The following is a 576,716-nucleotide window of genomic DNA, read 5'->3' as shown; positions in this document are numbered from 1 at the left end:
GAGTGACAGGGCCCGGGCATGGGCAGCAGCTTCACTTGTGCTTCACTCTCCCTTTGGGCATGTGCAGAGCGCACGCCTGTGCCTGCGAGTGTGTGTGAACGTGTGTGTGCGTGTGAGAGACAGTCTGCGTTGCACATGCTCTCTGGACAGCGCGGAGTGCTGTTGCACCTGCAGTCATGTGTCACAGCCAGCGGGACAGGCGTGGATGGAGGGATGCTGAAAACCCTCCGCGTCCCCGGCACTGCTCACCCTCGCCGCTCCTGGTCTGACGGGGCGAAGACCCTCCCGCTGCCTCTCAGCCCGCTGCCCCATCCCCCGAGACCGTGCACCCACCGCAGCCAGGGCTGCCGGCTGGTACGCCCCTTCGCCCCTCACCTCGCCAGGCTCGCCTCCTCTCCACGGCTCCCCTCGCTCTGCTTTCACCACACTCCTCACCTCCCACTCCCCACGGCTGTCCTCGCTCTCTCCGCAGCACTCTGCCCTCACCTGCTCCCGCTCCTCTCCCCTCCTCACCCCACCTCGCCTGCTCCCCCTCACCTCTCCCCTCACGGCCCCCCACGGCTCCCCTCCCCGCCGCGCTCGCTCGCGCGCGCGCGCACGAGTGACATCACCCCTGTCCAATCAGCCGCCGCCGCTCCCCGCGCCCCGCTCGGCCTCGGCGGCCCCGCGCGCGGCGAAGTAGGGGGGGGGCGGGGGGGCAGCGCGCGGGCGGCTGTCAGGCGGGCGCGAGGGCGGCGGGCTGTGCCGTGCCGTGCCAGGTGTGCGCAGCTGAGGCGGGACGCCGCGGGGTGACAGCCCGGCTGTGCGGCAGCACTGCACAGGTAGGGCACGGCTCGCTTCGTAGCGGGTGCGGCGGTGTGCCCCCCGCCCTCTTTGCGCAGCGGGGTCCCGGTTTAGAGACGCGAGCGAGAGCCGCCGCCGCCGCCGCGGCGCTGCCTCCTGTGAGGGGAGAGGGCAGCCCCCGGCAGCGGGTGGTCCCGGGGAGGGGGCGCCGCCGCGGGTGAGTTTGCGCGGGCGGGGGCCCTGCCGCGGCGGGGAGTCAACTTTCCCGGTGCGGCCGGCGGGGCGCGGGAGCTGGGGCAGGTGTGGGGTGGCGGGCGGCCGCGGCCCCTCGCCCCGGGGCTGGGTGGCGAGAGAGCCCCGAGCTCCCCCACGGCGCGCGGACAGTACCGGAGCCCGGGCCTGGGCGGCGGGGCCCGCTGCTGTGAGGCGGCCGGGGGCGGCGGCCGTTACACGGCGGGGGAAGGGGGGGGGGCGAGCCGCCCCCTCCCAGGGCACCTAGATGCTGGGGACGGGATTACTCGGACCCCCGGGCTGCCGAAAGTGGGACGGCTTCCCTGGGTAATCCTCTCGCGAATGCTGTCCCCCCGCGATCGCGGGCTTCGCGGGGGGAGACGCGAGCTGCCATGCATCCGTGCTGCGCCTGCCGCACGGCTCGCTGGAGGGGCCGGGGGAGGGTGCCGCAGGGAAAACCTAATTCTCGGTTTTGTGTCTGGTTCTTACTGGCGCACGTATGGATTTTGGCAGCGTCTGGAAAAATGTATCCGTACAGTTAGCGCATCATTTCAGCACCGCTGTTGCTGCGCGGTTTGTCTTTCGGAGCAGCCTGCACGCCCAGAGGCAGCCTTGCTCCGTCTCGTTTACTTGTTTGTGTTTTGGGTATATTTAATGGTGATCAGCTAAAAAGGGATTTTTTTCATTGCACCTTCTTGCAAAAAAAAGAATAGTGTTTCACTTTGTTTTCCCCTTGTAAAATGCTAATTATGCTTCTTTTCTGTATCACTTTTCCGTAAATGGCTGTAATTCAGACTGACTGTAGTAACACCTGCTGGTGAGAACAGAAATACCACTTGCGGACATTGCCATTGCTGAGCTCTGCTAAAAGTCACCTGAAGGGGCTGAGCGTGCCCGTGATGCTGGGCCTGAGCTGCAGACTGAGTGAGGGGCTCTTTAGGAATTCCATCTGCTCTGTGAAGCACTGTTTAATTCTGCTTATAAAACCTACCAGAGATTATCTATGCAGTTAATCAACTATACTCCATTTAGTAATGAAAGTAAACTATGACCTGTGAGCTAAGAATGTTTTCAATGTTTACTATATTAAAGCCCATTAAAAAAAACATTTAAAGGGTTCTTTAAGGTTTTAAAAAATAAACCATTATGTAATTACTGGTGTGTACAACTTAGGCAAAAAATTGCCTAAAAATGCAGCTACCTGTGCAGAGGTGGCTGTATCAAAGGAGGTGTTAACAAATATACTTTACTTAGTCTTTTGTATAAAGTTAGTTGTAAACCAGTAAAAACAATGAACACAGGACTTGAAATTACATAAGAGCTGGGGAAAGCTTTCTGAAATAACCTGAAGTTATAAAAATTCTCCATTTTTTTCTCTTCCACCATTAGTAACTTTTAAATGTCTTTCTTGCAGTAATATTGTACAGATCCCTGTGTAACAATGATCTTTGGCTCATGTTGTATAAATAACAATAGTTGACCAAAATTTCTTTAATAAGATCTTTCCTTAATGCTGCAGGAGCCTGTTGGTGGTATGGAGCTTTTGTTTGCTTACCTCTGAGTGTGTATTATCAGCATCAGTTGCTTAGTTTTTGTATTTGTGTTTAGTGATAGTTGACATTGCATCAAAGTATACCTTATTCATCCCTAAATTTTGCAAAAAGTAAAAATAAGAAGCTAAGCAAAACACTTCTGTCCTTGTCCATGCTTGTATTATCTACAATGTTGTTCTAAACCAAGAAGAGAGATTTCCAGTTTTACTTCTGACAGACACCAAAAAGTAATGTAACCTCAACACAGCTGCATGATAATGCAAGAACTTACTTGATTTCATAGAATCTTAAATCAAGTATCTTAAACACCTTCTGTAAAAGAAATCCCACAGTATTAAGGTTATGGAACAAAGAGGTTGTAAATGCCTTTTTGAGCATGTCTTTCTGATACAGTCTTAACTACATGATCACATACTATTTTTTTTCTACAGGAACCCTGTTTCATTCAGTGCACAGGATGGATGGAGCTCACTTATTCAGTATTTTGCTTTTGTTTATCATTCTCATTGATCACTGTTTGAGCCCATGACTTATTTACTCCACATTACTCAACTCTGCTTTGAAGACAGAACTGATAACATCTGTATGGGCTTTGCTAAAGTGCTTATCATTACGTGATCAGAATGCCTCACAAATAATTATTAGTTTATCAAACACTATCTAAGACGAGACAAGACTTTTTCAGATGGTGAACAGAGGCACAAAGAGGGTTAGGTGAAAAGTATTCACTCATTTTTGGTGTCCAGTTTGAAATTTCTACAATTTTTGTAAATATGTTTGCTCAAGTTACAACTGCCATGGCTTTTAATAACAGTCCTGAGTGCCTGTGAATGTATCTGCAGAGTGGATGGGAAAAAGAGGAATTCACAGTTAATTACAGACTATGGAAATTTTGGGTGAAATGGTGTGCATGACAGTAAGAGAAATGAGAGAAAGTACAGAAGGGAGGACTTTAATCGTTAAAGCCTTTGTGGCATATTACAGAGCCCCTGTCCCTTTTTCTTTCTGCAAGCCCTGCCTCATTCACTACACATATTACTGTTCTTCAGTAGGTAAGACAAGAGTCTTACCTGCATTAGGTTCTGTATCATTTTCTGTGCGTGTTCATCTTGTGCACTGAATGAGGCAAGATAACTTTGAAGAAGCAGTAAATGTTTATTTAAATATTGCATAAAAATGTACACACTCAAGGGAAGTGAATTATGGTTGCACAGACAACAGTGTTTGTCATAACTTTTGAGTGGTTGATTTAGTAACCTTAATAATATTCTTTCATGTTGTTTGTGGGGTTAAAAGTACATACATGTCCTATGTGCTTTCTTAAAACCTAGGAAATTAAACTTAGAGGAATTAAAAGAAAAGCCCAAGAAAACGCAGAAAATTTTCAACTCTCAAAGTAAATTTCTTGTGTTACTGTATTGGACCCACAACGGTTATCAACAGGATTGGAAAAGTTGAATCCTTTACAAAAGCTCTTGAACTTTCAGCATTATGAGTGATAGCATTATGAGAGTGTAGTCCCTTTTATATACACCAGTGATAAAGCAAAATGGCATAGTTTGTAGTACATTAGCACAGGTATTTCTAATAGTGGAAACGTGGTGAAAGACTGGAGTCTTTTCTATTCTAGGCTTTAGAGAGAATGTATCATGGTGGATGAGGGCTCTTTTGCCAGTCCTCTGCAAGCGCAGTCCTTTTCACCTGTCTCCTAATGACAGTCTCTTTATCCTGCTGTAGCCAGTCTCAGTCTTCATTTTTTAGGTACTCCTGGTCTTGACCATTCAGAATTTGTCTTCAGTTTCTTTTCTCAGCCAGTCCTGTCTCTCCTTGCTTTTTGCCTGTCAGCATTCCTTCAATTTACTTTTCTTTATTCCCCAGACCTTCGTTTTCTTGATTTGCTACACGAGTCCAGTCTAGTCTCCTTCCCTTCTCAGTCTCCAGTCACTTTTTCTGTGCTTTTACCAGACATTGGTCGCCTCTTCATAGACCATAAGGTGGCTTTTGTTGTTCTGCACTGAAACAACACAGTACTTTCTTCTTAGAAATTGGTTAGGTTTTGGTACATTTTTAGAGATACAGGAAAGAGTGTAGCATTAACTCAAACCTTGCTTGTGTTGATGGCTTCAAAACATAGTCACTAACATTTTTCGAAGTAAAAGACACTGTTGCTGAAAGAAAGAAGAAAAAAAATTGATGATGTGTTTTTTCTCCATTGTTCCTTTTAAAAATTGAACTCCTGAACAAATTTTTCAATGAGGTATGGGAGTATGTGTTTCTGTATACGCAAGAAAGCAAGGACAGACAGGACGCTTACTTTGCCAAAGTTGTAAGTAATAGTAAACATTAGAAATGCTAAACAAATAGTCCTAATTATGAAGAGACATCAGCAATTCTGACTGGAGCATATACTGTATTTTTGCTTAACCCTGCTAAGTTTTGGGGCTTCCTGGGCTGGCAAATAAAATAACTGATGATTTGGGGTCGGTTTGTGTTTATACTTGTTTTTTTCATTTTATGTTAAGATTTTGTTACAGCTACTTTATCTAAATATTTACAAAAAGGTGATGTAAGCCTCTCACTGAATTGAGATCTGAATAAAACTGACTGGTGGAGTTACCACTGCACCATAGTATTTTGTTTACATAAGGTAGTCCTTTTGATGTGATAAAAATACTATTTGCAATAACTTTGTAGCTCTCATGTCTGAAATGGGGGGCATGGATGAGTTATAGTTTGCACCACAGAATGAATATTATAATTAATGTGAAACAATATGTAAAAACATTTTTGTATCTGTGGAACCTTCTTAAGAGCTCATACGAGCAGTGCAGTGTTGAAATGAAGAAATCTAAATATACGTATTTGACAAGTTCTTTGATTGTATTTATGTAATGCTTTTATAATTGACACATAGCAGTCAGAGTATGTGTTGTTCCCATGCAAAGGAGTTAACTTGTAGCATAGAGATCATGATTTAGTCATGAGATGGGTGTTCTTTTTATAGCTTTATTGGAAACATTCTGCTTTACTATAGACAATTCAATTTTCTCCAGTTTAGCAAAATACTTGAACACAAGCGTAACTGTAATTTGCTGTTGATTACTGTTCAAGCCAGTACTCAAAGTTGTTAGGCATGTACTTGAATTTACTGCTATATTAGTTTCTGCATTAAATGGTTTTCTTATCCATAAAATTTGAGTAATGCACTTCAGCTTAACAACTGCTAAATTTAATTTGTTTGTAAAAATCAAGGAAAGGTGTTGGTATATTAAGTCAAGCATTGGAACAAATTACTCAGGTTGTACAGTTTCCCTCCTTCGATGTTTTCAAGGCTCAGATGGATAAAGCCACCAGCAACTTGATCTGATGTCTTAGCTGACCCTGCTTTGAGCAGGAGGTTGGGCTAGAAACGTCCTGACATCCTTAGAACATGAATTATCCTATGATGTTATCCAGTCTTTCTCTGTAAGGGGGAAACATCAATATACAGTCTGAACAGTACTTTCTGAAAGGGAAAGGATAGCTCTTCCAACAGGCAAAATGTTTAATGTCTGAATGAAATATTTAATGTTACAGACTGAATCCCCTGTTTAGTTTTCATTGATAATTGTATTTAAATGCACTGCTAGATTTGCTGTGTGCATTAGGTAGGCTTGATGTTATATTATAGGTCTGTTTTATGGGAGAGAGTAACAGGATTCAGTAGCTTGGTCAGTTAACATTGGTGCGTTGTAACAAGTTGTAGTACTTAAGTAATGATACCTCTTCAGTTTCATCGGTAGGAAGGATCTCTTATTAATATAGCTGTTTTATGTTATGAAACTTTTACTTTTCAAACAAAATAACACACACTTAGTCCGAAAGCAAATATTTAAAACAAACACCGGGTGTTGATAAGTGGAACAGGCCGTTAATGTTGTCTTGATGTTGTATCTAGTTAAGGTGCGAATCTTTCTGGGAGTGATCAATGCTTGCTGAATGAGGGAGATAGCTTGGTGCCCTGTCTCAAGCAGAGGGATAGGATGACAAAAGAGCGATTAGTTCTAACACATCAGCTGCAGTGAGATGGGGAATTTAGGTTTTACCACAACTGGGAAAGAAGTCCATGTAGTTTTAAACTTCTGTGTTCTGTAAACCCACTGACTTTTTTGGAGTGCCTGCTTATAATTCAAGTAATATGTGATGCAGTGATGAATTAATCTTTTTTTTTTTTTTTTTGGAAAGCTATCTTGATTTTATGAATATCATAAATTCACCTTTCATGTATAGTTTTGTTTTTCACTATGTCTGTTTTTCAGGCTTTTCATGTTCAAGTCTAATCATAGCTTAGGAGAAATAAAATAATTTATTTTGTTTCTTGCATGAGAAAAGAGAAGTAGCCTTATACCCTAAATATTTCTTAATGAAGACTTCCTTCTAGATAATTGGATTTCCAACTAGTATGCTTTCTTTGAAACTTGAAATAAAGCTGACTTTGTTTTGATAGAGGCATTCAGTTGTCTTGCCAACTACTCACCTAAAATAAAGTTGAAAAGAAATTAAATGTCTTACTACGTTGAAGATCAAACCTGTATTTTCCTTTACCAACCGTTATTAGTGAACTTCTAAAAGTACCTAGTAGGATAACTTATCTATTGATAAAGCTTGCTGTTTCTAGAAGTTAGAAGACTCACTGCTGTTGCTAGTAGTACTTTTAGCTAAAGTATTGCATTTTTTCACTATGAACTTTGAGCAAAGCAAAAAGAAAATAATAAGGATTAAGATAAATGAGAGAGAGCAGCTAGAAATATACATTTTTTTGTTTTTTGTATTTCTTCTTGTGAAGAATAAGGCCATCGCTCTCTTGTACTATTGCCAGAAGCCCAGCTCCCCTTTCATCAGCTGTCTACAGGTCTTTTTATAAAAATGAGCTTTGGAATATTGAACAGTTTCCACTTCAGATTTTCATTATAAAGGAGCTCCAAGGGACACCAGCTGCTGTTGAAATAGATATTGGGAAGCCAGGCATTCTGAAATGCTGCTTTTTCCCCTTCTCTTGTCACTTCCTGAACTCTCTTCGCTCTTGATTTTTGTTATACCTTTTCCCTCTGACTTTTCCTGGCCCTGTAACTTTTCAAAGTTTTTTAACATTAATGTTTTGAAAAAGTATCCAGTTCTGCCACTTAGACTAGGTGTGGCAATTATATCCCTGGAAAAGGCATAATCAGGCCATCACAATTGCAAAATTAGTCTACAGCTTGACCGTAATAGGTTGTTTTTGAAAGTCACAAACTAAAGACTGATTAATGTGAAAGTTCAGCATTATCTGAGCTTAAAAAATTATGTATGAATTTCTTTTTGATTGCTTTCATGTCTTTCTTGACTTTATATAACACAAGAACTGTGCCAGCTGTTGCAAAAAAACCTCACTAAAGAATAACTAGTGGAAGAGTGCCAATGCTGACTTCTATTCTAAACAGCTGGGGTGATAGCTCATTTATACTTTGTTGTTTAAACATCTTCCATTTCAGTTTTGCATTAGGTCTTGTCAGATGGATACTTTGGTTTTTTATTTGTGTTTTGTTGTTGGGGGTTTTTGGGGGTTTTTTGTTTGTTTTTTTTTTTTTTTTTTTTTAAGTCAGTGTAGGAGAAAAGGCTTATCCTCAGAGTTAGGAAGGAAATGCTGAATAGGATCCTCAGTTCTTTGGCTCATCATCATAGTTCATTGCCCCTTTCATTTCTTGATGTTGATCTGCCCCATCGAAAAGTAGATTTTTGCAAAATTTACTGATGCATTAACTGAAAAATTACAGTATATGGTGAATAATTCCTATCACAACCAATTTATTTCAAAATTCTTGTCTTTTTATAAACGTTTTATTTGTGTAAGCATAGTATTAGCAGTTTAGATGAAGAGTTAATTTCCTTTTAAGTAGCTGGTATTTACAAAGTAAGAATCTGGAAAGCATCAGCAAAACCTAATTAAAACTATTAAAAAAATTGCATAATGGAAAAAATATATAACTGTCTCATCTGACACATTGATCTGGCCTCATCCAGTCACCATTACATTAACATACATTTGTATACATACACAAACATATCTATATGCATAGTTGGGTTTTTTTCCCCCCAATGCACTTCTATTTGTCTGAAGATAGTGGACTGAAGAAGTAAGTTATCTTTAATAAATACCCCAAAATAACGAAAGGAAAGAGAAGCAGATAATCTCAAGTAGGATGATTTTTAAGAAATGAGTTTAGAAGTTACTAATGGCATTATTAAAATGTCAGTGTAAACACTACTTTGAGGTACTTGCATTGTATTAATTAAAGTATACTTACGTGGTAATGGTTGCTTTTTATTCTTCTGGGGACCTTCTGCCAATATGTGCAAAAAGTGAGACATTATTTGAGGAATTTTCTTGAACTGAAGTATTTCTCTCTGTTTCTTCTTGGAAAAATCATATTGAATATGAATCAGGAGCAAAACCAGTGTAAACTCTCCCTCTGGGATAGTGGAGTGGATAATTGTTTTAAAAATGTTAAATAGCTTTTTGTTTTTAATGTGATGGTGATCTGCGTTTTATTAGCTAAGAATACTTGAGATGACTAAAGGGTTTTGGATGAAAAAGACTTGATTGCATTTTCATTACCAGCAATTTGTTGGTTCATTTATTATTAGGCTGTGTGATTACAAAATGTGATTTTGGGGCATGGAGGAAAGTGGTATGTCTGAGAAGAAAGATTAATTTACACTTAGTTGTAAAGGTGAGATACAGAAAAAGATAAATCTGACTAAACCAAGTATTTTGTTATTGTGGAAATGAGAGTTTTGAATCTGATGCTCAGAATGGCAGAGTGTCCTACAGAAACTTAAAGGCATAAAGAAAGTTTTGTAGTTAAAACAGCCCCAGGTTTGTAATAAAGCACAGCTGTTCCCATTTCCGCTCACATTCTTTTATTGTAATATGTTCTGTGGGTTCTGTACAGACCAGCTGACCCAGTCTTAAATGTGGCTGAACCATAAAACTTGTTTTGTCTCATTTCCATGAGATCTTATTTGAAGCATTCAAAAGATATAAAGACTTTTTTTCTTCAGAGTGATTAACTCCACTCCAATGTGACGTTTGTATCTGAAGTTACAGCAGCTTCATATAATTCAGACCTTGCCTATGCATATACGAGAAGGAAGCACAGAGGTTTAGGATTTTTTTTTTTTAACTAGGACAACTCTGAAAGAGCCATACTTTATTACCATATACTTTTGTTTACATGCATATAGAAAGCTTTTGTGTCTACTGAATATTTTTTAGCCAACCTTATCCTTGGCAATGTTGCTAACTGACAGTGATTAGATAAAGCCTGAAAATAGTCACTAAGGTTTCCCATGTGTGTGGTTTTTTTTGTTTTTTTGTTTCTTTTTTTTTTTCTTTAAAAAACCCAAAACATCGAACACCAAGCACTCTTTTTCCGCATCTGTGCTAATGTTTACTGGTACTGATGTGACAAGAGAAGAAAGGAAAATGTGGAAGGAATATATGTGCATTTTTGGCCACTGTCAAAACTCTAATATATCACATAAACCAATGAGAACAGGTCACAATTTACTGCTGTGTTATTGTTTAATACTATCAAAGCACCTACAGTATTTTATGTTACAGAACTAATCAGCTTTCAGACATTCTTTGCAGACCAGCTTGAAGAAAAACTGGTGGATTAATATAAGTACAGTGAAGGATGTGGAGCACCCTGAAATGTAATTTTTATTTCAGCAGTTTAGCACCTGTCTCTAGATGGCCCCTAGCTCAGGTCAGCACACTTCTAGGTAGAACTATTTTGATACTTGTTTGTGACTGTCTAAACTAAAGCACTCCAAACATTTAGGATATTCTGGGCCTATTTTTCAAGGATTTTCATGGTTAATGAGGTATTAATCTTCTTTTATAGATACCAGATTTCTTTTTAGAAAAGGAGAAAACACTTATTGTGTGGGTACTAGCTAGATACTATACTATTTAATGGGGCATGCAAGCAGCCAAAGAGCAGTTACTTGGCGGTTTGACTTGGAGACATTGTAATCTAAGATAACCATATTTCCCTTTGAATTATTTTGTTATCTGTATAGCTAATAAACTAAATTTTGGAAATTTTGGTTTACCAGCAGGGTAATTCCAGTTCAGTTTCATAAAACACAGGTCATGATTCCAGAGAGTTCAGGGGCTAATTCTTGCCTATTCTGGGATAATCAGTTGTTAAATACAAGTTCCCAATAATTTTTTGCTTGTCACTTTGTCTTATTAATCTGAAAGTTTTGTCAGAACACAAAATTCAGTAAGGGCTTTTGAGAGTTAAATATAGGTAGATTTAAATGAGAGGACTTTTTATTAGCTGTTCGCATTAGGCCTTTAACCATTATCATCCAGGTGCAAGTTTTGGGCTGGACTGAGCACTCTCTGGCTGAAGATGTTTACCACAGCATAGAATAACAGTATTTAGGTGTTTGGAGTAACCTCACAGAACATAGACACTTGTGCTTCTTCTAAACAGTCCTTCAGGATGTTGCTAAGCACTTATATAAAAAGTGTATTTATGTTTGTGGCTTTATGTCTGTTAATCTACGGGGGTTTTTTTATTCTCACTTCATTATTCCCATTCTATGGGATCTTTACATGGGAATCTGTCTAGTACATGTGAAAAAAATGCCAATGTGTGCATTTGGGTAATATTTTAAAATGTTATTTAATCTTCCTGGAAAATAGCAAAATTTTCTGTTGATGGATATAATAGTATTGTTTGTGGTCATGCTTGTCTCTGAATTCATGGCCCATTAAAACTTGTAAACCTGGCTTTCATCCTGGGTGGTTCTCTCATCTTCCCTGGAAGTTCTTTTGATGGCCTGGAGAACCTCTTGGGTAAAGTTGATCTCACTCCTAGGGGCAGGGAGTGATGAGAAGCTGGGTCAGAGGAGGTAATAGATAACAAGTGCTGACACACATTTTTTAATTTGCCTGGCCTGTTCTCTACTTCAGTCTAAAGTTGTCTGCATGAGCATAAATTCACATCAATGATTTAAAATAAATAGTCTGATTTTGCCCAAGTCTGGATGAGGACCACTCATAAGTTTACTGACACTGTCTCAAAAACAGTAATCTGAGACAGATTTCAACAAGTAGTAGGAGTGCAGCCAATTCTTATGTTCCTGCAGTTGTCATGTTAGGCCCTTCAAGATTCTTCCAATTTGGAACATAATTACCTGTGAAATTACCTGTCTGCTTAGAGGTAGTTGTCTTTCAGACTTTGTTCTTGTGAAAGGCACCCAAGAATTGGAGCTCCTGACTTGATCTGTGGACGTGTTTGCTGTTAATTGAATGATAACTTCAGAACAGCAACATCTCAGAAGGCTTGCCAGGCCAAGATTATGGGCTTCAACTGATCCCAGGACGTAATATAGAAACCTGATACCTAATTCTTAATTTGAACTGTAAGCCTGCCGTCTCTCAAAATACCTAAAAAAAATCAAGAAAGATGAAGAAGACTGTGATACCAGATAAGGACAGATTTTCCTGTATTAAGTACAGGAGCATGTAAGATGCAAATTAATATAGCAGGATTATTATTTTTAGTCATTATGTGAAGATTTAATAGAAAACAATCTGAAACTTTAATTCAAGCCAAGCAATTCAAGAAACTGCTTGATGATTGAATATACTGAAACTATGGATTATGTTTTTTGTTAAAACCTTTCACTTTTGCATGCACAAAATGCCATGTTTTCTAAATATTTGTAGTTCAGTTGTTGCTGTTATATTTTAAACAATTTTTCTGCTCTTCCTATACTTCTACAATATAAATGTTTCCAAATAAAGCTAATCTTTCTTATTTGGCATACTACACACGTTTTTGCATGCATTTGTGACTTACTGTATGTAATTGGACCACTTCTGAGGGAGGAATCGTAGTCTGCCAATTAGTTTATATTTCAGTTAGTTTGTAGGAAGATAGGGACACTTACAAGGATGAGCTTTTTAGTTGCAAAGTTTTGCATTATTGCATGTAGATAAGTAGAAACATCTGTGTTCTTTTTTTTCACTTAGTCAAACCTAGAAGGCTGCCTTAGAAGACAGCTGAAAGCAATGAAGGAATCCTTTATAGATGAGTTTCTTAAATTGCTCATCCAGAGCTTTGGGTTTAAATGTTTTTTCAGTTCAATGTGATATAAAAGCAGAAATATTTATTGCAGACTTCTAGAAATACTCTCTTATGGTTTTACAGACAGTTGCAAATAGTGGGGGTTTTTTGTTAATTCTGACTGCAGAAGTGTATATAAACATTACTGTGTCTCTTTTTTCTCTGTTGGTTTAGTGACAGTTGGCAGGTGTTAGCTTCCAATAAGTGAGAGTTGTAAGCTGCACAGCTTGGTAATTGGCATAGAAGTTGGGTAAGGAAATTGCCTCCTTCTCTTATGCTATAATACAGTCTTTTTAAGACAAGTTCTTTTTCTTTTCCAGAGAAAATCAGTCGTTATTCAATTTTCTCAAAGAAAGAGTGCATACATGTAGGCAGTATGAGGAAGAAGTAATTGTCCTCAGAATGGCTTGTGTTTTGCTGAACCAACTAAGAGTCGACAGCTCAGTCCCACCAATATTTTTGAAAACCAGTCTAAGAATGTTTGAAAGTTAAAGTGGATGCCAGTTGGGAAAAACTTTAGGGGTACCTGTGTGAAATAAGTGGCAAAAGATAATTTTGTACAAGGAAAAAAAAAAGTTGTTAGTTTGCAGTTATACAGAAAATGGCTCCTTTTTTTCCTCCATTAAAAATTACATTTCTATACCATGCATCTGAAAATGATTCTTTGTTCCTTCTTTTTTCTTCCTGCTTACTGGAAAATGAGGAAGAAAAGTTCTCTTTCTACAAATTAGAGGAGAAAATATTATTCTGAGATTCTATTGCAAGTTATTTCTACCGTTAAGGTGATTCATTAGGAGTATGCTTATAAATGAATCTTCATTGAAGCAGCACTTCTGTGTGTCACTCAGAATCAGGCTGCTGTACAAACATACTTTGTATGAATAGCAATAATAAGGTCCATTAAGTAGGTATAGAAACCTGATGAAAGACTGGAAAGTGAAAATGATACAGTTAAAAACATTAAGGCATGTGTGGAAAGCATAGGAATATCTTGGTGTCTTCCTCATTGAACACCCCAGCTCCTCCTTTAAAGTCATGGTACAAGGAATTTTCTTTCAAGAAATACATGATTCTTAGGACAGATGAATAACTGTTCTTTATATAATACTTATATTTGAAACCGTTTAGGAATTTCTAATAAAATACAATTCTGTCTTTACTTTTTGTTTAAACCAATGTAATTATGTGTGTTGCTGACTGTAAAGGAGTCATTTTGAAAATGGTATCAGCAAATGCTAGATTCTCTTTGTAATGCTCTCTGACTTGACATGCGTCTTATGTTCTAACTTTATACACCTTTGGTGTCAATACTTTATTCCCTCCTCTTAAGCCTATATTACTCTTGTTACTTTGAGTCAGAGAATCATAGTCTTACTCATCTGAAAGAAGAACCCCCCCACACCTTTTAGCAATGAAACATTGATACAGCAATTATGTAACTTATTTTGTTTATATTTTATATAGCTAGGTATGTAAATATACTTGTATAGTACAGTAGTATTTTAATATCACTTGAAGCTTGTTAATTACAGAAGAATTGTATTTGTCAATACAATACTTTTTTAGGAGTGTTGCCAATTCAGACTTCACAGATGATTTAGCAATGGGGCTTATGTAATATGAGTTACATTTGTTTGGGGTTTTTTGTTTGCTTGTTTTGTTTTATTTTTTTAAATGGAGCAACAGTGGAGTTAACGGTGAATTGTTTTGCAGGATATTACTGCTGGAAGACATTTCAAAGTGTATTTTGCTTCTGGCAGTTATTGAAGATTTTGGCAGTGTGTATGGGTACAAATTGCAGTGCACTTCAAGTCAGAATTACAAAATTCACAGAAATCTGGCATTCTGTGAGCCTAGGGGAGTCCCTTCATGCATCACATACAAGATCTGAGCTGATAATGTCTTGGAGTTTGTAGTACCTTTTCTTCTCAATAAAAGTCTTAATAAAACATTTCTTTGAGTATATTTTCAGAGACAACTTTAATTGTATGAGGAACAAAACCACATGTTGAAAAAAATACATTATTCTGCAGGTATTGTAATGCATGTCAGAGTGCGTAGGAGATTGGGTCCTGATCTCATTTAGAGCCTCCAAACATGCTTGTAAATTCTCCATTCCCTGATAGGGCAGTGAGTCAGGGAGAGACAGATCCCAATGAAAATTTATTAGAACAACTTTTATTAATTAAGCTTTTATTATGAATAGAATCAAGCTATTATTAAAAGCAGATAATTATTTGCATGGTACCTTTGCTTATTCCCTCCCACTGTTCTCACACCCACAGGTACACAGTATTACACAGACATTGCCACGCAGGCAGGCAGTCACAGTCACCCGGGTGGAGGCCAGCCCAGCTGGTTACTCACAGGGGAGAGCTGCACTGGTGTGACCGTGGCTTCTAGGCAGGTGTGCAGAGAGTCCCTCATGGGGTCCCTGGTTTCCTCAGCAGCACCTGCAGTCCTGGTGCCTCTGACGGTGCACAGCTGCCACTGCCACCTTGGATGTGGTCTGAGTTGCACAGCCCTTCGTTGGTGCTAGCGTGGCCTGGTGGCCTTACGCATGCTCAGCAGACTCTGGGTCTTCTTTCATGTCTTGAAAATGCAACAGGAAGACAAATCTCTAGAGCTTGTTAGCGTTTGGTAGACTTTTATTCCCTTCTTCTCGGCACGAACATTTGCTCTTTCTAGCCTGCTGTTTTCTGGTGACGATTACTCTTCCGCACCTGTAGAGTGCATTTACAGAAACTCTCAGCGACAGGGGTTTTTATGACAACACAACACTTGGACAACTGGTACTTCAGTGTGAAACTGCAATGGGAAGTCATTGACCTGTGAAACATTTATCAACTTTCTTTCGATCTTAGTTTTACATTTGGAATTGAACTGTAATCAGTTTGAATTTTGAATTTTCTTTTTGTATTCTAATGTACTTCTATGGAGGTTTTGTTATTTGTCCACTGGGACCAAGTTCAATCCCATTTTCCAATTCTTATAAAAATAGTAATGAAAAATGTGTTACATCAAATGCATTTCATGACAATTTTCTCTAACTTCTTTTATGCAATTCCAATGGCAAATGTATTTATTATAACTGAGTGAACTATTTCTGCAGAAGTAGTAATCTTTATTTCAAGACTATCCTTCCCCTTTCTCAATCACAAATACTAATAACTTTTGTTCCACTTTACCAAACTTTTATAATTCAAAATTCTGCTGTTGAAGCTTGTGTTACTGTGAAACTTTCCAGTTGATGCTGAAAATGGAAAGAAGTTAGATGTAGTGGTTTACCATAACTTTAAGGTACATTGCACCCTCTACAGATCTTGTAATTCCTAGAAAGAAATAGGAGAAAGCGTTATGGATTTCCACTGTGATTAGCTGGTTATTAGGTCTGACATTAATCACACATGTGGAAGTATTCATTGGGAGTAATTTAGCTGACGTCAAGGGAGTGGCACTGACATAAAACTGATTTTAATGAGCTTTATCTGCAGACAACTTTGAAGATGAGAAGTAATTTACATAACATCTTATTTTGTCCACAAAAGAGTAGACTAATTCAGCTTTTCAGCTGCTATTAATTGGACAGCTCTCAAAGTACTATTTGTTCACTGCAAGTAAGATGAAAAGATCTGACCTGGAAATGTAAGAGCACTACAATTACTGTTCTGTGAATGCTATTCAATATTGTTCTATCAACTACTTTTACTGCATAAAATTCTTTTCATATATTATATTTGTACATGCCTGAACAATATCTGAACTCTCTCCTAAGAGGATCCCCTTATAATCTACTGTCTTAGCTGCTTGAAGGTCACTCTAGGTACCTATATAGATTTTTAGGCAATGTTGGCATTAGATTATACAGAACTTGTAATGGCCATGTCCCATCAGATGATCTCTGAATTTTCTCATGTAGTACCCTATTGTTTTCCATGGATAGATATGCAGAACAAGGATGAAATGAAGTTTATCACTTTGCAAAAGCCATTTCACTAGCTCTGTTTCATATGTTGATTTGGCTGCAAATGTGTCCTGGTGTCAGCTAGGAGAGAGTTAATTCTCTTCCTAGTAGCTGGTATAGTGCTGTGTTTTGGATTTAGTAGGAAAATAATGTTGATAACACACTGATGTTTTCAGTTGTTGCTAAGTAGTGCTTATACTAAAAGTCAAGGATTTTTCAGCTTCTCATGCCCAGCCAGCAAGAAGGCTGGAGGGGCACAAGAAGGTGGGAGGGGACACCACCAGGACAGCTGACCCAAACTGGCCAAAGAGCTATTCCATACCATATGACATCATGCCCAGTATATAAACTGGGGGGAGTTGGCTGGGAGGTGTGGATCGCGGCTTGGGAACTAACCGGGCATCAGTCAACGAGTGGTGAGCAATTGCATTGTGCACCGCTTGCTTTGTATAGTTTAATTCTTTTAGTATTACTATTGTCATTATTATCATTATCATTGTTTTTCGTTCCTTTCTGTCTTATTAAACTGTCTTTATCTCAACTCACGAGTTTTTTTTTCCTGATTCTCTCCCCCATCCCAGGGGTGGGGGGGGAGTGAGCGAGTGGCTGTGTGGTGCTTAGTTGCCAGCTGGGGTTAAACCACGACAAAATGAAATAACTGTATTGGAGGAATGCTGCTTCTGATCTAATACATTTAATTTCTGATGCTTGCTAAAGGCATCTTGAATGCTTCAGAATGTGGATAAATTTAGGTTGTGCTTTTCACCTCTGAAAAAAATTGAATCTTTTGTGAGTGTTGGCATTAGACATCAAACTAGTTGGATTTACCATTGTGTAAGTCAGGAAGGTTATTTCTCTGCTTTTGGTGTCTGTGGCTGCTTAGCATTTCATATATCCTTTAGATATAGATTGCAGTATAAAGCGATGTTTTAATTTCATTTCAAGACTCTTAATTACGTGAACATTTCATTTGGCTGTGATATGTACCTTCGAGCATATTGGCTGCAGAGTGTTCACTTGATGGTTTCACTATATGGGGTTGTCAATTTTATGTGATGAATAGCTCAGTAATTATGGAGGCATTCCATACTTTGTAACTCTACAGTGAATTGTGAATTCCATTCATTCTTAAAAAAATCTAATTCAGGTTCTTTAGGAATCACTAAACTGTGTTTTTAAATAGCATATTTATAACTCTGAGTCTTGAGATAATTTTCTAAGAACCTGCAAGTAAATTAGACAGTTAGTTTTAATTAAAATTAACTAAAACCTGTATTCTTGCAGGAAATTAATCTCTGTCTATCTTCGTTTCCATTTTTGTTCTGAATGATTATGGTAATGTAACTAAACAATTTGAATTTGTCACCACTGTTAATATTGACATGTTATGTATACATATTTGAATACTGCAGTTTGTAAATATTTGAATATTTCAGTTTGTAGTAAGTAAAAATTAAGTTTATTATTTTATAGGCTACTATAAGCATGTAAACAATGCTTAACTAAGGCTACTGTGATATTAATTAAAAAAAAAGGCTATTGTTATTTTGTGATAGCTACTTCATATGTAACAGTTCTTGGCTCCCTAAATAGTTAAAATTAACATCGACTTAAAATAGAGTGAGTAAAGACCAAGCTTTGAAGTACTTAAACCATTTTTATATTGTTATTGCTTAATGACACTCAAGGAAAAAAATGGTGGCTGTCAGATACTAGATAGTACCTGTGTTCCCCTAAACTTTATTGATTGATATGTAAACATAGCGCTGAGTATTTGGGAGCGGGGAGGGAATAGGATTCTTGGTAGCATTTCATTTTTGAATAGTTTTGCAGTGGTTTTTGAGCTTCAGTTGCTGATAATGCAATTCCTCTTTTTAGTGTAGTCATACTGCTTTCTTCTAACTCTTTTCAAATGAGTTATTAATCCTAAAGATTTTTCTTCTGATTTTTGCTATCATAAAGATGCAGAAATTGAATTTATGAAGAGATATAGTGCTGTATTTTCAAATTGTGTACTCAGATTATTTGTTCATTTGGAATAGAATTGAATATATTGTTTAGAAATGAGTAAAGTTTGGGGTGGAAAAAGTAAAGCATTTTCAACATAGGTTTGAATACCTATTTCATGGCTTTTGGAGGTAGTTTGAATACTGAAATATATTAATAGATCAAGGAAATGAATGATATCCCAGATGATTTCATCTGTTGCTTGCCACAGAGGCAATATATTCATTTTGAGAAAAAGCAGAGAGTAATTATATATTTTTTAGTAGATGAGCTCCTGAAAAATTTAAAAGTTGTTGTCTCCTACTTAAAAAGTAAAAATAATCACCTAACAATATCTTGGTTTTCTTAAATAGCAGTGGGTTAGGACAGCATTTCTAAAACTCTTGTAGTGATCAGTTATTCAATGTAATACTTCATATAAGGAGCAGTAGACGAAGAGGAAGGTGACAAAAAATAGCTTTTAAATGTCACCCTGCAAGGGGCTATTTTTTCCCTGCTTTTGAGTGTATAGTTTTGTTTTTTTTTTTTAATGTGAACAGACTCAACCATGCCAACCTCTTTTTCTCAAAATGCCAACCTCCTTGCAGTTTAATGTTTTTTCCATATTTTAATGGAAGTACCTGATTGAACCGTTTAATTTGGAAGAACTCTGAGTCCTTGGCTGGAAAAAAGAAAACACTTTCAGGAGAACCGGGAAGAACACCCTGACCCCACAACTACTGTCTGAACAGTGCAAATCTCAATGGTCCTTTAAAAGCAAGTTCCCTTAAACTATTTGCCAGTGTCATTTATCTCCTTTCAGCTGCCTCTGTAGCTTAGTTTAGCTCACAGACATGCACAGAGTCTCACCAGATAATCCCCAAAAGACAGTGCTTGTATTTGTTATCTTTCTGGGCACAGTGTTTTATCTCCTGTGAACCCATTTGATACGGGTTTCTGGTCCTTGTATGAGTGATACACCAAGTAATGCCCTTAGATGTTTGGATGGAGGATTGTGAGCATGCTATTTTTGTTGAGGTACTGTATTTTAGTCCTAATTTTTTCCTTTTTTCCAGTACTTAAGCTATTGAAAGATGTAAGCACAGTCAAAAAATAGAGCAAAATTTGAATAATTATCATAGATGCAAAGGAGGAAGAACTCTACTGAATTTCATTGATGACATTGATTTCATGATGACAAGAAGATCTGTTTCAGTTTAAATTAATAAGTAATGCTGGTTGGGTTTTTTTGCATAATGCAATAGGTTGGTAGTTTTAGAATACTCATTATGTTTAATTTCGAGTAAGTTTTTTGTTCTGTTTCAGGATTTTGGTATCTGTTCAAACAAGAGCATTCTCTGTCGACACATTCGGACAGATGGTTGTCCTGTACAATATGTGCAAGGATGTTCTTTTCTCAGGGACTGAATTTCAGCTTTGACTGTTGGGAGTTGGGGATTATGTTCATTTTCCCTCTCTGATTCAGACACTGATGTGGCCCATGGAGAGTAGTCTTCTGGTTATCACTAGAGGCAGTAAATGAAAACTGTATGGTTTGTCATGTTTTATGTTCTGGTTTTGAGTTTATCGCTAAATGGAGTAATAGAAAAGTCAATGCATATTGAAACCTCAAGGCATCATTTGCTGGTGCTGATACTGTCATGAGGTGGAATTTGACAGGTCCCTGATTAAATATTTGCATGATTGGATTTCATGAGAAAAGAGGTGATGATGATGTTTCAATTTGAATTTGTGTATGATTCTAGTCATACAGAAGTGGGGTTTGCCCTTGACTTTTTTTTCTGTGTAGATGTGGAATTGATTTTTGTGTATTTCTCTCTGAAGAATTTACTTTTTAAGAGAGATCACCTTTTTAATGACTTGGTAAATTCTAGGAAGAATGCATTAGAAATCACTTTAAAAAGCTGTCACTTATTACATCTTTTAATCAAAAGCATCTTTTTGCTTCTCAGCTAGATATCTCTTACAACAAACAACAAACTGCTCCCGGAATGCTTAAATTATTTTTGTTGATGCAAATAAATTTCAGTGAGCCATCTGAACAACCAAGAATCTACAAGTCCTGAGGCACGGAACATCTCCCATTGAATCAAAATGGATGCATAATAGGGTTATTAAAATATTTTACTTCAAATTTTACATTCCTTTTAAGTATTTGCGTGGAAGATTTGGGAATTTATTCAACCTGTGTTTTTTAATAAAAGGGAAGGCAATAGGTTTGACGTTATTTCAGCTCCTTAGAAATATATTTCTGTCCTGCTGAGCTCTGAGAAATTAAATTCTGTTTATAGACATTGTTCGTGGGTTCCTGTGGGATTTAGCAAGAAGTACCATAAAATTATCAAATAAAACATTCATAAAAATTAGTTGACTGAAAAAATAATGAATTATTCCCATCTTTGTCATAGTGATAGTTTAATGTTTCACTTTCATTTGGTAAGACAAAGGTGTAGGGAGAAGATGAGTAGAAGAATATTGGACAAATAAGTTTTCACATACTTAATTTGTAGGTGAACAAAAGATACTAATCATACATCTGCTCATTTTAGATAAATGTGAATATATATTATTAAAGATTATAAATTTTCAGTCATTCCAGTTTTTATAATTGAGAACTTCCAAGTATTTTGATTTGACATTCTCCATCTGCTGATGCAGGTAGCAGTCATGTCAAATAAACAGAAGTATTTTCACCAAAGTGTATTGTCACCTAGCAACGAGAGAATTTACTAAACACGCAGTCATATCAGCTAATTTTCTATCTGATCATCCAAAGTGATCTTAGAATCAAAAAGACAGTAATGGAAGCTTGTTTGAGTAGGAAAAAAAAAAAACGAATTTGAAGATTTAAAAAAAAAAGAAAAAGACTTCTGCATACTGCTAATCCTGTATTCCAGCATGGAGAGCAAACAAGCACAGATAACTTAGTTTACCTGTTCTAAACCAATCTAAGGCAATGAGGAAGCAATGTTGTTTTGTGTTCTTGTAGTTGGTTTTCTTTATTTGTTTACATTTTTTGGGATTTGTTTGGAATTTTTTTTTTTTTTTTTACTGCTGTGGATGCAACTGCCAGAGATGCTCACCTTCACAACCAGGTGAACTGCGTGACAAGAGATTTCTGGGAATTGCATTATTTGGTAGATAAGTACCTATAATAAGTAGCGCTAGTATTTATTGACTGCCACTACGATGTTTAAATGTAAGTTTGTGTATGTGGGTTATCACTTTATGCTTGTTATAAAATTATTATTTTGTCATAGTGTTAAGCTAGAAGTTATATCAGTTGCTAGAAGTCACATATTGCAGTAGTAGTGTACTGGTTACAGCACACTAACGGACAGAAATTTGGTATTTTTTACCACACATAAATGGTAAAAGATTAAAATACAGATGCTTCCTAATGAAACTGAGCATGTCAGCATGATAGCATGCCTTGCTTTGAGCTGTCCTGCTGTTTTGAATAGTTGTGGAAAATGGTTCCTTAATAATATCATTTGCTTTCTTTTTTAATAGAATAATAGGATTATGGGTTAAAAGCTCATATTACTGATGTGTTCGTTTCCTCTTCAGTCTTGGAATAGTTACAATTTGTAGTTATGATTTGTGTTTTGTAATGAAAGCTGCTGATCTGCCTCAAAAAATGGAAGAGTGCAGACTCTGCAGTGGTTTGTTAAATACTGCTCTGCCACATGCAAATTTCACAGTTGGCTTTAATAAGTAACCCTGTCTGCTGGCCTTTCTTGTACAGTATCTGATGAACCATTTTTTTTCATATTTTCTTTGGGAAATGTTTAACCTGAGATCAACAAAACAGAATAGTTACCTGTCTTGTGTGATCTGCTGGCAGGCATCAGCAGACAGCTCGGACCTACCTCTTGCCCCGCTGGTAGTTCAGGCTATGAGAGGCTATGGGAAAGCTTTCGAGAGATTGGATGAAATCTGGGAGGTGTTTCAGGAGAAGGGGCACCGAGGGGGTTGTCCTTAAGGAAGATGCCTGTGGGGTCTACGTTTTGCTATAGTAGAGCATAGGGCATATTCCTGGGAAAATTCCTAGGAACAGCTTGTCTACTTTAAAATAATCTTATATTAAATGACAGTTTTTCATCCTGGAAGTACAGTTCTTTAATATTTGTGTAAGACTCAACTCCTTCAAATGCACCAAAAGCATATACTTACAAAAACAGTTGTGGGTTGTTTTTTTTTTTAACACCCTATGTGTGAATAGTATGCTGTTTGAGTCATTCCCAAGTAGTGCCAAGTAAACTTTATGCCTTATAAATTTTCTGTTTCATAAGCTGTCTTATTTTTGTCAGCTCCTGTATGTAGTGATTACTAAAAAAAAAAAAAAAAAACCAACAAAAAACAAAAAAACCCAAAAAAAGATGGCCTGCTGTATTTCATCATATCATAAATATAGTTTTGGGACACATAATCTTTTTGGAATTATTACATGCTTTGGTATGCGTGGTTTCAATCTTCTCTCCCAAATTAGTGGGAGTTTTTTGCTCTGTATTTCAGTTGAAGTAGATTAGGTCGCTAAACTAGGCTTTTATTATGCAGAAATAATGGAGCTAATAAAGTGTTGATGAATAATGTGAGGAAGGGAGAATGAAAATTCCCCTAGGTGGAGCGAATGATGTTACTTGTGAGGGTAACATTGGCTCCCTCAGGCTGTTCAGTCCGTAGGCTGACTGCCCGGACTGCAAGTTGGGTGGCACCTGACTTCCCCGAGCAGCCCGAGCACCAGTGCGATGGTCAGGAACTCCCCGTGGGGCTGGGCAGCTGCAGGCCGCCTGCAGCAGCACTCTCCTCTCGGGGGTCCAACACAAACTGGCTCTGACTGAGGGGCTGTGGTCTCCTGCGAGGTGATACCAGGTATTTCTTACATGGAATCTCTTCCATTTTTTCAAGTTGTTGCCTCTTCATTATGATAGTCTTATTCATGTGAAATGAATCTAAGTTGTGTGGACCTATTTCCACTTGGGGGTTTTTTGGGGGGAAGGGAAGTGAAAGGGGGTGTGGGGTTAGATACTCCAGGCTATGCGGATCTGCCTAACTTTCCCCTCTGGTCTTGGTGGGCTCGGCCTCTCTTGAGGTTAGAGTGTTGTTATATATACCTGTCCTTGGATTTCCTGTGCTCTGGGCAGCAAATAACCAATGCTGTTCCAATGGCAGCTTTCCAGGAATAACTGTGAAAGAAAAATTCCTTCAGGGTGAAAACTCTTCTCTAATGGTTGCCATGGAAATGGAGAACTGAGTGATTATATAGATTAATATCTCAGTTACACGTAAATGTTCTGCAACCTTTTCTGCCTTATCATTTAGGAGAAACATTGATTCTGTAACCACTGGGCCATTAGTGCTTTCAGCTCCGTTATAGCTAAGATTTGGGCCAAACCTTTAATGCAGAAAAATAGCTGTCTGTTTAAATATGTGATTTGGTTTCATAGAGTTCTGCTGGCTGTTCAAGGTTTTAGCAGGCAAGGCTGTTTTTCTGTTGTTGTTGCATAAGGTGCATTTTGTAGTTTAATTTCATATAATCAATGCTTCAAATACTGGACCAATATCCAGGGAATATTACTACTTTTTCCCCTCTCATTGCCCCTGTGACATTTCTAGTAAAAAAGACTCCTCAAGAAGAACATTCCAGAGGAGCTGTAAGACAGGAGATACAGCTAAATTGATCATAATTGCCTCAATATGCTGCTTGTTATAAACAGAGGCAAATTATTCTAGTGCATTCTGGTCAGGTAGATGAGTCACAGTGCAGTGTTGGAATGTCATATTCCTCCATCCAAGAGAGAATTAAACTTTTTTTGGAAAAATGCAGTGTTAAACTTGACTTACTGTCAACTGGTTTATCTTCAATAAAAGCAAGTATTGTACTAAATTTAATTATTTTTTTTAACGTGGTGTAACCTTGTGACACTGGCATCATAATACTGATCTTTTGAATGTCTTTCCCCATTTCTGTGGAGTAACTAACATGAAATGTTACCTGCTAAAGATACTTTTAGTTTGATTAATTTCTATGTAGAACAAGGTTCTAATAGCATGTTTTTATTTCATTCTGACACGGGGCTTTTCACTTTGTTCAAGAGCAGTGTAAATGTACTCTTACACTAAAAGAAAAAAATACAGAAAAAGCCCAAACTTACTCTATTCTTATTTGTCATATCTAAGTTTTGTTTTATAGTTGGATTTATTTATTTAAGTGCTGTTTGAATTTACATTGAAGATTGCAGTGTTTCGTTGGACATGCCAGCTCTTATTAGCCTGTGCACTCCTCTCCAACAAGAGTGTAGCGAGTGAGTCTTCATGGTTTGGTGCATAAGTCAGGTTAAAGTTGAAGGAACGCACTTCAAGAATTATCTCAAAATGTTAGTTTATTTTGCTTTGCTGGTAACTGAAAGCATAGCTTGATTCTTATACTTCTCAGTGATTCTCCTTTCTAACATCCATACTATTTTTGGGATTTGCCTTGGAAAGACCAAAAGGGCATTGTGTTTGAAGTGACATTTCATAGGTAAAAATTTATTCTCTTGTAAAGATGTGACTGTGGATGGAAGTTAATGTCAACAGAGAAGGTAGTCTGGAACCAGAGAATGACTTCTATTGTACCTTGAGAACAATACATATGAGAATGGAGTGTACACAGAGCACAGTGACTTTAGTGTGGCCGTCCAGATGTATAGTTCTTAGTTGATAATGTTCTTTATTTGTAAAGCCATTGCAGTTAGTAATTCAAATGTTAGCTTCTTTTTCATATGAGCTAAGAATTCATATTGCCATTGTATGCTTGTCGTATGAAAATTGCATGCTTATTCTTTCCAGCAGCTTATAGCTTTAAGGCAATCTCAGCACTGTCAGCAAGAGTATCTCCCTTTTCAAGTGTATTGACTGTACTGAGGCAAGGTGGATATCATACAAACTCAGTTAGCATTTATATGCTGAGATCACATTGGGGAGATAATGTTCAAAATCATAATGGGCTTTATAGGTCAAGAGGAGCATCTTGAATTCTGTATGGTTACACTTGCTGTGAATCTGAAATTGTGTGCGCAGTTCCTCTGATGAACACAGCGAGATGAGCATTTGAGTATTACCAATGAGATTAGACAAAGGTCTGAGTAACCAAAGAAAAAGATGTGGTTTTAAATGGAAAACCACCTGTCATTTTCACAAATAGCATCTAGATATTTAAACTCTAGGTTCTACCAATGCTCAGTTGGAATCAGAAGCTATTAATTGCATGATTTTTGAAATACTGGTTCTGCCCAGTGTGTAAGTGTGTAGGAGTAATATTCAGTCTTCATACCTCTTGCTGGAGCTGATCTTAGGGACACTTGCATTGTATCTATAATATGCTAATCAAAGAGTGACAGGGAATATTCTTGTGCACGGGAACTCACTTGCCTATCCTGCTAACTTGTTAGAAGGGTTTTCTGCTGGGACATGCAGAAACAGTCATGAGCATATTTCGGGAGTTGATATGGTCCTGAACCATTTCCCAGGAGAGAGTTTGTGGCTGCTTGGCTCTGCTGTATAAAGGATTGCAGTAGGGTGGATATGGGCTATTCAATAGCAGTTGACCTCTGTGTCAGGTACTATGGTTCAGGCCATCTTTAATTTCCTAGTGTAGACATAGCCATAATAATGTAGAGTAACTTGAAGGACATACCAAGGTTAAAAAGCTGCTGAGTATTGTATTGATTAGCCAGAGATTTAGGAAAAGTGACACGTGTTTGAAGATCTGGAAAATCTTATTTTATCAATGTTCCTTTACCATCCCTCTGAACAATATGTTAGTGTTTCTTGTCTTTTACTCTGGAAAACTTCTGTCAGTAACTGGGCGCTATATTATTCTACAGAAGGCATTCATTTGGGTTCATTGGCTTATAAACCCATATAGAATATATTGGGCAACCTGTGATTGCTCCAAGTTAAGGGTTGAGGCAGAGCATTATTTTCTCTGATTCTAGACAAAATGCTTGAGCCCAGGTGTGTGTGGATTCATCTGTGTCAACAACCTTCTAATCACGTTTCTCTTTGGGACTTTGTCCTGAAGCTGAAGAAGGTTGTAGCGACTCACTGTGGATTGACTCTACGCTAGCAGTTCATCTTTTCCAAGGCAGATCCTCCTGTGAATAGCAGAACTCTGTTTCTGATTCAAGAGGAAGAAGGTTTTTGAGTTGTACCTGTGCTTCTGACCTAACCACCTTTTTAATTACTCAGTGGCACTGCCAAACTGATTTACAGAGCAATGACACATAATGAAGTGTGGTATCAAAGCATGCAGCAAAGTCAAAATCCAGGTCACACAAACGGTCATGTTGAGAAATCGAGATGAGTGGTAGAGTTACAATACCTGGGGAACTGCAGTATGTACAACAAGGGAACACTTCAAGAGCAATCCTTTATAAGAAAAAGGTTTGATAGCTGATTTAAGAGACTGTATTCAGGGGCAAACAGGGGAGCATAATATATATGGGTAGATATAACTATACTGATCATGTTACTTTTAGTGTTTAGATTCAGTGAGATTGATGGCCAAGCATACACTTTGCGTTTGTTATGAAGGCAAAATGGCACATCCCAAGCTATGAGGAAAAAGGAATGGCCACCCTCTGATCTGTATGGACCACATCTCTTTTCTCAGCATAGTCCTAGACTGCATCAAGCATCCTTAATATTCTCCAACTCAAAAGGTCTGTAACTCATTGCCCACATGCTGGTCATAAGATTTATGCGTATATTTGTGGATAAAATAGGGTTGCACTTGGTCATTTAATTCCACTTCAGTTTCTTGTTCTCTTCTCTCCCCCCCCGCCCCCATTCTCTAATTCAGTAATTTATTTCAAAGTCAGTCATGCATTGTCTAGGGCTTACTATCCTGGGAATGTATAGCTCCTAGAGAGCTACAGGTGGCGATCCTGTTGATTTAGGAAGTTGTCATCCTAGTTTTGGGAAAAAATTTCAAAGCAAAATGAATTCCACTGAAACTCCGGACAATATAGGTGCATAACAGCAGGTGCCTGTTCCACCATCAGAAACATTATTATTAGCACTTGTAAACATGCATGAGCTAACTTTAAACTCACTTAATTGGGTTAATTGCTAAGAAGGCAGTCTAGGAGAATGGGGCTCAACAATAGCTGCAAAGTGTGCCTGGGCTTCTGGGCAAATTCTTGAGCAATTAACCAACAGTTTCTCCCATGCTGCCACACTGATGTAACTGTCAACACTGCACCTAGATAGTGTAAATATGCTGCAATTATAATTTTGCATAAATCACATAAATAGTTTTAGAAGTGGTACCATAAAATCAAAGCATTGGTTTGTTATGAAAGGATGTCTTTCAGCCAAAGCAGATTGGTGTTGTTTTTGCCATAAACCAGTGCTTTTGTTTTGTCTTCATCTTCAGTTCAGGATAAGAACTGTAGTAACCTGGGCAGGGACACATAGGGATCTTGGTGGCATACGCTAATGTTAAGGAGGAGGCAAATCCTGTTAGTCTGCAGAATTATGCCTAAGAAAAATTATGAAGAAGCTACAAGTGAACATTTTGGAATAACAGGGTTCCAGGCTTTTGTCATTAGTTCATGCATGCCTCACCTCCCTTAACCAGTAACACACACCTCTCCTTCGTGTATCTGTGGAGTGTGGGGTGGGTCCGTCCGTGTCCCCCCCCCCCCCCCCCCCATTCAGTTCAGGGTAAATAATTCCCATATCCCATTAAATAGTTCAGCTGTGTCATTAATCTTATGAATTAGATGTTCATTTGAAAGCGGTGTCAGTATACAGGTATTATAAAGTAGGTCACACTAACTTTTCCACTTTCTTAGGGTAAAAAGATTTTCTAAAGCAATGACCTTGAAGCGCATGTTTGAACAAAGACTACTCAGGAAGGCCTAATGTAACCGGTACTAAAGAAAAAAATGCTGTTTGGTCCTGGGGAAATTCTTCCAGAATGTAACATTTATTCTAAGTGAAAGCACTAGCATTTAAAACAGGTAAAACATCAGGTGTGCTCATGGAGAATCCCTGATGACCCCTAAATAAGACATTTGCTCACAACAGATATTGGAAGAAGAATGAAAAAGGATGGGAGAGATAAAGAGGATAAGAAACGACACAGGCAGCAATGATGGACGTTTTTAGTGTATTAGTTCCCGTTAATTTCATCACCAGTTGTATTAGATGCCCTGGTTTATTGTTGGAGTGTCAATATTTGATTATTTTGTGAACTGGTTGATGTTTACTGTGTCTTTCAAATTGAGAAGTGTCATAAAATACTATAGCCTTGCTATGCATTTAATTTGTGTACCATTTATTGGTGTCTCTGCAGAGCTAAATGTCAGTAAAGTGGAACATTAGATTACCTAATTAAGTATTTCAGAGGGATATGTGCTAAAAATACAACTGGTAAGTGGTAGCAATTCACTGTTCTTAGTAGTTATAAATGTGTAAAATACAGAACACAACTTCAGGCCTATACTTGAATAGGATTTATTTTAAGAGCTTTATTTACAGCCTGCATCATCAGGGGGAGTCTTTCAGTGGTTTCTTTCAGCCTTGGATCAAGTCCAGTAACGACTGAACCACTTACAATCTCCCAACACTTTAATTGCCAATTATCTCATTTTTTATGTGGCCTTCAGTCTTTAGTAGGATACTTTATAGAATGACAGGCATGGGAGTAGTAGTTAACCCTTTTAGAAATATGATTTGCCACTGTGTTGCATGCAACAGTCATGGCACAGCATGACTCGGAGGACTCTGTGACATTTGTTTGCCTGCAGTGATAATACTGTCCATTGTAGTTTTGCTGACAATCAGCAAAGCAATTATGAACTTTTCTGGTACTGTGGAATTGTGTGGCACATTGACAGCTGCAAAAAATGATTTAATTTTGGCTTCATACAAGCATACAGCTAAGTGCTTATTAATAAAGCAACATTTATAAAGTAAATATGATGACTTAATGTGCCTACAAAAGTGTAATTCATGTTTCTTTTGGAAATGAATGGTGAATTAGGAATTTCATCACATGACAAAAAACATTAGAAAAGAATAAGATATAGGTAGATGAACATGACTAATGCTTTTGTTGATTTAATACAATTTAAAGTTTGCTAATCCTGTGGAAATGTGATTCTTTTTTTTCAACTAAAGAGAGCTCCATTAGTGGCATTTAATACTCCATAAATCTGTTAAATGAAAGAGCCTTAGGATTTCCTTGACAGAGAAGAAATACGATGTGTTGTGTGTTGAAATGTAATTATTACTTAAATAGCAGCAATCCTAAAGTTATTATGAAAGTTAAATCATTTAATGGGCACTGTTAAACTGGAAGAGTGTGTGTGCATGTGTGGGAGTATATATTCAGGTGATGTTAATCAAAATGTCACCGAGTTTGTCTGACATTTTTTGGATTAAGTGTAAGTACTAGGTGTTGAAGGTTAAGCCCAAGAAAATCAGAGGGACAATGTGATATTTGTTGTCAAAAATAATAAAATAATTTGATTTAAAAACACAGATTTTCTGTGTGTGTAAAATGACTTATTCGGTGTAACTTTAATCCAAATATGTTTTTTACAAAAGATTTAGTCATGAAAGCAGAGTAACCTGTAAGGCTTCAAGTTGAGTTTTGCAAATTGGAAAGGAGGGAGACCTTATTGTGCTCTACAGCTACCTGAAAGGAGGTTGTAGCGAGGTGGGCATCAGTCTCTTTTCCCAAGTAACAAGCGATAGGACAAGAGGAAAGGGCCTCAAGTTGCGCCAGGGGAGGTTTAGGTTGGATATTAGGAAAAATTTCTTCACCAAAAGGGTTGTCAAGCATTGGAACAGGCTGCCCAGGAAAGTGGTTGAATCACCATCCCTGGAGGTATTTAAAAGACATGTAGACATGGCACTTAGGGACATGGTTTAGTGGTGGACTTAACAGTGTCAGGTTTACAGTTGGACTCGATGATCTTAAGGGTCTTTTCCAACCTAAATGATTCTATGATTCTAGATTTTCCTACTTTGATTCTGTGTATACAAGCTCATGAAAGAGACTGTGAGCAGTCCCTTGATATTCTCCTTGCACCTTGGTTATATTCTCTTTTGACCAGAACTTGGATAAATAATTCACAGTATATTTTACAAATAGGGGAAAAAAGATGGAAGTTGGCTGAGGCACTTAATTCCCACGAGCAGAGAAGAATTTTCACAGGTTGGTGGTTGCTTTTTGAAATCATCAGGCTACCTATAATACTGATGGGGTTTAGAGAGTTACATGCTTGTTAGTCAATTATTTCACCTTAACAAGAAAATTTTGATGATCTAGTTAAGCAGATAGATGCCTGGAACGTATATCCTCTCATTGGTAAGTATAATTCATAGACTCATACTACTGTTTGAGCTCCTTTGATCAGTAATTTCAAAAGGTATTCCATCAGTGTTCTTTTTCAAGTTTAATTAAAGTATGCAGACCATTCCTTTGGAAGTTTTAACACTATTTAAAGCTATCCTACAATTATTTGTTATGCAGTGGAGGTGAAGTTTGTTCAGTGTTTAGAACAAAGAACAGGGAGAAGACAGTTTAAGTGAAAATATTTAGACTGAAGCTGGAAGTTTCTTGAATGACTATTCCATGCATATCCTGCCCCTTTGACAAGAATCGCATAGCTCCACTTAATGCAGATGGCTGGATTTCCACTTGGTTGTTTAATGAGCTGACAGCAGACTGTTATTAACATGAGATTTGCAGGTCAGTAGAAGCAGTGAGACATTCTGGATTGGAAGAACTCCCTCTTTATTTCCATTGCTCTCTGTCTAGTTTAGTTATATAGGAATTAGCCTCTCAAACAAATGTGCTAATCTTGATATCAATACCACCCAGATGGGTGAAGAAAAAACCCACGATGCACACCTGAGTAATTTTTTTTTCTTGTTACTGGGATTGATTCCTGCTGCTAGTGACTGGATAATCCTGTCTCACCCAAATCAGAGATGTGTTTTGCATCTCAGCAGTTTTATTTTTTTCTCAGAGTCAAGAGTTGTTTGGGTTGGTGTTAGCAACAGTAATGGCAAAAATTACCAAGAAGCAGAACATGAAGTGTGTTGGTATTTGTTTCTATGTAGTGATTCATTTTAGTATATGTTAGAAAAAATTGCCAACAGAAGTAATAGCCATAATTATTGCTAAAGTCCTGCAACCATCAGGAAGCTTTTTTTAATATAAAATAATGTTTGGGGGGAAAAAAAAAGGCAAATAGAAGTCCCACCTTTTGCTTAACATCTCTTGGGTTGGTTTGTTTGTTTTTTTAATTTATTTTAAAATGATGTCCCTGTGTATTCTGAGTGAATATTTACTAAGATGAAAATCTTTAATCTCCTTAAATATGAATGTCCTTTGATCAGCTGGCAAGTGTCTCTTCTATTTTGACAGATTATTTTGTTTCTAATTAATTTTTCACATAGGCACTTGTTGAAGTTACAGCTTGTCTAAATATTTACTGATTGTGGGTTAGTTAATGCTTCACTTTCTACATCATGGGTGTTATACTTGTAAGTACTGTAAATTTTGCTTGTGTTTTTTGGTAGTCTCTTGGGTTGAGTTTTGCTTTAAAACATAATGGGGAATTCTGAAATACTACGTATTGTGTCTGTGTCCAACTCCTGACTAATTTCAGAAATTAAAGAATTAGAAAGTTCATTCAGAAATGAACGAATATAAAAGGTACTGGAAGGAGATAGACGTAATTGCACTGTGGTTTTCCAAGCCCTTAAATAAGCATGAGAGTTGCAAAATTTGTTTTGGAGTATCTTGTAGACAGGAGCAGTTACTATAGAGGTGATAGATTTTTCTGTGATAACATGAATAGTATATATTGGCTGATGTGCTACTTCTGTAACATATACCCATATGAGAAGTCTATGAATTCATTTATCTATCATATGAAATAATAAATGTTAATTTTATTAGAAAATAATGCAGGTATTTTGTTTTAGTTCTTTCACATATATTCAAAGGAAAAAGAAATGGAGTTTGGAACTATAGCCTTTTTGGTCACAGAATCTTTTTCAAGTGCATGTCCTAGCTGTACTGTCATTGCTTTGTTTTGCTATTTCAGGAAGCTAAAAGTACAATTTGTGGTTTATTGTCCTTAAGAGTTAACTACATTCTGTATCACCAAAAATCTCTCTCTCTGGCCCTGGCATATGTGGCTTCCCGTAATGTATTATGGGAGCATATTGGCAGAGAAAATGAAAGTAGTAGCATGTTGTGTAGTAGCTGAGACATACAGACAAAAAAACTAAACTTAGAATAGTAGTAGTGTTAGTCCAAATAGAAAATCAGGTTTGGAAAACTTTTAATTTCTCAGAAGCATAAAACTATATATAAAAGAATTAATGTAATCTATACTATATGGAAAAAAAACCCTAACACCAAACAACCTAGATTTTTTTTTTTGACTGGAGTATTTTTAAATCCATTATAATGTTGTCTTAGTTTACGACATTTCCATTGTTTGTTTATCATAGAGCGATATGGTTGTTTTCTTTCCTTACAAGAATGCCATGAAGTGTAATAAATATTGGTAAAAATCTCTGAGATCCTTAGATGTGAGAGACTACAGAAGTATGCAGATGAAGTGTTAGATAGAGGTGCTGCTCAAGAGTCATATGGAAAGAGAATTTTCCTCCAAGATTGTTCAGAAAGCCACTTCATTAAAACAATTTCCCATTTTTCTTTCTATTGGCAATTTTCCAGTAGTTAAACAAACAGTGACAGTATGCAACATCCTCAGCATAGTACAATTAGTGTGACACAGCAAATACCAGAATAATAGTAGATCATTTTACAGTAGCTAGGCAAAGCTGCTAACCCATGTTTTTTAAAGTGTTGTTCTTGGCATGATGTTACAGTTAACAATTAGTTGTAGCAGCTCTTGAGAAGTTTTCAAAATAGAATCAGGTGAATTCATAAATTTCACCTGAGTTCTTGGAGGAACATTAGACTCCTTTAGAGTTGAAGTACCTAATTCAGTAATCTAATGAGCAAGGAAAAGCATTTGTGCTGTAAAAATTACTAAATAAGCTACATGAATCCCAGTCAAGTTACTCTTATGTTGCACTGTTATGATTTCACTTGACTGAATAAAAATGCCTTCTCCAGTGTTCATTGACCTCCAGCCTTCCATGCCTATTAAATCTGTTCATATGCTTGATTGCTGGAGAGCTGCACTGTCAAGTACCTTCAGAATGTATAGAAGAGCTTGCTTGCTTTCCTTTTATCTGTATTCCCTTTCCTTTTAGACATAGCCTTGCTCATTAAATGTAATCTCTTGAGAATAATATTCTGTAAACAGTTTGGAAACAAATTGTGTTAATTCCTTGGAAATGTTGTGAAGTATTTTTACTGTGTCTAACTGGGAAAGTGAGAAAAGGTTACTTCAATAATTACACCGTGATTCCTTTCCATAATTAGTTCACTTAGCTGATTTCATTGTCCTCTTAACAGACAAAAGAGTTGCATCAGCTGAATCTCAAATGCGAAGGATTTTCTTTTTGGTAGGAGCTGAGAAAATCTGGACAGTGTCCACAGTACGGAGCCATTGCTGCTAGCTTTCCCTTGCTCGTGGCAGCCCTGTTCCTCTGCAGTTCCATGCTCAGGCCTTGGGAAGTGCGGGGAAGGCTGGGACGTTTTCATGATCCCTCAGAATGCTTTCTTAAATATTTTGCTGACATTCATCTAACCCAATTTAGGCATCTAAAAGGTAGATATTTGTGTCTGAGTTAATCACTCAGGAGGAGAAGTAGACATATTTACATAGTGATTCATTTAACCTAGTTCTCTCTGAACATGAAGTGAATGTAAGTGCCTGAGTCAGACCCAGGTGTTTAAAAAAATAAACATCAAAGACTAGGTCAGGGAAATTCAAACCCTTTTTTTTTTACCCTTATGTTTTGATATCATCTCTCTCGAACTACACAAAGTGGAGATGTGTGATAACAATATTCACATCACCCCAGTTTAGCCTGGGTTTGCCATAAAAATTAGCTGGGTGATACTCTTCACTCCCCACTGTTGTCAAAAGAGAGACCAGGACTATGCCAGTGTGTCATTTAGAACAAGAAACGGAACTGGAAACAGCCTTTCTCCAAAAGAGGGGTGCTTAAGGAAATAAGTTGGTGATAGTAGGTGATAAATGTGCTTAAATATTCCAACATATTACTTAATCTGTTTAGCTTATTCGGACTTTTTGTTAGGCTGAAAGTATGCAGAAAGGCCTTTGGAGTGACAGTTGTGCAGTGTTAAGTACTGCACGCAGCAGGGAAGGTACGCTCGGAAAGCTGAAAATATGCTTTTGTTGATGTGTGGGTATGTCTGTACATATTTGCAAGATCATTCCAAAATTGTTCCTGTCTGGAAGCAACTTTTAGATGGATTTGGTTGTGCTCTTAACTTTGTAGTGAAATGTAGTAGATTTTCACTTGCAGAAGTACAGCTATGTTTGTTCCTAAATTCCTCCCTGGCCCATTAAAAAAAAATTTTTTTTTTTTTTAAATGCCTCCTGCAGCACAATGAAATTCACAATTGTAAGTACAGAAAAATAAATGTGTTTAATTTACTTTGAACATTCAGGAACCATTCAATATGGATGTATCAAATGAAAACCAAATATTAATACTGTGGCCATTTGAAAAAGTGTTTCTGCAATGGTATGCTGAAAATAAATGCAAATAGAGTATAGATTCTTGCATACTGATGTTGCAAACCAGATTTATTTCAGCATTAAAACCTTAATATAGTCTATCTTCTTTTTTTTCCCATCAAAACTATGTTAATTCTGTTGAAAATAATAAAATTCAATTCCTAGGGTGCAAACAGGATGCAAAATGTTCTGTAGGTAGAACACCGCTCCAAGCATTACATGCACACTTTTCACTTTAGGTTTAAAAATGTACATCTTTTTATATTCAGAATAATGAATCTGAAGCTAATTTTATAACCATGAGGCATAAACACCAAAGACCATATCCTCAAATGTCTTCAGTTTGTATTTGACACAAAACAATATGTTGGCAGAAATATTTTTAAAAATTGCTGGGAGCGTAAGGGAGGGAAAAAGATCTCTGCATAGATTACACTTCCCACTCTATTTTGTGTCATTATTATTCATCCTCTTTTAGGGCAGTGTACTTATTTGGTAAGCATTCCAGAATACATGCCGATTTGTATAACCTGATACTACCTTCTGATAAACTCTAATGCTTTTAATCAAGTTCAGCAGGTGGGCAGCAAACCTGGGTTCACTTTTCATCATGCACAAGAATGACTGTAGCAAGTCAACTGTAGAGCTCTTTTGGTAGGCGAGGGGTGTAACTATCCGATGTTCCGTGTTCCTGGGGGTTGGCGGAGGAGAGTGCAGTTCATTGGGCTGGTCTCTTCTGCTTATGGATGTGTGAAGAACAGCTTTTACTAGACCACTGAAGTATTCTTCCTTCTGAAATAAAGAGCTGAGCTACAGATGGGTTATGTTTTCTTTCTAAATGAGTCTTAGAGATCAGTGAAGCAGGGGAGTGATGTAATATTTTGGTATGGTGATGTCACAAATCAGCTTCTGCTGATTTTTTCATTTCAAATTTTAAACTTATTTCCCAGATAAACACCAATGTTTAAGTTCTCTTCCTGAAATGGTTAACATCATAACAGTGTAAGTGTGCAGTCACGCTTTTCCTATTTCCTAAATTGATATTATTATAACAGTCAAATAAATATGTATTTCCATTTTATGCCTTTCAAAGCAAGTTCACTACTGTTCCAGGAATTTAGAGCACTGAAGCAGTTTGAACTTTATGCTTTTTGATACTGATACAAAGGCCCTAAATGAGAAACTCCAGCCTTTGAAGCCTCTGTTCAGCTAAACCCCATGAAGAGTTTTCTATGTGCACATGCTTTTATGTCAATTTTCCATGTTGAATCTTCTTTGATAACTGCTTCAGAATGAGAACAAAGATATTACTATGTTCATGTTAGTCACATGGTTGTAAATGATGAGCTGCTGGTGCCAGCGATGGCTTTGTTTTATGTTGATTAGTCCATGCTGTCATCCTGGGTAGCTTGTCCTGAACTTACTCCACTGATTCAGAGCAACACTGTGTAAAGGAGAGACTTCTGCTCACACAGCGTACCTCATGGATGGGAGCTGCTTTTGGCCCGCTTTGCAGAGAGCTCAGCAGGAAAATGCAAATTTTGATTTTTAAGCCTGAGCATGGTAAATGTTTGATTTTTGTCCTGCTTTGCATGGTGTTTCCAATCGCCTTGCCTTGCTATTTCAGGAGTATTCCCTGACTTGGTTTGGGAGGTCTGGGCGTTGTCAGACTGGCACATTCTTTCACTACAATCCACAGCTTTGTTGCTCTCCTTCTCTTCTCACTGGCTTTCCTTCTCTGTTTTTTGGACTGAAGGTTTCAGGTAATGCAAAATGACGTATGACTAGTGGTGTTAGCAGTAAGAAATACTCGTGCTTTGCCAATGATCTTTGCTCGCTGGCTTTCTTTACTTTGTGTGGTTAATGAGGTTTAAAATGTGATTTGACAAAAAAAGATGATCAGAATTTTTTCTGTGTGACCTGTTAAAACACTTCCTCACCACTTTTCTGTGTGTATATGAGGCTGCCAATACTTGTACTTAAGGTACAAGTTTCGATGTAGCTGATACTTTTTTTTATTTTAAATATAAGGTGAACAGAGATCTACATGGTAAAATTCTTCTAGTCATTTCTTCACATGGCAAAACTTTGCTAGTTTTCATGCGAGAGTTTTTAAACTATTTCTGGAGTGCTTTGAAATCATATTGAAAATGCAGTAATGTGGTGCTACAATTTGTAATATGTAAGTATGCTTATCTACTTACAAGAAATTCAGTATGCGTAAAAATATAGTGTTTTATTAGAAATACTTTGTCAGTAAATTAATTGGCATTTTAAAGGAAAAACTAAGAAGAATTAGATATTAAACACTGAGTCTTTTCAGAGTTCTTAAACTCTGTTTGCTTTTTATCTGTTCTTTTTATGTGATTTTATTAGCATGTAAATTCTAGTTCTTTGTCTTAGCACATTGATGATCCAGAGTTTCAGGCCACTGAAGAACCACTTTTAAAATAAATTCAGATAATTCAGAGAATTTAATTAAAAGTTCTTTGAGATTTGATTTACGTTTTTAATTATATAGAGTAGTGTTTTACTGTGAAAAGAGTAAAGTTAAAATGTTATTTTTGCAATAGTCTTCTCTCTTCTAAAATTTTTTTCTTAGTGTGCTTTTTGGAATTCTCCATTTGAAATCTGAAATAAATTAGGTCAAATAGCAAGGATTGAGGGTTTGTTTGGCTAAGAATGTAAGTATTAGACTGTGTGCTATCTGGTAAAGCTGTTCAAGAGGAGGAATTTTTTAAAAATAATAAATGGGCAATGCTGTTAGAAGTTGCTTATAACAGAATAATACATTTGTCCTCATCATCAGCGTCTTGTGTCAAATGAACAAAAGGCACCCACCTAACCAAGGTAAATATCAGATGTTTCAGATTAAATATTATGTACAAACGTACATAAAAAACACATAAAAAACCCTGTACAAGTGTGTTTACATTTTTGTTTACTAACAGAAGCTAAAATACAGTGCTAACATAAATATAGCATCTATTTTTTGTTCTTTTGTTTAATGTGAGCTGCTATCATCTATTTTTGCTGATATAATAAAAAAGAAGTTAATGGTAGAATAACATTCTCTCTGAGATGTGTTCTCTCTGCTCAAAGAAATTATTAGATGGCTGTGCTAATCTTCACAATTCAATTTGTGATCTGAAGTGGTAATGTCATTACTTTATGTTCAATAAGGCTGCTAGGTTTTATTTAGAACTAATTACTGCCTAAAACCAGCCTAGTAGAATTTTAAGTTATGACTTTACTAAATATGAAGTCATAACCAATTGAAAAATAAATGGGTTTTAAAACAAAATAATTTTTTAACCCTTTTTATTTTTGGTGTGTGACTCAGAGCTTGGTAAGGGATATGAAAAGGGTAGAGACTTTCCCAAACTGCATTCACTTTTATTTTAGTAGCATGCACAGGACTGGAAAAATCATATGTATCTTATCTCCTGTGGAAGTAAATGCTAAAATTAGGTAACTTACCATTTAACTAATTAAACTTCCAGCTCAGCACCACTCAGCTAGTGGTGAGGGAAATGTACTCCATTGCTATTTTTTAAGTACAGCAGATGCTGTGGAGATTGTATACTCAATCACAGTAGAGATTTTTATAATTAATCAATTGTTGTGAAAATAATGCTTTTTCATGTATTATTAATTGAATGCATTTGCAGTATTACCAAATGAAGCAAACAAAGTATGTTTTTTTAGTGGTATAAGGGCTTGGTGTAATGACCTTCCTCCCCAGCAAATAGATTATATGGAACCAGATTCTTTGCTACTCTACATTTTCCCACTCACATGGTGGCATGAAAAATAGCAGAGTCTGTGAATTTGAGGAAACCATTAATTAAGGGGAGCTTCAGAATGAAATTGAGAAAGTTAAATTCCCTGGTGGGGATAAAAAGTAGCATCTTCTCTGCAGGATGATCATCCCTGATGTATGGTTGCTTGCTAAGACAGGAGATACGGGTGTGATGTCTCTCTGCTCCCGGGCACTCTTGATTTCCCTTTGGCACTTTGGAGTAGGGTGAATATATTCTTTAATTTGTTGATGCAGGAAGGTAATAAATCCTTTTTTTGAGCTGAATAGATAAGCCCAGGCTCTAATGATGGAAGGTGGCATGGGGTTTTTAGGGGCAGGGCTGACACGTGACTTTTTGGGTCACTGAGGATAAGGTTGGTAGTTGTGTTTCTGTATGAAAGGAACCGAGGGCTGTGGAGGGGAGGCTACGCTCCTGGGAAGAGGGGAGTTCCTTTCCTCAGCTTTCTTGCCTGGGAAGCTTTTGAATCAAGTAGAGATCAGAACAGGTAGAGAATTGAGTGCCATAACTGAGAAACTGGAGGTTTAGGCCAGTGGCAGCGCCTATACGTGTTTTATTGAGCTTTCTTATTATGCTGAGGAAACTACCCTGTGTTTATTGCTTGCTGTTTCTTGCTGAAGATAGCGAGGTCAGGATACTGAGGCTAGAGTATCTTGTTTTGGATCTTCTTTGGAGAGACCAATTCCTCGAAGAAATTGTCGTCTTGTGCGGAGTATTACGTAGGTTACCATTCCCACAATGCTGCTTGTTCCGTAGGATCTCAGTATTTTAAAATGTGAACCAGGTGTAACTGATGCCATCATGCTTGCTAAACATCTGAAACTAGATGTGCAAAGCTGCCTCAGCAGCCTTTCTGGGGATGTTGACTCCATTGCTGGCTTTGTTATCCTTTTTCTCTGTTTTTCTGCTTCTCAAAGTGTAAAGAAAGGAAAGTGTTCACTGTGCAGATCCAGCAAAGTCGTCATCATCTCTCCCCTCATTTTACTGCTTAGAGTATGTGGACTTTGGAGGAAGCCATGTTTCCCCAGATTTTAAAGACTAACAACAGAGTCTGCCTGAATTGATAGGTTCAGAGGGAGTCAGCTGTATCTACCATCTACAGTTTGGCATCTAGTTTTGGCACTGGCTGTTGGTGGAGATGAGCTTGTTTGCAGCGTTTAGAGTACTGTTGTCCTGGCTGTGTGTTCCAGAGCCTTTCTTTCCAGCTGGCCCTGCTGTCCTGCTGGCAGCTGCAGGCCATGCCGGGGCCATGCTCCACTGCTGGTGCTCTGGTATGCTGTGCCCTGACTAGCTGCAGTCAGCCGGTCCACGCTTTTTTTGCGGTCCCCTGTCTTCCTGGGACTAGGCTTGTTCAGTTTTGGCCAGAAATGTGACTGGGTTTGTCACAGGATTTGGCACAAAAGCTTCTTTATCTGGGACAAGTTGATAGCTTAACACTATGTCCCCACAGCTGAAGAGCAGCTTGGTGGGGCCTAGCTGTCTAGCGGCCTACATCTGAACTATGTTTCTCCTTTATGTACATTTGGATCAGTTCTTTATATGCTATGTCATGCACCACCTGCCAGTTGGTGTCTTGGGTACTGTGCTTTTTCAACTGGTTTATTAGTTTTCCCATAAAGTAAGTATATAGATGTAAGCAACTGTTTTCAGTTGAGGATGTCTATCTTTAAGTGGTACATTTGGGCAGTAACACCAATGTCTTTTATAGAATTCTTAGTCTTTGCCTTGAAGACATCCTGTTTACTAGTCAAGTACATAATATTTATCAGTTAAGCTTGTAATGGCAGTTGCACAGCTCTCTTTTCAAGCCTTCATAGCACTGCTTGACCTGTTGCCAGCTTCCCCTACCACCTCTCCTTTCTCCTCAGCCCATGAGGCATCAACATTTGGGATGCTGGTAGAAGCCCTGTCTCAGAGCAGGGACAGGGATTGCACTTCAAGCCGTTTAATACACGTGTGGGATGTTGCCAGTTCCTGTTCAGCTGCAGTTTGTGAGTAATCTTACTGTTGCCACCTTTTGCCTCTGTTGGGTTAGTATTAGTCCTGTGCCAGGTGTTGTTTGGACCACTAGTTATAGTGTTGCTATTCAGGAGCGTTTGAGATTTCATAATTTCTTTAGCATATCATTAAATATTTCAAATCATACATTGCTTTTTATTTCTGAAATTACAGAGAAACAGCCTTGAAGAATTTCATTGTACCTGTTGTAGCTGATAGACTGTAACTGTATAAGGCTGTGTATTCATTGGGGCTATTTCTTCAGTGTCCCGAACTCCCTTACGTTCTTCAGTGTCATTTTAATAGATTTGTCTGCTTAAAGCTCCAAAAACTATGTTTCCATGTCTGATACTGGTGATTCCTATATCTGATATTGGTGATTTCTAGAACTGCAAAGTTTGTTTTCTACAACTGTAAAGTTAAGATAACGACTTCTTTTTGCCTGGAAAGTAGTACTGTCATAGAGAGTGTAAGTATTTATAGATCACTGATCACAATCAAGTAAAATAATGGGAGTTGGCTGAGTATAATTTTGGCATGAAATACTCTTTCATAATGTTAGTTAATTAGCTAAAATGAACATCAGAAAAGTTAACGACTAGAAATCACTCTAAGAAGGAGAATTTTTTACTTCTAAGTGGAAACACTACTCCGTGGATTCTCTGCTTGCACAGACAAAAAGGATTTCTGCTCCAAAAACGCACTGAGAGAATAATGGCATCCTTTGTACTAAGAGGCAATTTTCTTTATTCTGCTATAAATCTGCTCTGCTATCAAAAGAGAAGGTCTGGCATCCTCCTTGCTCTGAGCTGGGTCTTCTTGTCCTCTGGCTCATGTTGGTATCAGCATTTGGAAGCCTTCACGATGATCTGGATCATTGAACTGATGCAGTTAAAACGAAAAACAGATCAGAAAAAGCCCAAGATGCTGGTGGCAACCAGTGACTCATCTAGACGTCTAAGCTAGTCTTAGTGATCTAAAGGTGTGTGTCCAGTGAAACTACTGATCTGTGCTTTCTCTGTAGTCAGCAGTGAGAAGGAGGCTCCCCGAAAGGCGAACCATTCCTCCAAATTTTCAGCAGTGCAGATGACTAACTTGGATGACTAACCTGACATCTGGCTTTTTTAGGCAGCAACATTTCAATGAGAGCCATGTTGTGTCTCACCCTTTCAGTCCTGATCTTTGCATAGTTTTAATACTTGACTTTCATGAGGTATTCTAATTTTTACTTCATAAATCTATAACTCATTCAACTGATCAGCAAGTGATAGAAAAAGGAAATTTGTTAACAACCTCTCAGAGAAACAGTTTAGAGGAGAAGATAAGTTCTGCTTATTGAGCTATCGTTCTCTTCTAGAGATAATTTTGTAAAAACAGTGCTGTTTTCTTGCACTGAATATAACTATGACCTAGCTGAGCTAATTAAAATTAATATTTTGATTAGTGACTACCTAGATATCAGTACTAGGTACTTATATGTCAGATTTTGAGAAAAAAATAATGAACTGATGTGGAGTATGCATTCTGCTGTTTCAGTCCACAAGTATGCAATCAGATTGATTTATGAACTGGAAAAAAAAGGATTAATAATTCATGCATAGGAGCTATTAGTGGATTCCTGCTCTGGAATCTTTGAGCCGGTCATCATTTGTCAGTGTTGCATATATTGTTCAGTGTAGAGGAAGTTATTATTTATAGTTGAATAAGAGCATATTTTGCTACGATTTTTTAATATGTAATAGCATGTCTAAAGAAAGTTGGCGTAGGACAATTCAAGGAAGATGCAGGTAGCCAGAAAACAATTATTTTATTATTTGAAATCCTACCTGATATGTTGTTAAAGTTTTACTGACTCTTACAATTATACTCTGAAACACTGTGATTCCACCTTAATGGCTTTTGACCATAAGTTATTAGTGCATTTTGTACCTATCATTATTCATAACTCCTAAAGAACAATTTAAAATGGGTGGCTGCATTTTGCAACTGTTTTTGTGGAACAGTAAATATTAATTTAGCAGTAAAGAGACATGATATAGAGCAGGCAGAATAAGATGTTTCAGTTTTGATATTTGTTCTCAAAACTTTAAAGGCTTAGCACAGTGGAGGAGTTAATAGAGAGCCCAAGCACAGGGTACTTACTACATGTTTATCTGCAAATCCAGGCAATAAACTGGTTAATTTTAATGTTATTTTATTTCTTATTCTTTTAAATTGCCTTAAGAAATAGGCAAAAGAACAGATCCAAATGAGGGCTTTGCCTAAAATAGGACTTGGGCTAACCTTAGGTACCCGGGTCCAAATCCCCAGAAAACCTGTGGCAATGACCACTTTTATTGGAGGTTTCTAATACAGTGGGCATTTTCTCTGTTTGACTAATAATTCCCTGGGTTCCTACACTGATTTTGTTCCATCTTCAAACGTTCCTATTCTTAGCAGCCAGATATGTACCTAACATGTGAATCACAGCCTGAAGGTGCCTGTCTCTCCACTCTTTACGTAATGAGCCTGCATGATGTGGTGGTTCTTGTAACTTGGACCTCTCTGTGAAGTGCTATAATTAGATGGGATGAATCTTGGTTTAAGTATTGCTTCACCTAAATCCTCTGAAGAGTTCAGTCTCCTGCATGTGTTCAGAGAATGAACGTCTCATACGTCTGTGTAAGAGCAGACCTGTGGCAAAATGGTCTCAGCTGTTGTTTCTTTTTAAGATACAGTCAGAGGATGGAGTACCTGTCTTTTTCGGTAGAGCACTCACCCAAGAAGTGGAAGACCTGACTTTCAGCCCAATGGAGTTGAGTTTTTTCTGCCTCTCAGAGGAGTACATGCCATGGTGTAAGCTAAATTGTGGGAGTCTGTGTGTGGGGGGTGACTCCCAGTTTTGAAGACATGTCGTTGTGTCAGAAGTAGTCCTTTTAAAAGAATATGTGAGGCTCTGCTGTGTCTTCTCAGACGATGAGTGTATGCATTTCTCGTATGGGTATATGTAGAGCTGCAACATGGCAATGCAAATGAATTTCTAGGTAATACCATGAAGTTCCCATAGCAAATTTCACACTGAAACAGGATGGAGTATGAAGTGTGAAAAATCTGACTGTTAAGCAAGTGAATTCTGTCTTGAGAACAGGTTCAGATCTGTAACCTAAATTGTAGAGATGACAGGGTGACTGACTTTTGAACATTTAATCCTGGTTTTATTTCTTACCTCTTTCTTACAATCACAGTCTGTTTTAATAGAAATAGCCCTTGCTCTCAGCCAGGAGTCAAGAAGTCAGTCAGTAATTCATGCTTTGTGACAGGCTTTCAGAATAGTACAAACCCTGTATTACACAGAAAGAAAGAGGAAACTTGTATGAAGTTGCCATCATCTTCACAGGCTTGCCAGGAACACAGGGAACACTCCTGAGCGCTTTTGATGCCAGTGAAATGCCCTTAACTCTTGTTTTCTATAGAATCAAATTTGTGCACAGAGTGAATTACAAGCATGCGCAACAGCAGAGCGCCAGATGGAAAGCAACACAGAGAGAGCTGGATCACCGATTTTCTGTGTTGCTGTTTGGTATGGTGGAGCTGCTTCATCTACTACAGCACAAATGGAAGTTGTAGCCTAATGAAGACACTTAGATGTCTACATTTAGGCATTTAGATCAAAAGTTTAAATGTCATCAGTTGGATAATGTAGATCCTAGGGAATCATGTGGCCTCATTCATATTTAAGTGTTGGGGGGATAACAGATAATGTGCTAATTACTGGTGAAGGCTAATGTACACCATGGAAAAGATCTGCATGTGTAATTAGCATACTGATACTGTGGGTATGATAACTGATGGGATTGCTTTTCAGTCAGATACTGCAAATAATACAGGCAATAATAAAGACAACAAGATGTCAGTACATTGCTGCTTTTGAGTGTTTCTAGTGAGACTGAGCACTCCCCTGTGGTCCCTTTGGGCCCCATGCCAGCCCTGCCCAAAGCAACTTTGGACTTACTGGCTGTCTCATGCCACCTCCTACACTTCCTCTCCCACTGCATCAAGTGAATGTTACCTCCCTCTTCAAAATATGCTGGCTGTTTTTTGTTCTCTCCTGCCTAATTATCCAAGTGTCCATTAGAAAGTAAAGCTATTGCTTTTGCCTCACCTCTGCTTACCATGATCAGTCTTATTTACTGTTTCTTAAAACTAGGTCCAAGTCATTTTGGTCTGTTTCTGTACCCCATACTAAATTTCCTTGCTGCCTCATGCAGAAAAAATGTCTTCTCGGGAGCACAGGGACAGCAGTACTATCCTGTTATGTGTTTGAAGGTGCTTGTTCACAGCAGAGTCAAGGTCTTTATGAATGAGAAGAGAAACAGGTGAGTTTTCCAGTCACTGAAAGTGTCAGAGAGGAAGGGACCTCCCCATGACATAGTGGTGTTGTAGCATTTTCTTGTATAAAATATGTGAGTAAGGAGGAATTACTGTCCATTTTACTGTGGCTTAAGACAAGCAATGAGCGACTTCTGGTCCTAAAGAGCTGAGAAAGTAAGTGAAGAGGAAACCGGGTGGGATGGGCCCTTTTAGACTAATTACTTTTGTTAATTATTTCTGAAAGGTATAGATGGTTGCAAGTGGAGGGATTATTTACATGACCTGTGTTCCAGTGTGTCTTGTGAATGAACTGGGGTGACGTTTTAGGATCTTTTTCAAGTGATGAAATCTAGTTCTGCTGACACGAAAAGGCCAAAGGGCATTTTCCTCAAGGTGCCTTTGTGTTGCTTTACCAGTAACTGAAAACAGGCTTCCCTGCCCCACTGCATCTGCTCTTTCTGTTACTGTAAAATTGGCCAACCTATAGCTTTTCAGCCACATGCAGCTCGTGGGATGGTTCAGCTGTCCCTCCAGTGCTGTGTCTGTCATGGGTAACACCAAAACTGCTATGGGGGGAAGCAAGCCAGCAGAGTTCTGGGGGCAGCGTTCCACATCATCCTAGAAACATGTTATACATCCAGCTCGGCGCATCCAAAATGTAAGTCTTCTACCTAGAAAACAGTTTTCACCTTCCCACTATGCTGTCTGTCTTGTAGCTTTCAGTTTTTCATATAGGTGCAGGAAGGTTTGCTAGCTCTCTATTGATGCTTTGACAATTACCCATGAATACTGTAAAAAGAACATTTAGCAGATATCAAAGCACTTGGTTCAATACCTCTTCAGACTATTTAGGCAAGACAGAGATGATATAATGCTAATGTAAAGCTATGAAGGTAACAAGTGGCAATAGAACGGGTAGTGCTTTTACCTCTTGCTTCTCCTAACTATTCCATCTATTAGAATAATAGAAGTTATAGTCCTGTGACTATTCCTTCTATTAAAAGGATCAAACTAAAAATGATGATTAAAAATTATCACCTTTGAAACTGGTGCACAATAAACTGGCGGAACTAAGTGACACAAATACCACTGAGGGAAAAAATAATGAGGGATAAATAATGACTAGCAATGCTGTCTGACATTTATGATTGTGAGGCTGAAGATACAGAGCACGAAATTGTTAGCTAATAATGGTCTTGGATTGGAAAGTAGTTCCTGGGAATGCATCGGTAAACAGTTGTCCACTTACGGGGTTTTGAAGGCTTTATCTACTTCTCATTGTAATACAGAATGTGCAATCAGAACTTGGACCACAGCCCCATCACATATGGTTGTCATTTTTAGGATGACAGAGCACAGGAATGGTCTGGAGAAATAAACTCCAGAAATGTACAGAAGCAGACATGTACCGTATGACATGGCAGGATGCCTCGAGGCAGGGCATCTATCCTGAGGAACCACAGGTGAAGCATTGTGCCCTTTCTCTCTGTCAGAGGAGCATTTTGGGGGACAGTTAACAGCAGTTGCTGGATTAATTGTTTCAGCCTTTTTCTAATACCCATAGCAGCACCAAGAATTTTGTGCCCTGAGGAAAGGACGTTTAATACCACTGAGCTATGGAGTTCACCAACTGTATCTGGCTGATGAGAGAGGTTGGCAATCTCCTAAACCATTTGATACACCTTGTTTCTGAGACTGTAAGAAGAACTGTGTAGTTTCTGGAGTTAGATTTAATACATTTAAGAGTGAGATGGACTATGCAGGTTTTCTAAGTCCTTTGTTATAGGTAGTAAGACTTCATTAAAATTTTTTTGGGGACTGCTGTGTCTGCACAATCCATAAATGTTTTTAGTGCTGCCCTTGAAATGTGTCCTGTGCAATGCTGGCAATGTGTTTTTTTTTCCTGTCAGATATGTAAATGACTTCTGCAATTTTAGACATCTAAAAACCTATTCTTTCTAGTAGGATTGTCACAGAAGTGTCCTGCTTTAAGATTCAGTTCTCAGAAGGGGCAGACACTGGCTCAAATTTGCAGCGCCAGCAATGGATCTGTAATGCCTGTTCGATGAAAAGGATTTAGCAAACCTGGTCACTGTAGTCTACAGAGAAAAGTACAGCTAGGTGGTCTTCCTGCTTTGTTATAGTGAGCTAAAAATTACACATGAAGTTTCTCAAATATGGACAAGGGACCAAAAGATGTAAGCTGTTTAAATAGAACAAATTACTTGTGGGGGAAAACTTCCAGCATTAACTACATGTTGGAAACCTCTGTGTGGCATGTCTCCAAATTCTGCAGTCTCCATTTTCACAGCAGTTCGTATGAAACAGTCCAAATCTGATGACCTTCAGGAGACCTTTCCAGATCCATCTTGTTGGGGTAGTGATACTGAAGGAAGGTGACATGTTGCTTTCTATTCTGCTCCACCATTCCTTGGTGCTTCTTTCCATAAACAGATTGTCTTTTTAGAATTCCTTGTGTGTGGATGTCTTTTCCTTTAGTCAAAATGAAATTTTAAGCATTGCTCATTAATAAATCACATTTGAAAGGGTTTGGCTTTTGTTAATTTACAGATCACCCATCAGATGAAGCTCTATATCTGGTTTTCTTTCTTCTCCTATCTCCTTTCCAGACTGTGTCTTTCAGTTTGAGATTTTTTTTTTTTTCTTAAGGACACTGCAGTGCACCTGTCAGAAAATACATATGTGTGTGTGTGTGTATAAATAAAAAAATTCCAGCATACTGTACTGAAAAATAATATGATTTCCCCAAGAAATTATTTGAGTTGACCTAACTTCTTAGTTGCATCATGTGTATTGCTGCTTTCCCCAGCATTGGCAACAACAATATTTACGAAGTGGAATGAACTGCTGAAGCCCTCCAGAAGTTCTCCAAGGCCCCTTGTGATGGGGCGATGGTTACTGCATGACAACTGTGTCAGAGCCAACCAGCACTGAAAAAGTTATGCCGCATGAAAGGCCAGTGGCACATAAGTTGCCATTTTATTAATCATTGTCCAGATACTCCAAATAGTCTGAACGCTGTTCACAGCAATAGCATCTTCTGACTGCTGCCGTATAGATCTACCTTTATGTTACAATGACGGCTACTCTTTGCTGTCACTGTCTTGAATTACAAAGGTATACCCTTCATGGGTGTGATTTCTCTTGAACACACTACGTGATTGTGTACAAAGCCTTTAAAATCTTTTCTGTTTCTATAAGACGTGCCTGTTTTTATTTTTTAACTAAAATACGAAAGATATGAGAGAAGTTGAAATAAAATGAAAAAAAAAAAATCACTTGAATGGCTTCTGAACCCCATGCAGAAAAATAAGTACCTTTGCCAGCGTGATCAGTGGCAGTCCTGTTCCATGTCGTGACAAAATTGGGACCTTTTCTCACTGTGATTCACAGCCCCATATTACTATGCTGAAAGTAGTGCATCACAATTTTACTACTCCAAATAACATCACTTCTAGAGATAAAATTAAAAAATCTCACTAGAAACCTAATCTGCCCATGTTTCTAGGTGCACAACACATTTCTGTGCAGTAGGACCCCACAAGAGAGTTCAGCGTAATGGTAGCAATTTTCATAATTTTGAGTATGGTTTAATTTATCATGACCAACCAAAGAAATGCAAGTATAATTTAAAAAATCCTATTTCCAGATGCTGATGCATGTTTAGATTTGCCATTAGATTGCCTATGCTGTTAGATACTTAAAATCTTGGTTTTTGAATTAGTTTTGTCTTTTTGTTTTCTAATGAGAGATCAAATGCTTATAAAATTTGATGAACAATTGCCTATAACTACAGAAAATTTTCAGTGTGTGGAGATGGCATTCATCCTTTCTTGATGTTTAACCCTGTCAGATCATTTTTGTGTCTGACTTCCCAATATGTAAAATGGAAATACTGATGCTTCTCTTTTTCTAAAGTGCTTTGATATTGCTGATAGAAAGCACTATATGAAAGCTTAATATTAATATCATTATGTACTCATAAGTCATGGAAGGCACTGCCAGGTTTGATTATTACTGGGTGATATTCTGCTTCACTCAGAGTACAGGATTTTATTTATAAATATTTCTACAGCAGATAACATCAACCTGCTTTCATTAAGACCTTTTTTAAATTTAATTAGACTGAGACTTCTCTATGTAACTAATTACTGTAAGTTTAAAATACGTTAGGACTGCGGTTCATGAGCAAAAGTTAGGATTTGTTAATGAGTTAGATGCGTTCATGGTGGTGTAGGTTACTTCCTGTGCCTCACTTTGGTGCTTTGTTTTTCTGCAAGTGAAAGTTCAGAAATCTTAACTCATTTCTCCAGTGGTACATTTTGTCATCTTAACAAGGTTTTCGTTATGCTTAGTCTTTTGATTCATTTGCTGACTTTGGTCCATTCACACATCTTTGATAGATTGGGGCTGAGCCACATTTTTTCATCTGAGTTACCCTCATGCTTTTGGGATATTTGATACCTGAATTCTGTAAATCACTCCACTCACTTTAGAAGGACAGTAAGTTTAGAGTTTCAGTGTGTGTAGTTTTCGTATGTGAAATTGTAGTTTAAATCTTGTTTCCCAGATTTCTCAGGCATTTGCTAGGTTTCAGTAACAGGTTTTTTGTTTTTTTTTTTTTTTTTTTTAACATCAGGTCCCTATTGCTTATTTTATTCCTCGTTTTGCCTCATATAGATAAATTATACTGATTTAATAATTCCAAAAAACAGTAACAAACCTATCAATTAAAGTTATTGAATAAGCACTAAATAAAGTCACTTTGTTTATTGCTAATAGTAAACATTCAGGGCATGACTGACTGCTTTTTTTAGTTCACCTTTTTGTTAAAACAGATAAAGGTTATTTTCATCTCTAGCATTTGCTGGCTGATCACTGTGTTCCATGTCAGAGAGAGGCTTGAATAATCTCTTTGAAGGCAGTATTGAGGCAGAGAATTAGCATTCTCTCCAGCTGGACTCCACTGCACACAGGTTGGTTTCTCATTTGTCATGGCCGTGTTTTCATTAGGTTGGCTGAAAAACTGCCTTTCTCTCCTTCAGAATGCAAAATGAGCAGGGACTAGAGGGAAATGAAATTATAGAAATAAATGTTAGATAATGTGTGTCAATTAACCATGAAAGCATTGACATTTAATCTTATACAAGTTTTAATAATTTGCATGTGCATACATGAAAACATTTCAGGCACGTTGAGCTTTCTTACATTTAAGTGAGGACAGTGTGTGGCTCACCAGTTTGACATAAGACTGCTCTCACTGAACCAAATGTAAGCTTTACTTCTAAACGTGTGGAATCAAAATGCAGATGGTTGAGTTCAGAGATTCTAAACATGATTTTGCAAACATACTTACCAATGGAGATGCTCCCTCTTATTTTGTAAATTGTATGCTGTAGTTAATTTTTTGTTGTGTCTTCCGAGCCTAGACTTGTTACCTTTGGGATTTGTATTACAGTTTATCAAAGTTTCTTTAGTTTTGAAAGAGTGTCTTAAGAAGTGTTTCCCACTAAAATAGTAGAACTGCTGGTCCCAAATACTGTATCAGTATCTCTAAATGGTTTGAGAGTTGAGATTGCATTATTTAAGATGCCGATGCTTTCAACAGTTACTGCTCATCACCTTCAGAAGTGCAGGAAAGTACACTGTGTATGTGCATATATATATATATATATATATATATATATGCACGCATCTCTCTCTCTCTCTCTCTCCTTTGGAGATGCATCTTTTAACCTAGCTTCTTGAAGCCAGACAGGAAAACTCACATATAGTTAAGAATTAAAATTGACTTTGGACAGTAAGCAAAACCACAAATGTTTTGTGTTGGATTTACAGTTTACCCTCTTTTCATGAACTGTAGAAAGTAAGGATGAGTTCTCTATATGCAGTGAGATTAGACAGCAAACTAGATGAGGAAATGAGAAGATTTACCACCTCTCTTGATTCTCTCCATCCCTCCAAAGTTGCTAGAGATATGGTCAGATTTGGAAACAGGGAGGTTTGACAGAAATTTTCATAGGATCATACAGAAAAGTAAATAATAAAGCTGTAGTATTTCCTGGCACAACAGTAGCTTAAACTTTCATTGCAAAATACGAACCTCAGTCTTCTGTTTTATATAAAATAGCAACACCGCAATTCTGTTGGTTTGGTTTTTTTTTTAATAAAAAATGACTAAAATATGGAGAAGGTTGCAAAAATGTGTCCCTGGTATGAAAATGGTATGAAATATGAATATGAAACTGGTAATATCCTTACTTAGCCAATCTACCCTTAAAAAGTTCAGTTAGAATATGCTGTTTCATTAATTTTGTTGGAGTGTTTTGGTTTGAAAATAAATACTGTACATGCAGAAAAAAATACACAGAAGCATAATAAGAATGACAGATGACTAAGGAAGATCAGATAAAATAAGAAATTTACAGTGTGTTTAAATTTATTTGGAAAGACTTCTCTTAAAATTTATTTGTCTCACTATCAAACTGTTACTTCCAGTGCTTCCTGAGTTGTTATTTTCAGTAAAACAATTACTTGCTACAAATTCAATAAAGTAATATTTTTCCATTGGCGTTAGAAAAAAAAAAAATACATCTTGGTCTAGCCTATGTCTTGGACCTGTTCAAACAAAGCCAGATCTCTACCACATGCTGGATTTTAATAGGATAAATATGTCAGACTTCTAAATTACATAAATAGTGCAGGCAGTTGTCAGCCTTGGCAATAACTGTTACACACAGCTGGTGGATATGAAGAAGTTGTTTATTTTGGGTGATACAATTCCCATAATGGAGAAGAAATTACTGTTTTGCTGTTCTATTTTTATGTTGCTGATCAATTCTCTTTGCACAGTAAAAATATGGTTCAGTTTCAGATTTACTATAGGTTTTGATCAGTCTCTTCAAGACAAGGGGAAGAGTTCTCTGACATCACTATTTCATTCTTGGAAGTCAGCTACGTGGTTTAATATTTCTACCTTTTATTTAGCCAGTTTTTGGTTTGGGATCATAACAAAACAGATGCCCCAAAAGTGTAAGATTCAGTGTTTGAGAGTGAAAGTACTCCTGGCTGCGCAACACTTGGGCTTCGCCGCCAGCTAGTTCTTCCCCAGCTGGGACAGCAGCACTGGAAATGGGGACCAAGAGCTGCCATGGAAAACTTCACAAGACCCTGTGTTCTTTCCTTCCTCATAAGAGAAACAACACTGACAGAGATAATCCACTTTTATTTAGAAAAAGCTGCCTTAGATATCTTAAAATCTGCTGTTCTGATGTTGCTCTGGAGTGAAACTCAAGCATGCTCTGCTGTCCTTGGTAAGGCTTTATGTGTGCTTAGGTCTAAGTATTTGTTTGCCTTATCTATGCCGTCTGAGGAAGTAATCTGTCTCCTGTGTACAAATATGTGAAGAATTCATAATTTTACAATAATGAAATATGTCGGATCATATGTTTTAAATATGCTGCTCATAAGATACCAGAGGCTTTGCATTTAATAACAGTCTATTCTAAAGCCTGCTGGCTTCCCCAAGTCATTTCTCAGGTGAGAAGCGCCAGCTCTGGCCATGGGGGAAGCAGACTCCAGGGCCTGCTATCAGCGCCCATGTTTGACTGTCTGCTAAGTAAAATCTGGTAATTCTGGCATTGATTGAATGCCATTCAGTTCTTTATCACTAAAGAAATGACTGCACCAGCAGTTAGAAAGGAAAACCTACTGAATGAAAGGCTTTGCTATCTAGAAAAAGAAAAGTTGCTGGTCATTGTATCTTTTCATCATAAATTACCATTTACACTTCCCTGAGGTCTCCAAAGTACAGGTTATTGTAAAGACCTTTTGGACCATATTAAAATGAAAGAGGATTTTTTTTTTTTTTTTTGAGCCAACTAAGTCCTTGGGCTTTACGTTTACAGGTGTCAAAGAGTATGTTTGGCTGCAAGTCATGTTCCAGACTGTGGCTTTTGTGAATGCTAAGACTAGTAAATAATCAAATACTCCAGCCACATAGAGAAGATTGAAACAGGACTGAAAAGAAGGTCTGAGACGTGAATTCCCAAAGAGCTTAAGGAATGCTTCAGCTAAGGTTCACTGAATTTTCTTTTGGCAGGCAATAACCAAATATGACTTTTAAAACCTTATATGAAAAGAAAAAGCACATTAGAAACACAGAAATGGCTTTGATTTTATGCAGGTGTGTGTGTGTCTATGTATTTTCATGTTTAGCATGCTTAGTGATGACTGATCATAACACAGTTTGTAGGGGGTTTCTTTCCTTTTGAAAACACAGCCTTCAGTGTGTTTTGTAGACTGTAGAAATATCATGTGAATGCTGCGTAAAATTCAAATAGTGCAGCACTACAGTCACAAGATTCATACAGCTGAACAGTGCTGGGCTGCTGTGTATAATTTGACTGATTTTTTTCTTCTCATTTTTCTTCTCATATTTCTCTTTTCATTTTGGTTTGACATGTTAAAGCCATGCGAGATAGCATGGTGTCATTTATATTTGCAGGCTGCATAGTCCAAGTATTTCTTGCTTATTTTGAATCTTTCAGTGTGTGTGTGTTAGCCTTGTTCAAGGACCTGACATCTAGTTGCTTTTCAAGGAATAGGATGGTTTACAGAAATGCACACCAACATGTTTGTGTGCTTTTTTTTGGTTGCTCATGCTTCTGACCCTTTCTTCAGTGCACTCAGGAAGAAGAGTGAAACACCAAACATAGGCCAAACTCTCTAGATGGAAAATATAGCCTGTCATGCAGTGAGAGAGAAATTGTCCATTTAAAGGCATAACAGGAATAAATGGTATTCTGAAAACCATGACATGTATGGTATTTTAAATGAGCTGTTTTTTCTAAAATGCAATGGAAATTACCAAAAACAAAGCAAATGATAGATAATACTAAATAATAAAAACTTCATAGCAATGTCGTATGAGAAGGTAGGAGAATGGAAGCAGTCGCAATCCTGAAAGGTTTAACTTGATACGAATAACCTTTCTCACTAAGAGAGATTCTTCACTTTTAAGCATGGCATCATTTACATATTTTTCCTGCTGTTTTATATGGTTTTCTTCTTTCTCTCTTTTTTTTTTTTTTTAATAAAACCAAAATCAAGAATATTTTAGTATCATTCTTGTAATACAACTGGTGCACCTTAGGGCATTGCTAGTCACTGTGTGACAGAAGTGTCATCATAAGAGTTATCTGGTGAGGAGGGCAGTAGGCTGCAAATGCAGAGATGGTGCTATTTCCCTCCTGCACTGCAGTCTTGATATGTTAACTTCAGGCATGTTATTTTAGTTTAGTTCAGTTCCTATGTATAAATATGTCATTTCCAATGTATATAAATGAGGATAATAATGGTTTAAGACACATAATGGACGAGGTATGTACTGATTATTCCTTACTTGAAGATAGTTAGGATTTAAGACAATGATTGTATAGTACGTTGTATATTTGTAATCCATGTATACTGACTAGATGCCCATCAGGATGAGGGTGAAAACTACTGTTCAATGGAACACTGTGATATACTTATATACAGCTATACTGTCCAAGTAAATCAATCCCTTTGAGAAACAGTGTACATAGGTTAGCTTGGCATGGTCCCATGCCAAGCCAGCTATACCGAGTCTGCAATTTGAGCTATTGTATCAGTGCCACTGAGATAGGCACTTGCAGAGCTGTAGTAGCCTATGGAGAGCTAGCAGGACCGGTGTGGACAACGTGCTGCATCCTGACATTTTAATTTACTCTTGAGACACTGCTGGATCCTGGTTCATATATAAAGAAACGGTTGAGTTAGGCTGCCTACGTTAGGCAGTCCATTTAGCGTACGTACCCAATCTGGATGGCATGACTATGCTTTTCTGTTACAGGATGATAAAGGAGCTCGGATGCTGTGCTGTCTAAATGATTTATCAGTCATCTGAACTACATGTTGTAGTAGACTCTGCTGTAGGCACTATGGCAAGAGATGTGAAAATGATCCCTGCCCTGCTGGTCTTACGGTGCAACAGAGTGGTAGCAACAGATGTAGAAGGGGCTGTGGTGTGGAAGCAGGGTGTGAGTTGGCAAATGTGATGCCAGGTCTTCCTGTAGACTATCTGAGTGTCCGAAGGAGATTAGATACTTGCACCATAAAAGTATAAAAAGAAAGGGAGGGAAAATAAATTTGTGGGGAAGGGAATTAAACTGGACACTGGAGGACCAAGGAATATGTAGAAAATGGTGCTTGTAGCAGAGAAGGAATAGTTGTAAAAGCAGTCTTGATTTATGCTGCCTATCTTTTTTCTGCTACTTTATTTTGTTCAATACAGTACAAAATTAATCACATACAGATCAACATTTTACTTGTCCTTAAAGCTTGCACTCTGTAGAATGAATTAAAAAAACACAGATTTTTAAAAAGCGTGCACTAATATCAATATGCAGTTATTACCGCCTCTGATGAAGGCCAGAATCACTTATTTCTAGAGATACATTTTTAATAAACGCAGCTGATAATATAGGAGATAAGTACAAAAATCAGAATAAGTCTGTAAGTAGGTAGGAGATGGTTATATTTCAAAAGTCTGTCTAGAAGATATAAAATAGAGACACTTTCAACTGCATTATGTACCTGTGGTAATGTCAAATAGCTCAGCAATGTCCTTTTAAAAAGACCATTTCTACACTGCTAAGTTCAAGAAGATGTAAGTATTTTCCATGAGTCAGAATGCTGACAACTCTGTCAGAAACATGTATCCTAAAAATGACTGAGTTTATTAGGCACAATACATTAGAAATATATATATTCTTGTGTAAACAAATGTTTGTTACCACATGCAGTGGTCTGCAGCAATCTTTGTCTGGAATGAAATCACATAACCAATTTTACCCTGCAATTGCACTGCAGCTTGTTCTGGCCACGGTGAAGACAAGAAGCACCAGCTATGATTTCCATCCTGTCTTCACAGTCCTGGCAGATGGACTTTAATGCTGAGCAGGCCTGGAAACAAAATATTTCTTGTTAAATTGGGCAAACCAGACATTTTCCCATGGTTTTTCAGAATCCACAAATTCAGTTGGCAGTGGCTACTCACTCCTCAATGCTGACGATGCTTAGAGTATCTTGTACGCCTTACAACATACAAAGTACACACTGTGCCCCCTTTCAATGCTCTGGCCTCAGTAGACTCCACCAGATGTGTATAGTTGTATATAGCTAGTGCAGGTAATGTGTAACAGCAGCATTCTTGGAGGCATCTTGGTTTGAGTGGGAGCTACTACATTGCCTGAGCTGTCTACCTCTTACAAGTAGCATGCTGTTCTCTGGACACAGTGACACAAGATACTGGAGCCTTGTAGAAAACTAGATGGTTATAACAGATATTTTTTAGAGTTTGCATTAATTAAAAAAGATTCTGCTTCAGTGGGAGTGCAACAAAAATTAAGTTTCTCCTTGTCAGATTTTCCTTCAGTTAGTCTTCACATAAATTCAGTTCACTGTCCTTTTTTTTTCTTTAAAAAATCCTTTTATAACCAAACTGACAGGTAGTATTTTTAGACTATGTTGTTGGAATGTAAAGTATAATATTTAATTTGATGAACAATCAGAAGTAAAAGCATATTAATAAATAACAAGTGATGCAGGTCTGATGTGTTCCCCCCCCGTCCCCCTCCACTAGAGTATTTTTGGCAGAAATGTCTGATAACTGTCACATTGTTATGTAGAATCTCATTACAGGAAAGTACATCTTTAGATAAACTGTACATTGGAGATTTAAATGAAAAGATATGGAAAAAAATGACAGACGTTAAAACGTATCTTAGCTTTTTAAAGCTATGTAGGCTTCCTCTACCTTAGTAGAGGAAAATAAAAACAAAAATAGTGGAAATAAATTTTCCTCCATTTCAAGATGAAAGTACGTACACAGGCCAATTGCTTAAGTTGTTTTTGCTGTTAAAGAGCATATGAAGGTTAATCCTGGAGCCATGAGCAGCCTGTGGATTCCAGCAGGTCGTTTAGGTCACTGTAGGTGAGAAACTGATGGTGTAAAGTGCAACAAGCTGATGATTCTTTCTTTCCTCCTTGCCTTTCTCAAACTTGCTGATGTGCTTCGAAAAGATGACAGCGTGGTCCAGTGGATTTCATTTTTACGTGTGCATTCGTCTGCAGTGACAGCAAGGAGCCAAGCATCATTTTCACCATGTAATTTCGAAGTATTTAATATCAATGGAGAAAAAGTAAATCTTCTCTTGCTCACATTTTCATTCCTGTAGGCTCTGGTGTAGTTGTACTGTAATAAAACTGTCATACAACTGCCAGAACCAGCCCTGCAATTCAGCCTATTCATGTGCATAATGTATATTTTGTCAGGGCTAGTTTGGGCAATGTTATCAAATGTCCTGCTATAAAAAAGCTTGTCGTTGTGGAAGCACAAGATAACTGTAGGAGTGCTGGAATAGCACTTGCTACTCTAGAAAGCAATCAAAAATAGTTCAGACGCCAAAGAGTTTGGCCTCGCTTTGATGTGAAAGGAGAGTGGTAGAAGAAGGACCTTAATCCCTCAAGTGTGATTCAGCATCACTGTGTCTATGTTTAGCATGATTTGGGACTCGGGTGTCATGTGTGTGTGTGTGTCTCTCTGTTAATAGGGCTGGCTGGCTGGCAGTGCCTGCAAAAGTCAGTGTAATTCTTCCTCTAGGGAGGTTCCTGCGCTGCCTCTCTCCAGTGCACAGTGTCCCGTACAGCTTCTGCTGCGCTTCCGTGCAAATGGTGTCATGGGCCCTTCTTCCTCTCCACGTGCTAGATAGGATTTAGAAATGTGGTAACTGCCCTGAGGTCTTTATAAGCTGTTCTTGCCATGTTTTAAGTTCATTCATATTAGTTAATTTACTGCACACTCAAGTTGTTATTGAATTATTGAGCTTCTAGGTAAATAAAAGTCTTTATGTGAAGGGAGATATTATGCTGTCAATGTCTACTGCAAGCTGGGCTCTGTGATTTATGCCGGAGTCCTGGGAGTACTTCAACTGGGGAGGGTTTGGAAAAGCAGCTGTTGAACAAGAAACTAAATGAAACTTGAGCATTTTTTCTCTACATCAGAAATACACAGTTTTTAACTTTTGTCTATCAAAATTCAGAGATAGTGCATTCTTATTTAGAATATTGGCAGTTCCTTTTAACAATATTGTGCTATGCTGGCTGTGTTCTCGTTACTATTTATTCCCAGCATTCGTGGGGTTTTTTTGCAAGGTAATGTGTGGTCTAAAATAGGAAGCTTTTCTTCAGCAATCTACAAACTGATGGAGCAGTCAAAGAAGATGTAGAACAATCATTCCTGTAGAAAATACTGAGGGCAAATTGCATTCTCAGTCTCTAGTAACAAGTAAGCATCTGCTTTTTCCTTTACATTAAGAGGTGACAGGAGACATTACTGGTCCTTTAATAAAAATGCTGTTGAAAAGTACCCTTGAGCTTCCTCCTAGATTCTGCTTCCTCCACTTGGCATTCAGTGATGCAGCATGAACTAATTTATTTCAAAGGCCTGCACAAACACAAGCAAAACATACAGCGAAACATACCACAAAGTGATATGAAAGTAAGTGAGGATCCATAACGTAGAAGTTACAGTTACAAGTATTTTTTTTGAATTTATATTGGCATTGTCTCTTCTTTTACTCAGGAAAGAAATAGCTTCTCTTTGTATCTCTGGAAAATATTCAGAGAAAGTCCCATGATTAGTAACTGAGAAAAATGGCACAATAGTTTCCTGTCCGAAGTAAATAGTAGCAAAAGTAAAACAAACAACAAATCACTGAAAGGGATGTTTTTCCAATATGTTTTTCAGGATGAAAAAAGAAAATAAATACTGAAATATTTCTAACCAAGACTCATCTGCCTTATCTTCTGATTCTCTTTTCACTGAGGAAGAGTAGATTTTATTTTTTATTTAATTCAAATTCTAAGGTTCTGTTGTGGTTTAACCCCAGCCAGTAACTAAGCACCACGCAGCCGCTCACTCACTCCCCCCACCCAGTGGGATGGGGGAGAGAATAAAAAAAAAAAACAAACATCCTCATGGCTTGAGATAAAGACAGTTTAATAGGACAGAAAGGAAGGAAAAATAATAATAATATGACAATAATAATACTAAAAGTATTAGACTATACAAAACAAGTGATGCACAATGCAATTGCTCACCACTCGCCAACTGATGCCCTGTTAGTTCCCGAGCAGTGATCTGCGCCTCCCAGCCAACTCCCCCCAGTTTATAGACTGGGCATGACATCATATGGTATGGAATATCCTTTGGCCAGTTTGGGTCAGCTGTCCTGGCTGTGTCCCCTCCCAGCTTCTTGTGCCCCTCCAGCCTTCTTGCTGGCTGGGCATGAGAAGCTGAAAAATCTTTGACTTAGTATAAGCACTACATAGCAACAACTAAAACATCAGTGTGTTATCAACATTATTCTCATACTAAATCCAAAACACTGCACTATACTAGCTACTAGGAAGAAAATTAACTCTATCCTAGCCAAAACCAGGACAGGTTCCAAATTAAAAGTCTTTGAGCTGAAAGAGTTCTATTTTTATATACTTAAACGTGGGGAGGAGTTAAAATGCAGACTGTTATGCATCTCTTGGATGGCCAAAAGATCACAATTAAAAGGTGTGAGAAGTAATTTAGCATGTATTGGGGAAGTCTGTAAGAGCAATTTCTATAAATTTCTATTGAAACACAAACAAATACAATTTTTTGAAGTTTCAAACTGGCAGCTAAGCTAGTGAAACACTGCAGTTAGAGCATCCAAGAAGACACTGCTACAAAGCTTTGTATTATTCCTCAGTGTTTATGGATGCTTTCAAATGTTTAGCTAGATCTGTCAAGAATGCAGTACAGTTTAACTCCCATCTACAACTCTGATCTCTCAAGGGGGATTTTCAAGACAGACTTTGGTATAAGCAGTGTTTGAGGTGAGGAAAAAAAAGAGAGATTTTCTGAGAGTAAAGTGACTTTGGAAAAGTCTTTAGATATTTTCCTTTATCAATTCCGCATCAGTCATGATGAGCATAAGAAATTCCGATTTGGGGCAGAATGAATTTTGGGTTAGAAAGCCGAAGAGGAAGATGATGGCTTTAAAATAGCAGCTAGCTTTGATGTGCTCAGGGGTCAATTAGCACCTTAGCCAGTTGCTCAGGCCAAATAATATGGCATTGTAGGCAACCGATTGTTTTCTAGGGGAGCGGAAAAGGAAATATCCATGTAATGGAGACCCTAATAATTTTTAAATGAATGGGCAGGCTGGAGTGTAACTGTCAAAGGCAGCTGTGGCGTTTGAGGACTAATTGGCTTTGAGGCACCACTGACCCTGCTAGACTAATAAGGCTAACTCTGGCAGAACCGCTTAGATGTCTCTGTACAGTTCAGAGGAAGCACATGCTGATTTGCTGGTAGGACACACATCTTGACTTTTTAGGAAATCAGCATGTACTTGGCCTGTTTCATTTCCTGATATTCCTTCCAGCTTCCCTTTTCCTAGGACAATGCAAAACGTTGAGTAGGACTATGCAAAAGCAGCTGTGCTTTTGCAGCTCTGTTTTACAGCTTTAGGCAGTGGACTAACTGGAATACTGGACCTTGTCTGCTACTTGAGCTCGTCTAAAGCATCAAACAGAGCTAAGATATCTAACTTTAGAATATCAGTTTCCTATCCAGGTAACAGGCTGCTTAGTGGATTTCCTAATCTGAAAGTAAAAGCATAATTTTGAAATAGCTTTGATTTTGAAAGATGAAACTTCTTTTGGAATCAAAGCAATAATAATGTTGATTATAGTACGACACAGAAGATCAGTAGTTTAGGATTTCCATCTTAAGGATGCAGAAGCAGCAGAGCCAACCACAACAGGATTCTAACCTTAAAAGAATGAGAATTCATGAAATAATGACATTGCGTATATAGAACTGAGCTCCAGATTTTGTGATGTGTCAGTTAAAACTGAATGTAGCATTTTAGTGTCTTGCTGTATTTTTGCTGGTTCCCAGCTGTCCTAGAGTTTCACTTATTTGAATAGACTTAACTGTGGAAAAAAATCTATTAAAAGCATTCCCAGTTTGAATATGCCCTACTTTTAGCAATGAATCTGTCACCATGTCCATCTGAATTGCTGCAAGTTTTTTCTCCTGTTTGTTTTCTGCTAAGTGTAGCTTTCTTGGCAATTATCTAATTATGTGAATTTCAGAAATGTAGTTTGCTTGCTAGGGAACACCGTGGTCTAGTGAAATGAGTTTCTGGTCAGGATTCTCTTAAAACCATACTGGATAGTCATGGGAGTTCGGGAGTTATTTCCCTCCCTAATTTTCGAAGCTTTGAAAAAGAAAAAGCACAGCAGAAATGCGATTTGAGAAAAACATGGCCTGCTGGGTTTGATTGTTGAGGTTTCCTTAATAAAAAAGTAAATAAAAAATAAAAGAACAAGCAGACTGGACCACTCAGGCAAATGGAAACCAGCCTTTTTGGGGAGTTGACCAGCCTTCTCTGTAATCTTTGTTAATGAGTGGAAATATAAACCCTTAAAAAATATACTCAGCCTCTTTTTTTCATCAAAAAACACATAGTTACAGGAAGCAGACCAGGAAAGAAAACCCCAAAAAATTTCTTAACCACCCTAAAAATAAGTAAGCAAAGACACATTAACAGTCTGTACAAATCTTGCTGTGTCGATCCTGTAGCAGGCACTTTCTTAATGTTTTGTAAACCATTTTGATCTTCTAGAAATTCTCATCCACGTAAAATCCTCATCATCTTCATTAGTGGTTTATTCCCCCCCTTCCCCCCCCCACTGCAAATGGTTACATTTTTGTTACAGTAAATTACTTCTATAGGGTACTCCATAGAGTAGTTGATACAGTGAATGTGTAGCATACAGGATAAATTCCCTTCATAAAGCTTTAATTTACTGGCTGTCAAAAAGTTGTTACATCTCGAAACTCATTCTCCAAGTGGAAAAGTTATATTTTTGCAATGTGTTTGGTGCTAAATTTCATTGTAACTCATAGGCAAGTGCTGACTTGTTAAGGGCAATGAAACAAAACATTGCAAAATTTGTGCCATTTTGTTTTTTCATCACCTGATTTATTTTGGAGAATTACCATGTAAACAAAAAATGTAAGAAATTGATTTCTAGCCTAGTAACAAGGGATCTGGAATAGAATGGAGGAAACAGTTCTCATTTGCAGTAAAATTGATATCCTGGCTGTGGAGAAGATTTCTTCCAGCATATCAGTTGCGCAAAGGGGCTTCAGTGTGAATAATGTTTAGTGACGCTTTAAACATTGAAGCAATTCACTTAATTTTTGCGAAATATAAGCATGTATCAAAGTCCATCAATCTCTAGCACATGGGCTGTTTATCATTTTCTTTAATAAGGCTGGTTTTGGCTGTTAGCCTACTAACTTGGGCAATATAGCCAGATTTCATAAGCCATCCACTTAGGGCAGGCCAAAGCTTACAGGAGGCACGAAAGTTTACCAGGCGTGGTTCAGCCAGCTGTGAGGCACAACTCAGACTTCATGCAAACAGAATTGGAGTTTGACAATGGTGTAAAGGGAGATATGTTGTCTTTCGGTGGTGTTAAAAGTGAAATGGTAGCTTTCCATTAAAGTCATTGTGTCTTATGTAACCTTTGGTTTTGAAGCTTAGTCTTAATATGTAACCATGTGGCTGATGTATGTGTGCTCCTGAGAGGACAAAAGCAAATGATAAATCAAATCTAGATGTTGCACATCATATAATCCATCAGCTTTGCAATGCAAAACAAACATACGCTCCCTGCTTTCAAGGGACCGTGCTGGGGAGGGCAAGGTTCAAAGCACCATGCTTGGGAGAGCAAGAGTTTCCTAAGCAGCGTGCATCTGTTCTTGTAGTACTTTTGTGATATGGAAAGAGGAATGACCTTCTGAGTTCATAAAATAAGGGGAAACATAGGAGGACATGGTCACTGTTGAGGTCAGAGGTCGGAAGTACAGTTAGTACAGGATGCTGTTTCCAGTTTGATTGGTGGAAATTTTAACAGTGACTTCAGTCAGAGCAGAATTTGGCTATTATTTTGCAAGCTCTTATCAGAGCCCAGATGGAAGTGATTTCTTTATTGGCACAAGCTTTCTAGAAATAACTAAACAGGTAAGAGAGAACCTTGTAACTTGTAAATAGCATCACATAATGAAACCAACATTTATTTTTCCTAATTCCTATTTTTGATGAGATTTAAGCACCAGAAGACTCTTTGACTTGTTAGAGCCGAAGAAAGGCACTTAAATATCTGTAACAAAGACTGGAATAGGGGCCAGGAATTTCATTTTCTCCCTGTCAGAGAGAATAAGTAAGATCTGACCTCCTCAGAGGTAGGAGGGAATTGGTGCAGTAAAAGAGACTGCCTCAACAATCTTCTCTGCAGAAGAGGAGATGCATTTACTGAGTCCGATGGTCTCCTAAGGTGCAGGTGAAGGAAGGTCCTTGGCCCAGGAGGAGTCTGTCCTACAGGAGCTGCTGATCTGAGCCAGCCAGACCAAGGTACGGCGCTCTCTCTGGGAGAGCTCCTTTCTTGGCAGGTGTTGCAGAAGCCATGCAATCCACAGCGGTAGTGACTAGGACGGTTCTGAGGATGCTCCACAGCAGCAAACGTGTCCTCTAGTAAATGGGGGGCCACAATCTGCTGTAGACTTGTCAGTCTTCCCTCCTTTCTTCTGACTTAAGGGTAAGTTTTCCTGGGATGCAGGTCTTCTTTTATCAGAAAATAAAATGAATATTCAGTAGTAATTTATTGCTTGTTCCTTCTCATTTTGTATTCCCTTATCCTTTCTAAGAGGATAAAGGATGGAAAGCAAAGCAAAGGTAAATACTGTTTTCTTAACCTGGTAGATGGTCAGGGAGTTCTCTGGGGTTTAAACTGGCTTTCTTCCCTCATGCAGGCACCCATGGTGCTGTCAGCAAACTAATGGCTGTCAATGTCTGTCAACAAAGTAAAACAGATGAGACAGAGGACAAAAACAGATTGGTAATTAATTGTGGTTAGTTGGTATAATTCATAAACTTGCTTCTGAAAGCAGTCAGAAGATATCTCCCTTGTGAGGGATGAGAGTGAGCTAGAAGCCAGCTATTCTCTCATTTGCTTTCTAAGAATTTTCTTAATGTTTTGTGATTCATAGGCTAGAAAATACTCATTTATTGTTATCAGAATAACAGGCACTTTATATGTTGTATGCACACAAACAAGCTACTGCGCTACTCTGCGCCTTCATTCCTTCCCACCTATCGTTTGCCTGTCTTGGTTTCATCTGACTATGAAATGTGGGAGGACTGAACCCTGCGCTTTGAAATGGCTCAGGCTGTGCTGGATCCAAGTTTCGTGACTCGCTGGCAGCTGCAGCGGTGGAGTTGTACTAGTCCACGTCTGGACAGGAGGAAACAGCTCACCTCCTGTCATGCACTGGCAGAGTGAGCAGCAGCCGCGCAGTGTGGGACCGTTTGCAAGCACAAGAGGAGCATCGGACTGTTTGAGCTGTGTTGGCCGTTCAAACAGCTGCTCCGCATCTTCTGGATCAGGAAAAGAAAAGCCATAGGCTGGGTGGAAGCGTCCCACAAGCTGAGCCGTGATGTGCTGTGTGACATGATACAGGTAGCTTAATGGAGGGCTGGTCTCCCCGGGCTCTCTGTGATTTGACATAATATACATAATGTTAATCAGGAGGGCTCTCATAGTGTTTTCCTAACAATCCTAATCTCATTTTCTATGACATGGGCCCATTTATATCCCTCAGACATTATCTTGCTTTTCTTCCCTGTCAGTTGAGGTCATCCAAAATCCTAAAATTCAGTGCTTTATTTTTGCTGATGGAGAAGTCTGTTTATTATGAGTCGTAGAAATGTGAAACAGATGATCAGAACTTCAGCACAGTTAGCCTCCCACATTTACAGGGCTATAGTTAAGTTAATAATGCTTGCATTGTCATCCTTCTCACTCCCCTCCAGTTTGGGGAAATTGTAACAGTGGCTGTGAGCACTGCAGAAAAAGAAAAGTTGCCTTCCATCTACCTTGGACTTTTCATTTCTGTTTGTACCCACTAAAACATCATCTTCCTTTGAGGTAGGCAGGTCTAAAGGTGTATAGTGCTATCTAGTTTATCCTGGGGCGCAGGTCAGTCTCTTCAGCAGAGAATTATTCTAGATCTCACATTTTTATTATGAAGCTAATCATAAGTTCACATCTATATACCATAACATTAAGATACATATTTTGATGCTTTTACTGTTTTGCTTCAGAAGGGAGATGACTCCCTGGTAGTATAACACACCTTCTAATGGATCCAAGAAGTCAGAGTACTGTGTAGGTCTGATCTGACTGCATGCCTAATATATGGATAGGTTTCTTATAACTTTCAGGTTTTAAGCCCAGGAGGGCAACTTAATAGAAAAATGAGGAGATGGACTGTTAGGGATGCTGTGGTAAAACAGTGTTAACATTTTCTGGGTCTAGAATGCCGATTCTGCCAAACCATGTGAAATGATACGTACTGGTTTTACAGAGGAGACTTTGGTTCACTACTGTCGTGGTTTAACCCCAGTCAGCAACTCAGCACCACGCAGCCGTTTCCCCCTCCCCCTCCCAGTGGGGTGAGGAGGAGGAAAGGAAAGAAAAAAAAAGTAAAACTCATGGGTTGAGATAAGAACAGTTTAATAACTAAAGTGAAATATAATACTAACAATAGTAATAATGAAATATAATAATAATAGTAATGAAAAGGAATACAACAAAAAAAGGAAGGGGGGGGGGGGAGAAAAAAAAACAGTGATGAACAATGCAATTGCTCACCACCTGCTGACCAATGCCCAGTTAGTTCCCGAGCCACGATCCGCCCCTCCTGGCCAACTCCCCCCTGCTTATATACTGGGCATGATGTTCCATGGTATGGAATACCCCTTTGGCTAGTTCAGGTCAGCTGCCCCGGCTCTGCTCCCTCCCAGCTTCTTGCACACCTGCTTGCTGGCAGAGCATGGGAAACTGGAAAGTCCTTGGCTTAAGATAAGCGCTACTTAGCAACAACTAAAACATCAGAGTGTTATCAACATCATTCTCACACTAAATCCAAAACCCAGCACTGTACCAGCTACTAAGAAGAGAGTTAACTCTGTCCCAGCCGAAACCAGGACAACTAGGCACCAAGATAAAATCATTAAATCATTCAACATGGAATATGAGCGGGTATCTCAGAAATTGGGCAGTAAGGAAAGAAAGGATGTGTTTATTATTTATGACATTTTAAACTTAAAGGAAATATTCTTTGGTTTGTGTTTCGTTTTAACATCAAAAATTGCCTCTGTGGAAGGGCAGTGTGATTAGGGAGCATGTAATGGAACAGAAATGGTTTTAATTTTAATTCAGATTTAATCCAACCCAAGTGATCGTGTCTTACCAGGATGAATATCTGACATTTAGAGAAGGTCGTTCATGTGACAGGAATTGATGATTTAGTTCAGTTCTCAATGGACTAATTTTACAAAAAATAATATTTTCACTAATTGATTCATTTCAGAGAAGTGAAAAAACAATGGTAAATTTGCCTTATTAACTCAAGAGAAGCTGATTTACCCTGGCTATATATAAATGTTAGCTTTACATTAGTAGCATGGCAAAGAAAGCCCATGACATGCTAAGGGTTTAATCAGTATCTAGTTTTCCAGACAAATATTGAATGAAAAAAAAAAAATCCTGCATATTGTTTAGTCTGTTTTTAAGGAAATGAGACTTAGGCCATTGTACTGTGAGCTCACTGGTGTTTCTCTGGTAACTTTTGAACCTATTGTGCAATTTCTAATTCAGACTTGATGAAGGGCTGGAATTTTCCAAAATGACTGCAACTGGCCACAGTAAGGAGGAGGATTACCTCGGTGGTTACCTGTCCTACGGGGAGCACACACACCTGCAGACCTGGCTGCACCTTGTCGAGATCTTAAGCAAGATATATGGCAGGTTATGGGGACAGTCTAAGTAGAGGGTGATTTACAGAATGTGGAGATCAGTTGTAGGTGCCATGGGACGGTGTACGATCCTGCAGGGCAGGGGAAGGAGCTGGACTTCTTACTGAGGCAGCGCAGGCAGGTGAAGTTGTAGGACACACGTATGTAAGGCTTCTTCAGTCGTCTACTCATGCAGCGAGTTATGTTGCTCTGCAGGCATTTAAAAAAATGCAAGGAAAAATTTGCCAAGTATTTTCTGTTTTACTCTGCACAGTTGAATTGTTAAGCAATGTGGAAACACAAGTCAGATATAAAAAAGGGTTTTTCCTTGCTAGTACAGCTAGAAGTATACATTTTTCCTGTCCTTTTTTTACAGGTACTTTTTCTTAATAAAGATGATAAATGTCTTAATAGTATTTCACAAATAAGAATGAAGTGCCTTTAATGTATCATGCTTTTAGAGGTTCTGTTCAGTGCCATGCACAATAAATAAAGACTAATACCCAAATACTTTCTTTTCTTTTTTAAGTTATTTTATTGTATACCATTTAAACAGTAGTACGTTTACTCCTGAGGCTTGATACTTATGGTAGTGGTATTTTGAATATCCCATCTGATTTTGTCAGAGAAACAAATTAGTACCTTGAGAATTGCAGAATTATTAATGATTTTTCTTTCTGTCTTCCAGTTTGAGTTCTCAGACTGAATAAGTTATTTATCATCCTGCTACCTGGCAGAAAGTTTAAGGCAATCCTACTCCATTTATATCCAAGGCATGGCTGAAAATTGTTTGGTTGTTCCCAAGGAGCAGATACAATGTGTTTTCTCATTTCGTAAGTAAAGCTAAATCCAGATCTCTTTTTAGTTCTTGGGCATGCACTGACTAGCTGAAAATCCTGTAATGAAGAATCGCATCATTCATTTAATTGGTGTTCTGCATGATAGAAACAAGGGCAGATGCAACTCCTTGCTCTCGCCAGTAAATCCAGGCCTGTGGAACATACTTTGAAGTGGTGACAGTTTTATGTTCTCTGGAGTAGAAATGAATTACTCTTTCTAGACCAGATGAATTAGAGTTTAGAAGGTGATTCAGGCTGCCTCTGAAGCCCAGAAGTCAGCAATCAGAAAACTTAAATGATGTAGAACTCATAATTTTCTGCAATCTTTCTTTCTATTGATTCCAGTGATAATTAAGTCTGAACCTTTTGGCAGTTCTCGGAACATTTTTATCAAATTCTACAGTGACAGATTGAAGGTCTCCATGTCCAGAGGTGAACGGGGTTTTTATCATAACTCTGCCTGAGTGAGTTGAATACGCTTTGCTAACATTATTCTCGAGGGTAAAAGATGATTTCTTTCTTTTACTAACAGAAATATTTTACAGGTCTTTGACAAACCTAAACTTGGAGGCCCTTCATAAATTGCGTGAGCTTGGTCCACTCTGGCAAACCTTTTTGATTTGATGCTTTTTGTTTTGGCAAATGGTTCTATTGCAGCCGTTTTTTCAAACTGAAATTATCTTTCTGAGCAAATATAGTAGTGCTACAACACATGAGAATGAGGGAGTCAGTAAAAATTTGATTTTTTTTCCACTTCCTGGCGTGTTTTGTCTGAAATAGGAAAGCACTTCTCATATCTAGCCTTAACTGAGCTAGAAATCGCTCTGGTCAATGGTGAAGAACATCCTTTGTGATGAATACTAGAAATGCCACCCTGAGCTGCAATACTGGTATCTCACTGAAATACCACCTAATTCTTTATTGATGTACATTTATAATAACCTAGTATACAAGGTGTTCTCACTTCTCTGGCTGTTACTGCTTATGTGAATGAAATCCATTCGTTCACACAAGTCTGAGTCATTTGGGGTGGGGACTAAACCCAGATACAGCTAGAACAGGGACACCCCACAAAGTCTGCTGCATCTAATGCTCAAAGTATAATGTATAGGCAAAATCTATGTGCTGTCCAAACATGCTCCCTGGATCACTGAAATCCGGTAACTGATGATCTAGTTTTGTCCTTCAGTGAACAGGCAGTTTAAAGATGCACAAATGTCAGTAAAGTCAGAGCTTGAAAAAAGTACTTAGCAATGAATGGCACAGAGGGAGCTTCTTGATGTTGAGTGTGGAATAAAATTTACTAATTCCTTCAAAATATTGGTTGCCATTTAAATATCCCCATCTTTTTAGAGAAGCTTATTGCCCAACTGTCAATAAATGGTATGCGGGTGGTGAGGGTAGCTATGAAATAGATTATTTTCTTGGTTTTCTGATGTTTGATCAGCATTAAAGTAAGGTAGAAATGAGGGGGCTTACAGTTTAGAGTGCTGCTAACCTGTTCCCTGCTAAGACATTTGCTGGAATACTACATCTCACACACACAGGCAGTTACAAAGAGAGTTTGTGTTTTCTAGTGCTATAGTGAGTGGTAGGAGGGTGATTTACATAGCTAAAGTTTATGTTATCACATGATTTCTGGAACAACACTAACAAAACGAACTTGAAGATTCTCTAGAACAAAGGGTGGTTTAATCAAAAAGAAACTTTTTCTTTGTGTCTTTGTCAAATAGCAAGCATCTTTGTTTTTCCTTTTTTTAACCTTTTTTTATATTTATAGCAACAGAAGTTCATATGTATACTTAGCTTGCCACAGGCAGATCTTTTTGGCCTTGCCAGAATTTATTTCTCTCTCGCATAAAGAATGGTTTATGGAGGAGGTTTTGAACAGAATTTCATACTCTCCGCTGTGTAACATCATTGCCTGATAGTGGTAAGTTAGAGATTTCCTAATACATGGAGAGGATCTCCTGCTGTATTTTTTGGACTAGACAATATGCTGTTCAAATGCAAATTGTGTATATTATTTTAATAATTATAATATTTTAATATATTGGAAATCCTCTTAGCAACACTACAGCTAAATTAGTGGTAGAACAATGATATAAAATGAATGACTTGCTATTGGAAGTGGAGGCATTATCTATGTGCTGTTTGTACAGGCTCAATTTCTGAAGAAAGATTAAATAAGATCCCAGTCCTGCAGGATTACTTGTGTGAATAGAGTGCCTTATATGTAAATCTTTTCAGGATAAGAGCCTTTGTAATTTCTAGGGCAGGAGCCATATCTGTCTCTCTGCTTTGTGATGCACCTCCAGTATGAATGCATAACTAATAATCCTCAGTTTTAATTCCTTGTGAAAGCAGTGACTCCAGCTCTGGCCATGAGTTAAATCCAGAATAAATGGGGAGGAAGCATTGTGGAGGCTCTTAGCACATTGATAGCATTCTCATTTGCACTGTGAAGTTGCCTTGCTTACAGCCTGGGTTCGCAATGGACTCGCCTGTAGAAAGGCAAGAGCTTGGATCTCCACTGCTCACAGGTCTAGTTCCCCCTGTTTGCAGACCTCAATATCTAATGAAACAGCCTGTAGCTAGTAGAAGATGATGAGGTGTTGATGTGATCAACCAAAGCAATTTCAAAAATTGCTTAACCTCATACCTCAGTGGTGGCAGCTGGAAGTGTAGTTTTTTCTGTCTGTTGCAGTAGCTTTGATCAATGCAGGGCTCTGGTGTGCAGCCTGGGGCTGCAGGTGTTGTGCTCCTGTTACAGGGGGAGAGGGAGTAGTGAGTGATATGTGGAGCTAAGAGTTTATTTTTAGCCTAACTAAAGTCTTAACTTTCTAATCAAAATACAACTGTTACGTTAGTCCAGCTCCATCGTTATAGTTAATAATACAGTTAAAACACAGCCTTTCTAGTACCTGTTCCCTTCTCTGGTGTTACACTCGCCCTTTCAGCATCCTCTGGGTCTGCAGGCTGGTGGTGTCGATACTGCTCAAGGAGAATGGAAGGGCAGACGAGTGAGGTTACGATGAGTCATTAGCACACTGGCGCTAGGACGAGTTTCATGCTAATGATGGGGGTCCCTTACTGCCTCCTCATAAATCCACTTGGAGATACTTTTACAAGTTTTCTAGCACAGTTAGCTTACTTGCACTTTCTTCATTGATTCTCAGTTCCACATTTACTTTTTTTTCTGTTTGCTACTGCTAAAACTGGTTTTACCTGACTCACTCCTTTACACTGTGATTTGTATTTGCAGGCTGATGCCTCTGGTATTTTCCTGTGCCTGTGCTGCATTACACTTTGGTTTTATTCTAGGATTGCAGATAGTTTTGTGATTTTTCTGTGATTCTACAGTTAATAATAGTTTATGCAAAAGTTCAGGGTTTTTTTCATAATCCTTGGAAATGGGAAGGGAATTTGGAATGAAAGAGCTTTCTGAATATTGAGCTTGCATCTCATTAATTGAAATTTTTTATACCAGTGCAGACTTCCGTGTGAACACACCTGTTTTTTAAATGAATCTAAGCCTGGTTTCCAGCAATTGAGCTTAGTTAGGTTAACATCACAGCTTAAGGAAAGCTGGTGTGACTTTTACAATAGGCCCAGCCTGAACGAGACTTGATGGTGAGGTCTTCTGCCCAGCAGGCATACTAAAATAATTTTTGTAAGAGGATTTTGAACAAACTCCCATCTGCTCCATGCAGCTGTGACAGACTGCAGAGCCAGGAAAGGCAGATGCACCAAACGAGTTTCAGGAGTCCCTCCTGGTGATGGCCTGCGTTTTACGTTAGCTGACAGGGAGCCAGTACCCAGTGCTCTCTGTCGTCTTAAGGATCCATCCACACTAGGGTAAATAGATTCAGATCAAATGGGTGCTTTGAGAGTGACACAGGTTGCCTGGGGGAAGGTGAGGTGGGCACCCTCGGCTCTGTGTCTGCATCACAAACCTTGGGTGGAAGAAATTAAGCTTACATCCGGGTTTTTCTTGTTGGTTTGTGATGCTGATGTAAAGCTCTTTCTGGAGTAAAGAGTAACAGTGTCCCCCTGGTTTCCAGAGTTGAAAGATGACAACTTAGATGTCACCTTAAATGTCACGTTTGTTCACTTTTACAGCTGATCATTTTAATCAAAATATCCATTGTGCGGTTCTTGCTTGTTAGAGATGGATACTATATGGATAGTGGCTAGAAAATGCTTACCGAGGCGAGCAGTCTATTCCCTTGCTCATGCAAATTTTCCCCAGTCAGATAATAAAGTATACATTAAAACTTCAGTGATTACCCTTCTAAAAATGTCTTTGTTAAAATAAGCTCTCTGATGATTTACATGAACAGTAGGTTTAATAAATCATATTTTGTGTGTCAGGTTATTGTCGTGGTTTAACACCAGTCAGCAGCCAAGCACTACACAGCCGCTCCCTCACTCCCCTTCCCCCCCGCCCCGCTCCCGGTGGGATGGGGAGGAGAATCAGGAAAGAAGGCAGAACTCGTGTGTTCAGATAAGAACAGTTTAATAACTACAGTAAAATATAATACTAACAATAATAATGATGAAATATAGTAATAATAATAGTAATGAAAATAATATAACAAAAAAAAGGGGGGGGGGGGGAAGGAAGAAAACCCAGTGATGCACAATGCAGTTGCTCACCACCCGCTGACCAATGCCAGAGCTGCAATCCGCCCCTCCCGGCCAACTCCCCCCTGCTTATATACTGGGCATGATGTTCCATGGTATGGAAGACCCCTTTGGCTAGTTCAGGTCAGCTGCTCCCTCCCAGCTTCTTGCACACCTGCTTGCTGGCAGAGCATGGGAAACTGGAAAGTCCTTGACTTAGGATAAGCGCTACTTAGCAACAACTAAAACATCACCGTGTTATCAACATCATTCTCACACTAAATCCAAAACCCAGCACTGTACCAGCTACTAAGAAGAGAGTTAACTCTGTCCCAGCCGAAACTAGGACAGTTATATTTCTAGATTTGGTAAGCTCATCCTTCCAGTATTTGCGTGTTTTTCTTTTTAAAAAAAATTTTTTTTTTTTTTTTTACTTTCTGGGTGCTGATTCCTAAAGTTTCTCTCTTTAATAGTAATTGCTCAAAAATTTAAAATTATACCCATTAAAAGAAGGTAAGTTGGGTCAGCATACTTCACCAAACAATACTTATAGCTCTACTTAAAGTTTCTTAAAGAAATACTGTTTTTGAAATGATGATTGGTGAAATGGAAATAATTTCAATATTCTCAGAATTATATATACCAGTTGACCAACTGGTTTCTTTTTCTTGGTGTGCATTGTTTTTCTTCATAAAAATTTTGCATCTCTTGGACCTCCTGTCCATTTTCAGAGTAAAGAAACCCTGACTGCACTGTGGCTATGTCAGGAAAAATATGTATGTATGGGAATGGCATGTTAGGCGTATATGTATGTCTTCTAGGCATATATGTATAACTTCTAGCAGCTTCAAGATTTCTGATTTGAAATAATACACCCTTTAATCAAGCACATAGATTATGCCATAGCCTCTTAAACAACTGTTAACTTTGAGGAACTGATTTTTGAAACTTTCAGGAAAAATCTTCTGAATTAAAGAAGTACTTCCTTTTTCTGTCTTTTTTTTAACTGATGACAATAGTCAGTTTACAAGCGTACATTTATTGTAAATGAATGGGGGATTCAGTACAAGGGATTGCATAAGTTGGACTTGTGTGCATATTAAATAGATTATCAAAATGCTATTTCAGACATTTTAGAAGATCATGTGGGTATTCAAAGATTGAAGAGAAGATTTTCTAAGAAACAGAAGTTTCTAGAACTTCCTGGAAAAGCTGAATGAGGTCTTTGGAAGCCGACTTGGTTAAATTTCCAACTTTGCTGACCTCTCTGACTTGCCTGTTTTTCTGGAAGAGTCACCGCTTGCTTGTTCCAAACAAAACCTCTGTACAAGAAATCCTGCCATCAGTGAAATCATTTGCAGGCTGATTTCCTTTGGCAGGGCCAAGAAACTCTTTTCATGTTACTGTTTCTGTTGTTCCTCAGCAAATTCTGAAATTACCCTTTAAGACATGCAGCCTCCATGGAGCAGTACTGCAAACGGTTGTTTTAACTTTTTATGACAGGTTGGGTGTATTACCATTATAAATTCACTAGCCTTCAGTAAAAAACTAAATTCAGATAGGAAAAATCAACATGTGAGAAATTACTTGTGCAGAAATACTATGTTAGAAGAAGGTAGTTTAGGCAGCAGCAGAAAGCACTTCAGAGCTAGAAACCGTCCGTTGCAGTTGCCCATGCAGTGACAGCGAGTAGATAGAAATGTTGTTCTCCGAGGGGCCAGGGCTCTGCTGCCTGCAGTGCAGGAGCTGTGCCTCCTCCCCCTGGAAAGTCGGAGAAGCTCCCGCAGAGGAGGGTAGGGTGAGGAAGGAGGAGAGAGGAGGTGGCCCAGTGCTTGGGGTGATGGTTTAGGCAAGGTGTGCCTCATTGGGTCGTTCCATCTCCTGCCCCAGGACTTCGAGACTGCTGCCTCTCTGTCCTGCTTCTGGAGCTGGGATTGGACTGGGAGAGTGCACTTGATGGGTTTGCAGGCTCTCGGTCTGATGGGGAAACCTACTTTGGGTTTTCCAGTGCTCCCTCTGTAGCATTCCCAGAAGGATCTCGGACAGTAGGAATCTGTGTGTTCTATATTTTGTAATTTTTTTTCTTTTATATGAGGAAAGCATTTGCTAAAGCAGCTTCCTGACATCCAAATTAAAAAAAAAAAAGAAAAAGAAAAAGAAGGAAAAAGGAATAAGCTCTGAGCTTGCATTACAAATTGCTTAAAGGATGGGAACTAAAGTTAGACAGCTGACGTAAAATTCAATTAGCGTCTAAACCAACCATTTAATTTATAATTTTCCAACAATGTGAGATGAATTTATGCATGCTTTTGACTGGTGTCTTTCTCCTGTGGCACCTACGATTTTTCAGGTATATCTTTGACATTACTACCCAAACTGTAACTTAAGAGGACAAAAAAGGAAGATTTCATAAATACTGCTCCGGTTCTGATTTCAAGCCACAAAGCTGAATCTCTTACCTAGTGTTTTGTACCATTTTTGTGTTGGTCATATCTCTGTATTGTAGTGGAGCTATATTCTTGCTGACACTGTGAAACTATGTTCTTGCTCATTGTTTGTGTAGGTCAAGGAATACTCATTCTGGCTTCTGTTCCTTAGTAATGACTACACAGGGCAAGAATTTGCTTTACCTTCTTTTGAAAGATATGAAAGAACTTTCATACATTTTTGAATACAGCTTCTCATTCACTGTAATTTTTGAGCTTTTTGTTAGCTTCATTTTCTATCATAAGTGGTAAGAGCTAGTTGAACTTTCTAGCTATTATGAAAACAGACTACAGAAAGAGCTAAGCTACATAATCTTTTTTGCAGTTTTCAAGCGAGTTTTTTTTGTGAAGGACTTGTGGGAAAGGCCGTATGTGTTGGAACATGAAAACAGATACTTAAAAGGATTAGGTGAAAATGCAGAGGAAGGCTTTATGGAAAGGAGGCAAATTATCACTAACATCTTTGACAAAAGCTACTAGAAAAATGTCAGAAGTCCTTACCGTTCTGAGTCAGAGCTTAAATCTGAATGCAATTCATGCCTTTAGAAATGCTTCGTCTAACGGTTGGTACTAAGGTCATTTTTTTAGTGTGACAAACTAGCGTATTGATTTTCAATTGAACCTAGATAGATAACAGCTTTGTATCTCTTTGGAGCTTAGAAAATCTAAGCTCCTTGACTTGCACAAAAAGCATTGCATTTTGCATTTATGCAGGACTCTGCATACTGTATTCTCATCCAGAAGCTATTCTTAAGTAGATAATAGATATACAAGTATCTTTCTGATATAAACAAATTAATCATCTTTCAGTTTGGTAAAGTTCTCATTTTCCCCATGTTTCTTTTCTGTAGGTGATGTTTTAGATGACATACTCCTCCTATAGCGTCCTCTGCAATGGATTCATATATATAATAAGTATTACAAAAAAGCTTTTCTCTGAGTGGAGGTTAATTTATAATGACCCTTTTTTTGCCGTTGCTGTGCACGTCCAGTGCCTGGTGCTGAACTGATAGGTCCTTCTGATTAGCAAAGACTGAAAGTGGCTTTTTCAAGAGCTACTCATGATGGCTTAGGCATTATTGAGTTCAGCAGTAATCTTTCTCCATCACAGCTCTCTGTCTTGCCTCACGCTGTGATTGAGGCTGAAGAAGTGAATTTAGATCTGCGAAGATGATCTAAAATTCCGTGTGGTTTTCTATAAATTTTCATGTATGGAGATTCAAGCAAATTACTTCATTATCTTTTACAGCCCACTGTGAATGGGAAAAGTGGGATAAAATTGAAAAAAATATTCTGCCTGTCTTCATTATGTTACAAGCTGAAATAATCAAATCACGTTTTCGTAACACGTGATGCAATATTGTCTGTCCTCGTAAAATGAAAAAATCAGGTGGAAGTACCACCGCTTTCCCAGCTAACTCAATGGCTCAATTCAGGTACCAACAGATACAAATGATGACACTTCCAGTGTCATTGCTTAAATATGAAAGAGGAGTATACTGTGAAGGTTCCCAGAGTCATCTGTGGAAGACGGCTTTTTTTGTCACCAGGACTGAATCCTGCTGGAGCATCTCCCTCCATCCACTGTGCCTGTGGCAAGCAGGGAGGTGCTGAGCGGTGAGTCGTCTGAGCAGCGTGACCTACCACCCAGGAGCAAGAAAGGACATCCCCTGGGACGTCACTGAACTCCAGGCCTGGGTATTGCCTGGGCACATTCAAGCTGCCAGTACTTGTCTGGTTTGTTGAGAGGGTTTTTTTAATAGGTGTCAACAAATTCTTTCTAGAGGATAAAAGAGAGAAAAATACTCTGTTTATACGCCTGTCTCTCTTTTATTTGTGGGCTACAGGCCTACAGAGCTCTTTCACTTTTAGACCTCTCTGAATCTGCGTTTGGTTTTACTGGTGTGTTTTTTTCTTTCTCGTTTAAGTCCGAGATGTAGAGTACAGCAGAGCAAGAGTCCTTCTTCCCATTTCCTATATGCTCTCCAGAAGCATCCAGTGCTCACCATTGTCCAGGTCAATATACCGAGCGAGGAGGACCCTCTTCTCACCCTATGTCTATGTGTACCGTATTCTTCAGCAGATTAGTTTAAAAATTATGATGGTCCTACGCTAACTATATAAGCAAGAAAGATTTATATTCTGTTTTAAACTTGCAAGGATAAACATATTTAATTTGCAGTTTCCCAGACTATTCTTGGGTATTTCATATTTTCCCCTGATAACAGCACCGTTCTAGATGCTCTGTGTTTTGTTTTAAATCAAAATGACACAGTTCTATGCCCTGTAGTTTTTCTGTAGTCCCCATGCATTTCACGCTTGGAAAATGCATTTCTAGTTCCTTAATGTCCATAGTCTGTCTTTTTATTTTAGCAACTGTCTTGGTTTGACAGGCTTTTCCATAATACATAGGTTACTAAAGGTAAAGTTAAAACTTCCAGAAGTTAAATACTCACAAATGATGGACTAATATCCAGAGTTGCCAATGAAGGGGAAGGAAGGTGTTAACAGCTACCACAGTTTACCTCTAACAAAGTGTTGCCCTATTGAGGACAAAATTAATGTCTGTTGATTTCTTTAACCTTTTTTAGCTTCCTACATTGCACAGCAGTCATAAGCTTCAGTTGAAAGAAATTAATGTAAAGCTATTAACAAGTGCAGAGTTTGGTGTAACACAAATGGATCTTGGAAAATAATATATAGAAAGTTATAGAAAGACTATTGTATAGTACTGTTAGGCTGTTTCACTGAATATGGTAGGGAATAGTTCTCAAGCCTTTACTTCAGAAAAATACATAGTTAACTGAGGGAACTTCAGTGAGAAATTGGCATTTAAATGCTTGCCGCTTCAGAATACCATTCAGAACCTTGAGGTTGTTTTTTCTGTGTTCTAGTTTATTTTCCACCCCAGCTAATAAATTACAAAGCAAAGATGTAAAACTTCACATTAAGTGTTGGAAAAATGACAATATATTGCATTATCCTGATGATGTACTCAATAACTTGATACTGCAAGAACTTCCTACTTGAGATAAATGTGTTGCTTGAAAACCAGTTTTCAGAGTTACTAAGACTTATGACCATGCAAATATGTACTCAGCAAGGGAGTGAATGGAGACTAAAATTTAGGCATGACAAAGTGAGTCCTTTTGTGTATGTGGTTCTGTAAGATTAGTTCAAACTCGTTTTGTCCACAGACTCTTGGGAGTAGTTTACAAGGAGGTAGAAATAACAGAAATGTTCTTTATAGATGGGGAATATTCTGATATTCTGTCCAGGTCAGCAGCAGCAGCAGGATTTAACCTCAATGTCTTAACACGTACACTTAGTTACTTTATAAGAGGGAGAAGGGATTTGCCTGGAAGTACAGTCACCATCTTTCTTCTCCTCTCAGCACAGTGAAAAGACTGTGACATTAAACTTCTGGAGATAAGGTGCCACAAGAACATTGCGTGTCTTTACATAGACATGCTGTGTGTGGAAAGAAGAATTGCACAACTTAATGAAGCCTTATGAGAAATTATTACATTTCCAATCTTGTAAACAGTCATCGAATCACTGAAGGGCAGATCTGATTTTGCATTGCAGTAAATCAGAGTACAAGAGAAACAGTAGCGAACACACCTTGACTAAGCTACCTACAAAGTAGTATAGCTTTGGAGCCTGAGTGCTTGGGTCTTTTATGTCACCCATGGAATTAGCAATTGGACCTTATATATCTAAAAAATTCCTTACCTCACGTTCACATACTTAATTCATTGTCCATTTGGCTATTAACACAACTTAAAAATCCTTTATATAATAGGGATGAACTACAGTTACAAAAGGAAATACAGGCATGGGAGTGAGCTGGGAATCTGTTAGTTTATGTAGCCAACTTCTGAAGTGAGTACTCCATTATATGATGTGTTTGAGTTGCACTAGATCTTGGAAGTGTTTGAAAAAATTGCAAGTAGTGCCAGTGTAGTGTAGTTCCTACCTTGGATCCACTGATCCAGATGTATAGTGGATATTACACCCAAACTGCTAATAGAGGAAATGGAGATTTGGAGGTAGTGTGACAGTATCTACAGCTGTGAAATGGAGAAGGTTTGGGAAGAAGAAATCAAAGCCGAAGTTGAGTAAAGATTTTTGAATCTTTCTGGAAGGGCATGCCAAAATTTGCTGCGTGGAGACAAATATAAGGAGGGATCAGAAGAGACACTATAAAGGGAAGAACGAAATGTGTTAGAGAAAGCAGGAGTTTGATGATGGTATACCAGCATGTATCTGAGCAGGCATCTCAGTGTAATTTACTGCAGGAGCTCTAGGATCAAGTTTTTCCAATAAGGTATTAATGACTTTAAAAATAGCTAGATGTGCACCCAAGCTTATTTTTAAAGGCAGTCTATAATAGCTTGCATATCAAGTAATCAGGAAAAATAAAACCACACAAGCTCACTCTGCTTTTAAAGTTTAATTTTGGTAGGATTTTATTAATATGTCTTATCTTTATGCAAGAAAGTGTCTAACTGGAAACCCACATGTTTATGAATTGCAGGAAACATCTGGGAAAAGCTGATTGTAAGAGAATGTTATGAAAGTAAGCATAACAAAGTCTAACAGAACTGGTAATTGAAAAATTGAGAGTTGAGCAAACAACTGAACCTTGTCTTTATTCAATTCTAGATACTGCCTCCGGATCTGCATTGAAACAGAGTCGACCTTATTAGAGGTTGGTGACTTTTCTTTTTTCAGTTCTTATATCCAGTTTTAAAATAATTATTTATTACCATGTTTAAGTAATGAAGTGAAAGATATGAGCTTCTTAGTAGCAAATCATTAGTCCCAGTGCAATGGAAAAAGTCATTAAAACATTGTTAATTCAGAAATTTATGCTGAACTAATGCACAGAAGCAGTGTTGTGCTTTTGACCTCATCAACGTGATTAGTTTTTAAATGTTAGCTATATTGAAATATAACATTTTAGCATTAGGTCTACTGGCAAGGTTTTTTGATTCAAATACTTCTCTGGTTTGAATTTATATTTGATGTGTGTATCTGTCAGTTCCTATTTGAAGGTTGGAGTAGTCTGTACTTCTGAGACTGTATCTGCCATGAAAGCCGCACCAAATAAGCTTTTTGTATATATAATATAGAAGCGTAGGACCTGATCTATATTTTCGCTGACTATTCAGAAATTACCTGTTGGGTTCTACAATGTATATATGTTTGAAACATGGAAGGTGGTACCCGGTAATAAGGTTAGAGCAGGCTAAAGCCCTTCCTGACTTGGCTCTGTATATACATATTGCTGGGCAATGGGAAGCCCATAGCTCAGTGATGACTCTATTCACTATATGAAGGTGGACTAACTTTGGGCTACCTGTAAAGTCATGTTACACTGCAATAAGCAACATTACATACCTCTGATGAAGCTGGTCTGGTGGGATGGACAGTTGAAATAACAGTGGCATCTCAGCTGGGCATAGTGATTTCTAATCCATCTAGCTGCCTGTAGGAGTATGCTTAGATTTTCATTAGGGGTATGCAAGCATGATTTTTTCCCCCTGAAGATCACTTAAAGATTGCACTAAGTTAGTGTATATTCCTAAGACTGTCATTCAAGTAAGAACATAAACAAGAGACATTTTAATACAATTTTTGAAACAGTTTTCAGTATGTGTTTTTAAATGCTTGAAGTGAAATCCACTATTCTGTTGTAGAACAGCACCAGAGGAAGTCACAGCTCCTAACGGCAAAACATGGTTCCTTGGCTTAAAGTTATTTAGTATTGACACGTTTAACTTCTGTGTCTTTTACCTTCTATAACTTCATTAATTTTCTGCAGCTGGACAAGGAAGGCACCAGCTCAGAGTAGTGCTATAGTGAATCCTGTAGGTACCTACCTCTAGCCCAAATCCTTCTGGGAGTCTGAACCTTGGTGTTTTTGACTGATACATTGACAAACTGTTTTGTTGAGTATTTGTGTAGTACTGAACCCCAGGGATCTGTGCAATATAAGCAAATAACAGTAATTCTTCTTATGCATTGTTGGGGTTTTTTTTGTGAAATACCTCCTTGCATTTCTATTTTACATACTGCTTCAGTTAATTTAATGAACAAATTAATGTAGGTCAGGCTTAATTTTGTAGTCTTTGTTAGCTAACCTGTCTGAAAAATGGCCCAAGATCTCCATTTTTACTGTTTAATTCATTCTTATAGAGTCAAATATTTATCTGGCTGTTTTGTCTGTTTCCAAATTACAATGACATGACTTTTTGTATACTATATTGTTCAATGCTAGTGAAATGGCACACGTTGTAGGCATGATTTCAGTCTTTGGACCTTGATTTATCACATAATCTCTGGAGAAAGCTAACTCTTCTGTTCAGCTGGTTTATTTATATTCTAAAAAGCTGATTTCTACATTAACAAAGACATAAGTGTAGCTTATTAATAGTTTTTTGTTATTAACTGTTATTCTAGTTGCCTGATCAGAGTTCCTGGAAGTTGGTGGGTGTCTTTCCATTGGGATGACGAGTATGGGATAAAGCTCACTGACACCTTACTGAGTACGGGATACTATTGCACTGTGCTTAGCATCATACCAGACTGTAATAGTTGTGGTCCTTACAGAAACTGTGCTTAGGCTCTTATTTTGATTTACAGGTGTAAGTGCAGCTTCTTGTCAACCAGATCTGATAGAGCTAGTAACTGATCTTGTGTGGTGATGCGAGAGGAGAGTGTGCTTCTCAAACCTGTAGCAATGCACGCTGCTGCAAGCAGACTTTCATAGTGGTTCTGTCCTCTGCACTTATAAATGCACCTTATATCTTTTTTTTCTGTAGGACAAGTGTTCATGAGACACATCTTTCATTTCTGAAACCTGTTTTGTATCTGAGATGAGGTCCATCAAATTGCTCTCATGCACCTTTTCTGTTTGAGAAAGATTTTTTTTTTTCCACCTTTGTTGCACTGTTCCTCACACTCAATTTTCCATGTACCTGTCATCATACTTTCCTTACCAATAAGCCCATAATTGGCATGGCACATGCTGTTACTCTCTTATTAAAGAACGACCATTCCCCTGCTTATTGTTCTGTACGAATGAGCTTGTGATCCCAGGAGCAGCTGGAAATACCTGATGCTTTTTGTCTTCATTCAAAATGGCCACAATCTCCTGCTGTTTCTAATTTATAACTGCCATCAGTAAAGATGAATATTACTTTTATTCTTTGGCTGAAACAAAGGCAAAATGAAGGACAAAGGTCCTCACGGAGGAGTTGGGAGGTGGAAGTGCAGGAGTCTGCACTTCCCTGCAGTGGCAGATAGCATTGCTTATTCACCTGCTGGGACAGGGCACCTGCCTGCGAGCCCATCAGGTAGTGCTGTGGGTCTGTGCAGCGGCAGCAAGCCCGCAGGTCAGATGTAATGTCTTATGTGCAATTCCCCATCCAGTAGTTTTCCCCGGGAAGGAATCAGCTGGGAGTAAGCTGCCTGTCTCCTGCATGGCTCTCTTCTGAGCTCCTGGGATGCAGAGAGGGAGCAGGCCACATGCTAAGTGTATAGCTCTGATCACCATCTTTCGACAGTGCCTGTCATGTAAAATGACAGAGAGGCTCGGGGGAGGGCAGCGCAGCTGTAATGCAACATTGCAGCCTCCCTTTTACTCTGACCTTATGGGATTAGACAGCCTTGTGTAGGATCTGCCAGTTGTTCGTGTCTCGTTCAGGACTGGGAGAGATGCTGAGCCGTGCTGAGCTGCAGCAGAGGAGTGCTCTCTGGTAGGACTCAGCACTTAAGAAGGACACCATTTGGCTGCAGGCAAGCGGCACAAGGTGCCCGTTGTGTGCCTCTCCCACAGTCTGACTCGGAGACATGATTCTGTGATACGACCAAGCATGATGACTCTCATAATTCAGTGGGTATTCAGCAGGAGTAATGGTGTTGTGTTGTGTTAATTATTGCATAAACTGTAGCATCTCATCTAACAAAGCACTTTGAAGCATGCTAACGCTTCAAGTATATAAGTATATAAGTAATGCTTTCTGTATACAGTTGTATTTCTGTGATGCAATGCAGTCTGTTCCCATTAAAATTAAGCATTGCAATGCCCCGAAGTACGAGAGACTTAGATCTGTGTTTGGATGTAACTGTTGCTTCAGACTAAATACTTCTCAACAATCTTGCAGAATTCAATTTGAATATGTTTGAATGGGCAGGAACAGTTTAAATCAACATTTTCCTGGAAAGACCTTCATAGGATACATTCTGCTTATTATACATTAATTTCTGTAACTATGCAGCTGCCTTTTATATTGAAGGCATTATTTTCAAATTACTGAAGTATTTTAAGAGTGATGCTCTTGCTAAAGGCATAAACAAAGTACAAAGGCCGGTCTGTTTCCCACATAGTAGATTGTTGTTGAAGAGTTTGTGCCAGCCAGTACAGAGAGTGCAATCGTGTCTTATTCCTCTCAAGAGAGATGAATTACTCAACTGCCTTGGCTCCTGCTGCTCCACATTCTTATCCTTGAGCTGTATTGTTGGAGCGGTCTGCTCCTCTTCACGGAGCGGCCAGTATAACTGGCAGAAATGTAAATGTATAGCATTGTCTTCTTCATGAAAGGTCTTCACCTGTGAGCTGTTTTGGATATGCACCAGCTTTCCCAACAGTGTAGTTAATTGTGCTTTTGAGATTTTTGTTTTTAAAAGAAAACCAACAGACTTTTTTCAAACAATAGCACTATGCACAGCAGTATCTATTAAAACTGCTGCAAATTTGCAGAGACGGCGTTATTGATTGATACACTGATACATTGCGACAGCCCAGGTAATTTATCTTGCCATTTTTCTGTTCAGAAAATTTTGTTCAAGGTTGTAATTTCCTCTGGTGGTTGACACAACAGGGACTGTGAAAAGACAAGGTATGTCCAACTAAGATTGCCTGATTCAAGGGTATTTCTGTCTTCAGCTCATTTTACTGTGAAGTAGGTAGCACTGTGTGCCTTCAACAATTAATCTTTTTTTTTAAAGTTTGTGTTTGCAGCTACATAGATGTTCTAATGCGGTTACCACTGCAGTTTCTTAACATGCCTTAGTATTATTACGCCCCCCTTGGGGTTACAATGTGACTGGCATGGTACTGAAAGGCACCTCCTGAGTGCTACTGCCACTGGCTATAAAACCCTTTGACTTTGCTAGGGACAATATTGAAGCATATATGTAGCTACTGCGAAGCATCAAATAGAATCATTATCAAATCAGCAGCAAATACTGAGGGTCAAGCATAGACATTTCCGAAGTAGGGGTGTGCAGAGAAGTCTTTGCTAGACTGCATCACGAAAGCCAGTAGCCTCGGAGGAAAGAGAGTAACTGAAGTGACAGAGACTGTGTGTACAAGTCCCCAAAATAACCCATAGCCCTTCATTTGCGAAGGGCAATTAAGCTGTTATTTTGCTCAGAAGAAGTACTTGTTGCATAAACAACATAATTTATTGTAGATTAGGAGTGGAATCCTTGCAGATGCTCAGAACGTTTCCCTTGTTCACGTGTCAGCACTCTGCACTCCCTAGGCAGGGCCAGTGGGAGGAAGATTATCTGGATATTTGTTTAGCCAACTGCTGGTATTGATGCTGGGGCTGAGTCATGGATATCACCTCTTTTTCTTGAGGAAGGAAGGGTCTGTGTCAGGCACTTACATTGCAAGTGTGTTGAAAGCTATTTGAATCAAGGCAAGATATTAAGGCACTTATTTTTATGTGTTGCTGGCTTTCACAAGTAAATATGAAGAGATTCATGTGGATGAAAACAGAGTGTACCAAATGGCCTTGCAGGACTCTGACATCTTGGATATGTGACTTTTCACCTTGCATCAAGAACAGTGTAAGTTTTTCATTAACAAGAGACTAACTCTGCAAAAAATTGCTTAATGGAGCTTCCAAGAATTATGCAAAGCAGTAGTTATTCATAGATTTTAAGACACAAAAGCAATCCTTAGACAATGTGTACCACAGAACCTTTCCCCAATACAGACGTTAATTTGAACTGCATGGGTTTTTGTTTAAAGACATCTCGGTAAGATGCTCCAGTTGTTGATACCAGCACTATTAGAAATGCTCACTAACTATGAAGGGACTCCAGATGAAGAGATCAGAGATCAACGTTTACACTACAGACTTTTTTCATGACAGGCTGGATGAATCCCACCCTGTGTTAAAATACATTTAAAATTAAAATAAATTAAACATTAAAACATTATAGATACTATGAAATCTGTTATTGTCTGCTGGTATTTGTGGAATGTGCTATTTCATTTTAGCTTTCTTTTGGATAAACCAGATAGGCTGAAGTTCTTTAGGTCTTGTCTGAGGCAAGTTTCACAAATGTGACTATATAACTCTAGAAATTTTTCTTTAAACATCCTTTTGAGCTGTTGATTCAAGGACTAAATGCAGAATACTAGTAATGACTTCACTAACATCATGTACTGGTCCTAATTATACCAAATACAAAAGCATAACTTACATATTAATTCTAAGGATAATTATGTATTAGTATATAATTCTCCTGCTTATCTCTTCAGGGATGGCTAAAACTTCACACTAGAAGTGCACGTTCAGCTGGTTTCTTGGGCCTTGCTGAGTTTGCTTCAGAGCTTTTTGGGATACAGCTCTCCATTTTATAATAAGATTTCATGATAATTCTTTAAAATAATACCATTCTAAAATTGAAAAAGGATAGCAGAAACATCTTACTTTGTAACTGAGGGCTGGATAAAAATTTGATCCAAATAGGAATTATAAATTATTCACTAGTGTCTCCCTGATTTTGCAGATGTGGTGTAACAGATTGCTGAGTTATATGTTCTCTGCTAATCCTGAATCACTGTAATTTGAACAGCAGTGTTGCTAACTGTTCCTTATCTCTTTTTTCTGTCACCTGCATACATCTACATGTCTATACACACATATATTCATGCATATACATGAGCAAGGTATATTTTAATTGTATTGGTCTCTTCTGGATGACACCCATTTTAGTTACTCTAGTGGATACAGTAGGTTTGGTGATTTTATTTTCTTCTGTCCAGAATAAGCTTCAGAGATTCTCAATAATCTCCTGTAAAGTATTTGGCTAATATGCAGTGTATGTTGGCTACTCTTCTAACCTTTGACAGTTTCTCAAAAACTTATTAGCATCTCCCCTTTAAGTGCAGAGCACTGCAAATGCCGAAACAACATTAAGATTTCAGTGATTACTTCTGCAAATTAGGTTAGGCATCACTGTGCTGCTGCTGAAGTAACGTAGAAAAATCTAATATTGGTTTGAATAATGGTGTTAGGAGTTCAGCTTCTGGATGTGCATCAGGTGTGGACAGGAGAGAGGCCATCTGCTGTCTACTCTGCGCTGTTCTCCTGGTGAGGAGAACTGTGTTGGCAGCTGATGGGAAAGCAGCGAGTCTGTTTTGGCAGCAGGCAGGTTGGCTGTTTGCTCTCCCAGGAGATCGGCTATGGGGTAGCTAGTGGATCAGAAAGGTGGCTTCCACAGCTGTAGGTGAGACTTGTGTTAGCTGGATCATCTGATGTTCTTGATAGATTTGAGTCTGCCATCACCAGAGATGCAGAGCATTTCTGGAGAGCTGGACACATTTTTCATCTGAGTCGTGGCAAAGGAAATCTGCTTGGCCAAAGAAATGTTGTTAGAAGTGTTCTTTTCTCTGCAGAAGCATGAGGGGCAGTGGCCTGCAGGGACAGCTTGTTTTTACTAGAGATAGCTTCATTTTGTAACTTAAATTTATTTTTAGAGCTCTGTCGAAAATAGATATTCAAATTGTGCAAGATGATGTATGTATAATGCTGTGGGATACAAACTGATCTAGGTGGTACAAGTGTTTCCCATCTCTATTTTTCTGTTGGGATTTTCTGTTTCATTCGCCTCCTTTCCATATTACCCCATTTTTGTTAGCTCATTTTTCTCTCTCTCACTGTTTTCTTCCTTCTGGAGTAATTGCTTCCACTGAAATCCAATGCTCATTAACCTGACATTAGAAACAGGATTTTAGGCAGGATCTTTCTTGTCCCTCCCGTCAGCAGTTATTCTCTTCTCTTAGGCTTGCCTAAAGAAGGCAAAGAAGACTGAAGGTATGAGCTCTTTCACCACATCTGCCCCTTACAGTTCTTATGGGTTCTTACCAGCCTGTTCATAACCCTAGCAAAAAAATGCCTAATGCAGTAATACTATAAGCAGTGAGTAATTTTCCTGTGTAAAAAATCATGGGCGTGAAGCACTGATGGTGACAAGCCCACCAGCTACTCTATCTCTCTACCAGGTCAGCACAGGGAAAAGAGAAAATGGCAGCAGATGCCAGCACATTGCTTTATGGCCACAGACCAGATTGCATCTTGAAAATGTTCCTTCTTCTGTTTCATGACAGAGCTTGAAGATGAAAATATTCTTCTAAATGAAAATACTCTTATATAGCCACAACACACATTGGAGTTAATAAAGAATTTAATCTTAAATTAAAAAGTAATAGAAAACCAGAACAATGGTGTGTGTTTCATTTTATGGTGATTAAGGAGATTCAGCTTTATTTGTCTTCCCTCCTGATAACCAATTCTCAGAAAAATTATTTTGAGGATCATATTTAAGGTGTGGGATGCAACCTGTGTATTTCTGAGCTCTCTTCCCCTTGTTTTATAGAACAACGGAAAACCATACTTTTCAAAGTGAGTGATGTTTGTGCCGGCTGGGAATATGTCTGTGTCGGTTCTGTGAGCAGCATCTTTATCACAACCTGTTTTGACAGGAGGCTTTCATTTAGCTTTGTATATTCATTTCATAAGAGGCATTTGCATGTAATAGCCAAACTGCACCTGGGAGATTGTGACAGGAGCAATCACACTGTGGATGACTTTACGGGTAAAACACGCAGCTCGTCTCTGAACGACGCCTCTCAGAGGGGGGCTGGGAAGGGGAATGTGGAAATTCCCCATGAGGAGCGCAGAGACCAGAAGGGTGTCAGAGGGCTTTTCAGAGGTTTTTCCTGACTGGAAGCCAACTGAAGCAAACAAGGAGAGTTGTCCAAAGTGCTCAAACCAAACCCTGGATTAGTTATTCCTCAGGGGTATAACTAAGAAAGGAATAAAGAGTCATGTGGGTTTTAGGAAGAAAATGTTTAAGCATCTCTGGGTCTTAAAGAGCAGGATTTCAGAGACTTGCGATTCAAGTCAAAGCCAGTCCACCCTTGGGGAAGGCATGGAAGAGACAGCAGTAGGGTGGGTGAGACCCAAATCTGTTTGGCCTTTGCTTTCAATACGGAGTAAAACTAAAGCTTGTTTATATTCATGATAAAATCTAAGAAAGAAGTAAAACCTGTGAAGAGACTCATTACCGAGTAGCTAATAGAATGGCTCTTGCAGCTGGCTTGTGAACCACTCCAGCTCCTTGCTATGCCTGGTTTAGGCAGAGTCCTGGGGCTGTCTTCAGATGTAGCTGTGGTAGCAACTGCTGTCAGGTCGTACTCAAACTGCCAAGCTTTGGAAGTGTGCGAGGATCAGAAGTATCTCATCACCCGTTTAGGTTGGTTTCTACTTTGATGAGGCCTACAGTTAAAAAAAAAAAATCATCAATACAATTCAAAGACTTGGGGTTGGGGTTTTATTTCACGCTTTATATATAGTTACATAAACATATACACATTATATATAAAAACTATAGTGTGGGGGGTAGGTATGAAATTCAAAATTTAAATTTAAAAATATACTTTTAATGTATATTTAACTCTATTGTGCCAGTCATTTATGTTACCTACCTCAATAAATTTAATTTTCATTAATGCTGCTGAAATTTTCGTAGAGCTTGTGTTGCTAGCACCACTAATGTAATGGAGCTTTAGTTTGGTGTAATATTTTACTGTTTCCTAAGGAAACAAGGATTGTGCAATCACTTTCGGTCTGTCAGTCCTCTGCATCAGGTTTTGAACTGCTGATCTAGCTCCCGCAACATGGGAAGGAAGTCTTCTGTGAGTCTTGAAGATAATTAAGTTCTTACAAGTTTCACGATGGCCATGGCTCAGTAAAGAGGAAAAACCCAAGTCAGCGCCCTACTGAGTGGAAAGCTGTTATATATTCTCCTCGGCAGCCATCAACATATACATACGTCCAGGCTAAGCACAGCAGGTCCTGTCTCCCGCCCAGATGAGATGTCAGGAAGTACATGTGGTGGGAGAGAAGCTGAAATTAGTTTGGTTAAGGGGTGTGAGAGAAGTAGGACTCAAGTCTGTAGGAAACCATGTTTCATTACATCTGTTGGTCACAGAACAACTCATTACATATTTTTTTTTTCATTTCACCATTCATATTTCAGTTTTCAAGTAATGTAATTACTGAATTCACCAAATATGCAGTGTTAGAGATAAGATGCCTCTGAGATGAGAATGAGTGGGAAATTGAGAGTCTTTGCACATTATGCTTAATGCAGCTAAAGCTATTTTGCTTCATACTTTATCTTTAGAATTATTAGCTATGAACCATTTTTTGGTGTTGTTCTCTGACACTAGTCTGACTTGCAGCTTCAGAAATCTTTTTCTCTGGTCTTTGAACAGATTAGCAGTAGTGCTCACGGAAATATGGTAAGCATGTCACTCCAGAAGACCATTTAAAAAAAATTAGATTTCAGTATGGAGTCACAGTGAATTTAAATACTTAGCTATTGGTATTATTCTGAGAGCTAGTAATTTGTGTTCTTATTTTCGTTAATATCAATATATTTACTTACTGTATTGTGACAAAAGGATTTGAGTACTATAAATAATTTCTAAAAACAAAGCATAAAATCAGTTCAGAAGTCTTGCTTTTATAAAACCTTAAATGGCCTTGGGCATCAAACTAACCAGAACAAAGAGAAGTGGAAAACAAAAATCAAATAATGCACCTTCTGCAGGCTGAGTGAACAAAACAGCCTTTCAGAGTGCTGTAAAGTTTGTTAAATTTGGCTTCTGACAGGCAGTCAGAGATGCAGGTTCCCAATGTTGGGGAGACTTGACTGCCACTGGCCTGCTCTTGTCCTCTTCGAGTCACCGGTGTGCCAGACGGCTTAGGAGATGGCTTGTGGTAAGGTGCAGGGGACAGAAAAACTGATATTACACCTAAACAGGAATTAGCTTTAATAAAAATAGGAATACTTTGAATGAAATGTGAAGAAACAGAGCGAAGATGATGACCTAGGAGCAAAACCAAAGGTAAATGATTTGGCAGCATAAAGGCAGTCAAATTTGAGCATTATCAAGTGGAAGGAAAGATACACTGGGAAGATTAATTTGAATAGTAGTGTGTGTTGCTTTCTTTCAGTAGCAGTCATTGCAGAGAGCTAGAGATCATGTTAGACTACTCAGGAAAAACATTTGTTCAATATACAATAAAAAATAAACATTTGAGTCGTATAAAGTAAGGAACAGGTTAGACAATATCTTCGAAAATATGAATAGGTAGACATTTTAGAGAAATGTTTTGACACACAGGCTAATTATTTTACGAAGTAATTAGTTGATTAGGACAGTTCATTTTGCAGATGAAATACCTCCAAGGAAGGTATAACTGGAGAACTACAATATGGTCAACAGAAGTTGACCAACTGTGTATAAAGTTCCACTTAATCTTTCAAATAATAGTAAAAAAGAAGTGACATAGTAATAGAATTATTTTAAAAGTAATTTAAAATTAATAAAAGGAAACATATTTTACTTAATAAATAATTCATTGAAGTCATCACCACAGTATATTTTATCTAAAGAGGTTAATAAAATTCCAAAGAACAGTCAATGATTATTCCCTGAGAGAGGATAAGAGGGATACATTTCTTTGTGTTTAAGGGCATAAGCTTAGAAAAGGTTGAGGACAAAGGTGTTCACTAAGGAAATCCAAACATTTTTCTTTTTAGTCTCCTACTTGCTGCTCTTAAACAGGATGTTGGAGTAGATGAAGCTAAGCTCTGGATCCCCGCAGTATGCATGCCATCTGCAGTACACCCCAAAATCCTGATCTTGGGATGCATGCACACTCCAACAGTCCTCACCTGCTAACCTTAGATGTTAGAGGATCTCCTTAAATACAACACAGCTTCTTTCCAGCCTTCATTTGAAAGGAAACTGGTGCACCTCGAGAGGAGAGGGTAAGAAGTAAAGAGGAGTTATCATTCAGGTCTCATCTCAAATCAGGACATAGCTGGAGTGTGGCATACAATGTCAACATAGTCATGAAATATGGAAAATCCTACGTCTGATCTAATTGCTGCAACACTTGTCTTTCATAACATCCATTCCATGCTCAGTTCTTGCTATCCCTCTCTGTTTAGTTATAGTTTGTATTGTACGAGCCAGCCTATGCAATGCCATGGCATGTTAGAGATGTCCGATGTTTGTGCCACCAGCGCAGATGTGGGAAGGACTGTTACGTATAATTGTGGCGCAGTGACCACATCAGGTGCTGCTCTCTCCCAGCAGGCTGGGCGCAGCTCTACCTCTACTGCTGCTGCTTCCAGAGCTAGCTGAGTATCTCTGCACAATCCTGCACCGCATGGCATATAGATAAACTTTATAATCCAGACTGTCACCCTATTTTTCTTTGTAAAGTGTTTGCCTCAAGTTTGGGGGCTATGTAGAAATGCATATAATTAATGAAATGTTCTTCAGTGGTGTTGTGGGGATTTTTTGCTTTTTATTCCATTTGGTTTCTGAAACCTCTAGGATTAACCTTCAACCTGAATGAGTCAGGCAATCCATTTATGTTCCACCAGCAGTGTACTGTCTTTTCAGTAACTCAAATATAATCTGTTTTAATACAGTTTATGATATTTGCAATCCTATTTTCTGGTGCTGAGCTATATTTAATAGAGTTGAAACATCATGCAACATGTAAACAATAAAATGGCCTTTACATCTTTTCCTAGTTTCTTGACTCCTGAATATGATGTCCTTTTGTTCTGGTTGTTTTGCATGCTCCATGTAGGCAGAGGGAGGTGGCATGATTTGAGATTAAAGGTTGTAAGTATGTAATGTTGAAACCCATTGACATTACTTTAGGAACACTAATAATCTAAGCATAAAGGTAGTTGTGAAGGCTAATTAAAAATGTGTGTTATATAAATGGGCAGTGGATGGAGAGATGGGAAATGGGTATCTGTCTGAATATTGTGTGCACTGGAGTAGAACCTACTGTTCACTGGCTGCTCGGGGAGAAGAGAAGAGAGGTAGGAACCCACACTGAGAATTTGGTAGGTTACATTATAAAAGTGTCTGGAATATGGACAGAGCATTTGAAATGTGATTTTATGTGAAACTCCTCCTCTTACGTTTCATTCCTCATTGTGCTGGATTCATTTAGGAGAAATCTCTGTCTAGCACAGGGCAAGTGACAGCCAAGAGGCGTAGGCAGAGGTTTTATTATCAGATACTGGTGAGGAATTTATTGGACTCTATACATAAAATGAAATACTTTGAATATTTATACAGAGAATAATATTGGTCTGAAATAAGAGCAAAAATAAAAAAGTAAAAGGAGAGCATGATCAGATGTAGAATAAAAAGACAGCAAATTATTCATGTTGTTCTCAAAAAACTACTGAAGATCAGTTTATTTGGGTTCTTCAGAATTCATTCTGCTGCAGCTAAATCCAGTTTAAATTATATTACAGAAATTCAAAGACACTCTTCCTTGACCACTATTGTTTTCATGGTTGGTGGAGAAAAAAAGGAAGATACATGTTTCCAAAAAGCCTTGTCTACATTTCAAGCTGAATACCATGATCATTTTTTTAAATTTTCAGTGTACTGAAGAAAGTCTTTGGTCAAAAGAGAACAAATTTCCATAAGGGACTCTGAAGAGGTGCACTGCTTCTTTTAAGCAGATGGGTAGATAGCTTTTGGGAGTCTTGACAAGCTGTGACAAGCTCACAGCCTTAGAGGCAGCCTCTCTCCATCAGGTAAGATAAAAGAATGCAAGCAGGATCCCTTCCGGAAAGATTACAGAAGCTTAGCAGTTTGTTTGTCCATTAACTACTGTGATCAGCTCCTACCCACTCCAAACGCAAACATCACCAGGATGTTTAATAAAATGTGTTCCTGTGTTTCTTCCTTTTCTTCTACAAATTGCAACTGAACACCCAGATACCTAGCCCAAGTCTTTGTCTCTGAAGGAGCTTATGCAACTGCTTGTTGGAGAATGTGAGTAAAGAAGAAAATGCGTTTCAAAATCTGATGTGGAAGACCTGGTTCAGGGTTTGGGTTCAGGTCAGACACTTGAATCTTGGCCTTACATACCAGATACGGATTTTGTGATCATCTAGCTATTTGTTATATATTGGTTTTAAGTGTGCCTGGGTCCACAATGGATTTTTATATGGGAAATTAGTTCCCATAAAAGTTCTTAATTTTACTTGGTAGGCTCCCAGAAGAAAGTAGCTCCTTGGAGAATGTATGATAATGGTGTAATATTGAGGCAAAGTTCTGGCAGGATTTCATGGATTATTTTTATAATGCTTCTACTTGATTTTCCCATTATAGGCTTAACAAAGCCAAGATTATCTTAATCTAAGCGTGTCAGTCCTGTTCAAATCCAGTTGGTTATTTTCATGATGGAAATTAACATTTTTAAGTGCTTTGCTGGATCAGGGCCCAGATGATTGTTACCTCTTTCAAATGAGTGTTTTAAAGCTTCCTTGATCATCATAATAAGGGAATTATACCAATAATTATTAATGAATAGTATTACTCTGTAAATTCCCCTGTGAATCTCACTGCATACAGGAATTAGAGCCTCAGTTCCAGTATTTCATAAATGTGCCTTAGCAATCTTAATGCAATTTATTTACTTTCTTGCCTACTGATAATACATTTATTACTATTTCTGGTAAAGAGACATCCTTTGTGATTTGGAGGTGGACTGTTTTGATCACATGGGATTAGATGATGAATCTTCAAAACTGCCCCTGTTGAGGAAAACAAGACAGTCTGAGTTGATTTTTTAAAATTATCCTTTAAAAGGTAAAATCTCTTGGCTTTCAAATCTAGGAAGAAAAGTAGCAGAGACGGAGAAGTTAGGAACCTAACTAAGGATCTTGGATCCAGGTCTTTGTGTCAGTAAAAAGAGAATTTGAGAATAAGAATGACTTCAGTAAGTGACAAAACCAAGGCAGGGTCATTTTGACAAGCTTTTCCTACTTTTCTGCAAGCATTTCTACAGCTGTTAGATGTGAATGTTGAAGAGAAATTGTAGCACTAAGCCCCTTGATCATTCCTGGTGACTTAATGCGTCATTGATTCTTGCATCTCAATTTATGGGTGTCCATTGCTGTCAGTGGCAATTTTGAATGCTGAAGCAGTCCAGGACAGGTCTCATTCTGTTTATATGAAATGCTACTTGGTAGTCTTTTTTAAATTTTATCTTAATAAGCTCAGGAGAATTGCAGTGAAACTTCTGGATGTCGGCACCCAGGACACGACAACTCATTTCTCTTCCTCATCCAGTTGTGTGACATGGAGCTGAAGCCCCTTCTCCTAGCAGCAGCTTCTGATAAATCCCAAGGCTTGGGTGCCTGCCTTGGGTGCCACAGGTCTGATCACAAGCCCTACCCCTTAGCTTCCTGTACCAGCACTGCTCCCAGTGCAGAGTTGATTGGTGTCCAAGAGGAAAAGCTTGATGCTGTGGCTGAAGGGAAGCTGGAAAGGACATGGAGAATGTGACTGGAGTCACATGTAAAGTAAATGGCGTGTGTTGTAGTACCACGCATAGACCAAAGTGGGCAATGAATAGAGAACCACGAAAGCTGGAGATGCAACAAGATTTTATTTTTTTATTTTTTTGCCTAAGTATGGTAGGAGTCTGAATTTTTAAAGGAAAACCCAGGAAAGTGACCTGGTTTGGTTGAAGGGCAAAGGCCACCACAGAGCAATGTTCCAACTATTTGTACTACTATATGTCTAGACAGGTTTTTAAAGTATTCTTTTAAAATGAACAGTGTAGGTACTTTCCAGACACCTTGTAGCACTACAGAGAGAGTCATAGAAGCCATATATTTTCTCCAGTTTGTCTCTGGTGGTTTTGTTCTCTGGTCTTCCTGTCATGACAAATAAAATGTTGTTCTGTGCCATCTTTCTGACAAGTCCAACACCTCAGAGCACTTGATACTGTTTATTGGTTTCCTCTAATACCAGTTTCATGCTTCTTTTCTTGGATGAGACTATATATTAAACTAAACACGCCATCAAGCGTACTTACATCTTGAGAAGCATTCTTGGTAACAAAAAGATGGACTGAGAAGTCAGAGGCTTTTTTTGTAATCCATGTATGTGACAAGCTTGTGTTTGTTTGGAGAACAGAGGTAACAGAGGTTTATCTTTTTCCCATCTGACAACCTACTCAAATACACTAAACGGGATTTATGAGATAGGTTTCATTAGGACACAAACTAATAAACTGGAACGAGTATCTCATTAAGTAGAAAAAACTGTAGGTAAAACACATTAAAATAAAAAGCTTTGAAAACCAGTCACTCCTTCTCTGTCCTTGCAGAGCTGGCTTTTTCCTCCGGTACGGTGAAGCAAACAGTATGCAGTCCCCTCCAGTTGCCCCTGTTTTTGTAACCACTGAGGGTTGGCTGCAAATCTGCTCCTTACCACAGGGAAGTCCCTTATCCTCTCAGGGGTTTCCTACTTGCATTGAGCTACAGGGTCCCAGCTTGCTGTGCCCCACCCCAGCAACTAACCCCACACTGCATGGCAGGCCACTGCTGGGTGAATGACATCCTGGGAGAGAGACTCCCCTGGGAAGACAGAGGGCACCGTATGAGCTTGCTCAGCTTAGGGAGGAAAACCTGTGGAGAAGTCGCACTCTTTCCCTCCCTCTGGAGGTTTTCAGTCCCAGACTCCACGTGCCAGGGCACGACAGGCAACTGACCCAACTCCCTCCTGCCCTCCTGTAGAAAATATACCATGCACATTGTTTTAGCTGAAAACATACAAATTAAAATGTTATACTGTCCTTCAAGTTACACATACATCATTGAGGAACTAGAGGTGGAGGTAGAGGAGATGGTGAAACCTCAGTCGTCAGAGAGTTATATAGGGTTTGTGTGTGACAGACTGTGTTTGTCCTTCATGCAGGGTGTCCCTTGCACAGATTTTTGTCAGAACAGCATAGTCACTGCCCATGATGCAGTACAGTATTTACTGCTTGCTGGTGCACACCCACCGTCTCCATCCAGCCTTAGATAGGTGTCAGTGACAAGTATTTTTGTGTCCCATTTGGTAGCCACAATTAAAGTCATACTGTTTCTTTTAAAGCAACAGTGGCGTTTATTGATATCTCAGCTTGTTCTTATGGAGACAGCAGATGTCTTTGTATGTCTTTGTGATAAACGTAACTAATTACTAAGAAACAAACATTTCCCACACTTGAACAACCTTGCGGTCCTGCTGAAGTTGATAGAAACTGCTTGTAGCTTTACGGCAGAATTGGAGCCTGTAGGTTAAAAGAATTATTTTTCAAACCCTGACCGTGGTTTATAAGCTTGCATGGGTCATTTAAATGTCACTAATTTGTGCTCCATATTTTGTGCAGCACAGCAGCAATTTTGTTTTATATTGGGAAATGAGAGGAAGACTCTGGTAAGAGACAGCTAGCAAATTCAGTGCTCCTATTGCAAAAGATTGCCAGCTTTTTAAGAGGTGATAACATATCAGTAGTCTGGAAATACCCTGGTAAGATCATAACTGAATTGTCCAGAAGATTTCTCTCCTTTGTTGTCAGGTTATCTTAAGACATTACTCAATCTGATAGGGACAAAACCTTTTACATGCTTTTTGGCAGAACGTACATGAAAACAGGGTGAAGAGACGGAATATGGCCAATTCCACTCTTAAGTTCACGATTAACTTACTTAATTCTTTCCTCTTTAGAGAGCACTGAATACATTTATGTTTCATTCTGTAATGGATAAATTCTGTTCTTTATTTTTAAAGTTGTATGCCCACAGTTCTCTTATTTTAGATCATCCTCATGCTTGAACAGATAAATACTTTCTATGTGAAATTTGGTGAAACTTCTATATAATGAAACTGCTACAGAACAGGTGGGCTGTATCATCACTTTTAGTCAAATCTTAAGTGACAGATGGTATATTTGCAATTGTATTTCAGGATCTGACCGCAGATTCATTATTTGTCAGTACCCTTAGCTGGTACTGCTCTTGCAAGTAAAAGCTCTGTGTACAGAACAGAGTCCATTACTTTTTGTAAACCCTAAAAATTATAGCCCCTAAGCGTACAATTAAGCTAACGTGTAATATCTTCTCATATTCCTCAGAAGTTAAAATCTTCACCTGGGATAACTAGGAGGCTTGGATATTTGGTATTTGGGTACAGATTATGCTTTTTATTAATGTTGCTGCTTACCTTCACAGACATGTTATGGTGGGTTACTGTAGATGTCCATTAAGCTATTCACTGCAGCTTCCTTTCCTTTGAAACACATTTTGTGTTTTTCTGTCAAAGAACTAGTCTCTGTTGCCTGTTAATACTTCAACAGTAAAATAAATAAATAAAGGTTAACTTTTACAAACCCAAAGGCCCAAACAGTTAATTTTCAATTATTTACCTGACTAGTTAGATGGAGAGCTATCAAAAGGCAGTATTGCAACTGGTACTTTTTGCTGTCTTTTAGCTGATGTATCCCATAAGGCACAGTATTTTGTCTTATAGTTTATATGGAATATATTTCCCATATTTGTCAAGAAGCTACTGTTAGTTTTTGCAGACCTCAGTAATTCAAAGAAGAGCTTTCTGGAAGTTTTCTTTAATTACTCTTCATAGGACCATCTGCACTGCAGCGAAGCAGCATGTCTCTACAAGCAGTGGGAGAACGTTGCAGTCCTTCAGCCATCCCATCATCTGCCTAAAAAAAAAAGTTTGGTCTTGGAACTATGGCAGAAAAAGGAATTAGCCAATGACTAGAAATACTTAATCTATATTAAATTGCTTAGGGTTGGGGGTTTTTATATATATATCTGTGAAATTGTTAGCTTAATTTTTGTGTATTAAAAAAATCGGTGAACATTTACATCTGTGTACATAAGATGTATGTATGATACTTTCATCTGATTTAGATTTATTCTTCTGTTTGTTTTTTTTTGTTTTGATTTCTACTACTAAAACCAAGTAAACTGTGCAACATTAGTAATTTGACCAAAAAGTATTTTTCTTTCAGAAATAGATGACACCCATTCAAATGTTTCCTTCATTTGTTATTTACATACTTAGTATTTACTCATTCCGAGACAATATTCCCGCAGTGTGTCCCTTACATGACAACATTTCACTTTGAGACTTGAAATTGAGCTCCTACTTCCTCAAAGACAATTATTTTTTGTCCCAGTTAGGAATTTGGTTTTAGTAACATTGTTTTTATTTCTTTGAAAACAAGTAAAACAGCTTGCATACCCTGTGTAATGTTTGCAACCCTTCATGTTTTGTAGTTCGTGTCATATGTTGCATTTCTCATGAAGTGCTGCCTACTATTCCTTTATCTGTTCAGAGAAAGTTTCAGACATTAGTCTGTTCATTCAGGTTCCAGCATCACTCAATGGAAATATCTTGGTCTCTACATGTTGGTGAAATCTGCCTTTTGCTGAAAAAAAGATCACATGAAAAACCAAAAAGTTTATGCAGATTACAGTTTGGGGAGGAGGGAGTAATCCTTAAAGCCGTGCAAACTGATTGCATTGGTATAGGTTAGAAAATAAGAGTTAGAGGAAAGAGTGCTTCTCATTTTAAATTTGAAGGGACTAACAGTCCTGGTTTGGATTTTCCCCCGAAGTGGTGGAACTTACAGATTTGAGTTCCCACTAAATTCTCACTAACAACTCAGAGTTTTCTACTTCCATTAATTGCTAGGCTCTTCCCCCTGCAATCTATGATGCATATTTAGCGCTGCTCATCTTATATGATCTGTGTGTTTGCAGTTACTAATTTCTCACAGAGAATTTCCAAGGAGAGAGCGGAGGATTAAAAACATGATCGCTCTTGGACTTGGGAATAGATATTACTGCAGGGGAAGATCCTTCCTGGGAGAACCTGAATGTCTGATTCGTTTTTTATTTGGAGGAATACAGTTGTTCACAAGCTAAAAAGAACCGCTTTTGCAATTTGTATTTGTATGTTTGTTTTCCCTCTGGTCAGATAGGACTAATGGTGTGTGTTGTGCAGTGAAGCATCTGTTGATTCAAAGAACTGTGAACAAATGGAGATAACAAAGTCAAAAGCCATGCTCTGGCACAGAGGAGAGAGGGCTGTGTGCCGGTGGTAAGTAGCAGAGGATGATTGTCACTGACAATGCAGGCTCTTGGTGGCAGGGAAGTAGGAGGCTTTCTGTTTATTTTATGTCACTTTTGCTTCTTTACTGGCAAGCTACTGATCTAAGTTGACCTGCATTTGAAAACACTGGGTGGTACTGACTGGCAAGTATGTTTGACATGAGGATGAAGATTAAATACTGGCCTCCCACTTCATTTTTCCTGTGATTTGCATGCAGCCAAATGCTATCCCATGCTGCGTATCAGGGAACACACTGACATTTTCTTCATGCAAAAGTGTAGTGTGACGTGCAGAGCTAGCAGGGAATGGAGTAAAATCAAGCAAGCAAATCATGTATTTCTTCTAGCGTTCAGTGGGTTGTTATGGGAGAAGGCACCCTCGTTTTCTCCATCAGTGCGATGGGAAGGACAGCAGTCCAATCTGAAAAGTAGCTATGCAATATGCCCTCTCTGAGTAGCTTGCAGATTGAGTAGAAAACAGGTCAAAATCCAAATGTGCATATTACAGAGTGAGCGGGAGAAAAACCCTTCTGAGTATTGTGTACTTTGTTATGAGTATTAATGTGCTGCAGGCAATGTAAGTTGGTATCTTCATGGTTTGGCATCTAAAACACTTTTTCAGGGCGGCAGGTTATTACCTGTGGCCATAAGATCTTGCTGAATCGGGACCAGGCTGTTCCCCAGGTTTCTGGAGTTGGCTGGCTACACTTCAGCAGAGCAGCCTGCTGCAGCGGGCACAGGGGCAGAGTGGGCACACCAGCACCGTCCGTGATTTTAGTCTCTCCCTTCTGACATGTGCTATGCTCTGGGGACGTCAAGAGCATTTTACAGATAGAAAAAATCACCACCACGATCACCTGAAAACAGGAGGCAAAAGAAAATAAACTGTGTGATGGTCAGTGCTGCTGCCTCAAATTCTTCTTGCTCCTTGCTTTAGCCTTGACCACCCTGTTGGCTCTCAGTCCATTGAGCTACATGCAGGCTGCCATTGAGTCTCTCCCGTTGTTCACCTCCACCCAGTTTTATCACACCTGCCTCCCCATGTTTGCGCTCCCCAGCTTGTCCTTGCCTGCACGGTGGCCTTCGTCTCACCGTTCTGCTGATGTCATTGACATTTTTGGTTGGCTTTTCAATTTCACACTCTTTCCATAGCTTCTGTTCCCATAGCTTTAGACCAAACCTCACATCTCTTTTGCATACTTCTTTTTATTGCTCCCCCCTAACCTTGCCAGTCTTCCTGGAAAATCTCATCATTTTTCATTCCTGCTCGTAGCAGATGTCAGGATCCTGAGAGCACCAGTAAGCTGTGTAGCTCCTTCCTCCTCCAAGGAGTTAGCTCCCAGTGTTCAGCCCAACTCTGGGCTGGAGTGGAGCTGTGTAGCCTGGGATCAGATTTGTAGGAGAGCTATGAGAAGCCTTCTACCCCTTTCCTCTACGAGCCGCTTTTAGGGCTGGCCTTGCCTGACCTGTGTCTCAGCTGCGCTTGTGTCTGGCCAGGCACCTTGCTACCCCTGCCCCCTGCCCCTGCCCCTGCCCTGCCACCTTCCCATCTTGGCAGGACCTCAGACCTGCCCCGTCGCAATGACCATGCCTGGTGATCCCAATCCACGGCTGCCCTGGTTGCAGTCAGCCCAGCCCCACGCTGCTTGTTCAGGGGCCACGGGCTTGTGCCCGGGGGGTGAGGGGCTGCCTGTGGCTCCCGGCTGCCCACACCCCTGCCCTCATGCGGCAGCCCCCTCCCGCCCAACCCTTTTCAGAGCAACGCCAGCAAGATCTTTGGATGCAGCAGTTTGTCTCTTGTTTGTATGGTAAACGGCTTGTAGTTAAAGCGTTTCAGTCAACTGGAAACATTCATTGGCTTGAAGTGCACACTTAAAGAGCTGGCAGCCCTGAACTTGTTGCTATGCTCTGCACGGACAGTGGCCTTGAATTTCTGCTCACGGTAATGGATATTCGGCTTTTTCCACTTTTCACCAAAACACATAATTCAGTTGATTCCTGTGGTGTGCCCTGAATTTTTGTGGGCCTTCGGATGAGGATATTGGAAGGGTCTGGCTTTAAAGCCAGGCAACCCAACAGGGAATTGCTACTGGGTCAAGTATAAGAGCTTGCTTTGTTTGTCCAGTGATGTAAGTTGTTAGCATGATGAATGAGGACCAATAAACCAAATGAGGAGAGTTCTTCACTAATGATGGATAGAAAAATCAATCCAGAGGTCAGAAACATCATAGAGGAAGCACGCACAGTAGAGTGGAAAACCCACAGTAATGAGATTATAGGAAAAGATCGTATCAGACAGATTTTTTGCTAAGCACAAGCACTCAAAATGTATGCAGAGTTTCTCCTTGGTATGCTGTCAGCCTGAGGAGAATGCTGGGACCAGAAAACCAGGTGAAGAAAAGACCTGAAGAACAGAATTTTCCCATCAGTATTACAGACAGTCTGTAGAGGGATATACTGCAGCAAGTCATACTGCACTTCATGCTAGTTTTGGAGCAGCAGCGATTTGAAGTAAATCACTCTGTAAGTGTGGGAAAGCATTTGGAGGGAAGTTTTGTGTGTTATCTTGGATACAGCCTTTGTTGCTGTTTGAAAGCAAAGGCCTAGGAGAACATGAAAGTAGTACTCTCTCCAGCTCTGTATATATGGCTAGCTCTTGAAAGTCCAATGACTTTTTGAGTAACAACTGCCTCATATTGAGGACCTTCTCCACAGAAGGAGAAGAAAGGCTTAGACTTCATATAGAACATGTGAACATACGGAGGGGCATTTTTCTCAGTATATATGGAATCTCTTTTACACCTGAAATATGGCAGATATATGTATAGTAGTCTGTAGTCTATTGTAATAATAACTATAGTTATTATTTTATTTTATATTATAACTATATAATACATAGTATGGTATTTTAAACCTGTGCTATATAATAGAATACCATATAATACATGTAGTAGGGACAATGATATTGGTATACAATTTATATAATTGTATTAAATATTTTTATTGTTTCAAAACAATGATTAAAGAAAGCATTTTCATATAATTAATTAGTATCTTTGGTATCTCAGAACACTGACTTAAACAGTAAAGCAGAACAAGCAGTTGTTTTGTTGGGGAACATGTTTAAGTATTGGTAGCGAAGTGGTCCATAGAGGAACAAAATCACGTTTTCAGCTTAAATGACTGAACTGGCACCCTTGATTTCGTTCAGCCTTGTACGACTCCTCCGTAGGAACTGTGGGCCGGCTCAAATTCTACTCCTGACTCCCCAGGTTCTATTAGATAACCCCTGTTAGATTCCCAATCTCCTATGCGCTCCGGTACTGTTGATTACTGTAGTACTGAAAAGCCAGAGTCATCAACCAGAGACCCCTTTGAACAAACAAAATAAGAAGTCTGTCCCTCTCCCTGTGAGAATTACTCATAAGTAATTATGAGTGGAAGTATAACATAAAAGGCAAAGACAGATGGGGAATTGCAAAGAAACAGTGAAAGAAAATCAGCCATGAGGGTAGATAGTAGTCCCAGCTTTCCTGAGCAGCTTAAATGCTGTAAATTTTTTTGTAATTATCATAGCAAACAACATTTAAGAGAGGATTTGAAGGAGGGCAATGCAGTGACTTTGCAGGTGTTGCAGAGAGTTCTTCCAAAGCAAGAAGTGTAATGGGAGGAAGCACAGAAGTGCTTGACTGAAACTTTAACAAGGGGCTAATGAAAAATAACTTACAGAGTAATTGTAAGTTGGCTGTTCAGTACCAAGTGAGAATAATAATGAGAGCGGTCCATGGAAGGGAACATGAAGTTGCTTGTATTTGAGATCCCAAAGAAGGGAGTGGAGGGATGCAAGGAGAGAGGTCACACAGTCAGAATGATGCACCAGAAGAATGGTCTTTGCAGCAGCACTCTGATTAGGTGCTGTGTTTGTCCAGGCCAGAGGACAAGATTTTGTATTAATCTAGTCCTGAGATGATGAGGATCTGGACAAGGGTATTAATTAAGTGCATATTAAAAGATTGTATATGAGCAATATTGTGCAGAAAGATTCTGCATGACTTGGTGTGGATTTGACGACCTAAGGATGATCTGCGTTGGAGATAACATTCAGACAGGTGTCTTAGATGGTGGGCTAGATGGTGCCAGTGTACGCAGTGATTCAGGAAGGATCTGGCAGGATGAGTTTGTGGGGGCGGGTAGTAAAAGCCCTAATTTGGCTGTGTTGAGCTTAAGCTGATGCCTGAATATACAGTATCAGAAATATTGGCTGAGATACCAATTTGAAGAGTGTGGTAGTATTGGAGTAGAGGTGTACCATCCAAAGAGGAGATGGTAGCTGACACTATGTTTATAGATGAGATTGTACCAGGGTAAAGTTTTAAGAGGAAAGAAGACCAAATAATTCTCCACAGAGCATAGAAGAAAGCATGAAGTTGTTCCTTTGAATGACATCCAGAGCAACAGTTAGAGAGGTCAGGATAAGACTGTGTCAAGGAAACCAAAACTTCAGAAGTAAAAACTCCTAACCATGAAAAACTGTTGGCATGTCAGGAAGAATGAAAAATGAGCCCAGTTCCTGAGGTCTGGATAACTGCAAATGCTAGAGATTTCAAGAGCTGCTGCGTTTGAGTGCAAAAGGTAAAAGCCAGCAGGAAAGAAAGAGAGGAACTTCATGCAGTAGTTTTAAAGCTATACAGAGTTGAATGAAAGCAGGAAGATGTAATGTTGGCTGCAGAAGCAAATGAGGCTAAGGGAAACACTAGGGAGTTTTTTTCTTTGTGAAAGGAAAAAACAGTGAGAATGGGAAGAGAATGAAAGCAGGCAGGGATGGGGAAATGAGAGTTTCTGAAGAAAATCATGAAACTATGTGAGATGGCTGTGGCTCTAAGGAGGGTGGAACATATAGCAGGACAGAGCACAAGCATTTTCTGTGCTTCAAGGATGAGGTAGGGAAAGGAAGGGAAAGCGAAGGAAGAAAAAATCAAGTTGCTGTTTTGTCAGATTTATGTTGGAGAAATAGGCATGTGGAAAGAGAAGTTGAGACAGGAAGATTTGCGAACTGGAGTCAAGGAGGTGACAGTCATTGTGGATGTGATAAATAGTAGAATAAGAATTTTCTACCTAGAAAACATGAAGGAGAACAGAATTAATTTGCTGTGGAAGAACAGAGCTTTTGCTCAGTGTAAGAAGAGGAGCAGAAGAGGAAGATGTTGATGATGAGAGGTGGCACTTAGGGACATGGTTTAGTGGTGGACTTGGTAGTGTTAGGTTAACAGTTGGACTCGATGATCTTAAGGGTCTTTTCCAACTTAAATAATTCTGTGATTCTATGATTCTATGAACCAAGGCTGGGGTTAGACTACAGTGAGGTAGAATAACAAAATAATAGAAAGAGGTGCATGAAACAGTGGGATTTGAACAACTAGTTACTGAAATAAAATGAAGATTTGTAAAATGTCTACAAGAAATGGCTACATTAAATGGCATTGTGCTCTCAATATACTCTGCTAGAAATGGGATCCTGTGATTGAGAGTACCTGACAGTCCACTGTGTAGTATACCTTAAAACCTTCCAGACCCATGAGCACTTTCCCATTTCAAATTGAGTAGAAGGTTCCCAAGTGTGGAGTTTCTGCTTCAAAAGGGTAATGTGCGAGGAGGGCTGGGAGGCTATGTGTATTGTACTGAAACTGGTGTTCATGATGAAGGATAAATCTTTGTGTTTATGCCTGTGAGCTTCTGATTTCTACCTAGATGTAGTAAGAATGTGAATGCTTGATATGATCATTTATATTAGAAGTGTGGAACCAGAGTAATAAAGCAAGGAGAGCAGGGCATTTTCATTACATGTTTTTCATCACTGGCAAATCAGGGAATGCTAAAAAATACAAATAAATGCACAGAGAAGGCTAATGTTCTATCAGCACAGATTGTCAGATTTCTTTGGGATATGTGTCTAACGCAGTGAAATACATAGGCAGTACTTCAATGTAATGAAATGCACCTATAACAAACACTCGTATTTGTCTTGCTGACACCAGTAACTTCAACAAAACACTGATTTGCCCAGTTTCTAGACCTTGCCCATCTGAATAGTAAAACCCTTCTTATCTTTGTGATCTTCCAAAGAAAGTGGCACCAGTTTCTCTTTTTATTGTCTGTGCTTCTTATGAAGTTCTTTCATGGAGGGAAGACTTACTTTATTCCCCAAAGTTTCTAGTCTTCCTTTGAGGAACCCATCAGATTACATACAAATTCCAAAATACCAGGCAAAGATTGCAGAAATTCTAAGAATGTTTTTTTCTACATAAAATATTTATTTAACTGATGTATTACAATACCAATGAAATTCACATGGAGATGTTTTCCATTTCAAATAGGAGTATCAACTCTGAATTCAATGTGTAATTTACCTTTAGCTCTTCATAAAATGTAGAAAGTTAGTTTCTTTCTGAGTCAATGATCAAAATTCATATTCTGGACAGAACTGTCCAAAATGGCACTGGTGTCATGGCATTTACATATGAAATCAGTTTTAAGCAATTGCTCAAAGGCTTTATGGAATCCCAAACGTAGCTTGGATAGGGAGAATAGGAGATGTCAAAGTGTACCTGTGCCCAAAATTACCATGTCTCCTGCCGTGTGCCAGGTAAATATTCTGATAAACCACATGCAGGATGGATACAGTGACAGACTGAGATGTCTAAATTGAGTGGTCTGCGTGTTGGTATCTACATGTGATTCACATGTCTGCAGACTGATCATAATTGGCAGAAACCTAGTCGATACAGTCAATGGAGATGGGAATGATTCAACTCACCCTTAAACAGACTGCAAGAACGGGACAGCCAAACAGCTTCTAACAGTCTTCTGACAGAGGATGGGCATCTTCCTCGTGTGTAGGCATGCACTGCTAGCTCTCCAAATTTAGCCATCTTTATCTGGAGCACAGTCCAAACATAGCAAGAAGTGGCAGATGTCCACTGTAATGGTAAGCGTAGGATGAGCTAGTCTGCAGTGCCTACATGAGCATTTTTTTCCCAGTAAACTTCCCACTTATAACTGATTAGAGTAAGATCAGAGCGAGCTCGTGGGGATTGCATGACCTGGGGCATGAATCTCATCTCTGTGAGGTTTCTTCCTATCCTAATCTGATTAATTGAGCAGTCAGGTTCACAACATCACGTTTTCTAATGTGGCTTGTAACTTCTAGTTTAATGCTTGTCAGAGGTGATTGTGACCCAGCACTCAGGGTATAGTAATGGGTGAAGAATTTGACAACCTAAACTGTTGTTTTTGATGTATCAGAAAGCAGAGATTAACTGCTGTTACATTAGAGCCCTGGTAGCTGTTGAGAAAGGACATACCAGAGAGGCATATGGTAAGTTCTTGGTGACACCTTTGCCAGCTCACTGAAATGTATGGGCGTGCCTTAGCATAAGGGAAAACAGCAGATACTGAATATACTGAAAGGTGATTCCTTTGGTGAGAGGCAAACCAAGCAAAACTTCTTCCCGATTTTCCTCTGAAAAAGTCTCTCTTCATTCTAGTTACCAGACCGTATGCTAAATCCTGCTTGCTCCAGACAATTTTCCATTAACTTACTTGGGAGGACTCTGAATGTGTATAATTGCAGGAGAGTCGATAGTTTACCCCAGATTCAGGTTGTGGAGTGTCTCCGTTCATGCTGCAGTCCCATCAAGATTTTTTGTTTTGCCAATAGCACCTTCTTCAATCCCAGGAAGAAATAATTATTATAGGTCTTACTAGCTTCTTGAATTTCTTTTCAAATAAACCTCAATAACAGTTCTTTATTTTAGTGATGACGATGTATTTTAGTGATAAAAGATCAGACCCAAACTCCATAAAAAGTAAGGAATAATTCCATGGATTTCAGGAAACTACAGGTCTGTGTGGTTCACACTCCAGTGACTGTGCTGGTTGTCAACACCAGGGTAACCAAAGATTCTTGTTATTTTATTTTTAAATATTGCTTTGGAGTTTCACCTCAGTCACGGCTCTAGTGTTTTCCTTTTGTCTGTCTTCCCTGTCTCATCTTTTTCTCCTGAAATGCTGGCAGTCGTGGTTTTCCTGTGTATGGAGGGAGAAGCACATGGCAGTCAAAGGGTGGGGTTGCCCAGAGGCTGCTGGAGATAGGGGCTGAAGACAGGGTCAGTAAACTGTTGATAAGGGTTGTTTAAATGTGAGGTGCGAGAAAAGGGAGTGCTGAAAAGGCTGGAAGAGGTTCAGATCTGCGGGAAGAAGTAGAAACTTTGGGACTTGTTTTAATTGATCTGGCAGATACAAATTATGTGAGTTTTGCTAGACAAAAATGATGCATATGTGCATCTCTATTCAGATAGAATATAATATATGCATTGTAATAAAAGGATTCAAGTGAGAGTCGTCTCCTGGTACAAACAAGGTGCAGGTGCATATGGGGCAAAGAATGTGTTGTGGGGTAGAAAGCTCTTATATCTGCTCTTTGCTTTTGGAGATTCACTGTGCTTTGAACGTAGGGTTAGGAAAGCATACTTGCTTCTCATGCTGCATAGAGTTAAAAGGAGAAACAGCCTGCAGGGAATACAGACTTCAAATAAAAGGCTCAGATAATGCAGCATTTTTCGAAGGTCAAAGAAATGCAGAGTCCAGATTAAACACTCTGCAATATGTAAATGCCACGCCATGTATGTTGGAGTTACGCTTGAGTGCTGCAGGGGGGAAGCCTGTGTCTGCATCCCATTTTGGATGGAATATTGTTTGTTGCAGCAAAGCAATTGCCCAGCCCCGATTGTTTTAGTGATGAGCTGATCAATATCCCATTACTGGATGTAACAGTTGCTGCAGGAAGTGCACAGAAGATTTTAATGCATGAATTATGCATGCTGTGCTCATTCTTTAGTCTCAGAGCAGAGTGACAGAGATTGTAAAGATGACTGGGGTAGTAGTTTCTTGCATAAAGTGACTGCAGTGAAATGCTTCATATTTTCATGCACACAAGCAGCATTGAGTGGGACGGCCTATTTAAGAAGATATAAATCCCTGAGCTTACAGCACAGAATGCTTGATTTGAAAGCGTTGCAGCCATGTACAGAGCCAGTTTTCCTGCTGTCTAACCTGCTTTCTACTGAAGGTTGGCTGAGGGATGCTAACGGCTGTGCTTTGCTCTGAGGTCACAGTTTGAAGTCTTTTTTTTTTTTTTTTTTTTAATTTGCTTTCTGCCGCAGGAGAGGATCTGTGAAGTTTATCGGTGCAACCATCCTTGTATTTTTCAAAGATACAAACTTGGAATAGTTAGTATGAACAAAAGGACAAGCAGGAATTCACCATCTAAGGTAAAAAAGGGGTATTTTTTATTTGTGGATTTGAGTGCAGAAGAGGGAGTATGCTGAGGCAGGATTATGATGATGCAGTGTGGTTACATTGACTCAGATGTCTGCGCTGGAATGCAGAGTCAGGATTCTCAGGTGGATATGGCTGCATGGATCCTACTAGTCTGATTGTTTTTAAATGGTTATTTAAATATTGTTGAGAGTAAATACTGTTATACTTTTTGAATCCTGCAGTTTGTTCAAGAGTGTGCATTTCTGATCAATTTTTATCTGCTACAGATGACTGCATTGTGGGGAGGGGCAGGACAGTCACCGAGATGATCAATATAATAACATGATCTATTTCATTAGAGGTCCTAACTGAATAATGACAATGAAATTTCATTGACTTTTTTTAACTCTATCTGTACATTTTCTGTAACATTTGCAAGCTACAGTAAAATGTGTGTCAGGAAAACAAGTCCCAGACTCTATTGCTTGGCTGTCCTGTAAATAACTAAGCTGATCAAACTGTTACATTTTGGATAAAAGTCTGGGCTGTCATTCAGCAAACAGACAAGCCTGTCCTCATTGTCATTCAGAAAACTATGTACTGTCAGAGATTTTACATACAAAGACAGCTATTTCTAATTATGTAATTTACTGGAAATTAAAAAAAAAAAAGATTTTAAAAGCATTCTACATTATCTTCATTTGCACATTTGACAACTTAGGATATATTCAAGAAAATTGTCCAGCCAATGTAGATGTACAGTAAAGATACCACCTTTTAAAAGAAGATAAGTAAATTACATTATCTTGCCTATTAAATGATTTACCACAATAAATGCTTAAAAATTTCTATATCATTAATATTTTGTGCATTTGTAGATTTTCATATTTTGGAAAACACAGTACAAATGCTTTAGTTTCTGTGTTCAGTAACTTGAAGATGTACCCACACTTTCAAAGAGACATATTGTCACAGAACATTGAGAAATAGCTGGTTTAATAAGCCTGAAAGCTGTTTGCTGTGCGATCTGAAGGAGCAAGGTATTGCCAGTAAGCATTACAGGCAGTCACAACAGGATGCTATCATTCCTTGGGTAAATACTTTTTTATTTTGAGTTTACATTGTTATTTTACATTTACATCTAATAACACCTGATGGGCCAGTTTTGGGGACCCCTGCCTCAGTGAACAGTGTGTGTTTGGTTGTTAATTACCTAATAATCAGCTGGAAAAATGCTGTACCAGAGATCAGGCATTAATATTGCTCGACTAAAAATGTGTCAAGCAATCATCAGGCTGAAGTGGCATTTTTGAACCCACCGTTTTGCATAGGAGTGCATGCCTTGTTGTACAGCCCCGCAGGTTAGCCGATGCCCTGCTGCCTTGGCAAGCTGCACCCCGCCTGCTCTTGCCCAGGGGTACGTCCTTTCATCACCCTTCCTTCCCGCACTGGGGAAAGCTGGCTGTCTCCGGGATAAGGAATATATTCAGCCGGTGGGGAGAGATGGTGCTGGTTTCTGGGATCCTGAAGGCCTGCTGGATGCTGAGTCACGGAGCAGGTCTGGGAGGTGCTCGCTGGCCCCCTGGCTGTAGCCACATCAGCTCTTGCAGCGAGATGAAGCCTGGGGAAGAAAAATACACGTATAGGGAAGAGGAGCATCTAGAGGGAAGAGAAAGGGGGGGGGTGTGTTTAAAAATCCTCCCTGGCAAACACTGCATCTCGCATGTGGTGAGTGCAAAGACACTTCTGGGCGCGTGAACTCCAGGCTGGGAACCCGGGGGGGGATGGCAGTGACATCAGTGAAGAGCTCACACAGTAGTAACAAGAAAGATGTATACGATAGCTGGCCGCTTGCAAATGTGCTAGTCATTCTTCATTTGCCATGGAGGATTGGTTGTATTTTCTCTGCTTCTGCCATGAAATATCACCTGAAATGCATAATTTGCAGATTGAGCAGGCTTTCAACCATGAAAACAGATACAAAAAAAGAGAATAACTAACAGCAGAAAAAAACTTCCTTAACTCCTCTCATTTGCTTAATTAGGGAATACCTAACTTCGTCTATTACAGGAACTAAGTAAAATAATGGAAATCTATTTCTGTGAGAGAGAATGACACATGTATACACTTAAGGGTTGCACATTCAGATACTGAATTCAGAGCATATATGGTTTACTGAAATATGGCTCAGCTGTTTCAGTGCTTTGCTACTATTTCCAGATGTATCAGTGAATAAACATTATTTAGGTTCTTCAACTATCATAAATAAAAAGCATCACAGCTACACTCACAGTGATATGGATGAATGTTAATCTTATAACAACATCCTTGTTTTTTCCCCCCTTGAAACTGAGGTACTTAAATTACCTATGTTTAATGAGGAAACAGATATACTAATAAACGGTAAAGAAGTGGAAAAACTAATCTTCTCTAAGAAATAACGGTTAGGATTTTCGAAGGCATTTGAGAGAGGTATCCAGGGTCCATTAAAATTCACTAGGGACCGTGATCTTTAGTCTCTTTGGCTGAGATTTTCAGAGGAGCATATATAAATATTTTAGTCACTACAGAGAAAACAGCTTGAATAAAAAGCAAGGAAAACAAAGGCAGCCCAGCAACTATTTGCTGTTAATATGGGTAATTAGAGGAAGAGCAGAATTTTTTGTTGTTGTTGTTATCTCTAATCTCCTCAGATAACTGGGTAATTATATAATTTAAAATATGAAGAAATAATCCAGGGTACTATACAGAGAAAAGGGTTCAGAAGGGAAGAGCTTGCAAGGATCTTATTAGTAAGGGATATTGTTAGAAAAAAAGCAGCTTAATGTGGACAGAAGTCTCCATTAATAACCTGTTGGAATTTTCTCTTTCTTGTTCTCATTATAATGTCAAAGATTCAATTACAGTACTTGGTTTTCTCAAATCACGACTTTGCAAATTTTAACCAACTTGGACTTAATTCTGGAAAACTGTTTTGTAATAAATACATTTGCAATCAGAGAATAGATGCCTGCTACCAGATCTTACTGATTTTGTTCTTGTTCTGGGCTGCAGAACAGACCCATTCAGTACAGTTAATAACTGAAGGGGTAACTACTTAGGAAAATCAGAAGCTTCAAGAGCTGATGCTTAGGCATCGCGTGAACTCGAATGAACACTAATCGGTTCTCACTCCCTGTTGCAGTAAAGTGGCAGTGTCATACTTTTGAGTTATGCCTCTACGATAAATAAAAGGAAAGGTTTGTTCTTCTGGTCTATATTGGCTTTCATTTGTTACTGGAAAGAGAAAGCAGAATTAATGCATATTAATAAGAGGAATTAATAACAGGAATTAATGCATATTAAATGATCATGCAGTTGGAATTGTTCCAAAAGTGGCAAAACAGTAGATTAGCAATAAAGAAATACTTTGGTGTATATATTTGCTAACAGGAGCATGCTTCTAAGTTATTAATAACACGATAAAAAGTGTTTTTTCCTGTAACTCACTGTGTTATACACTGTTACTAGTCATTTATTTATTTTTGCATTTCCTACTATGGTGGTGAAGAGATCACTGAGAATAATCAGATTGCTTATGACTGATTGAATACATCTTCAGACAGTCAAAAATTGGTAATTGCATAGAATCATTTTAAGCAAGTAACCTATGGATACTTCATCAGTGCTTCTTAACAGAAAAATATGTCAATATGGGTGTGTCTGTATGTAATACCTGCTTACTCAACAGATCTGTTCCCTGAGCTCTAGTTTTTCAGCAGTAACTGAGAATAGCCACGTTTTCCTTCTGTTAGCATTTCTCTGTAAATAACACTGAAGGGATCATGGAGGTGAGTTCTGTTAAACATCACTCACTGATAGCACCAAAAACTCATTTGACTTATCTGAGCAGCAAGAGAACTGAAACTCCTTTATCCCATTTGCTGAAGACATTATTCACAGTACAGAAATAATGCAGTATGTTGGAAACAATGTCTTTAATCTCTTAGGAGAAGCTGGTAAGAGGAGCCAGTGTCTTAGGATTTCTACTGGTAGCATTTTTACTAAAAAAAGGACTGGCACACTAAAGATTACTTGATAAAAATAATTATTCACCTGCCTTTTGAGCTGGAAGCTATAAATTCATTGATTAATGTAGGTCAGTGAAACTATTTAGAGTTTTTCAGCCGAGCTTTTTGAACTACATCTCATTCCTTATTTTAAAAATGGGTTTAGTGTCTTAAAGCACGGATCCGGTACAGGTATTCCTTCTGTCTCCTACAGCACCAATGCACAAGGGGCACGTTAACTGGTGGAACAGAGTGGCAGAAAATAAAACAGTCATAGACAGCAAAATCTGTTCCTCAAGGTTTAGTGTTTGAAGCAGATGATAGACTACATTAAGATAATGGCACAGAAATCTGCAAACCTTTCAGGATGGGGAGTTCAAACGCAGGCTTTTCCTCTGGGTGCTGGAATCCAACCTGACCACAGTGTTCGTCCTTCTTCAGCCCAGCAACCAATCTCCCGTCCTGAATCCTTCTTCAAAGGGGATGGGAACGATGATCTTATTCATTAGACACAAGGCTGCTCCTGTTGCACCCTGTTATGGGATGAAATTATCCTCGGGCTGTTTGTTTGTTTCCGTGTGGAGAAGCCCAGCAGACTCCGAAAGTCTCACTGGTGCTCTTGACATCAGATGAAAGCCAGCAGTTTGACATTTTTGTGTCACAAGGCTTCATACTGGTTTTTACTAACCGGAAAATGGTGTTAGAAACGAAATACAAAATTTGATTGGATTAACCGATAGAAATGAAGAACTGTATTAATAAGTGTACATATCTGGCTATGGTAATAGATGATCACTTTGATATCCCAGCAATCACTTTGGGAAAGCATAGGCTGTATTTCCTTATAGGAAAACACTGACATCTGGATAAATCGAATCTTTTTAACTCATTAGACCAGCAAAATAATGAGTTATTTTGAGTAAATGAGTGAATGTACATGTTAGAGACCGTCATCACAAAGTGCTTTACAAATTTCAGTAACTTGTATCCAGCCCATGCCAAATTCTTGATACGCTCTGTGAGGGAGGTTCAACTGTTTTTAGGGATGAAAGTACGTAGCCTTTCGTGGTAGAGCCGGAACCGGACTCTTCCTAAACATGCTCTTTATTTAAGTTTCTAGGTCTGGAAGACTGGGCCCTTTTGAAAATGTTCTTAGTGGGGGATGAGCAGGATTTCATAGTTGCAGGGAACGACTGCAGAGCGGTCAGAAATTTGGCCAGTCTTTGTCCTCCTCCTGAGGCAGAGCACGCTGTTCCCTTGCGCTCTTTGATGGGAAAACTTCAGAGACAGCCCTGGGGAGAAGTCTCAGCCGGGAAACAGCCAAGGGCTGTGAGCTGGGAACTGGCAGACTGCTTCCTCCTGCCAAATGGGACAGAGGTATCAGTAGTATTTTTACTTTTTTTACTTCTTTTAGGAAATCTGTTTCTTAGAGTGACTCGAGTCCTTTCTGCTACATTGACACATAGTTTAATGGGAATGAAACCAGTAGAAACTTCCACTGACATTGTTTCTGCAGTGACTTGCAGTGGGATGCAGGAGGAAGAGGGTTTGGGACGGAGAAGAACCCTTGAGAAGAAAAGCAAGAGCTTCTCCAGACTCCCTCGCATCTAACCAGGGGGTGGTCTGTTTGGAGTGTCTGGAGGATTATTTAGGTTGACATAGGATTTGAAGCTCTCATAAGGAGTCTTTTTGTCATGCAATATCTGGATATAGTGAGGCCCGTTTAGTCACAGCATTGCCAACTTTTCATAGTGATTTAAGATCACAAATGGGGAGTACATGGGTTTACTGATAGTATTGATTGGGATTCGATGCTGCTGATCAGATATTTGGTTATGCAGAATCCCATTTATATAAATTGTGATTTCACTGGGCAACCCAATCAATCATATCTTACATGATTATTACATCTCACATGAATTAGACACTGCAAAATGAAGTTCAATATGAAGAGAAACCATAGAATAGAAATGTAAACTCCTCCGCTTCCCTGCACTAGGATTCATGGAGTTGAGTATAAACTGGCAATGGCAGCCTCAGCAACCAAGGATGTTGGTTGTTTCCTCCCACAGCTAAGGTTTCAGATAACCCAGCAACCACATTGTCCATAGAGGCCATAAGCCATGCATAGGAGCTGTACCTGAACTGCTTGTGAATTACAGTCCACATCTTCACATTGGCTACTACTGCCAACACAATAGCTGCTAATTTCTTTTCTTGCCTGCAGTAATACCATATTTGGGGAGTTTTTTCATGGAAAGCAAGAGAATTTCTGATGTTAACTTGCATACATAAATGCTTTTTATATCTTAGGACCTAAAGAAATCCCCAACTGGCTTTTTAAGACATCTTTTTTTCTCTCCTGAACCACTTCATGGCAAAAAAAGGGAGAAGGACAAATGATCTGAACTTATGAGTCATTATTATATTCATAACAAATATACTTCAGTTTTTATCTTTCTGCCGTTTCTGCATTTGTTTGCAGTGTCACAGAGTTGTGTCCACATAGAAGTAGTTCCAAATTTGTGTTTCAGGTTCCTGAATATTTTTTCACAATATAAGAGCTTAGGAATTCCTATTACTAAATTTGTGATGGTAATGTATCATTATATTAATTATAGCTACAATAAATTGTAGAATTACTTCTGTACTTTGTTTCATTACTGGTTTCATATTCGGCTTGAAGCAGTTATGTAGTTCCACTACTGTTCCAGAAGAAAATAATACTTTTGCTGATTGGGTTCAAATGCTTTGTCTTTTACCAGAAATGTGTGGTGCAATGGAAGTAGGAGTGCTCTACTATTTACCTTTTAAAACTCCGAACCTGTTTTTTCTTTTCTTTCCTTGCTGTTCCCATACCTAATTTGAGGCCTGCAGTTGAAGAGTATCTGAAGAAGGAAAAGAGGACATGCGTGCTGGTAGTGTTAGAGAAATACTTGCTAGTTACTACTCATCTTTGTGGCTAAATATGTGCATTGCCAGAGCACCTTGGAACAAGGTGTTTATGCAAGTAAGAGGTGTGTGACTCCTGTTTTTTTCCCCCATTTTACATCACCTTTACTAGCTGAGCACTCAGTGCTTTCCAGCAGGGCATGCATGCGTTGATTCCATTTCACCTGCTGGGACAGCCTGCTGTGGGCATGGAAATATGCTCCAGCAGAGCTAAGTCACCAAGAAAAAGCGGCATGTCAGTTCCTGCTGAGTTTCTCTCTCCTCCTTCCTTCCTCCTCCTCTCTCAAGTCCTAGTCCTAGAGCTTGCTTGCTCTCCCTGCTCTGTCTCCTCTGCTTCCCTGTTCCAGGGGTCATGTAGTGATACCTAACCTCAGCCCCCAAAGCACCCCAAGCATCAGTGCTGGGGCTGCAGCACTTCATCCCCACTTTCCCTGGGAAATTTCAACCCTTGAGCTTGAGTACTTTATCCTCTTACTAGGCAGCTTCAACACACTCGGTAAGAGTGTTACCCCCTCCTCTCCTCCTTTCCTCCTAGCCTGCAGAGCTGCTCTGAAACCTACTGGGAGCTTTCCCATTGGAAAAGTTAGACTTAGCTAATTAATAATTTGACACCAATGATGTATGACACTCTCCTGTGTATTTTCTCATCATGATTTTAGTGGTAAGAAGCATGGAAAAATCCAGAAAGAGAAATCTATCATTCAGTCTATTTTTGGCCTCCCAAGGGTTTCACATGTACTATATGAAATTGTAGTTTATTTGTTAATTCACTAAATACAGGAGAAGAGAACAGGTTCTCATCCTGATGGGAAGGAGCTGAAAGGATACTGTTGCATATCATTGTCACTAAAGGCAGGACTGCAGCACTTCAGAGCAAACTCTTCTAAAATGCGTGTGTCTTCAGCCTGATGGCAATGGCACAAGTGGCTGCAACTCATAACACAGCTTCAAAATGGAGACCGGTTAATTTATGAGGAAATCCATGTAAAGAAAGTTTTTCTAGGGAGGCTCACATGTCCTCTCATGATCCTAGGAAAACAAGAGAACACAACAATCTTCTGCACTGGGAATACTGCATGACTAGACATTTCTGCCTGCCAAGAGAAGGATACTTTTCCTTCCATGCCTGGGACTTACCCTAGTTCTGTGAGCAGGGTGTCAACTGTACCTGCAGAGGTAGGGCAGGATCTGCCTCAAAAATAGCAGCTCACTGCTGAATGCAAGGCACTGAATTCAGCCTTTTCCAGCCGTACTTTGGTTAAGTCCTGCAAATTTGTTCGGTTCCCCAACTTGGACTAACACTGATAGCAGCAGAGCATGTGTATATGTACATTTTACAAAAAGAAATATAATTTTAGTAGACTTTTGGTGTACTTGAGTAGGTGCGTTGTCTGGGTGAATAAGTTTCTGGTTCTTGTGCACAGTAGCACTTTCCTCCTGAATTTTACCCATATAGAGCAAATAATTTTCATTTTACTTTTAGAATATTTGAGTGTCCATCTGCTTACTTACAGCAAGCACCAAAAAGAAATGTGTGCTTGATTCATTGTGTATCATTTTCTGTATTCCAGTTGTTGATATCTAGTCTGATTAGTTCTTTGGTATTGCTGAGAAGAGACAGCCTGACGTGACATTACAAGAAATAAGAAACAGGAAGAATTTTATTGTGCAGTGTAATATCCAGACTCTTCAAAACATATGAAATAGTATAGGTGTAAAGTAAGTGTCTTTAGCCTTGGAAAGAGATGTCTGAGCAGAGTGAGGAGAGCTCTATAATATTATGAAGGGTGTGCAGAAGGTGAATAGGAATCACTGTCACTGTTTCTTGTAATGATTTCATTCAAATCTCCCTTGTTCTGTAGTGAGAAAAGGTTCAGAATAAACAAAAGAATGTATTTTTCATGTAAGGAATGGTTAAACTGTTGGTGTTGTTGCTACAGGACGTATAGGTGCAAAATGTTCTCACATGGGCTGAGCAATGAGACAAATTTGCAGAAGAGCAATCCAGCAAAGGCTATTAGGCAGAAAGGTGCCACCTCCGATGCGGGAAGTCCCCAGATCCCAAAGTTCTGGAAGAAGAGGGTGTTTTGGGGAAGTAGCAGGGTTACAGCGTCCCGGACAGATTCTCTGGGGCACTGTCAGGGGCATGTCAGATGCACCATGGTCTTAACCTGAGTGGTTGTTCTCAGATTTTAAGGTGGCGGTTGTGCCAGCAGTGTGGCTGGCAGCTGAAGAAGCTGCCGTGTACGGTGCTTTGGAGGCTCTGGGCAGTATAGCTGTCCATATGCAGGTGATCACAGGCCGCTGGGATGCAGCCAGACCCCTCAGGACTTTCTGGGTTATGCCACGAGCCAAGACTACAGCCCAAAATCAGGAGGTTACTATCCTGGCATTGGTGGTAGTTTCTTCAGAGGATTTGTACCTTCTGTCACTTATTAGTAGAATCGCAATGCAGGTTCATCTTCATAATTTTGGGGTTTGCCTTTTGGGGATTTTTTTGGTTTGGTTTTTTAATGCTCAGTTTGCTATAACCTTATAGAATAAGTGATGAAAAATCCTTTTAGACATTGTATGTTCTATAAAATAAATGGACATGTGTTCACACATGGAGTCAGATAAAATAAACCACTACAAATTGGAACAGACACACACACACACTTGTGCATGGAAGTATAATACATATACTAGAGGAGCTATAATGAAGCTATAGCTAGCATCACATACTAAGAAGATGGAAACACCCTTCTCCCCTCCCCCTCAACATCTGCTCCTCTGAATCTCCATTTGGGACACATTTAAAAATAAAACAGACTACATTAATTTTCACCTGAAATGCAATCAGTAATGAGCTAACACATTAAAGAAGGAGATACCAGACAGTTGAGTACCATCTGGCGTAAAATATAACCCCCCTTTACCTGTTATTTGTGTTAGAAAGATCTGCCTGGGCTACAGCAACCAGAAGTCCATTGGTGGCCTGGTAACCATCCAGACCATGAAGATTTTTTTTAATGGGCTTTTGTTGAGAAAAAAGAGAACCGTAATTTTCCAGAGGCTGGTAAAGAACCTTTTCCAAGGACTGGGTCCAAGTAAGCATTTAGCAGTATTCAGACAACTGGTAACATTGGGTTACTTTGCTGTCATGCTTCCTACAGAGCATCCATACCTTTATGAGAGGCCCGCGACTGGCCCATCACACGTGATCGTTTGGGTGAAAGTGGATACAGTGCAGAGTTGTTAGGTGACATAATGCAAGGCCATAAGGAAGGCCATACTGGACCAGACCTAGTCCAGCATCCTACCTTGAATGGTCACGAACAACAAATGCTTCCCCTGCTCTACCTCCCCAGCTTCCAGCCTTCAGCTGCTCAGAGAATCCCTGATCTGGAGCCAGCTGGTGGGTGTTTAAGAGTCGCTGATTAACCTGTCCACCAGGAATTTATTTAATCTCTTTTTGAACTGGTTTGTCTCTTCAAATGCTCATAAAAGTGTTTTCATGACACTCCTCTCTGTGCTTATAATATGTTCTCGTTTTCAGCCTGATGGGATTTTAGACAATCATGTCAAAACTTCCTCAAACAGGGAAAGTATGAGGATAAAAGAATTTAAAAATGGAAATATGTGCTTTCACAGAGAAACTTCATTCTCTTAACTACCACAGTGTGTCTTGGATGCTGTAATGTGCTTCCTCTTTGTTCCCCACGGTGAAGATGAATGCTGTGCCTCAGTACTTTTCAAGGTGACTCTTTTAAGAGTTTTTCTCTTTTATTGTATCTCTGCTGTGACTGCAGAGGCTTTGCAGGTGACTTTGTTTTCCTGGTTCTGGTGTGCATCTTGTCATGAATAACAGGCTTCCTTATACTGCCAGCTGTTTATAATAGAGTCCAGAGAAAAAGAAAGAGAGAAGTAAATGTGTGTTGTGCATTTTTATACTTGCCATGTTTATTTTCTTTCTTAACCTGATAGAAGTATGCACAATTGAGTCCTATATAAATGTTACTATTTTGCACTAATTATTCATGTATTAAATTCTGTTAAAATGTGAAAGATAAGACAGGAGTTAGAAAAAACAGTAGAGATTTTTTTTTCAGGCGTGAAAGGAAAAATGAAATGCAGTAGTTTCCATTTGTAGTTCCGTTTTATCCTTAACTTGATTTTTGTGCACATCCAAAACCTTTCACTTACATTAAGTGAAATTTCAGCCAAAACTTCTGAGGGAGCAGATACCTTGAGTAGTTAACAGCAGTGGTGCTTGAACTACTGGCAAAATGAGACGGCAACAGGTTATCAGTTGTGGAACTAGACCCATTGCCTGCCCAGTGGCCTGATGCTGTGAATCAAGTAACTTGATGTAGGTGCCATGTGGCTGTCCAGCGCGATGGCTCTTTCTTGAGTGAGGCTTTATCATGGGGAGTAAATACAAGGAATTGGCTCTGCTGTCGGTTGCAATGAAGGACAAATCAAAAAGGCTAAGCATCTTGTTCCACCTGAGTTCATCATGTTTAATGTGGGAATAGCAATGCTTCCTTCTTCCCATGTTTATTCATCTTGTTTATTTGGAATAAAAATGCTTGGGGAACTTGATTGTATTTTTGTTGTACCTAGAACAGCAGCTTTTGAGCCTTTGTTGGGAATCTTAAGACTTTCCTGTAGCACAGATCATAACCGTATCCTTGATTTTAATGACTTTTTCCAGCACTGGAAGATGTCAGGAGTCTTTCTGTGAATATTCTGTATATCTTTGTCAGTATTTCTTGCTGCGTGGAGTTCAGCTGGCAACAGCTGCATATAACCCACTCACTGTACCTAATTATTCAGAGAGATTTCTGCAGTAGAGTCTGTGCTGGAACGTACCTGATGGAGTATATAAACCACAGCCTAAGGTGCAGTTGTTCATGGAAGCCAGAAGAACAAGGAATAAGTAAATAACTTATTTGCTTATTTATAATAACTTATAAATAACTAATAAGTAAAATAAGAGGGAAAGAGGTGATGTCTTTGGGGCAGCAGACTGAGACGAGGGATTTTGAAGCTGAATTGAAAGCTTGAAAGTGAAGGTTAAATTTCAGGGTGTGGACATTTTTGCTGATTTGATCCAATTTCTGTCCTCTCATAAATGAATAGTGAGTAGTTGATTTTGAAAGAAATTCTACCGAGTCACTTCATTTTCATCGAGCAGCCACAGGCCAGTTTTGCAGGTTGCAAACTCAGTTCGATGTGCAGTGGGGTCTCAGCTGGCAGACAGCTGTGCCCAGCGGTGCGCTCCATCACTGGAGCGAGGGACTCTGGGGATGCCACCAGGGTCTGGAACGGCCAGAGGATCTGAAGGGCGACAGGATTAATGTCCTCTTCATTATCAAACCATATAACACACTTGTGTATGACTTTTGAGTGAACAAAAACACAATTCATCTTCAAGTTGTGTTTGTTTGATCTATGTTCCCTTGAAAACGTAACTAGAAATTCTCAATAGTTGAGAGTTGAGAGTGGTGTGGTGTAGAGTCCCTACCATTTTTTAAAATAAGTATCTTATAGGCAAACTCTGTAGGAAAATATGAGGCAAACTGGTTCATCTAAGACCTTCCCCTGTGTTCCAGTCAGATTTTCTTATTGGTTCATATGTGTTTATGATGGGTAAAAACAGCCTAAAAAATAGAAATGTATGAATGTTTTTTCTTTGACAATTCCAAAATGGTTCAAGTTAGGTGATAATTGGTTAATTTTAAAATATAAACTTTGATAGTTTGGTGTAAATTCAGTTTAAAACTTTAAGAGTAGTTTTAAGGTTTTCCCTGCTAATTTCTGTAGAAATATTCTTACTATATGCAGCATCCATACAATGTTGATCAGTCTACTTAAAAATAATATAGTCTGTTGTTTTTTATAAGTTATTTATGATGAGGCTGAGAACAAAATGCTGAACATCTTTAAGGCTTTGTACCATGAGAATCACAATTGTGCTCTGTTAATTTCTTTTGATATATAGTTAATAGAACTTGGGCTGATTTCATATTCAGCAAGCAATTCTCTTCCTTCTCTCCCAAAAAAGAGAGAAGGATGGGATTTATGCACTATGCTTAGACATTCTCTTCTCCAGCACTTAATTTTAAAATTATATTTAGATTGTAAATTTAGCTGTTTTTAATTAAAAAAAAAGTTAAGATCTGGAAATTAAAATGAAATCTTTTGTCTAAGGGGTCCAGAAAAAAAAACACTAAAAAATTTCTTTTGTTGTTTTGTCTGAGAAGTGGTTAACTACAAATATTGTTATTTTCTCAGCTCTAAATATACTTTCTGGAAGAGGAATAGCTGTAGAGCAATTAATTAACAAGTCCTGCTCATGAACCATCACTTAACTACTTTGCAGTGGCCTAGTATGTCACCTAGATAAATTTTCTGACGTTATGTTAGGTTGTCCTCCGCGCTTGCTATAATTACGATAGATTAGTTCCTTAGAAGGTGTTCCAACAGATTGGCTGTATTCCGAGATAATATTTCTTTATGTCTGCACCTTCTTAAGGTATGCCAAAAGTGTGTCCTGTGGCTGCATGTGGGCTGTGCAGCCAGGATGGAGAAGCAGGAGACCAGCCATGGGAAGGACTTAAAGCAGAAATCCATGTTGATGCGTAGCTCTGAAATGTAGAAGAGCATTTCTGTATCCATTTTGTTGCTTCCTGGGCTGATCCTCCCACACCGCGATTCTCTACAAAAAGACCCAGAGGTGAACCTTGCAGACTTGCCTGTGTCCTCTGTTCCTCACCTGCCAGTTTTACTGCGGGAAGGCACAGTCAGATTCTCATGGTTAATCTTTCATTATGATTATTTGAAGAATGATGGCATTACATTTCATTATGACATGAATAATTTCCTTAGGCCTCTCAAACCTTTGATGCATGACAAGCTGATCTTAATCTAAAGTTGAACACCTCCATGTAATTACTCGAATAGCAGGTAAGGATGGTGTTTGATGCAGTGATCTGGAAAACAGCAGGTGCCTGTGTAAGGGCTTAGGGTAATCAAAGCCCAGAAACATAAAACGCTGCTGTATTCAATTTATTACTTGTTTACTTTTGAATTCATTTTTTTGAACATGGTATTTTCTAGTGCTTTATTAGTAATAGATATATTTAAAAATAGAGGACTGTAGAATAAGGAAAGGCCTCCTGCTGTCAGAAAGCATTGTGTTCTTTAACTTCTTTCAAAAAGGTCTCCATTTTTAAGAATAGTTGTTGGCTCCCACTCCTTCTTTGGAAGGTTGTTCCAGAATCCTCCTCCCTTCATGCCTATAAATTTCATTCTAGGCAAAGCCTATTTATTTTTCTAAAACTAACCCCTGAATCAAATACTTTTCTGAACAGTTATCTGTGAAGTCTGGTTTCTAGCAACCATCCTTGTTCTCATCAGGTGCTTGTGCACATTTCATTGCCTTTTATCATATGCCCAGGAGTGGAAATTTTGCTGCTCTTCAATTTTTTTACTACCACTATACATTAAATCAGAGACATGAAAAGGCAGCATACCCAGGCATCAAACCAGGTCTTTCCTTCTGCCTTGGCTCTTGGACATAGCATCATTGTCCTCAGGCTCTTCTTCGGCTTCGCCGTATGCACGTGCAGTACCCGCACAGTTTGAATGTGCTCTTATAGATGATTGTTTTTAGTGCAGTTTAGTGCAGCATGGCAAGTTTGGCAACTGAGACTTTCTTTAAGTCCTTTCATTGCCCTTCTATCCCTGCCCCTCTACAGGCGCATGGGAGCCTACAGGGGAATTTATTAGGGATAGAACATCTTTAAAGACTTCAGTTAAGAGAAGTCGTAAGTAACCTTTCTGTCCCACCTTTGTTTGTCCAGACCAGAAGTAACTCTGCTGAAGTCCTTAGCGTTGTATCAGTATAAAACTAGCACCTCTTCTTGCCCTTGCATTTCATTCTCACAGCTCTCAGGCCTCGTGGAGTCATTTATTCTAAAGCACAAGCAGGGACCAGTCTGGCAAAAATGTCCTCAAGATGGTGACGTCAGCTAGGGTATTTGTCAGGTTTAATCTGAGTAAAAGTCAGTAAACCATCTCATAGGATAGTTTTTGTCAAGGCTTTTCTGTTGAGGTTTGCCTGACTGGTGACGTTAGGCACGTATCAATGAAGAGGCTTGTGTGAACCTACCCGGTGTATCATGGCTCTGAAAGCTCATCAAGCATGTTTAGTGACAAATGGGCAAAAACCTCATCTGGTGGAGCCCTCTCTGTGGTATTTTGCTTTGTCACCGTTCTGGAGTCCAGAACAGATGGCACCGGAAAGTGCCCTCTGGCCTCTGAAGAATTAAAATCCTGTGGGCTAGAGATTCCTCTAAGTCTAGGACAGTCTTAAAGTCACTCTTGTTTCATTCCTTCAGAACTGAGCAAGTTAGGCCATCTTGTTTGTACTGAAGCGGCACAGTACTGGCTTTTTTTTCCATTTCAATTTGCTAGCCTCAACCTTCTGAAGATTTCTGTCCAACGTGAATACAAAGGTGTCCTTTCCTGGTGCCTGGCTTATTCAAACACCACCGTAGTTCAGTCATTAAACTCAAGGAAGTCATCCTTTGATTGAACTGTTTGTTTGGTGAGGCTAATCAGTTTCTTCTAAAAATCCAGATTTTGCTGCTCAACCTTCTTCAGAAAAAAAACAGTTCCAGATTTATATAGAGTTAACTCAGGTCTAGTGGCCTCCTTAGCTGGGCAGGCATAAAATGAGAGCGGGGCAAGAAACCTGACAGCAGGAGACCTCTTGCTTGTTTTTCTGTGGGATGCAGAATCTGCTCGTCATCTGAGATGGGCATGACCTTTCAATAAGATTTCTCAGGTTATTGGGACTGCTGGTGTAACCAAGCACAGCAGTAAAGCACTGTGTCGTCGCTGAAGTGGCAAACATCATATTTGGTACAAGCAGATGAAGCCTGTAAAAAGCTAATGAGAAAGAAATGGAATTGCTTTTCAGCTTTGAGCTACTTGTTGTTAGCATTTACTTAGAATAAGAGATTAGGAATATGAGGAGGAGGTTCTTCATTTTTTCTTGAATCAGAGAAAGAAACACCTGGACTGGGAGGACTCGAAGGGGTTGTAAGGGACATTAGGGAGTAAATCACAGCATATAGATGGAACTTACTCTGCATTTCAGTTTTTAAAAAAACACAGGAAAAAAGTTGAAAATTAACTTCAATACTTTTTGTGGCATGCATTTATCTTTAAAACATTTCCTTTTTGATGCTAGTTCTAGCAAGCCTAAATTGCAGTGGTCAGAAAGGCTTTTTTGTGATAACATTTATGCCTAATTAAACAACAGAAATATTCATTTATCATAGTGAATCAAACTAATATACTTATCAGACTTCAAATAATGAATAAGCAATGAATCAGAATTGGAGAATAGGTGAAGCACTCTATTTTTATATTCATCATCTAGATTTATGGTACTGAAGTGTATATGTGTGTATACATACATACACACACACACACATACATGAGTTATTTAGGGACTTTGCCTTCATTTTGTATCTTACTTTTTAATGAAGTGTTCTCAGATTGATTAGGCTTTTTTAAAGAAGTTCCAAGAGCTATAAAATTCTCTTGAGATGTAGGAATACAATAATGAGGGGTTGAATTATTCTGTTACACAAATGGAAGCAGTTTACAGAAGTGTTTTTAACTGCATCAGCTAAACTCAGTTTAGTTAAAACAAAAAAACCTCCTTTGTTATATTTTAAATTATGGGTAAAAAACAAAGACCTTTAAGAGGATTTCTGTAGCAAGCCCTGGTATAGAACAAGGTGACAGAGATTAATCTAGCATTGAAAGTGCTGCTTAAAAAAATCTCCCTGGACTCATTGGTAAATATTGTGACAGGCTAAATGCAGGTTGCCTTACTCAAGCAGATTTATTGGTGAGGACTCATTGATACAACAGACACTACACACGTGCAGAGTCACAAGCAGAATATGAAAAAAGAAATGGGTAGGGCAGGAGCAAAGAGAAGTTTAATTCAAAACAAATGAAAACATCAAAGTACAGATGCCTAATACTCCATGCAGGAGCAGGATGAGGCCAAAAAAGAGTTTCAGGCATTTGGAACCTCCTCCAACCCATCTGTTTTCTACAAATATTAGTTGGTGCTTAGACATGAAGTATTTAGGGCATGTCTACACCACACATCACAAAATGGCACAGCAGTATACCCAAGTAAGCTGGCGATGCGGTGTGGACAAACCCTGTGCCTGTCTTGGTGCATACAGCACGCTTCAGGCTCTCGCCGCTCTTCCACGCTCTAGCCTGCGTAAGTTCCCTAGGCTTGAGTCCAGCAGTGCCACGTCCCAAAACTGCAGAGCCTCAAATGATTGTATGCAAATAGATGTTCAGATGAGGGCGTTTTCCCCTCTGATCTCAAGTTATATAGCGCATCAGTATATTATTCCCAAAATTGCAGCCTGGATGGGTTATAAATTGCTCTAAGAGTAATCTGTGCAGATTCTTGATACTAAAACTTTGGGGAATTAAAAAATGTAACAGAACTTAAATAAATTATCCCTATTGAAAATTGTAAGTTAAAGATTCATTTTCTGTTACACACAAATGTAACAACATTGCCAAAGCCACACAGTAAAGTATGAGACTAGTAATTAGAAAATTGATAGACTAGAAGTGTTAAATGTAAAATGGAAGCCTTGCAATGATGGGTGTCTCTGAGATAAATGTCAACAGATTTGCTGTGTCACCTTTAGACCTTTAGAGGTTGGAGCAGTGTCCCCGAGATCATATTTATATCATTTGCAACTAAAAGAAGCAAGAAACTTTTCTGGGCCTCTAAAGTTAGCCTCTGAACTCCCTAAGTTAAATAAATGTGATCAAGCTTTCAAAAATGCTGACAAGCTAGTTCCGATCAACTCCAAATGGATATGTAGATGCATGACATGTTTAAATGCAAGCCATTTTTATTTAAAAGACCGTATGTGAATTTTAAACCTACCTTTAAGAACCCAGGTTTACAAAAACACGAGCTACAAGTTATACCTGACACTGGATCACATATGAGCTCTCCTGTTAGGGCAGTGCAGGCATTCCCGCTTTGCCAGCCCCTGATGTTTCCTTTCCTTAATTATTCTCTTAAATGATTCCTTCTTAACACAAATGTTTTTACCTCTGGTCTTCATTCAGAGCTGAAATAAGTTTGTCATTCTTTGATAATCATGAGACTGAAAAATCATATTTTTTCTTCTTACAAAAATCTGAGTGGTAAAACAACTGACTGTAGGTGGAACAATAGATTTTAAATTCTGAAGGAGTGGGCTCTTAGCTGAGGAAATAAATTTCAGCGTGCTGGTAAAAAAAGTTTCATTTGATTGACTTACTGGCTTTGAAATTACCTGAGTGAACAGCATTCTTTTTTTTTCCCTCCTCCAACAGACAAAATACAAGTCTTAGAAAGATATTGTCCATAGAGGGCTAATTTCATTGTAAAATGTGTACCGAAGGCATGCCCATCCTCAAGGGCATATGTGTACCTTCAAATAAACCTCATGCAGCCAAAGAATAATTACAGTGGCTTTACAGTACATGGCACTATTTGAGACACTGTATGCAGCCATCCTTATTCCTATGTTAATGCAGAAGTGCTCAGAGTTCCCGGGTGGAGCAGTGGCCCTGTTGTTCCCAGCTTGATTCTCCCTTTACCAGAGGACCCGTGTAATCACGGGTATTTTAACAGGACTGAGCTCTCTAGAGCTGACAGTATGCTGCACAGCCGATGTTTTGTCATGATGCTAGAAGTTTAAGCCTATGGTAAATACACAAGTGTGGATTCAGCTAAAATCTGTGGATTTTAGCACAGAGTGACCGGGGGAGAGTATGAAAATATTCTGTATTGAAAGCAGATTGTCTCTGGAAGACAGTCTTTGATTTGGCAGGAAGGAGAAACGTATTCCAGTGTGATTGTGGCTAAACCAAGAGACCTGGTTATCCTGACTTTACCTGACACTGACGTTTGAGTGTTTTACTGTGTATAAACAGGTTTTTTATAGCATATATATAAGAGTACCTAACTTTTATGCAGTACTTGAGCAAAGTCATCTGTCTGGCTAAGGTGGCAGTGTGACATGACAAGCAAAGTAAAATCAAAGAAGCCGCCTCCAAAAAGGCTCGTATTTTGTAATAGGAAGATGAAAGAAGAGGGTAACAAAAAGCTACTGCTTATTTCTTTTGTATGCAAAGGGGCATGCATATAAGATTTACTGGTTTGTGAATACTGAAAATACACGTAAGCAAAATTCTGTGTGCAAACAGAAATTACATAAAATTTTAAAAGTGGTCCATCTGGCCTAGTATGTTCTTTCCAGGAGTTTCAAATAACATATAGTGAGGAAAGAGCATAAAAAGAGGGAAAAGATTGCGTAATATACTCCTACAATATTCTGTCTGTCCCCAGCAATTTGTTACTTGGGAGTTCCCAAATCACAACTGCCATCTTTGGGTTTAATCGTATTTTAGAGATTTCTGTATTGCATGGTTGTGTAATTGCTTTTGAATTCATTCAAAAAAATTTGACATCCTTACATAATTAGCGGTGAGATCCACGGTACACATGGTGCTACCATGGCGTGAGCTTTTGATGCCGATTGCCAAATTTTCCTCTTTACTGTAGAGCTACAGGCAGCACACAAACTTAATTTCTTCTGATTAAACTAAAGTGGAACTTGTGCTCCACATGTGTCTTTATTTTAAATGAAGCCTCTCTCTGGGATACATTGCATGAGCAGCCTGTTCCTCAAGAGACTCAGTAAGCAGGATATACACAGCTTAGGAATACGAAGTGTAATTTATTGCTTAATATATTCAATAGATAGGACTAAAAAGCTACCAGCTACCACTCTCAAAAAGATGTTCCACGTGTCCTGCTGTTCCACAGCGGGCATCAGCCACGTGAGTCTCCAGTGTGCCTTGCATCATCTTCTGTGTTGCTGAGTTGCCATCTCCCGATTCCTGTTTCTTTTTCTTGGGATTTTAAACCTTGGGGTTTTAAACCTATAAAACCTAATGGTTTTAAACCATTACTTTTCCTCTCGAACCACTGAGCTGCTGTCTTTTACCTTCTCAACAATTATACTGCTGTCTGTGCTTTTCCTTCTCTTGTCTCGCATAATTTTAGGTCACGTAGTGTTTCACACTTTCCTAACACTTTTCATGAATAAACCTGAGCGGAGGTCACGCAGCTGGGCTGTGCTAAGCTGGGTCTTGCCCCACAGACAGCTGAGTCCCTGGGCTGAGGGGGGCACTGCCAGCAATGAGGGTTCAGTCCTGGCACCATGCTAGAGCTAGGCAGAAGCGAAACACCCAAAGTGCACGTCATGTGGGTGTTAGGTCCTCTGTGCCGGTTCCTCCTCACTGCTTCTGGTGTCAATGCAGCGTCCGTCACCGGTACCCTTCCACTTACAGCTTTTTGGGGAGGAGGAGATGAAAAGACCGGAATGATTTGCAGTGCCTAAGCTGGGGACATCAGGGGTCTATAGAATGGCATCGTGACATTTTCTGGTCTGTTTTGTGTTTCTTTCCTGGTAACACTTAGCACATTTTTTTTTCACTGTTAATGAGCAAAGAGTTGACTTTCTTGTTGGCTCCCTCAAAGAACTCCAGCAGAGCTGGGAGGCATGGTTTCCTACTAAAAAGCCCAACTAATCTTCACTGGTATATCACACTTAACAAATTACAAGAATATATATGCAGTTTTGAGTTACCATTCCATAGAAGATTTCATTTTTAAAAGAATAATTACTGCTTTTTCTCATAACATACATAAATACCTTAATTTCCTTAGCATTTTTAACAAAAAAGGATACTATTACATACTGTGTTCAATTCCTAATAATTAATTTACTGTTACTAAACATGTAGCATCAATGACTGCAAATGAATATAGAATACATAAGGAGAATAAAAATGCTGCAGTTTTTAGTCTGTGCACAAAGAAATGTTACAGAGAGATATCTTACTAAGTCTCAGCTGTGCCTTGACTACTAAACATATTACGGTATAAAAGAATATATTTTAATGCATTTGTATTAATTTGTCATGGTAAATTTAGTAGACATAATACATATAAATGAACTATGATGTATCCAATCAATTAATATTCTTAATCGTGAGTCTCAAGTTATTTATTCTGAGCCCACAAGCAACGCAGTAGGTTTTGAGGAGTTTTTACAATGCTACAGTGTTTTGTGGCCTAAGTTTACAAAATACTAGAGAAAACTATTTAAAAAAAATAAAAATATCTTTTAAATTATTAATTGTAATATTATTGTAATTAAGAGCATAAAACTTCAGTGAAAAGCAATAAAAACAAATTATTATCATTTATTTTTCTTCCCCTTCTTCCTTCTGGGGGCATCAGAGCAGCTGTAATTACTGTATGCAAGCATTTACGCTTGCCAGGGAAAAGCTAAATACATGTAATTGATAGCAACAGCTCAGTTTCTCAAGTGAGGAGAATGAGTGCTTGTGCTTACATCCAGTAATTGCAGCCAGTTTTCCCTTCCCAATCTGCAGCAAGTGACCTTGCCGTGGCTGCAATGAAAGATAGCTGTTCCCTTCTTGGGAGAGTAGAAAACGGATAAATCCAAAAGAATATGGAGCTTACAGAAACTGGACTGACCATTTTCTAACTTAGGAAGCAGAAACTTATGTCACTCTAGTCTCAATAATCTCTCTCTATCTGTGCATGCTGCCTTTGCCTTAGATTGTAGCCTGTTGTCCATCTGAAAGATGGACACCCGGAAGAGTGTGAACTAGATGTAGGGAGAGGATGCCTGGATTTGTTATATGGCACATTCTTTCCAGTTTCTGGGAATAGCAAGATGCTAGTATATGTCCTCTTTAAAATCTCTTTTTCAGATTGCAGACTAGCAAGAACACAGATCCTGGTTTAGCTCCACTGGTTTGAGAAGGGAAGTTAGGGCAAGAGAGCCAGAAACAGAGTGCATACCCAGCATGGATCCTCCCTGCGCGTCTTTCCGCAAGCAACAGTTTTAAGGCATTGTGAGCCAGAGGTCGCATATGAACCATCATTTTCCATAACCACCAAAAGTCTAAATGTCTATTTATACTTTTGGTTTCTTCAACATTCAGTGACAGCAAGTTCCCTAATTATCTATTTCTTTAAAATCCAGTGCCTGATGATATCACTGGTTATATTGCAAGATACAGTGAATAATCACTCTCTTCATCTTCTCTACCTCATTCACAAGGTTATAGACCTCCTAATGCTATCAGTCACCACTTCTATGAAACAAGGAGTACAGGTTTATGCAGTTCTTGTGTGGAAGATGTTCCGTACGCCTAGTCCTCTTTCTTCTCCATCTCTGTAATTTCTCAAATTCTCCTTTTTTCCTTTTGAGTGTGAGTGGCCACAATGGCAGCTGGATAAAAAAGGTGGGCACAGCACAGACTTACAGAGCAGCATAATGATTTTTTCTGTTCTCCTGAATTAGAAACATCAGTCTTAGAGGCTAAATGCAAGCTGAGAGCAGTTATTTTGAGTTCAACTTCAGTGTTTAAATGAGTTAGACTAGCTGTGAGAACAAAAGTTTGTAACCTGTGGTGCAAGGTGGGAGTACTTACAGAAAAGGGATGACATCACTAGTTGTTATGAGAAAGAGAAACAATTTATTGCCTCAAGAAAGTGGCAGCGTTCACTAGAAGCTAGCTGGGAATTTAATATAGCCCAAAAAACTAATAACCCTATTGAGTCCAAGATATTTAGTATATGAGCTTTTGTTCTGAGGCTTATCTTTAAAAGGCGTTGGGTAGATCTCCTCAGGTCATCAACACTGAGACGTCAGAGAAGAAGCTATTGTTTTGTAAGATATGTTTTCCCACTGATGATGGGGCGTTTCTGTCCTTCATCACGGGTAGAGTTTGTTCTGGTGCAAAATGGTTGTTTAGTGTTAACCACACAGGTGCATGCGATAAGGTCGTCTGGTACATTGCATCAAATGTATCGCCAGCCATGCAGATACAGGAATTTGGATGGTTCTTGTAGGAGCGACGCTTTTGTTTGCTGGTTGTAGGGAGATGGTCACCAAGCCTTACGTTTGCTGCCCTGGCGTGAGCTGGTTCCAGTGGCAGCGTATGTTTGTGTGAGGAGAGTCTGCTCCTAACAAGGAGCTTAACAAAGCTGAGGGATTGCTTGAGCAGTAGGAGTAGATGTTCTGGAAAAAAATACATGAGGTAGGATCATTTTTCCATGTGGGTTATCATTCTTAAATGATTTTTCTGTATAGCTTCCCTGCGAAGGCTGTATGTGGCATCTGTGGATGTATGACAGTGTGAGGCTTCTTTCTCCATCAAAAAGCAGGTTCTCACATGGCATTTGGAAAGCTCATTTAAAGCTGCCCGTTAAAGTTAGCATGCTTAACACCCCCGATCTGCTCAACATGGTGTAACTGCATGACATAGTTAGGTTGAACTCAAAATTATTGTTCTCAGCTTGTAGTAAGCTTTGAAGGCTGCTGCTACTGCTAAGAGCCAAAGAAGAGCTGGAAAGTCTGAACGCTTTTTAGTTTTTTCCACCCATATGAGATACCACTGGTTATGAAACTGCCATTGCCTTTATCTAGAAGTCATCACAGCTACAACATGACCAGTAGTATTCCCAAGTCTAGTTCCCTTTTTGACCACTGCTGAGAACTGGATTGATATTTTTAGAGACCTTATTCGTGCTAAAATGTGGGGGGGTTGAGTGGTAATGACTGATTTAGACTCTATTTTTCTGTATTTATAGTTATTTTTCCCAATGTTCATCTCTTTCCTTTATCAGAACTGAATTTCATCTGTTATTTTACCATTGTACCTTCAGTTACTTGGTATCATGATCTCCTGTAGTTCTTCATAGATAGCTTAGATCTTACTCCTTTGAAAAGTGTTGTATCTTCAGCAGTCTTCATCATCTCAGTGTTCTGCCCCTTTCCCTCTCCTTTATGGATCTGTTGAACAGCAAAATATCTGAGAGATCCCTCTGGTAGCCTTGTTCCATTGTCAAAACCAACCCATTATGCCTACACTTTGTTTCCCTTCTTTTAATGCTTATTAATCTACAAAAAGAGATTCTGGGAGGAGAGAATATTTGCCAGGGAACTGCTCTGTGAGCTGTGGGTAGAGGCTGCATGCAGGTCTCTCGTATCCATTGCTTTGCTAGTTTCTGGGTTTTCACAGAGCCTGAGTCAGCAGAGGAGGATGCTTCAATACAATGCTTATATGACTAGGCTGGTTTTTTCCTTCTTTCTAGATGCCACTGGACTAAAATAAATACTCTGAAGAGTATAAAGATACCATTTTCATTATAGCTATAGCCTATGTAGGTGAAAGTAAGGTTGTATCATGACTGAATTCTGAAGCAAGATAACAGTAGATGCATGAATTTTGATGGTTTCCAGCTTTAGCTGTTGGGACACATCTATTGCAAAAACTTGGTACTTAGATTTGTGGTAAGCGTGTATCCCATTTTACCCAGCCAGTAAAATTCATGGTGTGGTAAAACATGAAGGTGCTAGCATACAATAAGGAAATTTTCAAGTCTGTGTTGAGTAGACACAAGAGTAAATACAACAGATGATATTCCAGGAGGCCGGGTATACCTAATTTAAAGGAAAACAAAACGTGATGTTAGGATTAGGATAAATGGCAGTGGTGTGGTTGCAGCTGTGAAATTGTATTTTCTTCCTTCACTTCTTTAAGTGTTATTGAGGCTTACTGAACAATTTCAACTTCTGAAGTAAGTTGGAGAGATGGTAAAAGTGAAAAGCAAGCTAAAGAAAAGGGTTAGCATATGAGTATTTCTAACTCCCAGCGCTGCCATTTCCAAGCTGTGCAGCCTGATAAATGCATATCCAGTGGCTTTTCTTTGAAGCACCAGGGACATCCAGCGGTAGCATCCAGTTAGACAACCCCCAATCTGTCAACTCGTAGATTATCCAGAGATCTTTAATACTCAGCCATTCAAAGTTGGCAGCTCGGGATTGTTTTACTTCCTGACCCAATTCAGCTTATCTTTGTTTTATTGTTTTCATTTTGGTAGAAAAGGATTTCTTTTATTGCTGCATTGACAATGAAGTTCAATGAATGCCTCCAGCTGGCGTTGCCTTTTTTGTTGCTCTGCGTGATATGCTAATTGACGTAGTATTCTGGAATCTGCTTGAGATTATGAACTGTATGCTTTAGCAAAAGACTCTAGGATCATTAAGATTGCATAGTTGACTTCCTGCAGTGCTTATTAGGGATGAATTCATGTTTATTTGTAGTGTTGACAACAGAAGCTGAAACCACGTATCCTTCTACTTCACATAATAGAAATCTTAAATCTCAGCTGGTTACAAACTGTTATTCCTATATTAAATTTCTCTTCGGGTTTGTAACGGGTTGTGCTCAATTTTGTCTCTTGGTACTCAGCGTTAGCACAAGACAAATGCAGTTAGGATGTTAATTGTCACACTTACTAGAAGATAATTTCATGGCAATAACACCTGTCTGGCATTCAGCTGCCCTCTAAATGTATTACATCAATTAGAAGGACTGACTTGTTTTTAAATGCATACATTTTCAAAAACAGTTTTAGCAGTTTGTGAGGTTGCTCTTTCCTGTTGGAGATGTAAATGAGAGCAGTATCTGTTTCAGTTAAATGCTAGATTCTTCTCTCAGTAGTTTAGTGTTGTTGGGTCTGTGTACTTTCAGCAGAACTGAGAATATTGGTTTTTAGTAGGGCTTTTCATATAAAAAAACCTGAAAGTAGCAGCTCAAACAGAAATTATGGGGTTTTATTTGACTTTTCCCCTGAGATACAATCTGAGATATTCATGAAGAGGCCAGTTCTACAAAGTGAGAAGTCATGTCTTTATTCCCATTTTTCAGCATCGTTTTGTTGCATGCCGTCTTCTTTTCTGAGGGGGACCATAACTGAGACTGTCTAGAGAGGTGCTAAGTATCATAGAAGATGAAACTGAAAACCAGACCCTGTCACTAAATCAGAAGTAGTTTGAGAACTATGCTTTTTATAAGCTCTTTGTCTTACTCTGTGCAGGTTTGCTCCTAAAAGGAGTAGAAGATACAGATCCTATCATTTGTGATACGGCAAAATGTTAAGAGCTAGGGACGAGGCTCGTCACGTCTGACTTTATACGTCTGAGGTGCATGAGCTAGGTGTGTAGTCTGCTTTGCCCCTCTAGGAGGGGGCAAGTGAAAGAAGACAGTCAGGTACCTACTAAGAGGTTTAGATCTTAGGTAGGCTGACCTATTGTCTAGATGGGCAGATCTCTGTCTTCCAATTACAGATGGTGTCTTGAACGACTCTGCTCTTAAGTTTGTCATATCAGGGCTTCAGGATGTGCTTCAGAGTATTGGCCTTTGCTTCTAGATTACGCAACCATAAAAAATACGGTATTTGAAAAATAACTCATTAAAATGTGATTTCCCAAGCATTAACTTGATTAGTTTGTAAAAAAAAAAAGCATGTTTAAAACCATTAGCTGTTTTTAATTACGTTTTCAAACCATGAATGCTTTTTTTGAATAAATACTTTAACATAGCGCAGCATTTGTTTTTCTTTTCCACTGGGTCCATAGAGCACGTAAATAGCTACTATAAACTATAGGACATAGCTTCTCTAGCAAATGTTGGGGTTTGTGCAGATTGTTTATAGCACAATTAACCAGTGGCCTATATATTTTATAATGAAGCAGAACAAACACTCCCTGACTAAGCGAACGTTAGGTCTAAACCCCACAAATTAGGACCCTTTAGAAATGTAGGTAGGTTTCTAAATTATTTGTCAAACTCTTAGTGTTGTTATCTCTGTTAGTTCTGTTAGATTCAATTGTCTTAACAGTAACAGTTTAGTGGAGAAATCTGTTGGCACAGAAAAAAAATCAAAGCAAAATATAAGCTAAATGTCTTTATTCATGAAATATAAGTAATTTGTAACAACACTCAAGTTCTCTCATATTCCCAATTCCAACATGGCAGAAAAGATCCCAGCACTAGTGGCTGATGAGTAAGTATGACTGCACTGCAAACCCGAGAACCAATATTCCTTTGATTTAATGTAACTTAGTTTGTATTTCTATCTCAATTACATGAAATATTATAATGTTTCATTACATATGAAACATACGTAAGGTGAGATATATGAAATTGAAAAAAAAACAAAGCCCGTTTTGTCAGGAAATCTTACCAAGTTTTCCTCTACTTAAAGCATATTCCAAATCCTAACAGGTTAATGCATCGCAAGCATTAGCACTCTAATGTCTAACTGAGAGAAGACAGCCATTCTCCACACCAAGGGCAAAAAATCTTCTACATGTTCACTGTAAGAATTTCTAATTCTGTAGGTCTTCTTTTCAGTCCCACGTTCTTCTGTCCATTTCAACAGAATTACTAAGCCTTAAAACCTTACATGCAGGCAGCTCCTCTGCAGCACAAAGGCAAGCTGGCTTAACTTTATTAGCAATAAATAGGTTTTGTCTGACAGTTGCCAGGATAAGAGCAATTGTGTACGAATAGGAGAGTAGGGGAAGAAGGATGCTGGGTTTCTGGACACATGATGGAGATTAAGAGTTTATTGGTTCTTTCTGGAAAACGGTAGATTTTTTCTCAAAAAAGAGATGTAAAATTTAAAAACAAAATTTGCATACAGAAATTTTAGTTCTAAGGAAAAATTAAAGCACCAGACTCACCAGCAAAGGTAGTCTCTTTAAAAAAATTGTCTTTCCTTTCACCTCTTAGGTCAGTTAAATGTATTCCTTACCAGTATCATTTACTATAGCATTTACTGTGTATTTTCATTCATTCATCAAAAGCTCATGTTATGGCCAGACACATGTTAAAATTAAAGCAATCAAATAATTTACAGTGACAAAAGACTTAATTTTAAAAGGTGCTGAACATCTGTAACTACTACTGACACCCGTTGGAATGAAACATCAGGTTACGAGCATCCCTGGAAGTTGCTGTTTGGTAGAAATAGCAGGAGTTTAGCACCTCTCTGGTGGCTTGATCAACGTCAGGAAAAATTGCATTCTATATTGCATTATAAAAATTCAGCCTGTCTTCATGAGTAAGGAGTGCAAATTCTCCCAGAGCTTTAGGGAGAAGCCGTGAGATTTGCAGTTTGTCCCTCTTTACCTTTAAGCTTCTTCAGCAAGAAGTAAAAGGGGTTTAATAGACAGCCTATGGCACTTAAGTAATGTTCAGTACACTACAGTTTGTATAGTGTGTTATGTTTTTTCCACGCAGACCCATAAGGAAATTTCTATTTTATAATAGTTAATTATTGAAATAATACCTTTTGCTAATCTTCAGTCTCATCTCTCTCAAACATTTGCAAATGCTTCTCGATGAAAAAGGTAATTGCCCAACAGTTACACTCAGCTGAAATTACTGTTTGCACCAAAATTATTTACAAGAACACCTGAATGAGTTATTGGATGCTGCTGAGCAATGGCACTAATACAGTTACTGAAAATCAAAGTAATCAAAGAAGTGGACTCCATGCTCCACTCCTGGAACTGTTCATCCTCCAGCTTAAATGAACAAAGCTCTATTCAGATCAATTTAGCTATGATTCAGTGTCCAAATTCAGTCTAAATGATTATGCGTAAGGATCACTGTAAGGTGCCAATTTTGTGTAACTGTGCCAATGATAATAAAATAGAATAGAAGTCCAAATGTGAATAGCTATAAATAATTGAAGGGAATAAAGCTGAGGCATGGAAAGATTGGAGGTGCTTTCAGTTAGTTACATAGTGAAATTTGATGCCATTTACCGTAGTATGTTAGTCTATACCATGTAAATGGAAGAGAGTCCCATCCTAGGAAACACCATTGCATTTATCTGATGTTGTTGACCACAGTAGATGGCCCGCTTTGCCGATGGTCTTCTCTTCTTCAGGAGACATTAAGAGGGCATTAGGGCAGAACTGCCATCAGTGTTCCCTCTACTATTTTTAACCCACTGAGGACTTTGGTTTCTAGTGCTGTCTAGCACATTTCATAAGTTTCCTCTTCATGCTTACAGTGAGTTTAAAAGCAAAATCTGCTTGTAATTAGCATTGCTAAGGTGGCCTGCAGGTCCACCAAACCTCAGAAGGTGGACATGGGCAGACTTTTGCCATCACTGAACAACTCAGCAGACTGGAGAAGTGTGAACTTTTCTGGAGTGCCTGATTATCTTACCCTTAAGGTCCTGCAAAAAGACCATCACCATCATGTCTGATGTATTATCACAGAAAAGAAGTGGGCTGCAAAGGCATCACAACTATCTCCCCCTTGGGAAAAGGTAGGTTATACTGCAACAGGTGTATAAGGCATTTTTTGTCCCCTCTTGGATGGCCAGCCTCCTCGTCTTTCTTCCTATAGAAAATGCCCTTTCATGACAACATCCTACATTTGCTCACGACTGCCGCAATCAATTCCTGGCAGAACAGTGAGAACTGGTCTCCTGGAAGTTAAGTATTTGAGGCAGGCACAGGCCAGTCAGGGCTTGGCAGCTATGACAGGGTAAGTCTGGTTATTTCATCCTGGAGCTTGTTCTGGTGGTGGGCTAAGGAAATATTTCTTCTCTCTTATTGCCAGAGACCAGAAGAAAACAGACTGTAGGATCTAGCTTCCATCACTAGTGTCTTTTTTGTCTTATTTGTTTTGGTGTTGTTTTGGCATTTGGAACACAGATGATCATCCTGAACAGAATGTTAATTTATCCCTGCAAAAATTACAGCTTGCTTTTGTGAGACAATTTGTGGGTTTGTGTGAATCTTTCCTTGCATTGAAGAAACATATATACGCCCTAAGGCAATTTATCTTCGGGGAATTATGTGACCTTGTACACTTCATGAAATGGATAGAGTTCTGATTTAATCCCGTGATGGCATTTTATTTTAAATTGTAGAGATGGACCTTTTTATTGTGCTTTTGCAAAATAAGCAGTTGCTCTTCTGAGACATTTAAAAGGAAGCGTGTGTGGGAAATCCTTCACTACAGACTGAATGACAAGGAAAAAATAGAGGCTCAAGAGGGAACTAAAAGGCCTTGTACCAGTTATCTATACAGAAATAGGTTTCTTCTTTTTATTACCTTACCACTAAGTAAAGGTTCATGTTAATGTGGTTACTTTCCTAGTAAAGCAGTTGGCCAGGTCTTCAGGCTTAACCAGTCTGATTTGGTGTCAAAGAAGGGACATCATGTTGATGGTGATGCATAGGATGATAATACAAAGAACCTTGAGATACAGAACCATGGCTGCTGAATTTTTAGTTATTCCTGAAAAGACAGGGACTGTAGCAGGATTTTTAAAATGACATAACATTTTGGAGCAAAATACAGCATAGAGCTGTATGACGATTTTCAGTCAGCCTAAGCCACGTAGAAAACTTTAGCTTTGGAAGCAAAAAGAGGCAGGACCACTAAATTAATCGTCTGCACCTGAATGAATGTCACTGTGGACACATATTTTTTCTTGAACTAAGTACTACAAATATTTGTAAGTGTTTTAAAATTATTTGTTTATTAAGTACAAGTATCGTTCTAATGTTTGCAAGTGTGGAAACCATAAGATTAGTTGGTAGATAGTGGAACGCTTTCTATCAGTGTGTACAGAATAATGACAATTAAGTATTGGCAGAACATCACCTAAAAGAGGATAGAGTTTTCTAACCATCATTGTTTTCCCTTAATTTTTTTAGACTTGTAAAAAAATTATAATTCTGCATGTTGGTATGAGTAAAGATAGAATGTTTTTAACACTTTCATTGTCAAATACAATGATGGGATTTTTACAAGCAAGATTGGCATTAAATAAGCAAAGCAAATAGTTTTTATGCCTCTGTTTTATTGTATATATACTTTTGCCTCTCTTATTATAGATATACTTTTACAAACAGTTCAACAGTAGAGGTATTGTAGAATGTCTTATATACTAGCAGTAGACAACATCAAGTAGTAGATATCTCTAAAATTAACTTTTGAACAGCTACCTTTGTGATGAAAATCATCTTCACTTGTAAATGGTTGGTAGGTCAACACAGGCTATTAAAGATGAACCCATTGCAGAAAGCTAGGAAATAAAGTGTGTGTGTCAGATTTATTTTGCTGTAACTTACTGAAACTGGGACAAACAAGCTTGGCATTGGGGCATTTGGAACTGAGCAGTCCCCAGCTGCTTTCATGACGTAGGAAACTTGCCACCCGACTACAAAAGCATGGATAATGCCTCAGTGATTGTCCTGGAGTTCTTCTCTGGCTCTGCAAATGGAACTTGAAGTTTGGCTGGCAATGAACAGTAATAATCCTCTGGCTGGATGCTTACACAGAGCACAGCAAAGTTTTAAACTCTTCATTTCATTTCCTGAAGACATACACAGAACGGAAGTGTCTCCTTGATGTGAAAATTAGCCAGTTGTGTTCATAAAAAACCATCTTAACTTAAACGTACTAAACTGTTGGACGCGGTAAATTCAGAATGGCTCTCTGTGACCTCATCATATCTGATGCAAATTGTTATGATCTATAAAAATTACCTATTCTGAGTCTTTTTCCCCTTGTGTACAAGCTGAGCTCTTTGCCTTTAGAAGGACGCCATGCAATCTCTCAGCACCCAGAGGAGCGGGCTGCTTGGCAGGGGAAGGCACGCCGGGAACCAAGACAGGGGCAGTGTCCTCAATGAGACCACCACCACCCTTTGTTCTGACCACTTCCCCAGCTTGGACACACCCGCATTAACTTGTTACAGTCCCTGTGTACACACGCAGCCTGCCATGACAACCTTCCCCACTCACCTTTCATACACACACACACACGCACGCAAATGTACGAATCCTTTTGTTTCTTATTGCTTAAACCATACTCATGCTTAGACGTACATGTACATAGACATATACCTCTCTGTCTATAACTGAAAAAGAAGAGCAGAGGAGGTCCAGTGATGGAAACCAGGAGTCGGGCAAGAGTCCGGATTGCCAGACAGGTTCGCAGTGAAGAGGCAAGTACAAGGTCAAGTCAGCAAGGCAAGGTCAGGGCTGGGCACAGGTGCCTGCAGCATTGCTTAGGCAAGACCCTGAGCTCAACATAGCCTCCAACCCAAGGAGCAGCGCATGCATGAGTGGAGGCTCCAGGGAGGCTTCTCACAGCCCTTTCTCATAACTGGGTTATGAGCCCTATGAACTGTGTTCAAATATGTGTGCAAAATACAGAGATACAGGTTAAGAACAGCAAAAGTAACTTTTATATGGGGCATTCCCACTATCTGTGGTAAGCATCGATTTTTAGTGTGGCAGGAATTGGAGTAATTCCACGTGTGTCTGAGCAATTTGTCCTAAGCTTCTTAATGGCAAACTTGGCACAGTAGTCATCTACTGATGCCTACATTTCATGAGGTCAGTTGAGTCCTCAGCCCCTCAATAAATATTTTATAAATGTAAACTTTATCAGTCAAATCAGTTTTGAGGTTTAAGAGTTGGTATAGTTCTAGTTTTCTTTGATATTAATATTAATACAATCTTTTGAACTTTGAGATACATTGATTAAAAAAAAAATATCTCAATATTATAGCTGAAATCAGGTGAATTTTAGAGTAACAAATATTCTGTATAGGCCCCATTTATAAAAATAATAGATGGTTGACTTCTTTCCAAGTAACCTGCAGCCATATGATAAGAACATAATTAATGCTTTTAAGACCATCTTCAGTTTTTATATTATATTATTTATTTTTAATTAGATACTTTGTTATTGTCTAGTTATACTAGACTTAGTTCCTCATAGGCTTTCATGCAGTATAATTATTTGTTTCTTCTTTGTCGTGGTTTAACCCCAGTCAGCAACTCAGCACCACGCAGCCGTTTCCCCCTCCCCCCTCCCAATGGGGTGAGGAGGAGGAAAGGAAAGAAAAAGTAAAACCCGTGGGTTGAGATAAGAACAGTTTAATAACTAAAGTAAAATATAATACTAACAATAGTAATAATGAAATAGAATAATAATAGTAATGAAAAGGAATATAACAAAAAAAGGAAGGCGGGGGGGGAGAAAAAAAACCAGTGATGCACAATGCAGTTGCTCACCACCCACTGACCAATGCCCAGTTAGTTCCCGAGCCACGATCCACGCCTCCTGGCCAACTCCCCCCTGTTTATATACTGGGCATGACGTTCCATGGTATGGAAGACCCCTTTGGCTAGTTCAGGTCAGCTGCCCCGGCTCTGCTCCCTCCCAGCTTCTTGCACACCTGCTTGCTGGCAGAGCATGGGAAACTGAAAAGTCCTTGGCTTAAGATAAGCGCTACTTAGCAACAACTAAAACATCAGAGTGTTATCAGCATCATTCTCACACTAAATCCAAAACCCAGCACTGTACCAGCTACTAAAAAGAAAGTTAACTCTGTCCCAGCTGAAACCAGGACATTCTTCAAAATATATATAAAATGCCATGAAAGTAACGTGTTTAAAATCTTTAATATTCCTCTTCTGTGATACAGTTCTCACTGAATATCTAAAATGATGGAAGAAATGTAATTTTGTTTAGATAATAACTAAATTCTTTGGAGAGAGAGAATTTTCTGCTGAAAACCCATGTGGCCAATGTTGTTCTACATCTACATCATTAATTAGGATTTAAATAAAAGTTAATCTGTTAATGCAGAGCAAAAAAATTATACATATGTAATTAATATTGATGAGAAAATAAATTGAATTTTTTTTGTGAGATAAATTCAAAACAATTTCTTCTATTTCTGCATAAATTTCCTGGAATTAGAGTTCTTCTAACCACCTCATCGGACTAAGCAGAAAACATCTGTAATCTTAACTTCGGAGAGACCTCTTATGCCTGGTAGTTCTCAACGATGACATTTTTCCCAAAGTGCTGGTTGCATGGTTTTGCAGTGCACAGGTATGAACCTAGGGTGGGACAGAGTCCAGTACAGTAGCATGGACAATAATTCGTCACCAAATTCGTTATCCTGTGAAGTAAAATGGAGATTAGAAAACAAGTAGTTCTGTGAGCAGCAGAATTTCTTAAGCATGGTTTCCTGCGGCTTTGTGTGCTGTGTTTGCATTATCCAATCTGTAGTGAACTGCCGGTCCCCAACAAGCTTCTCCCATGGCTGAGACATCCCTGAGTGACCACTGTCTTGTGCAGGTTCTTTGTTAGTGGTTGTATGCCATTCCTGCTGTTCCGTTAGGGGTGGTGCTTACCAGGCCTGTCTCCTGCACCCAGGCAGACATTTTCACGACACTTTTAATAAATTAACTTATTTACATCCTGCAGACTTCTGTCAAATTTGGTTAAAATAGGCCAGCGAAGGTAAAAGTTAATCAGGAAGAAGAAACTGTCAGACCGACAGGCAGACAGACGTGCAAGCAACACGATTGCTTACAGCTCCTTTCCTTAGGAGCCTAAAAAGAAGGTAGTATTTTTGCAAAGGTTAATCCATTTTGTGACAGATGTTCTAGCCAGAGGCTGGCGTAACGGGTCAGCATTTGCTGTGGGCTGAGAATAGCTGTGAAACTGGGCAAAAAGGGAAGGAAACTTGACCAAGAACCTCAGCGTGTCCGTCATGCACAGGGCACAGGAGACTGGGGCTTTACGTTAACTATACCTGGCATGGTGAGCGGAGGAGGAAGTACCAAGACCTCATGGAAAGCATACATAAGGGAAGCATTTTCATGGTACCTGGCAGGCAGAAGTCTGTTAACAATCTAATCTTTTCTATCTCTCCCCCTTTTTTTTTTGGCTTGTTCTTCTGGCAGGAGGTCTCGTGAGCTCTTGGAATTGGGGTCCGCTTGCTTTCATTACTTATATTTTTGGTGAGTTTGTTCAGTACAAGCTCTTGTTGTTCACCTCTAATAATTTTCTGTATAACAGTTCTGGAGGGCAGACAGAAGCACACCTTCGGATATTGTTGTTTCCCCCCGTTTTGTGACAGTGAGTGCCCGCCCTGTGTTTCCTGTGCTAAAGAATACGAATACTTCTCCTTTTACCTGAAATTAAGTTTTAGGGGAAGCTTTTAAAAAGTGTTTTGAGATCTGGTAGAGAGCGGTTTATTTTATTTCTAATGGAATATTTTGAAAAAAGCCGGTAGGTTTCTGTGTGGTGGGAAGCAGTATACCAGACATGACGGGAATTGCAAACATTTGAAGTTGCCTGAGGATCTGCTTGTGTGTAATCTGGGTAATACAAGCCACTCTTTCCTGATAGAAGGTATTTGTGTTATGAATCCCCAAATCTGCTATTATTTACTGTCAGCTGCAACGGCAGGAAACTCGCTGGGATGCAGGTTGAAGAACAGGATCCAGAGGAGCCGATGAATGTTGTCTGAGCTGCCTGTCATTTGACCCTTGCACAGGCTAGCCTCCAGTGGCACCACTTGTTCCCTTTCCCAAAGGACTCAGATTTTATACCCATTCCAACAAGAAGATAAGCAACTGACAGAAAATTAGTTGATCTTCAATTATGTTTCTCTCCACTGCATTTTTACATATAGATCAAATCAAATCAAACGCCTTATGCTGTGAATTACAAAAGCAGCAACACCATATGTACTGGCATGTTTTCTGCAAACTCTGAAGGAAAGAAACATGTAGGTATTGTGTTAGGACTGCCACTCATTATATAGTCTGTAAGTTGGTTTGCTCTAAGCTGTTATATGTGGTAAAATTGCATCCGTGGGAGAGATCTTTGTCACCTGCCCATCATTGTTCACCCAGCTGAGGTACTGGGGGGCAGTTTATGAGCAAGCTCCAGAGTAGGAGATGCCATGTGCTGAGGCTCACTGGCAGGACCGTGCAATAGCCAGCTTCGTACTAAAGCTGCATCCTTCTACTAAACCCACGTTTATGGGATAGCAGGAAACAGCTCTCTCGTTTGGCACAAGGCAGTGTAAAGCAAAGCTTGGGAAACCTTTGCAGGAAATGAACTGTATCTAATCCAGTTTGATGTAGTAGGCAGCATATTATTAAGCCAAATCACCGTGTTTATCCCTTTTTTCTTTGCACCCTTGTCCCTGAGGCCAGTACCCTTCCCTCCTCTGGGCAAGCTGTGGAGGGTTTTATAATTGGAGGGATCAGTAAACCTTCCCTCTGTCCCCTCCCCTCTTCCACCCACGCTGCCTCCCAAGTTCATGCCAATACTTACTGCTGAATAAGATGCAGCACTCCATTAAAACCCAAATCACTGAAATAATGAACTGGAATAACTTGCCAGGGGCAAGGTGTGTTTTGTTAAGATACCAGAAAAGATCCATAGACCAAGTCCACAGGGGCCTGGTCTTTGCGTTTACTCCCATCAAATGCAAAAGAAAGAAAACCAGCACAACTACTAGGAGGATATCCTAATTTTATTTTGAGGCTTCTCTTATTTTCAGCATTGAATCCACTTTTCCTTTTCGTCCAGTTTTGGTTCTTTTCTGTCATCTTTCTGTCATCTTCTGTCATGTTTCTTCTTCCTTGCTTTTCTTTTCAAGCCATGCTGGTCAGCTGAAATGGTAATTGGCTTCCTGTCAGGCCAACTCAAGGATGTGCAATTTATTTTTGCCTGTCACCTGTTGAAAAAGGACTGGAGATTCCTTTTCTGCCAACAGAGGAATCCATTAGTAACACAAAAGCAGCAGCTACATCACAGCAGGGATGCACAATAGTTATATACATCACTTACTCTTTATCTGCTTCAAGACATTAGGACAGATTGTTGCCTTTAATTCTCTATCTTGAAAAAAAAGAGTCCATACAGTGCTTAAAATCAGCTGCTGTCTTTTTTAACTCCTGAAATGACATTTCTTATCCCACAAAATGTTCTTGAAAAATTATTTAAAAACAAACAGAAAATTACACAGCTAAGACATAGTCCTCATTCAGTGCTGCATTGCTTCAATTTTTAAGTTGTATAACCTTATCTAGAAGGTGTAGTAACACAGTGGTAAATCACGCGGCTTCTCGAGAGACTTTCAAAATCTGAGATTCACTTAGGCTGACTTGGCTGAGAATTCAGGTTATAGTCTGAAGCCATAATGGTCTTATTGATGCAGAAAAAACAGCAGCAGCCAACATATTGGTCATTTCTTTCCTTACCCTCCACTTGTTATATTGCAGCCAGAAACATTGCAAATATAAATGGTTGCGTTGTATGTCAGTTTTCATTAAATGGAGGGAGAACTAATAAAAATAAAAGCTTTAAGATTTATAAGTTGATTACAGCCAAGAAATCTGAAGAATGCTGTGCTCATTTTTTAAGCTTTTCTTATTCTGTTCTTTTTATGCAGCATCACACTGACCTTTGGCAGGATACTCCCTATTGAGACAGTGTTTTCACGATCTGCTAGCCTTCTTTAGTCTTTGCCAAGTGCTGGTAGTCGTGGATTTTCAAACACCCCTTCCAGTGATGGAATTTCATATATCCTTTTCCTTTGCTTTTACTCCTTTCAGAAAAAGTACTTTCTGTCCTGGTAACCTGGTAACATCAGCACTGCATGCAATGCGGTATGTTGAACTAATTGCCAATTAAAAAATAGGGAAGGCCAAGATCTAACAGAAAATCATTGTGCACAGTTCATTAACTGCATTTCACAGAACCAAAATCATGCCACGCAATTTTTAAAAACAGGTTTAAGGAATGAACAGTTTCTTCCTTAATACTGAATAGCTACAATGTAGAGCAGAATGGAAAGATATTCAGACTAGCAGTTCCTGGGGTTTTCAGTTCTTCCTCCCCCCAGGTAGATATCTGTACAATTCAGTAATTTCTGTGGATTAGTTTATCTTCTCTGTGAGATGAATGGCTTTAAAAAAGACATGAGGAGTCTCGGAGGTAATCAGTATCTTAGTGCTATGTGTAAATATGCCTTCTCTGATGTTCAATTACAATAAACTAGGAAATACTAAATACGATTGAGGAAAACACTGCAGATGCCTTTCAGGCAGATTTTAAAATATCTGAGTGGCTTCACAGAAAAATCATGAGAATAATGAAAGTACCAGGAAGCATGCCTTATGGTAAGGGGTGCATACCATAGAGTACTTAACTTACAAAGATTCAGCTAATACCTACAAGCAATGGTAAAGTGCTATAAGAGGAAGCTTTTGTTTAGTAAATAAAGATATAACAAGGCTGGTTCTTGATGCTACTGGTTCCTGGTGCTAGACAGATTTGGACAAGAAATGGGATGGGTGTGCATGTGTTCATCTGAATGTGACTGAATATAGGCAAAAATGACCAAAAGTAAAAAATGAGACATAAGAAGAGAGTTGTGTTTGGGGAAGGAGTGGAAGTGTAGAAGCTCTGAGAGTGAGCAGCGTTTCATGCAGAGCAATGGGGTTTGAAATGTCAGTGCTAAATGCATTGGTGGGAACAGGTAAAATACTTAGAAAAAAGGACAGGAGGGAGCACCCAAAATAAAATTAGAAAAGTATTATTTTTATAATAGATCTAAAAGCCAATCTTGAAAATCTTTACCTTTAACATTTGAAGTATCAAGGTGAAAATTTCTCAAAATAAGCTCTTTGACATATGGTCTGTTGCATAAACTTAACATGTACCATGAAGCTTGTTCTTTAAGAGAGAAGCAGTGATATCTACCCATAATACATCGAGATCTATTTTTAATCTTGCTGCTGATGGAATGCTGAGTGGCCTCTGGTTATAAAGATCTTTTTCATGCAGGTAGTTTATTTCTATGTGAAGGGAACATCTTTCAAGTTAATTCATAACCCAATATCATCTCAAGACCTTTTGTTATTGATGTGGCTATTATCAAGAAGTTTTTTTACAGTGAATTCTTTCTGTATTTTTGATCTCTTGGTCACAGCTTTGTTTGCAGTTTCCACAGCTGTTTGTAGTATTCAAACATGAAGTAGGTTGGAGGTTTTTTGCTTGTTAGGAGCAATAAAAATTGCTGCTCACTAAAAAATGATCTACTTTGAACCTCACTGGAGCCTAGCAATTTAATTTGTGGTCTAACAATGGCCTTTCCTGAAAGCACTAAAAGGAGATGCTATAAAATGGAGTAGAACTGGAGGTTCTGACTTTGGGAACAGGTAACAAGGCTCGCCAGTCTGAAAAGACAGGATCCCACTCTGGGGAAGCACTGTGCCAGAACATAATCATCTGCCTTCTTTCTGCAGCTCCAGTTCTTAAAAGACTGTGAGAGCTCAAAGGTAGGTCAGTAATTTTCAACCAGCTGGCTTAGTGCTTAGTCCAGTACTTTATGCTTTGCAAGAAAGTATTTAGTAGTTACTGAAGACCTCAAGAACTGGGGATTTCACTGTATTCTTTGCTAAAATTTCACCATACATCCATCTAAATCACTCCGGAATCAATTTCCAGCTTTTTGTTTTTATTATACCTTTCTCTAATAGATTAAAGGACCCTTTTGTCTCCAGTATTTTCAACCCATACTTATGTCCTGTAGCCAGGATATTCCTGAGTTGTCTCCTTGGTATGCCAGACAGGTTGAACAAGGAAAGTTCTTGCCATAAGGCATTTTCTCCACTCCTTTTGTATATATATGTATATTTTACGTCTCTCCACACTCTTTTTTTTCAGTCTCTTTTAATAAATATCATCCAGCATCATAATTATTTAGTGTTCCAATGAGTCATGCTAGTTCCAAGCAAATTTTCTTATTTCTAACGAGCAAATTCACATGATAACTGTACTTATTAGTCATTTAATCCCTAAGAGTCACGCAGTTCTTTTAGACACAGCATTGTCCTGGAAACCCCAGTTAAATTGCTTGTCTACTCTGTCCCCCTAGATGCTTTCCAGAGTTGCTGCTGTCCAGAGCACACCCATCCTGGTTTATGACGTCCGTAATTTATTCCTTTCTGCACTGAATGCCATGGTTTTCTAAGCATTGAAGAACACTGTGGCCGCTTTGTTCTTATTGTTAATTGTGTTTTTTTTTAAAACCAGACTTTTTTCATTTGCAAGTATAGCAGGAGTGATTTTACATTTACTTCCAAATAACAAATATTATCAAGCTGAACAGGTCAAAAACCTCCTGTGAAATGTAATTTCCTTTTCCATGTCCTTCCTTTGGCGTTATTAGATGGGAAATACCAAAGACTTCAGAGCTTTGATTGTAGCATGCAGTTCTGTGGCTGCCTGGTAGCACGAATGTCAATAAAGTTCTGAAAGGGAAGACATCAGAAAGGAAGTTTCCTGCATCAAAATGACCCTAAAATACAGTCTCAAAAAGATATTCTTTAAAGTGTCTTCTTGAATTGAAGGAAACTTTTACAATGCCTGCTGTAAGAGGCTAAAAAGAGCTGTCAGACTTCTTCTACCTGAGTGTTCTTTTAAGATCTATCCTGTGTCTGTTGGGAATTAGGAAGAGCAGTGGGTTATATACCACATAGAAAATGAAAAATGAAATCTGCAAAATCGTTAACAACAAGTTTGTGGTTTAAACACTAAATAACCCTTTAGAACCATCTTCAGGATACAGATTCAGTTTTGAATACAAAGTTACTCAAAATATCTTCAAAACATATACAGATTTTAGTCAAATTCATTAAATTGTTTCACAACAGCAGATAATCAATTCCAGATAACCCTTCGTAGAATTTAAAAGGATTGATTACTTGATAATGTCATGCCAACGTGAAGACTTAACTGATTTGATATTTTAAGTCTAATTTTGACACTAGCTTGTTTATGTAGCTTTGATTTGCAAATATATTGCTTTGCTCTTAGTTTAGTATTAATAACTGTAGATTGTGATGTTTTTTATCTTTTATTTTAGCTAAATGGTTTAAATCAAATTTGTGAGACTGTCACGGTTTAACCCCAGCCAGCAACTAAGCACCACGCAGCCGCTTCCCCCTCCCCCCTCCCCCCTCCCAGAAGGGTGAGGAGGAGGAAAAAAAAAGTAAAACTCATGGGTTGAGATAAGAACAGTTTAATAACTAAAGTAAAATAAAATACACTACTAACTAAGAATAATAATAATACTAATAGAATAATAATAATTGTAATGAAAAGGAATATAACAAAAAAAAAAAGAAGTAACACCCAAGAAAAGACAAGTGATGCACAATGCAGTTGCTCACCACCCGCTGACTGATGCCCAAGCAGCGATCTGCCCCTCCCGGCCAATTCCCCCCTGTTTGTATACTGGGCATGACGTTCCATGGTATGGAATACCCCTTTGGCTAGTTCAGGTCAGCTGCCCCGGCTCTGCTCCCTCCCAGCTTCTTGCACACCTGCTTGCTGGCAGAGCATGGGAAACTGGAAAGTCCTTGGCTTAAGATAAGCGCTACTTAGCAACAACTAAAACATCAGAGTGTTATCAACATTATTTTCCTACTAAATCCAAAACCCAGCACTATACCAGCTAGTAAGAAGAAAATTAACTCTATTCCAGCCGAAACCAGGACAGAGACATAGGATGAGTCACATTATTTCAGAACATGATGGAGACCCAGACCTCTTGGTATTGGTCACTTAAGACTATCACCTGACCATTTCTGTGTATGTAATTCAAATGCATTTGGTTTTCATTGTCATCAAAGGTTCACACTCTTTGCAGGATATATATAATTTGCTAAATGCAAGCATTTTTATTAAAAAACACTAATGATGTATTAGAACAAATAATCTTTAGATGTGTCATGAAGCATAAAATAGTGGTGGTAAAAAAGTATGAGCAATTAATGAAATCATCTAACCCATTATATGTTATAGACATAGCACTATATTATTTTGTGAATAGTAATTTTGTACATTAGTAACTGGTTTCTTCAAACTGTATACTGCAAAACACGCATCAAGACAGTGGAAGATCAATGGTAAACAAAGCAATGAAAATCTGCTTACTCTGTTTTTTCTCCTCAGTCTAATTGCTTTTCTTCTGATAAGACATGTAGGCAAGTATAAAGTGTATTCTCCACATAATTTACTGGAAGAGTATAGCAGTGTGCCTTAAATAATCTCCTCAACTGTAATCTCAAGTGTCAAATATGATAGCATAGATGAAGAGAGTTTTTCTTTTTGTCTGTATCAATAAATCCGTTCTTGACCACGTTACAGTAGTTACAGGCTAAGGGGGTTTTGCCCATGTCAAATGGGTGAAATTTAGCATTTATTCAATTCTCATGTACAACAGAGGTAAATTAATGTACATTATTTATCACTTTATTGCTGATGCTTGGACTGTCATTTGCTCTTTTCCATCCATGATAAATGTCCATAGAGTTCAGTTTATAAACGATTGAGTCGTCTGCTCATACCAAGCAAATATGCACTGCGGTGCTACAATACAGGAAAAAGCAGGAAGGAAGCTTCATTGTTAGGATAGGTCTTAAAGCTGTCTTTGGTACGCGCTCTATTAGGGGAGCTGGTGCCTCCTGGAGTGAAGGCTGGTGCACATCTTCTGAAGCTCGTCTTTTCATGAAAATTACATAACACTTTATTCCCATAGAAAACCTAACACACCTCTCAAACATTTAGCTTTCAACATTTCTTATGTCCCAGTATCTGATCTTAATTCTGTTTCTACTCTCAGAAAGTGTAAAGCTGGAGTTAAATTTGAAAAGTAACAGCTTTGAGATGCACACATCAAAATGATCACACAGAAATTATTCCTGAGTTCCTGGTCCTGAGGTCCTAAACCATCATATTATTTCCTTTGTACCACTATGCTTCTACTTAAATCCTTCAGTCCCCATACGCCATACTGACAAAGGACTGTATGCTCCTGTCTCTCTTTGTCATCTTGTTTCTGCTTAAGAGTCCAAAGAATGATCTGCAAAAGTTTGGACTTTAGATCCTGTGACAGCTCACAAATACTGAAATTTTAGCTCTTCAAAATTGCCAGTGCATTTCTGTGATTACTGTAAAAGAAAAGCCAGATCGCAGCATTAAAATAAACTACCAAATCAAGCAGTAACATAAGATGCCATTTCTTAGTTAAGATAATACTGACTTATTGTCAAATTTCAGTATCTTAGAAAAGGAATTTTCAGTTATACCATCAGCACAGAAGCTATCTGTGCTGTGACCTAGAGCTACTCTGGGTTAATGAGAAGGAAAAGGTGATACGTAAAACTGCATTGCAAAATGCCTGGTGAGTTTAATTATGTATATCAAATATTTTGCAGGCATTGCCCCCATTAGAAGATTTTTTCATATTGTTGGTACTGTAATGAGAATTAGAAAAATTTCTTACCAAAAAGAGACCCCCAAAGTTCTCAGAATGTTTCAGAACATAATTAATATTACGGTACAAATGTTGTACATTTTAAAAATGATTTATTGTAATATTTTGAGAAATAGAAAGACCAAATGACCAAATTTGTGTTGCCATAATGATTCATTTGACAGATGCATTAGCAGACCACAGAATGTGATCTACAGCAGTTTTTGATAGTTATAAATAGCAGCATCTTTCACATTGCCTTTTTAAATGTACTAATAATGCATGCTGGACTATGTTCTCGTATATCTCCATCAGTATAAAAGCACAGAGATGCCAATGAAGATAATGATGCTATTTCAGTTTCTGATATTGGTTACTGTGAGTAACATTTTGTCTGTTCTTCTCTTGTCATTTCAGCTGTATATTAGGGAGGTAATTTTATCAATTTTTTTTCCAGATAAATTGAATGTGAAAGGTACCTTACATGCCTTTCCAGTTAAATTAGTTCAATTGAATATTTGAGGCAATTAAGAAAAGTTGAGCACTTTGGGGAAGAGGTCAGGGAAGAAGGATGAAGGCAAGCTTGATAGAAAGTATGTGTAAAAGTTAATAGATTAAAGCATCTATAATTGATTTTCTTTAAAGACATTAATGTGTAGATGTTCCTAATTTGTAGATGCACTAACATATCACCTAAGATATCAGAATATATACTGATTACTTGGCTTTTACTGGGTAGAACAATGTCTGCAGGTGATGATGTGCTTTCCATTTTCCTTACATAATGAGTATATTACCCTTCAATTGTGGGGCCAGGCAATAAAAAAGCAGAACAGTTAATATTGTGTGAGTACTTAACAGTACAATTTAAATGACCAACCTTGTTTGTTGAGTACTTTTAGTCATATATAACCGCTAAATAAACCTAAATTAATTGCAAAATTAAAATATAATAATAGTTCTTTTACCCAAAAGTTGGGCATCAAGAATTAGGAAGTATTACTGTTTGGCCAAAGTATGAAAAATTTAGGACATAATAGAGGAAAATGTTAAAAGTTCAATACGTTTTCACAAAGTCTGTTCAAATTTTAGTAAGGAAAGACAATGGACATTGTAACATTTGAACTCTCTTTAGTGCTGAAAAACCAGAGTAGTAAGCACATGAACCCCAACGCTACTACATACTACATCTCATACTTTCAAATTAGAGATTTAATCAAAACAGGTAGGTTGCATGTTTTGAAAGGATTATCTCTTTCAGATATACTTTACTAGAGTTTTCGTTATACCCATTTTGTCAGGAGCTCCTAAACAGGGAAAACCCCTGTGTTGGAGACCACGTGTTCCTTGGTGTGAACGCTTCCAGGTCCGTATCAGAAATGCAGTAAATACAGAATAGCTGTGCAGGACCTGTAGGCAGTTGTTTAGCGGAGTCTGTAGGGACTCTGTTTTATTGCTTGGAAGAACACGGAGTTGCTGCAAGATGTTACGGCATTACTTTGCAATCAACACCTTCTAAATGAGAAGATTATTTTGATTTCTTGGCTTATCACCATACTGAAATACCATCTGTGAAAGAATACACTCGTATGTTACGTTCAACAGAATAGTTATCAACTAAAACATTTGTAATTATTTGAAATTAGTCTATTGGAGTGGAATTACTTACTAATGCAACTTTGATAACTAAAGAGAAATGTGTTTTTTTGTGACTGACTTGCCTAAGCTGTATTTATCTACATATCAAAATGTATTTTTTGTCACAACAATATGAAACTTGGAACAAGATCTCTAAAATGCAGTTTTCTAGGCTTCAGTCCTAGAAACTGATCAGCCCATCACAACTGATGAGTGCCTCCTGTGATTTTGCTGTATGTGTTCATCCTATACTTAAATATTTGCAGACACTTCAGTAGATCAAGCCTTTGGCTCTCATATACCTGTTTGGTTTTTTATTTAACTTTTTTTCTCCTTGATATTTAAGAATAAAAAGCAAAGCGGAATGATTTGGATGTATCAAATCAAGTGCTTCTCTCTTTTGGCTTTATTTATAGACCTATTAATTGCTTAGAAGTGATCTTAAATGGTTCTCTGGATTCAGTCATTAAACTGATTAGTCATACTTTTTGTAACATAATGCTCATACTTTACTTTCTATACGAATAAATATTACTGTATTACAAAGACAAAATACTGGCATTTTCAGATGTATTACATTGCAAAGATAAAACACTCATGCACTCGTGGAGCCAATACTGCACATCATTGTAGAAATTCAGGGTCAGATGCATCTCACCGAACTTTTTGGTTGTTTTTGTTGGGGGTTGCCAAATCCAGTCACCTGAGAGAGGCGAGGCTGCAGCAGCTCCCTGGGCCCAGGACCAGCGAGCAGCGATGCTCAGCAGCTCCCACAGTGCATACATACATCTGTATGTGGCTGGCCACGTAGATCAACAGGCAGAGAGAGCAATGGCAGTCTCAAACAGGAACAGCCCCAACAACCTCATCCTGTCTGGCTGATTAGGATGAAAGCCTGTTAGTGGAAAGCATGTGTCCATACATAAATGTGGACCCCTCCAGCAGCTGGCCTTAGGCACTCGGGCTGTCCCAGACCTGGCCCTGGGTCCCCAGGTGTCCCCAGCTGCTGGCAGCAGTGGCTCCAATACCTGCTCCCAAGCCTCTCACTCTAATTGCTGGCTAGTCCGGCTTGATGTCTGCTGGCGATCACACGCTGGCATACGCACCCACACCATACATATCTACTCCAGTTTCCACAGTTGCTGGCACCCTGGATACGTGGGCCTCTGCAACCTGTGGCCCCTTGTCTAGTTGCCACCAGTCAGACCCCTCACACACTCCGGTGTCTCCAGTTGCTGCCACCACGGGCACCTGGGCCCCTTGGGCTCGTGGTCCCACCCCAGTGGTGGCACTTACACCTCCGTACACACACATGCACACAGAATAGGGAGCCTCTCACCCAGGAAATTAATCAGAGATGGAATTTAATAAGAAAACAAGACACACTTTTGTGATCAGGCCAGACAAGTGTACTGACCACCCACTGCTGATATGTAACCGGGCCCTCTTGTCCCCTTACCCGTCCATTTTCTCACCTTTGTTCCTCCCCAATCCACCTTGATTTAATCAAAGTGCAATCATGACATCAATACTCTTTCTGATTAGCATGGGAAGATGTGATTTCTGGTGTCTCTCAGGTCTAGCAGTTTTGACACAGGGATTCATCTAAAGGCTGTTGTGATGGTACACATCCATGTGTGTCCCCTTGCTGACTAAGCATTAAGAGAGATTTCTGTAGATGCTGTGTGCCTCTGAGGATATACTGGGGTTGATAGAGAATACATGCATGAAAAGTATCAGCTGATAATTAGCAGGCAATAAACTAAGCTTTCAAAAAAAGGGTTTGTTTGGGTTTTTTTCCAAAAAAATCTGAAGACTACAGAAACAATGCTTTAGTTGTAGTTAATGAAACCAATAGTAACCATCATTTGTCTTTTAAAATCTTCAGAATACAACTAAGTCTACCTCATGAGTAAGTACCCTTGAAAAGCAGTCTTTAAAACACAGACGATCTTTGAATAGGTGGATGGCAGCTCAAACGTGTAAAAAATGCCCATGGATCTCACCAATAGCTATTCTGAAATGTGTAAGCTTAAAACCAAAAGGCACAAATAATGTATTATTCGAAAATCCACCAGCAAATTCTAGTAAACATTGAATTGATTTTCCTTTTTTCTCCTTTTTGCAGCTGCTTGTCTGATTCGAACTGTTTATTCACAGGATGAAAGACATGTTTTTAAGCATTCTCAACAGTTCTGAGTGATTGATGTAAATTTAAAAAAAGCTACTCTGATTTAAAGAGAGTTGCTAGGAGACATGCAGTTTGAAGATGAAATCTCCCACTGAGCTTGTCTGTGGCTGTACAATAGGAAGTATGTTATAGGCTATCCTGAGTTACAGATTATATGGATAAACTGATAAATTTTTATGTATATAAATACCTCTGCTATGAACTTATTGAATACACATGATTCATTCCCATATCTTCATTTACTGATGAATAACAAGGTATTACTAAGTTCAAGAAAATGTGAAAATCAGATAGAAAATGCCAAGAGTGTTATAAAGATTTTTATATAACCTTGTTTCATTTTTCTGAAACATCAAATGAATTTTTTCTTTGAAACGGATCTATTTAAGATTTAATTTCAAGATAATGTTCTGAGTAGTCCGTTCTTTTCTTTTATAAACTTTAACAAAATTGAAACTCCGAAAGATAACAGCAATTATACACTTAATTTTACTGGAGAAGTTAATGGTTTTTGTCCCTTGAAAGTTGTTGGCCAAAGTAACCAAAAAACCCTCTTTATCATATGAAATTATGCCCAGTTTTAATAATGAATATTTATTTGTATTCATGGCTGATTTTTTTTTCATGCTGGTTTTAGAACCTTGGGTGTGTTTGGTTATCTTGGAGTCAAAGTTAAACTAATTAGACTTTAAGACACAAACAGAAGCTACTTGTAAGTGTAGGAACAGAGTAGTATGCTGTTCTGCATGATGCCCAGTGCTTGGCAGGAGGTTTATTGATTTTTGTTTGCTGAAATTTTCTACCAGGCAATCTTTAAGCAGCAAAGCCCTTACGGCATGCTTTCAGAAAAGTGTGAGTAATGCCTGTGAGTTACAGCAGCAGTAAGTGATCTTTTTCTTATTTATTACCTTAGAAGAAAGAACAGCCAGTTGCTGATAGAGCAAACAGTGTGAATAGGGACTTGGAGGACTGGCTGCCTGACGCTTTGCTGCCGATGTGATGATTAAAGACAGTGTTTAAGTACCGCTAAGCAACACTTCATTATCTGAAGGTATTTCAAAACAAAACCTTTTTGCAGCTCAATGACTCAAGAAAAGTAACCAAACTGTATTCATAATTAAAGCTGAGTTGTTGATCTTACCACAAATTAGAAGATGCCTAACCTTCCTCAAAAAATATGTTATAATAGCAATACTAAATGACCCTTCGTTACAGAGTCGTTGATTAACTGCAACATGAGATAGATGTGTGACTGCTGTAAAACCCTTGTAGGGCAAAGAATTAATCTTGATTCATAATGAATCTGTGGATGCAAATAAGAAAAATAAGACATCTTATTAGTTGCATGAACTGTCTGAGAGGACAAAATAACAAAGCCAAAATAAGGAGTGAAAAAATGAAAATGGGAAGGATGATATAGCAGGCAAGCAAAGAAAGGTCCCATAGGGCTTCTTAATTGCCTAACAAAAAAGCAAAAGTGCCTACTGAGCAACTGACTGAAGAAGTTACTGATTCTCGAGGTCTGAATTCTTTGATGTGTAAATATAAAGGAAGCAGGAGAGTTAAATTCACAGTGTGATTAACTACCAGGATGTTGTCCTACTTGAAAAAATGGTGCATTAGAAAATTGCCACGGAAAACAGATATCTTGTGACAGTGAGGTTGCCATTCAGATCCGTGGTACCTTCTGTATCTTATAACAATCTTCTGCAAATACATTTGATGTTTTTGTTTCTTGTTATAGATGCTATGTTTTTTGCTTTGTAGAATAGGCGCTGTTGCTTTCAGGTGCAAAAGGCATGGCTCAAAACACGTCTAGAGAAGGAATTTATTGTCTTTTTGGTGCTTGATTCTTGGAGAGAAGTCACAGTTCCAGAGAAGGAAGCAGGGAGGGGAGAAAAAGGGTAACTCTGAGCCAGAGTATATTGCGGATCATCAGTGTGCCAGGATGCTAGTTCTTTTACGCCTACCGACATGAGAGCTTAAGTGGAAAAGAAGGCATGGAGAGTAAATTTATAAATATTTGTAAAAAAATTGAAGTTTTGTGTTGCACTCCAAAGTTAAGGTTTCCCATTGAAACTTGGGCCAAGCCCTCAACAACCCTGGAGTCCTCATCACCTCCAAGACATTGGTTCTTTGTGTTTCCAAGTGAATGTTTATTAAGCAAAAATACAGAGCTGGTTGAATTGTCCTCTAGTGATAGAATCACTTATTAATTTAGCCTGTCTAAATGTATTAATGAACTGATCCTGGGGTTTTTTTTATTTGTTTATTTAGCACCTGTAAGCTGTAGAAAAAAATTTTTTGAGTAGTTGGTGGGGGAGGAATTAGACTGCTCTTTGCTCCAACTTAGTGGTTGTTTGTTATGTTATTGCATGTTGTCCTTGAAAATGTAAATTCTGTTCAAGAAGAGTATCTTATTTATGGGCCATCAAATTGATGGGCTTCTTAGCTGGCTTTCATTCATGTGAAATGGAGAGAGTAGCTATATTCTTTAAATAGGATGAGGTGGAAAATACTAGAAGCACAACTGTTGGTGACGGACTGTTTGGGCCAGTGGGCAGTGTTGGGGCAGTGGCTTTGAACTTCCATTTCCGCTTGAACAAATCTGGCAAAACAAAGAGTATAATTACAGAAATCAAAGATGATCAAAAGGAAATGAAGTGTTTCTACAAGCCTTTGTGAAGGGAGCTAAAGCCACTTTTGGACTCTGAGAGATAGCCAGCTAACATCTAAAATTTCTGTAGACGCAGCAGTGCTATAAGAGCAGGGCTGGTTTGGAAGTTTACTTACAGTAATCCCAGACCACTGTAATGAGATAAATCTGTGCAGTGGCAAGGAACTTGACTGTCATCACCTTTCTGGTAATAGAGAAGGCTAGTAAATGCTAGTGGCTAAAGTATTGATTTCAGAAGTAAATAAAGGGGTTGTGGGTGATGGTTGAAAAGCCAGACTTTTAAATAAGATGTAGTGCCCTTTCTAATGGCACAGTCTAACGTAGAACGCCAAAACTTGTTGATTGATCACAAAATTAAATTGCAAGGACCAAAATAGTAGAAAAGGACAAAGGGTGATACAATAAATAATATGTAATATACATCATTATTTTTGTTAAATTCAAAAGTTTCTTGGTAATTCTAAATACTGAGCAACTAATAAGATTTATGAGGAGTTAGTTATCATAGCAAAAAATGCCAAGTCTTTTAAGAAAATCAAGACAATGGGCAATTAGATGCTTACTAAAATCACTAAAAGAGCCTGAAGTAAAAACAAATACAAAACACTGATTAGGTTGAAGTATTGTGTGGCTCCTAAAAGGCTTTGATTATAACTTGCCACTGTGTTAATTTACTAGTGAATTATTGCAATTATATATATTCATGTTTTGAAAAAGGGTGGAGAACCAGAGATTTCTTCTAGATCGTTGTATCTATTTATAGTCTAATGTGGACAGAATCTCTACCAATTCTAAAACTTGAATGTGTATAATTATCATAATATACCAGGAAATGAGAATCATAACAAGCATCTTGATTTACCTCTCCTAGCTAAGTGTACCAAGCCAGAGCTCCTAAACGCTTTCCTTGGCCCCCTCTCTGCCCATTCAGCACTTGGGGTTCCTGACAGGAGCCCTGAGCAGATGTCAGGGGCTGATGCAGCGATCACGCTGCTCCCATGCTGAAAGTCTCAGCAAGGGAGGTTCAGGGAAGATCTTGCAATGGTAAACGTTGAGATTTACTAGAGGTGACTGCTAATCCTCATGCACCTTCATCTACGTACATCTCCATCTCCATCGCTTTTCCTCTCTGCCTTTCTTTCTGACTGCCCTTTTGGGTTGGTTTATTGCTTCCATCCTCTCACACATCACTTAAATGTCCCACATGACATCCCTCCCCTCTGTAATGCTGAGTTCTGTTTCTTTGCTTCTTCTTCATCCCTTTAACATCCCCCACTGTTGCCCTGCTTTCCCTTGTGTATTCCCACCCCTTCTTGATTTCACATCTAGTAGATTATGTAGCCTATTTGCACTGCTTTTGATCTTATGTGATCTTTATTCAACTGACTTCCATTACTTGCTGTTTGTAATTTCTTTTTGTGTCTACATTATGAATGCTTTATGTCCTTGCAAAATGATGATGTCATCTACATGTTTGGATTAAGTAGGGAAGTGATGGAAAGCACTGGCTATTTTCATAGCTGTAAAACAAGTGTCTTTTTCTCCTTAATGAAGGCCAAAGTGTGCGGTGAAGACCTGAAGAAAGCCACACAGAATGTGGAAGAAAATGCAGACATTTTCCTAAAGTGTGTTTTGAGAGATTAAAGAATCCTTACAATTGGGTAGTATAGAGAGGCAGGTCTTCCCTTGTGTCCTGGGAACACCTCTCATCCTAATGAAGCACCACGAGACACTGCAAGCCTCCAGAAGCGTTCTGGGAAGTCCCTGTGCTCAAAATTGAACGTGCTTCCTATTCAGCAGCCAATGTCCCAGTTTTCCCCCACTTCCTTTGGGAGGATTGCACTCCAGACAGCTCACCAGAAGGATTTTTCTTGAATCTAGAAAGTCAAGCGCCCTGTAGTGGTGACTGGCTCTTTTGGGAAACCGAACAGTCAATGAGCATTAGATAGTAATTAAACTTGACACAGTTGCAGTTAAATACCTGCTCATTTTATTACATATTTTAAAAATGTCTTACTCGTTTGCTAGAATTCTGATGCTTTGCTGTGAGAAAAGAAGGATAATGTACTGTGCAGACTAAAAGGAGTATGTCCAGGCATGCAGTCACTCTGCTTTTACAGGGGAGAAAAGTGAGTCATACTAATAACTGTTCTTTTGTTCAGGAACGATTTTTACTTAGGCAACAATATCTTTCTCTGCAAAGAAAAAAGGTTGAGAGCTGTAATGCAAAAGAGGCAGTAGATAATGCCGTGTGAGCACTGCAGCCCACAGTGCTGCCTCCGGCGTGAGTACTACTGCCTCAAATACGCCTGGACTCCTCCTTGGGCAGCTGGGTTGTAACATTATGTACAGCCATACCACTTCAGACATACAGACGATAACCTGCATGCTGTCTCATCTCATAGCAGGCTGTTCTGCCAAAATTCAGCAGAGCGAAGTGAAACAGCCTCACTTCTTGTCCACAAGCGGTGATAAATCAGGAGGGATGGATGTGCTATATATACAGAACCCGCTCAGCCGAAAGAAGTGAGAGCAAGGAAAGGATTTTAATCCTGGCAGGGTGGATATTTTTGTATCTGAATAAAATGAGGTATTTATAGCATTTGCTGACAAAATTTTTATTTACTGCAATTTGAACCAGTGTTCAAACCATTTTTTCCTGAGCCAACAGAAAGGAATTTCTGGAGAGCTAGAGGACAAGGTAACTTTCCAAAATCAAACCTGGATTCTGCAAAAGAGAGGGAGGAGGGATCTTCGGTCTGCGGCAGTGCCTGTAATGTCAGAGAGAGAACACAGGTTTACTCTTAACAGTTTCATCTATCAATACATTTGAACACAGTTATTATCACCATGAGTTACTGTGTAATTACCATTGTTCCCAACAGAGTTCCTGTTTCATTGCTGTTTAATTATGTGCATTATTTCAGCGTAACTATGCAATTTAACTCATGTCACTTGGAAATAAGTGTTCCAGGCAAGGCAGTGTCATAACACAAGCAGCTTCATAGCCTTGATATGGTTGCTGGAAAAGTATACAAAGTAATTTGTACCACTGTCTTTTATATCATATAGACACAGTAGTTCATACCTTGGTCGTTTAAGGTAGGTGCCTGAAATAATAGTTGTGAATATCCTTTGTGTGACAGAGTCTGAAGAAACTTTAGTACCAACAGAAGCGGGAGGGTAAAGATGTTTAGTAAATTCTTCCCCTTGGATCCAGCTACAGTAAGCATATGCATTTGTTGCCAACATAAGAGCCTTTTTCCAGGGAATATTTCTAAATAAATCTCAGTTCTGGGGATCACTGTTTAGCTCTTGCATGTGTTTTGCTGAGCACTGTTTTCATGTAACAGCCCTGATTTTAGGGTCATGGCAACTAATACAGTTTTGACCTGTTTGTTAAAGATTTCATCTGCTAAAAAAAAGTAAAAATGTGAAGTGCAACAGCTCCTGTAATTTGTGAGCCAAAAAGATTCTCTTGTGGTATTTCTTGCCATTTCCCTACACTGTAAGTTCAATAAAACACCCCATGAAACTCTCTTCTAAGGAAAGCTCACTATCTGAGGCATGTTTAGATCAACATCTTCTTAGCATTATTCTGAGGAGGGGGGCACAAGTGTAAGGTCCCAATGGCTGAGACATGTTCCTAGCCACCTCAAGGAGAGACATGAGACACGCACGCTGAGACAGGCCTGTCCGGCAGCAGCTCAAACCAGAGGCTCTCTGTTAATCAGAGCAGCATTTATCCCAAGCATACTTAGGGAGTCAGGTACGTTTGTACGTGTGCTTTGAAATTCAAAACTGCTTGTTTCTTGGTGTTGGAGATGGGAAACAGGGCAGTTTCAAAACAAGCTCTAAAACATTTGGATTTTGGAAAAAGAGAACAACTTAGTAAAAATTTTGACCTGGAAAGAGCAGGAGCCTTGGTAAAAGGTAGAAGCCGCTATCAGAGTCATAGGTACTTGGCATGGGAAGCTGGAAAACAGTAGCATCAAGATTACTTCTTGTAAAAAGTGACAATGCCATATTAGCATACAACGTCCTAGGATACATGTTACTGAAGGGTATTCAAGTATGTATAGGCATATATTATAATGAAATAGTAATAAAATGAATATACTGAGAGGAATGGATAATACCGGCATGTGCCTGAGATACAACAGTATTCTGTCAGTGATAAGCTGGAAGCCTTGCTTTGTGTGAAGGTTGTAACTTAACCAGCAGAACTAATCAAGAGAAGAAGTATGAACAAGATGAGATGGATGTAAAGGATGCATTTATATATTCATGGCAAGAAATCCATTAAACAAAATGGAGAATTGCACACTGCAAACATGATGACGCATTGCCCTAAAGAAATATATAACAGCCACCAGCCAGAAACAAAAAGCTAGCAAAATATTCTAATTGAAAGAAGTAAACAATATTACAGAAGTAAAGTATTCTGAAAAATGGTTTCTAAAATCATAGGATATTCAAAAGAAGCTGCATGTTTCTTTAGCTTGGTTTTAGTATATATATGGGCAGAGTTTCTCCCAAAGGGAAAAGAGAAAACTTCAAATACAACATTGCAATAATGATTATATTCAACATTTAAAAGGAAACTCATAAAAATTAATATCACCTTTCCGGAGGATCATGAATTGTATGTTAAAAGTTTAAAAGGAATGATATACTAGACAAAATATATGAATCCTGAAAGAGATTAATGTACTTCAGTTTCACTGTAATTGTCTTTTTACAGACTTTGAAATAATTGTAATGTAGTATTTACTGAGATGAAGGAGGATAGAATCTGGACTTCCCTTATTTTATTGCAATCTATGTAATATTTTAATATTTCTAATAATGTGAAGTGTTCACAGAGAGAGGATCTGGTTTAGGAAGATGAGTCTAAAAGAGGATGTTCAGTATTAATATTTACCATATTACATACTATCACTGGAAAATCTGAGTACTCTTAAACAGTGTGCTCTCTGAATAAAAGTGATCATTAACTTGATCCAGCAAATTTGATAATGCATTTATTATTCAAAAGATTCTATAAAAATTAACTCTTAAGTATTCAGTTTAGACAGATAATCTGGCAAGTGAAATGTGATATGAGATAAAGCCTTATGTCAGAATTATTCACTCCTTTTTCTTTCTCTGTAATCAGGTATTTTTAGCTCTCTGAATGCTGGTACTGCAAGGCACAATTCCTTTTGAGATAATCACGGAACAGAAGATAACCATGTGGCTCTTCATCTATCATCTAATTACACCCTGTTTCATCTTCTGCCTGGCAGGTAAGATGACCTCCCATGTTAATTCGTTTAACTAACTGTTGTCAGTTTTATGCATTTCAAGGTCAATTATGCTGTTTGTATGGCTTTAATTTATTTGTGCAGATACAATGAATTACTAAATGTGAATGATGAAACTGTAAGGAAGCATACTTACTAGAATGGATGCCATAATTAAAAGCTTGCAAAAAGACAAATCTGGACTTTAAATTTGTTTTTGTCTATTCTAATGTGGTATGTGGAATTAATTCTCTCTAGATTATAAAAAATGTATCAACCATCTATTTGTGCACAGACGATCAACATGATTAGAAGAATGGAAATATGTCCATAAGAAGAGACACTAAACACAAAATTCTATAATATAGACACCATCTAAAATTCACAAAATTCCACCAGCACGATATAGTGATAGTTTTCATAATACAGTGGGGCAATGCTGCATATACTGACTTTAATTTTAAATTACAAATTGTAAAACATTTCAGAGATGGGGCCATAGATACTAAAACATTCAGGAGTCATATTTCGAACATCTGAAATTACAGAGATGTTTGCAACTGAAATTTTGGTTCAGTTCTAAGAGATAGGAGCTCTTTGGAAAGTTAAAATTCAGAATTAAAATCTAGTTTCTGTTCCAACTGTTCCAAACAACTTTGAGATTTATAAAGCTTGTTTCAGACTTCCATGCCAATTTAAATGAATGCTGGTTTTTAGTTGCTGTGATGAATTGGATTGCCAGCATAAGCAGAGCTCAAGAAAGGAAACATTTTGCTTATGTACAGACTGTATGAACTGAGATCAGAAAATGTAAAAAGCAGAATAATTAAACTGTGCATACACACAATATTGATTGATGTTTGAAAAGTGCAAATATTGTGTACTAATGTTTCGGTTATTTTCAAGGTAGGCTTTAGATCCTTCCCTACTTTGAGGGAAAAGTTACTCGTAAAGCTAGTTCTACTGCGTTTCATAAAACATTCTTGTGTTTTGGGGGGTTCTTTATGTAATTAATGAGTTCCTAACTGAAGTGAGGTGTTCATAGTCTTGCTTAATCTGGCCTAGCATTTCAGGCATTGGCTCAATTTCACTACCATGAGACCATATTGTTTGTATTATTGAGTCAAAAAATCTGATTAATACTGTGATGTAAGCTCATTGCCTTTAAGAAATTACTCCATAGCTCACAAGAGTGCTTTCTGGTTTAGTGAGAACACTATTCTATGAAAGGTTTGAACACAGTTCTTTATTCCATATCTGAGTTTGCTGGAGGATATACTGATGATGGCTAATAAAAATCAAGACCTTTAAAATGTTGTGATCTCGTGCTTACAATGTATTTATTATGTGTTTCAAGGGCTTTTTCTTTGTTGAGATATGAGGGTTGCTGATAGCACCAAAATTAAAACTTAAAACTCACCACTTTAATTCAATACTGGGCTTTTCCTGGGGGGGGGGGGGGGAGGGAAGGCTGTCAACTATCATCAGGAATGTTACACATGTGGTTTTGCTCTGGACATGTTGACATCAAACAAAATCATCAGCTGCAGTAGCCAAGCAAGTGCTGGACATTAGTTGCTAAAAAAGTTGAGTCAGTCACCGAGAACAAATGTTCAGTTAATTTCTTGGTGGGCAGGACCGATGATTAATGCTATTACTTGTGTATTATGCACATTGCGGTTGTGCACAGAAGCCAGAAATCTTGGCAGCAGAACGCACCTCCTGTCAGGTGCCTTAGAATGACATGGGAAGATTGTGTGCTATGAGGGTCATGAGTAAGTGACATAGGAGGAACAAAGATGGCTATGATGATATTGCATGCAGTTTGAGTATACATTGATATATTCATAGCAATGTTCATTTGATATCTCACTTGACTGTACTTGGCTGTGTTAGATTCCTGCAAGGAGAACAGGAGTCATTGGTGTGAAGAGTTTTGAATGGGGGCAGGTTCTAATAGTGCTGTTACCAGTTCAAAGAAAATTCCTAACTTATCTTCTGGTATGGAATAAATACTTGCTTGCATTTTTCATCAAAAGCCAAAGATAAGACCTACCACCACCTCTAAAGATATGGCACCATCCTCCAATGTGGAAGATTCATAGTCTTATACAATCAGAGGGAGTTTGTTATTTCCAGTGTATTATTGCAAGGCTGAGTAGCGCACACACTCTCTGTTCTTGGACCTGCTCTACTTTGCATAAATAATTAAATATCCATTTAAGTTGAGAGTAAGTCTGCTTCTGTCATCTAGGTTTTATGGCACCTGTCTGGATTATATAAATCTGATGTTGCAGTCTTTGCTCTGCCTCAGCACTTGAACCTTGCTGGAGGGTTTCTCATTTCAAATGATTGCTAGAGCTACTGGCAGTTAGTCTTAGCAAATTTTCCTTTTCAGTGTATTTCTTAGCAATGAAAATGTCATGGTATCCAGAAAATACGTAGCTGCAGTAACCGAGATGAAATATAAAGGGTTGCTTGGGAGTGTTCACAGTATGGTTAAAAAGTGAAATATACTGTAGTGAAAGAAGGAGCACAATTAGAGTGATCAAGTCAAGTTCTAGGAGGTGTTCTTTCACACATGATACTATGAAGGGGAATGCTGGCAATGTCAACAGTAATGGAGAATGTGGGAATCGGGGATAGTTTTTGAGTAAAGATCATGAGTTCTCATTTCAATAACAAGACACACCAAGCACCAGAGTGAAGAGACAAGTTAGCTGGGAGCAGATGTTGAAAGCAGAATATTAAAAAAAGTTGCTTTAGCACTTTTTAACAAAACATGGGGTTTCTTTGGAAGTATATTTGGCTTACCTTGCCTCCTGTGGTGCTGGACTCACAGTTCTAGGTGATTCTACCCTGTAAGTTGCCTTTGGGCAAACCAATCCGTGACTCTGGAGCCACTAGTCAAGGTTATTGCAACCCATGGCTCCTAAACAGGCCTACTATATTAACTACTCTGGAGCCAGGAAACTGATAGCTTCCAGGGTCAATGATGTCCTTTGAGATATCTCACCATATGGTCTGTCCCAAGTTCAAAGATATCAGCCAGAAAAACTGGAAGTATTCAGAATTCATGCATTTGATTGAGCATCGAGAGCTTTCAGACTTACCAGCTACAAGTATTTGGGAAACAAGGAGCTAGGAAGCTGAAAACCTGAAGCTACACTGACTTGAGATGTTCAGAATTTGGCCTGAAAGGTTAACAGGTATTCTGACACTCTAAGCTAAGAGTTTTTACCTGTTTCCAAATTGATCTTTTTCCTGCTGCAGGAAATTTAGAAAGACTTTTTTCCCCAAACTGAAATACATATTTTTTAGAAATTTGGAGCTTGCCTTGGAGTTTGCTGTGACTTTTAGCCAGTTCTGTTTTGTGGCAATCAAAGGCAGAAGCTGAGAGTTGTTACAATGACTGGCCATTTCCCATCAGTGGGGAATGTGCACTTACTTGACTGAAGGGAAGCAAATATTACGCGAATCAGTGCATCAGAAGTTTAGGCAGAGATCATCTTCTGCAATGAGACAGGAGCAATATTTATTTTCCAGGTAAATTAGTGCTTGAAATGTAGTCTTGCAGATATAAATTGATGAAAAAGCCGTAAGTAATTTGGTCTTTCACTTACTGATAGAACAGACAGTTATAATAAGGGTTGCTTTTCAGAGTGCACTTTGAGCAGTGCAAGGCAAATGAGAGCAGCAAATCACTCCTCAGGGAACATTGTGATGTTTGTCAGTCCACTGCCAAAAACGTTATTTCCTGCCTGTTACTGGTAATATTTGACTCTTCTCCTCTTTCCCCTGACATCTGAGTTCTCTCCAACATACTTCTAAGTTGCCTTTGACTCCCCATTAAATTAATGTGCTATTGCTAAGTCTGAGTTTTAAACTTTTCTTTCATCTAGTACATCCCATATAAATCAATGAACCAAAGTATGTCTTCACTTTGGATAATAACCTTGCACCAAAAGGATTAAGAGTCTTTTTCAGCAACAGGCTTGTTTTGTTTCTTCCTCAAAAAGACTAATTAAAAGCAGCAAATGCCCTATATTTTATTGTGCTTAATGAATACTTGATTACATTTGGCTATAAGAGGAATCAATAGCAAAAAATGTTACTGTGTTCCTCCGATATTTTATTTCTGATCAAACTGTTCTACTTTTTACCTTGGGATTTCATAGTGCAGAGCCAGGCAGTACCTGAGTTTGGGTCAGATCAGGCCTCAAAAGGCAGCTTGTCACTCTAGTGACTATTTTGGGTCGTGCAAAATGAGGTAATACTCGAGCGGTAAAAATGTCAAAAGCACTTCTGCTTTTTAGGGAACCTGATGCCTTATTTTAAAAATTACTAGGACCCCAAGCTTCAGTGAAAGCTGGTAAAGCAAGAAAGCCAGTAAGGCACGGGGCCTCTCAGTGCAGGGCAGTTATTTTGGTGTGTACATGAGGATGCTATAGACAGCATGCTGAATTTCTGAGCACGTTGCTGGTATTTCATATGCACTTGGAAGGCTTGTGTGGGGAGATTGTGCAGAGTAACTACTGCACGTTACCTTCATCCCTAATTTGCCTAGCACTGGCTTTCCCATGAGATCAACTTGTTAGGCTCTTAAGTCACTTTTGAAGTAACACTTATGTTTTTAAGGAAGAATCACCTAAATGATTTAAGTATCTAATAGGCAAATGTGAGTATGTTTAAAAGTACTATAATTGGTATTGGCTGGCCTTCCTCTTGGCAGTCTGAGAGGACAAACAAACTGTACCCTGTCATTCTTAGGCATAAGTGGAGAAACTTGCTCTGCCAAGGGTTGGAGCTTTTCATACCTGAAACTTGCTGTAAAGGAGGAACTACGTAATTAACTACACGGCTCTTCAAGGACTTCACTGGCACATATGAGATAGGAGTAATTCTCCTGCTCTTTTCAGTCCAGAAAAGTAGAGGCAGACTTCCCAAAGACGATCTAACCTTTTCATATAATATGAAGTGGGACTGCCTGAGTGGATACTTTTCTGTTTGAGTGCTGACTGGTTCTAGGAAACTGATGTCCCTTCAGCGTCTTGCTGGCTTACACTGGTACCTCTTCTCTATCAGGATGACGGAATCTTCTTTATAGACCACAAAATGCTACATCATGAGTTCTGTGGACACAAACACATCACTGCTTCAGCACATAAGCTTCCCATGAATGCCAAGTGCAGCTTTTCCCACTTGATTATGAGAGAAGTAAAAAAAAATACAACCCCCAAACCTTAAATTATATATAGCTTGGATTTTCTCCGGAACAGTAAGTTCAAAAATACATGTTATGAACTGAGGGCCAGAATCTACATTTAAAGCTTTTTACCACAACATATGGCATTATTCACAATTGCTAAAGAGAGATATGCATTTTCTTCTAAAACACAAAGTGGATGAATATACTTAATACCTGTTTACCTTGTCTGCCATGTCCCTGCTTGGATCTTAGAAGACCCTTTAATGCTACTGCAGAGTGTCTGACATTTGTAAGTAAATATCATAATGTGTTTTGTGATCATAATGCTCAGAAACCTGCAAGTGCCTTGTTTACCTTCCTGTGAGCCTGGTAGAGATATTTTGGCTCATTCCCAGACCATCTTGTTTCTGAGCTTGAGCTTCTCAGATACTAGTAGGTCCTCATTTCTGTGACAAATAGAAAACAGTACAAGATCTACTTCTAAATATCAAATGGTTTCTAGGCTTGCGATGCTGATACGGGGCCTGACGACTTAGTGATAGTTAAGATAATGAATGAGTCCATGGCTCTTCTGTTCAGCATCCATTAGCATTCAAGGTTAATCTAGCCATGCGCTGTGTCAACAGATCTTTGTCCCTCTCTCATGTGAAAATATGTAACAGGATACAACACTGTCGGGTAGATCAATACTGATGAGAGTGATACCAAATGACTGTCTTGAGCAGCCACTTTTGGCAAGGTTAAGTGCCAGGGAAATAGAGAGGTGTACAGGAAGCCGGAACAGAAAGAGAAGGAGAAGGCTCATTAGAAAAATAAAGATGCTAATTAACATGATTTTATATCGGTGCGCAGTGGGAGTGATGGGATCTTAAGGTTTTCCACCTGTTTTAGCTTCTTTCTGACATTGACCTTTGGAAAACTTTTCACTGTGATTTGCTATCAATATTCACGTCACAATTTGTGGTGTTTTTAGAATCAAGTTGATTCTTATCCAGCAGAGGACTTGAACATGTGCTTAACATTGCACTTATACGTAAGCTTGTTGATTTGTATCAACTTACGTGCTTAAATTTTGTGATGGATCAAGTTCCTGAAAAAATATGAGAGGCTTTTAATGAACTTAAATAAGTACTTGCAATGCTGTCTCATTATTATTTGCGTCAAGCAAACAGTGTTACCATTTTACCCTTCCTGAAGGTGAAGGTAAAGATCTTAATATTTCCAGCAGAAGCTCTTGTAGCCATCCCTTACTGAAACCATGTCCTGGTTTAGGCTGGGATAGAGTTAATTTTCTTCTTAGTAGCTTGTACAGTAGCTGGTACACTCCAGACAGAGTGGAGGGGCTGATCGTACTCCTGATCCTATGAGAAGGAATTCTAATCCATTTTTACAAAAAGTGAGTGGAGAATCTTATGACCAGGACTAGAGGGGTCCTGTCTCCAGCCAGGTGGAGGAGAGGGACGACCAGGTTTATTGGACTGTGTGGATCCGATGGCCTGGCACATCAGACCCGCAGGAGTATAAGGCTCTAGTAGACACTGGTGCACAGTGTACTCTAGTGCCATCAAGCTATAAAGAGGTAGAACCCATTTGTATTTCTGGGGTGACAGGGGGATCCCAAAAGCTAACTGTATTGGAGGCTGAAATAAGCCTAACTGGGAATGAGTGGCAAAAACACCCCATTGCAACTGGCCCAGAGGCTCCATGCATCCTTGGCATAAATTATCTCAGGAGAGGGTATTTCAAGGACCCAAAAGGGTACCGGTGGACCTTTGGTATAACTGTCTTAGAGACAGAGGAAATTGAACAGTTGTCCACCTTGCCTGGTCTCTCTGAGGACCCTTCGGTTGTGGGGTTGGTGAGGGTTGAAGAACAACGGGTGCCAATAGCTACCACAATGGTGCACCAACGGCAATATCGCACCCACTGAGACTCTCCGATTCCCATCCATACGCTGATTCATCGACTGGAGAGCCAAGGAGTGATCAGCAAAATTCGCTCACCTTTAAACAGTCCCATATGACCAGCGCAAAAGTCTAATGGAGAGTGGAGACTAACAGTAGACTATCGTGGCCTGAATGAAGTCACACCACCGCTGAGTGCTGCCATGCCAGACATGCTAGAACTTCAATATGAACTGGAGTCAAAGGCAGCCAAGTGGTACGCCACAACTGATATCGCTAATGCATTTTTCTCAGTCCCTTTGGCAGCAGAGTGCCGGCCACAGTTTGCTTTTACTTGGAGGGGCATCCAGTACATCTGGAATCGACTGCCCCAGAGGTGGAAACACAGCCCCACCATTTGCCATGGACTAATCCAGAATGCACTGGAACAGGGTGAAGCTCCAGAACACCTGCAATACATTGATGACATCATCGTATGGGGCAACACAGCAGAAGTTGTTTTTGAGAAAGGGGAGAAAATAATCCAAATTCTTCTGAAAGCTGGTTTTGCCATAAAACAAAGTAAGGTGAAGGGACCTGCACAGGACATGCAGTTTTTAGGGATAAAATGGCAAGATGACGTCGTCACATCCCAATGGATGTGATCAATAAAATAGCAGCTATGTCTCCACCGACTAGTAAACAGGAAACACAAGCTTTCTTAGGCATTGTGGGGTTTTGGAGAATGCATATTCCAAATCACGTATGATTGTAAGCCCTCTCTATCAGGTGACTCGGAAGAAGAACGATTGTAAATGGGGCCCTGAGCAACAACAAGCCTTTGAACAAATTAAACGGGAGGTTGTTCATGCAGAAGCCCTTGGGCCAGTCTGGGCAGAACCAGATGTTAGCAATGTGCTCTATACTGCAGCCGGGGAGAATGGCCCTACCTGGAGTCTCTGGCAGAACGCACCTGGGGAGGCCCGAGGTCGACCCCTAGGGTTTTGGAGTCGGGGGTACAGAGGATCCGAGGCCCGCTATACTCCAACTGAAAAAGAGATACTGGCAGCATATGAAGGAGTTTGAGCTGCGTCGGAAGAGGTTGGTACTGAAACACAGCTTCTATTAGCACCCCGACTGCCCGTGCTGGCTGGATGTTCAAGGGAAGGTCCCTCTACACATCATGCAACTGATGCTACGTGGAGTAAGTGGATTGCACTGATCACACAACGAACTCCAATAGGAAACCCCAGTCGCCCAGGAATTCTGCAAGTGATCGCCGACTGGCCAGAAGGCAAAGATTTTGGAATATCACCGGAGGAGGTGACACATGCTGAAGAGGCCCCACTGTATAATAAACTGCCAGAAAATGAGAGGCAATATGCCCTGTTTACTGATAGGTCCTGTCATTATAGGAAAGCATCGGAGGTGGAAGGCGGCTGTATGGAGTCCTATACGACAAGTTGCAGAAACTGCAGAAGGAGAAGGTGAATCGAGTCAGTTTGCAGAGGTGAAAGCCATCCAGCTGGCTTTAGAAATTGCTGAACGAGAAAAGTGGCCAGTGCTTTATCTCTATACTGACTCATGGATGGTGGCAAATGCTCTGTGGGGGTGGTTGCAGCAATGGAAGCGGAGTAACTGGCAACGCAGAGGTAAACCCATCTGGGCTGCCTCATTGTGGCAAGATATTGCGTCCTGGCTAGAGAACCTGGTTGTGAAAGTGCATCACGTAGATGCTCACATACCTAAGAGTTGGGCCACTGAAGAACATCAAAACAACCAGCAGGTAGACTGGACTGCTAAGATTGAAGTGGCTTAGGTAGATCTGGATTGGCAACATAAGGGTGAATTATTTATGGCTCAGTGGGCCCATGGCACCACAGGTCATCAAGGAAGAGATGCAACATATAGATGGGCTTGTGATCAAGGGGTGGACCTGACCATGGACACTATCGCACAGGTTATCCATGAATGTGAAACATGTGCTGCAATTAAGCAAGCCAAGCAGTTAAAGCCTCTTTGGTATGGGGGACGATGGCTGAAATGTAAATATGGGGAGGCCTGGCAGATTGACTATGTCGCACTCCCACAAACCCGCCAAGGCAAGTGCCATGTGCTTACAATGGTGGAAGCTACCACCAGATGGCTGGAAACATATCCCGTGCCCCACGCCACCGCCCGGAACACTGTCCTGGGCCTTGAGAAGCAAGTCTTGTGGCGACACGGCACCCCAGAAAGAATTGAGTCGGACAACGGGACTCATTTCCGAAACAACCTCATAGACACCTGGGCCAAAGAGCACGGCATTGAGTGGGTGTATCACATCCCTTATCGTGCACCAGCCTCCGGGAAGATTGAGCGATACAATGGACTGTTGAAGACTACATTGAGACCAATGTGGGGTGGGACCTTTAAACATTGGGATACAGATTTAGCAAAAGCCACCTGGTTAGTCAACACTAGAGGATCTGTCAACGAGGCTGGTCCTGCCCAATTAGAACTTTTACATACTGTAGAAGGTGATGAAGTACCTGTAGTGCACATAAAAAATATGCTAGGGAAGACAGTCTGGGTTACTCCTACCTCATGGAAAGGGAAACCCATTCATGGGATTGCTTTTGCTCAAGGACCTGGGTGCACTTGGTGGGTGATGTGGAAGGATGGGGAAGTCCGATGTGTGCCTCAAGGGGATTTGATTTTAGGTGAGAATAGCCAATAGATTAAATTGTATGATGTTTATTGCTATGTAATCCTGCCACTGTATGTCATCATTATTGTAATTGTTATATGCTATATCGATGGTATTACAGTAAGAATCACTTAGATCAATGAAGAATGAACTTTGACAAAACTGAGTGAAGTGCAGTAGTGATGGAACCAGGACTGACTTCAGCATGCAACAATCCGACACTACACACCATCCTCCTGCTGCGCCCAATGTCATCTGCCCACTACACTGCACCAAAGCCAGATCCTGCTCTGCCGACTGAGCGGACTTTGCACCATCCCTCCTGCCCAGACAGACTGTTATGACAAATGGTGCCCAAAGTCATGGACTGGATGAACTGAACAGATGTTTGATAGAGATGGCCCATAGACTGTGGGGATGATATCTGTGTGTGTATGTTAAAAGACAGGAAAAGTGGTGATGATTAATTGGAAATGTATTGGAAATTGTGGGACCTAAGCATGGCGTAAATGGTATAGAGTAAAGGGTGGGTATTGTCCTGGTTTTGGCTGGGATAGAGTTAATTTTCTTCTTAGCAGCTGGTACAGTGCTGGGTTTTGGATTTAGTGTGAGAATAATGTTGATAACACGCTGATGTTTTAGTTGTTGCTAAGTAGCGCTTATCCTAAGTTAAGGACTTTTCAGTTTCCCATGCTCTGCCAGCAAGCAGGTGTGCAAGAAGCTGGGAGGGAGCATAGCAAGGACAGCTGACCCGAACTAGCCAAAGGGGTATTCCATACCATGGAACGTCATGCCCAGTATATAAATACAGGGGAGTTTGCTGGGAGGGGCGGATCGCTGCTGGGGCATCGGTCAGTGGATGGTGAGCAATTGCATTGTGCATCACTAGGGTTTTTTTTCCTTTAGTTTTATTTCTTTTTTTTTTTCTTTTTTTTCCTATTTTTTCTTTTTTTTCCCTTTTTTTTGTTATATTCCTTTTCATTATTATTATTATTATTATTATCATTATTATTATTATTGTATTTCATTATCATTATTGTTAGTATTATATTGTACTTTAGTTATTAAAACATTATTTCAACCCATGGGTTTTACCTTTTTTCCCATTTGTCTCCCCATCCCACTGGGAGGGGGAAGGAGTGAGGGAGCAGCTGTGTGGTGCATAATTGCTGGCTGCGGTTAAAACATGACAAACTGTTACCGTCTTTCATTGAAAATATATTTTCATTACAGTAGAGTTATTAGGCATTTATCCATCAAAAAAATACTGCTAACCTCCTTACAATTATCTTCAAAATGAACTGTTTTATGCAGACATTCTGAAAGGAAAATTCATACAGCTTTGCCTTTTTTAAAGCAAAATGATAATTTGTTTGCTAAAGTATGCAATCTGTAGGTCTTGAAGAGCATTCAAATTTTTCTCCCTTTAGTTTTCAGCACTCTCTTGTGGTATATAGAGGTTTGGTCTTCCGGTCTTGGAGCTTTGGATTTTCTTACTATGGAGTTGAATGCATGTACAGAAGTGTTTGCAGGATTAGGGCCTTAGGATACATCCACTGTGGTTTCCGAACATATGGATTCGTAGGCATATATAGCCCTGCATGTTTTACTGCCAGCCCTTCACTGTATTTTAGTAATATCTGTCATCATTTCCTCTGTTATTTTCTTTTGCATATGTTACCTTACACACTGATGTTTTTCTGTTTGACACGTGCAAGCAAGTTGTTCTTCCTGAGTAAAGTACTTTTTAAATGGTGCTGGTTCTGGGAGCCCTTCCAGAAGCCTGAGTGCCCTAAGTACTGGTTAAGGGAACGCTTGCTCCTTTTTGTTTAATCAGCCATTTCCCTTATTAAGATTCAATTACTTCTCTATTTTTTTGTGGTTTAATTTGGGGATTTAGTGAGATTAAAGGCACTTTAGAACAAATAAGGGAAATATACAAATGGACATCCATTAAAAATCTCTTGCACGTGATTCACAATATGTGAATGATTTAAGTGACTTGATCTCACATTTGACTTCCTATTTAACCTACTTTCCCAATGAATTGCCACATAATTATATATTCACCATTTCTGATGAATCACTTGAAATATATAACTTTATAAAAAATTGTGTGGTAACACTATATATCAGCCAGGACAATTCTGTTCTGAAACCAAATGTGGGTCACTTTTGTACATTCCAGAAAGAAAAGGCATTAATAACTTCGTGAATAAGGACAAAGTTAAAAGATTATTTTTACTTTTAAGTAAAGAATATTCCACAGCTCCTCCATGAAATATAGATTATAACTACCCTTTAAGCCAACATGGAAAGATATATCTTGTAAAGAATGTAGAAAATGAAGGTGTACTTGCAATCTCTCAGTATATCAAATTAGAAAGTGAGAGTAAATATTAATTTATAACATTTTTGCTTATTCTCATACTAGCCAAATGAAGACAGAATGATGCACAAGTGTCCAAACATGGTTTAGTGACCTGTCTTTGAGAGACATTTGAGCAAATCATTATAAAAGACTAACAGTAAAATTACAGTATACTATTCCCTTTGGGAATTTTCTGTTTTCTTCTACTTTTCTGTATTCAGATTAGATAAAGAATTGATTATGCAAAATGTGAGAATAAGTGTAGTGAAAAGACAGGCAGCAATCTGTACAAATAATTAAGTTGCAGGAATGATCCATTTCGGGTTCCATACAAAATAACGTCTCAGATGACGTATAAAGTAACTCCCTGTGTACTTGTGGCAACTGTCCATGAGCAGAAGAAAATAGATATATTTGAATTACGGTGGTTGTTAAATGTTAACTGTGAAGTAATGTGTAATTATTAGTAGCGGCATCTACCAGTAAACATAGTGGTCTTTTTTTCCCTTTTCCAAATTTTTTGCCATATGATAAAGAAGTCCTGATTAAGACTCTTCCGTTCTTAGTGTGCGTTCCCTGCCTGTATGATACACATCAGCCTTATGATTCCCAGTGCTGAAAGTGGCAACAAAAGTCAGAGGAAATGTACTGCACTGGGTTTGCTGTGCTGCAGCTTGCTCCTTTAACCTGGTGTCCTGCAAAACAATGCACCAGCGGCCAATTCTCACCTCGTCGGTGCTGATCCAGGAAATTCCTAACTCTCTTGAAGCTATCCAAGTGTAGAACTGATAGAAAAAAGAGAAGATCATGACTGAACCTAGAAAGAGTCATTAAAGATTGGTGGTGGTGGTGATGAGTCTGACTCTGTTAAACGAAGTACTACAGCATGAGTAAGATGCCTTACTTCAGCCACGATGTGCCAGCTGCCTGGGGTTACCATTTTCTCGGATCTATTATAAAACAGAAAATTCCTGAATTCATGAGCTGTCTTCAGCTTCACACATACCCATTTGTCATATCTGATGTCATATTTAATCTGAGTACTAAATTCTGCTTCATAAATGGATTTAGGAAAGTTCTCTGGACTTTACAGTCCCATGAAGGCAGATACCCAAAGAGACAGTAGTTTTACCCCCAGGAACTTCATAGATTAAACCTATGCTTTGAGATTTATTATCTATGGATCCAAATGTGGTATCTGCACTGGCAGTAAGTGATATGTAGACGTATTGCATCAAAAAAAATATTTGGAAAGTTTGGAAAAGGAACTGATGAGTTATCTGGTATGGTGGAAATTATGTTCCTATATATTGATAAAATTGCTGTTTCAATACATTTCTGCATAAGGTTCATGGACAAAAATGTGTATTTCTATGACATCCACTAGAGGATGTTCAAATTTGGCTAAGAAGGAACAGGTACACTTATCTTTGGACAAGTGAGGGTGTAAGGACAATAGTATCTCTTTGTGCTTGACCTTCTCTATGTTCTTTGGGTGTCTGAGCCCTGCGGAACAAGTAAGAAGCAGAAAGTGCAGTTGCACTTCTGGTGCTGCACTGGAATGGAATAATAATTTCTATAGGGCAAAGACTGTTTTCTTAGTACTGCCTGACCAGGTACTCCCTGACCTTCCACAGATGTTTCTAGATGCTGCTGCAAAACAGGTAGAACCAAGTGTATAATAATAATTCCCTCATCAGTTGTGGGAGTGGGCTGTGCCATCATTGTACCCTCCCTCCTGAATCTTAACACTTGAAGAAATGGGAGATAAATTGCCATTAGCGTTCCTGTTGTTGCTAGTGATGGTGCTACAGCTACCTCAGAAGGTTCAGCTCCAGGAGGAGGCTTTGGTTCTGGGTTCAGTGCCAGGAGTAGGCTTTGGCTAGTGGGCTCAGCTGAGAGACTCCGGGTCGTGTTGCACAGATGCAGTCAGGTAAATCCAGCCTCCCTTATGGGAAGATTCATCGTGCTTTGTTTTAACCATCTGAAGGTTGGGTATGTGATACAGGTTTCAGCTTTCTCTGTGTTTGATGAAGAGAGAATGGGATATCTGAATTCCTTGCTGGAAATGCTTGTCTGAGCCCTCGAAAGAAAGCCCATATGACTAGTTTGGATAAAATCCCGAAGTTTTAAAATTACGTGAGATAAATCCTACACTTAATATCAAGAGTCTTTGAATTTATTACAGTACACAAGGAAGTAGACATAGTAGAAAGTAGACATAGTAGAAAGAAAGAAGACAGAAGGAGTTACTATTCTTGTCATAACTTCATTTATTGAACTTTATCTCCTCTGTGTCATCTCATTAAGGTTTGAGATACTGGAGTGCTGCAAACCCAGATTATCTATAAGAAAAGCCTTTAAAAGCATTTTATGTTCCATGATTTGCCACACATAAAACAACCCCTAAAAACATTGCGATATGTGCAATCTGTAGCTGAGAATGAGTAAGACAAAAGTAAACAATTAGGTTTTATTTAATTTTCTGTATTGGAAAAAATAAGCCCAAGAACTGCTGTTTTCTCCTATGAACTAAAAAAATTCGCAATAGTCTTTAATAAACTACATATTTTTAACTTGCCTTTCTGGTTGTGCTCACACACACAGCAGTTCCTATAATTATAAGCAGCTTTACTTCATGACATTATCCTTAATCTATGAGTAAAATCGATTTTCAAAATTAATTAGATGCATGTAAGGATTGAATTAGCTGATAATAAAATAAATTGACTTGTCTGAAAGTGATTTGGATGACTGGTGTTGAAAGAAGCAAACTAACTCCGCTTTCTCTCGACAGAGGAATTTTTTGCTCAGCACTCTAACCCACTGAAATTGATGGTTTGGGTTCAATATTTTATGTTGTCTATGGTAGTAACAGGTTGGCATAGTTGCTTAATACTATGTAGAATGTAAATATTATATTTATATTTAAAGACTTCCATTGAACATGAAGAGCAAGATGAGTGGTTGTGTGCAAATACTCTTGGTGCAATTTTTTCTTCATTATTTCTTACTAATAAGAGGAAAGACCCAAGAGGCCGGTAGAATACGAGAAGATGAAACTCAGATCTAATATGATAACTCTTAGTAAAATTAGAGAGTTCAATAAAAAGGTCCAAAAGTTGAAGATCTTTAGATACTAAAATTTAGATGTTAAAAAGAAAAATCTTCTAATTGTAAGCATTGTTAGGCATTGGAATATATTTGCTAAAATAAATTATGAAGTCTTACTTATTGGAGGGTTTTTAGAATCAGTCAAAAGGACACCTTTTGAGATGATTCGATACGGTAGATCTGGTAGGATCTGCTGAGATCAGGTAGGGAGAAATACCAGGTAATCAGTCACCCTTTTTTAGTGATTTTTACAATTAAAAAACCCAACAGGTCATTTGCTGTATTTAAAAGGATTAAAATTCATGTATTTGGGAAAATCAAAAGTGAAAAGATGGAAGGCATGTTGCCCTCAATATTAGGAGTACGTATGTCTTGCGTTAGGTCATAGACCTAATACCTGCATCCTCCCTTTTTCACAGTGTCCCAGGCTTCATCCCTGGCATGCTCTTACCACATATCTTCTCCACGTCTCAGACTCCTGATCCTCAAATCCCAAACTGACCAAGTGACCATACTCTCCCCACCCCTACTCAACCTTCTTCCTGTCTGCAGCAAGCGCATATAAAGGACAGATAAGGAGACCCTCTAGTATCAGGAACTGAAATAATCATTTCCCTAAATGTGTTTTTAAATGAAGACCTGTAAGCTAAGCTGGAAGGTTACACGGTTAATTTAGAGTATTTCTAATGTACAATAACTGCATTTGGTTTTGACGAATCAGTCCCTTCCCTTCTTCCTACCATTGTTATGGTGACTTACATCCAGGGCAGCTTTGCTCAAGTCATTCATCTTTCAAAAATCAAGTCAGAATTTGTCTGCTGTGTTGTTAAATTTATGCCAAATTTGTACCTGACATGAGTAATTTAGTGTCAGTGTAATTAGAGCAATACATAGAATTAATAAATGTATATAGAATTATATTATGAAAATAAATACTGAACTGATGAAATATGCTCTCTAACAACAACAGACAGTGATTAGGCTTTTGGAAATAAGACATGAGAAGTGGACCTATATGGTGGCTATACTGAAAGTTTTGCGTTACCTTTATATTTACAGATAAGCATAATTTCCTTGTCGAGGAGAAGGACATGAGAGGGAGAACCCGGAGCAGGGTGCATAGAGGCTGCGAGGTCATTTGAGTGGGCAAATGGTTAGGACATGGAAGGATGTGAGGTGAAGGGAGATCCGTAGAGGATTGATACAAGGATGATTGGCTACTGATTTGTTTTTAATTGTTCTTTTTATGACCTAAGTAATACAACAGGAGTGTGTATGGGCTGGAAAACCTCTTTGTCTCTGTGTTCTACATTAGTGTATACCATGCAAAACTAAGTAATTTGAAAGCTAGTTAATTTTTAAAAAATATGTTTATATGGAAGAGTTGGACATTTCCTGAATTAAATATATACAGAATTAGGATGCACTGAATAAGCCTTTTTATTGTGCCTTCCTTTTCCCTCTGCTGATGAAGTTTCTTGAGATGACTTGAAAATAACTGCTTCAGGTGGTTTCTGATTGTTATTTTCAGAAACCCTTTTGGTATCTTTTCTCTGAATGTGTTGGATATTATATATTATGATCTCTCACAGGCTTGTGCAGAGACATAAAGGTGTACTAGTATAATTTTGTAGCTCTTCTGTAAGTAGTGTTAAGGCTTTCAGATATATCTATCTGTCTTAGGCAGTGGTTCTTTCAGATGGTTCGGTTAATAAGACAACTTTTTTCCACTCAAAAGGTGGAAGCCTATACCCCTGCTCCTATTCCACCCTTTGCACTGGCACAAATTGACCTCACTAAACTGGCAGGAAACTAACCCAGAAAGCTAGAATTTAATAGATTTCCACTCTCTTTAGCTTTAGCAGCTACCTAAGAAGTCAGACAAGCGTGAGAGGTGTTGCAGGAATGGCTAGAGGGAAAATGACACTGCCCAGCTGGAAAGCGTTGCTTGGAGAAGGGATAACAGAGCCACCTTCCAGCAGCAACGGCTCTTATACAGAAACCATGATCTCATCAGCTGTGTAGAGATTTTCTTGACCTTTGCAAAGACTTCATAATACATTTTAGCACTGTTGAAAAATCTGAATATTGTTTGCAGAATTCACTGAAGAATGCCTCGAATAGTCAGAATTAGGTGATAGCTTTTTCTCCAATTTAAAATATAAATCACAAGAAATGTACCCAGAAAATAGGGCAGTAAGGGTGTTTGAGAGGTCAGGTAGTCCATCCTCTTGTCTAAAGCAGGACCAGAACAGATGAAATGTGCTTTTCTTCTCAACCTCAGTTTATCTAATGTATCCATTTCCTTCTTCCTTTCCCTACTTTTACTTCTCCCCTTTTTCTTGTAGGCACAACTTCAGTGAGCTGATCTTTTTCCTTGTACTCTTAGTCTGCCCTTCCTCACTCTCCAAACTTCATCACACAGGCGTGGTACTTCACTTAAAGTGTGAATATTTCTTGGTGATCTTTTCACAACCCCTTTCTCTTCTCTTTTCTCCCCCATGCTGTTTTATATCACTGGTCCACGCTCAGCTTACATCTGAGAATGAAAGGTTTATTGGTTGCCACACCTGACATTCAGTCTGCGCATCTTTTTCTGCTCAGCCAGACATCTGAAACCAGATTCATAATACATTGCAGCAGAAGTGCCCTTATAAAGCATATTTGATCGGTGTGAGAAACAGACGTTCACTCAGTATAATTAATAGTGCTGGCAGTGTTAAAAATGCATGCCATGAAATGCCTAAGTGGTCTGTAGGATCATTTGAGTCCTAAGGTGGAAAGAACCAGCTGCATATGATATCACTATCTGCTGCTAGAGGCCATTGTTATTCTGTATTCATATTTAAGAACTGCACAGAAAGTGCCATCAGGTTTGTGGCTCAGTCATTCCAGGCTCTGAGTGAATATGTGATTCTTGCCTTCTCAGTCTGAAATTACTTCTTTTGATCTAGCAATATGTAGATTTTTACATAGTGTTGTGCTTTAAAATATCAAAGAAAGCAGACCATTTTTCAAAAGCTCTGCCTTTCTTTCTAGTTGCTCTTCTTTGCTTCTTTGAAAGATGTCTCATTACATGAATTAGTTTTTAAAAATGAAGTTGCCTGACCATACATGTCACAGCATAACAGTGCCTTCTGGACCTGCTCCTATCCCCAAGGGAAATGGTGATTTTTTCCCCAAACTTGAACTGGAAAGGGAACTTACTTTTTATCTGTAACCAGTCTTCTGCTAGTGCTGTAATCCAGTATCTATCTAGGAATATGGAATTTAGGAACAATAAAAAAGATATATGCGAAAGGATAGTTTTATGTATATATGATATTTTAACACTGACATAATTTGCATTCTTTAGTTATATAGCTAGATCTTTCTTCTCTTTTAGGTTTTCTAAAAACTGTCTAATTTAGTCTAAATGTTTTATAACCAAAGGCAAGACTTGTAAGAGGATGAGTACAAAATCATAATTTGTACGAATACAATATTCGTCTATTACATTGCCAATTTATCTCTCGATCTGTGAAGATTTTTTAAATGTAGCATTACAAGACATAGCAGATTTTTATAGGCAACACAGATACTATTGCAAAAAGTTAGGATTTTTCCATCCTTAACCATTGCTTTTGGAAATTTTTAAGCTAAAATGATTCAGCCATCTCTGAAGATCTTATTAGGAAAACTGTGTTTGTTTTGTTTGTTTCCCTTGTATTACAAGATTCTTGCAGTCATTTTCCAGATCTCTGGCATCTCTAGCATTTGGAGCAAGGCTCTGAACTTGAATGGAAAGTGAACCTTGAAGCAATCATGTACTACTTCGCTTTTCCCATGAGTTTGCTTACAAGTGTCCATACTGTTAGTTCAGTCTCGGTAGAGACCTGTGAGAATTAGACAGCTGTGTTGTCTAAAAATTTTATCTGTACGGAGCACACACCATCTCTTCACAGTGCCATTCTGTACCTAGAATGCACATTTGCCGTTACCACAGAAAAAAACGGTTACATCCTGGATTTACTGAGCAGAGTTTTCCCAGAGCGTTTCACCTTTGCTCCTAGTCTTGCTTTTACAGACCCCAAAGAGCAGTCCTGTACGCTTGGAGGAGATGAAGGAGAAGGGAATGCAGCAGGGGCAGGCAGAGCCTGCAACCTTTACAACAGCATCAGCAAATGGAGCATAAAGATTAAAAACAAATAGTTTGTTGTCAAACCTGTTTGACATTTATTCACCTTTAAGTGCTTGACTTTACAAACTTAAATTGTTTTCAATGTGGGACTTCTTTAAAAAATTTTATTTTGGAGGGGAGAAGGTTGACATATACATATACCTGAGCTTGAAAGGAAAGACAGGAAGTATGTTCTGGAAACAATGTAATTCTCAGCTTTGATCTCCAACATAAGGGTTTTTTTGTCTGGTGCAGTAAAGATGCTTTCTGAATATATAAAACCATGGGAGCTGATTAGGTTATAAGATAAGAAACACTTAATGTTTGGATAGTTGTTTTGGATCTGGACCTGTTTGATGAGAATTTGTTGGCCTCTGTGAAGTAAGTTGGTCTCACTGCATTCCTAAAGGGCATATCTTCAATTCATAATTATCTCCATCACATTTGGCATAAACTGTGACAAATAATTGATGATGTCAGCGGAGAAGGCAGGGAAGGTAGTTCTACAGGAACATAGTTTTGAGTTACTTCAGTTCTCAGAAGACAGGAATGAAGCAGGGGTCAGTGAAGGAAGGCCAGCACTTCTATTATCCATACTTCTCTGGTTTTGTTGATGCATATAGAACTTGATTTTGGGTGGCTCACTATTTACCCTTTGCCTTTTGAATCTGGAAGGTGTGATGTAAATTCATCTTCAGTTTGACTACTAATTAAAAAGTGATTAATTTCAAACTACCATTTTTTCAGAGGAAGGAAACAAAGGTTATGGACCCGTTTTTGAGGAGCAACCCATCGATACCATCTATCCAGAAGAATCTTCAGATGGACAAGTTTCAATGAACTGCAGAGCTCGAGCAATTCCTTTTCCTACTTACAGGTAACCTCTCTTGTTTTGATTTTCAGGTCTTAAGTATTTTACTCATTGAGTGTTTCAGGTTGTGGTATTAAATGATTGACTGTATTAACAGGTCGATACAAAGTCTTCAAGGCAGACAAAAATGGGGAGATTTGCAATTTTTGAGTAAGAATCAACCTTGATTCAATTTGCCAAAATGTCTAGACAGTGTTGAAAACAGTATATTCCTGTTGTGTTAAATGTTTTCAGCTTTTGAAAGGAATACTGATCCAGATGCAAAAAAAAAAAGTGACCTTTAAAAAATAATTAAAAGGCTATCTTTCTAGCTTAGGCTAAGGATGACTGAGATTCAAGTCCTTGTTCTTCTTGATTCAGAACAGCTTTTTTATCCTATTTTACTCTGAAAGAGGAAGGACTGGCTGTTGAACCTGGATATTCTACATCCTATGTTGCTTTTGCCTCCACCATGTTGTAGAGAGATGCTCAAGAATGTGTCTGCTATGCTACTGAAGACATGAAAAACTTTATTCTGGAAAAACGTTTCAACTCGTTTTAGTAGAGATTCACATATGACCTCTTTCACAATAATTGTGTTGTTACTAGCAGAGCAGTTCTGCTTCGTTGTGAGATCTCGGGGCATCCATATGAGTTTGTCGGCCATTATCTGCTTGTTATATATGGAGGAATGTACTTAAGATTGTCACTATTAAGACCATGCCTAATTTACAACCTAGTGATGGGCAGAAAACTGCTGTCATCATAGTAAGGGACAGACACAATTTCTTGCCAGCAAAAGAGATCCATCTCATTAAATTATCCTATGATCCTATGATCTGCCCCCAATACTCACATGTGTTCCTAGGCTCTTGGCTTCTAGGACAGAAAAAGCAGTTGAGTCTGCTGGCTATTCTTTTAAATCTGTTACAGTATTGTGGTCAACTGTAGTATTCTTCCATCAAAACAGCTTAGCTAGTCTCCATTGCCTTTTTTTTAAATACACTTACAGGTTGTCTACATATACAGAACCACGTGTGATTGAAGGATTTGAGGGGAAACTAGAATACCCCTTTTGAATACGATCCCTGGCTCTAGTATCTTTACAAGTTTTTCTATGTGGCATTTTGCTGTTGCGCTTGTTTGCTCTCCCCATGCTTGGAAAGTACTGGAAGTGTGGAGAGATCAGATACACTTAGATTTGATACCCTTCTGATGTACTTCCTCATCACGTCCAGTTTGTCCAGAGACGACTCCACCCTGTCTGCAAGGCTATGTAAACATGCCATCTATAGAGTGATTACAGGCTCCACATAAATTTTAGCATTCTTCTTTATCTGTCATGGGCTCTGCAAAATCTGAACTAGTGAAGTCACTCTGGAAGAATTGCCTCACACATCCAGAGCTCTTCTATCTAGGAACAGATCTGACAATTAGTGCTGATAGCTGATGTGATGATAATTGCAATACAGAATAAGGCCACTTTCCTTATTTCCCAACATCATTATTTTAGTCTACCTCGATATATTATCTTCATTTCTTAGCCCTCCAACAGTTCCTGAGCCAAAATTCTCCTGTCTAAGAGGTAGGTAAGTCCTTCCTGTCACTTTTTCATTGCAGCATAAGCTGTCCTCATGACAGTTATTCCTAGGTATTTCTGAACAGAGGATTTATTATTTGTAATACAGACGTGTAGTATGCCTCGCAGGACTGAAGTGATACTTCTAAAATCCTGTAAAACCTAAATACTATTTACTGCATCTTGAAAATCCTGCCATTTCATTATTTATTTTTAATTTATTTTTTGTTAATACCACTTTTATTATTGTTTCTTTCTATGACAATTGCAATTTCAGCTTCCAAATGAGTATTCTGTATATTTTGGTACATCTTCAGTAAGGAAGGAACACATAGGATATGCGCTCTCATTTTCAAACACTAATTCCCCTCTGTACCTTGTGACAAAAAATTATTTACACTGAAAGGATTTTATGATCTTTAAATATATTTAAGTTGCATCTTTCCTATTTGTGCTCAGGAAACGTGCAGTTCCTTTCACAGAAGGTTATGGGCTCCCCCTTGTGGACACAGTAATAGATAAAAATATAGATATAAATCATGAGTGCTGATTCCCACTCCATCTATTTTAACTTTTTTTAAATCAGTAGAAATCAGTAAGGGCCAGACCTGGGCCACCGAGTTCTTCTCGTAGTCCCTGAAGTGAAAGTTACAGTGTCTCAGTGAACTGGCTGTGGGGTTTTACAGTAATTAAGGTGAGAGGGTCCAGCAATTTTCTGAATGTAGTAAGTAGGTCTTAAATCAGGCGTGCCGCTGTTTTTGCACTGACTTCACTGGCACGTTAGGCTTTATGAAACATTTTCATCCCCTACAGCAAGTTTGCAAAAAGCTCTTAAAAATTTAATTAGTCCATACTTTAAAGGTTCAGAGGGAATATTTTCTTAGCCAATTTGGCCTTAGATAACTATTTGAGGATAGGTTTATAATCCCAGTGCTTGATCACTAGCTAGCTCATGCATGGCCAGCTCAGGCATCCTTTACTACATGGCCAGCAATCAGATTTTAACCTATGATGTCACATCTCTGAGAAGGCTGAAGCAGCCTGAGACTGTTATGTTTAAAAGACCTATGGAGTTCAAATCTGTGGTTCTTGCTGAAGAAAAACTTAAAACATATATAGAAGCATATTAATAACTTCCTGTCTAGTTTATCACTACTTATGAGTTATTTTTGAAATCATATTTCTTACCAGGTTTGGTTTTTTGGGCCAAATCTTACATCTGGCTTTTCTTTTTTAATAGGTGGAAACTCAACAACTGGGATATTGATTTAACAAAGGATCGCTACAGTATGGTGGGAGGCAGACTTGTTATCAATAATCCAGAGAAATCAAGGGATGCTGGAAAATATGTCTGTGTAGTGTCGAATATCTTTGGAACTGTCAGAAGCAGTGAAGCCACTCTGAGTTTTGGATGTAAGCCGATGTTTACGTCAAAACGTAGAAACATTATGGTTAGCTTGAAATGCCCAATGTTTTACACTGCAGTGTCTTCTGCTAACATGTGCTATAGCTGTATTACTCTGTAAAAACAATATCTTAAGTGCCTTAGTCTGCAGAGATCAACACAAAATAAGTTTTGTAAACATTTTATAATCTTTAGCATTCAGCTGACATGACATCCTTCTCAGTGAGTTATTGTTACATTATTAATTGAAGAGACTCATGGAACCGGATCTTGAGATAATAATGTCCAGAGTCTTTTTAAATCATGGTAGGACCTGAGGGGAAATAGTCACAGAAGAAAGACGCAAGTGGGGGCATATGGTGATGAGGCGCTGCTGCCGTGCAAATGCAACTGGGATGCCTGCAGGAGGAAGGCATGGCACTCACTAGTAAAGCGTGCTCCCTGACTCCTAGGCTACGATGAAGACCCTGCTGGGGGACATTTCTGTCAGCTTCTGACAATCATGAACTAGTCTTGTGAATGCACGTGTATGCACAGACCTGCACTGTCAACAAATACATGCATTGTAAAAAACTCATGTACTACATGAAGAGTAATGTAAAATGTTACTGACTGAAGACAGAATTTGGGATTTTTATTTTATTTTGCCTTAAGATGCTTTTTTCCCTGGATGTATTTTTTCATCAGAGGACAAAAAAAGTAATCCACAAAAAAAGGAATCCACTCTTACTGGTGACCCTTCACAAAGCCCTGTGTGCCCTTTAATCCTGACATTAAGTGTTTAGTGCCCCTCTTGTCTTTCAGCAGCCTCCGTGATCAGAATTCACTCCTTACTGTATAAGATCAGAGATGAAGTGAAAAGTTTTGCTTTCTGCTAGTGGTTATAAGACTGTGGGACTATATCAAGGAAACTCAAAAGCTGTAATGAGCTGATGGATCACATTGTAGTTGATCTAGTCTTAGTCTGTATTTTACCCAGTGTTTTTTCTAGAATGAATAGAAGGCCAGGTTGTTATTTCCTTCTAATGGAGATGACATCAAAATTCAGTTTACAGGATATTTATTTATACCTAAAGCAGGCATCAATGGTGCCAGTCCTGAACGACCAGTAGGAGAAAAGCTACAACAATAGCTGTAGCTACTTAAAATTAAACCAATACACATAATACATGAAAAAAGTAGAATCAAAGCAGTCTGAGGCATGTTTTCCTGCGTACCAGCTCACCAACTGCATGAGCTGAATGTTGATAGTTAGTGTACTGGACAATTACACTGAACAGAACCCTAATACATAATATTTAAATATTTAAATGATAATAGGGCAAAGAGGCGAGGAATAGAACTGAAAAGATAGCTGGAAACTGATAAATACCTGTTAGGAAAATGCTGCTCTCATTCTTCTTTGCACTGTTGTATTTCTTCCCTTCTTCTTTTTATGATCACCTATAAAAAACATTTCCTTCCACAATCAGTTTCTAAAGAATTGAATATAGAGTTGCTAAAATTAATATAGAAAATGTCTGATCTTTAATGGAAGTTTTTGTTCCTTTGCTTGTACATAAACTGACTGAAAAATGGCAACAACCATTTAGAAAAGTTCAAAAAAAGTCTTGACTAGCTGTACATGAGCAAGACATTTTATTTTTGTCTTACTGTCAAATTTACTGAAATTATGGAACAAAAGCCACATTCTCTCATAAACTTCATGTCAATTAATCCATCTGAGAACACTGGGTTTAGTAGAACTGTATCTTTTTTAGATCCAGTGCTTTAAAACCCATTAAAATCTTTTTTAGCTGTTGCACACATACTCCTGAAGGAAGGAATTTTATCCTGCAGGAATATTTAGTGGCTTTTTGGTGTGTGCTGGGCAAAATCAGAGGTGATACACTGTTCTGTTTGCTGGGAAACAGTTTCACTATAGTAAAACACAGCAATTTCATAGCAGAGAGGCTGCAAGAACAACAAAGAAGAGAAATTTCCACACTGTCTAGATATTAGCTGTATGCTTATAGGAGTGCAGTGATTGTGCTAATTCTTTCATTCTAGCTAAAAATGAATGTCTTCCAATTAAGAGTTCATGGAATCACACTTACTATAATTCTTGAGTAATAGCCAAGTAGTGCTTACGCAAAGAAGATCTCAAGATCCAATCAGAGTACAGAGCATTTCATAAGTAGGAAGAAGGTATACAATTACATCTCAATAATTGTATGACTTCCCTGCACCTGATGTAGACCATTCTATTTCAGGACTAACATAATGTTTTACATATACAAATTGCCTGTCCTATTCCATGTCTAGAAATTTGTGGTGGCTGTCCCAAAGTTTCACATGTTATTTAAGAACACTGTAAACAAAATGTCTGCACTTAAAATGTAAACTTAAAATAGCTAAAATAACTTAAAAGCAATCATAGGTTTTCCTTTCATCAAACCCTACACTGTCCATATGCAAAGCAGTATCATATTAGCAACACATTTGTTGCTAATGATTGTAATTTTTAATTTTTTCCTATTTCTGCAAGAGATTTTAAACATTAATCTGTTCCAAAGAGAGCAGAAATGAATAATAGTGGCAAGTTTCCAAGATGATCAAAAGGTCTGCAACAAGGAAATTGATGTTTTCAGGAGAGATCAGTCAATATTTTGAAGATAGAAAGTAGTTGTGTAGTAAGGTCCATGCTGGCAAATGGAATGGGAATATACTCAAACTACTGCAGATATTATATGAATAGAGGTATTCCAATCTGTGTGGAGAGCTTCCTTGGCTTCAATTACAAAACCTGTCTGGTCAAATAGCTAATTCTTACTAAGTCAGCCTGGTATACTTAATTTCTTTTTTATCAAAGAGTAATATTCCAGATTATTTGGGAGATAGTTGTGGAGAACTGAATACATTCATTGCACTAAGGCACAGGGTAAGATTATATAAAATAATAATCAGAATTCCTTAGGGTGGCCCATTACAATGCCTACCATTTAGGCATTGATCCAGTCAAGATCCAGTCAGTCACTGGAAAGATCTGTGTTATCTTCTGGTGTGAGCAGAATAAACATTAGTATTTCAGAAACTGGGAGAGGCGTCTTGCCCTGAACACTGACATAACTCTCCTAGAGTTTTTTTCATGCATTTGACAAAGCATAATGACATTTGCTTCCTAGATTCCTGTAGTCATTCAGGTCTGACAGCTATGGTTGGCCTTGGAGGAATCCTTTACCTGTACCATATTTAGTAAAGGTAGCAGTTGTTACAGAGTTAAAGAATTAATTATTTTTAGATAATGCAGAGTGTCTAAGAGTGTCTACTGGATCTATCTAACTATACATTGCGTTTTACAGTAGTGAATAGTCTCTGTTTTCTACTTAATCTCTTTTTGTGTGTAACTCTGTCCTGATTTTTTCTTTATTGTTTCTGGCTGACTGCTCTTGAACTTAAGTTTTAGTTAGATCTCAGAGCCAGCCTTGGGAATTTAGTAGAACTGCATAGCTGCCTGTCATTGAAGAAAGCTGAAGTAATCTGAATGAAGTTAGCTTAGATGATTTCTGTGGTAGAATATTGCATTCAGAGGCTGTACACTTGGCTGTTACGGATTTATTGTTTGTACCACAGTAGCATTTAGAGCAGGACTCCAGTCAGGATCTCTGCAATCTCACTGTGCTTGGTGACATGGAGAAGCTTCACAAGAGATGTTCCCTGCCTCAAGATGTTTATAGTTTAGTTTCAGACTGGATACACAAAATGACAGTGAAAAGAAGCAGCAAAGTGCAATTTCTTTGACCTAGCTGAAGTTACTCATGCAACTGTTGTCTTATCACTGCAGATACCATTACTGTTCTCCCACAGTCTGTGGGATGATGTGTAGCTCCATGAAGGACTTGTTTCCTTTTTACAACAGTCCCTTTACCCTGCTGCATGGAAGTTGGTTTAAAGAGGGTCAGCTAAGGTTTTTCCTGGGATCTGAGTCACTTCTGTCCCAAACCTCTGGCACGAAAGATGTGTCTGAGCTAACTGCTTACCAGTCCTTGGCTGCTGGAGTTGTCAGGGAGGGCACCCAGGTCATTTTAGAGAAGCCACTTTAAGTTACAGTAAAAAATTAAACTTGCATTTTGGAGAAGCTAGTTGAAAAATAACCTAAAAATCTTTTTCCTTTCTCTTCCTGGGATTCCTTCTTCAAATGTAGCTCACCTGACTACTCTTAGGGATACAATCTGCACCACTTTTTTTTTTTTTCCTGGCATTTACTGTTATGATGACTAAAATATTGTAAAAAAATTCATTGCATTTGATAATGACAAAGTTAAAATGAGCGAAACTGGCATTATGGGTCCACAGGTATCTATCTGCCATATATTGTTGTATTTCTATATTAATCTCTACAGGGCTGAAAATAATTAAAAAAATAATTGCAGTGAAAAACCCAGTTTTCCTCCCCCCCTTTTTTTAAACTAGATCTGGATCCCTTTCCACCTGAGGAACGCTATGAGGTTAAAGTGCGAGAAGGTGTTGGAGCAGTGCTTCTTTGTGAGCCCCCTTACCACTACCCAGGTAAATCAGCTCCAAGTGCTTCATTTTTAACTGCTTAAGAGTGCAAGACAAAATAATACTTATTTTTAAAAGTTTCCCTTAAGTTTACTTAAACAGTAACTTCTGTGTAGCTTGAGAATCACCATTTAGGTTAGGTTTCCATTTTGAATATGTGCTTGTAGTTGAACATGTGTAAATGACCTTGTTGAATTTGCAAACAGTTTTTGATGATACATATAGCATGACTCAAACTAATCTGGATAATGGAGGGGAGGCTTGGCCTACCATTCGAAAGACCTGAGTACATGTCACTGTGTCATCCCAGACTTTCTGCTGACCTTGGACAGGGCCCAGCTTCATTCCACCCAATGAAGTCACCACAACAGAAATTATCATGGGCTCCTGTTAAAATCATGGAACAGCAGCAGGCAGCCCTAGAGGGGTCAGAGATGAGGTGATTTACGCTCTGGAAGCATGACCTTTCTCTCAGCATGAGCTACTGAAGAGCTCTACAGGGATTATGCCCCTAACCTCAAGCATCTGCAGTTCCATCGTGAGGGGTGAATTTGGCTGTTAGCATCTCTTTTACCATACATTGCTTGTAAAATGCTATAACGTTTTAGTTTTCATACTCTGTGTCTAAGTATTGCAAGGAACTGAAGAACTGAGACATATTTCTAGTTAAAATTTCTAGTCACAATACTGGCAAGGGCTTCACAGCTTCTCAGTTGGGTCAGGGTAAGACCCAGCTGCCTGTCTCCTCCCACCCCACTCCGGTTCCTGTGGGAAGGCTGTGCCCAACCAAGGGGAGCTGTGCGCACTGTAGGCGTGCACATAAATGCAGTAATCTGCATTTACGGGAGCAGTATGCCGATGTTCAGCGTAGACAGGTATTAGCTGGCTACTGAGACAGGTATATTCTCTCTCATATAGCTGCCTCTCCCGAATAAAAGATCTATAAGCTAGAAATCAGAGTGAAGTAATTTATATGCAGACAGTATTCCATGGCTTAAGTAGCTGATAGGATTGGTTTTTAATATTGACTGGAAAATGTTTTCCTCCAGATGATCTCAGTTATCGCTGGCTCCTAAATGAGTTCCCGGTATTCATTGCTTTGGACAAACGACGATTTGTGTCACAGACGAACGGCAATCTCTACATTGCAAATGTAGAAGCATCAGATAAGGGCAATTATTCGTGTTTTGTGTCCAGCCCTTCAATAACAAAGAGTGTATTCAGTAAATTTATTCCACTTATTCCACAGTCCGATCGTAAGTATTTATTGGAAATACTATGTACATGCAATCTACTTTCATAGATTCATAACTACTTTCAGCTCTGTGAGGAGAATTATGTGGCAAGTTGTAATGGCTACTGCACAATGTTATTTAGTTTTCCAGAGACAGAGGTCCAAATCATTCCCATCCACAATGAAAGCTCTGTGAAGGAAATCTCCCCAGATTCATTCACAAATTTCCTTTCATATCATTGAGAACAGAGTTCTCATCCCCAGAGTCCCCATCTCTTTTATGTGATAAGCCCCTGTACTCATTCCAAAATCTCTAATATCTTTTCTGGTCTTGGCATTGGTTCAAAGGGGTGTGACTGTAAAGCAGAAACTTTATGTAGAAGTTGATAAACAGCTTCAGGAATTAATTTTTTTCCCAGGAAATCCCCCATGAAAATGGAAAATCCTTTTCACCTGCTGAAATTTCCTATCCAACGGTGGCCTAAAGGCTTTGTGTCTCATAGCCAATGCCCTGAGACACCTATGTGGCTTTGTGTTACTAGATTATTCTCCGCCATTTCTTCATGAAAACTACATGTTTTCCAAATGGTAACCTTTTGCCACTTCAGACTGTCAGTCACTAGGGTCTCATAAACTGATCATCAAGATCTCAGCGACCCTTTTATCTTTTAAATTTCCCATATTACAGTGAAGAACTGTGATTGAATTTGAGTAATTACAAATCAGTGATCTTTGTCCAAGTTTTCTATGGCCAATACTTAATTCACAATAATTCAAAACATTCCATCCAGTAAAAGAATCAGTGGAAAAGAGAGACTCGGGTTTTTGTCTGCCCACACACACAGTACATCATCAGACTTCAAATGCAAGTAAATAAGTTTATGTTAAAGCATTGTGCTGTAAAAAACATTAGGCATTACTGGCCAGAGAAAGATAACTAGTTGCTGAGTAAAACAATTCTGCCTTACTATTAAAAGTTCAGTGCTAAATCAGACTTCATGGATGGCCAGGCTATTTATTTACTGTAAAGAAGAATTTTGTCTGGAATTTTAAGAATGGTTTTCTTGAACTGGGGAAGTTTCAATAGCTGTATTCCTTTCTGCCATGCCTTTTTTGAGAATCTCTTTTTTCATGTTAGGTGCAAAAGTATATCCTGCTGATATCAAGGTGAAGTTCAAGGACACGTATGCTCTCCTGGGGCAAAACGTGACGCTGGAGTGTTTTGCTCTTGGGAAGTAAGTGTGTTTTAAAGTTATTGTAGAGCACTGTTTGCTTTCATTCAGGGAATGAAAATACATGTTTCATCATCAAACACTTTTTTGTAGTCTTCAATTTAACAGCCAGTTCTTGAACATGCTGATTTGTACTTTACTGTACCTTTTCAAGTCCGGTTCCTGAACTCAGATGGAGTAAATACCTTGAACCCATGCCAGCCACTGCTGAGATAAGCATGTCTGGTGCAGTTCTTAAGATCTTCAACATTCAATATGAAGATGAAGGACTTTATGAGTGTGAAGCTGAAAACTATAAAGGAAAAGATAAACATCAAGCAAGAGTTTATGTACAAGGTGGGTAGAACAATTTTATTCTTCATAATCTATGTCGCTTTTACTTATGTTGGAAATATCTGTGTTTTCACACTTGATGTCAGTGCTGACTCATAGCATCATCCTGACACACTGCTGTTCAAGTTAATAGAGCAAAATCAAAACTTATGCATTGAATGCCAGGCATAACATTTGTGTATCAATTGAACAACTACTCAATTTGTCTGCTTATCATAGCTGTATATACACCTTGACAGTAATGTGTGTTAGTATTAATATAATTATGCATAATGGAAATTAAATAACTTTAGAGTACTTGAAAGAACTTCCAGGAAGAAAAAGAGACCATTAGGTTTGTTATGCTTTCTTGTTTCCTTATTTTGTTTGTCTTTTCTAACTGTCTTAGCTCTCGCTCTTATTAGCTACACTCGGTTCCTTATTCCTCCAGCCTCTGTCCCTTCCATTCATGCATTTGGTTAAACGAGGGAACCAAAAAATTGTATCTTACTGCTTATAGTGGAATCATCGCAAGTAACCTGACTCCTTGATTGAGACTTATGCCACAAAACTATGGCATGAAAAGGTCGTACACAACATCTGAATTACCTTCAGAAGAGTTCTGTCTCTTTTCACTGACTGTACAGAACATCTCCTGAGTTAAGATCCTCAATTAAGTGCTTGAATTTCAGTGGGATAAATTCAAAATTGGTGTGGGAAGGTTATTACTGCTTGCAATAGGTAAAGCTAATAAATAGGTTCATTTGCTTAGCAAAAGCAAAAATGCTGGGGCATTTTCAATATTAATTTCTTAAACGTCTTCTCTGGACCAAGACAATATTTTCTTGGAGACCCTTTCAGTACATATATGGTTTTGCAGGATTTCATGTCGTTTAACTATCATTTTTATGGCATTACTGAGTAATTTCCACATTGTATAATCTACAGGTCAGTGTAAATGGTAACATCTTATGTCTTTGAACATTCATGAAACATTATTTCAATTCCATATTTTCTTCTTACAAAAATTGTTTGAAGTTACTTTGAGTCTATGTGGTAAGACAAAAACATCCTCACTTCATTCTTTCTTGTGCTGGTGCATTGCTGAGTTATCATCATTACTTTGTGTTGCCTGTTAAGTATCATGGAAAAAGCAGTGGAGTTAATAGAACATAATGCTAACTAAATATGTGTCTGCTATATTTACAAGGCATCGTGTTTTTTATTCTTCAGCCTCTCCCGAGTGGGTAGAACATATCAATGACACAGAGAGGGATATAGGCAGTGACCTATACTGGCCTTGCGTAGCTACAGGCATGCCTATTCCAACAATTAGGTGGTTGAAGAATGGTGTCTCGGTAAGTATATTGCCATAGATAATGCAGGATTGATTAGTTAGTTGATGGAAACGATTTTTTGAAGCATGCATTATTAAAAGCTTAAAAGAAAATGAATTATAATGATACAAATATTTGCTGATTCCACTTGCATTAGGCATTAAAATCTATTTTTTTAAAGTTTTATCTCAATATTCTCTGCAGTTTTGAAATGCATTTCTTCAGGCTATTTAATATTCAGCTCTGAGTTATGAATTTGTCTTTTGACCACATGTTTGGGAGGTGGATATCCCTTTTTCTCCAGGCCTTTTTAAGTAAATGCTATTTTCTTCTCTCTGGATAAAAAATGTCTATCAGCTTCTCCCTAAAAATAATCCTTTTTACCGCATTATACGTGAGTGTGTCTTTAGAAATGGAAGACAAAATGCAGTGGGAGGAGACAGGAGAAGAAAGAGTAATTTTTAAATTATCAGTGGTGTTCCTATATCATGTACTTTTTCACATTTTTTTCTAGCCACAGAATATTGCAAAATTTCATTATTTTAGGTGATGTGAAGTTTAAATGAGTACCATTTGATACTTTTAAGTTTATTGCATTGGATATTTTGTTTAAATGAAGTAGATTTTCTGTCCAGACATTTCAACAACGTATTTAATATCCATTGCTTATACTGTATGATGAGCCATTAAAGAACAAAAAGACTAGAAGAGGGCACAATGTAACACTGCATCTGTTGAGCTGTGGTGACACTGATCTTGGCAGGCAAACAAAAAAAGACAATGAGGCAGCGTTGTTTTGGCTGTGTATCTTAAGAAAAATGTGGGAGGTTGGTGGGAGGACAGGGATATCACCATCTGCCATATGGAGATGGCTTAAACCAGAAAAAACAATCCTGTTTTCTAGCTTCTGTAGTTATTACAAACAAGTAATTTAGCAAGTGAATTGCTTGACGATCCCCATGGAACTTGGCTTTCCCTGACAAAATCTGCATACTGGATTGCAGAAAGCGGTGTGTAATTCTCCAGTAGTACACCAGAAGATTATGCTGTCTGTTAATATTATGAGGTGATTTCCAAATGGAAAATAGCAAACATATTTAAATTGCCTTGAGAATATAGCTTGTTTCTAAATCGGATAATTTTTAATTAGGTATTTCACTTAGCATAAAACAAAGATTTCTTGTAGAAAATCTGATGTAAATGTTTGTCAGTAAAACAGTACAGGAAATGTGATTCCTTTAATCTATTAGTTTTTCAGATAAATAGTATTCTTTTAATCTTCCAGTACTCCATGCACTCCAGTTGACTCATATACAAAGTTTAAAGCTTTACAGCTTCATTTTCACAAGAAAACAGAATTTATTAACATGATCTTTCAAAAACCGATTGACATCTGTTTGTAATTTACAAAATACCCCACCACACTTCTGTGCATTTTTATACACAGTTTTTTAGAAAGAGATAAAATACTTCATTTTGATTTACTGAATTTTCTTTTTATATTAAAACAAAGTAATGCAAAATAGTTTATACTACCTCCCAGAAGAACCTTCTGAAAAACTACCTCATTGGGACTTGCTTTGACCTTTTACTGTTGAAAAACAATGTATATACAATATAACATACTAAACAGTGAGCATGGCGAAACAAAGCTTGTGTGCATAAAATGAATTTAATTTCTTGTTTCTTATTTCTGAATCAGTAGTGTTTGCATTAGTATCGTAACAGTGGACTGAAGAATAGATGTGTCTAGTGCCACTCAGCTATGAATTTTCCAGAAAAATATCAATCGACACTGAATCTTTCTTTAAAAAAAGAGGGTGAACACGTTGTCACAAAGACTGAAATGTAACATGGATAAAATAAAATCTCATTGGTGCCTGCATGTTGTGTGAGGGACTCTCTTCTGAACACTGTCACTAAAAAAAAAATGAAGAAGTGTGGATGGGTGTAAATTCTTCAGCATACGTAGTCTATATGAATATCCTGTTGTTTTATTGATTCTGTGTTTTAGTTCCGGAAAGGTGAACTAAGAATGCAAAGTCTGAGCTTTGACGATGCCGGCATGTACCAGTGTATAGCAGAAAACAAGCATGGAATTATTTATTCAAATGCTGAACTGAAGATTGTGGGTCAGTGGGATTATTTGCTCTATTTACTATTTCAGGTTTGAGTAAGATAGCAGTTGTGTTTGCAAGCATTGTTTGGGAACAGATTCCTGTGAGGATAAAGCTAAGAACCCTCACTGAATCTAGGTGCGGTGCGGTTTATCTGAGCTCCCTAGCTGGGTTTTGGCAACAACTTGAGGAATCAAGTTACTAATTTATGGGGAATGTTTGCTGTATTATTTCTGATGTTTGCTTGCTGCTGTTACCCCTCAGAGGAACTGGTAGTTCAGAAATTATATGAAGCGCGTAGAGTTGCTGGCTACCCTCTCAAGCTTGCAAAACTGGTTGAGAAGTGTTTTTGGTTTTGCTCACCTATGCTCACTCCTCTGTGGGGCAAAATCTGCTTATTTAGAAACCATGTTGTCAGCCAGCAGGCCTTTGAAGCTCTTCTTCTTCACTCTCCCCTTTGCTTTTGCCTTCTACAACCCATTTAGTCCAGCTGCAATGTTTGTGTGCAATATAGTTGTCCCATTTGATGGCTGGATGCTGTTATTAATCTGCTGTGTTTTCCTAAGGAGCATCCTGTTGAAAGTTTGACTTTCAGATCCAGAGTGCTCAGGCTTAAAACAATTTCTGACGTTTTTACTGATGTCATTAGAGCAGGTGTATGGGCTGTATGACATGGCTTTCCTAGGAGATTTCCCTGCAGTACTTGCCCTGGGTTCTTTCCATCTCACACTTGCCTCCAGACTTTCCCAAGAGCTAAACTATTCTTGACTTTCCCGACCCATTGCACAACAATACTTCGTCCTTCCATTACTATGTACTTGCTACCAGCCTGGATTACCCAGAAATGAGCACTTTTTGCATGCACATTTTCAAAATTCAGTGTTGATAAGATGTGGATGTTTATCAGAGTTTTTCTCTGTACTGCTGTAATTAACTAATAGCCCTATTTCCTCAAGCTGTGCACACACTTGCTGGCATGATTAACAATGATGGTACGCCAAGATGCAAAATAATTAAAAGCATTTTTTTTTTATTTGCTTACAAATACAGAGAAAATTAGTAAGCAAAGGTCTGACCTCAGATACATTAGTGTGGTGCTTGCTACACTCATGTCTCATTACTCTTGTACATCTGAGAGTGCACCTAAGGCCAGTCAGCCAAACAGAACACTACAAAGAGGAAGAAGGGCACAACCTTAAAGTTGCTGGAGGGGGCACTGAAAAGTAAACGCAACTATTCTTTGAAAGTATGATCGAGTGAGCAACTTCTTACAGAAACTGGTCTCCAGGAATCTAAATTTTATTAGGACTGATCAAAAGGCCTTTGAAAAGGAGGAACTTTCTATTGATTTCAGTGGATTTTGATCTTGCTAGATGGAAGTTCAGAAGTCAACAGAAAGAAACCTCTAGTGTAACACTGCATAGAACTACATAATGATTTTTCCTGTTTCTTTTAGATCACCATCTACTTCTCAGCACATCTCTGTATCGTTAATATTTTTCTCACTTGTCTGAATAACAGACATTTGTATACAATTCAATAGTTCTGTCATTTACTTCATGTTGCAAACAAATTGTATTTTGCAGAGACATCACTAACAGCAATACTTGTGTTAATTTTTGCTTTCAGCTTCACCTCCTACTTTTGAACTGAACCCTATGAAGAAGAAAATCCTAGCAGCTAAAGGGGGCCGTGTAATCATTGAATGCAAGCCTAAAGCTGCTCCTAAGCCAAAATTCTCCTGGAGCAAAGGAACAGAATTGCTTGTAAATGGGAGCCGGTTAGTATTGACTGTTAGTGGACACTGTGAGTCTTAAAAATGCTGCCTTATATTTCTATTTATCCTGTAGGCTAGTTCTCACTTTTGCAGACTTCAGGGGCGGGAGAATGTGTAATTTCAGGAAAACAATATGCCAAAACGTTACTAGCAGTGTGGATCCAAATAGCTAGCAGGGTATCCAACTTTAACCAGTCTGTTTGGTGCTGTTCACATTTCAGAATTGAATTGTATCACAAAACTGTAAGAAAAATATTTGAATGACTACAAGTGAATGAAAGTACGCTCTCTTGCTCCAGCAATGTGAGGCATCTAATCATGCCACAGTCTATTAAATATTTTTTACTATAGGAGTGTTTATAAATGCAGTAGTTAGATGTGAGCTTCCAAGACGTGTTTGTGGTTTGTTCTTTCACTTACTACAATTCTACTGAAAGTATTGCTTTCTAATATAAAACCTAATTTCTCTGATATGTTTTTTGCACTTTCAATAGCATACATATCTGGGATGACGGGAGCCTGGAAATTATCAATATCACAAAGCTGGATGAAGGTCGCTACACTTGTTTTGCAGAAAATAACCGAGGAAAAGCTAATAGCACTGGTGTTCTAGAAATGACAGGTAAGTCTCTAAATTGCATTAGTTTGGTTCAGGTAGAATCCCTTAACTCAAAATCACTAATTTTTGTTCCTGCATTGCACTACTTTTGCAAGCCATTTTATATCTTTTCTTTCTAATTTAATTGCTCATTAAACAATGGATTGATGCTTTTAAAGCATATTGCTTAGTAGAAACCAGGTATGTTTGCACCAGTTCTGAGACTGTATCTCAATTTTCAGAGTTGATTTTTCCATAAGACATTATTAAATCTGATCCATTAAACTGACACATTTTAATGCATTCATTCAGTTTGGTAGCTTAATGCTCAGGCTAAGGTCTGATTCTGGGGCCATGACTCAAACATAGAAATGGGACTCTTACTGACCTTCCTTAGTTTTTCTTTTCCTTTTTTTTTTTGGTGGGGTAGGCAAGTTTGCGAGAGCATTGCAGTTAAAGAAACATGCATTAAATTTGTGAGATAGGGGCGTATAGCCGTATGATTGCACTACTAAATTCCCTTCCTTTATGGGTGTTAATATTTACTGATTGAGTACTGATGTCCTTAATTATGTATTTTAAATCTGATGTCAAATAAATAAATAGCTGTAGAACAGACAGGAAGGATGACATTCCTGAACAGCTATGTCTATCAAGTATCACTGATAGTAGAAGAGTCATTTATCAAATACATTTTTTAATGTCTGTTCCAGAAATCGTGCTGGATATGACAGCTCAATGCCACAATATTGATGTACTAATGTAAGAATTAATCTGTATCATCGGATCATATGAAAGCATTTTTCTGGCTGATTTATACCAAATTTATTGTACCAGATGAAGTGTAAGACTTTATTTTGATTAATCAGATTTGTTTAATGTTTGCAGTTACTTTTTATCATCTTCTGCAGTTTTATCTGTCTTAATATTACTCTCAGGCATTTAATTATTTAGAAAGGTTATGTAAATAAATATCCAGCCCCTTAATAGTTATATCATACCTTCTAAAGTCAGGAGGAACATTTGCATACAAAATTCGCACAATGAAACACTTAAACCATATGTTTATAAACCTTATAAACTAGGTATAAAGAATTTTAAAATCTTGGAGAATTCTGCTCTGATTCATCTAAAAAGGAAAACCAAAAGACTAAGACATCTCCCTTGCATCACAGCAGAAACAGAAGGGTCAGAAGACATATTTTAAAATTATTTTCACATTGTGGACAGTGATGAGGGTTGACGAAGAATGCTTTGAAAATGGTATTCCCAAGCACATTGTGTGGCCCATAAAACTTCTCAGACATTGCACATGACTACAGGAAATTAAAAAGTTAAATCTGAAGCTGACAGGCACTGCAAAGTCTGATGGTTTTTCCCACACGCTGTTTGTTCACTGCCACTGGACCACTCTTTCAGCAACTTCTTAGACTGGTAGAGTACTTAGTGTAAACATTTAGAAAATCACTGATGGTAGAACCAAGTGCTGAACGTACAGGCACAATGCTAGAATGGAGCAGGTATCCTAAGCATGTGTCCATAGCTAAGACTTTAGAGATCAGATGTTAACAGGTTGCTCCAATGCACTCTGAGATGCTCCATTCTGCAAAAGCCAGTAGTTGTGCCGTCCTCATAGTCTCAGTATTAAGCAGGTTCTAGATTACTAGAGTAGGATCTGGGGGAAGGTTTCTCTCCAAGGCAGATTGACAAGAAATGTTGGGTTTATTGAGGAGTTTTTGCTGTTCTGTGTATGGTGGGGTGTAGTGTGCTCCTTGGAGCATGCTCGAATCTAGGTCTTAACTAGTAGCAATAGCTCTTTTCTTATGGCTATTGTCTTCCAGGTTTTGGTACCCTACTCCCACTCTCATATTGATGGGAAAGATATTATATGTCATGGCATAAGGAAGATACTCTGTGGCTTTTTGTTTTATGATAATAATTGAAAGAAAAGGAACAGGTCTCAGTGATCCAGTGAGTCCCTTCCAGAACAGTGTTGCTAATTTGCCGTATGAGTTTGATGCATGTACCAAGAGCTCTATCAAGTATCATGAGATCTCTGCCTTTTTTTTGTTTCTGTAATAATAAGAGACATTGCTGAGAGATATACAGCTTTCTTTCTTTTGTTGTATTATTTTCTCTTCCTTTCCACATGTAGCTGTTTGCACAGTTTGTTATGCATCCATTATATTGTTTCTCAGTAGATAAATTAAGATCTCAATCCCTGCAATGCTCTAATGGAAATCTGACTCAGCCTGACAACTGAGTAGAACTTTCCATTCATTAAAGAGACAAGTTTTAAAACAGAAGAAATATTATAATTAAAACAAGAAATGCAACACAAGTCACATAAGATTCATCATCTGTCTTCTTTCTACCTGAGATATAGTCAATGAATAAAAATAGCTTTAAATAGTCAGTAATGTGATTCAGAGACTGAAACATAGCCATTTTCAAAGGACAGCTAAATAGAAGTTAGGCATTTCAGTTGTAAAAGGTTTCCTTTATTCTTATTAGTTTGGTCCTTTGAAATGTAGCTGCATGAATAACATATAAACTAGAGTTTGAGGGAGTGGTTTAATGTATAATCAAACAGTTGTGGAGCTGAGCTTACATTTGGATAAACATTTATTTATTGGAATTTTCCATGTTTGCCGTTAACTTCACAGAAGCTACAAGGATTACTTTAGCTCCGTTGAATGTTGATGTCACCGTTGGAGAGAATGCTACCATGCAATGCATTGCATCCCATGATCCCACATTAGACCTGACATTTATTTGGTCTCTAAATGGCTTTGTAATAGATTTTGAGAAAGAGCACGAACATTATGAAAGGAATGTTATGGTAAGATACTATAGATCCTTATTTAATACGTGAAAGCCTAGTTTTCTTTATTGTGAATAGCTGTCTTTTCTGGTTTACTTTTTCTATTGTGTTGATTCAGGTCTAGAAAGATGCAGTAGGCTAAGAACATAAAATAAAATTACGATTTAGACACCTTACAGACATGTACACACTTGCAGGTAGATACCTGAAATCAAATATCTGAATTGATATAAGTATGTTGGTACCTCAGTTAAATCCCACTCTGACTAGTAGTGAATATAGCTGGTAAGTAGGTAGTCTGATTGTAAACAGGGTGCAAATTATCTTGAAAAAGTGTGCATATGCATTCACTTTTACTTACCCATGTTTTTCTCATCAACATTTCTGGAATTTGGCACACGACTGGGCCAGATGGTGGGTAGGAGTCAAACAGTCTGTAAACACTGAGCAAGAAGAGTTTGTGTGAAGGCTAAACAAGTCAATACAAAGACACTCGTTTTGGCACATAGAAAGAGGAATCATAGCTCTTTCGTGTTTGTATGTATGGTTATCTTTTTACAGTCTTCTATCAGGCTTATTCAAAATTAATACCTTGAGTAGAAATCCCTTCTGGTTATGTCTAATCACATGCTAATTTACCTAATATTCAACAACAGCCTCAGAGTGGTTGCCCACATGTGTATATATTTATTCTGTTGTTCTGGGTTTAAATGATACAAAAATCCTCAAATTTAGATACCTTTTTTTGGTGCTCCCAAGAGGAACTGTGGGCTTGGAGAGAAAAGGTTGCCAATGGTGCCTGTAGTGTCCGGGAACACCAGGGGCCATCTTCAGTTTCAGCTCCGTGTTCAAAATGATGTACCATGTAACAGTACCTCCTGCAGAGTCTTTCTCCTAGGCTGGCAATATTATTTGATTTTCCGTGGACGAAGAGAGTCTTTTTCTCTCTTTCTTTTTCAATGTCTGTTTATCTCCATGTGAGAAGATGTTTCAAGCATAACTGTTCTAGTCTGATTTGGAACAAACCAGTCCTTTGAAGAGTCAGAGTTGCCTCAGCCTGCTCATTTGCTGAGTTGTAGACGTCCCTAAGAAGTCACACTGCTCTCTTTCAGTGAGAGAACAAGTCCTTGTCCAACAAGCCAGCAGAAGTATGCTAAGATCAGCTGAAAAACATTGAAACCCAAAGACATAAAGCCCTTTCTGCAGTAAACCTCCCAAAAGTCTCTGTCCAAACTTGGTAGCAGGGTACTGAGCAGTTTGCAGTGTATTTTGTGTTACCTCAGGAATTACAAAATACGTAGATCTACACTAGTACACTAGCATCATTCAAAATATTTCCTCTGTGTGGCTATTAAGCCACGCTTTTGATAGGTTTATATTTACACTGCCATACTAATCAGTGCATAGGAGTACCTTGAAAAAGCTTGAATCGCCTCCTAATGGCATTAGTTTGTCCTTACATAAAGGCTGGAATGAGTCTGAGTGTCAGTCAAAATAAGAGCTTAAAGAGTAAAGCCCCATTAATGTATTCCTTGTAAAAAAGCAAATAAAACCACTCTGGTTTTGTCAAATTTTATTTAGTTGATTGCTTTTAGCTACCTGACAGAAGTCACACAAAGAAATTGTGTTCCATGAAACAGAAAATCAGGCTGAAAGTGTTGATGAATCAGTGATTTTGGTGTGGAAGGAAGGTAAAAATGCCTTTACCAGAGGACTTGGTAATGCAAGACGGTCTAACGCAAGAGAAAGGAACCTGAACTTTCTCCATCTGTTGGTCATACGTTGAACAAAAGTTTTTGTATCATTGATATACACTTTTGGGGTTTCCTCTTAATAATGAAAATAGAAGGAAATTGGATTTTTTTTCTTTTAGGGGAAATTAATTCTGATATGTAACCCCAACTTTAGGGCACTTTCTAGCAAAGCACTTCAAGGGAACAAATCTGGGGCCAAGTAAGGGCCTCAGCAAGTGTGTAAGGTGTAATCCTCTGTGAAGATTGACTTAATATTTAGGTTCCCAGCCACCTGTTTCATCTTCCAGATAGCCAGTGGTCCTGGATGTCCTGATCCCAAATTCTGATTAACTTCACAATATTTTAGACACTTTATTGAAGTGCTTGATTTTAAAAACAAGTTAGCTGAGCTTTGCCTGGCTAGCTTGGTCTCTACAGACCTTCTACGGTCTGCAGAAAGAGAGAAAGAGGTGATTCACTTCATATGGGTGTTGAATCTTGTGCTGGAAGATTTCCTCTTTCAATAGATTATAGAGATGGATATTCCATAGGATACAGAGGTAGCTGACGAGTGACTAACTCTTAATTCACTTAGACAGTTAAAGTCAAGTAGGTTAGATCCAAATGTCAATTAATTTATTTGTCAGTGTGTAACTCCATCTTCCTGAAGGATATTTCTTGGTTTGCTGTGTTCCTTTTGCACTTGATCAATACTGGTAGAAATTATTTTAGAAGGGGCAGCTTCTTGTTTTGCATTCCTAAGCCTTATTTTTGGGCTTTCAAATGCAAAGCAAGTGCAGATAATCTCTGTTCCTCTTCCACAGGCAGCTCAGTCTTCATCACTCAGGACAGAGGGGACAATAGGATTGCATTTGAAGTCTGGAACTGCGATTTGTAGTTACTCGGTGATTCAGCACTTCAGTAATAACAAATGCAGAATTGTTAACAAATTCAACTAATCCAATCCAAAGGTTTATATAGGATGTAATTAAGAGGAATATGCACTTTCAGTATTTCTGTTTCATTCATATATTATTGTATTCTTACATTAAGGGCTTTTTCCCTTCCTATGTGAGCAAAGGGATTTTCTCCTGCCTACCGCTTCCATCTCTGGCAGTTCTCAGCTCAAGTCACTGGGTGGCAGGTTTGCTCAGGCTTTCTCGGCTGCAAAGGGGTGAGCTGTTGTGCATTTGACAGCAGCAGCCCTAACTGCTGGGCTTTAAGCAGTGGAGTCCCATGCTGCCACCCAACCCTTCACAAACATAAAAGAAAAAAATATTCCATCATGAATATTAAAATTACTGGATATGTGATGCATGCTCTCTGTGCTGTAATTTCCTGTTGATGAAGGATCTTCCCGATAATATCACTATTAATTTATGTGACAGCACAGATCAACATGCTGAAACTTGATACAGCCACAGTATTTCAGTTCTCAAAATAATACTAATATTGCTGTCACATACACATAATGGAATGCTAATGAAATTCATGTAAATACCTGCATAAGTCTTCTTTCTTTAAATGGAAGCTTTGGTATCTCCATCATTTGCTGAAGGCAAAACTAACTTGCATTACATTATTACTAAAACTCATTTATCAAAAGAACATTTGTCAGTGCTGTTTTGATTTCCTATTACAGTGATAATTAAAATGAAAAATATATATATCAGTTGGTTAGCTTTCGAAGAGTCAAATGGAGTCTTTGAAATCTTAGTATTAAATTGATTGCTTTTGACTTTATGTAAGGTTGTTCCTCTGATTATTTGATTGAGGAACTAAACATTAACACATCCTTTCAAGTCCCATAGAGATATAGCACTTCAAGTAATCTGGAAAACTCTAATGTTGGGTCATTTGTTATTTATGGATCTGCTTTTTGTCATGTATATTTAAAGATTGAAAAGCTTACTTTTAATATATATTTAAAAAATACACACTATCCAAATAAGTATATTCTTTTAAGTTTATTACAAAAAATTCTCTTTAATATGTGAAGGTGTGTAACTATTTTTTTTATACTTTTGGAGCCACACTAGTCCATTTGTATGGATAGTCAGGAAGAGGAACTCCCTAATTTAACTGATTCAAGTCAGAGACTTGTACATACACTTAGGAAGAGTCCAAATGTAGGCTGTAATAGTCTTAGTCACATATAGACATGCATACATTTTAAAATACTTTCCATACCATCAATATTTCTGTTTGCTACATTGTTTATTAGTTGTCTTAAACAATTCAGTGAACCTGAAATCGTGATATTTTTCTCACCATTTTATCTTTAGTAAATTAAATTAAATTGCCATACAAGTGTTTAGGAACTTGGCCTGCTTGCAAATAACTTTATTTTATAAGAATTAAAAGAAAGAGGGACTGGTGATGGAAAAATACAATAAGGCCGAACAATAGGTTTTGTCATAGAGACAATTGACTTGTTGCTTGCTCACGTTTTCTCATATTAGTAGTAAGATTATCAAAAGAACATAAGGAAAAAATGTATTTAGGTACCTGAGACCCTGTCAGACCTACCAAAATGCAGGCCTCTATCACCCTATCATGTAATATCTGGATCATTTAAAGCACCTTACTGAAGGGGTTTGTAAGTTCTGTTCTTGGTGTGTTTTTCACATCCCACAGAAGGTGCTATCCTTATTTTTACATCAGATAGCTTCAAGGCTTCATAGAATCATAGAATGGTTTGGGTTGGAAGGGACCTTAAAGATGATCTAGTTCCAACCCCACTGCCATGCGCAGGGACACCTTCCACTAGATCAGGTTGCTCAAAGCCCCATCCAACCTGGCCTTGAACACTTCCAGGGAGGGGGCATCCACAACTTCTCTGGGCAACCTGTTCCAGTGCCTCACCACCCTCACCGTGAAGAACTTCTTCCTTACATCTAATCTAAATCTACCCCCTTTCAGTTTAAAGCCATTACCCCTTGTCCTATCACTACACACCCTTGCAAAAAGTCCCTCTCCAGCTTTCTTGTAGGCCCCCTTTAGGTATGGGAAGGCTGCAATAAGGTCTCCCCAGAGCCTTCTCTTCTCCAGGCTGAACAGCCCCAACTCTCTCAGCCTGTCTTCATAGGAGAGGTGCTCCAGCCCTCTGATCATCTTTGTGGCCCTCCTCTGGACTCGCTCCAACAGGTCCATGTCCTTCTTATGTTGGGGGTCCCAGAGCTGAAAGCAGTAATCCAAGTGGGGTCTCAGGAGAGTGGAGTAGAGGAGGACAATCACCTCCCTCGACCTGCAGGTCACGCTTCTTTTGATGCAGCCCAGGATACAGTTGGCTTTCTGGGCTGCGAGCACACATTGCTGGGTCATGTTGAGCTTCTTGTCAACCAACACGCCCAAGTCCTTCTCCTCAGGGCTGCTCTCAATCCACTCATCGCACAGCCTGTATTTGTGCTTGGGATTGCCCCGACCCAGGTGCAGGACCTTGCACCTGGCCTTGTTGAACTTCATGAGGTTTGCACGGCCCTACCTCTCAAGCCTGTCAAGGTCCCTCTGGATGGCATCCCTTCCTTCCAGCGTGTCGACTGCACCACACAGCTTGGTGTCGTTGGCAAGGGTGATTGAGGGTGCACTCAGTCCCACTGTCCATGTCGCCGACAAAGATGTTAAACAGCGCCGGTCCCAATACCAACCCCTGAGGAACACCATTCATTCATGCTGCTTTGTGATCATAATTTATCAAAAAAAGCATTCCATGGAGCCCCACTCAGGATGTTGAGTTCCCCTCTCCTCTGCAAGAACAAAATAAAGCCAGCAAAAAACAGAATTCCAAAATGGTAGGTGCAAAATTGGAGTGACCAAGACTATTTATAAAAGAAACTTGCAGCTCATTGCTTTATTTTTTTTTAAGCTAAACAATATTTTTTTAAATTGTGAGAATTTTTGAATTCTTTTAAAATGTTTTGCATGTGAAAGATTCTTGGTTTCTATTGTGTGGTACTTCAGTTTTGTTATGAAATTTACATCTTGCATTTAAAAAATATGGAAAAGTAGAAAGCAATCATTCTGTTCCTACTGTAAAAGAAGAATCAAAGATGCATGCCCTCACACCCTCTATTGAACTTCTCAGTGACAGGATTAAGACAATTACTGGTTTGAAGCATCTGATATATGAGGAGAGCCCAAGGGAGCTGGGATTATGTAGCCTCCAGAAGAGAAAGCTCAGGAGGATCTTGTCAACACGTATAAATACCTGGTGAGAGGGAACTAAGGAAGATGGAGCCAGACTCTTCTCATTAGCACCCAGTGAGTGGACAAGAGGTGATGGGCAGCAACTGAAAAACAGGAAATTCCGGTTAAACATAAGGAAAACTTTTTCATTGTGAAGGTGGTCAGACATTGGAACAGGTTGCCTGGAGAGGCTATGGAGTCTCCATCCATCAAGTTATTCAAAATATTTGGACTGAAGAAGGCTCTGAGCAACCCGTTCCAGTCGACCCTACTTTCAGCAGGGAGGTTGGACAAGACACATCCAGAGATCCCTTCTGACTTCAACTATTGTGTGATTCTGTGATGGTTTAATATAGTTGTGTAAAAAAATATGGTTAAATGAAGTGTATCAAAGATGGTATTGAGTGTTGAAAGCAGATGGCAGCAGTATTTTGCTCAGCCAATACACTTACATGCTGGTGCACAGTTATTTGTCTAATGGGATATCAGCACCTTTCACCACAAGCAGAAGCTCCGGTGTTTGAAATAAGGAGTTAAGGTATTGGACCAAAGCTTGGTACCAGCAAGAATGAGGTCATTTTAGAAAGTGTATCATGGAACTTTAGACTTTGTTCTTTCTAATTTCCATCAAAATGGGAATTTTAACACTCTGAGAATTGGCAAATCATTTCATTTTAACATTTAGGAATTATTTACCTTACCAGCAGCTTTAATAATGGAATTTTTTTACAGAATTGGTTGGGAATCTTTCCCGGGGTGTTCACAGGACAAGAAGGGTGTCTTTACTGATGCTGGACATTGCATAGCATTGCACCCAACTAAAAAGCTCTCACAGAATGAGGAGCATTGTTCAAGATGGTGCTGACACACCTCAGTGTCATGACTGCTACTCAACGGGAATTAAGACCTGCTGAATCCACAGTGTGCTTTCCAGTGTTCATGGGTTCAGAGATGTGGCACAAAGGCAACCAAACATGTTCAGCACAGAACTTGCAGGGCTCATAGCTCAGGCTCTATTCTGCTTTGAAGTCACTTCTGAATCCAAGCTGTCTGTGTATAACTTGTTTTGGTGTCCCTGCTGAGGGTGCTGAGGGTGAAGCCAACGAGCAGTTAGCTCTGACAGCAGCCTTTGAGGAAACCTATCATTAATCCACAGTGCTATTTCCAGCACAAGGAAATGTAGTCTGTTTAGAGGATCAAGATATGCCAACTTCTGTGCTAAAATTAAAAAAATACACTGCAAAATCAGTTGACTGTAACTTTACGTGCTTGTGAGAGTTCACAAACTACCAAAATCCGTGTGCCATCCCTAATTAGGTAGCATCCCTAATTAGGAGCTGAGAAAGCCAGGTGTGAGCACTACTCAGAGAAATGTAGTTTGCAGTGGATTGTGAATTTTCGTCATCAGCCATAAAGTTGTGAGCCATGAATATAAGTGAACAAGTACCTAGGCTTTTTCTGCTGTTGGAAATGAAATAACAGGGCATATTACCACAGGGATGCTGGTACAAAGCACAGTGTCCTCAGGCATTCTCAGCGGTATGCTGAATGGGGAAGAAGAATATATTTGTTGGAAATATTTCCCAGTCCACATTTCAGGGGTAGAATTAGCACTGTACTTCCTTTACATATAAATATAGTTCGCTGAAGGAAGAGATTCTTCAGTGGGAATGACTGTCATCGTTATCCTGCTGGGATTTTTATTTACCCATAACTTTTGTGCCAGCCATGGCTTATAAAACAAAGTGAGATAAGCTCTATTATGAATAGGATTGAGACAATAGAGCTGCACTGGTGGTGCTGGCCCCATGTCATCTCCGATCTGAATATCAGGAAAACAGCTATAATCACATTTACATTAACATTCATCAACAGCTCTGGGATTATCTGTTCTACTTTTATCCACCACATAGCAGATCCTCTACTGGCAGGAACAAAACAATTCACGTGAACTCAGAGTTAACAATTTTAGGTACAGGTAATAGAAAAAGATGTTTTAAATTATTGCTAGCTTTGGAAAAGCTGATCTCATCACCAAGAATCCCATCTCTTCCACATTACTTCTTATCGATTCTCTTATCATCTTACCTCAACTGTGTATTAAACACCTCTGAAGCTCAGATGTCTAGTTTTCGAACCTGAATTAAAAAAAAAAGACTCTGTTTACCATGTTCTTCTATTTCTGCCAAGTTAGTTTTATTACAAAGGGCTTGTTGGCTTCATACTAACATAAGTTCCTTTATTGTCTCTGAGGTCCCAACAGAAGTGGGTACTGCTTTCAGTCAAAAGACTAGGTTCCTGTAAATGATTTTTGATCACACAGGAACATGTTCTGATGGCTTTCAGTAATTTAGTGCACTGGCAAAGGTGATAGTCAAAAGAGAACAGTGTATCTCAGAAATAGGTCATACAGTGCTATTTTTGACATCACTATTAAAGCATAAATACAGGGCTCATATGATGAAAGTCTTTGCTTGAAACTTGGTAAATAACTGAGTGGTGAACCACAGATACCCTTGGAACATCCCTGAGTACTGCTATCACTATTTCCAGTCTGTGATTCAGTTTTCTCTGAGTTAAGGAAGGCATTTTTAAACTTAGCCAAGCTGAGGTTTTTGAATGAAAACATACAGTGCATTCATATCTAATTTGTGGACAGAATTTGCTGATGCCCATGCTCTTTATTTGCTTTGTAAGCTCTTCTTTTACCACCAAGAACTTAGGCTTGCTCTGAGGTATGGAAAGCTTCATTACCAACTGCATAAAACCTTGCTCCAGGAGAGCTGCTGAACCAACAAGATACAATACCATATCTATGGGTTGTTGATTTTTAAATTATGTTACATTTTCCCATCTGTTTTTCATCATTTAGATTTTAAGACCACGTTCCCATACAGGAAATTAATGTTAGAGAAAGTATATGGGCACATCATTAATAAATATAATAAAGTATTTTAATTAAAGTGCTTACATAGGAATTAATGAGTACTAAGACTATTAAGAATTTGTAATCATTTGTTATTGTAGTAATAATATGATTATGAGAATTCTAAGTTTGTGCAGTTTTTCTAAACCTTATTGCTTTGCCCAACCTTTGCTTATGTTTATTCACAGATCAAAGTGCAAGCGATGATCAGAGATTCACAGGCAGTGTGGTTTTTTCTAGGATGACATTTAGTGTTAATAAACTAAAGGTTTATACACAGCACTCAAATAGAGAACTGTTTGTCTCTTTTATTGAAACCAAAACCAATAAGAACAAAACAAAAAAAACCCAGGAACTGAAAACTCAAGGAGTTTGAACTTCTGCGGCTTCTTTGTTGTAATTTTTTGGAGGTCAGAGGAGCAGGTAGCCATCCTCTCTGCTCCCATGGAAGTACTGACACTCCCACTGATTTTTCTTCCTGAAAGCCATTGACAGCGTTGCTTAGCCCACTGTAGACAAAAAAGGCTTACATGTGGTTAGTCAGGCAGCCAGCCAGTGCTCGCCTATGCAGTAATCCCCACAGATTTTCAAAGGATGCTGTCCTCAAAGGCAGTCCCCCTTGAGTTCTTATGAATAAACTGGGGGGGCACCTGCACAGAAATGCCACTGTCCCAGACTCACCTTATCTCCGTATCCTGCATGCACTTTGGCAAATTAAATTAGAAGCCCTGTCATATTAGTCTTGAGTGAAAAGTGTGGGGGGTGAAAAAAAAAAAAAAATATATATACATGGACATAGTTTAGTAATAACTAAAAGAGAAATGGTCAAAAATATATCAAGAATATTGGATTGTTCACTGATCCAACTAATCTGTTTGATCATTTCTAACAGCACTTGTGTCACTCAAAAATTGAAAAGATACAGTGTAACCTGCATTTCTCTCTGACCCTATGAGGCAATCAGCTGAAGTATTGCTAGGCAGAATTAAGCAGTTTCTTTCATGTGTGCTTGATTCTCCTTTTATCCAATCAATGGTTTACCTCAGTAATTTCTTAAAGATGTGAATCCTTATGTTGGACCAAAAAAATTGGTATTAACAGATTTCAGTTTGTGCTGAAATTTTATGCCAGCAGAATTTGAAGCTGGCATCCAGAATCCTCACTGGAGTTTGGAAAGGAAAAGGATAGTTTTATCTGACTATTTTAATCTCCCCTAAATATAGACTCTAAACTGGCATTCTAGTTTCAGAACATTTGGAAAAGATTTAACCTTACTTTTTTTCCCCCTCCTTTTCAATCAGGAAGCATGAACTGGATGACATGTCTTTATTTTATTTCTTCAGAATGTCTACATGCAGAGACACTAATGACAGCCTGTAATATTTAAGATTGTATTGAAGGTCTTTGCTGTTCCCTAGAACCTTACGTGATGATGACACTAGTTCTTACACCGAAATACTCAGCAAATTTTTTTTTATGTACCATTTTGCATCTGAATTCCTTTTGTTCCTGCATGTGAAGGTTTCAGGATTGCAGTGAGTTATCTCAGTGTTTGTTTTTTCAAAAAAAAAATTGCATTTCTGAACAATCTGCAGTGAGTTAGGAAATCTGAATGTTGCCCCTTTTGGTTTAGTGTGGTATAAATCCATCTGTTAATATTTTGTAACATTTTGACTTCCATGAAAGCAATCAGATATATTTTGGAGAGAACATTTGGTTTTTTTCTGAAATACTTTTAAGACTAACACATGTATAACCCCGTGATTTAACCTCATAATCTTTTTCTGGAATAAACTGCAGGATAGATAAGCAAAATATTTCAAGTGTGTTATTTTTAAACATTTTTATAAATAGCTTTCTTAACATAAAATGTGTTTTTCATTAAGAATAGCTGTGGGGTATATAGTAGTCTCTCTTCTACTCCTTATTTTACAGGTGCACATCTAGTTACTCAGCGGGCTCACAGAAGTGTCATAGGACAAAAATATTTTATTCAGTTTGCCCTTCTGTACAACCACAGGTAGCAGCAGACAGTGGACCTTATAGCCATCTGAAACCATAGCTATTTATTTTCCCAATAGTCTAGCATTGGTGAAGAGTGTTGAAGAAAGATTAGGGTCTGTGATGATGATGATGAGGGTATGAGCCTCGTTGAATAGTAAATTGCTTCCTTGGAGGTCCTGATGCCGTTTGTCAGGGAGCAGCGAGAGCTGAGCCGGGGGGGATAGCATGGTCAGCAGGGCAGGGGCCTCGCCAGCAAGGGCCCCATCCCGCGGGGCCCGAGGGAGGGGAGCAGGGCAGGTCTGGTGGCGGCAGCCAGGGCCGGGCACAGCCCAGGTGTGGCTGGGCAGGTCCATCGTGAGTAGGCCGGGTCGTGGTCAGGCTGGGAAGTCAGCTGGCCGCTCAGCAGGTGAGGACCGGCAGGGCCCACGGCCAGGCTGAGCTGTGCCACGGTGGGAGCTGTGGTTCTGGCGGGGCCCGAAAGGCAGTGTTTCAGCTCCACAGCAGCTCCCACAGCAGGGGGTTGGCCCTGGCTGAGGCCTCACTGCGGCGCTGTCTGTGTGCACCCCATCCCGGGTCGCCAAAGGAAGGGGCCACCCTGGACTGTGCTGTCTCGGAGCCGGCCCGGAGCCCTGGCAGCCCAGCCTCCCGCCACGGGGGTTATGGTTACCGTCATCGTCCTGTCCATTGCCAACACCGCTGTGCAGAACAGGGATGGTCTTTCCTCGAAGGAGCTGTGACGTGTTGAACGTTATTGTTTCTTTGCAGTTGCTGCATTTTAGTATCTCTTTGGTGCATCTTTATTTAGGCTGTGATTGTAGCCTCTCTGCGATAAAAATGTTTGTACTGCTTTAGGCTTGTAAAGGAAGAGCCAAACAGTGTCCTGTTCTGTTAGTAGGTCTCCATGACATGTTATCATACAAATGTGCATAAAAAAGCAAGTAATGGTGCAGAAAAGTCATCTGACTGCTGTTTATGAAAAAATTCTTGACTAAATTTAATGTTCAGACATGGGTAATAATAATAATATGGGTAATAATAATGATAGTAGTAGTAGTAGTAGTTAGTAGTGTATTTTATTTTACTTCAGTTATTAAACTGTTCTTATCTCAACCCACGAGTTTTACTTTTTTTCCTCCTCCCCATCCCACTGGGAGGAGGGAGAGGGAAGCAGCTGCGTGGTGCTTAGTTGCTGGCTGGGGTTAAACCACGACAGCTTCAAAAAGTAGAAGGGAGATGTTGGCTTGTAAAAAAAGATTTACTAAGACGTCTGGTTTTTTCATGTCCGGTAAAAAGAGCAGCAGCTCCTCAGGAAACACAGGACACTTTCAACAGCTGTCATACAAATCAGATATATCTTTGAGGGTGATCTGTTCTCGAAGGAAGCACTTGCTTTTTGGAAATAGCAGCCACTGTATATCAGTTGGGAGGGATGTGTAGACAAGTATCACATAGCTGTACAGGGATGTTTACCAGCTTCACTAAGTGCTATTTTTGTGACAGATTAAATCCAATGGTGAGCTGCTGATTAAAAATGTTCAGCTGCGGCACGCGGGGAGGTACATGTGCACCGCTCAGACGATTGTGGACAACTCCTCAGCTTCAGCTGACCTTGTGGTAAGAGGTAAGGTTCTCCAGGTAAAACAGAAACGTGGCTGGTTTTCACCTAGGCAAGCAGAGTGTTTCTGGTTGTTTACAATATGTTATTTCATATCAAGAAATGACAGGAATTAAAATGAAAAGTGTATGAACATGCAAAGTGCTTAAAGTCTACTCAGGGTACTGATTCTATTCCAGACATTTAGAGGTCTAACTGAGCATGTGTTTTCCTGAAAAGCAATAAAGATTTTTTTGTTATGGGTATTTTCCTTATGTTAAAGTAATTTTTAGACAGGTAAATTTGGTGTTCATTATTAAAAATAGATTTTGAGTATCATTTCAATGTATCCACTGTATAACATTTTTGAGAAGCCACTTCTGTTTTCTCATAAAGCTTTATGGATTAAATTATTGTGTATAATGCTAGGCCTACATTAAAAGGATTCCTAGTTTTCAAATGACAGAAACCAGGATATTTAGGGTTAAGGTTATCACTCCATTGTTAACTGATTCATGTCTGTTAAGTGCTACTTCGGTCTCAAAACACTGTGCTTGCTCATACAGTAAGTAACCTACAAGATTTGTTACAATGGGTGGTTTCAATAGCGTAAGTTAATTCATGTCCTTTGGGCATTTTACTCTGTTTTGTGCCTCCAGGTATAACACGTTCTGAAGCGCTAATGCTCTGTAATGCTGACAATTCAAAGCAGGCATAACTTGTACTTGGAGCCGCATTGCTGTCATGTTTTGCCCCACATTCCAGTTATACTATAGAGCTGTATAGCAGCTGAAGTATAGCTTGTGCCTTGATTCTGAATTTCTGTCATCTGAGGATGCTGTGGACTTGAATATTTCTGTATTTAATTTTCACTGGGTATTAACAGCCAGTGAAGTGTCATCAGTTTTGGATGAAATGTCAAAGCAAATATGATAAGTGGTGAAACTGCAGAATACTTCTGCAAAGAAAAAGAGAAGGGTCTGTTCATGTGCCTTAGTATTATGTAAGCAATTCCTTTTAAAACTAAAGAGAGACAAGGTGCCTTATCAAGCTTCTGATTCTCCTTCCAACCCAGTAATTATAATTAGAATCATTGCTCTGAGGTTATGTTGTGGAAGAAATTACCATTCATTTTATGCTCAACATTTGGGTTTTAATACAATGAACACAGTTCTGCTTAGTGCTGAGTAATTCTCACTACCATTTTTGTCGGTGGAAGACTCAGTATCTTACAGGGGAAGGGTTAAATATCTGATGAAATATGACGAAGGTGACATTATAGTTTAACTACATTGGTAGGAAGAGGCAACAGCAAAGTATGAAAACAGAGAGCTGGGTTCCAGAGCGTCTCATCAGTGAAGCAGTAAAGGATAGCCACTGTTCATGCAGGCACATGAAGGTATTTTGTCTGTCCACAAAACAATTTAACAGTTCATATGGATTGTCCTATGTGATCTTAGAGTATTAAAATTGCTGTTGTGTTCAGGAGAATTGCTAGTGATATTAGTACACTGAAGACTGTCAGGCCCCTGAGTGCACCAACAGGCCTTAATGGCCCTGACCAGCCTCACCCAGGACACCCACCCATGCAACTGCCCATAGGCCCAGGAGCCCCATTAAGCTCAGCCCTGGACCTTCAGCCCTGACTGGAGCTATGTTACAGACATACCTGCTTCCAGCCCTGCCTCCTGAGTTGGCTTCAGACCTATGCTGTAAGTAGCTTGTCTCCTGGATGGACTGCTTGGATATATGCAGTAGTTTGTCACCTGGATGCACCTGATTCATTGCTTGCGGTACCTAGGACTGCCATATCAGCACTCAGCTCTGCCCACTATATTCAGACCCTGCGGCACTGTGCCCCATTGTTGAAGGAGCTGCCAACCCTGGGGTTACTCGTGGGCCTGGCTCAGCTTTCCTGAGGGAGCAGCAGGCCCTTGGTGTTTCCTGACACATGCCATTTTCAGAAACTTTGATTGTGAGGTGAGAAGCTGCAAGAGATATCTCCTAAAGAAAGAAGGAAAGAAAGATCTTGGGACTGATGAACCTTTCCATACCTACCAGCTTGAGGGCTTCTGAAGTGAACAGTCTGGCAGGAGAATGGGTCTCTCAGGCCTTACCTACCTGAGTCCTTAGAGCTGGGCTAGCAAATATGCACGTCACCAGGGTGGAGAGTTGACTAACAACCCTCATCTTAAAAATCAGCTCTTAGCAACAACTTCTACTTTGTGCATCCTCTGTGAAGAGTAAGAGGCTGTTTCGACGTGCAGTGATGTATTTAGTCCTTACCTTGAAAGGGAGGCCCAAGGACAGCTGATTAGTAGATTAGTTTTCAATGCCAAGATTTGCATTTTAATAGAAGTTGGTTATGAGCAATCCGGTAGTCAACTGATGTACATTTTTTCAAGGATACTAAATAGGAACTGTTCTTGGATCTTAGGAGAAGAAACAATCAGGAATTTGATTGTCAAAAAGTCGTAGGCCATAGCTCAATAGATTGTGGTCACGCTTATTTCTTTTTAAACAATGGCATATATATATTCTTTAAGGGACCAGTCTAAATTTGAATACTTTTGGAGTCGGGAATGGAACTGCTTGTTCGTTAGAAGGATAAATTCACTGAAACCAAGAAACAACAATATATGGTAGTATATTTGTTTGATTCAGTTAATTTCATTTGATTCCTTTTGCTCAGATTTATGGAGAAAATAAAGAGCTCAAGAGCTGAAGATACATTTGGCACACTGTGTATTTAGATCTGATGTAGAAATCTCGTTCCATTCTTTTTGTTGAGTTGTTTTGGTTTTGGTTTTCTGTGGTTTCTCTGTAAATACTGCAGAGAAATATATCCTGTTATTTCTTGTTGGGTTTTTTTAATATGCTCTGGGACTTGTTCAATCAGATTGTTGGATAATTACCTGAATCATGTTGGCATATTATTATCTCTGAATGTGGAATCAGAGAATACTTCTCAATAGTTCCAATGCATTGTCTCTGGTTTTACACAACAGTTAATATATATCACATAACTGTGTATCATATAAAACAGAAGCATAATAACAAAACCAGAACAGTCAATATGAAAAGAATGATCTGAAAATATCTATAGGCCAAGTTTGTAAGTAGGTACTAAGCTTTGGGTTACAGAATTACTGTAAGTCTGAGGTTTTTTAGCACAGCTTACTGAACATTGTGGTGTCTTTTGCAGATGAAGATTCCTATACTCACATTTGTATGCGCCTGCATCACTCTCTTCTTAGCTTTCTAGTCTATGAAAAAATCACCTGTGCCCATTGATCTGCACATTTTAGCCTCTCTTCTGGGGACCAAGGCACAGCACAGCAACAATAAAAAAGTTAGCCACACAAAGTAGAGGTGTGGGAGTAGTAGTAATTAGAAGAAAATTCTTAAAATTTAAAAAATGCATTTAGAAAACTGTGAGCATTCACTTCAGCAGTTTTTGTCTGTTCTTATTGTTCAGAAATAAACCAGATGAGGTTTGGTGAAGAGATGTAATACCATTTCTTAGGTTTAGTGATACACCTGGAAAAAACAGGCAAGTTTTGGGAACAGAGGCCTATCTCTTCAGATCTGAAGTACAACTAACAAACTTAAAGCCAAATATGGATTGAGAATAATTGCTGTTATTTTAACATAGCTATTTTAAGTAGTTGGTTTGGGCAGAAATAGTATTTAATACTTGAAAAGCATTGAGATGAGACTGAACTAGATTAGGACAAACAACTTCTACCTACAATGATTTATCTGGGTGTTGGGAGCATAGTAATGTGCCATCAAGTCAACATCTGTATTTAGTTCATGACTTTTTATATTCACTAGAGCTATGAATTTTGAAATTAATCTTTGCAAGTTTCTGTCTTTTGAAGAAAAAGAAAATGCTCTTTAGAAATTATTTTATAGGTCCTTGATGATCAAGACTGAAAGGGCAGATGTGGAATGGCTGTTTGGTGAAAAATGTTTTCCCTTTGACAGCTTAGTGCTTCTGTTCCTTGGTGGTGGTCTTTGTGGGGCTATTCTGGTGCACAGAGGTTGTTCGATTTCACCCATGTAGTTCGCAAGACTGTTTTTAGTTCAGTGAGTGTAGTGGATTCCACATTTTGGCATCGATTTTTGAAATTCTTGTTGTGGGAAGGCTTTTGTTGAACTGTAGAGAAACATTGTCTAGTTCTGCTTTCACTCAAGTTATATTAATCTGTAGGAAGTTTGAATCTGATGATGGGTTTACCACGTTGAGGTAATATGAAGGCCAAGAGAAATGTGAAGAGGTCTATATAAATGTCTTTCAAGGTATGATTTTTGTTCAATATAAGTTACAAGATTTTCCATATAAATTGCAGTCAGGGCCAATATAGCACAAGCAGAATTGTAGATTAAAAGTGGGCCACCAATAAGATCATCATTAGGTGGAATTTAGGAAGGAAGATTTTGTGTATTTTTTCTGGCTCTGAAGTTCACTGTTGTTTGAAAAAAGAGCAGCAACAATTTCAAAGTATCATTTTTTCACTTAAGAAAATCTCAATATTACTACTTAGGCAGGAGTCATGGAAGTTTCATTTGGTAGTTGTTAGGTGCACGAGCATTTATCCACTGAATCACTCTGTAGAGTATTAAAACGTATATGTACATTTTCAATCTGTTCTTAAGTAGAAAGTGAGACTCAAAAGCCTTGTATCTGATAAATACAAGTAGGAAAGTTAGTGAACTTTCATTTTCAGAATATTTAATTTGTGAATTGAACTACCAATTTTTTTTCTCAGGTCCTCCAGGCCCTCCCGGAGGTATAAGAGTAGAAGAAATTAGAGACACTGCTGTAGCACTTACCTGGAGTCGTGGAACAGACAATCATAGCCCTATTTCTAAGTACACTATCCAGTCAAAAACCTTTCTATCTGAAGAGTGGAAAGATGCCAAAACAGGTGAGAATAATGCCAGAAGTAATAAAGTCAATAGGTTTTAAAGTGTTTGATTGTTAGAAAGGTTGGCTAATCAGAAAATAGTCACAATAAAAGGAAACCAGGGATGCTATTAATGTCTGCTACAGTGTTTGGGATTAGGTACTGTCCTGTCAGTGTGTTGTCAACAGGTTTGTTCCCAGCACTTGGAGGGCCTGAACTGAGTATCAAGAAATAAGGACAAGAACAGGCCGGAATTTTTACCTGGTTTTTGCCTCTTTCCTTGTTGCTTGAAACATTCCACATCAACTACTAGAACCGTAAAAATTTATTTGCTGGTTAATTTGGATGACAAACGCGTGTCTTCATTTCTGTATTTGTTATGCAGAAAGTTGGTTAAAATTGTCTGCTTTTTCCTGGGAGCCGACTAAGTTCCAGTTGTGTTAAAACTGGCACCCCTAGAGAAAACATAGCTAAGATTATCCTTCTAACCACTGGATGTCATCATTGTGCCACATAATTGCAGTTGAGGAGGCACCTACCTGAACACAGGGCATGCTAATGTATGTTTCTTTGCAAGATGTAACACAAATGCATAAATTATGAAAATATTTTTAAACTACTAGTATCTTTGAATGCTTTATGAAGGATAGCATTGCCACAAGCTATACAGAATTGTCCTACCAATATGATTCATTATGCCACCATAATAAATTATAACTTGAGTGCTTTTCTGTGAAATTAGGGCATCACATACTCAGCATTTCTAAATACTAAGAATATTAATAGTTTCAGCTGTTGTCTTTCATTTAAGTTGTCCTTTGAAAATACAGAGATAGATGTCTAAGAAATAGACTTTGACATATTGACTTGAAAATCTGTTACATTTTTAGAGTAAAAAGTTAAAAATACTCAGCCTACTGCGTTAAATCATATTTCTCTTCTAGAATATGTAGTATATGTAGCTCTATTGTATATAATTACCTCCAACAGCCAGCACTAGTATATGACTTATGTTAAAGTAGCTTGGAAAATAAAACTAGAAGGTTCCCCAATCCCTTCCTATCTCATATCTTGTTTAATAGTTTCTGTAGAATGGATTTCTTTGAACTTTAAAAAAATAATTAATGTGGAAATTAGAACTGTTCAAATAACTGATGATTTGCTTCAGTAACAATATACACAGGAAAGAGGATCCTTTTAGACCAGCCTCCACTTTTTTCAGGGTAAATTATATTTTATTTCCTATTCTTTTTTTTTTTCTTTTTAATTAAAAAAAAGGAATTGGGAAGAAATGAGGTTATAGGAAGACATAGGAAGAATTTATAAACAGAGGGTGGCAGCTCTGATACTGCTTCCTTTTGTGCTGCGTGTTACTGCAACTAGAAATGTGTGTAGGAGATACAAGTGTTGGATTCAGATCTTCGCTCTTATCCGGTTCAGAGCAGACAGTTGAACCCATCTCTCTCACTTTTCAGGAAGATACCCTGTTTGCAGTGTTATAGGCATGATGGGATTCACTTCTCTGCATCTCTGAAGTTCTTCTGCTTCACAGAATTAATGAGATAGTCATTGAGACATGCAGTCAGACCTTGAGTCTTATCCTGTAGCATGTTGAGTGGGATTCACATCTTGAGTGGGACAAGGAGGAATCTAGACTGTTGAATTCTTTTTTTAAGAAGCTAGCAGGAAAGATATAAATTATTCATTTCTGAAAAGTTGAAATGAACTATTCCGGTGTTTTCAAAATCATTGCTTTTTCATTTGAACCACACTGAGTAATTTTGATTCATAGATGATTCCCTCAAAAAATAGGTAAAATCACGGTAGTAACCATCACTGGCACCACTGCAAGCTTTTACTTAATTTCTGGGCTCCTCCCAGTTTGGCTCGCTGTTCTCTTTCATATGAAAGAAGCATGATGAACAGTCCAAATTGATCTTTCATCAATGTGTTTAGGCTATCATTTAATGCTGCTAATTTTCAGTGTGTGGAACAAAAAAATATACTTTGGCATTGCACTTTGGAAATATTGTTGTTATTATTGCTACTATCATTATTCCCAAACCAAATCATTCATCTCAGGTTGCATAATATTGAGTGTGTTTTATGAAAGAAGTGTATTCTACTTCACAGGATGGAAATATGTATGAATGGGTTATGTAATAAGTTGTTTACATTTATGTTGCTCTTTCCAGTTAAGGGGGATCAGATTCTCATCGTGTTGAGTGTTCATAATTATTCTGGGAATTTTTGGCACAGTAAGATGAAATGAAGAGATTGAAAGTAGCCCAGGAAAAGGAATGCCAAATTTATATCATGGCTTGGGTGCCATAGGAGGTTTGCAATGGTTCTAATGACTGGACAGAAAAATAATTTGAGTGAGAATGAGGGAGGGTGGTGGGCAGATGGAAAGAAAATGGAAAGCGTTTTTCCTTCTCCTTCAGGGCCTTGCTTTGGAATGAAAAATTTAATGATCATTAGGTAGAGGAAAGTTGTGTCACCTGCCGTGGCTGGGTTTTTTGCAGCTATTGCATTCATATTTTAATTCCAAATCAGCTGTCTTTCCAGTGCAGAATATCTCATTTCTCATCTCCCTCTGAGCCCAAGACTCTAATTTGACAAACAACTCTTGGCCCACGCAATAAATGAAAATCCTCTGTCTTTCTGTAACGGCAGACAGCTATAGAAACAACCCCTGTTGTCTGTGAATTGTAGACAGAGAGTCATGAGTTACACATTTTATTTATGGTAAAGAAGCTCATCCTTATGACAATAATAGGTCTTTTTGCACAAATTACAAGAACACTTACCCTTGTTGGATGAGAACTAGATAGCAAGTTGTAACATGCTCACTAATAAGGTGCACCAAAATATGACCACATTTTATAAACCACGCTTTATCAATTGATCGAACCCTACATTTGCACGTCTAGCCCTTGTCTATATCATGAATTTTTATTTTAGTGTTTTTGCATTCCAGATTTCTCATTGCATTTGTCTGTAGGTAAAATGAAATTCTACAACTACAATATGTAATTAGTAAGGATACCTCATAACCACATGTACTTCTTTTGCTAGTTCACACGCAGCTAAAACTTACAAGTCTGTAAGGGTTTATCCAAGATAGTGTAATAGTTTCCAAATTCCCAGTCACTGCCATGAGTACTCCTTGTAAAATGTGGTGTTCCTAATGTACATCATCAGATTTCCTTCAGTTGGCTATGTGTGGTTGCAGAATAGTGGTAGTTTTGCCGAAATCAACCACATTGTTGGCTGACCTTATTGTAAAAATGCTGTTTTCTAAAGCAATTTCTCATTTTTTTTAGAACCATCAGATATTGAAGGAAATATGGAATCTGCTACAGTGATTGATTTAATTCCATGGATGGAATATGAGTTCCGGATAATAGCAACAAACACTTTGGGGACAGGAGAACCTAGTATGCCATCACAGAAAATTAGAACTGAAGGCGCTCGTACGTAAACAGAAAATGTCAAGTTTTTAATGTGCTTCTTAATTTTCACATTTTTATTAATCAATTCTGTAATTTTGGTTTTTATTTGAAAAAAGCACTTTATAAGATGCAAGTCTAGAGAATATATTTTCAGCCACCCACTACTATAGATTTTAGCAAGCAAATACCAGACTGTCCAGATGTGATAGCATCAAAGCAGACAGGAAAGAAACATTGTGATACAAGCGGGAAATTTGCCTCCATTGCTAAAACAGAATCATACTGTATCTTTCAGAGATCCCCCACTGTATCTATCAGTCAGGTTGTGTGTCTATGAATGCATGCACATGCTTGGGACCAGGGTACAGGACTTAGGGAAAAACATGCGTGTGTTTAACAAAATGTCCATTTGCTGTTTGGTTTGTATTCTAACTAAAGAATACATGACAGGATGTGTGTTATACTGGATAATGCCATTTTTCTGTGATTGAAGGTTTGGTCTTGTGTCTTCTTATTCCACGTCAAAGATGTGACGTTATCCAACACAACATATGCCCTTATCAGTCTAATTGCTCAGTGTTAAAATCTCAGAGCATATTTAAGGATATCCTTTAGGCTCAGGCATGTCCTTTTAAAAATGAATTCTCCAAAATGAGGAATTAGATGTTATTATTCAAGATAATACATTCTGGTTTGACTGTACAAAGGAGATAACGGCAGTGCTCTAGGAGGTAATGTATCACTGCAAAAAGACTGTATCCAACAAAGCCTGTAGACCAGTATATCCTCCTTAACGCATATTAGCACCCATGTGCAACCTAGATATATTTACAATTGTTGTCCCATAGCTTGAGATTTGAAACTAAAAATGCGAAACCAAAGTGTAAATATTAATTTTTGCAATTACACCTGCTAGGTCATTGCTTTGATTAGATAGTATTTTCAAAATAAAATGTATTTGCATTGCAAATTTCAAAACATTTATTAAAAAAGACCCACATTTGGTCCATTAAAAATTTTGTTGCTTAGGGAGAAAGAAAATACAGATTGGTTAAATTAATCTGGACAGGGAAGGAAAAGCCACAGAACTTTAATACTAAAGTAAAAGGAAATTACTGCCTATAAAATTGACTATTAGCATCATATGTTTTATGACTCAACAGCTGTATTTGAAGGCCGAGGAATCTAAATGAGAAATCTGCCCATGCTTTTTGGAGTGCCTGGTGCACAATAGACATTTTTGAAATGTCAGAAAAGAGACAGAAAGGGAGGGGACATAATGCTCACAGGTGGAATAGTGGTAGTGTCCTGCAGTTCGCAGTGTGCCACGTTCATGGTATTTGTTGCAGCCTCCCAGAAAATGGGCATATCCTCCAGTTTTGTAGCAGGGTGCAATGCTTTTGCAAGAGGTAGCCTGTTTAGTCTGTTGTCTGATTCCCCATGCACAGCACCATTGTCATCTCTGGCAGACCGTGAGACATTTTTGGTGAAACAAAGCAAAATGCTAATGTAGTGTTCCTAGGCATCAGTCAGCACTTCTTGCCATGCCAAAATAGGGTATAAACCAGTAACAGTTTGCAGATGAACTTCTGTGCCCAAGTGCATTTTCTGCCAGGAGCTGGAATTTGTTATGAGCAGCAACAATAGGATTTGGGTTGCACTGTCAGCTTCCAGGGCGCTACAGAACCAGTACTGTGTGCGCATTTTCATGTAAATCTGAAGAAGGTAAGTATTTTATTGCACAAACAACAACCCATATCCACACATTGTAGTTATTTTTAACATTTGTTCTGTGTTAAACAGCAACAAACAGTGCTGCGTCTTTGTTGTACTGTATGAGTGACAAATAATGTCTGTTAAACTCAAACGTTATCAGTGTCTTTTTCAATTTTGAAGTCTCTCTTCTTGAAGATAACTGTAATTTCAGTAACATTTTTATTAGCATGCTAACTATGTGTGCTGTGATTTTTCTTTTTAATGAAATTTGCTTGCTTCATCAATAACACATTTCACAGTGATTTCTTGAAATTCAATGGATCAAAGCCTGCTTTTATGTATTTGAGCTTCTGGATGCATTAGAGTAATTGTCTAAGCATAGCTGTCTGAATTAGTAACCTGGTCTTAATGGAGAGAGAAACCTGGGTTTAATGGTTGAGAGAATGAGGGAGATTCTCTTGAAAAGGGTGATTTGTAAGACATTAGACAGTCTTTTTTTCTCTTCTCTGGCAGCCTATGTATCTTCTTTGACTACTTAAGCATTCTAGCAAACCTCTGCTTCTAACTTAGCACTAAAGTTATATGCTTATAATAGATAGTGTAACTACTGTGTATTTCAGTAATAACAAGGTCGAGTAATAAGTTCAAGCTTTCTCTTGAATTGTCATCATATGTTTCTTTAGTCTTGTTCTCCACTAATTTGTTTTCTGGAAGGCCACAAATAAATAGCGCAAACCATGCACTGAATGCTGATTTCAATTTCAAATTTATTATTACACATTTTTATCCTTTCTGAAAACATTAATTCTTCTCTGTTTTGTGTTTCTCCTCAGCTGACCCTCAGAGAAGGCCTCAGCAAACATCTTACCTAAATAGTGGGAGAGCACTTAGGAACTATCCTCTTACTATCTTGTGACATTCACTGATTAGTGGAGAAAATGCCTGATCATATAAGAATTTTTAACACAAAGAACATGTTCTTGTAGATAGGGCATGTAGCTAATGCATGGTCACCTGGGGCATATTTAATTCACTATAGGTAGGCCATCATTTCCTAAGTTTTCAGTGGTACTTTGTGTGTCCTTAGTATTGAGTGACAGCAAATAAATACACAAACACCACAGGGGATAGCAACAGAATCATCACACTTAGTGCAAAGAGTCTTATAGAAATGAGAATACAGGACTGATTTGTAATGGAGTCCTTGAGAGTAACCTGCTTTACCACTCAGCTGTGCACTAATGATAGGTCAGCAGATTTTATTTCATTACACAGAGTATCAGTGTAAAATGCAAATAGTAAATTACTAAGTGCTATGCCAGCTTCGCTTCTGAACATCTATCCATTCTGAACGTGCCAATCAAGAAGACATGTGCCACTCATCTAGAATAGGATTAGGATGCCAGTGCTTCAAAGATATATCCGTGGGTTTAACATTGCGCATTGTGAGTAAATATATTGAAGTAGATGGAACTAATCACAGTCTGTAAAGTAAATGCATGTGCCAGTCCTGGGTGCTTGAGCCCTTGGCATACCAACGTCTGAGGAAGCACAAGAACAATACACAGTGCTTCTCTTAAGACCTATGAGGAGTGTTCCGTTTCTGAATATTCAATTAAATATTTGTAGAGAATATGGTTGAAAAGAAGAATGATTGCTAGCTATGGTTAGAACTGGCTTGTTTCCTGCAGCAGTAGTTATACATTAGTCTTGGCAAGACCACAGACTCTCACAGCTATTACAGACTATCATTATTTTAATTGTGTGTGCCACGTGTGCTCATTGGCCCTGCTGGTAAAAAGAAAAGTAAATAGTGATATTTTTACTGACTGCATAGTTTATAGTCATTTTTCTTGTCTCTTCTATTTTTCTAGCTCCTAATGTGGCTCCTTCTGATGTCGGAGGAGGAGGGGGAAGCAATCGAGAGCTGACAATAACATGGATGGTAGGTATTGCACTGAGGTGGCACAAAACCTATACTTCCTTGTGTCTGATCTTGCTCCTCCTGAAACCCATGGATGGTTTGTCACTGGCTTCTGTGAGAGCAGGATTTGTACACAGTATATATAGGTTTTCAGACTTTTTTCATAAAATACGTAAAAAGGAAGGAGGAAGATGATATTTTAGATGTTTATGTATTGGACATTCTAAAATATGATCTAAAACATTCTCTGAATATGTTTCAAAGAGATTGAAACATACTGACTGATAATGCATTGATGTAACTGCATTTGAAAATTCTGCATATCATATCTTTCTTTGAGCCTTTAAGTTACAATCTGAATAGCATGCAGATTTGATTACTACAACTAAAATTATAATGTCTTAATTATGACTTTAATGTGCTGTGCACAGATTTACAGGCTTTACAAAAAAAGAAGAAAATACATTGCCATTCTATAAACTAGCCTGTCATAATTATTAATTGGACTTTTATGTATTGTAGGTATTCAGTCCTTGATACTTTTGTCTTTAAAAAGTATTGTATATATAGCTATATATATAAATGCTGTCTTCATTCTGGTATTGAAGCAATGGTTTTTAAAATTTACCTATATTGTGGGGAAAAAAATGCTTCTGAAAACAGGAAACAAGGGAAGATAGGAAGAAAGCAAAACCCAGAACAAGAGAGGATAAGAATTCATAAGCAAAGTTGTTGTATAGCCAAAAGTTGCATGGAAGAGAGAGTTGAAGTCTTCTGAAGGGTATTTGGGAAAGCTAGGGAGGAGAAATAAAGCAAAAATAAGCCTAACTGATTCATGTCAGAGCCTATCAGTATCCAGCAAAAACAGAGTTACAGAAGCATTACCTCTGGCAAAGAAAGATGATTAAATGTTATGCTTGAAAAAATTACCAAGTCTATCTTGCTAATGACCTCTCTGTTTACCTTCATAAGGCTACGAGGCACATAAGGCACATTACGCCATTTGTGTCTTTTGGGGAATATTTGTTTCAGATGTAGCAGCTTATTTACCTCTATGAAGAGTGCTTTGTCTTGTGGGAAGTAATATAAAGATGACATAATTCCAACAGTGACTTTGTCATTGTTGTATAGGGATCCTCCTTATGAATGTACAAATTTTAATCCATATGCATGTTTCCTTCTTTTTGTACTTAAGGTTAATCATACCTCTTTGGAAAAGACCTCAAGTATGACACAGAAGTAGTCAGCCATATGTTTGTGCTAACACATTTGGGCCTTCCTGTTTTGGTTTGGGTTTTTTTAATTCAGTTCAGAATATTTATTCAGTCTTCCTAACTATTTTAGCAATGAATTTACCTAAAGAAAAAAATTCTAAGTTTCTGAAAAAGGAAGATCTACACTTCTGTTAAAATATATTGAAAAGGTTATTTCTTAGTTCCACTAACAGTAGGTTAGGAAGTAGATGTATCCTAAGTGGTTTGATTCTGATCTTTATTTTTGAAGAGCAAAAGTCAAATAAGAACACATGCAATGGACAGTTGCACAAGACCTGGATTATTTTATTATTTCTTCACAAGTGCTGTCTTATAAAAACTTCAACAAACTACAGAGCTACTTCTTGCATTGCATGTAAAGACCTATACTCGTGGCGTTTTCAATACAGTGAAAACTTGGCTGTGACCAAATTAAAAAAAGAAAATTATAACCAGGAGAATAGTGACTAATGCAAGATCTGAAGTACAAGATAGTTTCAGTCTTTCCTATATGCCCAAGTAGATTTATATTCCAATTATTTCTCTTACCTAATGTCATGCTTTTTACATCTGTTCTGTAATGAGTAGCTCATTTAGTCAGACAAATTAAGCATGGCTTCAAATATTTACTTCCCAAGAATCTTCCACTACTATGTCTAGCAAGTGTTTTTGAATAGAGGCATTAGATTTACGGAGCCTGTCTGACAGACAACAATATATCTATCTGTAAGGCTAAGATAAAGGTGTATATTGATTCCCCCAAATGTGCTGACATTTGCATACGCTACTTCAAATAGTCCTTAATTAAGAAGAGAAGAACAAAATGTATGGCAGGTTCACATGTTGCTGCCAACCCCCTTTCAGTTTTTGCTATGATTCATAAGCCCAGGTTGAATGAGACAGCCAGAGATGCAATCAAAGCTCTTCTGAGTCTTGTTTTGAAAGAAGAACTGAGAAAGAGAGCTAGGAGTGGCATGCCCATTCTTCCTCATTTTTCCCCATTTGTCTTGCCCTCTTCCATTTTGTTTTTCAAAGTTTTGAGTGGATACTACAAACTATTCAGCTACTTACACCTACTTATTATGTGCGGCTGTTGGAGTACAAGCTGCTTTCAACATTTTAAGACCTTCCAGAATATAATTTTTAAATGCCAGTCCTGGCTTTCTAAAGTTTGCTCTGGCTGAAAATCATTCTGAGACTAGGGCCGCATCCAGGCTGCTTACTTTGGCATATGAGATATGATTCTGGTTTATGTTAAGCAGCTACATACAATGATAGATTCAGAAGACGAGCTATTGAAGGTGACCCAGTCCATGAAATCTTCTACTTTTTGAATTGTAAGGTTGCCTATGAATCTAAACTTAAGTACATGAAGGTACGTTAGCTGTTCTGGGAAACTAGGTATCCAATTTTCACCTGATGTCCAGTCAGACCTGAGGCAGAAAACAAGCTAAGACATGAGTTATACCTCATCCAATAGGTACACTCAGAATATGCCTGACACACAAAAAATTAAGCACATAAAATAGACTATCTAGTTTGTTTGGGTTTTTTTCATAGCTGATTTGTAGTTAGAGTCTTCGCCTGGTGGCTTGTGGTTAGCGTCACAACTAGAGACCAAATATCCATCACCTTTTTGGCATGAGGGGTTTCTCGAATTTCATCTGTTGGCAGTCATCTTAATTACCAATTATACTTAAGTCATTCATGTGTTCTCAGAAGTCATGTTGTAGGTAGATGGGTATCTTTCCACTGTCTAAAGCTCCATTATAATCCAGATTTGACATACATCAGCATTTCACCCGTGTTCCTTAGAAAAGCCAAAGAAGTTATGTATGTAGAGACCTGCAGTCAGCTGCATCAGTCAGTTGTCTTCTGCAACATGGAGTCATGGTTAGAGTACCCACCCAGGAAGCAAGAGGCACTCAGTCCGGAAGATTGTCCATACTTATCCGATGTTCTAGAAGGGTCCCCTAACCCTAGTCATGGTGTGCTGAGGCCACTTTCCAGTTTTTGATTGAACTGAGCCACTGTTCTGCTAGAGATGCAGTTAGGTACAGGGAAAAAAGAACCTCAAGGAAGAGGAAACCTACTGGTTACTGAACTCTGCAGATGGTAAATCCTGTTGGATTCTGGGCCTTACTCCCACAGCTGGTTTTTTTTGTATCCAATGATGTTCCCATGCTGAAGCACTGGTGTCTAGGGAGCTTCATCTAGAACCAGCTTTCTGTCCTCAACCAGCTGAAGGCTGCCTGCTTTTAATATTGCTGTATTATTATTCTTGTGACTTTAGCACTGATGTTGCAGAGTGGTGAAACTTCACAGCAGCAACAGAGAAAACCGGATACAATGAGATCTGATAGCTGGTACACCCGAGACGGGGTCAGTTAACCTTAAGCTGAGTAAAGTCAGAAGTCCCAGCCTTTGGTCTGATTCTGTACATTTCTCTTGGAAGCTTTGTCATACAGAAAAGAAGTTCCATCATTGTTCATATGTCCTTATCAGACATTTTTCAAATTTTGAGTTCCAACATCTGTGTTTGTCTTCATTTTTTTCTTGTTGTATTATGTATACTAGTGTTCTAACCCATGTGTTATGTTTTCTGAAGTCAAAACTTAAATGTTTCTGTTGTTCCAAAAATTCGGTGAGTTTTCACCAGAATTTTCTTTCTCAGAGAATCTTTGGAGTTTCATTCTAGCTTCAAACAAATACGAACATCAAAATCTGTGAGCTAGGGTTTTTTTTGGCTTGTTCCACTATTAACATCTAAATTTCATAAATCCTTGCTCAGAGTATCCACACATGTTGGCTGAAGTGCTACAGTAGTGGGCAAATACCTAAGGAGAATAATTACTCTCTGTTGCATTGCTCCAGGACCTTTGCCTCAAGATAAGGTTCCTCTCTGCGAGGTTTACAGTATGGGAAAAGGTGATGCAGGAAGTTTGTTTTCAAAGGATGCTTCTGGTCAGCCTTCAGATGCACTGATGAATGACATGATTTTGGCCCGTTGGGTGCACTGTTTAATAGTTGTGGTAAATGCTCTGTGGACTGAGGAGGGATCACTGAATGTAGGGCTTCGGTAAATGAAGCAAAATTCATTATAGCAGATTGTCTTCCCTAGTTTTATATTTTCCAGTATTCCTAGGTATAGGAAATCAGCTATAGTTTTAAGAAATACTTTGGATGAGTAGCTTTAATGCTCATGCTGAAAGTGGGAGTCATTTCATTTAAACTTTTACCAGTTAGAAGCTAGGTAGATAGTCTAAACCAGCAACTGGACCCCCTCCATCATCAGTGAAAAGTGGTAGGATGAATCGTTCTTTGAATGTGTCCACGTCTCTTCATCAGTTGTGCCAGTTGCCTAGGTGACCAACTTTAGGTAAATTAATATAATTGGGGCCAGCCACATAAATTTTCTCTTCTCTCTGTTTCGCAAGAATATCTATCTCCACACATGCACATGGACCCATATACTTGCATAGTGTGTCTGTGTTACATATCCACTATCACTCCTTAAGAAAGCCTTTTTTGCTAGCTACAGCTGACAACACTTTTAGTACACAATCATTCTTGGTTTCTTTCTGTAGGAGATAACATGACGTGTCTTGCACTGAGTTTGGATGAGGAACGAGATCTTAAAATGTTTTAGTAGCAGATATGCTACTACTGCAGATCTGCATAATGAAGATGGTGCATTTTTAAAGGGGGTGGGAGCAAACTGTAGAAGCAAACCAGGAGAAAATGGAACTTTAGTTCAGTGTTTTTACAATGCGTATATCGATGCTTTCTGTATTATTTATTTTTCTTTAGAGATCCATTTGTTTAGTTGGCTACAAAAATCAATGTTTTATCTTTTGCCTCTTTAGCCTTTGTCAAGAGAATACCACTATGGCAATAACTTTGGTTATATAGTGGCTTTCAAGCCATTTGGTGAGAAAGAATGGAGAAGAGTTACAGTTACTAATCCTGAAATTGGCCGGTATGTCCACAAGGATGAATCAATGCCACCTTCAACCCAGTATCAAGTAAAAGTGAAAGCTTTTAACAACAAAGGGGATGGACCATTCAGTCTCACTGCTGTCATTTATTCAGCACAGGATGGTGAGTAAAGGTTCCAGATAAGTTTTACACTGAGGGTCCATATCAGCACTACCAATATCAGTAGAGAGAACCTGGTCCTTGACACTGATTTGTATAGCAACATACACCTTCAGCAGGGAGGGTGTATATTGCTCACACAAAACACTTGCAGTTGTTCTGAATAAACAACTTCAGACTTTGCTTTCTGTGTGATGCAGAGCACGTGGTTATACTTGCTGTCAATGAGCAATACACAGAAGTGTTCAAGATTCTTCACGCAGCTTGTTACAAGATATAAGAATTTCAAAAAAGAAATTCTGATCTTCATATTGGTTGCCTAAAACATTTACATCATTATCCAGCAATGTCTCTGTGATCTTAATACATGTATTTGACATATGTGTGATTTTTTTCTTCTTAACAGACCACACTAAAGCCTATTATTCTACTAGATCAGTATCAGAGTTTAGCCCAAAATTGTGAAGGAATGATAGTTCAGTTGTATCTAATTATATTTCCAGCATGTTTAGAGTCTAATATAAATTATCCCTGCCACATTCTTTATTCTGGTTTGGATGTTAGAGCTATCAAGTGAATAATTTAATGAAAACCTCTTTGACATTTCTCTAAAATCTTTTTCTTAATTCTTACTGGAATTATTTCACATGCTGTGATCTTTAGGATTGAAGTTTAAATGACATTGCCAAACTTAGCGGGAGAAAGTACTAGAAGAAGGTTTACCTTAAATCAGAAGAAATATATACAACATCCTAATTGCAACATAATCACTCAAGCCTGTTTTTAAAAAATGCAGTTTATTAATTTCTGCCAGAAACCCAAAGAATTGCTCATATTTTTCTTTCCATAGAGCAGAATCTTCTTCACAAAGCTGACAGATCCAGAGCAAAGAGCCAAGAGGAGGAATATGATAACAAGGCCACATTCTCACACTTCCAACTCTGTTCTTTACTCTGTGTACTTTATGGGAGATTTATGTTCATGATTCGCATTAGCACTAATGGGAACTTTGCACACAAATTGCCCACACACAGAGAAAAGATAAAGTAGTCCTTTTATTTCTTACGATAATTCAGGATTCAAGCTAGCAACACTTAGCTATCTGAAGAGGTTAATACTAATTCTTTTTCTCAGAAAAGCGTACCTTAGGATATCATCTTCAACAGCTGCTGCAGCAACAGAACGGTTGTTTTTGCAATTCTATAAATGAGTTAGTAAATAGCTATGGTGTAATAAAAGCCATATCTGCCAAATAAAATTTCAGTATCCATCCTTTCTCAGAGACATTATTGACAGCTGACTGATAAGCTCCCACGCGTTTATGTTAGGGTTATACTAACCATATTAGGGATGGCAGTGTGTTTGTGTAGCTCTCTAAGTTCAGAGACATGGCAGAGCCTAGTAGCTCCAAAAGTGAGGAAAAGCAAATGTGCAGTAGTGCCAGCTTCCAGATAAAGAAGTCAGTGGCTGCTGATGTTCTAACATAGACTTTTTAAAAGTCCAGACACTTGGTAGAAACACTTGTGGTTAAATGATGCCAGATGCAGGCAGCAAAAGGAATAGAAGCTCAGTGAACCTACTTCTTTTCTTTGATTTCAAGCACAAGAGTCACCAAAACAGTCAGATTCACAGTGCTCCAAACCTTACCAGTAGTGCTCACAGCTCCTGTGTGGAGCTATGACCCTGACTACTGACCACATCAAATCCAGGAACTGCAGGGCAGGTTAGAAGGAATTTTTCCAATAGATGTAATGGAAGTCATTCCAAAGAGCATTCTGCAGAGTTTTCTGCTGACATCAGGACTTGTACAAAGTGACCTCCGTACCTTGTAGTATGCTTACTGGCTCCCAGCCTTAACTTTGTATAGTTACGCTTAGAAGATAGTTGTGTGATGACCACGATGTTTTCAGTGAAGAGAACATAATGTGAAGCTCACGTGATTGTTTCTTTTATTGGTAGAATTACTGAATTAGAAGGCTGGAGAAAAGCAGCTGCTGTCATCTTTCTGGCTCAGGAGAGACTGCAAAATATTTATAGAACATAAATGCCAAATAGGGATATAAATTATTTGGAGCTCATAAACAAGCATAAGCAGATGAAATATTTAGAGTATTGTATCAGCAAAATCCCTGGCAGTTGGAACTTTTCAATATGAAACATTTTGGCAAATTCTGTAATTGATACAATGGAGAAGAGTCTGACAGTGATTTGGGAATAGATTAGATGATCACATCTATTCCACCTGTACTTCTGTACCTCTGAATCAGCAAGTGATATTACTACCGTCAGACAACACAGCTTCTCAAAGGTATTAGTGAGATTTTAAAGCAATATGGTCATGCAATATTCCATACGGATATGTATAAATATACATACATACATATATATAATGACAGCATTTCCACTAAGTTGTGTATTTTGTAATATATCTATGTGTGTCTAGTTATAACTGTGGGCATCTCTATTCACTTTAGTGACTGGGGAATTCCTGTGTTCCCACATGTTTTAAGCCAAGTTCCATATCTGACAACTACTAGTCATACCTGCCATTGCTAGTAGTGAGTAATGATTGCTAGTAATGAGTGCACAGGCCTCTTGCTTATCTAAATTCCTGTCATTGTGAAAACAATTTTGCAATAATGTATCATTTTTTAATTATACATTTGCATTATTAACAGTCATTGAAAGACAATTACAAAAGGTAACTTTGCATATAAGATTATTTTGTTACCTAGGATACTTTTCATGAGAGATGTAACTGATTTTTTTCTTAACAGTGGCTGTTTTGATGCATAGTTGACTGGATGCCCAGTTGGAAGATTAAGTATATGAAAGCTTTCTTCAGCTCAGGCTGCCATGCCTGTCTGTTGCAACTTGTTTCAAAAGATTCGCGACAGAAAACTGTTCTTAGCTTGGAAAACTTTATCTTTTATAGACATTGCTAAGTTTATGCCTTTTTAAATTCCTTACCTCACTTAAAATGCAAGCAGCAGTGAAATTAACAGCTTCTTATAATGGAACTAGAACTTAATATTCTAAGCCCTGAATAAAAGCATATCACATTATAATGGTCTGTATTCTGTGTTGGCTGCTGTCCAGAACTAAGAACACAAACAAAATCAACTGTGTGATGTATGCCTGATAGAAGGGTGCTCTTGGATTATTTCACGCCTATGTTCAAGTTTACATGTGCCACTGGCCAGCTCTACATCTAATGTCTGATCTCATAAAAACTTTGTATCATCATGACTGACATAGCCATGAATATTTGTGTGTAACTAGCTTAAAAAATCTGATTTATATAATCTGTGAGCTGCTGTCCAATTTAGTAAAAGATCACTGGATGCTTCATTCTATTTATCAAAGCCTGTTTTTAATTTACACGAATTTTAGCATGGAATCTGTTGAAGCATAAAAATACATAGTTTGAGCCAAGTAATAGGATCATTGCTTTGTTTTTATAGAGTCATTTCCCATACAGATCATCACTTAATTTAAAGTTTACTCAAGTAAAACCAGATTAAAGACTAACACACTTGGCTCCCTGATACCAAGAAAATAATACAAAATATTGAAGTGAGAAGAGCCCCTGTAAGAGAGTATAACAATATCACTGGATGAAATTGGATGTTTAACATGTGTTTCATCTTCCAGCTCCAACTGAAATACCTACAGATGTGAGCGTAAAAGTTTTATCATCTTCTGAAATGTCTGTTTCTTGGCACCATGTTTCTGATAAATCTGTGGAAGGTTATCAGGTGAGTTTAGAGGTGACACTGTATATCTTCTCGTTCATCTAATTTCAGTAGTTAAATGCAAGCATAATTCCTACTCTAGCATTCTGTCTCTTAGGGCACGCTTCTCTTTAGTTGTCATTTGCTGTACAGATTTCACATCCTGAGAAACAGATTATTTTTGGTTCTATGTACTTCATTACTAAAACTTTAACAAATGTATGTGCTCACTATTCAACTGAAAAAAGGCATCGTTATTTCATAAAAGAATCTTGCCTATGTTACGTAATTGAATGCCCATCTCTACCTTCTCAAAACATACTGAAATTAAGTTTTGGGTGTAATTGTCAATACGGACGTGAAATTGTAACTGACTCATGGCCCATTTAAATTATCAGCAGTTATTAATATAATTCACCCACAAATCCTATAGTAAGTGGGACTACATGACAAATGCCCAGAATCCAGTATAACAGAGACAGTGCTATTGTGCAAGACAATGATGTTTTGTTCATGGTTTCTATTCTCCACATGTAAAAGAGCTTCAAGGTATGTTCATCTGGTCCAGGACTAAGTGGTACGACCAGTAAAAATTGTTCTTGTCCTTGTACAAAGATGACAACAGCCACAGGGTGGGTGCAACCAGAAGTGGCCACGTAGTACTCCAGCAGGGAAGTCTTAACATCATCCACGCACAGTGGATGCTGACGAACTCTGCAGTGTACAGCCAGCTTACTTTGGCTGCACTCCAAAATAGGGATTTGGGCCTTAGTTTGTTAGTGACTTGCTTTCTAATTTAAGTTGTCGGCTGCTTGATGGTAGCCTCTGTGTTCCAAAATGAGCACATACAAATGTGGAGTAACCTCATAGAATGTATTTTTATAACTGAAATCTATGAATAAATGTTCTTTTAATTAGTAGTACTTGTTTCTATATTTCCTGATCTCTGTCTCTGTCTCCATGAGATTGTCCTGGTTTCGGCTGGGACAGAGTTAACTTTCTTTTTAGTAGCTGGTACAGTGCTGGGTTTTGGATTTGGTGTGAGAATGTTGTTGATAACACTCCGATGTTTTAGTTGTTGCTAAGTAGCACTTATCTTAAGCCAAGGACTTTCCAGTTTCCCATGCTCTGCCAGCAAGCAGGTGTGCAAGAAGCTGGGAGGGAGCAGAGCCGGGGCAGCTGACCTGAACTAGCCAAAGGGGTATTCCATACCATGGAACGTCATGTCCAGTATATAAACAGGGGGGAGTTGGCCGGGAGGGGCGGATCGCAGCTCGGGAACTAACTGGGCATCAGTCAGCGGGTGGTGAGCAATTGCATAGTGCATCACTGGTTTTTTTCCTCCCCCCCCCCTCCTTTTTTTTGTTGCATTCCTTTTCATTACTATTATTATTCTATTTCATTATTACTATTGTTACTATTATATTTTACTTTAGTTATTAAACTGTTCTTGTCTCAACCCACGAGTTTTACTTTTTTTTCCTTTCCTTTCCTCCTCCTCACCCCACTGGGAGGGGGAGGGGGAAACGGCTGCGTGGTGCTGAGTTGCTGACTGGGGTTAAACCACGACAGAGATTTATGTAATATTTTTGGGATACTGCAATAAGATCATAGCGAAGATCTCAATAGGAGCTAGCATAGTGTCCCATGTAAAGCTTGATTCTACAGAATACACACATAAAGTTTTAAAATGACAAGCAGAGGAGACTGAGGTTTGAAATTAAGACACTGACATCGACGTTAACTCCTAATTTACTGAAGCAGCCCACTGGTTTGGTGTTTCATAGGAACTGTGCAACTAGAACAGGATAGACAAATTCATGGTCGTAACTGAGAGCTGGGTGGAGTGCCCAGATCTGTGAGCTCGAGCCAGCCAGCCATGTAGCAGTGTTGCACTCCCGAGCCGGACAGTCTGCACAGAAACTGGGCACAAAGCCTGCGCACCCTGAATGACCGGAACAGACCCTCGGCAGGCACACACCGGGGGACTTGTAGGGGTGTGGAGAGAGCAGCAACAAGGAGTGCTGGCAGAGGTTGGGATTGCAGTACCGATAGAGCATGACAGTGGATGTTGAGAGTTGTAATAGGGAATGGGGTAGGAAGGCTGGATGGGTAAGGACAAATGGGTAAAGAACCTGGTGTGAGAACATTCCCATAGGCAACCCACTTTGGCCCTTTTTTAAATTTCACTTTATTTTACATAAAGCCATCTGAGTTGCTGTCAGGGGACATCAGGGGAAGAAGGGAGGGGAGAGGATTCAGCAGGAAAGAACAGGATGCACGGAACAGTCAATAGAAAAAAGGAAAAAAGTCGGAAAGAAGCATGGAGGATCTTTGGGCTGAAAAGAGAGTAACTGCTGTTCTGAAGAAAGGTGGGATACCCTGGGAATGCGTGGAGAGCTCTGTTATACAGAATATAGATGTGCGGGGTGTGGCCTTATTTTGATAGCTGGAGTGTAACTTCACTCATTCCTAGAGAAGTACTACACTTCCACAAATCCGGTGTGAACTGGGTGGCTTGAATGTGTACAGTGAGCAGTGGCACTAGAATATTAATTTATTCTCTTTTTTTCTCTTTTTCTAAAGTGATCTTCTAGTTATCAGGACTGTGGAAAAAAGTTCCCATCTGGCTACACAATAAACAGACTGATAGGCATGAATTACTGCCCCACAGAGCTCAGTAAGGTGTTAATTCTGAGATCTTTGGAGCAATCACCAGCCTCATTCTAGTAGAGGGGAAAGCAGCAAAGAGCAAGCCTGTGCTTCTACACTGAGGGCAAAAAGAAGGTCTTGTGCTCCTGAAGATCAGATCTCCCATCAGTGCTGAAGGAGCCATAGGACAGGGCAAAAATCGAGAGGGCTTTTCTGGAAGGTCAAGGCCACAGGTAGCTTTTGTGAAGTTACAATACAAGTTGTGGGGGAAGGAGCACTCAAACTACATTATAAAATTCCAATGAATATGTCTGGAAGGCTCTGTCTCTATTGACATCAAGAAATATTCCAATATTTATTTTTTAATTACTGCTCAGCTGTAACACAGGTTAGCAAAATCCCTCATTCACCAGAACACCTTCTCAGTTTCATTTTGTTCTTTATTATTACCTGAAAATTGCATAATTGACCTTTTAAATGCTAGAGTTTAAGAGGTGGGAGTACCCTGAGCAAAGTACCTGAAGGTATTTCACCTGTGACACAATGCTTTTCACACCAGGAGGAGTCAGATTTTCTTGACACTAATGCATACTGTCAGGATGACTGCCCTCATGGTCATGAGTGTGAGCTGATACATTTTGCCATTACAGAGGAGTATCCTCAGCTCACACTTAAAGAAGAGATAAAGTATGAAAACTATCTTCATCCATATAGAGAATTTAAGATTTATGAGTTCTTACAATAGCCTGCTAAAACCCACAGCTCTTCAGTGCACGCAGTACCAAAGACACTATCCACATTTCCTGCTGCTTCTATGCAATAGATATGTTTATTTTATTAAACAAATTTATCACTACTCACCACCATTGTCCCTTGTTTACTGAAATATGCTATTAGCATTCTTTCTTAATATGAGTAAAGTATCTCTTTTATGTCTCTCCTATGTAAAACTTTCATGAATATGAGAGCTGTTGTTTCATGACACCTACAGAAACAACTTTGGATGTATTTCAGTATATTAAAATTTGAATAGAGGAGAGGACCATGAAAGAGAGTGTTTTTCCCTCATTTCAGCACGGAGGGCTGCACTAATTCACGATAGCTAAGGCATTCCTTCCCACAGATCACTGTTGGCTTATCTCCTACAATAAATTCTAGAGCTGGGGTGAAATACCCTCCTGTGTCCCCTGGGGATTCATTACCTATGGATTACCCTAACAGGGTAAAGGCAGAGCACCAGGAAAAAGCAGACTGTCTGGGATTATTATCCAAGCTCTTTAAGAAAAAGAGAGAGGAGCTACTGAGCAAAGTGGGGAAATGCAACTTCTTGAAGCAATGGGGCATTTAATTCTGGATATCACTTCCACAGAGGCAAGAGAGTGAAAGAAATTTCCAAGTTATTTCAAGAGACTTTTAAATTATGTAAATAATAAGTGAGAAGAGAAATGAAGCAATAGCATAAAGAAGACAGTACTTTTTCTTAGCTCTCAAGGGATTGATCTTACTTCGAATTTTTTCTGTTCCAAGAGTAGTTACAATGATCCAAATATGTAGAAATGACTGTATATTAAATGAAGGGGTAAAGAAGAACATTCTGAGTGTGTGACACACAGCTCACACACTATAGGAGTAAAGTCCACAACATTGCAGCCAAGAACAATAATATTTGGGATTTAAATTTAATTTAATTTTTAAATTATATTACTTCTGCCTGAAATGCAGTATGCTCTCAGTGAAGTAATTTACATTTTCATTTGTTGTTCTCGCTTGTCTTGTTTGATGCTGTATATTACTTATTATATTACGCCCTTAGCATCACAGTAGTGCAAATGAACAGTAGGATTGTAGAAAGTTTTGCAAGTCAGAGGTTTGCAAAGGCTTCCAACATATGCCCCATAATTAACAAAAGCTTCACATAAAGTGTGTTTGCCATCTTTAGGGAAAGCAAGTACTTAATTAGCATAATAGAACATACTAAAAATGAATTAATTAGTCTTCAGTGGCCAGTTAATATCAACAACAAAGCTACCATTGGTCCTGTCATAGCTAATAAACTTTTGGCCACCTAGAACTTCACAGACATCCCTTTGCTGCAGGCTAGTTGCATTCAACAACACCAGTTTATCTACAACAGTTTGTTAATTATAATCATATAAAAAAAATTGTGACTTGAAGATCATAATCAGACCTTCAGCTGAAATGAATGTGACGATTTCAGATCCACGCCAGTTTGAAACCATTCATCAAGTGGAGGTTACCACCTTGCTGGAGAAGCCTGCAGGATGGATTGGGTGCACATTCCTCACTCCTTTTGGGGCAAAGGCTGTTGACTCTGTAAAATAGCCACCTTGATAAGTGGGAATTTCATGAGTGTGAGTGCCTAAATTACAGTAAATTGATGTTTAGGATGCTAGTGGATTAAACGTCCAAAACACTGTGCAGGACATACATTTATATAACTAAATATTACCTGTTTGTGCCTGCTGAAAGGCAGGTATGCATGCTGTATTTAAAAATTGGAGCCAGTTTGGCCTGCAGATACAATGTGATTCTCTCTACACCAGGAAAGAGTGAGAAGAGCCATTAAGATATTGTCACATTTATAATAATCAGAGTATGAGTAACCTCTAACACTTGTGGGCAAGACTGAGGCAACAAACATTGACAAAAGACTTCAGTATTTAAATGAGAGTAACCTCTGTGTAGTGATATTGGCTGTTACCGTGTCCAAAGACATTTGAAGTAGGTGAAGAGAAATCCTCTACTGCACCTCTCCTCATTCAGCCACAGTATGCGCTCTGAGGTAAAAGAAAGAAATAGTTTTATTAAACAATTTAAATGTGAACAAGAGAAAATAAAGCCTTGTCAAACAAGGGTTGTACCCATAATTTGTAAAGAGGAGAACTGTGATATTAACACCTTGACAAATTATCTGCTCTTCTAACCTATTCCTTAAATGAAGTTTCCAAGGAAAACTAATGTCAGCAGAACAGAAGATTATAGCGGCTGCTATTTAGAAGATAAAATAAGAGGATACCTGATGTCACCAGTCAAATCTTACATAGCAAGATTTTTCCTAGAGCCTGAAATTACCAACAACATTAACCTCTTCCTAAAAAATTTTAAAAGGTCCTCATGTAGCATACCCAAAAATCGTTATGAAGACAGGCAGAAGCCGAGCAGAAACACTGAGAGTGAAAACACTCAAAACCAAAGTATAATGGGCACGGCTTTCCACTCTTTCAGGTTAGTGCAGTAATTTAGTCTTATGCAAATGGTTATAAACCAGACGAAACTCAGAGACTGACAGTGTTTTACTCTCGTTTACATCTCACAAGGCCATGCACAATAGGACCCTGTGTATGTGATGGACACTATGGAATGGCATCACTCCATAGGAATTACTCTCTTTTAAACTGGTGCTTTCTAATACATAATGAATTAAAGTAGAATGGAACAATTTCTGGGGAAAAAAAACTCACAGAATTTCGATGTACAGTTAATTGACTTTGGATTTTAAGATGTTACAAGCTTGCATTGATGTTTTTCCCATAGTTTAAGCATTTTCAGGTTCTTTCTCATCTACTTTGACAAATGTCATATTGTACTATGAAATGGGATTGAATTTAGTCAAAGAACTTTAGAAAATGGTTAGGTACACGTATCTAGACTTGCACATACAGATAACATGACTGAATGCTTCTCATTCCCTAGATAGAAGTGCAAAAGGATTAAATTTGTAAGACATTTTAAACAAAATATTGTGAAAACATTAGCAGAGTTTAGTCTACACTGTAGTGTAGGAAAACAATATTAAAGTTCAGAGTAAAATGCTCAAACAAAACAGCAAGAAGAAAATAGTCTTGTTTTCTGAAGGCATTATCCATCTCCCAGACTTCTAATGACTTAACTGAGAACAAGTTAAACCACTGTGAGAAAAGGTTTCATAATAAAATCTGAATTTGTTTCTATTTCTGTATACACAACTTGGTTAAAATCACAGCCTGTAGAAGGAATTCTGTGATATTGCTGATAGATTTCTTTTAGCTCGCTTATTACCCAGAGTATGTAGTATAGAAATACCCAGCATACATCATTTTTTATAAACTTTATGACTAAATATGTTAAATTTAATCCTTTGATTTGCTTGCTTACAGATCCGTTACTGGGCTGCTCATGATAAAGAAGCAGCTGCACAGCGGGTACAAGTGAGCAATCAAGAATATTCAACCAAACTGGAAAACCTGAAGCCTAATACTCGCTACCATGTAGATGTTTCTGCCTTCAATAGTGCAGGCTATGGACCTCCCAGTAGAACCATCGATATTATTACCAGGAAAGCACGTAAGTATATGGAGCATTAGGTTAAGTATAATGTCATGTCCTTCATTATTGCATGTTGCATCACGTCCATCATGTTTTCAAATGTGGCTTCTCATTCATATACCCAACATTCTCCCTTATATGGTATTGGTTCTTTGTCTGAAAATTTCTACTAAGGCTCTCCTTCCTCTCTTTTGTTGCCATGTACAATGTGGGTATCTTACAAAAGGTGGTAAGGAGACTAAGGTTATAGGCTCATAGGAGGGTCAGCTACAAACTCAGATCAGGTTGCTCAGGGCTTTATCCAGCTGGATCTTGAAAACCTCCAGGGACAGAGACTGCACAACGTCTCTGGGAAACCTGTTCCACTGCCTGACTTTTTCTAAGCATCTAGTCTGAGCCTCTTTTAATCAAATTTGTGCCTTTTGTCACTCGTCCTCCTGCCATACCACTTTGAAGAGCCTGGATCCTTCTTGATAACCTCCCTCTAAGAACAGACAGGGGGCTCTTAGGTCCCCTCCAAAGCAGTCTCTTCTCCAGGGTGAACAAGCCCAGCTGTCTCACCCTCCCTTCACAGGGTAAGTGCTCCAGCTCCCCACCAGGTCGGTGGCCCTCTGCTGAACTCACTCCAGATTACCAGTGTCTTTCTAGTACTGAGGGGCCCAAAGCTCGACATGATATTCCAAATGATGAACAGTTCAGACCAGCTATTACTTAGGGAGCTGTATGCTGTCTTTCTGTTTAATCAATAGTGAGAAGGATTGTATTCTGACGATTAAAATGTGACCGATTGCCATTTTCATCAACAGTAGAGGGAGCCAGGATCAGGCAGCCTTGAAAAGTGGGTGATCTGAATCACACCCTTGAATTTACATGCCAGATAGGTTTCTGAATATAGCTTCTGAATTAATGATGCTACCTAGCACTAACCTATGCTGAGCAATGTTCAATTAAGAAATACATCTTGTGTATTTAAAACACACTTACATGGGCTAAAAATATGTACAACTAATTTGAGGATTTCTGTGAGTAAATAGTGTATTGTGCAACTTGCACCTGCAGGGTTCATTTGTGTTGAATAAGACTCCATTTTATAAGCTTATTGTGTGAAGTTTAATTAATGGTTTCTGCAGTGGGGTACTCCTATTTCTACTGAGTTAAATGCAGTAGAAATGCCTTTAAATGGTTAATTAAATATTTAATCTCAATGAATAAATATGACTTAAGCCACATTTCTGGGAGATTCAGAACATAGTTGCATGCCAGCAAACACACATGGTCAGCAACATAGTGAAGGATGGTGTTGGCCACTTCCATTCTGGCAACACAGAAAGGCAAACCCACAAAGCAGCCACTGCACAAGCCATCCAAAATTGCCTGGCTGGAGCTGTAGCAGTTCATTCCAGGAAGGAGGCTATCCCTTAAACATATAAAGATCGGCCTAATTTCCCTTTTTACATTTTTATATGTCTTAATAAAAATGTCATTGAATGTTTATGAAATCTCATTTATGTGCACATTATACATATGTTGCTTTTCAGCTCCAAGCCAGCGTCCAAGAATTATCAGTTCTGTAAGATCTGGTTCAAGGTACATCATCACCTGGGATCACGTGAAGGCAATGTCAAATGAGTCTGCAGTTGAAGGATACAAAGTATGATCTATGAAAATATTTTTTATCTTTGTGTATGCTACATGAGGTGCATTTTATAGACAGTGTTGAATTTTTGTACCTTATCAGACTTAAACATAGTTGCATGCTAAAGATGAAGGTATCACGCTCAGAGATCACAGACATCCAGTAGGCTGAGGGCAAAGCCAGTGGGCTTAGTCAATATGATGAGAAGACAGTGGGGCACTGAAATTCATTTGGGTGGTAAGCCATATTATGGGAAGGTTTAGATCAGTGGCTGCAGCAACCTGATTTCCCATGTGATTACGTTTATTGTCTATTGGCTAAAAATAATGCTTAAAAAAATTGTACACTTTAATAGTTTTTCCTTATACCAGTATGCATTGGTCCAGCTTTCCTTTCCCATCTCCATGGGAGCTACAGTTCCTGGAACACAAGTTCTTTAAAGTCTGGGAAGGCAGAGGAAGGGAAGGAACATTTAACCTCATTAGATGCAATTACTGTATAACTAGAGCAAGTGTATATACTAACTATAGGACATATAGAAAGCTTCAAAAATTAATTCCTGTTTAACTTTGCTGCTTGCTTGGCAGTAAGAAAATTAGTATCATGTTCTACATGTAAAAATTTTGCTTGAGGAGTTGAACTGCTTCCTGGGAATTGCTGACAATGTTTCACAGAGATAATTCCAGAAGGGGTGGGGATCTTTTCTGAAGGTCCCACAAGACATATACCATTTGCAATAGTTTAACATTCAAGACATTTGCAATAGTTTAACATCATTGAGAGTTAATAATAAAATTGGTAATTTTTTCATTTATGAAAATGGTAATAAATTTTATGTCAGGAAACCCAACTGAGTTCTCAGATTTTTATTGGATGCTCTTTGCCACCCTGCATTATTATCCTCCATCATTGAATTACTTATTTTGAATGTAAGGGCTGAAATTGTTTTTCAAAAGGTGGCATTATTTTATAACAGAGAAAACAATGGGAAACATCCTGTCTAGATTCACCCTGTGTAAAAATGGAAAAAGGAGCATCAGCCACTAAGTTTTGAGATATATAGGCTTCATATGTAAATAAAAACCTAATACTTTTTCATTGACACACTGTACATATGTAACTGTTTTCATGGAAATGTAGCATTTCAATAACTATACTTACTATGACTTTCCTAGGTACTTTATAGACCAGATGGACAACATGAAGGCAAGTTGTTTTCAACTGGAAAGCACACAATAGAGGTCCCAGTCCCCAGTGATGGTGAATATGTTGTTGAGGTCCGAGCACACAGTGAAGGAGGAGATGGAGAAGTAGCTCAAATAAAAATTTCAGGTGAGCAGATAACTTCCCTTCTGCTTTCCCACACTCCTTGGAAATCTCGGACTGAGTATTTTCCTCTTGCACACTATCCAGAGAAAGGCACACCATTCCTGTCCAAAATTTGAGAGGTGACTGCACTGAGAATTAGAGTTTATCTTAAAATATTTCTGAAGACTCATAATGCACACAGGACACTTCAGCAGCAGTCCAGCTCAATCCTGGAAGCACTGCCAATCTTCCAAATATCAGACTGTTTATACTGGTGCCCCCAGTTAGGCTGCCACTTCTAGTAGTGTCCTACAAGTATAACTACATGGTGCAGGCCTCAGGCTCAAGACATCAGCTTGCAATAATCCTGTAGTTCCTAGTACCTGTTGCCTCTGTATCTCATTCCTTTGTCAACTGCTACTAAGAGGAAAGTAACTGAGAAAAGCGAGTGATCCACAGTGATCCACAGACCAATTGCTAGGGAAGTCCCACTTTTCAGGGAAGAGGGGAGCTGTGACACAAAGAGATAAGTAATGAGAAATGCAACATGCTTAACTTTAGAGTGGTCTGGATGATTGGTAAAGAGGGGAAGGGAGCATGGCTCAGGCTGATTCAACTTGTGCTCAGTGTTGACTCTAATTACAAGCTCAGACATGGTCTGCACATCTCTTTCCTGTGAGTTTTGTAATTTAAGTAGTGCCTTAGCACACGGTGTATGAAGTAGAACATATGAATAAACATCAAGGACTTGGACAGTGTCTTTGCAAGGTTATGATTTAAACACTTGCATTGTATTCTTGTCCTTTTAATTAAAAAATTAACTTGGGGAATAGTAAGGATTAAACATCAACAGTATTCCTGTCACATAGTCAGTGCAACCATTATTGTGTCTTTTAAAAAAAGCAATGTCTATGCTATATTATCTGTGTACTGTGAGAGAAGCTGCCCATTCCTTAAGGAGTGGACCTCCTATCTGCTGGTTTTCAATAACATGTACAGTTTATATCACCTAGTATGAACTCATGGGTATCACCATTTTTGTTTGTATGAAGCATTTATTCCACTCTTGATCAAATGGAATCCGGAGGTAGAGAATCCATCATTTGCTGGATATTATGTTCTCATGATTAATCACCTGCACTGTTGACATTTTTTTTGCCTAATTTTTTATCTATATTTATCTGGTTTTGGGGTCTGGGCATTGTTTCCTTTTATAGTTTTTGTCTAGATTAAAGAGTCTTTTTGTGCCTGATACATTCTCCCCATTAAGAAATGTATATATATCAGTCATATGACTGATCAAATGCTAAACAAACTGAGCACCTTGAATTTCTCCTTGACAACAGTTTCTTCAGGTCTTAAATAATTTCAACAGCTCTCCTTTTCACCTCTCCAACTTCTGAGAATTCCTTTAGCACCACAGACACTATAACTATATGCGTTGTTTCAACTCTGCTGTCTACGGAGATAGTCTCGCCACCCTACACTTACTACTCCCAGCATTATTCATGAAAGGCTTTCATTAGCCATTTATTTCCTTGCACTGGGCTATAAAATGGTGTTCATCTTGTTTGTCCAACACCAGCTCTAAAGCCTTCCTGGAATCCTTGCTTTCCAGGATACAGTGTCCCATCCTGATCTGTCTGGCATGTCTCTTTTTTTCCTTGGTGTATAATTTTGCATGTGGCTATGACAAAGCACAGTTGGTTTGAATGGCTTAAGTTCCCATGCTGTCTGGATTTCTATATGAATGTGTTGCTGTCATCACTCTTTACTACTTTGCCATTTTGGTTCATGTACACAGTTCCTTGGGTGTTTACTTCTGGTTTTGATGAAAATGATTGGATTGCGTTCAGTCTACTACTGTTCACTTTGGAATTACACTAGAAATTCAATGACTATTCTTCAATAATTGTGTTTTGAAATCTGCCAGTGACTGAATTCTTAATCCATTTAGCATACACTCTGTTAATTGTGTACCATTTTCTATGAAAATGTCTTGGGGTACTAAGTCAACCACTTTACAAAAGCTGTAATACATTGCATTATATTATCATACTTTGGGAGAATCACTTTTAACATATTTTATGAGCTGCAAGAAAGTTGAAGCAACTGCAATCTTTAGGACATGTCTTAGGTCATCTTTGTATCATATATATATTATCATCTATCATCAGTGTGTTGCAAAGACCCTTTAGGTAGCAGCAGATAGATTACTTCCCAGACTGGAAGCAGAACCATCATGTCAGTACAACATTAAGCCCAAGCTGATCAGTCTTGCCAGTAAGACCTGCCCCAAGCGTGCCCGTACAGAGTTAGCACCTCTGGGAGAGTTAGCACTCTACAAAGGCTAGTTTGTAGAGTTTTGTAGTGCTCTGTCTTCCACACTGCAGACAAGTTTTCAGCCACAACTTCTACCATACCCCAGCTAGATAGAGAGGGACTGTGCCTCTGGTGGCCTAGATGAAGGCAGCATTCCCTGGACTCAGTTTAGGAAAGGAGATCGAAAAGGAGACAAAAGGCAGGGTAATCTCTTTGGAATACACAGTATACAGAGAATTGGGCAAGCGTTTCAGGTTATTTCTGGGCCTAAACTATGCTTTTTCCAAAGAGCAGAATGAAGTGTAGTTTTAACACCTACAAATGGCAAATTATGTCTGCTAATTTTTATTCTTAAGGAAATTTTCCAGTAGTGTGACAGGGTTTAGAATAATTGCCCAAAAAGGATGATAGAGTGGTGAGAAGCTTTTAAGTAATGATGTTTTTTCTCAGAGGCTTGCAAAGAAGAGAAGATCTAGTTTGATAGGAATGTGTGTTCTGGTGGTCGACTGGCCAAAATGGAACTTACATATTTACAGAGAGATGTAAACAATAGCTAAGGCAAAACATAAGGCATCTTATCAAATTCAGAGAGGATCATTGCCTTACTTGATGTTTAGGCATCTGATTCCAGAGTTTGCAAACCAAATTAATTTCCTGCATAAGTGAATGGGGAGAATTAAGCAACTAGGGCAGGGGTTCAAAATAGCCTGGATGCTGACCAGGAATGACCAGTTCTTAAGCAAACTGGAAGGCTGCACTGAAGAGAGAGGAATGTCTAGAAAACCTATGTGTCTTCCAGATTGGTGTTTTCCTGCTGTTCACTGGGTATCAAATCCAAAGTAATCTACATAATACACCTGAGTTAGGTGTCTAAGCTCCCATTATAATCAGTTGTCATCTAGGATGTAATTCAGAAGCTTAAACAAAGCCTGTAGCATCTGAGATGCCCCACATTACCAGGAACATCCACATGATGCTGGCAGGCATGATGTGATCTGCAGGGGACCTGAGGTCTTCTGGATCAGCAGCTGGAGGCCAGACAGGACACCAGAAGACATCTTTTGGCCTATGTTTCAGGTGTATGAATTGCACCCTTTTGCAAACCAAAACCATTTCCTTGATTTGTGTAGCTGCTGTTGCTGTGCTAGGCTACCGTGTTGTCAGCCTGTTGTAGATGCACTCTGAGCAATTCTTAGCACTTGCTGAATTAGGTCTGAATTAGCTTTAAGTACAAGAACATCTAGTTCAGGAACCCTAACGGGCCCTGAGGTCTTAACTTCAGTATTAAAAATACAGCACATTTTAACTAACAAAATTACGTTTGAAAGTCAAATGTAAAAGAAACTAGAAATAATGTTATTTCTAGCTCAGCCCCTTGTCTAAGGGAGAAACTTTCTTTTATGTTTTCCTCATTCTCTTCCTTCTCACAGAAAGCCCAGTCACATGCTGAAGGCAAATGTCCTGCAGCAACTTTGCAGCAGCTTTGCTCTCATATAACCAGTCAGCTTCATACAGGATACACTGTTTTAGTTGAGAATGATATAAAGAAAGTTTACCAAACACAGCCATCTCACATGCATTTATTTTTAGTGAACATCTTGAAATATAAGTGCTTATCATAAAATCACTCTCTGTATATATGCTGAGCTGCATTTCAGCATACAGCTATCATCAGTGTAAAATACAGTCATGAACTGTTGTATTTTATTGGCCAGTGCCTTTGCACAGTTAGGGGTTTGGGGATATTTTTCAAGCCCATTATAGTAAATTAATGAGCTACACAATTTAAAATTCATTCTTGAGATACCACAACCAGCTGAAGGTTGGAACTACTTGTTTAACCAAAGGAGTCTGTTTCAATGGCTAATAATAGGCTTATCTGTTTTCTTTGAAATATCTCAAAGGCTGAGATTTTTTTTTTGTCTCTTGCATGCTTTTTGGATTGCAGTGCTTTGTCATAATGCTAATATTAATGTAATCAAAGCAATCTTGCAATCAGTAGGAACTAAAACCATATGGCGCTTCGTTCTTTTCTCACTTCACTTGTGTAACTGCACTGGCCTCAGTGCAATTAATTTATGCCAGAGTAAGGAAAAACAGAATCAAGCTCTCAGATTTTAAAATTTCATCCAGGGTGGGGGAGAGGGGAGCGTAACTTCTGATTTGGGAAAATATTGGGAAAGAAGGAAGATACCATGCACCTTCGCCTTCAAATATGAAATCAGGTTAATGTCTCAGTTTAAATAGTGACATGGACAAAGAATAATTTAGGTATTGTATATGCTTATAGCAAGAGAACAAAAATTACAGCTTCTCTGTGTTTACTGCACACATATATATACACATATGAATTCCATTTGCCAGAGGCATGTTTTAGGATCCTGAAAAAGTATTTACTTTGAAGAATAGCTTTTTCAAAGGAAAATGCAAAATTTTTGCCCATAGTAACTCATACAGTTTAATTATTTTATCTTTTAATTTATTTTTTTATTAGTTAAAGGGGACATTAATATTTATTGCACATATTAGTATCAAGTAAATCAGGTGATCATTCTCTTTTCATGTGGTATAATAAAAATCTTTTGATCGTAATTTGAAAATGTCCATCTGTTTCAAAGACGGTTGTAGTAATAAGAAAAGAGGAGAAGACAGTTTAAAATCGTAAGGAATGCTGATAAAAACAGTCCTCTGACTGGCATGATAGTCATCTGTTACTGATCCTGGAACTTTTTATGCGTCTGTGGCAAGAATGTAGCAAAAAGCTTCTACTAAACTAAAAATGCTCTCCCTTAAAAGAACAGTAATTTTCACAATGCATTTGCTGTTGTCTCATGGCCCAAAAATTAAGTAGAAAATACTCAGAATACCCTCTAACCTGGTACATAAATCTGCCTAAAGCAACATATTCAGTTCTCTGGTATTTCTCTTGATTTTCCTTCATCATCACATTTCAGTTCATCACAGTTCTAATTTATTGGTACTGCCTCCTTCCAAGCCTTACTTGGACAACTAAGGTTTGACAGTTCCATGCATTACAATGTATTCAGTGCTAGAACAAGCATTTTCTTGAAAAGCCATATTCTCCTTAATTTGAATTTCTTCTCTTTTTCTTGTATTCAAACTCAACAGTAGGACAGACTGCAGAAATATTTTCGTATCTAGTTGCGTTTTCTTAGTCTGCATTACCCTATGATAATCCCAATACTGTTTATTTTGTCATTTATGTTTATTTATATGGGAAAGCCTGGATACACACAAAGTGTGAATACAACAAAATTTCATTTTTGGCCGTAAGGCTTGTAACTAAGCTGTGCTGTGGTGGTTGACAGGCTTTATAGCTAGAAATTGGATGTGTGTGTACATGGATTTAGAACACAACAGAGGTTTAAGAGAACAATAACACACAAAACAAGAGCAGGATAGGTTGCTCATTATCAGAGAATACTGACAAAACAGGAATCCGTAGTTGCTATACATCAGAAAACAGAAAAAATGGCCACTGTCTTGAAAAGGACTGTGTAACTTCCTCCTGCTTTCATCTTCAGTCTTAGTTGCCACATGCCTGTCTGTGTGAGCTTGGGAACTGCCTGCAAAATCCCCACTGATGGCTATTGCACAGTCACATGAAGGCATGAGAACTCTGCAGTGCCTTTAAACATTAGCAAAAAAGAAATCTATGGCAACTTCAGACACCTTGTTACATGTTTTAACTTGTTACATGTTGGAGATTTTGCTGGCTATCCCCAAGCTTGCAAGAATGCTATAGGAAGGTGTGACTGTCACGGAAAACATATATTCTTGTTGGATCTCAGAAAGTAAAGATACTGAAGATACTAAAAGATGCTGAAGAAAGATACTATAAAAGTATAGAGAAAATCAATGAGAGTAACGCAGCCATGGAGTGAATCCTGGGTGAGGCATGCAAGAGAGGCAAGGAGTCTTCAGCTAGAGTAAGGATGGCTAGTAAGGTAGTCATGAACAGTAGGAAGATGTGAGTAGGAAAAGATTATTCACTTTTCACATTATGAGAATGACGGTACTGAGTAAAATTAGCACGCAGCAGATTAAAAACTATCAAAGTAATACTCTTTTGCATGGCACAAAATTAAATTGTGGAACTTCCTGTGACAGGATGTTGTGCAGGACAAAGTTATAAATAGAGGCTTGGTCTATCTATCAGCCCTTACTTAAAACTATGTCCTGTATTCAGCCTTTGACTCAGGAGCTACTGAGCAGAAGCTACAAAGTAGCTGAGGAGCTACTTTGATACAAGTGGGAAAGAATATAAGAGGAAAGTCATATCCTGCATGCCATGATTTTTTTTTTCCTTTCCACTGCATCTGTTACAGACCACTGTTGGAGTCAGTGTCCTGAGCTAGACAGGCCTTTGGTCAGACTCACTAAAGCTGATCCTGTACTCCCAACTTCAGGAAAGTGTACTATGAAATGCCTGAATAATATTTAGTTGATGGACAAAGGATTAGTTCTTCTTCTGAAACCCTTAAATGCTTTCTTTACTGTTTTCAGCAGTTTGGATGTTACCCACCAAACAATGACTGACTTTTAAAATGTTTAAGGAGAAGAAGAAAAATAAATTTTGGTTCACTGTGCAGTCAGAAATACCTTCTTTAAAACTTCAGCAAGCTTTTGATTGCCACTGTTTCAGTAGGACCATCAATTCATCAATGAATTAAAGGTCTGACATTCAAATTCAGTTTGGCTGAACTATACTTCTCCATTAATTTGTCCCGTCGTTGAGATACGTCATACAGGTACTTTCAGGTTTTTTATTACACCAACACAGGAACACTATACTCCTTCCCTTTTATGAAACAAAATGCTTGGTATTTTATATTCATTGTACTCTACCATTAGAAGAAGATGGAAAAAATCCAAAAGATCGTTATTTAAGTCTCTTATGCTTAAATGTAGCAACATAGCAAAAAAGAGTATCACAGAAAAAATCACATAGCTCATAGAGTGAATGCCAAGATTAGTATTTTGCTTTAATAGTGTAATCCCTTTGATGCATAATGATTTAATTTAATACAAATGCATATTCTGCTTTCACCTCTTGGTAGGACATTTAGCTATTGAACTATATTTATACAGTATTTTTAATTGCTTTGAGAAATCAAAGCCAGCCAAGTAGTGTTTAGGGTGATTTAAAGTAATCTTTGGAAGACTCATCTCATTAATTTTTTCCCCTTAATAATGTAGACAGGATTGCAGACGTGATCACAGGGGTGAAGGAATGAAGAAGGGAATACTTTCTAGTCGTGACAATTCTTACATGTTTTAATTTTCAGTAGCAAGAAGTGGAACTGCCTTATTCAAATCCTTGTGGTGTTTTTCAGTTCAGCAGTTAGCAATCTGTCTTACTTTTTATGGGTGCCTTGGGGTGGTGGCATACTCATACCTCTCAGTTTTATGCACCTAACCTAGCCAAACTCCTTTTCTTCTTAACGAGGAGAGTGATTCAGAAGACCTAGGTTAGACGTCTGCTGTAACACACCTTTTGATGAAACCTCTCTCTTAAGAGAACAAAACCCGGCGATTCTCTGACAAAGGCAGCAGTGATCGTTTTCCAGTTACTTCAGTGGCAAAGTCTGAGGGACTTCAGAAACACTCTTTGGTAGTAAGGAGGGTGCACAGCTCTTTAGATTAGTATTAAGGAAGTATCACAGAGTCTAGTTCCTTTAATAAACACCAAGGTTTAGCATGGTGGAGAGGGGTGATCTAACAGAAGCACATAACTGTATGAAGAGCAGTTACAAAGATGATGAATCCAAAGTCTTGGTAATGGCAGATAATACAATATAGGGCAGCGGCCAGAAATTGCAATTTGGGAGGTTCAGACTGGACATTAGGAAAAACTTCACCCAGAGGGTAGTGCAGCACTGGACCGGGTTACCCAGAGAGGCTGTGCAGTTTTCATCTTTGGAGATTTCTGTGACTCAGCTAGGCAAAGCTGCAGCTGATGGCATCAAGTGTTGGCGACAGTCCTGATATGAGTGGGAGGTCAGACTAGACAGCCCCAGAGGTACAGCCAGGTACAACCAGGCATTTTGTGCTCCTGCGAACTGTATAATTTCCAAACTTCAGATCTACTGACAGTGCATTAAATGTTTCATTAGAAGTACAGTTTGTACTATGATTATTTGGTGGGTTTGTATTTATGTATAAATAGATTTATTTGTTACTACAGATATAAAGAGTAGATAAAATCACATATTTGCTAACTTGAACTTGTAAGTGCTAGTGACCATACCAAATACTTGTAGTTTTGCCCTTTTTATTTATATAGATAGATTTAGATATATTAAACAGTACATCTTATTACATACCGAAATGCTCCGTGCCCTTTTCAGAATACTTGAAGGACTTCAATGTCAAAATGTTCTTGCCTTTAAAGATTAGTGCCATATATTTTACTTTCACTGTATTCCAAAGCCTGTTCATAGACGCAAGAGATGGAGAGTTGACAACAGAGTTCTTAGAAGTAGGCACTGGAAGAGTGCTACCTGGTCTGTCTTCTGTGCCTGTTCAACACAATTATATTAAGCCAGTGGGAAGGGAAGGAGGACTATTACTTCTGTCAAACTAGGAAATGTCAGAAGGATCCTTCATCGAAGCTCATGTGAATGTTTCAGTGTATCAAATTTGGTGCTTGTGGCTCTAGCTATAGAGTGGCTGAAGTAAGAACTTCATCAGGAGAGAAATTCTAACAGAAGATCAATTTGAAAATTTCTTCTCCAGAAGCATGAAAATCTGCTTGATTTTTTGCTTTTCAACTCCTGGTGTTTCTAAATCAAGGCTGCGAGCCATTTTAGAAGGTGTGTTTTAGAAAAATCCATCTTCCTGGGCTCAGTACAGGAGAAACTAAGTAAAAGGCTACTTAAACTGTATCATATGTGAGGCAATATTTAGATGATACAGGATATACATTAAAAGACATAACGATCCTTTCTGTGCTTAAATTCTGTAACAGCATTGTTTTCTAATACTGCTAAGCAGAAATAAGTGAAATGTGGAATTTAATGTGGCAGAGTAAGTCACTCAGCTGAACAGATGAGCAGCTGTTTAAAGCTGGATTTAGGCACTGCTGGCTCAGATATTATCTGTAAAAAAATGTTTCCCTTGTTTATTTCCACATGAGAAGATTGTCTCTCTCCCTAAAACAAGTATTTCATGAATTTCTAAGTTTTTATTTTCTATAATAATAGAACCCAGTGATGGTTGTTTCAAATCTTTTTCTGACATTACACAGTTTGGAGGTAAAAAGCTTTATCTGGCTTTAAAGGAAGTGTTTGCACTCACTTACAATGGCTGTTAGTACTTCTGTATCAGGACACTAAAATGTAAAATTATGTGCTCAGCTGGAGGGGAATGCGGTACTAATCACAGCCTTTTCTGCATGTACCTACAAAGTCCTCACAATCCGAAAATTACTTCGTTGAAAGCCAAATGGAGTTGCCAACAAATGTATCAAACTAGGAGCAATTTCTACACTAACCCCCTGCTCTTGGTTTTTTGTGTGTTCTTGCTAGTTTCTACCTTCATCTGTTTCTCCTTTTATTTTACCTTTGTTTGGAACTGGGCAAATTGGAACATTCCCAGTAAAGGTTCTGTGTTAACCAGTGTACCTTTTCTCTGGTTTATGCAGCCTATGCAGCCCTCTAAGATGCTTTATCCTGCCTATTCCTCTCTGTCTTCTTTACCAGAGAACCTGCTACCCAGCTACCTTGGAAAATTGTATTGACCCTTCTGGTTTAACAGTACCCAATTCTTCAAAGTATATCCTTATCAGTAAAAAATTACATTATTTTGCTCTGGGGAGGCACATGCTAGGCCAGCTGTTTGCTTTCTTCCTTTCTGCAGTAACTTTCATGCCCAATTTAAGATTTTTTCTACCTTGCTGAACAGCAAAGCCAAATTTAAGCTGAGCTGGCCTGTTGGACTAACTTATTTTCTTTGCTGTTTCTCAGTCCACTAGTTGCATCGGCTGCATATTTGCCATGTTGCTCCCCAGCCCTGGGTGATTCCTGCTCCCGTTGTTCCTTGCTTGCTGTGCTGCCTTCCACTTTGCCTCCCTCTTTCTTGAGGGCTGCACGGCGATGGGACTTACCTGTACATGAAGACTGTATAGCACATGGCCAGTTTCATGAGCATGAGCCCTGCACTGTACTGTACATGCTGTGCAAGTCTTGTCACGTGCTGCGGAGGGACGGTGGCCTCTCCCTGCCATGAAGCAAGCACTCTCATCCAGCCTGTTGAGACTGGGCGCTTCTGCTCCTGTAGAAGCTGAGGGCATCCTTCTTCATCTTCTGATGTGTGAGCCAGCTTCCAGGCTGAAAGATGAAGATTTTTAAGACAGGCTTTTAATGTACCTCAGTATTTATATGCGATGCATTTGTTCCCAAGAACACAGAAATTCCAAAACTGTAGTATTTTTCCCATTAATTCACCACCATTTTGCACCTGAAGAGTTTCTCCTGTTCACCCATTGTACTGTGTGGTTGTTCAAATGTGGACTATTTGCAAGTGAAAAGGAGTGACACATCTGCTGTATACTTGGGGTGAATTTATTTGTAAAAAATATTCACAAATCCCTATTTTCTTGAACAAGAAGGAGTAGGTTCCTCACTCAGAAATCCCCAGACATGCCACCTGGCCAAAGAAGATCTGTCCTTTTTCTTCTTTTCAGGGTTACAGTGAAACTTTCTCTTCTGGCCTCCCATTTTTTCCTGAAAAATTAGCCCTTTTTGATGAAAAACCTGTCAATGACTCTCTCAGAGGATGATCGAGTTCCTCTGAATGACTATCAACCATAATTTCTGAGGTGATGCAGAATACATTTATGTGGGAACATTCACAGCCAAGTGTTTTGCCACACCAGACAGTCAATGTCATCACAGATAAGGTTTTCTATAGGGGCGAGCGACCGAAACTCACTCCAAGCTCCTTCTGCTGCTTCAGCAGGCAGTTTCAGCAGTGAACACCTTGTCCTAGCTGAGCACATGATTCAGCCTTACTTGGCCTGGCAGTACTCCTGGTGCTGCTGGTGAGCCAGTTTGTCTGGAGTGGCTGCTCACAACTGGAGAGACAGGGCAGATGCTGAGAGGTATGACAAGCCTTTAAGTTATATAAGTGATCCTGAAACTCAACAAAATTCATGTGAAGTACCACTACAACTGTTGCCTGGGTCACAGGAGGACCTCCACAGTTGTTCTTGCTATTTGTTGAGTATACTGCTTTAAAAGAGTACATTTTAAAAATGTTACCTGTAGGTTTCTACTTAACTCTCCACGCAAAACAATCTGCAATGAACATCAATATATGTGAAGGGGAAGAGGCATCTGAGAAATAATCTACATTTATTGATAGTTAAGTAATAGCCCACTGACTGAAACCTATCTCATTTTCCTCAGAGTCCAAGGCATCTTTTCATTTTGGCAGCCCAGGTCTGTAGCAGGGCCAGAGTCAATGGAAAAGAAGCCCCTGCTGCTGCCTGCCGACACTGCCAGCATGCCAGGTGCCATTGCCAGAACAAAACAAAACGTTTACTTGGCTCTGGCATATGGATTTTCAAGTAGGAGAAGACAAACACCATGGAGTGGACAAACCACCCAGACCATCAGCAGCACTTCAAATGTGTTTTTAATGTTCTCTTTCTTTTTCTTATAATAATTTTAAAGCTGTTCTGCAGATGCACAGCAAACCTTAGCACGGCACAAAGCATGGGCAGTTGCACAGACAGCATTATTTCCATCCTATACATCTACTCTGCTGCAAAACAGTAATTCACAGAGTTGTGAATTACCCCATAGCGCCTTTCTTGAAAGATTTGTGGCACAGGCAAGAGGAAAATTTCCTCGTGCCCAAACAAAGGTATTCCTAGACAAGGGAAGGTTGGACCCATGACTTAGCGATGATGCCAGTGATGCGAGATAAGCATATTCTAATTAGTTCAGTTATTTTCCATTTACCATGAATAGGGATAGCAGAATTTAAATCATGTCAGCTGATAGTACCTATTTCTTTTGCAGTAGTCTTTCATGAAGACAGTATTTCCAGCTGGAACAAGTGGAATTTCTTTTCAGAAGCCAGTTGACAGAACTACAAACCCACCCACTTCTATGCAGTTTAGTTTAACCTGAAGAAATTACATTTCTTCCCTTCCTGCTTTTCTGTTCTACCTGGGTATAATATGAAAACACTCAGAAAACAGATACTAATGAAGCCTAATAGATGCTAAAGAAACTAACAAACAGAGCAGGCAAAAATCCCTTTTTTTTTGCAGGTGGCCTAATTTTCTCCCAGAGAAGTGGACAAGCTTAGTTAGAAGCAAGGAGAAACAGAATATGAGAAGGCTTTGCCTTTACCTTTCTTAAAGCAAAGAGGAGAGATATAAAAACAGACAGCCCTGATAGAAGATCAGTCCTTGGATCCTGGACGAAAAGGAGAATATTATTTACAGGAAAATGGGTAGGAGTTTGGCCATTCTTTCAGAAAAAACAAATCTATTTTGCAAAACAGACACAAAGGCAGACTCATTTATTAACAAGTTACAAAATTTACGTTACAAACTTAAATCCTTTATGAATCATATAAAACACCAGTCCTGGTAAGAAAAATTTCTCTTTTCCTTACTCTTACTAAATGTATGATAACTTGCATCATGAAAAATGTGTTGCAGTGACTGTATCATTCAGATAGCCAGTCTGCATCTACCTGAACAATTTATGCAGCATGAGAGGAGTGGATCTGTAGAGGGAAACAGCGGCATTGAGGATCCAGCTCCACACTCTCTGCTCACGTCTGGTTTTACTTTGCACTACCTCTAATCCGGTCCTGCACAAGGGTATCCAAGACAGCTCCACAGTGTGAAATGAACCCCAATAAAAGGGACAGCTGAGATGATACTCACTTTAAAAACACACTCCTTCTCAAACTAGGAACAGTCATGTAGATGTCCCCCTCAATGTTCAGTACCTGGAAACTAAGAAAACTGATATCATTTAATACAAATTAATTCTTGAACAATCTTTCCTGACAACAAAAGCAGAGAAGGAGTTTTGCCGCAACAGGATCAGCTCATGATTAGCCAAGGAATAGCTTGTAGTTTGTGTATGTTGGCAGGGCAAACACTTTCCCACTGAGAAAGAGGAGTTATTCATGTATGACAGCTTCACAGATGACCAGTAACTAATTTCCTGGTTCACGGATCTGATGAAAATAAGATTTCTAAACAGGCCTCTACATTTTTTTTTATAATCCAGTATAAAAAGATACTGATGTTGGGAAAAGGGCCAAAAATGTCATATCTTAAAGATAAGTAACATTTAAAGAAAATAGTGATGTATTTTTAATAACAAATTGTTACAAAGGCTTGGGAAATACATCGAAGTCTGACCTGTTTTAATGCCTGTTTCATTTAGGCATTAAATTGATTTCATGTATTTTGCATATAATTGGAAGACTCTTGCATACTGTTCAAGATGTCAGTAAAATCCAGGATCTCCATTCAGAAGTGTAAAAGATTTCATCCTAGACTTTATGTGATTGAGATGGCAGCACAGAATTTAAAATACGAACAGAAAGCTGTGGATTAGTGGGACTTTTCCAGGAGTTCCTGTGATATGTAAAGATCTTGCTGAAGCAAAACCCATCCAGGAGTTGTTCTCTTCATTTACTCAGATAAACAACCACTTGTGAGAAAGGCTGCTGAGGAGACATGAAAAAAGTTAGGTTAACTGCACACATACCATACAAATTGTATTCGATGTTAAGCTACATTCTGAGTATATGTTTCTGTAGATAGTTTAGTCTTAGGATTAAAAATATCAACTACAGGAACTCTATAGCAGACAGTAGTAAGGCCTCCATGGGAATACTGCAAGATTTCGCAACTTTTGCTTGGGGTTGTTCAAAAAAACCAAATTTAAGGTGTGTGTTTCATTGTTTATTTGAAAGAAATGAGGACTCTTGATATGAAGGCCACACATGGTGTGTTAGAGTGGTAGTTAGGTTGTGTGATACTGATTTGGTTTTGGCCTTGACTTTGGTGGCTGTAGTTTGCAATTGCATGCACACTGGATATGCCAGATGCTGGTTGAGAGGAGAGATCGCACTTTATAACACTGAGGAGAGAATGAATCTTTAGGTGCTGAATATATCCAGCTCATACCTGGCCAGACCTCAGAAGGTGCTTAATAATCCTTCTGTTTTAATTTACATCCACATGTTTATTTGTACACATTCATTAAGTCTTTATCTGGCATTTCTCTAGTTTTTAAAGATTGTTAAAACTGACAGATCACAATTGCATTACTGCGCAGAATTAAATCTTGTAGTCTGTACTCAGGTAAAACTTACATTAATTTCCGTTCATGAGCTGCAGGAGCGTACTGGCTGTCATGCACTGGTGAATGGTGTTTTCAGTAAAGTATGGTTCCTGACATGTAGGTCAGTAATCTAACAAGAAAAAAGAAGAGATTATCTGTTTAATGTGCATTTGTCCTCCTAATGTTCTGTTAATGTGCTGTCTAAGGGTAGGATTTGCTTCATTGCGGAAAGCTGTTATACATATCTCTGCAACAGCGCCTAAACTTTGTAAGGAACTGCTGTAATGGAGTGAATTGCTAACTATTAATTCTGGAGCCAGCGAGCACATCTCGGGAAGATTTATTATTCCTTTCTCTTTGTAGAATAGTTAGATGCAAATAGAAATTTCCTCATACTTGCTCATCATTCAACTTCACTCAGCAAACCTTTTTTCATGTTTTCCTTCATTAGAAGCATTCAAAATATGAGTTTAGTTGTGTCTTTCCAACTGCATTATCCTGGTCTGACAAAGGCAGAATACATTTTCTGTGGATATTCTTAAATATGAAATCAGGATTTTTTTTTCTCTATGGCTATTATTCATTCATTAAGAACCACTACTTTGATATTTAGGGATAAAGATTACAGAAAAGATTAATGTGTCTCATAAATCACTAAGAAGTACAGATAAATATACCCCCGTACTTTCACAGTTGCCAAAATGTGCAGTTGTTATGTATGAGAATATATATCAACATCCATTCATGTTCATCTTAAGCATAAAATTCCTCTGTTTATGGATACTTAAAAAAGCAATCTTCCAATATTTTCCTTAATTTTATCTTTCACTGAGGTAGATGTACTGCTTCCTCTGGAAAAATGTACTATTCATAGAAATGTACTTTTTACAGCTGAATTGAGCTGATGAAGATGGATTGGTAGGTCTCTTGTCTTGGTTTTCCAAGTGCTTGGATATCAGAAAAGACTTAGGAAGAAATCTTGACTTCCCTACAGCAGTAGGGGAAAGGGTGGGAATGGGAGCAGAGAAGGGTTTTGAGGCACCAGAAGCAAGAGGAAAAGGGTGGAGTTCAGTATGGGGGACAGGGAAGAGAGTGGAGCAGCAGAAAGACTTGATTTGAGTGAGGACCAGAGTCAGGAGGAGTAGGGTGGTGGACCTAGAAAGAAGGGGGACAATAAGAGGAATATGGCTGAAATTGAAAATAAATTCTGTGGGGAAAGCTCTAAAATTCTGGCTTTGTGGCAGATGTTGTGGACTTTCTCCCTGGTGGGACAATGGAGAAGCCAGGATCATGTAAAAATACTTGTTTCCACCTTCTTGGTAGAAACAGGAGGGGAAACAGTTGTCTCCGTCTTGGAGGCTGTCTTCTGAATATATCCCTGATGGGGTCTGCACAGAGCTTCATCCATGGGTCAGGAGACACTGCCTTTCAGATCTGCCTTTCTAATAGCACTTAAATTCACCACTGAAGGCCAACTGTAAACAAGTCAGGCCTTCTGTTTGCTGGTGGCTTATGGTCCCCTTTTTGTTAAAGGATTTGCTAGGTGACAAGCTGTACATACGTGCATAGGAACAGCTGTAGGCACATCCTGTCGAGTGCTATTTGGTCACCTCATAAGCATACTAGCATACTTCTGCTCCTGGGACGGGGAGGGCACTCACTCCTCTAACACCTTCTCTAGAGAGAGAGCTCTTGGATGAAAGGTATTTTTAGACCCAGCTCTCTCCAGTGATACACATGTACTGTATATCCGACGGCACATGATTGTTCCCACTGTACCAATGCTGAGGATTTAGTTGGGAAATACTGTAATAAGCCAGTTGTGAGGAAAGAAGACTAAGCATTCTATTCTGAGATATGCTCCCAACTGGCTTTCCAAACAACTGCCTGAAAACTGCCGTTGTTTGGAGTGGGGCTGTTTAAAGCCAAATGAGGAGAGGAGATAGTGCTATGAACATGGGGAACTGCAGGTGAAGGCTCAATTAAATGACTCTGCAAAGATGAGAAGCTCTGCCCAGTACAAAAACTAAGACTGTATGTGATCATCCTTAGTTAAGACTTGTTTGGGGTACAAAACTTTCATCTTGGAATTGCAGGTAGTACATGTATGGTACATCAGAGGAGGTGCTGACCTGAAGGACATCCAACCCACAGTGTATTGAGACATATTGTGAAAAACTCATCAGAAAAAATCCCTGCAATTATGTGTCTAGGAACCACAAATGACTAAATACTATCATTTTCATATATCCATAGCTAACTGATGAGCTGGTGAACTCTGGAGTTTTCTGATTTGGACTTAGTCCAGAAACTTTATAAAAAATGTTTTTTGTTATCAATCAATTTCATTTCCATCTAGTTTCCTTACTTTCTCCTTGTTATTGTGGGTAGGAAATACTATAAGAAATAAATACTTGAAGGTAACTTACAGGTGTTTATTTAGCCAAATTCTCACTTCAAACCAGCATTTTTTTCACCCTCAGGATCTTGTTTTGCTAACTTAAAATTAATAAAGCACCTTATTAGTAGGAGGTTTGAGATAGACACAAAATGAATTAAGCTCGCTATTTATCCTGAAAGATGCAGAAACTTCTGAGGCAGACGTGTAAAACCTACAGATCTGTCTTTCTAGGAGCCTGCATGGTGCTGGACCAGATGATGTGATTTACTTGTCCTTGCAAGATATCTGATGAGAAAATGTGAATGCTCTTTTGGGACTTTAAATGCTATGAAAGAATATTTTAAATTTGTCGTCCTGCGCCTGTTGTTAGGTAAAACAGGGCTGCCTGCTGAAATCTGTGGTGTTTGGTTCGCGTGTTACCTTTTCGGTATGGTTTTTCCTCATTCAGAAGAATATTTGCTGGAGAGCCCTCCAGTGGGACAGTTCCAGCAGCTCCTCAGGACTGTCACCACCAGCTGCAAGCGCTTCTGTCCTTAGTCTGTGTTCAAGAGCAAGACGAGCAGTAAGCTGGGTACCGCACTGCCCACCTACACACTACCATCCTGACCTAGACGAGCCCTCTCTGGGATGAAAGAATAGCCTGTTCTCCAGCTCCTTTGGCCCATCTCCAAGACTGACAGCCAGGCACAGTTTGGCTGGGTTGTTGTCTCATAGAGATGCTTCTTAACAGGGAGCTGGACCATGGCAACACAAGCCATTTAACATAATAGCAATTCTTATGCCTGTTTGGCAGAGCGAGTCATGGAAAGTTTGTAAGCTGTCAATTAGTATTTTTTATCTTAAAATATTTGTTTAAGAAAGACCCTTGTGACTTTAACAGGCGTAAACGCCACACTGCTAGAAGTCAGCCATCTGGACTTTGTAATCTGGCAGGTAAACAAACGGACCAGGCTCTTTGACATCTCTCAGATTATTGCTGATCATATGAACATTAACATTTCCAAAGGTGTCTCTTTGCTTCGTCACATTTCAAAGACTCCATTAATTTTGTTTGCACATGTTTAAATATTTATTTTGACCTTTTACCTCCTGGTATAACCTCCTGGCTTGTTGGACTGGACAAATCAAAATACACTGATGTGTTCTGAATGGCCTTGCTGCTTGTATAAACACGCTGCATAAACAGCTCTTGCAGAACAAAAGAGCGAGTCCTCCGCTGTACTGTAGCAAGTCTCTTTGTCTGTTTCAGACCATCCATACAGGTAGGGGCTGTGCTGAGATACGCCAGCTGGTTTTCCAGCCTTTGTACCCGGCGTTCTTGCTTGCATCCAGGGTTGTTCCCCCCTGCCACGAGTAATGCTGAAGTAAGACCAACACCGTGTTGTTATCTGTTCGATGTGCAGGTGCCACTGCTGGAGTACCGACTCTGCTCCTGGTCCTGGTGGTGCCTACCCTGGGTGTCCTCGCCTGCTCGGGATTCTGAATGTAGCTGGGTTTACCTTGTCCTCCGCCTAACACAAAGGACTCCCTTTGAAGATGAGGACCGCGACTTTTTTTGATTCCTGTGGCACCATCCTAAGCCAAATAAATTACACTTTAAAGTAAATTACCCTACCGATTTCCTATGAACTTTAAGAGGACTGAGGCATCCAGGAACTCCTTCATGAAGTAAATCAACTTTTGAAAGGCTAAGAAATATTTTTAACTTGTTCCGATATGCCTTATAAAACACTTATGCTGATCTGTGACAGTTGCATGATTCGGTCCAATGGGGCAAGTTACAGTGTTAAAACCCAATAACATAGGCTGTACAGTGAAAGTAAAATCACCATACGTAGGTGCTTTAACTTGAATAACAAATTGTGAAATATAATAGAGATTGAAATGTTGATTGTATGTGATAAATGTAAGAGTACTACGTCTGTCTGTACTATCCTATATGTTTTGTGTAATGCATATTTTTGAATGGCCCCATCATCATTTATTGGGATTACTGGTTTTTAGAGAGACAGTCAAAGCAAAAACATTTCATTTTTTTAGAGCTGTATTTCTTGAGGCTATTGGATAGAATTTGAAGGACTTGAAATAAGAGTCAGTGACAAGGAATTTTTTTGTTTTAAATATGTTCAGAACACCGGAGACGTGCATAGCATGCTCAGCTTAAATGAATTTACCTGTGCTTCACTGACATGAGATTTACCATATTCTTTTCTTAAAACAATTCCGTTGAAAAATTCCGTTCTGGTCGTTGTTGCTGATTTTAGGAGTCAAATGTCAGCTTTCAGGGAAGCAGCGTAATGTATTGGTTTTGATTTAGTGTTATTACTATTAGTATTATTATTAAGGTAGCAATATAACATTTAGGAGTTTGGAGATGGAGTCCATGTTAAGATCAGCCAAGTGGACCATGAAATGGTAGGAAACGTATGTTATTTTTTGAAGTGAAAAGATTTAAAATATAAAAAAAGAAAAAGATATACAATAAATGGCAAAAACAGAGTAGCACAGTAAAAAAATGATTATATTTACATTTTTATGCTGCAGATGCCAGGTGTTACCTTCCTGTAATGAAGGCGTACATTTGGGAGAATTATATGCTTTTTCAAGAACTTGATATTATTCTAATGTTCATAGTGTTGTAAATAAGAGTTTTAAAGTTCTGAGACCGTTTCCCTATTTGATAGAGTACTGAATGATCCAACTGTGTGTTAGTACATGAAAGTCAGATCCCAACTGTTAGTCGAAGCTAAATGTTTACTATGGCCTTTGCAAAATGGGAACTCTATTAGAGATAGAGAATGTTTTTGTTCTGACTGTGTCTAGAGTGTTTCAGTGTTGGGTTTTTTCTTGGTTTATTTGGGGTTTTTTAAGTTGTTAAAGAAATGCACATTCCTTTCATTTTCCATGGTGTGCTGGGAATTAGTTTGAGTGTGAATGTTGAAGAAACACAGTGATATTGAATCAGCTGGCTCAAGTAATAGTGCAATGTCTGATGCTTCAAGAATTATAAGCTTTGAATCATATTTTATTAGCACAACCTTGCTAGCTACTTAGAAATAGATTTTATCTTTTTAGAACTGATACTGTAGAGGTCCGTAATAATAATATTTACATGAAGCAAGAATAGGTCTATTAATAATTTACACCCCCTTCTTTTATTTGTATAATTTTGTACTATATATTTACATGTAAAAGTGTAGAGTCTTCATTAAGAAATATCAATAATACTGTTTTAGTTTAATTTTAACTATTTGTTACGAGATGAAAATTTTTTAAATAGGTGAAAGTGATAACTTCCCTATAGAGGAATGTCAAAGTGTCAAACACTACTGAGTTTCATAAATTGTATAATTATTTGAAAGAGAAATGACCTGTCTTCATACGTAAGAAACTAATACGCTGTAAGCCTTCTGTACAAAAAAAATGTGTTTTATTGTGTTTCATTTGGTTTGGTTCTTTTGCAGTATGACTCATTTTTATATAATCTACAACCACAACTAAATCTTTTGCCAAATGCATGATTGCCTTTTACTTTTCTAATACACGGTGTAAAAAACAAAACTGTTTAGTTTTTGCATGGAAATGACCTGGGAAGGAAAGCCACTTCTTTTTTTAAATCAGCAACACAGATGAGGTAGGTCTCACATATTGATCAGATAGTTGGAGGTTTTTCTGTTTCACATAATTGTGTAAATTTGACTGGGACCTTCAGTTTCAAATTGTCAAGAAGAACTAACTAATGTATCATCTGCTTTAAAACGCAAGGTTCTTAATTAAAGTTTATATAGATAGACATATTTGTTGTTTCTTTATATTTCAGGAAAATTGATATTACTATTATTTGATACTGATGAATATTGAACTGTTTTTTTAGTTACTTTTTATCTTTTTTTTTTTTCAAATAAGTAGAGCAGGACCGTGCTTTGTCCTTTTTATGAATGAAAAGTAAACTACAATTAAATAAATGTATTAATGTTACTCAAAATATAATAACTGTCTTTTGAATTGGAGCTTTCTAATTTCATAACAGTGATGTGGTCATCTGTGACAGTAAAGGTGTGGATGGAATGAGGTCCTGTGTATCCCTGCCCTGCCTTCTTGTGAATTTTGCTGGAGTTAAAGAGCTTTTGTGGGATAAGGGTGGCTGTTTTGCTTTGATTATAGGTGAAATAGATAGAAAGATTTCCTAACGTCAGTGACAGGGAGCCTCTTGAGAACTTTTCAGCATTTTTGGAAGCAAGAGTTAACTGAGCAGAGTATTTTTTCAGGTAACGTTTTCTACTCCAGTAGATAATATGTCATGGTTTAACCCCAGCCGGCAACTAAGCACCACACAGACGCTCGCTCCCTCCCCACCGGTGGGATGGGGGAGAGAATCAGAAGGGTAAAGTGAAAAAACTCGTGGGTTGAGATAAAGACACTTTAATAAGTAAAGCAAAAGCCGTGCACGCAAGCAAAGCAAAACAAGGAATTCATTCACTACTTCCCATCAGCAGGCAGGTGTTCAGCCATCTCCAGGAAAGCAGGGCTCCATCATACGTAACAGTTAGTTGGGAAGACAAATGCCATCACTCTGAATGTCCCCCCCTTCCTTCTTCCCCCAGCTTTATATGCTGAGCATGACATCATATGGCATGGAATATCCCTTTGGTCAGTTGGGGTCAGCTGTCCCAGCTGTGTCCCCTCCCAGCTTCTTGTGCACCCCCAGCCTACTCGCTGGTGGGGTGGGGTGAGAAGCAGAAAAGGCCTTGACTCTGTAAGCACTGCTCAGCAGTAACGAAAACACCCCTGTATTATCAACACTGTTTCCAGCATAAATCCAAAACATAGCCCTATGCCAGCTACTATGAAGAAAATTAACTCTATCCCAGCCAAAACCAGCACAATATCTTATGAAGAAAGACGGCTGAAATGGCAAAACTTTGTACTGATTAAATGCTTTGTGTGATCACAATAATTTCAAGAGGTGACATCAAGTATAACTGACTGAGATACTGCCTGCCTTTGTGACGAGGGGGTCACGTTCAGGCCCTAAAATGCACAAAATGTGGCATAGAAGTAGTTGGTGAAACTGACGGTCGTATTGCGGAACTTGGTTTCATTTATCTTCAGAGATACCAAATGAGAAGAGTCAATGAGAGAATGTTCCTTGTGCCCTGCACCTAAAAGACTGTCTAGTCAGTCGGAGCAGGTCTCAGACCTGAGGAGGAAGAGATTATCACTACTTTGATTAGGTACGTTTTGTATTTTTATGTTGGTCTCTAAGAGAAATAAGGGTTTGAGTCTCTGTCTGACAGTTCTCTGCTAATGATTTCGAACCTATTGGGCGATGGCAGACAAATTCAGCAGCTATCATACTGAAGAAAATCATAGTCTGAGTAGAAGGTAGAGATTTAGATTAGGAATTTGGTCACTGGTCTTACCTGTTCTCTTTGGCCTGCCGGATGCCCAGCCAGCAAACACCTCAAAGCCAGGTACCACTCGCCTTGCTCCTGCCCTACCCAGGGGCTGGGCAGCACGGAACAAGTGTCGGCTGGGGGGAGGCCTGAGCACATGGCATTGCAGGAGACAGAAGCTGAGATCATTGCAGTGACAGAGCGAGGAGGGGAAGAATGGGGCGTAGAACGTAAACCCACAGGAGAAAAGGTTCATTATTTCCACCCTTCAAAGAACAACTTGTTTTTGTTTGTGAGACTTCTTTGTATCCAGACTTCGGAGCCTCTAGCTACAGAAGATGATAAAAAATATGCCTTTAAATATTGGATATCTGGCTGAAGACCAGATCTTCCAGTCTTGATCTGCCTCAGCGTTGCATTAAGCTACACTTCCTATTGGAATTAAAATAAAAATAACAGACATCAGGTAATACCCAAATACATTCCAGTACAGATCTTGAAATAGTTCCAAATGCTATTGTTTGGAGATTTTGTTTATTTAAATACATCACGGAAATGTCTATCTTTCAGGTTATGACAGTACAATATGGGCTAAGGATATTCCTTTGGCAGCAGTATAAATTTCTGTAGCTTCTAGCACTTCTGTATGCTCCATCCTTGCACATGTTGTCCAGCGGAATCTTTTCACGGTGTTAGGGCATCAGCACTACGTGGGAACCACCTGCCTTCTGCACAGAGCAGTGGGGTCTTGCAGAGGAAGATTGCCACTCTCCATTTCTTCCGGAGATGATTCATTTTTCTTTAACTTTTCTACCACCAGTTCCTTTTGCTTTGTCATTTTAACATTCTTCTTATTTCCAAAAACAGAAGAAAGGACAGAAAGCATGAAAGTCTGCATGAATGGGAAATAAAAAATAATGTTCATATCTCATCATCTTTTCTTTTCCTGACAGGCTAAAATGTTTTCCTTTTACCTGGATGCCAATAAACCAAGTCTGCTCTAAAGGATGTCATGAAAAGACACATGAAAAGTGTTTCCTTCACCTTAGTTGATCTTGACTCTGGTCTATTCTCTTGATTCATATGGATGACACTGGAAATTATGCCAATTTTCATTTGCCAAAACACTTACTTAGAAAACTCATTATTTAGCTGGTAACTTCAACAGGCAACCCCCTGTTGATGAGTGGATATTACTGGTCAATATTTGAAGAGCCTAATAGTGTCTTTAAAACCTGATGCCTTTGGTCTTTAGTGTGTTGTCACAGCCACTGACTGTCTGTTTCACAAAAAGGTATGAAATCGTTTCTTTCTCTCCCAAAGCAGGCAGCAGACATGGTAACATGCAGTATCAGCTACTGGTAAAAAGGCAAATCTAAAAAGAGAATACAAAGATATTGACCAGGCATCATCCCCTCTAGATGGCTGTCACGGCGCAGCTACTTACCCGTGTCACCTCCATCCTTCAGAGTTATTTGACAGCTGCTGAAAGCAGCGCATAGTGAAGCGTTTCTATGGCATGGAGATAGTCCAGCACCAGCCCTCCTGTCCTCCACTGGCTGCTCAGCTCCAGGCAAATTCAGATCCTCGCTGGTGGTCCAAGTGGGCATGCAGCTCCAGGTGGGCACATGCCGCAGTCAGCAGGGGTGGGCGGCACCAAGGGGTCATTACCTGGCTGCAGGCCAGTGTTTAAGCCTTTGGGAAATACCCGGTTGGCGTGACCCCAGGGCAGTGGAGGACACGCAGGCAAGCGGGGCAGTTGTCCTCAGAGCACCAAGCCTCTGGCTAGCCATGGGGACGGAGCCCTGGCCTCAGAAATGATGCATTCAGCACAAGACACTGAATTCTCCTCGCACTCCAACAGGAGGAGAGAAGCAAATATTTTCCCAGATTAAGGCCCGTGTCATGTGAACGGGGAGGATTTCAGCGCCCGGCAGCCGAGCTGAGCAGGCAGCGCTCCCCTCGCTGGCGAGCCCTGAAGCGAGCAGGCTTTGGGAGCACGCAGCGTCGGTGGCTCGGATCCCTGTGCCAGTAACTGGATTAGGTGCACGTTCATTTCTGATTCTCACAGGGAGAAAGAGAGAAAAGCACAAAGTTCCCAGAGGCACTCAACTCAAGGGATTTATCCTGTCCAGACAGCTCCCTGTAAGCAGCCGCTCTGCAGTGCCTGCAGCACGGTAGCACTCATGGGACGCAGCAGCTGATTTGTACCAGTGGAGCGAAGCAGCGTTTCCACGCTGCTAAAACCTCGTACTAGCCACACCAGGGCTGTTGTATAAAAACCACCCATTAGGCACTGTCCCCGGCCAGCGCTTCTCCCAGGATTGGTTTTCAGATGGCACGGCCCTGAACCACACCGGGGCCCTTTGCAACCACTTGGCAGCAGAGGTGTTTGTGTCCCGGGCCTGGCACTACCAGCTGCACGGAGTTTTTCAGTTTTCCACTCAAAATCTTCAGGATTACTGTAGGTTCTGCAAAAGCTCAGTTCCTACTACTAACTTACCTGTATGTGCCATTCAAAGTGGGACGGGGACGTGCACAGGGCTTTAGGGCAAGGTTGTGTGTGACGAGGCTTTTGCTGATCCACCTCTTATGCCTCGTCATTAAACTGCTATTATTTGTCTTGTGAGTCCATGTTTAGCCAATAATATTAATGAAATCATATATCGTTTTCTCTGCCCAGGAGGTTTTTAGCTATAGATGTTGAGACATATACGTCAGTCAGATCTCCTCTATGACAGCACTCTGAAGCAGTTAATTACCAATCTTAATCTAACTGTATTCTGGCAGAATACTCTAATGCATAGCAAACTCCCTATGGATTGACCTGCAGCTCGAAGAGCTGTCGAAATCAGCCAGTTCTCCACGATGCTCCTCTGTGCCTGCCCTGTCAGAGCACCGCAGTACCACCACAGGCCTACGAAATGTGTGCCAAGGCCAAGACGATGTCTCTTCTGGCATCAAATCCCACGACCCTTCAGCCAGCTTCAGTCTCTGATTTGATCTCCAGTAAAAAGTACGTGATGGAACGATACAAAAGGGTCTATAGGGGGTGGGTGTATTTATATACGTGAGCCTTGTACAAGTAGGTTAAAGCATGCGCTGGGACTGTAACAGAATCTGACAAAAAATAATACCTTAAGGAGAAAAAAAACAATAGAGATGAGCGCTGCAGTTTTTGTGGCAGCTTTTATATAGACAGTTTAAACTTTGTGCTCCCAGAGCCAAGAAGGAGCACGCAGAATGACTCCACCGGGTTCTGCTCAGCAGTTTTCTATCGTTAACCTACGGCACTGACTTTTCTGTGATGTTGCAGACGTGATGATTTAGACAGCACTACAGGAGAAAAGAGAGGAAAATAATTCTGTTTAAACAAGGGAGGAATCAATAACTCAAACTCTCACGACTAAGCCAAATGTGCTAATACAAATGACCTAGAAAATAGCATAAATTTTCACTGTTAGTAACTGTGTGTTGGTATACAGCACAATAACCCACTCCTTTGGCGTTTATTGATTCCAGGATGTAGGAAAACAGGATTTTTTTATATAAAAACAGCATAATCACTGACTTGGTCTTTTTTTAATCAGTACTGAGCAAGCTAGAAGCTTTCACTGTGTCAGGAACATGGGGTCACAGAGGGCATGAACTTAGTTAACACGGTTTATTTCCCTACCTCGCTTCTTCCAGAATATCCTTGCTGCGATGTGATAACGTGGTGGCTTCTGGCCAGTGCTCTCCCTGCACTCAGCCCTCCCGCAAACATAAACTAAAATGGGTATTTCCGTGATCAAAAATACTTAGCCTCTCTTTCTTTGTCTTTCTTTGTTTCTTTTTTCCTTCCTTCCTTCTTTCCTTCCTTCCTTCCTTCCTTCCTTCCTTCCTTCCTTTCTTTCTTTCTCTCTCTCTCTCTCTTTTTCTTTCTTTCTCTCTTCCTCTCTTCCTAGGAGGAACTTGAACATTGGTAATATAAAGCCATTAGCAAAGAATGTCATTCCTGGTCAACCTCTGAAGCAAAGCAAAGTCCCTTAAGGTCTAGCCATGTATTCAAGAGATTTTGCAAGCACTCAATTTCCCAGACAATTTTGATACAAGAAAGATGTAAAACCAGAGTGACTTTTACTTCTGTCAAGCCCTGCGTAGGCTTCTTCCAAAAGCTCTGAATCAGATTTGGAGGATCAAGGATATATTCCAGTGATTTAAAAAGACTTGGCATCAGATTCATGGATATCTTAAAGGATTTGAAGCTATGTGCTCTGAAAGTTAAGCAAAAATGTATGTGTTGTGCATTACCTGGTGACTAACACACAATTTCTCATCTAATTTCATAATGTAACTGATAGATTGTGGGATGCCAGCATTTATTCCAACGTACAGCATAGCAGAATGGGGGGAAAAATACATAAATTTGGCTTTATGTTGGATGACAGGGTATTTTCGTCGAAGGATTTACTTGCCATACCCAACTTTACTCCACCCCAGCTCGGGTACCTCCAATACCAACACCGTGTATGGGAAGCCAGCCAGGCAGTTTTCAATGAGCCATTCAGCCCTGAGACAGGCTCATCACCCTCACCTCTGCTCGTCGCAAGCAGAGCTCACCTAGGAGAGCTGCGCTCATTGCTGAAGCTAGGTTGGATCCGCCTGGACGGCTGGTTACCTCCTATGAGTATAAAGGAAAGCTGAGGGAGGGTAGCTGCCCTAAGAAAGGAGGCCAACATACCTTTTTTTGCAGCAAGATCTTGAAATGCTGGAAAACTTAGATTAATCATCGGTGAAATACTTGAACCTTATTATACCACAAGTAAAATCCTGTGGGATGTCTGCTCAAGAGAAATTGAATTTGTACCACCCTAGCACAGATGAAACTCAGAGCAACCGAAGTGAAGGAGTTAGTGCTGTGAAATATGCCACTGGAGAAATAACAAACAGAGAGATAAAAAGATTATTTCTAATGATATCATTAAAACCGAAGTGTTGTTGACAGTATTAGCTTCTCAGGAATTAATGAACTAGAACCTACTGTGAGAATAATTGCCTGTAAACTACAATAATATTGATGTTATGCCAGAAGCTGTGATGTCTATCGAGAATGAATTTACAAAATCAAAACTCAAAGGAAGTCAACTCCATTTATGACCTTTAAAAATGCAAGTAAACACAGGATGCAAAAATTCTCATGAGAAAGCACATTTGTAGAACTGCAATATAAAATCTTGCATCTAGAAGATCCTTTTCTAAAATCACAAGTATATGATCAGTATTTGAAGCATTTCCCTTTTCGTGTTTATTTCTAGAAAGCGGCGGTGTGGTTTCTAATTTCCATATTCCTGGTCTATTAACTATTAATTTTTCATCAGGCTAGTGTTCTCTGCTGATTTCTTGGGATAAATATGAAAAAATAAGTTATATCCTTTTGCAGCTCTTCATCCCATGAGTAGATTCTCCATGAACACATCGACAAAGGAGAGATGTAAGGACCAGGGCAGCCCCTGCCCCAACAATGCTGCAGCAGGGCTGGTCTCCAGCTCCCCACAGCCCTGCCCTGCCTGGCCATGGGCCCTGCTGAGCCAGGCCCACCTGCAGGTCCACATCCCATCCCATCCCCATCTCCATCCCATCCCTGTCCCGTCCCCATCCCCAGGGAGGTGTTCGATGCCTGGGGCTGGGTCTGCCCCCAGTGCCCCCAGCTGCCCTGCTCCCTGCATGCCCCGTCAGTCACCAGCCTCGCCATGCTCTGCCATTGCCAGTGATATCTCCTATATCAGTGCCAGAAGCTATTCAAGGTATTCAAGAAACTAACGTAGTGAAGCAGCTGAATTTGGCAGATTTGCCACAGAGAGCCTTAAAATCTGTGTGGTTCTGAAATCAAGTAAAATGTACGTTGGGTAATAGTGTTATTGTGCCTCACGTATAACAGTGACACAGCATGGCAGATGATTGAGAGCGGATCCATGAAAATAAGATCTGTCTGAATGACTGGTAATTACGCTTTTTTTCTCTTTTTTTTATCATTTATGGATTTAACTGAGCGGGAGGGTTTGAAAGAACGATGAGTGGGAAAGAAGAGCGTATCTCAAGATAGCCATCGCTCAGAAAATTCTGCAGACCCGTTCAGCAAACATACTAATCTATTTCCTTTAAAGGTTTCACCTCTTTTCTTGAACCGATCTCTACTGCGAAGGATCAAAGGAGAAAATGTAGAGTGAGCCATTCCCAGTCCAGAATGGACTTTTCTTTGCAGTGGGCCATAGCTGATCGGGAAGGGATCCAGGGACCTCCTGGGGATGTCAAGCCAGGAGGAGCACGGTACCCCTGTCCCAGGGCTTGGGGCGAGAGCAGGCAGACAGGATTGCCATACTAAGCCTCAACAAACGTGCAGCTGCTCTTGTGATCACCAACAAGGAAGAAAGATCTCCAGTGCCTTATGTCTGCGAACATCATGTCCACTGCCTGCTTACCACTGGTGAAGCTAGGAACAGCATGAGAAAGCAATAAGAAGTACTTCTGAGAGCTTTTATTCCCTTCTGCCTCAAAACTAGTAAAGAGTGATATGAAGTGAAGATTACAGAGCTGCAAAAATTCAGCGGAGAGCAGAGTGAGAATACATCCTAGAATAAGTTCATGCAGTGAGAGAGCATGCCTGATCTTCCTGGATTGACTGGTGAGCCGCAAGGATGGACTAGGTCATGGAGTAGAGGACTTTAAATGAACAAACCCAAACTATTCATGGGTCTTGGATACAGTTTGTAAGCATTAGGAGAAATGAATGAATAAAAGCTGTCACTGTTGGTACCAACAGCTATCAGAGGATGCCTCTTTCTCAAACAGGGCTGTGAGGTTTGAGTCTGAGCTCTGTTCCACAAAGATGCAGCCATCACTGGGTGACTGTGTGGTCTCTTCAGCCAGCCTGTGCTCCACAACAGTGCGGTTAGCCACATGCCATTGCTCACGGGGGCAGTAATTATGATTAAGAGGCTATGCAGGATATTTCTCTTGACGAGCAACTGGATTGTCTGTGGCTGGCACTCTGACCCTCTTCCCCAGTATCTAGTCTCTTGTCTCTAGTTCCCAGTCCTGATCTCCTATGAGACATACCGACAGGATCTGTAAGTTATCTGTGTGTCCAACATGCTGAAAGAGCTGTGTAAAGGGGTTAAACAGTAGCTATATCAAACATGCAATCACTCAGCTTCTCTGTGGTATAACTGCAAGCAAAATCTGGATAATGCACAGTACGCTTGATTAAGGGCACATGAAAAAGCATTATGTGGATTTGTGAAGATACCCATTAAAGTATCCGTTTGGGTTTTTTACTTCCTTCGGCTCATAACAGGAAGCCTCCATTAATTTCCTTATAAAGTGTGTGCTCAACAAGAAATTAAAAGTAATTCACATAAAAAAATATGAAAATGAGTAATACATGTAGAATGAAGATGTTTGAAAAAAAATCTTCAATTATGGATGCTAATGTTTCTGTCCATTAAGCATCAAAAATTAATTTTCTTGAATGGATGTATTAAAATTACCTCTCATTACAAGCTGATGACTGCCAGATGTTAATAAACGATTCCTAAATGCTTATAATAATGACTAAGCTCACGAAGTGTTTTGTGCTTATGTGCCTGTAAACCACAGCATGGAAAGCAATGGCTATATACTCTTTGTAAACGATAATGCGTAATGTAAAAAACAGTTGCTCTCTACCAGACAGTAAGGGGAAAAAACCCTCACTTCAGTCCAGAGTAGTTTAAGAGCTATAATGGGAGCCTTTCCACCACATTTTGTGGTCAGTGTTCCCCCTACAGGTAGATTCATTTCTTGGCTAGGGCTCCATCCACTATTTGCTTAGTCAATGCCCATATGCTAGATCAACTGTCAAAAACATCAACCGTTGTAATGATTTGGCTGAAGGGGAAAAGAGTTAAACTGCACATTTTTATATTCTTTTCATCATATTATCCATTAAAAAACCTCCTCAGAAGGACAACACAAAACCTGATCCTGCCTGGAGGCATTTGTGGCAGGTGCTGGCTATAATGACTGATAATACTGCAGACTCAGGCTGGGAAGATTGCTTCTGGAGGATGCCTACAGCAGAGGTATAGAAGAATTGCTTTCCTCTCTAAAATATTTATTTCCTAAATCCTGTGCTATTTTTATGTACCTCCTGCCTTCTTTTGTTCCTTACAGTAATGTCCCAGTCTGTGCACTCCAAGCACTTGCTGGGTAACTTTAAAAGCCGCAAAGGTGTTCCTAAATTTTCATTTTTGTAGCACTGCACTCGTCAGCAACAGGGAGGCATAGGAGATACCCTGAACTTGCTCCAGTAATGTGTGTTAGGGGAGTTCATTTGTCAAATCCTGGTCTATTTAACATTGCACTGAACTCAGTAGAGCTGGCTTTCATTGCAGCTTGATTAAATCTAGCCAAGAGTCAAGGGAGTTGTGATCCCAGCCGAAATCTCACAGAGCCTGACCTGCAGGGCTGGGGGAAGCCTTTGCCCTCCCGGGCAGAGCTAAGATTTGCTGCGTAATTCTTCTGTGCCTCTCTAGCTACAGTTTTGTAGGAAGGGAGAGGCTACGACTGCACGACAGGGAACAAGACAAGACTGAAGCGTCGAGTTGCTATTGCTACTGGGAGAGAACGGGGTTGATTTGGCATCTGTTTGTACAGGCAGGGACAGGCATAGCTTTCCTGGGAAAAGTCTGCATCCCCCATGCTGGGAACTCTTACTCGCAGGCAGCAGCAGCAGCAAGCAGGCTCCCTCCATGGGGCTGTGCCAGCAAAAGAGCCAAAAAGAGAGCTCTGTGCTTTCAGCAGGAGGAGAAAGAAGCACTAGGCCCTGCTTTCTCCTCATTGAAGCCGCTACCCCCACAACACATGCACCAGAGACAGCTCTGCACATCCGCAAGGACACTGACCTCAGGGAACAACTTTCACCAGCTCAAAATCTCCTTATCTTGGTAGCTCAGTGCCTTTCGGTTGTGCTCAGAGATCTTCGCTTTTCTCATGTATGATTCATGAGATTTAGCAGCTACACATTGTTATGGAAAGCATTAAAGCACGTATGGAAAAATCTAATTTTCTAAACCACTTTGATTGGTTTGCAATGTCTTAAATCAGCTAATAGATTAAGTGAGTTTTTAGCTGGAAGAATTTCTTAAGCCACTGAATTCATTTCAACGCTATATTTTCTGTTTACTGCTATCCTGCCATGTAAAATTTCTCTCCTTATTCTTTCTTTGGATGAAGTACAACTGGCTGAGCTTAGCACATATGCTGAAGACCTGAACAACTTGACTGACTTGTTTAAATCCAGTCCTCAAAGTCTACAACTTCCAACTGTCTAAAAGCATCGCTCTTCCTCCAGAGAAATACAGGAAAGTAACAGCAAAATGTGGAGGTAGCTCCCTACGGCTACCCCCTTTGCACAGCCCGCTGGGATTTACTCAGTGCTGCTCAGGTCCCCAGGTCCCTCTGGGAAGATGGGCAGGGGGCTCTGAGCAACAGCTCTGGCCACCAAATGCCAAGCTGCCCCACACACCGCCCTCATGCAATAGCTGGAGATAGGGGGAATATATTATTTTTCCTATCACCCAGTTGGTAAATGTCCCCCAAATCTGTCACAAGGGCAAGTATGTTTTGGGTTTTTTTTCTTTAACTGCTCTGGGGAGTTTCAGATCACAGCTCTAGCTCCCTGGGGGACTCAGCAGGGCACTGACCGGACCATTGCCGTTGGCGCGAGGACTTCAGTAGTGATGAACGTCAGCTTTCCCCCTCGGCAAGTCAGCAACACCAGGAGAAAGGGAAAGGGAGGGCAACGGGTGCTCACAGCAAAAAAGAGACAGCAAGTGAAGAGATGCAGCCTTTGGGCACTGCTGGGCTGCCGTGGAGAGGCTGGGACTGCCCAGACATGGCTGCTCCCCTCCCATGGGGCGCAGAGGGTGCATTGCCCTGGCCCAGGCTAAGAAAAGTGTCACCTTCCCTGCATGGTCCTTTCCCTCCCCTCTGTTCTTTCTCTAATTTTGCCCAATCTGTAATTCCCTGCTAGCTAATTGAATGTGCAGGATAGGATTAGTGGTCCAGACAAGTGACGGACGGGAAAAAACCTTCCCAGCTGAGAAAGGCGCTGCCAGGAGCCAAAGTCCTTGCAAAAAGGCAATGCTTTCCCCAGCCAAAAATGCTTGCTTCGCTCTAGCTAGGCAGGTACATCCTCTGCACCTCCAGTCGGGGTCCCCTGAGCTGAAAACCAGCTTTCCCAGCCGTGACACGGTGGGGACCCAGGAGTTTGAACTTGAATAAGGCCTTGAAGCAGCTCATTAGCCTGTGGGATGACATCAGCAACCCCTGTTTATGCCTGCTGACAGAAATTAGACACCTACCAACTGAAGTAACAGCTGAGCAATGTTTTTTTGAAGATATCAGTGGCGCCTAACTAGTGGGATCAGGTACCTACGTACCTTTGAGGTACTCGGCCAAGAAGATTAAGTGACTTGCCCACGGTCACACAGGAAATCTATGGCAGAGCCAAGAACTGAAACCAACTTTCAAATGACTTACTTAACCACAAGATTATCATTCTTCCATGTATTAAATTATTAATTCTGATGCTTGTCAGGAAGCCTGAGGCACAGGATGGGTGCTTATTAATTGGAGCCAGACACATAAACATGCGCATTGATTTATGTATTCATATATTTAAAACTGGATGAAAGAACTATCTGGTATCTCATTTTGGATCTTACTTTAGTCGCTCTCCTCCTGGTTTACATAGAGTTGAGGATGCCCTGGAAAACAACCAGTTTTCTCCCATATATGGAACATTTGCTTATGGGTCTATACATGCAGTAGGATTCATTAGAAGTTGGGAAGGTTGGTTCCACCATGTATCATCCCAGTCCATCTTTCAGATTTAGACATTGTAGTCACACATTCCTGGCCAGGGCTTGTTTCTCCATTAAGCCAATGTGGCAACAGTATATTTTTGCTAGTCTGGTTTTAGTTCAATTGCTTGTAATACCTGCAATTCTTTCATTATTCTTTGTTCCCTTGAGAAATGAAAGAAGACAATATCCAGGGAAGATGGAGGACAGCGACACTGCCAAGGTTTAGGCACTGAACTGGGGTGCCTATGTTAGGAAATGAGTCTCCCTCTCCTCCTTTCAGAGTCAGTGGATGAGGGTAACTTCTCTGCGGGTGACTCAGAGAGGAGCCTCGGTTATACGCTCTGACTTGCCCGCTGGGGGAGACGCTCTGTCTGCACTGACTATCAAGGGAGGCCAGGGAGGCAAGGCTGGCAAACGCAGGCATTTAGGCATTTAAATGTATGTGCTTTGAATACATTCCTCACACCCTGCACACCTCCGACTTATGCTTGAGGTACAGTGGTGAGGACCATGTAAATACTGGATTTTTATTAGATGTTGTACTCTGAGCTGATATGTAGCTAGAGGGGGGATAAGCCAGCAGGATTAAACTCATCTGTAACGATGCTAATGTGAATAACCACAGGTACGTTCCAGTTCTGGTGTCAAGAAAAGGAGGATGGTCAAGGCCTTTGCAGCATCTAACCAGAGCCTTCCCAATCAACTCCCAGCAAGCAAACTGAATACCAGGCACTGGTACGCTGGGCAGGGCAAGGTGGTGGTAGTGGGGGCATTGCTGAGTCAGAAAGTTTTAAGGAAAGCAAACTCCAGGAGTGGTGGGACCAGAGCTGAATTTACAGCTTAGACTACAGGGACTGTAAACCTCCATCAGCAGCATTTCACTGCATTACGTACACCCCATCTGCTCCATAGCTGTACCACATGAACAACCTACCAGCCACCAGGAGTTGTATGTGGTCTCTAGGTAACATCAGTCACTGATCTTAAAATATCCTGGGGCAAAGTATTTTGGGGTTAAGTTGTATTTTCATCAGATTATAATAATCAGATAAGTAGGTTTTGTAAGCCAGGTTGGTGACTTTTAACTTATGTAATTTGGTAACCAGCTACATATCTGAGTATTTGAGATTAGCGTTTTACAACAGTATGGGAGCACTTCACCATGTGTGGCGTGTTTTACCCTGCAACAATTCAGTAATGTGAGGAATTAGCATTATTACTCCTCATAGATAAGGGCCTGAAAGACTTAAATGCAACTGAATAAAAGCATGTGAGTTATTACTAAAAGGTAGAGATTGTTCATTGTTCTCCCCTACACAGAAGGATAAGCTATGAAAAAGTACTTCCTATATATACATAGCATCTAGTATCTCTTCCTTCTGCAGTTTGCCAACAAAATGCAACCGGCTCGTGGTTCAGCATTTGGATTATTTGAATAACACTATGTGCTTTAGCATGGCAAACACAAGCATAATATGCAGAAGGCATGAGTAATGGGTAGACACAGTGACAAGTGACATCAAATAGTGACTGAGGAAAATGCATTTAATCAGCTTTCCCATTCAAAGCCAGTGTAATCTTGCCTTTTCTGTGTCTGTCTCTTACTGGAGTTTGTATCATATACAGTCGCAATCAAACAATAATGCTGTTGGTCTCAGTGGAATTTACTGGGTGCTTGGCCCTTCTGAAATTTAGGCTACTTGCAGAGCATCCCAGCTTTTGGTTTCTCTTATAGATGTATCTCCTGTGACGAGATAGATGTATAGCTGTTCTGTGATACTAGTGGGTATTTTCAGATGACAAATCTGCAAATAGATACCCAGTCTTAATTTTGGGTACCTGTTCAGACACGTTTGGGTGCTAGCTAGCCAGGTGTCTTCAAAAATCTTTTTTTCCTCAGCAAATTTTCCCCATTTCTCAAGCAGAGCAAGTCCTGCACCTAGGTGGTATGCCCAGACAAGCTGATATTGGCAGTGTGCAATCTGCAGGGCCTTGTGCACCAAGGCAGCCTCTCCACAACCATCACTGTTGGAGAAGTTTCTAAGTGAGCTCTTTGGAAAGGCAGGGAGGGAAAGGGCTTGGATTAGGGAACTTTTTTGGAAGGCAAGCAGCACAGCTGTCAGAGGAGAACCTGGAGGCTAGTTTTGGGAGTGAGATGTTCATGAGAGACAGGGTGGAGAGAAGCACTAGGCTGTGGTCCTGGTTTAGGGGTTTAGCAGTAATACTGTGGGACAGGAGGAAGCTGAGGTAGTGGAGAAGCGGGAAATGGCCATCAGGGAAGGGCATGGGCAAAGTTGTCCTTTTTGGAGAAATTTTAACATTGTTCAGGACCCTGAATGTCTAAATACACCTTCTCACAATCTGGTAGTGAAATAATTGTATTTTGGGAGATCCCCATCTTTAACCAATTCATCCCATTCATCAACCAATTCATCCTAAACCAATGTGGCACTTGAGGAGCCCATGGTTCAAGCTACGTGGGCTCAGCATAGCCAAGTTATTTTAGCCAGGCCTATATACACAGGTGCAGACAAACCTAGCTTTCCCACTCCCCCCAGGTTGGCCAGACATAAACCAGCTTTGGGCTGAGAGCTCTCCTCGCAGCTGCCTCTCGGCATAAGCACGCTGCCATGCTAATGCAGCCCTGTAGCACTGGCCTGTGGCTTCATGTTGGGTCAACTTGGACAGCAGAGCTCACATCTGCCCGCCCTGCTGGGTGGCTATGCCTTTCATGTCCTGGTGCTGTGGTGGGTCCCTTTGGAAAAGTCATTCCAAATGCTCTATGACTACACACTTGTTTCTAAATACCCTCCTCATTTCCTGAGCTAGTTGTAAAGTCCTTTGGGTTTTCTGTGTCTGTGTGTGCGGGTTTTTTCTTTCCTTCCTCCTTCTTGTGTTTCCCCTATAAGCATCAACTCTCTGTGTTTATCCTTGCTTGGCTGCTGCCCAAAATGCTGCCGTCGAAACACATCTGTAGAATAAGTGGTGAGTTTTTTAAAGAAATGTAAACAGCCAATAAATTGTTATGGGTTTTGCCCACAGAATCCATACAGCTTTGATTGTTGGTACTTGTTTTATTTTATTTAATTTGTTGTTGGAAATGTCTCGGGTTTGTTTGTTTTTGCCAGATAACTGCTGTGAGCCCCACAGAACGAGTATGACAATGCGAGAGGCAGTTTTGGGTTACTTTGGGCAAAACTTCAGGGTTGCTGAGAAAGTCCTGAAGGCAGCAAACAGGTCAAGCCAGGCTGACCTCTTCTCTTGGCTTCATTATAGGTGCCCACAGAAGTGTCACAGCAGATTCAGGCATGTGGATCAGCTAAGAAATTTTGTGGTTTCTTCCACATGGATTTCCATAAACTTGGGGCAATCTGTTACCCTGTCCTGGTTTCGGCTGGGATAGAGTTAATTTTCTTCTTACTAGCTGGTACAGTGCTGGGTTTTGGATTTAGTGTGAGAATGATGTTGATAACACACTGATGTTTTAGTTGTTACTAAGTAGCGCTTATCTTAAGCCAAGGATTTTTCAGTTTCCCGTGCTCTGCCAGCAAGCAGGTGTGCAAGAAGCTGGGAGGGAGCAGAGCCAGGACAGCTGACCCGAACTAGCCAAAGGGATATTCCATACCATAGAATGTCATGCCCAGTATATAAACAGGGGGAGTTGGCCAGGAGGGGCGGATCGCTGCTGGGGCATTGGTCAGTGGATGGTGAGCAATTGCATTGTGCATCACTGGTTTTTTTTTTCTTTTTTTTCCCCTCTTCTTTTTTTGTTATATTCCTTTTCATTACTATTATTACTAGTATTATTATATTTCTTCATTATTATGGTTAGTGTTGTATTTTACTTTAGTTATTAAACTGTTCTTATCTCAACCCACGAGTTTTACTTCTTTTTTCCCGATTCTCCTCCCCATCCCACTGGGAGCGGGGGGGGGAGTGAGGGAGCGGCTGCCTGGTGCTTAGCTGCTGACTGGGGTTAAACCATGACATACCCCTAGTACACTAGTATGACTGACAGAGAGAACAGGTTGCCTACCCAAAGGTAACAGATAAGGAAAAAAATCCTTAAACCCTGCCAGTGGTGGCTACTGCAAAAGGGTGATTGCAGGTTCCCAGTGAGAGGAGGAGCAGAAGGGAGGGAGGGAAGCAGAGGGCACTGTAGGGACTTTGGCCACAACCTTCTACTTCATCCAAAGGAGTCATTTGTGCAGCTGCAACTGCCACAGGTTCATTCAGCTTCCAGAAAAACACCAAGACAGGTGTATGATCTCCTGTGATTTTTAAGCTGTAAGAGATGCTCTAAGGGCTGTACACTGTGGCGTGGTAGCACAACCAAACCTTTGCACCGGACTTGTGCCACAGGCTGTCCACACTCAATCATACGATCATTGGATCTCCAACAGCAAATCATGTGGTCGCCTAGGCTGGAGAGTCAAAGAGAAGTGGCTGAAGGCTAACCATGTCATTCACAGTGTGCCAGTGGCTTCAGAAAATGCTTCGTTAATCACAGTGGTGTGAAGACTGGGCTGGACTTCGACTCTGATGCCACGACTGACAGCACCCTACCAGGCCCACGCTGAGCCCCCTCCGCATACGCAGAGTAATCCACTGACCACCTGTGGCCAGGAGCCTTCATGTATTCCCTATGGTATATACCTGCCTGGCTAACTGAAAACTGGTTTTGCATGAGAATCAAACGAGAAGCATATTTGTGGGAAACTGCTCTCTTCTGTCTTAATAATGCTGCTTGTAGGGCTTGGATAATTGATGACTATGGAGAGTGGGGCGGCGGTATGTCTTTTCTCAAAGACACTTAAGGTAGGACTGGGAATATATGCCCACAGAGAACACTTGATTAGAAAACTATGGTAAGAATCTCTGCTCTAGCTACAGCCATACCCTTCTAGGAGAAGAGCCAATTTCTTAAATTTCTGTTGACAAGTTGAGGAAATTGAGATGTGTAATTGAGTGCTTTGGGTAATATGTTGAAATACAAGAGAAGTGGGGAAAAGACCCCTTCAGAACATGCACAAACTGCCACCAGAACATGCGTTTCCTGTTCCTAACTGGATGCATACCTGTGGAACATGAAAAAAAGGGGAGGTATGTGTGAGGCTCACTGTTACTGCCCTGCTATAGTCTTTCTTCTCCACCTGACAAGAAATAATGGTGTTAGGAATATGTTTGTTTCCAACCAGTTGTTGACATAAAACTTGATTATCATTTTACTTTTGCTGGTGCCTAAGGGCAAGACAGAGATTGCAACACACGAAGCAGACAGCTAAAACAGACAGTGACTAAAGAAAGAGGTATCTGGCAGGAAAATCTAGACCACCTAAGTAAGGCACCTAGATTTTATACTTAAGGAAAGATTTCTGCCTTTAAACATTTATCCAGAAAGCTTTACATGTCAAGCAGGGATCAGGACAGAGCAAACCATCAGGACATGGTAGGCATAGAGGTACACCTGAATCTCTGCCACCCTTTGGCCCTGAAGCACCTACTTCAGGGCTATGTTCAGTTCCTCTGACCACAGAATGTGGAGACCTTCAGGTTTGTGACAGGGGTAATGGTCTCCTATGGAGGTAGAAGTGCCGAGGCTGCCTCCGTGCTGGTGGTACCAGCTTCTTCCTCAGACAGGATCTGAGCTGCAGCCTCTGTTAGAAGGAGCATCTGGATAATCTCTGTCTCCCAAGGGATTATAATCCCTGTCTCTAAACACCAACCAGTAAAATATTCCCAAGAGGAGGCCTGGGGAGGGGACATGTCCCCATCCTCTTGTCAAACCCCAGCCCGTGCCGACAGGAACCCAAGAGTCATGGGGCAGGAAAAGAGCAAGCGAAATGGAAACCAATCCCATAGCTAGGGCCCCTGGCGGGGGGCAGCCTGCCGTCCCTTGGCCGCCCTCCAGCCGAGGGGCAGGCAGTGGGACTCCTCTTGGAGGAATCTCCTTCCACTGCCGAGGAGCAGGTAGGCACCCAGCTGGCAGCGGACATGGTTTCGTAGCTCCTTTCTGCAGGAGCTGTACATGAGGGTACTGGCAGCAAGAGCCCACTTCTCCTGGCCCACGGCTCGAAATGGTAATTACAGAGCTGAAAGAGCCGCTCGTCACCCGTGGCCAGTGCCAAGCCTATTTCCTACTACATCAAGGAGCTCCCCAAGAGAGACCTGTGCTCTCCTCCACACCCAGCCAAGCCCAGATCATTGAGAAATTTTCCATGCAACCAGAGAGCACCTGCACAGCTGCACGATCCCTCCTGGGAAGCGGATTCACCTGGATTGGGTCTGATAGAGAGGCCAGGCCAGGACAGAGGTGAGTCTGACAAAGAGAGGGGGTCATAAGGGGTGGCTGTGAGTGTGCTGTCCTTTTTGTCCCTAAGGAACAACTGTGCTGTCCTGGGATGACCTCTGAACAGTTTCTGATATCTGCTTGCAGATGGGCTATTGGACATTTGGGGGGGGGGGGAGTGATGTAGCTCATGTGGGATTTGTGGGGCCACATGCCATCCTGCTTGTCTCCTAGTTGGGGCAGAAGGGAGAGGCAGGTGTGGAGCAATGAGTCTGGGTGGCAGAAGGTATTTTTTGCAGAATATCACCTGCTGCAGGGCCAGCATGGGGGCTTTGGGACACTGCTGAGCAGGCAGAGGCTGCAGGTCTGCAATGCTTCCTAAGCGATGAAGTGTTGTCCCTTGTACGCTTGAGCACGGTGCTGGCCTTCGGGGTGCCCTGTGCCTCCCTGGTGCTATCACAGGCACTGCAGCAACTTCGCTGTGCGCCGCCTCACTGATGATTCAATCTGAAAAGACATGGTTCGGTGTTTAGGCTGCAAAGTTTATCAGAACGACGTTTTCCCTGTTCAACATTTGAATATCTGGAGTTTCTGTCCCAGATTGGTGGCTCTCTCAACTGGTTGGTGTGCATGACTAATGTCCTAAGCAGGAAGGGAAACCTTAAAAAAAGAGGTATAATTAAACATATCAGTGCAATGTATTTAGTGCTCTGCATTATTTACTAGAGAAAGATGACAGTCTGCATGGAAAGATGTCAGAGAGAGCACAGGACTTGGAAAGAGGTCTGCCTCCTCCAGCAGTGCATCAAGTAGTTAAAATAAAAAAATGAAACACAGTGGATGTGATACTGAGTTTAAACAGTAGCAGCAATCTAACAACTCCCCCTCCTGGGGTCCAGCCTACCTGGAAACAGAAATACTCTGAAATAATCACTAGTTTATTTAATCTGCACCTGGGTAGCATGTTCAGCTTCAGATTTGGCTCTGACATCTTTTGAACTTGAGGGTCACTATTTTTCTCCTCAAACACTTCAGTAAGAGTCCTACCAAAAATTATACCAAGTCCTGTACAGACTAATGCACATGAGTTTTTATATTCACTTCAGGAATACCATTGTCTTACTCTTGATTACTTGCCCTGGTAGGGTTGGGCCCACAGGCATTACAGCAATGTAGTTTCTTCAGGTAAATGGCGTCCTTCAGACATATTTATGAGGACCATCCATCTTGAAAGAATTTTAAAGTATTTTCAACACTAGGTTTAGTTTCCAATTGGTCGTATGAAAAAATGTGATATCCCCTAATTTTTTCTAAGCCATTCCTCATTTTCATTCTTGTGGTTTCAGGATCTGTGTATAATATGGCACTTGTTACTGTGATTTATGGCTTTAGGTGAACAATATGCTGTATGTGGTGTTAATTGCACTGGATAGAATCCAGAGGCATTAAAATGCTCGTCTTCCCTCCTCTGTGCTAATGAGCTTTGATTTCTAACCTGTCAGCGGTGATTATTTATTAGAGCATCGTGTTTGTGAGTCTCCACAGTAGCTCAAGTGTCAACACTGTCATCCGACCACCCTCTATTCCCTTCTCCCCTACATAGTTTTGACACGGGAGAAAAATTGGTTTGTGCTGAGACTTGGCTTAGGCAGTGTCTGAATGTATGCTTTGGGCAGTAAGGGTATAACGGGAATAAATACAGGAGTTCAAGAATGGCTACTGAAAGAGGAACTGGTCAGCTTGGGAAAAATACACCTTATAATGATAATCCTGATCACAGAATGAGATATTTTCTTTGGAGTGGATGGAGTCATTTTGTCTATAGGCTTGAGCAGGTGGTGAGAAATCCAGAGCTCCTATATATAATAATAGCTCTGAAGGAGTTTCCTTCTTTGGTTTTATGGTAGTCAATTAATCTCCCTACTTAGGTTTCGCATTTCCCAAACAGAGATAAATGCTTCTTACTTCTCTCAGATAAGAATAGATTAATTGGTTAACATCCACAGAAGAGACGTACTAGATAAAGCTAAGTACTGTCTTTCCTAAGAAGTCTGGATTTTCTTCTTAGTTAGTTGTAAAAAAAAATACCTTTGACTTTTTCTGATCAGTTTGGGCATTACCTCACACAGGTCTGTCTAATGTTTGACAGTATTTCTATCAAACATTTCCATCAAATAGCAAAACAAGTGCATATACTCTCTGAAAAGAAACTAAAACCTTACATTAATATGTCAATGTGGTAACACTTCAAAAATGAAATGATAAGCAGACAGGACGTGTAGGAAAGAAAATGTAACAAATGTAAATTCAGCTGTGAAGTGTTTCTTATGATACGCACTTGATATCATCAAATGCAATATGTTCTGCTGCAGATTTAACTGGAAAAACAGGAATAAAAAATATGAATAATCAAGGCAGCTGCATCAGTGTTACATCTGGTTCCTTATATTGCAGTCGATATAAAACTTTAGGACTTTTTTTTTAATTATCTGGTTAATCCGGTAAGTCTTTCCCATTTTTTGAAAGCCTGAATGTTTATGTTTCCTACATGTTTTCATTTTTTTAACTTTGTAGTTATAATGTTGTATTGATAGAGGTTTTTTATTTAATTGTCATGTTTGTTTTGAATTAAAACCAACCTGTCTGCACTTAATAACATGAACAATTAAATATTCTCAGCAAGATTCTCACTGTGCCAGCTGAGCATCCTCAGAAGATTTTTTTTTTAATTGCTTTATATGTTGCTTTTAATTACATTCCTTTCCCAAGCGATTATATCCTCATACAGGCCCCATTCCTGCAAGCTATCCTGGCACAGAAGCAGAGAGTTAAAGGCAGAAGAGTGCTGGGAAGGACTGCCAGGGGAAAAAAGGCCTTTCGGTCAAAACAGACGGATGCCAGGAAGCTGTAAGCCTTGCAAAGGCTTCTCTCTGGTGAAAAAGCCAAAGAAAAAGACAAATTGTTTTGGAGGCACGAGGAAGCAGTAGGCTGTAGTTATCCACCTGGAGAATACTGGGAGCTGGCAGGAGGATCTCCTGGAGGACCAGAAGGAGGTAGGAAGTACAGGAAGGGTCTTCCTTTTGGGGAAAAAAGTATAGTGTGCGTGGGGCTGGGCCCCCTGAATTCCTCTTTTAGCACCACCGGGTTAGAGTTTGTCTGTTACTTGAGGAGAGAGGTGCAAAGGCGGCATGATGCCCCCAGGGGAGACTTTGCAGAGAGAAGCTGTTATGTCCAGGAAGAGCCAGCGCGCATCACCAGCGGCAAGGCCATGAACTGGAGAGGAAGAAAAGCTGGTAGGGAAAAGTCCACCTCTGGTCACCCAGAGTTTTCCTTAGAAAAAAAGAAAACTGCTGAAGGAATACATTTTCCATCAGCAGAGTTAAAATGCCTGTTACACTTACATTGGGAAAGGGGGGTTGCACCAACTTTCAGCAACTGCAGGAGTAAATTTTGCAGAGACCAAGTCCCGTTCCATGCCAGGACTAAAAGTGTTATGAGTCTTTGCAGGACATTTCAGGTTACAAGAGTTGGGAGAGAGACACAACTGTAGCTATGGCTGAAAACTGCCGATACTGATTGATTACCGACTAACACAGATGATGAACTTTTGTTACCCCACTGACTGGAGCCAAGAAACCAAACATGGACAGCTTTAAAACTATAGATTTTAGCCTTAGGACTCTCCCAATATACTGACCATCTGCATACATAAGCCAAACCACTTCAGCGTACCTTTCCTGCACTAGTCTTCATTTCTCCAGCTCGGACTGAAGATTGAAATACCTTTGGTGATAAAACTGTGCATCTTCATATTTGAAAATGTCTTAATTTTAGCTACTCAATCTTGTCATACCTTCTAAAATGAAAATGGTTCTATTGCCTTTATTTGGTGTATAGGCAGCTTGGCAGGACTAAGCATGATGAGATTTAATAAAAAAAAACAGGATTCATTTTTTCAGATTTTTTTTTCACTAGCAATCAGAACTAGACAGCAATATCTGGTGGAGGGTTGTTTCCCTTTTAATGCAAGTTGCATTCTGACATGATTGCATGATTCCAGGAGGCCAGGCAATGGCAGTTGACTATAAAAGTGATGATGGTTTAAAGCAATATATTATTTTTAAAGATTCTCGCTCATTCCTGCTTTCCAGTTGGAGTTTCTACTTACTCAATTACACCTTGGCAACCTAAAGAGTTAATTTCACATTCTGCACAAATGCAGTGGTAGAATCAGGATCAGCCTCACATTAGGAATGCATGATTAGTTGCCTGGTAATGATGACCCTTAAATCCTTGACTTAGTTATTGATTTCCAAAATACAGTCACCCTTCTATAACAGTAACCTACATCCTTGATGTCAAGGTTAATGACATTACATTAACTGTATTCAAGTGCATATTGTTCAAATGAACTCAGCTTATCATGCAATCCAGATTGCTCCCAAGTGTCACCTCTTTAGTTAACAGCTAGCAGTCATAATTGATTTTTTTGTAATATTTTTAAAGCAAAGCTACCTCGTAAGCACTAATGAGCTTGGCTGAATGTGTATATGAAAGAACACAAGGAAGGAAATTATGCAAATTTTAATTCTTTCTTAAATTCTTCCTTTGACTTTTAACAGATGAAAAATAGCTTTTACCAGGTGAGATGGTGTTGCCTTTATGGAAATAATTCTTGGAGGACCTCTTTGGCATAATTTGGCCACTACTTAATCAAGTTTTTCAAGAAGTGCAGCCAGTGTTGTGATCTCCACCTCAGGTCTAGTGTCCAGAAGGTAAAAACGAAAGAGGAATGAGCTGTGTTTTCTCCTTCTGCAGTGGTTTTCTCCCCGCAAAGTGGTTCCCACTCATGTCACTTCATTGAAGAGGCTGACGTTTGGCAGCTTTTGATTTCTTCAAGGACTCAGTGCATCTGCTAGAGGAAAGATTACCAAAAGTAAGTGCAGAGCTGCTGTACAATATTAGAAATGGGGAAACAAATTTCATTTCTTCTAGTTGCTTACCATGAGAAAGCAAAGCTGCAGCACATGAATCTGGGTGAGTACATAGGGTCCTCTGTGCAATCCGGCTCTGAAAGCTGGGGCAATTACACCTCTTTCTATATCCAAAGGTGCAGGAGAGCTCAGGCCCCCTTTCTGCGAGCAGGATGTGAGGGCCAAGGCTATTTTTCTAGTAAAAACTGTTTTCCTGGAGCAGTGAACACCAATAAACTGAGGAGATAGAGGAGAATTGTCCTTAGGACAAAATGTTTTACAGAAAGAATGTGAAGTCTTTCTTTTCCATAAGTGTCACTGTAATATCAACACAAGAATGCATTATTATTTCTTTCTTGTGATACACTAATACATCTTTAAACCAAATTTCTCCAGTGGGCATAGATGAAGAACATAGGTATCTATGTATCTATATTATGCAACAGTAGCATATGTATCTACAAAGAAGCATGCTCTTTATCTGGTTTCCCCATTGCTTTTACCCTTCATCATTGCTATTAGACATATGTGCTGCACACAGCAATAAGAGGAAAGCAGCTGAGTCATTGCACCCAGCAGGTTTGTACTGCTGCAAGCTCAAAAATGAAGATAATAAAAGTGCAGTAATACTGCACAGAAGCAGCAGAAGCATGAAAGCCAGTATGCGCCAAAAATAAGACGGTGATAACTAATTCAGAGAGTAAGTTAAGTTTCTGTGTCAAATCATGTATTTAGGATATATTAATGCTAAAGGAGCCAGAGCAGGGAAAAGCAAGTCCACCTGCATCCACTTGTATATGAATTATTTTTGTGATCTGCTGAATACAGATGTCCTTTAGCCGCATAAAAAATCGGGATGGGAGATCTTAGGTTTATAGCCTTTGCACTGTGCAGTAGTTGAGCTTTTTAATTTTCCTCATTTGACTATGATTCCCAGACTGAAAAATTTTCCCCTCGTAAATAATTCAGGTTCTCTTCCTGTGACTGCAACACAAGCCTGCTTTTCTACCTGCCAGCACTTATGTGTACAGCACAGTATGTAAAAGAGTGCCCAAATGAAAAGATTTATTAAAATTATTGCTATGAGAAACTTAAAATGCTGTGGGTACCATTTCTTTGTTGTAAATGGCCTTCCATGACTTAATTTTGAAGACACTTTTCTTCCAATCCAAGTCATCCATGAGCCTACACAAGAGACGTTAACTGGCACTCTGCTCCTGGTTATCTGGTATTATTCGGAGAGAAAATAAATGCACCCCCAGGGTGGGGACCCCAGGAAAGGCCATCTGGCAGTTGAGGTGCAGGGGATTGCATGTTGCTTTGCGGAAGCGGTGGCATGCCCTTAGGGAGCCCCACGAGGGCACCCCAGGGTGGGTGTTCACGGCTCCACTGGCTGTGCTGCCAGCCCCCTGCTCTCATGCGGGGACTGAGGGGATGGAAGGTGCTGCCAAGGGGACCTGGCAGGTGTGATAGCTGCAGCCTCCACATCAAACCTAAAAAGCACTTGAAATTTCTCAGTAGAAGTGACCAAAGTCACATGTAGGAACTCTTTCCAAGGACCTGTTGGAGAGCAAGGGGAGATGACGGACAGTTCAAGGCTTGAGTGTGTGTCTTTTTACTACAAATAAACTTTTCACTTAATGTTCACAAAACTGTAATATATGGGTTGATATCTGATATCCTGTGAACAAGAGACATCTCTCCAAAGTGCCACATGGAGAAATTGCCTTTCTTTACTGTAAAAAAAGGCAACTCCAATCCCAACTGCTAGTGCCTTCTCCTTGTGGAAGGAGCCAGTCCTGCAGGCCATAAATCTTCTCCAGCAGGCAGAAGTGCTGCAGGGGTTCTGTGAGGGTCGCAGGAGGACAACGCCACGGATGGGGAGCAATGGGTGACTGCGGTGGGGATGTAGCAGCAGCAAGCTTCAGAGGAGTAGTGGCAGTGGCAGTAGTGTTGCAGGGCTGGATAGTAGGTGATGAAGCAGCAGCAGAGCATTGGTTTGGTGGTGGCAAATGGCTGGGTTGAACTGAAGCCATGGAGAGCATATTTAAAGACGGAGCTACTGTGTGGATCTTGTATCTAGAAACAGAGCTGTGAACGCTTTAGCTGGAAGAGGTAACAGACCTCATATATTTCATATCCTTCGAGAAAGAGATCTACTTGCTAATCCTCCTAGCCTAGGCAGTGAGCTGTGAGTGACCTATAAGCAGGTAGCAGCTAGCTACCGCCTCACTCAGCTGAAAGAGGTATTTCAGGACTATTGCCAACACATGTTGGAACAGCAGTAGTTTCATCTAGTGATAGTTATTCATACTTTCTAAGCTGATTTTTAAATTATTATTCTTCCTCAACTCCCACAAAAAAAAAAAAAAAAGGAACTGTTTACTTAAATCTTTCTTTCTAAATCAATTTTTTGCCACCCAGGAAATATTGCTTGCTCTTAAGCCCCCAATTTGATTTAGTTTCCTACATTTGAGCAGTGTGAGAAAACACTTCAGTATTTCTGATAAGAGTGTCTAGAAAAATGAACCTGGCACATTTGCTGCCTGACACTGCCTGGCATACATTCAGCAGCAAGGATACAAAAGCTTTTATCCTAGTGCTTGTAAAAGTAGACCTCAGTCCTACATCTAACTCTGAGCAGACACTGGGGTTTGCCCGCATGCAGTTACTGGGAAAAAATGGGGCATACATTATAACACATCTCTGACAAGACCTCCAATGCTGACGTTAATTGAATGTTTTTTTCCAGGATATATTTTCAATGTTGTTTCTCTCTGCTTGTCCAACTTGAATACTCCTGAGAACAGGGAGCTGACAAGAATTAATGCCTGTTTGCATTAACCCGAACTTTATTGTCACTTAATTAACCATGAGCAATGTCAGGAGGCAAAGGAGAAGCATCAAGCTATTTTCAACAGCTCTGTACTGATGAGTTCAGAAAAAACAAGTAGTGGCATTGCAATGTTGATTACAATAAAATCCAGCCAAAAGATGCATTGTTTTGAAGGCAAGGTTTATTCTTCAGCCTGTGACAGCATCCTGGTAAATTGCCAGTGACTGTAAACCCTAGAAACCTCACTTAAGAAGCATGAACCAAAAATACAAACATTCTCCACAAAATTAAAAACAAAGGAGAAAATATTACCCAGAATTACTCAATAGTCATGAATCTGTATAAACTGTATTTGGGTAATAAATTCTCAGTGATTTCAGGGAAACAGAACAACCCAGTTTTATATTGGCACTATTCCTTATCAGTCTCACAAGTTTAATACACAGTCCTGATCCACTGCCAAAAATAAATCCATAGGTTGATTAGGTTACCTGCTAGGTCTCGTAAAGTAGACCAAACAGCTGTAGGCTAGTGGGAAGAGCAATAGATGTAGCAGGCCTGGCATTTTAACTAAGTTGCTAGAAACATCTAAGCTCTCTAAGAGCTCTTTTTCAAATCATTGCAAGGGGAAAAATGAAAGCAATGAAAATCAAATTAAGATTGATATTGTAACTTTCCTGAGTTCTTCGTTGGGAAACCTGGGACTTGCGACAGCAGAGTGGGTTCCTGGTGGCTGCCTGTGCCAGGTGATGATCTAAGCTGAAGAATTAGGGTAAAGGGAGTGATTTGAAAATAGACAGAAAACTGATGAATGATTTTCTCCAATGGATGTGACTGTATAATCTTTCTAAAGGTTCAAGGGAAAGCATGCACATCTGTTCTTCTTTTGCTAGAAGGGAATGTTTCTTTTTCTTGCTGTCTTTGTGGTCTGAGAGCTCCATGAGGGATCTCTTACTCCCTTTTCCTCACATACTACTGTGGGGGGGTGGGGGTGGGGAGGAATGAAGTAAGAATTTCTAAGCAGCAAGCTCTTGAAAGGAAGCAGCACAAGGCAATGGTCGGGTGGGACTTCTACTTTCCCCTCTTTCCCACAAGAGTCTTTGCCTTTGTATGCGCTCCTGTGCCTACTTTCTTCTGTGGCAGGGAGGAGAGCTTAGCTCACAGCTCCTCACTAGCAAAGAAGGAATGGAAAATATAACATAAAATGGAGGAGCCACAGATGAAAAAGGGGAGGGATAGAGAGCTGGGAAGAGGAAGAACTGGGCATACTGAAGACTAGAACAAGGACAGTCAGGGACTGGTATAGGGAAAGGCAAAACAATTATAGGAAAAAGTGAATAAACTCATTAAAACTAAGAAGTAAGGACGAGAAAATGGAAGAGGAATAGAAAAAGTTTGAGTGAGTAAAGGAAAGCAGAAATTTGTAGGTATAATTTTCTGGATCTGTGCTTCTATTCTGCATTTAAAATAGTAGATTAATTTTTTGGACATTGAAAATATTTCCTCTTGTTTTGTTGTGGTTTTTTTTCTTTTTTACCTTGCCTTTTGAGGACTCTCTAGGTGGTCTTGCAGTGCATTGAGAACTGACTATTCAAAACCAATCTTTGTTTATGGAGAAGACATTTTTACACACACATCGTAGAGCTGTATTTTCATTTTAGCATGGAACAGGGAGCAAAAGCACAGACAAACTAATCAGGAAGGCTGATCTAGTCCAGCCAGTGAAACCAGCAGTTTGTGCTCTCCTTTTGTCCTCATTTGGCCAAATTATTTCATATACAGAAATTATTCTGCCGAAGACCCATGCTGAGAACAATAATCCTGCTATGAATATGTCCTTCGAGGAATTTTCTTGTTTACTCAAGGAGTGAGAGCTCTAGTTTTAGAAAAGCTTTCCTCTGCCTATTCATTTCAATTGGAGTTTTATGCAAGGAAAGAAAACCTTTTTCGTTACAGTTGAAGCAATAGGAAACGGCTGAAGGAATAAAACTGTCATGGGTGACCACTAACTGATGTCACTCTCCTCGAGCATTCAGCAGAGCAATCATTTTAGGGAGAAACAATTTGCAAGTAGCACCATGTTTTCACTGGACTACAGCCTTGCCATTTGTAATATCTAGCTATGGTCTTTGGTTGTGAGGTCTAGTGCCCTTGGTGGGTTTTAGTGGAGTCCATTAGGCTAGTTATGTAGACTTTAAGAGCATTTCAATCTTAGCCACATAATTATAATGTGCTTTGTCATCTGGCCAGCCTGGGGAGAGTAGTTAGTGTGAGTCATGTGAATTAGAACTTGATATTTCACAGTAGCATTGGTGGTTTAAAAAAAAAAAAAAACAACTCTCCCTCTTTCTCTCTCTCTCTCTTTGAATACACTGTCAACTGGTTTCTGTTTTCCTGAAGTGAAAGAGATAAAGCAGTCTGTCATCCCCCTCTCAGTCCCCAGTCTGCATGTGGAAACCATTGGAGAACACGGTAGCAGAGTGAAAACGTGTCATCTAAGTGTGTGACGTGTCTTCGTGCAATGGCTAAATGCAATAGGACGACACTGTATTGCTTAGTCAGCATTTATTTAACTATTTCTAAAATTATATCCTTGGTCAAATGATTTCTGATTTAATAGCAGGAATGATCGTATAAAATTTAGAACCCTCATTCTAAATAATTATGTTGCTGTAAACATGTCCTTTCTCCAATAAAAAAACTAAATGAAACGTTGTGCATGTAAGAGTCTGGAATAACAAAATAGGGCATTTAAAATTTAGCTTTAGCTAACAAATAAAAATATTCCCATCAGTAATTTTAATCTGCAGAGCAAACCTTTGTCCTCAAAGGCTTTCACAGCCTCATTTTTCTTTCCAAAATAAAGCAAACCCTGTTCTCAAGAAACCCAGACCCATCCGGCCAGTCAGACGCATGACTGACCAACACAGAAAACAGGCTGGATTTAATTCAGGACTAATAAACATTGTCAAAGATAAAGTGTAGTGCTAGCTCTATGTTGTAATGTGTCTGCATCTAAACCCACCCAAAATGTGACATACTAAATGGGAGAAAAACACTAAGATTTTCTTTTCCACCTTCCATACATGCTTCCATATGTGAACCATATTGACAAAGGTGCAACAGTTCCTCTGGGATCTCTGGAGTATTTCTTTTAGTCTACTGCCGAGGCAGAGCCTGTCATGAGGATTCCCAAGGCACTTATTATGAAGGATAGGAACAACATTTGTGGACAGGCGTTGAGCTGACCACTGGTTGAAAACATAGATACCTAAATATGAAAGATGAGACTACGTATCAGTGACTGGGCAAAGAAATCCTTTGATCCAGTGTACTTAATTTTTTTTCTGTAGCAATTAAATTTAGATTTTTTTGTACCAGTTTATCTTAAAGTGACTGAAAGTTTATCTAAAACATAACTTATGGTATTCCTGGGCTGAGATAATCAACTAGGTGTGGAATAAGGCCCAATGTGTGTTTTCTTCCCAGCTACAAGTTTTATAATATCAACAATACTTTGAATAACATTTGATAATTATGAAAGTATTTGGTTTCTAGATGTTTGTGCAAATGCGTTGTGTTTGCAAACATAATTTTTGTCATAGGTACTTCTGTAAAGTTTGGTACACGCATGCCCTGTTTCATTTCGCAGTTATTTCTAGGTGCCTTGATTAGACTAGGTTAATGTCATGTGGTTTGCCTCTCAGTTAAAGCAGGTTAATGTATAATACATAGAATATTATGGCAGTTTGGCCATTCTAGCTTGATAATTTTTTACTGTGTGCCCATAGTCACTGTTCCCTTCTAGCCTGTGAAAGCAGCTTGCTTGTGCATCACAAATGAGGTACTATTTTTAGAGGGGGACATAAAAGAAGACATCATTGCAGAAACCTGAAGAAGAAAGACTACAGACAAAATTTCATTTTTACATATTACTAATGTTCTATTTTAGCCATTAATGTTTGTTTCTAAAGACACATAAGTCGTTGTTCATGTTCTTCTTCAGAAAAAGTTCCTCACAGGCAGTAGGTTGGGCAGCACGACTTTGTTCCAAGAAATCTTGACCCCATAATAAGAGACTTTCTTGAGCAGCAATGTATTATCATTAATAAGGCCTTTGTTTGGCATCCATGTGCAAATACAGGATATTTGCTCTTCACCACTTAAAAATGGCCAGATCCTCAAAGAGGCTTAATCGCCTTAAAATTAGGTGGCTAGATTCTGATGCAGAATCCAAAATCCTGTACATGCCTGGGTTACCTCTGTGGTGCATGGGGAAAACCAGACACCCCAGAAAGGAATTTAAGATAACCAGTAGAGCAAGCAAGAAGCTGCTTAAATTAAGCACACCTATGTTCTGAATTACCAGTGGGAACAGTGTGCTGGCCAAAGCACCATGACAGCACAGCTGTTTGTGACGCTGTAGTACAAACTGCATTGGGCATCTGCTGAGGTATACAGTAACTTTTTTGCAGGTCTGTTTCCTCTCCTCTCCTCTCCTCTCCTCTCCTCTCCTCTCCTCTCCTCTCCTCTCCTCTCCTCTCCTCTCCTCTCCTCTCCTCTCCTCTCCTCTCCTCTCCTCTCCTCTCCTCTCTCCTCTGTCCATGATCTCTTCCAGTAACTGGGGAAGATTCCCTGTAGCAAATGCAACAATCAGCAGTGGGACAGAAAAGGGAGGGAATGCGCCGTAGGCCAATACACCACAGTGTTAGATGTGCTCTCACGTTTTCCTACCTAGGTCTCTGCTCTGCTGTTCCTGCAAGACAGGCAGGATCTCCATGAAAGGAAGAGGGAAGGCCTCTGGAGTGGGAAAAACTACAGCTAGCACAAGATAAGCTGTTCCTGCTCAGGAATCAAACCATCAGCAGGAAAATACCTAATACGTAGATAAAAGAATTGCTGTCCACTGAAAAGTCTCTTAAATCTGGCATTTACTGCTGCAACTAGTACAACTAGGTTGGCATTTGCAGCCACTAACTGCCTCTTCCAGGTAGGCATCACATACTATTAGTCTTCCTCCCTCTCTAGTCACTACTTCAGTGATGAGAAAATAAGAGGCTTATTCAAATTTCTCCTCCCAGCTCGCACCTGTATGGCTCAGGTCCTTAAAGGGTGCCCTAGCTCCCCGTCTGCTGGCTGTTCTAGGATACAGACAGGATGTCTCCTTCTATCGAAGCCAAACACAAGGTCAGAAAAATCATATCCTTACTGGAACAAAAAGAGGGATTCACTCTGTCTTCTGCTGATTAAATCATTCACTTGGGTAATTGCATTTTATTCAAACAATCCTGGGAAAAACTAAAAATCCAAGGCACCTGAAAAGCTCTAGTACCTATGGGGTTATGAAGAGGTTTGGCATTGCAGCTTTGCACTTGCGTTTATAAACCCACACTATGCATTTGTGTGCTTCTTTCTGGTGCGTAGCCACCTTAGCAGGAGCCTTTCACCATTTCATCAGGAGCAAGGGAAACCTCTTTCACCAGAGACCCAGTCCTACATTGATGGAAACAGCCGCTCTTACCCATGTTCATGAGGAGACATGAAGAGCCAAAGTGTTTGTACGTGGCATTTCATGGGCCTTAGCTGTGCTGGAAGCATAATGGGGAGCTGGCCAGGTGATCCCAGGAAAGGAGGGAGAAGTTATAAACCCTTGAGGATTTGTGATTAGTGAAACTCAACTGAAATACAAAGCATGGGCCAAATGCCAAGCATAATAGATGTATTGTTGCCTGCAGGGCTCATCTTAGATGTATAACCCAGATCCTGAAGATTTTTTTTCAATTCTGTTTCCTATTTTTTTTCTGGCTCAATCTTCCTTAAATGGAAATCAGTCAACTGGATTTAATGTGAGTGAATGCAATTACTATACTCGTTCCTTTGACAGTACGAATACTATTTATTTCTGCTTCATGGTCTACTCTGCATAGCTCCCCACAACTTCTTTGTTTCTGATTCAGACTGTGCCTTTATCAAATTTGCCTGCCATATAAAAATGTGGCTTTTTTCTGGGCCTCATCCAAAGGCCACTGAAGTCAATGGGTTCATGAAAGGTTCAGAGTCAATTATCACTGCCACTACTTCCAGCCATGTTCTTTTCATGTAGCATGTTCTGCTTTTGTAGTGCTGTTCTCTTTTGCCAATATTAAAACAAAACCTCCATCACAGTGCAGTGCAATCTATTTAATATTCAGATTTTGATTTTCCTTTTTATAAGTAACAGTTTTCTTCATAGCATTCCTTATCTTGCTGGGATGGTATGTGAATCCAGTGAGTCTAATGATAAATTGCTGAGCATAAATGGAACTTTAATTCTCTATGTCAATGAGTAATGTTTTGCTGCTTAAATAAATATTACTGTGAAATGTATCCGTGATTTACTGAGTCTGTACTAAAATAGATGAGTAACGTTGTTCTGACAGCATTTAAAAAAATGGTCAATCCATTCTCTTGTATGGCATGTGGGACATTGGCATTCAGTGAATATTTAAGAATGTTTGGTTCATACTCACCATTAGACTTCATTTTTTTGAAACAGAATTGTAAAAATGTTGATTTAACTTCATTAAATCAGTTAAGTGTATTCTCCCATGTAAGATTTTTTTTCCTTCTTTATTCTTTGCATCTAAGCCTAAGAATATAATCTGCTGAATGTCTCATTTTGGGTTGCTGTTGAAGCTCCCTATTCATCTTTGCGCTCTTCAGCTCCCATCTGTTACAAGCCATCATTCAAAAAATTCTGCACTTAATAAATTAAACAAATGAACTGTACTTCCCTCTTCTCCGTTTGAAGGGAAGAGGCCAAACAAACCCTTCTCCTGAATAGCCCGTCAGGCTTCTCCAAGTTACCGATATTCCACAACAGCTTCAAAGTTTACGGGACACAGTGGGAGAAAGAAAGAATAGCTCTGTATGTCACACCACCAGACAGATACCCAGGGGGATGCCAGTACTGCAGCGCAGTACCACTGGCTGCTGTGAGCAAGATCAGTGCCAGCAACAGCAAGCGTCCGTCAGAGGACATCCAAAAGCCTGACTGTGCCCAGAGACCTGAGATCTCGTCACGGTGAACCTGGATTTGCCTGTAGATCCTTGGGCTCCCACTAAATTCTTCCCCTTTTAAACAACCACCAGTTCAAAGCTGTGGCATTTTAAAAACACTTTTATTCTTTTTCTGTAGACAAGAAGGCTATAAACCCCTAAACATTTTAATCTGCTTGCTAGCCTTTAATTACACTAACTGCCAATAGGTTCTACTACTAGTCCAAAGAAAATACTGTCTGTTGTGTATTTTTTTTAACTGTGATTGATTGATGAAGCATATGTGTGTAACATTAGGTCATATTTGTCAGAGTTTAACTTCTTAGTTGGCAACTACACCGTTAATTAGCAATATTGCTGATAACCTCTATTTTATGTAACCAGCAAGCTGTTTTTCCGTACAAGCTGGCAGTGGAAAACAAGAAAAGGATATTTCCATGGTGCCACAAGTCTGGAGTAGGAATAATCAGAGAAATGCACACTACAATGTTCTCTTTGATTACTATCTGTAAAACATGCTTTATTTCTTGACAGACATTATTTTCTTAGGTGTTCTTATTGTGGCTTCCTTTCTTTTCAGTCTTACAGTACACTCCTTTTAATGTTATGTCTCTGCTTTGGATGCTCTCTGAGTCTGCAATCAGGCCAGTAGCATATTCCTGAGGTTGCACATTTCCTGTTGTAATACCCTGTTTTCAGCTTCTCACAACTCTTCCAAACTTCGTCCGTTTGGAATGAAATTTTCCATCTAACTTTTTTTTTTCCAAAGAATATTTCAGCTAAAGCTGTACTGCTTTTGAGTAGGAAGTATGGGATAAAGAACATACTTCTACTTGTCTCAAAACTGCGCAGCATCTTTTATTTTAGATGTGGTAGTGTCTTCTAACATTTGGAGCTGGGATATGAAGTCTCACAAAAGGATAAACCTTATATCAGGAGCTTATCTTTCACTGTCACTATGAAAATTCACCTTTGGCCAAGTGATATCCCTTTGAAATACTGTAGTTCAAAACCTCCCAGTAGAAAGTGGTTGGAGTTCACCAATTAAAAGTCTCCAGAGATGAGACTTCTCCCTCTCCAAGCTCCCAGAGCACACCCAAGGACCTTGCAGCCCTAAGCGTGTGTATGCTGTTCGACTTGACGTTAGTCATCCTGTACTGCATTTCCTGAAACATGGGAAAAATAAAAAGTCCGTGTCTCAGAGGAGCTTTGTGAAAGCAGGTCACAAATGATGGTGAAGCATGTACACGCTGCCGTGAAAGGCATTGCAAAGAGCTCTTGAGGATGTGAATAATCCTACTTTTACAGCACAGCTTCATCAGTGGAGAAGAAAGACAGCTTGGGCCATGCACTGAACAATGGAGAGAAAATAAAATCATGTGTTGTTACTCATTAGTTGAGTACAGTCAGCTTTTTGCACTAAGAAAGGACCTGTGGGAAGGAAAAAAGGACATGGGCATGTGATGACTGCTGGCATCCTAGGGCACATGCGCTGCCTTCTTGCTTAAAAGTTGTGCGGGCATTAGGTCATGCATTTTCTAACTCCTGAGCTCTTAATAATGGTCTTTAACCTAATCTCTGTTACATATCTTACACTGATAGGTGAAGAAGAATGTCTTTGTAGTTAAAGTGCTGACCTGGGACCTGGGGACAGCAGGGTCCTTTCCAGATTCCACCACATACGTTTTTTGTAGAAACTAAATCTATAAAATGAGTATAATTTTTAAAAATGCAGTTTATTTGCCCATTGTCTATCACATCTATTTGATTATTTTTGTTTCAAAACTTTTTGGGAAGTTCTTGTCTCTTATTCAGTATTTGTCAGTCTCAGCTGAGGCCTCTACTTGTCATTTTAAGAGAAATAATGACTTGGTGAGCTTTGTTCAAAGCTCACTGAAACTAAACAAAGCTTTTCCAGTGAATACAGTGGCATTCGTGACGGCTGTGGGAGCTTCTCTCTGAGCAAACTCCTAAGCACTGCATCTCTGCTCAGAAGGGCTAAAAAATACATGAAGGCAAGAAGCTGGTCTTTTTATCTTGAGATGTATTTAAGAGGTTCGAAGTAAACTAGGCATGCAGTCATCAGTGGATTGATTACATCGCCCAATAGGCAAAATATACATTCAGGACATTTGCAAGGGGCTGCCAGGTTTGGCTGCGAGCCCTTGGGTACCTGCGCTCCCTGGCATGAGAGGCAGGCGAGGTACCAGGTGGGACATGGTAGAACGTGCAAGTGGCACGAGGGGCCTATGTTCAGGCAGCTGGATGGGGTTCTGTGCTTCTAAGATAGGACTGAAAGCATTTAATATGCATCATTTTGTGCATTTCTGATGCACTAATGTAGAGTCTGCTGTGGCTCTGTGCTATAATAGTAAGCATAGCCTTAAAACTTTGTCCCAGGGTGTAACTCTTTGTACAGGTGCAAAACTCTTTTGGCAGTGAAAAACCATTGCAGTCCCAGGGAAAAAATGGTTTATTATACCTCTCAAATTTAATGTTGTAGACCTAAATGAAGTAAAAATTTCTCCCGGTTTAAAGAGTACTTTTCTGATGTTTACCAAAAGCCTACCCCCCAAATCCCAACTTCAGCAATTCTAGTTGCAAGAATTAGAGCAAAAAGCAGAAAAAGAGGAGTGTGAACAAGGCAAAAACGGTTACGCAGAGATCCATGTTACACTGTCTGACTTCAAGCAAAATTCCCCAGTAACTTCAGCTTGTGCTTAGAAATCAGACCTCTGACAGATACACCAGAAAGGCATTCTTGTAACTTGCAGCACAGCGATACTTTGGAGAATGTTTTGTACCCAAAAGCAATGGTATTAAATCACTGAGCCAAGAGAAGGAGCTATGTTTTGATTAGGTACACAGCCTTCCTCTGACAGATTTCAAGACCTGCAGTCTAGCAGATGGCACCGTAACAAACACAATTGTATTTCTCTTAGGTTGCCTGAGGAATTCTGTGCCCTTGGTTTTGGCTGCGTGACATTTTCATGAACCTCTGTTTATTTTCTTTGTCTCGGGTTTTTGCTTAACTCCTTTTACAAGCGGCTCTTTATTCTTCCTCAGGTGCACTGTTTGTTTGCGCAAGAAGCACGGCCAGGAAGCCACCATTAGCTTTGCTGGTGAGGCAGAGATGGAGCAGGCTGTGGCTGGGGTCACAGGCACCAGGTTGTGCCAAAGCACTGCCAAAGTGTGTGGCACAGCCACCGCTGCCCAGGGCTGAGCTCCTGGGTGGACCTCCTCCAGCCTCAGCCCTCACGCTGAGCCCTGCGCTGCCGTGCACGACTTCAAACGGGCATTTCAGTGTGCTCTGATAGCAGCGCCTGCGCGTTCAGAATGATGGGGGAATTGCCTGTGGATGGCTGATTCCTTGGCGTTCTCTGGGTTTTGTTAAATGTTCTTTGAACTTTAAGAGAAAACTTTTGGGTGAACACAGGGGAGAATGCCATCTTCATCTCTCAGTGTTTTGATTTTTTTAGTGACTAATACACACTTTTAAGATTCAGTTGGTGCCAAGAAGGCCTTTGATTGATTCCTACAAACGGTAGAGAGGTTGTAACTGGTGTGACCCCCTTTTAAAAGTAGTAGATCCTTTTCAAAACGTTGAGAGGGTGAAAGTGCTGAAATGTGCCTATAGCAAGGAAAGCTGATAGACGCAAAGCTTCTCCGTGATCCAGAATATAAGCAAAAAGAGAAGTTCAGCTTGAGGTTCCAGTACAGAGGAATCTATTTCCAACTAAATAATGCCATTATTTTTATTGCAGAAGTATTGTTTTATTACAATTTTATTGTAAACATGGATTTAAAAAAATTAAATCAATTTGAAACAGGAGACCCTTTTCAGGAGGTATACAGTGCAGAAAGGAGAATGATTCATAGGAAGAGAGAAGCAGACAAACAGCCAGTCTTGGTGTATATCTGTCACATACACTATACAAACGTTCCCTTGCATGGCAGTCACAGCAGCGCTGAGTTACAGGACAAAGAAATAGTAGGTCATATCTTATCCTTGAATTTTAGTATACAGTTCAGCACTGATGACAGGCATTCTCTTCTCTTAAATAGATGAGCCAATAAAAATATACATCCTCTGTTATTCATAGACTACATATTGCAGCAGCAATATAGTGTAAAATTCATTGATAAGAAGAAAAAATCTCTGAGGAGAAAAATTCCTCTGTTGCTCCCTTTGGGAAAGAGGAGCAGGGGGACGACACTGGATACGCAGAGGTACAGTCCTGTTGACTTCAGCACGAGCTGGCTCACGCCTCTGTGTCAGACGATTTTCTGCCATGACTTGACGGTGCTGAGACACCTCTCATAAGCCCTTCTGAGGACTTCTCACGCAGTAATCCTCCACATAGACCTCCTCCTCCTGCACACCGTTTCTGCTTTATGTAAGTAGCTTTTGTAGGAGCAAAAGGGGCAGCAAGGAGGAGGTATGCCAGCATACAGCAGCATGTCTTTCATCTTTTGGGACACAGCCTTGTCAGGGGGCAGCGGGGAGGTGCACCATGCCAAGAGAGTCCCCGCAGGGATTATGTTTCGGGGAGAAATCATGCCTCTCTGCTTTCCCAACGTGAAGGGGGGGCATACAGGTTTCCCTTGATCCTGGGGGCAGCCTGGCCTGCCTGCTGCCTGCAATGCACAGCAGATTTTCCACTTGCACGTCCGCCCTATTGGCATGCAGAGGCAGCCGCCCTGAGCCTGCGAAGACTTCTGACAGGGAGGGCACAAAGGGCTCTTTTTCCATCCACCTCCACCCAAAGGGCAGGAGCACGTCAGGCTGATGTTTCTGAATACCTCATTGAAATCCTGTTTTAAATCTCCTAGAAACTAAGAAGCCCAGACTTGCTCCCAACAAGATCAATGGCAAATCCCTACAGATGATAAAAGGGGAAACAGCAACCCCTAAATAGGTGTCCATTTTGATTTCCCAAATGAAACAAAAGGTGCAAACTGCATTTGACAGTTTTTCAACTAAAACTAATACTCACTTCAGCTTATGTCTGAATTATTTAAAATGTGATAACATTCCTTTGCTCTATTGTATTCAGACGTTCAGGATCCCTGCAAAATATTTATTTTGGATAGTCCTTATATGCAATTCTTCTTTTTATCAATAGAACAATATTTATGGAGATCAGGCTGCCAACTTTGCGAGACAGACGCCCTTTGCATTCAAAAGAAAACATGATTCATCGGAGGATCAGGATTTCAGCTACAAATAAAACTTTTCTTTGATAGGCTGAAAGATACAAGTCAATAAAGGAAAATTCCTGATAGCTGGAAAGGAATGTCTTCTTTGAGACTGCCAATATTCAGTTCTGATCACTAATATCTTAACTGATGGAAGAGATTTTTTTTTCTTTATCTAATTGTATGCCAGGGGCAATGTTTAAAAGAAATTGAAAGATAGTTATAACCAATTGTGCTGTGCAAAGATGTCAGCTTATTTTTGCTATCTCTTTGAGACCATAAATATCTTTTAATGTACTTGTGCAGCACACAGGACAAAAGTGTTCTGACCCGAACCTACGGCTCTCTAGATAATACATATAATTAGCATTAAGCACAGTAAGAACAATAACAGCAACAACAAAAGTAGAGATAAACTTACAGACTTGTGGCTTGTTATCTTTCAGTGCACAAGCCTATCACACATACGAAAATAGACTTACTCTAATAGCCACGGTGCCCAACACAGCAGGACAAATAAGTTGTATGGGAGAAAAAAATCAGAAGATTTAGTGATCCTTGTTTTTCAGAGCTGTTACTCATGGTCTTTACTGCCGATATCCCACATTTCTCCTCTCTCTCTAAGTAGTACCATTGAAAATACGTAATGTATTTTTCATCATGTACCCTTTTAATGATAATTAAATATCACAACCCTACCTTTCAACTAATTGCAATGGCCTTGTTATTTTTGGTTTTGCCTGACTATGATTTCAAACTAATGATCATTAGTAACAATAACAGTCCTCTACCCTTTTATCATGCCTTACATCTGCGGGACTCTATGTTAAGCATTACTACGTGCATTACACCAGTGCTTACACTGAGTCACAGAGGTTAATTAACTTATTAAAGATCTCAAAGCACGTCAGTGGCAGAATCAGGAATAACGACAGTCAGCCCTGAGCTCTGCTCGCCCTGGCCTTGATGCTCTGACAGTTCTTGCTAGAGGGTTAGCCAGACTTTGCAAAATGCTATTAATCACTAAAAGCTGGACTTCTTCAGGAGAGGATTATTTGTGTGGAAAGGGAAGGAGGGAGTCATTTCATTGCTAAAATGAAGCTGAAAGTGGGACTAATGGAAAGAAAAGCTTCTACTTGTCTGAATCACATTGCTTGAAGGCAGTGGGTGTTGCAAAGGGTTGGTAGTATTTGTTAAGGAATCTCGGGATGTCATGTTCACAAAACCAGCCTGAAGAGTGATGTACTGAAATTCACAGTTCCCAATCAGTACAAAATCAGATCCGATGACTTTTGACTAATCTCACTGATGTCCTCTACAGAGAACTTGGGAATAGGGTAGCTTTTAATATACAGGCTGCCAAAAGACCATGTTCATCTAACTTTTGCCTCAGAGGAGATTGCCACTTTTGGACCTTGTCCTAGTCAGCAGTGAATGATTGCTTGCTCAAACACACAGTTGGATAAATTCTGATGTGGTAGAGCTCAAGGTATTTTCTGTGTCTCTCCTCTTCCCTACCACCATGCTTTTTTATTTTAACACAAGAGCTTTTGACAGAAGCTGTTAATGCTGCTTCAGATTCTCATGGGATGGAGACTGGCATCAGTGAATTTAAATTGGCATTTTATGCTGATAGTATATTAATATGTATGATCTAGCAGGGACTCCAGCTTTTATTACAGTTTGAATCATTACTAATTTTGGCAAATTTTCTGGCTTTAAAATGAGCTGTAATAAATTTGAAGCCATGCCTCTGCATAGACCAGATAACGCACTTGCCATCTAGATTTTCCTATTTAAGCTGAAATGCTAAGTTCTCCCAATCCTCTGCTTACATATCCCCTGTTTCTATTTAAAGGAGAAAACCCTGATAGCAAAATATCAAATTAATATAGAACATTTTGCTGTCCCTCGATCCATTTTAAAACATAACCAGGGGCCAAATCTGGCTTATCTCACTTAGCTGGGGAGACCCTTAGAAGTTAAGAGCGGACTCTTATACTAAATTATATGTTATTGATCTGATTCTCCTGCGATACAAGCAGAACCTGATGCAGCTATAATACAGCTAGAGGGTGAAGGGAGGCAACACCATAAAATACATCTGAGTGGGCTGAACAGGACAGTAGTAACAGGTATGAAGAAAAAAGTACATTCATTCTTTCTAAAAGTACACCTGATTTTGACCACTTTTATCTCCTGTTGATGTCACTGAAGCATCTGGCTGCTCAGCATTTCTAAAACTCAGGCTTCTTTCTTGAAAACCCGCATAGGTTAATAAAATGGTGATGAGGTAATATAGCAGGTAGGAGCTGTATTAGCACTTTGACAAAACACCCCATAACAAGACTATCAGGCTGTACATGTCAATCCTCAGTGCGGGAGTAGGTAGTCATTAGAAAGTTGCGCTAGTACAGCAGAATTAATGTTCATGAATTCGTGATGATAGGCAGCTTAGGAACAATGTCGATGTAACTTGTCCAAATATGCTTTAATGGTCTCATTTCTGATCCCTCAGGTCTGAGTCTCTCACAAAAAAATGAGTAGAAATTGTTGGTCAAATTCAAAATGTAAAAAAAAGTAGTTTTCAAGCATCAGAAAGTTAATTCTCCCTTTCTCTTCCATTTATGGCCTCATTAGGATGAAAACTATTAAACCATGAGGTAGAAAACTGCTAATTCAGCACTCCTGACATTTCCAGAAACAGGAGTGATCAACATCTTTTGTGAATGTTCTCCCAGGAGACGTTCAGCTAAACCGCACTCCCTCAAGTACTAAGATAAACAGACCCAGTATCTTTACTGTGGCTTTACCTGTATGGATTTATCAGTTGTATTAAACCTACTTCTTAGTTTTGTCTCCTGAGAATAGGACACATGGCGTCAGCCTTCTCTGTGTGTGTGTGTGTGCCTATGTGGGTCCCCTCCTTAATGCCATTTGAACTCCTCGTTTCTATCAACCAAATCTGACAAATGTGTAGGAGACAGAAAGATCTTAGAAGTTTAATAAAACCTGGCAAACTGCTGGAGGAGAGACCCCTTTCCACCGAAGGACACTGCAATGCAAACCCCACCGTTACTGGACACCAGAAAACCCAGCCACCATCCATAGATCCCAGGAAAAGTGTGTTCATTAGTTCTGCCAAGGTCCTCTAGCCAACGTGGGTATGGCCTCCACCAACAAGGGTACCACCTCTCTTTCCTCTGAAAGCCCCCAAGGGCGGCCCTCCACCCACCTCGGGACGTGAGTGAGGGAAGGGGACAGAAAGCGTAGAGGCATCAATCACGGAGCCTGATCCCAGCTCCCTGCAGTCTCTTTAGTGCTGTCATCTCGCAGGAGTTGCCCAAAATACTGTAAAAAGCCACCGTCTCTCAGCAGAAGTCACAGTTTCCAGCCTCGCCGAGGGCAGGCAGGGAGGCCCCGTGTGAAATAACAGCAAATCTCATTCACCTACAAGGAAAAAATCACAAACTGGAGCAGGTTCTGTCTGCTTTTAGTGGGGCTGGTGAACGAGAGAGGCTGATAGAAAGAATAATGCCCTAAATGTGTTTTTAGAATAACTGGTCAAGGTGGTCTTCCACACAAGACAAGTAAAATAAATCCTAATTATAAGTAAAATAAAATACAAGCCATTCAGATGGCTTAAGTTTACTTGTGGAATAAGCAACTGTATGTATTTTAATTCAGACTCATTAATAGGTAATTTGTGAAAGTGTAGCTTTAGAAGAATAGGACTCAGGAAAAATGAGGCTAAACAAATCAAGAGCTGGAAAAATTACAAAATCCGAAAGCATACTTTCTCACTGCTCATAATATTTGCTTCTATACTATGCTGATATTTTTAAAGATTTACTACTGTAAATAGTTACTCCATATTATTTCTACTGTCAAATGCAAACACGAGACATTAATGTTGTAAGTCTCTAATGGAGGAAGTGAAGTATATCTAGGCATCATGTTTACTAGACCACTAAAATACTTCATTATATGAGGAACTCTTTCTTTTTTAGCAGTGCATTATTTGTGTTAACGTAAGCTGGGTCTCAAAGGGACTGGCCTTGGGGTCAATTAAATATTTGGAGTGAGTATCGCAGCTTTCATATGTGAGGAACACTGACAGAGTAAATTGTTCCTTGGCCATTTTTGTTTAACCTGTTTTGTACATGGAGACAACAGGCATGGGGGTTGAAGAGGACACTCCAAAGTGCATAAATGACAGTAAGTGTAACAAACAAATAGATGACATAAAAGAAGCAGAGGCATACTCTTACATGCTCATCTTCAGCCCCATATGAGCACTAAGATATTAATTTTTCATTTCCCTTTTGTGTCTATTGCTTGCATATTTCCAATCTGTTTTTTTGTACTGCATCTGGTAAGAGGCTAATAACACTGAAACAGTGCATGGATTCCTGTATTCCCATGTACTGACTGTAATTATATTTTAGCTACCATTTTAAAATGGTTTCTTTCACTTTTGTCTTGTTTTCTTTGACTTACTAATAGCTTTTTCCAGTCTGTGTCATGTTAAAATGCATAAAGTAATCAGAATTCTCTGCACACATTTCTCAGGCTGCTCACCTGGCTTAGACTAAGGCCAGCCACAGTCTGGTGGCAATGATATTTAAATTTAATTTCAAAGGCTTAAATTCATGGATTTACATAAGAGTTCTGAAAATCCTACCACAAAATTCCCACATTTTTTCTTTTTAGTTTGTCATATTTCACGCTAAGCTTTTCATGTATTTTTTTAACATGGTTTTCTTTTCTCCCTTATCAGTAGGCGTGCAAGCTAATACTATGAAATGTATAGGTAAAAGCAGTTTTCTAAACTCTGTGCAATGTAACACTGGCAAGAGATGTGCAAAAGCCAGAAGGGTGGTAATATTCTGACGCATTTCTACTAATCTGAACATCTATCAAAGCCTTCACTGGGATCTGCTGAGGTTAGAAACTGAGGTTCTGCTTCTATCTCAGCATCTTACGATGTACTTGATTTTACTGATATTGGGCAAGGTGACTGATGTTCCATCTTTGATTTTGAGACATTTTATTGCTTGAAAAGGAAGCCCTAGGAACTGCCACTATGTGTTTGCTCGTTGATCAGGTACTGCAAGGGCAAGAGGACTTAACCCTACTCTGGAGGGACCGTCGCCAGGAGTGAGAGGGTGCTCCCTTTCCGAACCAGTTTGGGCTCTGTTGTCTCATCTGAGCCTGGCAACAGTGGCTGGCTCTACTCAGTGACAGAAACTGCTGAGGTTTCATAACGTGAAAAATCATCCCCTTTTAGATTTTTTTTCCTTGGGCTAATGGATGCTCAAACAGATGGAAAACTTTTAGTATCTGCATACCCTTAGGGAGCAGCTCTGCACTGAGAGGACGTGTCTGCAGCAGGTGAGTGCACTGTGGATTGGCTCTGCAAGGGCAAATTTAGAAACTAGAACATCTGGGGGTTGCAACAGTTGGGTTGGGAAAGGGAAATGGGATAGAAACACCCAAGGCAAGGCTCCGATGTTCCTTTGCATTTATCGCCACTGCTAGCGCCTTCTGCTTAGGCTGCAGCTGGACCCACGGTTCTGGCTGTGGTGTGAAAGGCAGCGTGGGCAGCACGGGACAGGGGTGCAGCAGCCAGCACAGTCTGAAGTGAGCTTGATACCAGGCAGCTGAGCGATGATCCAGCTGGCTGCGGGAATGCGGTACAGGCCTGACAAGCGTGAGAGGTTAACACACCGGCAGACCTGCTTTCTCTCAGCCTGGGTCTCACTCCTCTCTTCTCGCTCCTTCTTTCTTGCCATGTTAAAAAGTAGCTTTCCTTTAACACTGAACAGGAAAAGAAAAAAAGGAGAATTAAGAAAAAACACTGTTTCAACCCTAGAACAAGTGTATCAGTTTCTTTTATCCTATGGGTCAAGTGTGTAGTCTTCTCCTGCCTTTCCTAGTGCAGTTTGCAGTTAGAGATTTAAAGAAGTGAATATTCCCATGCACTCCTTGCAATCCAGACACCTGCATTCCCCTTCCCCACCTGCTCCTGGGGTCAGAACGCCGCTCTTCGCTTTCCTTTTGCTCCCCCCATTTGAGCTACTGCCTGCTCTCACTACTGGCTTTCCTGACCATCAGAAACTTCTTGGTGAAGGGCAGATGTATCACACAGACCTGGGCTTCCAGTTTAGCAGAAGGCCTTGCCTTGTCAATAGTCTCCTAAAGAGAAAGAGGAGGGCAGTCCCAGTTCCCTGCTTTGACACACACTTCCAGTATATGTGAGCCATTTTGACTCAGAACCTAAAGAATTTTAGTTAGCTACCTCTTCATCTGTAAAACAGGGATAACAGCACTTCCCTCCGTCATGATTGTTTACTGTTAAAATATTCTGTTAAGAAGATGTGGAAAAGCCACCTTTCAGTACTCATATCTACCTATAGACTTTGTACCACAGGACTCCAAGTGGAACCGTACTACTGAAAAAACAACTGTTCAGCTGCTGGAGGTGTCCAAAGTCGATGGCATCCTTAATTTCCAACAGTTAAGTTCCCAAAAGGCTTCACAGGCACACTCAGGTGCATTTGGCTTTTATAGCACCGGGCAGCTCGACTCTTAGATCACGCACAATCATCTCATCGCACCTTTTCCTCGTCTCTCTGCAAGGCTCAGTCCGCAGGGGGTCACCTCAGAGTACACCTCCCAGCTCAGGCTTCACAGCACATACTGGGAGGTGCTTCTACCCACCTCTTGTGTTGGAAGGTGCAGACTTCTCTTTTGACTGCCCTAAGGTCTGGTGCCTTAATGCGGCGGCTTTGTTAGCGACAGGCATTATACAGGGACTTCAATCGAGTGTTGTGAATCCTGCTGGGTAGCATGAGCAGTAAGTGAAGTGAAAAGTGAAAAATAGTTATAGGACTTGCTTAAGGCCATTCGGTGGATAAAAGAGGCAGGTCCAAAATCCAGACCTCCCACTTACTGCCTTTTAAGACTTGTTCTCATTTTTCTAGTGGTCGAAGTTGATTGTTGACACATTTGATGTCAAGCATAATTAAACAGAGACCGTATAGTGTCTTTGTGCCGATGAATGATACAGATCACAAACGTTTTCTGTGTGTAAACTTCTTTACTGAATATCTACAGTTTTGGGGAAGTTTATTTCCTTAACTGATGAATGCAAGTACTTGTTCAGGGTTCAGCAAATCACTGTGAGCTTTCAGACCTGGTTTTACTCCTCCATCTTAGGGACGCTTCCTCAAACTCTCTTAACGTGCTGCAGTGATAAACTGTGGGGCAGAAAAATTGCTTGCTGAACTGAAAATAAAGGAAAAAAATACCTTTGGAGGTGATTCTTTACCATGAAACATGAATTATATGGACTAACTTTATGCTTATAATCTTTTCTTTGCCAAAGTGCAATGGCATTCGTTCTTTCCAGACTTCTGATGATAACAGGTTTTAATAGCAAATGCTCAGGTCTAAATTCTGCTCTCAGAGTGATGTTGCTGAGTCCTCCTGGCTATAAACTAGTTACAGGGTTTCACTAGTGTGACTGGGAAAAGAATCTTCCTTTGAAATCCTACAGATGAATAATAGGGCAAAATGATTATGAAAATGAGGGGGGAAAAACAAAAATACATACCTATTCCCACACATGCGAGTTGAAAGTTCATTGCATTTTCCCTATTAACTTCAGTGGAACCAGGAGGCTTCCAGTTACCTTCAGGATTTCAGAGCAGTAATTCTTATCTTGGGATTCTTTCATGAGAAGATTTGGGAACAGCTGTATAGTTCACACTTTAAACTGCAGATCCTTTTAGGATGAGGCAAGAGCTACGGGCAGAAATAACCCTTGATTTTATACTTGAAATAGCTCTTCCTCCCCTTTCTGATGCCCAGGAGCCGCTGGCTTTCCGTGCTGATAAAGAACTCCCTCAGCAGCAGTTACCCCCACCAAATCCTTCCTCAAAGTGTGCGTGCGCGTGTGTGTGTGTGTGTCTAGGTACGTGTGACTAAGAAAGCAAGTGCTTTCCTATTTCAAATTACTTTTTCTGCTTTACCAGGTAGAGCAAAAGGGAATGTGGTAGAAGCTGTTAAAGATATGGACTGTCCTGGAGACAAGCCACGGCAGAACATCTATTTGATCCACGGCTGGGTGCAGTCCTGGTGTGAGTGATGGAGCTGTACAGAGCTATCGCAGCTGTGGGCAATGCTCCTGAGGGCACTGCTGCTCCTGTCCTCCCCAGCCTCTCCCTGTCTCGCTAAATCTGCATTTCTCTCTTTGACTGTCACAGTGAAGCCGTGACTGGAGTGGCTGTATGAAACCTGGAGCTGTAGGGGCTGAGACCTCGGATGAGCAAAGTTATAATTATGTCGTCTCTTTAAGCACAATTTAGGAAAGTATGAGGATTATGTTTTTCATTTCCTGATTACATCGGAACTAATAGGACTAATTGTAGGAATAATCCCATGTAAGCACATTGGTAATGTTTGTATGTATTTATCCATGTGTACCCATTGCCGTGGAGGTCTGGTATGCAGACAGCTGTTACCTTTAGATGAGTTTTGTACATTTGTCTGTATTACAGGTTCCTGCACTGGAAAATTACTTTTGATATAAACCCAGTCGCCTGTGCTGCCATCTGTGCCAACACCTTGGCAAAGAAAGGTAGTTTCTTACTCCAGCATGAACGGAGAAAGGGCACAACCGCCTGGAACCATTTTGCCAGTGCACTGACATTTCACCAATGCCCAAAGTGGGCCAGAAAGGACAGGGTTTTTTTAAAAGTATGCCTACCATGAGATCCCTAAACCTTCATTTAATTAATCACCTAATTTAAAAGAAGCCTTAAAGGCTCTGAGGCTCAAACCTGGCTATATCACCCCTTTGGCTGCATTTGTACTGGTGAATAAAATGTGCCAGGGACCCCAGAAGGACTCACAGCCTCACCCCTAAGCTGTCACTCCTGCAGCGGGGCAGCAACCCCAAACTCTCTCCTGGGACTGGCCCCTGCAACCCTTGTGTTGTGCCCGAGCGTGGTTTGGGAGGCTGCTCACAAGCCTCGACCAAAACCATTCCAAGCGTCACGCCAACGGATTAACAGAAGCAATACCAGTTTAACAGATCGTGTGCCAGTGTTGGGGCCTGTTCTTTGCCCAGTTTAATTTATGAGTGTAGATGTTACTGCCTGTGTTCAGACCTGGGATTCTGGGCCATGTATAAGGAGGTAAAGAAGATACATCGGGACATTGGGACAGAAGAGATGGTATAAGCAAATAGTAAGGGCAAATGAATAGTTAAATTCAAAGACAGATGAGAATAATGCTATTTTTTAATAATTTTCTATAACATTCAGAATGACACTGATTCTGACCCTATGAGCAAAGCAATTAAAATCAATGGATATACTAGATGATCAAAACCCAGTATGAATAGCATAATTAGTTACTCAGGGTGTCTGATTTCCTTTTTTGTGTGAGAGAATGTGATTTTGATCTGCAATTAAGTATTGTATAATGTATTATAGTGCATTTTCTCCAAGCTGAGGGACTATTTGATGGTGCAGTTCATTTGTTTATTTATCTTATGGCCACGGTAATCCAACTGAAATTGTGGGTTTCTGTGCGGCAAGTGAGAAATGGTAGGTTGCTGGTGCTTCTTATTAATATTTGGGTCTGTAGATGTTCTGCAAGGCATTGCCAATGGTTATTGTTTAAAATTGCTAGGAAAATTTTGTTAAGCAAATTGTGGGTAGATGTAACTGAGATCTGTGGTCCCAGGTACAGTTCTAGGGGCAGGTATGTGCAGAGTTTTCCTTTTTGCTTTGGGAATAAGGGATAACTATTTGCCTCTGCTGCATTGCCCCCATGTTGTCTTCTTAGTCATGGAAAAGAACCATTCATTAGTGGGTCTCAAAAGCCCTGATGGCTTTCCCAGAGGGATGCTCTTGGGATTCAGAGTTTGAGGCAGGAATTGCAGAACTGGTGAGGACACACCCCGGCTCTGCCTCAGGAGTCCTCAGTCCAGAAAATATCCTGTGATCTGGGCCTGGACAGGCCAAACCTGCCATCCTTTCCAAAAGCGATGGTGTCTGACCCACACGTGAAGGACATCCTGCTCTCCTCTGGGAGGTTTTCCACAGGGCTGGGGGGCAGCTATCTGGCCCTGTGTTTTCAATAGTAAAGTTATGTGGGGAATGTGTTAGGGGTTTCATGTTTCAGTGTATGTTGTGGGTTGTGCAGCAATGAAGGGGTAGAATCCAGGCTGGCTATTGATCCTAACTATGCGTTACCAGATTTTGCTGGGTTTTAGCTTTTCTTAAATGAAAGTGTTGTTTATACATATGTTGTTTAAGGGAGCTCAACAAGCAATTCTGTTATCCTGACTATTTTTTTTGGTCCGGCAACAACGAGAGCATTAGTACTGGGGACTTCGGCTTTCTCTGCCCTGACAGATATCCCAAAACCGGAGTGCAAAAGAGGAGCAAGCCTTTTAGAGAGAAATGAAATAATAGGCATACTCACACGCGTACATTATTTACCGGCACATATGTGCAGCAGTAAAAGAGCCTAAGCGGCTCGCTGCTTTGCAGGCTGTCAACTTCCCACCCCCACGACCACAACCCACCCTCGAGTGACCTGCCGGGGGCACAGCTCGGCCGCCGGGACAGTGCCCGCACCGGGGAGGGCGGTGGGCGCCGGCTGGGGCGGGCGGCGGCGGCGGAGGATCCTCGCGTCTCGCCCGCTCGCCCCGCCGCGGAGCGAGGATGCCCCGGGAGGGCGGAGGTGGTGCCGGGGCTGGGCGTGGGGCGGTAGCGCCGGGGAGAGGGAGTTAATGCGAGAGGGTGGGGGGGGAGCCGCTGGGAACTCCAGCTCGGCGCTGCCGCCCGCCTCCCCCGGCGCGGCCCCGCTCCTCCGCCCGCCCCTCGCCACCGCCCGCCCGCCCGCCCGCCGGGAGCGGCTCCAGCGCCGCCGGGGCCGGGCCGGGGCCGCGGCACCGAAAGTTTCGCGGTCCCCGGCCGCGCCATGGGCTTCGACCCGTCGCGCTTCGCGGCGCCGGTGGCGGCGGAGCTGCAGTGCAAGCTGTGCGGGCGGGTGCTGGAGGAGCCGCTGTCCACGCCGTGCGGGCACGTCTTCTGCGCCGGCTGCCTGCTGCCCTGGGCGGCGCGGCGGCGGCGCTGCCCGCTGCGCTGCCAGCCGCTGGCGGCCGCCGAGCTGCGCCCCGTCCTGCCCCTCCGCAGCCTCGTCCAGAAGCTGGAGGTCAAGTGCGACTACAGCCCGCGGGGCTGCGGCCGCACCGTGCGGCTGCGGGAGCTGCCCGCCCACCTCGCGGCGTGCCGCTACGGGCCGCCGCCGACCGGCCCCGCCGAGCCGGAGCCGCCGGGCGGGCCCCCCCCCGGCCGCTCGGGGGGCGGCTCCGCCGAGCAGCCGCGGCGGCCCGGGCCGGGGGCGCCCCCGGGGCCGCGGGCGGGCGGGGGGCACCGCTGCCTGCGGGCGCTGCGGGGCGGCGGCAGCCCGGAGCCGGGTCCCGAGCTGAAGAGGGAGGCCCTGCGCTGGAGCAGGAGGGAGAAGTCGCTGCTGGCGCAGCTCTCGGCGCTGCAGAGCGAGGTGCAGCTGACGGCGCGGCGGTACCAGGCGAAGTTCGGCCAGTACATGAGCCACATCAGCAGCATCACCCGGGACCTGGCGGGCAGCCAGCCCGGCAAGGTGGGTGCCCCCGCAAGAGACCGGCGGGGCAGCACGCCCTGGCCTGCTCCCCTCCAGCGGTGCTCTCCCCGGACCTCCTTTCCCCGTGCCCAACTTGTGAGCGACCGGCCGAGGTGACGGTGCGAGCGGTGTCCCCGGGGGGCCGGCACTCACCCCCAAGTCCGCGCCCGGTCCCCCCCGCGCATCCCCCGGGCGGTGCGAGCCGCTGCTGCCCGTCCCTCGCCGCCCCCGGGGAGATGGAGCCACCGGCCCCGACCGGGGACGCGCTTCTTGTCGGTCCCAGTTTCGGCGCCCTTCGGTGGCCGAAAACCCGGGCGGCGGTGAGACCAGCGGTGCCTGGTAGCGGCGGTGGCCGAGCGCGGCTCGTCACTTGCTTGGCCGGAGAGGAGGGGAAGCGGGCGGGAGGGGAGAGGGTTTCGCTCTTCGGCTGGCAGCCGGCAAATGGGTCCCGGTTCCTCCGGGCAGGGTGTCCGCATCGGGCCTCCCCGCCTCGCAGGGACCCGGCTGCTGTTGCTGCTCAGTTTGCTGCAGCTGGGACAGCGCAGGGGCATGGGGCTGGCTTTTAACTTTTACTTGAGCAGCCGAGAACTTGTCTTAAAAAACTGGGGCATAAAATTATTGCAAACTCTGGAAACGATGGTGAAAGGACAGCAAAGTCTCCCTCGTTTAGTAGAATGGAGTAACAGTTGACACTGTTGATAGCAGAGACCGGTGCAGTGTTTCGCTCTCTTCTCGGGTCTGATGACATTGCTCGGATAGCGACTTGCTTCCTTTAGGCTAAATAAACCATCCGAGAGTACTGGTGAGCTGGCTTAACTCTCTGTAAGGGAGCTGATTTTTTTTGAGCATTAACTCCTGGCTGGACGATCGCTGTGCAGGCTCTGGCGCTGCTGGTTGCAGCTGTGGTGAGGAGTGTTTTAATGCAAAGAATTTTTCTTTTTACCCAAATGTTCACGGACCCTTGGGAAGCAAAATCCCAAGTGGAAAAGGTCTGAGCAGCCAAACTCACTCCTGAAGCAAGGTAGCGTGCTGGGCATCTGACTGCTGCATGGGAAATGGGAAAGGGGATGCTGTTCGCAGGATACCTGCATGCCTAGAAACATGGGACTTTGTGGCATTGAGAAACTTTGTGTTTGGAGACTTGTATACTTATTCTTTTTCTCTTTTCGTTGTGATTTCCTTTGGCTAGCTAATCCGTGAGGTTTAGGTTGCTGGCTCTGGGAGGTGTGCTCATACATCTGCTTCATCTCTTGGCAGATGGGTTAAGGTCATATGAAGAGGGGCAGCAGTGACTGTTAAGGAGTGTGAGGTGTGCGAGAAAAGCAGTGGCTGTAGAAGGGAGGAGAGAGATTTGGATTTTCAGTAAGGAGCTGGCAGGAGGTGTGGGGATAGGCGTGGAGGCATCACTCCTCCTGGGCAGCAGCCGAGCATCTGCCATTTCTGAGCACTGCCAGTAGGTGTTGCTGTATGTACTGCCGCTCAGAAATGTCTTTTACAGATGAGACCAGGGTAATGAATAAAACAGGCATTTGGAAGAAAAACTATCAATAAAGTAAAAATGTACTTCATTAAAATCAAATGTATCATGAGGCAATAAAACATTTCACTGTCACAGTTAATAAAATACGGGCTTCAGCGTTAAGTGTTATATTTTGAATGTTTAGAAAGGTATACCTTATTTAGGTGTCAAATTTCTATTAAGCAGCTAATTTATAGACACTGGCAAACACAAGCACCTAACAGTGCTGGATGAATACAGATTTTTTTGTGGGGAATGTGGGTCCTGAAATGTAACTATTATTATATGTGAACCAGGTAAAATAAGCTAACTTGCTGTGCTAAAGCCTCCAGATATTTTTTTGCTCGGTTTTTTTTTTTTAGAAAATTATTTACCTGTTCCACTGAAGGAAAAGATTTCTTTCTCTTTTTCATTTTTAACTTTGATTCCGTCACTGGTTTTGAATATTTGCTTTATATTTTAAGCCTTGTTTAGAAAAAACTACTTTTTTACAGGCATGGTTTTGGATTCTTTCTTTTTGGGAGAGAAGTGCAAGGTTGGGATGAAGAGTTGGATTTCATTTTCTGTGTGTATCTTCCCTGAAAGTTGCTATGAAATGTGTACGGATACGACTTTGGGGTCTGAAAATCATAATGTTTTGTATTTTAACCTATATGTTTAATGTCTGAAATGTTGACACACATAGGGATTTTCAGTGGTGCTGAGCATTCCTCCCAGCAAAAGCCTGCACTTTTTTTTGTTCAGCACTGAAGGTAATCAGGTGCTACCTGTTACTTTTCAGTGGCGCGTGACTTTTCCTTTGTTTTTTTTTCCAGTGCAAAGTCTTGCTATCTTTTCAGCCAAATTTTCCTTTAAGCCTTATCTTACGTATTCTTCAGCTAAAGATCTTTTGTACATGAGTGCTTTCACTTAAGATCTTCTTTTTGAGACTGTATTCTTTAACAATATTTCACCTCTTGCTTCTTAGGGAGGAGAACCCAAACCATTAACAATCATGCTACACCGAGAAAATGATACTTTGGGATTCAATATTATAGGAGGACGACCCAATCAGGTAACAAGAAAAGTAACTGTAGGTCATTTTGACCATACTTTCTGTTACTATATACACTGTTAGTAATAAAAGAGTTACTGTTGATGACAGTAGGTATGGAATCAGCTCCATAGATAGAACTGTATATTATCAGGTGTAATTGGAGCCATTGTTTTGAAGACATAATCTTGTGAGAATTGGATTATTCTCATTTTCAGGAAAGGTGTTCCCATTGTTTTTGCTTTAAAACTTTAGGCTGATCTGCACTCAGTTCCCATGTGAGTAGTATGTATTCATGCAAACTGTTCAATGGAAATCTCTGGGACTACTTACAAGAGTCATTGTTGCAGGATTAAGCCATTGGAATTTTTGGAAACAGCTTGCTTTTTTTTTCATTTAAAGGAGAGATGAAAATTTGCTTCTGTAGCTCAGATAGTTTAAGCACATGTCCTGCTCTCACATGCTTGCTTTTAATTTTTCTTTCTTTGTGAACTGAAACAAAGAGTTTTCATTGATCTTGTATCTTAAATCAATTTAGTCTCATCAGTCTAGGTTTAGAAAGTTCAGTGGAAACCATAGAATATGCATAAGGATCACTAACCCCCCCTAGAATATGCATAAGAATATGCTTTTTTTTTTTTTTTAACTTCATCCTTCCAAAAGCATTAATCAGGACTGTCATTACATATGAAGGGTAAAGAAACCTGTTAAACGGGAAAATTAATAGTAGATTAAAAAGGCTTGGTAATAATTATGCACTGATCAGGTTCTTGTTAAGTGGGAGAATTGTAACCTCCTACTATTCTTGAGCAGGGTAATGGGACCCTGTATATTAGTTTGGCAATCTTCTGCTCTAAAGCTATATTTAGCGGTGCCAAAGAGTCTGTTCCCATTAGCCTAAGAGGTTCACTGTCTGCACTGCAGAATTACTGCTCCCTGTGGGTAAATATGAAGACCAGCAGTTATCAGATGTTGGTGCTGTAAATCCAAAGCAAGAGTTTCTTCGATTTTCTAGTGGAAGGATGAGACAACAGGTGGCTATAAGATCAAATACACGCGGTTTGATTATATCCATATTTTGAGTATACCAGTAACAAAGTCCAGACAATCTTTAGTTTGGATTGCAATGTGACTTCTGTTATTTACAGCTGTAGGAAAACTGCAGGGAAAAGGGAGCATGGTGTTCAGCTTTTTTGGGATGGCAGCTGAGCTTCTCTGAAGTACTTACATGCTGACAGTGCATACTGGAACAGTTTTTTATATTACGAACTGTTAGGCTTTTTGAATGAATATTCTGGAAGTTTAAGGAGTAAATGATGAATATATGAAGATACATAGCACTGTTCATGGAGAGAACTGCTGACCGGAGAGAAGGAAATGGTCATGGTCTTCCATGAACACTGATAGTTGGAGACGGAGAAGTTGGTGGAGCTGTGAGGCAGAGCTGAGTCTCAGGGGTTTTTGAGTCTTTGAAGTTTAATTTGGAAATTCTGTTTTGTTTTGTTCTCATTGTGATAAATGTGAATACCACAGATGTTTGATTGGCAGTTCCCAGATATCAATATACGGTCTCGCTCAACATATCTGGAGCCAAAGGATATAACAGGAAAAAAGGATTGAGTTGACTCAAATAATGAAAATAAAAAACTCTGCTCAAAAACTTAAATACTGGAACAGGAATTGTTTGGTAACCAGACAAAAAGAGTTCATGAAGGCGATCTGTACGTTCAGGTTGTTCAGGGAAAAAGCGCCCTAGGGTGAAGCGTTGGCTCTTGCAGCGGAAGAGCGGAGCAGTGGTGTCGTTACATTAGTCACCTGCGTGGGAATGTGTTTCTTCACCACATGCTATTGGTGTTTTATAAGTACAGTGCAGGTTTTTCCTATTGGAAAGCAGGTGTCTCTTGGTGACTTGAGGAACGTACACAAATACTTTCCATTGGCTGTGTTTCATTTCAGTCCATAATAGGCTTCCCCACTGTTCACCTTCTACCTGGAGGGAGGAGGAGAGGAAAGGAACGACTCATCACAGGCTTGTCTTCTATTTTGTCAGGAAAGGACTCATTTCACATAAGCGTGTGTTTCTGGAAGGTGATTCATTATTCTAATGGAGCAAGGCTGCTTTGATCCTCACTTTTGTCCTGGGCCCCAGCTCTGGCTGGCTGGCAGGACTGTCCCGCAGAGCAGGCTGTGGAGGCTGTCCCCCCGCCCCGAGGACACCGTGGCAAAGCTGGGCTGGAGGGAGGTGTGTGCGGCGGGCATGGCTTGGGGCTCCTGCAGTCACCCACAGACTCAGCTAAAGGTCGAGTAAACCGATCATCTCCGTGGCTCCCCTCCATCCCCTGCCGCGCGGCCTGTGGGCTGTGTGACAAGGTGCCGGAGCTCGGTATGCCGCATGCTGCGTTTTCGTGTCAGGACTGGTGGATACCAGCATGTGCTACCAATGGGGACCACGAGCCAGACTGAAATATCCTTTCTTGTACCGGGTCATATATTACTCTTGAAAAAGCCGGTGAAATTTCTTATGGAAAAAAATACAATTTTATGTGGGCGAAGGTACTGTAATCTAGCCTTTTGTTTTCTTAAGGAAAAAAACAAACTGTGTCCCTCCTGCATTTTCATTAATGGCTATTATGCTGATTTTATCAGAGTTTCATTTCTCACTGCTTAGATGGGAACTCAGAGGAGGTCTGTTTGTTCATCATTTCAAAATATTGCTGGAACTGTTAATAAGTTTCCCTTTTGCTTCTTACCTAACACTTATGAGTCTCTGTGACAAAAAGGGGAAAAAAAGGAGTTTATGAAATCATGGTCTGACTAACATTGTGTTGAACAAATATTTGTTAACCTGAAATCTACCTGGGTTGAGTCTCCCTAGGACAGTTGCCACATACTGTAAAGCATGTTTTACAGTGGCTCCATATTTTGTTATGCCTTTATCATTTTCTTAATAGAAAAAAATTATAAAACATTTTCCCCAAGAGTGTATAGGACCTAGACCTAGAAACCTGTACACATACGAATCATGCTGTTGGTCAGGGATTCACCAGTCACAGAGGGAAAATAAGCATCATATAAACTGCTACGCAAAGCATAAATCATCTGGAAAAAGATTCCTTCATTTATTGCTATCTAGGTTGTTATTTGTGTGAACGCTTCAAAATACTTAAAGTAGGCAATGTCTGCTTGGCATTATTTCTTTATTAATAATGATTTAAAACTATTTTAAACTGTCATGCAATGAAATGAAGTAATTTTAGCATGTGCAACAACATCAGGTATATCGTTCCAGCTGTGGTGGATAACTTGTCTGCTTTAAATTTGACCTTCATGCAAGTTGTACTTGGCAATGTATAGAGATCAACTGGAAGTGGGTTCTCTTTTTGTCCACAGCTGATCTGTATGGATTTCACAGTTGAGCAAGTTCTCAATCTCCCATGTGAATAGGATTTATGAGGTTAACCAATTCCAACCAAATCCTATCACTGTTACATGCCAGCTAACTAATGTCACTTTGTTCCTTGGAGCTTTATTTTCAAATGCAGAAAGAAAGTTTACAAGCAGCAGTACTGCAGGAGTCCTTTCCCTCCTGAAACTCTTGTGCATCCATTTTTATGAGTATCTTCCTCTGCGCATTTATGTACTAGTCACTGTCTGCTGTGAAGTTAGAGGTCTGCTTTAAATATTTTAGCTGGGATCTGATTACCATTGCATCCTGTGTCTCATTTAGACTAAAATAACCCGAAGTAAATGGATAATCTTATAGAAAATGCTGGAATAGTTCATTAATTCTGTCCTTTTGATTAATGACTAGTTTGCATTAAGCAAGTTTAAAAAAAAAAATCCAAAGAAGCTCAATTCATAGCTAGAAAAGCGAGCTGCATATTTTAGGTAGATTTGCATTTTTTTATTGCTGCTGATTTTAGTACCATCTCATTTCTTGTACTAATGTGGCCATTTTTGCAACTTCCCTATCGCCTGGTACAGAACAATCAGGAGGAATCTGCTGAGGGAATTTATGTGTCAAAGATTTTGGAAAATGGACCTGCAGACAAAGCAGAAGGCCTGCAAATTCATGACAAGATTATTGAGGTAAGGAAAAAAAAACCAAACCCGCCAGTGGATTAGTCTGTTATATTATCAGATTAATCAAGGATTTGATGGTTTTTACACTTAGTATGTTGTAATTTTCCTCTTTTGCTGTGTCTAAACATTATTTTTGTACACTGAACTGCTTGAACATTTCTCAGATATGAAGATGCATGATGGATTTTTCCAACAACTAATAAATGTATTGGTCTTGGGATTAAGCTGATTTAAGCGAGGCAAAGGTGTAGACACTGAAATAGCAAGCAAGAGAGGCATTTTCTATTTCTTTTCATTAACTTGAGAAAGAAGGCAAATGACTGTGGCAATTCACAGGTTTAGTGAAATCGATTTTGTGCTGGGTAGGGGGTATTACTGTTGTGACTCTGGGACACTGCAGAGGAGCTGTGCTGGTAAGCAGTGCTGTGAAACTTCTTAAGCAATTAGAGAAAGTACTTTCTGCTATATGATCAGAAGTAGATCATCTGTTGTTCTCACCAGGACCAATATAGCTCTTTCCCAGTCATGTAATATGCTAGCATGGAAATTTTAAAGCTGATTCCTGTGTTGTATGCAGTTTTTTCCCATAAAATAGCTATAATTTAAAATAAATATCAATAACTCAGTCTGAAGAATAGGTTGCTGCCTAGCCTACACGTGTAACCGTAATTAGGCCTCTAAGAGTCTCGAAGGAACAGTTTCAAACAGTCACTGAAATAGACTCCTTAGGGTGCTGCTGTCAAGACGACATTTCACATCGCAGCTCTAATACAACTCTCTGAATGACAGCACGTACCAGTAGCTGCTGGGTTTGTTTAGGATACATCACTCCAGCCTTGGGTTTAGGGGAGGCTTAGAAGCATGGTGTGAATTTGCCAGTTGGATGGTGTTTTGAACAAAGACACATGGAACAAGTGGATTGGGAGACCAATGCAGAGTGCTGCTGCTGGCTTCCTGCATTATTTCGCTGTTAGGGACTAGAAACATACGCCAAGAGTGTTTGCATGCTCGCATTGCTCTTAATGTTGGGAGCCTAGAGCAGTGTGTGAAATTAAATTATTATATTTTCTTGTAAAAGAAAGCTCATGCTCTTAGCTGGCAGATACATGCATCTCTAATATAAACCAAGCTGGCTGAGCAGAACTGAACTTGCAACATAACTCTTATTTCCCCAAGATATACAAAAAGCTTTCGCATCCAGTTTTCTTGTAACAGCAGCCCTATGCTGAAAAAATCTATTTTCTTCTGACATTACTTTTTCACTTACCATGTTGTATTTTCTACAGACTGACCGGCTATATAGTTTTATGCATTTGCTCAACGCTTCCTGCTTTATTGTTCTTTTATAGTGCCTTGATTTTTAAGACAAAATGGAGTGGTTTTGCAGGAAGGAAGAATAAAGTCACAAACCAGCATTTATTAAACGTGAGGTCATTTCTCAAAATGGCACCATAATTGATGCTTGATTTTTATTTGTTGAAAAATTCTGGCTGCATAAAATCATACTGATATTTAAATTGCTACTAAGAACATATAGATTTCAGTTCTATGTGAAACTATAGATCCAATCTAGCATAAGTATTCATACAGCTCTGAATGGAGCACTATTTTCACCATATTAATATACAACAGCTTTGTATATAAGTTTTTGTATTCAGGCAAGCATTTAAAAATGTTCAGGGTTAGGCCAAATATTCTACTAAACGTTTCAGTATTTAAAAATTTGTTAGACTAAAAGAAAAAGAGGAGGAGAAATGGTAACATTAAGACTTTCTAAATTAAATGCAAATAAGTAGTTATTCCTCCATATTAGATCTAGGACGCAGCTGGAGTCAAAAAGTTGAATTTTTCCTTGCCAATACATAGCTGTTGATGTCTTCTTGCAGCAGGATGCCCTGCCAGCACTGCTGCGGTTCGTTGTGAAAGATCAATATGAAAGCTTTTGCTGTGAGGAAATAAGTCAGATGGTGTAACTGTTTCAAAAATGTTGGCAGATACACAGAATATGAGCTTTAGTGAAAAGTTGATTTGATAGGAAGTGGGACTTACTATTATTGCTTGCTTCTCACTCATTTGGTGATCTGATCTAACGGGTGATATTTTATGAGACCATTTTTCAATAATCAAGAGCAGAAAGAAGCGATGTTGTTCGAAGAGCCTTTAATAGCTTCAGTCAGTTGTTTGGCAATGTGATGCCCGGGGTGTTTCTAGCAATGCGTAGCTAATGGGATAATGGACAGAACTATCCCATTAAATCAGGAGAAAATCTGTTCTCAAGGCGTGTTGCTAAATAAAGAAGGTAATTTGTTTCAGTGCTTTATCAGATGTTTAACAAATGTTAAGTGCACGTGGTTGACTACAGTGAGTTGTGCACATTTCAGATGACCATCTTGTGGATAACCTAGTGCAGTAAATGAATTTCACAGTCCTATGGCATTGGCAGCTGGGATTGTGAGCCAAGCCTGGCAGACATAAGTAGTGCTGCCTTTTACTTTATAGACATCATTATCTATGGCAGCAACTTTGCCAAATAATTGTTATGGTATTTGAAAGGGTGCCAAGGGGAGAAATCAGATTTCTTTCTTAAGGTATTTATTCTACGTGTGAAAATGCCACACAAATGACTTGAGTTCCCGGAGGGTTTTGAGATCAGTGTGCCCAGAATATGGGCCATAGAGCCTCTTTGACACTTTTATTGGAAAAAGGTTGGTGTTTATTTGGGCTTTACCCTCGGGTGAGCATATTTTGTGCTTGAGGACCTGAAAGCTGAAACAGATGCCTGTGGGCTGGCAGGGTGGTGGTGGGTGAGGGTGACAGGGAGGTGAAGGGCGACAGTCCCAGGTACCCTGTGTCAATGGTCACAGGACCCTCACTGATCATTTTCACTGTTCTGCTGAGGAACAGAAGATTTGAGGCACAGCTCTACCCTCTTTTATTCAAGGTTAACTCCTCTCTGAGAAGAGACTCGTTTATGCAGTGGAAAGCTGGCCTGGGACGGTGATGCGCACAAGCGGCATTTTGGTGATGTGTACTTTCAGGAATCCTATTACAAGCCAAAAATTACCATTATTTGTTCATCAAGGAGAAACTCTTCCTCATGAATTACTTCTACGCAGCAGGTTCCTCCAGATGTCACGGTCTTCTGCTGCTTTCAAAAGTTTTTATCCAAAAGTCTAGCTCCCTAATTTAACAGTGTAGAGTGTGTTCCGGGACTGAACACTGATCACACGCTATAAAAAGCATCTCATAAAACTAGATGCAGCATTGATATCTGTGGCTCCCAACATGAAAGCCTTGGATATGAGCGGTGGTATAAAGGCACTAGACCTCTAACTTTTGGATCTCTGTCTTCCTTTTCACCCTGCCTGTGACTCCCGAGAGGAGGAGAGAAGCAGCAAGCCATGCACAGGACTGTCTGTTAGTTTCTTCTGGTTCAAAGAATTCTGGGTGCTGCTGGGAGAAAATACAAAGTATGTTTAGAATGGATCAGTTACACAGCTATGCATCATTTCATCTCCCCCTCACTTCATGCAAATCTTTCCTACTGAGTAAGTTCCCTGCTCATCTTTGCTAATGCTAACAGCCTCCTCAAGGCAGTATAAAATAGCTATGGTCCTTGGCAATGTTGTTGATACACAGAAGTGTTTTATCTGCTGCTTTTTTAATACATATTTATAGTTCTGAGCAGTAACACTGGAAGTAGCTCTTTCTGTATGGAGGACAATTTTACTCTCTAAGTTTGCAGTCAATTCAACTTCACATAAGAACGGCACATTGGCCGGAGCTCCAAGTACACTAGTTAATGCCTAGTTAACAAGCCATTCAGAACTATTTCTTCATACTTGTTTTGGTTTTTTTTTTCTTTGTTCAATATTAATGTTTACGGAATTTGGTATGTCATCTCCTCTGGTTTTGAGCCCAACTTTAGAAAAAAACCAGTGACTGATTTTCTTAAGTCTTTCATTCTGTAAGTCACAGTGTCTTGCAAAACACCATTGTGTTACTAAAGTGGGTTATGCTGATTTTATCTTTTCACTTCAGCATCGTACATAAAATACATGAGCAGGACAGAATTTGCAATCCAGATGGAATTCCTGAATCTGTAAAAAAAAAACCGCAAACAAAAAAAACCCCAAACCAAGCAATATTTCAGCAATTTGAGGAAAAAGAGCTACTGTTAATCCACATTGCCTGGGAGACAAAGCCCTATAGTCACGGCTGAACCTTCTGTAGTAGGTTTGCCAAATAACAAAACAGCAGTGAAAAACCTTGTGTCCAAGTAAAAGGGGCTTAGGCTGAAGACCAAAATATTCATATGAGGAACTGTAAGCACATCATCATCTGGAAGGCTCAAGTGTTTTTCTGCTCCTTGCACTGCAAGGCAAAGGCTTCTGTTCTTTTACTCTCAAGTGAAATGAGAATATTGGTCATTCTGCATTTTAGTCAGTTGGCTGTCATTAATTTGATGGCTAAGAAGCAGGCACGATGGAGAAGAGGGGATCTTTAAGTCTTTTTGAAAAATGAGATGGATGCATGTGTCATGACTGTGTATTTTGTTTATGCAGCCTGAGCTCCATAAGTATATAATAAATAAGGCTTCATTCCTTATTCCATGTTTCCCTTTGTTCTTTTCACTTTTTTGGAGAGTACACACACAATGGCTTTCAGGCGCATGTCAGCAAAGCCAGTTTCAATAAAGATGAAGTCTTGAGGCTTATCCTGGCAGAAGTAACTTACATCTGCAAAGCGCCTACACAGAAACTTTTTTAACTATTGCCAGACTGCTGACTGTGCTGTGTGTCAGCCTTGTGATGTTTTATCTTCTGCATGTTTCTGTCATTACACTCACTATGTTGCTCAAGCAAAATCTTTGATACTAGTCGTGTTTATTTGGCTAAGAATCTCCACTGTCAGATTATGTCTGTAGAAGTAGTGAGTTTAAAAACTGTCTTCCTGGGATCAGAGCTAGAAGATTTGGGATGGCTTTGAACCAAAGCTGCACAAGATATGGCCAGTAAGATCGGGGTGGTGGCTGAGGAAACTTTTATATAGCTAATTTTAGTGCTGTGGATTTCAGTGTATCTAAATATGCCCAAAGTAGCCTTAGGTATATTAAGTTCTCTTAAATCCTTAACAAATTCATAAAGTTATGTTGCAGGTAACCAGGTCTGGCACCTCCATTCATTAGATAACTCCTAATTAGTCTGAAAGATCCCTGGCATAATAAATTAGTTATGCCATAGGCTTAGAAATGTCTGTAGCCTCTTTTCACCTCTCCCTCACCTGTTGAGATACAGGTTTTTGGACACCTGAATTCTTTCATCTGTGTGAAGAAACTTTAAAAAAGTCAGGTGTGACCAGGTCTGTGTATAACTTCATTTGAATAGGAGCTACTGCCCCCACTGACTTCTTTACTTAACAGAAAGTCTTAGAGTGCTTCTCCGAGAAGTTTGAGATCTGGGTTGTGGTCTCTGCCCTGCCTGCAAAGGATTGAGCTTATCTATCCAGGTAATTGCCCTCGTTACTAGGGCAGAGGCTATCCTGTGTGAGGCTAGCCTCCACCCATCCCCATCCTCTTCAAACTGAGCTAGGTGCCAGCAGGCATTTGAGAGTCGGGATTATCCAGTAATAATCTGCTGTGAAATAGATGCTGGTTCCAGGAAGCTGTATCTGAAATACTGGTCCTGCCCCTTCCTAGGTAAGCGCTTGTGCCAATACATGAGAGTTTCCCTCTTTCTTGCAGTTTTGCGTCTTATATGACACTTTCTTGAATGATACTTGCATTTCTGACTTCATAGTGTCTTGACTTTGAGAGGGGAGGTAGCAAATGCTGTTAAGCGGGATATCTTCTAGCTAGGATATTTTCCTAGATATGAAAGATGGGCTTCCCTGACTGAATAAATGCCAGTAGCAGGGCTTTTCCTCCTCCTGGTCTTTGCTCTAGCTACTGTGTTACCTAGAAGGTATTTACTGCTGCTGATGCCCACTCTCAGATGGCTGTGCAGGCTGGATCAGATGTAGGTGGAGGAATTTAGTGTTCAATGTACTGCCTGTGCTAGAAGCTGACATCTCGCTGTGAGCATCCTGGAGTGCCTGAATTTTGTACTTCGTTGCCTGAGTTCCCAAATGTCAGTAGCCTAAATCTGACTGGACTCACTATAGGTCTTCAGAGCTGCCTGTGTTCCTCTCTATTCACTGAACTAAAATGCAAATGTTGTGTTTAGGAAAACAGGTTATGTTCCTTCTAAAGAGCACTTAAAATTCCAGCAATTTACTGTCTGTGTTTTAAAAAGAGAACATGAGACTTTTGTTTACATGTGACCTAAAATTTCTGTATCTTTTGTGGTGAAATATGTTAGAGAATGGACTACTGAAATAATTACACTTTCATATATAAAGTTTTCTTGCAAACCTTAATAAGACTTCACAAAATACTTTCTATCCTAAAGAAAAGGGAGAAATAAAACAAAATTATATTTAAGAAATGGAGAACTTGGTGTCAATAGGGTAATAGTGAATAATGACTTAAGGTTTTGTGATCAGAAATTCCGTATTTGATCCCTTAGTTGATTGAAGGGAGTCTTATGTTCATAAAAAGGCAAAATATTATTTTGATACTTGTGTAAAGCAGCATCATGAAAAATTCTAAAATGCCTTGGATTTTAAGAGGTGATATTTTTTATCTGAGGTATAAACTGAGAAGTTTCTATCCGCTGAGAACTTGCTGTGGACCCAGCTCTAGAGAGGCACAAGCCTGTAGGAGGGTTTCCCAGCTGTGTTCATTTGGGTTTGTTCTCACAGACAAACCAGGCATGTGTGCAGCTATAATGCTACATCGTTTTTGTGGAAATATGTGTGCTCACAGTGCTTTTATCTAAAAAAAGTGGAAATGCCAGACATGTGGTTGGAATATGACCACCAGACGAACTCTCCAACTAGTTTATTTGCAGAATTGGTATATTCAAGAGATAAGGCAGTATCATCCTTTTCAGCAAGCCTCTTCAGCTTGCGAGACGTAGCTCTTTGGAGATGCAGCTAGCTTTGTATGTGCCTGGATGCTTCTCTGCAAGGGGCTCCCAGTAAGCAAAGCAAAGCAGATACTAGGGTGGCTGGAACAGAGCACAAGGCAGATGGAGCAGAAGGAGCAGTGTGGGAGTGTTTCTGAAATGCGACCCAGCATGAAAGGAGTCAAGAGAGCAAGCTAAGTGGAAGTGGTGAAAATAATCTTTTACAATGGGGTTTTTATGCTACTCCTACCATGTTGGGTCTTTGCCTAGGTGGCTTAGGTTAGGCATGATAGAAGAGGCTTTGGGATCTTGCATGCACATGAGTGTGCATAACCCCCTCTCTCCAACGAGGTATTTCTGTTTTGGTCTGACTGTGGTGATCTCTACAGCAGCTGGATCACTGTAGGAGCAGAAGGGGAAGAGTGAAGCAGAGTATGCAAGGAAGAAGAAAAACAGGGGAAACTGAGCTTTACAATTAAAGAGTACAAAGCACCAACCTTGTGTTTCCACAGGAGTGTTTTCTAGTGCTTCCCTATAAAGAGGCAGTGTGGGAGAAATGGAGGGGATATAGGAGTAGGGGTAACTGGATTGTGCAATAGGATCATCTATACACACTGCCATGAACTCTGATAGGGAAATAAGGTGGAACAGTACTGGAGCAGAACTATGATAACTGTACTGCATCTGCAGAGTGGGGCAGTAGCCAAATTGGCAAGTCAGCGGTGCTGTTAGGTAGGAAGGATTCTGGTTAACCTGTGGAAGAGCTGACTAACATAAGAACCTGCAAGAGCCCATAAACGGTGTTGCTACCATGCACCACAGATCCCTAGGCACCGTGTGAAGGCCTGATCACACCCATCTCCATAAAGTGTCTAATCTCACCCCTGAGGGATAACGTGTCAGAAGCTTGGCAAGTTGAAACTCAGCATCTTCCTAGATGCCCTGTTTGAGCTTGTCTTTGCTGCATGTCATCTTTCTCTTCCTTCCCATGATTTTTTTTTTTTTTTAAGCTTTAAGGTAAGCCTTGCAAAACAATAGAACTTTAGCACACTTCCATCTCACCCAGCAGCAGGAGCAATGCAGTTTTATATGCAGCTGGGGTAGTAGGTTTGAAGGAAATTTTTGTTTATATGAGGTTTTAGAGGTGTTCATAAGCACTTTCAGGAACGCATTAAACAACTTGACTAATATCTGTCAAATGCTGCTGCTTTCATCTGCTTCCCAGGAAGAGAAGGGCATATGCAGGGGAGTGTTTTGTTTAGGAATTTTTCAGATAATTACATAGACAAATATTTACATGTTCATGTCTGTTTATGTTAGGGAAGACAAGGCCATAGAAATGTATCTTTATATTTGTTGCTGAAGGTGGCATGGTTTTGTGATGAAGACCTTTGCTCTTTGGTCTTTGCTCTGGGCATGATCTTGGGTCAGCCCTGAAGAAAATGCTTTCTTTTCCTTTGACAAGCCGAATCTCCATGACAGTTGGGCTGTAGGTATGATTGTGTATCGTTGTGTTGGTCTTGGACCAAGTCAATCTTATAGATATGGTGGACTTGATGGTCAGTATGGAACTGAAGTATCCTAACCTGGTGAACTCTAGAAGGTTTGAGAGGAGGAAAGGCATTTTCTGATGACTTTCCTTAACCTTGTCAACTACATAGTGAATAGAAAAAGTCAGAAGCTTCAGAGAGCACTTCAGGATGGATCAGGGGGAGCTAACCCTTTGAGGCTCACATGATGAAGACTAGTGGGAATAATTGATGGTAAGCCCAGCTATGGAAGGCTCTGATAAAGTCTGAGACCATGCTGAGTTTGTTGCTTAGAACTGAGGGATGTGCGAGGAAGCCATGCCTCCCACAGCACATGCTGCTGGCACCCCAGAAGCTCTTGGCATTTTCAGAAAGTGAAAAGAGCCTTCTTCAGCCTTTCATGAAGGTTGTTCTTTATTGTGGTTGAGACAACTTCACGGTTAGAGGAGATGACAGCTTACATATGTTGTGTGAATGCAGTGTTTTATCCTCTTAAGTCACTGAATTGATTGTTGCAGTCCAAGGATATATGCTCCAAGAGCTTTGATCTCTTCTGCCCTTTTTCTTAATCAGCTAATTATATTAGTAAGGAGTAGCTAATCACTGTTCTCTATAATTGGAGGATGAGTGAAAAAAGCCATTAGTGTCTGCCAGTGCAGAAACGCTCAAAATGAAGTCATTATTCATGGCTTCACTTAAAAAATTAATAACCTAATTTTTAAGAAGCTGTGAAATGCAGCAGTGTGTTGAATGGGAGAACGCTTCTCCTTAGAACTTGTGAATAGGTGTAGTCAGAAGCATGTACAGCATTGTGCTTTCCAAATGCTTTGAAAATTGAAGTGATAATGTAAAAAAAGTTGTTGTTTGGAAACTGCTTCTCTACAAAATGCAAAATTCTGCAGCATTTAAAACCATACTGTAAGGGAAAAACTAATTTTCAAATTGGCAAGAGCAGATGTGGTCTCTTCAAACCACCATCAAAGACTATGCTAACTAAAATCAAATATAACTAAGCTAAGTACATTTGTTACTAATACACAGACATTTTAGTAAATGTATGTCGTGTTTGGAATTGCAAATCTGATGTAATTTTACAACTTTTGTATGTAGACCCAACTTGATTGAATCGCTGCTGCTGCAGGAAAGGAGCGCAGAATGACTCAACACTGGTTCTTCATTCAAATAATTTTGGAAGGCATTTTCTTTATGACATATTGTTGACAAAATAAGTCATGGCTGCTATGTTTATTTACATAGTAAGTTTATGTATGTTATTTACAGGATATGATTTACATAATATTTTCTTTGAGGAATATGTTTGTCTCTTTCAAGTAGCAAGACTGGGAAAGACGGGGGGGAGGGGGAAATTACAGAAAAAATTCAATTTATAACTGTTGACATCCTGCTGTTTTCTACTTGATTTTAAGTATGAAAACCTGGTTTGAACATCACTGTCTTCCACACACCTATCAAATAGTTTAGCTTCTTTAAAATTGGTTAAATTATTAATCTGTGTGTCTAGAAGTGGTCATCTAATGTAGAAAGTCCAAAATAGGCTGATATAGAACATGAGTTTTTTTCCCTTCATCTGTCTTTTCCTGACCATTTGGAGCATCCAACATTTGAGGGACCCAGTGGCTCATAGCTTGCCCATCTGTTTCTAAGTACAGTCTTTCAATCTCGCATTTGTTTCTTTAAGCATGCTGATCAAGTGGGTTAATATGTGAAGTCCTTCCAGCAGCTCGCAGGAAGAAGGCATGCTATTTTAAACGGAAGGGATTTGCTGTCTTGCATGAATTAGAACATCTGGATCCCTACACTTCTCTGTTACAGTCTGATTGAGTTGGGCTAGTCTTTGGCACATGGCAAGCATGGAGCCATATGGTCGTCTTGCTGTCAGCAAGGCTTTTCAGCACATACCTTTGCCTACCCCGCAGCCTTCTCTGAATGGTAGCTGCTACTGTGGGCTGAAAGATAAATGTTAGGAGCTTTCAGGCTGTGGTGCCCTTCTTGAATGGATTAATTGCATTTTTGAGTGGTACAACATCCAGCAGTCCGGAGCAGAAAGCTGAATCCTTCACTTCCCCTGCAGTGCTCGGAGCCCCGATCCAAATTGGGCACCTTGTGCTAGTGCCAGATGTGTAGCAGCACTTTCTGACTTGCACTTTGTGTCCCTTGCGTCTTGCTTTCTTAACGTCTCCATGAAATCTCTAAGTGCTCAGCACAACTGTTTTTTAGCATGCTCTAGACGTGTGGTTAAATGGAAAACTGACGGTTTTGAGAAGTTTCTTAACAGAAATTTACTTTCTAGTGACCAAAGGAGTGATGTTAAAGTCATAATGCACTTGCTAGCATATCTTTTAAATTTTTTTTTTTTTTGAGTGGTGAGCAGGAACCTTTCCTTATGAGAAGAAGTATGATATTTTCTAAAAATGTAGGGATTCTTCCTTGTTTTCAAATATTCAAAGTACTTTAAAATTTATTTTTTAAATAAGTGACTAATATTTTTAATGATTTATCTATTTTTCATTTTTATTTGAAAAAAGAGTAGGAAGAGCATGAAGGACTAGGAAGAACATTTCTATTTTTTCAACATAAAAAGAGAACCTGCAAGAAACAAAAATGGTTCATATAATTTTTTTGTAAAGAAGTCTTATTATTGCTAGAATTTCTGATTAAATAAATGTAGACCACTGTTTTCAGCCTTCTTTTCTGAGTCACTTAAGTACTGTACCCTTGTACTAAGAGTGTGGGTTTTTTGTATGTTTTTTTTTTCCCTCCTCCCTGCTATGAGGTAATGGAAATCTAAAGAATCAGTATTCATCACTTAATCCAGAGGTTTTATCTTTTAATTAACACAAACCATGGACAATATTATAAAGATTAAAGAACACATTGACATTTCAGAACACAATTCAGAGAGTGAACTGTTCAGAAAGTGCTGTTAATGTCTCAGCAGAGCAACTTAAGAACAAATTTTTCATCTGATCGCTTAAACTTTGTCTTGTGTTAGTCTGTTACAGCTGTTCTGCTGATGTCATTAACAAGTACTTTGGGGAGTTCCAGTACAAAATGAAGAACTGTGTGTGTACATTAGTGACTTCTTTCTATGTGTATTGCTTTGCATTTGTCTCTTTCTCTTTTGTGTTGTGCTTGCTGTGATTTTTAAGTTCTGTAGTTCAAGGAGCTACCTCCATGTGTACTTTGAAGCACGTATCTTGTAGGAAACAGTTTATACTAGCCATTAAAGTTACTAATTTGAAAGCCAGCATGTTACTTGTCAGCATGGTTAGCTTAACTGCTCTGCTTTGAATTCTCAAATCTGCTTGGCCATAGTTACCAGTTTCCTTTTTAATTTAAAAATTTGGGGACAACTGGTTGGGCTCAGCTCAGATGACCTCAGTTCCACCTAGAGCCCTTGGGCCCCTATTTCCTACTGACTGGCTTTGCAGCGGGGTTGTGGTCCTTCCCAATGAGGTTGTTAGAATGGCAGCTTTCGGGTTTTCTTCCAGTAGAGATTTACAATTACTTTTGCAGTATAAAGAAACAGGAGGGAAAAATCGAACTGACAATGTGAGAGAGTATTTTCAATGAGCTAAATGTTGATGAATTGTAAGCCATTAGGTTAGTTTGAAATTCCTGTATATTTTAAGTTAAATCTTTTATCAGAAGAAAAAAAGTTAGTTCAATCCCTTGTTTTCTAAACTTAGACAAATAAAAATGTTAAATCCCTATGCTTCATCTGGTTACCATAGTCTCTTAATCAATCGGGACAGAAGCACAGGCAGAGGGCAATTTGAGTTATTTTAGTCACTATGTACAAGATGCCTTTTCATCTGAAGTTTCCTGTCCATTTTCATTTATATACTTTAAAAACAAAAAATATCCCCTCCTGCTTTCTTAACCAGAATTGCTGCTTAGTGTACAAGTACCAGCATCGTACTTCTCTGTCATCTGAAAGTACTTGTTGTCTGGCTATGCTACCTTGAGTTATTAAAGATATGTTCTGCGAGGAGAAGCCTAAACTCTATACCCAGTTGCTAAGTTTTTCCTTTGATTCAGCCACTTAGAGAGGAAATGAGACCTTAGAGGCCAATGGAGTGGATAGACAAATGTGTGCTGGACTACCACAAAATAGTGGACTCCAGTTATAAATTGCATGCACCGTCATCAATGTTACTGTTTCTGGTTTTAAGTGAGCTGAGTTTTCCCCAAGTTTATATATGGTATATTTTATCAATAACTGACTGGCCAAACCATGATGAATCCATGTTATTAAGTAGGAGAACAATAACAAGTGTTGTTAACCAGCTTGTGTCAAGCCATCTGCCTGATGTTTACTTTTTTGTGTGCTGATCGTGTGTTCAACAGTGTACAAAGCCCTGAAAAAAGAAATGCCAATCTAAAAATAGTGTCAGAGAATCTAGAGCACACAGGACACTTGAGATGAGATTCATCTTGCCTAACGCTAAATGTCTTAACATTTTCTCGTTCTGTAAGTATTGAAGATGAGTTAGGCACCTATTTTTAGCACAGGTGATTAGTTCAGCCTGAAATATTTAACTTAGTGACATCTGAGTTAGGATGAGATTCATCTGATCCCTCAAAGAAGAAAGTGGTAGTGATACATCTTAAACTCTTCAGAAATTTCATATGAACCAACTTCTTTTTATTGCTTTTTAGTGCTTTTGAGGTTAGATTGTTGGGATAAAAGGCCTCTTTGTACAGAGTTCTTCACTGTAAAGGCAGAACAAAGCTTACTGTATCTTGTGTCATCCAAGAATGAATAAAATTTCAGAGGAAAGAATGTAACTTGTCCATTCACCTTCTTACGTTATGTTTCACATAGGTCTGATATTCCGTTCTTCTGGAATTACATATTTCACTAATCTAAATGGGGGCTTGAATGTACAAGGAGTCAGTCTCCATGTTCATAATATGTAAAATGCCAGCTTAAGTACAAAAGGAGAAATTCAGGTACAAAACTGGGCTTGGAATCCACCTACCGTGCTGTGGTGCTGCTATTTGAGATGGCCCGCTCCAGCTCCATAGTGTTAATGACTCTCTCAATGTTACATTTTTCATTAAACAAACAAAACAAAATAGGCATACAACAACAAGGTCAAGCCTTATTCCATGTTCCAGATATTTTGATTGCTAAATTTTGAACATTGTTACTCAAAATCTGGCAGGAATTAGCATGAGAAAAGATGCAACTTGAAATGCTCCAGTAAGCCCTGCCTATTTAAAGTCTAGCTTTGAAATCATTTAACATACAGTTTCATGTCATATCCAGTCTCATTAATCTCTGTATCTTTGGGATTGGAATAAAGTAAACCCAAGTGTTAGAAGGCAATCTGTGTCCCCTAAGAGGATGGTCAGTGTACCACTGGTTTAGCTGACTCTGCAGTAGTGGAAGAAATGATGTGAACAGCTGTGTCAGCTGGGAGCACTTCCTAGATCTCAGCTTTGACTGTTCTCTGCGCCTTTTTAGAAGTCAACAAACTCTGATTTTGGCAGTTTCGGGAGGAATCTGAGTAGCTGTTCGTGGAACCTTGGTGATGGGTTTTAGCGAGTTAAGATGCAGATGTGTGTTTGAAATGGTACAGAGTGCCAGCCATCCAAGCAGTGGAGCAATGCTTCATTTTTTGGCAGTCTTCAGAGAGATGGAGTTTGTTCAGAGAAACAGACCGTACAAAGATTGAGAGACTGGTGACATTCTTTTGGCAAGAGAACAATTTGAATTATCTCATTGCTCAAAGTAAGAAATTTTAATCTGCGCTTCTGTTGCTGTTAGGTTTAGTGTTTTGCATGGAGAGCTAAGGTACACAAGAGAAGGAAGGCAGTGTCTTTTATCAAACTAAGACAGTTGTAAAAGGTGGGCAGGCTTTTGGGCAAAAGGTGCTTTCATTAAATCTGGCATAGAAGGATATAATATATATCTTTAATATAAGTTTTGGTTTTGTTTTGTTTTTTTTTTTGAGACCAGGACTGAGAAATTAAGAGATGTGGGGGTTGTTTCCTGCAAAATGTTTTTTTCCTGTTCTTGGTCATCTTCATTGATATGTCTATGAGTTTATTCTGGTGCTTCATTGTTGGGTGTTTCCACTCAATTTCAACAAGCGTATTTGTGCAGTGGATGAGCATATCAGGTTTTAGGATGCACACATATGAGATGCATTGATTCTGAGGATGCCTCTGGGGAGGCATTAAAAGCTACAGTTGGAAGGATATGTTTGCTGTAGAAATACCTTGAAAGTTTGTTTGGGGTTTTTTTGTGTGTGTTTTGGGTTTGTTTTGTTTTTGGGTTTTTTTAGATTTGTTTTTCAGTCTCCATTTGGTGTTTATTGGTCTATGGCACGCTTGTGTCTGGTTCTGAATTTGGTGAAATTTGGGAGATGAGGTGGTGTTTAAATGCTAACAGGAGAACTTTTTCAACGTTTTGTAAGTAGTTGGCTAGCTCTTAGAATGCTGTTGTACTTTTTTCTACATCAGATGAGTGTAGAAAAGTGCTTCTGTCAAAACAAAAAAAAACCAAAACAAAACCCAAAAAACAACCAAACCCAAAACAAATCCCACCCCAAACCTAAAAACCTCACTCCTGTCCAAGTATACTGTATATATATATTGTCTATATATGAAAATATAAATATAGACTTTAAAAAAGGAAAATAGAATAGTCCTTTATCCCTGCTACGTAGGATTGTAGTGAATCAGTTATTCTTGCTAGTAGTAGTGAACTGGCATTGAGAGGCTACAGAGAAAACAGGGAACACTATTGCAGCAGATGCACAAACACCAGTGTAAAGTATAATCCTTGCTTCATGAATTAACAAGCTAAATAAATGAGTTAGACCAAAAGAAAGTGACAAACATTGAATGTTCAGTATGGTGGTTTTCAAAAGCCCTTTTAAATCCTGGATTTCTTAAAATACTCTTTAGTGGAAAGGTTTGTAACATTTTATTTGATACAGTGAAGATACTAATGGGCTAGGAGGTAAGGTGCAAAGGGGTAGTATAAAAGGAACATCTGAAGTTTTATCTATTAAACAGATTTTTCCAGTCTGTTTTTTTATGTGGTTTTTGAACTGTGCATTCTGGATATCATTTAACTTTCCCTTGCAACAGTTTTCCAACTTCAGCTGTTACATGACCGTAAAGCTGTGCTTTTGGGATGAGACTTAAAATTTCTTTTTATGATTTGTGAGCTGTGTCTTCCTGTGTTCAGAAGGCAACTACCATAGTTTCTCAAGCTACTGCTTTACATGTGAGGATTTGGAAGTGATTAAGCTCTAAAAGCTGCTGTGAGTAACAAACTAGAGTCTCTTTTCTCATGGTCTGAAACTGTAATCACTTCAGAGGGAATTTTTTTTCATATGCAGATTGCTTCTATGAATGCTACAATACAGCTTTTGGTCTCCAACCAAGGCACTGTAAAGTATGTTTGCAGTAAGAAAGATCATTCATCAAGGTGAAGAAAGTGAACGATGACTGTTTTTTCCTCCCTTCTGTGTCATGCAGTTCAGAGGGATACTGTTAAGGAATGGTGGGGGGAAAAAGGAAAGACAGACTTGCGTGCACATACTCATTCCTTCCTGCAGCAGTGCTTCAAGAAGTTGTGAGCTTTTTAAACTGATTGGTAGAATTCTGGTAAATGAAAATTTTATTGCTCAAAACTGAGATGATAGTGTGATGGTTGATTCTTTTCTTTTTGTGGATAACCAAGGGACGGGTTCTGAAAGGGCAGTCATTATTGTCCACATTAAGATTGAACAGTGAACACAAGGGGTGTCTTGTTTTTTATTTATTTTAATTTTTTTGCAGCTGACTCAGCCAGCATCTAGAAGAGTTGCTAACAGTAAAGGTTGATGGTATTAAATTTGATGAGATATGATAGCAATATTAGCTCCGTACCTAGGTTCTGAGGTTGTCTGCTGCTTTTGTTAATGCTGGGGTGTGCTGTGGCAATTAGGACGTGGTATGGCGATATCGCTGTGGCTATTCTGCCAGCTCCCAGAGGATCTTCCAGGAGCAAAGGGTGTCTTCTCTCTGTCCTGGTTCCCCATCCTCCCCTCTTCTCCCATGTGTCCTGCTAAGGAAAGGGTAGCATCCACAATGGGCACTAGTGTGGCAGATCACAGCACCAGCATCTTATGGTACACTGCCATCTGTGACTAGGTAAACCACAGTGTGGTTTTATGTCTGTAGTGAAACAAAAAGACCTCTGGCCTTCAGAAGTCATCAACTGGGCAGCCAAATTTGATATAAAATGTAAATACCGTGCTTGTCAGCACACACACATGGTGTGTGGATCTGTGTGATGTGTTCTGTATTCATAAATGGCTTCTCTGAAGAAGCTGCTGTTGATTAGGCTCAGTAATAGTACAGACAAACCTCAAGTGTATGCTTGAGCCATCTAAACCAAAGCAGTTCTTAATATGCCTTGTTGAAAGAAAGAAGGGAATCCCTGAAGATCTGTGTCTGACTACTCAACTGGGAGCTGCACACAAAAAAGCCAGTTGATTTCAGGGCTGTGCCAAGCCTACTTACAGAGAGCACATGTATTTTTCTAAGGTTACAGGTCAGTATTGATCTTTGAAAAGTTTCACTGGAGTGTCTGTGTAAATTTTGGTGTTTGGGACTTGTATAGAGGAGCAAACTACAGTAAAGTCAGCTGCAAGTGTGTATCTTGAGGTAAATCAGACACACTTTAACATTTTTTAAAATATTTCATTTAATATATCCATAATGATCTCTGAATATAAAACAAATGTGTGTGTATATAAAGCTTTCCAAAATCACCTTGAACTGGTGAAGTTCAGTCTGGCGTAAATCTTTGCACTTATTTTTAAAGTTTATGAAAAAATGTTTGCATAATTGATCAAAGGTGTTTTAGTTGTCTTTTGTTTTGTGGTTTGTTTTTTTTCTAAAAAGAGCAGTCAGTGTTTTTTTTCTCTCAAATAACATTGTTCAGTTGAACACCAATGTTCAATACTAATTGAAAGCCTTGAGCAAATGCAAAGAATAAACTCATGTGTTGATTCAGATAGATATTACTGCAGCTGTATGACTTGAGTCACAACTGGGAAATATATTTTATAACAATTGAGAATAAAACTTATGTCGTTAGAAAACAAAGCAAAAAAGAAATATTTGTGTGTCCTAGTGGTTTTAGTGGTGTTTATCCAAGAAATTCAGTTTAGATGAGTGAATTTTTTTTCCCAATTTAATCGTCTTTCCAAACAGTTAAGTGTCAAAAATATATTGCCCTCCCTGACAGGTCAATAATCATTGCTCTACACACTGGGATAGCACTTGTAAACCAGACAAAAATTATGTTTCAGTATGCTGCATCTTTCCCATGCCAAATGTAGCTCAAGACTATCGTATTTTTCAGGATACAAACTTTTTCTGCCCTTAGAATTGTATTTATTTATTAGAGGCCATGTCTGGCTCTTTTTCTGCCACCTGCTCCAGCAAAGACCTGGGGTAAGTTCTGGATAGAGAAACACCCCACTGGCTTCAGCAGCTCGTGGAAAGGTACTGGAGGAGCTCATGGCCTGGGAGGGGAGGGGAGGGGAGGTGTGAGCAGGATGAACTTGAGGTGCTGAAATATTGCAGTAGGTATGGGGAGCCTGCAATAGAGGAGAAGTGATGGAAGAAGTACGGTTTTTAACTGGGAGAAGCTGGGGTATTTTGGAGGGGATGGATTTTAGGGTGAACTTTAGAATGCAGGATGAGTGGGAAAAACTGGGGCAGAAGAATTTGAGGAATCAAAATGGCTTCTGACGACCACTTTTTTTGGAAGTTACTGTATTAAACATATTTTTGAGGCTCGCTTTCAAATATGTTTTGATGCCTTTCTGTACATTGGTGAATTTCTTTCACAACCATAAGTTAGACAGTTAATACCTGAGTTAAAGGCACATTGTTTGATATTATAAAGTTGTAAACTTTTGTTAAATAAACATGTTTTTGCCTGAAAGTATTTTATTACTTTTTTTTTCCTTAACAATAGAACGATCCATCTGTAGGGTCACATTTAGTTGTCTTTGCAGAGAGGCAGCTACATATTTTTGTCCCTTTCCACATGCTCACAATTTGCAGGAGGAAAAAAAGATTTAGACTTTCCTGTTTGTCAGACAAGGAAGGTATTGCTGAGGAGATAAGATTTTGGAAGATCTTTTGGCTACTGCAACATAAAAAAAGTTGTACAAATGTACATGTTCTTTCTTCCTTGTCTGTCTGTATTTTAACCCAGCAAAAATGTGCTTGCTTAGTTGTTTCAATTTGTCATCATAAGGTGCAAGTGATTTCATACATGAGAGAAATCAACAACTTCAATTTCAGGGAAGTGACTCAAAGCGTTGTAAAAACTCTCAAGCACAGTATACTGCATAAGGAGTAGTTTCTGTGAAACGCAACTTTTAAACGAATGTCTGTCAGGAACGCAGTTCATTGCCTGCAGTTGTACTGAAAAGAGACAACTGGTTGTATTCACTTTGGCTCTGCAGGTCTTGTCAGAATCTGAGTATCCTGGGACAACGGTTGGCAAAGCCAATAAACCAGTGAAGTCAACGAGAACTGAAGTGAATAGGCTAAAACTCTGGACAGAACATTTTTCCTTCTTACTTCATACTTTTATCTGAAATCTTACTTTAGGAAATATTTCTTACTTGATTTTGAGAATAGAGAAAAGGGTTTCAGTATTTCCCTGTAAAATCCTGCTGAAAATATTTTGAAAACTTTGCTTCCTTCTTGCACATCTGTAATCGCTTCTGTTTTTCACATAACGCTCAGATCACTGCATGTTAATGGCAGTTAGTTGAACTAAAGTAGTAGTGACGCTCTTATTGTATCTCCCTTTATCTCCTGGAAATTAACTCTATTTCTCCGCTACCCTGTTCATGCATCTTACATCTTTTCTCATGTGCTTGGTGCAGAAGCCTTCAGCTCTGAGTCGGTGGCTGCAGTCATGTGAAAGCAATCAGTCTTCTCTGCTCTTATTTTTTATGTATTTTTTGCTGCTGTTTGATGATGCTGTTCAAGCAGATATTAAAAGTCAAGGGCCAGGTGACTGAAGCCATGAGCTGCTGTCAGTAAGGTCAGTAAGAAGGGGAAGGTGGTCGTGCTCCTGTGTGAAGACCGGGGAAGGAGATGGTAGCAGGGACTGTGCTGCACAGATCGGAGAATCGCTTTTGTTATCTGTAGCTTTTATGTAGTTAATTAATGAGTTTAATTCTTGTCATCTGCTTATCTTCTGTGAGCTTAATTGCTTGGCAAAGACTTTGTTTTACTGTGTATTAACTGCTGTCAGGGTTTTGCACTGAGAACATGACATCTAGTAATGTTTTACATTATTGTTTCCTCCCCAGTCTCATAAGCTAAGTCGAAGCACAAGAAGTGAAAAAGGCTTCGCAGCAATGCCAGGTGGAGGGGTCTTGGTTAATTCCTGGTAACGTTTCAGTCACACTGTTAGTACAGAGGCAGGTTGGAGAGCAACTGGTAGAGTCTGTGTCCTGTAAACTAATTCAGAGATTATTCCTCTGAAGGCAGCCCAGCTGACAGGGATCTGTGCCCAAACCGTTGGAGCCAAAAGGTGGTGGGTTTTTTCCATGCTGACTTTGAAATAGTAAATGTCCAGCTTATCCAGGAAAATAAATCTAAGGAATACTTATTAATGTTGCAAACGCCTAGATCTTCATAATGACAATCCATAAGATCTCACTAATTAGAACCATAATTTAAAATACATGAAAAGGACCAAAGTATTATGGTTTAAACTGGTTTTGTGCTCTATCTGTAAAGTCCCATGCAAAACAGTGAAGATGGAATCACAGCCAAGGGCCCTTAACAGTGCCTTCAGGTCATCACGTCCCTTGTGAATGCAAGAGTTGCTATCTCCCAGTTTATAAAGCCGGGAAATGCTGAAATGCAATAAGCTAGAGCTGAGATAAAAGCTATCAAACATGCAGTAGCTGGGAAATGTGAACCTGATGTCTGCCTTCTTGTATGTGGGACTGAACACCCTGCCATCCTTGAGGCCTCTGGGATGTCAGACCCTCATGGTAGAGGTTTTCATATCGTCTCTGTCAGCTGTTAGGAGGTCTGTTAGTTTTAAGTTAGGTACTGTTGTGTGCTCTAACACAAGGAGAGAAGGTTTGCTGCTCCATCTAGGTTTGTCTGTTAGCCAGGAAAAACTATTACAGTATTAGAGGCCAACTCAAACCACAGTCATGTAGTTTGCTCTGGCTCCCCGAGTAGGAGCCTTGCCGTACAGCAAGACTTCCCTTGATTTTCTTTCTGGGCTGGATCAATATACACTCTGAAGTAGAGAAGAGCCACAACAACTCTCCATTGACAAGCTGGGTATTTTATGAGTGTTTCTGTCCACAGAATGCTAGTTACTGAAAATAGTCACACAACCTCCTTGCTATACCTGAACAGATGCATTAAGAAACAGAGGACATCAACAAAATAAGGACTGTTGGTTAGGTGTAGGCTCTGCCTTGTTTCTCCTTGATGCTGTGTCACGCGCTGCTGCTTAAAGCAACAATATATTGTATGCTCAGGGGCTACTGCTTATGCTTATACAAATATTTGCAATAGTGGTAGAGATGATTCTATAAAAATTGTTCTTGGCTGGTTGGAGACTTCAAAATTTGAGCTCCCAATAGCGCCTTTGTCTGGGGTAGGCTTGAGAGTGTGTTCGGTGGGACTGATTCTGCTTGAGAAATATGAGGCTAACGTGTAATTTTTGTCATCTTCCTTGTAGTTCCAATGACTGAGAAACTGCTCTGCAATATGGAGATTATAATGGGTCTCACAGCAGAGTTGGAAGAACACAGTCTGGAACTAGTAGTGCATAACTTAAAGTCCAGGGGTAGGAAATAAATTAAAATATGGAGATGATGTATTTTATGGAGGGTAAGAGTGCTTCTGGATAATTTTCCAGTTTAGTGCCTTCACACTGTGACCTTGTACAGTGCATAAGGATATTTTATATAAACTTTTTGCTATGCTAGAAGACTTGTAAAAAAGACTTTTAAAAATCAAAAATACTGTCCTCTCGTTACTTCTAATAAAAAAGTCACTTAACTCTAGAGTGATTATTACATGAAGTTGGCTTGCAATAAAATGCAAAATGGCCATAGAAGTACACTTTATTCATTCTGTTTCCTCCGAGTGATTAAATGCTTTATTGATTAATGAGTTTGCCCTTTCCAGTTGAAGGTATTTATACTATGAATAATTTTATTGCCATTAGAAAATTCCAAAGGAAATACTTCTGCAGACATTGCTGTTGATTTTTATTTTTTTAGAATTAAAATATGAAACATAAGAGTTGTAAGTCTCTCTATATATTTTTTATTATAGAAGCTTTGTTGAATTCAGAGACTTGTTTTGAAAATGGCAAATGTGGAAAAAACCATACAATTACTTTCTCCTTCAGAAAAATAGTGTGCATAATTACTTGAATGCATGTATTTTTATACACATGCAAGCTGTATCATGTACCTTAGTCTTTCATACCTGACTTTCAGGTAGACTAGCCCGCTCAGTGGGAAGTCTGCTGAGGTCTGTGTGGTTTCTGACTCGGTACTGAGCGTTGCAGGTGACCTGTAGGATTTGCCTGTAGGTGGGAAATATCCCATGTAGTGGTTGTGGTGGTGTGAAAAGCTTCCAGGAACAGCTGCCGCCGTGCTCCGGGGCAGCACCCAGTGCTATCAGCAGCGTTGCCATTAGAGTCAATCTCTGGTTGCTCCCAAGGGACTCGCGTGTATGGAGAGAGAAAATCAAAGTGTACAGAACTGTGGATTTACATATGTAACAATAAAAGGAAGGGTGAGGAACAGCATGATGAAACTAGTCTGAAAGCAGATGTGAGACTAATGAAAGGATGTAAAAACGGAGAAACTTTGTTAATGCACAATGAAATACTGTTTAAATTGTAGTAACCTCATGAATAGTGTACTCTGACTTCATGGGCTGTGCAGCAGCTGTGAGAACCAAATGATGACGGCTCTTTCCTCTGGCCTCCCGTGCCCAGCCATGGGGTACAGCTCACCTGCTAAATCTACTCATGGAAATGCTGAAACTGCTCGGGAGGCAGTGCTATAACTTATGCTGTCCTACGACTGTGCTACTGATTAAGTACTGCTGATCTTCGTGTCAGATCAGAACTTTCACTCCATGTATTTTGTCCTTAATATAGACAGTTTTCAGCAGCCAGATGTACAGGCCATGGTGTACGACTCTAATTCATCAAGATCATGACTTGGCCATCATGCAGACGTGCCTCCCTACCTCCTCTTTTTCGATACACTTTATTCAATAATGCTAGCTGCCGGTGATGTTTAATGATGTTTAATTACTGTTTGTTGATCCTGTCAGGAAGTTTCCTTGGACTGGTGCAGACATTTCTAATCCAACTGTTTAATATTGGCTCATGGCTGATTATAATTTTGAAAATATTGTAAGAGCATGGGAAATCCAGATAACAACACTTAATAATAGTTTTAACGCTTAATCAAGCTGAGCATTTTCATTTACATATATTACCTGAAAAGCTAATATAGGCCAGCACTGATTGGCAATGACAAGGGTTAGTTTCAGGTCCTAGGGGTCCTTTTGAAAATTGTGAAACAATTGACTTCTCTGGGTGTGGACATCCAAAAATATGGGAGGCAAAGCTATGTTGTTTAGTCACTCAGTGAATCAGATTTACCCGTTGATAAGAAATGTGTTAATGAATGTGTTTTAACAAAAAGAACTTTTTGGAGAGCAGGGTGGGAGAACTAATGCTGGTGAGGCAAGACCAATTCCCTGATGACTTCAGCTGCCTCCCCTCCTGCTCCATCAGCCTGCCATGTCTGAACCCTTCATTGGGTTTCCTGGGGCAGTACCTGCAGCATCTAACCTATATGGTTTGCTTGCAACTACTCCTCATTTACAGGTTGTTGTGCAACGTAGAAGAGTCCCACTGGCTGTCGGGTTGATCTGTTGCTCCTGGAAAGGGCTGTCAGTTGTTGGGACTATGCAATTTCTCTCACCTTTAAATAGTTGATGTTTTTCAGAGGAGGCCGTAGAGTGCTCATCTCCAAGGCTGTGCAGTCAGCTGCTGCCTGCTGCCCTTAGCCTTGCCTGTGGTAGAAGCCCATAGTGGTTTTGGACTTGGACAAATGCTGTAGCAATTCCCAAGATCCACATCAGTGCTTAGCCACAAACAGAAGATGTCTTGAATGATTTTTGTTTCTTTTTCCACGTTTAAAAAGCAAACCAAAAGCCTCCTGGAGTCCATCTGTATTTTCACTACTAGTGCTGCAAAATACACCAAGAGTGCTGTAGGGTGCATCCAGATTGACTTGCTTATCCTAGCTATAATGGGTACAGGTGTGTTGCCTGTATGCTTTGCAGTATAGCTAGCATATTTATGTTTATACCAACTTTGAAACTTAGGTAGTCTTAACAGATATGCTTCCCAACTTTCACAGCTCATGCATGTAAAGAAAACCTGTTTACGCCTGGGTAATTATTTGCTGATTCACCAGCCAATACTGACAAAATTACTGTTCCAGTCCTTAGTTCTGTAGGAAAATACACATGTATATATGCAGTATATGTATGGGGTATGCATATGGGTATGTTATGTAGAATCATAGAATAGTTTGGGTTAGAAGGGACCTTTTAAAGGTCATCTAGTCCAACCCCCCCTGCAATAAGCAGGGACATCTTCAACTAGATCGGGTTGCTCAGAGCCCCATCTAACCTGACCTTGAATGTTTCCAGGTATGGGGCATCTACCACCTCTCTGGGCAACCTGTTCCAGTGTCTCACCACCCTTTTCTAAAAAAATTTCTTCCTTATATCTAGTCTAAATCTACCGTCCTTTAGTTTAAAACCATTACCCCTTGTCCTATCACTACAGGCCCTACTAAGAAGTCTGTCCCCGTCTTTCTTATAAGCCCCCTTTAAGTACTGAAAGGCTGTAATAAGGTCTTTCTGGAGCCTTCTCTTCTCCAGGCTGAACAACCCCAACTCTCTCATGCTCTCCTCATAGGAGAGGTGTTCCATCCCTCTGATCATTTTGGTGGCCCTCCTCTGGACCTGCTCTAACAGGTCCATTTCTTTCCTGTGCTGAGGACTCCAGAGCTGGACGCAGTACTCCAGGTGGGGTCTCACCAGAGCGGAGTAGAGGGGCAGAATCACCTCCCTCGTCCTGCTGGCCACGCTTCTTTTGAAGCAGCCCAGGATACAGTTGGCCTGGGCTGTGAGTGCACATTGCCGGCTCATGTCCAGCTTTTCTTCCACCAGTACCCCCAAGTCCTTCTCCTCAGGGCTGCTCTCTAATCCCTTCATCCCCCAGCCTGTATTGATACTGGTGGTTGCCCCAACTCAGGTGCAGGGCCTTGCACTTGGCCTTGTGGAATCTCATGAGGTTCATATGGGCCCACTTCTTGATCTTGTCCAGGTCCCTCTGGATGGCATCCTGTCCCTCAGGTGTGTTAATCACACCACTCAGCTTGGTGTCATCTGCAAACTTGCTGAGGGTGCACTCAATCCCACTGTCTATGTCATTGATGAAGATATTAAACAGTACTGGTCCCAATATGGACCCCTGAGGGTGTCCATATGTACACAGAGTGTATTATAGAATGTGTGTATATATATATTTACATTCATGGATCTCTCATGTAAAATCACTGTGAAAACCAAGCAACATAAAACATGTCATTGTTTATTGGTTAAATTCTGTTCTGTAAATGAGAACAAGAGTTTTGACACTGATTGTAGCTGCTCTGAGACTTCACTCTGTGCTTAGTATCCTGTTTGTTGGTATACCTCTAATCTTGTATGTACACATGCATAGCTTTTAAAACCAGGTAAGCGTAATTACAGTATTAGGACATCAACAATCTCAGTGTTAAGTATTTCCATGAGTTTTTTTGCAGAATCAGGGCCCCAAGCATCATTACAAATGATCTACCTTAAAGGTAGAAAGATGAAGGTTAAGAAGAAGGAAAAAACACAGGATTAGTCGTTTTGTTGCTTTTAGTAGATTTATAATGAAGTAAAAGCTTCCTTTCACAGGCAAGCATATATGTCTGTTCTTTCCATCTAAACAGCAATATCTAATCCTTTTTCCTGTGTATTGGAAGATTGGAAGTCTTGTAGACTTTCCTCAATTTTCACTTGAAGTATATGTTTTTATAACCTGTACCTTTTCTTCTTGGTCAGCTTACTCAGAATTTGAACTAAGCGGATATTAATAAAAATAGTAAAGATTTCTGGAAGTTCAAAAAAACCCACAACCAAACCACCTCTTCAATAACTGAATCTGAATACATTATATCTTCATAGTTGTTTCTAAAAGTCATTGAGCAAAACAGGGCAGAAAAGAGCTGTTATATTTAAGGTAAAGAAACCTAGAAAATAATAGTACATAGAAAAATCTCTTCAGATCTTCTTTACAGATCAGAAAGAAAGAAAAATAGATGCAATTCTTTAATGTGATTTTTACAAATTTCATTTGTGATTAGTTTTGATAAGCTTTTACCTATTGTGATTAAGCCGTACCTCTCTATATTAACCATTATAGTGAGAGAAATGATTTTTATTAAAATACTTGAAAAACAAGTTGTTATCAACCTATTATGTGTAGGTACCATTCATAACATGTTTGTTGACTTTTATAATTGCAACTTAGTTAAATGATTTATAATGTTGTGAACCCTTCAGAAGGCTATTAATGGCACTTTTGCCTTGTAAAATGAGCCAAAAATCATACGTCTGAAATTTGTTTTCTTTTTTTATAAATGTCGTGAGAATAGACAATAGCCTGGACCGAAGCAGTAATACAGCATGGAGCCAGACAAACTGAATCCTGTATTTTAGGGTTATACGAAAGGTTATTACCCACCCTTTCCTTAATCTTCCTGTACCAGAGAGCATAGATAAGGCATTTTCAAGCTTTCTTCAATCTATTGAACAGTGGCAGCCATTCATCAGGATCTTGCCATTTACTTGTCACAATAATGATCTTGCAATACAGTAAGGAAATTCATAGTTTGATGCTTTTGCTTTTGGGTTAACTTTAATAAACTGTGCCAGATTGTTGGGTCAAAAATCTGACTGACTGCATGCTTTTTTTATAAACATTTTGAAAACCTAAGATAACACAAAAAAAGATCAGAATGGCATTATCTGCATCGCTTGATAAATTTTCTGATAATGCAACGAAGGGAATAGGCTGGAATGACATCGTGTAGATGCATGCACCTAAGAATGTGGTTTGAGTTAAGTTCCTAGTTAACACAAAAATGAAGTTATTTGGTTCTCCTCCTGAAATATTTTTGCTTTCATCCAAATATGTGGGCAGGCTGCCTTTATCTGGTACGTGAAAGTTTCCATTTCGTGACTTATTTGTGAGGATAAGCCTTTGTGGTCAGCAGGGAAGCCTAAAAACTTTGCTTCTTTTAAAGTGTTCCTCAGCCTCAAGTCCTTCAAAGAAAATACTCTTTCACTGTGCATCCAGTGACCCTCTGGAGTAGTTAGTAACATATTTCAGACTGAAATAATTGTTACTGGAGTTGCTATCTCAGAGTTCGTTTTCTCATATTGGAATGGACAAAGGATCTAAAAACACACTAGAAATATTATTTGAAAATTCATTTCCTTGAAAAAACAACTTCCAGCAATTTCCAGACCATTACATTTAAATTGACAGATGTGACTGTAACCAGTCTGAAAGGAGAGTGTGGGTTACTCCTGTTTATGTCAGTGGTGGTTGAATTTGTGTTTTGAAATGCAAAATTTGGTCTGTGGTGCCCATCTGTATTTTGAGAAAAAACATTCTATCCGTGTAGTAAGTAATCGGAAATGTTTCCCAGTAATCCTGCTGTTAAATAAAGCAGGATGACTGGGTTTTAGTAAGTAAAGTCTGTGGACAGTTTGGATTTTCTTTCGCTGTGTATGCAGTGTCAAACATTACCTGGGAAGCTACAGCTGGCATTTTCTGGGCCTGAAGTTGCAAATCAGAATCTCTGATTCTGTCCTTGTCACTGTCTATTTCCTATTTTTACCTACAGCATTTCTGGAGAAAGGAAGCTGTTATGAACACTCCTGCCTGTCCCAAGACAACTTTGTCACGAATGGACAGAAAGCGTTTTACAATTTTCTGTCTAAAAGTCAAATGATTTATCTCTCTGCCAGAGTCTACTTGTGTTGGAAACGGCAACAGTATTTCCTCTGTTCCTTGACTTCGCCTTTGATCAGTGGATTTAGGGGAGCATTTTTTTGGTAGCCTAGAAAGATAAATTTTCTTCAAACTCAGTATTAAACTAGTGCTTCTAGGGTGGGGGAAGCATAGTTTTGGAAATCACCCTTTATAGATGAAACCTAAGTAACTCATAAATATAAGGATTAGTCACAATCAGATCCAAATTCTAGTTTGGACAGCACCATATTGTCCAAACCCATTTTTTGTCTGCATTTTTCCCTTGGGTGCTGAATTCTTCCCAGTTTCCCCACACTACATCACTGTGTTGAGCCATTTAATCTGTTGTCCAATGAAGATTTTCAAGTTCTACACCTAACTGTAAAACTTTAACATGCAAACTCCAAAGGCTTTGACTAGAATATAGCCAAAATTTCATTCCAGCATTTTTCAAAACCATCATTATAAATTACTTAGTGCATTTATTTTCACTTGATACAAATGAAAAACAAATCAGCAGATTAATGGAGCAAAACACCCTCCAAGACTGTAAACCCTACTGTGAGCCTCTTCCCAGTAGAAGCAGGGAGAGTGTACTGGGGAAGGTATGCATTTGCTCTGCTCTGTCCTTCTACCCTTGGCTATGGATACTCATCAGCTGCAGAAAGGACCTTGTGCTTGATGGACCTTTGGCTTCAGTCAGCATAGTTCTTATGGGAACACTTTGTGTTTGGTGGGATTTTGGTCAAATCACACTCATTAGCAGTTGAAGTCCCACTGCTGCCTGGGGTATATCTGCACAAGAGCCCGACATCCTACTGCAACAGCCTGGCTTCCTGCTCCAGCTCTGCCTCGACTGTGTGAGCATATTCAAACCCAAATGTCTGTTTTTGTTTTGTAACCCTATGATAACCTTGAAACAAATGGGTTTTTCTGTAGGCCACTGTTTCCAGTGCCAAAGAATTAAGTTTTCCTAGTTAACCTCACAGGATGTCTAGGTGGGTGGGGTTTTTTTGTTTCAAGTTGGGTAAAAAAATACCATTTTCTCTATTGGACTATTACTGAAAGTATTAAAAAATGTTTTTGTGTTCTTTCCTTATCTGGCATGTTTGATAAAGACTGCTTTTTAAGACTTGCTGATGAAGATATCATCTTCTTCTGAGGGTTTTGTTTTTGTTCTGGATGAGGTTCCTGTTTTGTGTGGTGTCTGTTTTGTGTTATGTTTTAGTAGTGTCCAAAGCCTATTTCAGATAAACCAGGCACAGTGACTTCCTTCAGTTGGGAAGGCTACACAGAAATTACACTTCACATTCTGCTGAGCCAAATGTGCCCATACAATATGTTTTAAAATGTAGTTGCTCTTTAAGTTCTCAAATCTTGACTGCAGATACTGGTATCAAAAAGTGGACTGTTTGGTCAACATGTAATGGAATTTTGCCTGGTGATAGCTAGAGAATGATGAGCAGTGACAAAGATTTCATTATATATAACGCTTATTGAGTCTTGAAGCAAACTTTGAAAGAACCCTAATGGTTTTCATTCCACGTTTGCTGACTTCAGCACTCTCGTTAAGGCTGATGTTTCACTGATACCATTGACAAAAATTACAGGGGAAGGAGAAAAGCCAAAGGGACTGCCGTCCTGCAGCACTAGCTGTTGTGAAGGATGCACTGGGAAAGTTTGTGAACGCCCAGCATCTGTACAAGCAATGCATTTTGCTTGCATAGCAAGCCTCCTGTTGACTCACTTCCGGGGAGTGATAGCAAAACAGTAATGGCACTGATTAGCAATGAGGCTGATGTTACTTAGTGTCTTGGGCAGGAGTATAATCTATCTTTAAATACAAAAATCCCTGAAAGCAGTTTATAAATTATGCCCTCAGATTCACTGAAAATGTCTATTTCTCTATTCCAAAACCCGTAAGTGTTTATGGTGTATTGTTCTCCTAGTTCATGGTTAAAAATGGTATGTATATGCTTTAGTGAAATGTGAGTATCAAGATCTGGATGGATGGCAGGATGTCTTTATTACAGAACTAAGAACATAAGTGTCTGTACTGGGATATGTGAGCTGTAATGTCATGTCAATTAAAGTATGAAAAGTTGGACTGATGGGAAAGTGCATAGCAAGTAGAAACAGTAAAATATAATTAAGAGACAGGCAAGTGGATGTTTTTAGGGGTGCATATCCTAGCTCACCAGATTGCTCTCTGATAGATGTTCACCATAACATTGCCTTCTGTAGGCTTTCAGAATGGCTCAGTAGCCAAACACATCATCAGATTTATGATGTTTCCTGAAGTTAGAAAACAACATATTGCCGTATTCTAAGCAATAATGAATAATAGTCTACATAAGTTAAAGCATTCTTTGGCTTTCTTTTCCTGAAATAACATTTTGTGATTATATGTTTTTATAAAGCAGAAGAGAACACTTACTATATGAAACTGTCATGAAGATGAAGATAAATATAAATATGCTTCTACCTCCATTGAAACTCAGGCTAAACTCTACTTGCCTTCAGCTCAGAAGGGACCAGTTTAAAAAAAAAAAAACCAAACAAACCCCAACCAAAAAAAACCCCAAAACCTCTTGAAAAATCTTGATTGGTTCAGGGCTCTATTTTGCAGTTCATAGAATCTACTGAAATCAGAGATGGTTATTTAACCCTATGACAGATGGAGCCAGGACGTCTGTATCATCAAAGAGAGGAAAAATGAAATGTGAGTGAGCACAGAAGTCAGTAAATATGAGAGTAATTGGAGTGGGCATGCTGAGAGGGTAAGGAAGGATACGTTGCTGTCACTTTTTTTCAGCCATCAGCTTTGAAGCCAGCTACTGGTCTGTGTAAGTGACCTCTCCAGCCTAAGCTGAAAGAGGTTAGAGGGTTATATAAATGCACAGCTCTATATAAACCTTTCAGGGACACCTATGCAGGGCGTTTTTCATGATGACAGGAGAGATGTGCTTCTTGCAGAGGATGAACTAGATGATCTGAATTTGTCTTTACTTCTGGAGGCATTTTACAGCTTGACCTTGGTCGTGAGCTGGAGTTTTCAATATACTTTGAGGGTTTCCTCTGGCTTCTGTTAAGTACAGTCAGCTGGTTAGAAAAAAAAGAGTCTTGATTAAATATATCATTAAATTCTGCATCTTTGAAATGCTGAATGTTACTCATTATTGGAAACATGAGGCAGTTAAGACAGCAATGGACTGGACTCAGGCTGTTGGGTTATAAGCTCCATCTCCAATAGTTAAAAGGATATTAAAACTAATTACCTAGTCTATAATACTCCTATTACAAAGCTGTTCCAGAACCTTGTTTGTGTGGTAGTCATAGATGGTCTACCAGTTTCCAAAGTAAGTGATTTTATAGCCATTATTGTCAGCATTAGCCTTTAGCTTCAATGACTCCTGTCTTTCTAGGGTTTGTTGCTGCAAAGTGTTTTTTAGCCCTCAGAGCTTTTGTTTTGTTAGGTACATCAAACAAGGCAAGTTCTTTTGTTTTTCTTGCAAAATTGAGAATTGGGTCTGAGTCTGTCTAGGCAAGGAAATTGGGCTAAGATAAAGCATAGTGATGAATTAGAACAGGATCTAGAACGAGCTGAATGAGATGTACTGGGAACTGTCTTGTGGGTAGTTAGTAAAGGTTCTTGTATCATCTACTCAACCTCCCTCCTTTCTGGTATTTGGAATAGATAGAAGATTGTGAGTCTTTCCATTACATGGATGTCAGTAACTATCTGTGAAATCTCTTGGTAGAGTGTGTTTTTTCTTTCCTTCCTGCTAATCCTGTGGAGCTCAACAACCTCCAATTGTCCCCAGTTAGACTTAGTGCAAAAGATTAGTGTAACGAATCTAAAAATCACTGTTGATGGTCCCTGTGAAATATGTGATACCAGATGGTGGAATTTGGAGTTGGGTGGGCTTCAGTTTCTTTTTCAACTTTTAGTATAGGAATTTTATACATTGGTTATACTGAGAAAAGAAGGGGGGGGGGGGGGGGAAGTTGGAAACTCAAGTGGCCAGGAATTAAGGAAATGTCAGACTTCTAAGTTTTGTGCATGAACATACAGCATAATTTGGCCTTCAGTTATAGGACTACAGCTGTGGAATTTGGGAGGAAAGGGGTTGTCTTTTTTTCTCGCTTCTCAAATGGCAGTGGTTTGCAGAGTTGGACAGAATATGCTAGATTTCATTTTCCTTTGATATTAGGGGACTATGGAGCTTTTTTTTTGAGCAGTTGGTCTGTGTTTGTCCCTTTGAGTATTTGCTTGTAAGTTTGTACCACATCTTGAGACGGCATAAAATAGATCTTGAGAAGCATAAGAGGGTAGTTGACATTACTTAATCAAATTACCAAAGCTGTTATTTGATGGATCGCATCTTAACCTCGCTTTCCAGTTTCTCAGTTTAAGTTGTCTGCTTCCAGGCATCATCTTCAGTTTGGGGAATTGGTTTAGTGTTGCTTTGGAGAGCACAGGGGATCTGGGGAATGCTGGTCACTGGTGTAGCGTTGAAGGTGTGGTGTACACCATCAGCAGGTGTCGGACAGCCTCCTGGAGCCATGCTTTAGAGTTGGCTGCACTTTTTCCATTACAGCAAGTTAGTTCGCTCGCGTGCCCTGTGTATAAGAGCTGTGTGAATAGATGGCTATGTTTGTAGAGAAGGAGTAGGCAAATTGCCTAAAGAGATCTGGTAAAGGAGGAAGAAGATTCTGGCAGCAGGTGAGAGGTTAAGCTACCTGGAAATGCTTGCTAAGGAAAAGGTTTTTTCCCTCCCTATCCTGGCATGTTAAAAATATGCAGTGGCTGTATGCTGTCCCTGTCTGCATCCTCTGTCCCTCCCAGTATAAGCATGCATTTAGGAAAATGGGTCCCCTCCCAGGCCTCTGCCCTGCTGGTTTGAGGACTAGAGGTGCTAAAGGGCTCAGCCAACAGGCAGGCTCTCTTGGTCCTGCAGTTGTATTTCAGCTGCCCATTTGCGCTTATTTGCCTGCTGCTAACAGTATCTCAATTAGCACATGAACATTGCCTAAAATTACAGCTTCCACGTTTAATTAAAATTGATTACTGATTCAAGAAGGGGAGAAAATCAGCTAGAAGTCTTGGCTGAACTACATGGCTTTCATATAGATAGCTTTGCTCATGATGAGCTGAAAAAATGGTTCCCCTTAAGGCAGGGCTTGAGGGTTTTATTTTTCTTTCCAACTGTCAGTCTTGAACCTTTACAGTTAGCCTGAAAGAATGTGTTTATTTTTCTTGTAGAGCTCGAAATCTCCTGTACTAAACAAACATATTGAACTCAAGGCCACTTCACATCGTGAGCTTCTTGAATTATCAGCAGAGCAGTATGAAAGATCTCCGTTCCTGTCCTGATAACAGTGATAGATGTGAGAGACCCTAAAGAAATGCCCATCCTCTTTTTGTCAAAGAAACAGAGTGCCCCAGGTCAATTCTGAAAGTTAAAACAAAGCAAAAAGCAATTAACTATTCATTACTTGTGCTTGAAAAAAATTTTGCATTTTTTTGGCAGAAAAAAAATGTATTTGAAAGCAATGCTCAGAATACAGGACCAGTTGCCATGTATTATATTTACTGTTTTAGGTGAGGGAACTGAAGGGGAATATAAACTTTTTCTTGTTTTTTGTGCATGTCTGTATGAATGTAGTTACTTCACAGAAAGATTTATTGCAATGTAATCTTCCATGAATCATCATCAGTTTATAAGAATAAAATTAAATATGTGAGAAGGTTTGACTGCTAGAAAAGCAGTGAAGTGAGGATCTAGCTATTGAGTGCATTACTGTTTGAATTGGAAGATTTATTAAGAAATATCTAGTGTATCTCTTGAATCCTGTGCAAAGTTGTTGGTTTTATACCCACAGTAACATTTTGCAAAAGGCTAAAAATCCAGCCAAGTAATGCTTAAGCTAACAACATGTGTTTATGGATGACAGCAGTAGCACTACTGAACTCATTAAAATGAGTTTTCCGCTATCCTTACCATGCCATAAGCCACTTCTTGCTTTTTGGTGTTCAGTGTAACTGTAGAATTTACTCCCAACATCCATTTTAGTTCGGTTTCAAATAAGAGTTTTTGAACACTGAAGAGTAAGTAGCAGCATCTGTTTAACCTCATTCATGATAGAATTTCCATTTCATGCATCTCTCAGAGGATCAAAATGTCAGGAAAGCGAAAATTATATTAAGACCAATCAACACATAGCTGTGCTGAACTCCTTAAAAAGCTAGAAGTGCTTGTAAAGGAAATGTACCCTTGAAGTGATTTGCTACTGTCTGGTATATGTTTAACTACTGCCCTTTTCAAGATCATTTCTTTACCTGTGATAAAATTCATTTAACAGAGATAACCACTACAAAAAATTGAGGTTTTTATGAAAATGAGATATGGTATCTGGCTTTCAAGGATCAGGTGAGACCACACCTTTTGAATTTAAAGAACTAATAACTCGCATAGGGATACACTGATAGAAGGCAAGCATGCAAAGACATGTTTAGGTTTAAGGGTATGGATGGTATTTGAACTCTAAACATTTCCCACCACCTGAGCTGGATACAACCTCTACTCAGCCGAAATCTTGTAAAGTAAGACTAAAGATGGCCCAAATTAACTAATTCTACTTCATGTTTCAACCCAGCAGACAGTTTTTGCATCTCAGGTGTGAGACCAGCCACTCTGCAGCAATAGCTTGTAGTTGCCTACCAGAGGAAGGGCATGAATAAATCCAGTGCAAGCGATGAGTTATTTTAGAGCCCTTTAGCTTGCTGTTAGAGCCCTTTAGCTTGCTGTGGACAGTGCAGGCTTATCTTCAACTGTTACCTGGCAGGTTTAATTGCCTGTTGTAATGGCAATCTCTCACTTCCCCCCCCCCCCTTCTCCCCTCTTACTTGCACCTTCTACAATCCTCTTTTATGATAATCTTGAAGGCCAGACTTCTGTTGTTAAATAGAGGAGCTCAAATGGAGCTCCTCTGAGATGCAGGTAAAAACATCAATGTTATTCTGGTCCTGCAAGACTGCATTTGAATTATTCTTTCCAGTGTTGGAAGAGCTCTCCTTTGAGAGCCTGACGTGGATTAGTGCTGTGGATCTGCCCTCAAAGAGGAGAGAGACTGTGTCTTGCAGTGTCTGAGGGTGCTTTGCCAAACATTCAGACAGTGTAGTGTTGCAGTCCCTACTAATATGTATTTATTTCACATTTGGTAACTCTGAGGGGAGAAAAGCATCCTGGACTCATAAAACTTCAATAGCTTTAGCAGCATGAAAAAGTCAGGAGAAGTTAAATTTCTGAAACACTACTACCTCTTCTGAAGCTCTGCCCTTGTAATGAAGATTACTCTGTCGGGGAATCCTGGATATTGCATTCATGGATCTTTAAGTCAGTTAGTGCTACAGCTGTGTCTGAGGAACTCTTTCAGAAAAAGTGAAATGAAGTCCGTTTTTGTCTTAGGTATATCATAGAGATCTGTCATTCTCATTTCCCAGAGACTTGCAAGAACAGCTTTCCCTGTTGACAGACAATTTTTACTTCCTAGAGCCTTCATTTTTTGGGGGTGTAGCTGAATTGGAGACCTTGTGCATATAATACAGTCATAGTCATGCTGAGTAGCGAGTGCCCGGGAAGAGAGAGCAGCTTCCCTAGGTGCAGCGTGCTGTAGAGGACACCTTCATAGAGCTTCCATTAATCTGGGCAGCGCATACAAACTGTAATTGCAACCAACAGACAAATCCCTTGGATACTGTTGTGGCATGCACAACATTACATAAATACACCACTAATAAATTGGGTGTGGGAGTAAGAGCTGGGGAGAATACATTTCTGATTTCAAGGGGAGGGAGGGGGCATGGGTATGGGTTATTTGACATAGAAGCAATGTGCTAATGAGGCGCTAAAATCTCCATAGGCTCTACCCCCTCTTTCTACTAGAAAATTCATGCCTGTGGCAATAATTTGAGGGATCCTGGGATCTTAGCCTGAAAGTGAGCTGCCTTTTCCTGTTCTCTCATTGCTGACTGTATTTGTGTGCCCTTTGCCGTAACAGGGGGTGAGATGTCCTGCTATGTCTTGGCTCTTTTCATAAATTTGCTTCATATTTGGATGTTTTCAAAGTATTTTGCTACTTTTGCAACTCTTTCATAACTCAGTGGCTAATTCCTCTTCAGCTGTGCTTGTATGGGTAATCAGTTTCTTGATACACCCATAGAAAAGGCTGAGTTTATATCTTTTGGAGTTGATCGCTGACCCCTTATTTTTCCTTAGGACTAATCCAGTTCTTTAATGAGTTGCCAGAGGATGTTTTAGGCACTCCTTGTGCCAATTTCTAATAACACAGCGTTCTTTACTTGCAACAGCAAGTATACCTATCTTTATTAGTCATGACAAAGTTAGAAGCATCCTAGCAATTAATTCCTACTAATACACATCCTGCCTCTCCACCTTGTTGCAGCACTCTGAGCGTGCGTATTCAGCCTAAATACTTTACAAGCTGCAAAAAGACACTAAGACATTGATAATATAGTAGCATAGTTATTACCAACTCCTGTCTAGAAATATGAGGTTTTTTGTAGCATTGTCAACATAACAAAATTAATGTACCAATATTTACTTCAGCATTGTAGAGATTTAGCAATCCTGTTCTCTACAGCCTCCTGTGCTGTTGTTCCTATATTGCCTGGATATTCTTCCACAAACAAGATGAGAGGCAAACAAAAGATTTCTGTATCAAGAAAGGGAGGAACTTGCACATCTGTATCTCTCTGCTCCAACATGACCAATAATGCAACGTGAGTTGCAACATGGAATTTATCCATGCTCCTATCTGTCAGTATTATGCAGTCATGAATCTATCAATTTATTTTCAACTCCTGAAGTAATGAGTTGAAAAATATTTTCACCATTATTAAAAATAAGACATAATCTTATCTTTTCACTCTTACTTTTCGTTGAGTTTTTTGGGGTTCAGACAAAATTTCTTGCTGTGTTGCTGATCAAAAAGGGAGGTGAAGGTCAAAATCTTGAGCATGAAGTGTAGCAGTCAAAAGTAAAGAGTTTCTGCACTGTGGTCAAAAGAGCTTACAGCTCAGCTTTTAGGTAGCACAGTGCAGAGGAGTAAAGGTTTGAATACGAAAAGAATTTGTAATAAAAGTACTAGAGAGTGTATAGGAATCCATGTAGTCAGCAGTGACATAGCACTTGAGTGTTTCTGGTACTAAGCCTGTCTTAAGGTTGGGGAGTACATTTTCTTCTGTTTGCTCTGTTCCTGTCGCAGAAATTCCTAGTTTAGTTTTTCTTACTTACTCCTGCTAGTGAAATTTGCTAGATGTGTAATGCAGCCTGCTTATTTTTCATTCTTGCTTTGGATTTTTCTGTGCTGTAAAAATTTCCAGGTAAATACAGCAGCATGTTGTCCCTCTACAGCCACAGAAAGTGCTTTTCAACTTGGGACAAAAGTTGGTATCCATGACTTGCTGTTACTTTTGAAAATTAAGAGATACTGGTAGGTGCTTGAACAGCCTGCTGCAGTAGGAGCTTTAGCAGAGTGTCCACCAGGGCTTTGACCCTGCCCTGCACACCCACCCCCCCCACCCCCCCCCCCCGCTGTGGCTTCATTTAATACCTGTTACTTCACTCTCTCTTCTAAAATGCCAGCACTGTAACTCTATTTTATGTAGTTTTCTGACCTCATACTGGAAAAGTCTATTTATCTCCTGGTTATTATTATGCCCTGCCAGCTGCTAACTCACTGCAGTTTAGGACTGCTAAACCCTGCTGCTTTACACTCCCTCTGGACTCTTTTGTCTTGTTGTTGACCGCTTCTTCTAAAGGTGCTGGCTTCTTTCCCACTGCTCCCTATTTGAGCGGCCTGTCATCAATCTTCCTTATTATTCTTATTGCTAGTAGCATAGGTATATTTTGACTTTTTAAAAAGAACAATTGCTACTCTTACATTGGAAGTTAACATTTGAAAATCTGTAGAGCATCTGTAGTCCATGTAATGCTTTTGTGTTGATTTTGTGATTCAGTTTCTGCTGTGATATGCAGCAGCACCTCCGACATGATGAGGATTCCATGGCTAGGTGCATAAAGCAGTGTTTCTGCCAGTTCATCAGCAAGGAGCCTTTTTCTTTCTATATTCTTACAAGATCTTCCTGGCAGTTTTTAAACACCCACTAATTAAACAGCTAAACTTTTACTGACCATCATATGGGAGTGATGAAAGAGTACCCCAAGGTGTGGACAAAGAAAGAGGAGTTCCTGGAGCTGTGGGAACAGTTTCACTGTCTTGCCCTCTTTAAGGTCTGCAGTTTGACTGCATGTGCTGGCAGAACCCAGCAGGTGATCCCAGCTGGGATATGGCTGGTCATGGTACCCTCCTCCTGGCACAAAAGTATCTGATCATATTTTTCCTTTTCTCTTCTGTTTCTGCGACCTGGGACGTGCCTGTCTTCCAGCCACTTCTTGCAGTTTTCTGCTTTTTGTTAGTTTGTTGTGTGGGGGCTTTTTTAACATGAAGATGCCCAACTAATGCCAATTGGTTCAGGCAAGGTACAGCATTTTTGGTGTCAGAGGGGGACACAGCAAAGGAAAGACTCTCTTGGTGTACAGTATGTCACCTGTGGTAAAGACTTGATTCCCCCCCCCCCCCCCCCGGCATTTTCAGCTACATTTGGCTGTGTGTGCAGGGGCAACCTCAAGGGGGATTAATAAAACCCTTTATACAGGTGGGCATGGGTAGGCACTGTATTGGTAGCATGCGTGAGAGCCAGTCATGGCGACAGCTCCCTTCCCTGTGAGACTGAGGTCAAGGTGACCATCAGGCAGGCATCACGCCACGGAGGGGACGGTCTCTTCTGTGACTGTGGCCAGTGGAGCCGCTGCCGGGTGAGCGGGAGGGGCTGGAGCCAGGCTCCTCGTGATGGAGGCGCTTGGGCAGTTTGAGAACAACCCTGGGGAGAGCAGCAGGGAGGGCTGCAGGGGACGTGCGTTCCTCAGGGAGATGCTCCCTTCTATTCTGCACATAATATTAGCTGCTTCCATACAGTACAGGCTTCAAAATAGTTTTGGAAATAACTTTTCTTTGTGAAATAATTCATGTGGCCGCAGGAGCATGTAATAATTTTTTCCTCCCCCACGTGCCACTCTGGTCTGCGGCTGCGTTTCGGGTGTTGATGGCTGTGGGATGGGAGACTCACCCTCGGCCTAGACTGGGACGTGGCAGGAGTGCTCCATCAGGATCTGACCCCTGCCCCTTGCACGGTGATGCCTGTACGTGCACGTTTTCACTTTGGGTAATTAAATGCATGCAGTGGCCTGAGACGCAGAGTGTTGGAGCCTCTTCTCTTGCTTTCTGCCTGTTCTCCATAGGGATTTTCAGACTAGTCCTGGGGTCTAATACTGCTCGGATACTTTAGAAGGAAATCCTACATGGAAATCTCTGATTTTTCTCATGGCCTTTAGTGACCTTTCAGGTTATTTTATCTTGAACTAGTTCCCTGTCTTCTGAGGGTTTCCTCACCCACCCCCGTTATTGTCCATCGCTTAGTGCTAACCCTACTCCCTACCAACCTTCCTTCTCATGCTCTCACAAACAGCTTAATGAATTTCAGAAAAAACAAGGATTTCTTAAACACACTGGTAATTTTATCCAGTTTTCTTCTCATGACGTTCTCTTTTTTTTTTCCTTTAAAGCCTTTTGCAATGATAGAGGTGATCATACAAAGAAGTTCTCTTTACTCACAGTGACCTGCTTTTTCCCAGATCTTACTGAACTGCTCAAATATTATTCCCCAGAACAATATAGCAATAAATCTCTGACTTCGGCACCTACCAGGCGAAAATCTCATTGTACTTGAATGAAATAACAAAAGGTCTCTGCGTGACAAGTTCGGTGTTTTTCTCCTGGCAGAGTCTGGAGGCAGGCAAACAGGATGCAGGGGCTCTCTATCTTCGGCGATGCGAAACGAAGCTGTTGGGCTGCTCATGAGAGTAAAGGCTGTCTCACAAGTTTCATTCTTCCCCGGCAGCCTTCTGAAGAGCATTGCTGGTTCAAGCTGGGGACGTGGAGGGGCCGCAGCTCCAGGCTGTGGCTGGGAAGCGTCCCCGTTGAGTTGCATGTCTCCAACCAAAATGGCCTTTTCTCCACACCTGCAAAGGGCTGCTGGTTGGCCTCCATGAACCTTGCTGGTCAGGACAAGGGGAGGGAGACAAAATGATGCGCTGTACAGCAGAAATGCCTCTGCTTTTAGGGGTCAGGCAGGCAGGAGCTGCTCCACTCAACCCGCATGTACTTGGAACAAGTAAGGGTGCGTGTTGGGCTTTGTGTAACCTGGGTCACGTCATCTGGCAAGTAAACAGCTGAGCTGAGCATTCAGGTTTTCTGCAACTCAGTCCTGTGTTTTAATCGCTGTTCATCACCGTTCCTTTCATTACTGGCCAAATCTGTAGCTTAATTCCCTGTTGCAGTATTTCTAGCTCAATTTTAATAACTTTATGTTCCCCTGTGAGTGTGAATCAATGGCCTTGTAGAGGCTTTGAGGCTGTTGCTACATTCATCTTAAAGCTTAAATGATTATCCTTGCTGCTACAACTAGATATGTTTTTAATCATATATTGAGCAATGTGCCTGAGTCTTCCACATACGTGCTGAGTCCTATACGTGGTATAATGCTGCTCCCCATAGTAACTCCAGAACAGCCCCGTACTAACTCCAGGACAGTGGTTGTCGGGGCCCTGGTGAATGCCTTTGGAAAACAGCAGGTTCAGGAACATGTCTTCTCCATCTTGTCCTCTCTCACCTTTGGCTTGCTAGCAGCACTGTAGCTTCTGCCTGGGTATCTTTTGAAGTATTCAAACCTGGATGTTTTGTGAAGTTCAGGTTCTTTCCCTCATTGCTGACATAATTCACAAGGATAGATATGCAAATAAGACCTGATTAAGAATAAAGTAATGCTTGCTACTGCTTTATTTAACAGAAGTCTTTAAGGATCAGGGGCTATTTCCAGCACGGTGAGGCTCTTGTGGCTTTACTTTTTTTTTTTTTTTTTTTTTTAAGGAAAACTGTGTGTAACAAGAGTTTTGCTCACTGAAAATGTAATTTCAACATGATTAACTCAGAGAGTTAATCTTACTGTAATTAAATTGTGCTGTTGGTTTTTTGAATCCAAAGTAATTTTGCAATTAATAGCATTGATGTCTATATATGTGCATGTGAAATGACGGAGAAAAGTGCCATAACCAGTGTAAAGAAATTGAAAAGAAGCGTGGATCCTTTAGAGGGAGAAACAGTAACTCTTGTGCTAGCAGAAACTCACTGGGAAAGTGCTTGTTTTGCAACCCACGGCAGAAGGCAGGCTGCAGCTCACAAGGTTAGAGAGCTTGTACAGTCACTGGATATTTCAGCCACATGAGGGGCTGGCACTGATCCATTTGCTGAAAGATTTTACAGATGTGAGCTAGGCAGGACTGTTGTTTTAGGCAGCCAGTGTGAAGCAGGAAATGACCTGTATGGAGCAGGCAGTTAACGAAGAAAGATGCGAGTGAGTTGCACCTCTCCGGGACGGCTGAAGGGTTGTCGTTCTGAAAGTTAACCTTATCGTTCAAGTTTAGCAGATCATCACGTCTGGAGTTTGCATATGATACAGCTGAATTTTTGCTAAAACCCTTTGAAAGTTGTCGTAAGTGTAACTTTAAGCTGGCTAAGAAAGGCTGGATGATGTCATAGTGTTTTGATGATACAAAAGTCTTTGTGCAGAGATGGAGATGCGATACGTCTGCATGTATCATGTTGTATTCATGGTGTAGGGAAAGTTGCACTGTGATACAACGAGTCTTTGACTAGACTTGACAACTTTTACAAACTGAAAATATTGTTCCATATGTTTGTATAAAAGCTTCAGGATGGAACAGGGAAAATATAATTTGTATGTGCAGCAATTTATATAAAAGGGGTTAAAATAGCCTTAAGCAAGGGTAGATCCAATATTAAATTAATCACTACCACTTTAGACATTCTTATTTGTTATTTTATACTGTCAAGTACTTAGAGGTGATGGAGGTAAGTTGTGTTAATTAGTGCAATGTGGACTCTTTTGATGACTGAAGTGAGCTATAACACACTTGATAAGCAATAATTAGCTGAAGATGCCAACAGATGGAAGAAAGTCTGTATTCTGACGGAAAGGCAGAGCATAAACAAAGCAGAGACCACCATGTTACTGCAAGGGAGGTGTGTGTGTCTATTCAGAGTAAAAGAATTTTGGGAAATGTAGCGTGGTTAATATAGCATAAAATGATCCTCTGCGAGGTGATTTATATCATGTCAGAGGTACCCCTAACCTGGATTTCATACTGATGTTCATTGGGTAATGGTCAGGAAGTGTTTGTATGTCACAGTTCAAATACAAAAGATGTGTTTTACTCATGCACTTTCTGTGAATGTTTTGAAACATTTGTTTGAAGTCATGTTGAAGTAAAAATGGTGTTTTGCTGTAGGTTGGGGTTTTTTTTTTTTTTACTGTTTTGCATTTTCATCTCAGATGGCAAATCTTCGTTTGATCACTTGACACCAGTAGAAGTGATCTGCTCCAGAAGACCGGATGAGATGGTAGAATCTCTGTCATTGTCATATTTAGAACGCAACACAGGGAGATCTTACCTTCATTCATCAATAGTTTGCTAATAAGAAAAGCTACTAGTAGTGAGAGCATCAAGGCCATAAAAACTTTTATCTCACATGGGGTCCATAAAGCAATGTCAATTGCTTTAACTGACAGATTTGCTGAGTTTGCCGGTCTGACAGTCTTCATTGTGATCCTTTCACATTCTTTCATGTTGCAGCATTTAAGCTGAACTAGTTGTACAATTTTCATATCAATTTTGTTTGCCTTTTTTTTTTTTTTCTTACAAGAAAGAGAGAAGTGATCTAAGTTAAAAGTTAAAATTCCTCTTTAAAATACATTCAGAAGTTCAGAATACTAATTTGCAAAATGGGAAGGCTAACTAAATAATTTCCTGTCAAGCAGGTAGCAAGGTTTTATACCTTTTGATTCGGTAATCCAAAGTAAACAAGGTATGTGCTACATATACATACATATATGTTGCATATATACATACATATATGCTGCATGAATTTAATGGATTTAGCAAATGTACCTTCAACAGTCAGCCACACTCTTTGTACCAGCTTTATGGATGCTCCCAGACTTCAGTAACTGCTTTTCTAGACAACCTCACATGCTGCTTGCTCCTGCTACAAGGCTTCCCTGGGCTGAAGTGTGTCTATCTGATCACTAGCTGTGTGCCCCAGTTAGTTTTTTGTTGCTGGGCCTTTGTTCCTGAATTTAATTTTTTTTCACTAGATGTAGGGCCCCAGAAAGTCAGGATCTGCACACCATGGTGGCAGCTGCCAGAGCTTGTCTTATTATCAGTGCTCTTACCTACATTGTGTATTTTCAGAATAATGGCAGTCAATTAGTTATAGATATGTCCTGTTAAATAGTTTGAGGAAATGCGTCCTGTGTGGCTTTAACTCAGAAACCATAATGATAAGTTTTCTCTTTTATGAGCACTGTAGAAGTATGCTATGAAAACAGCAATAAATTAAGCTTTGTTAGCTTACAATTTACTCTTATTAGTCATTCATTTTTATTAACTTATTTTATGCATTTACTGCAGGAAAAATGTTGTGGTCCAAATGCGTTATGAGCAATTTAAGCAGTATTGTTAGTCCAGAATTGTTAAGCAGTCTGAATTCATCAAGATCCTTTCTTGGCTGAAATGTGTGGTTGGGTTTTTTGGTTTCTTTTTTTTTTTTTTTTCTTTCTCCTTCTTTACACATTTTCAGATGAGACTTGCTCTTAATTCTTAGAAGCAATTAGAGCCTATGGTAGCATTTTTTTTCCAACTGTATGAAAGAAATAACACACTTGTGTCTTTTGTATCTTGTGGGATTCTACCCAGATCAAGGGGCCCTGTTTGTCATCATAGTTTCATATCTCTGAAGTTCAAAGGAAAATGCAGTTAATCAAGTCCCAGACCCCTGACTTAGATCTGCTGTGTTTGATTTCCATCAGTATTCATGGTTATGTCATTTCAGTGGCATAGTGTTTCTTACAGCTATTGCATATTTCCCCGATATTCAGTAACCACAATGCCAGTGAAGGTCAGCAGATGAGCTTTCCCTTATGTTCCCTAAATCGGGAAAACAAATAAAGGAAAGAGTTTCTCTCACTGGAACTGGAAGTTGCAAGAATATACTGAATTAATTATACCTTATTTTATAACCTTAATTGTGGTATTTGTTTTTTATTAATTTTTATTAGACATTCATGGCTATGGTTTTGTAGATACAGGCAAAGTGGCTTAAGAAGCCAGAAGTTGGTGCCCTCTTGGGCAGTAAGCCTTATGGCCCTGTGGTTGGGATGCAGGAACTGGACTTAGCTGTCAGGCTAGACTTAAATGACAGACTCCTTGTGTATTTTCAATTCTTTCTTAAATATTATAGAAGGTTCTTCCAGTTATAAAATGGTGCAAAATTCAACATGAGCATTTTTTTAAAAGTTACTGAGCTCAAAAATATAATAAAATAAGCATACACAGAAATATATATATATTTTTTTCCTGATTCAAAAATCTGTTCCCTGTGTTTGCAGTATTACAGACCACATAAACATTTACAGTTTTTACTCATGTGTATCTTCCTCTCTGGACTCATGGTTTGTGCTCAGGAACTTCTGATTCGGTCTTTTTTTTTCTTTTTCTTTTTTTCCTTTTCTTTTTTCCCCTTCTGAATTTACTTCTAACATGTCATTCCACATAACAGCACATCTGAAATTCCTGGAGTGATTGGAGGGTTAAGCCATGGCCCACATAAACAAACGTGCTGCCTCTTCAGTCTCATGGCTATAAGTCATTTTGTCAGTTGTCTTATCTGCTATCTGAACTCACTTGCTCTTTATAGCATATGTTGCCAGAACAAGGGCTGATATTCATGACCAGAAATTGAAGCTGACAGAGTTTGTAAAGAAGCAGCAACACAAACCAGGATAAGCCACTATAATTTGCTGTATTTGTCAATACTGCGTTCGAAAAATATTTTGCAGCCTGGTGACATGGATGATAAATGACTGTTTGCTGCATTGTACCACATAATCTTGATGAACTGACACATCATTGGGAATTTGTGTCCTCGGGGCAAGCTGCTAAGGAAAACAAAGTTGTTGAATGCAAGTGCTCTCGACAGTCAAGACTGTCAAGTCTTTTCATATGTAATTTGAAGGTGTACTAAAAGTGCTGACAAAAACAAAATGATAAAGTGACTGCTGTGTCTCAGGATTTGCATTTGATGGGTGTGTCTAGAAAGAGTTATTTCCAAGAGTGTCTGAAGGTGGGACTAATTATTGCTGTTATGCTAACTGATTTCATCATGGAAAAGCTAATGATAGGAATTCACAGCCAAGTCATTTGAAGTCATTACTGCAAACAGGAGATAACCTATATTAAGAAGCTGCAATGTGTAATGGTACAGTGCTGCTGGAACCCAGCAACAGTCCACCTGATCTTCTGGCTCCTCTTCAGCAATGAGACATACTTGGTGTAAGGTTGCTTTTGTTGGCACATGTTAGCAGGCATATTTTTTTTTTCAGTGCATCAATTTTGTTCATTAGTATTTTTATTAATATTGTCAGAATTATTGTAATTCTGGTATAGCCAGGAACACCATTGCCTGTAGAAGTATCTGGGTTAATTTAATCAGCATATGCTCATTGATGCTTGCCAGCTTGGAAAAAAACAGCTTGGTTTATCAAGTGAATTCCTCAATGTTAAGCAGAACAGATTTTCTTGAGTTACTGCCATTGGCTTTCAAGCTCAGAGGTCCACAGCAACTTGAAAATTTTCTACGTATGCTGAGAAAATGTTAGTAGACAGATCTTTTGGAGGAGGCTGAGGGTGTGTTCCTCAGGGTAACAGAGGGAGTTTATCTTCTGCTGTGGCTACCAGCGCTGAAGGTTAACCTGAGATAGCACAAAGTTGCTAAAGATTCACATTTGTGTTGCCCATATAATGCTTTGTTGAGAAAAGCAGTCCTTTCTCTGTTGTGAAGAATATTTTCTATAAACTTTATAACTGAATCAAAACCTTGAGAAAATGTTAATTGCATCAGAGGGAAACTGAAAGCCTTTTTTTCCTGTCATCTGCTTTAGTAAAGGTGTAAGAGTTTTGACTAGAGATTTTACAGATTCTCCCCGAGTCTCTAGCTGATTAGCTCTTTGAACCACAGGGTCAAAACCTGCCTGCAGCTACTTTTTTTCCCCTTCTTTGCAATGCCTCCAGCAGCACTTCAGAACATGCAGCCCACATCCAAAAAAAAAAAAAAATCATCACTTTTGCTTGTGGCTGGTCAGGTAATTATCAAACCTGCATGTCTTTGTCTCATGAGAGTACCGAGCACCTCTTCTCAAAAAAGACAGACTCTAAATCTATCATGTTGACTTTAACTTTTACCAGAAGAAAACATTAATAGAAAGCTGATGTTTTTACTGTAGGAAATACTGGAGCATACAGACCTTGAATAATGTTAGCACTTTCAGGGATAATAAATATATTAACACTTCTTCATTGTCGATAACGAAACGTACCTGCTCAGGCACATCGCAGCCTGGGAGCCCTAGAGCGCCTTTGCTGGAGGATTAAGTAAGTATATTGAGTGTGGAGAGACTTACACTGGTAGTCACTGTTTTTTCCATCAAATGTGTGTGTCTTTCTCTTTCTTCCTTCATATTTCATTGGCATAAAGACAAAAAAATGTTATCAAAAATTTGAGGAAACTTAAGGTTACCAAAATACCCAACAACTCCTCTCTATTAAAAAGTGGACTTTGAAAGCTTCTTCACTGTTGTGTCATGTATGTCCACTTCATGTGAATGAATCTACTGAAACAAGATTTCCCACATAGGAAATCTGTGCATGTTTGAGTTACTTATTGAAATGTCTGAGAACTGTCTGCAACTTTGTCATGGTTTTTCATGATAGGGCATAACTTGGTGGAAGAGAATTTGCATCTTCTTTGTATGTTTTTCTCTATGCAGCAGTTGCTGAACTTCAGAGTAGTCTGTGCCTTTCTAGAAAAAGAAGCTGTAATAGTTTGGGATATTAGGAATATTTTTCTTAATTATTAAGGTTGTTTCTGATTTTCATTAGCTAAGACTGAATTGGTGGGAAAAAAATAGCCTTACATACTATAAAACAAAGGAAAAGCTCTTACTACTTATTATTGTAATTTATTGGAACTGAAGTCATAGTTAACACTGGGCTGGGCAGTGTTCGTATGAAGAGCAAAAAGATGGTTTTAGCTGTAGCTTGCAATTCAGGTATAAGCCAAATTACAGGGGAAAAGAGGTTGGAGCACAATGAAGTAGGTCATCAACATAGGCTAGATATCTAAATTCTGTTGTTTTTTAAAAAAAAGTTGCTCTACTGTTGCAAAGGAGAGTTTTAAAGAGGGATTTAAAGAAAAACTCAACCACAGTGGGGGTTGAAGAATCTCTTCTGATGAAAAAAGAAAAGAGAAAGCATGTCACCTATCTGGAAATACAGCAAACAGGGAAATGAGACTGATGCCATGGTTAGTTAGAAACGTCTCGTTTGATGCAAAACGAGTCTTTGCAAAAATGATAGTTCACAAAGCCAATGGAACAGGCTTGGGAAATGTTCAGCCAGGTTCTGAGTGGACGTAAACAGGCAAAGGCTGAAATTACTGCTCTGTCATGACACCACCACCGCCCCCCACCCCCCCCCAACACACTGGATGTGGGGTTTGGCTGAAAGAGGCAGAATGAGAATGAAAGAGAAAAAGGAGACAGAGAGATGGGAAGGGAGGAGAACATGATAAATAAAAAGTGAAGAAGGTAGGTAAGAATTCGTTACAATTATTTAAAAAAAAAATTATGCAGGAAAAGGAGAGAAAGAGTCAAGGCACTTCGTATATGTGTGCTGTAAATGGAAGGCTGGAATAGTATATGTAAATGTGCTGTAAATGGAAGAAAGCAGGTGAGAGAGTGAGTGCCTTCAGTTTCATATGAAAAGAGTGAGTGTGGGGCTGGAGCCCCCATAAGTCGGAGAGGAGAGTCTGCATTCGTTTTGGCATGTACTTGTTGACACTTCCAGAGTTGTAAGAGCTTGTGCTCTTGCAGACTGGCTTTGAGGCAACAAAAGATTTTTGTTTATACATTTAAATATTAAAGTACAGAAGGTGTAATACGTTTTTAAAATTTTGCAGCTTCAGAACCAAGAGTTTAGAAACGGAGATCTGCCTAGAAAAGACTTCCTTCAAAGCTACATTATTGCCAACAGCTTCTACCACTTTTCCCCACCTCACAAATATGCACAGATTTTTATTTTATTTTTTATATTACCTGGCAACTCTTTACAGGTATATAACTTCTCTTGGCTGTCTTTTCTTTTCCTATCATTTATCTTTCATTACCTGATGATGTAGCTTTGCACCTTTGACTGTCTGAGACGTGCAAGAATTGTTCCCAGAACCATGTTGCTCCTTCCTGTTCGAATCCGTTTAAATGATTTCTTTTAGCTCCTTGGAATTGCATGACTGCAATATAATTTGTGATGTCTAACATTCACCTGTCCTCTAAAGACTCTCCAGGCTCATCGTCTGATTGAACACATAGTCCTCTCCTTCTCCAGTCAGAAGGTGGTGGCTGAGGTGAAACCAAATCAGAGGCTTGCTCCCAACCAGAGTAAACGTTTTGTTCTGAAGCAACCTCTTATGTCATGTCATCACCAGGTTTACACACAGGGATGCTGAAGCAATCCATGACGTCAGGCTGGTTGGTTGGTTTTTTCCCTTAGTAGCACCATTCGATATGGATCTAGAAATGAGGTGGAAGAAGTGGAGGAATGCATTTCTAACAGGAGAAAACGAATGCAATCTGAACAATATCTCGGAGATGCTATCTCCCACCCACATGTGGTACAATTAGTAGTCTATTTGAGCACCTAGTTATTCTGCAGAGTAATTGCTTTTTCTGATACAGGTTGGTGAGAAGTGTGAATTGCTAGTCATGTGATCAAATTAACCTTCAGGGTTTTGGTTTTTTTCTTGCTGAGTTACAGTTTCCATCCTGAAAGCATTAGAGTGCTTGGATGTTTATCCAGTCCTTCTGTGTTCTTCTTGTTAGTACTTGGGAAATCTGTTCGCCTTGCTTTAAACTGAAACTAACTATAAATTTACAGGATTTTTTTTTTTTTACTAATGTCGGCAAACACTAAACATGCAGTAGCTTCAAATAAGTACCTGGTGTGCAACAAGAGCTTTCAGTGGCCTTAGTTCCTTTAGATTAACTGAGCACGTTCAGAGCTGGTTGTGTGAGCAGTAGTATATAGATGCGGGGTCTATAAAACACACACGTGAGGATGTGGTAGGCTCTTACTGAAAGTGGCAGCTGTTGTTTTAAGGATACAGGTCACTTGATTGTGTTTATTGCCTCCACAGAGATGTGGAGGTGAAGTACTACTTTTCATCTTCAGTGTGAATCAATGACCCTTTGGGGTTTGGTTCCGCTGGAGCCAGCTGTTCAGGTGAACCCTCCCACACACGGGATTTGGGTCATCCCAAACCTGAACCAGATTCCATAGTAATCCATAATGATTTCTAAAGTTCTCCCTTCAGTTTGAAAGAAACTTAAAGTATCATTAGGAGAAGAATAGTCTGCTGCTTAGAAATAAAGACAAAAGGTGCTGTAGCCAACAGAAGCCCCTGCAGAATCCTTCTTGATTACTAATCCTTTAAGACAAAGATAACACTTATTCTGAGACTTATGTAACAAATAAAAAAATCAGAGCTATATGTTTTTCTAAATTGTTTTGAAACTTCTCTTTTACCTTATAGTAGCTGTTGTCAGAGACCTTTCTACAGCCTTTCTAGCAGGTCATTGAACCTTCCCTGCTTTGTTTTGCACTTTTGTGTCACAGCCACAGGATTGTCACATTGGTTAGCATTGCTATGCTTCTGCCTCCTTTTTTTTTTTTTTTTTTTACATTTCCCCACCCTCTATGGAGTTTGTACCAAATAACACCTTGGTTTGATATTGGCGTCTCTCCCTTTATACTTCCAGTTGATAGTGAGCGGTCTCTTTTGAGGTTTGAGTCAGGATTTCAAAAATTTTTCCTTAAAAGTTGATCGAGTGTTGTGCTTCTATGTGTGTTAGAGTTCTCTCTTTCTTACGGAGTTTGCTGTTCTCAGTCTCAAACATACTTTGAAGATAACTTTATAAATGCTGTTCCAATTCATAATCTTTTCTTCACACAAATTGTTTTTCTGTGCTTGACAACATTTTCTTTCAGCCTTTGAACATTCCTAAATAGATACCTGTTGCCTAGTGAAGTTTTGTTGCTTCATTAATTCATTTTCAATCCTCCTCATTTTTCTTAAGGAGAATAGTAATTTTTACCTCTGTTTTCTTTGTGTGGGGTTTTTTTAGCTTTTTTTTTATAATACTTTTCACATAATCTGTTTTGTGTTAGTCAGCCGGCTTATTTAGTTAAACCTTAGTCATTTAGAAACTGTTCCATTAGTTTTAGTCTAAGTTACAACTTTAACAGAAGGATAAAGGAAGAAATAACCTTCCTGAAATGTGCTTTTCTTTGGGTAAGCATATTTTTAAGCACTTGATGAGATATATATTTGCATGTTCAGTACTTTAGTCTGTTTCTGCCCTAATCAGGTAGTCAGATGCTGGGTGGTCTGGGTGTAAAAATCGCTTCTGTTTCTGAGCACAAGTGCCAGAAGTAATTATATTCAGGAGCATAGGTTAGACGCAGTGTCATGGGTGAGAATGTCATAGCCAGTTTAGTGGATTTCTCTTTCATTTTAGTTTGTTTTAAATATAATAGCTCAAATCTCACTTCAACCAGAACAGGACAAGAATTGTTACTTGAAATTACATAGCTTTTCTGGAGATGTTTAACCTTTGTAAGCTTTGGAGAACAAATCCCGAAGTGAGTGGTTAGGGCTTTAGCTAGAAAACTCAGTTCCATGGTACATTGGTTGGATATTATCAGAAAGACTCATTTGTTTTGTTTGTACATATATGTGTTTTCAGACTTAACTTGCACCTCATTATAAGAACACAAGAAGAAAATGTAATTTTCTTCGATATCATCAAAATGAAATAACTCTTGCAGCAAATGAAACATGATTACTCAAACGTCTTTAATCCATTGTTTTTGCTATGACTTGTTTTAGCTTCATGATGTAGATCTAAGCTGGTCTCTTGTTCTTCCACTGTTGGATGCTGACACTTGTCTGTATTTTGCTTATACTTAATGAATTTAGCAATCCAGAAATGCCTTTTGTCTCTTTTTTTAGCTTGAACCCTCTTTATCCTGCTGCTGCCTGGAAGAAGAGCTTTGATTGTACAGTAACGTTCAGAGATTCATGTCTCCATTTTCTTCATGTTCACCAGATCTTATTCCTCATACTTTAAAGATAAATGGTTTTAATTTACAAATGTTGATTCTGGTGGTTTTAAGCATAAAATTAGGCAACTACAGGATGATAGATGCTGTGCTTAAACTTGTGCACTCTTGCTCTTTTAATATGTTAAATATTGTGTTAAATTGAAATTTATTCACTGTTGTTGTTTTGTTTTTTTTAATTGATGACATACACAATGGATATTCAGCATTTTGAGAATAAAGATAATTAAAAATTATCACTGGAGCACCATTAAAATGTCTGAAAAACAAACAGCAAAAAACCCCCCTCGCCTTTTACCGAACGGTGCATATGTATTTTAAAGAGCTGAGGGGGTTTGGACAATCTGTGTGTATATCTTATTAAAGTGTATTATAGATGCTGGCAGAGAAGCGCTAGCAGCTGTGCCGAGAGAGGTCAGTGTGGATACCCCTTTTGTGGCCACCGCTGTGCAGCCTCCAAGGGCTCACTTCTGCGGGGTGGGCCGTATCTCTGAAGGTACCAAATCACTCCTCCGCACAGATGTGGACCTGCCGAGCTCCAGGGAAAGAGATTGCCTGTGTTCACTTACCTGAACAGCATGAAGCTCTCTGCTGCTCCCCCGTGCTCAGGATGGCTGCCCCATCCACATCCACCATAAGATCTGTGGATAATGTGGAGTGAGGAAAGTGCTTAGTGAAGGAAGTCGTTGGTTTATATTTGTGTAACACAAGCCTCTTACTGCTCTGTAGGATGGGATGCCTCCGACGTGGTCAGTTCCATCTCGCTTCTAACCAAGAAGGCTGCGCTTGGGCTTAAGGGAGTGCGTGTGCATTTCTGTATTAAAATGCATGAAGATTTTTTTTTTTTTTCTTTGAGTCATGCTATGATATTTTAAATTGGGTATTTAGGCTGGAAATGGTGAAATCTTCAGTTCAATTATTTTATAAGCTTTAAGAATAGAATATCTTCAAATAGCTATGTAGTGTAAATCCATATGTCCTGTGTTTACTTTGGATGTCACGTTTAGATACATTTAGATCTCTTCAACAACGTCGTCTTTTTTGGAAAATGTAGTTGTTTCTCATCTGGAAGAGATAAGCACTTTCATTTCAGGGAAGAAAAAAGAAAAGGACAGAAAGGCAGGCAGTCATGCTGGCTGTCATCTTGCTGACAAAGGAGAACAGTGGTGGAGTCGGCAAGTTTAGCGTCCGGTTCTGGGTAGGTAATGGAGTACAAAAGTCGAGTTGGAGTCTTTCGATGAAATTTCTTGAGACATCCTTTGCTGGCTCAGCTTCTGCTTTAGTATTTTATAAGCAGCTTTCTGATTCTAGATTTCAAATTCAATTTGCAGTCTGAGACTATTTTAAAACCTGAACATGCAGCATGTTACCTCATTTTGCAACTGAGTACAGTAAAATGAATAGGTTGACAATTAAAATTTTGCAAAGTTTTAATTCAAATCTAACAAGATAATTAAACAAGGGCGGAAACAAAACAGCATTAATTTTCCCATTTCTACTGCAACCTTGTTTACTTCTTAAAGACTTTTAACAGCAAAAACATGATTGTGCAGTTGTGCAGGTAATCCATTAGAGGGCAATCTAATATTGCTTTGTTTGGAAAGAAGTCATCGATGAGGAGACTTGGGAGCAGTGGATAGACAGCAGGTGCAAGTTTGATAAGGTTGAACTTAGTTTTCTATGTGCAATTAAGCTGTTTTAATTGCAGAATGTATGTTAGCTTAGTAGTAGAACAAGGAGAAGAATTGTTCTTGTTATGGCATTTGAGGAAATATGATGGATTTGCATGTTATAATAGAACCTCCTTAAAATCTGCCTAGTTTAGAGAAGTGGCAAAGGGATTTGGAAAAGCAAATGCCATCTCCTCCTTCTAAAGTTTACTTACCATCTGGTTATGGCCAAATTGCTCAGGCAAGAATTTTGTAACCTTTTTGAGGAAAAGCTAAGCTTGTAAATTCTCTTCAAATAAGTAACTTAAGGCAAAAGTTCTGTTGAAATCAGAGTGCTTAGTATGTGTTTTTTAAGTACTCAGACATTTAGTACGTTTATTCTCTCAGATTTTAGAAAGGTAGTAAATCATAAAACCTCAGAATGAAGTTTCCAATTTTAACACTTAAACAAAATATTATTCCATAAACATACTGCTATGGATGTAGTGTCACTGCGTGCACTGTGGAAGGAAATGGTTTGTAAACTTCATACGTCTTGATCTTTCTGCAATCTCCTGATAACTGCTGGAAGCGTGAGAAGGTGTGCCAGCAAAAACACTGCTTTATATTTTCTCTGTTTCTTAAGCGTGTGTTAGCAGCCACTGCTGAAAAGAGAACACTGACTTGGCTCAGCTTTTGGTTTGACGTGATATGGTGCCTCTTATGCTGAGATGGGCAAACAAACTTTGTATTTCATATTTTATTAGGGACCTATATTTTTGTTCCTTGACAGATAGGAAAGCGATTTACTTCATTGAAGTCAGTGGATTGGGAAGGTTCCTATATAGGGTTCAAAAGTGCAGATGTGATTCCCAGACTTCAAAGGCAGTGCTGGAGAAGTTTTAGGTTGATAAATTTCCTAAGTGTGAATGTGAATATTTGAAGTGATTTGCAAGGCATCCATTATGATGGAGCAGGCCATGGAGAAAGTATGGCACTCACAGTGGTGTACCAATCAATGATAATGGTATCATTTCATATTTCAAGAAAATCTTTTATGTTGTAAACGAATAAAGATAGTCAGTTTATATGTTATGCTTAAATGCATCGTTTTCCATTTGGAAATTCAGCAAAAATAATCTAACTATGCCTACAAATTTAAACCTTTTTTTTATTATTAAATTTTCCTTTGCAAATAGGAAAAAAAACCTGGTAGTAGTGATTAATATTACTGTAAGATGAAATATAGTATAATATGTTCATTTCTGCAGCAAGCGGTGCTTATTCCCTGTGGAGTGAGACTGCAGAGCTGCTTTATTTTGTTCTGAAGTACTGAAATGGAGCTAGGGCATCCATCCAAAACCCATGCTTGAATGATCCAGTCTTTTATTAATTGTACACAGATGAGGAACTCTGGCTTTCCTTCCACCCCCCACCCCCCCCCTCCTTTTCCTTCCTAGAGTCTTTTTTTTTCCAGAGCTGCACAGAGTCAGCATATATAAATAGTCCTGAAGCTATTCACTTTCTCATCAGTGCTATTTTTATCAGTGGCCCCTGGTTAGTGCTGGTTCTATTGTGAAAATGTTTGCATGTGTTTCCCAGAGGGTCTACACACTCTGGAAAGGAACATGCAGCTCTAGCGTGTTGTCTTGTAAATACGGCTAAATATCACACCGAAAGGTAAAAGGTGGTTGGGTTTTTTTTTTTTTCTTAATTTCCTCCCCCCCCCCCCCCTTTGCAGGGCTGCTGCACAGGAGTGCTTTCTCTGATGATTTTGTCAGCTTCCCAGTGGACAGCAAAGTCTAGCAAAGTGTTCTAAACTGCAGATGGACCTGCCGTGTCCGACAGTGTCATGCCTTTGCTTCCTAGAGGTTTGGGAGAGGGACCGGTCCCTCGTGAGTTCAAAGCACAAGTGGGAGAGCAGAGCTCTGATTCCCAGGGTGGAGGGTCCCCTGCAGAGGGTGGTTTTTGTGCAGCTTTTTTTTTTTTTTTAAATAGATGGAGCACGGGGCGGGGGGGGAACAATCTGTTTTGAGCGTTCAGTTCGCTGTTCACAAAAGATCCATATAACAGAGAATTTTACGTTACATTTTTATTTACCTAGAGACTTTTTACAAGGTGTGACTAGCTGTTTTTTATTTGATGCACAGAATCTCATCTTAACAAGATAAACAACATTAATAAGCTATTCAGTTTTTATGGTACAAAATGCTGTTGTTGGTCAGCTGTCAGGGGTTTCTAGTATGATTGATGAGCCAGGTTTAAGTAACTGAAAGTTAAAAATCTACTTTGTAAAACATGTCAGTCATTTATTTTATGACCCCTTCTCATTTTCATAAGCCCAGGTTATACTTAGTTGTGAGCAGTATTTAAAGGCTGCTGGTGACATTGAACTTGGTAGAGCACAAGGCTGATCCCACCGCTGTCTGCCTTGAGTGAGGCTCCAGCACTTTCCTCTGATACAAATCAGAGAGAAGCACAGGTAGAGCGAGTAACCCAAAAACTGGAATTAGCTCTGTTTCACTGTAATTCGGTAGTTAGTGATTACTCCGTGAGAGTGATGATACCGTGAGATATCAAGAAGGAACTATATATTCATTGCATATCATGTTACCTGTGCCATATGTTCTGGTCTGAAATAGTTCGAAGTGGGTGGCCTCCTTGGTGTGCTACTGGGGCCACCCCTGGGAATGGTTTTCTGAAAAAGTGACTTTCCCAGCTGATGAGGAGCTGGGGGTGGGGAGGGGAAATCTGTGGGTGAATGACTGGCTCAGGCTCTGACTGGATTGATTGTACTGGCATAGATGGTTATCATGTTTAATTGTTTTAGATAGCTGTGGTGGTAATTGTTGCTTACAAGTCTTGGAAAAAAAAATATAAAATATAAAATCAAAGCTACATCATACAGGAAACAACCAAGTTCTCACAGGAGAACACCTCTAGCTTATTATTTAAAGTAAGAAAAACGTGTAATACATACAGCACACTTTTTTTTTTTCTTTTCATTCAATGATTCCCTTGTTCCCCACCCTTTTTCCTCGAAACAGCTAAGCGGGGGGGGGGGGGGGGGGGGGGGGGAAGCAATTCTTGCAAAATCCTGTCATGCTAGCTAAGTTTAGCAAGCCTGATTTTCCACCCCCTCCCCTCTCATGGGGATTATGGAGTGGGAAAACGTGAATTTGACAATTGAGTAGTTTCTATAGAGAGTTCCCTGTTTACACCATCGCTTTGCTTGGAGGTCTCCACTGATGCCAAAATTGGAATATGCATGGGGAAGGATACAGTTATTCAGATTCCTGGTCTACAATAAAACAAATAGAGTGTGCAACAAATGGTGACAATCTAGCTAAAAGATTAGTCACTACCTATGACAGTCTGCTGTAGAGACTTTGTCAATATAGTAGGAGGCAGAAGAAACTATGCTTCTGTAACTACAGAGACACCAATTCCATAGGTGTGCTTTTTTCCTTCTTTTTGATGGTTGAAGGTTATTAAAATGACTCAGGGTAATGTTTTCAGGCTACTAACTGGTTGATGATTAGACCCCTTGGGTAATCTGTTGATGTGAAAACTTACCTCCGTGGTCATGTTGGTAAGGTGGCTACTTAATCTAAATTTTAAAATGGTTACAACCAATTCATTAATGTTTGAAGCAGAGCTACTGCATACTCACCACCTACAACAGTGAAGGGAGGCTGTAACTACCAAATTTTGTTGCTCTACGTGCTGCCTTCTGCAAGACAGATTTCAGTTGCAAGATCAAGGGGTCCAACTCTTGGAGATCATCTGAAAATTGTACAATTTAAGCACCATAGAAGTTAATAATGTTAGTGCTGTCCATGTGGTCTCTGTCTGTGTCAAATAAGTTTCATTAGCATTTCCAGTGTAATTCAAAGAAAAAAAAAAAGTGCTTCTTGCCTGTTGAGAATGGCTTCATGGGGGGAAGTACCACTTAAAGGGTTTCTTCTTGAAGGACCCACAGCAGAGATTCTGCGTTGGTGGCAGTTGTAGCTTGGGGATAGCCCAGTCTGTGCTCCTGAACATGCTCTCTCTTCTGCTGCATGTCCTGCTAGACGGGCATATGTGATATTCCGCATGCCCCCTGGGAAGCCTGGGCTGTGTAGTTGTCCTGGTTTAACCCTAGCCAGCAACTAAGCACCACGCAGCTGCTTCCGCCTCCCCCCTCCCAGTGGGATGGGGAGGAGGGGGGAAAAAAGGTAAAATTCGTGGGTTGAGATAAGAACAGGTTAATAACTAAAGTAAAATAAAATACTACTAATAATAGTAATAGTATAATAATAATAATTGTAGTGAAAAGGAACATAACAAAAAAAGAGAGAGAAATAAAACCCAAGAAAAGACGAGCGATGCACAGTGCAATTGCTCACCACCCACTGACCGATGCCTGAGCAGCGATCCGCCCCTCCTGGCCAGCTCCCCCCTGTTTATATACTGGGCATGGTGTTCTACAGTATGGAATACCCCTTTGGCTAGTTCAGGTCAGCTGCCCTGGCTCTGCTCCCTCCCAGCTTCTTGTACACCTGCTTGCTGGCAGAGCATGGGAAACTGAAAAAATCCTTAACTGAAGATAAGTGCTACTTCACAACTAAAACATCAGCCTGTTATCAACATTATTCTCTCACTAAATCCAAAACACAGCACCAGCTACTAAGAAGAAAGTTAAACTCTATCCCAGCCAAAACCAGGACAGTAGTGCATGTCTCCTCCTCCTCCTGTGAAACCTCAGAGCTAGGTAATGCACGTCGTAAAACCTTTGGTTCTGAAAGGATCTGTATCTTTGCCAACGGAAGGAAGAAAGAGAATGACTTGAATGTCTCTTTCTTGTTTTGAAACATACTCAGTTCAGGCTTTTTTTCTTGTTTCTGTAGGTCTGTATTGGCCCTACTGTCCTATATATGGGCAGGTGTGGGAATGGAATGAATGCTACTCATCATCATCATCTGGCTTGTGCACATCTTTTTAAAAAGGCAGTTGTTTGGTCATTGTAATGTACTGCAGGTGAACGGTTAATCAGGGCAGAGAAATAAATACATAAAAATGTCTAAATATCTGACTAGATAACTGAATACCAAGATTCTGTAAGAGATTTTTGTCCTTTTTTCTCTGCCCCCCCCCCCTTTTTTTTTTTCCTTGAATGGCTTGAAAGGTTTCTGGTTGTTTCACTGTTTGGAGCTTCTATTTATTTTTTTTTGAGAAATCTGCTTGTGTTTCAAGTCTGATTGCTTGGTAAGATGTAAAGACTTAAAGACTTACCTAAAACTGACTTTTTACTGTTTCTCAAGTCAGTATCATTTAGTCATTAGTTTGTCTTATAAATAATTCATTCATGTTAACATTCAGCTGTATACAGCAATATGTTAATTCCTATATCCTTTGCCTCCAGATATCCAAAGGATGGCAAGATGCAGATCAAAACAAAGGATTCCAAACTTGTATTATAGTCTGTACTGACACAAGCTATTAACCGCATTATTAAGAGTAATGCGGCAGTACTGATGGAGGTTACCTAACACTTTGCCATTTCCAATGAAATTCTAGGTCCCCCTATCCTCTGGGTGCTGCAGAGAAAAGTGTACAATATTTAGACAGATCAAGCCAGTGGAGCGCAGAGTATATGAAAAAGATGGTAATATATAACTGTGGTGGTAGGAAAATTGCCAAGCTTCTAGGCAGTTTACGCTGTGGCTTGTGTTTTAGTTTTCTCAGTCGAATGAATTCATGAGTGGTCAGCATTTTTCTCAGATGTACTTCTATCATCCTGTTTGATCATATATTTGATATCTTACAGAGCCAAAGAGAATGTTTGTAATATGTAAGTCTGTAGAAGTTAATAATTACCATTAATGAATAACATTAAAGACCTCTTTTCTGAAATATGCTGAATGTCATTCTCCCCTGCTTCCATGGTAACAAATAGAAACTATACTGAGTCTTTTAAGCCTTTGCTTCAGCCAGTGGTTACAATTCAATAATAATTCAATTAAAAAAAAAAAAGGAAACTCTGGCAATCCTGTGGTAACATTTACTTAATTGGCTCTTGGGTACAGCCACCACTGAAAAGCTGGAACATTGTAAATGACTTCACTGTGCTTCTAAGTAATTGGTTTCTCCTCTCTCAAAATGTAAAGGCTTTTCAACCTGGTGGGTTTTTTTTTTTGTATTTATGCTATGGCAATTAGAGCCCTACCCCTTTGGCCCTTTGCTTCCTTTTTCTCTTTCTGAACCAGCATCTGTTTTTTCACATTCTCCTAGTTTGACTCTGAATGCCATTCAGCTGTGATTGATCCCATTTACAGACAGCAGCCTGGAACCCTGGTCTGTGCTCACCTGCATTTGCTGTTGTGATTAATGAACATAAACCAGGGCTGACACACTCACGGTTGCAGCTGGAATGCAGGTTGTGAAGGTGCAGAAGGGTAGGAAGGGTGGGCTTCGCTGTCTCTTCTCCAGTTGCATTGGAAACAAATGGAGATAAAATGCACTCTGAGCCAAGGTTTGCAGGCTAATGCATCAGATGAGTGTATGTGAAGCACTAATGTTCATCAGTTTGTGTTGCTAAGAAGAAATAGAAGTATGTTTGAAAGGTTATTTTAGGAACTTGATCAGCTGTTTTTCCATTTTTGCTAGGGACTGTGGAAGGTTGAAGGTGAAATGAGTTCTGCTCAAATGTTAGTGTATATAATGGTGGGACAAAACCATGGGATATGGGATATAATCTGATTTCTTTTTAAGAAGGGCTCCACTGGGCTTACTTTTCCTCTCGTGACTGATATTAAACATGGATTGATGGAATACTTTATGGCAACATTGTTCCAGGGTTTTGAAGGCTGAAGGTCGTCTTAGACCTAAGACTACATGCATTATGATTTTTACAGCTGAGCTTTGTCTGTATGGCTCTTCTAGCTAAGAATTTAAGCTCATTATTTTGCAGTAAGATTGTTTGCTTCCTGACGCTATAACCTGATTTACAATGAATGCTATTAGTCGTATGTTCTTTCTTAATGAATGTAATCAGGCTGAAGACACATGAAACACAGTTGACAAATGCCATGTATTGATTTTAAGCCTGACCTGATTGACGTACTAGAATAATAACTAACTTGCCAATAATAGGCTATTTGTCTAGCAAAATAAGTGTTAAATCTTGGCAACTATTTGAAATTGCTTTAAGGGGTCACTGCTCTAAGTGCCTCTTAAAGCAGATCACTTGCAAAAATCTATGCATCCCCTTATCGCTCATATGCACATCTGTAAACATATAAAGGAACTGTTATAATACATGGAATGAGAGCAAGTGTAGAAGAAAGCATATGTCCTTCATAAAAACAAGAATTATCACTGACTTCTGGCACCATCGTCTTGGAAATACTTATTTCACTTTCAATATCCAAAATTCATCTGATACAAAAAAGTTTCTACTTTACATTAATTTCAGATGAGATTTTTCTACAAATTGCATTTCTTTAATGTCTGAAATAATATTTTCATAGGAAATACATTTTATACATTCTCTTGGTTTTTTCCCTGTTAAATCAGTAGCTGTCATTAATTGCATCTAAATATGAAAGCATATTGAAAAAGAGCAGTGACATTTACAGACTGCAGAGGCTCTGCTGCAGCTCCTACCCATGATATCGGCTCTCATAGTTGACTTGGGGTTTTCCGCAGTTGTTTCTGCGATGATGGTCTGCGCTTTGCTCGCTCAGAATCCCTGCTGCTGAGAGGGTTAATGAATTTGGGGTGTTCTGGAACAGCCAGGGTCAGAGGGGGCTGCCCAAAGGGCCATGGGGAGGGACTGATGCCCTGGGACTGATGCCCCAGGCTGGGCTGAAACGGGGTCCTGGGCCATGGGCAGGGTGGGGGACCCCCCAGGGATGGGGGTCAGGGCTGGTCAGACCCCTTGGGGCCCAGACACAAGCGGAGCCGGCAGTACCTGTGGGGAGATACTCTTGCTGCCTGTTAACCGTCTGGATGAATCTTGTTGTACGCTGGAGGCTCACGTATATCCGATGTATTAAGAAGTCCCTGTGGGAAACATGTTGTGCACAGTGGTTCTTGTTTTGATTATTTCTTACTTGTCACAAAGGGTCCTGCTTGCAGTTCAAAGGGCAGGAAATCCAGTAATTTAACATCAGTCACTCAGTGGAAGTATGATACTCTCTTTTTTTTTTTTAGTTTCAAGAATGAATTTGATCAGTTTGTCTTGAGTGGCAAGGGCCACCCAAGTGAGCAAAGTTACAATTATTTCCTGGTCTGTTTTTATACTGAACATATCTGCAGACTGCATTTCTTCATCACTTTGAGCTTTATCTGTAAAGTTGCTCTTTCTTCCCTATGATGTGTTTTTCTGTAGGTGCCTTTTTTTTTTTTTTTATTGTACCCTGTTGTTGCCTACTTGCTAGCGGCACTTCGAAATGTGGTTTGAATTAATGCTGACACAAACGCAGGAGCTTGGGACTTGCACAACTTTAGCATATTCCTTTTGAACTACATTTAAACTGCTGTCTTGCACTTGGAGTTTTGTGTAATGTTTAAGCTTGGCATTTAAGCAGTCTGTTTCCTTTTAAGCCAGCAAGTGAGGGGGAAGCACTCTATGGTTAGATGTGTCACTTCTCACATTAAATGTAAAACTGAACAGGGGACGCCAGTGGCGATTGGATCGGCAGCTTTCTCTGGACCAGAGGCATCATCCCCCATGTCCTGGCCACATTCCAACTCCAGCAGTTGCACTCTGCTCGGCTACTTATTTCCACTGGCTCCAATATTTGAGTCTGCTTTGCTTTTTACACTGTTACTGTGTTACTCCCCAGTGTAGCTAAACTTTTTTTCCTTTAGTTGGCAGCCTTTCTGAGTGGATATGAAGTAATCACTATGAATGAATCTGTTTACAGTAGATTTGTTAAGTGGCTGGGGTTCCTTGGTAGTCAGGCTATTTGTAACGTATTATGTGTTTTCATATTATTTCCTCTTGTAGGATTACATAGGAGTGTGCATGTTTACAGGCATGGCCCATAATATTTAATGGTTCATTTTTCTGAATAGCCTCTGGTGTTTTAAGAAGTATTAGAAATAACAGGACTATTTTGACATCATGCCTTCACTGACGTAGGCAGAAAGATTTGTGTGCCTTTTGGAGGTTTTTATTAAGTTAGAACCTATGTATGCTCAGTCAGTCAACTGAGGACTCTGGTGTCACCTTGTTCTTTAAATGACATGTTGCATTCTTCATTGATTATAAATTGTACTGTTGCTGCTGCAATGGGGAGAAGTTTGTGTTTGTTTTTGTTGGTTTTTTTAATCTTAAAGTAATTTTTGTAACGAGGAAAGCGCTAAGCCAACAGTTGTTAACAGATCAGCATGCACAGATAGTGCTTTTTTTCCATATTGCAGTTTTAGCAAGAGTTTGTTAAACAAAAGTGCTTACCTTCACTTTGTGCTCCTCTCTGCCTCACCCAGCCAACTTTCTGATTGCAAAATACTCCTGGACAAGTATTTGGTGTATTAGTGTGCTCCTTCCTTTCTGGTGACCCACCTTGCTCCTCATCCTCAGCTCTTCTCAGAGCAGTAAGGTGGGCTTCCCTACAGAGAGGAGGACATATAACCCCACTGCAGTGCTGTAACATCCATGGATACCCCAGAGCTTTCTCCATGCAGTTATCTTAGGGTGGCATGTGTGTTATCTTGCCAGCTCAAAGTTACAGCTGTCTTCAGTGCAGCCTGGAAGCATCTAATCTGAATTGGCTTGCGGATGTGCAGCACTGAATGAATGCCTCAGCCATCCGGGACTCCACGCCTGTGGCTGGACATCTGGTTGGAGTATGCTACAGTGGCCCTCTGCTGTCTGTGTCAGCTTTGGAGGGTCGTGAGCTAGAAACTAAGCTATTTGAGATTATTATGGAGGTGCTAAAGATTTTGCAACCTGGCTGGTATGGAGTTAGGTAGCTGTAGTGGAGTTGCCTCTCTCTTGACACTACAGGCGATACAAATTTACTCTCTTCAAAGACATAAAGGTATTTCCTAGTTTTGTTTCCAAGCTCGCCCCCCCCCCCCCCCCCCCCCCCTTTCCTGTAAAGTTTTCTCAAACTTGTTTACTTGAAATTTGCTTGAAAAGAATGAAAAGGCTCAGATTCTTGTGAAATCTCCTGAATCCAGCAGCTGGGGTTTTAATGGAAACAAACCCCACCCCCTAACCCTCAAAATACCAAAACACTTGGTATGAGATTCTAAAAATAAGGAAACTGTTGAAAGTTATGAAGTGACAGTTTATCACCAAATCTTTCTAGATTACTGGCATATTGAAATATTTCTTTTATTATTCAAATAACGAACAAATTCAATTATGCAAGAATTAACGTGACTGATTAAATTTACAGTGTTGATATTACTAGAAGAAATTATTATGGTATTATATAAAATGATGCATACACCAGAGGAGATCCTGGCAAACAAATATGCCTTCAAAGTATATACAATACTATGTGTTTCACAAACGACCTGTGTGATGCGCAGAATGATTTGCACATTTTTCATAACTTTATTTGGTGTCCTTGGCTTGTAAAAGTACGTAATTGTGTATGTGCTGATAAACGGGTTGAAGAGAATGCAGCAAGCTGCCTGTTCCCAGCAGATGGCAGGATATCCTAGTCTATCCCATCCAGCCGCATATTGGGTGCAGCCCAGGCTGCCTTGTGTGCATTTATGCTTTTGATATATTATCTGATTAATGCGGTATACTTTCAACGTGGGCAGGCACCTTTAAGGCTATGGAGTACTCCTGTGTGTTGCTTTTATGAAACTTTTATGAAGATTGACCTTACTTGGGAATATTCTGAGTCAGAAACCTTTGTACCAGGGCGAGGTGAGGCATTTGGGAGCAGATGGTGCCCAGGTCCCTTTGGTGGAGGAAGGGTCCTCTGTGCAGGTGGGTGGTAATAGGCTTGCCAGGCCCATCTCGGCTGTGCCAAGTCGCACAGGATGGTTGTGAGATGGAAGAGATCCCGCTGCTCGAGATGCTGCTGGGACTTTCAAAGAAACTAAGGTCATACCGCGGCTCGGGCTGTGGCAGGGCGGCATCCATGCTCAGCGCTGGGCAGGCAGCACTCGTTAAAGGAAATCAATTTCCCCTTTAACGATTTAAGCAACTCACTGAGTGTGAGGTGCAAATTCCTCTTCGTACAGGGAGAGAGCATGTTATTTTTAGAAAGACCATTGAGTAAAAGGTGGATATTAGTTAGATATTTTAGTCAGCTGCTAGGATTTTAAGGCAAACCACCCTTCATCTGCTCCAGAGCCAATTATGTTAATGGTCTCATAGATCTAAAAGCTGTGGCCGTATGTCAGGCATAGGCCTCTCGCACAGAATATCTGTGTGCAGATAAAAGGGCACCTTACGTACACTATGTGCACGCCACAGATTAAAGTAGCACACTTTCTGTTGGGCTTGTGCTGTGATCTTTCAGTAAATATTAGTAACACATTTTAATGAATAAAAATGAAGTAGCAGAGAACTGACTTGCATTTTGTATTGATAGTAGTTGTTCAAGTTAAAAACAAAACAGAATAGTATAAAGTATAGGGAATAGTAAGATTTAAGCCTTCCAAAAGAGAGCATAGTTTATGAACTGCAGAGTTTTGGGGTTTGTGAGAGCTGGAATTCTTAAAGGTAATAGTTTAGATGATTGTGCTCATCTGTTCTGTGTCTTATGGTATTAACCAATAGTGGTAGAAAAACCCCACAACTGTCATGATACCCTAGTATCTATAGGGCTATACCTGTTAACTATGTTCTGTGGAAGGCACTAGAAGTGCTAACATCAGGTCAAGACTCATGTAAAACAGTTTAATAATAGGCAAATAGTTCAGCTTGTATCTGTCTATCAATATAGATGATGCTTTTGTGAATAATTGAAGGGGTTTGAGGGCAGGGTGTTGTATTTCGAGGTTTTGTAATATTTTTAGCAAGATGGTTTTAATCAGGACTGATAAGCAGTGGTGGAGGGGGCCCTCTGTGCTATATGCTCATGTTATCTCCAGCCGAGAGAGGAAGAAATGGACCATGGCCAGACAGAGAAGCTGAAATAACCACCATTTCCTTTCAGCCCCCCCTGCATCTGTAGTTGTGTTACTCAGCAGCACCTATATCAGCTCCTGTAGAAATTAACCTCACCTTGATCTAGGAAATGAAATTCATCTTAGGGAGCCACTCTGTTAGCAGAAATCTACCTTTTGAAGAGAAGATTGTGAATACCACTTTCTACCTTTGATGGCTTTTTTAGTCGTTTGTCCTGTTTCATCCCTCGGCGCTCCCCAATTCTGGTAGCACTGACTTTTTCCATAGCCTCCTCCAAATATTAAACCACAAAAAATTAAGCGATGAAAATGGAATGATAGCTGTGAGTGAGGACGATCTCTGCAGCCCTTTTGTTTCATCTCTGTTGAGGTGAACGTGTCAACAGCTGTCAGCAATAATGCTTATTCCTCCTACAGCAACGTGATGGATTGATATGTGTACCAAAATATGTTAGAAATTGAAATAAAATATGCATTTTTTCATAATTTATCAGCATTATGATGGCACAAAAAAGCCAGTCTTATGAATAATACAGAGCTCTGCAACGGGCATTATGTACTGTAGGTAATAAATGCAACGTCTCTCCTAGACTACCAGGAGAGTTGTAAAGTAGAATGCATTAGTTCTGCTTTGTGATAATAAATCATTTTAGTTTGTCAGAAGGCTCTGGCTAACTTTTACTCCTGAGGTATGAAAGAATGCAGTGCCATACGGCTCTGGATGGTTTCTGAAGTGTTTAGGCTGGCTCTGAATCTCCTGGGTAATGTTTTGAGTGAGCGATATGGTTAGATAACAAGTGGCAGTATTTCTCAGGTATTGATGTTGTGATGCCTCCCGTTGTTTTATTGCCTAGAGTGGCTGATTTCATCCTAATTGGAACTGTAGCTCTTCTCTGATGTTTTGTGTCTCTATTTGCAATATGGCTCCGTGCCTCTCTGAAGAGCTGTGCGAGAATGCTGAGTGACAAGCTGCTCTGCTGCTTGGGCATCTTTTGGAGGGGGCAAAGAATTCAATTACACTTTTGTTTTCATTTTGCACGGCTAAGCACTGGTTTAGGCAGTCTTACAAAAAGCTACCTTTCCCTAAGCTTCCGTGCATATCAGCCGATTGTTGCTGCAAAAAGCCCAGATGATGGCAACACAGAGTAGGTAGAAGCAGACCTGGGTTGATTATGCAAAATTAGAGAAAACACTACTTGTGTAAACTTCACTGAAATATGCGAGTTATCTAAAGTTCATTAATTTCAGTTTAATTTTCAGAGCATTATGTGTTGTGGTGTTCTTAGGAAAGATAGTAGAGTCTTTCTAATCCATGCTTTCCTAATTTGCACAATTCATTATTTAGATTTAGAAAGATGGAGTCTTCCCGCTTTCTAGCCAAGATTTAACAGCAGAAAGTATAGTGAAATGTCATTAATAACTTTTATCATCTGTACAAAATATGCTACAGTGTATATACAGCATGTTATGAGATATTATCAGAAAAAAATTAAACTACATTTATCTAAACTGCCTAATATTATGTGGAGTGTTACTGTAGCCTCTTATTTTGTATGCTTCCTACTTGAAGAAACCTTTATAAATTACTGTTATTTTTTGTTGCATTTACAAAGTTTTAATGGACTTTAATATCCCAAGTGATTAGAAGACCAGTCCTGTATTTCTGGCTATACCTTGCAGTGTTTTTGTAGGGGTTGATACATATGAGGATCTTGAGACACGCCGAATAAAGTTCGCATTGTAAAGGAGCAGCCCACTAGCTGTTGCAGACGCTCACTTCTGCCATTGCACTCTCTGACCACAACCGCCTTTCCCTTTTCTTGTCTTTGGTGAGAGGGAGCGAGATCTTCCATCTGCAAACTGTAGTGTGCCTTTGGCAATGGCAGTGCTGAGTTTCCAGAGTTGCCTGTTCCATTTTTCCCTCGTCCTTGGATGTGTTCTTTTGTGGAATATGATTCTCCATTGCATCGTTTGTTTTGGAGACATTGGTACCAAGCCCAAAGAATGGTTTTACACACCATTGCTGCTGCTGCATGCCTGGGATGCTGCTGGGGGGGCAGTGGCACCTGGTACCTGCATGGTGGTCAGTGGCACTTCAGGGGGGCCCGGTTGTTTGTCCCTGTGTCTGGTGCCACACGGGTACTGTCACTGCTCAGTTGTCAATGGAGACAACAGGGAGCTTCTGCACGGGCTGCACAGAGCATCAGCTCTTTCTGCTGTCTGTAGAAATGCAGGAGGGGTGGGGAGCTCCCCGTGTTTACATGGAGACTTCGTGATTCCTTTTGCCTTGCCCATCGTACCCCAGATGCTTCCCTGATTTAGGGTGCATCTGTGTACTTGGTGTACTCCTCAACATATGGGATCTGTGCAACTGAGTGCGTAGGAGTAGCTCAGCTCTGCACTCCATGAAGAACAGCATCTGCCAGTTTTTTTCTGTGGGTTGGTACAACTGAATGCACTGCTCTCTATTTTGGCCTGTCTACTGAAATTACATTGCCCAGTCCTCAGCTAAAGTTTTCCCCAGAAGATTTTTGTGGCTCTTGAGTTACATCCCTTTAGAATAATTATTCTGTTCTTACAGAACTCTGGATGGCATAATTAGTCTCATATTTATGGTAGCTGATCTGTAAACCTTCCAGCTTCAAATAATTTAGTGATACTTTGCTCTGGAATTGTTTGTAGAAAGTATTGTGTACTTTAAAGAACAGCAATATCTTTAAGAAGATTCTCTTGCAAATTGAAGTTTGAATGTGATTACTCAATGTTGTGACTAATGGTCTGTCTTTTGTTTAGAAGTTAAATAATAATAAGCAGTTCCATTAGTGTATTTAACAAACAACAGTGTACTCTGTCTTACATAAAAGCAAACAAAATAGGGGTTTTTTGTTTGTTTTAAAGCAGTGGTGTGCTGTAACTTTTACTTTGCCTTTCACCCTTTTCAGTTCTGGCAGCGTGTTCTTATTCGTCTGTTTTTTCTCAACTTACCCCACAGTCGCTGGCTGTTCACCCCAGTCCTACATTGCAATTTTATTTGGTTTTTAGGAGCCATGTGCCTAAACTGAAGTTCTTGGTTCTAAATGTTCAGTGTAATTTTCAGAGGAGAATCTGACGGAATCAATGAAATGTTGTAGTCCGTCTTGTCTGCTAATGGGAAATGAAGAATTTGCAGAAGCAGCTTTGTTAGTTCTTGGTGCGTGGAGTTCCCCCTGAAAATAAAGGGAAGCTGATGCACAGAAAAATTAAACCACATTGCAAATCTTAGTGATTATATCAATAACTGTCAATCATCGTTTCCCTCTACTTGGGAAAATATCCCTAAAGCCTCAAGACTCTCTGAGGGAGAGAGAACAATCCTCTCTTTCATTTTGATTTATCGTCAGTCCAAATAAATACCAATTTCCTTGTTACTGGAAATGGGAATTGATGAAAGAAAAGCTGTATTTGGGTTGGTTAAAAGAACTGCTGGGGCTAAGTCTCTGTCTTTTCCACGCAGCAGTCGGGTGTGCTCAGTCAAGCATGCAAAGGTGCTTGTTGGCAGAGCCCGTATGTCTGATGGCAATACTGAGGTCCTACCTGCACCTGCTGCTTCACTGCACGGTCACAGCATCACTGAGCTGGCTCTGAAGCATTCATTCCCTTCCTTAGAAACTTTTGCCACAGTATTTTGCTTGACAGTTTCTGATTTTCCTTTTCAGGATACCTTTTAATGCTTTCTGTATAGCTAACACATTTTGAAGTCTTCGGTTATGGCTGTGGGCTTTTGGTGAAACAAGAATTGATCTTTTAAATCAGGCTGACTTAATCATAACACATCACAAAATGTAAGAAATGCTTCATCCCTGCCAGAAAGAAGTTGCTTTGGAAATTACAGGAGAATGTGACACAGACTATTTGATCTAATGGCTGAATGTGCTTTCAACAAAACGTGATGTAGACTCTGTTCTTTGATCTCATTTGTCCTCTGAAAACTCATTTCTCGAGTGTTTCATGTCTGTCTGTTCACTTTGTGTGTCATACAGAGTAATGCAGTGCTGCAAAAATGAAGCCAGTAACATAAGTTTTAATGCTGAAAACTGAAGCTGCAGAGCATTATCGCACGTGAACAGCTTTATCATAGACAGAAATGTTCTTACAGGTACTCTGTAAAGCTATTACGGAGAATAGAACACCTGGAATCTTCAGATCAGTGTTTGAAGAGTTTGAGACTTGGACACATTTGGCTTTTCCTGACGTCTGTATGCCATTTCAGCTTGCCTTTGTCAGACCGTAAATACTCTGCTTGCTATACGTAGTCTTCACAATAAAACACAATGCGAGAGGGAAGGAATAAGCCCAAATGAAAACAGGGTCTTTCTGTATGTCTCCCTAAGACATCAAGTGTATTTGCTGTCACTGATGAGATTTTTTGATTCCAGGAACTGCGTTGATGCATTAACCTGCAGAAGCTCCCTTGAAAGCAGAAGAAATAACACCTCCTCAAAGTTAGGAATATCATAGCGTCAGGATAAGTGCTGCGTGGTGGAAGTTGAGGAGAGGGGTTCAAAGCAAGACATCCAAATACAGGCCAAGCTTCTATGAGTGTATGGTCTGATGTAAATGGGAGAAATAACTAAAATCCTACTCACTAAAGGCTTCTGTTTATGCTTTGTGGGTGAGGGGAGAAGAAAGAGGCATCAGGCAAGGGGGCTGGAGACAAGGAGCTAGATTAGATGGTGTAAGGTGAAAGAGAACAACAGGTTTAAGTCAAAGTGACGAAGAAAGAAGACCAGGAGCAGATACATAAAGGCAATAAGGAGTAGTGAGAAACAAGAGGGAACTGAGGAGGGTGCAGAGCACATGTGGGATGCAGGACCTGGGCTGAGCTCCATTACACCTGGGGCTGCTGCACTCTCCTGCTCAGTGTTGCACAAAGGATGCTGAGGCAGGTTCACACACATAGAGGTTTCTTCACAGGACCCATAGCCGATGAGACACACTAGCTCTTAGCAATAAAAGTTACTTTGGGCAAAAATAGAAAGAGAGAAAAGAGGGGGAAAAAATCTCCCCAGTGGCTAGCTGTACAGAGCAGAGACAGGGTCCCTGGATCAGCATCTTCCTCTATTGGGAAGGGTATGGAGCAGGAGTTAAGAGGCCTGTGCAATAACAGTGGATAATTTTGACTTTTTCAGAGACTAACAGTAATTCAAAAGACACAGCCTAAACTTCTTGACTCTAATGAGAAGATTGCTGTTAGCAACCCTGTGTACCAGCTCACCAGAGCTGAATTTGGCTTCTCCGTGTGCCCTTTTTCCTCTGTGGCCTGATGCCACAGCAGGGCTGCATTCCCCCATGATGCAGGACAGTCTGACATCATCCCCTGATGCTGATGTCATGTCTGGATTTTTGGAGATGAAAATGCTTCCCATCTTCCTCACTGTGATGTGGCATCGCTCCTCAGGGCTTCCTCCCTGTCTGGGCTTCTAGGAGAAGTTTCTTCTCCACATGGCTATCATTTAGTAAATATTTACTATTTAAACTTGATTTCAGAGTAATTTTATGGAAATGGTGTCTATAGATAGACTTATTTAAAATGGTTTCAGAATAATTTCAGAGCATAACAAGAATGATGAACACAGAATTTTAATGCTACAAAATCTGCCTCACAACTTACCTTTCTCTCAGCCTTGATCTAAGTCTGGGCTCTTTCAATGACAAATCCCCACTTCTGACTTACTGCTATTTATTTTCCTTTGGTCAGAGTTGTTTGTTTTATGACTCTTCCCCCCCCCTTGAAACTTTATGCTTAAGCTTTCCTTACAAATCACCTGATATGACTATTTGCATGAGGAAAAGTACCTAAAACTGTAAAACACAAACACAGAAATGTAGATATGCAGCACAATGTGTCACAACAGTGCTCTTTCATAAACACTTGCTTTGTACTGGAGTAGACCGAGAGGAATCATATATTATATGAGTAAAAGAAATATTTCATAATCGCTGAACGCTTCTAAATCTTCAGGAGGAGCTTGGGAAAGATTCTGTATAGCAACATATAATTAGAGTAAAACTTAAATAGGAAGTCCATGGACTACTTCCCAAATTACACATACAGTTGCAAGATTCCATTTGCGGCTGTTCTTTCAATGGTATTTGTAAATAGCTATTTAAATGTTTAACCTCTTTTCTGTGCAAATATACCAATACTTGAACACTTAGCCTCTTTCATCTGCAAGCTAATTGACAGCTTATAGCCCACAAGGAGTCTGTTCCAAGTGGTGGTGGTACAGAGAAATGGCTCCACCAGATCCAAGATGGTTCTTGAAATTCTTCTTTGTTACAATATTTTGGGTTCAAACTCTGAATAGGAACAACAGACTTGATTAGTTTTAAAAAAATGTTATATTCACTCTGCTGTTAGTTTACCACCTCCTTCTTTTCTCGCTACTGTATCCAGTATATTTATGAAGGAAAGTGAATTAAATCACTACACAACTGGAGTATATATTTGGATTTCACTCTGAAGTGACTTGCAACACCTGATGGTTTCCGGCTGATAGGTAAAAGAAGGTTGACCTGAAGGGAAAAACATTAAAGTCAATTTTGGCTTTGAGTTTTCTAGATTCCTGTGCAGATGGAGCTTTTTGGGAAAAAAAAAAAAATTAACAGTATCTTTATATTCTCGCAACTATAATTCATTCTTCACATGTTGCTTAATGGTTCTTGTAAAGAGTCATTAATTGCCCCCAGTTCTCTTTTCAAATACATGAGTTAAAAACCTCTGTTCTTCCATCTCTTTTGGTAAAGCCACTTTTAAAGTCTTCAGAATTATTTCAAGATGTGTAAATGTATCACATCACCAAAAAAGCTTACCTTGTAGCTTTGCAATTAATTTCTGCAGCCAGTTGTTTTGTTCCTTTTCTCTCCTAGTTCTGATTTCTATTCTCTTGCTCTGAATTCTCCAAACTCCTACAGCACTGCCTTTGTGAAAGCACAGTGACCCAACAGAATCACAGCTAGTATTGTGTGTAAGTAGGGGGTAATGGGAGTTTCTTAAAGCTTTTCATAATGTGAGACCCTTAGCGATGGAGCATTATTGTTTTAAGTATATTTTGTGTTTTGATAATAAACTTTCTTTGGCTTAAAAACCCAGAGTATTTTAACCTAAATTTCTGTGCAAGTAAGCTTAAGCAACTCCGTGCCCAAGGGATTCATTCTTTGTAGTTTACACAGTGTGGAGATTTGGAAATGAAGAATGGCAGAAAGCCTTGTTACAAAAAGGACAATTTTCCACTTAAGACATGTGACAAGTATAGACTAGACTTGTCTTCATTTCCTGTACCCATCAAAACATGATATATCACTTAATTGTTGTTTATATTAGAGAAATGTACTGTTCTTATAAAGTGCCTTTTCACTTAAGACTCTAGTACATTTTATATTTTCATGTGAAAAAAGACTATACCATGGCGCTAACTATAGGTGTAAGAACCATTCATTCTAAATCATTTGGTCCTATCTGGTCATAGCTTCAGTGTGGGTGTAGGCTGCTGAAAGGGTTCAACTGGCTCTTCTGTTTAAACTTCCCTGTCGTCCTCTTATCCATTCTTCTGTTAGGAGCTCATTTGAGCTCTCATGACATTTCAGTATCTGCCAGGCCTGCCGCTGTTGAAGTTGGACTCATAATGGCAGGAGTTCAAAGTTAGAGAATTAATTCTGTAACAAAAAAATCTCTTCTGACAGTGCTCAGCATGGACAGGGAGCAGTCATTCAGTGGATCTATTACTAATGCCACATGACCAACGTAGACATTTCTGCTTAGCCTGGTCCAGCACAACCAGTTCCGTTCAAATGGTTAAATTCTGCAAGGTAGCCAGAGTCTTAAGTGCCCACCTCCTCTGTGCAGAGATGAGGCCACGTTCTTTGTCTTGAAATATCTTGGGAAGAGAAGCTCTGCACACCCAAGTTTCAGCTCCAAAGAGCTAAACCAGATAACCACACAGAAGATTTCTGTGAATGTAATGAATAAAAAGAATGCATGATTTTGAAGGTCATGGTCTCTGGCATTTTTTTTTTTAAACTATACCTATTAGCAGTATTTATCTGATTATTTGTTGTTCTGTTGGATTTGCAACTCAACCATGCATAAGGTCAGCAGTTTTTATTGTTAAAGACCATTTAGGAGCTCTTATTTATTGATATCTTGCATAATTTATATTTTCTATCTCCAGATAGTAATAACACAGTGTAATAGATAGTATTGGTTTCTAATGATGTACTGAATGGGGAAGCTGTGTGGAACAATGGGTTGATATTATGTTAGTAGATGTAATGACTGGATGTGTATCTTCCTTTAATTGTTGAGTTGTTTGTTGTGACCCGCTGCTGACCTCTTTAAGAACAATTTCCTTTTCATATACATACAGTTAGCTGGCCTAATACCTTTCCTAGGTAATTATGCCGCATGTAGGCAGTGTCCATGCCAGGCAGATCAATGAATTGTGACTTGACCTGTTTCACTAGTTTCCAAAACCAGCAATTGGTTTCTAGTGATGTTTTACAATCGAAATGGTTCTGTAACTGGAATAGGAGCTCTAGAAAACCTCTAATTAAAATTAAAAAAATCTATTATACACACCTTGTTATATGCAGCATTTGCCTTGGGAAGAACACCAGTAGGTTTCCAGTTTTCACAGTGATCACTATGATTTCTTTCAAAATGACCCCATAGAAAGATTCCGTTAGCCGGGTGCCATATTAATTAATGGGGGAGGGGGAACCAACAAAAAAACCCCAGAACCTGTGGAGAGTCCCCATGAGCCGATACCTTAATGTCAGAAGATATTTTCAGAAATAACTATAATTTCTCAGCTAGTGGCCATTAAAAAGATTGTATTGAATATGTTATGTCTCAGATACTTTGTCAGATCCTCACCATCCACATTAGTAGTCCTATTGACTTGATTTTGTCCAAACTGATGCCATTTTGAACCATTGTTTCTTGCTAATCTTCCATAACCATTCTTAGAAAGTCTCAGAGAAGAATGGAAATATCTTCTCCAGACAAAACATTCAAAATGGTGAGAGCTGAGTTATGCAGGTTACCAGACAGTCTGCACTTCTCTGTACTGAGAAGGGAAGATTTGGCGAAAACTAATTTTTAATACATTGAAGTGCCTGAAGGACTGCTGTATATTTGGACTATTTTGTGCCTGCTTTTAAACGTTGGCTTTCTGCTCACCCATGAAGTAGATGAACCTTGAAAACGTGTTTCTTCCCTTCCTATTTCTGATGGAAAAAGGAAATTCAGAAGGAAACGGCTGTTGTGACATTTCCTGTTCTGAAACCTCCTGTCAAAGCTGGGAGAGCAAAGCACTCCCATCTGTATTAACATTCCACGTGAAGATGTCTTGCGCATTTATGTCCTGCTGCTTCAGTATCGGTATTTCTGTAGATCAGGCAAACAGAGTGATGACAAAGCCACACACATGCAAAAAACATAGTGCTACAGCTAAGATTGTTACTATTCATATTTCTTTGGGATTAGATCATTCTTTCTTCGTGGCCATTGCAGCGTCTGACTAGGGTCCTGCACACTGGAATACATCAAATTTGTTAACGTGTTTGTAATGCATCCTCTCACTGTTTTTTGTCTGCCTTGTGTTCATTTTCGCCATGTTAAGTGTATGGTCACAACTTGTGACAAGGTGTAAGGAATGCCATTTTTTCCTCCCTGGTCTTCTACAGCCAGCTGATTGTGTCTGATTTTGTGTTCGTGCGGTTCTTGGCCGTACCTGCCCAACCAGGATTTGGTGGGCAGAATGGGGAAAACTGTCTACCAACTGACTGTCAAAACTACTGACCAAATAATGCCCCCTTTTCCCCCAAGATCCAAAAGGCAATGATATTCACAGTGAGAGGTAAAACACAGGATGCCGAACACGGATTTACTGTGGTTTAGCTGAACTAGTTTGTTTAAACAGGTAAAAATTTGTGTGTAGGTGAAACCTTCCTAAAATGGAACATTTTACTTCATATTTGGAGGAGTTTGCCTTTCCGTCTGCTCCTGTTTAATTTGAAAAGTGGTCCCTGGGTGCATTGAGAAATCATTACATGATTATGTGCCTTCAGCTTATACTTTGTTTCACTGATGCTGACATTAAGCAGATAAAACTGACACTTTTCTTTCTCCCTTTATGTGCTGGTGGTTGGCTAGGTGGACATTTTCACTTTTGTGTACTATGCAAATTTTTGCACCAAGAAATTCACAACTAAAGGGAGGTTGCTCATATTTTCATGAAAAGTAGGATCTCTTTGCAACTTACTGGCCCCTGCAGGGCCAAACATACTGTCATACCGGGAAAGACAGCGCAGCTTCAGTTCTTCTATTCTTCTGTTCTTTATTCTGTTCTTTCAATTTATTTCTGTGCTTCCTTATTAGTATTAAAACTGTCTTAGTAGTAAAACTACTGTGGTATATAAAATACTATATATCAGCCTGGTTTAAACCAAAATACGAATAACCTCCAAATCTTGCCCTCGTTTAACTGAACTGTTTTAAAACTCCACAATCAGTTAAGCTATACCTGTTGGTTAAATCGACATAACATTACATACAGAAGAATGTTAATACCCTCTTACAATTTCTTCATAAAACATTAAAGCAATCAGGATGGTAAGTGTGAAGAGAACGCAGAAGAAAAGTGCAATTATCCTCTCCTGTGAATTTTTTTCACAAAGTAAATCTGACCTTGTGGATTGACCCATGTCTTTACTCTGCAAATTCTGTCTGGTAACCTAGAACAAAGGCGACCAGTGAGTATTGGGCTTGTGAAGCAAATTGTCTCAGGATCACAGCAGCCTTCTGAAGATCATCAGCTTGTTTGACATTGTTGTGTGTGTCACTTCACTTGTATACGCTGTCTGCATTTCTTCAGTTGTGCTCACTGTTTAATCTGAGATTTAGAAGTTACTTCTGTCCATGGAAATGTTGGCCACCCTTTCTCTGGAATGCGGCTGTGGATTACTAAAATGAGATTGGTGGCTTAATAGAAAATTTGCTCTCTTTTAAGGTTGGGATTAATTTTTAAGGGTTTGACTTTGTACATCTGTCTGTCGTGGTGTACGTGTGGGATTTTCAAATATTATAAAACCATAGTGCATTGTAGAGAATGATCAAAATTACCCATATAATTATTCCTTCATATCTTACAGTTAATGAATTACCTGCATCGCACCTGTCAGTACACTTACAGGAAAACTTTTGTTTCTTAATCAGAGTTTTTCTATATCGTTAATGTTGTTTGCCACTCTTTTACTATCTTTTAATATTCTCTACTAAGACAGTAGACAGCTGATTGTTGTTTTTGTCAGGTTTCTACTTCTGCTCTCCTCTTACTATCACGTTGAATGAAAGCTTTCAAGCTCTGTACTGATTAAAGCAACTGAAGCTTGAATTCAGGCCAAATTTTGCTAATACCCTGCCAAGTACTTAACCAAGTCAATCTAGAGATTGCTTAATAAGTCAAATTGTCTTCTTGAGAACGTATGGGACTGAAAGGTCATCTCTTGTTGACTATAACTATACACAAAGCAAAATCATGAATCTTTACTGGATCTAGATTATCTTTTGGGGGTATTATCAAGTATGCTATGATGTTGGATCAGGCCAAGTCGTACTCAAAGTTTAATAAAAAATTTAAAAAAGTGAAGACAGCATTACACTGTAAATGCAGATACTTAAAGGTATATGTGAGTATGGCAGAGGACTCAGCTGGATTTTAAGTATATGAACTGTCTGTCTGCTGATCTATATTCTCATTTTTAAGCTACATTTAACTCTTTATGAAGATAACGTTACTCGATATTGACCTTGGAATATAATTTTGAAATACTATGGGACACATTTCAAATGTAAATCTAAAATTTACCTATCTGCTTATATCCCTAAAGGAGGTGATGGGACAGCAGAACTGCATAGGGTCACTTTGAGTAGTCGTGTTTAAAATGTTAACCCGATTAGTTCTCCAGCAGCCGACCCATGAAATTATATGACAAAACCACTTAAAACATTGAAAGAGAACGAACTGCACTTTTAAAATACAGTATGGTTTTTTTATTTCTGTAGGGAATGAGATCAGGGGTTTTTGCTATGACCTCAATTTCAGAATACAAAGTGTCTGGTTTGATGGATGAAGCATGCGGGTGCAGAGATCTGCTCATAAAAAGCATGTTGAAGGCAGGACATAGCTGAGCTGCATGTATGAACAACATTACTTTCTGTACTATAATCTCGCCAGTGAAAGTCAGTATGACTTCAAATCCGAAAACAGTGCCCCAAAATAATATTGATACGACTGAAAACAGAAGCAGCTGAAGAGAGGGACAAAGGCAGGTTGTTTGGATGAAAACTTTTGCAATTTTACACACGGATTTGAAACATTTTTCATGGGGAAAAAGAAAAGAAACCTCAAATGTGTGTCATAAAAGCTCCAGAGAATTACCCCTAAAAATCACCTTTTAAAATATGTTTCATCATATTTCACTGAAGGTAACAATCAGCTAGAGGTTTATTGATTTATTGTCCAATTTCAACTAAGTCAGAAAATAGAGGGATATTGTGGCAGCTGTCATAAATGCATGAAGTCCTTTCCCTCAGTTCCGTGTTCTTCAGTATGTATCAATATTCCATTTTAAAACTACCCTGATGAGGAAAAGCCCTCTCCCCCCTTCCCTGTAAAGAAGAATGTTACTCTGGCAGGTGAGCTGCTGCTCTTCACATGTGGCTAGCACAAGGTCAGTCCTCTGAGCTGTTTGTGCAGAGTACATTTTTATCCATCACAGAACAGATAAGCACCCTAACATTTTATTGTCAACATATTTATTATTTGAATGCAGGAATTTAACATAGATATTTTCATCTGAAAAAAATAAACAGTGCAATGCATGAACATTTCACCATAAGCTTTCACATAAATTTTACGGAAGATTTCCTTCTAGAAGCTCCAATCTGATACCCATAAAATGAAAGCCTTTTGTTTAAGTGTAAGGTGAGGAGAGAAATGCTACAAGCTTCATTTAATTTCCTTGCTGACATTATACTTATTCGCTGTTGAAGGATTTTTGTGTATTTTCTTTGATCCTGCAGTCAAGTCTATTCATTAATTCTTAATGCAGACCAAACCCGCAACTCACTTTATCTTCCAGCTAGATTTAACAAGTTGTCGCTGTGCTTTCTGGTATGCTCTTGTGCCTAGACAGTGACCCTCTGCAGCTAAAATGGAATACTGAAGTAGTGGTAATTTGAAGATGTACACACAAATGTGACTTCTCTTGCTTGTTTTTCACTGGCTTGCGGGGGGAAAAAAGAAAGATAGATAATGATGATGACACATATCCAACATAAACGAAAGCCCAGTCAAAGGCAGCCATAGATTCATGACACTGTTCCTTTGTGAGAGATTAGGATATGAAAGCCCAGAAGATGCCTCAAGAGTTTATCTCATTCAGGTCTCTGTTCCACGGTAGGATGAGAGACATCACCATCCTTGACAGATACTAACCAGTCTGGAAAACCTCCTGTGATGAGATTTTCCCAATCTCACTAGACTAAAACGCATTGGAAAGAGTTATTGTTATAGCTATGGGTTTGGGTTTTTTTTCCCCAGTCCCCTCTCACAGATTGCAGATTAAGATGATTGCAACTTGTTCTATGATCAGTGAACACAGTAAACAATTAATGGTCACCTGTCTGTAACAATTTCCCATACTGGAAGGCTCTCTTCTTTTTCCGGTAAAATGCTATCACCCCAGACTTTTTGTAGTGTTAGTGTCTAGCCAGTTGTTCCCAATATATTTGTGTGCATGTGCATTTGTCCAGTTCATCAAGGTAGTTCTGATTTTAAAGTTGCATAAAATTTTGTCAACTTAGGAACATCTGCAGGTTTTATACACATATAAACTATTCTATCATCCAAGCCATTCATCAAAATGGCAGATTTTCTAGGGCCTGAGACAAATCCTTGCAGACCTCCTTGATATCTTTTCTCAGCTTGATGGAGAACAACTGATAACTATTCTTTAAACTGTGTGCAATTCAATCTTGACCATATTTCCCTCTTCTGCTTCTGGGAATGTCATGTGTGACAGCATCAACAGCTTTAGTGAAGTCAGACTATATCACATCTACTGCCTGTCCCTTATCCTCTAGACCAGTTGGTCTGTCAGAGAAGGAAATGAGATTGGCCTGACTGATTTCTTCTTGGAAAATCCATGTTGTCTGTTCCTTATCACATTGTTATCCTTAAGGTCTTTAAAAATTGATTGTTTAATAATTTGTTTCAGTATCTTTCCAGTTATTGAAAGTAGAGTGACTGCTTTTCACTCCTTTCTGACTGCTTTTTCCATTTGTAAGGACAGGTGCTGTGTTTGCCCTCATGTCTCAAAGTTCTTTGTTCTCCGTAAATTCTCAATGAACTTCAGTTGGTTCATTATATACTGTACAGCGGCCACCACCAGTCCTGGCCAACCTGAGAACGTCTAACTTACTAACGTATTCTTTAACTGTTCCCTCCCCCCCGTCCCCCCCCCCTCCATGGCAATACAAAATCTGTACAGGTATGTTGGTTTTTTTTCGTCTTTTGTGCCAGTGATCTACTTCCTATTTTGAAGGAGGTGTGTGTGTGTGTTTTAAAAAGAGATTGTATTATGGTCTGTTAGAACTGTTACATTGAAGATGCTTTACTCGGATGCACTGTGAATTGCTACCGAGATAAAAGTAAAACTGACTGTAAATCAAGCTTTCAAACACGTTTAAGTTCTGTTGAGCCATGGTTCCTTTTGCATGGCTTCACAAGCCAAATTGAGGCATTATTGTTTTGAAATGTGTTTAAACTAGGCTCCCTGTAAAGTCTCTCAGGCAACAGCTGTCTCTGCTAGAGCATTGTAGTTGAGGTAAACACAAAATAATCTCCAGAGATGCCTGTCTCTCTCCACAGACTAGCTGTGAAGTCTAGATGAATGTGTTGCTTATTTAGGCACCTAAATGATAAAGGTTAGACTGGAGGAATGAAGGTGTTTAGGACAGGCGTTTCATGATACTTTGGTACCAAAAGATGCAGGTAGGTGCATCTGCGATGCCTGTTTATTTCTTTATGTGTCAAAGGACTTTAAAACTCTGGCTGTTAGAGTTCTGTGAGCTCCACTATGACTGTATTAGTGAAGCAGATAGGGCCATGGCCTGAGCACTGTGCCATGATTATGTATGCCATTTATTTGTTGACTACTGCTTCACTGTTATATGGCACAGTTTTGGCCTATGCCAACTAGCATTCTCACAGACCGTCTCACTCATGAAATAGGGCTTGTGCCAAGTAGGCATGGTGAATGAAGCCACTATTTTGGGGATGAAAAGAGTACAGTTGTTTGGATCTGAGCTGAGCCATCCATGCCCCTCGCAATAAGGAGGAGAAGCGGGTCTGGTTGTGGGGGTTTTTTTGTGGGTTTTTTTTTTTGTTGTTGTTGTGGGGTTTTTTTGTGTGGTTTTGTTTTGGGGTGGGTTTTTTAGGAGTGTGTTTCAGATATAGCCAGTGAGGTTGGGCCTTAGATCTGTCTGCTGTTCATGCACTTTTGTAAATGCTGCCTTTGTCACAATGTTATACAACTAAGGAAATACCTTTGTGATCTAAATTATATCCTCATGATATAGACTGGCTGGTCTGCTGTGTGAAATACCTCTGTGTAAAAATCTTGACCTGTGTAACATGCTAATAGCATGGAACATGGTCATTTACTAATTACTAGCTATATTGTTACTACAAATATAAAGAAGGAAAATAAATGGAAGATGTTTATTACTTTGTGTTTCTCCATGGAAAATCAGTTTGAAAGTTATTGTTAAATGAGAAGAAAGAAAATGGGAAAAAAAAAAAAATGGCATTGGCAATATTTAATGTAGCACAAAAGATGAGTGGTCAGTAAAACCTCTTTGTAACTTGCTCTTTTTAAAGGTATGTATTCAATCTTTACCAGGCCTTCCAGCCTTGCAGAGAAGCATTGGGCTGGAAGGGAATGTTGCTCCATTTGAAACAGCTATCTACAGAGTGTAAGTACATTATAACTGCATTGATTGTTCCATTATCACAGCGTGACTCTATCAGACTTGGTGAGGTTGCTAAGTAATCAGTCAATTGCTGGTCTTTCTTAAGAAGTAGGGTTCTGAAAAATAAAAGGAATGCTGTATGGAAAAGTATTGCTTTTGGTGTTTATTTCCAGTGGTAGAACTTATTTTAGTAAAATACTGGCATATTTTATTCAGAGATGGAACTGCATGGCAAATCCACACTTACAATATTGATGTCTTAATGTGAAGCTCTGCCATACTGAATAGCGCTAATGTACAAGGTCACTTCGAGATGCAAAAGAAAAATGGATAAGAAGAAAATAGAGATGCAAATCTGATGGGCATGAGAGAATGATATCTATCACATTTGAAACAGGTCATCTGTAGCAATAAACTGCTAGTTTCAAAACTGATACCCTTAGAGATATAATGATGGTTCAGAAAATAGCCACCATATCAGACAGGAGTCAGATTGCCTATTACAGCAACAGCCGGATCACCTTTACAATTGCCTGTTGCAAGGTGTCATTAAAAAGATTAGTTGAATCGTTGGGCAATCTGAACACTGATGCCAACATGTGAAAAATCCAGTCCAGAGCCATTTTATTTCCCCTGAAGTATTTCTGGCATTAATACCGCCAGACATTTGCTGTTTGGAAACTTGGCTTTCAAATCTGTCCGGTAAATCTTAATTTCAGAAGCTTTTAATAGAAATTTTAAAGTATTCTTCTGTGAAGAACTTGATCATTGAATCTTAAGGCAACAGAAAAACCTGGTAAATCTATTAGGCCTACTCTTGCTGCCGTAACTCCATCTACACAAGTACAATGTAGACTGAAAGAGCTAGCCAAGTGTGAGAAAAAAGGATCAGGAAATAAAAGAATTGACAAAGAAAAATCTTAAAGGGATATTATTTAGACTATTGGCTATTCCGGCTGATATAGAACATTTTAAAAATAAAGTTAACTTTTTATTTGGTTATATACACTTTTCTGGGAGAGACTAAGCTACACTTGCTAGCAGACAGTACTTACAGAACAAGGGGATGGAGGGGACGAAGATTTCTGTGGCCTTGATCTGCTAAGATATTTTGAACCAACTCATTCCACGGTCTGTCCAAGCTACAGTAACATCTGTTCATATTACATATTTACATTGGATGTTCACCAAGTGAGACTGATCATCGTAGTTTCTCTCTACAGTGAGTAGATAAAGAGCAAATCCTCCAGAAGATGGGTCAGAGCGGCTAAGTTTAGCGCCTTCTCATTCCCTTTTTTTAGGGAGACCCAGGAGGGACATCCTCTAAAAGCAAAATTGCTGAGGCATGTTCCCTCTCCATTAGAGCAGTGAGTGCTTAGTGTTGTTTGGGTCTGAGTGACAAGGAAGCTGTATTTGCCATTTCAGAAATTATGGCTATTCCTAGAGTGGGTTACGGGAACAGGTTCTTCGGGGATGGACTTGTTTTTACTACGTTTCTATAGCATTTGAGTGTGGACTTTTGGAGCAGAACTGTAACTCAGATTTTGAATTCAGAACTGCAATATTGCCACAACTGGTAGTGAGAACCTAGTTTTGAGCGGTCTTGGTGCATCTTTATCAAGACAGAGAGGTGTATGAACAGCTTTGCCTTTCCTTCTCTGACTACACATAACGTTCTTGTAACCCCACTCCTGTATCCTTGTGAGGAAAAAGTGACAGGAGATACTGCTGCGGCACACTGCGAAGTTGAAGGTATTGTGTAGTACCATGTACACGTTTTGTGCAGAGAAGTTCCTGGAGGATCCAAGGTACTTCTGAGTCTTGAGCTGATTACCATAGTCCAAGCGCGGACTTGTGAAGAACATCAGTGTGTGTAGTAAATGTGCTTTTTGGAGTGGATGACATCTGTATCTGTGCATTTATTAACTCTGTCTGTGGATCTGATGGCATGTGCTGGAACTTGCGTGGAGAACACTGAATTAATAAAAGCCAGTTCTGTGATCCCTCCAAGTATCCCTGCAAGGATATTTAGGGGCCTCATATTCTTAGACAAACACCAAGTTAATCACAGTACTAAACTAAAAGCGAAGCCCATATAAAATTTACTACATTTTTTTATCATTTTAAAAAAACCCAACAAAACATCAGTGTGCAGTATTGATAGTGGTAGCTTTTGTTTACACATGTGGTCTAAGTTAATAGTGTGTATCTATTTTTAATACAGCTCTACAGTAGTGTTTACTGCTTTAAAAAGAGAGGAAAAAAAACCTGAAATTAAAAATCGCTGCTGGAATCCGTAAAGATAAATGTTGCAATATGGTACAATTTTCAGGGGAGGTGAGTATAAGGATCAACCTTTAAATCCATTTAAGAGTTGAGGAGAAATATGCATATCAGACAACATTGTTATTACTACTACATAAAATTTGGCAGGGATCCTGATACATGTTTCTTGTATAAAAACAGTTCACTGCTATGCAGTTCAGATCATTTGGCTGTCGTATACGAAGTGCTTGTAAAATAAGGAAGAGTTCAGATCATTTGCCTCCTCTATATTTTATTTGCATCTTTGGTTAGAATCAAGTTATGCATGTGTGAAAAGAGGGTTTGGGGGAGATAGTGTCACTTTTAAATTCATTAATAAATAATGATGCATTGATATGTTATGAATAATCCTTCCCAGTAAATTTTCAGTACAGTATAGGAGAATTGCATACTCAAGTGTATTATTTTTAGGCAAGAGGTTTAGCAGCCTCCACTTATAATGGCTTAGAGATTTGTTGTTCTAAGATTTTTTTTTTTTTTTTTTTTTGGTAGCAGATGCTGTAAGTTTTAATGGTTTACAGCCATATGGTAAAGAAGTGAACAAAATGTACTGCAACTTTCTGTTCATGTTCAGCAGCTGTCTCGTAGTGTTTTAATATCAAATAAGCCTCAAACCTAGAAGAGGTGTTTTGCCTCATTATTGCTTATGGTAAAAATGGCCTCAGAATGTCAGTCTCCACGCTTGTGGACTCAAATACTCTGAATGTAAATATGTATATTATTTCCTTGCAGAGTGTCGTTTTGAACTCTGTCTGTTCTTGTTCTCACACGTTTATTTTATCACAATGAGAGAATCCTCTGCTAGACAACATACAGAAATTATTTTTTCTACTTCCATGGCCATAACAGTGAAATAAGCAAACTGACATTTGCATTTCTCATTTGCTGCATTATAAAGTTTTGATCCAACCCCGCAGGCATCTGCCCTTTGGGTTGGGCTAAAGACATTTCAAGAATCTGTTATAAAAAAATAGATTTGCAAGACTCTTGCAATGAAACATAGAGGCTCCAGTGCCCTGTCTGGAAGACAGGGAATTTCACAATTTATTGTCAGTTTTTCTGATTGCATTGAAAATGCAATTATACACAATAATATAGAACACATTAAAATATGCTGTTTATTGCAAAGTGGAATCCTAAAAAATACAAATTCACCTTCACCCATGGCACAAAAGTCTCTATGGCTGCACCGCCAGTACTGGGCGAGTGTTTTGAAGAATTTTGCATGAGTTAAAACCCAGGCAGATGAAAAGAATAATGAACGAGTTGGAGAAGGTAGGCCAGGGAATTTTGGTTTTCCTGTCTGATAGTACAAAAGCAACGGAACATCAGAAGGCAGGAAATGCAAGATGAAGATAGGAAATTTTTTTCATGCAGTGTGTATTTTAGCTCTGGAACCTGTTTCTTAGGAAACTGTGAAAACCAAGAGTTTAACAGAATTCCACACTTCATTTGTTATTTAAGTCACTGTCCAAAATATCCAAGGTTGTTACCAATAATGACAATATGCACTTGTGGAAGGTATATTTAAACTATGCGCTATGTTCTTTACTCCAACTTTTAACATATAGTGGGATAAGACCAGATGTGGCAATGACTTATCAGCCATAGTCTGATGCTCTTGGAAGACCTCTTTAAAACATCTAGTGCTGTCCCCTAGTAGAGTCAGGGAGCAAATTTAGGAGGATGATGAGGTTGCTCCACATGACAGTCCTTATTTCATTTGTGGGTGAATGGGCAACTGCACACCTGCGTAAGACAATGAGGGCGTTACTCCAAATCCATTCAGAAATTAGCTTTTGCTAATAATGTCAACAAAATTGCTACCATGAGTGGTTGTCTTGTAGGATGTATAAAGGCTTAGAAACTCATTTGCTAAAGATTATCAACTATACATGATTTAGAGTTGAGTATGCCCACCTACCTACCTAGAGACTTTTCTAGTTCTCTAAGCCATTAAGTTTCCTATAAATAGTTGTAAAATATAAGGAACTGTGTTTGTCATGTCATCTTATATATACTTAAGAAACAAAATACATTAACTTAAAATATACTATTTTTAGACTATGTATATAATTCATCATGGGTAGAGATTTTTTTAAAGGCTTAGTAATTTAACTCACAGGAGGGCAGAGGTGGAGTCTTAAATTCAAAGGGAGTTCCAGTTCTTAAAAAGATTTCCTTACAGCTTCTGCAGCAAAAGAGCAACCTTGTTCCATTTTTAGATTTATCCATAGTAAGGACAGAAACTCTACTCTGTATGTAACCTTTTAGTGGATTGTTACCATGACTGTGTTTAGTAAAACACATGTAAAAAGCATGTAAAAAGAGATGAAAGGTGTGGTCAGAAATTTTAGCTGGAAGGCATTTTTAACGCTGAATGGGTTCGTTTCCTTTACTGTTGCTGTCTTGCAGATACTTAGCATTTATAGACATCATACCCTTGTAATTGAACTTGCATGAATCATTTATTTACTACGCTGCACTTACGGGTAATATATGTCAAGGGAATTCATTTTTTATTACAGCTGATGTAGCCATTATGATGTCATAATATATACAAGGATAGAGATATAGCTTGAACAGAACTTCTGTCTCTTAAGTCTGTGAAACTCAACGCTGTCTACATTTCTATTTTTGAAGCAGAAGTGCAAGACTTGGTGGCATAGCATTCTGCCAACCCTTGACAACAGCCTTCTGGTCAGGATAAAGAAATATTTTATCCTAGATATGGCAGTGATGATATGTGCATTTAATTCGGTATTTAAAAAAAAAAAAAGTGGAAATTTGCCAACTAAGAGTAACTTACACAGTTTTCCTGTAGGAGTTTCAATGAAAGCATGTATCTTTTAAGGTTCAATTCTAAGAACTGACTTTAAGGAAAAATATAAAAACATACACATTATGTTTGTTAGAGTAACTGAGCTGAATTGCCTGATTTCAAGTCTAGTTTTTGGTTTGCACTGGGGATGTCACAAAATATCTCATTTCTATACCTGCTTCCAAGCTGGCTGCTCTGCCAGGTCTGGACAGAGTAAGCAAGCCAGTACACAATGCCTACTGAAGGCTCCCTCCACTGAGAAATTCCTAATTCTTGGGATCTTCATGTCTTGGAAGGTCCAGTGTCTGAGTGAAGGAAGGGGATGAGTGAGTTCTCATACCACAGTGCAGAGGAGGAAAGTCGTTTGATATAGACAAAAAGCAGCTTGTTGGTCAAGTTTAATAAAATGGAAGATGTTCAATAGATCACCTCTATGCTTTCATCTCCTATGCTACTATCAAGCAAATACTATGATATGTAATTAGAAGATGGACGGTGGACACTTGAGAAATAAAGAGCTTTGTCAGCCTGTACCTATAGGTAGAATAGTTCAAATATTTTGTGGACGTAATGGACATAGCTATGTATTTAAAGCAAAACACTGAAGTAGGAGCAACTTGTTTTTAGAAGGAAGCATACAATAGATTTTTAGAGATAAAAACTGGCTTTTGAGTGCACAGTGTCTTCTGATGCTTTTTACAGTCCAAGAGGGATGGGCTCATGCAGGAGGAGTGAAAGGTTTGGTGCCTAAGAGTAATGTATTTATGTTAGCCAAGTCTCCAAAGAAGCATTTCCTTAAATACAGCACATAAATCTCTAAGAATGCTTTTGAGAAGTTTATTTTTGAGTTGTGATATCTCTGGTCAGAATACCTTTTTATGAGTAGCCCAGTGCTATTTTAATTGCTTAGTCAGATGCATCCTTTCAGCACTCAGACTAAACTGCCAGAAAAAAAACCTGTCTGATTTCCGTTAATCTTTGTCTTGTGGAGAACTGGATTTCCCAGGTTAGGGTTTGCTGACTCAAATTTAAAAACATTTTTCTAGACAGACATACAAGAACATGTAAATAAGAACTGTCATAAATAAAATAATTTGAATAATCCTAGCTTAAAGGCCATCTCTTTTTAGGAGAAAGCTTGCTGCTCTGTTTAGTTGTTTATGTGGTAGTCTATATTTCAGTAGAATTTAGAGCTCATTAGGAGCAACCCTTCAATTTAAAACAGAGAGAGAAGGTCTGTACCTGTGTTCTTAACAATCTACGATGTTCACACAAGTGTACAGGGTGTCTGTGCTGTGTGTTTTGACACAGATATGCAGATATACTACTATAGTGGTAGCATCTTAATGTTTGTTTTAAGCTTGTAGATGTCTAATATCTATCTTTATAAAACCTTACATGCTCGCTACTGAGTAGTAACTAAAGTATTATAAGCTTTATATATATGTTTAACGGAGAGTTGTGGAGCAAGTCTAATAGCTGAATCTCCTGAACACTGCGTATGTTGATAATGTTACATTCCAGAAATGCACCTTCTCAGTAAAAATAGTAGGCTTTGAACCAGAAACTGAGTCAGACAACCCTTTTGGAAAGTTTTGATAAAAAGAACAGTTTTACCAAATTCTAAGTATCTGGAGACATAGTCTAATAAGAAAAAATGTCAGAAAACCTTAGATTTGGAAGAAACTCCTAGGCCTTTCACTTATTCATTATATGTATTGCCAGAGCTTAACCCCAATAACTACTCTGAAATAAAAGAAAGATTTTTAGTGCTATTTTAAAAGTGAAAAATCTATAGAATCAGCTGTGCTTTTTTCAGGAGTATGTTAGTTAACCTACTAGGTACAATAATAATTTATGAGAAAGGGATGAATACGTCATCTGAGAAGCTGAGGTCAAGTATGTACTTACTTGATTTCTGTAGCAATCAGATCAGGTACATAAGATACTTTATAACCATTATTTAGTTCCCAGTTCAGGTTTGATGATTTTTCACTTGTATTTATGGCAGTTAACTAAGCTAAAGATCCACTGCCAATGTGTCTAAAGGGGGGGGGGGGGGGGGGGGGGGGGGGGGGGGGGGGGGGGAAGGCAGTTTTTCTCCAGAGGAAGGCTAAACCCATCTAAAATTGAAAACAGATCAATCAGGTGGTTCATCAATAAATATATACCATCTTCTGCAGTGCTACATGTGACCTGAGGCTTTGGGAAGCATGAGCTCACTCTGAGGTAGACAGACAAAGCACAGTTGAGTTATATCCTCTTTTTAAAAGCAAAGATTGTCCTCTAATTTATTGAGGCAAGAGATAATTAATTGTCAGATTCAATACAGGGAGGCAAAGAATTAGATTCCATGTTTCCATCCCAAAAAAAGGCTTAAAACCAGAAGTTGAGAAAGCAAGAGTGTGTATAACAAAGTAAAACTGAATTCTGGGGATCATCAGGCTTACACTCAAAAGTTCATGGAGAAATCTGTCTGCAGATGGTCTCTAACTCTCATGTTACCAAAAAAATTGAAAAAAAAAAAAAAAATCTCATTCCAATTTTGTTCCACCCTCTAGGGGGAAAGCAGGAGCATCATTTTTCTTTTTGTTCCTTCCTTTCAGTCGTCTTATGGGGAACGGCAATCTTTTAGGTGATAATACCACCAAACTGTGTTTCCACATAACTGAAGATCTTGATTGCAGAACAGTGCAGCTCTTATGACTGTGAACCTCACATTTCTCTTTTCATCTGTCTTATCTTTTTGAGTGCATCAATGCCATTGCATACCAGGTTTCTGTGACAGTATGTTTTATCAGCTTAATGGATAGATTGCAGTGCAGGCCCTCTAAATCTCCAGCCTAAAGGTAATTCTCTTCCTCCTGCTGCCATCCCTTTCTGTAAGGTAAGAATATACAGAGGTTGCTGCTTATTTGTCAGAACTAAGAAGCAGAGACAACTAGCAGATCTATGCTAAACATGCAGTTCTTATTTCACTTTTAGAAGCTTAAAAAAAAGCACACGATTATACTCTTTTGGAGGCTTTTGTTGCACAAGGCAGCCTTCCTGACTAGTTTTTCTTTACACAACACTGGCTGCATGTTTTCTGTGTTACCCATATTCCATTTTGATGGAACAACTGGATGAAGGACAAAACAGGACTCAGGCTGGACTGGAAAAGCAAGGTCAGTAATTCAGGGAAGTCATTTGTAGCATTGCTAGAAAACCCTAGAACAGCAAATTGTCTTCTCTATATGGACCCAGATTAGTTGCGCTTTGTTTCGCTGAGATCAGGGCTCCTTCTTGCCTCTTCTTTTGGCCTCCTTCATGTTGATGTGAAGTGTGGGAATAACAGTGTGCCCACAAATTTCTCTCTTTCCAAGTGGGTAACTGGCTGGTTGGCAAGTATGAACAGGTGATCTGAAAAAACTTAGGCAAAACCTCATCCTTTCACTCTAACTTGAAAGGTGTCTTCAAATAATATGCATAGCCTGGATAGTTTAACATGATTCTGAATTGAGCTTTCTGTGTAGGAACTGAAGTTTCGTCAGACTTGTGCATGTTAAGTGAATATAGATTCTCCTCCCTCTCCCCCATTTTTAATTAAACATCCAATCTTGTTTTCAGCAGTCAATTCTCTGTATAGTTTATGGTAGTAAATTGTATCAGTAGTCATTGTTTTGTTGTGCAATAAGCTATTGCTAATTGGCATTTCCTCTTTAATAGACTCTGTTAAGAATTATGTTAAAATAATTGCTGCCAGAAAGCACAGTACAGAACTCTTAATTACTGGCTAACAGTTCTGTCCTTCAGATCCTTCCTCCAAGCTATGCTTTCATAGAGCATGTGCTTTTAATTTGAATTCAACGCTGTAAAACTCAGGAGAATCTATTGTCTATCAAAGCCAAACTCATAATAACAAAGGATTTGTCACAGCAGATCAGACCTCAGGTCTCTGTAGTCTGGTGCCATGCCTCTGGCAGTGGCTATTTCTTGATATTTTAAAAGAAGGTAAATTTCTTCCCAAATTGCTAATGCATCTTAGCCGTTTGTATGACACTGCAGATTTCTTTCTAAACCTTGCAGTTCATTGTCTTACACCCTGAAGCATGAGATTTGATTACCCTTATTAGCTTGCATAGCAGTCATAAGATTATTCAGTTCTTTTTAAAAATGTAGCTGTGGTTTTTATCTCAATGACCTGATCTGGCAGCCAGTTCCATTGACTACATAAAAGAAATGTTTCTTTATATTGTTTCAGCGTTTACCGTTCTTTCATTTAAAACTCCTTTTATTTTATGTGATAGAGAAAGGAGAGGAACCTGATCAGATTTTAATATATCCTACCTAATTATGAATACATGTATGAAATTCCCTTTAAGTTGCATATCATTTTGGGTGCTGTAAAGTTCTGAACTTTGTTATTTCTTTTATTCCCTTGTATTTATTGGTTCAGCCTTAGAACCAATCAATTATTTTTCCGTGATTTTTTTTCCTGTTAGATTTTTTTTTTTAACTGGACAAACTAATGGACATTAAAATTTACCTGTTGTATGATCTGAGGCCTATGTTTTTTAATTTTATATCCCTCTACTGGTTATCATAGCCAAAATTCTTTTGTCATTTCTCCTCATGGTGCAAAGAAATTTAGTAAAAGAAAAAGAATACATAGTCTGTCTTCTGAAGAATTTTGTTTCTAAGTTAATGAGTGTAGAATAATTATAAATTTAAAACAACTGAAATTGATGGTCTTTCAGTCTTTTCAACGGATCTTTTGTGTCTGGTAATCAGTATGTGATACACTGTGGGAATTATGTAGACTGTTTATGGACTTTTTTCTAATTTACATCACCTTGTATCTGTTTAAGCTAAATTTAGTCAGTCATTGTGACAGATGCTTTCTCTTACATGTTTACTAGAAAACAAAAAAAAGGCTAGTTGCTATACTTGGTATATCCAGAGGCAAATGGAATGACTGCTTGTTATATAGCATATCTGCAAAAAACTTGCCCGCCTTTCATTTTTCCCTTTGAAAAAACTACTTCACCGTCCCATAGTGTCCACTGAGATCTGTTTCCTCATATTGAGCTTCATTTTTCGTAACAAACTTTCATTCTGCTACTTGTAGTATCATTGTAGTTCTTCAGCTATTTGAAGATAGTAATTGTAAAACTTTCCAGTATTTACTTAAAAAAACTCAATAAAATCACACCACCACAGTTCCTAACTTGCTGTGCAGTTCCATTTCCAAGTCATTAATAAATAGTGCTCATCTCAATAGGAGCCCCAGGAGCATTTATTCTTACGCTTTCTTCATTTTGAGGGGCAGCCATTTGCCATTACTCATTGTTTCCTATCACTTAACAATTTTTGAATCAATTCCAGGACTCTGTCCCTTGCCCCACAGTTATTTCTTTTCCTTAATAGTCTGTGGTGGAGGGAACGTATGGAAAGCTCGTTGAAAACTCATGGAAATTAAGTACCTTGGGTCGTTTAAGCTACTATTTTAGCAACTGTTTCTAAAAGAGCTCAGGAAGCCTATCTTTTTTTTTTTTTTTTTTTTTTTTTTTTTGAGGACGTTCTGAAAATAACTCCGGTTATACCGTGTGCCACAAATCTTAGTCTCAGGTTTGTGTAGCTCGCAGCTGGTGTGAGTATATGCCGTTGGGCTGGTGGCCAGCGTGTGGCCTTGCCCGAGCCACCGGGCTGTCCCCGGCCCGGCCCGGCCCCTGCGGGGGCGCCCGGCGCTGTCCGTGGTGCTGAACGGCCGCGCTCCGCCCGCGCTCTGCGAGGAAGCCGGGCCCCTGCGTGTTCTGAGAACTTGCGTGCGGGTTGTGGGCGCGCCTAGCATTCCGCAGTCCTGCTCAACGTTTCCTGCGACCTTACCAGAGAGAAGTACGCACGCTTAGTATTCGGGCTGGCAGAAAGTTGGGGTAATAGCGGAGCGCTGCTTGAAGTTCAGCAAACGTGCCCATCAGCGGCAATGAAGTTACAAACAAGGTGGAGTTGGGATGAAGGCTGTTACCAGACTCATGGAAATAGTCACTCGTGGGGATACAAATACTGAGTATAGAATAATTCTGCCTTGGATCAGATTCTGACTCTAAGAAATTCTGTATATTTAAGTTATTCATTTTAAAAACACGGCACTGAGTCTTACTAAAATAAAAATCAACTTGATAGATGTCTTTCTAAATGCAGATGAACTGATTATTTGCTGATATTCTTCTGTGTAAAACTCCAGCATCATTGCTGTCTTATCTTTGAATCAGTCTTACTGCCAAAACTGATGGCTGGAACAATAGAGATCGCTCTGGAGCAGGAACTTCTCTCAGAAGCCAGGTCTTATCGCGGCTTTAACTGGCAAAGACTGCTATTCATACTGTCACTCACTGATGCTACATAATGGATGGTGTCTGCCTTGCACACCATAGATAACTCACCAGATTAGGAGTTGGATTTAATTCCACACACTCAGCTGACCTCCAAACCACCCAACCTCCCCAAACAAAACAAAAAATCCAACAACAGCAGAAGATAAATCATTGATGATTTAGGATGTCTGAATGTGTGACTTCCTTTTTCACATCGATTGTCATTGGGAATGCTGGCATACCCACTTTTGATTAAGGCTGTTGCATACTGTTTCCACATAAAAGTAATGACAATGTAATCTTATCTATGATTTTCCCACAAGCAAGTAGCATACAAAACCTCAATCTGTGTGCACTTGCAGTGGTTATTTTTTATTAACATGAAAAAATTATTCCTGATTTTATTCCCTTCATATGTGTGAAACGTGCCGTAAATTAACAAAATACATGTATGTATTCACTGCCAATAGTGCATCGTATTTAATGGTTTATGATTTTTCATAAGTAGGCCTGTAGAAATAGTCTGAAGATAGTGTCAACAGTACAACATGCTTTATAGGATACTGACAGGGAAAGTTATACTGACAATAATAGCTGCCATTCGATCACCATCATAATTTTTTGAATTGTTGTCGCTTAACTGATGAAAGATACACTTAAAATGAATGACAGGCTCTTTTTCTTGTTTATACCTTTAAAGAAATAGTAAATCATACTCCCTTTGAATATTTTTTTTTGTCTATAAAAGGATTGAAACAATGTAGGACATGTAAGGAGAGGAAGTCCTTCAGTATGTGGTTCAGAGCTTCCCCTCTGAGTCATCGGTATTTATTTAATTTTCATCAGGAACCAAATTTTAAAAGAACTCCAGGGACACCATTTTGTAAGACTAGGAAGACGGAATCTTCCCAGTCCTTTTTCTTGTCCTGGGAATTGAAGTGTGGTCTGAGAGAGGCTGCATGTAGCTCTCATTCCAGCTGGGCAGAAGAAGAGGGGCTGTTTGTGATATGCAGCCTTTATTCCCTGCACCTGCCTCAACCTACCAGCTACTAGAAGAAAAGGGAAATATACTGCAGTCTCTATTTAGTTGCAATAAGTGGCTTCCTTCCTCCGTCACAGTAATGGAAGAAAGAGTTCTGTATTTGAATCACAGTTCCTTCCTAGGACTCATCCTGGACTGATGCTATGGACTGCTTATTGTATGTCTTGAGTAAAAGAGGCTTATGTTCTCCGTTAATTCAGATTGGAGCTATAGGACCTACTTCCTCCAGCAATAAAAATAGTGTATATGTACATTATCTAACTAAAGGCTTAATACTTCATATGTATAAAAATGATCAAAAATGTTTTTTATGTGACATGCAAATGGTAAAGGGGCATTTCAGGTACATGTTTAATAGTTCCCCATTGATCTTGTCAAGTAAGTAATTGCTTCACGGCTAAATAATACAAATCAATTTTTTTCTTCTCTGTGTTCAATTTAACCAGTGTTTAATTTAACCGGTACAGTGGTGTCCTGCTTGGTCAGAATGCTGTGTGGCTATTCCTATACACACACACACACACACACACACACATATATATATAATTTTTTTTTTGTTCTGATAAATGCATATTTTATCTAAAGGAGTTTAAATGAAATTGCACTTGGAATTAGTTCCACTGTCTCTCGCCCACGGGAGCACACACCTCAGCCTTTCCCAGGAGTTACACTGAAGCCTGTTGGGGGAGGATGGCTGCAGCTCATCCTTTCTTTGCTAAAAAACAAAGAGGTTGTGCTGGCTTTGGCTGGGATAGAGTTAATTTTCTTCATAGTAGCTGGCATAGGGCTATGTTTTGGATTTATGCTGGAAACAGTGTTGATTACACATGGATGTTTTTGTTGTTGCTGAGCAGTGCTTACACAGCATCAAGGCCTTTTCTGCTTCTCACACCACCCCACCAGCGAGTAGGCTGGGGGTCCACAAGAAGTTGGGAGGGGACACAGCCGGGACAGCTGAGCCCAACTGACCAAAGGGATATTCCATGCCATATGATGTCATCCTCAGCATATAAAGCTGGGGGAAGAAGAAGGAAGGGGGGACGTTCGGAGTGATGGCATTTGTCTTCCCAACTAACTGTTACACGTGACGAAGCCCCGCTTTCCTGGAGATGGCTGAACACCTGCCTGCCCATGGGAATTGGTGAATGAATTCCTTGTTTTGCTTTGCTTGCGTGCACGGCTTTTGCTTTACCTATTAAACTGTCTTTATCTCAACTCACGAGTTTTACTTTTTTTTAATTCTCTCCCCCATCCCACTGGGAGGGGGGAGTGAGCAAGTGGCTGTGTGGTGCTCAGTTGCTGGCTAAGGTTAAACCACGACAGAGGTGTTTTCTTTGTACGCTACTTTGGGCAGTGATGGCTCCCCCTCAGCTCCTCTGTTGCTTTGACAAAGGCAGCTGGAATTCTGTTTTCTGTTTCAGGCCACTCTGAGTACTATCTCTTAGTGTTATATTATAGCCTATTTTTTCCAAAATGTCCCATCATAATACTTCCACAAAACTGTTCTGATCAGAAACACTAGGCAACGGTTCACTGCCTCCTGTTGTTGCCCCGGGGTCATGGTGGCTTAGGGACAGGGTTGTGGCAGGGCAGGGCTTGTCTGTCAAAGAGGATAGTATGGTCTTAAACTTGCCTTGAACTCACAGTTTTTAACTTCTTTTTTTTTGGTGTTATTTGAGACCTGTGCCTAACAATGTATGCAGTACAAGATGGGTGAAATACCAAGCTGTTTAGACTGGATGGCAGCGCACCCTTCACCCTTGAAAGCCTACGGTTTGATGTAGGAGGCATTCTGGATGTCTCTAAGGCTGCTGAAGGCAACAAAATATTTAACAGAGTAATAACATAAATTGGCAGTGGTGACAAGAGTGCTTTGGTAATGACCTGCAACAACTTCTCATTCTTTGGCATGTCTGACTTGAGAAGGACTGTCTTCATTCTCGTTATCAATACCGGATTAAATATCCTCATTGCTTCACTGCAGCCTTCTCAGGTTGGGAGCGCTGAAGATCAAGTAGTCTGGGCGTGTTGTGCTGGAGCACGCAATCAGTATGCAAAGTTCAGCGAACCTTTTAATTGTAAATGGCATATTCTTTTTCACCTTTGTAATAAAGATCTGTCTTCTACTTCTCCCTAATTCTGTGTTGTTTTTTGGGGTACTTCTTTGGGCTTCTCTGGCACTCCTAAACTCTCCCTAATAAATCTTTTTATACAGAGAATTCATTCTTTCCAGTGGTGGCAGTGCAGTGAGTTCCCCAGTGCACCCACTATTTGTTCCAGGTGATCCTAGACTAGATGCATTTTTTGATTGGTGAAGATTTTTTTTTTTCATTTTTTTAATGTCAAAAAATGTATTTGCTTTTTTTCTGTTTTCAAAACAATGGGAGGTTGTTACTATGCAAACAGTAAATGTCCTTGTTAAAGAAATGCGAGTGGATGTGTTTTTCAAATTGTGACTACATTTAATGTAAAAGTATTAAAATATATGTTTCTGTGTCTGCCCTTAATGTGATCAGCAAATGAAGGGGAGGAGAAAACCTCTTCTGGATATTAAACTGCTTTCAAGCATTCTTTATTTTTGTACAAACTAAAATTGTAATAAGATGAGCTAACTACATCATTAAAAACACCTACTGGAGAGAAGGTAAAACAAGTCAGAGAGAATTAAAAGAAAAGGGCTATTCAACCGGGAACCTTACAATCAACTGAACATATTTCTAAGTACCAGGCATTACTTTTTGAAATAAATACTTTTATTCTAAGCTTTTTCTGAAAAGCTGTTATGCATGTGTGTGTGTGTGTATACACAGATATGTTAAAAATATATATATACACACATACATACACACCAAGGATAGTCTCCCTAGGTTCTTTCTTGCTTTGAAGATGGGAGTTGCATTAAAATAAAAATTCCATTGGGGTTATTATCTCCCCAGCTGTCTGTGCAGACCATGGGGTTGGCCTGAGAATATTCTCATTACATGTGCTGAAGCAGTTAGTCAGTGATTGATGCTATATTAATTCACAGCACAGACGCTTTGCCTTTGTTACCGAACATTAGACAAATTAGTTCTTACAAATTCACGTCCCACCTGCACTGCATCTAAGCTCGCCACTCTGGCTGGTTAGTATTGCTAATAACCTTCATTCAGCGTGAACCGAAGCATTAGGAAGGAGGAGTTTGCTACAGGAAGGGGCAGAAAACGGGCAGCAGCCGCTGGGGTCTGACAATACATTGCGGGGCTCTAGTCGTTTGCTGGCACAGCTCAGCACAGTAATGACAAACGATCTTTTCATTGTCAGACCCCCCAAATTAATTTTCCCTCCCACTTTTCAGGAGGCCACATTCATCATGTAGATTGCATTAAACGTACTTTTGACAGGACAGAGAAAGATGAGTAGTAAAATAATTTGATTCTAGTAGCTTCTTATCTGGGGAAGTAAACCAATGGGATGATACCTGTAAAGGTAAATATTTCTGTAAATGTTCATGAGATAAATCTGCATTAAGATTTCTCACAACATCTGGGCATAAGGTGAAGCACAAATGAATGAATGAGATAGTAGTAGAAGGAAGGTGGAGGAACATCTTTAGCTGTTCCTACTAACGTGGGAGTTAAGCCCTGCTTTGTACAGAGGGCACAACAGCTGAAACAGTGTGTACAATTTATGTTTGTAATATGTAGAGAATAAAATTGCTATTTTTTTATTATCTGTTTTGAAGTTAATTAGTCAGAGATGGTTTTCAAGTGTGCTTTTATAACTCCTCATTAAGTTTTTGCTGTACGTTTTCTCTTTTTTGCCATTTAGAAAGAAGTAGAAAATTATGTTGTATGGAGGATAAGCAAGAGATTTGTCAAGGTCAGGAGAAGCACTAGAGCACAAGGAAGCAGGGGAATCTCAGCACAATCTAGTTGTCTGAAATATTCTGCTTATGGCTGGATTAAGTCACATTAATTGAGCATAAAAGCAGTGTGTTTAGTGCTTAGAGTGCGATTGGAGTTGATGTAAGGATTCTTGTGCAGCAAAATGCAGAAAGTGTGCTTACCGCAAACTTGTCTCTAATATTTTCAGTATATGATTGCCCCTCTGTATTTCGCTTGTGTTTGTTTAAAATAACCTTGATGAACTGAACTGGAAACTATAGCTGTCTGGCCACAGATCGTATTTGACGCAAGATGCCTTGCTGTTAGCCTAGGTTCTGCACAGATCTAAGACTGCTTGGCCTCTCTTCATTCCCACCAGCACTGGCCTTTGTTAAAGACATTTTAAATGTCTTCCATATTGCATTGGCACTTCCTTGATCCACGTGGTCCAAACATCTATGAACATTTTCACATTTTTCAGTTGGCTTCCTCATCTATTGCTGACATGCTGTGTAGTGGAGCTGCTTGTTATTCTCCTGGAATCCTGCTGCTCATTTTCGCTAGGGTCTGATGCTGATCACACGTGAGCCACACAGAGCTTCAAGTGTGGTGCAAATGTGAATTAAATATACAGATGCACTTTTCTGCAGGGAAATATCATTCCCAGGTTGCACTGTTTCACTCATCTCTCACCACTTCTGCTCCTATGCCTGAATATATCACTTCGGAATTCTTTCGTGTTTAGTATAACACGTTGGAGATAACGTACTTCAGTAAATTTTTTTTATATATATATAAAAATGTTGACATAATTCATACTTTAGCAATTAACTTCACACTGAATATTATTAACACTTGTAGCCGGGCTTTGTGTCTCTGGTAAATCTTCCGTGCTTCTTTTCAATAATGGCATCTGTGTTGCAAGGGAGGTGGAAAAAGGTGTAGAAGAAAAGTTCCCATGATCTATACAGGTTGTCTGTTAATCAGGGGATTGCTTAGAAAACAAAATCTTTGAACTTTTAATGTTACAGAAATAGCTTCTAATTTTTGTTGAGGTGCATTTGGAAGGATAGTATTTGTTATGAAGACCATTGTATTTAATGCGTCATTAAAAAAGTATGCGTATTACAATACATATTTACAATAGCGATCAAAAACATTTTTTTGTTCTCTCTGTTTTCCTCCAAAGTTATAGGAAAAAACCCTATTATATTGTCATAGACCAACAAGTATTTCAGCATTGTTTCTGTATTGCATTATTCTTTTGCTGATGACAACTAGATAATACCGCATTAGTGAATGCAAAACATATGTTTACCTTTACGCATAGCCACAGTATTAAACAATAAGGCTGTGAAGCCAAGGAAATGGAAATGAAAATAGCTTCCAGGCAAAATTAATAAAAGGGTGGCAAAGCAGAATTAGAGTGAGTTGCTCACTTGCTTTAAAGGTCATTGCCCATCTTCTTGCCAGAAAAGATACAGGGCAGAAGCAATCACTGTGAAACTTGTCTGGTTTACTTTTACTGGGGGAGGGGGTGTGTGTGTGGGGGGGGTCTTGGGTTTTTTTTGAGGTGGGAGGAAGTATTCTGATGTCTGTCTTGGAGTTCTCCTGTTTACCTTTTTATGTAATTAGGCAGACCAGATTGGTATTTAGTCTTGTTCTGACAACAGTAAATTAGGCTTAACTCTTTAATTACAGTGAGAAGGAAATCACCTTTCTGATATCCTTCAATTAGCTCAAACAGCTGTTAAGTTATAATTAAAATTTCACATGGATCATTTGAGTTTTTGGAATGTTTCCATTTAATATAAAAAAACATTTGCATATATGCATTTGCTTTTCAACAACCTTTTCTAATCTGTCGGTGCTATACCAGGAATGCTGATACTATATTAAGCAATATCTTTCTGGCTTTATGAATAGACAGCTGGTTCTAGGAAAATGAAAAATGGAAATAGAAGAAGGTGAACAGAAATATCAAAGCTCCAAGGTGCACTGGAGCTAGCTCAAAAATAAACTTCCTTTTTTCCCATCTTCTTTCTCTTTTCTCACGCTCTTTGAAATTCTAATATGATCTTTAAAACAGGGAGCAATACTGTTTGGAGATGAGCAATAACCTAAACACAGATATACCCATCCTTCTATCGTAACCTCTTGCACCTTTTAAGGACCCAGACCTGTAGATATTTTGATTTAAATAACTGTGAAGAAATATTTCACATCCTAAAGAGAATTGTATTCTGATCTTAAACAGCAAAAAATCCTAAAGTATCACATTTTGCTCAATGGATAAAAGTTTGCTTTTGTAGTAGCTCTTGCTGCTGTCTGTGTCTAGGTGCTCAGCCGGTGTGAGGACCTCAGTGGTGTGCAGAAGTGGATTATATCAACAGTGGCAAGCACTGTTAAAACCTTGAAACAAAACATTTTGGATGTTTGAAAGTAAGTTAACCAGAAACTGAATTGGACTACTCAGCATGCTAAGATAAGAAGCGGTCTCCATGCAATTTGTTGCTTCTAAATTACTTAGAACAGTAAGTTCAGAGAACATCACACGTGGAGAGATTTGCCAAGTATGAGAAAAATAGAAAGAACGTCGTATGTTAGATAGCTTTTTATGATTCTCCATTTTTCTCCTCTCCAGTCTCAGTGCTTCACTAGTGGTCTAGTTTATCGTGACTTGAAGATACTTTACCACATTCTGAATTTGGGCTTGCAGTGGGTTGACCCTGGCTGGACACCAGGTGCCCACCAAAGCCGCTCCATCACTCCCCCTCCTCAGCTGGACAGGGGAGAGAAAAATGTAACGAAGGCTTGTGGGTCGAGATAAGGACAGGGAGAGATCATTCACCAATTACTGTCACGGGCAAAACAGACTTGACTTTGGGAAAATTAATTTAATTTATTACCAATGAAATCAGAGAAGGGTAATGAGAAATAAAACCAAATCTTAAAACTCCTTCCCCCACCCCTCCCTTCTTCCCGTGCTTAACTTCACTCCCGATTTTCTCTACCTCCTCCCCCTGAGTAGCGCAGGGGGACGGGGAACGGGGATTTCGGTCAGTTCATCACACGCTGTTTCTGCCACTCCTTCCTTCTCAGGAGGAGGACTCCTCACACTCTTCCCCTGCTCCAGCGTGGGGCCCCTCCCACAGGGGTCAGCCCTCCACAGACTTCTCCAGTGTGAGTCCTTCCCACAGGCTGTAGTTCTTCATGAACTGCTCCAGCGTGGGTCCCTTCCCTGGGGTGCAGTCCTTCAGGAACAGACTGCTCCAGCGTGGGTCCCCCGTGGGCTCCCAAGTCCTGCCAGAAAACCTGCTCCAGTGTGGGCTCCTCTCTCTCCATGGGTCCACAGGTCCTGCCAGGAGCCTGCTCCAGTGCGGGCTTCCCACAGGGTCACAGCCTCCTTCGGGCATCCACCTGCTCCAGCGTGGGGTCCTCCATGGGCTGCAGGTGGATATCTGCTCCACCATGGACCTCCATGGGCTGCAGGGGGACAGCCTGCCTCACCATGGTCTTCACCACGGGCTGCAGGGGAATCTCTGCTCCGGTGCCTGCAGCACCTCCTCCCCCTCCTTCTTCACTGACCTTGGTCTCTGCAGAGTTGTTTCTCTCACTTATTCTCCCTCCTCTCTTCTGACTGCTGCTGGTGTTACACAGTTTTTTCCCCCACTTCTTAAATACATTACCACAGAGGCGCTACCACCGTCGCTGGTTGACTTGGCCTTGGCCAGCGGCAGGTCCATCTTGGAGCTGGCTGGCATTGGCTCTACCAGACATAGGGGCAGCTTCTGGTGTCTTCTCACAGAAGCCACCCCTGTAGCCCCCCCGCTACCAAAACCTTGCCACGCAAACCCGATACAGGGCTCTGCAAGGTTCTCATTGAGTCAGTAATCGCTGTCTGTTTTCTAAGGAACAGGTTTTTTGCTATTTCACATCTGATACTGGTTTGTCTGCATGTCTTTATACATTTTCACTCTCATTTCTGCTATTTTCACCAAATAATTCAAGAATTAAAGCTAAGCTTTGTTCTTTTGTATGTGTGTGTATTGGGGATGGGAGGGTTTAACAAAGTTATCTTTGCTTTTTTTTTTCTGGACAGAAGCAAACTTCTGTGGCTTTTCCTGAGCCTGTTTATTCGAAACAGTAGAAGTTCAGGGGTCTGGCAGTATGTGTGGTAGCTTGCAGAATTCAGTTTTGTTGTGCATGTTGACAAGGTAAAAGCACACACAAGTCTTAAAGGATGGAATTACCATAACATTTATTCCTTTAGTCAATCTCATCTCCTTTTTTCTTCATTTCTTTCTTTCTCTTCCTGTAGCTAATGCTGAGATTAGTTCTGTCTTAATTTTCCTTGAAGTATTATAGTACCGTGGGGTGCTATTAAGTATTACATACTAAAAATATATTGATGGCTTAGGCCAAGTCACACACCATCAAGAACTTCCACTTTACCAGAGACAAGGAAATTTTTGAAGTCTTGCTTCTAGAAATTGTGCAGTGTGGTTTCAAATTAATATTTTAGCAATTTCATAAACTAGTTGAGTCATTAAATTAATGGCTTTTTAATCTTCAAATTTTTAATATGGGACGATGGTGGTCTGTCTTTCTGTGTCTCTGTTGCACTTCTATTTGCATTATAACTTTGGTGTCGTCTTTAAAGCGCCACATTTAGCCAATGTGATTTACTGCTGCTATTAGAAAGCTCCCAGATTTAGTTTTCTAAAACTGTTATTTCTGTTATTTTAAGAGTGTCTGTCTTTTGAAGTACATTACCCGAATACTTATTTTTCAAGGTTGTATATCAGGATTTTAAATTTCTGTATATGTAAGATTTTCTTAAACTCTTGGATTTGTGGGAGCTCTGTAGAGGTGTATAAATAAGTGTGTAGATCACTCTCTCATGCTGAGTTGAGGTAGCTGTAGTACAATTTTTGGGAGTGTAGAGGAAGTGTGTGAATAGTTTCCAATGGGATTTTCGCCTCATGGGAGGAGGTTTTTGCATTTTGGAGGCTATCTGTCACCTTTACTGATATGATGAATTCTTGCTCTACGATGTTTTTTACCTTTTCTATGGTTTGACTTACTTATTTCAGAGCTATTGAAAGATGCACGGAAAATGACAATTTGTCATTTGGAGTGGCTGCTTTTATAAGCTTTTGCAATTCATTTTCAAACTTGGACATAGGCTACTGTCTGTTTATCTACTCAGGTAAAAGAGGCAAGCTGAACTTGGATATAATTGCAGGTGTCTTATCTTCAAAGGCAGAGTTTCTTTGGTACGAGTTGTGAAGAGCCCATACCTGAATTATAAATGGGTGCATTGTTACGCGGTTACCAGCTGTTATTATTTGAGGAGGAAAAAAAAAAAAACGGGTAAAGGCTGAGAGAACAAACATTTATTCAATGAGGCATGAAGCCTTGGCACCCAGCTTTTTGTTTTATTTATCTGTAGCTCAGTAAGTTTAGATATGGGCAGATATAGCAAGTCCAGTAAAGATTTTGCTTGGATTTTCTTCTTTGTTTTTTTTTTGCCCTGGAAGCAATGACATTTTACATGAACTGCAAGGATTGCATTGCTAAGTTTAGAGACTTCTGCTTTCTTAAGTATTCCTTAGAAACTCTGAGTTGATTTAGTTCTTTAAAATTTAAGTTTTCTAATTTTTGCTGTATTAAACAGTAGGTTTTTATGTCACCTGGATATTTCTCCAAAGCTTGTACCACGTAAACTCTTGTGGAAGAGGATGTTGCTGTCATTTTGTCTAAATCAACTTAATAGAGCAATGTTGTTACAGATGTGCGGGCTGGCGTGTAGGCAAAGCCTTCTATTATCATTGACTGCTTAACAGAGAGCAACAAGGTGCTCGTTTTCATAAGGAGAGGGGCTCAGTGTTATGTTCCTGGATTTAGATTTTTGATGTTGGTGCATAACGTAATACTTTAATACTTGCATATCATCAGTGTTATCATAGTGCAACACCATTATGACAAATGGCATTAATCTGGAGTAACACAGTGGAAAGTCAAATGTGATGTATTTTGTCTTATTTAGTACAAAACCTGAGCGTTTAAAAATACATTTATCAGTGTAATTAAGGGGCATGCACTGGGACTTTGACTTAAGTCCTAACCAGGAGATAGTTGAAAATGGTCTGCATGTATATTGTGTGATTAAAGATTTTTAAATAGACTTTGATTACATCTCAAACCCAGTAAAGATCACGAATGAGTGTAAAACTGCATATCTTCATTTTCCAGTGCCTACATTGCATTGATTAGCAATACCATTTGCAATGTGCCACACAAACTGATGCAGCTAAATTGACGGAAAGGAGAAAACAGCATTAGCTAGTGTCTTGCCATGTTCCACCAGACAAGCTTTTAACATTTCTGATGTCCAAAGGCTTAAAATATTTTGATAGAACCCTGGCTTGTAATAAAATTTGAGAGCTAGGCATAAGTAATTATGTCATATTTACGTTAAGTCGTTGAAAATGCTAATAAAACATATTGGTGGATTTTCCTTTTAATGAATATAACAATAAAACAAAATCATTGCACAAGTCCCCCACTAGCTTTAAAACCCTAAAAGAGGAGGTTCATCAGTGTTTTGATATCAGGCTTGTTTGTTGTGAATTATGGCCATTTTTTACAATAAAATTTGGTTTGGTGGAAGAAATGTATGCGCAAGCCTGGTTTTATTACTGTGACTAAATATTGTGGAACTAAAACACGGAAATTCTTGCATACTGTCACAATTTGGGGCCATATGGATCATAAACTCCTCTATGCATATTTCACTCGCAGACTTCAAATGGCATTATCTCATCACAGAGAGGGGAACAAGGAATACACTTAACTTAAATTTAGAAATTGTTCTCGTTACTGAATGTCAGATAAAGGTGAAGCTTTTAAATAGGAGTGTCCCTGATTTACTACCTTTAATGTGCACAGGAAAGGATGTGCAAAGCACATCATTAGTGTGACAGGGTGAAAGGGGCAACATGTTTCTTCTGTTACAATGGAAAGAGGATGAATCTGGCACAGCTCTGATGTCAGAACCTCCATCACCTTTCTCACAGATGATGTAGATTTTAATTGTACTCTGGGCTGATTCACATCGCACCAGCTCCTACGTGACATTGAGATAGATGAAGCCATTTGTTGGCATTATCAGAGCCAGCTGTGTGCTTGGCTGCAGCTACAGTAGGCATTATATCTCATGCATAATCCTCTCATTGAGAGAGGATCACAAGCATCTGAACCATATGGCAAATAATTTTATTATGATCAAAAAAAGGACTCTTGAAGCTAGTTAAACAGAAGAGTCCTTGAAATTCAATCAGAAGAGGTTTTTATTTTCATGTAGCATTATCATCTTAAATTAATTTTTAGCTCTGCCATCATCTGTGAAATACAGGAATTTTATTTTTCCCCAAAAGTAAGAAATTAATGTTGTAATTACAAGAAACAGCAAGCAGAATTGCATAGCTTGATTTTTTTGATGTCTGAAGAGTGCCTTGTAGGTGTTAATGTCTTTTTTCACTAATTACACACTTGCATCACTCAGAAGCCCAAATAGGAAGTGGGAAGTGCCTGAAATTAAAAAAGCTGGAGAAGGGGAGAGAATCACGCACATTAAGCCATGGGAGCGCTGTGTTGATGCCTTAATGCCTCACTTCCTGAGGGCTGCTACCATTTCCTAGGGATGAAAACATACAGCCGTAGTAAGAGCCCATAAGCCATTGTTCTTTACTTGAAAAAAACCAGAAATCCTGTTTTAATTAAGTCAATGCAAATGGGTGATGAGGAAGAAGAGAGAGGCTTCAGCTCTGCGCAGAGTTACTGCTGGGCAGCCGGGAGGGAATATGGGCATCGGAGACAACAGCAGCCAACCTTTTTAGCCTAGGAATGAGTGATAGCAACTCTCAGCAGGATAAAGGTATTGCTCAGGGGCCTGGTCCTGTTTCCTTTTGAGTATACAAGGAAAAAATCTTATTGATATCTCTGGCCACCCCTGGACGTACCAGCCATCATATCGAGATGCAGCCAGAGCAGGTTCCAGCTCAGGACAGGGGTCCGTGGCTGCTGGAGGATGCTGTGTTAACGGGGAGGCAGTGTCTGCTGTTTCAGAGATACAAAGGCAGAAAGCGATAACACGAATCACGCCATGTGTGAATAGACTGCTTGCCTACTGGAAAAGATGTGTGCTATTGAGGACTTGGCCCTGGGGACACCAGCAGTTTCCATGGGGCATCTGGTAATAATGCACATGGCCTATCAGCAACTTTCATGCTGCAAACTTATGGAACATAAATAAAGGCTCACCAGAGCCAAATGGCAACAGCTGCCTTATCTGGAGGATACCTTTTTTATTTGGTACTTTATTGACAAATAATAAAGCCTTTAATTGGGCTGTGGGAGGAATATAGCCATGTAATTTACAGGACCTTTAATTTTCTAGTGCTGCATGCCTGAAGCAGATTGGGGTTGTTATTGCAGCCTCGTGAGTTAAGCAGAGGTCCTGGCTGAACCGCTGAAGTACTGTGAAATGTGCATCTTTATTCTCACATTTTAAAAGTGTTTGTGTGTGTCTTGGGGGAAGAAGAGGAACAAGGGGAGGAACCCCTGTTTCTTCTGCAGTAAAGCGGTGATAAAGAATTTGTGACTTCAGTTACTAAAATGAGAGTCGGTGAAAAACCCCCAGCCCAACTATTGCTCTGGAGGCTTCCTCTGCAAACCGCCCATCACTCTCAGCAGGATGCAAAGCAGAGCTGTGCTCGCTGAGCGGGCTAACAGGGAAGGATTGCCTTTGCTGCAGCAGCTGCTGAACTGAGACTTTCTGGATCATGAATGTATGTAAATATGTCCAACTGTTTGCCCTTCACACATCTTTGGCAAGTTTGGAGTAAAAAATATTGCACTGCTCCATTAGTTTGCTTGCCTATTACCACAGCAGATGCTGTTAAGAGCACTGAGATGTGTTTCTAGGCGAGCCTTCTTGTCTAAAATAGGATAAAGAAATAAAGGCTAGAGGGGCCCCAGATAGCATCTTGAAACGGATATAAAGCAAGCTTTGGCAGCAGGGCATACCACAGTGTCCACTGCAAAGACACGGGGGTGGGTAGCTCTTCAGTCCATTAAGCAAAGCAGAAAATGGTTGTAGCTTCTGCGTGTTTTTTTTCCTTTCTGAACTCTCTCTCCAGCAGAATAACAGCTATTTTGGAAAGTTTGTACGGGTTTGATTCCTGACTGTATCTGCTGAGTGGCTAAAACGGCTGCATTTGGATGCCGAGCTATACTTCATAGGGATTTCACTGGCAATGAAGGTTGTGTATAAATAATGGATGAAGAAGGGTGACAGGACCTGAACACTTGGGGCTTGACAGATTATCTTGTGATGTATTACAATTAGATATGCTTCAGTGTCACTTCATTTATTCAACTAGTAAGGGTGCGTAACTCTTAGATCCATTTGGAGGTGGATTTATTAAGAGCCTTAGTCATGTCCTCTCGAAGTTTGGAATTGATTTTCGAACATCCTTAGCAGCTTTCTAAATCACTTTGCTCTTAACATGTATGTGATTTTTTTCTCATCTTTTTTAAGTACTTGGGATTTTATTAGCACATATAATAGATGAGTTTGTTTATTTTTTAAAATCTGTGGTTTGCTGCCTTTACTCAAGGCAGGTAGCTGCCAGATGAGAGACCACTTTGTCAATTAGCTGGTCAACAGATCAAATTGGCCTTTGGGAAGGAGTTGTCCAGGTTGTTTGTATAAGAAGCTGGTAGATAATAAGCCTCAGCCACCTTATACTAAATGGTATTACCTAGAACTGGGACATGTAGTGAATAGGAAATAAGACTGGCAAAAATGTTGTATGCCTTTTGCTTTTTAAATAGTGGTAATGAAAAGCCTAGTATGGAAAGATGCGGAATAAAGTGCTGCAGGAAACGTGAGAGCTCAGATCTGACTTTGTTGCAAATGGAGCCTCTCAGACTGCTGGGTTAAAGCAGAAAAGTGATTAGTGTTACGATCTCTATAACTTTCTAACCTACCTGAATGCTTTAACCCTGGTTTTCTTCCAGATGTGTTTCTCTCTGTCATAAATGCAGATGTAGAACAATTTGTCTCAAATACCAGTGGCTTAGGTGTGCCCAGTCTTTCCAGGCTGCTGTAGGCAGGACCTTTTCTTCTTTGAAGTCATAATTTATAAAACAAACTGTATTTGTCTGCTTTGAATATTTCTTGGCACAGGGAGCGGGTGTAGGACAGCAGGTGGCCACAGAACCCAGCAGAAGCTACAATCCTCCAGATAATCAACAACGTCCCCCCCCCCGCCGCCTCCCATCCCAGCACATGCCAACCAACAAACATGTTACTCACTCCATAGCAACCTCCTCGTTCTTCAGATAGGAACTTAACATGGTTTGGGGATAAATTATGCTCATAGCAAAGCTGATCCAAGCCAACAAGGTTTCAGAGCATTTGCTCATTCTTGTAAAAGCTGATGATAATTGATGGACGACCGGCTTGCAGGACCCTGACAGGCTGGTTGCCTGCCCTTTGCACTCTGCCAGTTCAAGCCTTACAAGTGTGAAATAGCCAATTACTGGAATACCTATTGAAAGTAATAGGCCAATGAGCAAATTGCTACTGTGGGACGCGATGGCGGTGTAGGTGGAAGAACGCCAAGATAAAGTTCTGCTCTGAGCAGCTGCTCCCACCACAGCTTGGTAATGCTATTGGATGACCAAGTGATGAGAGAAAGGTATTTCCCCATTCGAACTGCAAGTGTCCTGCCTTGTATTGACTTAAAGTTTATGATGCATGATACTGTCTTGTTACCCAGATCCTAATTTGCAGAAATAAATCCTCCTTTTAAAAGGTAGTTAAATAGGTAATAGGGATAGTCACGGCCATAGATTTTGTGCAAAAGCATTAAATACAATTTTTTCTTGGAATGAAAAGTCATATAGTGTGCAGAGTGTTAATACTTGCCAGCCATTTGCTATTGACAGAACAATCTATCTTGATAAAGAACAGTGAAAAATTCCAATCTATTCACTGACATCACATTATCAGCAGTAATATATGACTGCATCTAAATATAAGGTTCAGATCTGATACAGCTGAGGGGTTTCTGGTAATTTTCCTGTAAATATATTGTGTACTGGACAATGAAAAAATGTCGCTTTTACCATGTAATTGGATGACCTATTTTTATGTGAGATTTAAAGTTTTACTGTGTTTAATGGGATAGACCATAATGTTTCCTTTTTGGGTAACCTGTTTCTTTTTATAAGACTTTAGCAATAAAATGGGTATTACTAGGTTTGATAGAGCAGAAATAGCAGACAAAGAAAGATAGAAGCTTAAATATTAGTCTGGTGAATGAAAGATTCTGTGACCACAGAAACTTGCCACAGGGGAAAAAAAAAATTCTGTCTGAAAATATTGTCATGAAAATGTCTGCTGTCAGTAGTTAGCTTAATGTAGATAGTATGTCTTCTTTTTGCCAGGATAAGAATGCTTATTGGTAACTTTTAGGCATGTGCTTCTTAGCTTTCTCAGCAAAAAGATATGATTCATAATTTTAAATCGTATTAAGAACCTGGCTTATTTAATTCAAAATATATTAGAAAGAAAAATGGGAAGTAGCTTTGGAGGAAGAATTTCAAAAGTGGTTGGCAAATTATTTTATGCAGTCCATGATTCTGTAATCGGAAAGCAACCATTGTGTAAAGGCCAGAAGTGTAAATGAAGCCAGTGCCAGTGCTCTGTATAATCCATTTTTTCAGTTGCCAGTCACTTGTTTGGTGCTGAAAAGAGAAATGACAAATGACATCTTGCTGTTTGCTTTGAATCTCCTATTAACAATTACCAAGTCCATTTTAGATGGAAAGAATAGAAGATTGATTCATTTGATATTAAACAGGGATCAGCCTCAAAGATAAGATTATCATTTCAATCAGGGCAAAGTATAAAAAAAAGTGTGAGCTAAAGACATAGACATTTTGATCATGATTGCTTTATTACCTTTAAATACATGGCTTTTTTTTACTATACTTAAAACTCTGAGGGGGAAACTATTATCCATTTGTATTTTTCAGACACTGTTTTCTCCTGAGCATATGTGATTGTAAAACCCCTTTGTGTGGCGCTCTGCATGAGGAAGAGAGCCTCTCTGCTTATCTCCTGAAAAGATAGTAGATATGACTCACCTTGTGAAGATTTCCACCAGAGGCATTTGTACTTTCCTGAGGCTTGAAAAAAATTATTAGGCATGTGCTAGGCAGAGAAATAAAGTTTCTAATGACTGGAGCAGTGAAAAAGCTTGCTAAGGAAGACCAAATCTGAACAGTTTGTTTCCATTTTAAGGAATAAAATGGGTGCAGGAGTTTCTATTAAGTTTTCGTTTGTGGACTCCTCTGCATAGCTAAAGATTTTGTACACTTCAGCAGACTTGGGACAGTTAGCCCCACCATGGTTCCTGGGAGAGAGGGAAAATGTTGTTATTTTCTCCTTCCTCTCTTTCTTCAACCCTAGAGGGTCAAATATTTTGCTTTCCAAATACTTGACTGTCCTGGGAGGAGAAACAGTCTGGTATTATACCCCAAATCATTTGTCCTTCCCCAGTAACTGTGCCTGTTGAGCACTGTTTTATCGAGCAAGGCTGATATCCCCAAATCAGAGCAATTCTTCTGCCATTCCCTGGTTTGTTAACTCCTGTCTGTTGCTTCTCTGAGAAGTTATGAGGAGGAGCGGAGGTATCACGCTTGCCTGGCTGCAGATCCAGTGGTGAATAGAGGCTCGCATTGGGAAGACTGTCTACCCAGCCATGACAGTAGGGCTTGCTGTCACTGGGGGCATCTGTTCCTCAGGAACTGATGGCCTGGCTCTCAGCAGGAAGACCTTCCTATTCTCCTCTGGCAAATGGGTAGTTGGAGTACCCTGGGGTTTTAAGGGCCTTTGCTATATATCCTCCTGCTTCTCCATTTGTTAAAGCTGTGTAGCAGTTCAGCGTCAGTGGCATGACATTCAAGGAAGGGAATAAAGGCTGATCCGTGTTAGTAGTCCTGTTTGGTGTGAAGGGCAGAGAGAGAGGATCTCAAGAATTGTTCCAGCTGCTTGAGATCTTTTTGTTGGGGACCATCTAATTAGTTTTCATTTTTTTAGCTTCTTGGCACAAGCAAGAAAAATGGGCTGTGTACCCCTCAAATGAATGTCCAGGACATTTCACTCTTCACAAAGCAGAAGCAGTTCCTTTTTCCTGGTAAAACTCTGTGTCACCTTCAATGAAAAGACTTTTATGTCTGTCAGGGAGCGAGTTCTGCTATAAGTCTATCTGAGGAAATCATGACGAACAGACAAAATGCTGCAACCAGTCCTGCAGGAAAAAAGGTGAAGAATCCCCTGGGCATTTTTGACCTGAGGAGGACAATGGACAATGAAGCTGTTAGACATGGATAAATGTGGAATATCCCAAGTTGTGCATTTATTCACCTTTAAAGACTTAATCCTGAAGTAGTACTGGTAGTCCTGTGCTGGTTTCCCCTGCCATATTATAGTATTTTCTCTCTTCCCTTTCCTGCATTTTTATACATTTCATCCAACTTTGGCTTGACTTGTGTCAGACAATTTTACTCAAAAGATGAAAACATCACAAAAGGTGGAAGCAGATATGTTGTCATTGCGTCCTTATTTCTTTCACCAAAACTGTCCATTTAATTTTGTAACCTGTGAAACTGCAGCGTTGCAGTGGAGTTTAGGCAGTGTGGTCTAGGAGAACTTCCTAGTAGGTCTTATTGGCACAACACTGGAGTTGCAAAGTGGTGAATTGGACTTCTCATTTTCAACACATGAATTGACCATGCAAATATCCCCCTTATTTTGTAGGTTATCCACTGTGAGTACATGTATCTCATGCATGTTGCACCTGGACTGTCAGCTTCTCCCCTGCCTTCTGTTAGTGTAGCACCACAGTGGCACGTTAATGAGAAGCAACCACTTACGCGTGAAGAAGTAGTATGCTGATGGTTTATTAACAAGCGTACTTCAAGCTGCGGTAGAACAGTCACCTCTTGCCACTGATGCCTAGTGTGTCATGTTTTACAGGAACACAGCATGGGGCAACTTTTCTTTCTGCTGCTGGAAGGCGTTTCTTTGCAAGGAAGCCTGGGCAGGGCAGTACAGTTTCTTTCAGGGCCAGGCTCACTTGGAGGCTGCGGGGATGGTGGTGGCTATGGGGGAAGCTCTCTGCTACAATGCCGGCGCTGACTCCCAGTCTTGCTGGAGGGTGCTTCTTTGGCACACTGTGTTTTCGAGGAATGTGTCTATCACTTGTGGTTTGCCCCTTGCAGGCACTGTAGAGCCTATTACCAGGCCAGCACCTCTTGATTTCAAGCACCCAGTTGTAAGGCTCTAGTATAGCCTCTTGGTCAAAGGCAGTTCAGCAAGGAAATGGAGAGCGCAGAAGTGTGAGGGCAAGATGCTTTACTTGGGTTGCACTGGAGACCAAGCAGTCACTGGGGCACGTGGCTGCCTCTGCTGCCGAGGAGGGAACTGTACCACCAGACTCTCTTGCATCTATTCTGTCTGCAGCCTGAAAAGCCTTTGTGACTTTGGGAGAAAGCAAGTTGCTTTCTGTCAGGGAAACAGATTTAAATTGAGATGCTTACAACACCGATTTGGATTGCTCTTCTCTTCCAGTGATTCACTTAATAAGCTCACTAATGAAAGATGTTGTTCATGATTTTTGGCATTGGGGCAATATTCTATTCAAACCTACTTCAGCTGTCTGGTAGGCTGGTTAAGAAAAAACCCCAAAACCAAAACCCAACATTTTGAATTAGTTTATGGTAATTAATGATAACTATGCTGAAATAAATTATTATTTCTCATTTCCCCTTTTAGCAGCGGATTTCTTGTGCTGAGATAATTTTCAGCTACTGTGTACTGGTTGATGGAATCAATTGAATAGAAACAGGAGGAATAATTTGGGATGATCGGCTACTGCTAAACTGCTGCCTGCCTTAATTTCTTTTTAAGCTACCAGAAGCTTAAGAAGCACCATGAAATGTAAATTGGGGGGAAAAAAAAAGTAACCTGAAAAAACTGTTAATGCTTGTGAATTTTACAGTCTCATTCCAGACATGATGTAATGAAGTAGTTGAGCACATGAGTAACAAAGTAGTGGAGATATTTGAATGGAGGACATGAGGATTTAGTCCTAGCCAAACAAAAAGCTACTTTAAATCTCTTGATTGATCTAAATCTGTGTAGATTGAGTCAAAAAATACAAGCTATATTTATATCTTGCCTTTCACCCTGATGGCTTACAAACTGTCTTTCAGTCTGTGTAGGTGAACTGATCACTCTTAAACTACTGCACTGTAGCTGTCCTAGGGGTTTTGGTTTTAATATTTTGGGAGGAGAAAGGAAGCTCATCTCCTCTATTCAAAAATCAGAGGCAAATTTTCAGTGCTTGAAATAGAAAGATGTTAGTTTATTAAAAAGAAATTAATGTTGCTATGACGTGAATATGCACCAATCATTCACGAATGGTGACAAACGTGGATTTCTGCACTCCTATATAACAAGCATGCCCAATTAGCTGCTCTCACTCACCGTCACTTCATTTGCAACACTCATTTTTAATTTCTGTGTCAGAAGTATCTCATGCACTTTTGTTCATTTGGCTCTTTCTCTCAGCCACAATTAATTTGACCATAGCTGCATTTACTCTCATTCTGTATTTTGCCCATATTTTTCATTTCACTCAGTTCCCTTGCGTATTTGTCAGTTTGGTTTTTTTCCTCTTCGTGGTGTTTGGGACTTTCCCCGGAGTAGTACTGCCTACTTAAGACATTAACAGGGAGTTTCATTCCTTTTCCCAATACAAATAAAGATGTCACTTAAAAAAAAAAGTGGCTAAAATCCCACGATACTTACTCACACTTCTTCTATTGCTTGCTTTGTTTTGTTTTCATGTCTTTTTGCCTTCATCCAGTTTTTTCATTGCATGGTGTTCAGGCCAATTTCAAAATATTTTCCAGAGTTTTTTCACACCAGTGTCAGAAGTGGAGGAGGTGTGTGTGGGTTCAGCTCCTCCTGGCCCAGCACAAACAGGCCAGGCAGATGATTTCCTCCTCTTCCTTCCAGCCTTTATGTCGGCACGTCCTCAAATCCTGCGATGAGGCTCCCCTAGATAAGCAAGAATGACAAAACGATTAGGCTTTATGCTGTATATAGAACTAGAGCAGGTGTTCATCAGCTGTGCCATGGCTGACAGACTGCTGTATCTTTGAATAGAAAGCCTGTCTCCACTTACAAATATTTGTTAATTTTTAACTAAATTAATTGCAAACAGTCACTTGATACAGGATGATAGAATTTCGTATTTGTTTGTGTATGCATTCAGATATGTATCGCCCCTTACATCAGTACTTGGCAACTGCCATCTTTTAAGGACAAAACTGCTCTTCTATGAGGTTTTTCAAAGAAAAATGAAACCTGAAAGAAATGCTTCCTTTTGCATGTGATCAAATACTGTCCCAGTTAGGTGAAGCAGTGTTTTCATAAAAAGACTATCTAAATGTGGCAATTAACTTGGGAAATCTCTGCACACAAGAAAAGTTTAAATTTGTTAAGCATTTCTGGATGAAGTGAAGCTGAAGTCTGCATTCAGTAGCCTGAACCTAAAAGTGGCCTTTTGGAAAAGATAATGCCAACAGCAGCTGACTGTGCCGTTAATGGGGTTGATTTGACTGCCTTTAGGACTGAAGTGACCTTTTCAGAAACTTTCAAGCAGGTATGTGAGTGCCTCCTCTAGCTCCAGCAGTGTGTGCATGTATGTTATAGTTACCTTTACCTTTAAAACTTGCTGGAAACTAGCAATCTTGCACATCTTGCCTAAGCAAAAGAAGGCAGTTCAAGAGCTAATATACATATCAGAGGTTTGGTTCCTTCTGCAATCAAAGGGAGAAGAGAGGCTTGCAGTAAGAGTTGCACAAGGAGGAAAATTAATCTGTTGAGTGGTTAACCAGGCCTTTTCTTTTAACAGAGCCCTTTATTTGGAAGAGCTGGGCATGATAGATCATTAAAGTACAACAGAAGGTACTGAGTAATAAAGAATTAAAAAAGATTGAAGAAATCCAATAATTCAGCAGTTTGCACGTTAGTTACAAAATAGGGGCAGTAAAAGTTGAATGGATGAGTGACATTAAAAGCCCTCTTTATGGTCCAAAGTTAATTTGAATAACATTAATTTGCAGTTGACAAATTGTGTCTTTTTCCCGTTTGTAATCCAACCATTTATTAAACTGTAAAAGCAACGGTAATTAAGTATTAGTGCCCAGCAGTGCTACCATGGTTAGTTACAGCAGGGACGGGTGTGGAATAACTTGCCTTACGACGTTAGGGAGAATACAAATGTTTGCGTTCCTAGGGAGGAAGCCAGGAGAGACATGGTGCTGCCCAGCGGTCCTTGCCAGCTGCAGCATCTTCTTCATTTTCTTTTACCTACTGAATCCTTTTGCAGTGCAGTGAGAGAGGGGTGCGGGGGGGACATGGGAAAAAGGTGGGTGCTCTATCTTTTGCCTGCTGCTGAACGGAGCATAACAAAACTGCCAACACCGCTGACTCCCCTTCATCCCTCTGCTGCCAAGGGGCGAGGGAAGCAGGGAGCCCTCTCTGGTCATCCTGCCTTGGGTCTTCATTCAGCCAGCACTCAAAGGAGGTCAGAAACAAACCCCGAGGGACGCTCGCTTCCCTTCCCCACGTTACCGCCCCAAATTATGTCGGCCTCTGACATGCGGCATGCCCAGCCGTGGAGGCACTGTCTTGCCCAGGCATCCCACGCTACCTTTCTTACACAAGCAATGACGTGACCTCCTGCCCGCACTGCCTCCTGCCAGCGTGTTGCCCTGCCTTCCTGTAAATTTGGTCTCCCTTGTGAAAATGAAGGTTTTGGAGCACAGTTGCAGAGTGAAACCTCCTGGGGCTGGTGGAAGGGGGAGGTGAAGGGAAGGATTTGCGGAGACATGTAAGCCTGTTGGAGCTGCTGTGCCAGGATGCTGCTGGCCACGTGGTGAGCATGCGTTGTCTGAGCTGGCAATGCTGCTAACGTGTCTTCTCACCGAAATACTTGGGTTTAGCACTGTGTTACTTGACATCGCGCTGAACCTGAGCCACAAAGCTCACATTTTTTCTGAAAGGTTCTCAAAAGTGTAGTATTTTTGTGATGAGTAGTAAGCATCTTTCCAAGCGTTAGCTTTCCTGAGGAGTTTCAGGTCAGGGCTTGGCTGAACACACAGGGAGTCCCACATCTGAGGGTCCCCCTGGACCCCCCACACGTTGCAGCCTCTCTTCTGGCCACTGTGGCTGGGGGGAACAAACGTTTGTTTTGCTATCAACAAGCATACCAGCAGGAACGACCATCCTCCTGCTTGTTTACAAGGACTCCCGTTCACTGAGATGCTTTGTTTGACCCCAAGCATGATTCCTTAAATAGAAATAAAAATTCTGATGTCAACCTGGGTAGTAAAGAAAGTTTTGTAACGGGCATTTATGTCTTCTCCCAACAATTACCTGTGGGCATCATGTGCAGTTTAAAGTGTCAGGGATCAGTATTGTAATTCCCATCCCTTTTATTCTAGTGCAGAAGTCCCTGTCTCTCATTAAAATTCTCTGCTTGTCTGCTGCATATTTCTTACACCTCCACCTGTTATGTCACCCAGACTTCCGACAGAAACTTATTTGGATAATGTCTGCAAGCAAAGAATTTTCCCCGAAAAGGTCGAAGATGGAGACACTCTGTCAGGACCTGACAAGTGTAAATTTCTTAATGTATGAGGAGTATATGAAAATACAAATCATCACTGAGAGCCAGCCTGAAGCAGACTGAAAAGCTGTCATAAGCAATTTTCAAAAAGTATGAGTTATTTGGTTCTCTTCCAGGAGGAACAACTCCACAGGCATAAATTCGTGAATGGTACTTGACAATCTTAACAAGTCGTCCTCTCCCAGTGCTGAGCGTGTGACAGAGATGTGATAGGGACTGTGTGCTCTCCTCTCTTCTCCAGCTGTGGAGGAGCTGACGTGATAATCAGGGGATGAATCCTGCCTTCCTGAACTTGAGGCATTCCTCCACTGAAGCAAATTTCAAGGAACTGATTAATCTGACAGAGTTAGGCCATGTTGGAGCTGATTATTTTCAAAAGACGTTTTATGGATCCTCTTCGTTTCCATTTACTGAGAGCAATGATAGGAAAGAAAATAGCAGATGCCTTGTGACAGGCACCTTGGCTATTTTATATGCTCCTCGGTTTTGTACTTTTTTACTTTGGGCATGTGGAAAGATCATTGCTAACTGGATGGGCCTATTCACTGGTGTATGGAAATGGACTTTAAGAAGGGTTGTGCATGACTGGCAAATCAGTTCTAATTGAATAAATGTCAAGGTCAAAACAAACAAGTGATGAAGATGAGAAAGCCCTGGAGTGGTATCTGCTTCAAATCATATTAAAGGCTGTTCAGTAGCAAAGTGCTTCAGGGGGTCTATGCAAAATTAAAGAGCAACGAAGTTGCTGCGCAGTTTTAAACCAGAAATATCTGTTTCTTCAGCTGAAATTGAAAGCTGGTACTTAGGAAATGTCCTGACTGAGGTGGCAAAATTCATTTCTCTCTTGTGTGCGTGTGGACTAGAGCAGATGGGGTGGCAGGTTTCTGACAGGTAGGAGGGCAAGCGGCACTCCCCTGCTTAGCGCTCTGCGCTGGGGGACAGTGGAGTGTCACAGTGGCCTTGTGCCGCTCGCTCCAATTGCAGTGAACTGGATACAATTAACATGATGAACATCTTATCATGGTGGTTGTGGACATATATCTAATAACAAAAGCTTGTTACAACATTATATGTAACTACAGTCCCGAATCCTAAAAGAATCCTATGTAAGGATCTAGATTTTTTTTTTTTTAGGTCATCATGAAACTTGCATGTACATAGGCTACAGGAGACATCCAAAGTTTTTTCTAATTCTCTTTCCTCTTCATTAATTTTCACTGACGACTGAGGCTCCCTTGTAAACTAGAAATGTAGGTGAATATAAAAATGTACGATGCAGAGCCCAACAAACTCCTTTTGTCAATATGATTTGCTTTAAATTAGGTGTCATGCCACAGTGTGTCAATAAGTGCAGACTGTGTGTTTTTCAATGTCAAGTCTTAATATTATAAAATATCGATACAGCAGCTGCCTTAAATCATTGCAGAGAGGGGACAAGAGCGAACACAAATTAGTTTCAGGTAGAATATAAATTGTCAGTTTAAAGAAGTATTGGAATGTTGTTTAATGAGTTACCATTGTATTTTTTAAGCAACTAATTGTTGTGGTCTGATTTCAAAGTCATTTAGGCGCTTGGAGATATGTTTAAAGTTCAGGAGGAACTGGTCAGGTACTTAAGAAACTTAGAGTATGTTTCTGAACCTTTAAGTGCCTGAACTTCTTGCAAAGATTAGCTTTCTGGTATCCAAAGGGAGATTCTTTTTTCATGCCTCTATTCTCCAGGTTTTGTTTTGGATTCTGGAGGAGGTCATCTACTTAAAGTCACAATACTAAGATCAAATTATTTAAGTGCAAAGAATATCAGCCAAGTAATGTCTCATTAGTGGTTGATGTTAACAATAAACCATGCTGCTGTCTTTGGGGCTTTTCCAGCCAAAGTAGAAGAGCTACTTTATATAATTTTGTTGCAATGGTGGCAAGTATGTGAAAAGACTCATCTGCTTCACATGAATGAAATCCATCATAAATCTGGTTTCTTGAGGTAGTGAGATGACCGGTTCAATCTTGACTTAATTGGTTTTAATTTGTTTTTCTGAAGCTAGTTAATCATTTAGGTGCTTGTGTCCATATGAGAAAATGAGTTGAGTTTTCAGGCATCCAATGATCTGGCTTTAGGATTCTGTTTGACATTATTTTTATCTTTACACAAAATGTTGAAAATGAAATGTCATCACTCAATTTCTGTATGGCTGTCAAGGCCAGGTGAGGTGCCACAGAAGTAGAACATACCAGTTGTTACAGAAGTGTCGAATGCTTTTAAATGATTACTGAGAAATGCAAACACCTACACAACTGTGTAGTTATCCAGAATGTAAGAAAAAAAACAGATGTAGCTGACCTATTTTAAGGTATTTTTGCTGTGTGCACTCCCGTGTCCTGGCGCACTGAATGCAAACTGCCCTGGGCTGCCCTCTGAACTGTCTGAGTGGCTCCTTACCCGCTTGTGAAGGACTAGTAGGATTTGTTACTCTTGTGCAGCATTTGCCATTGCACATTGTAATGAGCTTAGTTTCAAAAAATGTACCTGATGACGGGTATAAACTTGATTTTGAAAATCTTCATGTCGGCACTCTTGTGTGGCACCGTAGCATGGTGAGGGAAAGCTGCTCACCCGAGTAACAATTTGTGAGATTGGTCTCCCCTCTCTCACAGCGATATTTGAGCTTCGTTAGTCAGAGTCTACTTGTTGCAAGCGTGATGTGGAGAAAAGATTGCCAAGTCTTAATAGTTTAGATATTATTATTATTCAAAGTAGTTTATATTTTCCAAGCTAGCTGTAAGGTGTTGCACCTATCTTGTTCCTGTTTTCAGATATTTTCATGCCTAGTTTGGTCACAAAGGAAAGCGCTGTTTGTTTATCATCAAATGTGTGAAAATGACTGTTGATCCTACTATATCTTTTGAAGGTAATTTCTACCACTGTAACAAGCCAGAATCAAAATGACTAATCAGTTATAAGCCAGTCCTCATTAACTTGCACTAAATTATTTTCATTTGGCAGATAAAATAGCCACTTTTCCACCCTTAATTAGAATTTGGTCTAATAGGATTGACAAGTCAAGCTGGGGGGAAAATGCCCTTCTTAATTGCTTTTAGAATGGAGTAATTTTTTTAACAGCAGATTGAATTTGCTATTTGTGTTATAGGAAAAATCTGCCTGGTGAGCTAATGTATTCTTTTTGTTTTTAAAGCTTGCTGGGATTGCCCATAGCAAAATAAGCTTAACTAGTGTTATCTTTAAATAAGTGTGTTTGTACAGTATTGCACTGTACTAAGACTGTAATCAGGATTTTAAAATGGAAGGGTTTGAGGGAAGTAGCCTTTCACTTTCTTCATTCACTGTTCAGTGTCATCATCAAATGTGATCACTTTAAGTGACTTCCAGTGAAGCGAAAAAGGGATATTCCTTAGTATCCTTTTCCCCAACATAGCAGTGTAATTTTTTTTCCATTTATTGCTTCAGGAACACACTGAATCTCTCTTTTGAAAGCTATTCTCTATACATTTTTTCTCTACTAACTTGGCCGAGCATAATCAAATTACTATTTTCTTTCACGTCCTTGAAAATCTTACTCCTAAAAACTTGGCCAAGCGGGGATACTTGCTGTGTATCCAGCCAGCTCCAGTAACATCCTTCATGCTTCCTTTGGCCCATGAATGGCTGGACCCAGCAGTGCTCATCAAGACAGAAGCAGTATACTCCCTGCTACATGAACCCAAAGGGCAAATGTCACAGAGTCTATAAATATTTTGAAGGGTTTTCCATCAGGATACCCTGATGAGCAACTTGCCACAGATCTGTTTAATTGTAGCTAAAAATACGGGAGCTGATTCCCTGCTTCCTGGGACACTGACTATGAGGTGCCTGCACTGATTGCAGTTAAAGCTTGTAGTTAGGTCAATTCATTACATTAAGTTTTGTTTCAACGCTGTACTCTCTTAGACAATTTTTGTAGCATAAATCAATAAAACAATGACTGTTTCCCTGGAGATCCCACAAATAAGAAATATGCTTATACCAAGACTTCACAATTTTTGCTCTTTTCCAATTTTTTTTTTCTTTAACCACAATTTGAGCCCTTTCTTTTGGCAAACAGTGTATAAAGACAGTACGAAAAACAAAACAAATGCCCTCCCCCCCCCAAATATTGGTCTTTTCAACTCTTTATAGGGACTTGCTTCCACCTTGAAGTCTTTCAGATATTTTTTCATGATATGAGAATTCATATGAAATAAATTCTTAAGAAGAATTGAAATCTTTAAGAAATAGTTGGCTGAAATGCTTATGGTAAGGTGAAGAACTCCTATTTTGTGTCTAGAACAAGTTCAGTGAAGTCAGTGATAGCTCGTGTTTCTCTCTGTTACTCATTGCTCTACATCAATCCTAAAGTAGCCAAAGCTCTTTTGATTCTCGTTCAGGAGAACGTACCCAGTCCCCACATCCGCCCTGTCCTTGGCCTCTTTGCTGACACTGCCAACAAGGTTATTGAATAAAGTGGTGTGATTTTAATGATGCAGACACCTGCCCAGTAGGAACTGGACTGAAACTACCAGCTTGTTTCAGATAGACCATTGAACAGCTGTCACATCATAATAACGTTCAGTCACTACCAGCTGGGGTTGAAGTCAAACCTGTGACCTGCAGGTGAAGGGCTTTCTAGCCGTTACTTGTGCCTTGAACCATCTAGCCATTTAAATGTCTTCAGAAAGGATGCGTTTTGAAAATCTGGTTGGGAAGAGAGAAGGGGAGAGGATTTTGCCAAAAAACTTGTCGCCTTTTCTTCCAATTAAAAATTCCACGCATTTGATACTGGTTTTGTATTTGCATGAGAAACCTGAGAAAAGCCAGATGATATCAATTATGTCTATGGGCCAGGCAGGTCCTCACAGTTAAGTCATGGTGGTGCTCAGAGGTGGTGTGGTATAATGCCATTAGATGCATCCTTTTCAGCTCGGTCTTCACGTATTTGAATATCTCTCCATTTAAAAAGAAGAGTGTATTGACATAGTGTCTTTGTTTCGTATAGATCCTGAATCTGCAGTTTTGTAGCAGCTTTCCAGTCCCTATTGTGCATTTAACTTAGATTTGACAGAAACCACAGAATGGTTTTGTAATGGATATTATCTGTGCTCCTGGTCCCTGAAATGCCTTTTGGATGGGCTAATATCAGCAAAATTTTAGTGGGTAGTCAGGGAATTATATAGAAAACATGTAATTGGACTTCATGAGAAATTGTTGACTAATACCCTTCTGATGGTACCTTGGTATCATCTATGGCTGAGTAATCTGTGTAAAGTGATTTGCATCACAGCCGAGTTAGTGTCGAGGGTATACTTTGGACAGAAGGCACACTTTAGAAATTAGGATCTCCATTTTTTTTCCATGTGAAAATACACTACATATGCTCCCTGTTTTTCTCAGGGACTATCGCACAGCCCTAAAACATTTACAGCTTTGCCTATGCTAGAAGGAGGGGATGAGTGGAGAGGAAATATGACAGTGGGGGCTGGTGGCAGCGTGAAGCTGCAGCTCTCGATGTGCTTTCAGTGCCTTGTTTATTGCTTCGTGCAGCACAGCCTAGATGAGGCTCATCAAGAGCCAACTCTAATTGAAGCTGTCCTATAAAAGTGCTGTTACGAGCAGATGTGGCTATACCACGAATATTTTTTTTTAATGAACTTAAAAATATTTTAAGACCTAAAATATTTCTGGCCAGAAACGAGATACTTGGCACAGACCAAACATTTAAGCTTCATTGCAGAAACTTATCTCAATTTTCTCACTCCATTCTTAGTTCTCAATTTCTCCTGGGGATCTGGTCATTACTTGCCCCCATTAATGCTGTGTACTTTAAAAGGTTTTATTTGGTGTGCTTTTCCATCTTGACATAAAGCAAACCTTTTGGGATAGATTTTTATTGGAGATTGGAGGAGAAAGTCTCTCGTTTGGTCAAGATATCAGGGAATATTTGGGCACATTTTTAACTTATATTTTCACAATGGGGCCTTCTTCTGGCTTTCCCAGGTGTACTTTTCCGCCTTCAGCTGTGATAACTTGATGCCTGTTGAAAATAGTTACATTTCGTAACCCTTTTCCCACCCACATATCGCAACTCAAATGATGGCAGCCGAGATGCTGCTCATCTCCACTCGGCGTGGGAACAAAGTACAGCAAAATTCGTCGTGGCCTGCGCAGGGTGAAAAAAGGTGGTAACTGTGTACGGTGAAGAGCAGTTATCAGCCTGGGCAGCAAAACTCAAGCACGTGAGCCTTGCTGGCTGCAGTGTTGTGGCACCTCGCTGCAACCAGCCAGAGCTTCTCGGGCTGTCCTTCAGTAATTCCCTCTCCTGTCGTCATCTTTCTGGAAAACTGACCAGTGAATTAAAATGTGGGCGAGTCAGTTTAAGTGAAACAACCTATTATTTCCCATAATTTTGGATTCACATGTAATTCTTTTTTTGATTGAAGCAGCTTTCTGTGGGAGTCAGAAGCTTGAAAGAGAGTTGTTTTCTAGAATGAGCAGAAAAGTTGAGCAAATGTGACGGCACTTGGAGAAGGTGGGTAGCTGAGTTTTATTTTAGGCTATTCAGGCTATGTTCTGCTAGTAGAAAAAGGACTTACAAAAAAAACAAGAGTCATGACTTGAAGGTGAAGAAGGACTATAATTGAAAGAAAAGCTTAAACAGGTATTCCAGAGGTGTAACTCTTTTCTGTGCTTTGCTTTTTGTTTGATCTAAGCCTTTGCAACATCCCTGCTGTGTTGTTTTGATGTGGAGTTGTGGTTCTGTGCTCCTTGGAGAGCATTGCTTGTAAATTTCTCCCTGGCAAGGAGGACGCCACGGTACAGGGGCATGTGTGCTGCTCTGGGGAAAGGAGGAGCGAGCGTAACCATGCTTTGGACTGTGAAGCTACCTGTGAAGGAAGAAACCATTCTGTACCAAACCCTAATTTATTGCAATTAAAAAAAAAAAAAAAGTCATAAAGGAGAAGTTCACTGTATCCCTGCAACGGAAGTAACATGTTGGCAAGACATAATTTCACCTTTAGCTGTGCAAGGCGATGGCTGATTTGCGAGTGTGGTTCCTCCTAGGCTTTCAGTTTTGTGTCCTGATGCAGAACTTGCATTCCCCATGGATTCGGCACTGTTAGACCTATTACTTTATCATATGGGGATCAACATTATCTTGGGCAAAAGCGTCATGCCCCGCCACGGGCAGGGTGCTGTCCTGGAGGGCTGATGGCGGGCGGCGGTGCCATACCCTAGTTGGTGTGGGAGCAGCCGGCTGGAGAAGCGGGCTGGGGAGGCGTTGAGGAGATGCTGGATAGGGCTGGGGAGGATAAGGTAGGAAGCAAGGAGCTATTTTGTAGCTGAATTCTGAGCAAAGACTTCTTTGTCATAAGCGCTGTCAAACAGCCTTGTTGCTATGGCAACGCCGGCTAGATAACCCATTTGGGAAAATACTTGTAGGACCTAACACTCTATCATCTGTCATTCAATAATTTCATGTTCATAATAACTAGGAAATCAATGGCCATCCTCCGAGACAGTTTGCTGAAAGGGTAAGCGCGCCGCTGCCGCACGCAGCCCGGGCTTGTCTCGGCTCGCTGGGAGGCTCGCGCTGGCCATGGAGCGTGGGGCACCACTCGCTTGCGTGGACCTGCTCAAAGATTAAAAACAGGTTGAGGTTCGTGACCTAATTAAACTGTGCTGTTGACACCCATAAGAGAGAGAAGCAAATGGCATATAAAGCAGTTGTTATAGTGTGAGGAAACAAAGGTTTGGGTAGAATTAGCATTTCATATTTTAAAATACCAAGGGAAACTATGTGCTCAAGTTATCACATGGCCAGCATGAACAAATTCAGTAACTTAAAGGCATTTTTTTCTTATCTTGGCTTTCTAATTAAACTGCTTATCATCATAAAGGCTGTGTTACCTGCATGTTATGTATTGAATATAAAGCAATCACGGAACAGTAATTAAAATTCTTAAACATGCACCCGTTGACTTTACATACAATTAGTTTACTGCAGTGTGTCATTTATTAATAGCGCAAGTTTTCAGAACTGAGCCCCTGGTTGGCTATACAGGGAAAGATGTGTTTAGTAATTACTTTGGCAATGTTTATCTGTTTTGAAAAAATGCGCTAATATATATCTCTGGAAAGTAATACTGTAAATAAAAAACATCTTAAATTGAGACTTGGGAAGAGAGGAGGAGTCCTTGCTGATTGGGGTATTACAGACATGAAGAAGAGGTAATTCTTATTGCTCTATTAACAGTATTTGAAAGATGCTCATTCTCATAATTCACAACAGGAGTTTCTTTTTCCTTTTAAAAATTCTTTTGGAGCAGAAAGATAAGGTGGCTCTTTTCCAGCTGACTGTTTCAGCACGTTTTAGGTCCAATTAGCAGACAGCGCAGGGCAGATGCACGCAGGGCCACAGGCCGAAGCTTTGGAGACAGACTTCTTGTTTGTGCTGGGGAACGTGGTGAATACTCAGGTCCGTTTTTATGGTTTTCTGCAAAGAGGACATGCCTTTTGAAGGGAAATTTGTGGTTCACGCTGCAAATATAGTAGTCAGTAGTCATGTGAAGTGATACCTTAGGTATTATCATGGGAAATGAGAAGGCATCACGGTCCTTCTTGTTTTGTACCCAGAGGTCAAACTGAGAGCTTTCACGGTGGTGACTTCAAGCTCTTTGTTATTTGATGCCCTGCTGTGGTTTCTTGAGGTAAGCATTTGCTTCTGCAGCTTTTGAAAACTTGTTTGATTACAGCACATCCAACTACAGGCTTAATGTGTGCTTTCTGCATAAAATGTTTTCAGTTGTTCAAATCAGCAGAACTACTTGCAGGTCCTAATTCCTGGCTCTGAGTTGTGTTAGTTAAGTCTCAGAAGCAGGGTGTATTTTATTTGTCCACTTGCAGTTTAAGTTTAAAGTGGCTTGGATTCCTGTATTATGTCAGGTTTGGAAAAATAATTTCCTGGAATAGATCTGTTCGAAAGTGCCTGAAGAAACCTGTTCTTTTGATGTTCTCCAACATCCTGGGTTCAGAGAAGAAGACAGAGGTTCAGGAGGGTGCCAGAGTTGAAGATATCACAGCCCAGCTGTGGAGAAACCCGGAACTCAGTTCAGGCAGAGGAGGAGTCGAGATTTCATTGTAAGCGACCTGATGAAGAAGGACTCCCTGAAGGAAATAGATTTAAGAAGATGTGTGAATGAGATCCCAGAAGAAGTTTGGCATAGAAGAAATAGAATAGTTATCCCCAAATTATAGAGCTTCGTAAATAGCACTAGAGGTGCAAGTAGAAGAATTAAGTTGGACGTGTTAAGAAAGGGCTGTGGGAGCAGGGGCAATGACAGGAAAGAGTGACAGATGAGCTTTTAATGTCTGAGTCTCTGGTGGTGAAGGTGTGCACCTTGAATGGGAAGTGATTAAAAATACGTTATCTCAGCAAAACTACTCAAAATGGAAATATTCAATCCACAGCAGGCAGGATTGACAATAGTCAAGCTGTGATGTGGCTCAGCCTTTCAGGGGGATTTTTTGATTCCATATGGAAAAACAATCTGGACGATTTGGATAAGGCACCAAAGGGGCTAACAATAGACCCACCATTGAAGAGAACTGAGAAGCTGTCCTTGAGAAAAGTACATCAAGATAACAAGCTAAGAAGGAATAAGAGCAGATGGCTGGAGAGGAAACGAGTAGGTGCTTGAAGTGGCACAAGTAACTTCTCACACCACGTCCACGTAGCAATCCTTGTAGCTGTCAGTTTTGTATAGGAAGTAATCTTCTCACCTGTGTGACAAAATGACAAAGCCTTATTTCTTGATGTGCACGGCTGCTAGGTACCTCCTGTGTGTGCACTGCAGGAACAATGCTCCCCCGGCCTCTCCGGTTACCTCCCTTCACACCGGGGCATTTGGCAAAGGAAAAGCTGTCTTGTGTGGGCGAATGAACATGTTCTGCTGTGTTACTAGTTGGCAACTTTTACTCAGATTATTAAAGAAATGCAGGGAAGCAGTACGAAAGTTCATTTATTCGCCTTTATGAATGGAATTGGCAGCTTCCATGACTTCCTATGGGGATTCTCATATTTACTTTGTGTGGACTTGAAGGAAGGAGTTGTAGAGATATGGATGCATTTATTATTTATTGGTTAGGTCTTGTGCTTTCCCCCAGCATTTGTCAGTAACTGCTGTTTTCTGTCACCCACTGGAAGATGGAAAGGATGAGAATTTGCAAGAGCGCCGAGGGAGCACGAACTGTGACTGCCTCTTCCATACTTAATGCGAGTGGATAAATACACAACATCAGTTTCCAGTGCTGGCGCTCGCTTCAGCCGTGCCAGTCTTCCTTCCCTCTCTTCCTTCGCCGCCTCTCCTAATAGAGGAGGAAAGCCAGGAGGAAGTTGTAACGTGACATTGCCTGTGTGTTGCAGGGGATAAATATTGCCTCCCCTGGTGCTGCTTTGATGAATCTATTTTTAGTCAGGGGTTAGATCAGTAAAGCTTGCACTGGAAAGTGTGAAATAGCATTGATCGGACTGACTTCTGAAGCAGGGTGAAAGACAAAAAAAATCAATTAAACCTGTGACCCAGGCATCCTGGTTTATTTTGCTGTGTGCAGGAAAGCAGACCTGCAGCTGTTGCTTGCTTTAACACCCGAGCTGGGACTGTCCTGGGGAGCAGCCCCGGCGAGCGCGGCTGAGCCCAGCCTGCTTCGGAGGCTTTGGCAGGCTCTCCCGTCTGCCAGCCGCTGGGCACAGGCTGAGGAGGTCTCCTCCACGGCCTTCCACCCAGCGAGAGGGGTTGTTTCAGAGTTCAGCTCTTGGGAGGATGCACAGGAGGGAGAACGCTGGGGAAATTCTGAAGCCAGAGGTGAAAGGAAATAAGGTAGAGAAGAGCTGGGAAGGAGCAGGATGTGATGGACAAAAGCAGTGCATAGCAGCAGGGGCCTGTTTGGAGTCATGAGTGGATGAATGGGGAAATAAATACAGAGTTGTGGCAGGGCACAGAATTTAAGCTGGGCATAGGAAACAAGAAAATACAGAGCAGGATATGCAAAAGTAAAATCTCACTGTACAGTGAAGGAAGGAGAAGAGAAAATGAGATAAAACTGCATAGGTTTGTGTTGCCGGCTGGAAGCTAGTGTGAATTTTGTTATGCGTGTTCTCTGCAGTTTATTGTAAGAGCTACCTTCAAAAAGTTTTTTATTTAAAATTGGGTTTAAGTCATACTGGTTTTGTTTCTTTGCAAGGTGTACAAAGATCTTGAAAGGTTTTTCTTGTCCCAGGCAATTGCTGAAATTCATTAGATGCCATCCTCTGGTGTGTTACTGCTCTGCCGTCACTTGCTTGGTGCTGGGTAGCTCCCTCACCACGGAGCTTCTTGGTGCTTTCTACACTGGTACTGAATTTTGAAAATTATTTGTCATATTTCAATATTATGCATTGCTAGATTTCTGTGTTATTCACACATTTGTAAGATGGTGATAACGCTACCTGAGTTTGTGAGGTACTTTGGTATCTCTGTATGAAAAATTCTGTATGAAACTTGACTTCTGTTGTTATGTAAATAGTTTACTGACATGTAGGGGTTTTTAATACAAGTTAAATTTAAGGATTTTAAAATAATCTGTTTTACTTGCTCAGAATTGTTTGCTCTTCTGCTTGTGCCTGAAGGAATAAAAAGTATTTTCAAACAGAAAATAGACCTTTATATAGATTGGTCTCCTGTTCACTAATAGTACAGATAGAGTTTAGACAAACTAGCTGAGGATGAGAGTTTTTTTCAAGATCTTTGCTTCTCATCCTTATTTTATCACTTAACTTGCTATTAGGATAGCATGTGTTCGGAAAAGCACCTAAATGATTAATTTTATCAGTTGAATTGTGACCTTTTGTGAGATGTTTATATGATGAACTACAGTAGGAAGTAGAAAGATGACACAAGCGCCTTCTGCAGTCCTTCCTAGATGTACAGAAACCTGAACATTTCACATTGTGATCTTGATGTGGTCATAGCTGTGTCTGCACCCTGTCACCTGGTGATCAATATACATATCTCTCATAACTTAAAAGAAAGAAGGCACTCTGTAATCAGAGAAATTAACAGCTAAATGAGAGTTTGTGGTCAGCTGGTGTCCCCTTTGAGGTCAACAAGAACACAGCTATGTTTATGAGTTTTGCTAAGAAAGCCAGGAGAAGCTAATTTAATTTGAATTTCTGACAGGTTTCCAGGAGAAGTAATCCGTGAAGTTGTCAGGATTACCTATAAGACTCGTGTATTTTTTGCAGCAAGAATGAGCCCATCTTGATTTAGGTTCTGAATACTTTGTGTCAGGAATATACTCACACCTTTTACTCTCTCTAGTGTGTTGGTCTTTGTGCAGGAGAACTCTTGGTTGCATGCTTACGTCTAGTTGACAGAAATAGCTGTTAAGGATGCTTTACTAAATTCTTACTGAGGCTTGCTCCGTTTCTTTAAATGTATCACTGATTTCTGCCTTAGGAGTTTCAAACACCATTTTGGATGAGAAGTATGCTGAAATCATGGTCTTTTCCCCACGATTTTTATTCCAACCAAAAGTGGGAATGTTTCTTAAAAAAACCTCTGTTCTTACATGATAACCCAATTCTGAGGGATGTGTAGCATCCAAACTTTTGGGTAGCTAAAATTGAATTTTTAGTTCACATTTCTAGCTTGAGATAGGACTCTCTCTTGTGTTTCCTGAGCTGACAATGTTGTTGCTCACTGCATGATAAAGTACATTTCCTAATTTATTTGACCATCACTATTTGGATCCCTGAAGCATTACAGTAAATCCCTAATGCGTCTGCTGAAGGGGAAGAGAACAACCTTACAGCTTCTGGCTAGTCACTCCGGTGACACAGCGAGGTCACTCCTGAAGGCAGTAACTTTTGAAGAAGACCACAGTGGGACAGAGAAATATGTCTTGCTACATGCAGGTAGTGTTTAACCATAGAAAATTTGTTGTCTTTTGCTAGAAGTCAATGACTCTCTCAGAAAACTTGTGATTCAGGAGCTGGGGGAGGAAAGGCATTGTTTGCCATAGCAACCTTAACATCCCCTTACAGTATGTCTGTCAGTTGCGTGAGGGCTAATTTATCATGTAAAGTGTATGCTATGTATGTCACATTTTACTGTCTGTTCATTTGTTTTGATAATCAAGATCTTGACAGATTTGTCCCACATGGTAGGATTTATAGTAAGGGTTTTCTTATCACTGAATTAAGTTGATACGTATAATCGTAGTGTCCTGCACAAGAACTGAATAGAAATGAAAGAGATTCAGGCTAGAGGTGAAAGTCTTGCAGACAAAACACCCCCCACCCCCCCCAATTTGTTATTCTCCTTGATTTTTTTTCTTTTCTTTTTTTTTCGCCCTATGATTTGTTTCATATCTCTACAGGAGCAATCACAGAGAAGAGAATAACCAATGACTTTGAGAAGGTTAAATATTTCCCCTTCTATTAAAAGATCTTTCTGTTTTATAAGGTGAGAAGTGTAATTCTGTAAAAATGAAACACAATTGAGTTTTCGAAATGTGCTGCTTTTCCCTCCAGTGTACACGCTCGCATACATACCGCCTGTAGTTTGAAGCCTGATAAGTAAATTCATTTTTCACAGATGTCACTTCCTCCCCTGTGGTAAATGAGAACATCTTTCTCTCCTCTCTGAAGACGACGAGTTGAAAACGTGGGGGCTGACTTCTTATGGACAAGTAGAAACATGGACAGATTTAGCCGCAGGAGATGCCTACCTGGCCTGAAGCCTGTTGTTTTCCTTTTGAGGTTAAATGATTCGATAGTACTGAAATTGTCTCTGGAGTAGATGAGATTGGGTTTATCCATTTTTGTATTACAGCAGAGTGCTTCGGTCTGAGTGGGCAAGTGGATGGGTAGGTGCGGGTGCACAGGGAAGGTGTGTGTCTGTGTGTGAGCATCTTTAAACTCTTACAAATGTGAGTACATGATCTGGCTTGCTGGAGGAGCTGGCAAAGGTTGTGCAAGTAGCCTTGAACTTTTTGAGATAGAGAGCTCCAAACAACATCTCCTAAAATATCTGTTCTGCAAGGATATAATTCTATTTCGTTATTATTTTTAAGAAGTAGCATCGTTTGCTTTTCGTAAAGTATAAGGGTACCAAGGGCACTCGCTGCACTATCAGACAAAGCAGGGTGGACATTTCCTAGTAAGTAAATACATTCAGATAAATGTAAGGGGACTTCCCTTTTCCCAGCCGTAAGACTGGAGAGAACATCGGTGGAGAATTACAAAGCAGAGATTCTTTGAGCAGGAGATTTCTGTTTCATTTCTCATCGTATTTCTTTGTTCTAGACTCTGCTTTATCTTTATGACTGATACAGACAACTAAAATACACTAGGGAGCTCGGTTGTGTATTTCAAGAGGAGCATATTTTGAAATCCAAAATGCAAAACTTCAGGGAGATAGTGTTTTCACTGTGTGAAAGTTTAATTGGGAAGGATTTTCATCTCAGATGAATTGCACTGGTGTCGCTACTATTTCATCTATTAATACTTACTGGTGAAGACGGGTGCTAAGGGGTTCATCTTCAGAACACACTGGGGGTTTTTAACTGCTTCAGTCTTGGTAAAGTGAATGAGACCCATGCCTCTATGATTCCTGCTTCCCACCTGAAGGTTTCTTTTAAGTGATTTTGGTGTTTTGTAGGGTTTCAGATGTTTTTTGTGCCAAATACTAGTTAAGCACTTCACTTTAATTTGCACCATTCTTTGACTGTAACGTGATTGAATGCTTTTCCTCCACTGTACATTGTCCTTTGGCTATTTTAGGAAGCTATATTCAAAAAGTGTTTTTAATGCCCCTGTCCAGAGGGCTCAGACAAACCCGAAGTCCTGGCATGCTGCGGTAAGGCTGAAGTGGAGCACAGGGGAGGCAGCAGCTGAGCAGAGGCTGTGCGGCAGAGGTGTGCCTGCGGTCGGGCAGCAAGGGCCAGGCGGGCACCCAGCCCCGGAAACCGCTGGCGTGTGCCAAATCTCCCCTCTGAAGCTGACAAGCTCTTGGGTTTGACTTTTTATTCCAGGAGGAAAGAGCAGATTTCAGACTAAGGATCTGAAATCTCGTTCAGGGATAAAGCAGGATTTGCTATGCTAATTTCTTTTCCACAGGACATCAAAATGGAAGAAAGAGAGGCATTGTTAATCGGATTTCATTTGTCTCCATCTGTGTGGAGTTTTTTCACTCTTTCTATTGTTTTTCTTCCTAACTCCTTATACCTGAGTTCAGACCTGGCGTTGCTGTTTCACAATGGCCTGGGTGAGCATTGCAGGGAGCTGGGGTTTGGGGGGGGGGGTGGGGGTGGGGTGGGCCAGGAGGGGTGTGCTGGCAAGGCTGAGGTCTGGTGTGCTGCGGGGGCTCGAGGCGCCCCGATGCTGGCGGAGCAGCTGGTGTGGGGTCCCAGCGGCGCCGGCGCAGGGGCAGGGACCGGGCTCTGCCCAGGCAGCCAGCCGGGTCAGCATCCAGCAGACCCACACACCTCCCAGACAGCTGGCACGGTAACCAAACACCAGCAATTTTCAGAGAAAGACACATCTAATACCATTAATTTTCTTCTAGAGCAGACGGTAAGGTAACTAAAGCCAGGTTGATTGGGCTTCGTTGGGATTTTTACCTAATGATCTTCTAGAAAGCAGGTGCACTGGCAGTGATTTTAAGCTTTAGAAAGCCCAAACAGTGTACAAAGTAAACCTTTAATGCTGTGGGGATTTTATAGGAGGGGGAGCCGCATTAGTTTTAGATCATTACAAAGCATTTGCTGACTACAACAGAATTAATGGCGCTTTTATGGTAGTCAGTTAATGACTGTCAACAAACAGAGTTGATTTCAGTTCAAGTTGTAATTTTAAATCAAACTAGCCAGCTGTCAGACATGGGAGTGGTGTGGATGGTTCCTCCTGCAGTATTGTGTGGTGCCGCTCCTGCATCCATCATTCTATCAGGTGTGTGTTGGGAGCCAGGTTTGAGATTCAATCACATACACCACCTAATACTAATTCTAGGGAAATGAAGTCATGATTAGTTACACAAAAACAACCAACTCCCCTCTGCCTCACTAGTCCTTGAAAGACTTGGGTCATTTCTATGTTGCAAAATTATTTTTTACTATAGTAACATGAGCTTCTGACAGTTATATTACATCTTTATGCTTTGGTAAAGGAGGAAAGCAGCTGCTTTTATGCCCTGATTCAGTACAAGTCTCCTTTTGAGCTTCAATACCACGAAAATCCATTCAAGGCCATGAAAACTTCCCTAATCCCGGGGTGTTTTTCTAGGGCACAGTAGGCCATTTATACGGGGCAAGACAGAATAATCTATTATATTGCATGTATACTTCAACAGTTCTTCCAGATTGTCAATTGTATGAGCTTTGAAAGTGAACAGTGAAGTGTCTGTATTGGTAAATATGTCTCTATAACGGTAGTGCATTATTCATGACAGGCTACTCTTCTCAGCATCTTTACCACACTTTTGAAATACTCAGATGTGCCAAAACTACTTTTGTAGGTTTATCCAACTAGTGGTACTTAAACTGGAAGGCAACCGAAAAGGAAATGGTCCAATCTACCTCTAGCTAGTATATTTTAGCCACTCTGGGTGAAGACATGTTCAACCATCACCCTGGCCTAAGTACATCTCTTGTTTAGTTTTTCTAATCCCTCAAATTGCTGTGATTGTCGTTTTTAGCAAGGGACTTTCTCAAGTCATGAGTAATTTTTCTTTTGTACTTTTATACTGATTAGCACACCATGAGTATTACTTAAAACTTTTAATTAAGAAACCACACAAGACATTTTAATTACATTTGAGTGCTGGAGACTGCGAGGGTGGCCTCAGCGGAAGAACTTGGACGGGTGTAACAGCCCTCCATAATACATTCTTTGAAAAGCTCTGAAAAGTCTTAAAAGGTTCATTGAATTAATGCTCTTGCAAGACAGGTTTTACTTATTTTATAAGAATGTAAAAAGGAAGAGCTTTTCTAATGATGCAGGTATCAGAGGAAAGAACAGAGCCAAGGAGTCCTCACTGCTGCTCTCATCCTCTGAACCAGTTCCTGCTGCTTCAGCATTTGAATTAGAGTTTTGTCCTGTGAGCTCAGTTTCTCATTGAGGCGTTTCATTGATATTTGCCTTTGTTTGGTCTGGGCCTGAACTTGGTGTGTAATATCTCAGTTCCAGATGGTCTTTCTTTCCCACACAGATGTAAAAAAAAAGCTTAGATTTGATCTTCAGGTGTTGGGAAAAATTCTGATTTTTTTTCTTTTTTAACAGATGTAACTTGAAAAGCTTTGAAACCAGTGAGGACAATAATAAAATGTACTTTTATAAACATGTTTGAAGTCCAAAGTCATGATGCGATCATTAATAAAGCCTTGTAATGCAGTTGGACTATATGGTGTATTACCAGCTAACGTTAGCGAAGGAACTTTCAGTTTAGTACATATTCTACCTTTTTGTGCAAGAACTGGTAAATTTGGAGCTTTAGAATTGAATTAGTAAAGGGATCATATTGCCAATATTAGATTTCTGAAGAGGCCAACAATAAAACACAGGCAAGCTATCAGCAAGGGGATGCATGGAGAGAAATCTCGCTGCTGTATTCTCTCTCATCGCTCCCAGGAGTCGGTGAATTACGGGCTTCCTAAGCAGGCAGATGACTACTGACAGTTACCTGTCGTAAAGCTGTCTAATACCTTTTTGAACCCTTTTCTGCTTTTTGCTTCCAGTGAGTTTTGGTAATGAGTTCCACAGTCAAATTACTTAGAAAAAAATTCCAGACTTCCTTTTGTTGCTTTAAATGTATTGTCTGATAATTTCATTGTGTAATGTGAGAAGGAATGGCTTCCGTATGAGGGAAAAAATTATAGATTAAGATGAAAGATGCAGGGAAAGCGAACTATTACACATCTGTGTTTCTCATCTATTCTTCATAGCTCTTCCATTTCCATTAAATGATTTAGAGATGGAAAGACCAGGACTGCTTGCTGTATTCATATGTGGATATTGCTGGGGTTTGTGCAGTTTCATGACAATAGTTTCTGCTCCGTTGTCAGTCTTTTCCTAAAATTCCTCACATTCTGCTTGACTTCTTACTGTGGGTAAGCATTGAACTTGTAGTTCAAGGAAACTATCCACAACTCCAGATCTATTTTCTGAGTAGAAATAACTACTTTAGAGACCACGGCTCTGGATATTTTAGCAATGTTCCCTAAGTGCATTATTTAGCGTTTATCGACATGGGACTTCGTATCCCAATTTATCTATAATCAGAGTTTTTTTCCACAACTCTGTTCAGCCATTTTAGGTTTGGCTATCCTGAATAAAATTTTGTCGTTTCCTTTAAATCCTTTCAAGCTTATTTATGAGTAATTCTACTCGGTACACTGCATACTGTTGAAACTCTCTAGTGCAGTAAAGAACTATCAGTCTGGTTTCACATGATGACATGGTTAAAAAAAAGTAAAGGTGTGTCAGATAGTTTCCTTATAATTAACTGATGAGGTAGAGAAAGTCAAGAGAAAGTCCAGTTTCTTTTAGAATTTGTTAACAGAGTCCTTAGTTTAGAGAAGACTCTTAGGGCCAGCATTGACCGATTTTCTCAATTTAACTGACACCGTCCACTTGATGTCTTTATGTATTCCTAAGGCCTTAAAGTTCAGTATAGGCATCATTTGGTGCTCTGCAACACTTCTGTAATTGATTATGGCAGCAGTTTAAGAAACAACGAGGAAGCCACTCAGAGTAAAAACCTCAGAAAAGAATATCCTGGATGAAACTTAGAGAAAGAAAAGCAAATAAAGGTGAGCAGTCTGAAGTTTGGCCCGTAGACCTGGCAAAGGAGTGGTACTTTTCCCAAAGAAAGCTAGCCAGCCCATTCACATGGGAGTGATAGATAAACAGGGGTTCTTTTTTTTTTTTTCTTTTTTCCTGTGTAGAACAAAAGGGACAAGTAGCTTTTGTGTTGTAAGCAATCGTGGCAGAGAAGGTTCCTCATGTGCTTGCTTTCCATTTCTCTCTAGACATGTATTTACATTTTGGACGAGGAATCCCATAGATCTGTGTCAATTTAACCATGAATGGAAAAAAAAAAAAAAAGAATAGACTGGACTTGTGTTGTATGATGTTGTAGGTGCTCCCTACCTTCCAGGAGGCATCTGAGCCTAATGGAAGATTCCACATATGGACCCCATTTGATTTACAGTCAGGTAGACCTGGATAGTCTTCAGATAAATTACAGTCCTCCTGGGAAATACAGAACATGGGAATTCCACGCCCTGCCTTTTCTCCTACCACCCTTATTCTTGCTGTGACTTTGAGCAGTGCATGAAGTCTCAGTGGCTGTGCTAAAGGATGAGTTTAAACAAGTGTCTTTCCTACGGACATAAATTAATGTTCCTGCGAATATTACATTTTATTGTAGATACACATTCTTACTTATTTTAATCATGCATTTTTTAAGTGTTCTGATGTCTGTGGAAAACTTATAGTGCATTTTTGCCTTGAGTTAGATTTTCATGTATCTTTTGTAGGGAGTGTGGTTAAATTTTCCAGTTTTTTATATTTGCAAAAATCCCTTTTATTGGAGCCTAAGCCCATCTCAATGACTCTGTACTTCCATAGTTGCACCTTCATTTAGCCTACTGGGTAATATACATTATGTTATTTTAGAGTTCAAGCTGGTTAGCTTGTATGCAAATTCTGAGTCTTTGGGTTACATTTACTGAAGGTTTTTAAGTTTTTCTCTGCAATCGTAGGGCTCGAAAATTCCTTGTTTTTCTAATACGCAAACTGACTGATGCATACAATCTGATGCATACAATCTGACTGATTCCAGCACCTGAGGCTTTAGGAAAAACACTAATTATCACGATGAACTAAAAGATCTGGCCAGACTGAGGTCAAGCCTTAAGAGTTCAAGCATTTGTTTAGGACAGTGGGGATAACCAACTCCCTTTTTCTTATGATATTTTTGTTTTACAGGTATGCAGCCCTAAGACTATAAATTGCATTGCCATCTATTCTGTGAGCTAAATTTCTGGGAATTCTTCAAAATTTATAGAGTAAATGCAGTGGGGTTGGTAAATTCAGGAGGAGAGTGTGAATTCAGGGGCATGCAAAGGAAACTTGGAATTCCACATTTGCCTCACTGGGTTTCACCACTGAGTTTGGACCAACAACTTCATTATCCTCACTTAAAATGAATATTACATTTTAGTATATGTCTTTTAGCTGTGTGATAAAGAAGATATAAAGGAGTGAGTGGCCTTTAATTTGCATTGTCATTGCCTTGAATTTTTTGCAATGATAAACTTTCAAGCATGGGTGCTTATAATTAGACGCTTCTATACCTCAGTGAGGAAACTATATACCAAATGTGTAAGTCATCTCCTAGATACTTAAAATGAATTAGGAGACCTAAACAAGGGCACCTTGTTTGAAAATGTTAACAGAAATTTTGCTGTAACTCTCTTGAAATTAAACTCCATCCCTTTGCATTATTGCATTCCTGGTTTGACTATAAATTATGATTTTAGTTTTTATGGTAACATTAAATTGTAGGTGATGAACATGGAGAACTCCACAATCAAGAAAAGCATTGAATTATTCAAATATCTTTGAATTACATGTAGAATAAGAATTACTTGATTATGTTTTAGTACCTTTTTGGTCCCTTTAGCTACAAATTTGATGTTGGAGGGGGATTAAAAGGAGGGAGAGAAGGAAGGAAAGAAAGAGATTGCTTTCTCCCCAACATCAAATTCAACTTGACCAAAGCACATCATATATTTCATTTTAGTCATTAGTTCAGTCAAGTTTTGCCTTGAAAGTCATTCTGTGCTGCACAAAGTTTGGTATTTTGACTACATGTAAAATCAAAGCGGCATATTTAGGTGGAAATCAAGAACCTGGAAGTACACCTTTCCTTCTCAAATAAATCTATTCAGCCCTGCAGACTGTGCCCATTAGTGGCCGCAGAAGCAGAAGACAGAACCCTTTTACTCTCTGTATGGGCAGAGGGCATGCACTTGATAAATGAATGGAGAAGCCTATGTTGGCTTCAGAGAAGGAAACAAAAGAACCAGAGGAAGACCAATGAAAAAAGAGACTGTCAGAAGAAACTGCTGAAAAATTAACTGTAGTTTTCCATTGCTTATTTTGTCTGTTGGGGTTTTTTTGTTGTTTGTTTGTTTCTTGTGCCTGTACAACTGGATTCCTGCAGTAATGTATCCTTTTCCCCTTTTTTTAAAGAACTAATTTTAAGGGACTATAAAAAATATACCAGGGTAAATCATGTCTCCTTTTATGAATGTAGTTTAGCTTTCAGACTGTGTATGTGTCAGAGGAAGAAGTTGTGTCAGTGGAAGGAGAGAACACTTTCGTCGAAAGATGGCATGGTTGTCCTTGCACGACTGTTGTCTAGTTCCTTGATCTGACTTTCTTAAGTTCAAAATTTACACATCTGAGAATCCTTCTGCACCTCACAATATAGAAACCTTCAAAGACTGAGTTGATGTTTGCTTCATGGGTTTAAACCTCTCAGCATGAACAGCATTTCATGGGAGTGTGGAGGAGGAGAACAGAGGCTGATTCTTTCTAACAATGATGAACCTGCCTCCGTGGTTCAGCTTTGAAACCCTTGGACTTTGGGAAAGTTCAGAACCAAACCTGCCTGCTCAGGTTCTTCCACCAAATAAAAATTAATCTTAATGTTATGTTTCAGAACAGTGCTGGAAGCTGATCTGAGAAGAGCTTGCTCTGTTAATGGTCATTATTTGATTCCTCCTGACTCTGCTCATTTATTAAAGGAGATGAAATTTAAATAAGATCTGGTCTCAACCTATCTGTAATTTACATAGAGGTTCTAGCAAACTTTACTGATATGCAGAGTTGCAGTAATGGTCCAGTTTTTCCTGTAGGTTTCTCTGCTTGGCTTTCATCCCGGCTGTTAGGTAAAATTAAGGCCCAGAAAATCGGATTATTACATCCCAAGGGGCAGGACTGATAAGCAGCACATGATTGTTGATCTGCTTGCTATCCGGTGTTGGTGGTGTTTGAGGTGCTGCTAGATGCAAAGCCAATTTGTTAACAATTAGTGCTCATTAGAATCATTTCCTGTTACCTATTTTAAATGTTTGACAAAGCACTTTTAGAAAACTGCCCCCCCCCCCCCAAAAAAAAAGGTGTACATCAGCGCTTAGTAATTGCAACTCTTTAGGGCCCAGTGTCAATCTTAACTAACTGGTTTCATTGGTTTCCAAGTAATTATTTCTGCTTTGGATCCCGCCTGCTATCCCCTCCAGATTAAAGATGCTTTGAAACAAGGACCTAGTTCTTGATTAGCAGAGTTGCTGAGAAAGGAGTGATAAAAGCAACTTTTTTATTTTCTGTCTTGGTTTGCCATGGCTTGTTATCTTGCATAACTACCAATGGATTACATGATATACAATATAGGAATTAACGTCAGCCTGGAATTAAGTGTGATTTCCATTGGCCTTAACATTTAACATGTGGGTTTAATTTTAAATGCATCCTTGCCTTTATACACACATTGAGAATTGTGGAGCCATTAAAATCTAATTTACAAATGGTAAAATTAGATAGAATGGCGTGTTATAATAAAAGCTTTGATATCTAGGAGTCCAAGAGGGTATATCTGTTGAGTTTCTTAGAAATTGGGGCTATAATTACTATTAATCTGTTTTACATGCCAGAAGAGACATCAATGCGAGATTATTTAATAAACAGTACAATGTGTGTATATATGCAAAAAGCACCAGATCAGGCACACCTGCATTTCCACATATACTGGATATGTATGACGAGTTGTTATAGACTCATGCCTTTTATGAGTACACTGGAATTTTGGCTTAATTTGGCAGTGTCAAAGGTGAAGCTGGCAGTATAGCCATCTGGGTTAATTTTCTCTCCTTCCTTCTTTGCTTTAAATTTTTAGCAACATCAGCTGAGGTTTCAAAAGCACTCTCCTAAAATGCTTGCAAATATTTTAAGTGTATTCCGTGATCCCTGTTGCACAAGGTGGAGACCTAACATAAGACTTGACTTGTGCCTTTCCCACCCCCATTCATGAATAGCCTCACAATTACTGTAAAAATTAAGGCGAGTGTGGGTGAAATACATGAGGCTTAGTCCTTCTAACCTTAATAAACAGAGATGGTATTGACACAAGTAAATTTTGTTTAACCACAGTACATTTGCTTCTTAATTAGTGAATATTCATCTGTCATCAGCAGCAGCTATGACACCCCTCCCCGCTAACACGTTCTGTCATAAATAATCAATGAGAGGCTATTAATATTCATGAGTGAGAATCTGTGTAGTCATGTGCACTGATGCAGAGACAGGGGGAGTGTTGCCATGAACTGAGTCGAAACTCTGTGTGTGTATACGTGAGTGTAAGATAGTTAGGGAAAGGGAAGAAGAGCATGCTGCTACGCACTGCCCTGCCTTGTGCTTCCAGCTAACAGTGGTGTGCTGTGTTTCGGGGCTGGAGTGACTGATGAAAAACAGTAGTCAAGTCTGGAGGGTGATTCCCTGTCAGTGCATTTGCCTTTCAGTGCTGGGGAAATTAGAGGCTTTGCTCTTGTGTTGCTTATTAGGATGGGCTGCAATCTGTGCACTTTTCAGAAGAGAGAGGAGCACTACAAACTGCTCTATGAAGTTTCACAGGTGAGTGCAGAGGATATTACCAGCATCTCCAGAGTAAAAATGTGTGTTCTTTACAGAGAGTAAGTGGAGATGCTTTTGTTTTGCTTTGCCTTTTTTTTCCTTTGCAAAATTGCTAAGTTGTTTGGGGGGGGGTAATTATTAGTATTTTGGATGCCTGTTGTTTTCTGCTCGTTTGCCACTCCCCCTTCAGATAACTTCCTGTGGGATTCTTTTAACATTTTTGTGCATCTTCTGCCAAGATGTCAGTCATATAGCAGCAGTCTCACTGAACCGTATCGGTGATGTTTTAAGGGAGCCCTTGGCTTTGGTAACAAGACTTGATTTCAGATAAGTTGCACTGCTGCCTCTGAAAGCGTTAGGTCTGTGATCTCAGGTATTTCTAAGTTAAGGAACAAAGTTTTTATGGCATGTCTGTGCTGGCCAAGAAGTATGTTAAATTTTCACATTAATTAATTAAAATTGAAATGATTCTGAAACGTGCTTGTCACCTTTAAACAGGTACTGAGTACAACAGGGTTTCCATAGATGAGGTATGCTGCTTGTTCATTCATTGTGTGTGTGTTATTTCTGTTTACTACTAGACAAAGATCTTAATCCCATCTAGATATTTTGGTGTCTCTTTCAGCATCGTAGCAGTGTGAGTAGCAGTGTAGCAGTGTGCTGCTAACACGTTCCCAGCTCCTTCAGAATAAGATGAGAAAAGACGAAACAAGCACTTACCATAACAGCCCATAATTTTTGCTTGGATCCTATTGAATCAGTATTTGATTTGCAGCTTTTTGTTTGTTTTTTCCTCTTGGCACAGCAGATCCTCGCATACTAAAGTTTAGTGCCTTTCAGCATCTGTTCTCTCCCTCTCTATAATTTGTCCTGGCTTTGACACATTGCCGTTGACGGAGGCTGAATGCTTGCAGTTTTGGACTGCGCTGCTGCTGACAGGCAGCGCGGAGGAGAAAAAACAGCTTACGGTGTTGGTGGTCTATTGGCACAGCAGCAGCTAAGTGCCCATTGCCGACTGGTTCCCTCCAAGTTCCTCCTGACGTGATTCATTTCACAGTGGGCTAATTACAAAGTGGATTCTCTACACATGAAGCAGCCTCCTCAGTTGCGGTGTTAATGCACATTTTCATGGTAATGTGATCAGAGCCTCATTAGCCAGTTTCCAAAATGATCCTCTGCATTAATTAAATATAAAAATGACTCTTTTTTATCACCATAGAGAGGAAGAAGAAGATTAACATCGTTAATTACTACTGGGGGCAATACCTCTGCATCATTTTTTACCACAGAACCAGCAGGCGTATTCCATCCTAAAAAAGTGTCCGTTCGCAGGTAACCTGCCCGTTGCCTTGCCTGGTGAAGATGGTCTCTAGGTGGAACACTTCCCTTTAGTTCAATAGTTAGTCGTAATCCCATCATCATGTTTTCTTACAGCAATAGCACAGGGAAAAGCACAGCAGCACATTTCCTTCTCCTCCCTTTCCCCCTCCCCAGCTTTGGATTGCCAAACTGATCCGAAAGTGTAAAATGGAGAGAGTGGAGTAGGTCAGTGTCTGCTTTTCTGTGCCAGGGAATAAGAAATGCAGGTTGTGCTATGAAGGGGATTAGACATTTCTTAAAGGGCTGCATGTGTATAGGGAAAAAAGACACTGTGCCTGGTTTAGAGGAATGCATTTTCAAAATATTCCTTGCAGTAATGTTGCATAGTAATAAATGCTATTGGAATGATCAGCAAACCTAAAGGTGGGGTATTTAAGAGATTCTAGAGAAATTCTTCCCTTTAGCTGTATCTATTCTGCTGTTGAGTTGGAGTGTCTGTGGATGTGAACAATCAAGGTGCAAAATGAACTAATGCTTTCACTTTTTACTCTGGTGCTTGCCAGATAAAGTGTAATCCCTCGGAGGATCTGAGTGAGTTTCCTTGGGGAGTTGAAATGCAGTGAGCCTGGTGCTGCATCTTGTGCTGTTAGGGAAATGTCACTGATAAGGTGCAGAAGGAGAGCAGAGAAATGACTTAGTGTGCTTTCTGCCATATCCTGTGTTCATCTATAAACTCATCCCTATCTTTGTTTCAGTGTATGCAGGTCAGAGCCCAAAGGATACTGAGCATATTTTTAACCAGATGCTACAGTAGAGATCAGGTAGTATCTCACACCATAGCTGCTTCTGTGTACAATACTGATTTCCTGCTATGGGGGGGAGCAGCAGTAGAATATGATAAATTAAATTAAGCCAAGGCAGGCATTACTACTTGATTTGCAAATCCCTTTTTAACTCTCCAGTCCTGTAATTCCTATACCACAGCCTTGGTTCTTTCATCTGCATGATTTCTGGAGAGCTTGGGACAAGTTAGCCTGTCAGGGACATGAACTGACTGAGGATGAGCTGTGGCTCACTAGCATATGTGGATCAGATAGATTAATTTATATTCATATAAGGAAGCAATCCTAGCCTCATCTCTCACCTTTCCCATGCTAGGCTACCTGATACTGTGGGTGGTCTGTGTACTCATGTACTTAAAAATACAGTAAACAAAGGAAAGTGTGTTTGCAGAGGAAAACCATGCAAGTGCTTACAGTGAGGTATGTTTTCTGCTGCTGTTTGTAGTGAGGTCAGATTCAGCACCGGAGAGCTTTTTGTTTTATAGCTGCTGGGAAGTGAAGACATTATTAGAATATGTATAATTCCTCGCTCTTCCCCCCACCCTCTTCCTCCAGGCTCGTTTGCCTTTCACTGAGATAGCAGTTCAGAGAGCATGGAGGCCCTCTCCGAAAACAGCATTTGCTTGCATGACGGAGACTTTTATTTTGGTAACCGTGTCGTGCACATGCAGATTGGGATTAAAACAAAAAGTCAAATAGTCGTGTTTTAAGAATGAAAGCTTTTGAGATACCACTACGCATTGGTGAAGGACCCTTGCGCTTCTGAGTGCCTCTTCACCTGTCCTCAGGACATGAGGATGGCTCAGCTTTATTTCTTGACTTCACCGTGAGAAGGTATCAGGCGTAGCACGCCCCAAGTCCTCTTTTCCATATGCCTCCCAGTGGAGAAACGGAAGATGTCTCAGTTTGAAATTTATGGCCCTGCATGCTACTTCATGGGGCACTTTATTATTATTATTTCCTGTGTGCTGTATAAGCAGGATTGAGGTAATGAATGTGCAGCCAGGAAGTCTACGTCAAGTCACTTAAAGAAGGTGGGACCTGGTGCGTGCTCATGTTCATTAGGAGCAGACCTCTGCCATTCTCAGCTGATTTTCTCTTGCACTGCTGGGGTTAAGGAAGTGAGTTTAAGACATTTGTTAGCTGCACGATGAGGACTCTTCCCGTTTAGCGGAAAGGATAAGAGAAATATGGCAAGGATTGGAGGGAATGAAACTGAAGCACCATCTGATCAATCGTCAGCAGTGGTCTTCAATAGCTTTGTGTGAGACTCAAGGAAATGCAAATTTTTCACAGAATTCTGTGGATATCCCGTGGAAATCGTTTCTGTTTGACGGAATTTTTATGCTTTGTTTTCAAAATGTGCAGTTAACCCAGAGAAAAAGAGGGGAGAGAACACACTACTTTTGGAGGTCAACCAAAGACCAGTGTGAACTTCTTTTTTGAGTTAGATGTTAAGAAGCAGTCCTGGCTCAGGTGAGCTTAGAATTGAAAGGGAGAAAGGAGAAAAGCTAGAAGGGTAAACAGAGGCAATCTGGGATGGCTCACAAAGTCAGTGGTGGAGCTGGGATTAAAACTAGAAGGTTGCACATTTATATTTTACATTTGACCTGAGATGATAGTAGAGCCTGCTTGCAGCATTTTTAAATCCCCTGAAGACTGATTATGCAGTTTGCTTCTCATGTTGGTTTCCATAATTAGCATAAAGCTCAAATTTTCACCAGTTCAGAGTTCTAATTTTATGTTCATTTTGATATCCCTGGGGCTACTTGAAGTGCTGAGTTTTAGTGGTACATCTCTTCAAATTCAAAGGTGTTCGCAAGAGAGACATCAAGGCTGCCCACTGAAACAGCAGAGGCACTTCTGTATTTTTCAGGAGATGCTGCTTATAGCTGACATTGGAATAAGGAAAGAAGACAGGGGGCCAAGCAGTGTTCCTTGTCACTGGGACCTGCCTTCTCTGGTCTTGATGAAGTTTGCGTTTATTCAGAGGATTAAATAGTCTAGATGATGTGATCCTTATTTTCCTTCTGAACCAACCTCCAGGCACTGGTATTCACTTTTGGTACTTATGCCATGTGAGGTATTTACATGACAACTCTTCAGTGTGGTGTTTGCCATTAGCTCTCATTCTTTTTTGGAGATACCTGCCAGCAGCTTTTGCGTCACCTTCGTTTGCTGTACATCAGTGCAACCTCTAAATGCTCCTCATGAATTTCACCAGCAATGGGAAAGTACTATCTTGTGCTGCATCAGCACAAACACATTTTGGGGTCCATTTATATCTAAGTTCTATTCTTAATAGAAATTCTGTGGCAGGACACTTTTACCTCTGGAGAATACGAAAGGAGAAAATTCTAAATGTAATTGACTGGAAATTAGTTGAATTATCTGAGTTGAATTAATCAGTAGGAAAAGTAGATCTAGTTTGATCTTCCTGCATTTCCTAGCTTTTCCTTCTTGCTCCTCTCTAAATTTTTAAACAAAACAATTGAGAACCCCCTGATTCTTGTTTTTCCTAAGCAGCTCTTCTGAATACTGATTTATCTGTTTGAAAAGTTCAAAAATAAATTTTGAGGTGCTGAAGGAGTCAACAAACTTGTAGGAGTACTGTTTCCTCTCAGTTTAACTGAACAACTTTAGAGCTCTGCTCCATGTAATTCCCCTCAAAGCTGCACTGTCTCATATTAGTAGAGCAATGTATTTATGGTAAAAATATAATCAAGTAAAGCTTGTCATACATTTCTAGCCATGTCCTAGAAACTTGGCTTGGAATTTCCTCAAAAGAACTTCTTCTGAACTGAAAAGACTTTAAAAACCGAGTTCATAAAAGTTGACTTCTACAGATAAGAGATGGTCTTTGTGGTTAGCAGGCACAGCTTTCCTGGTTGTCGTGGTTTAACCCCAGCCGACAGCTAAGCACCACGCAGCTGCTTGCTCACTGCCCCCCCACCCCTGGGATGGGGGAGAGAATCAGGAAAAAAAACTCGTGAGTTGAGATAAAGACAGTTTAATAGGACAGAAAGGAATGAAAAACAATGATAATGATAATAATAATAATATGACAATAGCAATACTAAAAGAATTAAACTATACAAAGTAAGTGGTGCACAATGCAATTGCTCACCACTCGTTGACCGATGCCCAGTTAGTTCCCGAGCCGCGATCCCCCCTCCCAGTTAACTCCCCCCAGTTTATATACTGGGCATGATGTCATATGGTATGGAATAGCTCTTTGGCCAGTTTGGGTCAGCTGTCCTGATGGTGTCCCCTCCCAGCTTCTTGTGCCCCTCCAGCCTTCTTGCTGGCTGGGCATGAGAAGCTGAAAAATCCTTGACTTAGTATAAACACTACTTAGCAACAACTGAAAACATCAGTGTGTTATCAACATTCTTTTCCTACTAAATCCAAAACACAGCACTATACCAGCTACTAGGAAGAAAATTAACTCTGTCCTAGCCGAAACCAGGACACTGGTTCTTCCGTTTCCTTGCTTATTTACTTTACACTGATAATTGAGCAGCATTCATCTAAATAACTAATCCCATTGCCATAACGTTTCTGCAGGCTGTACTCAAAAAGAGGCACCCAAAAAGAGGCACCAGTGTTGTGGCATTGCTAAGAACTGAGCTCTTGCTCCTGGTGGAGGAGCTCACCGTCCCACGCTGGGTACTGGTCCATGGACCTAGGGAGCGTTGGCTGCCCAGCAGTAACTGTCCCCAAAGCCCCGGGCACCCACACCTCAGCTCTGTGCCTTAAGTCACAACATGTCAATTGCTTAAAAGAGAAGATAAGTCTGAAAGCCCACCTCTTGTCTGGATTTAGGCTCTCATCACAGAGCTGTGTTCAGGTGTGAAGGCTCCCTGAGGAGTCCTGGAGGACTGTGCCATGGGGATTTGGGTCTGGGGACACGCAGGCTGCTTAAAATAACCAGCTCTGGCCACCCGGATGGATGGTGGCTGTAGGCATGTAAGGAAGTTGTCGTCTGATTTCCTAAAAACCTAAACCCGTTAGCAGGATTTTTAGGATCATTCTTTTGAACATGACAGCTGAATTATACGCTAAGTACCTAAGTGTTGTTTTGGATCTCATGCCAACTGCCTTTGATAAAACGCTTATTTTTTTTCTGATAAAATCCAGGAAACTCTGAAGTGTTGCCATTGACTTCACCGGGGCCAGGCTTTCATTTTCTGTCCTTGTTTACTGTCTTGTAAAAGGCATATAGTTCCTGCGCATACCTCAAGAGGAAGGATGAAGAAAGAGTCCTGAGATAAGAAAGCAGACAATAGTATATGAGATAAGAATTCAGGGGATGGGTACAACAGAGGCATCTATAAAAAGCAATACTGAGATTATATCAGTAATCTGCAGGGATATGCAATGCCATGAAAATAAAAAAAGTGGTTGAGGTACTGAATAGCATGATTTTCTCTGTCATTTTGCTGTTCCTTGCATCTTGAATTTAACAACGGGGATTAAGGATTCTTCTAATGATCATATTTTTATACATCTTTTACAGAGCTATCCTTTCTTGAGGCTTGCTTCCTGATGTGATTTGGTATGGATATAATCCTCAGGCCTAAGGCAAAATGTATCCTTATGTGTCTTATACATCAGTGATGTGATGAAGCCAATCTTGTTACCTTGAACATTCACAGACTGATAACTGCCGAAGAAGCATATTTTAGAGGTTCAGTATTTTTGTTTTGTGGTTCGTTGAAGGGGAGGGGCATTAAAATGTCAGCCAAACACTCTGCCAAGTATACGTTAAAAGTTAATTGACAGTAGGTTGTTTCACCAGTTGTCTCTCAAGAACTAAGAGCTTAATGGAGACATGTACAGCAGGGCTTGGTGATAACCAGCAGCTTTTCCACCCCTAGGGATTTGGTGACGTCTCATAAAAATAATTTTAAAAAAGAAGCTGAAAAATGCTTGGATCTTTGGCTTCAAGGCTGTTAAACTTCAGAGTGTGTTTGACTTGTTATTTTAAAGGACATGAGCTTTTTGTAATAGTACTTGCTTTTCTGTCCACCCCATAACTTTGAACCCCCTGGCTAATTTCAACCACAAAGGCTTTTCTCATCTTCTAGGTTCATGTAAAGTAGTTTGATGATACTGTTAGGTAGATCTTTTTTTTGTCAAGAGCAAGAGGATTTCCTAGTTTGCAAACGTCACCTCAAAATATCAAGACATGAAAGAATTAAAAAATGTAGATGCAGATTATTCTTTATACGCTTACTTTGTGGTTGCAGGAAGATAATGACTTGCAATTTTGTGTGTAATAAACTTGTCATTTCTTTTACTTTGCTCAATAATTGTAACAAAAATCAGTCTGCTAAGAGAGGATATTAGAGCAGTAACTGTTAAAAGGTTATCTATGATTTTTTTATAACAAACAGCAGGTCAGAAAGAATTTTACAGATAGTTGTATGCCATGAACTGAACCTAGAAATGGAATGGCAGTGTCTTCATATAGTGCACTGCAAACTTTCACTCATAGTTGTTTGTATTTTGTATTTTAGTTTGAAATACTGGTGTGGACAGGCAGAGGACAGCATGGCTATTTGGCCATTTCTACATAATAGGATGATGTAAACTTGCATGACCCTCACTGTTGTGGGTTTTTATTGTTTCACTTTGAGGAAGTTAGGAAATTCTACATACCCTTCTTCTCTCAGGTGGAAAAAATAATTCATTCCTTTTCCTTTAGGATGAAGGTTGGGTTTTTTTTGGGGGGGGGTTGTTTTTTTTTTTAACCAACAGAAGCAAACCCTGATAATCAGCAAAGTGAAGCAAAACAAACATTCGTTTTCCTTTTTTTTGTAGTCTGATTGTGTACAGTAGCAGTTTATTCCCTAGAGGTTTTAGCCATGAAGTTTGACCTCTGAAACAACATAAGCACAGTGGAATGAGTAATCTTCCAAACTACCACGTCATATGTAGAATTCCTGTGCTTCATGTGTATTAATGTCAGAGTTGAACCTGAGAGGACTCAATCTGCAAAGGTCTACAAGTGTCTTTAATTTGTCTACATACAACTTAGTTTTTGTGCTCACTCAGCTGGAGAATTTTTTCTGTTTTGTTTCATATCTCTTAGTATTTGGGGGGGTTGTTGTTTGGGTTTTTTTCCTAGCTCCTGGAATCATACTGTTTTGAAAAAAACACTTTTCATTAAAAGTAGCCTCACTTATGATCAGTGAGAAAAGTTTGCAGATATCAATCAGGTTTAGTTTACAGTTTAGGAAATTTGAAAGGAATTGGGATGAACTTGAAAGATAATGTTTAGAAACAGTCTAAATTCTTGAGGGTTTGGTATTCTTCTGCATGTCTAGGGTAGGCATCATTGCTTGCGAGGCTGAGACCCACCCACATGGGGTTAGCAGCTGTGCATAGCCCTAAGGAGGAGGAAAAGGTTTGGCTCTGGACTTTCAGAGCTTGTCCACGGACATCAGTGCCAAGAGGAGCCAGCCATAGCTGTGTCAGCACATCACGGCACACTTGAGATCCCAGCTGGTTTCTGGCTAGGATCACTGGTTCTGCCCCTGCATCTGCAGACATGCCTTCAGGGACTGTCGTGCTTGCAAATGTCCGTGTAGCTTCTGTGTCCATGTGCAGCAAACTGGTGAGGCTCCTGGGAAAGATCCACAAACTTATTAGGTGTTCAGTTGCTCTCTAATGTCAGAAAGATAATGAACTGCAGTGCCAGGACCCGTGTCCTGAGGACCAAGAGGAGCATGGGAATGGGTGAACTTCGCTAAATCCTTATGAGGACTGAACAATTGAAATAATCAGAGAAAAGGATTATCTTTGGTTACCTGTGATATAACAGAACAATTGACTGACCTATTTAATAAGTTTAGTTGTATTTGTAATGTGCTTTTTGCATATTATCGTGATGGACTTGCAGGGAAGGCTGCTTAGGGAATAATCATTATTCAGGCCTTCGACTTCCTCATGGCTAGAATGTGAAATATTCAGATTCCTCATGATATCCATGGGCATATGAACTGCCAGCTCAAAACAAATTTTAATGGCAAGAAAAGATGGAGGAAAGGGTCAATTATTAGTTAAAGTTCAGCATTTGGAATGCTTTCTCAGAGGTCAGAGTTACTAAAAGTGAGGGTGGCATCTCTCATTGCAATATGGTTTTATGCATTTTTTAAATTTAATTTGTCATGTAGTCTACTATTACAGTCAGGAAAGACACAGACCCATAAGTTTATAAGTGGGGAATTCCAGAAACTGTGTGTAGTGTCTACATTGTTTTTCACTGAGGTATATAATTCCATCAAAATCAAAATGCTTCATAGAAAAATTAAATATTTCATCAAAATGTGGTCTTAGAGGAAAAACACGGGAAAGAAATTTCCAGGAATGTCTGAATATTATTTATATATCATCATAGTGAAATATTTAGGTTGATTAACTTTTGAAACATCTTATATTCAGTAGTTTTTACAATGGTGTGTTATTTCATATAGTATGAAATGTGGAAGCCAAAAGTGAGTCAAGTATTCTTTTATCTTAAAATGTTTTGCTCTTTCCAGAGTTGGGCGTACTGTTTGTGAAATCTCAAACCTTCTCCTGACGTGGAATTTCCATCCTCTCTGGAATTCCCATTCTGAGATACATGACTTACTGTGGGAAACTCCGCCCTGTGTATACTCTTCTTTACCAGCATACACTTGTAGAGATATTGTTAGAGAGCAGTCTTGTGTCTTGTGGGAGAGAAGGAAAGTATATATAGGGAGAAGCATTTGCGTAAACAGCTTCCAACAAGGTACTTCTTAGAAAAAGAATACACCATCACCTTCACAGTGTACGTTGTGATGCCAGAGAGGGATGTTGCCCTGTTTGAGAGAATTTGCCAAAAGCTCGCTTTTTGCTTCCTGGATATTGCACGCCACTGGATGGGTGATTGTGGCGTATTGAGGTAGAGGGCCTATTTAGTGCGGCAGCAGGACTTGGAGGTCTGGCTCTAATTCCTTCTCTCGTGGGTATATTTGAAGAGGTCCTAGTTTCTCTTTTCCCTTTCTGGTGTAAAGTTCTGTATTATTTAAAGCTTTAAAGATTAACTGCAGAGGTCTCAGCAAATGGCTAATGAAGAAACCGGAACTGTATTGTCTAATAATGATGATGGTGATCGCAATAAGCATCGTAAAATGCTAGATCGATCCACTTAGCAATTACTGGTAAAGTTATAACACAAGTGGATCGTTGCGGTAGAGCGTAGATCTGCCTGCATTTCCCAACAGGTCTGGAGTCCCACGCTTCCTCAAAGTCCAGAAAGGGTTTGGTTCGGTTTGTTGGATGACTGTTTTTTCCTTCGCTGTACACTAAAGCTCAGTTTTGATAGGAATTTTCTTTGCAATTTCCCCAGAACCTCTTCTCAGATAACTAATGGGGCATGTTGCTTTTTAATTCATATATTTTATTGTATTGTGCAAATTAGAGGCTCTTTAGTATGGAGCAATTTCTAAATATTACTTTTTTGATATTGCTTTCTTCAGGTACTAGTAAAAATAGGGGATTTTTGCTACTTGTTCATCAGTAGTGGAGTCTTGTTGCTGTCAATAAGTTCAGCATAGATATAAAGTCTCCTCACTCCTATGAGCATAATAGATTTCAAATCTCAGGTATGAATCTTACTAAACCATTTAAAACCTTCTTGATGAAGTAGTTTTAAGTTCTTAATACAGGAGGTTGTTCCCATTTATCTCCAAATGACCTCTCTGTCCCCAGATTTACGTATTTCCTTGAATTAAAAATGTCATTTGGTCATGTTCAGTAGGAGAATGTCTTTGAAAGTCTGACCTGTGGGAACATGATGAATAGTGACAGGGGAAGGATTTTGCCCAGTGAGAATACCAAATCATGTAGCACTGTAGTTTCACTTACTAAATATTGTCCAGGCTCTATTGTTGAACCCTATGCTGCCGGTGTCACTTTGTCAGAATGTTTTCTGTCCTGTGACTAGTAGCTTCAAATGTACTCATCCATCTTCTTGTCCCATTACATTTCATGTGACTGATGTTCTGCACCCATTAAAATTGATGGGAAAGAACAAAGAGAAGAAAAATGTGCCCTTCAACTGATTATGCCTTTGAAAGAGCAAATGAGACTCTACTGCTATCTAGAGTAAATTGAACAGTTATTTCTGTTTTTAACTATATTACTTTTATTAATCCTTATTAGCAGTACATCCCTGATTTTGTTATTTTGATATTATATTTAGAGCAGTAAGTTTGTGTCAATATTTGCTCCTTTAATTTTGTGACAATAAGTGAACATACAGACTCCTTTGGATGTATCAGCTGCCTCTGGTAATCTTGCCCATGAGATATTGCTAGCATGCCTGAATACCCTCTCAGGGAAGGATGGAGGCATGTTTCACAAGCCCAGGCCTTTCCTCTGAGGAGGGACCTACAGGGCTTTGCTTGGCCACAGCTCCTGTGCACTGGGAGAGCACTTGTGTGGGATGTCACAAGGTTCTGCTTGGTGATAAGTGCTTGCTCACCTTACGCTAAGATCTTCAGGGCAATTAATGGGAGACTAGAAATACAAGAGCCTTTGTAGTATTGGCTTTATCTTTATTTCATGGACACAGATGGTTTCCCAAAGTGCTAGTCCAATGTTTCAGAGTTAGACGAGGGCCATTAGCCAGTTGAATGGAGAGGATAGATGTCACATTTACGGACAACCAAAGACAAAACACAGAGGAAAATCAAAAGGAAGGGCTCCTGAGTGATCAGTATGTCTGATTATTTATAGCTTATATGACAGCCTTCTCAATACAGCAGCCAACCATTCTTTCCCATTTGTGCATAGTAATGAGACTGGCATATTTTTTTTTTTTCCACATCTGGGCTTTGACCATGGGCACTTGCATGCCCCAAAAATGCAACATAATGGGCCCCTTTAGGCTCCCTGATGTTCTCGTAGAGACTTCAGCAAGTGCTGAATGCAGCTGTTCACTTCCCTAGTGGTACTCGTATGCATTAAAGTTTATCTCCATGCAAAGTTCAAATATGTTCTGGATTTGTAAAACTCTGTGGCGGGAATTTGGGTTTCTTAGACTTTGTCTTGAAGTTAATGCTTTGTCTTGGCAATTCAGGCTTAGTTGGTGCTCTGTCTGAAGTTCCCAAAGTGTGTTTGGCTTGGGGGCTGGGAAATGCTGCAGAGCGCTATGAGTCTTGAAAGACTGTTTCCTACACCGTTATCTATAATTATTTGAGATTGCTGATAGGCTTCAAGGCCTGTTGCTTTGTCCGACATTTTTCTCAGGCTGGAGATGATGTACTATGAAGTGGATAATATTCTTATGTTGGCAGTGGATTCACTTGGGTTATTATTTATCCATATTTTAAAGACAATTATTCACATCTCTAATTTGTGAAGAGGAGCTTGATTAAGATTAAAATAGGCAAATAAGACTTTAAGAACCTTAATTTAGTAATTTCTCTATGAGCTCTCCTGCTCTCTTTAGTTGCTTACTTGACCTCCAGCTGAGAGTGGATTCATTATTTTAAAGGAACATTCTTACAGATAATTAGCTCCTGAAATGAGTGGAAGTTAGGCAAAAATACAATGAACCTTTAGTCAGGTCCTACTTATGCAGGACAGCTCTGGAGTATTCAAGCACATTGTCACCCTTAACATTAGAGACACTTGAACCAGCAACCCCAGGGTAGACAGAGGCATGAACTTTATGAGCTGTGTATATTGCCACTCTTTTACTCTGTGCTAAAATGACTTGGGGAAAAGGGTCTGGTGGCAGAATGCACCCTGTATTTTATTTAGGACAAAAGTATGCAACAGAGAGCTGATGCTTTGAAATTTGTACCCCTGTAATGGTAATTCTTTCCCATGCATATGTCTTCAGTGGGATATGAAAAAGGTGGGAAGTGGGATAGAAATCTCGGCTTACCCTTCTGGATTGCAATGACTGCAGCAGCTGCTGGGAATAGGTCCCAACGAATAAATTCTGTTGCCAAAGAAAACCACTTCTTAGCACTGTGTAGAAAGGTCATCATTCAAATAATAGAGCTGTTAATTTCTGGTGTGACTTGAGAAGGGATAGGTCTCGGCCTCCCACCTCTCCATACCTCAGGAGACTTTAGTTGGAAGCTACTCTAAGCCTTGGGTTACAGATTTTCAGAAAAGCTGTTGTTCCTATGTTTTTGATTTGGAAGACACTGAGAATTGCTTAGTTTTTTGTTGTAGTGAGGAAAATCTGAATGCAAGAGGAGGGATGAGAAAACTCGATTTCCTTTTATTGCACAGGAACACTGTACAACACTGACAGAGCATTTACTCCTGTCTCTTCCTTCTAATTTGATTCTCTGACTAACATATCAATCTTTGTTCATTGGTGAAACAAAATTATAAAGTATCATAGGTGTTGCTGCTTGTACCTCAGCAACAACTAAAAGATGGGAAAGAATGAAAGATTTGAGCCATTCTGTAAGATTTATTTGCAAATTCATCCACAATGAAATGTGCCGGGTGTACAAAGTGTTGTGAGATGGCTCCTCAAGCCATTTCAACCAGAAGGTCTTTTATGGTTCCTATTTTTCTTCCTCTAGTGAGAGATTTTATATGTATGGATGTGTTCAATACTAGTAAGTATTGAATTCTGATCGACTAGCTTTCTTTCCACTCCACAGCACATGTATCATCGTTTGAATAATGCAAATTGCACTGGCATTACTAATATGTACAGCAATGTGGAGTAAAACTTTACTGTCCGCAGTTAAAATACTGTGAATATTGTTCCAGTGGTAGGCTGTTTATTTAGTGGACGGTTATGTCTTTTACCTTGCTATTAAAGAAGCAAATACAGCATTGCACCAGGGAAGTTCACCTTGCCTCCCCATACTGGCATCGTTTTTGTTCAGCCCATGCAGAATGAAGAGAGGATCGCCCTGGCCTCTGCTGAGCAGGACGTGCCACCGGTTGCAGTAATGACAGGGTGCTCTCACAGTTTTTCTTACGGGATCTAAGGATGATCCGTAAGCAAGCTAGTCTCATGGTTGCATTTGTAGAATAAGGCTGTATTGGTCGTCCCTGTCCAGGTAGGTAACTGTAGGCAGAGTGAAGTTAAGATAGATGGCCAAAGTTTCAGGTGCTGTAAGATATTTTTTCCTTTGTTATTTCAGGCATCTGTAGAAGTGTGCTTATGGAAAACAATATGCAGAATTAAACCTTTCAGTAAGGACACTTCTATACTTTAAGTGTAGTGGAGATTTGTATTTACAGCAGGAAAAAGTCATGCTTCCTGTAGATTGGCATTACGTTGGGCCCATTTGGAGAACAGAGGCAGAATTCATCTCCGGTGAGTATTTTCCTAGCATGCTGCTGGAAGCACAAGGTACTATTTGTTTTCTATTCTTAGAAACAGGCCTGTAGTTTTTAATCTATTTAGCATTCACAGAGCACCTGACACACTAAGATCTCTGTTAAGTGCATTATAGGCTGTGTAAATAAATTAGGAAGAAAATAATATATTAGGGATAATCCACTGACTAAAATTACAGGGCAGCATTTTTGCTAGGACCTCTGTGAAAGTAAATTCATGGGAAATACTTCAAATCTCTCTGTGAGAAGAGTGCTAATTTATATTTCATTCACAAACAGCTTCTAGAAAATACTACGTGACGCAGATAAATAAAGTCATCAGAATAAGATGATGCTAAAAAATCATAAATATGTTTACACTTGCGAGTGGCAAATGTTACAGCTTTCAGAGCTGAGGGTATATTCAGGAATATTGTCCATATGCCTCTATTGGCTGACAAAGTAATGCAGCTTGCGTTACTCTAAATGAACATTCAGAGATTGGAAACTTGCCGTTGTTTGAGAATTTAGACCTTACTTGCACCTGTCTACAGAGTATAAACTTCTGATTATCCTTTACAAATGTTTTAGCTCTAAGAAGCGTTTTCTTAAATTACGGATACTTAGCTGTTTCCACTTTTGCAGATAAACAGTTGCAGTAGCTTGGGTAGTATGGACGTAACAGGGTTAGATTTTCTTCATTTTTGTGAACTGTTATAAAAAAATGCAAAGTTTAGAGCTGTGGCTGTTTATCCAAGAGTGTAAATCATTTTACAGAGCAGGAAACTGCAATTAAATATTACTTTTTGTGCCTTGCTATATGTAACTGATTGATACTGGGAAACTTATGAAGCAAAGCTCTCCATCACCTATATCCAGGAATGTGGAGAGAGTACTCGTTAAATTAACATTAGCTTAAGAAAAATGAAACTTCTGAGCCAATTACAGTTTACTGTTTAGATGGAGACCAAAAAAAATGACCTTTGTTACAAAATATGTGACTTGAACAGGCAGTTCCATATAAAATTGAGAAGTTGCAAATGTCCTGCACTTGAGTGATGGTGTGCATGTGATCTTAGTTCTGCTTCATTAGCCCCTAGTGAATGAGTGGTAAATTTTTCCTATTTATACATCTTCTGTCAAGGGATCATAAACAGCCTGAGTAGTGCATGTTTTCACTGCAGGAATTTCATTTATATATTTTTTTGCAGCTTTGATGAATAGTTTATATTCCACTTGAATAAATTTTTCTTCTTTTCAAATATTCAGATAGGTATTAGCAGTGGTTAATTATGCACTCAGTACCTTTTGTAATAGAACTATCTGTCATTATGGCAAGCTTTTATGTTGTATTTGAGGGATTCAGTCTTCTCAGTAAAATATTGCTTTTGCAGTATGCATGGGAACGATCAATTTTATTTTCTGCTGATTTGATAATTTTCTACTAAAATTTAATCTTCTGTGCTATGGAGTTTGTGGCCAATTGAAAGATTTTTCCCTCTGCTAATAGAATATCTAATGCTTCAGCTTTTTATTTCCCATTTCTGTAAGTACGCCTTTAGATTTTTCTGCACTATGATACATTTACATCTCCTTTTAAGGGTAAGAAATGTGCAGCTAAGTTATGTTTTCTGTGTCATTCACTAATTCAACATACCAGGGATATAAACAACATTTCATTTTTCCTAGATGTTTCACCAGAGGTGATGTTTTGCGTAGAATGTACTGTTAGGTAGGCCACTGGACATGCTACAGACATGATGAATGTTGTATAGGTTGATGAGTAGTTTGTTCTACTCAGTCTTTTTTATACAGAGGCAAATTGTGTTGTTGGTCTTGGATAGAGTAAGTTTAACGTGATCCTATACCTCTGTATTGTTGTTTTTCCTGCTTTCAGTTTTTTGTCCAGGATTTTCAAAGGCCCTATCGAGAGTTAGATATTTGTCACAACTGAATTTCAAGCAGTTTCAGCAATTTTCTTAGTGTTCTATAGACCCTTCAGTCCTAAACCCTGTTAGATGGAGTCAGCCAAATTTAAGTGGAAAGTAGTATCTTTGAGGTACACCTGAGCAAGCTTTCCCAAAATGCTCCACCAGTCCTATCGCACCACAACCACCTGCAGGGATGAAGCATGTTACATCTCCAGCTCCTGGCAGCTGACTGAAGGTGCCAGCAGGCATTTGGCACTTTTTTCTGATAATAGTCTCTCAGTCCTAGAGGAAGAGCATGAAAACCTGTCTGAGCTTTGGATGGCCTTCTACTCAGTGGTGAATTTTACATGATTGGAAAAAGATGAGGGAGGGAGAGGAAAGAAACTTTGTAAATGACGGTAACTAAAAATACGTAGCAGAGCTAACACAGGCATGACTTAAGGGCTATCTTTCTTTATTGTTATGGTAAACGCCTGGATTCTCTGCTACATTAAAACTGCTCTCCTAATCAAAATAAGATAAGATCATAAATAGGAACAAACTTGATAATAACAATAGATATTATCAAAGTCTAGGAGCAGCTTTTGGAAACTGGTTGCTGATTCCTTACTATTGACCATTCATAGAATCATTTAGGTTCGAAAAGAGCTTTAAGATCATCAAGTCCAACTGTAGATCTAACACTGCCAAGTCCACCACTAAACCATGTCCCTAAGCACCACTTCTACGCATCTTTTAAATACCTCCAGGGATGGTGACTCCACCACTTCCCAGGGCAGCCTGTTCCAGTGCTTGACAACCCTTTCAGTGAAGAAATGTTTCCTAATATCCAATCTAAACCTCGCCTGGCGCAACTTGAGGCCCTTTCGTTTTGTCCTATCGCTTGTTACTTGGGAGAAGAGACCAACACCCACCTCGCTACAACCTCCTGTCAGGTAGTTGTAGAGAGCGATAAGACCTCCCCTCAGCCTCCTTTCCTCCAGACTAAACAACCCCAGTTCCCTCAGCCGCTCCTCATAGGCCTTGTTCTCTAGACCCTTCAGCAGCTTCTTTGCCCTTCTTTGGACACACTCAAGCACTCCAGCACCTCAGTGTCTTCCTTGTAGTGAGGGGCCCAAAAATGAACACAGTATTCGAGGTGCAGCATCACTAGTGCCGAGTACAGGGGGATGATCACTTCCCTATTCCTGCTGGCCACACTATTTCTGATACAAGCCAGGATGCTATTGGCCTTCTTGGCCACCTGGACACATTGCCAGCTCATATTCAGCCAGCTGTCAACCAACACCCCCAGGTCCTTTTCTGCCAGGCAGCTTTCCAGCCACTCTTCCCCAAGCCGGTAGCATTGCATGGGGTTGTTGTGACCCAAGTGCAGGACCGTGCACTTAGCCTTGTTGAACCTCATACACTTGGCCTTGGCCCATCAATCCAGCCTGTCCAGATCCCTCTGTAGAGCCTTCCTACCCTCAAGCAGATCAACACTCCCACCCAACTTGGTGTCGTCTGCAAACTTACTGAGGGTGCACTTGATCCCCTCATCCAGATCATTGATAAAGATATTAAACAGAACTGGTCCCAATACTGAGCCCTGGGGAACACCACTTGTGGCCGGCCGCCAACTGGATTTAACTCCATTCACCACAGCTCTTTGGGCCGGGCCATCCAGCCGGTTTTTTACCCAGTGAAGAGTATGTCCGTCCAAGCCATGAGCAGCCAGTTTCTTCAGGAATATGCTGTGGGAAATGGTGTCAAAGGCTTTCCTAAAGTCTAGGTAGACAACATCCACAGCCTTTCCCTCATCCACTAAGCGGGTTACCTTGTCATAGAAGGAGATCAGGTTAGTCAAGGAGGACCTGCCTTTCATAAACCCATGCTGACTGGGCTTGATTGCCTGGTTGTCCTGTACATGCCGTGTGATGGCACTGAACGTGATCTGCTCCATGACCTTCCCCAGCACTGAGGTCAGACTGACAGGCCTGTAGTTCCCTGGATCCTCCTTCCGGCCCTTCTTGTAGATGGGTGTCACATTTGCTAACTTCCAGTCAACTGGGACCTCCCCAGTTAGCCAGGACTGCAGATAAATGATTGAAAGTGGCTTGGTGAGCACTTCCGCCAGCTCCTGCAATACCCTTGGGTGGATCCCATCCGGCCCCATAGACTTGTGTGTGTCTAAGTGGTGTAGCAGGTCACTAACCATTTCCCCTTGGATTATAGGGGCTTCATTCTGCTCCTTGTCCCTGTCTTCCAGCTCAGGGGTCTGGGTACCCCGTGAACAACAGGTCTTACTATTAAAGACTGAGGCAAAGAAGGCATTAAGCACCTCAGCCTTTTCCTCATCCTTTGTCACTATGTTTCCCCCTGAAATTCAACCTTGTGAAGAATAAGAGAGATGAAGAGCTGTGTCTGATTTTTTTTTTCTGATGTAGCAGAACTCTCTACCATCTTGGCCATGCAAGTCCCATGGCTTGCTCATCAGCCCAATCACTCTCACAGGATGGGATGTGCAGTGAGGTTTAAGGAAGTAAGTGTTTGAGTCGGTTGGAAATTCTTGTATGCAAGGAGAAATTTCTTTGACTGTTACCATTGGAAGACCTCTTTCTAATGGTGCATAACAAACCGTTCAATCTAGCTCATTATTTCTGACCTATTGTATTTCCAAAATCTTCACTTGAAGTATAGAAAATTCACAGATAAGTTTAATAGAAGTCAGTATAAACCATCAATATGTTAATAATTTTAATTACCCATTGATGAGCACTCTTGCCCCATTAGTGCAAAACAAATTGAAGATTCAGGAAGGTGAGAGGGCTCATGAAAATTGGAGAGAACAGATGACCAGAAGCATGAGAGTTTCCAGTGAAAACCATCCGTCTCATGGTCTTAAATATCTGCTATTTTCTTTGTCACACTGATGAACTCCTAGTATTCTGTTCCTTTTTTAGCCTTTGACTTCTACAAATCTTTACGTACTCTCCTTTTTCCAAAGAAGATTTACAGGAACCTTGCACTTAGTTCATAAAGTGTCTATAGGTACATTGCACAGGGTGTGTAATAGTACTACTCTAGGTCTATTACCCTAACCATAATATCAAAGCACCTGCCAGTCTAATAGAGTAATCTTGATCTGAGACAAGGAAGTAAAGGAAGAAAAGGTATACAAAAAAGTTTTGCTCAAGGTCACACAGAGTGCCAAGAACATGGAATTAGGGCTTCCACCCTATTCAACCCTTCCCCCCCCTCCCCCCCGATAAAGAATAACAACTCTGCTGAAGATAAACAGAAAAAATACAATTGGAGTTGTTTGGGGATTATGCCTCATGATGTTACAGCAGTTCTTTGGGTAGAGAAAATGTCTCTTGCTTATGTTTTCATGGAAGGGTAGGTACACGTGTAAAAACAATTATGCTTGGATCAGCATATTTGCAGATTAACAATCAGCTGCTGATTATCTGCTGATTCTTGCAAAACAGAAAATCTGTTCTTATACAAACATTAATTATGGAATATCTGATGGAATAATTCCAAACTGGTTTAATTATACAGTTTTTATACCCTGTTTAATTGCATTTTACACTGAAGAAAGATCCAGACCAGTCTTCTTACTAAAGCTCTTTTAAAATCTTTACATTTGCTTTAGAGGTTAAACTGACTGGATTGTCCTGGATGCTTCACTGTTGTGGTAGACAATTTTTTGAGTAGCTTCCCAACCTCTATTAATTACCATATTGGGATGAGCCTCCTGTATCACATCAAATGGATTGCATCTATTACATCCAATAAAATTGGTGTGTGGTGGTTATTGATGGGGCGTCAACCATCCCGATTTTATTAAGACCATTTTTACACCTAGGTTACAAGCTAACAGTGCCATTTTCTCTCCCCCAAATCCCTTGGTAGTTAGTACCGCCAGCAGCAGTAGAAATTACAGAGGGATTAATCTCTGGCTCCAGCCCCCAAAAGCTTTTCTCCAGAGGTACAGAATGATATGTTGAACTGTGTTAAGCAGTGAAAGATTTAATGAAAAAAAAGCCCTGAGTGCCTGCCTGCATCAGAGTCGGCGTCTGTCCCTTTCTGAACTTGTCAATACCGTTTTCTGTCTGTGCAGGCCTGCTGGGCTGCTGAGATATGCACGATGGCTTGGTCTGTTTTGTTGCAGTAGTTGTTTTTAAAAGCCCGACCTTGCAGAAGGTTGGTCGGAGCAGTTGATTTTGGAGGAAAATGAGGAGATGGGGTAGAAGAAGGAGGGAATTACAGATCTCTCGAGATTCCCTTTCATTGCAAATCATTCTTCCAGCTGTGGGAGAGGGTCTGGCACGGTGAGCAGAGCAGGGGGAGACAGATCCCGTGGATGAGGACAAAGAGCGACACTGGGCACAAAAGGGTGAGGGAGAGGAGAAGGGACACGGTGACTTGGCAGGTCACTCCCGCGGCGCCCTGCTCTGCCTGATAAGGGTGGGTTTTACAGTGGGGATGCTGCCGCAGACACACCTCCATGCGCACTGCAGAGGCACCAGGGTTTGGGGAAGGAACGATAAGGAACACAATGAATAACTAACAAAGCTCATTTGATGAATGCAGTCATTTGCATTACAGTGCCAAATAGCTTTGCTCCTGGTGGCTGAGTGTCATACCCAGCTACAAATATTATTAGTATCATTTTAATGACATCTAAGGGTGACAGTAGACTGTATGGGGGGAGAGGTTGTTAGGAAGTTTCAAATTTTGCAGAAGAAAAGGAAGCCTAGAGAATAGCGAGCTGAGCATCCCTCGCTTTTATTTGGTTTAGGGAAGTTATGGCAGGATTGCTAAAATAGGCTTCTTCGAGTTTTGGAGAGTGTATACAAGTAAAGGAAAAATACAAGACAGAACCGACATCATGATATATATCATGCCTTCTTGTTTACATTTTGTGACTAACTTTTTTCAAATGCCAAAGAAAATGCATGGTAATCGGTGATCGCTTCTATGCATAGGTAATGCCTGTAGGTGCAGCATCTACATGTCAGCAGAGCAATCCTCATGACATTGTTGAAGACACAGTATAAAATGTTAGCACCAATCATAGATTTCCTTGTGTCTGTTTTTTGTTTTGTTTTTACTTTCATTCACAGTGTTTTCCAGTGAAATATAAATGGGTGCATTTTGTGCTATGTTTTGTTTCGTCATGCCTCATTCCCCAAGAAAAAAAATTCATTACTTTTAATGACAGAGAGACATCATACAGGTAAAGTGTATTTCAATCTTTAGCCTAGCACAAGCAAAGGATATAAAAATCCATGACCCAGAGACAACTGCAGGCTTCAGCTTCAACTCAAGTTATGATCTACCACCAGATCCCTGACCTGTATCATCTGCTTTTGCAATGCAAAAAAACACAGGACATACAGGACTTTTACAATATATCTGAATGTTAGTTGCAGAATTAGCATCCATTTGCAATGCATGGTCTTGATCCTCAGGCACAGAAGCCAAGAACACCCTTGATTTAATAAATAACCTCTGCCTTCTTTAGCATCCTTTTTCTTTCCTAGTGTTTATTTCCCGGGTCATTTTTCCTTGGACATTAAATGGCCTGAACTCATGCGTTCACTTTTTATATGTCTGTGGTTCATACATGTTTATATGCTCTGTATTTCCACTAGCCAATAATAGCTAGTGGCAATATAGAAAATGTGTGCACTAAGTGTCAGAAGGTGGAAAGGTGGTAAATATTAGCAAAGCACCTTTGTAACTCTTGTAAGAGGGGTTTAATCTCTTGTTCTGTTTGGGGTACTTCCTTGCTGGAATACTTCTGAGAAATTACTAAGAGAGTCAATGGAAGTTGAGAGACAAGAGAATCACATTTGAAGATAGCCAAAAAGCGTTAAGAGCGTCAGACCTAAGAAACTTGGGGGTTTCATCATTCCTAAGAAAGCCAGCGATTGTGGATGATTCCCAGCAGCATATAAGACAGGAACGCTTGCACAGCCTGATGAAATGGCCAAGGTTCGCATTAGCAAGGGCCCCATCAGACTGTGGGCAACCTACAGCAATGACCAATCCTTTGCTGACTTGAGGATCAACATAATCATTTTCTGATTCAGATTTTACTGTTGTATGATCATGTTTTGTTATTGCTGCTATAAAAGTTAGTTAATTTTCTCCACTTCTCTTGCAGTTGTGAAATAAAGATACAGAAGAGCAAGGGGGTTTTTGGGTTTGGTTCTTTGGTTGGGGTCTTTTTTTTTGTCAGTAAGCATGTAGATTATGTTTTGGATGTTCAGTTAATCTGTGTAAGATACGATCCGAATCCAAGCTAGATCAGTTTTGAAGTTTGATCAGCCTACAGGAATACTTTAAGGATGTAATTGCTGTAGAATTTCAGTATCTTGTAAAGGAAATCGGAAGCCTCTGTAAGAAAGCAGAATATGCTTTAAGCCAGTGTTTTGGAATACTGTTATGTCTTCAGATTTTTGCAAGTGCATTTTACATATATTTTTATTCCAGTGAGTCTCCAATCCCAACTGGGAGCACAGTAAGGAAATAATAACAAAGCAACCAGAAAAATCTGAGCTATCCCAATCCTTTAAGAAACGTTTTGGCTTTGACATAGTTCAGCAAAAAGTTCATTCATTAGTAGGAAGCATTTCGGTTAAAAACCTGACTTCACAATTTCTGTTTCCAGAAGTAATAAAAGGAACTTCTTAATTGACAAAACATTTTCCCCATTGAGATACCGACTTTCCAATCCATCGCAATGTCAGAGGGTTGTTGGCTGGAGTCTGAGGAGCCTGACTTCCAGTTGCCATTATTCATGTGAGCTGTGACATGTTGTATGCTTTCTGCCTTTAAAAGCCTGTAGTGTGTGTAGATTTATTTCCAATTAAATAAATACAATTATGCATGATTTCTGAAAGTATGTTCAGAGGTAGAAAGTTTGCCCTCAAAGAGGAAAGCGTATTTATTTAAAGCATTAATGGCTAGATAGGATCAACTCATTTACCCGAAGAGGCTTAACCCTGCTGGTAAGCTGGCAGGGAGGAAATCCCAGTTGTACACTGGTTTGGTGCAATGGGGCTGTGATTCCTGACAGGCCCTCCTGCTGTCTCCAAAATGTGAATGTAACTGTAACAACATAACAAAGCTGTGAGATTATATCTGAAGAGCATGTCACCTCTTTCCTTCCATTGCTGTAACTTACAGGTTTTACTGGGACCCTCCTAGAGCTTAAAATGCTAAATGCATAGAGGCAGTTTTTCATTTTGGAGATTTGTTGAGCGATAACTGGTTTATAGTATTTTTGCAAATAAAACATCATTCTTACAGTTTTCGAAGGTACTCTACTACTGGAGGGTAATCCATTGTCACTACCTTCAGTTTTCGTTCTCACCTCTGTGTGAATGTCCTTTTGTAGTTTAGTCTATTGCCAGTGTCAAACCAAAATTGAGGCATTCTTGCTTATTAATATATTATGAATACACTACACCGCCAACAGAGCTTAATCTCTCACATTGACTCCTAGTCATCTTTTAGAAGTGTGCAGAAAGCGAAAATGGGCCACTTGAAACATTTTAACCTGATGGGAAGAAATCTTTTTTCTCCTTATCCTTGCAGCTCCCTGGTTAAAATTGTGTAGACTGCTGAGCTGAATATGGAAGCACAAAGCGTCGTTCAGATGACCACCCGTCACTTTGTGCTTATTGATGGGCTTCGAAGGAGAGTGCTGTGTGACTGACAGATGCAAAGCAGCACATGCTCTGCTTTAAATTTGGCATTGTCAAAATAGTGAAGTACTCTTGGAGCAAGCCCATTATTGCTAAGGATATGCAGCATGGCTCAGTGTGTAAAGCTTCATAATTTATGTGAGGGTGAAAACAGGGGAGAGAGAAAGAGAGAATAAATATGCAAGTAACTTAGAATTATAAGGCTGAAGTCACACCTAAGGCATGAAAGTGAGGCTCAAGAGGTTTGTTATCCTTAGGGACGGGAGAGGTCTGTTTTTTAAAGGTACATATAGGAGTATCTCTTCTCTATGCCTGTGAAGGGCGAGACAATAAATAACGTGCTTAAACTGCAACAATATAGGTTTGGATTTGAGTCCAAGAAAAACGAGAGTAAGAAGGATGGCTTGGAGTTGCTAGTAGACGTCAGTTAGTAGCAGGTTTTGAGAACAGATTAAATAAACTCCTCTCAGGTAAATCCTTGAGACGGGGGTGGATTAGGTGATCATCTGAGGTCTGTCTAGGCCTATTTTTCAATGATTTTACATCGTGCGTGTGTGTGTGCTGTGCTCATGCGTATGTGTGAGGAAGGAGAAAAAGAAGAGGAAAGATGATGATTTTTACTTCATAGGGAACTTGCAAAACATCCCTCTGTTCTCTGATCCCTCTCTGCAATTGCATATATTATAGGAGCAAAAGAAAAAATGGACAGTTTTTTAAATTTTAGTGAAAGCTATATCTTCATTTAGTATTCTGTAAAGCGGCGTAGAAGCATGAGGAGGAAAAGTGCAGTATAGCATCACTTGGAGGTAGAAAGGGAATTGGAAAGTAGTAAATATGTGGCTTCATTTATATGATTATGCTTATTCAACCTGAGCAGCAAATTCTTCTGTTAGGGAAGAACTTGAGGACTCTGGCTTTTGTCTGACCAAACTGCTCGTGGCCTAGAGCCAGTGATAGGTACGGTGACCAAGCCCCAGACAGTCCCATCCCATGGCTCATAGGAAGCCCTGTGATCTCCTGTCCGGCTGCAGCCAGATGTGCCAGCAGGCTCCTCAGGCAGGGACCACCGCCCTGCCCAGGGTGTGTGGGTGCAGTGTGCTATGGCTGCCCTTCTCCCCGCTTGCCTGGGAGCACCCGCCTGCCATCTGGGGCAGGGAGCAAACACATTAGCATCTATGTGACCTTACAGAAGACAACTCCATACGTTTCCCATCTGAAACTTGGCTAAGGGCATCTGGCCCTAGGTTTTCTGTGTCAGGATGATCCTACTCATTGAACCATAAGCAGCATGTTGTTGAAGAGTTGGTTTGGCAGAAAAGAGGGACCTCAGTTAATTATTTTACAGTCGTCGTAGTCCGTCTGTGGTCTGTATTACCTTAGGGATAGAATCCATTAAAAAGGTCACACATTTAAGTAGGACTCTTTTCTCTGCCGGTGCACCATAGCTATGAAGTTTCTGTGATCACTGTGCAGCTGTAAAATACTATTTTTATGTAGCAGCTGACTGAGACTTCTCTTGCAACCATTTTAAACAATGGGTCTTCTTTTTGCAAAATCTTTTCTATATGGTAGTTTTGTCCCCGCCTGCTGGGTATCATTTATTCCTTTGCACAAGTGAGTACGTTAATGCTGCGGTTTGAAGGGAAGACAACAGTCTAATTGCTTGTCTTATTAGCCCACTGGAAATAAGGGAAGACTATAGCATTGAATTGCCATTTAGCTACCATAGCCCTGGGTGTACATAGAACATGGCATAGCAGAGTTAAATCATTTATTAACTCCTTAACAACATATATTTAATCAGTTTTCTGGTGCTTCAGACCTTGCAATCAATAAATGCCTTTTACTTCCTTGCCCTTAATTAGCGTATGTTTGTTGAGATCAGCTGATTTGTAAGCTGGAGATGGTAAATGGTAGTGAATTCTTTACATCATTAAATGGGACAGTTGTGAACTTTTGTCAGGATACCCTTGTAAGAGAAAACAAAATAAATCTCACCGCTTGACATGAATCCAGTGACTTTTTTTTTTTTTGCTAAACCAATGAGTGAATTATTAAGACTAAAACTTGCAAGGGAGAAATGTCTTGTAGTAAGGCAGGGTTCACTGGTATCATCGTAGTTTTGTTTCTCCATGTTTGTAATTAAAAACCTGGTGTATTGGCGCAGGCATCTATTCATACAAAAGGCTCTGCACAGGTGTAGAGTTTCTTAAGGTAGTGCCCACATTTGCATCAGAAATGATGTCCACTGATGTCTGAGAGCTGGTTCCTTATTTGGATCAGGCAAGAGCATTTGATGAAACCACACGTGAGCAGACGGATCTCTTACCAAGATCTAATTATGCAATTTTAGTCAAATCTGAAACAGATGCCCTTCTGCTTACCTATTGTTGAAGCCATTTGGTACCACTCTAATATTACACTGACACCAGACAGGAAGGCCCTTTGTATTCCCCGCTGAATCAGACGCCTTGGGTGCTAATTTAATAACTTCACAGTCCCAGGAACCAAAGGCGAGTTTGCAGAGCACACGTGTGCACCTCTCCCTACGAGGTGAGCTGGCTGCCATGAGGAAGAAGATGCATTTGTTTATGTCAGTGGTATATGAGAGGGGAATTGACAAGCAGGAGCACCTTAATGGCTTCAAACTACCTGTTAATGATCGTGGCGCTGGTGCCTGCCTGGCAGCCTCAGTCACCAATTAAGCATCTGCCGGAGCTGGAAGCAGGGCTCTTAATTGGAAAGAAACAGATTCAAAGCAGGTTGCGTTTTCTGCCAAGACAGATTTATCAGCGAAGCCGTGCCTTAATCCATTGTATCTCCTTTCCCACTCCCACCTGGCTTTTCCCTCCGTGTTCCCCACCGCTGCAGGCACAGCCCTAGAGCAGGGCAGGTAGTGGATGGATGCTCAGCACCTTGGGGAGGTTCGGTTCTCCCCTAACCTTTCGCTGACCTGGGGCCCAGTGATGGATGCTGTCCTAATTGCTGATTTTTCTTCCCCCAGACCCTCCACGGCACGCATACACCCATTAAGATATATTGTCTAGTACACATTCAGGAGATCTGTTTGCAGCTATCTTTTACATAGAACTGATTGTTTAATTGCAGATTAAAGATTAATGCAAGTATAATGATTCCATGAGGACACTTCAGACAAAAGCATCCTGCATCAGGCAGCCTGCATCCATTTTTCAATTTGGCCATAAATTTGGCTGGGAATTAAATAGTAAGTAGCCGTGATTGCAACACTGGTCTCTGAAGGCACTCATGGGAATGAAAATAAATGAACAGGCTCTCACACAAAGCATGTTTCATTATGGTCATTAGTGGACAGATCCTCAGCAGGGACTGAAGGTGAAATTGTCTACAAGAAATGTTGGCACATGTCTGATGAAATTGAAATAGTAAGGAAGTGAGTATAAAAATGTTCAGGTCACAGAGCCTACAGATGACAAACTTATTTTCTCTGAGCTGTGGGCGTAAGCCGCAGGAGAAACAGACATGGAGAGACCCCTGGTATGCATTCCAGCGTAGCTATCTCTTATCTTTTACAGAGTATGAGCATATTGGGGGAAATGTTTACAATTTCATCGGTGCATAATTGTGTATGTTATTTATGTACCAGGAGTTACTACAATTCATTACCCTGGTGATTTTGCTGAATTATTAAGGTTTTGCTTTCTGTTATGTTTTTCAGGTAAGGGCCCTTTTATTTTCCTTAAAATGCTCAGCTGGCTGGTAAGTTGTTTATTTCTCTTCATTTCTCTTCCCTCGTCTGACATGCTGTGAACAGAATCATAGACTACTTAGGTTGGAAGGGACAGCTGGAGGCCGTCGGGTCCAGCCCCCTCCCAGAGCAGGGCCAGTTTTGTGCAGGTTGCTCAGGGCCTTCTCCGAGGACGGAGACTGCACAGCCTCCCTGAGGAACCTGTCCCAGTGTCTCACCACCCATGTGGGAAAGCATTTTTCCTGATGTCTGACTGAGATTTCCCTTGTTTTGACTTGTGTCCCCTGGCTCCCGTCCTGCTGCTGTGCATCGCTGGGAAGAGCCTGGCTCTATCCTCTCTGTACCTCCCCAAGAGGCTGTTGGTGGCATCAGTAAGGTCTCCCTTAGCCTTCTCACAGTGTTGGAACCTGTCTTGTGAGATGGGTCTGAGTTTCAGGCTTTTGGGTGTAGAACAAAGCACTGAAGTTACAAATTAGTTCAGCTCAGTTTGGTTAAAACAGCTTTCTGAGGACTCCCCAATGTCTTGCATAGCTTTCGGAAATCTTAGCAGCAGCCACTAATTTTGAGTGACAAAACCTCCTATTTTTCTGTGTAAATAGAATTTTCAGTATAATTGATGCTATTTTGAGACTAACTAGCAATCCTAAGGTTAAAATTGGTGTTCTTCTGAAAAAGCAATATATTATGATAAAATATTTCCCTTTTTTTTCAAGTAACTAAAGGAATCCACTTGGGATTTACTGAAATGTAACTGAAGGAATCCATTTGGGGATTGCTGAAGTATGTTCTACTCAGTTTGCCAGACTTTCAGTGTAATTAGAATAAAAGTGGTGACATCTTTAAAGATGCTCAGTGGTTTGGGCTTTGTTTATTTTCCATTAGCTGAAGAGTCAGGAGCATTTGTTTAAAAACAAGGTCCAGTTTGCTCCAGTGTTTAGCAGCTTTTTTGCCTTTTGTTGCATCCTTGAAGTTGCGCTTATTTCTGTAACTCATTAAAGGGGCACTAATTGTAGTCTCAAAAACAGAGGTATGATTTAACATCAGTAGTAAGTTACTAAATGAGATGATGACATAAATAATATGCTGATTAAGCAAATTTCACAGTCTTATTGTCTTTTGGTTTATTTTTTTGTTTGTTTTTTTGTTTATATACTGATATGCAAACTCTTCTAGGCACAGACTGTTGGTTGTGCATTCATACGAAGACAGGACAGCAGTTTCCTGCTAAGTCCGCCACATTTTATAGCTGTTAACATGATAATATAATTAATAATGCTAATCTGTGTTTCTTTCTGAACATGTCAGTGGAAATCTACCTGCACACGCACATGTCCCTGTGTGTGTATGAGAAAGCAGATATTTTTGGGCAGTAGTGTCTGAGTGGCACTTATGTTTTGCTGCATTCTCTGAGAATAGCATAAAAACCAAGGTAGTTGTAGCCACCCACTATTACCTTACTATCTGTAGCATCAAGAGAGAGGCATGCTTCATTCATCCTTTAACCCATTTCACAGTTTTTGGTAGGGATCTCCTTACTGAGCCCCTGCCTGCCTGCCCAGCCGCATGCCTTGTTGGCAGACCTCCCACTCGTCCTGCTTTTAGCAGACTGGTCTGCTCCTGCCTGCAGGATGCTCTACTGTACAAATCCTTCCCTTTCAAGAGCCAAAATGGCCACTTAGCTCAAGCTGTGTCTACTTAACCAGCCCATGCAGTTCAACTTGGATACAGAAATGATGATCATGACTAGGGTAAAGCGAGATGAATTAGTGCTGTCCAGTGCTTCCTCAAAACCCTTCAAAGATCAGGCAAGGAGGACTTTATCAGCAGAGAGGGTGTCTGCCTCAGTGATGGGGAAGGCTTCTGTTATGGTTTTACTTGTTCTGGTGAAGGCTTGATTTCAAGTCTTCTTGTATTTTGATATTCCCAGCAGCCTTGGTATGGTCTTTTCTTGGCACTGGTAGTCACAGTATTGACAGCTCCAGCTCTGACACCAGTGAGTCTGGCTCTTGCACATGCACTAGCAGAACAAGTAGTGAAACAGTCACACTTGCCTAAGTCTTTGCTGGGACTACAGCATACATGTTTATTCTGAGTTTAAAAATGCTTTAAAGTCCAGGAGGAATCATGTTACTTCTGTAATGACAAAGCCCTGAAGCATCTAGGAAGACAGCGAAATTAGAGCAATTTCTGTGACAGAGGTGTGTAGATCCTGCTGTTCAGCTGTAAACCGTAGAAGCCTCCATAACAATGCATGTGACAATAAGGACTCCATCTCTGTAGTGGGATCCACACTGGCACTTATTTGAAGACTCAGAGGTAATGTAGAATAAAGAGAAGGGTGTCTTGCATTGAAGAGACTGGTATGTGAGTTGAAAGAATGTGAAGCACACTGGGCCTGGGTTATGCTCTGGAGAAAATAAAATAAACAGTAAAATGCAAATGGAAATACTGTGATGAGTTTCTAAGCAATCAACATTGTGCCCTAGAGAAATAAAAGATTTGTGACTTCTGCTAGATTTGGTTAATGTTGGTCTTCACAGACTGAAACCTGATGTGGTTTGGGAGGGAATAAGAATGAATGGTCCTTGTGAGTTCAAGTCAAATTTTGTATTTCAGGTATTCACCAACTCACTCCCAGTCAACCGGGTTAGAGACTTGTCTTTACAATTGGAAATTAGAAAGCCAGCTACTTCATCTGGAGTACTAGCCTTTTTCTTTGATGTCCTACACATTCCCTTTTCTATATACAGAAAACAGTTCTGGTAAAACTTCAGGGACCATCTAGGTCTACCCCAAATTTGGTGGCATATTCGGTGGTTAAAAGTTAGGTTACTCTTTAGTAGAGCAAAGTATAGCAGCAGGCAAAGAAAACTCTCCTCTAATACATGGACAAGTAATGCCCTGTGGCATGAGGAATAGGGCCTAGATCCAGCAAACTATTTAGGATCTTGAGTATTTTTTAAACTCCGCATTTTCCATTTCTGTGAGGAATTATGGGAACCTTTGAACCAGAATCCAAGTGGTTTCCTTCTGGGGAAGGAATAAGGAGTCTGTTTGCTAAATAAGCTACAATGAAATGTAGGAAGTCCTTGTGAAATCAGAAGCAGATTAATGTCAAAATATAGCTCAGCAAAGCTAGTTTCTCAGGTACTGTGTGATCTACCTTACCTGATCAATAAATTTTATTTCTTTTTATTATTCACGTGTCTTTGCTGAATTAGGGCACTGTGATGTGTATTACTAGATAACATCACTGCATTTTTCGAGGATTCTGTGTTTATCAAAGTTGCTGGAGTAAAATACTTTAAAAGGAACAAAAAGGCAATCTGTTACCATACGTGCCAATTTTTTATGATGAACTTCTTCAGAGATGTAAGTATTTTGTAGGATAAACTTATTAGCAGTCTCTATTTTGGCAGCTGAGATAATAATGCATGAGGAGGTGCTCTTTTTACTTCAAAAGACCACCAGCTCTTTGAATATATTGCGCTTTTGGTTTTTAGAAGGTAACCTTACTGTAAGTTAGTGCCACATTTCTGGTAGTGAATTCAGAAAGAGAGAAAGAGAAGATTGTTCACCCTAGGCATGTTTTATTTGTCTACGTGATTTATTATAAGGTTTTAACAATTCATAGTTGTTAGTAATCTGTTTGTAATTGATCAATAATTCAAGTAGCATACAGCACAGGCTGTTCCAGTAAGTGTCCATGCCTTTACAACAATCACCTTGTATAGATGTGCAAATACAACTCCGATAAGGGCTGTTTGCATGAAAGTGCTAGTACTTCACGTACAGTGATGCTGCACTTAGCGATAACTCCAGTGATGCATACACGGGGGGGCTGTTAGCAGGTAGAGGAAGGCATCTATCTTGTTTCATACAGAACACGAGACTCGCTGAACTAGTTTCAGAAATATCAGTACTCTTTTCCATCCCGTTACTTCTTCAAGAAGCCGGTTTGAATATCCAGGGTGAGCTTTCTATTATTAGTAGGGTACTTCTTTTGTACTGAGCCAACAGTGAGATTTTATAGAGAGTGCCATCAATCATAGTCCAGCACTGCTTCCAGATAATTTACTTAGGATGGATTATTAAAGAAAGATTAAGGATGTGTTAAAATAGTTTATTTTGTATTAATAGCACACCTGAAAGATGTGTGGTCATTCCAAGGTGCTCCCATAGGCTATTTGTATGAAATAAATGAACTGTGCATAGTACATCCGTTACGATCGAACATCTGGAGATACGGGGGTCATGGAGGGAGTTTCTTGGGCAAGAGACGGAGTGTTAGCTGGGGAGAAGGAGACTGAGTTAGGACACAAAGGTGCATAAAAGGAAACACGGAAAAGGTGTGAAACAGAAACACCCGCAGTTATTCTGATTCTTGGAATCAATATGTGGAAGGGGAATTCTTCATTAAGAGAAATGAGGAGAGAAGTTGTATTTTTGCAGCAGGAGACACAACATCAGCAGTCCTGCTCTGGGTGGACTGTGCTGGGTGGGAGAGAACAAGAACAGTGTAGCCCAACAACGTGCTCGCTTTGGCTGTTGATCAAATCTTTCCAAGCAGGCTGTTCTCTCAGCAGCAGCCTTCATGGTCTGCAGGAACCGAAGGAAGTACTTGTGTTTCCGTTGGTGGCATTAAGAATATATTGATGAGCGAGGAGCCATGGAATGGGTAAGAGTAGCTAAAAGATCAGCTGTCCTAGGAGACCCTGCCAGGGTATCAACATGTAAACATTTAATGGGATGTTTTTCACTATCTAGAAAGTGCTTTAGCAGTGGTTTTCTCCCAGATATAAGTCTCCCTTACTGCTCTAAATCAATTCCTCAAGACGCAGGAAGCAGGACATGACTCCAGTCTGGAATCGGTGCTGCTCAGGGGCTGTGGAGAGCAAACTCCCTCTTCACACACAAGTTTCCTGTGACCTCTTGGTCCACTAAATTCCCCTTGTGGTGCATGTGATCTCAGAGAGAGACCGAGAAAGTGGGTTACCCGCTCCAGGAACGCCTTTGTGAGACTTCTGGCAGTTTTTAATTCGTCATGTGCTGCATGTAATCAAAACAGAAATTGCTCAGATGCTGAAAGATTGGTACCTGATGAAATTGTGACAGGAAATACTTCTAACTCTGATCTGGTGTTTGCAATCTGTGAGGGAGAGAAATCTGTTCTTGTGGGGTCTTTTATTCACTCTGCTTTCAAGAGCCTGAACAATCTGTCTCTGTGCTTATTTAATGAATGTGATGTCAACAGCGATAATGTGTTAAATAATATAGAATGAGTTGTAAACAAAGCAGGATTTGAATCTTCCAAATATACCACAACCAAAATTAATTGGCCAACCTCAGGGGAAATTGTAGTGCTGAACCTTCTTCTTGAGCTTTGTTTCCTTTTTTATGAACAGTGAATTAGTTTTGGTTTTGAAGCTTCCTGAAATATTACCAGTTTTGCTGTCTCACTATAAGAAATAGCTCACGCTCTCTCTCAAAAAAGAAAAGGGAAAAAAAAAGAAAAGAAAAAACAAAAACCCTGTGACTGTTAGAGACATAAAGCTAGATCTTGAGCTTAGTATCAGTCTGAAGCCAGACTGGAAGCAGTCCTGTGTGAACAGTGACAGTATTCAAATTAAGCCATTGAAACACTGGAAGATGATCTGAATTAGTAAATGTCTGCATCTAGTTAGCAAAATGTAAGTGAAAGTAAAACTACCTGAATGAAAACTTCTGGTGGCTTGTTAGTGAAGCTATTTTTATTTTATTACACCCTTGCTGGATTTTTTTATTGTGTATTTTCCTCTCCACGGGGGCTGATGCCCAGTTACCCACTAGATGAAATACTAGTTCATTGCAGTCAGCAGCCAAGCTGTCAAGAAATGAATGAAGCTTGAGTAGGATTCATCTGCCCTATTTCAGCCATGTGCCTGGACTTGGGAAAAACAAGGTAAGAAACAGGCACCATCAGAGAGCAGCTGACCTCTTCCTTAACAGAGATAAAATAGATCAGATGCATTGGCTTGAAGCTGCCGTCTTCCCCACTTTCACTTCAAAGGAAGCCTGCAGCCACTAGACATATAGCTTCGGATATCTAACAGGCAGGTGAGGTGGATGCTATCTCGTGTTTGTATGGTGGTATAAGCCTGTGGTAGAATAAACCTGCCAGTCCTCCCAGGCAGAACAGACACAGTGGCCTGAGGGAACCTCCTTCCCCTCCATGCCTATCCTATGCTTATTTATTTGACCTAAACCCTGCTATTGCCTTAATTACGAGCACTGAGACCTGGCCTCGTGTTGAAATGTTCATCTCCTTTTCTGCCTGCACAGGCACATTTAGCCTCTGTTTATTCTGCTGTGTTTCTGTTTTGCTGCTCTGAAGCAACTGCAGAGAAGAAAGAAGGGAGAAAGGGAAAGTTTCTGTTGTGTATTACATTAACCTGGAGGTTTATCCATCCTGAGTGTCATTGGAGCAAAAGAATGATCTTACCTCCTAGAACTCCTGAAGTCTTCAGAGGAAGAAAGAAGGCACCCTTTGCTTTTCATTGTTCTCCTTTTATTTTAAATGAACAGTGACTTTTACTGTGGAACAGTAGGCAATCCGTAAGATTAGTCCAAGAGGTGAGCCAGACCTCAAACAAAGGAAATACGAAAACCCTCTGTGGGTTGGGTTTTTTGTGGGTTTTTTCAGATTCCTGCTGTGCCTCAGGCTTGCAAAAGAGTGCAGAAACCCCAACATTTCACTTTCTTAGATAACAGTGGAGGCAACAAAAAGCCATTTTTTTTCTTTTGAGAGTTTAGGTGCAATATATAGAACTGATGTATGACATGCTGTTCCTTTGTAAAAGTACCAAGAATATTAAAATACTCCCATTATCAGTGCTTAGCCTCAAGCTTCCTTTAATGATCCTACCACATCTTGTAAGAACTAGAACTAAATTGAGTATGTGACTTCAGAAGGTAGCTACATGGTGACAATTAATGGTTCTTGTCAAAGTCCTGCGCAATCAGTATCCATGAATTATGACATCTAACCACTAGCCCTTTTAATCTCCACTAAAGGTTTTCGGGTTCCTTATTAAAGCATCAATCTGTGACTCTGATGTGTCCCCTCAAAAGAAAAAATAAACAACTAATCAAGTAGACAGTGTTCTTTGTGGTTTAATTCAAAGGCTGCTGTTGTACATATATTGCATTTATATGCTAATATCAGTTCATCAGACATTTAGACGTGTATTCTTTTCATCTATATTTTGTGTCCTCGTTATTATGTCAGTCTGCTGTTGAACTTTCCCCCGTTCTCCATTCAGAGAAAGTGGCTAATACAGTTAGCTAAGCAGATGAAAGAGTTATGGAGATAGGAGTTGGATCCTGCTGTTCTTGTTTTACTCACCAATAAAAGTCATGCAACTTTAAAAAAAAACAACAAAAAAACTCTTAACAGTGATGTGAGCAGCAAAAAGAGCTTGTAAGTGGTCCATAACAAGAACGAACAAGCTTTGCCTTTCTCTATAGGGTTTCTTTTTTAATGTACTGTATCTGATCCTGGTGCCTTATCTAATTTAGAGAATAACTATAGATGTGCTTGAAATTTGTGAGAGTTAAGAGCTGAGATGCATTTATTCCTGGATTTGGTTTGAAGAGGCAAGGCTAGCAGTTCGTTACCCCTTGCTCTCCATCACTCTGCCTCACGAGTAGCTTGTCATTTTTCTGTGATGCATACTTTTCCTCCATTTTAGCTTCTGGTCCTGCCATTTTCCATTTAAATGTTACCATCTAGACGCGTTCACACCAGCCAACCTTCTGGCTTACAACACTGAGCCATGGGATACTATGTGATTCAATACAATATACCAGCCAGGACATTGCCACCAGGACGGGCGGTGGCAGGGGCTGGAAGTAGATCTTCCTCTAACGTGTGGTGTGCCCTGCATTTTGAGTATTCCTTTGTCTTGATCAAAACCCTGTCATGGCAGGTTTGAAGTTTGGGATATTTAGCGTGATTTTCCCAAGTGTGACTGTCGTAGTTTAACCCCAGCCGGCAACTAAGTACGACGCAGCCGCTCACTTACTCCTCCCCACTCCTAGTGGGATGGGGAGGAGAATCGGAAAAAAAAAAAGTAAAACTTGTCAGTTGAGATAAGAACAGTTTAATAACTAAAATAAAATATAATAATAACAATAATAATAATAAAATATAATAATGGTAATGAAAAGGAATATAACAAAAAGAGAGAGAAATAAAACCCAAGAAAAGGCAATTGATGCACAATGTGATTGCTCACCACCCGCTGACCAATGCCCAAGCAGCGATCCGGCCGACTCCCCCCAGTTTATATACTGAGCATGATGTTCTATGGTATGGAATATCCCTTTGGCTAGTTCAGGTCAGCTGCCCTGGCTCTGCTCCCTCCCAGCTTCTTGCACACCTGCTTGCTGGCAGAGCATGGGAAACTGAAAAGTCCTTGGCTTAAGATAAGCGCTACTTAGCAACAACTAAAACATCAGCGTGTTATCAACATTATTCTCACACTAAATCCAGAACACAGCACTGTACCAGCTACTAAGAAGACAACAATTAACTCTATCCCAACCGAAACCAGGACAGTGACTCATACTAAAAAAAGATGCAGCAAATCCCTTGTCTCTTCTTCTTGAATGAAAAATGGGCTCTCTGTGGTCCTGACAGGGGGCAGGTAAAATCCAGTTGAAACCTCTTTCGCCGGTGCACAACTGTCATGAAGTCGCAGCAGATACTCTGGTTGTTTTAATCTCTTTCCTTTCTGTTTTCTCTTCACCCTCATCCTTCTCCAGCAACACGATGGTACTAATAGCTTCGACTCACTCACATTACTGGATCTACTGGTGATTAATTCTGGAGGCTTTCAAGGCCTGGGTTCATATTTCATTATTTTTTAATATTTTTTTTAGGAGTGCCAAAAGATTGATTATGCCCAGTAGTCTCAATAGTGGGCTTCTGTCTTTGGCAGAGGACGTTTGGGTGTGGGACACAAGCTTCCATGTGCAAGACTTCTGCATAATAGCTGGTGCTAAAAAGCTAACACTTCCTGAGTAGAAAATCTGTAAACGGTTTGACCTTCAAACATATCCTAAAAAGCTTTAAATTCCTCATGAGTTCAGGAAGCTCAGTTTAACGCTAAATCCAGAAGATCCAAAGCACCTTTGTGATGTGTCTGCTTGTCCAATTTATCTGAGTGGGTACATTCCGAAACTAAGACAGGAAATTTCTCAGAATCAGGCTTTCACATGTGATTTATAGTCCCAGTCATACACCAATGGAAAAAATGCATTGATACACTGGAATGTAAAAGATGCATCATTTCTTAAAAAGCAAAAGATGGAACTCTTTTGCATAGATAAGTGCAGATGAAAGCATTTCACCGTTCAATTCCTGAACTAAATTTAGCATCCTAATTAGAGGATTAATTATCTCTGTATACTTCATTCAAGTCTTGCAGTTATTTTCCCTATTCTTAATTGATGATGTGGTTTGACATTACCTTGTGCCAATGTAGTCAATAGTATTTTAGAATTAGTTAAATCCAGCTTTAATTGGTATTGTTCTGTAATAGCAACAGATTGATTTTGATTTCTTTTTTTTTTTTCCCCCCATTTCTTTTTCACAGAAACTCCACTTTTGGAGTCTTAGAGAAACAATAACTAATTTTTGATCCATTTTAATGATGGATCCAATCTCCATCGATCAATAAGAAACATTTACTATGATAACTTATTCTGCAAATGAAATAAAAGCTGTTGTATAGCTGCACCTGCAAAACAGGAAGCTCTGCCTCTGAGACAGACAAATGTCACTCATACCCAAAACCATGAACTAGATAGAGACATTTGGGCATATTATATTATTTTCTCATAATCTACGCCTGGCTAAGGTAACCCTTCACTGTTCCAACCTGCTGATTCCTTGTTCTTCTCTCTTTCTGGGTTCTTACTCCTTGCTTACACCACCTCTTGCTCTACATGTGCTAACTACCCTTTTGTTAGCCTTTGTATAATTAATACAGCTCAGTTTAATTCAGAGCAACTGCTGCAGTCCTCATTTCATTTAAAGTTGCTGTGTCTGTTTTGGATGAGAAGAAAGGCTTGCCTGGCTAAATTCCGTGTATATTCCCCAGCTCTCTTGGGCTGTCATTCAGTGATGCAGTAAATGCAGCTCTACGGTTCATAAATAGAAGAGAGCAAGTTCTGTGATTGCATTGCACTTATCATTGATTGGGTTAGAATTCATCTTCCAGTTTTGTTGAAAAAATGTTGATTGGTTAATCTGCTACCAGGAGGCTTATGCTTAATACCAAATCAGATATCATCTGTCTGCACCATTCTAACTTTATGCTGGTTCAACAGTTGTCTGTTCTCCCACAGTGTCATGTAATTGGCATTGTACCATAAACTTGCTATCATGTACTCTGGCAATACATCAGAAATGTGATTATAATGCAGGGTGATACAACTGTACATATATTTAGGATCAGCAAATTGTGGAACCACTGCATGACCTTTTCTTGTATGAGATATATTATCATGTTCTATGTACTTTACTCTGATGTCTTTAGATAACAGTAGCAATTACACCATGACTAACTTTGTGTTGTGTGTCATTGAAACAGAGAAATGCTCTGTTATTAGATCATTTATTGAAAACAATGGAGCTGAGATCAAGTCCAACTCCATCTCTTACAGTAGAAATGAGACTTATTACATATTCTGATGTTTTCAAAGCCACCTGTTTTGTTTTGATTTTTTTTTTTTAATGTACAGTTGCTCTGGTACCTTCTTAAAGCAGATCCTGAAGGTATGCATCAGCACTAGGACATATGAAGCAGCATTTTGATCATTTTTGCTCATCAATCAGATTGCCATTTTTACTGTTTTGATGCACTTTTATTTTCACTAAGTTTAAGATAGAGAATCTACTCACAGCAGAAGAGACAAATGATTTCTGCTGTGATAAAGCCTGTGAAAACAAGAGCAATCCAAACCTTTTAATGGTTCCATTTATTAAGCACACCGCTTTCTAGTCTCCTTCCCCATGAAATCTGCAGTATGAAGCAATTGTGTAAAAGAATAGAAGGCAAAGCTCGAGGACATACTATAGATATAAAGATTTCTGCCATTTCAGGATGTGGAATATGAAATGTTATTGATACCATGTGTAGATGAACATACTGCCTCATCTATCTTTATTGCTCTTCTTACATGCACAGTTGTTGATCAGCACAGCCAGTTTTGACTACTTTAAAATACCACCTTTATCTTCTGATCAGTGCTGCCTAAGGTGTTACACCTTGGCAGCAAGTGGCTTGCTGTGGAAGATTCACAGGTGGAAATGAAGGTTTTTATACCTCAAATTCCATGGCTATGGTATGATTGATTGTCCTCCAACATATGTCTTTACTACAAAGCAGTTTCTTCTCTTTACTGTTTATAGAACAAAGTGCCTGAGTAAGGCTAACACATACTCTAAAAAGAGGGTTGCGCAGAAAATACTAGGAAAGCTTGTAAACAAAATGGAGCCCAAATACAAATTGTTGACTTGCGCTTTTTTTCTGCATATTCTTGGTGCACATAACCAATATATGTATTTATGTCTTTATTCTAAAGATATTCACTGTCATATAATTTGAGGATGTCTTGAAAAATAGTGATGATATGTTGGGCAATGGGAAGTGTGCCAAATGAAGTGCAACTAGCAACAGTGAGATCCAGCAGAATGAAGGAGCATGTGGCTGAATACTGAGAATGGTTTACTATTAGGGAATGCTAGTTACAGAGTAAATACGCAGAGTAAGCCCCTTTGTAATTACAGTAGTTTGCAGAATCCTGTTCCAGAGACATTTTTGCGTGGGCAAGAACAAAGCTGATGGACTAGCTGAGTATGATTAGGACCTGCTTGCTATGGAGAAAGGCCTAACTGTAACTCTTGGAAGGCAACGAGAGAGTTTTCTAGTTAAATGCATTTCCCACTTTTCCTGAAAGGAGAAAATCATTTAAATGCTATACCTTTGCCAGACAAGGTACAGCTGAGACATAAAGATGACTTCAGAGCCATGTTTCAACTCGTGGACTAGAGTGCTTAAGTTTTTTGGTGTCCTGTTGAAAGAGCGGGCCATGAAAATGAGGTCCTTGGGGAAGGCTTCCAGAAATCTGTCCGCTGCCAACTTACAACTTTAAATCTGTGCAACATGCTGAAGAAGATAGTATTTGCAGGAGTATCAGGAAGAGCAGGTTTTGATTCCTAGATATGAAAAGGAGAGAATATATGTGTAATAGATGCACAGAAAGCAGAAGAGAAGACAGCGAAAGAACTGCTGCGTTACGTTTTCCTACAGGAAAAGTGCTTACAGCTAGTCTTCCCTGTAATGTTACAAAATCTATGCAGATCAGCTGTACTTGCATGTGTTTAAAGAAAAGCAAGGATCTATAAATTTACTGTAGTCCAATCATAATGACCAGAGACTGCAGTGTGTGTATATACATAGAATATATATTATAAATGAAGCATCCATTTCCATTTCAACACTAATTCCCAGTGAGCAGGTATTCATCAATATCTAATCTGTTTGCCAATTTAATTGTATCAGGAGGGTGCATCAGACTGATAATTTTCTAGTCAGTCTCTTGTGTTAACTGAAAAAAAAGGTAAAGTATTTTTACTGTTACAAATGAATGAAATATTTCAATGCAGATAAAACGCTTTGCATTCTGATCTAACACAACAAGCAGAGAGTCAAAGCTGTTATTTATATGAGAACATTAGATATTTTAGGAGCGGAAGATGCATCATGTTAGATTAATGTAGTTATTTTATTTAAATTTGCATCTACCCAGTAAAGGAGTGGAGATAATTCAGTGCGGGACCACATGAAAAACATGTTAAGCAGCATAACTGGGAATTTGTGTCATATAAATGAAAGGAAGTCTCTAGTAGAAAAGATGCTGTAGCAGCTTTTTGCTTTCACTGTGTGAGTAGATGGATGAGTGTCTCTGGGACTCCTGAAGCTGGAAGGTTTATGTTGCATTAATGGGAGTGTTTTCATCTGGTTGCATGGATCAAATCCAGCATTTGGCCAGGATGGCTAGAGCTGGAAATCTGCCAGCTATTATACTCTACTATTTAGAAACAAAGTGAAAAAGGCTTTTTTTCAGGTTCTCTGTGCAACTGACATTTTTAAAAGATGATCTGTAAAATTCTCTGAGCTCCTGGGAGGGTATATGGGAATGGATTGCCAAAAGTAGCTAGCCTCACATGCTCGCTCTTAATAGCATTTCCCATTGCCATTGCTGGAAGCAGGCTGCCTAGATGGAGGTGGTTGGTCTGAGCCGGTGGGACATTTCTTGCATTCTCTCTATGGTTCACTGGAAAAGTCAGGCTCATTCAAACCTACCGTCACTTTAGATTTTGGGGCATCTTTTTCAGAAATTGTTGTTATGACATGACATTTAAAGCTGATTTCAAAATAGTCTTACATATTTAAAAGGAAAACAACCTGCTCCCTGAAGGTTGGGATTGCAATGATCTCTTTTCAGCATGGATCTTCTGTACATATGACATTCTGCAGATTATATATTCTGTTTCACAGAATTACTATATTTATTACCAGAGAAAAATAGATTATTAATTACAGCCAAAGGCTGCTTTGATTAAATATACAATTAATTAGCTATGCTAAGCCCATCCCAAAGCTCCCAATATTTTCAGCTGAATGGTTTTTCTAGTACTTTTAATTAAAATTGTTCTAAAAAGCCACAAGTTAGCTGCATGTGCACTTAAACTGAAGTTAGCTCTTCTGTTTTGCTGGTTTCTATATGCCATCTAATTAATCTCTAGTGATTAAATGTACATAAAATCATCTGAAATACAAGGTAATTTGTGCAGATATGGAACAGTGGAGAGCTTTTACTAGTCCTTGGCATAATTGTTTTATCTTTGGAAAATAATTTCGAAAGGCCGCAGACAATAATTGTTTTGATGAAGCAAATGTGGAAAACAGCATACCAACCAGACACAGTAAAAAAAGCAGCAGCAAAGACTTGCTTACAGAGATGGAGGTGTTTGCTTTTCAGTGTGCAGCTTGTCTTTGTTTCTGGAGATGCAGGCTCCTTGTCAGCTGTCCTCAAAGTTTGGGAATCTTACCTAAATTCCTCTATGCTGTCTGGCAGTTTGCATCCCACTCCTGTTTTGATGCACTGGCTGTTGTGTGGCTAGGAGGTGGCTTAGAGCTATGTTTTGCTTCATGATTTATGAATGAAGTTAGGCTTGAGTTTTCCAATGGGACCAAGAAAGCGAAGAGCTCCTACAAAAATCCACAGGTTTTGTTTTTCTGCATGCCATCAGTACTCTTGAAATCTCTCTTTCTCATTACTGCTGAACTATTTTCAGCGGAGATCTCTGAGAAGTTAGTTTGTAGATAGTGAAACCTTCCTTAAAGGGGACAGGGTGCTTGTCTTTTGGAGCCCAAATGTCTGGGATTTGTGGCAGCTCTGTGCGTGTGTGTGGGTGTGCCTGGAGGCAGCAGACCCTTTATGTCACACTAGTGAAAAATTAAAGAAATAAAGGCTGGGGTTGGGTCAGGGATGCATTGTCACTGGCTGGAGCACATGTTGTTCCAGAGACTGGAAAGGCAGCCCTACAAGTCATGGCGATGAGCAAGGAGGGGATTAGAGCACACGTGTCCAAGTGCACTTTGCTCAGGGAGGTGCCTCGTCTTGTGTCCTTCACCAGCCACTTCTGCATTTGTACTTTTCCTCTAGTGGCAGCAGAGCTACCCAGAGCACACTAGCTTATGGCCCTGTGGTTAGAGCAAAAAGTCCCATAAAGATTTGAGCCCTCCAGACTGTGGAGGGCCTTGGATTCAGATCATCTGTTTCCTGGTGGACACTTTAGCTGTGAGGCTATCATTTTAACGGACCCGTGAGCCTCAAGTGGTGTGGTCACTTGCCACAAGGTGCGTGATCGCATGGTAACGTTCTGTTGCTCTGTTGGTTTTTTTTTTTAGTTCTCGTTTGTTGTCTTTTGACTTTGTTTTCTGTGTGGTTCCTCGTGAACAAGGGGGGGCAAAGTCGCAAGTGATTTTTTAATGGTAAAAATATTTATTAACAGAAAGGTCAGAGACTACAGGGGAGGGAGGTAGAGGCAGCATGGAAGAAAATTTGATTTTGTAGCTGAAGGTGGAGACAAGCAGTGTAAAGATGATCTCCAATGTCCTCCAGTGGAAATTTAGTTTACAATTACACCATTCTGGAATATAAGATGCAATGAAGTTCATATATATATATGTTGAATAAGCTTCAATGAAGTTGCTGCAGGGTGAGGAATATAAGATCCAACATAAGGAAGAGCTGTGCATCATAACAAAATGATATATACTGTCTCCAGAAGTACTGCCTTACCTCTCATTAGGCTTCATACCTTTTTGCTCTTTTTTACCCATTGTTAATTCCTTTTGCCAAAAAGAAAGCATACCTTTGTTTGGAGTAATATTAGTGTTCAGAAAGCTCATCCTAAATATGCCACAGGAGAAGCAGCAAGTTGATGTTCGAGTTCCTAGCTGGATGCTGGATCATCCCTGTCATGTCTCTGCACAGGTAGTTTGTCATAGCATGGTCTGTGTCCTAATCTCATATTTTTAATGTATATGAGCCGCCAGCTTTTAATGGTACATTAGCTTAATTTGTACTTGGCAAAAACAATGTTCCAGTTTTGCACAGTCTTGGTCTGTAAATATCTTTCTACTTCGGGCAACAATATTCTGGTGTCCCATCAAATATGCCTCTAACTTTTTTCACAAAACTTTTTTTTTTTTAACTAAGATTAATTTTACATGTCACAAGCCTTATTTTACATGTGCGTTCCAGGGGGCTAGTTAGTGTATGCAACAACATATATTCTAGCTTTTTCTATTTATCCTGAGGACTTCCCAGTCCATTCTTTTGACACAGAAGGGAATTTCTGAACGTGTCAAATGTCCTGTGAATGGTGGTTTAAAAGCCTTTCTCATGCCGTGTGACAAAGAACAGACTCCAAGCACAAACAGGCATATGCTACGTGTCACAAGTTAAAAGCAAACCAACGTAGTAGTGTCCTGACCCCAGCTGTATCCATGTGCTACAGCGTGCAAATTAAGTACGCAGAGACCCCAGTTTTGTGGTTAACTCTGCCCGTATCCGCTGTGTTACTGAAGCCGAGAGTCAGAAACCGGAGGGCAGAGCCGTTTCTGGTGCCAGCAGTGTGCCAGCCTGCTGCAGAGGGAACGTGCTGGCGGCAGAGCTGGATGGAGCTGTGCGAAGCAGTCCCAGCTGGGAGTTGTTCTTTGCAGCCGTCATATTTTCCAGGAGCTGTACCTGCAAGCCATTTACATCTGTATCTGCCAACTGGTGTCCAGACCTTAAATGGAGTGCTTCAGATGTCAGATAGACTGCAAATGCAGATACTCTGGCACAAGAACTGCCCTATTTCTGCTAAAACTGTTCTGTGATTCCCCTCTTGGTAACGCATCCAATGCCAGTCTTAAACATTGGTGACATTTGGAGATACGTGAACAAGGGTCAAATGTCAGTCATAACTTTCACCTGTTATTGCTTTGTGCTGTTGCTGCAGCTTTTATCAAACTTCAACATCTGTCCTTATTACAATTTGCTTTGTGAGTGTGCTCTTTTTTGAGGTTCAGAAGTGCTTTGCAAGCATGAACTCAGCCGCACAGTGTTTCTGAGGTGTAGTGCAACAAGCATGCATCATGCTCGGATATGGTGCTCTGCATATATGGGAGGGGGAAAAAAAATCTTATGTTCTATATATATAAAAAAAATTCAATAGTTTATTATTTAAGTCAGAGTAGAACTCTACTGTTTTACCTTCAGTGTAACAACAGGCAGGGAAAAAGTCAAAATATAGTCAAGTTAAGTGACTGTGCAAAGATGACAGGGCCAAGCCAGTGACTGAGGCAGACCTTGGACATTCTCAGTCCTGTGCTGTCCAATTCACAGCTCTGCTTCCATTTTTTGTAACATAACTTTTAAATGAAAAAACACTCATTGTCTGAATGCAAGAGCTGGCACAATATGTATCTCCATCATAGCTGTTCCGGGCTTCAGGATAAATACCTCACACCTTTACAGCCTCTTTCAAACCCAGCTTGTTACGATCTTTTGTGTAAATCCTTCTAAATTCACAGATAATTGACAAGACGGGCTCTGAGGGGCTTACAGCCAACTATGTTAGTGAAGCTGCTTTAGGAAGTCCAAGTGCTGAGAAGCCTAATATGTTATGGGAGAAAAATAAATGACAATGATTGCCCATGCACAGCAACAGCTATACTAAATGAAATACCTCACTTGTTTTCTATTTTATTTTTTCACAAAATACCCAAAGGCGGTAATCCACTTTCTGGATTAACAGCCTGTAAAATATTACTCTAAAAAAATAAAACCATCTTTGAGCTAACTTATGGCAACACAGGAGGCATCAAGAAGCAGTGGAGTCTCCGCTGTGTTGTACTTGTGTAACTTGAAACCATGCTGAGTGAATGCTTTTTTCTGCTTTTATAAGACATGGGAAGAATAATTTCTGTCCAAGACTATAAATCAGACCTCATCCCGGGAAATATGTTTACAACACCCTTGAATACTGCTATCTATTAATAGAGAAGTTCTCCCTGGCTTACCAAAAGCCATAATAAAATATATTTGTATTTTTTCAGCATTTAAAAAATCTGTTCTCTTCCTGTCTTCACCCATTTTATTTTAATGCCTGATTTTTTGTCTCTAAATTCTCCAAAACTGAGGTCATGCCATTTGGTAAATTAAAAGGATATTCACACATCATCCAAGGTGCTGAAATTTATAACCAGCTCATTTCTCTACACTCCCTGTTGTCACTGGACAGAGGTCGCCATTTCCAGAGGGTGATTCAGCTTACTCACAGGTAGTTTACATCTCTGACTTGCCCTCTCCTCCCATCTCTTGTCTTTGACTATAGCAGGAGAATAGTCAGTTAAATTAGGTGTCTACATTTGGTGGTCTGAGTATCTTCTCCCATGCTGTATATTTCAAATTAAAACTAACAGATTTTTTCCTGCATAAATTATGTGAGTAATTGTACTTGTGCAGTAGCTCAAGACCTGTATATTTTGGCTTGGATAAGTATTTGCAGCTATGCACGCAAGATAACCCTACCTACTCTCTGTGTATGGAAAATCCTTATTTCTATATCTGTCTGGGGTTTTTTTTCCCCATATCTCCCCAGTTTTTATGTCTTCTGGCATTTGCGAAGAGGCAGATGTACCACTGCTTCCCTTTTCTTCTAGATACCTGTTTTGGATTTAAGTGTGAGTGGATGAGATTTGTGTCCCAGACGGAAAGTCAACACAGTCAGCAGTTGGCTGGGTGAGCAGTTTGTCTGGTTGCTCTGTAATTTGGTCTAGGTGATACCACCTAAGTTACCTGAAGGCTGGTCTTCCCTAAAGCTTACAAAAACTGCTGTTAGGTTGGTGGAACTGGTGACTCACCCATTGGCCAGCAGCTGGTCCATGTCCTCAGATGGACATGCAGAAAATTAATGGTCAGAATAGGTAGCCATGGGTTTTGTGTGAAAGTTAGATGATACAAGGGGAATATAGATTTTTCTTCAGCTTGTGTCAGAGTTGATTGTAGAATCTGGTGAGCTGCTGAAGCATGTTACTGGCAGTATTATAGATGAAACTGAGATGGAAGTGAATGCTGGAGATTTGTTTCTTATTCTCATGCTGCCAATGCTTTGTGATACCAAAGGATGTCCAAAGTGTATTCCTCATTGCTTTTGTTATGGTGAAGCACAAGTCTCTCTATTTTTAAGGTTGAGCACGGTTAAATGGGAAACTCTTAAGGACTCTGAAATTCAGTTTGAATTTTCCTGATAATTGAGGTGCCTCACAGAAGATCATCTGAGGGTTAGTGTCCCAATCTCAGGTCACCTGAGGCTTCTGAGTTGTATTCCCCCAGAAAGGTAAATTTTCTTAAAACTGAAAGGTCACATTACATTTTTATGTGTGTTCAGGAATCAGAGCTCAGTTTTGATTGTGTTGCGTATGCTTCATCCACTCTCTGTCCCATCTTATGTAGGACATGTCTACTACTTGGTGGCAGAATTGAAAACAGCATAAATAGTTATTCTTGCAATATAAACATAAGCCTAATGTAGGTCTGCATCAGAGAAGTTTAACTGCAAATGCAAAGTGTTTAGTAGTAAAGAGTGATTGCTCTCTTCCTCTTCATCCTGAAGACCTGGCTGGCTCTACTGTACACCGCCTGTGCCTTGTGTCCAGGGAGTTGCATGAAATACAACCTATGGAGAGTAGTCATTTTATCACAGTCTGCCCCTTTTGAAGATTTTCTTCCTTTTGGGGCAATACAATCTGTGTCAAGCAGAAGAGTTTAAAAACCTCTCAGAAGGATTTGCACAGGTACCTGTTTTGAGTGGAGGGGAAATGCACCTGAAGAGTGAAGGGCTAGGAGGGAGGATTTGAGTGGAACATGGGCAACATGGAGGGAGAAGGCAATTGCCTGTAGGGTAAATAACCCTAACATTTTAATAAAGATGATTTCTGAAGCAGGGTTTTTCAGTGATCCAATTTTTAGCACAGCCGCCAGAAGTAGCTATACTGGCATAACTGTGAGGCAAGGGACACCAGTGCTGAGAGAAGTAGTAGCCAGGATGAATAGGGAGATTTGTTAGACTAGTTTAGCATGCAGGAGATGGTGGAATAAAATTAAATGGTGTACCTATGCTTAGGATCATTGTGGGATTTGCTGGCCTTCAAGTTCAGCATACACAGTGTAGAAGGTGTTAAAGTACAATTTGAAGAACAGGATGATTACACATAGGGGAAGGCAAAGGGTAAGTGGGATATAATGACTCACAGACTAGCAAAATTGATTAGCAAATGCCTTATCTTGATGAAGAGTATGTTGTTGGTCCTCTTAAATATCTGATGTGGTATTACAAGGGAAAATACTAGCTAAAGTGGAACAGAAGCGGTTAGATAAGCAGTTGTAAGGAGGATATGGAGTTGAGTCCGGAGGAATATCTATCTACATGTAGTGTTAAAAAGGAAAGTGAAAGGCTGGAGAGAGGTTACTGCTGGAGCTCCAGAAGGGTTTGTCTTTGCAGTGATCTTGTTTAATACTTTTATTAGTGACCTTTGCAGAAATATCAGCAAACTTCACCTGCCAATTCCTAATGACATGTCTAATGTCTTCTAAAATACCAATGGCTTCAGCAGGACTGGGAGGTTTACCTGGGAACCCTAGGGGGGAAAGGAGGATGGGAGAAGGCTAAATATTGGGGCAAGAAGGTGGAGGAAAAAAAGAGAAACGCTGTAATGAGTCATGGTTTAGGAAAGTACAGTAATCAGAATGTAATAATAAGAAGAGGGCCAGAGACTGAGACTAGACCTGTTATTTCTCTCATTTGCTCCACTACTGGGAGATTTCTGAACATAGCTCTTGTACCAATTTGACTGGGACAGAGGGAGAATTTCAGAGGAGTGGCCTTCATCTACCCACACCAGCTCCTTAACTCCAGCCCTATTTAATAGCTGGTTAGATGATATTTAATTACTTCAAATTATAGCTTCAGAAAGCAGCATATAATTTCTTGCATTCCAAAATGCCCAGTAACCTGATGGAAAGACTCCCTTGCAGAGTGAAAGACATGATTTCATACTCAGTTATGCTGAGTTCAGCTTTCCCAATTTCTAGGCAAACGACTTACTTGTTAGGCTACTGTGTCGATATGCAGCTGCTACTGCCCTCAATCCTTACTGTCCTCATTTTTTAAGGGAAAGGGAAGGTCTTGTGTTCCATTACTTATGAAGAAGTCTGGCTGATTATCCTGGGCCTGGAGTAAAAGGGAAGACCTGTTGGGGATAAGTGGCTGCTTAACTGCAAGGCTTCAATGGCAGCTCCAGAAGTGCCTTTTCAGTTTGCTTCCAGCCTGTTGTGCACGATGGCTCTTTGCTTGCCCCATAGACCACATGCATCTCCTGCCTGACAGCCTCTGAGGGGCTCTGTGCCTCCTCCTACCCAGACAACACAGAGCGAAATGAGGATACTGAATCCCTTTTGGTACTCGTGCACCTCATCTGCTGATCACGCATGAGGATGTCAGATGGGACAGCATTGCCCTCTCTCAGACCACAGTATCACAAGCTGCTCCAAGTAATCCGTCTCTCGCTCGATAGAGCTGTGTGACGTACTGGATGTGATGGCTTGCCTGCAGCTCATTTCCACTGACTGTGGCAGGCATCAGGGGGAAGCTGGAGATTAAGATTGCACGGCTGGGTACCTGACCTCGCCGTTTCTGGGTTTTCCTAAGGCGGAGTTTTGGAGGGGGAGGTGGGAGAAAAAAATACATGTTCTGGATATGTGTAAGATAGCACTGGCTACCTTAACTGTGTTTTGGTGAGACTTCTGCACTGACAATTGAGCGTGATGGTATTTCCATTTGGTATTAATGAAGGCACTCGAGGCCAGTATGCAAATTCTTTCCCACAAACATCATCTTCTCTGAGAATCTCCATTAAGAGCAGATTTGTCTCCTATGTATGTAAATATTGAATTTTCACAGAATTCGAAACCTGCAGTCCCTTTTCTCAGACGTTTTCCTTGTTGTCTAACAGAATATCAATAATTAACTGCAAAGTAGTCACAGTGAGAAACAAAACCACGACTATTAACTTGGCATGTTTATTTTTAAATTGTCTGCCTGAAAAGCTACCTGTGCCATTCCTGGCTGCAATCGCACCCACTATTTCCCGTCTCTTGTATGAATAGTAATCAAAGAATTTTCTTTATCCTGAGGTCTTGGAGGCAGACCTGAAACACAGCAGACAAAATGGTTTACACTTGGAACAAAGAACGGTGCTATGAGGGTTGGAGACCTGCGGTCGGGTGGTTCACTGTGAGATGTGGAAACTGGCCAAATTTCCCCAGTGGCCTGGCCTTTCTGCCACGGTTCCATGTCAGCGACCGAGCCCAACAAGTGTCAGGACGAATTCAAATAGCAGAATTGATTGCCGGGAATGATTTATGCCTGTCTGCCTCTCCTTGGGTGGGGAAGGTTTGTTTAAATTTTACCCTGCCGTTTTGAACTGGCTTCAGACATTTCTCAATTTATTGGAAGTCTGCTTTTCAGCTGCGGTTCTTTTCACCAATAACTTTATGCTACGACATTTTACTTGACTAGCTTGTAAAGCCAGCTTACCATGAAAGTTTAAAGGAACCTAGCATTCTTAAAGAGTATATCTATCAGCAGTAACATGAAAGCTACTCTCAAGTCCTACATGATGTGGATTTTGAAACAGGAGCTTATTTGATTTTAAATTTAAGGGGAAAAATATGCTTTTCTCCAACTGAGCCTTTCTAAAACATAACATTTTCAACAAGTAAGCTGAGAAGAAACCCTTGAATCCAGGTACACCTGAGCTGTAAGAATGTCTAGAATTAGGACTTGGTTGAAATTTGCACTTCACTACAATATATCCATCCAGTTGCAAGTCTATGCTGCTCCTCCCTGCCTGCCTCCTATTTAAAGTACACATAAAGAGTTTACAAGCTGTGATGTTGCAATGTCATATTTTGGTTTCTGTGAGTACAGAATAGAATATTTTAGAATAGAGTAGAATACTTACAGTTGGAAGGGACCTACAATGACCATCTAGTCCAACTGCCTGACCACTTCAGGGCTGACCAAAAGTTAAAGCATGTTATTAAGGGCATTGTCCAAATGCCTCTTAAACGCTGACAGGCTTGGGGCATCGACCGCCTCTCTAGGAAGCCTGTTCTAGTGTTTGACCACCCTCTCGGTAAAGAAATGGTTCCTAATGTCTAGTCTAAACCTCCCCTGGAGAAGCTTTGAACCATTCCCACGTGTCCTATCACTGCATACCAGGGAGAAGAGATCAGCACCTCCCTCTCCACTTCCCCTCCTCAGGAAGCTGTAGAGAGCAATGAGGTCGCCCCTCAGCCTCCTTTTCTCCAAACTAGACAAGCCCAGAGTCCTCAGCCACTCCTCATAGGACATGCCTTCCAGTCCTTTCACCAGCTTTGTTGCCCTCCTCTGGATGCATTCAAGGACCTTCACGCCCTTCTTAAACTGTGTGGCCCAGAACTGCACACAGTGCTCAAGGTGAGGCTGCACCAACGCTGAACACAGCGGGATAATCACCTCTCTTGACCGGCTGGTTATGGTGTGTTTGATGCACCCCAGGATGTGGTTTGTCCTCTTGGCTGCCAGGGCACACTGCTGGCTCACGTTGAGCCTGCTGTCGACCAGCACCCCCAGATCCGTTTCTGCAGGGCTGCTCTCCAGCCACTCCTCTCCCAATTTCTACTTGTGCTCGGCATAGAAATTTTATGTTTTGCCACAGTTTCTTGCCTCACGCTGAAGAAGGTTGCAGAAGTTAGTGTAAATAAACACTACAAGGCAGAAGTTATGGTAAGATGGCAAATATGACGTCTTAAAATCTGTCTGTGAGGTTTAATTAAGAAGTTCAGTTGAGAAGTGTTACCTTTCAGTGTTGTTGATTTTGGTAAAATGACTTCATTTTTTCAGGAACTTTGTTTTCACAAACACCATGCTGTTTTTAAAGCCCATTTAAAGCATTTCTAGATAGTCAGCTGTTACTCAATCATTCTTTTATAAGCACATATAGAACTTATATCTCCCTTCATAAAATAATCCTGTGTATATAATTTGTATATTGCCAGCAGGAATTTATGTACACCTAACACTTCTCTTTTAATATATAATGTAAAAAATACAGTGCCTTTATTTCTTCTTTCACTGGTATCTACCTTTTTCTTTTATGAAATGTCATGCAAATTAAAAAAAAGAAAAACAGGTTTTTAAAAGGACTTTATTCCTGAGACAAAACAAAGATGACATTGCCTTTGTCTTGATATCCCACTGTGTGCCATGGTTAAAGTATTTTCATTGTCTAGGCCATGAACTTTATTTTCAAGCGTGTCTGTTTTAATTCATGTCCCCTTATAATTCATTGTCTAAATTCTCAGCACAGATGTATAATCATTATTTTTACTGCAGCGATATCTAGAAGGCCCTACTTACTTTGAGGCTTTGTGGTGCTTGATACTGTATAACCAAAAAGACACAGTCCTTGCGCCTAGGTGTTTTTTTCTAAGTATAGGAGGTATAAAGTGTGGATTGCAGTATTTTTTTCAGTGTTTTAATTAAATTGTTCATGCTGCTTTTACATAAGATAATCAAAAGCCTGTCAGATAATCTCATTACATATTAAAGGATAACTCTGTTGCTCTGAACAGAAAGAATTACTCTGTTCCTGATGTTAAAAGGTCTTTTCTGCTCTGTATGCTAAACTGCACCATCTGATGTCAGTGCATGGCAACTGAAAGCAGCAAGAACTGCTCACATGTATCCAAAGGCCCGTTTTTTCTCTGAATAATTAACACAGAGATTCTTCAAAATCTGCTTGGATTTCAGCCATATTTGTAGTATTGCAAGGCAATGGTACAAATCTGATTCATGCAGCATATTCAGTGGCCAGTCGACTGCATAGCCTTGGCTACCAGCCGTGTGTAACCTCCCTGCCGTATTTTTCAGCCATTTGGTCCTTAACAGCCTTGCTGTGCCTTGGAGAGCTGGAACAGCAGCTCTGACAGAGTGTTGCCATACACCTGGAATTGCCTGGGAAAAGGAAACTGATGAGCGTTGTATGAACTTCCTCGATAATTGCCCTTTGCTGATTTTTGAGAGTCCATTGCAGAAACGAGCCAGCTACTTCATTCTCTCCTGAAGCTGGTATGGAGGGGCTTCACGTGTAGACTTCATGCAGGTGAAGGTTCCCTTTGCAGGTGTTACGTACTAAAGCCGTACAGGAGTGGCTGCTGCTGCTGACGCTGCAGAGACCAAACCCAAGAAGATAAAGGAAGTCAAAGGAGCAAGAGAAAGATAAGGGAGGGAAGCCAAAGAGGCAAATGGAATAAAACAGAGGAAGGAAGTGGTGAGGGAAGGCAGAGATATGGAAAGAGGAAGGAGAGAGACGCTCCAGAAGGAAGAACAGACATAGAAACACTGGGACAGAAATAGCAGCTGTAATTGATTTTCAGCCAGGAAGGAGCTGCAGCTCTTACTACTGAAGACGTGTACACAGCCATGGTGCTGTATAAATAATAGAATTAAGCTGGTCCTAATACTCACATCCCTTACCATTTTTCCTGCTGAGAAGGAATGTGGCAATTAAAGTTTAGAAATGAACAACTAAAAATATTTCTGTGTCAGTGCAGTAAGCCATCACTCAGTAGAAAAATAAAGTAATCCTACGTAACTAAATAGTCTTTAAAGAAGGATCGCAGTAGGAGAGAGAAGCAAAAGGGAAGAAACAGGCATAAATACGTTTCGTAAGATCCTGTCCTGGTTTCGGCTGGGATAGAGTTAATTTTCTTCTTAGTAGCTGGTACAGTGCTGTGTTTTGGATTTAGTGTGAGAATAATGTTGATAACACGCTGATGGTTCAGTTGTTGCTAAGTAGCGCTTATCCTAAGTTCAGGATTTTTCAGTTTCCCATGCTCTGCCAGCAAGCAGGTGTGCAAGAAGCTGGGAGGGAGCAGAGCCAGGGCAGCTGACCCGAACTAGCCAAAGGGATATTCCATACCATAGAACATCATGCTTAGTATATAAACGGGGGGGAGTTGGCTGGGAGGTGCGAATCGCTGCTTGGGTATCGGTCAGCGGGTGGTGAGCAACTGCATTGTGCATCACTTGTCTTTTCTTGAGTTTTATTTCTCTCTCTTTTTGTTCTATTTCTTTTTATTACAATTATTATTATAGTAGTAGTAGTAGTAGTAGTATATTTTATTTTATTTCCATTATTAAACTGTTCTTATCTCAACCCACGAGTTTTACATTTTTTCCCCTCCTCCTCCCCATCCCACTGGGAGTGGGGAGCAGGGAGCGGCTGTGTGGTGCTTAGTTGCTGGCTGGGGTTAAACTATGACAGATCCCTTTTCTATGCATCTACACATAGTTTCTTTTGTGTTCATTGTGTGTAACTAAATGTGTACAAGCATGCTATCGTTAATATTACCTGCTTTCTTGATGTTCAAATAAAAATTGTTGCTAAGCTTTCCTAAGAGGTACTGGGAACTTTCTGGTACAAAAGCATCCAACGGACTTTTGAATGGCAGGTAAGGCCCCATCGCTTGCTTCGTTTTATCAAATGAGTGGTTCCTCTGAATTCATATTTTCTTCTTCTTTGAAGAAGAGATCAAGGAAGTTACCATATGCCATGTTCCAGAGGCAGGATGAAGTTAAACTTCATTGTAATCTATTGCTGTGTCAGTCCCCATGGCTGGGCGAATTTAAATACATGTGAGCTTGTCAAAAGTATTTTTTAAATGTTTAGTCTTGTAAAAAGTTGGAAGGAATTTTTGCAAGTACTATTATGCCAAAAAAAAATTGCCAATATGCTTCTTCTGGAGTAAAGCCATGAAAATCAATGGAGAACAACAGTGTCAAATTAGTGTCAAGGCAGCATGAGAGAAGAATGGAAAAATAATGAAAGAGACTCTCCAAGTTTTATTTGAAGAGAGGAGGAACCTTTTCTATTCCTTCAAGATGAAAATTAAAACATAGTAAGAAACGCATGTTAAAGTAAAGCAAGTCTGTTGTACGTTCATTAAAGAAAAGCAAGCTCAGGTGCTTTTAGGGAGCACTCTAACCTTAGCACTTCATGTGGTTGGCACCCCAGCAGGACATCAGGTTGGGTTAGATGTGTGACAGCTCCCGGGGCTGGCCAGGGTTTCAGTCAGGGATGGGACCAGGCTCAGCACTCTGATGTTGGGTTTAACATTGCTGCTGTTTGCAGTGTGAAATGCTGGCACACGGAGCACCCTCTTGGCCACGGCAAAACTCTACTTACCAGAGACGCTGGAGGCAATGTGCTGTCGGCTGCTCTTCTCTGCAGCTTTGTAAGAGCCAGCCCAGTGCGCTGGTGCTTGCTGGTGGATGTGCTGGCAGAAATGTGCTCCCTTGCTGGGGTGATGAGTGTTGTGCATGGGGGAAGCAGGCTCCCGGCACTGGCACCGCGGTCGGGAGCGGGGTGGTGGGACCTGGCCAGCTGCCTGCACTGCTGCCGCCGCTGTCTGTCCTGCTGCTGCACAGCTGGAGCGGGCAGGAGATAGTCCTCAGCCCTGGGAGAGCTCTAGCTTTTGCTGTGCTACCTTAAATTGAATTTAAAAATAAGAAATAAAATCTGCCTTGTGCTTAACTGCACGCCTTAAATGGGGAATTTTAATAATGTGCCAACAGCAGCAGTTTGGAGAATCTTACTGAGGAAAAGGTCACCGTGCCCATAAGTTATCCTAGCATTTGATCAGTGGACTCTTTTCCAAAGACTTTAAGTCTCATTATTCACTGCTTATAAAGTCACTTGAGATATAAAAAGTCTTTTTATAGTAATGAAAGAACTCCCACAATTAGCCAGAAGGCAGCCATCTATCTTTTTAAGCTACTCCGTTCGGAGGAGACCAGGAGTTTCAGGCGTCTGTACATGGATGAATTGTTATGACAGTGATAAGTGTAACATTCATGTGGTGATGCCAGCCATGGCCGAGTGCATGGAAGGCTGGGGGTTCTTTTAGAGGTGAAAGAGAGACTTTTTTTGTTAGTGAAATGTAGAATATGATTCCCTGAAAAGGAAAAAAGTGACTACACGTTATTTACAGAGTCCTGAAATCTGCCATTCAGCCTCTTCTTTGGGAATTGCAGATGATTAAAGAATGTCGTTAATTTGATCTCCTAAAACTTTAATGGCAACTACCTTTTGAAGTGCCTCTTCCCTGAGAAAAATACATACCCTGGAAGAGAAATTGGAGAGTGAGCTTGTGGTAGAGCAGAGACACTGTGAAGTTCACGGGAGAATACAGCATTCAGTGCAGGGGCTTAGAGATAAAAATGATTTGTTCTGAGCACACACACTGGCCTTTGATTGTATTTTTCCCCACCATCAAAAGGTTGCTGTATGTGGTAGATCTCGTGAGAGCTTTATATAATGTCCTATCCACAAATAGAAAAAGTTTGCAATGATTAATGTAATAAATGATGGTCTAATATCAAGAAGTAACTCAACATATTTTATGCATGCCACAGCTAGTTTAGTCTTTATTGCTCTCAGGCAGAATCCTGATATCATCAGAAAAACTGTTTGTCAATATTAAAAAAAATTTACATAGTAAATACATTCCAGCCTTGTGACATCACTATCTGGGTTAGCTGAGCATTCGTGTTGGTACCAGGAGGTGCTGGTGAAGACAGACCTCACGAGTGTTCAGACTGTCCAGCTGTCACTGTGGGAGGATGACAAGTGCCGGCGTTCCCACCCCACGGGAAGGCAACAGGTTCAATGAGAGGGCAGCAGGAGGTCTTCGTGGAGAAGGGTTCAGGAAAGGAAGGATGGAGGGCACTGGAATCGGCAGGCATCAGAGAAAGGAGACCCCTGCAGAGCAAAGAAGGGTCCGCACTGAAAGAAAAAGACAGAGAAGAGCAGGCAGCCTAAGAGACAGGAGAGAAGAGAGAGATCAGAGGTAGCGAAGCAAGGGAGAGGAGAATGAGACTGGGAATACCAGCTGGAAGAGGATGCAAGAAAGGTGGCCACAGCAAGTAGTAACAGGTCTGCTGGGCAGATTGAGGGAGTCAGAAAAGGAGAATAACAGCTGCTTACAAATGCATGTCTACCAGCACTTGTCTCCAGGCAGCTCACTATGACACTAATGCAGTGATTCTGAAATTTAATTTGGTGTTTTCATTTCACTCACAAACCAAGAGAATTGCAGATAACACAAACCAAGAGAATTGCAGATAATAGTACGTTCTCTCTTTCAAAACTCAAGTGAATCTTTTCTGAGCTGTTGCTGTGCCTTCTGAACTGTGCTTTCCGAGCTGAGCTTTCTGAGCTGTTCTGATGTTGTTCAACATCAGCACTAAAGGGCTTGAAAGGATCTTTGTGAGACATGCATTGCTCTAACACACAATGAGGAGGTGGAGGGGGTATTCTCCAGTTATGCAGACTGCCAAGCCTCATGTTACGAAGCGCAGGAATTCAGGTTGCATTTTGGCCACAGATTAAAACTGCTAACTCAGTAGTGCTTTTAAACTTGTTGGAGCGGGCATAGTTATCCTGGAGGTGTGAATTGTAGCATCCAAGTGTTTTTCTGAAATGTGTCCCAAGGTGAGGGCCCAGATCCACAAAGAGACTTTAGGCATGGAAATGTCAGGTGTCTCCCAGGGTGGACTTTTCCATATGCTGTTAGAGGAGATTGAAATGCTCAAAGGCATTTGTAGTGAATGATGGGTGTGCCTAACCCAGCCAGCTGGAAGCAGGCTATAGGCGTGCATCTAAAACACCATCCTTTTCCTGTACTCAGTACCTTAAATACAATTAGGCAGTCAATAAATTTGAGATTTAAAACCCCAGACCTCCTCCTAAAGGTGGGAGGGGGATCTTCAGTGATTTCTTTGCTTACAATGGACTTGACTTTTCTTTCCAAACATGGAGCACAGTTCTGCACACAAAGTTTTGGGAGACACTTCTTGTAGTAGCGGGGTTTTTTTAGTTAGAGTGACTGGGTAGAGAGGGCAAAATCATCGAGAAAAAGATATTAAACTAGAGTTTGTATTTGTTGGAGAACCAAAGTTGCACAAGCACTTCTGTATTAGTTACCTTGCTCACTAGTTTGCTGTAATTTACTGCAGTTGTGATGAGAACTATTTCTCCATTCCCTGTCCATCTAGCTGGGGCACTTTTTGCAATCCAGTTTAAAAATGTTTTGAATTCCCTAGGATAGCTTGTTAGACCATACTTCCAGGCAATGTCCAGCTCTTTGCTGGGGTCTTTTGGGGATGTGTCATGTCCTTCATAGAGAGGAGTTGCAGCTGTCAGACCTGCCCACGGATGCACTGATTGCAGTGGACAACTCTGACAAAATGAAGCATCGTCTTGAGGTCAATTGAAAGAAGGGTGCTTTTTTCTGACAGCTGCTGTTTAGATAATCAAAATTGCCGAGAAGTCTCTGGGTTGTCTCCCTCTGGAAGGAAGCTTTACAGAGTGGAAATAGGTATATTTCTATGTTTTCCCACTTTCTGTAGGATTTATTTTGTCTTGCTTAGATTAAGGCTTTGCCATAGGCTTTTCAGCCTCAGCAGATTTCTGCTAAATACTGGGAAATGGAAGTGGTGCTGGTTACTTTGCATAGGAAGATGCAAAGAAGGCTGCAGTACTGGGCATTGCCTGGGTCTATTCAGTATTGTTGAACCAGCTACACAAACTATCAAACAGGACAAACCTCAGCTCTACAGGTAATGGAGATGTAATTCTTGTTACAAGCCTGTGGTTCAGCCTGAGGGAAGCAGCCAGAGCCTGCGTGTTCAGCAGCTTGTGTAGCTTTTAGGAGGCATGACAAGATTTCGCGGTCAGGGCAACAAAGGATCAAATGGGAACAAGCGTCGCTTAACTCATCTGGCTAAAGAAGAGGAAATGTCATTAACCAGCATAATAAAAGTTGTCCCTTTACTGAACTTGCGTGAACCCTGACTGAGGCAGTGGTATTGGGTAATGGCTGAATTTGCTACCTTTCAGATTAACTTGCTGAAGAAATGCAGCTTAGTACTGAACTGTAACCTAAAAGGTCAGCGTGTGGAATGCCCTTTCTGTAGATGAGCTATCACATTGGCGTTAGCAGAAGAGTTGCAGTGTCCTCTCCAGCACGCGCGTCACTGGTAGCTCACATGTCCTGTGCTCCCCTGTCCTGCCCAGAGAGCTTCATAGCTGGTGGCCCTCAGTGGGGGAAGTTTTCTGGAGTCTCTATGTGCCAAAAGCTGTAAGTCTGGGAGGAAGGTGGTAAGTTTTTGTTCTTTTTCTGTGGCTTGCAGTTAGGGAGGGCTCAAATTCCTGTCCTAAAGAAGGACTGGTCAAACTAAGGGACAGTGTTCGATCCTTTGTGCTGGTTTGCCATCCAAGGATGCAGCCAGGGTGTGGTAGCCTGGATGTATTTAGGGTGAGGGATTGGAGGTGAAGAGACTGCTGTGATGAGAGCAGATTTAGCACCTGTCAGGCCAGAGGCATCTTCTGCATGGGTATTGAAATCTCCTAGGACAGTGAGCCTTGTGTGAACTCCATCATCATGTCAGACAGCATCTCTGTCATTTCACTGGGAAATCCTTATGTCTGGACATCTCTGCTCTAGCAGAACACTCCAGTTATTCTTCCCTTTGCCTTTACTGATTAAACGGAGGGTCTCCAAGGATTTTACTTCAGCAGAGCTAATCTTAAATTTCAACTTGCATATGCCGGGTATTTGCTGAGGATAGGAGGTTATCTCATGAGCTGCTAATGTGACACCTTTTGTGATGGTTGCAATCAGATGACTACACATCTTTGCCTTTTTTTCCCTTTTTCCCTTTTTCCTTTTTTCCTTCTTCTCTTAATATGGAGGAAGTAAAGACTACAGGAAACATATCAACATTTCTGGCCCTCTTGATTCAAAAATTCTGGCCAGTGTTAAATTATCAAGAGCAGAAAAGTGTTAGAAGACAAGGCTATTTCATTTCTCGGTCACAGGCACTTAAATCCTGGAAGCAGTCTTCATCGAAGGACTGATTTTTCTTTTTTTTTTTTTTAGAACTCAAAGCACAAGGATAACCTCGCAACCATTTGTCACTGTTTTGTTATTTAGTCACTGTTTTGTCATTTAGTCCTATCCCTCCTTCCTTCTCTGCTGTCCACCTCTGTGTGGGTGGGAATAAGCCTATGTACAGTGGTGCTGGCATTAGAAGTGGCAGTTGGCCAATGTCAGTTGATTTGTGCATGAAAGACAAAGCCCGTTTGCTTGTTTATTTTCTGACGCTGATGAAGTTTTGCATGTGGCTGGATTTAGAGCAAGAATCCAAAGGGGATGGCCAGGATCCAGGCAGTGGCCACCAGTCACTCTGGGGGAGATGTTGACAAGTGGCCCAGGCTTTGCAGTGTGTCCAAAAGCGGAGGGAGAGTGTTCATTAAACAGAAGCTTAATCAAACAGGACAGGAGGATGGTTTACATGAGAAAAGATATATTCTTTACTTAACATTCACAACTTGCTTGTGGATTAATTAGCCCATCTGCTACAACAAATGTATTCCCATGTCTTTGTGTTGACTGTTAAAAGTGACTGATTTCTCTATCCACTTAAAATAGTACCCTGGATTCCACTGAAAGTAACCTTTCCGAGGCAAGGAATTTATTTAATCATCCACTAAGAACCTGTAAGTGGCTTGCTGTAAATAAGTGCTCAGCTGTCTACGGCTCCCAGGGTAACTATATGTGAGTGTTAAGTTGGGGGATAATGCAGGAGGCAGAAAACCCTTAAAGAAGCTACGTGAAGAGAGCTTCCAACCCCATCTGTAGTATTGGCTTTAGGTTTTAAAATAAATTCTCTCTTCCCAGCCCCAAGTGGGCAGGACAGCTGCCAGCATAGAGTAATTCAGCTATAGATTTTCTTCTGAGAAAGGCAGCATTTATAAATTAGGTGACCTTTATGCAGATCGACAAAGTGTGTTGATGAACTTCAAGTGACAATTTAAACAAGTATTGGGTGTCCGAAGTATTGTATTTCATAAGAAACCAACATAAAGGATGGAATATTTTTAAAGTCTTTAAATTAAATAGGCATTTAAATGAAAATAGAGGTCAGCCATAGGTTCCCAGGATAAATGAAAATGTGTATCTTTTGTGATTTTTCACACTCATGTGATTTTAAAATATTATTATTCTTTAGAAATAAAATTTGCATGTAAATGGCATTGTTGTGAATATATGTTTATTTCCTCAGAATAAGTGATAAGTATTGACTGATGTGAATAAACAGAGCTTCTGGTTTTCCAAAAAAATCTAGTATTTTGTATGCTATCAAAATATCTTTTTGCTTTGCTGATGCAGATCTGTGATAAAATGGTCAGCTTGTGCCAAAAACCGTGTGGTTCAGCTGGGATACAGAAGGATTGTGTGTTTTACACTTGAACAGGGGAAAAAATTGATACAGTGCTATGTGGTATTTATTCCCAAGCATTTGCTTTTAGGAGAAACACCATATAGTCATCTGAAACTTAAAAAGTATTGAAAGGGTTTTGGGAGGCAGGAAAGTAATTTTTCTGTTCCTAGGGCCTTAGGAATGAGAGTTACTCAGAGGGCCTATAGGACACTTTTGTTACAAAAACTGCAAAAACTGTGGAAAATTGTGTCCTTGACAGGATCTGAGTTAGAAGCAAGGATGAAGCAGAGGCTGGAACTGAAGAGTGACCAGAAGACTCAGGCTTGAAGCCTTTTCTCCAATTGCCTCTATTAGACGGGGCTGAGTCTGAACACCCTGGCAGTATAGCTTGTGCTATTGGAGAGGGTTTGCAGAAGCTCACTCCTTGGGGAAATTTCTTTTATTTTCTTATAATATAGCTTGTTCTTTGACTGTTCTGTCCCTTCCTCTTATATACCACTGTTGTGGTTTAACCCCAGCCAGCAGCTAAGCACCACGCAGCTGCTCCCGTGCTCCCCACCCCCACTCCCACTGGGATGGGGAGGAGAATCGGGAAAGAAGGTAAAACTTGTGGGTTGAGATAAGAACAGTTTAATAACTAAAGTAAAATATAATACTAACAACAATAATAATGAAATATAATAATAGTAATAATAATAGTAATGAAAAGGAATATAACAAAAAAAGCAAAGGAGGGCTTCAGTCGTCAGAGAAACCATACATATGCATTAAACTTAGGTGACCAATCTAGCTGCTGTTCATATTACTTGATCACAGTCTAGGCTGCAGTGGTGTGGTAATTCTGGGGATCCCAGGCATTCAGCACAGGGAGTTTTGAGCTTTTTCATGTACAGAAATCTGTTCAGATAATTTCTAGCCTTCTCATCACCACATACAGCATCAGGGCTAGCTAGAAAGATCAACTGACCTTTACATTGGTGGCTACACTACGGTGTGGTTATTTTGCATGTCCTTGTGAGTAACGTGCCTGTGAAAGCGCTGCTTCTTTGGACGTTGTGTTAGAGGAAAGCCGGTTCTACCTTGTACTCGAGCACGTACTCTGGAAATGTATTGAGTTGATATATACATGTAATTAATGATCAACGGTATCATAGCCATCCACATAAATAGACAAGACTATGGTTACACATGTTGCCTCAAATACAACATTTTTAATTGCAAATGCTTCTCCTGACAGGCTTAAAAATGCTACTGAAGGCTGCTGAATGGCTCTTTTGAGTTTGCTGGCATTGTTCTTGTTCACGTGTTTTTCCTTTTTGACAAGAAAGTTCCAAGAATTTCTTGAATGAAAGAGTGATGTGGCAAATTTTGGTTTCAACCAATATTTGCAGGCATTGGGGAAAAGTCAGTTATGGGGTCTGTCCCATTTCTGGGGAGGGTTTAGACTTCGGTCTTTAAGCAGAAGTTCTACGACTTCATTGTCTATACAACAAAGTTAATTTGGGCATGAACTTCCAGTAGAATCCTATTTCTGATTTGCTGCCAGTGTAGAGATCTTCTCAGGGATATAAATTTTAATCAGGTTTTGATACCCTTCAGATATTCACATTTCTTACTAGAAAACCCTGCCTTTCTACCCCAGCACAGGATCATCTCATCCTCACAGTAGCTCACAACAGTTAGGTCCTGTGCAGCAGTCCCATTGCTCTGGAAACAGCAGAATGGTATTTTCTGTGTAAGGATGTTGCACAGCCCCTGTGTCCAGGGGCTTAGCTACTGACTGCCATTGACAAATTAGCCCTCACATTTTGCAGCGGGCTGATACTTGGGAATTTTGCCCTAAACACCTGAATTCATATGAATTTAGCATCATCCAGCCTTGTAGTCACCTTTTTTAATACCCTAAGGCCTCATCTAGACTGGGAGGAATTTGCTGCTTTGCCTGTAGCAGAGAGAAACCTCACCACAGTCTTTTAGTTTTGCCAAGCTATGCTGCATTTGCAGCATAATTTTCTCTGGTTTATTATTCATCTGTTTGTAGCAAATTATTTCTTCAGTTCGTTTGATTTAGATTTCTCTTTCCTTAAAAGAGCAGCAGCTGACTGTGTTAGTCAAATCTTCCTATCTTTGGTCTTAATGATTGTATAATGGCCATAGCAGATAAGTGACAAAACATTGAAAATTGGCCTTGTTTCTTTTTAACATCAGAGACATGTTTATTGACATCTGCATTAATAACAATGCTGTGCCAGAAATCCTTTAAAACAGTTGCATGCCACAGAAAATGCTGAAATTGAAAATTAAAGGCACCCCTTCTTTTTTATTTGTATTTTATGAGGTGAACAAAGTAGCACGATAAAAATAATTTTAAATGTCCTTTTTAAATACTGTAGTTTCTTTGCTGTGTTCAGATTCCATTGGGACAGTTACGGAAGAGTTCAAACCATTTCTAATTTCTAGCAAAGAGTAAAGAATTTATTTCTCCTCCCAGCTTTATCTTCCCTCTTGCATGGATGCCAAAATATGGTCCAGTCAATGTCAGCTCGTGGCTTGATGTACTACACAAATAATTCATCCCCCTATATTTTACACCCATATTTTTATGCTGCCTTTTCTCTTGTGAGTAACCTTTGGTATATTTTTCTGTTTTTTTCTAGATCAATGGGAAGGACATCTCCAAGGCCACTCATGAAGAGGCAGTGGAAGCTTTTCGCAATGCCAAGGAGCCAATTGTAGTTCAAGTTTTACGACGAGCCCCAACTAGCAAAGCTCATGGTAGCTCTCAGGATGTTCGGCTTGTGGATGCCAGCACTCAGACTGACATCACTTTCGAGCACATTATAGCTCTGGCCAAACTAAGGCCTTCCACACCGCCAGTTCCTGATATCTGCCCTTTTCTACTTTCAGACAGGTATGGTTTATCTTCTTCTGCTGTTTACCTATGGGATTGAGGCATTGCAGTGGTGGGCTTGTAGCCTTCTCTTGAAAAAGTCTTAGGAGCACTTTAAATAAATTATAAATGTCGTTGATAACCACTGTCCCATTCAGTGGGTTTCAGTGACAGTTTTCCTAAACTCTGCTTATGGATTAGAGCTACAGGAAGGAATCTTGGCCGTGTTTGCTTACTGTTCATGTGTGTGTTCATCCAAAGCTAAGCCCTAGTGAAGAAGAAAAACACTTCTGTGTTCCAAAGTACCCAAAAGGCTTCTTCAAACCTAGAAAGAGCTGTCTTGTTGCTTTCTGTTCTTCCAAATTATTTACCAAGAAATGAAGGAAACATAATTTAAAGGTCCCCTTATCAAAAGCAAAACAATTCCAAAAATATAGACATCAAAAGTACAATTTCACCTGTCATATGGCAAATGATATGAATTAAATTATCCCTCAGTTGAATTCTTTGAAACTGAATTGAATGCAAACACCACCAGGTGGTGCTTATACAAAAATAGGGTGTAGGCTTCTTCCTCTTTGGACTCCGGCTCATGAGTAACATCATCTAGTGGTTGACCCTTGCCCTCTGTCTGTAGCCAGCAAAACTATGATAGCCCTAGAGCTTTTCCACTGACTTCCTGGCGTGCCATGCATCTCCACAGAATTGATGCTAATGAAGAACATGCCACTTTTGACTTTGATGTAGCTCCATTTGTAGAACTTCTACGTAAGCTGGGTAGGTGATTATCTCAGAGAGAACTTGCCAGCCAAATGCTGGATTGAGCGTACCACTTACTGCTGCACGGCTGGGAACATGATATGTGTGTATTTTTGAGTTGTTACTGGTTATTACTCAACCGTGTGCTACTGTCATTGAAGTTCCCATGCCCTCAGCATGGGGAAAAGTTTCCAACCTCTGCTAAGATAGATCCACACTGGGTGCTGCGTGGTTGGGATCCAGCCTTGGGTCTAAGGCTGTACCTAAGTGCACATTGTAAAGACCTCATTCTTTGTGCTCCAAGCCCATTTAACAGTGCAGTTTACTGACATTTTTAAGTGTGCAGTCACTCAAATGCACTTCACTGACCTGTTATCACTTTAACAGAAGAGGATAATGCAAGTTGTTTTATGCGAGTTCTTGAACAATTTGTGAGCCTGGTGTGGGTAGTAGATTGTGGACGTTCAAGACTTTATAACCAGATAATTAGTGAGTTGCCCCTGGCCATGACACAGCACGTGAATCTGGAGTTAGGTACCTTTATGAGCATAAGGAATCTCAAATTGTCACAATTAAGTAGTTTGGCCCAAAACAGACCCTTATAAGAAATTACCCTGTGTAAATCTGACAAAAGATGAACCCAGCAAAATGAACTCAGCCAGAGTATGAGCTTTTGAAAAGAAAACAGCCCGTGCTACTTCTTGGTACAGGTCCTTTCAGGCTGTCAGGCTGTTCAGAGTAGCATTCCAGAGATGAGAAAACTACAGAGAAGTGGGGGGGGGGGTGTTATCACTTTTTAATTTAAAAAACCCTATTGTCTCATCTACTGTTGTTGTACTGCTTTGTTCCACATAGCTGCCATTCTCTTCACCCAGTGGAGCACGAATTTTATGAAGGTAATGAGTATCTTTCCAGCCTGCCTGCTGATGCAGATAGAACAGAGGACTTTGAGTATGAGGTAAGATCACTGGCACACTGCAGCCTCTCTTTCTGTTATTACAGATATGGTATTTGCAGAGCTGATAGCAGGCTCCTCTGAGAAAAATAAGAGTGGGAATGCTTCTTAAAAAATTGGCACCAAAGGCTATTTTATTTTATACCTGTGTAATGTCACAGGCTTTACTGGGGTTAGGCTACACACGTGAAATGTGAAAGCAGAATTCTGCAGTGGGTGGCTACATACAAGTCCAGGAGGCTTATTAAACACGTTCCCTCTTTGTACAGTGGAGACTGTAACTCAGATGCTTTGCTTTTGCAGTTTTAACACGTTAAAGCAAGCCTTTCCAAAATTAAAAATGGTAACTGGAAGCTTAATTACTTCCCCCCCCGATTTTAAGAATTAATTGGCCTTGTATCTCATGCCTTAGGGGTCAGTCTTCCAGATACTTGGGTGTGTGCTTGAGTGTTTGTAAGATCAGGCTACAACTTAGAAAATGAATGTAATTTCTATTACTTGCTCTTTGATATTTGACATTATAAGTATTGCAATTATAAGAAATTGTGCTCTCTACCACAAATCTCCCTTTGCTGTTAATGCATTGTACTCTCCAATGACAATGGTGGATGTGTTTCTGAGTCACTGAAAAATCATGATGTGAGGCTTCCTAAAATGATAACATGATTGGTGATGTTGCTTTTCATTAGATTTTCATTTCAATATCTAAATAGTCTTCTTGTCAGCCAGTCATTAGCTTTTCATGTTTTCCACTATCATCCAGTAACCAAATATTTGTAGGGATAGGCGTAAGAAGCAGATGGTTCTTTTTATTATTAAACAGTGCTGAGTCTTTGCATAAGTTCAAGTTACTGTATTTTAAATAAGAGTAATTATAAATAATTAAATATCTTGAATACAAGATTAAAAATATCTTATCCTCCTGTTTGCTCTACCCTAAGAAACCTTTTTAAAGGTTTCATATAACTGGTTGACATTTGGAAATGAAATGAATGGCAAAAGCTTTGGCAAATATGCAGTGTGTTCACTTTTATCGTGTCTTTAGCAGCTAAGATGCTCTATTGCAAGTTCAGCCCATTGTTCTTTTCTTCTAGCAGCCTGGGGAATCTGAAGTTCTTCCCCCAGGAAGCAGAAAAATCAAATAACATCTACTTAGGGAATCTCAATCAGAACAAGCAAACTTTTATTTGAACTCCTCAAAAAATCATTGCTAGGGATTAGTGAAATCATTATTTCTTCCCAGTTGGGTTTTGGTGTGATATCTCACAACACAAGAGTCTCAGAGCTTAAGTTCTGTTTTGACTCCCATGTGTCATATAATATTAAATTTCTCCACCAAGTGTGTTTGTTTATGGTACTTCTTCCTTAAATGTAATAGAAACTATTTTTCTAGTAATACTTAAATAAATTAGTAATATAAGCATCTAGAAACAATATTAAAAAAATGGTTAGATAAAAATAATTTTCACCATTTAAGCAGAATATCAGTGACATATTAAAATACTGACAGTTTTTAAAGAGTCTACCTGGTGGAATCAAGTCCTCATTATGACCATTAATCCCTAATAATAGCTGGCAGAAGTGTTGACAACTTACTTTATTAATACTTAGTAGAGTATCAATACTTAATACTCAATACTTAATAGTCTATTAAGTGTTGACAATAGCTGGCATGAGTATTGACAACGGCAAATGCTTGGGCAGGTTCTCAGTTGCCTGTAATCTCTACTAATCACACCATCATAGTCATTAATTTGCTGTCAGCTGTGATTCAGTTGCCCAAGGCAAATTCACTGAGTGACTGAAATAAAGTGTTTCATGTGAAATTTAAATAGGGAAGGAACTGTCTAGCTTCCTTTGAGAAGAATGCTTTCTACTAAATATGAAGGTTTTGAAGGAGAAACAAGAACATCTCAGAGCCTTTAACTAGCAGAGCTGTAAACATGAAAGACATACCCAAAATTTAAGCCTGTATGGTAATATTATGATTTAGGTTACTCATTGGTTTATGTTATTTCAGGTCCTTATAAGACATGATTAAGCTCCCTTGCCATAACTAGGTAGCTGGAAAAATTGAGAGCATTGTCCCCAGAGATATATATCTCCGTCCAAAAAGAGTTCTCATAAAGGACAGAGTCAAAAGGGATTTACTAGCTGCTGTTGCGGATCCAGGGGAGAAGCAGCAGGACAGTAAGTGGAACAGAGGCTATGGTCCAATGCTGTCAAGGTCTCTACAACAGTATTGGCTTAGGTGTACCCTGCTGTGGCCCAGTCCCCCCCTTGCCCTGATGTTTTCTGGCCCCTCAGTTATGCCAACGTTACTTTTTGTGAAACGGATGTGAGAAGTAATCCAGTATTTTTTAATAATAGATTTTTAGAAGGGTTGTTTTTAACCTAACCCAGCTGCCTGATCTGATTTCCAGCATAGCTCCACAAGTTGCTGTGCTGTGGCAGCAGCATCAGGGAAGGAAAAAATGCTCGAGCACTTGGGAAGACAACTACTTATAAAATCAGCATTGTCCATCCACTATCTAAGGGTGAAAGCAGCAAGGAGAGAGGGTGCAGAAGCTCTGCTCGCGCCACCCTGAGGGCTGCAGGCTGGGTGGAAGAAGCACAGAGCATTCTCTATCCCCCACCACTTGATTTCTCCTGTGTTTAGGGGAAAGAGGTTTGTCGTTATTACCGTGCTTTCTGTAGAAGGAGGATTGTATCAGTGCTCCCTGATTTTATTATTGTTTTTTCCTTCATGACAACTTTCTGGTGTGAACCTTAGCTAATCACACACAGCAAAAAACCTACCTGGTGTCAGGAGTATGGTCCCATTTCCAAACTGCACATTAGCATTCCCATTGTACTAAAAGGATACAGATAAGCAGCTCACAGGTCTTCATGGCAAACTTAATAGTTTTTAAATGGATTCGAAGCCAAACCTGGAGATTTCAGAAAGGGATTGAAACAAGATAGTGAGCAGAAAAAGAACTAGAGCAACACCTTGTTATTTCCTAGGAATGTTTTGTAAGTGAAGAATGCATCAGTTCTGAGACACAAATGCAAAATACTCAGCCAAATTAGGAAGTAAGGAAATAAGAAGACTAGCAACTGAGATGCTGTAAACAAGAATGCTTTCCAAGAAAGGGAATGTCCTGGAAAGCTTTGATCAGCTTGGAACTTGCTTACAGACATGTGCTGGCGTTTAAGTACCTGAGTTACCAGCATAAGAAACAAACAGGAGGATCACATATGATAGCCAGCACTGGGGATACGGACTTATACTTGCCAGTGGATTTGGTAGGATTAGACACTTATAAGACTCTTCTACTCCATTTGTAAACTAGAAAAACCCTGTGGGTTGTGCTCAGATTGTCGCAGTGCAATAAACTCAAGTATGAGCCAGTTGTCTTGGAAGGATGAACTCCCTGGGAGGCTCATTAGGCTCCATACAGTACCATACTTTAAACAAATGGCTGGGAAGATGACAAAGCTGGGGGATTGCTGATTGATAGCCAACTTGAGCATCCTTACGTTGCTGCTGCAAAACTTGTCATAAAAGGAATCCGAATTGTTGGTAGATATTGAGACAGAGGTCAGAGCCAGCATCAGTCAGTGTTGGCAGAAAGAGATCAAAAGATTTGCAATTCTGGCATAGCCAGATACCCATGAGGACTTTTAAGATAAAGCAGGAATTGACCGATTTGTAAATGCTCAGTTGGACTTGCAGTCAGTATCACTGAAAGAGAGCCAAAGATATTCCGGACAAACCCACCCAGTCTGGCTGTGAGTGGCTCTTATGATGCTGGAATTACATCATGTGATGTTAGAGTATACATCACGCTCTCTGGTGCCAATAAGGTGAAAGGACTAAAAGCATCACAGCTTCCAGTAAATCTGTATTAAACATGGCTCTAAAATTTGTCCTTGTAAGAAGAACAGAGGATACTGGTGCTAGAGAGGAGTAAATAAGCTAATGGATGTGCACTTCTTTAATAACATTTCGGAACCTACTATCCAGGAGAGAGAAACATCATATACTTGGTTTGGAACATTGGCAGTAATACAGAAATTAAGGGGACCAAGTCACTTAAATGGCGGAACAGTGAAAAAATAGGTAAAAAACCCCCAAAGAATGTTGTAAAGACAAAGCTGGACAAAAGAAAGCATCATTGATGTCTGGTCCTACATATTCAGTCTGAGGAGACTGCCTTTCAATAAGAGGGGCAGAAGAAAATAAGATGTTACAAGCAGGCACAAGCAGGTAGAGTCATTTAGTCAACAGGTCCTTACCCAAGGGCAGAGACCTTCATACCGTCTATGTACTGAAGTAGCTTTTGAGCAAAAGCAAAACAGGAAGTGATTGGTTTCTGCTGTGAGAGCCAATATCTCTGGGGAATTACAGCTTTTAAAATCTCGTATATCTGAGATAGGAAAAGATTCATATTCCTAGCTGAATCTTCTTACAAACAGCAAAAGTGGACATCCTTGAGAAGAAATAGCAGTGGGTCGAGGTAACTGTTGTTGTTGCATATATGAGGAAGAGTAGGCTGAACTTTGCTCTCAGAATTGAGGGAGGTTTTTTGGAGGGAGGTTGAGTGTTAGTTGATGTGGATGTGCGAAGGAGACCAGCATTATTGCCTAAAAGACTTTCCAGCTCTGATTGTTCTTGTTTTTAGGCAAAGGCACAAGTGATTGCTTCAGTACAATGACATAGATTGCAGGAGCCTGGAAAACCACATCAATGGTCCACCATGCCAGGATTAGCATTTTCAGAGTGAAAAAGGCAGAATGACAGCCATTGTGTTAGCCTGCCTGTGTCTGATGACTCCAGTTTTAATGCATGCAAATGCTAGTGCTGACAGATTGGGGCAGTATTAAGACCAGTACCTGGGAGAAGTTGCTAAGGGTTGAGTTCACCCTATATGAAATTACAAGGTACCCTGATGCTCTTCACTTAAGGTCTTAGACACCTTAGAAGCATGTACAGGTGAAATCTTTCTGTGGTCAGTTTTTATGAAGCCTTTTGTGTCCAGACAATGAAAGGATCAGAGGTCCTGCAAGAAACAGCAGCCACAAAACAGCATAGTGTTTTGAGAAAAAGCCATGTGAGATTTTTCCCACCTGATGCCTCTGTGAAACTTGGAGCATGAGCTAGAAACTACACACCCGCCGTTTTGATTCCTTCTATGCTCTGGAAAATAGGTCTTTTGGAAATTAGAAGATTCATATGAAGGTTGCTTTACTCCATCATCAGTATCTCCTCCTAAGCAGAGCAACCCACAGTGCTCTGAGGCTTGGTTAATACCTCAGGGCAAAAATAAATACTCGTAAGTTCATGTTCCGCTTTGTAGACCCAAGGGACAGATTTTCAGTCAGAATAAGGAAATAAATGTGTATGTATGCGTGTTGAATGTCAGTGCTAATTTATGGTTATGCACAGCCGTTCATTTAAATGTTTTGATAAGTATTTGCACTCATAAATCTGTTAACTGTAAATGTAGCTTAGTCCTTTAAGTTTACCACTGGCCTGATCCAAACCTACTGAGATGGCTAAGGTTTCCTATTGACCTGAGCATTTCTGGATCAGATGCTGTCAGCTGTTTTCACAAACAACTAAAAATGGGCCTCGAAGAGAGAAAAGGTAGGAAACTTTGGGAATTGGCCATGAGTAAGGTTTTGTGTAGACCTCTTCTCACTGAACACTTGAAACTCCCATAGAGGAGAATTTTATCCTGTTCTCTTCGTTTCTCTTACTGTATCTGAGCATTGCAGCAGATGCAATGCAGTGGTGACACATTGGTTTACTCTTCCAGTAACACTCATCCCATCGTGATAAGGGAAGGTATTTCAGATGCAAATTCAAATTTCCCATTTCTGTGACATAATGCTTTTGAAGTGATCAATTTTATTGGTATTTTTTCCTTAGAACAAAAGAAGGAGTAATTTTGTTCCGCTTAGCAGTCTGAGTGAGGCTGTTTATCTGAATAAAGTTACTTGAACGCGTAAGCATTTGTGGGTTGAGGCCCTCATGGGCCACTAAAGTGTGGTCTCCGGTGACTTTCTGAAAGGCCCACCACTGCTGTAATAGGTCAGGAGAGACCTGCCTGCCCTGCGAATTCGTATTTAAGGCCTTTTCAACACATGGATTATTTAACCAGTAAACCAAACAGATCTGTCTATCTTGTAAATACATATTTAGGGCCTTTTTAACATGAGGATTACTGAGCTGATAGCCTGTAACAGCTCCCTTCAGAGCTGTAATAGCCTGCAAACACCCCTGTGCGAGCATTACAGGCGCTTGCGGCAACGCAATTGGAGCTCCTGCTTCAATTGCTAACACCTGAATAAACAGTTTTTATGGAAACAGCTTCTGTGCACACACTGCCAGCGCTTCCGATCGCTGCAGTCAGGCTCTTTTGTTTTGTTACCTGATGAGTGTTTCCGTACAATGAAGCTAACCCAGAAGATGGATGTGTAACCATCAAAATGGAAAACATTTCTTAGATAAGAGTTTTCTGGAAATTCCTTACATGTAACATGGAATTTCTCCGCACAGCTATTAAGTCATGTTTTTTATTTAATAGTATTAAAGGGGTGAGAAAGAGAGAGAGAGAGAGAGAGAAACCTTGTTTTGGCAGGGATCACTCAAGCCAAGTTCCAGCCATGTTGAGGTAGGGTGACAGCAATGTGAAGGGGCAGAACCACTATAATACCTCTGTGATTTGCTGTCAGGTTGTGCTTGTTTCTTCTGTATTTCCTACTGCAAATGGATTCTTTTTTTCCTGAACTTAAAACTTAGGATGAATCAAAAAAGAGCCTTTAGCAAATAAAAGGCAGTTTTGGAATTCAGCAACCACCAGATGTAATTTAAAAGAGAAGGCGTCAAGAAATAAGGATCCTAATAGAGACGTGGGTGTTGCAGTGTAGAAGAGCTGAAATGGTGGACAAGGTTGTGTCTTTCCATTGTCATCAGACCTGACTGGTGTGATAAAGGGAATGTGAAAAGGCTTGCTGGTAAGTGTGGTGTAGATTTTCAATGGAAAAGCAGATACTTCTTACCACGTGCCTTACCTTATACAGCTGCTGTTGTGGTGGAGGGACTGATCTGACAGCTCAGAGTGGGCTTCGATAAACTGGGACTTACTGTATTGTGTTTATTTTCTGACCATCAGTTCGTAACTGCCTAGTGGTTATGGCTGAATCGTGGATGCCCCATGGTATAGAGACATTTTACTGACACCATTATTCTGATTTTTTGTGGCAATTCTTAATATTATGTAGCAGCTGCTGTTAAGAAGTATCATGAAGGAAGTGAACAGGTATGTGTGTGCCTGTGATCTGTGGTCTTGGTTGCTTAGGAGAGTCTTTCTGGTTTGTGGGGTCTTGGGGTGGTTTTTTTCCCATTCCTACCTGTCATATCATACAAATCCAGAGAAAAAAATGGACTGTATTTTAAAGCTATTAATTGAAAGGCTTGTGAGGAAGTCTCCTGGACAAGTAAATAGATTATTAGAGTTGTTTCAGCTGGACCTGAGAAAACACCAAAATGATCAGGGCTTCTAGAACCCTTCCTCGAGATTTTTTCCTTTTAACTCAAAAGGAGTTCTGAGCTGCTAACACCTGGCCTGTGATCCAGCTGACTGTCACTACGGACTAAAAATGGAAAAGGTCATAGTTAAAATGGAGAAGTGGCACTGGAATATTTTTTTGCTGTAATTCTTTGAATAACACTGTGTAATAATTAAAAGAAGACTCTTTTAGCATGCATTTGGCGTACTACAGCACAAGATTATGTATTTCACTGGCATTTTTATTTTTAAAATACCTGGGGATTTAAGTCAGCATAATTTACACATAGACAATAATAAATATGTAATTTCTCCCTAACTGTGGCCAATTGTACACTGTAAATGAGCAAAGGAGTGGTAAAAGGAGCAGTCCTTTCCTTTTACTTTTTCATCTGTCTTTTAAGAATTGAAGTGACTTTTCAAGTATGAATTAATTAAACTTAACACCATTCCATTGAGGTTCTTCAGTGTTACTATGTCCTGTATTGCTACAGGAATTCACTAGCAGGTGAAGTAAGGACAGTCATATTGAGAGACTTGCCAAGTCAGTCAGTGACAGAACTGGCAGTAAAACCCAGGAGCCTTTACTTGTAATGCATCTCTTTTTTGGCCATTAAATCACTCTTCTTCCTTGCTAGTCATTGGATCATTTAGATGGAAGAGGATGTCAAGGTAGTTTCTGCCACAGTTGTTTGTTAATTTTGAGTGTGTCACTGTATGTCATCACAAAATTCTGACATTCAAAGCAGATGAAGTTGCTGTCATCTCACCTCCCCTAAGCAATGAATATCCCAATTTAGGGATTTGAATTGTGTCCACAACTACAGAGGATCATGAGAGAATGGGGAGAAAAAGACACAAAACTGACATGGGCAAATTTATCAAAGTTATTACTATTTATTGTGTTTTAAAACGGGAGGAAAATATATCAAGTCAGTGATATTCATTTTGTTTCATGATTTCATAAAACAAACACAGGGTTACTCCTCACTTCACCTGAAAGCTAATAAAAATTCTTCCTTGTTGTCAGAGGTTGTGTTTTTCTAGGAAAATGAAGAAAAGTGAGCTTAGTTCAGCAGCACTTTATTGTTGGGCAACATTACAACATATGGTATGTGTCTTTCACTCAGCGAAGGAAGAGAAAGGTGCTGGCAATATTTTCATATTTATGGAAATCTGTGGATTATAAATCTTCTGTTTTGGAGAAATGCTTTGTTTAGACAGTTTTTATACTGTTATACCACATACCTCTATATATGCTTTACAGTGAAAATGTTTCTAAGGGTTTTATTAATGCTATTTTTCACATGCCTTCTGCTTGAAAGTGCATGTAGTCTGTCTTGGAGACATGGAATCTAGCCGTACAGACAAAAGATGGGAGAAAATAATTTCTTTTACATGTTCTTTTAAAAATAACCTACATCACGTTAACCAGCTTATTATAATGTCGCTATTTTAAAGCTTAGTATTCTAGGAAATTCAAGAGCACAGGAAGCAGGGGCTGAATCCCCCTAGCAAGAGGGAACCTTTTACAAGAAAATGGACTTTAAACAAGGTTTCAATATTATGCATGCTGGGCCTTCAGAGGAGAAATCAAAAAAAGCGGGAGAGGTCTTTTCTCTGGAACTTTGCTTTTTTATTTAATGAGGCAGCTCTTCAAAGAGAATGTGATAGTCATTCCTGGAGGGCATGGTTTGGTGAGCAGGAATACAGGTGAAACTGTATTGTGCATCAAAAAAGCAGATGATGAGTTTGCTTTGTATTTCATCTCATGATTTCATCAGTCTATACAAGTATATGTTTGGAGGTGGAGGACATTTCCATGTGCAACAGAAGTTTGAACAGCTGAAACTCAGCATGGATATGGTGCCCGTAGACCTCATTTTGGTGCCAGGAAAATAAAAATGTGTTTTAAAAGTCATTGCATATCACTTCATGTGCTTGATTTATAGGCACATGTATGTGATTAAAATTTGCATATTTTAACTATACATATTTTAATATATATGTATCTCAAAGTAAACAAGAGTATGGATGGGGTAGAATTTTAGCTTAGTGCTTTCTAAGAATTTCTAATTTTATAAGCTCAACTTTAAATTTAGCTTTTTCATAGTATTTTGCTTTTACTGTGTCTGAAAGGCATAAACTGAATTACAGGAAGGTATATTTCTCACAGCTGTCTAAAACTGAAAAATTACATTTTCAACTTAATTTTAATTAATATTGCAAAATAGCTTTCACACAGTTGTAGATCAAGGCTGTTCAAATGTGTGGAATTGTAACTGGTTAGGAGTTTGAATCTACAGCTACATGTTCTGCTGTCCAGATAAATGCTCGCTGCAGCAGATGTTGGCACATCTGTTATGCCTCCCCATTTCGATTGGCTGCCTGGGTGTTTAGAAAGTGCTGATGAGGCAGATAAATCTTCTGACACATTTCAGGCCCAAAGCAGGCAGGCAGCAGTAATAATGATGTTTACAGAGCCAAGTGCTGGGCAGTAACATTTTGAAATACAGCAAAAATAAAGTAAGATTTTACCTGCAATAGGTGAAATTTATTGTAAAAAGTGAAAGCTAATTATGCCAAGTGATTCTCAGCTGATTTGAACTGCAGCTATGACAACCCCTAAACCTCTGGACTTTGTGTGTCTAAGGTTTGTTGGCTAGAAAAAGGCACTTGCTACAGTTTAGAAAGAGCACTAAGCTGTGAAGGGGCTCTTTAATAAACGGGAGAGTTGGGAATCAGGTTTAGAAACAGCTGCAGCATATGTGTTTTTTGGAAGGAGAATAGCTATCTTCTGGGGGCTTGAAGTTCCTGATCTTATCAGAATTCTTACTTTCAACAGGTTTTCCTCTACCCTTTGCAGTGTGTCAGACTTGAAAGTTTTTATACCATTAGAGTCAGGAAAACTCCAGACATTGGGGTCTTCTCCTGAGAAGGTCCATGGTGTAGCAAAGAGGACGTTCATGAACAGAGAAGGATATATCTGACAGTCTCAAGTGCAGAGAGTGGTTTCCAAGTACATAGAGCTTTTGCAGGTGTTGGATCCCTTCCAGACCTTTATCTCCAACACAATGAATGGCAAACAGAAATGTAGAAGTCACTGTAAAGATGTTAGCACTGATGTCATGTGCTAGTATTGTCCCATTCCCTTCAGTAGACGTCACCACTAAATTTTCCAAGTTGCTTTCAAGTACCTCTATTTGAGGCAAGTCCAGAAATTGCAGAGAGAGCCTGTCGTATAGGAGCAAGAAAGTGGATGCTGATTATATAGCTGATATAGTTATAGTTGGTTATGTTTTATAGTATACAGTCTACAACGTCTCTGGACAACTCTTCCAGTGTTTGACTACCCTCGTGGTAAGAAGCACTTCCCTAAATATCTAATTGGAATTTCCTGAGTAGCAACTCATGTTTATTGTCTCATGTGGCTGTCACAGTGCACCTCCAGGAAGAGTCTGGTTCTGACTTCTCTGGACCCTTGCATTTGGTACTTGAAGGAAGCAATAAGATCTCCTAATTAAGAAGACACTTCTCTTCAAAAGGCTAACCAAACACAGTTCTCCCAGCCTCCCTTCGTAGGAGATGTGCTCCAGCCCCCTAATTAGTTAATGGACTTCTAGCCAGACATGAGGTGCTGTATTCCTACCTGATAACGAAGAGAAGATCCATTCTAACATTTTATGTCAAAGCCATTTTCATTGGAAAACAGATTGGGGAGCAAATTCTGGAAAGCTCCAAAACCAAAAAAATTGGACTGGTAAAGTTTGAGGGGTTTCTTCCCCCCACCCCTTAAATGGCTCAGACCAGTGATTCCTTTGCTGTATCTCTTATTTTTCAATGTTGAAAGCCAAAGAGTTTCATAATGAAAAGTCAGAATTTTTCTCTTCAAATACATGTAATAATAAATCTCTTTCTTTTATTTTTTTTTCAAAATTGTCCAAAAGCAAAATATTCCCTTGGAATATAGAGGCTGTGAGCCAATGTGACAGTTTAGTATATTCACACACACTGCACAATGGAATAGTTACTACTCCAGTCTGCTTATCTCATTTTACCATAAGGTTCATTTTCTGCCTTGTCTGTGCTATTCCCACCTACTTTGTTCAATGAGAAGAAAGTGAGAATGTAGAATCTAAGATTAGTGAAAAGGAAACCCTTCATTGCATACCATCCTTGCAACTTCACACTTATATTGAGTGAAAGACCAAAAGTGAGGACCAAAGCTGACTGCTGAGAAATACTATATATAGGCAGTTCATCATGGATCTGTCTGCTCAGAAAGCAAGAATTCATGGTTTTCTCAAGTGCAGAACATACCAGAAGGGGTGTTGGGTCTCAAGCAGGTGAAAACATATATGCATATATAACCTATGAAAATATATGTATATAGTTAAGTACTTCTAATAAATTAACATTCATACTGCACCATGGGGAAAGAACAGAAATAAAGAGAATGATTAGGGAGGTGGAAGAATTAGGGAGAAAAGTAAGACCATGGCTTGTTTGAAATAACAAAGTATGCTGAGGACATTTTACTTTCCAGTAGGTGTGATCATCCAGACAATAGGGAGAAAAAAAGGTTTTTAATAGCATTTAGAGTACTTTAAGTTTAATACTTCCCATAAGGGTTGATTTTTGAATTTATCTTTTTGACAGGGATCTGAAGATTTGGTATTATGCGTGCTAGCTAAGGGGGAAAACTCAGGTTCGAGTGGATGTTTGTGACTTCCTGGAGGATATACTGTCAGATGTTGAGCCTTTTGCAGCCAGGAAGCCTGTAATCTGTAAAGGATTTTTTTTTTCCCTCTGTGACTTCCTTATGAGATACATTCACTGTGAAGTCCACCATGTGTCTTTAAGCTCAAGGCTTAAAGTACCCTTTAAAAGCAAGTCAGAAAGGCCACACCAAGCCTGTGAGGCACACAGAATTAAAAGTTGTGTTTGTCTCATCCCCATATGCTTAGACCCACTGCAACACTAAATTTGTTCATAGCACAGTGATCAAAGGTTTCTCACATTCGTAGTCCAGCTCCATCGTTCATCCAGCCCAGTCCGTTCCCCCATCTGCTCTGCGACTGCTATCCGCCCCCCATCCTCACCCATTGGGAGTCTCAGCTGACACTTGAGTGTCTTCCTCCTCCCACTCACAGCCATCAGACTGTTACTGATCATCACACATCAGACTGCTGAATATGCACTGGCAGCCTTGCCATGCCTTAAGTTACTCCATTCTTTGATTTCCTACATAGAAGTGTAGTGCACACCAAAAATTTTCTCTCCAGAGCTGCAGGAAGAGAGTGAATTCCCATATCCAATGGAGCTTCTTTATTATCAAAGGATTCATCAGCTACAGGGCCAAATTCTGCTCCCACAGTTGCGAGATGATATTTTTATTAATAGGTGCCTAGATGTCAGCATATTAATTCTGGTTTTTTCTGCTACTACTTTTTTTTTTTCCTTTTTTTTTTAACACTGGTATCATTGTCTACAGCATCCTGCTGTCCCAGGGCATTCTTTGTCTGGACACAAAGCAGCATATGGCTCTAAGTGTAGCTATAAAGCAGGGATCAGCAGGAAAGTGATTTTGTTTTTAAATATTTCTCATTCTGTGTTGTATTTGCTTTTGGATTATGCATTTGAGAAATGCTTGCTGATATTTTTCCTTTCTGCTTTGATGTAAACAAATCTTGTGTCAGAGATTCTTAAATCTAAACCAGACTTTAAAAAACGAGGATTAAATGAGACTTCAGCCTGTAAGGTAGAGCCCCCACCTCTTGGACAGAGCATTGTTTTTCCCCACCATGTGGAATGGAGATAACCCTCTGTTTCTTTGTGGTAAGCTACCAACCAAATCCATTCTGGCAAATCTGACACCCAACATGATTTGTCCTTTTCGTTGCTGTTTATGAGAAGTCAGGACAGTCTTCTGTCAAAATTGATAAGTGAGAAGACAGTGGGGAATGCAATTTTATTTGTAACAGCACAGCTGCCAGCAGTTCCAGCTTGTTTACATCTAGGCTGGCTCTGTCTTGCTCCATAGCTTTTCTATTTCCATCCAAATACCCCCCCAAGTACATTGTGGATGTGCCTGTCTGTGTAAAATCTGCATAACAGAACATACTGGGAGCATTAGAAAGGGGAAAAAAGAACTTATTTCTTTACGTTATTTTCACAACTCGAGAATGTCAGTCGCTTTAAAAGCGAAATCTTGAACTCTACCAAATCTCCATAGGCATTTACAGTATGGGTTCTAAAACTGAAGTATAATCTGCTAAAATCCTGCGATGCTTGTTACCTTCCATAGTGAAGGTACCAGAGGAATTAAGAGCTTTGCTTTTCTGATGGAAACACTCTTTTTTCCGGTGGAAGTGACCAGTGTTTGTAAATTAAATCCACTACAAACATTTAAATATAGGTTTATTCGTTGTGAAAAGAATGCAGTAGGACCCTGTAGTGACCTGTGAAGGGGAGGGCAGTTTCATTGCACTCTGTTTCACACTAAATACTTCTGCTACATAGCCTACAATTAGCCTGTGTTATGTAGACATTAACATATTTCCTGGAAAATGCTTTTGACAAGAGAGCGTAACTCTTGATGGCGTTAGGATAGTTCTTAGGTCTAGGAAGCCTTTGTTTCCCTGCGGTATTACTTGCCTTCAGTCTGGCAGTCCCAGCATCCCAGGCGGTTTTGATCTTTTTTTATTGGTACACTTGAGAAAGCTGCAGTGATAGGCGTTTCCTCTATATAGTCTCTCCTGTGAGCTGTTTCTTTACAGTTGCCCACCCTAAACACGCAGTCACCATGGAGGTAACGTGAGAGGGGGGTTTTATGTTTGACTGATCTAGCTTATGACAGAGGAGCTTTTCTAGCAAACTGAAAATTGTTTCCTTTTGCCGTTTCTCTTTTTGCAGTTATTAATAAATAATTAGTCTTCTACATGGTTTGTCATTAAAAGGTAGAGTCCAGAGATGGCTGTAAATGTCACCGCTCTGGTTCTGTGAATTCTGGGGTCATCTGACACTTTGGTTTCTCATTATAAGTGTATATCCTATCACTGTGTTTTCAAGAGTTGCAGTCATGCTCTTAACTGAATTGTTTGGTGATTGCCAGGGGAGACTCTCTGCAGTGTAACTGACCTGCCTGGCATGCACTTACACACAGATACATACACACTGTATATACCCATATACTCATATACATAAATTTACACACACATACTACCTCCCCTCCGCACACACAGACATATGCACACACAAGTAAACAATTAAATATTTAACACCCACCCCAAGCCTGAAGACAAACTATCTACCTTAAAATGAAATTACTTTGTTAAGTGTACAGTGGAGGCACCACAGACTCTCTTCATCTAAACAGAGATAGGTAGCCCATAGGAAAATAATAATTCATTATATTTAAAATAGATTGTTATGATGACTTCTACTGACGCTAGAATTTACACATCTTCTTTCTGAGTTTCCTCAAATTACTTCTGGTCATTGTTAAAGACATAACTGCTAAACAAAGCCTAGCTAAGAGAGTTGGAAACATGATCTGGGTGAGGTGAAATGTGATACTTGTTTGAAACACCAAGCGTCTGTTTTAGGTGTGTAGTCTTACCCATTGTACATACTCTGATCATTTGTACATGACAGTCACAACTCCTGCTGCATGGTACAAATTCAGAGGTGAAATAAATGGTGTTCTAAAAGGAAGTCTAAAGAACACCATTTATTCTGCTGCTGATGCTTTTTTGTTGCAAACCCAGGCTGTTGTTTCCTCTGTTTTACACCCACACTCATTTGCAATGTGTGCTTTTATGTAACATGTAATACCATTCTCATCACTTCTGAATTTGAGATGAATTTTTCTTTTTATTAGCTCCACTGTTAGCTCTCTACCCTCCTAGGACTTCATTAGATTCAATTGTTCCTGTAAGAAGAGTGAAGGGATAGCTCTGGTTCTGTTTGTATTATTTATTTTTATTTCATGAGCAGAATTACTTGCCAGTGATGACGAGTGTGCGGCATTATGAAGATTAAATATTATAGAAGGTAGCAATGTAAATGACCAGTTATTTGGCAGCCTGGAAAATGTATATCCTTCCAGTCATGTGGAGGAAGAGACCAAGAAAGTGAATGTGATTAGCGAGGTGCTGCCAGGATGCTTGTCTGTTTGGAGTTCTGCCTGATAACGATCCAGGTGCTTACCTCACTCCCAGTGATGAGATAAGAACTGCAAAGTTGGGATTACTAAACACAGTTGTGAGGTTGAGAGTGAGCTTTGCTTGGTTTCCATAGTTTACAGAAACCACTAGCAAGAAGCTGATAAAATTGATCTGACTTTGCAGAACAACCTTCTTATAGTAACCCTGATTGATAGAAAGTGTGAAGAGCAGCCAAAATTCAGCTGTGCATATAAACTGAAGGTTTATCTCACCTATAAAGATGCAGAAACAAGACAATACTGAAGAGTGAATCTTAATTTTAAGGTGTGTGTAGTCCCTGTAGTCCCTGTGCACTTCTGTTTGATGCTTCAGAAGAGTGACACTAGCTCAGATGGATGAGGATTTTTTTTTCAGTATAACCAGTTTATTAAAATAAGTCAGAACTTAATGTACTTTCTCAGTTAATTCTTCATTAAGCTATTCTGTAAGTACTCTGTTCTTGGCCTTTTGTGCTTCATTCATTCAGTTAATCATTCTGTCAATTATACCATTAGCAAGATGAACATTAAAACAGCTTCTCAGCTATTACTGCAGGTAAAAAGGAAAAGCAAAGGAAAAAGTAACTACTCTTTTCTTATTTTGCTTTATTCTTTTGGTTTTGTTTTCTCGTAGAATTTATGGTAAATACTACACTCCTCCACCTTGGATCATCAGATATTGGGTCCACTCATTGCATTCAATAAGCCTTGATTTCTTCCGAAAGTGCAGTCAAGGCTACAACACAAAATAACTAGCCTGGCACAAAGACACTGCTTTACAAGTGCTTGTGAAAGAAACTGAGGAAAACAAGGACATAATCATAAAACCTGTCAGCTAAACCTTGGTGTATTTTAGCATTTGCAAACTCTTAGGTCATCTCAGCTATGAGGTAAATTGTGTAAAGAGTTTGGAGCTCTGCCTGATAATGGTCCATAAAGGGGTAGAACATAAAGGTGTTTCAGCTCACACCTGGGGTTGTTTCAGGGTATGCACATGGCCACTTATTTAGTGATGGGCAGTAATTCACTAATTGGTGATAACTGCGTTGTTCTGGGTGGCTATGAAGATAACGTTTTATTTTTTGTATTTTTTTTTCCTTGATGTTGCAATAATAGCAACTAGTAACAATTCGTAATCTGGTTTTGATCCAGGAGGTACTAATAATCATCCTATGGTACAGAAAAATTGCTGAACCCAGAGAGACCTCCACAGACTGCCTGTCTCTGAATTCTTTTGCCTTAGAACCCATTACATTACTGTGGGTTTTGTAGATGGAATTTGTCAGCCACCTTAGAGACTTGAGCCAAGATACAGCTCTTTCATACATTTCAGGATGAAGGTAAAGCATATCTGAATTGCATTGTTTGTTTCACCACACAAGGACTTTTCCAGACTGGCAGCTTTTTGTCTTTCTTCTGGTGAAGTAGGAATCCTTCTCCAGTACACTGTAGTGACTTCCTTTTCTAAAAGCTATACGTGTACTGCTGAGTTGACTCCTAATTTAAAACCTGGCGATTTCATACTTGTAAATAGCAAAACTTCCCTTCTCCTTTCTGTCTTTTTTTTTTTCCCCATTCAGGAGAGTTGTTCAAAGGGGAGAGGGAAGAAAGCACAGTGTTTGGGTTTTACAGGCTGGACTATACTGATATGTAAGCAGCATGAAAAGCTGACATTCTTTTCCTCTAAAGATCACGGAGTTAAATGGGACAAGGTAGATCCTAGTTAATGCTAAGAAAAGAAATAGTTGACTGTATCATAAACAGAACATGTTTAGGATCCTTTATCTTACCATGTCACGAAAATACAAACCCTGAACTATGAATCACAGGTTCTGTTACACTGGAGAGTAACACTAATTAAAATTAATTTGGTATTTGACTATGTCTCGACGGTGAGATGAATTTCTCACTGTAATGAGGACTTAAATGTTAACTGAAATGATCACACACCGTCCATTTAGGAAAAATACTGTTGTGTTTTGATTCCATGCTGTCCCTTCTAATGGTGTTACCAGAGTTCATGGGACCCATTACTCTGATATACTGTACAGGTGAAGGGAACTCAATAGCTATTACGATTTTGATAGTCTCTCTTGTCCTTTTAGTGGTGTGCAACAATTGCTATAAAGGCAGACAGGGAGTACTGGAAGGATGTAGAATATTTATAATGTTTCTACAGTGCCTTTCAAACACTCTGTAATCATTTATTCTTTTATGTCGTGCTACTTTGGTGGTGTTTGCGTTGTTTTCTGCTTATAGATAAAGAAAACAAGTCACAAAAAGTTATATGAGGTGACTGCACCGAAGCAGTTACAATTGAACAGGGAATAGGGACTTAAAGGCACAAAACTTCTGGAAACCTCCTAAAAAACTGTCTTATGAGGCAAGATCTTACTAATTTTTTTCAAAATTATGATGAATTTGAGAAGGTAGGGAAATTTCCCTTCCTCAGTATAGAGCATCGTCTAGGGAAGAGTCTCAAACATATGCCCAGTAATCTAAAATACACCCGGTGATTTTTTAGAAAATGTACATTTCTTGTTCTTGCAACCAGTAACTTGTATCAATAAGTTCATCCTCTGCCATTTGCAATGGTAACCTTTTTTCAAGGTTTCCTTATTAAAGGTTTCCATTCTGGACATGGGTCAGTGTGTTTCCATACACAAATAAATGGCAAAAAGGATCGACAAGTTTCCTTGTCAGCATAGTCTCAGGAGACTCCTAGTCCTAGGACATCATGTTTGGACATGAGGTAGCCAAGTGTAGAGTTTACCTTTGTCATACTATAGAATAATGTTGAATAATAGATTGATTAACTCTAGTTAGTTATACTGGTCTACAGTACACACAGTAAACTAGTCCTATTGCATTTCACAGCCAGTAAGTCATGAGTGGACAAAAATGAAGAATGGACATAGAATGAGATGAGACAATATTATAGTGTCCAGCAACTGGACTCTAAACCCTTTAGAGCTGGGGCAATGTTTTTCTCCTTAAACCTCCATTGCACTAGAGCAGCCCAAGAGTTACAGTTCCATGGAAAGAATTCAATCAATGTCTTCGCTAATTCTGTGAATATAGTAGGTCAAATTCAATAAAAGTAATATTATCACAGAGAGCGTCAGGGATTCCCTGAACCCATTTACTCCTCAGCAGTTCCTGGGCAAGGGACACATCAGATCTCAAGTTTATTCTGAGTTTCAAAGCCACCCAGTTGCCTCCAAACACTGGAAGTTCTTGTACGGGCTTTGAGAGTCTCCTACCTTGGGAAGAGGGTAGCTTGCTGTTCATTGCAACTAATTTGTATTGAGCTCTACTTTCTTATTTGCCTTATTTCCCACCCATACAAAAATTTCTTCTCATCACACAGAAGTATGAGAAGGCAAGACGAACAAAGGATTGGAGGATGAGAGAGAGGAAGGAGAACAAAGTGGCAGTAATAATAGGTTATTTCGGTAGCGCCCAGCTGTATGCATGATTCATACATAGTGAAGCGGTCACTTTAGTAGATGGGACTTCCTGCTTACCAGGCAGTAATTTCTTTACAGATTTCTATAGGTGAGATAACAGGATAGGTTATAAGGTGAGAGTAAAAGGAAGGTGATGCAGGGTCTGTGTGGACATGGGCACTTACTGAGAATGGAAGTGTTTGGAGGGAAATGGGAGAAAAGGGTGAGTGAGGCTGCTGTCTCTGAATATGGGTGAAGGGTCACTTGGGGAAAGAGTGAACTGAGAAGTGCTTTGAAGATGAGGACAGAAGGATTGTGTTGGTGGAGAGGGGTGCCAGGGTGGGATGGTTCGAATGGAGGTGAGAGAGGCTGACAGGCAGTGATGAGACAGGGGCAGAGCTTAGCCACACTATAAATGGGTTGAACAGTGTTGAACAGGGAGTAGCTAATCCTGGCAGAAAGTGGAGGAAGGATTCAAAGGTGTGCATGCCTTAGTAGAGACCATTGGCAGAGTGGTCAGCAAAGAAAAATGGGGCAGAGTAAGCTTTCCATGTGTGCAGTTATTCCAGCACAGGGTCATCAGATGAATAACTCTTGTCAACATCTTCTGGGTGCGGTGAGAAGAAACTTTACCAACTTCCCTCTTGGGCTGTAATCTGTTTTCCAGTGTGTGGAGGGAAAATGTGAAGAGTTCAGAGCTCTTTTTGCCCCAAAAAGACTGTTTAAGAATGGTCACTGAAGGGTTCATGGTCTGTTTTCTAACAGACCATCAGCTTTAGTCTTTGTAATCTAGCTTTTTGTAGAAGGACCCACTATAACTGCAAACTGATGCAAACTTTTACAAGGTCTCCTCTAATAGCCCGTAACCTCTTTTCAGCAATTCTAGAAAGCCAACAGCCCAGTTGATGACATTTATAATCTACTTCTCTACCACTTGAGAGAAATGACAGTATTAACCTAGCCTTCCCTCCCCAAAGAGGTGACAGCTCCTTGTTTGGTCTTATGTTTCCTGAGGCTGACAGCCTGTAAACTGGTTTTCCATCATTGAAGCGAATGACGGCCTTTAACTGGTAGCCAGAGGCTACAGCCACTACTCAATCACTTTAGAGGATGACCAATATAACCAGTTTTCAGTCCTTCAGGAGCATGGCCTGCACATTTTCACTGTCTTTTCTATGTCTGAAGAAATGAGCTACCTTGGAAATTTGCATCCCAGCCTTTCAAGACAGGATAGTCCTTATTCTAATTTCCATGTCTGTCTTTTAACCAAATAGTTTATGGCAAAACACTTTAAAGTATTGTCTTCACTGTGGCAACGCACTGAATTATTGTTCTGCCCACACAGAGAAAAGAAGCAGCAAGTCAAAGATTTAGCAATTTGGCATTGATTTCTGTCACTTGGCAGCAGAATACTCTTCGTGTTGAGAGGCGGCTGCCCCCAGAGTGCCCAAAAGAGGGGGAGGCTGTCATCTCCCAAGCTCTCTCCTCAGTCTCTCTCCTTCCACCATCTGTCTGTCAGCACACTTCATGAATCTCCAAATATTGTTTCTCACAGATTTTTAAAATGCTGAATTTTGAAGACTGTCAGTTCAGTCCCTACATGCACACACACAAAACCCAAAGAGAATGCAACTATATGTGTGTGTGTGTATGTACGCGTGCATGTGTGCACGTATCTAAAGGGATTTCAGAGAAGGAAACTACATTCCTACAAATTCATTGCTGCTGCCAAACTTATTGTTTCTTCTGTTAAAGACCAGTTGGGAAAAAAAACACTAAAAAGCATCTGTCGCAAAATGCAATGTCAAATGCATTTGACCATGATGGTCCAGGTTCTCTAGTGTCTCAGTTGCTGCTCTTCTGTTGATGTTGTTTCAGATGTGCTTGTTATATAGAGTTAAAGATCGGACTTGTGGGCTTTTGCTCTGAGAGATGATTTAATATTTTATGCAAAGTGTTTTTAAATTTTCCAAAGATGTTTTGTCAACCCTGATTTGTTTGAATGTGACCAGGATGTATCGTGTTTACTGTAAAAAAGAAGATGCCGTGAGGTTAGTAGTGCAGATGTGCAGTGGGAAAAAGGCAGTAATCTGGAATGACTTCCAATGCAAAGCAAGAGACTTCATCCAACTTCTCTCTCATGCTGAATGAGATATTACTTGAGTATGTACTTGAGTCTAGACTGAAAACCATTAAATGTTTGTTGGGCCTTTAACACTAAGTACCAGTATCTCAGTCGTAGGTATCTACAGCTTCTAAGTGGCCACAGCCATGTGCAGTCATCAGACTATGCCCCGTACAGTCATTTAGGAAAGAGGTAGTCCCAAGAGTACCGAGTACAGATCTCAGCTCTAAGCTCTGTTACTGGGTGGAGAAACAAAAGCTGTGGCAACTCAAGCACTATGCACAGCCAGGGCTGGTGCATCCCAGTCAGAGGCTATTAGTCACTGATATTTGTCATCAGCTGGTTCCCAGAGACAGTTTTAGCAAACCTCTTGGACTCCCCGGATGGAGCCTCTAAGGTCATCCTCATTTTCCTTTGCTCTTTCATGCCCTAAATGGTTAAATTATTCTGCTCATTGGGCCAGCGCACTGAAAGGATTCAGTTTGTTTGCAGCCTGAAACATTTGTACAGCTTTGTAGTAACATTTTGAGACAAATGATCCACAAGAACTTCAAGGTCATTCCCGACCGAAGAAATTATGTTCAGAGCAGTCCTTGGGGCCCCTGTGCAGCCTCAGCACAGGGAGACGGGAGGTTGTGCCGGCAGGACAATGAAAGTCAATGGATTTCAGCTTGTGCACAGCTCCTCATTTGCCTTGATTTAAAGGTCCCAGTCTCAGTCCTTTATGGTGTATTTAGGCTTCCTTATAGGCCTCCAAGGGACCGCAAGCTTCTTTATTCCTTAAAAGTATACCTTGTTGCTGTAATTGAAGCCGTTTTGTTACTGTAATTTCTCCCTAATATTACAGTTCTAGTCAAGTGTTCTTTCCCTCTGGAGGCATCAATTATTACAGGTTTTGAATAGGCCTCCCTCCAGTACACATACTTCGGCTCCCAATGCCAAAATCAGGTCACTGCGATTCTCTTCCCTAATAAAACACGGTCCCGTGTTTCTTCTTTCCAACCTGATGTATAACATGTACTGGCGACTACTTCCACTTCTTACCACCCTATTTAAAACTCCTGCCATATTTAAGAAAAACTAAAGAATACTACAGGTTTCATGGTATTTCCTGCATTTTCTTAGTTTTCATTAAGACATTGAATGTCCAAAGTCCAGGGAGAAGTTTATAGGGTTTATGCAGGTACTGAACCCATGTAGATGTGTATGTTGGTGAGGGAGCAGGGGAGGGAGCCGTAGCAGTGCTCTTCGTGAAAGATGTTCAGCTGAAATGAAAATGGCACGGGGTTCATCGGCTGACCCATGTGTGTGAACTGCAGGTTTTTCTGTAAGTTGTGGTATTTCGACACCTGGTCCCCACAACTCGATTGGACTCAGTAGTGAGTCCTCACTGCTGTGCGCCCTGTGCCTGTTTATGGATTAATCTGCGTGACATCTCTGGAGATGGGGAGGAACAAGCTCTGTATCACAGACTGAGAAGTGAAGCGTGGGTTTGTCTCTCCTTTTTTCGCACAGCCATGAGAAGCAGAAGCTGTTAAGCTCCAAATGTCACCTGCAGACTCCCTTTAAATACGTATATCAGCTAAAGTTTCCCATTTGCAACCAGGCTAATACTCTGTGTTACTGGATTCATCATGCTTTATTACAATTATTTGTTTCACAGTGTTCAAACCAAGTGCAGCTTTGCATTTTTGTGAATGATTCCCCCGTGAAACCCTAAAGATGCTTAACTCAGATGGGTGCATGTAGTAGTTATTGCTGCACCATCTGCCCTAAAACTTCCACTTTTCATGAGATGCCACTGCTGGGACATCTGGCACTAAAAATATGTTTTCTGCATCATCTCACAATTGAGGAGGATGCCACGGCTGTTCAGCTCCACAGGAGATTCCTTGAAGCATCCTGCTGTTACCTAACAGCTTCTGCAATGAAGCTATGGCACTAAACTGGCCAGGGAAGGAATTATGCTATTAATGGAAGGCTGTGTTTTTGCTTTATGGCTTGGATTGCCGTTAGAAGGGAGTGGCACTTGTGTGATGGATTGATTGATGTGTAGCCAGTCTGTCTTATATCCTATAAATCAATAGTTGATGTGATAGGACTAAAATGACTATGTAATATACTGGAAGTCAGCTTCTGTTATCCAAAAGCAAAAAAACTGCAAAATCGATGCACAGCCGTTTTTCTCAAAGTTTGGTATGTCTTACTGAACTGTTTCTATATAGCTTGAACCTGCAATGTCCTGGGATTTCCTTCTTAATTCACAGAATATTTTCCCCCTTAAAGATGCACACAAAATATTGTGTCTCGAGACTGGGCAGTATGAGTAGATCATACAGCATAAGCATGTCCTACAGTACGAGTATGTCAGTGGCTTGGTGCTCCCTTGTGCTACACAATTTTTTCCATCCTTGGCAAAAGCCACCATACGAGCCTGTGTGTTTTCTTGTAGGAGGTGGAGCTGTGCCGCATTAGCAGCCAGGAGAAGCTGGGGCTGACTGTCTGTTACAGAACCGACGATGAAGAGGACACGGGGATCTATGTCAGCGAGGTAAGGACATGGCAATGGGGAGGAGCATGGGAGATGCTCGTGCTGGAGGGCTGAACGTGCCAGGGAATGTAAGAGCAAGTGCTCTGAGACCAGAGCGCAGAAGTGTCGGCCATCAGCCAGCGCATGTCACTTTCAATTCATTTAGATTATCAGTTTAAATTATGTTGCCCAAGTAGTGTAATTATTACTAGTGAGCTTCTTTAATGTGAATGCTTTTAACTACAGCATCATAGTTAGGGAAGTACAAAGCAGTCTGAGCATGGTCTGAATTTTGAAAGAAATCTGCCCTTAAGATGGAAATCAGGCAGAGTTTTTAAGGAGAAAAGCGCCTTCTGTACACCCTGCTTGCATTCTCCCCCTGCCACAGCCTCGGTAATCATAACAGTGGATAATCATTATTTTATTATTTTATTATTTGTGGTTTTCTTACAGTTGTGGTACACGCAGACATACCACAGGTGGGTGGAGAGAGTAGCTTGGGAGAGAGGAGTATGTCGGAAAGACTAATAATTTTTTTTTCCCCAACAAAAAATAGTGGATACTAAGATGTGATGAACCCTCAAGTTTTCATTGGCTTCACCAGGAAAACATGGTATCCAGCACTTATCACAGGGTGTTAGTGTTTCACAGGGTCAGTCCACAAGACTTCCAGCAACACTAGCTCCCTTTGAGTCTCCAGCCGCTCAAAGGGGTTGTTTTTCTGGATAAAGCAGAACTCATGTGAGTCCAAGGTCACTGGTGAGTCCAAGCTCACTGGTGATTGTCCTGTGTGAACTGTGTTCCCGATTTGTCGTTTTTGTGACATGTTGAACCAAATTCGGACATTAGGAAAAGGTTCTTTACTGAGAGGGTGGTTGGTCACTGGAACAGGCTCTCCAGGGATGTGGTCACGGCACTAAGCCTGTCAGAGTTCAAGGAGCATCTGGACGACACTCTTAGTCATATGCTTTAGTTTTAGATAGTCCTGCGAGGAGCAGGGAGTTAGACTTGATGAGCCTTATGGGTCCCTTCCAACTTGAGGTATTCTGTGATTCTGTGATTCTAAATTCTGAGTGAAGCTCATGGACAGAGATTGGTAGAGAGAATTCTCCTACGTATCAGTGAATGGGGATGAAGGCAAGATTGCACATTCGCAGGCCAGCAGCAATGTCAAAGAAGCTGCAGAGCCCAGCCTTGGAACAAGAATGAGGAATTAATATAAAACTACCCAAGAATAAGTCTTCCACCAGTTGTATAAGTGCTGCTGTTAAAGTCTGTTTGACCTTGTGGGGATGAAGAAAGTGCAGGAATCACTTAATACACTCCAGGATTATATCTGAAATGTTCTGTTTTTTCTACATGGTAGAAATTTCTCACACCTTTTAAAGTGAATGTAATTATATTGTCTTTTGTACTTGATTAAGCACTTCAGAATAATTCTTTTTTTATGACAATGCACAGGAAGAAAACAATATCTAACAGCTGTAGAGAACGTAACCTGCAAACCAAATGCTAACTCAAATGTTTGGTTTGAAAAAATAGCTTATGGCATGACGAGGCAAAATAAATGATTTAAGATAACCATCAAGTGAAAGGTGATAGATCAAATTGCCCTGCAATGAACAGTAGGTCATTGCTCAGGGATGAGGTACAGTGACTTTGATAAACTGTTAATGGAGCCCTAAACATCTATTTAGGTTAAACTAACTTAAAATTAACTGACTCAGACCAGGAATGATATACAGGACCTGTGAGTGATCTATACGATATAGATCCTTTGGGGTTTTTTGCTGTTTCCTTGTGAGCTGCAGAATTCCAGAGGAAATAACAGATTGATAACGGAGATAATAATTTAATAGTAAATATTTCCATGAAAGAAAAATAAACCTGCTCTTTTCCCAAAGACAGGCTCATTTGTATAGAGGTATCAACTGCTGCAGAAGCACCTCAGTCCATAGTGAACTTCCAGAGAACAGGGACTCTGTCATTAATTCTTAGTGCTCTGACAGCTGAAGGTTAATGCCTGATGGTGGTATAGGAAAGTATTAATCTGAAAATCATATGCTCCCAACCCTTTCTGTCTTTAGGCTTTTATCTGAAACAAGCTTCTATGATTATTTAAAGAACTGTTGATTTTATATGACTCTAAAGGAAACTTCAGATTGCCTCTGTACAGAGTAAAAATGGTACTTTTTCTAACTGTGCAATTGTGCAGCTGTTATCATTTCCAGTAAAAATCTTTCCGTGTTCAGTTACTGGATATTGTCCTGTGCAGGTTGATCCAAACAGCATTGCTGCCAGAGATGGCCGGATCCGTGAAGGAGACCGCATTTTGCAAGTATGTGACAATAGACTCTTCCTTAAACTCTTTCTTCAGACAAACGCACAGTGCCATCTTCTCTGTGGACTGTTAATGAGGGAAGGTAGCTCTCTTTGTTACTGTGATCGATGAGAAAATCCATGTCTGTTTTTTAACACAATAGCCGGGAGCTAGGGTGCATGTACTGAAAAATGAGAATGACAAACTCGTTCTGGCTCATGCCCTTATGTCCTGTGACTTTTTTTGCCATATTTATTAGCAAATCTCATTTCCGCTATGTTCAACGATCGCGTAAATTTGGGTAAAACTCACTTGTGCTGAGCATAGATGGTAAGTTTTCATACAAAAAATGTGCTGTTAGTGAAGGATGACTTTGAACATACTTGAGGAGGGGATTCATTAGGCTTTTGTTAATATTTTCTTTCCTCCACCAATACAACATTGCTTTTCTGAGTTCTTTTCTAATCCACCATCTTGGCTTTTTTTTTTCCCCTTCGTTTCTATTGATCCGCTCATTTAAAGAGCAGTGTACCTGTACAGAGAGGGAAGTAGCTAGAATGGCAGTGGGTTTCTGTTTTCAACTGACAGTGAATAGTACATTTTTTGCCCTAGTGACAAAATCACAAAACAGCTACCAAAAATCAGTAGATTGGAAACTCTTTGCTGTATTGTAGCATTTTAGTTCTGGTTCCCAGTTGATTTCCCTTGTATTTTGACCTTTTTTCACTGAAGCCCCAAACGTAGTTCCTGGTGATGGCAGGTTGCTTTTCTGTAACCCATTCCATAATTGCCCTTCATTAATTTAGGCACGTGAGCTTTCAGGTTGTCGCAAGATCAGCCTGTTCCTTCCCTCCAGTATTTTCATTTCTGCAGGAAATGTCTTTGCTGAAACCTGTACCTGTATCTCTTACGCTGCTATCAGCTTTGGGCGTCTAGCTAACACAACAGGGTCTACGAGCTGGCTTACCAAGTGGCCCATCTTTTAGAGGGGAGATAATAAGTTACATTTTAATGTCAGGGCTCACTCAGGGGCTGCTGATTTATTCTCTGTGTGGTTGGGAATGTGAAAACGTTCACAGGACGAATGGTGTTCTTCCCCCCAGAAGACACAGACACCACAGTGCGAGGGCAGTGAACTCCTTGGTGGTACTTGGAGTGATGGGACCACATCATGGGGTGCAGCTAGGAGTAGAAAAGTCAGTGCACTGCTTTCTGTGTCTTTCTATAGAATAACTACTGAAGAAAGCAAACAGGATATAATGATATTTTTAACTTTCAAAAATCAGAAAAAAAGCTAGTTTATTTGACCGAGTAGAAACAACTTTCATTCCTACTCTATGCATTTCAAAATAAGGAAGTAGAGGGTAGGTTCATTTTCTTCTCCTTTCCTTGCTTTCTAAAATATCTGGGTGAAGTGGACAGCCAACAGAGGTTCAGGCAAATGTTCTCCAGTTCCTAATGAAATTCATTTCAGTTGTGAGTAAAGACTCCGGGGGTGAGAGAAAAGCATAGGTAATTCTACCATCCTTTTGTAGACTGGAGCATTACTTTAATGTCAGTGCTGATATATAGCTATGAGTTTGATCATTAAAGTTAACACCCAGAGAGTTATGTGGGGTTTACTTTCATATCTGAAAACACATTGACCCTCTATCTACTCTTATTGATGAGATAACTCAGAGAAATAGAAGGTGACAGTGCCATTACAGGGGGATTACACTGAGGCTGGGAGAGAGCTGGATGCTTGAGCATGGGGGCATTTTCTGTGGGTGGCGGATGGCATTGGTTAAGGCTGGGAGGGACGTTCTGTTTTGTGTATTTCTCACCAAATTACAGCAGATTTCCTCACATTTTTGAGGCTGAAACTGTCCCCTTCTCGTTCTTACAAACCTCACACCTCTCCCGTCACCTTCACAGTCTCCTTAAGCATCCGAGAACAGCCTGAGTATTTTACGTGAAATGTTGCAAAGTCAAGGGAAAGGTTTTATGAGGACAGTCCTAGTGAGACTTGCCTAAACCTCTGCTGTTTTTAGCTGTGACACTCCAGGCTGACAAGTGCTGTCCATGGGAGTGAGATGCTGTGGGGCAGGCTGAAGCCCTGCTCGTCCCCCATGATGGTGCAGCTGGTGTGGGGTGGGCACCTCCAGGCTGTGTGGGGCCAGCAGCGCTGCCGCCTCCGGGGTCCGCGAGAGGCGGTTGCTCAGCTGACAGGAGTTGCCGGAGCAGCCACCGCGGCTGGGGGTGTTTTGCACAAGCTGGAGATCTGCTCCTGCACCTCTGTGGCTGCATCTCTGCTTTTCAGGTTAGGGCATCTTTGCATTACCAAATGGTTGTCTGGTCTCCCACAGACCACAGCTATCCCTTAATGTAAGCTTTGAAGGGTCTCAGGCATTTTACTCATTGCTGGTTAGATAATCAGGGTACACTGGGGTTTTCTTTGATCTGAATTAAAGCTGTGGTTTGGAGTCAAGGCTCTCAGGCCAAACATACGTGCAGAAGTGCAACTTTCTCTTTACTTTTCAACTAGGAAGTTCCTGCTGTTTTGAAATCAAACCCTTACAAGATTTTATTTCCCCCAAATATTCAGATCCTTCTGCCTTCCAGTTTTGTTTTCACCCATTTTCAAATAGACCAAGGGGGGTTTTTTGTTGCCACAATGAGAATAATCCACTTCTTGTGCTGTGAATTGGACAAAACCAAATGCATATGGAAAATAAGATTTCTGCTTGATTCCCTCAATAAAGGCTTTTGGACAATGCAAAATGTGTTTGTTACCATGTAGTCATGGACCTGGCTGTTTTAATGAGGTGACAGAATAGGAGAAAGGTAGCAAGAAAAGCATGTTCTCATTGGAGAACCACTTTTATTTTGATTATCTCCTTGTAAGGGGGTTACATATGTTTTGTGTGGTTCTGGATACTAAGCTGTCCACACAAATATGAAATGATTAAATGGAGCAGCAATAAGCAGTGGCCTGTAAGTATTGCCTGGTGAGAGATAATACTGTAGCTCTCTAATTGGCTCACTACCAGCATACAGTGTGACTGATTTCAGCTGTAGCATTACCAGTCTTGCTTCCACCAGCACTATTATCTCAGAGTGACACTTCCATTACTCTGAACGGAGAAAGATGAACGTCACCTGTCAAGGGCTGGTTAATTGTGTTGCTAGATGTATGTTACCAGGGCGCAGGCTGGACATTTATGAACATAACTGCTTCCTCTGATGTCCACCATCCTTCAACGATCGATACGGCTCTTACAGTAAGCGCGTAATTGAGTGAAGGCACTTACGACTGAGGGGCTGAAGATGAGCCCGTTGTGCGAGTTTCATTGTCCATATATTCAGCACAAATGAGCTGATATCTGCCCTTTATTGTGTGTTGCTTTGTGGAAATAGAAACTAATGTGCCACTTTCATTTGTTTTCTAGATAAATGGCCAAGATGTCCAGAATCGAGAAGAGGCAGTGGCGTTGCTCTCCAGTGAAGAATGCAAGAAAATTGTGTTGCTTGTCGCAAGACCAGAGATGCAGGTTAGACTAAACAGATGCACTGAGCCAGAACCTGGGTTATACCATACATTCACTGTCACTGTAAGTAATGAACTGCTGAGAAATAGGAATGCCGAAGTTCCTGACAAAAGGAGGAAACAGATAATTGCTGAGCTTTGCCCCTGTTTAGCCAACAAAGAAAATAACATAATATTATTAGGGCTTGTTTTCCCCAAGCTAAGCAATTCCTTTCCAGCAGACAGAGTAAGCAGGTACACAAATAGAGCTGGCAGCACCATTATGATATTAATAAAATATGAAGTAGAACTTGAAAACTATGTATTACTCGTTAGATGATTCTTATTTGTTCTGGGGATAAATTTCCCATACTTACTTCAGTCATTTATATGAACTTACACAAAGCTGTAGTTGATCATTGGTGATGTCTCTTTTTATCCTATGTGCTTATAAGCAGGCATGTAAACTATTCATTTATGTACCAGTTATGGGACTTTCACTACAATACCATTCAGCAAACCTGGGTCTAATTGTTTTCAAAGCACCCCGGTCACAAAAACGTGCTTGTATCTTGGGAGGTGCATTTCAAAAGCTTTTAGAAACATCTCTGTGGTTTTAAAAATAAAATTATGCCAATGCCAAAAATCTTGCCATGCCAAGAATTTTTTATATCATTGCAGGGGGCAGATGTTAGGTTAATCATCAGACTAAAGGAGAGGTAGAGTGGAAGAAGAGTACTGTTCGTACTTCCCTTTATATTCTGTTTATAGGCCATTGCAAAGCAAAAAGACATTATATTGTCACTGTTCTCTCCATCTGCCAACAATTCAGAGTAGGTTATGTTGCCATTTGTCTCTCATGCTATTGATCTGATATTCTCAGTCTCACTAGCTGCATACTCTGTATAAATTAAATTGAGTAAGTGTAATTCAGTGCCACTTGGAATCTCTACTTGAATACGGTAGTTATGAAAGATTCACAATTTCAGCATTCATTTCCTTTATGTTCTTCAGGAATCTAAATAATTCCCATAAAACTGGTGACATAGTACAGCAAAAAAAAGCCATGCCTCAGTTTTTATTGCAAAATTGTAGCCCTCACTAGAAGTTGCAGAAGTTTTGAAAGAGTTGTTTCAATATTATTCTTACTATTTTTCACTAAGATTTTGTTTTCCAATAGGTAAACCCATCCACTTATAAAATACATGCCCAGGGAAAGTTCATTCTCTGTATTTGTTTAGACTGGTCAACATGAAAAAGTTATATCAATATGAGATAAGGAATTACTTAGCTGGACCAATATAGGTTCCCATATGGATGCTCCTTTCAAATTATAAAAGCGTGTTTTGGTTTAGGTTTGGGGCTTTGGTGTTGGGTTTTTTTGTTTAATTTATGTGTTTTAAGAACATATTCATACAAAACTGAAGAAAAAGCCGTAGTGTGTCAGAAATCAGGCTGTCCACATGCTGATGTCTGCTAATTGTGTTGCTTTGACTCTGGTAAAAGACAGCAGGATAAAGCAGGCTTTTATTTCTAGATAGAAAACGGTAATGGCAGTATTGCAATCTTGAAGGGTGACTACTGAGCACATTCATTTGGTAACAGGGAAGAAAACCTTCTCTGACCATTGCACAGTGAATACCGATGAATAATTAAGTTTTGAAACAGAGCACCGGAGGAGTGCACAGCCTGTTTAATATGTAAGTAAATGGCACAAGCATGTGCATTTACATCCATGTGTGTGCACACAGTATATGTAGTGCACATGTATACTAAGCCATATATTATTTTTATTCTAAAAGCTGTAACATAACATAAGCATTCCCATTAGTTAGGTACTGGGTCTGACACAATCAAAGCAGCAGATTTGCCCAAGTGAGATTCATCTTTCATCCTCCAGATTTGTTAATCTCTGCAATTTCCTCAAACGAGGAAAATTCAGCTGCATCCTCTATGGCAGAGGAAGTCTGTGTTCATGCTTTACTTGGGGGAAAAAAGCAAACAAGACAAGTAAACAAAACTAGTGGCCAGTACCAGATATTTCAGAGAATGGTTTGAAAGTCCCATTAAGGACAAACATAAAAATTACATGCCCTCAAGAAAAAAAGCCTCCTTCTAATCCCAAACTGTTAGAGGCTGGCTTTGCCAAGGGAAATGGTGAAAGGCTTATGTTCTTTATAAGAGGGGAGAGTTCATTGGCACGGGCAAAAACACATCAGAGTTTGTGAAGGAAACAGTGGTTTCCTGCCAGTATTCAGTTAGAAGTACCACACAGCATCAATCACTCCTTGTGTAGCTTTGAACTACTACTTGCTGGTTTGGTGTAACTTTTCTGATTGGCATCTATGGCCAGAGCTCTCCTGGCTTTGAGGCAGTGGTACTTCCTCTGCTGTAGGTGTTGGCCCATGTCACATTGCTCTTGCTGTCTTGGGACATGAATAGTTGGTACTCTTGTAATTGTCTAATGCTGAGACTTTTACCTTTTAGCATCTTTTTGTCACCTTCTTCCTCTGGTTCCTTCACCAGCGGCAAAACATAAGTGTTTCCTTCTGCTACAATCTCGTTGTAGCCAGGAGTGCCACTGACCAATATTTTCCTTTTCGACGCAGTGTGCCGTCTGGCAAAGGATTACAGTTACAAGTGGATGTGTGCCACGTGCACACACGCACAATGAACAAAATGGGAAAAATAGGATTTTAGGCCAGGGATGCCTGTTTTATCAGTTTAGAAAGATGTGAAGGGTGCAAAGTGGGTGCGGGAAGAGGATATACTCACTTGACAGAAAACATAGCATCCCTTCCTGTCCTTTTGCAACACGGTCTTCACCAAATGTCAAAGTATTGTTTTACACTTGGGGAAAAAACCAAACAAACAGATAAGCCTTGCTTCCAGGCACACTGCGAGAACAAAAATAACCTCCCTTCAAGTCACCGCATCTTTCTGTCACCCTCCTCTGTTTGTTTGTTTACCTGGAAGATCAATGGGAAAACGGTGACAGAAATGCAACATAAGGTTTCTATTGAGGTGGCGGCAGCAGGGCACAGCGCTGGGACGGAGGTTGTTAGAGGAAAGAGCCCGGTTGCCTCCTGGCCCTATTAGTAACGTTGCCGCTCTTTCAGCGCAGGGGCTCTCAGCGGTAATGAACATGACAGCTTCAGGATTATGCGCTGCGCCTTTCATACCTTTTGAAAGGAAATAATGTCTGTGCTGTGCAGTCTCCTTCATTATGAGAGAAAATCAGTCATACTGTTTCAAGAAAGGATAAAAGACATGAGAGTCCCATTTTTTTTATCCTTCTTTTTCTTCTTCTCTTTTTGAGATGTGAACTCCTACCGCCTGGCTTTCTGAAGAGAATCATTAGGATAAAAAGAACTAGTCAAGCATTGCGATTTGGGTTTACCCTGTTTTAGCATGTGTCCTTGCTAACATAATATAATGTACTAATGTATTCTTTGCAGCTGGAGGAAGGGTGGCTGGATGATGAAAGGAATGAATTCTTAGAGGAGTTAAACTTGGAAATGTTGGAAGAGCAGCATAATGAAGCGATGCAGTACACAGCCAACGAGGTGGAGCAGGTAGGACTGCTACTAAACATACCGTTTGAAATTTTGCTAGGTATACTTTTTTATTAATAGAGAATGAAATGATAAGCTGTAAAATGGAGTAAAAGGCTTTGATAGAATTCTCTCTCTAAAATGCTGTGAACTCCGACACGCTGTAGGTAAGGAAAAGGAGAACAACAGGTGCTTAGGCCCAGTATGACAAGTTAGCAAACAATTTAGGAGGCTGTGATAAGTGCAGATTTCTCATTTTCTCTGAACTCGCAGAATAATATTGCTTTCCTTCTTTAATTCTGAAGTGTTTGGGGTTTATGTTATGTTTTATGTCAAGGGTTTTTTTAATGAATTGTATCAGTGTAGCACCTAGAGCTCCAAGCTGGGATAGGTGCCCCTCTTGTTGTATGCATGCAAGGTATGAGCCAGCCCTTGCACCAGAGAGCTTGCAAAACAAGATGGAAGAGGTGTTTAAAATAAACAACAGGTGTTTTGGTAATGCAAGTGTATTTTTCTTATACTGACAGCACACAGCTCAGCATTTGTTTTGTTAATGGAGACAAATAAGCATATTGTTAGCATAGTCTCAGCTTGCTGCTATCCCAACTTCTACCTGCCCATATATGTGCTATAAGCTGTGACTGTGGCAAAGATGCATGTGCATCCCCAGCCATACAGTTTCATCAAGGGATGGGTCTTCTCAGTTGTACTTTATTGTGGAAGGCATAAGTGACCTTATCCACTCCTGGATCAGATGATCTGTCAGCATGCACACCTGTGTGGAGCCAAAGAAATAAAATCCAGCTTCATCTCCTGGCTTCTGCATATATGCAGCTGCTGAGAAACTGTTTTTCCACCCCCAGAAATTTGTGACTTAGAATTTTTTCCCCATTCTGAATTGCTCGAAAGCAGAGCCTGAGGCATTTTTCTTTGAAGTGAAGAGAGGGAGAAAGACTGTGAGAGCCTTCCTTCTTCTGGAAACCAGGGAGCTTATTTGGCTAACAGGAGACCTGGCTTCAAATACCTCACTGCCTGGTCCACACTGGGGTCCTGAAAGTGCATGTAGCCTGTTTCCGCCTCACCTCCCCTCCAGCCTTGACACTGGGCTATTGACTAGGTGATAGCTCCTATTAAAGCTATTCACTGTGCATAAATTAAATATTCATTGGGACAGAGGCCCTGACAGAATAATTAAGTCAATTATCTGGAATATGATAGATCAGATTACAAATCCTTGATCTTATAAGCATTTAGTTATTTACACAAAGTGGAATAATTCCAGGGTCAGAGGTGAAGGGAGCCTTGCAACAGGATTTATAGTGGCCCTTTAGTTATGACCCTCTTTTCCAGGCAGTGAGCCAAGCCTCAGTTTCCCAGGTTAAATGTGCTAACTACTGCACTGCTAGCTACTTTGAACTGATATTTGGCATCTTGTTTATTTTTTTAACCACAAATTTTATCTTGGATAGCAAAAGATTTCCTGTCAGAAAGAACACTTGTTCTTTGCAAAGCAATTTCCTTTGCACAGTGACATTTTCAGACAAACCCCCACTTCTGGTAGAAATTCTTGAGCAGGTCTGTCTACAAACCCCTACTAGCCCCTCACATGACGTGTTGGGACATCTGGAATCACTTCAGAGTTGTGACCTTCTGTTCCCAAGTTCTTGTCAAGCTTTGACTTTTTTACTGAATTTGGGTTGCGGATAGTGTTAATTATTGAACAGTGGTGTTCTGTGAAGTGGTTTCACACAACCCATTGAGATTGTTTATTGCCCATTGGGATCTTATACTAAAGATAATTTTTTTTTTTCCCCCTATTGAGATTTTATATTACTGTAGAAGAGAGCTACACTTGAAGAAATTATGATAACTTGTGCTCTGTCGGTGTCTGACGTTGGGTTGCTTGAAGTAATTCTAGGACAGCCAGACATTTCTTTGCCCTTCTGATGAGTAATCGAATCAACGAAATGCAGCTTGGTGTGTAATGGGGCGTCAGTAATTTGTGACAGCTGCTTTCTCTCTAGACTCTATGTAGTGACTCGGCAAGTCGGAAAACTGGCTCTTTACTCCTTGTGAGGCTGGGAAACCTAGAAGTTTCCTGAGGTGAATCACATAATCCCTTGGAGCAATGAAACCACTCTCGTTGCAGCTGCCAGTGGCCAAGCTGAGTATCTTCAAGCTCCCCGGCTGGCCATGGAGATTTCGCTCCAACACCAGCCTTGATTTTGGTGAACCAAAACACAGTCCTCTGACTTCGTAATCATCTGTCATCAAGAATCTTGCGAGCTGCAGGAATGAATACACACTATAGCAGAATATCCTTCCAAATAGGAGTCTGTTTTACAGAATGCCATTTTAACATGTAGTGTGAGCTGTCACAGAAAAATTTGGTATGGTTTGTAATAGAAGAATCACGTAGATGATAGTCATGTCTTTTCTGTATGTTTTTGAGCCACTCTGTAGAATTCAATCAAGAATTGTATCTTCTCTGTATAGAGTAGTCCAATAAACGTCAAGGAAAGATGTAATTCTCCATTTTTTATAACTCATTGTATTCCTTCCCCTTTACAACATTGCGGTTCATTGTGCAGCAGAGATAACTTTCAGAAGAATACCGTACATTTGCCATGCAGAAATTCTTATCAGTATCATGGAATATATCAAAACCTATTAAGAAGAGAAAGAATTGGATAAAAAAATTCATTCTAGTTCATTCAAAGCTGAAATGCAGTGAAAATATCTGGGGGAAATTCTTTTTTGAGAGAGGCCTGTTTTAAAAGAACAGCATTGTTTGCAGAAGAGCATTTTCCCTTTTAGTGCACCGCTGAAATCAATCCCAGTCCTCCCTTGTAGTTGGAGTACCTCGTGGTTAGCCTGCCACTGGAGATTCTTCTCACTGTGGTCAGTCTCCCTCTCACTGTCAGAGAATGACCAGAAAGCCCAGTGGCTACGTTTATTAAAAACTTCGACTGAACCTCACTGCCTTCAAACTTTAGTAGCAGTCTGGGTTCTTAGTCCCAATATACATCATAAGTTGTAAAAAGAGAATAGAACAATGCCTGAATTCCTGCAAGATTAGCCATTTTATAGGCATCAATGCTTGCTGGAGCTGAAATGCAGAATCTTTTGAGGTTCATTTATTGCTTGATTGTACGCACCGCCAGGTTTGCCTTCTCATTATCTGAGTTCTCACTGCAAAGATGAAGCCTAAGGAGCCCTTTGGTATTTCAAACAGAAGTAATTGTAGAAGAGATTGACAACAGTACGTTTGAAAACAAACACTTTGTTTGGAATAGATAATAGATAATACTGACAAAAGCAACGCACTGACAATTGGAGACTATCTCTTGTTTTTCAGAAGGGACTTAACCTGGAATTAGGCTTGCTACCTTTCAAAATAAAATTGTCTCATGTTTTAAAAGAATGCTCAGTCTGCACATGTTTAGGAGCTATGGCAAGCATGACAAGTCCAGGACAGAAATGCCAGAGGCTACCTTACTTGAGTCACAGTGGATTTTTAAAAAAATTATCTCAAAAACATGCAGTACAATAAGTATCTGTATTACTTTCCATTTTCTTAATTGAACTAGCTGCAAGTATCCACATACTGGGGAAAGATTTAAAATGATATGGATGTCTGCTTTAGGTTGAGAAGAATCTGATTGTACAGGCACTTGTTTGTTCCTGACAGGGAGGGGAACCCAAAGTGACTACCTGACATTCAGGTGCCTGTACTATACATACTTACATTTGGTCAAATCAGTCCCACCCCTCTCATTTCTGTTAGACTGGAAAGATGGAAAGATGGGGTTTGCTTTGTTTACTTCTTTTGTGTCTGTGTGTTAATTATGCGTATTGTAACTTGAGTAGATGGCAGCGTATTATATTCACTCAGTCTAAATCAAGTGGAAGTTGAAGGAGCAAAGTTTAAATTGTTGATAAAAGTGGTGTGGAAAACAGGAGCCACTAATTCTGAAAGTGTTGATTGCATGGACCTGAACTGTAAAGTCTGTTTCCAACTATACAAATAGATACATTAAGGGATTTTTTTCAGAAGTGCTCAAATATATGCTTTTGGTGGAGTGGCACCGTGCTGGAGACATCAGAGGAACCATCATGGAGCTCAGCTCCTGTAAGCTGTATAACTGTGCTAACACATTATGGATAAGCCACCCTCTTTAGGGGGATAAGATGTGTTTAGTCATATGGATGCAAGTTGTGCTATGTCACTCACCCTCAGGGCCAGAGAGCAGATCCTGGCCCTCCTCATTTGCTAGTGTGAATGGAGCCCTGCATTTGGGACAGGCACCCAAATTCCTGGCTGTTCTGCAGCACGGCCCTCCCAGTGTCTGGTGGAGCTGTTCTCCCTCATGTCAGTAGTTATTTTCCAGAGCAGTGAGAAACATGGGTTGCACAGTGTAGTGGCCGGGGTGCAGTGTGGGTGACCCAGACTGGAGTCATTTCTCTGCTGAAAGGTTTGGGGGCAGAGGAGGTCAATACAAGCTGGAGCAGTTCCAAAGCAGGTGAGAGAAGGGACCAGAATAGCTTAAGTAGCAGCACTCACCTGGATGAGGTAAACTAGAAAAAAAACAAAATTAAACCTAAACCTCCAGCATTCCTAGTGAATGCCTTGGCCACTTGGCTGGTTGGGGTGCTCTTCTTTCTGGTTACTCTTGGTTTTCAGGAAGAATTGTCTAGACATTGGGTTTTTTCTCTGTGTAAAATACGACATTTTGGAACTCTTAAAAAACAGGTGATGTGGAAAAACATTGCATTCCCACCACTTCTCCAGCTACTCCTGAAAATGGAACTAAATTGTTGCAGCTACTTTGGAAAAATATAACAAGAACCTTAATAAAAAATCTTCCAATATACTTTATACACCTTCACAGCAATGCATAAGCTGAGGAAAGAAAGAATGGATAAATGATAATTATAGAACAATTCTGCAATAGTTAGTTATTTGGAGTGTTATTGGTACTACTCTTGTAGTGACAACAAGATACCCTTGTTTTTTAAGTGGATAAGTAGAAAGATCTGAGAGGATCTCAGATGGGGAAAATAAGTACCATTGAATTTTTAAAACTTGCAGAATTTTCATGAAAGTCTGCCTTTGTCGCTTGCAGTTTCGAAATCTAGCTTCTAGAAAATTCTGACCCTACAACATCAAGAAATATTGACTCTTTGCATGATCCCTTGAATAACACTGAATACATTCTTTCCCATGACATTTAAATTCAAGGGGAGAGTTCCTCCCCATTTGGGGAGAGTGAGAGATAGTAATTGGCACATTGCCGGTGTGGCTGCCAAAGCTACATGAGAATGATACATTTATTGTGCATTTTGTTATCAACTGCGCGTTGTATGTGCAAAAGGATGAGTGTAAAATGTATGCTACGATTTTAAAGAGAAGATTTTCTTTGCAGGTCTTGTCTGACAACAAATTGCTAAAACATCTTTTCAGAAATTTTTAACTGGTCTCTCACAGACACTGAATTCTCCTGGTGTTGTGTTTCTTTCAATATTTATTTTATTCCACTATTACGTTGCATTTGGGAGGTGGAGGTTATTTTTGGTTTTCTGAGACTAGGCCATTATTTTTTCACAACAATTGAAGAGAGGAAACCAAATGAAGGGGGTGTGATCATGAGGTGCACATGAAGAGAGGAGAAGGGATGAGACAGGAGACACATTTTCATCCTGGTTTACTGTCTGTCAAAGTAGAGAAAAAGGGAATGATGACAGTGGCCTCTGAGTTTGTTTTCTTTCACTGGGTGCACTGTAGCTTTTTTCTCCCTTGATTATTACTACCATTATACATAATTATGCAATTATACCTCCTAAAAGAGAAACGGCATTTGGTTGGTACTATGTACACTTAGATATTTGGCGAACAGGCCATATAAATTGCACTCTGCATGATTCTTTGCTTATCCAGTTTGAAAAATAAAAAGTATCTGTCTCTTCAGAGGTATTATCTCACATTCTTTGAGAATATAAATAGGTTGAGAATATAAATAGGTTAGGTACAATGAGTGGAGTGTGAATTAAAAAACAACAGCCTAAAAGCTTGACATTGTGCCCATGGCAAGCACTCAGCGTTGTTCTACACTTAATGGTAAAAGGCTGTTTTTATTTCTAAGGAACATAAACTCTAACTAGGGAACAAAAATGGTCTCCAGGGATGCAACAGAGAGAGGTCTACTTGAGCAAAATCCTAGAATTCAAAATGAACAGTCTTTTGGAAAAAGACTACTGAAAACAAGAAGTGTAAGAGAGGGCTGTGGAGGGTGTAGTGGAACAGGCTAGCCCTCTGCAGGCTTCAACCCTGCCCATCTCCATGGAGCAAACAAGGAGTTCACTGGTTAAAAAAAAACAGTAGTCTTTTTGCACCCTCTTAGATTGTACTAGTCATTGTTTGATTGGCTGCTTGCTGTATTTTTTTTAAGTGATACCAGTACTGAAGCTTTTTCCCAAGTTTGAGAAGATTTCAGCTCCACCAGTCTCTGGCCTTAATCCAGAGTCAAAAACAGTGCACCATCTGGTGATCATTATCTTTAAGCACTGCAAAGAGATGGCTTAGCTAGAGAGGGAAATATTTCTTTCTGGACTTTAGAAGATATGTCACTAGTGCTGTAATTCATCTACTTCACTCAGTATGGCCACCACAGCATGACTCTCAGAAATGTTTAAAAGCTGTGAGCAGTAGGACTGCTGTTTAGTGATCTGTTTTAATTTGGCTTAAATCAGATCCCAGCTGTTTAAGCAAAACAGAGCTGGAAAATATTCCAATGTAATATGGTCCACATTTGATAATCATTTTGGTTTGCTCATTTTTTTAGCCAAAGAAACATGAAGAGGAGGATGGCACTACAGACACTGCAACCTCGTCATCCAACAATCATGAGAAGGACAGTGGGGTGGGACCTACAGATGAAAGTCTGCGTAATGACGAGAGCTCGGAGCAAGAAAATGCACCCGAGGAGCAGAACAGCGCTACCCTGCAGAGCAAACGGGAGCTGGGCCATAGCCAAGATACGTTAGGAAGTGTTGAGCTCCAGTGCAATGAAAGCTTTGTGTCTGGGGAATACATTGAATCTGATTTCGTAGGAAACCCGGAGGAGGAATGCGAAAGGTTTCGCCAGCTGTTAGAACTGAAGTGCAAGATTCGAAACCACGGGGAGTATGACCTGTATTACTCGAGCAGCATGATAGAGTGCAACAGAAGAGAGCAAGATGGAGTGGAGCATGAGCTACAGCTACTCAATGAGGAACTGAGGAACATCGAACTTGAATGTCAGAATATTATGCAAGCTCACCGGCTCCAAAAGGTGAGGGATCAGTACGGAGACATTTGGGCTTTACATGACGAAGGGTTCAGGAATTATAACACCAGCATAGATGTACAAAGAGGCAAACTGGATGACATCATGGAGCACCCTGAGAAGTCTGACAAGGACAGCTCCAGTGCCTACAACACAGCTGAAAGTTGCAGGAGCACTCCGCTGACAGTGGAGCGATCCCCCGATAACTCTCTCCAGAGGATGATCAGCATAACCAACAGGAAAAACCTGAGGAGCACAATCGTGGCTAATCAGTCATCCTCAGGACAAAGCAACAGGGAGACAACCTCAGCCAAAACCAAACCCACTGAGCAAAACAGTGCTGCTGAGAACGCAGTGCTGGCATCAGAAAGCAGCAAATTCACAGACCAGGAAAAGCAGAGCAGCGAGCATATTCCCTACCTGTCTCCATATCACAGCTCTTCTTACAGGTACGGGAATATACCTGCTCATGCAAAGCATTATCAAAGCTATATGCAACTGATCCAGCAGAAGTCTGCTGTGGAGTACGCGCAAAGCCAGCTCAGCCTGGTGAGCATGTGCAAAGACTCGCAGAAGTGTGCAGAGCCCAAGATGGAGTGGAAAGTGAAAATAAGGAGTGATGGGACGAGGTACATCACAAAGAGACCAGTTCGAGACAGAATCCTGAAGGAACGTGCCTTAAAAATTAAAGAGGAGCGCAGTGGGATGACGACAGATGATGATACAATGAGTGAGATGAAGATGGGTCGCTACTGGAGCAAAGAAGAGCGGAAGCAGCATTTGGTGCGAGCTAAGGAGCAGAGGAGGCGGCGGGAGTTCATGATGAGGAGCAGGCTGGAGTGTCTTAAGGAAAGTCCGCAGAGTGGCAGCGAGGGCAAAAAGGAAATTAACATTATTGAACTGAGTCACAAAAAGATGATGAAAAAGAGAAACAAGAAAATCTTGGACAACTGGATGACAATCCAAGAACTGATGACACACGGTGCTAAATCTCCAGATGGCACAAGAGTGCACAATGCCTTTTTATCAGTTACTACTGTATGAACACAACTTCTTTCAGAGAGTATACTACCAGTTTAGGTAGAGTACGATTGCCTCGTTCAATGTGGCATTTTTATATATTTTGTGACTGTTTATAGTTTGACCTTTTTTGTAAGCAAAATTACCTGGTAATTTTTCATTTGTTTTTCATATAACGGTACCTTCTTTATCTGGCAGTCTTTCTTTATCCTGCAATATATTCATATTATTCATTTGTAGAAAAAAAAAAAAAAGAAAAGCAAAACAAAAAAAATGGAGAAGCCAATTAATTTCTTAACCTAATACATATCCTGTAAGTTAAGATCTGGATTTATTTCTCTAGTTTTCTTTTTTCTACTTTAGTAACAATACAATACCAAAACAAAATGCTTTATACTGTATTCTTGGCTTAACAAGTTTTAAAGTTTTACATCTTAGATTGCATCTGTTTATAAATCATATGCCACATCCCATCGTATAGATAAGAATGACATTTTTCCAACTACACATTGTACAGTACATTTAATCTGTAAATTGCAATTGTATTTGTCCAAGTAAAGTGTAGGTGGGCAATTCTCCTGTGTTATGTAGTGGCATTGGTCATGTAGCTGGGCAGTATGTGATAATTGTGAAGATGAAAGAGAAATAAATTATTGCTTATCTTTAAGGAAAAAAAGAAGTCAAGAGTTCTTTGATTTAAATTGAGCATTTGCCTTTAAAGGATGAGTCATTTCACTATGCATGATATTTACAGCATATAGAGATTTCAAGAACACAGAACACAATTCCATAAACCAGTTCTTATGAATTAGCTTTTCATTTTGCAGAACACATAGGAGTGAGTGCGTCTTTCTGGCTTCTTCTTACCTGCTACTATTAGTTGATTGAAGGATTCATTGATATATTACTGTGTTGTATGCTGTCAGGTAACTACTGTGGGTCCTTTCCGTGGCTGAGCTTGCTATTTGTTCTACACATACAAAACATAAACAGAGCATATGCGTAACTTTGAGCCAAATCTCGTGCAAGAAAAACTAGTGGTGGCTGTCACTGACATTTTCATAGAAGGTGAGTTAAGGAAAAATAGAGAATGAAAGGCAAGTAAATGAGTTGAGGGTTTAACTTTATTGTTGAGGAGCATCCAAGTCTTTTAGAAGAGCCCCACTGGGAGTTGGCTGGGGCTCAGGAGCAAGGGCAACTTGCTGTCTGGGTGCCTGATGGAGTCCTTGTCTCTCCATGCAGCGGAGGCACCTCGGCTGCCACTGGGGCATCTTCTGAGCTGCTGGCTGCTGGCAGCCCAGTGAGTTACGGCAAGCTGAAATGCCTAGTCTTGGGCAGTCAGCAGGGTCAAAGACTTTGCCTAATGGCCCCATTTTCCTTGTCACTGAGTGTGACTCACAGCAGTTCCTAACTGGTGGAAGGGCTTTTGATAGCAGGATTAGGTGCTGAAGTCACTTGGCTTCAGACTTTAAAAGATATGCTTAAAGATGCAGAAAGGCACATTACGGTATTTCCAAATTATCTAATTTTGGAAATCAGTCATTTGTTTTCTAACCACTTTTGGCACCAGTAGGCGTTGGCAGTGTTCTCTGCATCTCCAGGCATGTAAATACTGTAGGAACACTGCTCCCCGAGTGCTTAGGAAGATTATGCCACTGGCAGTCACAGTTTAATAATCAGAAAATTCTCCCCACCAGACTCAGGGAAACATCATGCTGAATCCTCACTAAACATACAGCTGTTCATGCGCAGTGAAAAATACTTCCACTGTTTCCCATTAAATTAGAAAAAGAGTGGAATCCAAGGCCAGAAATGATCATGGGGTGATACAGTATTGTTTCAAGGGGCTATTACCAGATTGTCCCTCCAGCTGAGCCAGGAAGTTGTCTTTGACCAACCTAAGTCATCTAGAAAGGTACACATGCTTTTTCTGGAGACATCAAAGCACAGAGATTTGACTGTTTCCCTCGTTGCATTCCAGTGATCACTGGAATGATCACACTCGTAAAAACAGGTCTCATTCCTAATTAGAGTTCAGCTGCCATCAGCTCCAGATAATGGCTGCTGTTATGCCTTTCCTTTAGACACAGTACTTACTATTTTCTTCCTGTTATTAAATCATGAATCAAGAGTTCCTCTCAAACTAACTATTAGGACACCCAAATTCAGAGAACAACATGAATCTTCAGAAAATGTAATATCATTATTTCACCACTGAGAAATAAAAATAGGAAAATCCATGTCTAATTAGACAAAAGACCTAACTGGATTGGAGGGAGGGAGTTAAGTAATAGAGAATAATTAGAGAAACAAATAAACAATATTTATAGTGACGATATATTAATAGGCTGTAAATGGAAATGCATCCAAATCTGAGGAGATCTGTCAAAATCTAGTGAGAGACGAAGAGAAATCTGAGAGGTGATACAGTAATACTGCTGGTGGCACACCATGATGTGGTTTCTAGCTCGGCACACGCCTGCAAGAGCCCAGCCACCTTCTCCCTCCTCATTCACCTGCTGGAATCGGCACGTCCCTGCCCAATCCTTAATCTCTTAATCTGGGGGGTTTCCACCAGCCCATGGTTTTCTCTCCTTTTTTCTTAACTACAGTTATTAAGTGACATTTCCTTTCTTCCCTAAGCAGTCTTTGGGAGAAGAAGTGTTGTGTTTTGCCCTGATGAAATGCCTCGATCCTTCCTGCTAGCGTGGAAAATAAACATGTGACCCCAGAGCAGGGCAGCAAGGCCACCCAGGGTGGTGATGCAGAGGGGCTGAACGGCAGGCAAGTGTTTTACTGCTCACTGCTCTCGGCTGTTTTCTCTGCAGGCATTGTGCTCCCTCATCCTGGCAGTTCTTTATCAATGAAATCATAGGCTGACATCCCACATGCAGTTTATCCCTGCATATACTTTTTTCCAAATGTCATAATTTTTAATGAGGAAAATAACATTTTAGCACCAAGGCAAATTAAAAGAGGAGAAACAAAATACTTTTCATGTTGTCATAAATCTCTCAAGAAAAAAGACTTGTCTGTTGTGAGAACTATTTTTTTTTTCATATGAAGGAACATAAAAATGTTTCCCAACTGGAACAAGACCACATCTTGCTTAAGAGGGTTGCTTGCAGCCCTGGGATAAAGAGCAAAAGGCAGGGAAGAGGAGCTGCATAGGTGTGTTATCATGGCCACATCACTGCTGGGGAAGGAGTTAATGTCCCACTCATCCTTCCCCCAACCCTGGTACCCAGCTGAGACCAGTGGGAGGTAATTTTTCCTGTGAAACCAGCAAGATTGCCTTGTAAAAAAAGTTATCTTGTGTCACTTGACAACTGTATTGCCAGCTGATTTAGGAGCATAAGTACAGCTAAAATCTGTGGGATCCCTGGATCTTCCTCTCCAATGTAAGTATCCTTAAAGGGAAAATTACATTTTTGGTACAATCATGACAATAAACTAAACCTACTGCATCAGATTATTATGTTTTTCAAAAGAAAGAAACTGATAACTATCTGAATTGAACGAGAGCAATCAGAGATGAAATCTAGTCTGTGCTTGATGCATTGCCATGTAAGAGGGCTACAAGGATCTCAGCAGAGATGATACAGCAACTTTAGCATTATGCTTTCTGAACTTGTGGGGATTGAATTATTCATTAATATCATGATGCCTGACTTTCTGCTTTTTTTTTCATTTAACTAATGCTCATTTCCAACCCTCATTTCTTGGTACAAATTATAGAACAGCACCCTTGGTGCATGACATGGCTTTGGTGCTAAAATACTTCCTGACTCAAGGCTGGAATTACTCCAGGTTTTGTTTTACTTGGGTTCTTAACCTTTAAGCTGCTAATCACAAACATGTATGTGCTAAGTGCTCTATTAATATCCATTTTATGGACCTACTGCTTTTTCAGAGCATTAAATGCTCTTGAGGAGCCAGGATAAAATGAATGTGATGGGAGCTGGCATTTGGCTAAAGCAAAACAGAGCAGCTGTCATAAACCTGGTGGTGTTACTCTCTGAGAGAGGCCGTTTAGCTGCCTCTTGGAGGAGAAACAATATTGCAGAGGGATCATGAGCAGTTTTTTTTTTTCTTTAAATGCCTTTGCTCTGAACGTTTCTTTGTTTAAAGAAGAGCATTTGCCTTGGATGGGTATTGCTGCATTTGTGAGGCTAAGCACTTTGCTCCACTTTTAGTTACAGATATCTGCATCATGTATAGATTTTGCCCAGGTTTTCAGATGTCATTAATCTTGCCCTAATGTCAACTCCTACATGGACAGCTGACTGGCTTTGGATGGCACCTCTGAGATGAGGCGCAGCCTGGGGATTTGGGATGCACATGGCAAGGCAGCCAGCCCAAGTATAGTCCCTGGGCCCTTCTCGGGAGCGAGCGGGTTCCTGTCCTCCTGGGGAAAGGGTCCAGCTCTTGCTGCGAGAGCCTTCAGCTATGTGCAGCTTTTTCTGCTCCTGGCAATTAAGGATCTTGACTTCCCTGGCCCAACTCATCTGGTTCTGAGCCAGGAAAAAATGGCATTTGTGTAGGGGTTCAAAACATTGATACCAGTGAGGTTAAGAAGTGAAATTATTCTGTTGTAAAGATTG

At 39.9% G+C, this 576,716-nt stretch overlaps 2 protein-coding genes across 6 annotated transcripts; both read left to right on the top strand.

Moving 5' to 3' along the window:
* Positions 1–164,076: 164,076 nt before the first annotated feature.
* CNTN1 (contactin 1) lies at positions 164,077–267,934 on the top strand. Its single transcript, XM_050903305.1, has 22 exons — positions 164,077–164,194; positions 184,364–184,493; positions 187,286–187,458; positions 191,903–191,998; positions 193,042–193,248; positions 194,365–194,461; positions 194,613–194,794; positions 196,004–196,128; positions 198,122–198,239; positions 199,854–200,004; positions 200,496–200,623; positions 203,266–203,441; positions 215,772–215,892; positions 220,641–220,799; positions 224,105–224,254; positions 227,824–227,894; positions 232,993–233,227; positions 236,879–236,982; positions 243,768–243,954; positions 245,475–245,587; positions 246,748–246,904; positions 265,354–267,934. Exons 1-22 carry the CDS (start codon positions 164,083–164,085, stop codon positions 265,431–265,433), a joined length of 3,072 nt encoding a protein of 1,023 aa, XP_050759262.1. The 5' UTR covers positions 164,077–164,082; the 3' UTR covers positions 265,434–267,934.
* Positions 267,935–317,571: 49,637 nt separating this feature from the next.
* PDZRN4 (PDZ domain containing ring finger 4) lies at positions 317,572–572,763 on the top strand. 5 transcript variants are annotated; one of them, XM_050900193.1, is made up of 11 exons: positions 317,572–318,242; positions 318,687–318,697; positions 320,743–320,825; positions 324,789–324,893; positions 528,570–528,823; positions 530,417–530,519; positions 554,308–554,406; positions 556,661–556,723; positions 560,137–560,238; positions 563,672–563,788; positions 570,610–572,763. In XM_050900193.1, the coding sequence occupies exons 1-11, from the start codon at positions 317,572–317,574 to the stop codon at positions 572,134–572,136; spliced, it is 3,135 nt and encodes a 1,044-aa protein (XP_050756150.1). In that variant the 3' UTR covers positions 572,137–572,763. The 5 variants fall into 5 exon arrangements, with proteins under 5 accessions (XP_050756150.1, XP_050756134.1, XP_050756140.1 ...); XM_050900177.1 differs by lacking the exon at positions 318,687–318,697 and having other exon boundaries at positions 317,572–318,252; positions 320,739–320,825; XM_050900183.1 differs by lacking the exon at positions 318,687–318,697 and having other exon boundaries at positions 317,572–318,256; positions 320,746–320,825.
* The last annotated feature ends 3,953 nt before the right edge of the window (positions 572,764–576,716 follow it).

This window comes from Gymnogyps californianus, chromosome 1, assembly GCF_018139145.2.
Source record: "Gymnogyps californianus isolate 813 chromosome 1, ASM1813914v2, whole genome shotgun sequence".
NCBI classification, from domain to species: Eukaryota; Metazoa; Chordata; class Aves; order Accipitriformes; family Cathartidae; genus Gymnogyps; species Gymnogyps californianus.
This window is presented reverse-complemented; position numbering and strand designations above follow the sequence as displayed.

Bases quoted from the DNA above. Each gene is read 5' to 3' on its own strand.
- CNTN1 (XM_050903305.1), top strand. From the start codon at position 164,083: ATGCTGGTACTGCAAGGCACAATTCCTTTTGAGATAATCACGGAACAG. The intron at 194,462-194,612 runs GTAAGTGTGTTT...TACCTTTTCAAG, and splicing joins GAGTGTTTTGCTCTTGGGAA to TCCGGTTCCTGAACTCAGAT. The intron at 227,895-232,992 runs GTAGGTATTGCA...TTGCCTCTTTAG, and splicing joins AGCTGACAATAACATGGATG to CCTTTGTCAAGAGAATACCA.
- PDZRN4 (XM_050900177.1), top strand. From the start codon at position 317,572: ATGGGCTTCGACCCGTCGCGCTTCGCGGCGCCGGTGGCGGCGGAGCTG. The intron at 320,826-324,788 runs GTAACAAGAAAA...CGCCTGGTACAG, and splicing joins TAGGAGGACGACCCAATCAG to AACAATCAGGAGGAATCTGC. The intron at 528,824-530,416 runs GTATGGTTTATC...TGTTCCACATAG, and splicing joins CCTTTTCTACTTTCAGACAG to CTGCCATTCTCTTCACCCAG.